This window comes from Somniosus microcephalus, chromosome 11 (genome assembly GCF_052327205.1).
Source record: "Somniosus microcephalus isolate GS21.2 chromosome 11, FLI_Smic_1.0, whole genome shotgun sequence".
In the NCBI taxonomy this organism is placed as follows: Eukaryota; Metazoa; Chordata; class Chondrichthyes; order Squaliformes; family Somniosidae; genus Somniosus; species Somniosus microcephalus.
Genome location: NC_140997.1, coordinates 218,797,373 through 219,374,088, shown reverse-complemented (window position 1 = coordinate 219,374,088; position 576,716 = coordinate 218,797,373). Strand labels below are relative to the sequence as shown.

Below are 576,716 nucleotides of genomic sequence, written 5' to 3'. Positions count from 1 at the left end.
TGTGTGAGTGAGCTCAGTGTGAGAGTGATCTCAGTGTGTGTGAGTGATCTCAGTGTGTGAGTGATCTCAGTGTGTGAGTGATCTCAGTGTGTGAGTGATCTCAGTTTGTGTGAGTGATCTCAGTGTGTGAGTGATCTCAGTGTGTGAGTGATCTCAGTGTGTGTGAGTGATCTCAGTGTGTGAGTGCTCTCAGTGTGTGAGTGATCTCAGTGGGTGTGAGTGATCTCAGTGTGTGAGTGATCTCAGTGTGTGAGTGATCTCAGTGTGTGTGAGTGATCTCAGTGTGTGAGTGATCTCTGTGTGTGTGATCTCAGAGTGTGAGTGATCTCAGTGTGCGAGTGATCTCAGTGTGTGAGTGCTCTCAGTGTATGTGAGCGATCTCAGTGTGTGTGTGATCTCAGTGTGTGAGTGATCTCAGTGTGTGTGAGTGATCTCAGTGTGTGAGTGATCTCAGTGTGTGAGTGATCTCAGTGTGTGTGATCTCAGTGTGTGAGTGTTCTCAGTGTCTGAGTGATCTCTGTGTGTGTGAGTGATCTCAGTGTGTGAGTGATCTCAGTGTGTGTGAGTGATCTCAGTGTGTGAGTGATCTCAGTGTGTGAGTGATCTCAGTGTGTGTGAGTGATCTCAGTGTGTGAGTGACCTCAGTGTGTGTGAGTCATCTCAGTGTGTGAGTGATCTCAGTGTTTGAGTGATCTCAGTGTGTGTGAGTGATCTCAGTGTGTGAGTGATCTCAGTGTGTGAGTGATCTCAGTGTGTGTGAGTGGTCTCAGTGTGTGAGTGATCTCAATGTGTGAGTGATCTCAGTGTGTGTGAGTGATCTCAGTGTGTGAGTGATCTCAGCGTGTCAGTGATATCAGTGTGTGAGTGATCTCAATGTGTGTGAGTGATCTCAGTGTGTGTGAGTGATCTCAGTGAGTGAGTGATCTCAATGTGTGTGAGTGATCTCAGTGTGTGTGAGTGATCCCAGTGTGTGAGTGATCTCAGTGTGTGAGTGATCTCAGTGTGTGTGATCTCAGTGTGTGTGAGTGATCTCAGTGTGTGAGTGATCTCAGTGTGTGTGATCTCAGTGTGTGTGTGATCTCAGTGTGTGAGTGATCTCAGTGTGTGTGAGTTATCTCAGTGTGTGTGTGATCTCAGTGTGTGTGAGTGATCTCAGTGTGTGTGAGTGATCTCAGTGTGTGTGATCTCAGTGTGTGAGTGTTCTCAGTGTGAGTGATCTCAGTAGGTGTGAGTGATCTCAGTGTGCGAGTGATCTCAGTGTGTGTGAGTGATCTCAGTGTGTGTGCGTGATCAGTGTGTGTGAGTGATTTCAGTGTGTGAGTGATCTCAGTCTGTGAGTGATCTCAGTCTGAGTGATCTCATTGTGTGTGAGTGATCTCAGTGTGTGAGTGATATCAGTGTGTGAGTGATCTCAGTGTGTGAGTGATTTCAGTGTGTGAGTGATCTCCGTGTGTGTGAGTGATCTCAGTGTGTGAGTGAGCTCAGTGTGTGTGAGTGATTTCAGTGTGTGAGTGATCTCAGTCTGTGAGTGATCTCATTGTGTGTGAGAGACCTCAGTGTGTGTGAGTGATCTCAGTGTGTGAGTGATCTCAGTGTGTGTGAGTGATCTCAGTGTGTGAGTGATCTCAGTGTGTGAGTGATCTCAGTGTGTGAGTGATCTCAGTGTGCGTGAGTGATCTCAGTGTGTGAGTGCTCTCGGTGTGTGTGAGTGATCTCAGTGTGTGAGTGAGCTCAGTGTGAGAGTGATCTCAGTGTGTGTGAGTGATCTCAGTGTGTGAGTGATCTCAGTGTGTGAGTGATCTCAGTGTGTGTGAGTGATCTCAGTGTGTGAATGATCTCAGTGTGTGAGTGATCTTAGTGTGTGTGAGTGATCACAGTGTGTGTGAATGATCTCAGTGTGTGAATGATCTCAGTGTGTGAGTGATCTCAGTGTGTGAGTGATCTCAGTGTGTGTGATCTCAGTGTGTGAGTGATCTCAGTGTGCGAGTGGTCTCACTGTGTGTGAGTGATCTCAGTGTATGTGAGTGATTTCAGTGTGTGTGTGATCTCAGTGTGTGAGTGATCTCAGTGTGTGCGAGTGATCTCAGTGTGTGAGTGATCTCAGTGTGTGTGAGTGATCTCAGTGTGTGTGAGTGATCTCAGTGTGTGTGAGTGATTTCAGTGTGTGTGAGTGATTTCAGTGTGTGAGTGATCTCAGTGTGTGAGTGATCTCACTCTGTGAGTGATCTCATTGTGTGTGAGTGATCTCAGTGTGTGAGTGATCTCAGTGTGTGTGAGTAATCTCAGTGAGTGAGTGATCTCAGTGTGTGAGTGATCTCAGTGTGTGTGAGTGATCTCAGTGTGTGTGATCTCAGTGTGTGAGTGTTCTCAGTGTGTGAGAGAACTCTGTCTGTGTGAGTGATCTCAGTGTGTGAGTGATCTCAGTGTGTGTGAGTGATCTCAGTTTGTGAGTGACCTCAGTGTGTGTGAGTGATCTCAGTGTGTGAGTGATCTCAGTGTGTGTGAGTCATCCCAGTGTGTGAGTGATCTCAGTGTGTGAGTGTTGTGTATGTAATATGTGTGCTACTTTGAACCTATGGACAGGACTGCACTACTTGTTGGGCGTAGTGATACGCAGTACCACTCCTGGCCATAGGGGTATAAATAGTACTGTGGGTACTGATCCCCCTCAGTTCCCGCCTGTGGGCATGAAGTAAAGACCTATGTATAGTCCCTACCCCGAACCAGTAAAGACCTGTTTGAGTTATACGTTTAAGTCTTTGTGTTAATTGTTCAATACAATACACATACTTAACACTGGCGATGAGTCGGTTCGAACCCTGCGGCAGTTATTCCACAGCGGCTTCGTCCAAAGACAGGACGTTGAAGAGAGGTTCCAATCCTCAACACCCCACTGAAAACTGAAGGGCAGCAGAAATCCTGACAGCTTCCAGCGACTGGAAGCGACAGGCATTAGGACCCTGAAGCCTCCATAACCTCGTGGGTAAGCCAGAGCCCGGGAGGGCGCGAGCGGGTAAGCCAGAGCCCGGGAGGGAGCGAGCAAGAGCCGCCGAGTGGGTGAGCCAGAGGCCGGGAGCCGCTTCAAGCGGGAGGCGCTTAGCGGGCCAGCGATCGCACCGGTGATAAGGGCTGAGAACCGTTTCGGGCGGGCGGCACACCAGCGATCGCACAGGAGATAAGAGCCGCAGTCGGGCTGAAAGTCAGCGATGAGAAGCGCGGGAAAACCGCCATTGAAGTGGGCGGGGAGAGCGAGAAGCGCGGGAAAGCCGCCATTTTTCACGGGTAAACCGCTGGGGAAGAAGGCAGAAGCGGGAAAACCGCCATTTTGTGGGCGGAGGACGACGGCAAGAGCGGGAAGCCGCCATCTTTGATAACAAGTAAACAAAATAAAATCTGAGAAATTGCAAATCTACAATGCCTAAACACGGGAATATTAGCACCTTTGATAGTGACCTCGAAGATTGGGCCATATATGTTGAAAGAGTAAAAAATTATTGTAAGTCCAATAAAATTCATGACCAAGATAAAGCTCTAACATTATTAAATTTAATGGGTGCGAAGACATACGGGCAATTGAAACACCTGTTATCACCAGATGAACCGGCGGATAAGACGTTCGATGAGATTGTTACTGTCCTGAAAGATCATCTAAACCCCACGCCGCTGATGCTAGCGGAACGATTTAAATTTTACGACAGAAGGCAGCTACAGCATGAAAGCAATGCTGATTATTTGCTGGAATTGCGTAAATTAGCGAAATATTGCCAGTTTGGAACGGGACTGACAGAGGCACTTCGAGACAAATTTGTGTGTGGTTTATTTAAACAGGATACACAAAAGCGACTGCTCGAGGAGAATGAGCTGACGCTTGAGAAGGCGGTCACTATGGCAGCAGCACACGAATCCGCAGCGAGAGGCACGGCAGTAATGCAGCTACGGTCACCGGAGCTCAGTGCACACAAATTGGGTGTGAGTTCTGGCAAATGTTATCGTTGTGGAAAGACAACGCATGATCAGAACCAGTGTTGGTTTAAAAACCAAGAATGTAGAACTTGTGGTAGGCTTGGACATATAGCTAGAGTATGCAGGTCAGGGAAGAAGACCAGCAACAAGAAGTCACCGCAAGGAAAATACGCAAAGGTACACAAGGTGACCGAACAGGAGTCCGATTCAGATGCTAGCAGTAATGAACTGGCTAGCTTAAGAGTACTCAACGCTGGTAAGGGTGCAGACCTCCAGACAATTTGGGTCACTCTTCAGATAGAAGGAGTCCAAGTAAAACTGGAATTGGACACTGGATCGGCATTGACGGTCATAAATAAGAAAGATTACGGAAAGTTATTCCAACATGTTCCCCTACAGGATACGGGGATTATATTGAAAACATACACGGGGCAAAGAGTGTACCCCATCGGGAAAATAGAGGTTGCAGTGGTCCACAAGGGCGAAGACAGTCAAATAATGGACTTATATGTGATATCTGAAGGAGGTTCTCCACTACTAGGACGGGAGTGGATTAGGAAAATGAATATGGACTGGCATTTCCTACAAACAATAACGAGTGAGAACTCAGTGAAGATAGTCGGCCCAGACTCTGGAACGGATGATGGTAAGCCCAACTCAGGTGCAAAAGACAAAGTTTCAGCACAGAATTCCACTGAGCAACAACAACATAGTTTAACTGTGGATTCTGAGTCTGGCAAGTCTACTGATGTGCCCATTTCTGAGGGACACCGGGCTCGAACTCAACTCCATTTCAAACTACAACAGCAATTAGAACAAATGCTTCGCCGTTGTGAGCAAGAGTTGAATGCAACGAAAGAGTTCTTTGATATAGAGTTGGAGAATCTGGAAAGACAACAGAAGCAGCTGATGGAGAAAATGGAGCAGGAGCACACAAAACGTCTGATGTCAGAGGAGTTAACGGTCAGCCAACTCCTGCATATGCTGAAGGACAGGACTCTGAAATGGGAAAAACTTGAACACCAACTTCAATATTCAAAGGAAAGGGGTTCGGAGCTATCAAAGGTTATTGGAAGAGCTGAGGTGGCAACACAGACTGAGATGACTGCAACAGAGCAGCCCTTGGATGCCAAAACTACGCTGACTCACGTCAACGTAGAACAACAGACCGCTGAAACAGCTGCTCCGGTAGAGGGATTGAATAGTCCGATCAATCAATCTCCAAAAGAAGTTGAAGTAGTAAAATCTCAAATGAGGTCATTAGTAAACGACTTGCTGAAAGCCCAGAAAAAGCTGGATGAAGAGGTACGCATGAAGAAGTCTCTTCAGGAAAGATGTCTGGACTTGGAACAAAAGCTGGCTAACGCCCAGCTGGGTATGGAGGAAATAGAAGACCCTCTCGCTGGCCTAGATCAGGACGACACCGAATATTACTATGTCCTGTCCTGCCCAACTTGTAACTTCGACTCCCACCATACAGAAATCATGGAGGAACACCGAAAGTCTATGGAACATCGGGAGAAGGTGGCTCTACTACGGAAAAAGGAGGAAGAGAAGGAGGAACTGCGCATGCAGCTGGCAGCTGACAGTGGAGCCCAGAGAGTCTCCAAGAAGCAGAAAAGGAAAAGTCGAAACAGAAGATGACCCATCTGAACCATTATTACCTCTACCAGATCACACACGTGGTCCCTCCGAACGGAGCCAATTCAGTTCGGAAGTTCAAACTGTTAAATCCATGGAAGGACTATTGAATGAGTCACTCCAGCAACGTGAACCGACTCCACCACAGAGATTGAATCTGTGAACTGTTTTCCGCAGAGACTGAATCTGTGATCTGTTTTGACATGAAGTTATCTATGTTATTCTGTTATGTAAACCTGAAGTTATATATGTATATATGTTATTACGTTATGTTAAATGGGGAGATGACTGTAAAGCTAGGAAGGGAGGAATGTTGTGTATGTAATATGTGTGCTACTTTGAACCTATGGACAGGACTGCACTACTTGTTGGGCGTAGTGATACGCAGTACCACTCCTGGCCATAGGGGTATAAATAGTACTGTGGGTACTGATCCCCCTCAGTTCCCGCCTGTGGGCATGAAGTAAAGACCTATGTATAGTCCCTACCCCGAACCAGTAAAGACCTGTTTGAGTTATACGTTTAAGTCTTTGTGTTAATTGTTCAATACAATACACATACTTAACAGTGAGTGACCTCAGTGTTTGAGTGATCTCAGTATGTGTGAGTGATCTCAGTGTGTGAGTGATCTCAATGTGTGTGAGTGATCTCAGTGTGTGTGAATGATCTCAGTGTGTGAGTGATCTCAGTGTGTGTGTGATCTCAGTGTGTGAGTGATCTCAATGTGTGTGAGTGATCTCAGTGTGTGTGAGTTATCTCAGTGTGTGAGTGATCTCAGTGTGTGAGTGTTCTCAGTGTGTGAGTGATATCAGTGTGTGTGGTCTCAGTGTGTGAGTGTTCTCAGTGTGTGAGTGATCTCAGTAGGTGTGAGTGATCTCAGTGTGTGTGAGTGATCTCAGTGTGTGTGAGTGATTTCAGTGTGTGAGTGATCTCAGTCTGTGAGTGATCTCAGTCTGAGTGATCTCATTGTGTGTGAGTGATCTCAGTGTGTGAGTGATCTCAGTGTGTGAGTGATCTCAGTGTGTGAGTGATCTCAATGTGTGAGTGATCTCCGTGTGTGTGAGTGATCTCAGTGTGTGAGTGAGCTCAGTGTGTGAGTGATCTCAGTGTGTGAGTGATCTCAGTGTGCGTGAGTGATCTCTGTGTGTGAGTGATCTCAGTGTATGAGTGATCTCACTGTGTGTGATTGATCTCAGTGTGTGAGTGATCCCAGTGCGTGAGTGATCTCAGTGTGTGAGTGATCTCAGTGTGTGTGAGTGATCTCTGTGTGTGAGTGATCTCAGTGTATGAGTGATCTCATTGTGTGTGAGTGATCTCAGTGTGTGTGTGAGTGATCTCAGTGTGTGTGTGAGTGATCTCAGTGTGTGAGTGATCTCAGTGTGTGTGAGTGATCTCAGTGTGTGAGTGATCTCAGTGTGTGTGAGTGACCTCAGTGTGTGTGAGTGACCTCAGTGTGTTAATGATCTCAGTGTGTGAGTGAACTCAATGTGTGAGTGATCACAGTGTGTGAGTGATCTCATTGTGTGTGAGTGATCTCAGTGTGTGTGAGTGATCTCAGTGTGTGAGTGATCTCATTGTGTGTGAGTGATCTCAGTGTGTGAGTGATCTCAGCGTGTGTGTCGTCCAAGTGTGTGTGAGTGATCTCCGTGTGTGTGAGTGATCTCAGTGTGTGTGAGTGAACTCCGTGTGTGAGTGATCTCAGTGTGTGAGTGATCTCAGTGTGTGTGTGATCTCAGTGTGTGTGTGATCTCAGTGTGTGTGAGTGATCTCAGTGTGTGAGTGATCTCATTGTGTGTGAGTGATCTCAGTGTGTCAGTGATCTCAGCGTGTGAGTGATCTCAGTGTGTGAGTGATCTCAGTGTGTGAGTGATCTCATTGTGTGTGAGTCATCTCAGTGTGTGAGTGTTCTCTGTGTGTGAGTGACCTCAGAGTGTGTGAGTGATCTCAGTGTGTGAGTGATCTCATTGTGTGTGAGTGATCTCAGTGTGTGAGTGATCTCATTGTGTGAGTGATCTCAGTGTGTGAGTGATCTCAGTGTGTGAGTGATCTCAGTGTGTGTGAGTGATCTCAGTGTGTGAGTGATCTCAGTGTGTGTGTGTGATCTCAGTGTGTGAGTGATCTCAGTTTGTGAGTGATCTCAGTGTGAGATTGATCTCAGTGTGTGTGATCTAAATGTGTGAGTGATCGCAGTGTGTGAGTGATCTCATTGTGTGTGAGTGATCTCAGTGTGTGAGTGATCTCACTGTGTGTGAGTGATCTCAGTGTGTGAGTGATCTCAGTGTGTGAGTGATCTCAGAGTGTGTGAGTGATCTCAGTGAGTGATCTCAGTGTGTGTGAGTGATCTCAGTGTGTGAGTGATCTCAGTGTGTGAGTGATCTCATTGTGTGTCAGTGATCTCATTGTGTGTGAGTGATCTCAGTGTGTGAGTGATCTCAGTGTGTGAGTGATCTCAGTGTGTGTGAGTGATCCCAGTGTGTGAGTGATCTCAGTGTGTGAGTGATCTCAGTGTGTGTGAGTCATCTCAGTGTGCGAGTGATCTCAGTGTTTGAGTGATCTCAGTGTGTGTGAGTGATCTCAGTGTGTGAATGAACTCAGTGTGTGAGTGATCTGAGTGTGTGTGATCTCAGTGTGTGAGTGATCTCAGTGTGTCTGTGATCTCAGTGTGTGAGTGATCTCAGTGTGTGCGAGTGAACTCAGTGTGTGAGTGATCACAGTGTGTGAGTGATCTCAGTGTGTGAGTGATCTCAGTGTGTGCGAGTGAACTCAGTGTGTGAGTGATCTCAGTGTGTGAGTGATCACAGTGTGTGAGTGTTCTCAGTGTGTGAGTGATCTCAGTGTGTGTGAGTGATCTCAGTGTGTGAGAGATCTCAGTGTGTGTGAGTGATCTCAGTGTGTGAGTGATCTCAGTGTGTGAGTGATCTCCGTGTGTGTGTGTGATCTCAATGTGTGAGTGATCTCAGAGTGTGAGTGATCTCAGTGTGTGTGAGTGATCCCAGTATGTGAGTGATCTCAGTGTGTGAGTGATCTCAGTGTTTGAGTGATCTCAGTGTGTGTGTGTGATCTCAATGTGTGAGTGATCTCAGAGTGTGTGAGTGATCTCAGTGTGTTAGTGATCTCAGTGTGTGAGTGATCTCAGTGTGTGAGTGATTTGAGTGTGTGTGAGTGACCTCAGTTTGTGAGTGATCACAGTGTGTGAGTGATCTCAGTTTGTGTGAATGATCTCAGTGTGTGAGTGATCTCAGTGTGTGAGTGATCTCAGTGTGTCAGTGATCTCAGTGTGTCAGTGATCTCAGTGTGTGAGTGATCTCAATGTGTGTGTGATCTCAGTGTGTGTGAGTGATCTCAGTGTGTGAGTGATCTCAGTGTGTGTGATCTCAGTGTGTGAGTGAGGTCAGTGTGCGAGCGATCTCAGTGTGTGTGAGTGATCTCAGTGTATGAGTGTTCTCAGTGTGTGAGTGATCTCAGTGTGTGTGAGTGATCTCAGTGTGTGAGTGATCTCAGTGCGTGTGAGTGATCTCAGTTTGTGTGAGTGATCTCAGTGTGTGTGAGTGATTTCAGTGTGTGAGTGATCACAGTGTGTGAGTGATCTCAGTCTGTGAGTGATCTCATTGTGTGTGAGTGATCTCAGTGTGTGGGTGATCTCAGTGTGTGAGTGATCTCAGTGTGTGTGTGATCTCAGAGTGTGTGAGTGATCTCAGTGTGAGTGATCTCAGTGTGTGTGAGTGATCTCAGTGTGTGAGTGATCTCAGTGTGTGAGTGATCTCATTGTGTGCGAGTGATCTCAGTGTGTGAGTGATTTCAGTGTTTGAGTGATCTCAGTGTGAGTGATCTCATTGTGTGTGACTGATCTCAGTGTGTGAGTGATCTCATTGTGTGTGCGTGATCTCTGTGTGTGAGTGATCTCAGTGTGTGAGTGATCTCAGTGTGTGTGAGTGATCTCAGTGTGTGTGAGTGATCTCAGTGTGTGAGTGATCTCAGTGTGTGAGTGATCTCAGAGTGTGTGAGTGATCTCAGTGTGTGTGAGTGATCTCAGTGTGGGAGTGATCTCAGTGTGTGAGTGATCTCAGTGTGTGAGTGAACTCAGTGTGTGTGAGTGGTCTCAGTGTGTGAGTGATCTCAATGTGTGAGTGATCTCAGTGTGTGTGAGTGATCTCAGTGTGTTAGTGATCTCAGTGTGTGAGTGATCTCAGTTTGTATGAATGATCTCAGTGTGTGAGTGATCTCAGTGTGTGAGTGATCTCAGTGTGTCAGTGATCTCAGTGTGTCAGTGATCTCAGTGTGTGAGTGATCTCAATGTGTGTGTGATCTCAGTGTGTGTGAGTGATCTCAGTGTGTGAGTGATCTCAGTGTGTGTGATCTCAGTGTGTGAGTGATGTCAGTGTGTGAGCGATCTCAGTGTGTGTGAGTGATCTCAGTTTGTGTGAGTGATCTCAGTGTGTGTGAGTGATTTCAGTGTGTGAGTGATCACAGTGTGTGAGTGATCTCAGTCTGTGAGTGATCTCATTGTGTGTGAGTGATCTCAATGTGTGGGTGATCTCAGTGTGTGTGAGTAATCTCAGTGTGTGAATGATCTCAGTGTGTGAGTGATCTCAGTGTGAGTGATCTCAGTGTGTGTGAGTGATCTCAGTGTGTGAGTGATCTCAGTGTGTGAGTGATCTCATTGTGTGCGAGTGATCTCAGTGTGTGAGTGATTTCAGTGTTTGAGTGATCTCAGTGTGAGTGAGCTCATTGTGTGTGACTGATCTCAGTGTGTGAGTGATCTCATTGTGTGTGCGTGATCTCTGTGTGTGAGTGATCTCAGTGTGTGAGTGATCTCAGTGTGTGTGAGTGATCTCAGTGTGTGAGTGATCTCAGTGTGTGAGTGATCTCAGAGTGTGTGAGTGATCTCAGAGAGTGTGAGTGATCTCAGTGTGTGTGAGTGATCTCAGTGTGTGAGTAATCTCAGTGTGTGAGTGATCTCAGTGTGTGTGAGTGATCTCAGTGTGTGAGTGATCTCAGTGTGTGAGTGATCTCAGTGTGTGAGTGAACTCAGTGTGTGTGAGTGGTCTCAGTGTGTGAGTGATCTCAATGTGTGAGTGATCTCAGTGTGTGTGAGTGATCTCAGTGTGTGTGAGTGATCTCAGTGTGTTAGTGATCTCAGTGTGTGAGTGATCTCAGTGTGTGAGTCATTTGAGTGTGTGTGAGTGATCTCAGTTTGTGAGTGATCACAGTGTGTGAGTGATCTCAGTTTGTGTGAGTGATCTCAGTGTGTGAGTGATCTCAGTGTGTGAGTGATCTCAGTGTGTCAGTGATCTCAGTGTGTGAGTGATCTCAATGTGTGTGTGATCTCAGTGTGTGAGTGATCTCATTGTGTGTGAGTGATCTCAGTGTGTGAGTGATCTCAGTGTGTGAGTGATCTCATTGTGTCTGAGTGATCTCAGTGTGTGAGTGATTTCAGTGTTTGAGTGATCTCAGTGTGAGTGATCTCATTGTGTGTGAGTGATCTCATTGTGTGAGTGATCTCAGTGTGTGAGTGATCTCAGTGTGTGTAAGTGATCTCAGTGTGTGAGTGATCTCAGTGTATGAGTGATCTCATTGTGTGTGAGTGATCTCATTGTGTGTGAGTGATCTCAGTGTGTCAGTGATCCCAGTGTGTATGAGTGATCTCCGTGTGTGTGTGATCTCAGTGTGTCAGTGATCTCATTGTGTGTGAGTGATCTCATTGTGTGTGAGTGATCTCATTGTGTGTGAGTGATCTCAGTTTGCGAGTGATCTCAGTGTGTGTGAGTGATCTCAGCATGTGAGTGATCTCAGTGTGTGAGTGATCTCAGTGTGTGAGTGATCTCAGTGTGTGTGAGTGATCTCAGCATGTGAGTGATCTCAGTGTGTGTGTGATCTCAATGTGTGAGTGATCTCAGTGTGTGAGTGATCTCATTGTGCGTGAGTGATCTCAGTGTTTGAGTGATTTCAGCGTGTGAGTGAGCTCAGTGTGTGAGTGATCTCATTGTGTGTGAGTCATCTCAGTGTGTGAGTGTTCTCTGTGTGTGAGTGATCTCAGAGTGTGTGAGTGATCTCAGTGTGTGAGTGATCTCATTGTGTGTGAGTGACCTCAGTGTGTGTGAGTGATCTCTGTCTGTGAGTGATCTCAGTGTGTGAGTGATCTCAGTGTGTGAGTGATCTCAGTGTGTTTGAGTCATCTCAGTGTGTGTGAGTGATCTCAGTGTGTGAGTGATCTCAGTGTGTGAGTGATCTCAGTGTGTGAGTGATCTCAGTGTGTGTGATCTCAGTGTGTGAGTGTTCTCAGTGTGTGTGATCTCAGTGTGTGTGAGTGATCTCTGTGTGTGAGTGATCTCAGTGTGTGAGTGATCTCATTGTATGAGTGATCTCATTGTGTGTGAGTGATCTCAGTGTGTGAGTGATCTCAGTGTGTGTGAGTGATCTCAGTGTGTGAGTGATCTCAGTGTGTGTGACTGATCTCTGTGTGTGAGTGATCTCAGTGTATGAGTGATCTCATTGTGTGTGAGTGATCTCAGTGTGTGTGTGAGTGATCTCAGTGTGTGTGTGAGTGATCTCAGTGTGTGAGTGATCACAGTGTGTGAGTGATCTCATTGTGTGTGAGTGATCTCAGTGTGTGTGAGTGATCTCAGTGTGTGAGTGATCTCAGTGTATGAGTGATCTGATTGTGTGTGAGTGATCTCAGTGTGTGAGTGATGTCAGTGTGTGTGTCGTCCAAGTGTGTGTGAGTGATCTCCGTGTGTGTGAGTGATCTCAGTGTGTGAGTGATCTCAGTGTGTGTGAGTGAACTCCGTGTGTGAGTGATCTCAGTGTGTGAGTGATCTCAGTGTGTGTGTGATCTCAGTGTGTGCGTGATCTCAGTGTGTGTGAGTGATCTCAGTGTGTGAGTTATCTCATTGTGTGTGAGCGATCTCAGTGTGTGAGCGATCTCAGTGTGTGAGTGATCTCAGTGTGTGAATGATCTCAGTGTGTGAGTGATCTCATTGTGTGTGAGTGATCTCAGTGTGTGAGTGATCTCATTGTGTGAGTGATCACAGTGTGTGAGTGATCTCAGTGTGTGTGAGTGATCTCAGTGTGTGAATGATCTCAGTGTGTGTGTGTGATCTCAGTGTGTGAGTGATCTCAGTTTGTGAGTGATCTCAGTGTGAGAATGAACTCAGTGTGTGAGTGATCTAAATGTGTGAGTGATCTCAGTGTGTGAGTGATCTCATTGTGTGTGAGTGATCTCAGTGTGTGAGTGATCTCACTGTGTGTGAGTGATCTCAGTGTGTGAGTGATCCCAGTGTGTGTGAGTGATCTCCGTGTGTGTGTGTGATCTCAGTGTGTGAGTGATCTCATTGTGTGTGAGTGATCTCATTGTGTGTGAGTGATCTCAGTGTGTGAGTGATCTCAGTTTGTGAGTGATCTCAGTGTGTGAGTGATCTCAGTGTGTGTGAGTGATCTCAGTGTGTGAGTAATCTCATTGTGTGTGAGTGATCTCAGTGTGTGAGTGATCTCAGTGTGTGACTGATCTCAGTGTGTGAGTGATCTCAGTGTGTGAGTGATCTCATTGTGTGAGTCCTCTCAGTGTGTAAGTGATCTCTGTGTGTGAGTGATCTCAGAGCGTGTGAGTGATCTCAGTGTGTGAGTGATCTCATTGTGTTTGAGTGATCTCAGTGTGTGAGTGATCAGTGTGTGAGTGATCTCAGTGTGTGAATGATCTCAGGATGTGAGTGATCTCATTGTGTGTGAGTGATCTCAGTGTGTGTGAGTGATCTCAGTGTGTGAATGATCTCAGTGTGTGTGAGTGATCTCAGTGTGTGCGTGATCTCAGAGTGTGTGAGTGATCTCAGTGTGTGTGAGTGATCTCAGTGTGTGAGTGATCTCAGTGTGTGTGAGTGATCTTAGTGTGTGAGTGATCTCAGTGTGTGAGTGATCTCAGTGTGTGTGAGTAATCTCAGTGTGTGTCAGTGATCTCAGTGTGTGAGTGATCTCAGTGTGTGAGTGATCTCAGTGTGTGAGTGATCTCAGTGTGTGAGTGATCCCAGTGTGTGTGAGTGATCTCCGTGTGTGTGAGTGATCTCAGTGTGTGAGTGATCTCATTATGTGTCAGTGATCTCAGTGTGTGTGAGTGATCCCAGTTTGTGAGTGATCTCAGTGTGTGAGTGATCTCAGTGTTTGAGTGATCTCAGTGTGTGTGAGTGATCTCAGTGTGTGAGTGATCCCAGTGTGTGAGTGATCTCAGTGTGTGAGTGATCTCAGTGTGTGTGAGTGATCTCTGTGTGTGAGTGATCTCAGTGTATGAGTGATCTCATTTTGTGTGAGTGATCTCAGTGTGTGTGTGTGAGTGATCTCAGTGTGTGTGTGAGTGCTCTCAGTGTGTGAGTGATCTCAGTGTGTGAGTGATCTCAGTGTGTGAGTGATCTCAGCGTGTGTGAGTGATCTCAGTGTGAGTGATCTCAGTGTGTGTGAGTGATCTCAGTGTGTGAGTGATCTCAGTGTGTGTGAGTGATCTCAGTGTGTGTGAGTGATCTCAGTGTGTGTGAGTGATCTCAGTGTGTGTGAGAGATCTCAGTGTGTGAATGATCTCACTGTGTGAGTGATCACAGTGTGTGAGTGATCTCATTGTGTGTGAGTGATCTCAGTGTGTGAGTGATCTCAGTGTGTGTGAGTGATCTCTGTGTGTGAGTGATCTCAGTGTGTGAATGATCTCACTGTGTGAGTGATCTCAGTGTGTATGTGATCTCAGTGTGTGAGTGATCTCAGCGTGTGTGAGTGATCTCAGTGTGTGAGTGATCTCAGTGTGTGTGAGTGATCTCAGTGTGTGAGTGATCTCAGTGTGTGAGTGATCTCAGTGTGTGTGGGTGATCTCAGTGTGTGAGTGATCTCAGTTTGTGAGAGTGATCTCAGTGTGTGAGTGATCTCAGTGTGTGAGTGATCTCAGTGTGTGAGTGATCTCAGTGTGTGAGTTATCTCAGTGTGTGTGAATGATCTCAGTGTGTGTGAGTGACCTCAGTGTGTGCGTGATCTCAGTGTGTGAGTGATCTCAGTGTGTGAGTGATCTCAGTGTGTGTGAGTGATCTCAGTGTGTGAGTGATCTCAGTGTGTGAGTGATCTCAGTGTGTGATTGATCTCATTGTGTGTGAGTGATCTCAGTGTGTGAGTGATCTCAGTGTGTGAGTGATCTCAGTGTGTGTGGGTGATCTCAGTGTGTGAGTGATCTCAATGTGTGTGAGTGATCTCAGTGTGTGAGTGACCTCAGTGTGTGTGAGTGATCTCAGTGTATGAGTGATCTGCGTGTGTGAGTGATCTCAGTGTGTGAGTGATCTCAGTGTGTGAGTGATCTCAGTGTGTGAGTGATCACAGTGTGTGTGAGTGATCTCAGTGTGTGTGAGTGATGTCAGTGTGTGTGAGTGATCTCAGTGTGAGAGTGATCTCATTGTGTGTGGGTGATCTCAGTGTGTGTGAGTGATCTCAGTGTGTGAGTGATCTCAGTGTGTGAGTGATCTCAGTGTGTGTGAGTGATCTCAGTGTGTGAGTGATCTCAGTGTGTCTGAGTGATCTCAGTGTGTGAGTGATCTCAGTTTGTGAGTGATATCAATGTGTGTGGGTGATCTAAGTGTGTGAGTGATCTCAGTGTGTGAGTGATCTCAGCGTGTGTGGGTGATCTCAGTGTGTGAGTGATCTCAATGTGTGTGAGTGATCTCAGTGTGTGAGTGATCTCAGTGTGTGAGTGATCTCAGTGTGTGTGAGTGATCTCAGTGTGTGAGTGATCTCAGTGTGTGAGTGATCTCAGTGTGTGTGGGTGATCTCAGTGTGTGAGTGATCTCAGTGTGTGAGAGTGATCTCAGTGTGTGAGTGATCTCAGTGTGTGAGTGATCTCAGTGTGTGAGTTATCTCAGTGTGTGTGAATGAACTCAGTGTGTGTGAGTGACCTCAGTGTGAGAGTGATCTCAGTGTGTGAGTGATCTCAGTGTGTGAGTTATCTCAGTGTGTGCGAGTGACCTCAGTGTGTGTGAGTGATCTCAGTGTGTGAGTGATCACAGTGTCTGTGAGTGATCTCAGTGTGTGTGAGTGATCTCAGTGTGTGTGAGTGATCTCAGTTTGTGAGTGATCTCAGTGTGTGTGAGTGATCTCAGTGTGTGAGTGATCTCAGTGTGTGTGAGTGATCTCAGTGTGTGAGTGATCTCAGTGTGTGAGTGATCTCAGTGTGTGTGAGTGATCTCAGTGTGTGAGTGATCTCAGTGTGTGAGTGATCTCAGTGTGTGTGGGTGATCTCAGTGTGTGAGTGATCTCAGTGTGTGAGAGTGATCTCAGTGTGTGAGTGATCTCAGTGTGTGTGTGATCTCCGTGTGTGAGTGATCTCCGTGTGTGAGTGACCTCAGTGTGTGAGTGATCTCAGTGTGTGTGTGATCTCAGTGTGTGTGAGTGATCTCAGTGTGTGAGCGATCTCAGTGTGTGAGTGATCTCAGAGTGTGTGAGTGATCTCGCTGTGTGAATGATCTCAGTGTGTGTGAGTGATCTCAGTGTGTGTGAGTGATCTCAGTTTGTGTGAGCGATCTCCGTGTGTGAGTGCTCTCAGTGTGTGTGAGTGATCTCAGTGTGTGTGAGTGATCTCAGTGTGTGTGAGTGATCTCAGTGTGTGAGTTATCTCAGTGTGTGCGAGTGACCTCAGTGTGTGTGAGTGATCTCAGTGTGTGAGTGATCACAGTGTGTGTGAGTGATCTCAGTGTGTGTGAGTCATCTCAGTGTGTGTGAGTGATCTCAGTGTGTGTGAGCGATCTCCGTGTGTGAGTGCTCTCAGTGTGTGTGAGTGATCTCAGTGTGTGTGAGTGATCTCAGTGTGTGCGAGTGATCTCAGTGTATGAGTGATCTCAGTGTGTGAGTGATCTCAGTGTGTGTGATCTCAGTGTGTGAGTGATCTCAGTCTGTGAGTGATCTCAGTGTGTGTGAGCGATCTCCGTGTGTGAGTGCTCTCAGTGTGTGTGAGTGATTTCAGTGTGTGTGAGTGATCTCATTGTGTGTGAGTGATCTCAGAGTGTGAGTGATCTCAGTGTGTGAGAGATCTCAGTGTGTGTGATCTCAGTGTGTGAGTGATCTCAGACTGTGAGTGATCTCAGTGTGTGTGAGCGATCTCCGTGTGTGAGTGCTCTCAGTGTGTGTGAGTGATCTCAGTGTGTGCGAGTGATCTCAGTGTGTGCGAGTGATCTCAGTGTGTGAGTGATCTCAGTGTGTGAGTGATCTCAGTGTGTGTGAGTGATCTCAGTTTGTGAGTGATCTCAGTGTGTGTGAGTGATCTCAGTGTGTGAGTGATCTCAGTGTGTGAGTGATCTCAGTGTGTGTGAGTGATCTCAGTGTGTGAGTGATCTCAGTGTGTGAGTGATCTCAGTGTGTGTTGGTGATCTCAGTGTGTGAGTGATCTCAGTGTGTGAGAGTGATCTCAGTGTGTGAGTGATCTCAGTGTGTGTGTGATCTCCGTGTGTGAGTGATCTCCGTGTGTGAGTGACCTCAGTGTGTGAGTGATCTCAGTGTGTGTGTGATCTCAGTGTGTGTGAGTGATCTCAGTGTGTGAGCGATCTCAGTGTGTGAGTGATCTCAGAGTGTGTGAGTGATCTCACTGTGTGAATGAACTCAGTGTGTGTGAGTGATCTCAGTGTGTGTGAGTGATCTCAGTTTGTGTGAGCGATCTCTGTGTGTGAGTGCTCTCAGTGTGTGTGAGTGATCTCAGTGTGTGTGAGTGATCTCAGTGTGTGTGAGTGATCTCAGTGTGTGAGTTATCTCAGTGTGTGCGAGTGACCTCAGTGTGTGTGAGTGATCTCAGTGTGTGAGTGATCACAGTGTGTGTGAGTGATCTCAGTGTGTGTGAGTGATCTCAGTGTGTGTGAGTGATCTCAGTGTGTGTGAGCGATCTCCGTGTGTGTGAGTGCTCTCAGTGTGTGTGAGTGATCTCAGTGTGTGTGAGTGATCTCAGTGTGTGCGAGTGATCTCAGTGTGTGAGTGATCTCAGTGTGTGAGTGATCTCAGTGTGTGTGATCTCAGTGTGTGAGTGATCTCAGTCTGTGAGTGATCTCAGTGTGTGTGAGCGATCTCCGTGTGTGAGTGCTCTCAGTGTGTGTGAGTGATTTCAGTGTGTGTGAGTGATCTCATTGTGTGTGAGCGATCTCAGAGTGTGAGTGATCTCAGTGTGTGAGTGATCTCAGTGTGTGTGATCTCAGTGTGTGAGTGATCTCAGACTGTGAGTGATCTCAGTGTGTGTGAGCGATCTCCGTGTGTGAGTGCTCTCAGTGTGTGTGAGTGATCTCAGTGTGTGTGAGTGATCTCAGTGTGTGCGAGTGATCTCAGTGTGTGAGTGATCTCAGTGTGTGAGTGATCTCAGTGTGTGTGATCTCAGTGTGTGAGTGATCTCAGTCTGTGAGTGATCTCAGTGTGTGTGAGCGATCTCAGTGTGTGAGTGCTCTCAGTGTGTGTGAGTGATTTCAGTGTGTGTGAGTGATCTCAGTGTGTGAGTGATCTCAGTGTGTGTGAGTGATCTCAGTGTGTGAGCGATCTCAGTGTGTGAAAGATCTCAGAGTGTGTGAGTGATCTCAGTGTGTGTGAGTGATCTCAGTGTGTGTGAGTGATCACAGTGTGTGAGTGATCTCAGTGTGTGTGAGTGATCACAGTGTGTGAGTGATCTCAGTGTGTGTGAGTGATCTCAGTGTGTGAGTGATCTCAGTGTGCGAGTGATCTCAGTGTGTGTGAGTGATCTCAGTGTGTGTGAGTGATCTCAGTGTGCGGGTGATCTCAGTGTGTTTGAGTGATCTCAGTGTGTGAGTGATCTCAGTGTGTGTGAGTGATCTCAGTGTGTGAGTGATCTCGGTGTGTGTGAGTGATCTCAGTGTGAGAGTGATCTCAGTGTGTGTGAGTGATCTCAGTGTGTGAGTGATCTCAGTGTGTGTGAGTGATCTCAGTGTGTGTGAGTGATCTCAGTGTGTGAGTGATCTCAGTGTGTGTGAGTGATCTCAGTGTGTGTGAGTGATCTCAGTGTGTGAGTGATCTCAGTGTGTGAGTGATCGCAGTGTGTGTGGGTGATCTCAGTGTGTGAGTGATCTCAGTGTGTGAGAGTGATGTCAGTGTGTGAGTGATCTCAGTGTGTGAGTGATCTCAGTGTGTGTGTGATCTCCGTGTGTGAGTGATCTCAGTGTGTGAGTGATCTCAGTGTGTGTGTGATCTCAGTGTGTGTGAGTGATCTCAATGTGTGTGAGTGATCTCAGTGTGTGAGTGATCGCAGTGTGTGAGTGATCTCAGTGTGTGAGTGATCTCAGTGTGTGAGTGATCTCAGTGTGTGAGTGATCTCAGTGTGTGAGTTATCTCAGTGTGTGTGAATGATCTCAGTGTGTGTGAGTGACCTCAGTGTGCGAGTGATCTCAGTGTGTGAGTGATCTCAGTGTGTGAGTGATCTCAGTGTGTGAGTGATCTCAGTGTGTGAGTGATCACAGTGTGTGTGAGTAATCTCAGTGTGTGTGAGTGATCTCAGTGTGTGTGAGTGATCTCAGTGTGTGAGTGATCTCAGTTTGTGAGTTATCTCAGTGTGTGTGAGTGATCTCAGTGTGTGAGTGATCTCAGTGTGTGTGAGTGATCTCAGTGTGTGGGTGATCTCAGTGTGTGAGTGATCTCAGTGTGTGAGAGTGATCTCAGTGTGTGAGTGACCTCAGTGTGTGAGTGATCTCAGTGTGTGAGTGATCTCAGTGTGTGAGTGATCTCAGTCTGTGAGTGATCTCAGTCTGTGAGTGATCTCAGTGTGTGTGAGCGATCTCCGTGTGTGAGTGCTCTCAGTGTGTGTGAGTGATCTCAGTGTGTGTGAGTGATCACAGTGTGTGCGAGTGATCTCAGTGTGTGAGTGATCTCAGTGTGTGAGTGATCTCAGTGTGTGTGATCTCAGTGTGTGAGTGATCTCAGTCTGTGAGTGATCTCAGTGTGTGTGAGCGATCTCCGTGTGTGAGTGCTCCCAGTGTGTGTGAGTGATCTCAGTGTGTGTGAGTGATCTCAGTGTGTGTGAGTGATTTCAGCGTGTGAGTGATCTCAGTGTGTGAGTGATCTCATTGTGTGTGAGTGATTTCAGTGTGTGTGAGTGATCTCAGTGTGTGAGTGATCTCAGTGTGTGTGAGTGATCTCAGTGTGTGAGTGATCTCAGTGTGTGAGTGATCTCAGAGTGTGTGAGTGACCTCATTGTGTGTGAGTGATCTCAGTGTGTGAGTGATCTCAGTGTGTGAGTGATCTCAGTGTGTGTGAGTGATCTCAGTGTGTGAGTGATCTCAGTGTGTGTGAGTGATCTCAGTGTGTGTGAGTGATCTCAGTGTGTGAGTGATCTCAGTGTGTGTGAGTGATCTCAGTGTTTGTGAGTGATCTCAGTGTGTGAGTGATCTCAGTGTGTGAGTGATCTCAGTGTGTGAGTGATCTCAGAGTGTATGAGTGATCTCAGTTTGTGTGAGTGATCTCAGAGTGTGAGTGATCTCAGTGTACGAGTGGTCTCAGTGTGTGTGAGTGATCTCAGTGTGTGTGAGTGATCTCAGTGTGTGAGTGATCTCAGTGTGTGTGAGTGATCTCAGTGTGTGAGTGATCTCAGTGTGTGTGAGTGATCTCAGTGTGTGAGTGATCTCAGTGTGTGTGAGTGATCTCAGTGTGTGAGTGATCTCTGTGTGAGAGTGATCTCAGTGTGTGAGTGATCTCAGAGTGTATGAGTGATCTCAGTTTGTGTGAGTGATCTCAGAGTGTGAGTGATCTCAGTGTACGAGTGATCTCAGTGTGTGTGAGTGATCTCAGTGTGTGTGAGTGATCTCAGTGTGTGAGTGATCTCAGTGTGTGTGAGTGATCTCAGTGTGTGAGTGATCTCAGTGTGTGTGAGTGATCTCAGTGTGTGAGTGACCTCGGTGTGTGTGAGTGATCTCAGTGTGTGAGTGATCTCAGTGTGTGAGTGATCTCAGTGTGTGTTGGTGATCTCAGTGTGTGAGTGATCTCAGTTTGTGAGAGTGATCTCAGTGTGTGAGTGATCTCAGTGTGTGTGTGATCTCCGTGTGTGAGTGATCTCCGTGTGTGAGTGACCTCAGTGTGTGAGTGATCTCAGTGTGTGTGTGATCTCAGTGTGTGTGAGTGATCTCAGTGTGTGAGCGATCTCAGTGTGTGAGTGATCTCAGAGTGTGTGAGTGATCTCACTGTGTGAATGATCTCAGTGTGTGTGAGTGATCTCAGTGTGTGTGAGTGATCTCAGTTTGTGTGAGCGATCTCCGTGTGTGAGTGCTCTCAGTGTGTGTGAGTGATCTCAGTGTGTGTGAGTGATCTCAGTGTGTGTGAGTGATCTCAGTGTGTGAGTTATCTCAGTGTGTGCGAGTGACCTCAGTGTGTGTGAGTGATCTCAGTGTGTGAGTGATCACAGTGTGTGTGAGTGATTTCAGGGTGTGTGAGTGATCTCAGTGTGTGTGAGTGATCTCAGTGTGTGTGAGCGATCTCCGTGTGTGTGAGTGCTCTCAGTGTGTGTGAGTGATCTCAGTGTGTGTGAGTGATCTCAGTGTGTGCGAGTGATCTCAGTGTGTGAGTGATCTCAGTGTGTGAGTGATCTCAGTGTGTGCGAGTGATCTCAGTGTGTGAGTGATCTCAGTGTGTGAGTGATCTCAGTGTGTGTGATCTCAGTGTGTGAGTGATCTCAGTCTGTGAGTGATCTCAGTGTGTGTGAGCGATCTCCGTGTGTGAGTGCTCTCAGTGTGTGCGAGTGATCTCAGTGTGTGAGTGATCTCAGTGTGTGAGTGATCTCAGTGTGTGTGATCTCAGTGTGTGAGTGATCTCAGTCTGTGAGTGATCTCAGTGTGTGTGAGCGATCTCCGTGTGTGAGTGCTCTCAGTGTGTGTGAGTGATTTCAGTGTGTGTGAGTGATCTCATTGTGTGTGAGCGATCTCAGAGTGTGAGTGATCTCAGTGTGTGAGTGATCTCAGTGTGTGTGATCTCAGTGTGTGAGTGATCTCAGACTGTGAGTGATCTCAGTGTGTGTGAGCGATCTCCGTGTGTGAGTGCTCTCAGTGTGTGTGAGTGATCTCAGTGTGTGTGAGTGATCTCAGTGTGTGCGAGTGATCTCAGTGTGTGAGTGATCTCAGTGTGTGAGTGATCTCAGTGTGTGTGATCTCAGTGTGTGAGTGATCTCAGTCTGTGAGTGATCTCAGTGTGTGTGAGCGATCTCAGTGTGTGAGTGCTCTCAGTGTGTGTGAGTGATTTCAGTGTGTGTGAGTGATCTCAGTGTGTGAGTGATCTCAGTGTGTGTGAGTGATCTCAGTGTGTGAGCGATCTCAGTGTGTGAAAGATCTCAGAGTGTGTGAGTGATCTCAGTGTGTGTGAGTGATCTCAGTGTGTGTGAGTGATCACAGTGTGTGAGTGATCTCAGTGTGTGTGAGTGATCACAGTGTGTGAGTGATCTCAGTGTGTGTGAGTGATCTCAGTGTGTGAGTGATCTCAGTGTGCGAGTGATCTCAGTGTGTGTGAGTGATCTCAGTGTGTTTGAGTGATCTCAGTGTGCGGGTGATCTCAGTGTGTTTGAGTGATCTCAGTGTGTGAGTGATCTCAGTGTGTGTGAGTGATCTCAGTGTGTGAGTGATCTCGGTGTGTGTGAGTGATCTCAGTGTGAGAGTGATCTCAGTGTGTGTGAGTGATCTCAGTGTGTGAGTGATCTCAGTGTGTGTGAGTGATCCCAGTGTGTGTGAGTGATCTCAGTGTGTGAGTGATCTCAGTGTGTGTGAGTGATCTCAGTGTGTGTGAGTGATCTCAGTGTGTGAGTGATCTCAGTGTGTGAGTGATCGCAGTGTGTGTGGGTGATCTCAGTGTGTGAGTGATCTCAGTGTGTGAGAGTGATGTCAGTGTGTGAGTGATCTCAGTGTGTGAGTGATCTCAGTGTGTGTGTGATCTCCGTGTGTGAGTGATCTCAGTGTGTGAGTGATCTCAGTGTGTGTGTGATCTCAGTGTGTGTGAGTGATCTCAATGTGTGTGAGTGATCTCAGTGTGTGAGTGATCGCAGTGTGTGAGTGATCTCAGTGTGTGAGTGATCTCAGTGTGTGAGTGATCTCAGTGTGTGAGTTATCTCAGTGTGTGTGAATGATCTCAGTGTGTGTGAGTGACCTCAGTGTGCGAGTGATCTCAGTGTGTGAGTGATCTCAGTGTGTGAGTGATCTCAGTGTGTGAGTGATCTCAGTGTGTGAGTGATCACAGTGTGTGTGAGTAATCTCAGTGTGTGTGAGTGATCTCAGTGTGTGTGAGTGATCTCAGTGTGTGAGTGATCTCAGTTTGTGAGTTATCTCAGTGTGTGTGAGTGATCTCAGTGTGTGAGTGATCTCAGTGTGTGTGAGTGATCTCAGTGTGTGGGTGATCTCAGTGTGTGAGTGATCTCAGTGTGTGAGAGTGATCTCAGTGTGTGAGTGACCTCAGTGTGTGAGTGATCTCAGTGTGTGTGAGTGATCTCAGTGTGTGAGTGATCTCAGTGTGTGAGTGATCTCAGTCTGTGAGTGATCTCAGTCTGTGAGTGATCTCAGTGTGTGTGAGCGATCTCCGTGTGTGAGTGCTCTCAGTGTGTGTGAGTGATCTCAGTGTGTGTGAGTGATCACAGTGTGTGCGAGTGATCTCAGTGTGTGAGTGATCTCAGTGTGTGAGTGATCTCAGTGTGTGTGATCTCAGTGTGTGAGTGATCTCAGTCTGTGAGTGATCTCAGTGTGTGTGAGCGATCTCCGTGTGTGAGTGCTCCCAGTGTGTGTGAGTGATCTCAGTGTGTGTGAGTGATCTCAGTGTGTGTGAGTGATTTCAGCGTGTGAGTGATCTCAGTGTGTGAGTGATCTCATTGTGTGTGAGTGATTTCAGTGTGTGTGAGTGATCTCAGTGTGTGAGTGATCTCAGTGTGTGTGAGTGATCTCAGTGTGTGAGTGATCTCAGTGTGTGAGTGATCTCAGAGTGTGTGAGTGACCTCATTGTGTGTGAGTGATCTCAGTGTGTGAGTGATCTCAGTGTGTGAGTGATCTCAGTGTGTGTGAGTGATCTCAGTGTGTGAGTGATCTCAGTGTGTGTGAGTGATCTCAGTGTGTGTGAGTGATCTCAGTGTGTGAGTGATCTCAGTGTGTGTGAGTGATCTCAGTGTTTGTGAGTGATCTCAGTGTGTGAGTGATCTCAGTGTGTGAGTGATCTCAGTGTGTGAGTGATCTCAGAGTGTATGAGTGATCTCAGTTTGTGTGAGTGATCTCAGAGTGTGAGTGATCTCAGTGTACGAGTGGTCTCAGTGTGTGTGAGTGATCTCAGTGTGTGTGAGTGATCTCAGTGTGTGAGTGATCTCAGTGTGTGTGAGTGATCTCAGTGTGTGAGTGATCTCAGTGTGTGTGAGCGATCTCCGTGTGTGTGAGTGCTCTCAGTGTGTGTGAGTGATCTCAGTGTGTGTGAGTGATCTCAGTGTGTGCGAGTGATCTCAGTGTGTGAGTGATCTCAGTGTGTGAGTGATCTCAGTGTGTGTGATCTCAGTGTGTGAGTGATCTCAGTCTGTGAGTGATCTCAGTGTGTGTGAGCGATCTCCGTGTGTGAGTGCTCTCAGTGTGTGTGAGTGATTTCAGTGTGTGTGAGTGATCTCATTGTGTGTGAGCGATCTCAGAGTGTGAGTGATCTCAGTGTGTGAGTGATCTCAGTGTGTGTGATCTCAGTGTGTGAGTGATCTCAGACTGTGAGTGATCTCAGTGTGTGTGAGCGATCTCCGTGTGTGAGTGCTCTCAGTGTGTGTGAGTGATCTCAGTGTGTGTGAGTGATCTCAGTGTGTGCGAGTGATCTCAGTGTGTGAGTGATCTCAGTGTGTGAGTGATCTCAGTGTGTGTGATCTCAGTGTGTGAGTGATCTCAGTCTGTGAGTGATCTCAGTGTGTGTGAGCGATCTCAGTGTGTGAGTGCTCTCAGTGTGTGTGAGTGATTTCAGTGTGTGTGAGTGATCTCAGTGTGTGAGTGATCTCAGTGTGTGTGAGTGATCTCAGTGTGTGAGCGATCTCAGTGTGTGAAAGATCTCAGAGTGTGTGAGTGATCTCAGTGTGTGTGAGTGATCTCAGTGTGTGTGAGTGATCACAGTGTGTGAGTGATCTCAGTGTGTGTGAGTGATCACAGTGTGTGAGTGATCTCAGTGTGTGTGAGTGATCTCAGTGTGTGAGTGATCTCAGTGTGCGAGTGATCTCAGTGTGTGTGAGTGATCTCAGTGTGTGTGAGTGATCTCAGTGTGCGGGTGATCTCAGTGTGTTTGAGTGATCTCAGTGTGTGAGTGATCTCAGTGTGTGTGAGTGATCTCAGTGTGTGAGTGATCTCGGTGTGTGTGAGTGATCTCAATGTGAGAGTGATCTCAGTGTGTGTGAGTGATCTCAGTGTGTGAGTGATCTCAGTGTGTGTGAGTGATCCCAGTGTGTGTGAGTGATCTCAGTGTGTGAGTGATCTCAGTGTGTGTGAGTGATCTCAGTGTGTGTGAGTGATCTCAGTGTGTGAGTGATCTCAGTGTGTGAGTGATCGCAGTGTGTGTGGGTGATCTCAGTGTGTGAGTGATCTCAGTGTGTGAGAGTGATGTCAGTGTGTGAGTGATCTCAGTGTGTGAGTGATCTCAGTGTGTGTGTGATCTCCGTGTGTGAGTGATCTCAGTGTGTGAGTGATCTCAGTGTGTGTGTGATCTCAGTGTGTGTGAGTGATCTCAATGTGTGTGAGTGATCTCAGTGTGTGAGTGATCGCAGTGTGTGAGTGATCTCAGTGTGTGAGTGATCTCAGTGTGTGAGTGATCTCAGTGTGTGAGTGATCTCAGTGTGTGAGTTATCTCAGTGTGTGTGAATGATCTCAGTGTGTGTGAGTGACCTCAGTGTGCGAGTGATCTCAGTGTGTGAGTGATCTCAGTGTGTGAGTGATCTCAGTGTGTGAGTGATCTCAGTGTGTGAGTGATCACAGTGTGTGTGAGTAATCTCAGTGTGTGTGAGTGATCTCAGTGTGTGTGAGTGATCTCAGTGTGTGAGTGATCTCAGTTTGTGAGTTATCTCAGTGTGTGTGAGTGATCTCAGTGTGTGAGTGATCTCAGTGTGTGAGTGATCTCAGTGTGTGTGATCTCAGTGTGTGAGTGATCTCAGTCTGTGAGTGATCTCAGTGTGTGTGAGCGATCTCCGTGTGTGAGTGCTCTCAGTGTGTGTGAGTGATTTCAGTGTGTGTGAGTGATCTCATTGTGTGTGAGCGATCTCAGAGTGTGAGTGATCTCAGTGTGTGAGTGATCTCAGTGTGTGTGATCTCAGTGTGTGAGTGATCTCAGACTGTGAGTGATCTCAGTGTGTGTGAGCGATCTCCGTGTGTGAGTGCTCTCAGTGTGTGTGAGTGATCTCAGTGTGTGTGAGTGATCTCAGTGTGTGCGAGTGATCTCAGTGTGTGAGTGATCTCAGTGTGTGAGTGATCTCAGTGTGTGTGATCTCAGTGTGTGAGTGATCTCAGTCTGTGAGTGATCTCAGTGTGTGTGAGCGATCTCAGTGTGTGAGTGCTCTCAGTGTGTGTGAGTGATTTCAGTGTGTGTGAGTGATCTCAGTGTGTGAGTGATCTCAGTGTGTGTGAGTGATCTCAGTGTGTGAGCGATCTCAGTGTGTGAAAGATCTCAGAGTGTGTGAGTGATCTCAGTGTGTGTGAGTGATCTCAGTGTGTGTGAGTGATCACAGTGTGTGAGTGATCTCAGTGTGTGTGAGTGATCACAGTGTGTGAGTGATCTCAGTGTGTGTGAGTGATCTCAGTGTGTGAGTGATCTCAGTGTGCGAGTGATCTCAGTGTGTGTGAGTGATCTCAGTGTGTGTGAGTGATCTCAGTGTGCGGGTGATCTCAGTGTGTTTGAGTGATCTCAGTGTGTGAGTGATCTCAGTGTGTGTGAGTGATCTCAGTGTGTGAGTGATCTCGGTGTGTGTGAGTGATCTCAGTGTGAGAGTGATCTCAGTGTGTGTGAGTGATCTCAGTGTGTGAGTGATCTCAGTGTGTGTGAGTGATCTCAGTGTGTGTGAGTGATCTCAGTGTGTGAGTGATCTCAGTGTGTGTGAGTGATCTCAGTGTGTGTGAGTGATCTCAGTGTGTGAGTGATCTCAGTGTGTGAGTGATCGCAGTGTGTGTGGGTGATCTCAGTGTGTGAGTGATCTCAGTGTGTGAGAGTGATGTCAGTGTGTGAGTGATCTCAGTGTGTGAGTGATCTCAGTGTGTGTGTGATCTCCGTGTGTGAGTGATCTCAGTGTGTGAGTGATCTCAGTGTGTGTGTGATCTCAGTGTGTGTGAGTGATCTCAATGTGTGTGAGTGATCTCAGTGTGTGAGTGATCGCAGTGTGTGAGTGATCTCAGTGTGTGAGTGATCTCAGTGTGTGAGTGATCTCAGTGTGTGAGTGATCTCAGTGTGTGAGTTATCTCAGTGTGTGTGAATGATCTCAGTGTGTGTGAGTGACCTCAGTGTGCGAGTGATCTCAGTGTGTGAGTGATCTCAGTGTGTGAGTGATCTCAGTGTGTGAGTGATCTCAGTGTGTGAGTGATCACAGTGTGTGTGAGTAATCTCAGTGTGTGTGAGTGATCTCAGTGTGTGTGAGTGATCTCAGTGTGTGAGTGATCTCAGTTTGTGAGTTATCTCAGTGTGTGTGAGTGATCTCAGTGTGTGAGTGATCTCAGTGTGTGTGAGTGATCTCAGTGTGTGGGTGATCTCAGTGTGTGAGTGATCTCAGTGTGTGAGAGTGATCTCAGTGTGTGAGTGACCTCAGTGTGTGAGTGATCTCAGTGTGTGAGTGATCTCAGTGTGTGAGTGATCTCAGTCTGTGAGTGATCTCAGTCTGTGAGTGATCTCAGTGTGTGTGAGCGATCTCCGTGTGTGAGTGCTCTCAGTGTGTGTGAGTGATCTCAGTGTGTGTGAGTGATCACAGTGTGTGCGAGTGATCTCAGTGTGTGAGTGATCTCAGTGTGTGAGTGATCTCAGTGTGTGTGATCTCAGTGTGTGAGTGATCTCAGTCTGTGAGTGATCTCAGTGTGTGTGAGCGATCTCCGTGTGTGAGTGCTCCCAGTGTGTGTGAGTGATCTCAGTGTGTGTGAGTGATCTCAGTGTGTGTGAGTGATTTCAGCGTGTGAGTGATCTCAGTGTGTGAGTGATCTCATTGTGTGTGAGTGATTTCAGTGTGTGTGAGTGATCTCAGTGTGTGAGTGATCTCAGTGTGTGTGAGTGATCTCAGTGTGTGAGTGATCTCAGTGTGTGAGTGATCTCAGAGTGTGTGAGTGACCTCATTGTGTGTGAGTGATCTCAGTGTGTGAGTGATCTCAGTGTGTGAGTGATCTCAGTGTGTGTGAGTGATCTCAGTGTGTGAGTGATCTCAGTGTGTGTGAGTGATCTCAGTGTGTGTGAGTGATCTCAGTGTGTGAGTGATCTCAGTGTGTGTGAGTGATCTCAGTGTTTGTGAGTGATCTCAGTGTGTGAGTGATCTCAGTGTGTGAGTGATCTCAGTGTGTGAGTGATCTCAGAGTGTATGAGTGATCTCAGTTTGTGTGAGTGATCTCAGAGTGTGAGTGATCTCAGTGTACGAGTGGTCTCAGTGTGTGTGAGTGATCTCAGTGTGTGTGAGTGATCTCAGTGTGTGAGTGATCTCAGTGTGTGTGAGTGATCTCAGTGTGTGAGTGATCTCAGTGTGTGTGAGTGATCTCAGTGTGTGAGTGATCTCAGTGTGTGTGAGTGATCTCAGTGTGTGAGTGATCTCTGTGTGAGAGTGATCTCAGTGTGTGAGTGATCTCAGAGTGTATGAGTGATCTCAGTTTGTGTGAGTGATCTCAGAGTGTGAGTGATCTCAGTGTACGAGTGATCTCAGTGTGTGTGAGTGATCTCAGTGTGTGTGAGTGATCTCAGTGTGTGAGTGATCTCAGTGTGTGTGAGTGATCTCAGTGTGTGAGTGATCTCAGTGTGTGTGAGTGATCTCAGTGTGTGAGTGACCTCGGTGTGTGTGAGTGATCTCAGTGTGTGAGTGATCTCAGTGTGTGAGTGATCTCAGTGTGTGTTGGTGATCTCAGTGTGTGAGTGATCTCAGTTTGTGAGAGTGATCTCAGTGTGTGAGTGATCTCAGTGTGTGTGTGATCTCCGTGTGTGAGTGATCTCCGTGTGTGAGTGACCTCAGTGTGTGAGTGATCTCAGTGTGTGTGTGATCTCAGTGTGTGTGAGTGATCTCAGAGTGTGTGAGTGATCTCACTGTGTGAATGATCTCAGTGTGTGTGAGTGATCTCAGTGTGTGTGAGTGATCTCAGTTTGTGTGAGCGATCTCCGTGTGTGAGTGCTCTCAGTGTGTGTGAGTGATCTCAGTGTGTGTGAGTGATCTCAGTGTGTGTGAGTGATCTCAGTGTGTGAGTGATTTCAGGGTGTGTGAGTGATCTCAGTGTGTGTGAGTGATCTCAGTGTGTGTGAGCGATCTCCGTGTGTGTGAGTGCTCTCAGTGTGTGTGAGTGATCTCAGTGTGTGTGAGTGATCTCAGTGTGTGCGAGTGATCTCAGTGTGTGAGTGATCTCAGTGTGTGAGTGATCTCAGTGTGTGCGAGTGATCTCAGTGTGTGAGTGATCTCAGTGTGTGAGTGATCTCAGTGTGTGTGATCTCAGTGTGTGAGTGATCTCAGTCTGTGAGTGATCTCAGTGTGTGTGAGCGATCTCCGTGTGTGAGTGCTCTCAGTGTGTGCGAGTGATCTCAGTGTGTGAGTGATCTCAGTGTGTGAGTGATCTCAGTGTGTGTGATCTCAGTGTGTGAGTGATCTCAGTCTGTGAGTGATCTCAGTGTGTGTGAGCGATCTCCGTGTGTGAGTGCTCTCAGTGTGTGTGAGTGATTTCAGTGTGTGTGAGTGATCTCATTGTGTGTGAGCGATCTCAGAGTGTGAGTGATCTCAGTGTGTGAGTGATCTCAGTGTGTGTGATCTCAGTGTGTGAGTGATCTCAGACTGTGAGTGATCTCAGTGTGTGTGAGCGATCTCCGTGTGTGAGTGCTCTCAGTGTGTGTGAGTGATCTCAGTGTGTGTGAGTGATCTCAGTGTGTGCGAGTGATCTCAGTGTGTGAGTGATCTCAGTGTGTGAGTGATCTCAGTGTGTGTGATCTCAGTGTGTGAGTGATCTCAGTCTGTGAGTGATCTCAGTGTGTGTGAGCGATCTCAGTGTGTGAGTGCTCTCAGTGTGTGTGAGTGATTTCAGTGTGTGTGAGTGATCTCAGTGTGTGAGTGATCTCAGTGTGTGTGAGTGATCTCAGTGTGTGAGCGATCTCAGTGTGTGAAAGATCTCAGAGTGTGTGAGTGATCTCAGTGTGTGTGAGTGATCTCAGTGTGTGTGAGTGATCACAGTGTGTGAGTGATCTCAGTGTGTGTGAGTGATCACAGTGTGTGAGTGATCTCAGTGTGTGTGAGTGATCTCAGTGTGTGAGTGATCTCAGTGTGCGAGTGATCTCAGTGTGTGTGAGTGATCTCAGTGTGTTTGAGTGATCTCAGTGAGCGGGTGATCTCAGTGTGTTTGAGTGATCTCAGTGTGTGAGTGATCTCAGTGTGTGTGAGTGATCTCAGTGTGTGAGTGATCTCGGTGTGTGTGAGTGATCTCAGTGTGAGAGTGATCTCAGTGTGTGTGAGTGATCTCAGTGTGTGAGTGATCTCAGTGTGTGTGAGTGATCCCAGTGTGTGTGAGTGATCTCAGTGTGTGAGTGATCTCAGTGTGTGTGAGTGATCTCAGTGTGTGTGAGTGATCTCAGTGTGTGAGTGATCTCAGTGTGTGAGTGATCGCAGTGTGTGTGGGTGATCTCAGTGTGTGAGTGATCTCAGTGTGTGAGAGTGATGTCAGTGTGTGAGTGATCTCAGTGTGTGAGTGATCTCAGTGTGTGTGTGATCTCCGTGTGTGAGTGATCTCAGTGTGTGAGTGATCTCAGTGTGTGTGTGATCTCAGTGTGTGTGAGTGATCTCAATGTGTGTGAGTGATCTCAGTGTGTGAGTGATCGCAGTGTGTGAGTGATCTCAGTGTGTGAGTGATCTCAGTGTGTGAGTGATCTCAGTGTGTGAGTGATCTCAGTGTGTGAGTTATCTCAGTGTGTGTGAATGATCTCAGTGTGTGTGAGTGACCTCAGTGTGCGAGTGATCTCAGTGTGTGAGTGATCTCAGTGTGTGAGTGATCTCAGTGTGTGAGTGATCTCAGTGTGTGAGTGATCACAGTGTGTGTGAGTAATCTCAGTGTGTGTGAGTGATCTCAGTGTGTGTGAGTGATCTCAGTGTGTGAGTGATCTCAGTTTGTGAGTTATCTCAGTGTGTGTGAGTGATCTCAGTGTGTGAGTGATCTCAGTGTGTGTGAGTGATCTCAGTGTGTGGGTGATCTCAGTGTGTGAGTGATCTCAGTGTGTGAGAGTGATCTCAGTGTGTGAGTGACCTCAGTGTGTGAGTGATCTCAGTGTGTGAGTGATCTCAGTGTGTGAGTGATCTCAGTCTGTGAGTGATCTCAGTCTGTGAGTGATCTCAGTGTGTGTGAGCGATCTCCGTGTGTGAGTGCTCTCAGTGTGTGTGAGTGATCTCAGTGTGTGTGAGTGATCACAGTGTGTGCGAGTGATCTCAGTGTGTGAGTGATCTCAGTGTGTGAGTGATCTCAGTGTGTGTGATCTCAGTGTGTGAGTGATCTCAGTCTGTGAGTGATCTCAGTGTGTGTGAGCGATCTCCGTGTGTGAGTGCTCCCAGTGTGTGTGAGTGATCTCAGTGTGTGTGAGTGATCTCAGTGTGTGTGAGTGATTTCAGCGTGTGAGTGATCTCAGTGTGTGAGTGATCTCATTGTGTGTGAGTGATTTCAGTGTGTGTGAGTGATCTCAGTGTGTGAGTGATCTCAGTGTGTGTGAGTGATCTCAGTGTGTGAGTGATCTCAGTGTGTGAGTGATCTCAGAGTGTGTGAGTGACCTCATTGTGTGTGAGTGATCTCAGTGTGTGAGTGATCTCAGTGTGTGAGTGATCTCAGTGTGTGTGAGTGATCTCAGTGTGTGAGTGATCTCAGTGTGTGTGAGTGATCTCAGTGTGTGTGAGTGATCTCAGTGTGTGAGTGATCTCAGTGTGTGTGAGTGATCTCAGTGTTTGTGAGTGATCTCAGTGTGTGAGTGATCTCAGTGTGTGAGTGATCTCAGTGTGTGAGTGATCTCAGAGTGTATGAGTGATCTCAGTTTGTGTGAGTGATCTCAGAGTGTGAGTGATCTCAGTGTACGAGTGGTCTCAGTGTGTGTGAGTGATCTCAGTGTGTGTGAGTGATCTCAGTGTGTGAGTGATCTCAGTGTGTGTGAGTGATCTCAGTGTGTGAGTGATCTCAGTGTGTGTGAGCGATCTCCGTGTGTGTGAGTGCTCTCAGTGTGTGTGAGTGATCTCAGTGTGTGTGAGTGATCTCAGTGTGTGCGAGTGATCTCAGTGTGTGAGTGATCTCAGTGTGTGAGTGATCTCAGTGTGTGTGATCTCAGTGTGTGAGTGATCTCAGTCTGTGAGTGATCTCAGTGTGTGTGAGCGATCTCCGTGTGTGAGTGCTCTCAGTGTGTGTGAGTGATTTCAGTGTGTGTGAGTGATCTCATTGTGTGTGAGCGATCTCAGAGTGTGAGTGATCTCAGTGTGTGAGTGATCTCAGTGTGTGTGATCTCAGTGTGTGAGTGATCTCAGACTGTGAGTGATCTCAGTGTGTGTGAGCGATCTCCGTGTGTGAGTGCTCTCAGTGTGTGTGAGTGATCTCAGTGTGTGTGAGTGATCTCAGTGTGTGCGAGTGATCTCAGTGTGTGAGTGATCTCAGTGTGTGAGTGATCTCAGTGTGTGTGATCTCAGTGTGTGAGTGATCTCAGTCTGTGAGTGATCTCAGTGTGTGTGAGCGATCTCAGTGTGTGAGTGCTCTCAGTGTGTGTGAGTGATTTCAGTGTGTGTGAGTGATCTCAGTGTGTGAGTGATCTCAGTGTGTGTGAGTGATCTCAGTGTGTGAGCGATCTCAGTGTGTGAAAGATCTCAGAGTGTGTGAGTGATCTCAGTGTGTGTGAGTGATCTCAGTGTGTGTGAGTGATCACAGTGTGTGAGTGATCTCAGTGTGTGTGAGTGATCACAGTGTGTGAGTGATCTCAGTGTGTGTGAGTGATCTCAGTGTGTGAGTGATCTCAGTGTGCGAGTGATCTCAGTGTGTGTGAGTGATCTCAGTGTGTGTGAGTGATCTCAGTGTGCGGGTGATCTCAGTGTGTTTGAGTGATCTCAGTGTGTGAGTGATCTCAGTGTGTGTGAGTGATCTCAGTGTGTGAGTGATCTCGGTGTGTGTGAGTGATCTCAATGTGAGAGTGATCTCAGTGTGTGTGAGTGATCTCAGTGTGTGAGTGATCTCAGTGTGTGTGAGTGATCCCAGTGTGTGTGAGTGATCTCAGTGTGTGAGTGATCTCAGTGTGTGTGAGTGATCTCAGTGTGTGTGAGTGATCTCAGTGTGTGAGTGATCTCAGTGTGTGAGTGATCGCAGTGTGTGTGGGTGATCTCAGTGTGTGAGTGATCTCAGTGTGTGAGAGTGATGTCAGTGTGTGAGTGATCTCAGTGTGTGAGTGATCTCAGTGTGTGTGTGATCTCCGTGTGTGAGTGATCTCAGTGTGTGAGTGATCTCAGTGTGTGTGTGATCTCAGTGTGTGTGAGTGATCTCAATGTGTGTGAGTGATCTCAGTGTGTGAGTGATCGCAGTGTGTGAGTGATCTCAGTGTGTGAGTGATCTCAGTGTGTGAGTGATCTCAGTGTGTGAGTGATCTCAGTGTGTGAGTTATCTCAGTGTGTGTGAATGATCTCAGTGTGTGTGAGTGACCTCAGTGTGCGAGTGATCTCAGTGTGTGAGTGATCTCAGTGTGTGAGTGATCTCAGTGTGTGAGTGATCTCAGTGTGTGAGTGATCACAGTGTGTGTGAGTAATCTCAGTGTGTGTGAGTGATCTCAGTGTGTGTGAGTGATCTCAGTGTGTGAGTGATCTCAGTTTGTGAGTTATCTCAGTGTGTGTGAGTGATCTCAGTGTGTGAGTGATCTCAGTGTGTGTGAGTGATCTCAGTGTGTGGGTGATCTCAGTGTGTGAGTGATCTCAGTGTGTGAGAGTGATCTCAGTGTGTGAGTGACCTCAGTGTGTGAGTGATCTCAGTGTGTGAGTGATCTCAGTGTGTGAGTGATCTCAGTCTGTGAGTGATCTCAGTCTGTGAGTGATCTCAGTGTGTGTGAGCGATCTCCGTGTGTGAGTGCTCTCAGTGTGTGTGAGTGATCTCAGTGTGTGTGAGTGATCACAGTGTGTGCGAGTGATCTCAGTGTGTGAGTGATCTCAGTGTGTGAGTGATCTCAGTGTGTGTGATCTCAGTGTGTGAGTGATCTCAGTCTGTGAGTGATCTCAGTGTGTGTGAGCGATCTCCGTGTGTGAGTGCTCCCAGTGTGTGTGAGTGATCTCAGTGTGTGTGAGTGATCTCAGTGTGTGTGAGTGATTTCAGCGTGTGAGTGATCTCAGTGTGTGAGTGATCTCATTGTGTGTGAGTGATTTCAGTGTGTGTGAGTGATCTCAGTGTGTGAGTGATCTCAGTGTGTGTGAGTGATCTCAGTGTGTGAGTGATCTCAGTGTGTGAGTGATCTCAGAGTGTGTGAGTGACCTCATTGTGTGTGAGTGATCTCAGTGTGTGAGTGATCTCAGTGTGTGAGTGATCTCAGTGTGTGTGAGTGATCTCAGTGTGTGAGTGATCTCAGTGTGTGTGAGTGATCTCAGTGTGTGTGAGTGATCTCAGTGTGTGAGTGATCTCAGTGTGTGTGAGTGATCTCAGTGTTTGTGAGTGATCTCAGTGTGTGAGTGATCTCAGTGTGTGAGTGATCTCAGTGTGTGAGTGATCTCAGAGTGTATGAGTGATCTCAGTTTGTGTGAGTGATCTCAGAGTGTGAGTGATCTCAGTGTACGAGTGGTCTCAGTGTGTGTGAGTGATCTCAGTGTGTGTGAGTGATCTCAGTGTGTGAGTGATCTCAGTGTGTGTGAGTGATCTCAGTGTGTGAGTGATCTCAGTGTGTGTGAGTGATCTCAGTGTGTGAGTGATCTCAGTGTGTGTGAGTGATCTCAGTGTGTGAGTGATCTCTGTGTGAGAGTGATCTCAGTGTGTGAGTGATCTCAGAGTGTATGAGTGATCTCAGTTTGTGTGAGTGATCTCAGAGTGTGAGTGATCTCAGTGTACGAGTGATCTCAGTGTGTGTGAGTGATCTCAGTGTGTGTGAGTGATCTCAGTGTGTGAGTGATCTCAGTGTGTGTGAGTGATCTCAGTGTGTGAGTGATCTCAGTGTGTGTGAGTGATCTCAGTGTGTGAGTGACCTCGGTGTGTGTGAGTGATCTCAGTGTGTGAGTGATCTCAGTGTGTGAGTGATCTCAGTGTGTGTTGGTGATCTCAGTGTGTGAGTGATCTCAGTGTGTGAGAGTGATCTCAGTGTGTGAGTGATCTCAGTGTGTGTGTGATCTCCGTGTGTGAGTGATCTCCGTGTGTGAGTGACCTCAGTGTGTGAGTGATCTCAGTGTGTGTGTGATCTCAGTGTGTGTGAGTGATCTCAGTGTGTGAGCGATCTCAGTGTGTGAGTGATCTCAGAGTGTGTGAGTGATCTCACTGTGTGAATGATCTCAGTGTGTGTGAGTGATCTCAGTGTGTGTGAGTGATCTCAGTTTGTGTGAGCGATCTCCGTGTGTGAGTGCTCTCAGTGTGTGTGAGTGATCTCAGTGTGTGTGAGTGATCTCAGTGTGTGTGAGTGATCTCAGTGTGTGAGTTATCTCAGTGTGTGCGAGTGACCTCAGTGTGTGTGAGTGATCTCAGTGTGTGAGTGATCACAGTGTGTGTGAGTGATCTCAGTGTGTGTGAGTGATCTCAGTGTGTGTGAGTGATCTCAGTGTGTGTGAGCGATCTCCGTGTGTGTGAGTGCTCTCAGTGTGTGTGAGTGATCTCAGTGTGTGTGAGTGATCTCAGTGTGTGCGAGTGATCTCAGTGTGTGAGTGATCTCAGTGTGTGAGTGATCTCAGTGTGTGCGAGTGATCTCAGTGTGTGAGTGATCTCAGTGTGTGAGTGATCTCAGTGTGTGTGATCTCAGTGTGTGAGTGATCTCAGTCTGTGAGTGATCTCAGTGTGTGTGAGCGATCTCCGTGTGTGAGTGCTCTCAGTGTGTGCGAGTGATCTCAGTGTGTGAGTGATCTCAGTGTGTGAGTGATCTCAGTGTGTGTGATCTCAGTGTGTGAGTGATCTCAGTCTGTGAGTGATCTCAGTGTGTGTGAGCGATCTCCGTGTGTGAGTGCTCTCAGTGTGTGTGAGTGATCTCAGTGTGTCAGTGATCTCAGTGTGTGAGTGATCTCAATGTGTGTGTGATCTCAGTGTGTGAGTGATCTCATTGTGTGTGAGTGATCTCAGTGTGTGAGTGATCTCATTGTGTCTGAGTGATCTCAGTGTGTGAGTGATTTCAGTGTTTGAGTGATCTCAGTGTGAGTGATCTCATTGTGTGTGAGTGATCTCATTGTGTGAGTGATCTCAGTGTGTGAGTGATCTCAGTGTGTGTAAGTGATCTCAGTGTGTGAGTGATCTCAGTGTATGAGTGATCTCATTGTGTGTGAGTGATCTCATTGTGTGTGAGTGATCTCAGTGTGTCAGTGATCCCAGTGTGTATGAGTGATCTCCGTGTGTGTGTGATCTCAGTGTGTCAGTGATCTCATTGTGTGTGAGTGATCTCATTGTGTGTGAGTGATCTCATTGTGTGTGAGTGATCTCAGTTTGTGAGTGATCTCAGTGTGTGTGAGTGATCTCAGCATGTGAGTGATCTCAGTGTGTGAGTGATCTCAGTGTGTGAGTGATCTCAGTGTGTGTGAGTGATCTCAGCATGTGAGTGATCTCAGTGTGTGTGTGATCTCAATGTGTGAGTGATCTCAGTGTGTGAGTGATCTCATTGTGCGTGAGTGATCTCAGTGTTTGAGTGATTTCAGCGTGTGAGTGAGCTCAGTGTGTGAGTGATCTCATTGTGTGTGAGTCATCTCAGTGTGTGAGTGTTCTCTGTGTGTGAGTGATCTCAGAGTGTGTGAGTGATCTCAGTGTGTGAGTGATCTCATTGTGTGTGAGTGACCTCAGTGTGTGTGAGTGATCTCTGTGTGTGAGTGATCTCAGTGTGTGAGTGATCTCAGTGTGTGAGTGATCTCAGTGTGTTTGAGTCATCTCAGTGTGTGTGAGTGATCTCAGTGTGTGAGTGATCTCAGTGTGTGAGTGATCTCAGTGTGTGAGTGATCTCAGTGTGTGTGATCTCAGTGTATGAGTGTTCTCAGTGTGTGTGATCTCAGTGTGTGTGAGTGATCTCTGTGTGTGAGTGATCTCAGTGTGTGAGTGATCTCATTGTATGAGTGATCTCATTGTGTGTGAGTGATCTCAGTGTGTGAGTGATCTCAGTGTGTGTGAGTGATCTCAGTGTGTGAGTGATCTCAGTGTGTGTGAGTGATCTCTGTGTGTGAGTGATCTCAGTGTATGAGTGATCTCATTGTGTGTGAGTGATCTCAGTGTGTGTGTGAGTGATCTCAGTGTGTGTGTGAGTGATCTCAGTGTGTGAGTGATCACAGTGTGTGAGTGATCTCATTGTGTGTGAGTGATCTCAGTGTGTGTGAGTGATCTCAGTGTGTGAGTGATCTCAGTGTATGAGTGATCTGATTGTGTGTGAGTGATCTCAGTGTGTGAGTGATGTCAGTGTGTGTGTCGTCCAAGTGTGTGTGAGTGATCTCCGTGTGTGTGAGTGATCTCAGTGTGTGAGTGATCTCAGTGTGTGTGAGTGAACTCCGTGTGTGAGTGATCTCAGTGTGTGAGTGATCTCAGTGTGTGTGTGATCTCAGTGTGTGCGTGATCTCAGTGTGTGTGAGTGATCTCAGTGTGTGAGTGATCTCATTGTGTGTGAGCGATCTCAGTGTGTGAGCGATCTCAGTGTGTGAGTGATCTCAGTGTGTGAATGATCTCAGTGTGTGAGTGATCTCATTGTGTGTGAGTGATCTCAGTGTGTGAGTGATCTCATTGTGTGAGTGATCTCAGTGTGTGAGTGATCTCAGTGTGTGTGAGTAATCTCAGTGTGTGAATGATCTCAGTGTGTGTGTGTGATCTCAGTGTGTGAGTGATCTCAGTTTGTGAGTGATCTCAGTGTGTGAGTGATCTAAATGTGTGAGTGATCTCAGTGTGTGAGTGATCTCATTGTGTGTGAGTGATCTCAGTGTGTGAGTGATCTCACTGTGTGTGAGTGATCTCAGTGTGTGAGTGATCCCAGTGTGTGTGAGTGATCTCCGTGTGTGTGTGTGATCTCAGTGTGTGAGTGATCTCATTGTGTGTGAGTGATCTCATTGTGTGTGAGTGATCTCAGTGTGTGAGTGATCTCAGTTTGTGAGTGATCTCAGTGTGTGAGTGATCTCAGTGTGTGTGAGTGATCTCAGTGTGTGAGTAATCTCATTGTGTGTGAGTGATCTCAGTGTGTGAGTGATCTCAGTGTGTGACTGATCTCAGTGTGTGAGTGATCTCAGTGTGTGAGTGATCTCATTGTGTGAGTCCTCTCAGTGTGTAAGTGATCTCTGTGTGTGAGTGATCTCAGAGCGTGTGAGTGATCTCAGTGTGTGAGTGATCTCATTGTGTTTGAGTGATCTCAGTGTGTGAGTGATCAGTGTGTGAGTGATCTCAGTGTGTGAATGATCTCAGGATGTGAGTGATCTCATTGTGTGTGAGTGATCTCAGTGCGTGTGAGTGATCTCAGTGTGTGAATGATCTCAGTGTGTGTGAGTGATCTCAGTGTGTGCATGATCTCAGAGTGTGTGAGTGATCTCAGTGTGTGTGAGTGATCTCAGTGTGTGAGTGATCTCAGTGTGTGTGAGTGATCTTAGTGTGTGAGTGATCTCAGTGTGTGAGTGATCTCAGTGTGTGTGAGTAATCTCAGTGTGTGTCAGTGATCTCAGTGTGTGAGTGATCTCAGTGTGTGAGTGATCTCAGTGTGTGAGTGATCTCAGTGTGTGAGTGATCCCAGTGTGTGTGAGTGATCTCCGTGTGTGTGAGTGATCTCAGTGTGTGAGTGATCTCATTATGTGTCAGTGATCTCAGTGTGTGTGAGTGATCCCAGTTTGTGAGTGATCTCAGTGTGTGAGTGATCTCAGTGTTTGAGTGATCTCAGTGTGTGTGAGTGATCTCAGTGTGTGAGTGATCCCAGTGTGTGAGTGATCTCAGTGTGTGAGTGATCTCAGTGTGTGTGAGTGATCTCTGTGTGTGAGTGATCTCAGTGTATGAGTGATCTCATTTTGTGTGAGTGATCTCAGTGTGTGTGTGTGAGTGATCTCAGTGTGTGTGTGAGTGCTCTCAGTGTGTGAGTGATCTCAGTGTGTGAGTGATCTCAGTGTGTGAGTGATCTCAGCGTGTGTGAGTGATCTCAGTGTGAGTGATCTCAGTGTGTGTGAGTGATCTCAGTGTGTGAGTGATCTCACTGTGTGTGAGTGATCTCAGTGTGTGTGAGTGATCTCAGTGTGTGTGAGTGATCTCAGTGTGTGTGAGTGATCTCAGTGTGTGAATGATCTCACTGTGTGAGTGATCACAGTGTGTGAGTGATCTCATTGTGTGTGAGTGATCTCAGTGTGTGAGTGATCTCAGTGTGTGTGAGTGATCTCCGTGTGTGAGTGATCTCAGTGTGTGAGTGATCTCAGTGTGTATGTGATCTCAGTGTGTGAGTGATCTCAGCGTGTGTGAGTGATCTCAGTGTGTGAGTGATCTCAGTGTGTGTGAGTGATCTCAGTGTGTGAGTGATCTCAGTGTGTGAGTGATCTCAGTGTGTGTGGGTGATCTCAGTGTGTGAGTGATCTCAGTTTGTGAGAGTGATCTCAGTGTGTGAGTGATCTCAGTGTGTGAGTGATCTCAGTGTGTGAGTGATCTCAGTGTGTGAGTTATCTCAGTGTGTGTGAATGATCTCAGTGTGTGTGAGTGACCTCAGTGTGTGCATGATCTCAGTGTGTGAGTGATCTCAGTGTGTGAGTGATCTCAGTGTGTGTGAGTGATCTCAGTGTGTGAGTGATCTCAGTGTGTGAGTGATCTCAGTGTGTGATTGATCTCATTGTGTGTGAGTGATCTCAGTGTGTGAGTGATCTCAGTGTGTGAGTGATCTCAGTGTGTGTGGGTGATCTCAGTGTGTGAGTGATCTCAATGTGTGTGAGTGATCTCAGTGTGTGAGTGACCTCAGTGTGTGTGAGTGATCTCAGTGTATGAGTGATCTGCGTGTGTGAGTGATCTCAGTGTGTGAGTGATCTCAGTGTGTGAGTGATCTCAGTGTGTGAGTGATCACAGTGTGTGTGAGTGATCTCAGTGTGTGTGAGTGATGTCAGTGTGTGTGAGTGATCTCAGTGTGAGAGTGATCTCATTGTGTGTGGGTGATCTCAGTGTGTGTGAGTGATCTCAGTGTGTGTGAGTGATCTCAGTGTGTGAGTGATCTCAGTGTGTGAGTGATCTCAGTGTGTGTGAGTGATCTCAGTGTGTGAGTGATCTCAGTGTGTCTGAGTGATCTCAGTGTGTGAGTGATCTCAGTTTGTGAGTGATATCAATGTGTGTGGGTGATCTAAGTGTGTGAGTGATCTCAGTGTGTGAGTGATCTCAGCGTGTGTGGGTGATCTCAGTGTGTGAGTGATCTCAATGTGTGTGAGTGATCTCAGTGTGTGAGTGATCTCAGTGTGTGAGTGATCTCAGTGTGTGTGAGTGAACCCAGTGTGTGAGTGATCTCAGTGTGTGAGTGATCTCAGTGTGTGTGGGTGATCTCAGTGTGTGAGTGATCTCAGTGTGTGAGAGTGATCTCAGTGTGTGAGTGATCTCAGTGTGTGAGTGATCTCAGTGTGTGAGTTATCTCAGTGTGTGTGAATGAACTCAGTGTGTGTGAGTGACCTCAGTGTGAGAGTGATCTCAGTGTGTGAGTGATCTCAGTGTGTGAGTTATCTCAGTGTGTGCGAGTGACCTCAGTGTGTGTGAGTGATCTCAGTGTGTGAGTGATCACAGTGTGTGTGAGTGATCTCAGTGTGTGTGAGTGATCTCAGTGTGTGTGAGTGATCTCAGTTTGTGAGTGATCTCAGTGTGTGTGAGTGATCTCAGTGTGTGAGTGATCTCAGTGTGTGTGAGTGATCTCAGTGTGTGAGTGATCTCAGTGTGTGTGAGTGATCTCAGTGTGTGAGTGATCTCAGTGTGTGAGTGATCTCAGTGTGTGTGGGTGATCTCAGTGTGTGAGTGATCTCAGTGTGTGAGAGTGATCTCAGTGTGTGAGTGATCTCAGTGTGTGTGTGATCTCCGTGTGTGAGTGATCTCCGTGTGTGAGTGACCTCAGTGTGTGAGTGATCTCAGTGTGTGTGTGATCTCAGTGTGTGTGAGTGATCTCAGTGTGTGAGCGATCTCAGTGTGTGAGTGATCTCAGAGTGTGTGAGTGATCTCACTGTGTGAATGATCTCAGTGTGTGTGAGTGATCTCAGTGTGTGTGAGTGATCTCAGTTTGTGTGAGCGATCTCCGTGTGTGAGTGCTCTCAGTGTGTGTGAGTGATCTCAGTGTGTGTGAGTGATCTCAGTGTGTGAGTTATCTCAGTGTGTGCGAGTGACCTCAGTGTGTGTGAGTGATCTCAGTGTGTGAGTGATCACAGTGTGTGTGAGTGATCTCAGTGTGTGTGAGTCATCTCAGTGTGTGTGAGTGATCTCAGTGTGTGTGAGCGATCTCCGTGTGTGAGTGCTATCAGTGTGTGTGAGTGATCTCAGTGTGTGTGAGTGATCTCAGTGTGTGCGAGTGATCTCAGTGTGTGAGTGATCTCAGTGTGTGAGTGATCTCAGTGTGTGTGATCTCAGTGTGTGAGTGATCTCAGTCTGTGAGTGATCTCAGTGTGTGTGAGCGATCTCCGTGTGTGAGTGCTCTCAGTGTGTGTGAGTGATTTCAGTGTGTGTGAGTGATCTCATTGTGTGTGAGTGATCTCAGAGTGTGAGTGATCTCAGTGTGTGAGTGATCTCAGTGTGTGTGATCTCAGTGTGTGAGTGATCTCAGACTGTGAGTGATCTCAGTGTGTGTGAGCGATCTCCGTGTGTGAGTGCTCTCAGTGTGTGTGAGTGATCTCAGTGTGTGCGAGTGATCTCAGTGTGTGCGAGTGATCTCAGTGTGTGAGTGATCTCAGTGTGTGAGTGATCTCAGTGTGTGTGAGTGATCTCAGTTTGTGAGTGATCTCAGTGTGTGTGAGTGATCTCAGTGTGTGAGTGATCTCAGTGTGTGAGTGATCTCAGTGTGTGTGAGTGATCTCAGTGTGTGAGTGATCTCAGTGTGTGTGTGATCTCAGTGTGTGTTGGTGATCTCAGTGTGTGAGTGATCTCAGTGTGTGAGAGTGATCTCAGTGTGTGAGTGATCTCAGTGTGTGTGTGATCTCCGTGTGTGAGTGATCTCCGTGTGTGAGTGACCTCAGTGTGTGAGTGATCTCAGTGTGTGTGTGATCTCAGTGTGTGTGAGTGATCTCAGTGTGTGAGCGATCTCAGTGTGTGAGTGATCTCAGAGTGTGTGAGTGATCTCACTGTGTGAATGAACTCAGTGTGTGTGAGTGATCTCAGTGTGTGTGAGTGATCTCAGTTTGTGTGAGCGATCTCCGTGGGTGAGTGCTCTCAGTGTGTGTGAGTGATCTCAGTGTGTGTGAGTGATCTCAGTGTGTGTGAGTGATCTCAGTGTGTGAGTTATCTCAGTGTGTGCGAGTGACCTCAGTGTGTGTGAGTGATCTCAGTGTGTGAGTGATCACAGTGTGTGTGAGTGATCTCAGTGTGTGTGAGTGATCTCAGTGTGTGTGAGTGATCTCAGTGTGTGTGAGCGATCTCCGTGTGTGTGAGTGCTCTCAGTGTGTGTGAGTGATCTCAGTGTGTGTGAGTGATCTCAGTGTGTGCGAGTGATCTCAGTGTGTGAGTGATCTCAGTGTGTGAGTGATCTCAGTGTGTGTGATCTCAGTGTGTGAGTGATCTCAGTCTGTGAGTGATCTCAGTGTGTGTGAGCGATCTCCGTGTGTGAGTGCTCTCAGTGTGTGTGAGTGATTTCAGTGTGTGTGAGTGATCTCATTGTATGTGAGCGATCTCAGAGTGTGAGTGATCTCAGTGTGTGAGTGATCTCAGTGTGTGTGAGTGATCTCAGTGTGTGCGAGTGATCTCAGTGTGTGAGTGATCTCAGTGTGTGAGTGATCTCAGTGTGTGTGATCTCAGTGTGTGAGTGATCTCAGTCTGTGAGTGATCTCAGTGTGTGTGAGCGATCTCCGTGTGTGAGTGCTCTCAGTGTGTGTGAGTGATTTCAGTTTGTGTGAGTGATCTCATTGTGTGTGAGCGATCTCAGAGTGTGAGTGATCTCAGTGTGTGAGTGATCTCAGTGTGTGTGATCTCAGTGTGTGAGTGATCTCAGACTGTGAGTGATCTCAGTGTGTGTGAGCGATCTCCGTGTGTGAGTGCTCTCAGTGTGTGTGAGTGATCTCAGTGTGTGTGAGTGATCTCAGTGTGTGCGAGTGATCTCAGTGTGTGAGTGATCTCAGTGTGTGAGTGATCTCAGTGTGTGTGATCTCAGTGTGTGAGTGATCTCAGTCTGTGAGTGATCTCAGTGTGTGTGAGCGATCTCAGTGTGTGAGTGCTCTCAGTGTGTGTGAGTGATTTCAGTGTGTGTGAGTGATCTCAGTGTGTGAGTGATCTCAGTGTGTGTGAGTGATCTCAGTGTGTGAGCGATCTCAGTGTGTGAAAGATCTCAGAGTGTGTGAGTGATCTCAGTGTGTGTGAGTGATCTCAGTGTGTGTGAGTGATCACAGTGTGTGAGTGATCTCAGTGTGTGTGAGTGATCACAGTGTGTGAGTGATCTCAGTGTGTGTGAGTGATCTCAGTGTCTGAGTGATCTCAGTGTGCGAGTGATCTCAGTGTGTGTGAGTGATCTCAGTGTGTGTGAGTGATCTCAGTGTGCGGGTGATCTCAGTGTGTTTGAGTGATCTCAGTGTGTGAGTGATCTCAGTGTGTGTGAGTGATCTCAGTGTGTGAGTGATCTCGGTGTGTGTGAGTGATCTCAGTGTGAGAGTGATCTCAGTGTGTGTGAGTGATCTCAGTGTGTGAGTGATCTCAGTGTGTGTGAGTGATCTCAGTGTGTGTGAGTGATCTCAGTGTGTGAGTGATCTCAGTGTGTGAGTGATCTCAGTGTGTCTGAGTGATCTCAGTGTGTGAGTGATCTCAGTGTGCGTGAGTGATCTCAGTGTGTGAGTGATCTCAGTGTGTGAGTGATATCAGTGTGTGTGGGTGATCTCTGTGTGTGAGTGATCTCAGTGTGTGTGAGTGATCTCAGTGTGTGTGAGTAATCTCAGTGTGTGAGTGATCTCAGTGTGTGAGTGATCTCAGTGTGTGTGGGTGATCTCAGTGTGTGAGTGATCTCAGTGTGTGAGAGTGATGTCAGTGTGTGAGTGATCTCAGTGTGTGAGTGATCTCAGTGTGTGTGTGATCTCCGTGTGTGAGTGATCTCAGTGTGTGAGTGATCTCAGTGTGTGTGTGATCTCAGTGTGTGTGAGTGATCTCAATGTGTGTGAGTGATCTCAGTGTGTGAGTGATCGCAGTGTGTGAGTGATCTCAGTGTGTGAGTGATCTCAGTGTGTGAGTGATCTCAGTGTGTGAGTGATCTCAGTGTGTGAGTTATCTCAGTGTGTGTGAATGATCTCAGTGTGTGTGAGTGACCTCAGTGTGCGAGTGATCTCAGTGTGTGAGTGATCTCAGTGTGTGAGTGATCTCAGTGTGTGAGTGATCTCAGTGTGTGAGTGATCACAGTGTGTGTGAGTAATCTCAGTGTGTGTGAGTGATCTCAGTGTGTGTGTGATCTCAGTGTGTGAGTGATCTCAGTTTGTGAGTTATCTCAGTGTGTGTGAGTGATCTCAGTGTGTGAGTGATCTCAGTGTGTGTGAGTGATCTCAGTGTGTGAGTGACCTCAGTGTGTGAGTGATGTCAGTGTGCGAGTGATCTCAGTGTGTGTGGGTGATCTCAGTGTGTGAGTGATCTCAGTGTGTGAGAGTGATCTCAGTGTGTGAGTGACCTCAGTGTGTGAGTGATCTCAGTGTGTGAGTGATCTCAGTGTGTGAGTGATCTCAGTCTGTGAGTGATCTCAGTCTGTGAGTGATCTCAGTGTGTGTGAGCGATCTCCGTGTGTGAGTGCTCTCAGTGTGTGTGAGTGATCTCAGTGTGTGTGAGTGATCACAGTGTGTGCGAGTGATCTCAGTGTGTGAGTGATCTCAGTGTGTGAGTGATCTCAGTGTGTGTGATCTCAGTGTGTGAGTGATCTCAGTCTGTGAGTGATCTCAGTGTGTGTGAGCGATCTCCGTGTGTGAGTGCTCCCAGTGTGTGTGAGTGATCTCAGTGTGTGTGAGTGATCTCAGTGTGTGTGAGTGATTTCAGCGTGTGAGTGATCTCAGTGTGTGAGTGATCTCATTGTGTGTGAGTGATTTCAGTGTGTGTGAGTGATCTCAGTGTGTGAGTGATCTCAGTGTGTGTGAGTGATCTCAGTGTGTGAGTGATCTCAGTGTGTGAGTGATCTCAGAGTGTGTGAGTGACCTCATTGTGTGTGAGTGATCTCAGTGTGTGAGTGATCTCAGTGTGTGAGTGATCTCAGTGTGTGTGAGTGATCTCAGTGTGTGAGTGATCTCAGTGTGTGTGAGTGATCTCAGTGTGTGTGAGTGATCTCAGTGTGTGAGTGATCTCAGTGTGTGTGAGTGATCTCAGTGTTTGTGAGTGATCTCAGTGTGTGAGTGATCTCAGTGTGTGAGTGATCTCAGTGTGTGAGTGATCTCAGAGTGTATGAGTGATCTCAGTTTGTGTGAGTGATCTCAGAGTGTGAGTGATCTCAGTGTACGAGTGGTCTCAGTGTGTGTGAGTGATCTCAGTGTGTGTGAGTGATCTCAGTGTGTGAGTGATCTCAGTGTGTGTGAGTGATCTCAGTGTGTGAGTGATCTCAGTGTGTGTGAGTGATCTCAGTGTGTGAGTGATCTCAGTGTGTGTGAGTGATCTCAGTGTGTGAGTGATCTCAGTGTGAGAGTGATCTCAGTGTGTGAGTGATCTCAGAGTGTATGAGTGATCTCAGTTTGTGTGAGTGATCTCAGAGTGTGAGTGATCTCAGTGTACGAGTGATCTCAGTGTGTGTGAGTGATCTCAGTGTGTGTGAGTGATCTCAGTGTGTGAGTGATCTCAGTGTGTGTGAGTGATCTCAGTGTGTGAGTGATCTCAGTGTGTGTGAGTGATCTCAGTGTGTGAGTGACCTCGGTGTGTGTGAGTGATCTCAGTGTGTGAGTGATCTCAGTGTGTGAGTGATCTCAGTGTGTGTTGGTGATCTCAGTGTGTGAGTGATCTCTGTGTGTGAGAGTGATCTCAGTGTGTGAGTGATCTCAGTGTGTGTGTGATCTCCGTGTGTGAGTGATCTCCGTGTGTGAGTGACCTCAGTGTGTGAGTGATCTCAGTGTGTGTGTGATCTCAGTGTGTGTGAGTGATCTCAGTGTGTGAGCGATCTCAGTGTGTGAGTGATCTCAGAGTGTGTGAGTGATCTCACTGTGTGAATGATCTCAGTGTGTGTGAGTGATCTCAATGTGTGTGAGTGATCTCAGTTTGTGTGAGCGATCTCCGTGTGTGAGTGCTCTCAGTGTGTGTGAGTGATCTCATTGTGTGTGAGTGATCTCAGTGTGTGTGAGTGATCTCAGTGTGTGAGTTATCTCAGTGTGTGCGAGTGACCTCAGTGTGTGTGAGTGATCTCAGTGTGTGAGTGATCACAGTGTGTGTGAGTGATCTCAGTGTGTGTGAGTGATCTCAGTGTGTGTGAGTGATCTCAGTGTGTGTGAGCGATCTCCGTGTGTGTGAGTGCTCTCAGTGTGTGTGAGTGATCTCAGTGTGTGTGAGTGATCTCAGTGTGTGCGTGTGATCTCAGTGTGTGAGTGATCTCAGTGTGTGAGTGATCTCAGTGTGTGTGATCTCAGTGTGTGAGTGATCTCAGTCTGTGAGTGATCTCAGTGTGTGTGAGCGATCTCCGTGTGTGAGTGCTCTCAGTGTGTGTGAGTGATTTCAGTGTGTGTGAGTGATCTCATTGTGTGTGAGCGATCTCAGAGTGTGAGTGATCTCAGTGTGTGAGTGATCTCAGTGTGTGTGATCTCAGTGTGTGAGTGCTCTCAGACTGTGAGTGATCTCAGTGTGTGTGAGCGATCTCCGTGTGTGAGTGCTCTCAGTGTGTGTGAGTGATCTCAGTGTGTGTGAGTGATCTCAGTGTGTGCGAGTGATCTCAGTGTGTGAGTGATCTCAGTGTGTGAGTGATCTCAGTGTGTGTGATCTCAGTGTGTGAGTGATCTCAGTCTGTGAGTGATCTCAGTGTGTGTGAGTGATCTCAGTGTGTGAGTGACCTCAGTGTGTGAGTGATGTCAGTGTGCGAGTGATCTCAGTGTGTGTGGGTGATCTCAGTGTGTGAGTGATCTCAGTGTGTGAGAGTGATCTCAGTGTGTGAGTGACCTCAGTGTGTGAGTGATCTCAGTGTGTGAGTGATCTCAGTGTGTGAGTGATCTCAGTCTGTGAGTGATCTCAGTCTGTGAGTGATCTCAGTGTGTGTGAGCGATCTCCGTGTGTGAGTGCTCTCAGTGTGTGTGAGTGATCTCAGTGTGTGTGAGTGATCACAGTGTGTGCGAGTGATCTCAGTGTGTGAGTGATCTCAGTGTGTGAGTGATCTCAGTGTGTGTGATCTCAGTGTGTGAGTGATCTCAGTCTGTGAGTGATCTCAGTGTGTGTGAGCGATCTCCGTGTGTGAGTGCTCCCAGTGTGTGTGAGTGATCTCAGTGTGTGTGAGTGATCTCAGTGTGTGTGAGTGATTTCAGCGTGTGAGTGATCTCAGTGTGTGAGTGATCTCATTGTGTGTGAGTGATTTCAGTGTGTGTGAGTGATCTCAGTGTGTGAGTGATCTCAGTGTGTGTGAGTGATCTCAGTGTGTGAGTGATCTCAGTGTGTGAGTGATCTCAGAGTGTGTGAGTGACCTCATTGTGTGTGAGTGATCTCAGTGTGTGAGTGATCTCAGTGTGTGAGTGATCTCAGTGTGTGTGAGTGATCTCAGTGTGTGAGTGATCTCAGTGTGTGTGAGTGATCTCAGTGTGTGTGAGTGATCTCAGTGTGTGAGTGATCTCAGTGTGTGTGAGTGATCTCAGTGTTTGTGAGTGATCTCAGTGTGTGAGTGATCTCAGTGTGTGAGTGATCTCAGTGTGTGAGTGATCTCAGAGTGTATGAGTGATCTCAGTTTGTGTGAGTGATCTCAGAGTGTGAGTGATCTCAGTGTACGAGTGGTCTCAGTGTGTGTGAGTGATCTCAGTGTGTGTGAGTGATCTCAGTGTGTGAGTGATCTCAGTGTGTGTGAGTGATCTCAGTGTGTGAGTGATCTCAGTGTGTGTGAGTGATCTCAGTGTGTGAGTGATCTCAGTGTGTGTGAGTGATCTCAGTGTGTGAGTGATCTCAGTGTGAGAGTGATCTCAGTGTGTGAGTGATCTCAGAGTGTATGAGTGATCTCAGTTTGTGTGAGTGATCTCAGAGTGTGAGTGATCTCAGTGTACGAGTGATCTCAGTGTGTGTGAGTGATCTCAGTGTGTGTGAGTGATCTCAGTGTGTGAGTGATCTCAGTGTGTGTGAGTGATCTCAGTGTGTGAGTGATCTCAGTGTGTGTGAGTGATCTCAGTGTGTGAGTGACCTCGGTGTGTGTGAGTGATCTCAGTGTGTGAGTGATCTCAGTGTGTGAGTGATCTCAGTGTGTGTTGGTGATCTCAGTGTGTGAGTGATCTCTGTGTGTGAGAGTGTTCTCAGTGTGTGAGTGATCTCAGTGTGTGTGTGATCTCCGTGTGTGAGTGATCTCCGTGTGTGAGTGACCTCAGTGTGTGAGTGATCTCAGTGTGTGTGTGATCTCAGTGTGTGTGAGTGATCTCAGTGTGTGAGCGATCTCAGTGTGTGAGTGATCTCAGAGTGTGTGAGTGATCTCACTGTGTGAATGATCTCAGTGTGTGTGAGTGATCTCAATGTGTGTGAGTGATCTCAGTTTGTGTGAGCGATCTCCGTGTGTGAGTGCTCTCAGTGTGTGTGAGTGATCTCATTGTGTGTGAGTGATCTCAGTGTGTGTGAGTGATCTCAGTGTGTGAGTTATCTCAGTGTGTGCGAGTGACCTCAGTGTGTGTGAGTGATCTCAGTGTGTGAGTGATCACAGTGTGTGTGAGTGATCTCAGTGTGTGTGAGTGATCTCAGTGTGTGTGAGTGATCTCAGTGTGTGTGAGCGATCTCCGTGTGTGTGAGTGCTCTCAGTGTGTGTGAGTGATCTCAGTGTGTGTGAGTGATCTCAGTGTGTGCGTGTGATCTCAGTGTGTGAGTGATCTCAGTGTGTGAGTGATCTCAGTGTGTGTGATCTCAGTGTGTGAGTGATCTCAGTCTGTGAGTGATCTCAGTGTGTGTGAGCGATCTCCGTGTGTGAGTGCTCTCAGTGTGTGTGAGTGATTTCAGTGTGTGTGAGTGATCTCATTGTGTGTGAGCGATCTCAGAGTGTGAGTGATCTCAGTGTGTGAGTGATCTCAGTGTGTGTGATCTCAGTGTGTGAGTGCTCTCAGACTGTGAGTGATCTCAGTGTGTGTGAGCGATCTCCGTGTGTGAGTGCTCTCAGTGTGTGTGAGTGATCTCAGTGTGTGTGAGTGATCTCAGTGTGTGCGAGTGATCTCAGTGTGTGAGTGATCTCAGTGTGTGAGTGATCTCAGTGTGTGTGATCTCAGTGTGTGAGTGATCTCAGTCTGTGAGTGATCTCAGTGTGTGTGAGCGATCTCCGTGTGTGAGTGCTCTCAGTGTGTGTGAGTGATTTCAGTGTGTGTGAGTGATCTCAGTGTGTGAGTGATCTCAGTGTGTGTGAGTGATCTCAGTGTGTGAGCGATCTCAGTGTGTGAAAGATCTCAGAGTGTGTGAGTGATCTCAGTGTGTGTGAGTGATCTCAGTGTGTGTGAGTGATCACAGTGTGTGAGTGATCTCAGTGTGTGTGAGTGATCACAGTGTGTGAGTGATCTCAGTGTGTGTGAGTGATCTCAGTGTGTGAGTGATCTCAGTGTGTGAGTGATCTCAGTGTGCGAGTGATCTCAGTGTGTGTGAGTGATCTCAGTGTGTGTGAGTGATCTCAGTGTGCGGGTGATCTCAGTGTGTTTGAGTGATCTCAGTGTGTGAGTGATCTCAGTGTGTGTGAGTGATCTCAGTGTGTGAGTGATCTCGGTGTGTGTGAGTGATCTCAGTGTGAGAGTGATCTCAGTGTGTGTGAGTGATCTCAGTGTGTGAGTGATCTCAGTGTGTGTGAGTGATCTCAGTGTGTGTGAGTGATCTCAGTGTGTGAGTGATCTCAGTGTGTGAGTGATCTCAGTGTGTCTGAGTGATCTCAGTGTGTGAGTGATCTCAGTGTGCGTGAGTGATCTCAGTGTGTGAGTGATCTCAGTGTGTGAGTGATATCAGTGTGTGTGGGTGATCTCTGTGTGTGAGTGATCTCAGTGTGTGTGAGTGATCTCAGTGTGTGTGAGTGATCTCAGTGTGTGAGTGATCTCAGTGTGTGAGTGATCTCAGTGTGTGTGGGTGATCTCAGTGTGTGAGTGATCTCAGTGTGTGAGAGTGATGTCAGTGTGTGAGTGATCTCAGTGTGTGAGTGATCTCAGTGTGTGTGTGATCTCCGTGTGTGAGTGATCTCAGTGTGTGAGTGATCTCAGTGTGTGTGTGATCTCAGTGTGTGTGAGTGATCTCAATGTGTGTGAGTGATCTCAGTGTGTGAGTGATCGCAGTGTGTGAGTGATCTCAGTGTGTGAGTGATCTCAGTGTGTGAGTGATCTCAGTGTGTGAGTGATCACAGTGTTTGTGAGTAATCTCAGTGTGTGTGAGTGATCTCAGTGTGTGTGAGTGATCTCAGTGTGTGAGTGATCTCAGTTTGTGAGTTATCTCAGTGTGTGTGAGTGATCTCAGTGTGTGAGTGATCTCAGTGTGTGTGAGTGATCTCAGTGTGTGAGTGACCTCAGTGTGTGAGTGATGTCAGTGTGCGAGTGATCTCAGTGTGTGTGGGTGATCTCAGTGTGTGAGTGATCTCAGTGTGTGAGAGTGATCTCAGTGTGTGAGTGACCTCAGTGTGTGAGTGATCTCAGTGTGTGAGTGATCTCAGTGTGTGAGTGATCTCAGTCTGTGAGTGATCTCAGTCTGTGAGTGATCTCAGTGTGTGTGAGCGATCTCCGTGTGTGAGTGCTCTCAGTGTGTGTGAGTGATCTCAGTGTGTGTGAGTGATCACAGTGTGTGCGAGTGATCTCAGTGTGTGAGTGATCTCAGTGTGTGAGTGATCTCAGTGTGTGTGATCTCAGTGTGTGAGTGATCTCAGTCTGTGAGTGATCTCAGTGTGTGTGAGCGATCTCCGTGTGTGAGTGCTCCCAGTGTGTGTGAGTGATCTCAGTGTGTGTGAGTGATCTCAGTGCGTGTGAGTGATTTCAGCGTGTGAGTGATCTCAGTGTGTGAGTGATCTCATTGTGTGTGAGTGATTTCAGTGTGTGTGAGTGATCTCAGTGTGTGAGTGATCTCAGTGTGTGTGAGTGATCTCAGTGTGTGAGTGATCTCAGTGTGTGAGTGATCTCAGAGTGTGTGAGTGACCTCATTGTGTGTGAGTGATCTCAGTGTGTGAGTGATCTCAGTGTGTGAGTGATCTCAGTGTGTGTGAGTGATCTCAGTGTGTGAGTGATCTCAGTGTGTGTGAGTGATCTCAGTGTGTGTGAGTGATCTCAGTGTGTGAGTGATCTCAGTGTGTGTGAGTGATCTCAGTGTTTGTGAGTGATCTCAGTGTGTGAGTGATCTCAGTGTGTGAGTGATCTCAGTGTGTGAGTGATCTCAGAGTGTATGAGTGATCTCAGTTTGTGTGAGTGATCTCAGAGTGTGAGTGATCTCAGTGTACGAGTGGTCTCAGTGTGTGTGAGTGATCTCAGTGTGTGTGAGTGATCTCAGTGTGTGAGTGATCTCAGTGTGTGTGAGTGATCTCAGTGTGTGAGTGATCTCAGTGTGTGTGAGTGATCTCAGTGTGTGAGTGATCTCAGTGTGTGTGAGTGATCTCAGTGTGTGAGTGACCTCAGTGTGAGAGTGATCTCAGTGTGTGAGTGATCTCAGAGTGTATGAGTGATCTCAGTTTGTGTGAGTGATCTCAGAGTGTGAGTGATCTCAGTGTACGAGTGATCTCAGTGTGTGTGAGTGATCTCAGTGTGTGTGAGTGATCTCAGTGTGTGAGTGATCTCAGTGTGTGTGAGTGATCTCAGTGTGTGAGTGATCTCAGTGTGTGTGAGTGATCTCAGTGTGTGAGTGACCTCGGTGTGTGTGAGTGATCTCAGTGTGAGAGTGATCTCAGTGTGTGTGAGTGATCTCAGTATGTGAGTGATCCAAGTGTGTGAGTGTTCTCTGTGTGTGAGTGATCTCAGAGTGTGTGAGTGATCTCAGTGTGTGAGTGATCTCATTGTGTGTGAGTGATCTCAGTGTGTGTGAGTGATCTCTGTGTGTGAGTGATCTCAGTGTGTGAGTGATCTCAGTGTGTGAGTGATCTCAGTGTGTGTGAGTGATCTCAGTGTGTGTGAGTGATCTCTGTGTGTGAGTGATCTCAGTGTGTGAGTGATCTCAGTGTGTGAGTGATCTCAGTGTGTGAGTGATCTCAGAGTTTGAGTGATCTCAGAGTGTGTGAGTGATCTCAGTGTGTGAGTGATCTCAGTGTGTGTGATCTCAGTGTGTGTGAGTGATCTCTGTGTGTGAGTGATCTCAGTGTGTGAGTGATCTCATTGTATGAGTGATCTCATTGTGTGTGAGTGATCTCAGTGTGTGAGTGATCTCAGTGTGTGTGAGTGATCTCAGTGTGTGAGTGATCTCAGTGTGTGTGAGTGATCTCTGTGTGTGAGTGATCACAGTGTGTGAGTGATCTCATTGTGTGTGAGTGATCTCAGTGTGTGTGAGTGATCTCAGTGTGTGAGTGATCTCAGTTTATGAGTGATCTGATTGTGTGTGAGTGATCTCAGTGTGTGAGTGATGTCAGTGTGTGTCGTCCAAGTGTGTGTGAGTGATCTCCGTGTGTGTGAGTGAACTCCGTGTGTGAGTGATCTCAGTGTGTGAGTGATCTCAGTGTGTGTGTTATCTCAGTGTGTGCGTGATCTCAGTGTGTGTGAGTGATCTCAGTGTGTGAGTGATCTCATTGTGTGTGAGTGATCTCAGTGTGTGAATGATCTCAGCGTGTGAGTGATCTCAGTGTGTGAGTGATCTCAGTGTGTGAGTGATCTCATTGTGTGTGAGTCATCTCAGTGTGTGAGTGTTCTCTGTGTGTGAGTGACCTCAGTGTGTGAGTGATCTCATTGTGTGAGTGATCTCAGTGTGTGAGTGATCTCAGTGTGTGAGTGATCTCAGTGTGTGTGAGTGATCTCAGTGTGTGAGTGATCTCAGTGTGTGTGTGTGATCTCAGTGTGTGAGTGATCTCAGTTTGTGAGTGATCTCAGTGTGAGAATGATCTCAGTGTGTGAGTGATCTAAATGTGTGAGTGATCTCAGTGTGTGAGTGATCTCATTGTGTGTGAGTGATCTCAGTGTGTGAGTGATCTCACTGTGTGTGAGTGATCTCAGTGTGTGAGTGATCTCATTGTGTGTGAGTGATCCCATTGTGTGTGAGTGATCTCCGTGTGTGTGTGTGATCTCAGTGTGTGAGTGATCTCATTGTGTGTGAGTGATCTCATTGTGTGTGAGTGATCTCAGTGTGTGAGTGATCTCAGTTTGTGAGTGATCTCAGTGTGTGAGTGATCTCAGTGTGTGTGAGTGATCTCAGTGTGTGAGTAATCTCATTGTGTGTGAGTGATTTCAGTGTGTGAGTGATCTCAGTGTGTGACTGATCTCAGTGTGTGAGTGATCTCAGTGTGTGAGTGATCACATTGTGTGAGTCCTCTCAGTGTGTAAGTGATCTCTGTGTGTGAGTGATCTCAGAGCGTGTGAGTGATCTCAGTGTGTGAGTGATCTCATTGTGTTTGAGTGATCTCAGTGTGTGAGTGATCATTGTGTGAGTGATCTCAGTGTGTGAATGATCTCAGTATGTGAGTGATCTCAGTGTGTGAGTGATCTCAGTGTGTGTGAGTGATCTCAGAGTGTGTGAGTGATCTCAGTGTGTGTGAGTGATCTCAGTGTGTGAGTGTTCTCAGTGTGTGTGAGTGATCTTAGTGTGTGAGTGATCTCAGTGTGTGAGTGATCTCAGTGTGTGTGAGTAATCTCAGTGTGTGTCAGTGATCTCAGTGTGTGAGTGATCTCAGTGTGTGAGTGATCTCAGTGTGTGAGTGATCTCAGTGTGAGTGATCTCAGTGTGTGTGAGTGATCTCAGTGTGTGAGTGATCTCAGTGTGTGTGAGTGATCTCAGTGTGTGTGAGTGATCTCAGTGTGTGAATGATCTCACTGTGTGAGTGATCTCATTGTGTGTGAGTGATCTCAGTGTGTGAGTGATCTCAGTGTGTGTGAGTGATCTCCGTGTGTGAGTGATCTCAGTGTGTGAGTGATCTCAGTGTGTGTGTGATCTCAGTGTGTGTGTGATCTCAGTGTATGTGAGTGATCTCAGAGTGTGTGAGTGATCTCAGCGTGTGTGAGTGATCTCAGTGTGTGAGTGATCTCAATGTGTGTGAGTGATCTCAGTGTGTGAGTGATCTCAGTGTGTGTGAGTGATCTCAGTGTGTGAGTGATCTCAGTGTGTGAGTGATCTCAGTGTGTGTGGGTGATCTCAGTGTGTGAGTGATCTCAGTTTGTGAGAGTGATCTCAGTGTGTGAGTGATCTCAGTGTGTGAGTGATCGCAGTGTGTGAGTGATCTCAGTGTGTGAGTTATCTCAGTGTGTGTGAATGATCTCAGTGTGTGTGAGTGACCTCAGTGTGTGCGTGATCTCAGTGTGTGAGTGATCTCAGTGTGTGAGTGATCTCAGTGTGTGAGTGATCTCAGTGTGTGAGTGATCTCATTGTGTGTGAGTGATCTCAGTGTGTGAGTGATCTCAGTGTGTGTGAGTGATCTCAGTGTGTGATTGATCTCATTGTGTGTGAGTGATCTCAGTGTGTGAGTGATCTCAGTGTGTGAGTGATCTCAGTGTGTGTGGGTGATCTCAGTGTGTGAGTGATCTCAATGTGTGTGAGTGATCTCAGTGTGTGAGTGACCTCAGTGTGTGTGAGTGATCTCAGTGTGTGAGTGATCTCAGTGTGTGAGTGATCTCAGTGTGTGTGAGCGATTTCAGTGTGTGAGTGATCTCAGTGTGTGTGAGTGATCTCAGTGTGTGCGAGTGATCTCAGTGTGTGAGTGATCTCAGTGTGTGAGTGATCTCAGTGTGTGTGATCTCAGTGTGTGAGTGATCTCAGTCTGTGAGTGATCTCAGTGTGTGTGAGCGATCTCCGTGTGTGAGTGCTCTCAGTGTGTGTGAGTGATTTCAGTGTGTGTGAGTGATCTCAGTGTGTGAGTGATCTCAGTGTGTGTGAGTGATCTCAGTGTGTGAGCGATCTCAGTGTGTGAAAGATCTCAGAGTGTGTGAGTGATCTCAGTGTGTGTGAGTGATCTCAGTGTGTGTGAGTGATCACAGTGTGTGAGTGATCTCAGTGTGTGTGAGTGATCACAGTGTGTGAGTGATCTCAGTGTGTGTGAGTGATCTCAGTGTGTGAGTGATCTCAGTGTGTGAGTGATCTCAGTGTGCGAGTGATCTCAGTGTGTGTGAGTGATCTCAGTGTGTGTGAGTGATCTCAGTGTGCGGGTGATCTCAGTGTGTTTGAGTGATCTCAGTGTGTGAGTGATCTCAGTGTGTGTGAGTGATCTCAGTGTGTGAGTGATCTCGGTGTGTGTGAGTGATCTCAGTGTGAGAGTGATCTCAGTGTGTGTGAGTGATCTCAGTGTGTGAGTGATCTCAGTGTGTGTGAGTGATCTCAGTGTGTGTGAGTGATCTCAGTGTGTGAGTGATCTCAGTGTGTGAGTGATCTCAGTGTGTCTGAGTGATCTCAGTGTGTGAGTGATCTCAGTGTGCGTGAGTGATCTCAGTGTGTGAGTGATCTCAGTGTGTGAGTGATATCAGTGTGTGTGGGTGATCTCTGTGTGTGAGTGATCTCAGTGTGTGTGAGTGATCTCAGTGTGTGTGAGTGATCTCAGTGTGTGAGTGATCTCAGTGTGTGAGTGATCTCAGTGTGTGTGGGTGATCTCAGTGTGTGAGTGATCTCAGTGTGTGAGAGTGATGTCAGTGTGTGAGTGATCTCAGTGTGTGAGTGATCTCAGTGTGTGTGTGATCTCCGTGTGTGAGTGATCTCAGTGTGTGAGTGATCTCAGTGTGTGTGTGATCTCAGTGTGTGTGAGTGATCTCAATGTGTGTGAGTGATCTCAGTGTGTGAGTGATCGCAGTGTGTGAGTGATCTCAGTGTTTGAGTGATCTCAGTGTGTGAGTGATCTCAGTGTGTGAGTGATCACAGTGTTTGTGAGTAATCTCAGTGTGTGTGAGTGATCTCAGTGTGTGTGAGTGATCTCAGTGTGTGAGTGATCTCAGTTTGTGAGTTATCTCAGTGTGTGTGAGTGATCTCAGTGTGTGAGTGATCTCAGTGTGTGTGAGTGATCTCAGTGTGTGAGTGACCTCAGTGTGTGAGTGATGTCAGTGTGCGAGTGATCTCAGTGTGTGTGGGTGATCTCAGTGTGTGAGTGATCTCAGTGTGTGAGAGTGATCTCAGTGTGTGAGTGACCTCAGTGTGTGAGTGATCTCCGTGTGTGAGTGATCTCAGTGTGTGAGTGATCTCAGTCTGTGAGTGATCTCAGTCTGTGAGTGATCTCAGTGTGTGTGAGTGATCTCCGTGTGTGAGTGCTCTCAGTGTGTGTGAGTGATCTCAGTGTGTGTGAGTGATCACAGTGTGTGCGAGTGATCTCAGTGTGTGAGTGATCTCAGTGTGTGAGTGATCTCAGTGTGTGAGTGATCTCAGTGTGTGTGATCTCAGTGTGTGAGTGATCTCAGTCTGTGAGTGATCTCAGTGTGTGTGAGCGATCTCCGTGTGTGAGTGCTCCCAGTGTGTGTGAGTGATCTCAGTGTGTGTGAGTGATCTCAGTGCGTGTGAGTGATTTCAGCGTGTGAGTGATCTCAGTGTGTGAGTGATCTCAGTGTGTGAGTGATCTCAGTGTGTGAGTGATCTCAGAGTGTGTGAGTGACCTCATTGTGTGTGAGTGATCTCAGTGTTTGTGAGTGATCTCAGTGTGTGAGTGATCTCAGTGTGTGAGTGATCTCAGTGTGTGAGTGATCTCAGAGTGTATGAGTGATCTCAGTTTGTGTGAGTGATCTCAGAGTGTGAGTGATCTCAGTGTACGAGTGGTCTCAGTGTGTGTGAGTGATCTCAGTGTGTGTGAGTGATCTCAGTGTGTGAGTGATCTCAGTGTGTGTGAGTGATCTCAGTGTGTGAGTGATCTCAGTGTGTGTGAGTGATCTCAGTGTGTGAGTGATCTCAGTGTGTGTGAGTGATCTCAGTGTGTGAGTGATCTCAGTGTGAGAGTGATCTCAGTGTGTGAGTGATCTCAGAGTGTATGAGTGATCTCAGTTTGTGTGAGTGATCTCAGAGTGTGAGTGATCTCAGTGTACGAGTGATCTCAGTGTGTGTGAGTGATCTCAGTGTGTGTGAGTGATCTCAGTGTGTGAGTGATCTCAGTGTGTGTGAGTGATCTCAGTGTGTGAGTGATCTCAGTGTGTGTGAGTGATCTCAGTGTGTGAGTGACCTCGGTGTGTGTGAGTGATCTCAGTGTGAGAGTGATCTCAGTGTGTGTGAGTGATCTCAGTATGTGAGTGATCCAAGTGTGTGAGTGTTCTCTGTGTGTGAGTGATCTCAGAGTGTGTGAGTGATCTCAGTGTGTGAGTGATCTCATTGTGTGTGAGTGATCTCAGTGTGTGTGAGTGATCTCTGTGTGTGAGTGATCTCAGTGTGTGAGTGATCTCAGTGTGTGAGTGATCTCAGTGTGTGTGAGTGATCTCAGTGTGTGTGAGTGATCTCTGTGTGTGAGTGATCTCAGTGTGTGAGTGATCTCAGTGTGTGAGTGATCTCAGTGTGTGAGTGATCTCAGAGTTTGAGTGATCTCAGAGTGTGTGAGTGATCTCAGTGTGTGAGTGATCTCAGTGTGTGTGATCTCAGTGTGTGTGAGTGATCTCTGTGTGTGAGTGATCTCAGTGTGTGAGTGATCTCATTGTATGAGTGATCTCATTGTGTGTGAGTGATCTCAGTGTGTGAGTGATCTCAGTGTGTGTGAGTGATCTCAGTGTGTGAGTGATCTCAGTGTGTGAGAGTGATCTCTGTGTGTGAGTGATCACAGTGTGTGAGTGATCTCATTGTGTGTGAGTGATCTCAGTGTGTGTGAGTGATCTCAGTGTGTGAGTGATCTCAGTTTATGAGTGATCTGATTGTGTGTGAGTGATCTCAGTGTGTGAGTGATGTCAGTGTGTGTCGTCCAAGTGTGTGTGAGTGATCTCCGTGTGTGTGAGTGAACTCCGTGTGTGAGTGATCTCAGTGTGTGAGTGATCTCAGTGTGTGTGTTATCTCAGTGTGTGCGTGATCTCAGTGTGTGTGAGTGATCTCAGTGTGTGAGTGATCTCATTGTGTGTGAGTGATCTCAGTGTGTGAATGATCTCAGCGTGTGAGTGATCTCAGTGTGTGAGTGATCTCAGTGTGTGAGTGATCTCATTGTGTGTGAGTCATCTCAGTGTGTGAGTGTTCTCTGTGTGTGAGTGACCTCAGTGTGTGAGTGATCTCATTGTGTGAGTGATCTCAGTGTGTGAGTGATCTCAGTGTGTGAGTGATCTCAGTGTGTGTGAGTGATCTCAGTGTGTGAGTGATCTCAGTGTGTGTGTGTGATCTCAGTGTGTGAGTGATCTCAGTTTGTGAGTGATCTCAGTGTGAGAATGATCTCAGTGTGTGAGTGATCTAAATGTGTGAGTGATCTCAGTGTGTGAGTGATCTCATTGTGTGTGAGTGATCTCAGTGTGTGAGTGATCTCACTGTGTGTGAGTGATCTCAGTGTGTGAGTGATCTCATTGTGTGTGAGTGATCCCATTGTGTGTGAGTGATCTCCGTGTGTGTGTGTGATCTCAGTGTGTGAGTGATCTCATTGTGTGTGAGTGATCTCATTGTGTGTGAGTGATCTCAGTGTGTGAGTGATCTCAGTTTGTGAGTGATCTCAGCGTGTGAGTGATCTCAGTGTGTGTGAGTGATCTCAGTGTGTGAGTAATCTCATTGTGTGTGAGTGATTTCAGTGTGTGAGTGATCTCAGTGTGTGACTGATCTCAGTGTGTGAGTGATCTCAGTGTGTGAGTGATCTCATTGTGTGAGTCCTCTCAGTGTGTAAGTGATCTCTGTGTGTGAGTGATCTCAGAGCGTGTGAGTGATCTCAGTGTGTGAGTGATCTCATTGTGTTTGAGTGATCTCAGTGTGTGAGTGATCATTGTGTGAGTGATCTCAGTGTGTGAATGATCTCAGTATGTGAGTGATCTCAGTGTGTGAGTGATCTCAGTGTGTGTGAGTGATCTCAGAGTGTGTGAGTGATCTCAGTGTGTGTGAGTGATCTCAGTGTGTGAGTGATCTCAGTGTGTGTGAGTGATCTTAGTGTGTGAGTGATCTCAGTGTGTGAGTGATCTCAGTGTGTGTGAGTAATCTCAGTGTGTGTCAGTGATCTCAGTGTGTGAGTGATCTCAGTGTGTGAGTGATCTCAGTGTGTGAGTGATCTCAGTGTGAGTGATCTCAGTGTGTGTGAGTGATCTCAGTGTGTGAGTGATCTCAGTGTGTGTGAGTGATCTCAGTGTGTGTGAGTGATCTCAGTGTGTGAATGATCTCACTGTGTGAGTGATCTCATTGTGTGTGAGTGATCTCAGTGTGTGAGTGACCTCAGTGTGTGTGAGTGATCTCCGTGTGTGAGTGATCTCAGTGTGTGAGTGATCTCAGTGTGTGTGTGATCTCAGTGTGTGTGTGATCTCAGTGTATGTGAGTGATCTCAGAGTGTGTGAGTGATCTCAGCGTGTGTGAGTGATCTCAGTGTGTGAGTGATCTCAATGTGTGTGAGTGATCTCAGTGTGTGAGTGATCTCAGTGTGTGTGAGTGATCTCAGTGTGTGAGTGATCTCAGTGTGTGAGTGATCTCAGTGTGTGTGGGTGCTCTCAGTGTGTGAGTGATCTCAGTTTGTGAGAGTGATCTCAGTGTGTGAGTGATCTCAGTGTGTGAGTGATCGCAGTGTGTGAGTGATCTCAGTGTGTGAGTTATCTCAGTGTGTGTGAATGATCTCAGTGTGTGTGAGTGACCTCAGTGTGTGCGTGATCTCAGTGTGTGAGTGATCTCAGTGTGTGAGTGGTCTCAGTGTGTGAGTGATCTCAGTGTGTGAGTGATCTCATTGTGTGTGAGTGATCTCAGTGTGTGAGTGATCTCAGTGTGTGTGAGTGATCTCAGTGTGTGATTGATCTCATTGTGTGTGAGTGATCTCAGTGTGTGAGTGATCTCAGTGTGTGAGTGATCTCAGTGTGTGTGGGTGATCTCAGTGTGTGAGTGATCTCAATGTGTGTGAGTGATCTCAGTGTGTGAGTGACCTCAGTGTGTGTGAGTGATCTCAGTGTGTGAGTGATCTCAGTGTGTGAGTGATCTCAGTGTGTGTGAGCGATCTCAGTGTGTGAGTGATCTCAGTGTGTGAGTGATCTCAGTGTGTGAGTGATCTCAGTGTGTGAGTTATCTCAGTGTGTGTGAATGATCTCAGTGTGTGTGAGTGATCTCAGTGTGTGAGTTATCTCAGTGTGTGAGTGATGTCAGTGTGTGTGAGTGATCTCAGTGTGAGAGTGATCTCATTGTGTGTGGGTGATCTCAGTGTGTGTGAGTGATCTCAGTGTGTGTGAGTGATCTCAGTGTGTGAGTGATCTCAGTGTGTCTGAGTGATCTCAGTGTGTGAGTGATCTCAGTTTGTGAGTGATATCAATGTGTGTGGGTGATCGCAGTGTGTGAGTGATCTCAGTGTGTGTGAGTGATCTCAGTATGTGTGAGTGGTCTCAGTGTGTGAGTGATCTCAGTGTGTGTGGGTGATCTCAGTGTGTGAGTGATCTCAGTGTGTGAGAGAGATCTCAGTGTGTGAGTGATCTCAGTGTGTGAGTGATCTCAGTGTCTGAGTGATCTCAGTGTGTGAGTTATCTCAGTGTGTGTGAATGATCTCAGTGTGTGTGAGTGACCTCAGTGTGTGAGTGATCTCAGTGTGTGAGTGATCTCAGTGTGTGAGTTATCTCAGTGTGTGCGAGTGACCTCAGTGTGTGTGAGTGATCTCAGTGTGTGAGTGATCACAGTGTGTGTGAGTGATCTCAGTGTGTGTGAGTGATCTCAGTGTGTGTGAGTGATCTCAGTTTGTGAGTGATCTCAGTGTGTGTGAGTGATCTCAGTGTGTGAGTGATCTCAGTGTGTGAGTGATCTCAGTGTGTGTGAGTGATCTCAGTGCGTGAGTGATCTCAGTGTGTGAGTGATCTCAGTGTGTGTGGGTGATCTCAGTGTGTGAGTGATCTCAGTGTGTGAGAGTGATCTCAGTGTGTGAGTGATCTCAGTGTGTGAGTGATCTCAGTGTGTGTGTGATCTCAGTGTGTGTGAGTGATCTCAGTGTGTGAGCGATCTCAGTGTGTGAGTGATCTCAGAGTGTGTGAGTGATCTCACTGTGTGAGTGATCTCAGTGTGTGAGTGATCTAGGAGTGTGTGAGTGATCTCATTGTGTGTGAGTGATCTCAGAGTGTGAGTGATCTCAGTGTGTGAGTGATCTCAGTGTGTGTGATCTCAGTGTGTGAGTGATCTCAGACTGTGAGTGATCTCAGTGTGTGTGAGCGATCTCCGTGTGTGAGTGCTCTCAGTGTGTGTGAGTGATCTCAGTGTGTGTGAGTGATCTCAGTGTGTGAGTGATCTCAGTGTGTGTGAGTGATCTCAGTGTGTGAGCGATCTCAGTGTGTGAAAGATCTCAGAGTGTGTGAGTGATCTCAGTGTGTGAGTGATCTCAGTTTGTGAGTGATCTCAGAGTGTGTGAGTGATCTCATTGTGTGTGAGTGATCTCAGTGTGTGTGAGTGATCTCAGTGTGTGTGAGTGATCACAGTGTGTGAGTGATCTCAGTGTGTGTGAGTGATCTCAGTGTGTGAGTGATCTCAGTGTGTGAGTGATCTCAGTGTGTGAGTGATCTCAGTGTGCGAGTGATGTCAGTGTGTGTGAGTGATCTCAGTGTGTGTGAGTGATCTCAGTGTGCGGGTGATCTCAGTGTGTGTGAGTGATCTCAGTGTGTGAGTGATCTCAGTCTGTGTGAGTGATCTCAGTGTGTGAGTGATCTCGGTGTGTGTGAGTGATCTCAGTGTGAGAGTGATCTCAGTGTGTGTGAGTGATCTCAGTGTGTGAGTGATCTCAGTGTGTGTGAGTGATCTCAGTGTGTGTGAGTGATCTCAGTGTGTGAGTGATCTCAGTGTGTGAGTGATCTCAGTGTGTCTGAGTGATCTCAGTGTGTGAGTGATCTCAGTGTGTGTGGGTGATCTCAGTGTGTTAGTGATCTCAGTGTGTGAGAGTGATGTCAGTGTGTGAGTGATCTCAGTGTGTGAGTGATATCAGTGTGTGTGGGTGATCTCTGTGTGTGAGTGATCTCAGTGTGTGTGAGTGATCTCAGTGTGTGAGTGATCTCAGTGTGTGAGTGATCTCAGTGTGTGTGGGTGATCTCAGTGTGTGAGTGATCTCAGTGTGTGAGAGTGATGTCAGTGTGTGAGTGATCTCAGTGTGTGAGTGATCTCAGTGTGTGCGTGATCTCCGTGTGTGAGTGATCTCAGTGTGTGAGTGATCTCAGTGTGTGTGTGATCTCAGTGTGTGTGAGTGATCTCAATGTGTGTGAGTGATCTCAGTGTGTGAGTGATCGCAGTGTGTGAGTGATCTCAGTGTGTGAGTGATCTCAGTGTGTGAGTGATCTCAGTGTGTGAGTGATCTCAGTGTGTGAGTTATCTCAGTGTGTGTGAATGATCTCAGTGTGTGTGAGTGACCTCAGTGTGCGAGTGATCTCAGTGTGCGAGTGATCTCAGTGTGTGAGTGATCTCAGTGTGTGAGTGATCTCAATGTGTGAGTGATCTCAGTGTGTGAGTGATCTCAGTGTGTGAGTGATCACAGTGTGTGTGAGTAATCTCAGTGTGTGTGAGTGATCTCAGTGTGTGTGAGTGATCTCAGTGTGTGAGTGATCTCAGTTTGTGAGTTATCTCAGTGTGTGTGAGTGATCTCAGTGTGTGAGTGATCTCAGTGTGTGTGAGTGATCTCAGTGTGTGAGTGACCTCAGTGTGTGAGTGATGTCAGTGTGCGAGTGATCTCAGTGTGTGTGGGTGATCTCAGTGTGTGAGTGATCTCAGTGTGTGAGAGTGATCTCAGTGTGTGAGTGATCTCAGTGTGTGAGTGATCTCAGTGTGTGAGTGATCTCAGTCTGTGAGTGATCTCAGTCTGTGAGTGATCTCAGTCTGTGAGTGATCTCAGTGTGTGTGAGTGATCTCCGTGTGTGAGTGCTCTCAGTGTGTGTGAGTGATCTCAGTGTGTGTGAGTGATCACAGTGTGTGCGAGTGATCTCAGTGTGTGAGTGATCTCAGTGTGTGAGTGATCTCAGTGTGTGAGTGATCTCAGTGTGTGTGATCTCAGTGTGTGAGTGATCTCAGTCTGTGAGTGATCTCAGTGTGTGTGAGCGATCTCCGTGTGTGAGTGCTCCCAGTGTGTGTGAGTGATCTCAGTGTGTGTGAGTGATCTCAGTGCGTGTGAGTGATTTCAGCGTGTGAGTGATCTCAGTGTGTGAGTGATCTCATTGTGTGTGAGTGATTTCAGTGTGTGTGAGTGATCTCAGTGTGTGAGTGATCTCAGTGTGTGTCAGTGATCTCAGTGTGTGAGTGATCTCAGTGTGTGAGTGATCTCAGAGTGTGTGAGTGACCTCATTGTGTGTGAGTGATCTCAGTGTTTGTGAGTGATCTCAGTGTGTGAGTGATCTCAGTGTGTGAGTGATCTCAGTGTGTGAGTGATCTCAGAGTGTATGAGTGATCTCAGTTTGTGTGAGTGATCTCAGAGTGTGAGTGATCTCAGTGTACGAGTGGTCTCAGTGTGTGTGAGTGATCTCAGTGTGTGTGAGTGATCTCAGTGTGTGAGTGATCTCAGTGTGTGTGAGTGATCTCAGTGTGTGAGTGATCTCAGTGTGTGTGAGTGATCTCAGTGTGTGAGTGATCTCAGTGTGTGTGAGTGATCTCAGTGTGTGAGTGATCTCAGTGTGAGAGTGATCTCAGTGTGTGAGTGATCTCAGAGTGTATGAGTGATCTCAGTTTGTGTGAGTGATCTCAGAGTGTGAGTGATCTCAGTGTACGAGTGATCTCAGTGTGTGTGAGTGATCTCAGTGTGTGTGAGTGATCTCAGTGTGTGAGTGATCTCAGTGTGTGTGAGTGATCTCAGTGTGTGAGTGATCTCAGTGTGTGTGAGTGATCTCAGTGTGTGAGTGACCTCGGTGTGTGTGAGTGATCTCAGTGTGAGAGTGATCTCAGTGTGTGTGAGTGATCTCAGTATGTGAGTGATCCAAGTGTGTGAGTGTTCTCTGTGTGTGAGTGATCTCAGAGTGTGTGAGTGATCTCAGTGTGTGAGTGATCTCATTGTGTGTGAGTGATCTCAGTGTGTGTGAGTGATCTCTGTGTGTGAGTGATCTCAGTGTGTGAGTGATCTCAGTGTGTGAGTGATCTCAGTGTGTGTGAGTGATCTCAGTGTGTGTGAGTGATCTCTGTGTGTGAGTGATCTCAGTGTGTGAGTGATCTCAGTGTGTGAGTGATCTCAGTGTGTGAGTGATCTCAGAGTTTGAGTGATCTCAGAGTGTGTGAGTGATCTCAGTGTGTGAGTGATCTCAGTGTGTGTGATCTCAGTGTGTGTGAGTGATCTCTGTGTGTGAGTGATCTCAGTGTGTGAGTGATCTCATTGTATGAGTGATCTCATTGTGTGTGAGTGATCTCAGTGTGTGAGTGATCTCAGTGTGTGTGAGTGATCTCAGTGTGTGAGTGATCTCAGTGTGTGAGAGTGATCTCTGTGTGTGAGTGATCACAGTGTGTGAGTGATCTCATTGTGTGTGAGTGATCTCAGTGTGTGTGAGTGATCTCAGTGTGTGAGTGATCTCAGTTTATGAGTGATCTGATTGTGTGTGAGTGATCTCAGTGTGTGAGTGATGTCAGTGTGTGTCGTCCAAGTGTGTGTGAGTGATCTCCGTGTGTGTGAGTGAACTCCGTGTGTGAGTGATCTCAGTGTGTGAGTGATCTCAGTGTGTGTGTTATCTCAGTGTGTGCGTGATCTCAGTGTGTGTGAGTGATCTCAGTGTGTGAGTGATCTCATTGTGTGTGAGTGATCTCAGTGTGTGAATGATCTCAGCGTGTGAGTGATCTCAGTGTGTGAGTGATCTCAGTGTGTGAGTGATCTCATTGTGTGTGAGTCATCTCAGTGTGTGAGTGTTCTCTGTGTGTGAGTGACCTCAGTGTGTGAGTGATCTCATTGTGTGAGTGATCTCAGTGTGTGAGTGATCTCAGTGTGTGAGTGATCTCAGTGTGTGTGAGTGATCTCAGTGTGTGAGTGATCTCAGTGTGTGTGTGTGATCTCAGTGTGTGAGTGATCTCAGTTTGTGAGTGATCTCAGTGTGAGAATGATCTCAGTGTGTGAGTGATCTAAATGTGTGAGTGATCTCAGTGTGTGAGTGATCTCATTGTGTGTGAGTGATCTCAGTGTGTGAGTGATCTCACTGTGTGTGAGTGATCTCAGTGTGTGAGTGATCTCATTGTGTGTGAGTGATCCCATTGTGTGTGAGTGATCTCCGTGTGTGTGTGTGATCTCAGTGTGTGAGTGATCTCATTGTGTGTGAGTGATCTCATTGTGTGTGAGTGATCTCAGTGTGTGAGTGATCTCAGTTTGTGAGTGATCTCAGCGTGTGAGTGATCTCAGTGTGTGTGAGTGATCTCAGTGTGTGAGTAATCTCATTGTGTGTGAGTGATTTCAGTGTGTGAGTGATCTCAGTGTGTGACTGATCTCAGTGTGTGAGTGATCTCAGTGTGTGAGTGATCTCATTGTGTGAGTCCTCTCAGTGTGTAAGTGATCTCTGTGTGTGAGTGATCTCAGAGCGTGTGAGTGATCTCAGTGTGTGAGTGATCTCATTGTGTTTGAGTGATCTCAGTGTGTGAGTGATCATTGTGTGAGTGATCTCAGTGTGTGAATGATCTCAGTATGTGAGTGATCTCAGTGTGTGAGTGATCTCAGTGTGTGTGAGTGATCTCAGAGTGTGTGAGTGATCTCAGTGTGTGTGAGTGATCTCAGTGTGTGAGTGATCTCAGTGTGTGTGAGTGATCTTAGTGTGTGAGTGATCTCAGTGTGTGAGTGATCTCAGTGTGTGTGAGTAATCTCAGTGTGTGTCAGTGATCTCAGTGTGTGAGTGATCTCAGTGTGTGAGTGATCTCAGTGTGTGAGTGATCTCAGTGTGAGTGATCTCAGTGTGTGTGAGTGATCTCAGTGTGTGAGTGATCTCAGTGTGTGTGAGTGATCTCAGTGTGTGTGAGTGATCTCAGTGTGTGAATGATCTCACTGTGTGAGTGATCTCATTGTGTGTGAGTGATCTCAGTGTGTGAGTGACCTCAGTGTGTGTGAGTGATCTCCGTGTGTGAGTGATCTCAGTGTGTGAGTGATCTCAGTGTGTGTGTGATCTCAGTGTGTGTGTGATCTCAGTGTATGTGAGTGATCTCAGAGTGTGTGAGTGATCTCAGCGTGTGTGAGTGATCTCAGTGTGTGAGTGATCTCAATGTGTGTGAGTGATCTCAGTGTGTGAGTGATCTCAGTGTGTGTGAGTGATCTCAGTGTGTGAGTGATCTCAGTGTGTGAGTGATCTCAGTGTGTGTGGGTGCTCTCAGTGTGTGAGTGATCTCAGTTTGTGAGAGTGATCTCAGTGTGTGAGTGATCTCAGTGTGTGAGTGATCGCAGTGTGTGAGTGATCTCAGTGTGTGAGTTATCTCAGTGTGTGTGAATGATCTCAGTGTGTGTGAGTGACCTCAGTGTGTGCGTGATCTCAGTGTGTGAGTGATCTCAGTGTGTGAGTGGTCTCAGTGTGTGAGTGATCTCAGTGTGTGAGTGATCTCATTGTGTGTGAGTGATCTCAGTGTGTGAGTGATCTCAGTGTGTGTGAGTGATCTCAGTGTGTGATTGATCTCATTGTGTGTGAGTGATCTCAGTGTGTGAGTGATCTCAGTGTGTGAGTGATCTCAGTGTGTGTGGGTGATCTCAGTGTGTGAGTGATCTCAATGTGTGTGAGTGATCTCAGTGTGTGAGTGACCTCAGTGTGTGTGAGTGATCTCAGTGTGTGAGTGATCTCAGTGTGTGAGTGATCTCAGTGTGTGTGAGCGATCTCAGTGTGTGAGTGATCTCAGTGTGTGAGTGATCTCAGTGTGTGAGTGATCTCAGTGTGTGAGTTATCTCAGTGTGTGTGAATGATCTCAGTGTGTGTGAGTGATCTCAGTGTGTGAGTTATCTCAGTGTGTGAGTGATGTCAGTGTGTGTGAGTGATCTCAGTGTGAGAGTGATCTCATTGTGTGTGGGTGATCTCAGTGTGTGTGAGTGATCTCAGTGTGTGTGAGTGATCTCAGTGTGTGAGTGATCTCAGTGTGTCTGAGTGATCTCAGTGTGTGAGTGATCTCAGTTTGTGAGTGATATCAATGTGTGTGGGTGATCGCAGTGTGTGAGTGATCTCAGTGTGTGTGAGTGATCTCAGTATGTGTGAGTGGTCTCAGTGTGTGAGTGATCTCAGTGTGTGTGGGTGATCTCAGTGTGTGAGTGATCTCAGTGTGTGAGAGAGATCTCAGTGTGTGAGTGATCTCAGTGTGTGAGTGATCTCAGTGTCTGAGTGATCTCAGTGTGTGAGTTATCTCAGTGTGTGTGAATGATCTCAGTGTGTGTGAGTGACCTCAGTGTGTGAGTGATCTCAGTGTGTGAGTGATCTCAGTGTGTGAGTTATCTCAGTGTGTGCGAGTGACCTCAGTGTGTGTGAGTGATCTCAGTGTGTGAGTGATCACAGTGTGTGTGAGTGATCTCAGTGTGTGTGAGTGATCTCAGTGTGTGTGAGTGATCTCAGTTTGTGAGTGATCTCAGTGTGTGTGAGTGATCTCAGTGTGTGAGTGATCTCAGTGTGTGAGTGATCTCAGTGTGTGTGAGTGATCTCAGTGCGTGAGTGATCTCAGTGTGTGAGTGATCTCAGTGTGTGTGGGTGATCTCAGTGTGTGAGTGATCTCAGTGTGTGAGAGTGATCTCAGTGTGTGAGTGATCTCAGTGTGTGAGTGATCTCAGTGTGTGTGTGATCTCAGTGTGTGTGAGTGATCTCAGTGTGTGAGCGATCTCAGTGTGTGAGTGATCTCAGAGTGTGTGAGTGATCTCACTGTGTGAGTGATCTCAGTGTGTGAGTGATCTAGGAGTGTGTGAGTGATCTCATTGTGTGTGAGTGATCTCAGAGTGTGAGTGATCTCAGTGTGTGAGTGATCTCAGTGTGTGTGATCTCAGTGTGTGAGTGATCTCAGACTGTGAGTGATCTCAGTGTGTGTGAGCGATCTCCGTGTGTGAGTGCTCTCAGTGTGTGTGAGTGATCTCAGTGTGTGTGAGTGATCTCAGTGTGTGAGTGATCTCAGTGTGTGTGAGTGATCTCAGTGTGTGAGCGATCTCAGTGTGTGAAAGATCTCAGAGTGTGTGAGTGATCTCAGTGTGTGAGTGATCTCAGTTTGTGAGTGATCTCAGAGTGTGTGAGTGATCTCATTGTGTGTGAGTGATCTCAGTGTGTGTGAGTGATCTCAGTGTGTGTGAGTGATCACAGTGTGTGAGTGATCTCAGTGTGTGTGAGTGATCTCAGTGTGTGAGTGATCTCAGTGTGTGAGTGATCTCAGTGTGTGAGTGATCTCAGTGTGCGAGTGATGTCAGTGTGTGTGAGTGATCTCAGTGTGTGTGAGTGATCTCAGTGTGCGGGTGATCTCAGTGTGTGTGAGTGATCTCAGTGTGTGAGTGATCTCAGTCTGTGTGAGTGATCTCAGTGTGTGAGTGATCTCGGTGTGTGTGAGTGATCTCAGTGTGAGAGTGATCTCAGTGTGTGTGAGTGATCTCAGTGTGTGAGTGATCTCAGTGTGTGTGAGTGATCTCAGTGTGTGTGAGTGATCTCAGTGTGTGAGTGATCTCAGTGTGTGAGTGATCTCAGTGTGTCTGAGTGATCTCAGTGTGTGAGTGATCTCAGTGTGTGTGGGTGATCTCAGTGTGTTAGTGATCTCAGTGTGTGAGAGTGATGTCAGTGTGTGAGTGATCTCAGTGTGTGAGTGATATCAGTGTGTGTGGGTGATCTCTGTGTGTGAGTGATCTCAGTGTGTGTGAGTGATCTCAGTGTGTGAGTGATCTCAGTGTGTGAGTGATCTCAGTGTGTGTGGGTGATCTCAGTGTGTGAGTGATCTCAGTGTGTGAGAGTGATGTCAGTGTGTGAGTGATCTCAGTGTGTGAGTGATCTCAGTGTGTGCGTGATCTCCGTGTGTGAGTGATCTCAGTGTGTGAGTGATCTCAGTGTGTGTGTGATCTCAGTGTGTGTGAGTGATCTCAATGTGTGTGAGTGATCTCAGTGTGTGAGTGATCGCAGTGTGTGAGTGATCTCAGTGTGTGAGTGATCTCAGTGTGTGAGTGATCTCAGTGTGTGAGTGATCTCAGTGTGTGAGTTATCTCAGTGTGTGTGAATGATCTCAGTGTGTGTGAGTGACCTCAGTGTGCGAGTGATCTCAGTGTGCGAGTGATCTCAGTGTGTGAGTGATCTCAGTGTGTGAGTGATCTCAATGTGTGAGTGATCTCAGTGTGTGAGTGATCTCAGTGTGTGAGTGATCACAGTGTGTGTGAGTAATCTCAGTGTGTGTGAGTGATCTCAGTGTGTGTGAGTGATCTCAGTGTGTGAGTGATCTCAGTTTGTGAGTTATCTCAGTGTGTGTGAGTGATCTCAGTGTGTGAGTGATCTCAGTGTGTGTGAGTGATCTCAGTGTGTGAGTGACCTCAGTGTGTGAGTGATGTCAGTGTGCGAGTGATCTCAGTGTGTGTGGGTGATCTCAGTGTGTGAGTGATCTCAGTGTGTGAGAGTGATCTCAGTGTGTGAGTGATCTCAGTGTGTGAGTGATCTCAGTGTGTGAGTGATCTCAGTCTGTGAGTGATCTCAGTCTGTGAGTGATCTCAGTGTGTGTGAGCGATCTCCGTTTGTGAGTGCTCTCAGTGTGTGTGAGTGATCTCAGTGTGTGTGAGTGATCACAGTGTGTGCGAGTGATCTCAGTGTGTGAGTGATCTCAGTGTGTGAGTGATCTCAGTGTGTGTGATCTCAGTGTGTGAGTGATCTCAGTCTGTGAGTGATCTCAGTGTGTGTGAGCGATCTCCGTGTGTGAGTGCTCTGTGTGTGTGAGTGATCTCAGTGTGTGTGAGTGATCTCAGTGTGTGTGAGTGATTTCAGCGTGTGAGTGATCTCAGTGTGTGAGTGATCTCAGTGTGTGTGAGTGATCTCAGTGTGTGAGCAATCTCAGTGTGTGAGTGATCTCAGAGTGTGTGAGTGATCTCAGTGTGTGAGTGATCTCAGTGTGTGAGTGATCTCAGAGTGTGTGAGTGACCTCATTGTGTGTGAGTGATCTCAGTGTGTGAGTGATCTCAGTTTGTGAGTGATCTCAGTGTGTGTGAGTGATCTCAGTGTGTGAGTGATCTCAGTGTGTGTGAGTGATCTCAGTGTGTGAGTGATCTCAGTGTGTGTGAGTGATCTCAGTGTGTGTGAGTGATCTCAGTGTGTGAGTGATCTCAGTGTGTGAGTGATCTCAGTGTGTGAGTGATCTCAGTGTGCGAGTGATCTCAGTGTGTGTGAGTGATCTCAGTGTGTGTGAGTGATCTCAGTGTGTGTGAGTGATCTCCGTGTGTGAGTGATCTCAGTGTGTGTGAGTGATCTCAGTGTGTGAGTGACCTCAGTGTGTGAGTGATGTCAGTGTGCGAGTGATCTCAGTGTGTGTGGGTGATCTCAGTGTGTGAGTGATCTCAGTGTGTGAGAGTGATCTCAGTGTGTGAGTGACCTCAGTGTGTGAGTGATCTCAGTGTGTGAGTGATCTCAGTGTGTGGGTGATCTCAGTCTGTGAGTGATCTCAGTCTGTGAGTGATCTCAGTGTGTGTGAGCGATCTCCGTGTGTGAGTGCTCTCAGTGTGTGTGAGTGATCTCAGTGTGTGTGAGTGATCACAGTGTGTGCGAGTGATCTCAGTGTGTGAGTGATCTCAGTGTGTGAGTGATCTCAGTGTGTGTGATCTCAGTGTGTGAGTGATCTCAGTCTGTGAGTGACCTCAGTGTGTGTCAGCGATCTCCGTGTGTGAGTGCTCCCAGTGTGTGTGAGTGATCTCAGTGTGTGTGAGTGATCTCAGTGTGTGTGAGTGATTTCAGCGTGTGAGTGATCTCAGTGTGTGAGTGATCTCATTGTGTGTGAGTGATTTCAGTGTGTGTGAGTGATCTCAGTGTGTGAGTGATCTCAGTGTGTGTGAGTGATCTCAGTGTGTGAGTGATCTCAGTGTGTGAGTGATCTCAGAGTGTGTGAGTGACCTCATTGTGTGTGAGTGATCTCAGTGTGTGAGTGATCTCAGTGTGTGAGTGATCTCAGTGTGTGTGAGTGATCTCAGTGTGTGAGTGACCTCAGTGTGTGTGAGTGATCTCAGTGTGTGTGAGTGATCTCAGTGTGTGAGTGATCTCAGTGTGTGTGAGTGATCTCAGTGTTTGTGAGTGATCTCAGTGTGTGAGTGATCTCAGTGTGTGAGTGATCTCAGTGTGTGAGTGATCTCAGAGTGTATGAGTGATCTCAGTTTGTGTGAGTGATCTCAGAGTGTGAGTGATCTCAGTGTACGAGTGGTCTCAGTGTGTGTGAGTGATCTCAGTGTGTGTGAGTGATCTCAGTGTGTGAGTGATCTCAGTGTGTGTGAGTGATCTCAGTGTGTGAGTGATCTCAGTGTGTGTGAGTGATCTCAGTGTGTGAGTGATCTCAGTGTGTGTGAGTGATCTCAGTGTGTGAGTGATCTCAGTGTGAGAGTGATCTCAGTGTGTGAGTGATCTCAGAGTGTATGAGTGATCTCAGTTTGTGTGAGTGATCTCAGAGTGTGAGTGATCTCAGTGTACGAGTGATCTCAGTGTGTGTGAGTGATCTCAGTGTGTGTGAGTGATCTCAGTGTGTGAGTGATCTCAGTGTGTGTGAGCGATCTCAGTGTGTGAGTGATCTCAGTGTGTGTGAGTGATCTCAGTGTGTGAGTGACCTCGGTGTGTGTGAGTGATCTCAGTGTGAGAGTGATCTCAGGGTGTGTGAGTGATCTCAGTATGTGAGTGATCTCAGTGTGTGAGTGTTCTCTGTGTGTGAGTGATCTCAGAGTGTGTGAGTGATCTCAGTGTGTGAGTGATCTCATTGTGTGTGAGTGATCTCAGTGTGTGTGAGTGATCTCTGTGTGTGAGTGATCTCAGTGTGTGAGTGATCTCAGTGTGTGAGTGCTCTCAGTGTGTGTGAGTGATCTCAGTGTGTGAGTGATCTCAGTGTGTGTGAGTGATCTCAGTGTGTGTGAGTGATCACAGTGTGTGCGAGTGATCTCAGTGTGTGAGTGATCTCAGTGTGTGAGTGATCTCAGTGTGTGTGATCTCAGTGTGTGAGTGATCTCAGTCTGTGAGTGATCTCAGTGTGTGTGAGCGATCTCCGTGTGTGAGTGCTCTGTGTGTGTGAGTGATCTCAGTGTGTGTGAGTGATCTCAGTGTGTGTGAGTGATTTCAGCGTGTGAGTGATCTCAGTGTGTGAGTGATCTCAGTGTGTGTGAGTGATCTCAGTGTGTGAGCAATCTCAGTGTGTGAGTGATCTCAGAGTGTGTGAGTGATCTCAGTGTGTGAGTGATCTCAGTGTGTGAGTGATCTCAGAGTGTGTGAGTGACCTCATTGTGTGTGAGTGATCTCAGTGTGTGAGTGATCTCAGTTTGTGAGTGATCTCAGTGTGTGTGAGTGATCTCAGTGTGTGAGTGATCTCAGTGTGTGTGAGTGATCTCAGTGTGTGAGTGATCTCAGTGTGTGTGAGTGATCTCAGTGTGTGTGAGTGATCTCAGTGTGTGAGTGATCTCAGTGTGTGAGTGATCTCAGTGTGTGAGTGATCTCAGTGTGCGAGTGATCTCAGTGTGTGTGAGTGATCTCAGTGTGTGTGAGTGATCTCAGTGTGTGTGAGTGATCTCCGTGTGTGAGTGATCTCAGTGTGTGTGAGTGATCTCAGTGTGTGAGTGACCTCAGTGTGTGAGTGATGTCAGTGTGCGAGTGATCTCAGTGTGTGTGGGTGATCTCAGTGTGTGAGTGATCTCAGTGTGTGAGAGTGATCTCAGTGTGTGAGTGACCTCAGTGTGTGAGTGATCTCAGTGTGTGAGTGATCTCAGTGTGTGGGTGATCTCAGTCTGTGAGTGATCTCAGTCTGTGAGTGATCTCAGTGTGTGTGAGCGATCTCCGTGTGTGAGTGCTCTCAGTGTGTGTGAGTGATCTCAGTGTGTGTGAGTGATCACAGTGTGTGCGAGTGATCTCAGTGTGTGAGTGATCTCAGTGTGTGAGTGATCTCAGTGTGTGTGATCTCAGTGTGTGAGTGATCTCAGTCTGTGAGTGACCTCAGTGTGTGTCAGCGATCTCCGTGTGTGAGTGCTCCCAGTGTGTGTGAGTGATCTCAGTGTGTGTGAGTGATCTCAGTGTGTGTGAGTGATTTCAGCGTGTGAGTGATCTCAGTGTGTGAGTGATCTCATTGTGTGTGAGTGATTTCAGTGTGTGTGAGTGATCTCAGTGTGTGAGTGATCTCAGTGTGTGTGAGTGATCTCAGTGTGTGAGTGATCTCAGTGTGTGAGTGATCTCAGAGTGTGTGAGTGACCTCATTGTGTGTGAGTGATCTCAGTGTGTGAGTGATCTCAGTGTGTGAGTGATCTCAGTGTGTGTGAGTGATCTCAGTGTGTGAGTGACCTCAGTGTGTGTGAGTGATCTCAGTGTGTGTGAGTGATCTCAGTGTGTGAGTGATCTCAGTGTGTGTGAGTGATCTCAGTGTTTGTGAGTGATCTCAGTGTGTGAGTGATCTCAGTGTGTGAGTGATCTCAGTGTGTGAGTGATCTCAGAGTGTATGAGTGATCTCAGTTTGTGTGAGTGATCTCAGAGTGTGAGTGATCTCAGTGTACGAGTGGTCTCAGTGTGTGTGAGTGATCTCAGTGTGTGTGAGTGATCTCAGTGTGTGAGTGATCTCAGTGTGTGTGAGTGATCTCAGTGTGTGAGTGATCTCAGTGTGTGTGAGTGATCTCAGTGTGTGAGTGATCTCAGTGTGTGTGAGTGATCTCAGTGTGTGAGTGATCTCAGTGTGAGAGTGATCTCAGTGTGTGAGTGATCTCAGAGTGTATGAGTGATCTCAGTTTGTGTGAGTGATCTCAGAGTGTGAGTGATCTCAGTGTACGAGTGATCTCAGTGTGTGTGAGTGATCTCAGTGTGTGTGAGTGATCTCAGTGTGTGAGTGATCTCAGTGTGTGTGAGCGATCTCAGTGTGTGAGTGATCTCAGTGTGTGTGAGTGATCTCAGTGTGTGAGTGACCTCGGTGTGTGTGAGTGATCTCAGTGTGAGAGTGATCTCAGTGTGTGTGAGTGATCTCAGTATGTGAGTGATCTCAGTGTGTGAGTGTTCTCTGTGTGTGAGTGATCTCAGAGTGTGTGAGTGATCTCAGTGTGTGAGTGATCTCATTGTGTGTGAGTGATCTCAGTGTGTGTGAGTGATCTCTGTGTGTGAGTGATCTCAGTGTGTGAGTGATCTCAGTGTGTGAGTGCTCTCAGTGTGTGTGAGTGATCTCAGTGAGTGTGAGTGATCTCTGTGTGTGAGTGATCTCAGTGTGTGAGTGATCTCAGTGTGTGAGTGATCTCAGTGTGTGAGTGATCTCAGAGTTTGAGTGATCTCAGAGTGTGTGAGTGATCTCAGTGTGTGAGTGGTCTCAGTGTGTGTGATCTCAGTGTGTGAGTGTTCTCAGTGTGTGTGATCTCAGTGTGTGTGAGTGATCTCAGTGTGTGAGTGATCTCAGTGTGTGTGAGTGATCTCAGTGTGTGAGTGATCTCAGTGTGTGTGAGTGATCTCTGTGTGTGAGTGATCACAGTGTGTGAGTGATCTCATTGTGTGTGAGTGATCTCAGTGTGTGTGAGTGATCTCAGTGTGTGAGTGATCTCAGTTTATGAGTGATCTGATTGTGTGTGAGTGATCTCAGTGTGTGAGTGATGTCAGTGTGTGTGTCGTCCAAGTGTGTGTGAGTGATCTCCGTCTGTGTTAGTGATCTCAGTGTGTGAGTGATCTCAGTGTGTGTGAGTGAACTCCGTGTGTGAGTGATCTCAGTGTGTGAGTGATCTCAGTGTGTGTGTTATCTCAGTGTGTGCGTGATCTCAGTGTGTGTGAGTGATCTCAGTGTGTGAGTGATCTCATTGTGTGTGAGTGTTCTCAATGTGTGAGTGATCTCAGCGTGTGAGTGATCTCAGTGTGTGAGTGATCTCAGTGTGTGAGTGATCTCATTGTGTGTGAGTCATCTCAGTGTGTGAGTGTTCTCTGTGTGTGAGTGACCTCAGTGTGTGAGTGATCTCATTGTGTGAGTGATCTCAGTGTGTGAGTGATCTCAGTGTGTGAGTGATCTCAGTGTGTGTGAGTGATCTCAGTGTGTGAGTGATCTCAGTGTGTGTGTGTGATCTCAGTGTGTGAGTGATCTCAGTTTGTGAGTGATCTCAGTGTGAGAATGATCTCAGTGTGTGAGTGATCTAAATGTGTGAGTGATCTCAGTGTGTGAGTGATCTCATTGTGTGTGAGTGATCTCAGTGTGTGAGTGATCTCACTGTGTGTGAGTGATCTCAGTGTGTGAGTGATCTCATTGTGTGTGAGTGATCCCAGTGTGTGTGAGTGATCTCCGTGTGTGTGTGTGATCTCAGTGTGTGAGTGATCTCATTGTGTGTGAGTGATCTCATTGTGTGTGAGTGATCTCAGTGTGTGAGTGATCTCAGTTTGTGAGTGATCTCAGTGTGTGAGTGATCTCAGTGTGTGTGAGTGATCTCAGTGTGTGAGTAATCTCATTGTGTGTGAGTGATTTCAGTGTGTGAGTGATCTCAGTGTGTGACTGATCTCAGTGTGTGAGTGATCTCAGTGTGTGAGTGATCTAATTGTGTGAGTCCTCTCAGTGTGTAAGTGATCTCTGTGTGTGAGTGATCTCAGAGCGTGTGAGTGATCTCAGTGTGAGAGTGATCTCATTGTGTTTGAGTGATCTCAGTGTGTGAGTGATCATTGTGTGAGTGATCTCAGTGTGTGAATGATCTCAGTATGTGAGTGATCTCAGTGTGTGAGTGATCTCAGTGTGTGTGAGTGATCTCAGTGTGTGCGTGATCTCAGAGTGTGTGAGTGATCTCAGTGTGTGTGAGTGATCTCAGTGTGTGAGTGATCTCAGTGTGTGTGAGTGATCTTAGTGTGTGAGTGATCTCAGTGTGTGAGTGATCTCAGTGTGTGTGAGTAATCTCAGTGTGTGTCAGTGATCTCAGTGTGTGAGTGATCTCAGTGTGTGAGTGATCTCAGTGTGTGAGTGATCTCAGTGTGAGTGATCTCAGTGTGTGTGAGTGATCTCAGTGTGTGAGTGATCTCAGTGTGTGTGAGTGATCTCAGTGTGTGTGAGTGATCTCAGTGTGTGAATGATCTCACTGTGTGAGTGATCACAGTGTGTGAGTGATCTCATTGTGTGTGAGTGATCTCAGTGTGTGAGTGATCTCAGTGTGTGTGAGTGATCTCCGTGTGTGAGTGATCTCAGTGTGTGAGTGATCTCAGTGTGTGTGTGATCTCAGTGTGTGTGTGATCTCAGTGTATGTGAGTGATCTCAGAGTGTGTGAGTGATCTCAGCGTGTGTGAGTGATCTCAGTGTGTGAGTGATCTCAATGTGTGTGAGTGATCTCAGTGTGTGAGTGATCTCAGTGTGTGTGAGTGATCTCAGTGTGTGAGTGATCTCAGTGTGTGAGTGATCTCAGTGTGTCTGAGTGATCTCAGTGTGTGAGTGATCTCAGTTTGTGAGAGTGATCTCAGTGTGTGAGTGATCTCAGTGTGTGAGTGATCGCAGTGTGTGAGTGATCTCAGTGTGTGAGTTATCTCAGTGTGTGTGAATGATCTCAGTGTGTGTGAGTGACCTCAGTGTGTGCGTGATCTCAGTGTGTGAGTGATCTCAGTGTGTGAGTGATCTCAGTGTGTGCGTGATCTCAGTGTGTGAGTGATCTCATTGTGTGTGAGTGGTCTCAGTTTGTGAGTGATCTCAGTGTGTGTGAGTGATCTCAGTGTGTGATTGATCTCATTGTGTGTGAGTGATCTCAGTGTGTGAGTGATCTCAGTGTGTGAGTGATCTCAGTGTGTGTGGGTGATCTCAGTGTGTGAGTGATCTCAATGTGTGTGAGTGATCTCAGTGTGTGAGTGACCTCAGTGTGTGTGAGTGATCTGAGTGTGTGAGTGATCTCAGTGTGTGAGTGATCTCAGTGTGTGTGAGCGATCTCAGTGTGTGAGTGATCTCAGTGTGTGAGTGATCTCAGTGTGTGAGTGATCTCAGTGTGTGAGTTATCTCAGTGTGTGTGAATGATCTCAGTGTGTGTGAGTGATCTCAGTGTGTGAGTTATCTCAGTGTGTGATTGATGTCAGTGTGTGTGAGTGATCTCAGTGTGAGAGTGATCTCATTGTGTGTGGGTGATCTCAGTGTGTGTGAGTGATCTCAGTGTGTGTGAGTGATCTCAGTGTGTGAGTGATCTCAGTGTGTCTGAGTGATCTCAGTGTGTGAGTGATCTCAGTTTGTGAGTGATATCAATGTGTGTGGGTGATCTCAGTGTGTGAGTGATCTCAGTGTGTGTGAGTGATCTCAGTGTGTGTGAGTGGTCTCAGTGCGTGAGTGATCTCAGTGTGTGATTGATCTCAGCGTGTGTGGGTGATCTCAGTGTGTGAGTGATCTCAATGTGTGTGAGTGATCTCAGTGTGTGAGTGATCTCAGTGTGTGAGTGATCTCAGTGTGTGAGTGATCTCAGTGTGTGTGAGTGATCTCAGTGTGTGAGTGATCTCAGTGTGTGAGTGATCTGAGTGTGTGTGGGTGATCTCAGTGTGTGAGTGATCTCAGTGTGTGAGAGAGATCTCAGTGTGTGAGTGATCTCAGTGTGTGAGTGATCTCAGTGTGTGAGTGATCTCAGTGTGTGAGTTATCTCAGTGTGTGTGAATGATCTCAGTGTGTGTGAGTGACCTCAGTGTGTGAGTGATCTCAGTGTGTGAGTGATCTCAGTGTGTGAGTTATCTCACTGTGTGCGAGTGACCTCAGTGTGTGTGAGTGATCTCAGTGTGTGAGTGATCACAGTGTGTGTGAGTGATCTCAGTGTGTGTGAGTGATCTCAGTTTGTGAGTGATCTCAGTGTGTGTGAGTGATCTCAGTGTGTGAGTGATCTCAGTGTGTGAGTGATCTCAGTGTGTGTGAGTGATCTCAGTGTGTGAGTGATCTCAGTGTGTGAGTGATCTCAGTGTGTGTGGGTGATCTCAGTGTGTGAGTGATCTCAGTGTGTGAGAGTGATCTCAGTGTGTGAGTGATCTCAGTGTGTGAGTGATCTCAGTGTGTGTGTGATCTCAGTGTGTGTGAGTGATCTCAGTGTGTGAGCGATCTCAGTGTGTGAGTGATCTCAGAGTGTGTGAGTGATCTCACTGTGTGAGTGATCTCAGTGTGTGAGTGATCTAGGAGTGTGTGAGTGATCTCATTGTGTGTGAGTGATCTCAGAGTGTGAGTGATCTCAGTGTGTGAGTGATCTCAGTGTGTGTGATCTCAGTGTGTGAGAGATCTCAGACTGTGAGTGATCTCAGTGTGTGTGAGCGATCTCCGTGTGTGAGTGCTCTCAGTGTGTGTGAGTGATCTCAGTGTGTGTGAGTGATCTCAGTGTGTGAGTGATCTCAGTGTGTGTGAGTGATCTCAGTGTGTGAGCGATCTCAGTGTGTGAAAGATCTCAGAGTGTGTGAGTGATGTCAGTGTGTGAGTGATCTCAGTTTGTGAGTGATCTCAGAGTGTGTGAGTGATCTCATTGTGTGTGAGTGATCTCAGTGTGTGTGAGTGATCTCAGTGTGTGTGAGTGATCACAGTGTGTGAGTGATCTCAGTGTGTGTGAGTGATCTCAGTGTGTGAGTGATCTCAGTGTGTGAGTGATCTCAGTGTGCGAGTGATCTCAGTGTGTGTGAGTGATCTCAGTGTGTGTGAGTGATCTCAGTGTGCGGGTGATCTCAGTGTGTGTGAGTGATCTCAGTGTGTGAGTGATCTCAGTCTGTGTGAGTGATCTCAGTGTGTGAGTGATCTCGGTGTGTGTGAGTGATCTCAGTGTGAGAGTGATCTCTGTGTGTGTGAGTGATCTCAGTGTGTGAGTGATCTCAGTGTGTGTGAGTGATCTCAGTGTGTGTGAGTGATCTCAGTGTGTGAGTGATCTCAGTGTGTGAGTGATCTCAGTGTGTCTGAGTGATCTCAGTGTGTGAGTGATCTCAGTGTGTGTGGGTGATCTCAGTGTGTGAGTGATCTCAGTGTGTGAGAGTGATGTCAGTGTGTGAGTGATCTCAGTGTGTGAGTGATATCAGTGTCTGTGGGTGATCTCTGTGTTTGAGTGATCTCAGTGTGTGTGAGTGATCTCAGTGTGTGAGTGATCTCAGTGTGTGAGTGATCTCAGTGTGTGTGGGTGATCTCAGTGTGTGAGTGATCTCAGTGTGTGAGAGTGATGTCAGTGTGTGAGTGATCTCAGTGTGTGAGTGATCTCAGTGTGTGCGTGATCTCCGTGTGTGAGTGATCTCAGTGTGTGAGTGATCTCAGTGTGTGTGTGATCTCAGTGTCTGTGAGTGATCTCAATGTGTGTGAGTGATCTCAGTGTGTGAGTGATCGCAGTGTGTGAGTGATCTCAGTGTGTGAGTGATCTTAGTGTGTGAGTGATCTCAGTGTGTGAGTGAACTCAGTGTGTGAGTTATCTCAGTGTGTGTGAATGATCTCAGTGTGTGTGAGTGACCTCAGTGTGCGAGTGATCTCAGTGTGCGAGTGATCTCAGTGTGTGAGTGATCTCAGTGTGTGAGTGATCTCAATGTGTGAGTGATCTCAGTGTGTGAGTGATCTCAGTGTGTGAGTGATCACAGTGTGTGTGAGTAATCTCAGTGTGTGTGAGTGATCTCAGTGTGTGTGAGTGATCTCAGTGTGTGAGTGATCTCAGTTTGTGAGTTATCTCAGTGTGTGTGAGTGATCTCAGTGTGTGAGTGATCTCAGTGTGTGAGTGACCTCAGTGTGTGAGTGATGTCAGTGTGCGAGTGATCTCAGTGTGTGTGGGTGATCTCAGTGTGTGAGTGATCTCAGTGTGTGAGAGTGATCTCAGTGTGTGAGTGATCTCAGTGTGTGAGTGATCTCAGTGTGTGAGTGATCTCAGTCTGTGAGTGATCTCAGTCTGTGAGTGATCTCAGTGTGTGTGAGCGATCTCCGTTTGTGAGTGCTCTCAGTGTGTGTGAGTGATCTCAGTGTGTGTGAGTGATCTCAGTTTGTGTGAGTGATTTCAGCGTGTGAGTGATCTCAGTGTGTGAGTGATCTCAGTGTGTGTGAGTGATCTCAGTGTGTGAGCGATCTCAGTGTGTGAGTGATCTCAGAGTGTGTGAGTGATCTCAGTGTGTGAGTGATCTCAGTGTGTGAGTGATCTCAGAGTGTGTGAGTGATCTCATTGTGTGTGAGTGATCTCAGTGTGTGAGTGATCTCAGTGTGTGAGTGATCTCAGTGTGTGTGAGTGATCTCAGTGTGTGAGTGATCTCAGTGTGTGTGAGTGATCTCAGTGTGTGAGTGATCTCAGTGTGTGTGCGTGATCTCAGTGTGTGTGAGTGATCTCAGTGTGTGAGTGATCTCAGTGTGTGAGTGATCTCAGTGTGTGAGTGATCTCAGTGTGCGAGTGATCTGTGTGTGTGAGTGATCTTAGTGTGTGTGAGTGATCTCAGTGTGTGTGAGTGATCTCCGTGTGTGAGTGATCTCAGTGTGTGTGAGTGATCTCAGTGTGTGAGTGATCTCAGTGTGAGAGTGATCTCAGTGTGTGAGTGATCTCAGAGTGTATGAGTGATCTCAGTTTGTGTGAGTGATCTCAGAGTGTGAGTGATCTCAGTGTACGAGTGATCTCAGTGTGTGTGAGTGATCTCAGTGTATGTGAGTGATCTCAGTGTGTGAGTGATCTCAGTGTGTGTGAGTGATCTCAGTGTGTGAGTGATCTCAGTGTGTGTGAGTGACCTCGGTGTGTGTGAGTGATCTCAGTGTGAGAGTGATCTCAGTGTGTGTGAGTGATCTCAGTATGTGAGTGATCTCAGTGTGTGAGTGATCTCAGTTTGTGTGAGTGATCTCAGTGTGAGAGTGATCTCAGTGTGTGAGTGATCTCAGTGTGTGTGAGTGATCTCAGTGTGTGTGAGTGATCTCAGTGTGTGAGTGATCTCAGTGTGTGAGTGATCTCAGTGTGTCTGAGTGATCTCAGTGTGTGAGTGATCTCAGTGTGTGTGAGTGATCTCAGTGTGTGAGTGATCTCAGTGAGTGAGTGATCTCAGTATGTGAGTGATCTCAGTGTGTGTGAGTGATCTCAGTGTGTGAGTGATCTCAGTGTGTGTGGGTGATCTCAGTGTGTGAGTGATCTCAGTGTGTGAGTGATCTCAGTGAGTGAGTGATCTCAGTGTGTGAGTGATCTCAGTGCGTGAGTGATCTCAGTGTGTGTGTGATCTCCGTGTGTGAGTGGTCTCAGTGTGTGAGTGATCTCAGTGTGTGTGTGATCTCAGTGTGTGTGAGTGATCTCAGTGCGTGTGAGTGATCTCAGTGTGTGAGTGAGCTCAGTGTGTGAGTGATCTCAGTGTGTGAGTGATCTCAGTGTGTGAGTGATCACAGTGTGTGTGAGTGATCTCAGTGTGTGTGAGTGACCTCAGTGTGTGTGAGTGATCTCAGTGTGAGAGTGATCTCATTGTGTGTGGGTGATCTCAGTGTGTGAGTGATCTCAGTGTGTGTGAGTGAGCTCAGTGTGTGTGAGTGGTCTCAGTGTGTGAGTGATCTCAGTGTGTGAGTGATCTCGGTGTGTGTGGGTGATCTCAGTGTGTGAGTGATCTCAGTGTGTGTGAGTGATTTCAGTGTGTGAGTGATCTCAGTGTGTGAGTGATCTCAGTGTGTGAGTGATCTCAGTGTGTGTGAGTGATCTCAGTGTGTGAGTGATCTCAGTGTGTGAGTGATCTCAGTGTGTGTGGGTGATCTCAGTGTGTGAGTGATCTCAGTGTGTGTCTGATCTCCGTGTGTGAGTGATCTCCATGTGTGAGTGATCTCAGTGTGTGAGTGACCTCAGTGTGTGTGTGATCTCAGTGTGTGTGAGTGATCTCAGCGTGTGTGAGTGATCTCAGTGTGTGAGTGATCTCAGTGTGTGTGAGTGATCTCAGTGTGAGAGTGATATCATTCTGTGTGGTTGATCTCAGTGTGTGTGAGTGATCTCAGTGTGTGTGAGTGATCTCAGTGTGTGAGTGATCTCAGTGTGTGAGCGATCTCAGTGTGTGTGAGTGATCTCAGTGTGTGTGAGTGATCTCAGTGTGTGAGTGATCTCAGTGTGTGAGTGATCTCAGTGTGTGTGAGTGATCTCAGTGTGTGAGTGATCTCAGTGTGTGATTGATCTCAGTGTGTGAGTGATCACAGTGTGTGTGAGTGATCTCAGTGTGTGTGAGTGATCTCAGTTTGAGAGTGATCTCATTGTGTGTGAGTGATCTCAGTGTGTGTGAGTGATCTCAGAGTGTGTGTGTGATCTAAGTGTGTGAGTGATCTCAGTATGTGAATGATCTCAGTGTGTGAGTGATCACAGTGTGTGTGGGTGATCTCAGTGTGAGAGTGATCTCAGTGTGTGTGAGTGATCTCAGTGTGTGAGTGATCTCAGTGTGTGAGTGATCTCTGTGTGTGAGTGATCTCAGTGTGTGAGTGATCTCAGTGTGTGAGTGATCTCAGTTTGTGTGAGTGATCTCAGTGTGTGAGTGATCTCAGTGTGTGAGTGATCTCAGTGTGTGTGAGTGATCTCAGTGTGTGTGAGTGATCTCAGTGTATGAGTGATCTCAGTGTGTGAGTGATCTCAGTGTGTCTGAGTGATCTCAGTGTGTGAGTGATCTCAGTGTGTGTGAGTGATCTCAGTGTGTGAGTGATCTCAGTGTGTGAGTGATCTCAGTGTGTGTGGGTGATCTCAGTGTGTGAGTGATCTCAGTGTGTGTGAGTGATCACAGTGTGTGAGTGATCACAGTGTGTGAGTGATCTCAGTGTGTGAGTGATCTCACTGTGTGTGAGTGATCTCAGTGTGTCAGTGATCTCAGTGTGTGAGTGATCTCAGTGTGTGTGAGTGATCTCAGTGTGTGTGAGTGATCTGTGTGTGTGAGTGATCTCAGTGTGTGAGTGATCTCAGTGTGTGTGAGTGATCTGTGTGTGTGAGTGATCTCAGTGTGTGAGTGATCTCAGTGTGTGTGAGTGATCTCAGCGTGTGAGTGATCTCAGTGTGTGTGAGTGATCTCAGTGTGTGAGTGATCTCAGTGTGTGTGAGTGGTCTCAGTGTGTGAGTGATCTCAGTTTGTGAGTGATCTCAGTGTGTGTGGGTGATCTCAGTGTGTGAGTGATCTCAGTGTGTGAGTGATCTCAGTGTGTGTGAGTGATCTCAGTGTGTGAGTGATCTCAGTGTGAGAGTGATCTCAGTGTGTGAGTGATCTCAGAGTGTATGAGTGATCTCACTTTGTGTGAGTGATCTCAGAGTGTGAGTGATCTCAGTGTACGAGTGATCTCAGTGTGTGTGAGTGATCTCAGTGTGTGTGAGTGATCTCAGTGTGTGAGTGATCTCAGTGTGTGTGAGTGATCTCAGTGTGTGAGTGATCTCAGTGTGTGTGAGTGATCTCAGTGTGTGTGAGTGATCTCAGTGTGTGAGTGATCTCAGTGTGTGAGTGATCTCAGTGTGTGAGTGATTTCAGTGTGCGAGTGATCTCAGTGTGTGTGAGTGATCTCAGTGTGTGTGAGTGATCTCAGTGTGTGTGAGTGATCTCCGTGTGTGAGTGATCTCAGTGTGTGTGAGTGATCTCAGTGTGTGAGTGATCTCAGTGTGAGAGTGATCTCAGTGTGTGAGTGATCTCAGAGTGTATGAGTGATCTCAGTTTGTGTGAGTGATCTCAGAGTGTGAGTGATCTCAGTGTACGAGTGATCTCAGTGTGTGTGAGTGATCTCAGTGTGTGTGAGTGATCTCAGTGTGTGAGTGATCTCAGTGTGTGTGAGTGATCTCAGTGTGTGAGTGATCTCAGTGTGTGTGAGTGACCTCGGTGTGTGTGAGTGATCTCAGTGTGAGAGTGATCTCAGTGTGTGTGAGTGATCTCAGTATGTGAGGGATCTCAGTGTGTGAGTGATCTCAGTTTGTGTGAGTGATCTCAGTGTGAGAGTGATCTCAGTGTGTGAGTGATCTCAGTGTGTGTGAGTGATCTCAGTGTGTGTGAGTGATCTCAGTGTGTGAGTGATCTCAGTGTGTGAGTGATCTCAGTGTGTCTGAGTGATCTCAGTGTGTGAGTGATCTCAGTGTGTGTGAGTGATCTCAGTGTGTGAGTGATCTCAGTGAGTGAGTGATCTCAGTATGTGAGTGATCTCAGTGTGTGTGAGTGATCTCAGTGTGTGAGTGATCTCAGTGTGTGTGGGTGATCTCAGTGTGTGAGTGATCTCAGTGTGTGAGTGATCTCAGTGAGTGAGTGATCTCAGTGTGTGAGTGATCTCAGTGCGTGAGTGATCTCAGTGTGTGTGTGATCTCCGTGTGTGAGTGATCTCAGTGTGTGAGTGATCTCAGTGTGTGTGTGATCTCAGTGTGTGTGAGTGATCTCAGTGCGTGTGAGTGATCTCAGTGTGTGAGTGAGCTCAGTGTGTGAGTGATCTCAGTGTGTGAGTGATGTCAGTGTGTGAGTGATCACAGTGTGTGTGAGTGATCTCAGTGTGTGTGAGTGATCTCAGTGTGTGTGAGTGATCTCAGTGTGAGAGTGATCTCATTGTGTGTGGGTGATCTCAGTGTGTGAGTGATCTCAGTGTGTGTGAGTGAGCTCAGTGTGTGTGAGTGGTCTCAGTGTGTGAGTGATCTCAGTGTGTGAGTGATCTCAGTGTGTGTGGGTGATCTCAGTGTGTGAGTGATCTCAGTGTGTGTGAGTGATTTCAGTGTGTGAGTGATCTCAGTGTGTGAGTGATCTCAGTGTGTGAGTGATCTCAGTGTGTGTGAGTGATCTCAGTGTGTGAGTGATCTCAGTGTGTGAGTGATCTCAGTGTGTGTGGGTGATCTCAGTGTGTGAGTGATCTCAGTGTGTGTCTGATCTCCGTGTGTGAGTGATCTCCATGTGTGAGTGATCTCAGTGTGTGAGTGACCTCAGTGTGTGTGTGATCTCAGTGTGTGTGAGTGATCTCAGCGTGTGTGAGTGATCTCAGTGTGTGAGTGATCTCAGTGTGTGTGAGTGATCTCAGTGTGAGAGTGATATCATTCTGTGTGGTTGATCTCAGTGTGTGTGAGTGATCTCAGTGTGTGTGAGTGATCTCAGTGTGTGAGTGATCTCAGTGTGTGAGCGATCTCAGTGTGTGTGAGTGATCTCAGTGTGTGTGAGTGATCTCAGTGTGTGAGTGATCTCAGTGTGTGAGTGATCTCAGTGTGTGTGAGTGATCTCAGTGTGTGAGTGATCTCAGTGTGTGAGTGATCTCAGTGTGTGAGTGATCACAGTGTGTGTGAGTGATCTCAGTGTGTGTGAGTGATCTCAGTTTGAGAGTGATCTCATTGTGTGTGAGTGATCTCAGTGTGTGTGAGTGATCTCAGACTGTGTGTGTGATCTAAGTGTGTGAGTGATCTCAGTATGTGAATGATCTCAGTGTGTGAGTGATCACAGTGTGTGTGGGTGATCTCAGTGTGAGAGTGATCTCAGTGTGTGTGAGTGATCTCAGTGTGTGAGTGATCTCAGTGTGTGAGTGATCTCTGTGTGTGAGTGATCTCAGTGTGTGAGTGATCTCAGTGTGTGAGTGATCTCAGTTTGTGTGAGTGATCTCAGTGTGTGAGTGATCTCAGTGTGTGAGTGATCTCAGTGTGTGTGAGTGATCTCAGTGTGTGTGAGTGATCTCAGTGTATGAGTGATCTCAGTGTGTGAGTGATCTCAGTGTGTCTGAGTGATCTCAGTGTGTGAGTGATCTCAGTGTGTGTGAGTGATCTCAGTGTGTGAGTGATCTCAGTGTGTGAGTGATCTCAGTGTGTGTGGGTGATCTCAGTGTGTGAGTGATCTGAGTGTGTGTGAGTGATCACAGTGTGTGAGTGATCACAGTGTGTGAGTGATCTCAGTGTGTGAGTGATCTCACTGTGTGTGAGTGATCTCAGTGTGTCAGTGATCTCAGTGTGTGAGTGATCTCAGTGTGTGTGAGTGATCTCAGTGTGTGTGAGTGATCTGTGTGTGTGAGTGATCTCAGTGTGTGAGTGATCTCAGTGTGTGTGAGTGATCTGTGTGTGTGAGTGATCTCAGTGTGTGAGTGATCTCAGTGTGTGTGAGTGATCTCAGCGTGTGAGTGATCTCAGTGTGTGTGAGTGATCTCAGTGTGTGAGTGATCTCAGTGTGTGTGAGTGGTCTCAGTGTGTGAGTGATCTCAGTTTGTGAGTGATCTCAGTGTGTGTGGGTGATCTCAGTGTGTGAGTGATCTCAGTGTGTGTGAGTGATCTCAGTGTGTGAGTGATCTCAGTGTGTGAGTGATCTCAGTGTGTGTGAGTGATCTCAGTGTGTGAGTGATCTCAGTGTGTGAGTGATCTCAGTGTGTGTGGGTGATCTCAGTGTGTGAGTGATCTCAGTGTGTGAGTGATCTCAGTGTGTGTGTGATCTCCGTGTGTGAGTGAGCTCCGTGTGTGAGTGATCTCAGTGTGTGTGTGATCTCAGTGTGTGTGAGTGATCTCAGCATGTGTGAGTGATCTCAGTGTGTGAGTGATCTCAGTGTGTGAGTGATCTCAGTGTGTGAGTGATCTCATTGTGTGAGTGATCTCAGTGTGTGAGTGATCTCAGTGTGTGAGTGATCTCAGTGTGTGTGAGTGATCTCAGTGTGTGAGTGATCTCAGTGTGTGTGTGTGATCTCAGTGTGTGAGTGATCTCAGTTTGTGAGTGATCTCAGTGTGAGAATGATCTCAGTGTGTGAGTGATCTAAATGTGTGAGTGATCTCAGTGTGTGAGTGATCTCATTGTGTGTGAGTGATCTCAGTGTGTGAGTGATCTCACTGTGTGTGAGTGATCCCAGTGTGTGTGAGTGATCTCCGTGTGTGTGTGTGATCTCAGTGTGTGAGTGATCTCATTGTGTGTGAGTGATCTCATTGTGTGTGAGTGATCTCAGTGTGTGAGCGATCTCAGTTTGTGAGTGACCTCAGTGTGTGAGTGATCTCAGTGTGTGTGAGTGATCTCAGTGTGTGAGTAATCTCATTGTGTGTGAGTGATTTCAGTGTGTGAGTGATCTCAGTGTGTGACTGATCTCAGTGTGTGAGTGATCTCAGTGTGTGAGTGATCTCATTGTGTGAGTCCTCTCAGTGTGTAAGTGATCTCTGTGTGTGAGTGATCTCAGAGCGTGTGAGTGATCTCAGTGTGTGAGTGATCTCATTGTGTTTGAGTGATCTGAGTGTGTGAGTGATCAGTGTGTGAGTGATCTCAGTGTGTGAATGATCTCAGTATGTGAGTGATCTCAGTGTGTGAGTGATCTCAGTGTGTGTGAGTGATCTCAGTGTGTGCGTGATCTCAGAGCGTGTGAGTGATCTCAGTGTGTGTGAGTGATCTCAGTGTGTGAGTGATCTCAGTGTGCGTGAGTGATCTCAGTGTGTGCGTGATCTCAGAGTGTGTGAGTGATCTCAGTGTGTGTGAGTGATCTCAGTGTGTGAGTGATCTCAGTGTGTGTGAGTAATCTCAGTGTGTGTCAGTGATCTCAGTGTGTGAGTGATCTCAGTGTGTGAGTGATCTCAGTGTGTGAGTGATCTCAGTGTGAGTGATCTCAGTGTGTGTGAGTGATCTCAGTGTGTGAATGATCTCACTGTGTGAGTGATCACAGTGTGTGAGTGATCTCATTGTGTGTGAGTGATCTCAGTGTGTGAGTGATCTCAGTGTGTGTGAGTGATCTCCGTGTGTGAGTGATCTCAGTGTGTGAGTGATCTCAGTGTGTGTGTGATCTCAGTGTGTGTGTGATCTCAGTGTATGTGAGTGATCTCAGAGTGTGTGAGTGATCTCAGCGTGTGTGAGTGATCTCAGTGTGTGAGTGATCTCAATGTGTGTGAGTGATCTCAGTGTGTGAGTGATCTCAGTGTGTGTGAGTGATCTCAGTGTGTGAGTGATCTCAGTGTGTGAGTGATCTCAGTGTGTGTGGGTGATCTCAGTGTGTGAGTGATCTCAGTTTGTGAGAGTGATCTCAGTGTGTGAGTGATCTCAGTGTGTGAGTGATCGCAGTGTGTGAGTGATCTCAGTGTGTGAGTTATCTCAGTGTGTGTGAATGATCTCAGTGTGTGTGAGTGACCTCAGTGTGTGCGTGATCTCAGTGTGTGAGTGATCTCAGTGTGTGAGTGATCTCAGTGTGTGAGTGATCTCAGTGTGTGAGTGATCTCATTGTGTGTGAGTGATCTCAGTGTGTGAGTGATCTCAGTGTGTGTGAGTGATCTCAGTGTGTGATTGATCTCATTGTGTGTGAGTGATCTCAGTGTGTGAGTGATCTCAGTGTGTGAGTGATCTCAGTGTGTGTGGGTGATCTCAGTGTGTGAGTGATCTCAATGTGTGTGAGTGATCTCAGTGTGTGAGTGACCTCAGTGTGTGTGAGTGATCTCAGTGTGTGAGTGATCTCAGTGTGTGTGAGCGATCTCAGTGTGTGAGTGATCTCAGTGTGTGAGTGATCTCAGTGTGTATGAGTGATCTGTGTGTGTGAGTGATCTCAGTGTGCGAGTGATCCCAGTGTGTGAGTGATCTCAGTGTGTGAGTTATCTCAGTGTGTGTGAATGATCTCAGTGTGTGTGAGTGATCTCAGTGTGTGAGTTATCTCAGTGTGTGAGTGATGTCAGTGTGTGTGAGTGATCTCAGTGTGTGTGAGTGATCTCAGTGTGAGAGTGATCTCATTGTGTGTGGGTGATCTCAGTGTGTGTGAGTGATCTCAGTGTGTGTGAGTGATCTCATTGTGTGAGTGATCTCAGTGTGTGAGTGATCTCAGTGTGTGTGAGTGATCTCAGTGTGTGAGTGATCTCAGTGTGTCTGAGTGATCTCAGTGTGTGAGTGATCTCAGTTTGTGAGTGATATCAATGTGTGTGGGTGATCTCAGTGTGTGAGTGATCTCAGTGTGTGTGAGTGATCTCAGTGTGTGTGAGTGGTCTCAGTGTGTGAGTGATCTCAGTGTGTGATTGATCTCAGCGTGTGTGGGTGATCTCAGTGTGTGAGTGATCTCAATGTGTGTGAGTGATCTCAGTGTGTGAGTGATCTCAGAGTGTGAGTGCTCTCAGTGTGTGAGTGATCTCAGTGTGTGTGAGTGATCTCAGTGTGTGAGTGATCTCAGTGTGTGAGTGATCTCAGTGTGTGTGGGTGATCGCAGTGTGTGAGTGATCTCAGTGTGTGAGAGTGATCTCAGTGTGTGAGTGATCTCAGTGTGTGAGTGATCTCAGTGTGTGAGTGATCTCAGTGTGTGTGAATGATCTCAGTGTGTGTGAGTGACCTCAGTGTGTGAGTGATCTCAGTGTGTGAGTGATCTCAGTGTGTGAGTTATCTCAGTGTGTGCGAGTGACCTCAGTGTGTGTGAGTGATCTCAGTGTGTGAGTGATCACAGTGTGTGTGAGTGATCTCAGTGTGTGTGAGTGATCTCAGTGTGTGTGAGTGATCTCAGTTTGTGAGTGATCTCAGTGTGTGTGAGTGATCTCAGTGTGTGAGTAATCTCAGTGTGTGTGAGTGATCTCAGTGTGTGAGTGATCTCAGTGTGTGAGTGATCTCAGTGTGTGTGAGTGATCTCAGTGTGTGAGTGATCTCAGTGTGTGAGTGATCTCAGTGTGTGTGGGTGATCTCAGTGTGTGAGTGATCTCAGTGTGTGAGAGTGATCTCAGTGTGTGAGTGATCTCAGTGTGTGAGTGATCTCAGTGTGTGTGTGATCTCCGTGTGTGAGTGATCTCCGTGTGTGAGTGACCTCAGTGTGTGAGTGATCTCAGTGTGTGTGTGATCTCAGTGTGTGTGAGTGATCTCAGTGTGTGAGCGATCTCAGAGTGTGTGAGTGATCTCACTGTGTGAGTGATCTCAGTGTGTGAGTAATCTAGGAGTGTGTGAGTGATCTCATTGTGTGTGAGTGATCTCAGAGTGTGAGTGATCTCAGTGTGTGAGTGATCTCAGTGTGTGTGATCTCAGTGTGTGAGTGATCTCAGACTGTGAGTGATCTCAGTGTGTGTGAGCGATCTCCGTGTGTGAGTGCTCTCAGTGTGTGTGAGTGATCTCAGTGTGTGTGAGTGATCTCAGTGTGTGAGTGATCTCAGTGTGTGAGTGATCTCAGTGTGTGTGTGATCTCCGTGTGTGAGTGATCTCCGTGTGTGAGTGATCTCAGTGTGTGTGTGATCTCAGTGTGTGTGAGTGATCTCAGCATGTGTGATTGATCTCAGTGTGTGTGTGATCTCAGTGTGTGAGTGATCTCAGTGTGTGAGTGATCTCATTGTGTGAGTGATCTCAGTGTGTGAGTGATCTCAGTGTGTGAGTGATCTCAGTGTGTGTGAGTGATCTCAGTGTGTGAGTGATCTCAGTGTGTGTGTGTGATCTCAGTGTGTGAGTGATCTCAGTTTGTGAGTGATCTCAGTGTGAGAATGATCTCAGTGTGTGAGTGATCTAAATGTGTGAGTGATCTCAGTGTGTGAGTGATCTCATTGTGTGTGAGTGATCTCAGTGTGTGAGTGATCTCACTGTGTGTGAGTGATCCCAGTGTGTGTGAGTGATCTCCGTGTGTGTGTGTGATCTCAGTGTGTGAGTGATCTCATTGTGTGTGAGTGATCTCATTGTGTGTGAGTGATCTCAGTGTGTGAGTGATCTCAGTTTGTGAGTGACCTCAGTGTGTGAGTGATCTCAGTGTGTGTGAGTGATCTCAGTGTGTGAGTAATCTCATTGTGTGTGAGTGATTTCAGTGTGTGAGTGATCTCAGTGTGTGACTGATCTCAGTGTGTGAGTGATCTCAGTGTGTGAGTGATCTCAGTGTGTGAGTCCTCTCAGTGTGTAAGTGATCTCTGTGTGTGAGTGATCTCAGAGCGTGTGAGTGATCTCAGTGTGTGAGTGATCTCATTGTGTTTGAGTGATCTGAGTGTGTGAGTGATCAGTGTGTGAGTGATCTCAGTGTGTGAATGATCTCAGTATGTGAGTGATCTCAGTGTGTGAGTGATCTCAGTGTGTGTGAGTGATCTCAGTGTGTGCGTGATCTCAGAGTGTGTGAGTGATTTCAGTGTGTGTGAGTGATCTCAGTGTGTGAGTGATCTCAGTGTGTGTGAGTGATCTCAGTGTGTGCGTGATCTCAGGGTGTGTGAGTGATCTCAGTGTGTGTGAGTGATCTCAGTGTGTGAGTGATCTCAGTGTGTGTGAGTAATCTCAGTGTGTGTCAGTGATCTCAGTGTGTGAGTGATCTCAGTGTGTGAGTGATCTCAGTGTGTGAGTGATCTCAGTGTGAGTGATCTCAGTGTGTGTGAGTGATCTCAGTGTGTGAATGATCTCACTGTGTGAGTGATCACAGTGTGTGAGTGATCTCATTGTGTGTGAGTGATCTCAGTGTGTGAGTGATCTCAGTGTGTGTGAGTGATCTCCGTGTGTGAGTGATCTCAGTGTGTGAGTGATCTCAGTGTGTGTGTGATCTCAGTGTGTGTGTGATCTCAGTGTATGTGAGTGATCTCAGAGTGTGTGAGTGATCTCAGCGTGTGTGAGTGATCTCAGTGTGTGTGATCTCAATGTGTGTGAGTGATCTCAGTGTGTGAGTGATCTCAGTGTGTGTGAGTGATCTCAGTGTGTGAGTGATCTCAGTGTGTGAGTGATCTCAGTGTGTGTGGGTGATCTCAGTGTGTGAGTGATCTCAGTTTGTGAGAGTGATCTCAGTGTGTGAGTGATCTCAGTGTGTGAGTGATCGCAGTGTGTGAGTGATCTCAGTGTGTGAGTTATCTCAGTGTGTGTGAATGATCTCAGTGTGTGTGAGTGACCTCAGTGTGTGCGTGATCTCAGTGTGTGAGTGATCTCAGTGTGTGAGTGATCTCAGTGTGTGAGTGATCTCAGTGTGTGAGTGATCTCATTGTGTGTGAGTGTTCTCAGTGTGTGAGTGATCTCAGTGTGTGTGAGTGATCTCAGTGTGTGATTGATCTCATTGTGTGTGAGTGATCTCAGTGTGTGAGTGATCTCAGTGTGTGAGTGATCTCAGTGTGTGTGGGTGATCTCAGTGTGTGAGTGATCTCAATGTGTGTGAGTGATCTCAGTGTGTGAGTGACCTCAGTGTGTGTGAGTGATCTCAGTGTGTGAGTGATCTCAGTGTGTGTGAGCGATCTCAGTGTGTGAGTGATCTCAGTGTGTGAGTGATCTCAGTGTGTATGAGTGATCTGTGTGTGTGAGTGATCTCAGTGTGTGAGTGATCCCAGTGTGTGAGTGATCTCAGTGTGTGAGTTATCTCAGTGTGTGTGAATGATCTCAGTGTGTGTGAGTGATCTCAGTGTGTGAGTTATCTCAGTGTGTGAGTGATGTCAGTGTGTGTGAGTGATCTCAGTGTGTGTGAGTGATCTCAGTGTGAGAGTGATCTCATTGTGTGTGGGTGATCTCAGTGTGTGTGAGTGATCTCAGTGTGTGTGAGTGATCTCAGTGTGTGAGTGATCTCAGTGTGTGAGTGATCTCAGTGTGTGTGAGTGATCTCAGTGTGTGAGTGATCTCAGTGTGTCTGAGTGATCTCAGTGTGTGAGTGATCTCAGTTTGTGAGTGATATCAATGTGTGTGGGTGATCTCAGTGTGTGAGTGATCTCAGTGTGTGTGAGTGATCTCAGTGTGTGTGAGTGGTCTCAGTGTGTGAGTGATCTCAGTGTGTGATTGATCTCAGCGTGTGTGGGTGATCTCAGTGTGTGAGTGATCTCAATGTGTGTGAGTGATCTCAGTGTGTGAGTGATCTCAGTGTGTGAGTGATCTCAGTGTGTGATTGATCTCAGTGTGTGTGAGTGATCTCAGTGTGTGAGTGATCTCAGTGTGTGAGTGATCTCAGTGTGTGTGGGTGATCGCAGTGTGTGAGTGATCTCAGTGTGTGAGAGTGATCTCAGTGTGTGAGTGATCTCAGTGTGTGAGTGATCTCAGTGTGTGAGTGATCTCAGTGTGTGAGTTATCTCAGTGTGTGTGAATGATCTCAGTGTGTGTGAGTGACCTCAGTGTGTGAGTGATCTCAGTGTGTGAGTGATCTCAGTGTGTGAGTTATCTCAGTGTGTGCGAGTGACCTCAGTGTGTGTGAGTGATCTCAGTGTGTGAGTGATCACAGTGTGTGTGAGTGATCTCAGTGTGTGTGAGTGATCTCAGTGTGTGTGAGTGATCTCAGTTTGTGAGCGATCTCAGTGTGTGTGAGTGATCTCAGTGTGTGAGTAATCTCAGTGTGTGTGAGTGATCTCAGTGTGTGAGTGATCTCAGTGTGTGAGTGATCTCAGTGTGTGAGTGATCTCAGTGTGTGTGGGTGATCTCAGTGTGTGAGTGATCTCAGTGTGTGAGTGATCTCAGTGTGTGAGTGATCTCAGTGTGTGTGGGTGATCTCAGTGTGTGAGAGATCTCAGTGTGTGAGAGTGATCTCAGTGTGTGAGTGATCTCAGTGTGTGAGTGATCTCAGTGTGTGAGTTATCTCAGTGTGTGTGAATGATCTCAGTGTGTGTGAGTGACCTCAGTGTGTGAGTGATCTCAGTGTGTGAGTGATCTCAGTGTGTGAGTTATCTCAGTGTGTGCGAGTGACCTCAGTGTGTGTGAGTGATCTCAGTGTGTGAGTGATCACAGTGTGTGTGAGTGATCTCAGTGTGTGTGAGTGATCTCAGTGTGTGTGAGTGATCTCAGTTTGTGAGTGATCTCAGTGTGTGTGAGTGATCTCAGTGTGTGAGTAATCTCAGTGTGTGTGAGTGATCTCAGTGTGTGAGTGATCTCAGTGTGTGAGTGATCTCAGTGTGTGAGTGATCTCAGTGTGTGTGGGTGATCTCAGTGTGTGAGTGATCTCAGTGTGTGAGTGATCTCAGTGTGTGAGTGATCTCAGTGTGTGTGGGTGATCTCAGTGTGTGAGTGATCTCAGTGTGTGAGAGTGATCTCAGTGTGTGAGTGATCTCAGTGTGTGAGTGATCTCAGTGTGTGTGTGATCTCCGTGTGTGAGTGATCTCCGTGTGTGAGTGACCTCAGTGTGTGAGTGATCTCAGTGTGTGTGTGATCTCAGTGTGTGTGAGTGATCTCAGTGTGTGAGCGATCTCAGAGTGTGTGAGTGATCTCACTGTGTGAGTGATCTCAGTGTGTGAGTGATCTAGGAGTGTGTGAGTGATCTCATTGTGTGTGAGTGATCTCAGAGTGTGAGTGATCTCAGTGTGTGAGTGATCTCAGTGTGTGTGATCTCAGTGTGTGAGTGATCTCAGATTGTGAGTGATCTCAGTGTGTGTGAGCGATCTCCGTGTGTGAGTGCTCTCAGTGTGTGTGAGTGATCTCAGTGTGTGTGAGTGATCTCAGTGTGTGAGTGATCTCAGTGTGTGAGTGATCTCAGTGTGTGAGTGATCTCAGTGTGTATGAGTGATCTGTGTGTGTGAGTGATCTCAGTGTGTGAGTGATCCCAGTGTGTGAGTGATCTCAGTGTGTGAGTTATCTCAGTGTGTGTGAATGATCTCAGTGTGTGTGAGTGATCTCAGTGTGTGAGTTATCTCAGTGTGTGAGTGATGTCAGTGTGTGTGAGTGATCTCAGTGTGTGTGAGTGATCTCAGTGTGAGAGTGATCTCATTGTGTGTGGGTGATCTCAGTGTGTGTGAGTGATCTCAGTGTGTGTGAGTGATCTCAGTGTGTGAGTGATCTCAGTGTGTGAGTGATCTCAGTGTGTGTGAGTGATCTCAGTGTGTGAGTGATCTCAGTGTGTCTGAGTGATCTCAGTGTGTGAGTGATCTCAGTTTGTGAGTGATATCAATGTGTGTGGGTGATCTCAGTGTGTGAGTGATCTCAGTGTGTGTGAGTGATCTCAGTGTGTGTGAGTGGTCTCAGTGTGTGAGTGATCTCAGTGTGTGATTGATCTCAGCGTGTGTGGGTGATCTCAGTGTGTGAGTGATCTCAATGTGTGTGAGTGATCTCAGTGTGTGAGTGATCTCAGTGTGTGAGTGATCTCAGTGTGTGATTGATCTCAGTGTGTGTGAGTGATCTCAGTGTGTGAGTGATCTCAGTGTGTGAGTGATCTCAGTGTGTGTGGGTGATCGCAGTGTGTGAGTGATCTCAGTGTGTGAGAGTGATCTCAGTGTGTGAGTGATCTCAGTGTGTGAGTGATCTCAGTGTGTGAGTGATCTCAGTGTGTGAGTTATCTCAGTGTGTGTGAATGATCTCAGTGTGTGTGAGTGACCTCAGTGTGTGAGTGATCTCAGTGTGTGAGTGATCTCAGTGTGTGAGTTATCTCAGTGTGTGCGAGTGACCTCAGTGTGTGTGAGTGATCTCAGTGTGTGAGTGATCACAGTGTGTGTGAGTGATCTCAGTGTGTGTGAGTGATCTCAGTGTGTGTGAGTGATCTCAGTTTGTGAGCGATCTCAGTGTGTGTGAGTGATCTCAGTGTGTGAGTAATCTCAGTGTGTGTGAGTGATCTCAGTGTGTGAGTGATCTCAGTGTGTGAGTGATCTCAGTGTGTGAGTGATCTCAGTGTGTGTGGGTGATCTCAGTGTGTGAGTGATCTCAGTGTGTGAGTGATCTCAGTGTGTGAGTGATCTCAGTGTGTGTGGGTGATCTCAGTGTGTGAGAGATCTCAGTGTGTGAGAGTGATCTCAGTGTGTGAGTGATCTCAGTGTGTGAGTGATCTCAGTGTGTGAGTTATCTCAGTGTGTGTGAATGATCTCAGTGTGTGTGAGTGACCTCAGTGTGTGAGTGATCTCAGTGTGTGAGTGATCTCAGTGTGTGAGTTATCTCAGTGTGTGCGAGTGACCTCAGTGTGTGTGAGTGATCTCAGTGTGTGAGTGATCACAGTGTGTGTGAGTGATCTCAGTGTGTGTGAGTGATCTCAGTGTGTGTGAGTGATCTCAGTTTGTGAGTGATCTCAGTGTGTGTGAGTGATCTCAGTGTGTGAGTAATCTCAGTGTGTGTGAGTGATCTCAGTGTGTGAGTGATCTCAGTGTGTGAGTGATCTCAGTGTGTGAGTGATCTCAGTGTGTGTGGGTGATCTCAGTGTGTGAGTGATCTCAGTGTGTGAGTGATCTCAGTGTGTGAGTGATCTCAGTGTGTGTGGGTGATCTCAGTGTGTGAGTGATCTCAGTGTGTGAGAGTGATCTCAGTGTGTGAGTGATCTCAGTGTGTGAGTGATCTCAGTGTGTGTGTGATCTCCGTGTGTGAGTGATCTCCGTGTGTGAGTGACCTCAGTGTGTGAGTGATCTCAGTGTGTGTGTGATCTCAGTGTGTGTGAGTGATCTCAGTGTGTGAGCGATCTCAGAGTGTGTGAGTGATCTCACTGTGTGAGTGATCTCAGTGTGTGAGTGATCTAGGAGTGTGTGAGTGATCTCATTGTGTGTGAGTGATCTCAGAGTGTGAGTGATCTCAGTGTGTGAGTGATCTCAGTGTGTGTGATCTCAGTGTGTGAGTGATCTCAGATTGTGAGTGATCTCAGTGTGTGTGAGCGATCTCCGTGTGTGAGTGCTCTCAGTGTGTGTGAGTGATCTCAGTGTGTGTGAGTGATCTCAGTGTGTGAGTGATCTCAGTGTGTGAGTGATCTCAGTGTGTGTGAGTGATCTCAGTGTGTGAGCGATCTCAGTGTGTGAAAGATCTCAGAGTGTGTGAGTGATCTCAGTGTGTGAGTGATCTCAGTTTGTGAGTGATCTCAGAGTGTGTGAGTGATCTCATTGTGTGAGTGATCTCAGTGTGTGTGAGTGATCTCAGTGTGTGTGAGTGATCACAGTGTGTGAGTGATCTCAGTGTGTGTGAGTGATCTCAGTGTGTGTGTGATCTCAGTGTGTGAGTGATCTCAGTGTGCGAGTGATCTCAGTGTGTGTGAGTGATCTCAGTGTGTGTGAGTGATCTCAGTGTGCGGGTGATCTCAGTGTGTGTGAGTGATCTCAGTGTGTGAGTGATCTCAGTGTGTGTGAGTGATCTCAGTGTGTGAGTGATCTCGGTGTGTGTGAGTGATCTCAGTGTGAGAGTGATCTCAGTGTGTGTGAGTGATCTCAGTGTGTGAGTGATCTCAGTGTGTGTGAGTGATCTCAGTGTGTGTGAGTGATCTCAGTGTGTGAGTGATCTCAGTGTGTGAGTGATCTCAGTGTGTCTGAGTGATCTCAGTGTGTGAGTGATCTCAGTGTGTGTGGGTGATCTCAGTGTGTGAGTGATCTCAGTGTGTGAGAGTGATGTCAGTGTGTGAGTGATCTCAGTGTGTGAGTGATATCAGTGTGTGTGGGTGATCTCTGTGTGTGAGTGATCTCAGTGTGTGTGAGTGATCTCAGTGTGTGAGTGATCTCAGTGTGTGAGTGATCTCAGTGTGTGTGCGTGATCTCCGTGTGTGAGTGATCTCAGTGTGTGAGTGATCTCAGTGTGTGTGAGTGATCTCAATGTGTGTGAGTGATCTCAGTGTGTGAGTGATCGCAGTGTGTGAGTGATCTCAGTGTGTGAGTGATCTCAGTGTGTGAGTGATCTCAGTGTGTGAGTGATCTCACTGTGTGAGTGATCTCAGTATGTGAGTGATCTCAGTGTGTGAGTGATCACAGTGTGTGTGAGTAATCTCAGTGTGTGTGCGTGATCTCAGTGTGTGTGAGTGATCTCAGTGTGTGAGTGATCTCAGTTTGTGAGTTATCTCAGTGTGTGTGAGTGATCTCAGTGTGTGAGTGATCTCAGTGTGTGTGAGTGATCTCAGTGTGTGAGTGACCTCAGTGTGTGAGTGATGTCAGTGTGCGAGTGATCTCAGTGTGTGTGGGTGATCTCAGTGTGTGAGTGATCTCAGTGTGTGACAGTGATCTCAGTGTGTGAGTGATCTCAGTGTGTGAGTGATCTCAGTGTGTGAGTGATCTCAGTCTGTGAGTGATCTCAGTCTGTGAGTGATCTCAGTGTGTGTGAGCGATCTCCGTGTGTGAGTGCTCTCAGTGTGTGTGAGTGATCTCAGTGTGTGTGAGTGATCACAGTGAGTGCGAGTGATCTCAGTGTGTGAGTGATCTCAGTGTGTGAGTGATCTCAGTGTGTGTGATCTCAGTGTGTGAGTGATCTCAGTCTGTGAGTGATCTCAGTGTGTGTGAGCGATCTCCGTGTGTGAGTGCTCTCAGTGTGTGTGAGTGATCTCAGTGTGTGTGAGTGATCTCAGTGTGTGTGAGTGATTTCAGCGTGTGAGTGATCTCAGTGTGTGAGTGATCTCATTGTGTGTGAGTGATTTCAGTGTGTGTGAGTGATCTCAGTGTGTGAGTGATCTCAGTGTGTGTGAGTGATCTCAGTGTGTGAGCGATCTCAGTGTGTGAGTGATCTCAGAGTGTGTGAGTGATCTCAGTGTGTGAGTGATCTCAGTGTGTGAGTGATCTCAGAGTGTGTGAGTGACCTCATTGTGTGTGAGTGATCTCAGTGTGTGAGTGATCTCAGTGTGTGAGTGATCTCAGTGTGTGTGAGTGATCTCAGTGTGTGAGTGATCTCAGTGTGTGTGAGTGATCTCAGTGTGTGAGTGATCTCAGTGTGTGTGAGTGATCTCAGTGTGTGTGAGTGATCTCAGTGTGTGAGTGATCTCAGTGTGTGAGTGATCTCAGTGTGTGTGAGTGATCTCAGTGTGTCTGAGTGATCTCAGTGTGTGTGAGTGATCTCAGTGTGTGAGTGATCTCAGTGTGTGTGAGTGATCTCAGTGTGTGAGTGATCTCAGTGTGAGAGTGATCTCAGTGTGTGAGTGATCTCAGAGTGTATGAGTGATCTCAGTTTGTGTGAGTGATCTCAGAGTGTGAGTGATCTCAGTGTACGAGTGATCTCAGTGTGTGTGAGTGATCTCAGTGTGTGTGAGTGATCTCAGTGTGTGAGTGATCTCAAGTGTGTGTGAGTGATCTCAGTGTGTGAGTGATCTCAGTGTGTGTGAGTGATCTCAGTGTGTGAGTGACCTCGGTGTGTGTGAGTGATCTCAGTGTGAGAGTGATCTCAGTGTGTGAGTGATCTCAGTTTGTGTGAGTGATCTCAGTGTGAGAGTGATCTCAGTGTGTGAGTGATCTCAGTGTGTGTGAGTGATCTCAGTGTGTGTGAGTGATCTCAGTGTGTGATTGATCTCAGTGTGTGAGTGATCTCAGTGTGTCTGAGTGATCTCAGTGTGTGAGTGATCTCAGTGTGTGTGAGTGATCTCAGTGTGTGAGTGATCTCAGTGTGTGAGTGATCTCAGTGTGTGAGTGATCTCAGTATGTGAGTGATCTCAGTGTGTGTGAGTGATCTCAGTGTGTGTGGGTGATCTCAGTGTGTGAGTGATCTCAGTGTCTGAGTGATCTCAGTGAGTGAGTGATCTCAGTGTGTGAGTGATCTCAGTGTGTGAGTGATCTCAGTGTGTGTGTGATCTCCGTGTGTGAGTGATCTCAGTGTGTGAGTGATCTCAGTGTGTGTGTGATCTCAGTGTGTGTGAGTGATCTCAGTGCGTGTGAGTGATCTCAGTGTGTGAGTGAGCTCAGTGTGTGAGTGATCTCAGTGTGTGAGTGATCTCAGTGTGTGAGTGATCTCAGTGTGTGTGAGTGATCTCAGTGTGTGTGAGTGATCTCAGTGTGTGAGTGAGCTCAGTGTGTGTGAGTGGTCTCAGTGTGTGAGTGATCTCAGTGTGTGAGTGATCTCAGTGTGTGTGGGTGATCTCAGTGTGTGTGTGATCTCAGTGTGTGTGAGTGATTTCAGTGTGTGAGTGATCTCAGTGTGTGAGTGATCTCAGTGTGTGAGTGATCTCAGTGTGTGTGAGTGATCTCAGTGTGTGAGTGATCTCAGTGTGTGAGTGATCTCAGTGTGTGTGGGTGATCTCAGTGTGTGAGTGATCTCAGTGTGTGTCTGATCTCCGTGTGTGAGTGATCTCCGTGTGCGAGTGATCTCAGTGTGTGAGTGACCTCAGTGTGTGTGTGATCTCAGTGTGTGTGAGTGATCTCAGCGTGTGTGAGTGATCTCAGTGTGTGAGTGATCTCAGTGTGTGTGAGTGATCTCAGTGTGAGAGTGATCTCATTCTGTGTGGGTGATCTCAGTGTGTGTGAGTGATCTCAGTGTGTGTGAGTGATCTCAGTGTGTGAGTGATCTCAGTGTGTGAGCGATCTCAGTGTGTGTGAGTGATCTCAGTGTGTGTGAGTGATCTCAGTGTGTGAGTGATCTCAGTGTGTGAGTGATCTCAGTGTGTGAGTGATCTCAGTGTGTGTGAGTGATCTCAGTGTGTGAGTGATCTCAGTGTGTGAGTGATCTCAGTGTGTGAGTGATCACAGTGTGTGTGAGTGATCTCAGTGTGTGTGAGTGATCTCAGTTTGAGAGTGCTCTCATTGTGTGTGAGTGATCTCAGTGTGTGTGAGTGATCTCAGAGTGTGTGAGTGATCTAAGTGTGTGAGTGATCTCAGTATGTGAATGATCTCAGTGTGTGAGTGATCACAGTGTGTGTGAGTGATCTCAGTGTGTGAGTGATCTCAGTGTGTGAGTGATATCAGTGTGTGTGAGTGATCTCAGTGTGTGTGAGTGATCTCAGTGTGTGTGAGTGGTCTCAGTGTGTGAGTGATCTCAGTGTGTGAGTAATCTCAGTGTGTGTGGGTGATCTCAGTGTGAGAGTGATCTCAGTGTGTGTGAGTGATCTCAGTGTGTGAGTGATCTCAGTGTGTGAGTGATCTCAGTGTGTGTGAGTGATCTCTGTGTGTGAGTGATCTCAGTGTGTGAGTGATCTCAGTGTGTGAGTGATCTCAGTGTGTGAGTGATCTCAGTTTGTGTGAGTGATCTCAGTGTGTGAGTGATCTCAGTGTGTGAGTGATCTCAGTGTGTGTGAGTGATCTCAGTGTGTGTGAGTGATCTCAGTGTGTGAGTGATCTCAGTGTGTCTGAGTGATCTCAGTGTGTGAGTGATCTCAGTGTGTGTGAGTGATCTCAGTGTGTGAGTGATCTCAGTGTGTGTGGGTGATCTCAGTGTGTGAGTGATCTCAGTGTGTGTGAGTGATCACAGTGTGTGAGTGATCACAGTGTGTGAGTGATCTCAGTGTGTGAGTGATCTCACTGTGTGTGAGTGATCTCAGTGTGTGAGTGATCTCAGTGTGTGAGTGATCTCAGTGTGTGAGTGATCTCAGTGTGTGAGTGATCTCAGTGTGTGAGTGATCTCAGTGTGTGTGAGTGATCACAGTGTGTGAGTGATCACAGTGTGTGAGTGATCTCAGTGTGTGAGTGATCTCACTGTGTGTGGGTGATCTCAGTGTGTCATAGAGTCATAGAGTCATAGAGTAATACAGCACGGATAGAGGCCCTTCGGCCCATCGTGTCCGCGCCGGCCATCAAGCCCTGTCTAATCTAATCCCATATTCCAGCATTTGGCCCGTAGCCTTGTATGCTATGGCATTTCAAGTGCACATCCAAATGCTTCTTAAATGTTGTGAGGGTTTCTGCCTCCACAACCCTTTCAGGCAGTGAGTTCCAGACTCCAACCACCCTCTGGGTGAAAAAGTTCTTTCTCAAATCTCCTCTAAACCTCCCGCCCTTTACCTTGAATCTATGCCCCCTAGTTATCGACCCCTCTACTAAGGGAAAAAGCTCCTCAGCATCCATCCTATCTATGCCCCTCATAATTTTGTACACCTCAATCATGTCCCCCCTCAGCCTCCTCAGCTCCAAGGAAAACAAACCCAACCTGCCCAGTCTCTCTTCATAGCTGAAGCGCTCCAGCCCTGGTAACATCCTGGTGAACCTCCTCTGCACCCTCTCTAACGCGATCACATCCTTCCTGTAGTGTGGCGACCAGAACTGCACACAATATTCCAGCTGTGGCCTAACCAGTGTTTTATACAGCTCCATCATAACCTCCTTGCTCTTATATTCAATGCCTCGGCTAATGAAGGCAAGTATCCCATATGCCTTTTTTACCACCCTATCCACCTGTTCCGCCGCCTTCAGGGATCTGTGTACTTGCACACCCAGATCCCTCTGACCCTCCGTCTTGCCTAGGGTCTTTCCATTCATAGTGTATTCCTTTGCCTTGTTAGTCCCCCAAAAGTGCATCACCTCGCACTTTTCCGGGTTAAATTCCATTTGCCACTGTTCCGCCCATCTGACCAACCCATCTATATCGTCCTGCAGACTGAGGCTACCCTCCTCGCTATTTACCACCCTACCAATTTTTGTATCATCCGCAAACTTACTGATCATGCCCTTTACATTCATATCCAAGTCATTAATGTAGACCACAAACAGCAAGGGACCCAGCACCGATCCCTGTGGTACCCCTGTGAGTGATCTCAGTGTGTGAGTGATCTCAGTGTGTGTGAGTGGTCTCAGTGTGTGAGTGATCTCAGTGTGTGAGTGATCTCAGTGTGTGTGGGTGATCTCAGTGTGTGTGAGTGATCTCAGCGTGTGAGTGATCTCAGTGTGTGTGAGTGATCTCAGTGTGTGAGTGATCTCAGTGTGTGTGAGTGGTCTCAGTGTGTGAGTGATCTCAGTGTGTGAGTGATCTCAGTGTGTGTGAGTGATCCCAGTGTGTGAGTGATCTCAGTGTGTGTGAGTGATGTCTGTGTGTGAGTGATCTCAGTGTGTGAGTGATCTCCGTGTGTGAGTGATCTCAGTGTGTGAGTGATCTCAGTGTGTGTGAATGATCTCAGTGTGTGTGAGTGACCTCAGTGTGTGAGTGATCTCAGTGTGTGAGTGATCTCAGTGTGTGAGTTATCTCAGTGTGTGCGAGTGACCTCAGTGTGTGTGAGTGATCTCAGTGTGTGAGTGATCACAGTGTGTGTGAGTGATCTCAGTGTGTGTGAGTGATCTCAGTGTGTGTGAGTGATCTCAGTTTGTGAGCGATCTCAGTGTGTGTGAGTGATCTCAGTGTGTGAGTAATCTCAGTGTGTGTGAGTGATCTCAGTGTGTGAGTGATCTCAGTGTGTGTGGGTGATCTCAGTGTGTGAGTGATCTCAGTGTGTGAGTGATCTCAGTGTGTGAGTGATCTCAGTGTGTGTGGGTGATCTCAGTGTGTGAGAGATCTCAGTGTGTGAGAGTGATCTCAGTGTGTGAGTGATCTCAGTGTGTGAGTGATCTCAGTGTGTGAGTTATCTCAGTGTGTGTGAATGATCTCAGTGTGTGTGAGTGACCTCAGTGTGTGAGTGATCTCAGTGTGTGAGTGATCTCAGTGTGTGAGTTATCTCAGTGTGTGCGAGTGACCTCAGTGTGTGTGAGTGATCTCAGTGTGTGAGTGATCACAGTGTGTGTGAGTGATCTCAGTGTGTGTGAGTGATCTCAGTGTGTGTGAGTGATCTCAGTTTGTGAGTGATCTCAGTGTGTGTGAGTGATCTCAGTGTGTGAGTAATCTCAGTGTGTGTGAGTGATCTCAGTGTGTGAGTGATCTCAGTGTGTGAGTGATCTCAGTGTGTGAGTGATCTCAGTGTGTGTGGGTGATCTCAGTGTGTGAGTGATCTCAGTGTGTGAGTGATCTCAGTGTGTGAGTGATCTCAGTGTGTGTGGGTGATCTCAGTGTGTGAGTGATCTCAGTGTGTGAGAGTGATCTCAGTGTGTGAGTGATCTCAGTGTGTGAGTGATCTCAGTGTGTGTGTGATCTCCGTGTGTGAGTGATCTCCGTGTGTGAGTGACCTCAGTGTGTGAGTGATCTCAGTGTGTGTGTGATCTCAGTGTGTGTGAGTGATCTCAGTGTGTGAGCGATCTCAGAGTGTGTGAGTGATCTCACTGTGTGAGTGATCTCAGTGTGTGAGTGATCTAGGAGTGTGTGAGTGATCTCATTGTGTGTGAGTGATCTCAGAGTGTGAGTGATCTCAGTGTGTGAGTGATCTCAGTGTGTGTGATCTCAGTGTGTGAGTGATCTCAGATTGTGAGTGATCTCAGTGTGTGTGAGCGATCTCCGTGTGTGAGTGCTCTCAGTGTGTGTGAGTGATCTCAGTGTGTGTGAGTGATCTCAGTGTGTGAGTGATCTCAGTGTGTGAGTGATCTCAGTGTGTGAGTGATCTCAGTGTGTATGAGTGATCTGTGTGTGTGAGTGATCTCAGTGTGTGAGTGATCCCAGTGTGTGAGTGATCTCAGTGTGTGAGTTATCTCAGTGTGTGTGAATGATCTCAGTGTGTGTGAGTGATCTCAGTGTGTGAGTTATCTCAGTGTGTGAGTGATGTCAGTGTGTGTGAGTGATCTCAGTGTGTGTGAGTGATCTCAGTGTGAGAGTGATCTCATTGTGTGTGGGTGATCTCAGTGTGTGTGAGTGATCTCAGTGTGTGTGAGTGATCTCAGTGTGTGAGTGATCTCAGTGTGTGAGTGATCTCAGTGTGTGTGAGTGATCTCAGTGTGTGAGTGATCTCAGTGTGTCTGAGTGATCTCAGTGTGTGAGTGATCTCAGTTTGTGAGTGATATCAATGTGTGTGGGTGATCTCAGTGTGTGAGTGATCTCAGTGTGTGTGAGTGATCTCAGTGTGTGTGAGTGGTCTCAGTGTGTGAGTGATCTCAGTGTGTGATTGATCTCAGCGTGTGTGGGTGATCTCAGTGTGTGAGTGATCTCAATGTGTGTGAGTGATCTCAGTGTGTGAGTGATCTCAGTGTGTGAGTGATCTCAGTGTGTGATTGATCTCAGTGTGTGTGAGTGATCTCAGTGTGTGAGTGATCTCAGTGTGTGAGTGATCTCAGTGTGTGTGGGTGATCGCAGTGTGTGAGTGATCTCAGTGTGTGAGAGTGATCTCAGTGTGTGAGTGATCTCAGTGTGTGAGTGATCTCAGTGTGTGAGTGATCTCAGTGTGTGAGTTATCTCAGTGTGTGTGAATGATCTCAGTGTGTGTGAGTGACCTCAGTGTGTGAGTGATCTCAGTGTGTGAGTGATCTCAGTGTGTGAGTTATCTCAGTGTGTGCGAGTGACCTCAGTGTGTGTGAGTGATCTCAGTGTGTGAGTGATCACAGTGTGTGTGAGTGATCTCAGTGTGTGTGAGTGATCTCAGTGTGTGTGAGTGATCTCAGTTTGTGAGCGATCTCAGTGTGTGTGAGTGATCTCAGTGTGTGAGTAATCTCAGTGTGTGTGAGTGATCTCAGTGTGTGAGTGATCTCAGTGTGTGAGTGATCTCAGTGTGTGAGTGATCTCAGTGTGTGTGGGTGATCTCAGTGTGTGAGTGATCTCAGTGTGTGAGTGATCTCAGTGTGTGAGTGATCTCAGTGTGTGTGGGTGATCTCAGTGTGTGAGAGATCTCAGTGTGTGAGAGTGATCTCAGTGTGTGAGTGATCTCAGTGTGTGAGTGATCTCAGTGTGTGAGTTATCTCAGTGTGTGTGAATGATCTCAGTGTGTGTGAGTGACCTCAGTGTGTGAGTGATCTCAGTGTGTGAGTGATCTCAGTGTGTGAGTTATCTCAGTGTGTGCGAGTGACCTCAGTGTGTGTGAGTGATCTCAGTGTGTGAGTGATCACAGTGTGTGTGAGTGATCTCAGTGTGTGTGAGTGATCTCAGTGTGTGTGAGTGATCTCAGTTTGTGAGTGATCTCAGTGTGTGTGAGTGATCTCAGTGTGTGAGTAATCTCAGTGTGTGTGAGTGATCTCAGTGTGTGAGTGATCTCAGTGTGTGAGTGATCTCAGTGTGTGAGTGATCTCAGTGTGTGTGGGTGATCTCAGTGTGTGAGTGATCTCAGTGTGTGAGTGATCTCAGTGTGTGAGTGATCTCAGTGTGTGTGGGTGATCTCAGTGTGTGAGTGATCTCAGTGTGTGAGAGTGATCTCAGTGTGTGAGTGATCTCAGTGTGTGAGTGATCTCAGTGTGTGTGTGATCTCCGTGTGTGAGTGATCTCCGTGTGTGAGTGACCTCAGTGTGTGAGTGATCTCAGTGTGTGTGTGATCTCAGTGTGTGTGAGTGATCTCAGTGTGTGAGCGATCTCAGAGTGTGTGAGTGATCTCACTGTGTGAGTGATCTCAGTGTGTGAGTGATCTAGGAGTGTGTGAGTGATCTCATTGTGTGTGAGTGATCTCAGAGTGTGAGTGATCTCAGTGTGTGAGTGATCTCAGTGTGTGTGATCTCAGTGTGTGAGTGATCTCAGATTGTGAGTGATCTCAGTGTGTGTGAGCGATCTCCGTGTGTGAGTGCTCTCAGTGTGTGTGAGTGATCTCAGTGTGTGTGAGTGATCTCAGTGTGTGAGTGATCTCAGTGTGTGAGTGATCTCAGTGTGTGTGAGTGATCTCAGTGTGTGAGCGATCTCAGTGTGTGAAAGATCTCAGAGTGTGTGAGTGATCTCAGTGTGTGAGTGATCTCAGTTTGTGAGTGATCTCAGAGTGTGTGAGTGATCTCATTGTGTGAGTGATCTCAGTGTGTGTGAGTGATCTCAGTGTGTGTGAGTGATCACAGTGTGTGAGTGATCTCAGTGTGTGTGAGTGATCTCAGTGTGTGTGTGATCTCAGTGTGTGAGTGATCTCAGTGTGCGAGTGATCTCAGTGTGTGTGAGTGATCTCAGTGTGTGTGAGTGATCTCAGTGTGCGGGTGATCTCAGTGTGTGTGAGTGATCTCAGTGTGTGAGTGATCTCAGTGTGTGTGAGTGATCTCAGTGTGTGAGTGATCTCGGTGTGTGTGAGTGATCTCAGTGTGAGAGTGATCTCAGTGTGTGTGAGTGATCTCAGTGTGTGAGTGATCTCAGTGTGTGTGAGTGATCTCAGTGTGTGTGAGTGATCTCAGTGTGTGAGTGATCTCAGTGTGTGAGTGATCTCAGTGTGTCTGAGTGATCTCAGTGTGTGAGTGATCTCAGTGTGTGTGGGTGATCTCAGTGTGTGAGTGATCTCAGTGTGTGAGAGTGATGTCAGTGTGTGAGTGATCTCAGTGTGTGAGTGATATCAGTGTGTGTGGGTGATCTCTGTGTGTGAGTGATCTCAGTGTGTGTGAGTGATCTCAGTGTGTGAGTGATCTCAGTGTGTGAGTGATCTCAGTGTGTGTGCGTGATCTCCGTGTGTGAGTGATCTCAGTGTGTGAGTGATCTCAGTGTGTGTGAGTGATCTCAATGTGTGTGAGTGATCTCAGTGTGTGAGTGATCGCAGTGTGTGAGTGATCTCAGTGTGTGAGTGATCTCAGTGTGTGAGTGATCTCAGTGTGTGAGTGATCTCACTGTGTGAGTGATCTCAGTATGTGAGTGATCTCAGTGTGTGAGTGATCACAGTGTGTGTGAGTAATCTCAGTGTGTGTGCGTGATCTCAGTGTGTGTGAGTGATCTCAGTGTGTGAGTGATCTCAGTTTGTGAGTTATCTCAGTGTGTGTGAGTGATCTCAGTGTGTGAGTGATCTCAGTGTGTGTGAGTGATCTCAGTGTGTGAGTGACCTCAGTGTGTGAGTGATGTCAGTGTGCGAGTGATCTCAGTGTGTGTGGGTGATCTCAGTGTGTGAGTGATCTCAGTGTGTGACAGTGATCTCAGTGTGTGAGTGATCTCAGTGTGTGAGTGATCTCAGTGTGTGAGTGATCTCAGTGTGTGAGTGATCTCAGTCTGTGAGTGATCTCAGTGTGTGTGAGCGATCTCCGTGTGTGAGTGCTCTCAGTGTGTGTGAGTGATCTCAGTGTGTGTGAGTGATCACAGTGAGTGCGAGTGATCTCAGTGTGTGAGTGATCTCAGTGTGTGAGTGATCTCAGTGTGTGTGATCTCAGTGTGTGAGTGATCTCAGTCTGTGAGTGATCTCAGTGTGTGTGAGCGATCTCCGTGTGTGAGTGCTCTCAGTGTGTGTGAGTGATCTCAGTGTGTGTGAGTGATCTCAGTGTGTGTGAGTGATTTCAGCGTGTGAGTGATCTCAGTGTGTGAGTGATCTCATTGTGTGTGAGTGATTTCAGTGTGTGTGAGTGATCTCAGTGTGTGAGTGATCTCAGTGTGTGTGAGTGATCTCAGTGTGTGAGCGATCTCAGTGTGTGAGTGATCTCAGAGTGTGTGAGTGATCTCAGTGTGTGAGTGATCTCAGTGTGTGAGTGATCTCAGAGTGTGTGAGTGACCTCATTGTGTGTGAGTGATCTCAGTGTGTGAGTGATCTCAGTGTGTGAGTGATCTCAGTGTGTGTGAGTGATCTCAGTGTGTGAGTGATCTCAGTGTGTGTGAGTGATCTCAGTGTGTGAGTGATCTCAGTGTGTGTGAGTGATCTCAGTGTGTGTGAGTGATCTCAGTGTGTGAGTGATCTCAGTGTGTGAGTGATCTCAGTGTGTGTGAGTGATCTCAGTGTGTCTGAGTGATCTCAGTGTGTGTGAGTGATCTCAGTGTGTGAGTGATCTCAGTGTGTGTGAGTGATCTCAGTGTGTGAGTGATCTCAGTGTGAGAGTGATCTCAGTGTGTGAGTGATCTCAGAGTGTATGAGTGATCTCAGTTTGTGTGAGTGATCTCAGAGTGTGAGTGATCTCAGTGTACGAGTGATCTCAGTGTGTGTGAGTGATCTCAGTGTGTGTGAGTGATCTCAGTGTGTGAGTGATCTCAAGTGTGTGTGAGTGATCTCAGTGTGTGAGTGATCTCAGTGTGTGTGAGTGATCTCAGTGTGTGAGTGACCTCGGTGTGTGTGAGTGATCTCAGTGTGAGAGTGATCTCAGTGTGTGAGTGATCTCAGTTTGTGTGAGTGATCTCAGTGTGAGAGTGATCTCAGTGTGTGAGTGATCTCAGTGTGTGTGAGTGATCTCAGTGTGTGTGAGTGATCTCAGTGTGTGATTGATCTCAGTGTGTGAGTGATCTCAGTGTGTCTGAGTGATCTCAGTGTGTGAGTGATCTCAGTGTGTGTGAGTGATCTCAGTGTGTGAGTGATCTCAGTGTGTGAGTGATCTCAGTGTGTGAGTGATCTCAGTATGTGAGTGATCTCAGTGTGTGTGAGTGATCTCAGTGTGTGTGGGTGATCTCAGTGTGTGAGTGATCTCAGTGTCTGAGTGATCTCAGTGAGTGAGTGATCTCAGTGTGTGAGTGATCTCAGTGTGTGAGTGATCTCAGTGTGTGTGTGATCTCCGTGTGTGAGTGATCTCAGTGTGTGAGTGATCTCAGTGTGTGTGTGATCTCAGTGTGTGTGAGTGATCTCAGTGCGTGTGAGTGATCTCAGTGTGTGAGTGAGCTCAGTGTGTGAGTGATCTCAGTGTGTGAGTGATCTCAGTGTGTGAGTGATCTCAGTGTGTGTGAGTGATCTCAGTGTGTGTGAGTGATCTCAGTGTGTGAGTGAGCTCAGTGTGTGTGAGTGGTCTCAGTGTGTGAGTGATCTCAGTGTGTGAGTGATCTCAGTGTGTGTGGGTGATCTCAGTGTGTGTGTGATCTCAGTGTGTGTGAGTGATTTCAGTGTGTGAGTGATCTCAGTGTGTGAGTGATCTCAGTGTGTGAGTGATCTCAGTGTGTGTGAGTGATCTCAGTGTGTGAGTGATCTCAGTGTGTGAGTGATCTCAGTGTGTGTGGGTGATCTCAGTGTGTGAGTGATCTCAGTGTGTGTCTGATCTCCGTGTGTGAGTGATCTCCGTGTGCGAGTGATCTCAGTGTGTGAGTGACCTCAGTGTGTGTGTGATCTCAGTGTGTGTGAGTGATCTCAGCGTGTGTGAGTGATCTCAGTGTGTGAGTGATCTCAGTGTGTGTGAGTGATCTCAGTGTGAGAGTGATCTCATTCTGTGTGGGTGATCTCAGTGTGTGTGAGTGATCTCAGTGTGTGTGAGTGATCTCAGTGTGTGAGTGATCTCAGTGTGTGAGCGATCTCAGTGTGTGTGAGTGATCTCAGTGTGTGTGAGTGATCTCAGTGTGTGAGTGATCTCAGTGTGTGAGTGATCTCAGTGTGTGAGTGATCTCAGTGTGTGTGAGTGATCTCAGTGTGTGAGTGATCTCAGTGTGTGAGTGATCTCAGTGTGTGAGTGATCACAGTGTGTGTGAGTGATCTCAGTGTGTGTGAGTGATCTCAGTTTGAGAGTGCTCTCATTGTGTGTGAGTGATCTCAGTGTGTGTGAGTGATCTCAGAGTGTGTGAGTGATCTAAGTGTGTGAGTGATCTCAGTATGTGAATGATCTCAGTGTGTGAGTGATCACAGTGTGTGTGAGTGATCTCAGTGTGTGAGTGATCTCAGTGTGTGAGTGATATCAGTGTGTGTGAGTGATCTCAGTGTGTGTGAGTGATCTCAGTGTGTGTGAGTGGTCTCAGTGTGTGAGTGATCTCAGTGTGTGAGTAATCTCAGTGTGTGTGGGTGATCTCAGTGTGAGAGTGATCTCAGTGTGTGTGAGTGATCTCAGTGTGTGAGTGATCTCAGTGTGTGAGTGATCTCAGTGTGTGTGAGTGATCTCTGTGTGTGAGTGATCTCAGTGTGTGAGTGATCTCAGTGTGTGAGTGATCTCAGTGTGTGAGTGATCTCAGTTTGTGTGAGTGATCTCAGTGTGTGAGTGATCTCAGTGTGTGAGTGATCTCAGTGTGTGTGAGTGATCTCAGTGTGTGTGAGTGATCTCAGTGTGTGAGTGATCTCAGTGTGTCTGAGTGATCTCAGTGTGTGAGTGATCTCAGTGTGTGTGAGTGATCTCAGTGTGTGAGTGATCTCAGTGTGTGTGGGTGATCTCAGTGTGTGAGTGATCTCAGTGTGTGTGAGTGATCACAGTGTGTGAGTGATCACAGTGTGTGAGTGATCTCAGTGTGTGAGTGATCTCACTGTGTGTGAGTGATCTCAGTGTGTGAGTGATCTCAGTGTGTGAGTGATCTCAGTGTGTGAGTGATCTCAGTGTGTGAGTGATCTCAGTGTGTGAGTGATCTCAGTGTGTGTGAGTGATCACAGTGTGTGAGTGATCACAGTGTGTGAGTGATCTCAGTGTGTGAGTGATCTCACTGTGTGTGGGTGATCTCAGTGTGTCATAGAGTCATAGAGTCATAGAGTAATACAGCACGGATAGAGGCCCTTCGGCCCATCGTGTCCGCGCCGGCCATCAAGCCCTGTCTAATCTAATCCCATATTCCAGCATTTGGCCCGTAGCCTTGTATGCTATGGCATTTCAAGTGCACATCCAAATGCTTCTTAAATGTTGTGAGGGTTTCTGCCTCCACAACCCTTTCAGGCAGTGAGTTCCAGACTCCAACCACCCTCTGGGTGAAAAAGTTCTTTCTCAAATCTCCTCTAAACCTCCCGCCCTTTACCTTGAATCTATGCCCCCTAGTTATCGACCCCTCTACTAAGGGAAAAAGCTCCTCAGCATCCATCCTATCTATGCCCCTCATAATTTTGTACACCTCAATCATGTCCCCCCTCAGCCTCCTCAGCTCCAAGGAAAACAAACCCAACCTGCCCAGTCTCTCTTCATAGCTGAAGCGCTCCAGCCCTGGTAACATCCTGGTGAACCTCCTCTGCACCCTCTCTAACGCGATCACATCCTTCCTGTAGTGTGGCGACCAGAACTGCACACAATATTCCAGCTGTGGCCTAACCAGTGTTTTATACAGCTCCATCATAACCTCCTTGCTCTTATATTCAATGCCTCGGCTAATGAAGGCAAGTATCCCATATGCCTTTTTTACCACCCTATCCACCTGTTCCGCCGCCTTCAGGGATCTGTGTACTTGCACACCCAGATCCCTCTGACCCTCCGTCTTGCCTAGGGTCTTTCCATTCATAGTGTATTCCTTTGCCTTGTTAGTCCCCCAAAAGTGCATCACCTCGCACTTTTCCGGGTTAAATTCCATTTGCCACTGTTCCGCCCATCTGACCAACCCATCTATATCGTCCTGCAGACTGAGGCTACCCTCCTCGCTATTTACCACCCTACCAATTTTTGTATCATCCGCAAACTTACTGATCATGCCCTTTACATTCATATCCAAGTCATTAATGTAGACCACAAACAGCAAGGGACCCAGCACCGATCCCTGTGGTACCCCTGTGAGTGATCTCAGTGTGTGAGTGATCTCAGTGTGTGTGAGTGGTCTCAGTGTGTGAGTGATCTCAGTGTGTGAGTGATCTCAGTGTGTGTGGGTGATCTCAGTGTGTGTGAGTGATCTCAGCGTGTGAGTGATCTCAGTGTGTGTGAGTGATCTCAGTGTGTGAGTGATCTCAGTGTGTGTGAGTGGTCTCAGTGTGTGAGTGATCTCAGTGTGTGAGTGATCTCAGTGTGTGTGAGTGATCCCAGTGTGTGAGTGATCTCAGTGTGTGTGAGTGATGTCTGTGTGTGAGTGATCTCAGTGTGTGAGTGATCTCCGTGTGTGAGTGATCTCAGTGTGTGAGTGATCTCAGTGTGTGTGTGCTCTCAGTGTGTGTGAGTGATCTCAGTGTGTGTGAGTGATCTCAGTGTGTCAGTGATCTCAGTGTGTGAGTGATCTCAGTGTGTGTGAGTGATCTCAGTGTGTGTGAGTGATCTGTGTGTGTGAGTGATCTCAGTGTGTGAGTGATCTCAGTGTGTGTGAGTGATCTGTGTGTGTGAGTGATCTCAGTGTGTGAGTGATCTCAGTGTGTGTGAGTGATCTCAGCGTGTGAGTGATCTCAGTGTGTGTGAGTGATCTCAGTGTGTGAGTGATCTCAGTGTGTGTGAGTGGTCTCAGTGTGTGAGTGATCTCAGTGTGTGAGTGATCTCAGTGTGTGTGGGTGATCTCAGTGTGTGAGTGATCTCAGTGTGTGTGAGTGATCTCAGTGTGTGAGTGATCTCAGTGTGTGAGTGATCTCAGTGTGTGTGAGTGATCTCAGTGTGTGAGTGGTCTCAGTGTGTGTGGGTGATCTCAGTGTGTGAGTGATCTCAGTGTGTGAGTGATCTCAGTGTGTGTGTGATCTCCGTGTGTGAGTGATCTCCGTGTGTGAGTGATCTCAGTGTGTGTGTGATCTCAGTGTGTGTGAGTGATCTCAGCATGTGTGAGTGATCTCAGTGTGTGAGTGATCTCAGTGTGTGAGTGATCTCAGTGTGTGTGAGTGATCTCAGTATGTGAGTGATCTCAGTGTGTGAGTGTTCTCAGTGTGTGAGTGATCTCAGTGTGTGTGAATGGTCTCAGTGTGTGTGAGTGATCTCAGTGTGTGAGTGATCTCAGTGTGTGTGGGTGATCTCAGTGTGTGAGTGATCTCAGTGTGTGTGAGTGATCACATTGTGTGAGTGATCACAGTGTGTGAGTGATCTCAGTGTGTGAGTGATCTCACTGTGTGTGAGTGATCTCAGTGTGTGAGTGATCTCAGTGTGTGAGTGATCTCAGTGTGTGAGTGATCTCAGTGTGTGAGTGATCTCAGTGTGTGTGAGTGATCACAGTGTGTGAGTGATCACAGTGTGTGAGTGATCTCAGTGTGTGAGTGATCTCACTGTGTGTGGGTGATCTCAGTGTGTGAGTGATCTCAGTGTATGTGAGTGATCTCAGTGAGTGAGTGATCTCAGTGTGTGAGTGATCTCAGTGTGTGTGAGTGATCCCAGTGTGTGAGTGATCTCAGTGTGTGTGAGTGATGTCTGTGTGTGAGTGATCTCAGTGTGTGAGTGATCTCTGTGTGTGAGTGATCTCAGTGTGTGAGTGATCTCAGTGTGTGAGTGATCTCAGTGTGTGTGAGTGATCTCAGTGTGTGTGAGTGATCTGTGTGTGTGAGTGATCTCAGTGTGTGAGTGATCTCAGTGTGTGTGAGTGATCTGTGTGTGTGAGTGATCTCAGTGTGTGAGTGATCTCAGTGTGTGTGAGTGATCTCAGCGTGTGAGTGATCTCAGTGTGTGTGAGTGATCTCAGTGTGTGAGTGATCTCAGTGTGTGTGAGTGGTCTCAGTGTGTGAGTGATCTCAGTGTGTGAGTGATCTCAGTGTGTGTGGGTGATCTCAGTGTGTGAGTGATCTCAGTGTGTGTGAGTGATCTCAGTGTGTGAGTGATCTCAGTGTGTGAGTGATCTCAGTGTGTGTGAGTGATCTCAGTGTGTGAGTGATCTCAGTGTGTGAGTGATCTCAGTGTGTGTGGGTGATCTCAGTGTGTGAGTGATCTCAGTGTGTGAGTGATCTCAGTGTGTGTGTGATCTCCGTGTGTGAGTGATCTCCGTGTGTGAGTGATCTCAGTGTGTGTGTGATCTCAGTGTGTGTGAGTGATCTCAGCATGTATGAGTGATCTCAGTGTGTGAGTGATCTCAGTGTGTGAGTGATCTCAGTGTGTGTGAGTGATCTCAGTGTGTGAGTGATCTCAGTGTGTGAGTGTTCTCAGTGTGTGAGTGATCTCAGTGTGTGTGAGTGATCTCAGTGTGTGTGAGTGATCTCAGTGTGAGAGTGATCTCATTGTGTGTGAGTGATCTCAGTGTGTGTGAGTGATCTCAGTGTGTGTGAGTGATCTCAGTGTGTGTCTGTGATCTCAGTGTGTGAGTGAGCTCAGTGTGTGAGTGATCTCAGTGTGTAAGTGATCTCAGTGTGTGTGAGTGATCTCCGTGTGAGTGATCTCAGTGTGTGAGTGATCTCAGTGTGTGTGAGTGATCTCAGTGTGTGAGTGATCTCAGTGTGTGAGTGATCTCTGTGTGTGAGTGATCTGTGTGTGAGTGATCTCAGTGTGTGTGAGTGATCTGTGCTTGTGAGTGATCTCAGTGTGTGTGAGTGATCTCAGTGTGTGTGAGTGATCTCAGTGTGAGAGTGATCTCATTGTGTGTGAGTGATCTCAGTGTGTGTGAGTGATCTGTGTGTGTGAGTGATCTCAGTGTGTGTGAGTGATCTCAGTGTGTGTGAGTGATCTCAGTGTGTGAGTGATCTCAGTGTGTGTGAGTGATCTCAGTGTGTGAGTGATCTCAGTGTGTGTGTGATCTCAGTGTGTGAGTGATCTCAGTGTGTGAGTGATCTCAGTGTGTGAGTGATCTCAGTGTGTGAGTGATCACAGTGTGAGAGTGATCTCAGTGTGAGAGTGATCTCATTGTGTGTGAGTGATCTCAGTGTGTGAGTGATCTCAGTGTGTGTGAGTGATCTCAGTGTGTGAGTGATCTCAGTGGGTGTGAGTGATCTCAGTGTGTGTGATCTCAGTGTGTGAGTGATCTCAGTGTGTGAGTGATCTCCGTGTGTGAGTGATCTCAGTGTGTGTGAGTGATCTGTGTGTGAGTGATTTCAGTGTGTGAGTGATCTCAGTGATCTCAGTGTGTGAGTGATCTCAGTCTGTGTGAGTGATCTCAGTGTGTGAGTGATCTCAGTGTGTGTGAGTGATCTCAGTGTGTGAGTGATCTCAGTGTGTTTGAGTGATCTCAGTTTGTGTGAGTGATCTCAGTGTGTGAGTGATCTGTTTGTTTGAGTGATCTCAGTGTGTGTGAGTGATCTCAGTGTGAGTGATCTCAGTGTGTGAGTGATCTCAGTCTGTGTGAGTGATCTCAGTGTGTGAGTGATCTCAGTTTGTGTGTGATCTCAGTTTGTGTGAGTGATCTCAGTGTGTGTGAGTGATCTCAGTGTGTGAGTGATCTCAGTGTGTGAGTGATCTCAGTGTGTGAGTGATCACAGTGTGTGTGAGTGATCTCAGTGTGAGAGTGATCTCATTGTGTGTGAGTGATCTCAGTGTGTAAGTGATCTCAGTGTGTGAGTGATCTCAGTGTGAGAGTGAACTCATTGTGTGTGAGTGATCTGTGTGTGAGTGATCTCAGTGTGTGTGAGTGATCTCAGTGCATGTGACGTGATCTCAGTGTGTGTGTGTGATCTCAGTGTGTGAGTGATCTCAGTGTGTGTGAGTGATCTCAGTGTGTGAGTGATCTCAGTGTGAGTGATCTCAGTGTGTGTGAGTGATCTCAGTGTTTGACTGATCTCAGTGTGTGAGTGATCTCAGTGTGTGAGTGATCACAGTGTGTGTGAGTGATCTCAGTGTGTGTGAGTGATCTCAGTGTGAGAGTGATCTCATTGTGTGGGAGTGATCTCAGTGTGTGAGTGATCTCAGTGTGTGAGTGATCTCAGTGTGAGAGTGAACTCATTGTGTGTGAGTGATCTCAGTGTGTGAGTGATCTCAGTGTGTGTGAGTGATCTCAGTGTGTGAGTGATCTCAGTGTGTGTGAGTGATCTGTGTGTGAGTGATCTCAGTGTGTGTGAGTGATCTGTGTTTGTGAGTGATCTCAGTGTGTGTGAGTGATCTCAGTTTGTGTGAGTGATCTCAGTGTGAGAGTGATCTCATTGTGTGTGAGTTATCTCAGTGTGTGAATGATCTCAGTGTGTGAGTGATCTCAGTGTGTGTGAGTGATCTGTGTGTGTGAGTGATCTCAGTGTGTGTGAGTGATCTCAGTGTGTGTGTGATCTCAGTGTGTGAGTGATCTCAGTGTGTGTGAGTGATCTCAGTGTGTGTGTGATCTCAGTGTGTGAGTGATCTCAGTGTGTGAGTGCTCTCAGTGTGTGTGTGATCTCAGTTTGTGTGAGTGATCTCAGTGTGTGAGTGATCTCAGTGTGTGAGTGATCTCAGTGTGAGAGTGATCTCATTGTGTGTGAGTTATCTCAGTGTGTGAATGATCTCAGTGTGTGAGTGATCTCAGTGTGTGTGAGTGATCTGTGTGTGTGAGTGATCTCAGTGTGTGTGAGTGATCTCAGTGTGTGTGTGATCTCAGTGTGTGAGTGATCTCAGTGTGTGTGAGTGATCTCAGTGTGTGTGTGATCTCAGTGTGTGAGTGATCTCAGTGTGTGTGAGTGATCTCAGTGTGTGTGAGTGATCTCAGTGTGTGAGTGATCTCAGTGTGTGTGAGTGATCTCAGTGTTTGAGTGATCTCAGTGATTGAGTGATCTCAGTGTGTGAGTGATCTCAGTGTGTGAGTGATCTCAGTGTGTGAGTGATCTCAGTGTGTGTGAGTGATCTCAGTGTGTGAGTGATCTCAGTGTGAGTGATCTCAGTGTGTGAGTGATCTCAGTGTTTGAGTGATCTCTGTGATTGAGTGATCTCAGTGTGTGAGTGATCTCAGTGTGTGTGAGTGATCTCAGTGTGTGAGTGATCTCAGTGTGTGTGAGTGATCTTAGTGTGTGTGATCTCAGTGTGTGAGTGATCTCAGTGTGTGAGTGATCTCAGTGTGTGTGAGTGATCTGTGTGTGAGTGATTTCAGTGTGTGAGTGATCTCAGTGATCTCAGTGTGTGAGTGGTCTCAGTCTGTGTGAGTGATCTCAGTGTGTGAGTGATCTCAGTGTGTGTGAGTGATCTCAGTGTGTGAGTGATCTCAGTGTGTGTGAGTGATCTCAGTTTGTGTGAGTGATCTCAGTGTGTGAGTGATCTCAGTGTGTGAGTGATCTCAGTCTGTGTGAGTGATCTCAGTGTGTGAGTGATCTCAGTGTGTGTGAGTGATCTCAGTTTGTGTGAGTGATCTCAGTGTGTGAGTGATCTCAGTGTGTGAGTGGTCTCAGTTTGTTTGAGTGATCTCAGTGTGTGAGTGATCTCAGTGTGTGTGAGTGATCTCAGTTTGTGTGAGTGATCTCAGTGTGTGAGTGATCTCAGTGTGTGAGTGATCTCAGTTTGTTTGAGTCATCTCAGTGTGTGAGTGATCTCAGTTTGTTTGAGTGATCTCAGGGTGCTCAGAGGGATGTGCTGATGATTTTCTTTGTGCTCTTACAGCCTGTGCTTTCAACACTGGCATTTTCTTCTAGCAACGGCCAGTATCGACCCTTTGCTGACTTTTTAAAACATTCGTGCTGCAGTTCTGGTGTTTTTCCCTCGTTTTCCTTTTCAGATTTCTGCTCTGTTTTGAGATATTTCCGTGAGCAGTTGGTATAAATCTGCAAACGATGTACATAAATACCATGGGGAAGGATTGTGTGTGTGTGTCTTGTGCTGTCAGGTCATCAGAATCCTTTGAATGGGGAAGTCCATGTAGTGTATGTACTTTGCAGAAGGAACTATATTCTGCAGCCCCTGTATACTGCAGTTCCAGTAGTGATCACCCCTTTATATAAGCCTGTGTAGTAACTATTGCATAGTAGTTCCAGGTTGTCTCCACTCAGTAAAGACCTGTTATAACCAACTCCTGCAGTCCGTGTCTCAATTATACACGGACATAATACTGGCGACGAGAAATCCGAACTTACCTGCAGCCTGCACCACCTCATGGGGATCCATCCCTGAAGCGAAGTTATTAGAGGTCGAGGCCAGAAGGCAGAAAGAAAAAAAAAAAACGAACAGAAGAAACTGGCGTCGACCGTGGGCATCCGCCTCTGATTCATCGGAGTTGAAGATTTGCAGGAGAGGCTGTCGAGAGCGGGGCTTGGTTATCCTGTTGATGGTGTTTCAGCTAATCGGGCTGGTGGCAGGTAGTACACTGATCCTTCCTGGGCTGCGGCGGTCTAGAGCTAGATCGGGTGGCTTTTCAACGGGGCCGAGCAGCGTTGTCGGGAAGAGGAGAGAGAGAGGGTGGAGCACACAGGGCGCGGCCGGTGCTACGAAGCCGGGCAGAGTACAGACCCGAGAAGAGGGAGGCAAGTGTCCCGCAGGGTTGCTCCGACGACGGGTAAATAATAAAAATTAGAAGCGCAGAAAGCCGCGAGGAGCTGCAGTTTGCCACGGGAACCGCGGAGAGCGGCGTGAGCAGCAGCGCGGGGGGAAGTGCGCGAAGACCATAGGGTGTCGCCATCAAGGCATAAAACGCCAGCAACAGCGCTAGCAGCAGCAGAGAAGACAGAAAGCGCAGGAGGCGCCATTTTGTTAAATCGAGGAAGAAGGCAAAATGCGGGAGGCGCCATCTTAGATTTCCAAGATGCCGAAGACTGACAATATCACTGCCTTCGATAATGCAATAGAAAACTGGACCACATATGTGGAAAGAGTCGAGGTATATTGTGAGGCAAACGAAGTAGCCGATGAGAAAAAGTCATCGGTACTACTAAACTTAATGGGCGCAAGAACGTACGGCCTATTGCGGAACCTGATTACTCCAGCCAAACCGAGGGCGAAGAGTTTTAATGAAATTGTTGATATCCTACAGGAACACCTAAATCCTACACCGCTGCTGATAGCAGAAAGATTTAAATTCCACAGGAGAAATCAGCATAAAGATGAGAGCAATGCTGATTACCTTACGGAACTACGCAAGCTATCAAAGCACTACCAGTTCGGAGCAGGACTGGCAGATACCCTACGGGACAAATTTGTCTGTGGACTCCTGAGTGAAGGAACCCAGAAGAGGTTACTCTCAGAGAAAGAGCTGACGCTAGATAAGGCTTTCAGCGTGGCAGTATCATACGAAGCAGCAGCAAGGGGAGCTGCGGAAATACAGCAAAAGCCACAGGAATACGACACCCACGAAATGACATGGGGATTTGAAAAATGTTATCGCTGCGGCAGAACAACCCATGACCAGAAGGATTGCTGGTCCAAGGACAAAATATGCAGGCAATGCGGAAAGATGGGACACATTGCACAAGTTTGCAGGTCTGGGAAGAAGACTAATGACAACAAAAAGGCTACTAAGGAACAGTACAGGAAAGTACAAAAGATGACGGACAGTAGTTCCGAAGACCAGATGAGCGATAGTGAATCCGGGAACAAGAGACTAAGCTGTCTCAAACTTCACAACATAATCGCAAAAGAGGATCACCGAACCATTTGGGTCACCCTCATGATAGCAGGGTCCCAAGTCAAAATGGAATTGGATACAGGATCAGCTCTGACCGTCATGAATTGACGAGACTACGAGCGGCTATTCTCACACATACCCTTGAAAGAGACGTCCATTGTCTTGAAGATGTATACGGGGCAAAAAGTATACCCCAGAGGAAAAATAAGGGTGCCTGTCGAATACAACGGCAAGGATATACAGAAATTGTATCTGTACATACTGCAAGATGGTGGACCACCATTATTGGGACGTGAATGGATCAGAAAGATAAGTTTAGACTGGCACTCCATTCAGGCACTGATGGTGGCTGGTAAAAAGGATGACGACGTCACTCCTGGACGATTGTCAACAATCTTAGCTAACACCAAAGAGGTATTTCAACAAGAACTGGGAACTCTTAAAGGCGTAACCGCCTCAATAAAAATAGAAGAGAATGCAATTCCCAAGTTTTTCAAAGCAAGACCGGTACCATATGCAATTCGCCCAGCCGTCGAGGCAGAGCTGGAGAATCTGGAGAATGCAGGCGTGTTATCTAAGGTAGACTGGAGCGAGTGGGCGACACCCATCGTTCCTGTCATGAAGAAAACGTTAAACAGTAAGTCTGAGGAGCCAAGGAAGGTTCGCATCTGTGGGGACTTCAAGGTGACGGTGAACCCAGTCCTTCACACAGTACAATATCCTCTTCCGAGGTTAGAAGATATTTTCGCCTCACTATCTGGAGGGAAGCGTTTTACAAAAATTGACCTAGCACAAGCATATTTGCAGATGGAGGTTGAAGAATCCTCTAGGAAGTATCTCACGATAAACACTCACAAAGGTCTTTACCAGTATAATCGACTGGTATTTGGAGTAGCATCAGCTCCGGCGATGTGGCAAAGAGCGATGGAACAAGTCCTGCAAGGGATTCTGGGGACTCAGTGTTACTTGGATGACATCCTAGTGACAGGTGAAGATGACAGTGAACACCTTGCCAACCTAGAGCAGTTGCTCACTAGACTAAGAGAACATGGGCTACGAGCCAATCGCCCCAAATGCGAGTTTTTTAAGAAACAGATATCGTATTTGTTGTGTATGTAATATGTGTGCTACTTTGAACCTATGGACAGGACTGCACTACTTGTAGGGCGTAGTGATACGCAGTACCACTCCTGGCCATAGGGGTATAAATAGTACTGTGGGTACTGATCTCCCCTCAGTTCCCGCCTGTGGGCATGAAGTAAAGACCTACGTGCAGTCCCTACCTCCAACCAGTAAAGACCTGTTTGAGTTATACGTTTAAGTCTTTGTGTTAATTGTTCAATACAATACACATACTTAACAGTATTGTGGCCACGTGATTGATGAAGAGGGGTTACATAAGTCCCCTGACAAAATTGAAGCGGTAGTTAAGGTTCCAGCGTCTGAAAATGTGTCGCAACTGAGGTCATTCCTCGGATTGGTGAATTACTACCATAAGTTTTTGCCGAATTTGTCCACAATTCTGCACCCACTGAACGCCCTACTACAAACTGGAGTAGCATGGAAATGGAGCGATGAATGTAAGCGGGCATTTCAGAAGAGTAAGGACCTAATCACTTCAAGAGAAGTATTGGCTCACTACAACCCATCACTACCGATAAGACTGGCGTGTGATGCGTCTCCCTACGGCATTGGAGCGGTACTGTCACATAAATTCCTTGATGGTTCAGAGGGGCCGATAGCTTTTGCGTCACGCTCGTTAACTTCAGCCGAGCGTAACTATGCCCAGATTGACAGAGAGGCCCTCAGCCTGGTGTGGGGGGTGAAGAAGTTCAATCACTACCTGCACGGTCAGAAATTTACTCTACTAACTGATCATCAACCTCTTGTCTCCATTTTCAACCCTCAGAAGGGCGTACCGATAATGACAGCACAACGGCTACAGAGGTGGTCCCTTTTCCTAGGGACACACCAATATGACATCGAGTACAAAGGAATTAAACAGCATGGGAATGCTGATGGATTGTCGCACCTACCGTTGCCGACGGTGGAAGAAGCACCTGCAGTGGATCCAGTGGAGATATTCCACTCGACCATAGTCGATGTCTCCCTGTGACGAATGCAAACATAGAAAAGGAAACACGAAATGACCCGACACTCTCCTGGGTCTATGATTTAACGGTGAAGGGATGGCCAGCACATGGCGAACCACTGCTGCCAGCATTCTCGCCGAGAAGAGAACAGCTGTCAGTGTGCAGAGGAACCTTGATGTGTGGATCCAAAGTAGTAATTCCACCCAAATTGAAGGATAGAGTGCTCAATGAGCTTCATGAGGGTCATCTGGGAGGGGTAAAAATGAAGAACTTAGCCAGAGCGTTTGTGTGGTGGCCGGGAATCGATAGAGAAATCGAAGAGATGACCAAGAGCTTTGCAGGATGCCAGAAGGTCCAAAACGCCCCACCACAAGCTCCTCTGCATCCATGGGAGTGGCCCTCATCTCCATGGCAAAGGGTGCACATTGATTTTGCTGGTCCCTTTATGGACTCGATGTTTTTAATTGCGGTGGATGCACATTCAAAGTGGCCAGAGGTAATAAAAATGTCCTCAACCACCACAGAAAAAACTATCACAGTCTTACAAACCATATTCACCAGAAATGGGCTGCCTGAACAGATTTGCTCCGACAATGGACCACAGTTTGTGTCTGAAGAATTCCGGAGGTTCTTAAAGAACAATGGTGTTAAGCATTACACATCCGCCCCATATCATCCAGCCACTAATGGATTGGCTGAGAGGTTCATTCAAACATTCAAGAAGGCTATCAAGGCAATGTGTAATGAAGACATACCCCTACAACACAAGGTGGATAACTTCTTGTTTGCCTACCGGAATGCGACACATGCGGTTACCAACCAAACTCCAGCCATGATGTTCTTCAATCGAAGACTACGATGCCGCTTGGATTTGGTTAAGCCAAACATCAGAAGAGATGTGGAGAACAGGCAGTTTCAGAATATGAATGAAAGGCCGACCAGGAGTTTTAAGATAGGTCAACCAGTTTTGGCCCGGGACTACCGCACAGAGAAATGGCAGCCAGGAACGATCTGTACACGGCAAAGACCTCTAATGTATACCGTGGACGTTGGAGAGAGCATTGTAAGACGCCATGCTGACCAGATTCTAGAGTCACTGGAAAACGTCAATTCCACACCACGATCCGATACACCTGGTGATGAAACCGAAGTACCAATTGCATCTACCTCAGAATCGGTGATATTGGAAGCAGACGAACCAAACAATGACGTTGATCCCGAATCAACTTTGCCAGAAGAACCTGATACCCCAAAGAGGCGTTATCCAGACAGAATCAGGAAGCCTCCTCAAAGACTGAACTTATAATTGATTAACTTCAGCTAATGTATATAGCAACTGTAATTGTAAATATGTTATTTAATTATTAATCGAATGTTATGTACTGTTTAGCTAAAAGGGGAGGAATTGTAGTGTATGTACTTTGCAGAAGGAACTATATTCTGCAGCCCCTGTATACTGCAGTACCAGTAGTGACCACCCCGGTATATAAGCCTGTGTAGTAACTTTGCATAGTAGTTCCAGTTTGTCTCCATTCAGTAAACACCTGTTATAACCAACTCCTGCAGTCCGTGTCTCAATTACACACGGACATAATAGTCCAGCATTCATAATCACTCTAAAAGAAGACTTGCACCTTCCACCTCTTTTTGGAGAGGAAGTCTCGCCATCATAGCCCTTTATTGTTTTTAAATAAACATTTTAAAGCTCCCTCTAAAGAAGGAATGTTATCACTTGGTTCTCCTTTAAAGATGAAGCCATTTTTGAGTCTGTTCTTGGGATGTGGGTGACTCTGTTTGGGCCGGAGTTTCTTGCCTGTCCCTAGTTGCCCTGAGAAGATGGCGGTGGGCCTTCTTGAACCGCTGCCGTCCTCGCGGTGATGGTGCTCCCGCACGGGTGTTAGGTAGGGACCTCCGGGATATTGAGGAAGGAACAGTGATATATGTCTAAGGCAGGGTGATGTGTGACTCGGAGGGGATGGTGTTCCCCCCGACATTGTCCTCCTTCAATGGCAGAGGTTGGATGGGACCGAGGTGCTGCTGAAGGAGCTTATTTGAGTTGCTGTAGTGTGTTCTGTAGAACGTACACACTGCAGCCAGAGTCGCTGGTAGCAGAGCGAGTGGACGTTGAGTCCAATGGCAGGGGGAACCGATCAAGCAAACATCGACCCCTGTTATAAGGGAGACTCCTGCCATTAGACACTCCACCCACCCCCCACACCCTCCTTTTATCCACGCTCTTTGTCTGTCTTCTTTTTCTTCTCTCCCACATGGCAGCTGTCTTTCATTCTGCCAGCACAATTTACATTTCATCTAGAGCCATCCTTTGCTTCTTAATCTGTCCCATTACCATCTCCTCTTGCCTTGAATATCTCTTAATGTCTCTTAACCTCTTCCGCCTTCTATCCTATCACAGACCTTCCCTTTTGTTCTTTCATCCCCTCCCCCCTTTCCCAGCCCCTACACTTGCTTAAAAATCTGTTCCATTTCCTGCTTTTTTCCAGTTCTGATGTAAGGTCATCGATCTGAAACGTTAACTCTGTTTCTCTCTTCACAGATGCTGCCTGACCTGCTGAGTATCTCCAGCATTTTCTGTTTTTATTTCAGATTTCCAGCATCTGCAGTATTTTCTTGTTATATTATCAGGAACCACTTTTCAAAATCACTTGAACAAAGCAGAAAGTGTTGGAAAGTTCAATCAGCATCTGAAAGAGAAAAGACGGGTTTGTAGGTGTCTTCACACTACTACGAAAATACTGCGGTTGAAACTGACAATTAAACAAACGTGGTTTAATGTACTGAAACAGTTACAAACAAAAGAACACAGGAGAAACTCCACACAGGTCTGTTCACTAGCTGGATCCACGAGGACTGACTGAAACGCCCTACTCCCCTGACGTCATGACGTCATCACGTTTCCCGCCGTTGGGAACGTCATCGCGCCAGATCGCAATTTTATTGATCCCGCGCTTTTTGAACAGAGCAAACACTTAAAGGTAACAACTACGGTTAAAGACAATTATAAACATTACTGCAAGAGTCTCTTGATGGCTTTGCCACATACGCCCCCCCCAGAATTGTCTTTAACGAGGAACGTCAATCGCAGAGGAGGTTGGACAAGCCTGTTTGACCGACTCCTAAATTCCCGGAGAGGAAAACACTGAGCAGGTGGCGAGCTGGCAGGTAACACGGTGCGGGTAGGTGCGGCGGTAGCCGGCGGCCAGCCCCGGCGCGGGGGCTGAGCAGGTTCGACTGGCTGTTCGAGGTCCAGGTGCGCAGGCTTGAGGCGATCGACGGAGATGTGATCCGGCTTGCCCCCGAAGTCGATCACGAAACTCTTGTCCCCGGTCTGTAGAACCTGGAACGGACCCGCATATGGAGGTGCGAGCGGGGTGCGATGGGCATCTTGGCGTACAAAGACGAATTTAGCCTTTGACAGCTCCACGGGGACGTTGGAGGAATGCAAACCGTGCTGTGAGGTCAGAACTGGTCTGAAGCACTGAGCCGCATCCCGGTGGGCCTCTCGCTGACCGGCTGCAGACCACGGCCGCGTAGGTGACGGCAGGAATTCGCCCGGAACCCGAAGTGGCTGGCCATAAACCATTTCCGCGGCAGAAGATTGTAAATCCTCCTTCGGCGCTGTGCGCAGTCCCAGCATAACCCACGGCAGTTTATCGACCCATGCCGCATCCAGAAGGCTGTCCCTGAGCGACGCCTTCAATGAACGGTGTAACCGCTCGCACAACCTGTTCGCCTGCGGGTGGTAGGCCGTAGTGCGATGGAGGTTAGTGCCCAATGCGGAGGCCACCGCATTCCATAGTTCCGACGAGAATTGCGGCCCGCGGTCGGACGAAATATCCGCCGGAACACCGAAACGGGCTACCCATGATGAAATGAAGGCTCGAGCGACATCCGCAGAGGTGGTAGACGTCAGGGGAACCGCCTCTGGCCACCTCGTGGTGCGATCCACCATCGTCAGAAGGTGTGTAAAACCACGGGATGGTGGAAGTGGACCCACCAGGTCGACGTGAACGTGGTCGAACCGCCGCTCTGGTACCTCAAAGGTAGCCAGAGGGGCCCTGATGTGCCGTTGCACCTTGGCCCGCTGACAAACCACACAAGTGTTCGCCCAGTCACGGACGTCTTTGCATATCCCTCTCCATGCGAATTTGGAGACCAGCAGCTTCTGCGACGCACGCACCCCGGGATGCGACAGCCCGTGAATGGCGTCGAAAACGTCTCGGCGCCAGGTCGACGGAACAATCGGACGTGGATCACCCAAAGAGACGTTGCAGAGGAGAGTGGTACCCGCCGAATGGAACGGTACATCTCTCGGCTGAAGGCTGGCGGGGTCAGAACGAAAAGCTTGTGTCTCCGGGTCGGCAGCCTGGTCAGCAGCCATTCTCGCATAATCAATGCCTAATTGAATGGACTGGACGGCAGCGCAGGAGAGGCAATCCGCTACGACATTGTCCTTGCCGGCCACGTGCCGGACGTCGGTGGTAAACTCGGAAATGTATGTCAGCTGCCTCTGCTGCCGAGCCGACCACGGTTCGGCAGTCTTGGCCATCGCGAACGTCAGCGGTTTGTGGTTGACAAACACAGTGAAGCGGCGCCCTGCGAGGAGGAATCGGAAGTGGCGGATGGCCAAAAACAAAGCTAATAGCTCTTTGTCAAAGGTACTGTACCGGCGTTTGTGCCGCCGCAGCTGGCGGCTGAAAAATCCCAGTGGCTGCCACGCGCCGTCGACACATTGCTCCTGGACGGCCCCGACGGCATAGTCCGACGCGTCCGTCGTGAGAGCGATAGTAGCTCCTGGCCGGGGATGTGCCAACATCGTCGCGTTCGCGAGCGCGGTCTTCGTATCCCCGAAGGCGCGAACCATGTCTTGCAACCAACCCACGGGCTCCTTTCCCGTCTTGCCCGAGGGCCTCGTAGAGCGGCCGCATGAGCTGTGCGGCCCTGGGGACGAACTGATGGTAAAAATTAACCATCCCCAGGAACTCCTGCAAGGCCTTCACGGATTGCGGCTTCGGGAAAGCCGTGATCGCCTCCACCTTAGCTCGAAGCGGCATTGCTCCCTCGGAAGTTATGCGGTGGCCTAAAAAGTCGAGTTGCGACAGGCCAAAACGGCATTTGGCCGGATTTACAATGAAGCCGTGCTGCTGAAGACGACGAAAAAGAACACGGAGATGCTTGAGGTGTTCCTCCGTTGTGGTGCTGGCAATCAGAATGTCATCCAAGTAGACGAACAAAAAAATCGAGATTCCGCAGAACTGAATCCATAAGGTGCTGGAACGCCTGCACCGCGTTTTTAAGCCCAAAGGGCATGCGGAGGAACTCAAACAGTCCAAAAGGGGTGATGACGGCCGTCTTTTGAACATCCTGGGAATGCACTGGCACCTGATGGTACCCACGGACGAGGTCGACCTTAGAGAAGATTGACTTCCCCGCCAAATGTGCGGAGAAGTCCTGGATGTGCGGGACAGGGTAGCGGTCGGGCGTCGTTATATGATTGAGGCGACGATAGTCGCCACAGGGCCGCCATCCCCCGCCCGGCTTGGGGACGATGTGGAGCGGTGAAGACCAGGGACTACTGGACCGGCGAATAATCCCCATCCTCTCCATCGCGGCGAACTCCGCCGCGAGCTTGCTGGGATCTAAACGTCGCGCCCTGGCGTAGACGGGAGAGCTGGTCGTCGAAATATGGTGCTCCACCCAATGCTTGGCGGTCGAAGCTGAAAAGGTGGGCTTGGTCAGTTCGGGGAAATCCCCGAGAAGGCGGGAGAAGTCATCGGGAGGTGGCTGAGTGCAGGAGCCCGAGTGCAGCGCGGCCGTGCTGCGCGCACATGAAATACCGTCGAGCGTGGTGGCGTGAACGAGGCGACGATTCTTCACATCCACCAACAGGCCGTTGGTGCCGAAAAAGTCGGCACCCAAGAGAGCCTGCGAAATTTGAGCGGTGACGAAATCCCAGCTAAAACGTTGGCCACCGAAACAGACTTGTACCCGCCGGTTCCCGAAAGTGCAAATCGCACCCCCGTTGGCAGCTTGGAGGGGCGAACCCCGTCTGCCGGACTGAAGGTCGAGGACCGAGGCGGGAAGTATGCTGCACTGTGCCCCCGTGTCGCACAAAAAACGACGGCCCGAGATGGAGTCAGTTAAATACAGAAGATTCCCGGAATCGCCGATCGCCATCGTGGCCGCGGGGCATGCCCCGGTTCTGGTGTTCTTGTCTCGCGGTGGTCTGTTTGACGGTTTGGGTGCGAAACTGCAAGGCGGGCGGCAGCAGCGGGCTTTCAGGCCAAAACGAGCGTGGTAATAACAGTAACCGGTCGTCGGAGGCGTCGAGGCGGGGCCCTTCGGGGCTGGGCGTTGCGCAATGGCACAGTGTTGCTGTCGGACCGCGTATATTTTATCCGCCTCTTCGGCGAGCGCGATGCAATCCCCGGTGTCCGACCTGGTGAGGGCTGCTTGGACCTGTTCAGGAAGCTGACTAAGAAATAGCTCGCGAAACAGGAAACATTGGGGTTCGGATCCCAGGAGCATCAGCATGTGGCTCATTAGTTCCGAGGGTTTGGAGTCGCCTAACCCGGGTAGTGTAAGTAGACGGCGAGCATGCTCCGCCTTTGTAAGGCCAAATACCTGCAGCAGCCGTGTCTTGATGGCGACATACTTGGCCGGGGGTTTCTCCAGAAGGCTGATGATCCTCGACGCCGTTGAGCTGTCGAGGGCGGAGACCACGTACAAATATCGGAGCTGGTCCAGCACGATGTTGCGGAGCTCAAATTGTGCCTCAGCCTGCACAAACCAGGAGGCCGCCTGTTGTTCCCAGAATTGGGGGAGCTTCAAAGCCACTGCGTTGGCTTCCATCACTGGCCTGCGTTCCGTGTCCACCGCGAAAAACGTTCGTGAGGTTTCGGGGTCACCAATGTAGGTGTCTTCACACTACTACGAAAATACTGCGGTTGAAACTGACAATTAAACAAACGTGGTTTAATGTACTGAAACAGTTACAAACAAAAGAACGCATGAGAAACTCCACACAGGTCTGTACACCGGCTGGTTCCACAAGGACTGATTGAAACGCCCTACCCCCCTGACGTCATGACGTCATCACGTTTCCCGCCGTTGGGAACGTCACGTGACCCGCGTGATGATGTCATCGCGCCAGATCGCGATTTTATCGATCCCGCGCTGTTTGAACAGAGCAAACACTTAAAGGTAACAACTATGGTTAAAGACAATTATAAACGTTACTGCAAGAGTCTCTAGATGGCTTTGCCACAGGTTAACATTTTGTGCCTTCAGAACTGGCCGCCAAATCTAACCATTTGTTAGATTTCCAACATCCCCTAGTTTTCTGTTTTTTTTTAACCTCCTATAATTAATTTTAACGTTGTTTTCTTTTTTCTATTTATTTCAGAATGTTATGTCAGGACTGATTGCTGATGGCGTAATCACTGCATGTGTCTTGGAGGAGTTCCTGAGCCCAGCGCTGTGTGGGCGAAGCGCTGCACCAGTGCGTGGCAGGACATGGGTTGGCATCTGCTGCTCCTCGCACAGGCAATCCAGGGCTCGGTCGGGGCTGTTAGAAATCGATACAAATTGCCCATATTTAGTGCGAGTGTAATTAACACATGAATAATACCGGAACATTTTACACTAGGATCAAATGTTAAAGTTGAGTCGCCACCCAATGCCTGAGAAGTTAGTTTATCAGAATTAATTGCACGGATTTCTCGGAGTTGGCGCAAGGAAATGAGAAATAGAAAGACAGCTCTTTGAAACTGGAGTTAACTCAGGAAGTGTCGGTTCTGGTAACTGTATTTATACCTTAATGAATAGGATATACTGTATATCAATATCAAAACTCAATTTGTAAAATTAGATTCCCATTGATGTAGGGAATGGTGAGGATCGTTTTTCTTAAGAGCGCCCAGGTGTGTATTTCAAAGTTCTTGCAAATTCTGGCCGGATTTGCTTGGTGGCATTAGCCTGGCTTCTGCCCACTATTGACTTCCATTAACACACTCCATCAAAACCACCACAGCTGGAACCAGCAGCAGCGGCGACCCAGTTCATTCAAATTATTTTTAGCCCTCGATGGTGACATTAAAGTGAACTTCTCCCCAGCAAGCGTTGAACCTTGAGGGCCAGATGCTAATTGGTGTGACTCTTAATGGGAATGAGGGGGGTCTATGCCCACTCCTTCAGAACTCCAAGGTGGTCAAACATGTAGAACTCCAACGTGACACCGAGGATGCTGGACTACATGTGCCGTCCTGTGGAATGGCTGACATCGGCTATCAGTTGGAGCTGAGCGACTGCAATGCGTTTCCTTCTGCTCCCTATTGCCTCCGACAACCCTGAGTTTTCTCTGCAGCCATCCCTCATTCTCCAGCCAAAGGGTAAGGCAGGCTGCCTGCTCCCGGTTGTCAGCCAGCACTGCTCTGTCACCAGCCAGATACAGACGTTGGTGAGAGCAGTGACTGGCCAGCAGACTTCTTGTCCCCATTCCATCCCTGTAGAAAATGGCCAATGTGCAATCAACGCTCCCCCTCCCCAACAACAACCCTTGTCCCACCACAACGCGGCTGCAAACCAATGTACTTGGCACAGCATTCACTGCGCCACTTCAGGATATTGCACGTAGCTTCAGAAGGTGATCACCTTGCCTCACTACCCTACTTGACTGTTTTGAGGAAGTGACATCCCAGATGACTACCGGAAAACCCGATGTTGCCGTGTTGCTTAGATTTCCAAAAAGTCTTTGACAAAGTTCCTCACAAAAAAGTAAACGAAAACCTGACTGTCAATCAGAAATTGACCAAAGGAAAGGAAGCGGCGGGCACCTGTTAGGGAAGTGACATCGAGGGCGGGGTGAGGACGAAGTGTAGTGTCACAGGTATTGAGGCTCCGTTCCTAATCTACATTAATGACTTGCACTCAGAAACCCAGCACAAACTGGTCATAGTCAGAGCAGACAGACATCACCTCCTGATGGAATACTCTCCACTTGCCTGGATGAGTGCAGCACCAACAACACTCAAGAAGCTCAACACCATCCAGGACAAAGCAGCCCGCTTGATCGGCACCCCATCCACCACCTTAAAGTTTCACTCCCTCCACCACCAGCGCACCGTGGCTGCAGTGTGTACCATCTACAAGATGCACTGCAGCAACTCGCCAAGGCTTCTTCGGCAGCACCTCCCAAACCCGCGACCTCTTCCACCTAGAAGGACAAGGGCAGCAGGTGCATGGGAACACCACCACCTCCAAGTTCCCCTCCAAATCACACAGTATCCTGACTTGGAAATATATCGCCATTCCTTCATCGTTGCTGGGACAAAATCCTGGAACTTCCTCCCTAACAGCACTGTGGGAGTACCTTCACCACACGGACTGCAATGGTTCAAGAAGGCAGCTCACCACCACCTTCTCGAGGGCAATTAGGGATGGGCAATAAATGCTGGCCTTGCCAGCGACACCCACATCCCGTGCATGTCTAAATAAAATAAAAAATAGCACCTTGGCACATTCTCAGGACTTCTCAAATTGCCTCAGTTATTTTACACAGCAAAGTCCTACAGACAGCAGATGAGATGACCAATCAGTTAACCTCCTTATTTGAGTAGTGTTGGCTGATAGAGGAATGGTGTCCAGGAGGCCTGAAGAATTCTCTACTCTTCATCGGTGCTGTAAAATCTTTCACATCCACCTGAACAGGCAAACGGGCTCTCATTTTAATGTCTCATCTGCAAACCAGTACCTCCAACAATGCAGCACTCTTTCAGTGTTGCACAAAAGTGTTAGCCTAGATTATTGAGCTTGAACGCGTGATCTTAGAGAGGAGAGTGCTACTAACTGAGCCAAGCTGACACAGGCTAATCTTTTGTTAAAGAATTGAGTTGCAATGACTGGAGAAACTGGCATTCACTTGAAAAGAAATGATTGAAAGTGGACATTATATAAATATATACAAGGCCATCTAATGGTGCAGGTAAGGTAAATCCAGACCTCTTCTTCAAGGAAAAGCAAGACATTAGAACAAACGGGCATAAGCTAAAGCGGAAAACAGACAATTTCAGACAGATGGCAGGAAGAACATCTTCACACAAGATGTGATTGACACTTGGACTGGTCTTCCAGGTAAGATAGTGGAGGTAAAAATGCAAAATTCATTCTCAATAGATGATTCAGTGTGAGGCGTTAAACCGTCTGCCCTCTCAGGTGAACGTAAAAGATCCCATGGCACTAGTTCGTAAATGAGCAGGGGAGTTCTCCGCAGTGTCTTGCCCAATATTTATCCCTCAACCAACATCACTAAAAAAAAAACAGATGATCTGGTCATTATCTCATTGCTGTTTGTGGGACCTTGCTGTGCGCAAATTGGCCGCCGCATTTCCTACACTACAACAATGTTTATACTTCAAAAGTACTTAATTGGCTGTAAAGCGCTTTGGGGCGTCCTGAGGTCATGAAAGGCGCTATATAAATGCAAGTCTTTCTTTCTTTAATCTAAGTTTTTTTTTAATTGGATGAATGAGCTAAATTGAGCTGAATGGCTTCCCTTGTCTGTATTTTTCTTGTGATATTTGACAATTAATAATTTCCTAAAGTATTTTGCAGCCAGTGCAAGCATGTCTTAAACTGGGCAGTTTTTTTTTCCAACTGGTTATTAGGAATAATTTAGAAGTTTGTTAATATTGGGTTGCAGTTTGCTTGGCTTTATCTTCTGAAACTCCAGATGCAATCGAAGCTGACAGATGCAACCAATTAATAAAAGTGTCACACTCTAGCGGAGAGAACTGACAAAGCGAGCTGTATGTGATCCTGAGAGCTTGTGGATTTTAACTCCTACATTCTGTGCCAAAAAGTTACCTCACTATTTATTTTGTCTCCTTGAGAATTTTACCAATATTAAAAAGAAAACACAATGCCCGGGGGCAGGGCAGTGTTTTAACACCATGCATTGTAGAATTCTGCGCTATTGGCTTGTGTCTGCTATTCCCCACGTGGTAAGTCCCTAGTTGCAGCTAGTGTCTTCAGGGGAGAGCGCAATGCAGATGCAAAACAATATCCACTTTGGTGTCAATATAAATTCTAACAGGACTAGACAGACTAGATGCTGGAAGGATGTTCCCGATGGTGGGGGAGTCCAGAACCAGGGGTCACAGTCTAAGGATAAGGGGTAAGCCATTTAGGACTGAGATGAGGAGGAATTTCTTCACCCAGAGAGTGGTGAACCTGTGGAATTCTCTACCAAAGAAGGCAGTAGAGGCCAATTCATTAAATATATTCAAGAAGGAGTTGGATATATTTCTTAAGGCTAAAAGGATCAAGGGATATGGGGAGAAGGCAGGGACAGGGTACTGAATTTGGATGATCAGCCATGATCTCATTGAATGGCGGAGCAGGCTCGAGGGGCCAAATGGCCTACTCCTGCTCCTATCTTCTATGTTTCTATGTTCCTATCCCAGAGAGAGAGAGAGAAGGCAAATAGGAACAGGTACACAGCACAAAGTCAGCAACAGCAGCAACAACTTGCATTTATACAGCACCTTTAACATAGTAAAACATCCCATGGCGCTTCACAGGAGCGTTATCAAACAAAATTTGACACGGGCCACATAAGGAGATATTAGGACAGGGAGAGAGAGGTTTTAAGGAGCGTCTTAAAGGAAGAGAGAGAGGTGGAGAGGTTTAGGGAGGGAATTCCAGAGCTTAGGGCCCAGGCAGCTGAAGGCACAGCCACCATATGTGGAGCGATGAAGATTGAGGATGCGCATGAGGCCAGAATTAGAGAAGCGCAGAGGTCTCGGAGGGTTGTAGGGCTGGAGGAGGGTGCACAGATAGGGAGGGAGCGAGGCCATGGAGGGATTTGAATACAAGGATGAGAATTTGTAGGACCGGGAGCCAATGTAAAACAATGAGCACAGGGATGATGGGTGAGCGGAACTTGGTGCGCGTTGGGACGCGGGAAGCTGAGTTTTGGATGAGCTGAAGTTTACAGGGGGTGCGAGGCACAATATTTAAAAAAAGTGAAAACATGTTTTTTTTTTAAAGTTTAATAATAGTGCAGTGTTGGAGGTTTGTGGATGACGCATGAGGACGGGATTGTACTCGGCGGTGAGACATGCTCCCATGGTAGAAAAGTCCACTGATACTCAGTTTCGTTAGCCTACAAGATGAAGAGGCCTGGACTAATAATCCAGAGACATGAGTTCAAACCCCACCATGGCAGCTTGCGAATTTGATTTCAGTTAATTAAATAAATCTGGAATTAACAAGCTAGAATCAGTAATGGGGACCGTGAAATTATCGGATTGTTGTAAAAACCCATCTGGTTCACTAATGTCCTTGAGGGAAGGAAATCTGCTGTCCTTACCCGGTCTGGCCTATATGTGACTCCAGACCCACAGCAATTTGGTTGACTCTTAACTGCCCTCTGAAATGGCCGAGCAAGCCATTCAGTGTCAAACCGCTCACCACACGGACTGCAGCGGTTCAAGAATGTGACACACCGCCACCTTCTCGAGGACAACTGGGGATGGGCAATAAATGCTGGCCTTGCCAGCGACGCCCACATCCCGTGAATGAATTAAAAAAAAAAAAACAAGCCTTCAGGAGAATGAAGGTAGAGAAAAGCACGCCGCTCATTTGATAACCATTTTATTTTATTCTGAAAGAGCGCAGTGGTCAGTCACAAAGGTCAACTCCATCGCAAACCTTGTACTTCACTGGATAGTTCTCTTGGAAGCAGAAAACCAAATTAGAAGCTAAGGTCACCTGAGAGGCTGGTCTCCCGCAGGGTTTTGATGGATGGATACAGTATACGCACCAGCAATGCGAGGGAGGGGGAGCTGCAAGGGTGGTGTAGGGTGAACTCTCGTACAAGCTGAAACATTTTCAGAATTGCAAGGAGGCTATCTGATATTATTCTATAACAGGTGAATGTCATTTTTCACTGTTTAAAATAGGCAGTTGTTGTTGGGCTGATATAACCCTTCGTGCTTGGTTGATGTCTCATAGCACAGAAGGGGGGTGGGGAAAGACCATCTGATTAAATATAATGAGCGTAGTAGTCACTTGTAGAATGTTTTTGATAATCTGACTCATTTAGTTACTATTTTGGCATATCTTCAGAGTCTCCCAACTGATAAGTGTCTGTCCTGTCCTTGAACTTCTGACTCCCCTCCTTCCTTATCAGGGTCTCTCCCCAGGGTCTAATGCTTACCCATTATTGCTCAGACATAAACTTCATTTGAGTGATTAAGCTTTAGAGTGGGGCGGGGGTGGTGGTTGGAAGAAGTGGACTTCTCTTTGAATGTTCACTCTTATCAGTGCTGATCCTTACTTGGGGTTTGCTCCACGTGGCCACCCCCACCCACCCCATTGCTCAAGTGGACCATTCTTCATTCCTCAGCCTTTAACGACGAGTACAGGAAACTCTTTCTTATCCGGCACTGACGGGACCAGCGTGCTGCCGGTTGATCAAAAAGTCCGGATTACAGAGAGGTATACTTACTAAGATATGAGAGCCCCGTACACGGCCACAGATCCAGGCATCCCTGTTGCATGGCAACAGGTGCAGGAAACCCAGTTACGCGGCCACAGATCCAGGCGTCCCTGTTGCATGGCAACAGGTGCAGGAACCCCGGTTACACGGCCACAGATCCAGGCGTCCCTGTTGCATGGCAACAGGTGCAGGAACCCCAGTTAGAAGGCCACAGATCCAGGAACCCCGGTTACACGGCCACTAATATGAAGTAAAACTTACCTGAACCTACTCCTGAATTTTGCCGGTTAAGAGAGATTCCCGGTTCCGGTAAAAAGAGAGTTTCTTGTACTTGGCCATTCAGCTGTGGACGGCATCATAACAGAGCCAGATCCCGTCGTCAGCTGGCACTTTCCAGCAGGGTGCCCGCTGGATAAGGATTGGGAGCGGGAATCCTGGCTGATTTTTCCCTTCGCTTGTCTCGGAGTACGACTGAGGTCAATTGTCCCTAGCTGGGCCGGGGGAGGAGGGCAGGTGGGCTTTTCTCATTGGCATGGTTCAGTTTCACAATGGCTAATGCCATTGGACCGGGGTGGAAGGTGTGGAATTTGAATAATTTTCTCTGCGGCAATAATTAACTTCACAGACGTAAAAGGGACACATTTATGTTAAAATATCTATTTTTCCATAAATCAAGTAAGTAAATACAATGGAATATTGCATACCTTCGTCTAGTCAGGACCAGATTAGATAAATGAACAGGTGGCTTCTGTTAGAGAATAATATACGCATGGGTTCAACTACGGGCAATAAAGTTTCACCCGAGGCAGGCAATTGTTCCGGGTGATTACACAGTGATTGGATGTGCAATGATCCACTGAAATAGGCGAGAGTTAAGGCTGCTCTTGCGCATTCTTGTGTATTCCAGCCTGAATTTCTCTCCTGCGTGGTTCTCCCTGCATGCTTTAGTTGATGCAGCTCCAGAAAGCGAGTTGAGGGCGTCTCTGAGGCCTCTGCTCATGCCCGTAATGCAAGAAAGACCTAACGAGAGAGCGAGAGAGAATAATCGTTAAAATGTGAGAGAAAAAAATGCAGAAATAATACATTAGATGGGAGACATAGGGCCTCAGGCCCTGTGTCATCAGTCCACTATCAATCTCAAGTTCTACACCATTAGTGTGGTAATATTGTCACCCTGTGTCACATGGCTCTATTTTCACCTTCACGCGACATTGTAAAACCTACGTCGAAGGATCAAAGCAATGGTAAGAAATGCGATTTAAAATGAAAATCCATTACCCGATACATCTATACTTTGTAACGGACACTTCCAATTGGATTAGAGCCTTGCGTCTCACTGCCAGGTATCCATATTTGATCAGGAGGCCCAGGGTGTTTATAAACGAGTGACGTGCAATCCAGGAATAGGTAGCTCTGCTGACTAGTCGATAGGAGACTGGCATGTTGAAAGGAATCAGCCATAAAAGAGTGGACAAAGATGCCATCGAACTTCAGCGCATTAAAACTCAGTGGGGCATGGAGCGTGGAAAGACACAGACAGTTTCCAAGCCCAGTTTAAGAGTCTGAGTGGGGAGGTGCTGAGCAGAGTGCGCGGAGTATCCCAGGGAGGGGAAAAGGAAAAATCAGAGGGGAGATTCAGTCCTGGACAGTCTGCAGTGTCTCTAGGTGGTTGGCTATTGGGAACATCAAAGTGGCCCATGAGGAGGCTTACTAGGAGGAGGCCTGTGAGGAGGCCTACTCGGAGGAGGCCTGTGAGGAGGCTTACTAGGACGAAGCCTGTGAGGAGGCTTCCTTAACCCTCTTGTCTACAAGCATCAGGCATGGTAGATGAAGAAACGGGGAATCAAAACAGGGAATCTTACCCCACAATGATAAAGTTTTAAAAGAAAGAAATATGGAATAAAGATTTGATCATTTTAGAGTTGGGCTGATGCGGGGCCTACTGGCTCCTTGTTTTATTATGTGCTTGTGGGTTTTCCTTGGTTCACACCATCTTGCTCACATTCTTCTTTCTGCTTTGAAGGTTACTGTTGTTACCGACTTCTCACTGCAGTCTGAGTGTAGACAGCAGCTTCCCCAGTTAATAAAACCCAGCCCGATGTTAGCACGTCATCCCACAATCTTGGCACTGTGACACGGTTTAGAATATCCTCTCTGGGACGCTGGTAACCGGTGAAGTCAGGAGTTAACTTTCAACACATCAGCACTGGAAGGGAAGGCCTGGACTTTACTGTCCATGTTGTGGGAATATAAATCTTTAACGTGTTAAAATAAAAATGGGTTGGCAGCAGCAGACATGAAAGGGAACTAGCCCTGGCAGTGGATGAAAGTGAATTTGAAATGGCATGAACTGAAGAGATCTGGCCTCCCTCTCCTCAACATGTCACTCTGTCAGTATGTAACAAGGATTCCTTTTCAAATGCAGAGCCAAGGCCCACGGATAAATAACAGGAGAAAGATCCAAGTGACTGGGTGACTGCTGAGAGCAATTATGGCAGAATGGAAGGCCAGCCATCGTGGGTAGAGCAAGTGATTGCTCAGATCCACTTAGAAGCTGGCATTTTCACAGCGCGTGGAACTTTTTACTCAAAACGGTGCAGTATTAGGGCAGGTCTCTCTGGTAAAGCGTAGAAAATCCCAAGTAATTCATTGTATGCGAAGTGCTTTGGGATGTTCCTGAGAGACATAGGAACAGGAGTGGGCCATTCAGCTCCTCGAGCCTGTTCCTCCATTTAGTTAGATCCTGGTTGATCTGCAGCTCAATTCCAATTACCTGCCTTTGTTCCGTATCCCTTGATACCCTTACCGAATAAAAATGTGTCAATCTCACTTATGAGATTTCAATTGACCCAGCATCCACAGCCTTTTGGAGGAACAAGTTCCAGATTTCCACTACCCTTTGTTAGAAAAAAAAAGTGCTTCCTGATTTCATTCCTAAATGGCCTAGGTCTAATTTTAAAAAGATGGCCCCTTGTTTTGGATTCTTTCACCAGAGGAAATGGGGTAGATCCAGAGAAACGATTGAATCCCTTTCATTTTAAGCACCTCGATTAGATCATCCCTCAAGTTTCTAAACTCAAGGGAATACGAGCTGAGTTTAAGCAACCTGTCCTCATAATTTAACCCTTTAAGGCCTGGTATCATTCTGGTGAATCTGCACTGAACCCCCTCCAAGGCTAATGGATCTCTCTTGAGGTGCAGTGCCCAGAACTGAATGCAGTGCTCCAGATGGGGGCTTTGTACAACTGAAGCATCATTTCCTCACTTTTGAGTTTGAATCACTTGAGATAAAAGCCAACATTCGAGTAGCATTTTCGATTACTTTTTGTAGTAGGACGTAATAAGGAGCTACAGGAAACTCTCTATTTACCGGCACCTAAATAACCGGAAATCTCTGTTAACCGGCAAAATTCAGGAGTAGGTTCAGGCAAATTTTACTTCATATTAGTGGCCGTTCCTGGATCTGTGGCCGTGTAACCAGGGTTCCTGCACCTGTTGCTATGCAACAGGGACGCCTGGCTCTGTGGCCGTGTACGGGGCTCTCGTACCTTTTACTATACCTCTCTGTAATCCGGACTTTTTGATAAACCGGCACCACGCCGGTCCCGTCGGTGCCGGATAAAAAAGAGTTTCCTGTACTTAACAACAACAACTTGCAATTATATAGCACCTTTAATGTAGTGAAAAAGCCCCAAGGCGCTTCACAGGAGCGTTATCAGACAATATTTGACACCGAGCCACATAAAGAGATATTAGGACAGCTTGATCAAAGATGTAAGCTTTACGAGCAGCTTAAAGGAGGAGAGAAAGAGGCGGAGAGGTTTAGGCAGGGAATTCCAGAGCCTAGGGTCTAGGCAGCTGAAGGCACGGCCCGCCAGTGGTGGAGTGATGAAAATCAGGGATGTGCAAGAGGCCAGAATTGGAGGAGGACAGAGATCGTGGAGGATTGTAGGGCTGGAGGAGGTTACAGAGATAGGGAGGGGCAAGGCCATGGAGGGATTTTTAAAAATTTGTTTTATGGGATGTGGGCGTCGCTGGCAAGGCCAGCATTTATTGCCCATCCCTAATGGCCCTCGAGAAGGTGGTGGTGAGCCACCTTCTTGAACCGCTGCAGTCTGTGTGGTGAAGGTACTCCCACAGTGCTGTTAGGTAGGGAGTTCAAGGATTTTGACCCAGCGACGATGAAGGATGGTGTGTGGCTTGGAGGGGAACTTGGAGGCGGTGGTGTTCCCATGCGCCTGCTGCCCTTGTCCTTCTAGGTGGAAGTGGTCGCGGGTTTGGCAGGTGCTGCCGAAGAAGCCTTGGCGAGTTGCTGCAGTGCATCTTGTAGATGGTACACACTGCAGCCATGGTACGCCGGTGGTGGAGGGAGTGAATGTTGAAGGTGGTGGATGAGGTGCCAATTAAGCGGGCTGCTTTGTCCTGGATGGTGTCAAGCTTCATGAGTGTTTTTGGAGCTGCACTCATCCAGGCAAGTGTAGAGTATTCCATCACACTCCTTACTTGTGCCTTGCAGATGGTGGTAAGGCTTTGGGGAGTCAGGAGGTGATACACTCGCCACAGAATACCTAGCCTCTGACAGTATTTATGTGGCTGGTCCAGTTAAGTTTCTGGTTAATGGTGACCCCCAGGATGTTGATGGTGGGGGATTCGGTGACGGTAATGCCGTTGAATGTCATGGGGCGGTGGTTAGACTCTCGCTTGTTGGAGATAGTCATTGCCTGGCACTTCTGTGGCACAAATGTTACCTGCCACTTATCAGCCCACGCCTGAGCATCGTCCAGGTCTTGTTGCATGCGGGCACGGACTGCTTCATTATCTGTGGAGTTGTGAATGGCGCTGAACACTGTGCAGTCATCAGCGAACATCCCTATTTCTGACCTTATGTTGGAGGGAAGGTCATTGATGAAGCAGCTGAAGATGGTTGGGCGTAGGACACTGCACACAAGAATGAGAATTTTAAATTTGAGTTGCTGCTGGACTGGGAGCCAATGTAGGTAGCGAGCACGGGGGTGATGGGTGAACGGGACTTGGCGCGAGTGAGGATACGGGCAGCATTTCAATGCAAGTTCTTTCGCTCTTTCTAAGTAGAGTGTTTCAAAGAGAAAAAGAAGAAATCAATTCCACCTCTTAACCAGAATGATTTTTATGATTTTTATATTTGATTCAAGAAATGAAGAACCAGTTATAATCTTTGACAATGCCTAAGGAGCAGAAACCTGGAGGATTGCAGCAGAATATAAGCAGCATCATGACAAATAAAACAGCTGAGCAATGGGTTACATAGAATTACTTCGAGTCTACGTCACAGAAACAGAACATTCGGTCCGACTGGTCCGTGCCGGTGTTTATGTTCCACACGAGCCTCCTCCCACCCCTCTTCGTCTAACCATATCAGCATATCCTTTTATTCCTTTCTCCATCATGTGCTTATCTAGCTTCCCCTTAAATGCATCTATACTATTCGCCTCAACCACTCCCTGTGGCAGCGAGTTCCACATTCTCACCACTCTCTGGGTAAAGAAATTTCTCCTCAATTCCCTATTGGATTTATTAGCGACTATCTTATATTTATGACCCCTAGTTTTGGCCTCCCCCACAAACAGCTTCTCTATGTCTACCCAACAAACCCTTTCCTAATCTTAAAGACCTCTATCAGGTCATCCCTTGGCCTTCTCGTTTTGAGAGAGAGCGAAATAAAGCATTGGATTTGTAGTGTATGTACCTTTAAGGGGAGAACTACTTTTTACAGCTCCTGTATACTGTAGTACCGGCAGTGACCACACCTGTATATAAGAACATAAGAACATAAGAAATAGGAGCAGGAGTAGGCCAATTGGCCCCTCGAGCCTGCCCCGCCATTCAATAAGATCATGGCTGATCTGATCCTAACCGCCAATCTACTATCACAGAACCACCTCCTGAATCTAACAGAATTAGACACACAAAATAGGAGCAGGATCAGGCTACACGGCCCCTGGGCCCGCTCCGCTACCCACAGGGCCATGTCCGATCCGAACCTAGACTCATGTCCAAATTCCTGCCCGCCCCCCGTAACCCTTAATTCCCTTTACTTCTAGGAAACTGTCTATTTCTGTTTTAAATTTATGTAATGATGTAGCTTCTACAGCTTTTTGGGGCAGCATATTCTATGGACCTACCACCCTCTGAGTGAAGTAGTTCCTCCTCATCTCAGTTTTGAAAGAGCAGCCCCTTATTCTAAGACTATGCCCCCTAGTTCTAGTTTCACCCATCATCGGGAACATCCTCCCCGCATCCACCCGATCCAACCCCTTCACAATCTTATATGTTTCAATAAGATCGCCTCTCATTCTTCTGAACTCCAATGAGTAGAGTCCCAATCTACTCAACCTCTCCTCATATGTCCATCCCCTCATCCCCGGGATTAACCGAGTGAACCTTCTTTGTACTGACTCGAGAGCAAGTATGTCTTTTCTTAAGTATGGACACCAAAACTGTATGCAGTATTCCAGGTGCGGTCTCACCAATACCTTGTACAACTGAAGCAATACCTCCCTATTTTTATATTCTATCCCCCTAGCAATGAAAGCCAACATTCCATTGGCCTTCTTAATCACTTGCTGCACCTGCATACTAACCTTCTGAGTTTTGTGCACCAGGACCCCCAGATCCCATTGTACTTCAGTACTTTCCAGTTTCTTGCCATTAAGATAATAACTTGCTCTACAATTTTTCTTGCCAAAGTGCATAACCTCACACTTTCCAGTATTGTATTCCATCTGCCAAATCTCTGCCCACTTACTTAGCCTGTCTATGTCCCCTTGCAGGTTTTTTATGTCCTCCTCACTCACTACTTTCCCTCCCATCTTAGTATCATCTGCAAACTTTGATATGTTACACTCGGTCCCCTCCTCCAAATCGTTAATATAGATTGTAAAGAGTTGGGGACCCAGCACAGACCCCTGCGGAACACCACTAGTTACTGATTGCCAGTCTGAGAATGAACCATTTATCCCAACTCTCTGCCTTCTGTTAGATAGCCAATCCTCTATCCATGCCAGAATATTACCCCCAATCCCGTGATTTTTTATCTTAAGCAATAATCTTTTGTGTGGCACCTTGTCAAATGCCTTTTGGAAGTCTAAATACACTACGTCCACTGGTTCCCCTTTATCCACCCTATAGGTTACTTCCTCAAAGAACTCCAGCAAATTTGTCAAACATGACTTCCCCTTCATAAAACCATGCTGACTTTGTCCTATTAAATTATGATTATCCAAATGTCCTGTTACTGTCTCCTTAATAATGGACTCCAAAATTTTACCTACCACAGATGTTAGGCTAACTGGTCTATAGTTTCCAGCCTTCTGTCTACTGCCCTTTTTAAATAAGGGTGTTACATTAGCAGTTTTCCAGTCTGCCGGGACCTTTGCTGAGTCCAGGGAGTTTTGGAAAATTATTACCAATGCATCCACAATCCCTACCGCCACTTCCCTCAAGACCCTAGGATGTAAGCCATCAGGTCCAGGTGATTTATCCGCCTTGAGTCCCATTATTTTACCGAGTACCACTTCCTTAGTGATTTTGATCGTGTTTAGCTCCTCCCCCCCTATAGCCCCCTGTTTGTCCAGTGTTGGGATATTCTTAGTGTCCTCTACTGTAAAGACTGATACAAAATATTCATTCAGTGTTTTTGCCATCTCTATATTTCCCACCATTAATTTCCCGGTCTCATCCTCTAAGGGACCAACATTTACTTTAGCCACCCTTTTTCTTTTTATATAACTATAAAAACTCTTACTATCTGTTTTTATATTTTTTGCTAATTTACTTTCATAATCTACCTTCCCTTTCTTAATCAATCTTTTTGTTATTTTTTGCTGTCTTTTAAAGTTTTCCCAATCCTCTAGCCTCCCACTAGATTTGGCTACCCTGAGTAGGGATCTGTACTGTTAGTTTTAGAGTAACCCTCATCCAGTAAACACCGTTGATTGTTCCTCTGCAGTCCCTGTCTATTTATTGAAGGACACCATACATCAAGGTTCACGGATTTAACAGGATTTCTGTTGGAATTTGTGGTAAAACAAGTTGGAAATAAAATAATATCAATCAAATGAACGTAGTCAGCAATTTACGAACTGAAGTATAAGCTACAAAATTTGATCAGAAGGGACAAAGCAATAAGTAAAGATAAGTAGACATGGTGACAGCACAAGTGAGTTTCAGAAAGTCAAGACTCTCCTTGGAAAGTGTCAATCAAAGCAAGCTAGTTTGAACTCCGTGATGTAACCTACTTGTTGTAATGCCTCATGATTACAGCCCCTCCCTGGTGTATTACTCTGCCATGCAAACCAGAAGGTCTCACGTTGACCTCCCGACCTGTGGTGAGTTCATTGATCTCATCCAGGCAGCACTTGGACCTCTACAATTGGTCGTAATGCCCCTTGGTTCACGGAAGGAAAAAGTCAGGCAGAATCATCCGTGCCTTTGTTACCTCTAGACTTGACTATTCCAATGCTCTGCTGGCCGGCCTTTCATCTTCCACACTACATAAAGTTGAGTTCATCCAAAACACTGTTGCAAGTATCCTACTCGCACCAAATCCTGTTCGCTCATCACCCCTGCGCTCGTCGACCTACATTGTCTCCCGGTCCGGCAACGCCTCGGTTTTAAAGTTCTCATCCTTGTTTTCAAATCCCTCCATGGCCTCGCCCCTCCCTATCTCTGTAACCTCCTCCGCGATTTCTGCGCCCATCACTCCTGCGCTCGCTGATCTACATTGGCTCCCGGGTAACCAATGCCTCAATTTTAAAATTCTCATCCTTGTTTTCAAATCCCTCCATGGCCTCGTCCCTCCCTAGCTCTGTAATCTCCTCCAGCCCCACAACCCTCCGAGATATCTGCGCTCCTCTAATTCTGCCCTCTTGTGCATCCCCGATTTCAATCGCTCCACTACTGGTGGCCGTGCCTTCAGCTGCCAAGGCCCTAAGCTCTAGAATTCCCTCTTTAAACCTCTTTGCCTCTCTACCTCTGTCTCCTCCTCTAAGATGCTCCTTAAAACCTATCTCTTTGACCAAGCTTTTGGTCATCTTTCCTAATATCTCATTCTGTGGCTCTGTGTCAAATTTTGTTTGATAACACTCCTGTGAAGCGCTGTGGGATTGTTTACTATGTTAAAGACACTATATAAATGCAAGTTGTTCTTGATTCTTGCTCCTAATTGTTATTCCTCTGCAAACTGCACATATGGGCATCTAGTGATGGTAGGATTGAGCTTGGCTGTGACGCTGTCCACAGTTGAATAGACATGGTGATGCTCACTGTCTAGACGTGCACACAAAGAATGCTTACTTGGCCAAGGTATCAGAGGGGCTACTGCCATTTGTGGAACTGCACTTCAGTAAGACTCAGTGCCTTACAGAGAAAAGGGGTGAAAAACTTCTCAGAGAAAAAAAATGAAGACGAATGGAAGACGTACACTCAAGAATCTTCAAAAGACCCATAAAAGTTGGTAGAAAAGTCGATGTGCCAACCAGTCAACAGGACCCTGCTGGAGGCAATTGGAGATGGAGCAACGGAGGTTGCGGGGTGATTTGATAGAGGTGTACAAGATTATGGCGGGTTTGGATAGGCTAGACGGGGAAAGGCTGTTCCCACTATGATGGTACAAAGACTAGGGGACACAGATTTAAGGTTTTGGACAAGAGATACAGGGAGGAATGTGAGGAAAATCTTTTTTACGCAGCGAGTGGTGAGGACCTGGAACTCGCTGCCGATGGAAGTGGTAGAAGCGGAGACACTTCAATGTTTTCAAGGGGAGACTGGATAGGCACTTGAGGGAAATAAACTTGCAGGGCTACGGGGATAGAGCGGGGGAATGGGACTGACTGGATTGCTCTACAGAGAGCCGGCATGGACTCGATGGGCCAAATGACCTCCTTCTGTGCCGTTATGACTCTCTGACTCTATGGGCTGGATTTTGTCAGCCCCGAGGAGGCGGGTATGGAGGCTGGACTGCCGGTAAAGTAGCAGAATTTGGGGGCGGGTGGCAAACCCACCCCCAACCTGCCTCCGTGCCCTCTTGCCAGGAGGCGGGAAGCCGTCCTGCCCTGGGTCCCGTTTCCTCGAGGCGGGAAAGGGATTAAAGCCTATTAACTGCCTGTTAACAGGTAGTTAACAGGCAGAAAATAGGATTATCCTAATTTTGCAATTGGAGTGCAGGCTTCCCAACCTCGGGGAACCCCGCCAGGGTGTAAGAGATGAGTAGGAGGTCTGCGGGGGTTGGCGAGGTCTGAAAATGCGATGTAGAGGTGAGTGATGGGGGCAAGTGTGGAGTGGTAAGTATGTAAGGTGAGTGTAAAGTGTTAGAAAATGTTCACTTACCTTTATTTCTGCCTACAGCCTTCAGCCGCTGTGGAGCTGGAGTCCCGACATCTCCATTGTAGATTTCACAGACTGGCTGTTGGATCCTCCGAACCAACAGCCAGGTGATTTCTGCAAAGTTGAAAGGTTTGATGAGTCCTGAACACAAGGACTCATCAAACTACACAGAATGTCAGTGCTTGACAGCTTCACAGAGCTGTCAAACGCTGACATTTCTTCTTTCAAAAAATCTTGACAGATAGCACGTCATACGTTGACGTGCTCTGTCACTGACTTCCCCCTAATTGGCCTGCTGCGCCCGCTGGGCGGGCGTAACAAGGTCAATCAGGGGAAAATCCCGCTGGTTGGCCAGAAGCTGATGGAGGCAGGATTGAAAGCCGGCAAGCAGCAGTCCCACCTCCAAAAGCTTCCCATTGAGAAAATCCAGCCCTATGACTCTGTGGCATATTGTAGAAGGGTGTATAAGGGGTTTTCTCCGATACTGGTCCCCCATTACACACAGTTCTTGGACGTCAGGATTTATAAGAACAAAATACACACGGCACAGGGTTTTGGCTCAACCTTTGATTCGTTCATTTATTGAAGGCCAACACCAGTTTGCCTATCGTGCAAACAGATCAACGGAGGATGCAATCACAACTGCTCTGCACTCGGCACTGAATCACCTAGATGGTAAGGAGACCTACATCAGAATGCTGTTTATAGACTACAGCTCAGCATTCAACACTATCGTCCCCAACAAGCTGGCCACCAAACTCCAAACTCTTGGCCTGAACACTTCCCTCTGCAACTGGACCCTGGACTTCCTAACAAACAGACCCCAGTCTGTCAAATTAGGTAACCACACCTCCCCCCCCCTGACCCTGAACACGGGGGCCCCACAAGGATGTGTGCTGAGCCCCCTCCTCTACTCCCTCTTCACCCACGACTGTGTGGCTGTTAATGGTTCCAACACCATCATCAAGTTTGCGTATGACACCACGGTAGTAGGCCAGATCACCAACAACGATGAGTCAGCCTACAGGGAGGAGGTCCAGCATCTCGTGAAGTGGTGCGCCGATAACAACCTGGCCCTTAACACCAAGAAAACAAAAGAAATCATTGTGGACTTCAGGAAGTCCAAAGGCGGAAGTCACACCCCCATCCACATCAATGGGGCTGTGGTGGAAAGGGTGGACAGCTTTAAGTTCCTCGGAGTCCACATCACGGAAGACCTCTCCTGGTCCCTCAACACCTCCTCTCTGGTGAAGAAGGCCCAGCAGCGCCTATATTTCTTAAGGAGGCTGAAGGGATGTAATCTGTCACCCCTGATCCTCTCTAACTTTTACCGCTGCACTATAGAGAGCATCCTGACAAACTGTATCACAGTATGGTATGGCAGCTGTAGCTACTATGACCGGAAAGCCCTGCAGCGGGTAGTCAAAACTGCCCAACGCATTACCGGCACCCAGCTACCGACCATAGAGGACATATACCAGAAACGCTGTCTACGGAGGTCACGGTCAATCATCAAAGATCCTACCCACCCCAGCCACAGTCTGTTCGCCCTCCTACCATCTGGGAGACGCTACAGATGCATTCGCACCCGTACGGCCAGATTTAGGAACAGCTTCTTTCCCAGGGCTGTCATCCTACTGAACTCCACAAATAAACTCTAAAGCCTGCACATCTGCCAATGCACTTTATTATGGTCATAGTTATGTTAATATACTACAAGCCAAATGTATGTTGAATGTTTAAATGTCTTAATCCAAATGTACACTCTCGGGAGCCGCAAGCCTATATTTTGTTGTACTGCACTTGTGCACTAACAATGACAATAAAAGTTGATTTGATTTGATTTGATTGATATTGAACACACACACACAATTACTTCCCCAGTATAAATCCCTACGATTTATATCAGGCTAACAACCCCAAAATACAAACCCCTACGCAAGGGTCATTTGCATCGACACAATATGACACAGTTAAACCCATCCGCGATTTGACTGTTACAGATAAAGTTACCCAGACTCAATCACAAAACCCTTATTGTGATCTGACTGAAACTCACAAACGTACTCAGACTCAATCACAAAAGCCCCCTCTATGATTTGACTGAAACATACAATCACCACTCCCGAGCGGCTGTCTCTTGGAGTTGATTGTTGGCCCGAATCTTTTTGTTTGCTGTTCTGCCGTCGGCTTCCCACCCCACTGTCTTCGAAGTGATCTTACTTTAAACCAAAACCAACTTGCAGTATTTCCTGGCCCCCTCCTGAGTGTACGATTCGTTTCAAAATGTGTGACTCTGGAATAGTTCCCATGGATTGGGGGGTAGCTAATGTAACTCCACTATTTAAAAAAGGTGGTAGAGAGAAAACGGGGAATTATAGACCGGTAAGCCTGACATCGGTAGTGGGGAAAATGCTAGAGTCCATTATAAAAGATGTAATAGCGGAGCACTTGGAAAACAGTGACAGGATCGGACAAAGTCAACATGGATTTACAAAAGGTAAATCGTGCTTGACTAATCTACTGGAATTTTTTGAGGATGTAACTGGTAGAATAGATAAGGGAGAACCAGTGGATGTGGTGTATTTGGACTTTCAGAAGGCTTTCGATAAGGTCCCGCATAAGAGATTAGCGTGCAAAGTTAAAGCACATGGGATTGGGGGTAAGGTACTGACTTGGATAGAGAACTGGTTGGCAGACAGGAAGCAAAGATTTGGAATAAACGGGTCTTTTTCCGAGTGGCAGGCAGTGACTAGTGGGGTACCGCAGGGATCGGTGCTAGGACCCCAGCTATTCACAATATATATTAATGATCTAGACGAGGGAACTAGATGTAATATCTCCAAGTTTGCAGACAACACAAAGCTGGGTGGGCGTGTGTGCTGTGAGGAGGATGCAGAGAAACTCCAGTATGATTTGGACAGGTTGGGTGATTGGGCAGATGCATGGCAGATGCAGTATAATGTGGATAAATGCGAGGTTATCCACTTTGGTGGCAAAAACAGGAAGACAGATTATTATAGATTGGGAAAAGGGGGAGTGCAACGACACCTGGGTGTCCTTGTGCACCAGTCGCTGAAGTTAAGCATGCAGGTGCAGCAGGCGGTTAAGAAGGCAAATGGTATGTTGGCCTTCATAGCGAGAGGATTTGAGTACAGGAGCAAGGATGTCTTGCTGCAGTTGTACAGGGTCTTGGTGAGACAACACCTTGAGTATTGTGTGCAGTTTTGGTCGCCTTATCTGAGGAAGGATGTTCTTGCCATGGAGAGAGTGCAGCGAAGATTCACCAGACTGATACCTGGGATGGCAGGAATGACGTATGGAGAGAGATTGGGTCGATTAGGCTTATATTTGCTAGAGTTTAGAAGAATGAGAGGGGATCTCATTGAAACTTATAAAATTCTAACAGGACTAGACAGACTAGATGCAGGAAGGATGTTCCCAATGGCGGGGGGGTCCAGAACCAGGGGTCACAGTCTAAGGATAAGGGATAAGCCATTTAGGACTGAGATGAGGAGCAATTTCTTTACCCAGGTGAACCTGTGGAATTCTCTACCACAGAAGGCAGTTGAAGCCAACTTACTAAATATATTCAAGAAGGAGTTAGGTATATTTCTTAAGGCTAAAGGGATCAAGGGATATGGGGAGAAAGCAGGGACAGGGCACTGAATTTAGATGATCAGCCATGATCTCATTGAATGGCGGAGCAGGCTCGAGGGGCTGAATGGCCTACTCCTGCTCCTATCTATCTTCTATCTTTCTATGTGTGAATTGTCCGTTGATTTGAGATATCTTTCTGACAATGCAACCCTCCCAAAGTGACTACATATGCAAGGTTGCTGGTGTCTGTTAGCATTCGTATTCAAAAGGTTCGAGGCCAGGCCCATTGTCTAGGCCTGCACTGAAACTTGTTATTCGGGGGCCATGGTCTAAGGTGGGCAATGTAACCCCTTAAGGTAAATAAATATGCGAATGTTCTTGTTCAGAATCATTCGTATTTTAGATTGTCTCTGATCGAGTCGTAGTTTCGGCTGCAATGTTTGAATTAACCCTTTATTGCCGAGCCCTTTTTGCTGGCTCTGCAGTTCTGGGTTTTTATATTTCATAGTCCAATTTCTACCGTTGGGGGTGGGTGGAGGAACGGATCCTACAGTGAAGAAAAGTAAAGCTGCTATAGAGTAGTTGCAGGACTAATTGAAGCAACTGGTGCTCATGGCGGAAACATGCTTCATCCATTATGTACAAAAATCTGGAAGACCTGAGAATGGGCAATTGATTGGGTTGAATCAAGATTTGCCGCCTTGCCAAAGAGAGAGAATCTGAGAGAATTACAGCAATTACTGCACAATCAGGTTGATTAGTTATCCAAACAGAACACTGTTGAACGTGGCACTCGGAAGGACGATGATGGAGAAACCAGATCAAGAGCTTGCTGAGGAGCAAACAGAATTCAGCGAGGAAGAACAGCAGATTAGATGATTGTGCATCTGTCGGCAATTAGTGATTAACTATTAACCAGCGCTCATCAATTACTCAAAAGCATTTGATTCCACGAGTGGTGCAGAACTCTCCAAAGTGCTGCTGAAGATAGGCTTTCCTGCACATCTGGTAGGACTTTGGCACGTAGCCCAAGAACCTGCATTGAAATAGATATGTGTCGGAGAGCTTTGTGATTTATGAAGGAGTTGAAGAGGACTTTGCATCCTTTCACCTCACCGCTTCAGTTTCCCAGTCATTCGTGTGAGCAAAAGGTCTTCCTTTGACTCTTTCAGTGACCAGGAGAAAATATACCAATTTATTAGCAAAAGGTGAAGACGCTGGTGTTGGGGCAGGAGGAGAACAATATTACAACCTTCTGTATACTTGTTTGCTCGCTGGTCAAAGACTTCCAGCTAAAAGTGAGAAGGCAGGAAGGAAACCAAAAGTCAAGCAGGTGATAAACCGGCAGTGGGCAGACACGATGGTGGGAGAAGAATGAGAGGGGATCTCATAAGAATGAGAGGGAATCTCATTGAAACGTATGAAATTCTGACAGACTGGATGCAGGGAGGATGTTTCCCCTGGCTGGGGGTCTAGAACGAGGGGTCACAGTCTCAGGATACGGGGTAGGGCATTTAGGACTGCGATGAGGAGAAATTTCTTCACTCAGAGGGTGGTGAACCTGTGGAATTCTCTACCACAGAAGGCTGTGGAGGCCAAGTCACTGAATATATTTAAGATGAAGATAAGATAGCTTTCTAGACACAAAAGGCATCAAGGGGTATGGGGAGAGATCAGAAATATGGTATTGGGATAAAGGATCAGCCATGGTAATGTTGAATGGCGGAGCAGGCTCGAAGGGCTGAATGCTCCTATTTTTCTATGTTTCGAAGAAAAAAATGCCCAAATTATCAGACAAGGCCAAGGGTGTGGTGATAATTACCCTCCGCCCCAGTAGGGCGCGACGGAGAGTAAACAGACAAAGGAAATGAATAAAGAAGCCTCGTGTTGATGGCGGAAGGAATACATCCCATGTCCGTGTGTTGAGCACATTACATGGTGACAGAAGTGGCAAGTACCTGAAATACCCATGTTAAAGACTGTCCGCGTCAATGGAACTAACTTTCCCGGTGAAACCAGTCAGCTCCCGGTGAGTGAAAGTTTATGATACGGGTGTAGCATAGTAGCTAGTTAAGCCAGGACGGAGATAAACAAGAGAGATTGAGAAAAAAAAAGTGTACTTACCCCATGTTGCTTACTATCATGGCCACTCAAAGTCCTGCATTCTTTCAGATTTCTCCCCCTCAGAGTTTGATTTTACGCGGCCAGAAGAGTGGCCGTTGTGGCTCAGCAGATTTGAACACTTCAGACAGGCTTCAGGCCTTGATAAACAGTCACAGGGAAAACAGGTCAACACGCTATTATGTTCCATGGGAGCGGAGGCTGAAGCGATCGTCTGGTGCAGGAATATTACGGCTGATCAACTGAAAAGCTATGACACAGTTAAACCAGAGTTGTCTAATCATTTCATCCTGCAGAGGAATTTGATATTCGAACGCGCAAGATTCCATAGGCGCATGCAGGAGAGAGGGGAATCGGGTGATAGCTTCATCAAAGCGTTATATGAGCTCATAGAACACTGTGAATATGGAGCTATGCGGGATGAACTAATTCGTGACAGATTGGTTGTTGGACTAAGGGATCTTAAACTCTCTGAAAAATTACAGATGGATCCAGACCTCACGGTTGACAAAGCAAAAACACAGGTTTTCCAAAGTGAAGCAATAAAGAAACAGCAATCAATGCTTCGGAAAGATAGTAATGAGGAGGAGGAGTCCATTGAAACCATAAGTACCCCCCGACAATCAGCCCCCCAAAAACATTTTTCTACCAAATCAAGACAAACTGACTCACATGAGTATGTACAGAGGCCTCGCACTGGAACTCAAACTGGAACACATTTCCAACCACAAAAGCGGAGTTGCAGATGGTGTGGCCGGAATACACACAATAGACAAATCTGTCCAGCCAAAGATGTTAGCTGCAGGAATTGCCAGAAAAAGGGACATTTTGCTGCAGTTTGCCGATCCACACCTGCGGTTGCTGAAATATCAGAGGACGACGACAATGAGATAGCGTTCCTGGGGTCAATTGGAGATGGGCAGGACCAGCCGTGGACCATCACTCTAAGCATGTGTGGTCACATGACTGAATTCAAACTCGATACAGGGGCTGATGTCACTGTCATCCCGGAGTGCCTCTACAACGATCTAGGTCAAGAGGCTCTTCAGAGCACCACTAAGATTCTTCAGGGGCCTGGTCAAGCCCCGTTGAATGTCAGAGGAAAATTTTCAGCTACCCTGACCCGTGGTCCACGGTCTACAAAACAGGACGTGTATGTGGTATGCGGTCTACGAACAGCGCTCCTCGGTCGCCCCGCCATCATTTCCCTGCGTCTGGTGTCCAGGCTGGACCCACAAGTAGCAGAGACAGTATCTACGGACCTCGAACGGGAGGTCAGACAGCGGTTCCCCAGACTGTTTCAAGGCATTGGGTGACTGCAAGAGGAGTATCACATTCGCCTCAAGCCGGATGCTAAACCTTTTGGTCTCTCTACACCCCGACGTGTCTCGCTCCCCCTTATGTCCAAAGTTAAGGAGGAACTCACCCACATGGAGCAACTGGGGATAATTGCAAGAGTTGAGGAACCCACAGCCTGGTGCTCCGGAATGGTTGTAGTCCCAAAACCCAACGGAAAAATCAGAATCTGCGTAGACCTAACAAAACTCAATGAAAGTGTCTGTAGAGAGCTGCATCTCTTACCCTGCGTAGAGCACACTCTGGGGCAGCTGAAAGATGCAAAGGTTTTTACAAAGCTTGACGCTCAATCTGGTTTCTGGCAAATACCCTTGTCGGAGGAGTCAAAACGTCTCACCACGTTCATCATGCCATTCGGATGTTACTGTTTCCACAAACTGCCCTTTGGAATATCCTCCGCCCCTGAGCATTTCCAGCGCCGCATGTCCCGCCTCTTTGAGGGACTTGATGGTGTCTTATGCCAAATGAATGATGTGTTGGTGTGTGGCGCAACCCAAGAGCAGCACGATCAGCGACTTTTTGCAATTCTCAGTAAACTACAGCAAGCTGGACTTACTCTTAACTCCAAATGTGAATTCGCCAAAACGCAGGTGAAATTTCTCGGCCAGGTCATCGATGGGACCGGTGTCAGAGCAGATCCTGACAAAGTCAAGGCCCTCGCACACATGGCCGCGCCAAGGAATGTATCTGAAATACGCCGCTTCATGGGCCTGGTCAATCACTTGGGCAAATACATACCCCATCTAGCCGATAAAACCAAACCACTCCGGGATCTCCTCAACAGGCAGACCTCATGGTATTGGGGACCCCAGCAGTCCCAAGCTTTCACTGAGATAAAGACGGAGCTAGCCACCCCGCCAGGCCTTGCACTGTATGACCCCAATGCACTCATTAAAGTGTCAGCTGATGCCTCATCATTTGGCTTGGGTGCAGTCCTTTTACAAAAGAGACCTGACACTGACTGGTGCCCTGTAGCCTATGCTTCACGAGCCCTTTCAAAAACAGAGCAGCGCTATGCGCAGATTGAAAAAGAGGCCCTGGCTATTACATGGGCGTGTGAGCGCTATAGAGACTTCCTAATAGGCATGACATTCCAGGTTGAAACAGATCACAAGCCCCTCCTTACACTATTGGGATCTAAAAACCTGGACGAGTTGTCCCCCTGCATTCAGCGCTTTCGGATGCGACTCATGCACTTTCACTTCACTATATCACATGTGCCAGGGAAGAGCCTAGCAACTGCCGACGTCCTCTCCAGGGCTCCCTACCAGCCGCCGGTGGATGATTCCCCTGAGGTGCAGTGCATCGAGAATTATGTACACTCAATACTCACTGCACTGCCCATTACCGAGAAACGCCTGGCTGCACTTCGTCAAGAACAGGAAACGGATGAACTACTTCGTCAGGTCTTCACATACTGCCGTGAGGGCTGGCCAGATCATGCGAAACTTGACAACGCTCTTAGACCTTACGTGGCCGTTTCAGGTGACCTCACTATTGCACAAGGATTGCTGCTACAAGGGTGCCGGTTGGTCATTCCAGCATCAATGCAGAAAGACATTCTGGACAAACTGCATGATGGCCATCAAGGGATCACAAAATGCAGAGCACGAGCCAAGTGTTCTGTCTGGTGGCCTGGATTAAGCGGTCAACTACAACGTAAAGTACAACAGTGCCCAAGCTGCGCCCAAATGAGACAACAACCACCAGAGCCATTGATTCCAGATGACACCCCTGAGGGCCCATGGCAGAAGGTTGGGGCTGATCTATTTCATTTGGATAACTCAACTTACCTGGTAATGTTTGACTACTTCTCTAAGTTCATTGAAGTTATCAAGCTCCTCTCCACCACCTCACATGCAGTCGTTGAATGTATGAAATCCTGCTTTGCCCGCCTAGGGGTCCCCCTGCTGGTCCGAACAGATAATGGCCCCAATTTGCCTCGGACACCTTTCGCTCATTTGCCGACAGCTGGGACTTCACCCATGTCACATCCAGTCCTCTGTATCCTCAAAGCAATGGGGCTGCCAAGCGCGCTGTCCAGACAGCCAAACAGCTTTTTAAAAAGTCACCTGACCCATACCGGGCACTCCTTGCATACTGCTCCACACCTCTTTCTAGCAGATTCAGCCCTGCTGAGTTGCTACAAGGCAGAAAACTTTGTACAACTGTGCCAACTATGCCATCACTCCTGACCCCAGGCTGGCCCGACCTCCAGAATTTTACAGACAAGGACAAGCAATCTAAACTAAGACAACAGGCCAACTTTAACAGTCGCCACAGAGCTAAGCCCTTGTGTCCACTCCTTCCAGGTGACTATGTGTGGATACGTGACTCCCACAAACGAGGCATTGTGCGAGGACAGGCCAACACCCCAAGATCGTATCTGGTTGATATCCAGGGCCAGATTGTTCGCAGGAACCGCAGACACCTCGCACTTACCCAGCAGCCCCCAGACGCTGCTGATGAGCCTTCCATTCCCGATGACTACAATGGGGATGCGGGTCCTGGAACTCCTCCACCCACAGGGGATACCCCACCTCCGTCTCCTCCACCCACAGGAGATACCCCACCTCCATCGGGTTCCAGATGATACCCTGAAAGGGTCTGCAATCCTCCTTCATACCTCCAGGACTTTGCAACATGAATAGCTTAAGAACCAAGACACCTCATTGGGTCAGAATAATACCCGAGGTACTTGGTGGAGGGTTCAATCACCTTGTCCCTCCAAGCTTACTCTGCTTGCATTATTCGTGTTTCTCTAAAAAAAGGAAGAGATACATTGTGCATTAGAGATGTTATGTTTGTTAGAGTTTGTTATTTCTTAAGCACAGTAAAAAAGTAATGATTTGAAAGAAGGTCATTTGAAATGTTAATAGTAAAGGAATAGTATTCAAAGTCTGTTTAGAAAGGGAGATGTGGTGATAGTTACCCTCCGCCCCGGTAGGGGGTGACGGAGAGTAAACAGAGAAAGGAAATGAATAAAGAAGCCTCGTGTTGATGGCTGAAGGAATACATCCCGTGTCCGTGTGTTGAGCACATTACAAAGGGCAGTGAATGCAGTGCAGAGAGAAGAGAATTAGTTGGCAAAGCAAGAAGTAAAATGGCTGAGTGGACAACAGGCCTGGGACGAACGCTTCAACCTTAATTACTTAATTCCTTGTCCTCAACTGCTAGGCTACTCATCCGCTTCAGAGCTCCCTCTGTTTAACTGAATTCTAGACCCAGGCTGGCCTAGGCAGGCTATCAGGCTTAATCTCCTTACGCACAAGCTGTGAGCCAATTTTTCCTCAACTCTGGCTGTTTTTAATCCAATCCTCTTTCTCACAACATTCTGTTTTGGACTGTTTAGGCCACTTCATCACCCCGACCTCCCACCCCACCCCGCAACACATTCTGGAAAGCCCCCCCATGTTCAGCACTAAGTAGCTACTTTGAGTTTGCTGTGCCCTGGTTGATATAGAAGTGTCTTCATCCCTGGGGTGATCCTGTGCCATTTGTAAGGGTTTAGAACTGACTTATTTTCCACAGGCCGGATGCGGGCCACGGAACAGTTTCATCGGGCCCGCAGACCTCCCCCCTCAGAGGCGGACTGGCTATTTGGGAAATTTCCCGAAGGGCCCCCCCGCAACCTGAACAGTTGACCCAGCTGAATTGTGAGTATCTTTAACTTTCTAAAGCCAGTACTTCCTGCGGCTCGGAGGCATTTTCCTGGCTCCTCGCTTCCCGCCCGCCCACCCGTCTTGCCCCTCCCTCGCTCGCGTTCGCTGATCTTCCAATCGCAGCTTTATAATTTCTCGCTATCTTCAGCCGCTTAAGCTTTTTTGGGTTGGGTTTGAGGGCTCAGCTTGCACCGTTCCTCATTCCTTTTTTTAAATTATTTCTTGGGATGCGGGCATCACTGGTAAGGCCGGCATTTATTGCCCATCCCTAGTTGCCCTTGAGAAGGTGGTGGTGAGCCGCCTTCTTGAACCGCTGCAGTCCGTGTGGTGAAGGTACTCCCACCGTGCTGTTAGGTAAGGAGTTCCAAGATTTTGACCCAGCGACGATGAAGGATCAGCGATATACTTCCAAGTCAGGATGGTGTGTGACTTGGAGGGGAACTTGGAGGTGGTGGTGCTCCCATGCCCTTGTCATTCTAGACTGTAGCGTCTGATCGGAGCTTCCCTCCTGCGCAGCCATTATCGCACACTACAGTTCAGCCTTGCGCTCCTCTGTTCTGCAGTTAATACCATTTTAATTTAGATCTATCTGATGATATTTCATAGGATGGAAAAAATGGTTTCCACCACCTGAAATCAGATAGTACTCTACTCAACAGAATGAAGTTGAAGGATTCTCTCTACCCAGGGTTTGAGAAGTTTAATTTTTGTTAACCAAAGGTATTAAGAGATATGGGGCAAAGGCAACAGAGCAGTCATGATCTCATTGAATGGCAGAACATGCTCGAGCGGCTAAGTGGCCTACTCCTGTTAACATAAGAACATAAGTAATAGGAGCAGGAGTAGGCCATTCGGCCCCTTGAGCCTGCTCCGTCATTCAATAAGATCATGGCTGATCCTCTATCTCAACTCCACTTTCCTGCACTATCCCCATATCCTCTTGATATCCAAAAATCTATCGATCTCTGTCTTGAATATACTCAACGACTGAGCCTCCACAGCCCTCTGGGGTAAAGAATTCCAAAGATTCACCACCCTCTGAGTGAAGAAATTTCTCCTCATCTCAGTACTAAATGGCCGACTGCTTATTCTGAGACTGTGACCCCCTGGTTCTAGACTCCCCAGCCAGGGGAAACAACCTCCCTGCATCTACCCTGTCAAGCCCCGTAAGAATTTTGTATGTTTCAATGAGATCATCTCTCATTCTTCTAAACTCTAGAGAATATAGGCCGAGTCTACTCAATCTCTCCTCAAAGTACAATCCACCCATCCCAGGAATCAGTCTGGTGAACTTTCATTGCACTCTCTCCATGGCAAGTATATCGTTCCTTGGGTAAGGAGACCAAAATTGTACACAATACTCCAGGTGTGGTCTCACCAGGGCCCTATATAATTGCAGTAAGACATCTTTACTCTTATACTTAAATCCTCTTGTAATAAAGGCCAACATACCATTTGCTTTCTTAATTGCTTGCTGTACCTGCATGTTAACTTTCAGCGATTCGTGTACAAGGACACCCAGGTCCCTCTGAACACCAACATTTCCCAATCTCTCACCATTTAAAAAATACTCTGCTTTTCTATTTTTCCTACCAAAGTGGATAACTTCACATTTCTCCACATTATATTCCATTTGCCATGTTCTTGCCCACTCACTTACCCTGTCTATATCCCCTTGAAGCCTCCTTGCATCCTCCTTACAATTTACATTCCCACCCAGCTTTGTATCATCAGCAAACTTGGATATATTACATTTGGTCCCCTCACCCAAATCATTGATATAGATTGTGAATATCTGAGACCCAAGCACTGATCCTTGCGGTACCCCACTAGTTACAGTCTGCCAACTCGAAAATGACCCGTTTATTCCTACTCTCTGTTTTCTGTCCGTTAACCAATCCTCAATCCATGCTAGTACATTGCCCCCAATCCCCTGAGTCCTATTTTGTTTAATAACCTCTTGTGTGGCACCTTATCGAACGCCTTCTGAAAATCCAAACACAACACATCCACTGGATCCCCCTTTTCTATTCTGCTAGCTACAGCCTCAAAAAACTCTTAACAGATGTGTCAAACACGATATCCCTTTCATAAATCCGTGTTGACTCTGCCCAATCCCATTATTATTTTCTAAGTGCCCTGTTACCACATCCTTAATAATAGATTCTGTTCCTATGTTCCTAAGTCTGAGAATAAAGGGATAAGTAGCACACGGTGGAGGGTGGAAATGAAGCTGGGCAGTCTCGCCGGGGAGGAGTTCCGCTTCATCTCCGTATTAAAAAGAGCAAAAAATGAAGGCTGTAAAAAGAAAGTGCTGAGCAAAAGATCAAAAGCTCATCGAGTGAAACGGATTCAGATGAGGAGGTGGTGAAAGAAAGCTTCCTCTCTGAGCCTCTGAGATCAAGTCCAGAGACCACTTGTACTGAGAGCTATAAAATGGAAATCAGAGAGTGCCTCAGCGTGGGAAATAGTCGGGGCGGTGAAACCAGCTCTAGTGAAGGTGGAAGGCGGATAATGGCCGAGGATATCACAGTAGAATCAGATGGAGACTCGTGGGACCTGGGGGCATGTTATTGTCAGAAGGCCTTTGCAGGCAGGCCGATGATTGAATGTGACCAGTGGCACACCTGGATCCGCCTGCTCTTGTGCCAAAATCCATAAGTCTAATGTCCCTGACGATTTATTTTCTGTACAAAATGTAGAGATGTGAAAGAAGGGAGGAAATTGGGCTCAGGTCAGAAGAAAGTTCCGTGAATGAACAACTCACCAGGCTGTTCTGTGACGCATCTGCATGAGGTAAAACGAACATGAAATGAAGAACGGACCAAAGATCAGCCAAAGAAACCTTGATAAAAGCCAATAGGGAGTTATTTTATTTGAACAGCAAAGGTTACAGAGTAAACCAGGCAGGTTGCCATGGGAAGGAAGGGCTCCTCTTTTCCTTCCCACTGTGGAGGACCCAGAGATACTCCCTACAAGGGATGTGTTACCTGATTGTGATTTAAGCTAATAATTGCTAAGGCAGCCAGTTGTGGCTGTGTTACAGATTAGGAGTACAGGAAATCAAACAAGACAGGTGCATTCCTGGCCAGAATGGTAGGTGGTTCAGTGTCAGGCCCATTCTGACTTTGTACCCTTTATATTAGGACTCATCCTTCTCATACTTGAAGCAATTTACAGGTAGATCGAAGCAAACTGTTTCCAGTGGCCGAGGGATCAAGGACGAAGGGCAATAGATGCAAGATTCAATGTAAGAGATTTAGAACAGGGAGCAAGAGAAATTTTATTTTTTACACAGAGAGCTGTGAGGCTGTGGAATGTACTTCCAGGGCCAGTGGTTGAGGCACAGAGTTCTGTAGTTACAAGTGGTCCTCGTGACACCATCCCACTGGCTCCACCACCTTTTCTACATCATAGAATGGTTACAGCACGGAAGAAGGCCATTCGGCCTGTCGAGCCCGTGCCAGGTCTCTGCAAGAGCACTTCAGCTAGTCCCACTCCACCGCCCTTTCCCCATAGCCCTGCAAATTTTTTTCCTTCGGGTACTTATCCAACTACCTTTTGAAAGCCGTGAATTGAGTCTGCCTCCACCATCCTTTCAGGCAGTGTATTCCAGATCCCAACCACTTACTGCGTAAAAAAGTTTATTTTTACGTCGCCTTTGGACCTTCTGCCAATCACCTTAAATCTGTGTCCTCTGGTTCTCGACCCTTCCGCCAATGGGAACAGTTTCTCTCTATCTACTCTGTCCAGACTCCTCATGACTTTGAACAGCTCTATCAAATCTCCTCTCAACCTTACAATGGCAAAATACTGCGGATGCTGGAAATCCGAAATAACAACAGAAAATGCCGGAAATACTCAGCAGGCCAGGCAACATCCGTGGAGAGAGAAACAGAGTTAACGTTTCAGGTCTGGGACCCTTCACCAGAACTTCCCATTAGTTTATATTTCCTCTCCTCATTCTTTCTACCAAAATGTATCACTTCGCACTTTTCTGCGTTAAATTTCATCTGCCACCTGTCTGCCCATTTCACCAGCCTGTCTATGTCTTCTTGAAGTCTATCAATATCCTCCTCACTGTAAGCTTTTTATTTCAACTGGCATTAAATTGACAGCAAGACCAATTCTTTTGAAACAATTTCGAATAAGTTTATTAAACACACACACTCATGCACATCAAAACAATAGCCTACTGGTATTTATGGACTCTACTCGATTACAACAGGTAAGGTAATGGGTTAGATTTACACAGACTGGTACTTCCCTGAGTCAAGCAATGCCTTTTTCCTTGCTTCTTGGTCTGGTCTGTAGAGGGAGGGCTTCTTGTTTTTCCGCGTGGTCGTCCAGAGAGAGAGAGAGAGAGAGAGAGAGAGAGATTCGATGGTGAGTTTCGATGGTGTCTCTGTGGGGGGTTATCCTGTTATGCAGGTTTCCTTTGTTAAGTTTCACGCCGTTTGCCTTACCCAGGGGAGATCCATACACATCAAATTTATCTTTATTACATACATCTTATATTAATAGTCTCGAGTCCATCACACATACAAAACAACAGAAAATGCTGGAAAAACTCAGCAGGTCAGGCAACATCCGTGGAGAGAAATTTGAGTTTGATTTCCAACATCTGCAGTATTTTGCTATCACACATACAAAACATATATTTTTATTCTTACATCACTGTTCACTATACTTCCAAGTTTTGCGTCATCTGCAAATTTGTGCCTTATGTACACACATCCAAGTCATTAATATATATCAAGAAAAGCAGTGGTCCTAGAAGGTTATATTTCTGGTCCCTGAATTTCCTTGGCGCCTAGGGCACAACTTCAGGGTCAACTGGGTGGGAGATAACTGGGAGTGGAGGTAGGGTTGGCAACTATGACAAGTATTCCATCAGATCATCTATGGGGCAGATCTTCTGCATGGCCCAGTCTGCAGCAGGAATTCCCCCCTTCTCATCTTCAGGACGTAGATCTGCTGTTTCTGGGTTCCACCTACCTTTTTACTCCGCCCCCCGCCCGCCCCCTCCATCTAGGGTTTCCAACCCTCCAGGATTGCCCTGGTATCTCCAGGAATTGAAGATTACTCTCTAAGACATTGCTGGTGATAGGAGAGAAAAATCATCCAATCGGGTAATGAAGAGCCTCTTTGTTTCCCAGTTGGCGCGGAAAGGCGGCGCGTCATGTGGATTGACGTGTTTGGCGACCAACGACGGGAACGAGGGGGCGGGAGGGAGGAGGCCATGTGATGACACCTCCAGGAAGACAGCCAGTCATAGTTGCCAACCCTACCTGCACTCCCAGTTATCTCTGTAATGTATGTACCTTTAAGGGGGGAACTACTTTCTACAGCTCATGTATACTGTAGTACCGGCAGTGACCACACCTGTATATAACGCTGAGTAGTGATCTGTTCTTTCAGTTGCAGTTTGAACCACGTTGAGTAAACACCTGTTGTACCGTTCTCTGCAGTCCTTTTCTTATTATTACACGGACGTAAAAGTGGCGACGAGCAAGTTCGAACCTACCTGCAACTCTGCATCACCTCCCAGGGATTCGCTCCTGGAGAACAGTGGAAGAAGGTCGAGTCCAGAAGCACGGGCGTCGACCACGGGCAACCGCCCAGTCATCCAGCGGAGATTTGAGCATCGCAGGGGAGGCTGTCGAGAGCCAGGCTTGGCTTTCCAGTCACGGTGGTCCAGCGAAGCGGGCTGGCAACAGGTACTGCGCAGACCTTTCCCGGACAGCGACGGGCTACAGCCCGACCGAGCGGCACAGAAAAAGGCTGAGCAGCGTCGAAGGGGGAGAGAGAGAGGGCAGAGCGCACAGGGCACAGCCGGTGTTCAGGACCGAGCGGTGTCAACGGGGGAGAGAGGCGAGAGAGAGCAGAGCGCAGCCGGTGTTCAAGGGCCGAGCAGCGTCAATGGGGGGGAGAGGCGTGCAGGAAAACGCGAGGCGCTGCAATTGCCATGAGGACTGCAGAGAGCGGCATTGGCAGCAGCGCAGGAGCAGCGCACGAAACCCACAGGGCGTCGCCATTTGCCACGAGGACCGCCGAGAGCGGCGTTGGCAGCAGCGCGGGAGATGCCATTTTAAGCTGCAGCGGGGAAGAAAGGAAAGCGCGGGAGACGCCATTTTAAGCCAGTCTAACCACACCCAAAAATGCTGAAGAGTGGCAGTATCACAGCGTTCGACAATGAAGTCGAAGATTGGACGACATATGTCGAACGCATAGAAGTATACTGCAAGGCAAATGAAGTGTCAGATGACAAGAAAGCGCTGGTATTGTTGAATTCAATGGGTGCAAAAACGTATGGCTTACTACGAAACCCAGTAACCCCAGAGAAACCAGTAGAAAAGGATTTTGAAAACATAGTGTCCATCCTACAGGACCACTTAAACCCCACACCGCTGCTGATAGCAGAAAGAGTTAAGTTTCACAAAAGGAACCAGCATAAAGATGAAAGTAATGCTGAGTATTTAACGGAACTGCACAAGCTATCGAAACACTGCCAGTTTGGAACGGGACTGGCAGATACCTTAAGGGACAAGTTTGTGTGTGGGCTTCAAAGTGAAGGAACCCAGAAACGGCTTTTATCTGAAAAGGACCTTCCACTAGAAAAGGCTTTCAGCATTGCGGTATCATACGAAGCAGCAGCACGGGGCGCTGCAGAGATACAACAGAGGCCGCAAGAATATGGCACAAACGAAATGTCATATGGAACAGAGAAGTGCTATCGCTGCGGCAGAACAACACACGACCAGAATGATTGCTGGTTCAAAGACAAAGTGTGCAGACAGTGTGGAAAAGTAGGACACATAGCACGAGTCTGCAGGTCGGGAAAGAAAACCAGCAATAAGAAACCTACCAAAGGAAAGTACCAGAAGGTACATAAGGGCCCAGAACTTGGTGTCGGGGGCTTGCCGCGCGTGCAAGCCCCCGATGTGCACTCACCCTGCGTGCCGACATCTGAAACCTGGCCCGCAGTGGATTTCCTGTCAGTGGCCAGGTTCTGATGTCGGCGCACTGTGCTAACCTGACCCAACGGCGTAGTTAGTGCGATGTGCCGGCTGGGATCAGGTGAGCACTGTTCAGCCAATCAGGGGAGGGGAAACTTCACTCATAAGATTGAGAGTAAGAACTGTCAAACTCATGAGAAGTACTGCACCCCAAAACACTACTTAAACTTTAAATAAAATTTTAAAAACATCCCAATCATTAAATTAAGTATAAATAAGTTTAAAAAAATAATATAAACAATATTTTTTTTTTGAAAAAAATAAATTCTTAATAAAAAGGGTCTAAAACTAAACTTACCTTATTGTAGATTCTTTAAAATAATAAACCTGTGAAAAAAAAATTCTAAATTGCACTAAAACATCACTTATCTGTAAAAATAAATACTTACGTGTGCTTTTTACAAGCGTAAAGACCGGAGGCCTTTACACATGCGCAAATCCCCCAAACCAGAGGAAATCCAAGACGCACACGCTGCCCCCTACAGCGCACGCGCTAGCCTCTTCAACTCTTGGGTTGGAGGAGAGGAAATGCCGGTTTTCAGCGCATGCACTGTGCATGCTGAAAACCGGCATTTCCTCCGGCCAGACGCATGAGTACCCCTTCCGTACTCACGCGTTTGGGGATGATTTACTGCCCCAAGATGACGGAGAATAGTTCAGATGAACAAAAGAGTGATAACGGCTCCGAAAGCAGGGAACTGAGTTGTCTGAAACTACATAATGTGATCACAACGGAGGATCACCGAACCATTTGGGTCACTCTCAAGATAGCAGGAGTCCAGGTAAAGATGGAATTGGACACAGGATCAGCTCTAACAGTCATAAACCGACGGGACTACGAGCAGTTATTCTCACACATACCCTTGAGACACAAAAATTATTTTGAAGATGTACACGGGGCAAAAAGTCTACCCCAAAGGAAAAATAAGGGTGACCGTTATATATAACGGTAAGGAAACACCAAAACTAGACCTGTATGTATTGCAAGATGGAGGACCACCATTACTGGGACGTGAATGGATCCGGAAAATACAACTGGATTGGCATTCCATACAGGCACTGACTGTGGCTGACAAAAAGGATGACGACGTCACACCTGGGCGACTGTCAAAGATCCTAACTGACGTGAAAGGAGTGTTCCAGCAAGGACTCGGAACACTAAAAGGCATGACAGCGATGATTAAAATTGAAGAAAACGCAAGCCCAAAATTTTTTAAGGCCAGACCTTATGTGATCCGCCCAGCCGTCGAAGCAGAGCTGGAGAGTCTGGAACGTTCAGGTGTACTGTCCAAGGTAGACTGGGGCGAGTGGGCTACACCCATCGTCCCTGTGATGAAAAAGTCATTGAGCAGCACGCCTGGGGAACCAAGGAAGGTTCGCATCTGTGGGGACTTTAAGGTAACAGTGAACCCGGTCCTTCACACCATACAATATCCACTTCCACGGATTGAAGATATTTTCGCCTCGCTATCTAGAGGGAAACGCTTCATTAAGATTGATCTGGCCCAGGCGTATCTGCAAATGGAGGTAGAAGGAGCATCAAAAAAATACCTCACAATCAACACCCATAAAGGTCTCTACCAATACAACCGGCTGGTATTCGGGGTAGAATCAGCTCCGGCTATTTGGCAGAGGGCAATGGAACAAGTCCTGCAAGGGATCCCAGGTACCCAGTGTTATTTGGACGACATCCTGGTCACGGGCGAAAATGACAGTGATCACCTCGCCAACCTGGAGCAGGTGCTCACTAGATTGCAGGAATATGGGCTCCGAGCTAACCGCCCCAAATGCGAGTTTTTTTAGAAAACAGATCTCGTATTGTGGCCACGTTATCGATAAAGAGGGGTTACATAAGTCCCCAGAGAAGATTGAGGCAGTAGTCAAGGCTCCAGCACCGGAAAATGTGTCACAACTGAGGTCGTTCCTCAGGCTGGTAAACTACTACCATAAGTTCTTGCCAAATTTGTCTACAATACTACACCCACTGAACACCCTACTGCAAACTGGGGTGCCATGGAAGTGGAATGACGAATGTAGATGAGCTTTCCAGAAGAGCAAAACACTAATCACATCGAAAGAGGTATTGGCCCATTACAACCCAGCATTACCAATTCGGTTGGCATGTGATGCGTCACCCTACGGCATTGGAGCGGTGCTGTCGCACAAATTCTCGGACGGCTCAGAGAGGCCAATAGCCTTTGCATCATGATCACTAACCTCAGCCGAGCGTAACTATGCCCAGATTGACAGGGAGGCCCTCAGCCTAGTGTGGGGAGTCAAAAAGTTCAATCACTATCTGCATGGGCAGAAATTCACCTTGCTGACTGATCACCAGCCTCTTGTCTCCATTTTTAATCCGAAGAAGGGCGTTCCGGTGATGAATGCGCAACGACTACAAAGATGGTCACTTTTTCTAGGGGCGCACCACTATGAGATTGAATATAAGGGCACGAAACAGCATGGAAATGCTGATGGGCTATCACGCCTGCCACTGCCTACTGCGGAGGAAGCACCAGCAGTGGATCCTGTCGAAATATTCCATTCGACTATATTTGAATACCTACCGGTAACTAACGCTTGTATCGAAAAGGAAACCCGAAATGACCCGGCACTGTCTCGGGTATATGATTTGACGGTGAAGGGATGGCCAGCACATGGTGACTCACTGTTGCCAGCATTCTTGACAAGGAGAGAACAGCTGTCAGTGTGCCGGGGGACCTTGATATGTGGATCCCGAGTGGTAATTCCACCCAAGTTAAGGGATAGAGTGCTCAATGAGCTTCATGAGGGTCATCTGGGAGGGGTAAAAATGAAAAGCCATCCAGGGCTTATGTGTGGTGGCCGGGAATCGATAAACAAATCGAGGGCCTGACCAAGAGCTGCTCAGGATGCCAGAAAGTCCAAAATGCACCACCACAGGCCCCTCTACACCCATGGGAGTGGCCCTCATCTCCATGGCAACGGGTGCATATTGATTTTGCTGGTCCATTCATGGACTCAATGTTTTTAATAGCCGTGGATGCGCACTCGAAATGGCCTGAGGTCATCAAAATGTCCTCCACCACCACGGAGAAAACTATTGCAGTCCTACGGACCATTTTTGCCAGGAATGGCTTGCCAGAACAGATTTGCTCCGACAACGGACCACAGTGTGCATCCGAAGAGTTCCGGAGGTTCTTGAAAAAGAATGGGGTAAGGCATTACACATCCGACCCGTATCATCCAGCCACAAATGGATTGGCTGAGAGGTTCGTACAAACCTTTAAGAAGGCAATAAAGGCTATGTACAATGACAACATTCCACTGCAGCACAAGGTGGACAATTTCCTGTTCGCCTACCGGAATGCGACACATGCAGTCACCAACCAGGCCCCAGCCATGATGTTCTTTAACCGAAGGTTAAGATCTCGCCTGGATTTGCTCAGACCAAACGTACGAAGAGATGTTGAGAGTAAGCAATTCCAGCACATCCATGAGAAGCCAACAAGGAGCTTCAATGCAGGGCAACCAGTCTTGGCCCGCGACTACCGAACAGAAAAATGGCAGCCAGGAACGATATGCACACGGCAGGGCCCACTAATGTACGCAGTGGATGTTGGGGAGAGCATCATGAGATGCCATGCTGACCAGATCCTAGAGTCACAGGACCAAGTCAACCCCATGCCTCGCCCATACATACCTGGTGATGAACCCGACGTACAGGTCACATCTACCCCAGAAACAGTAGCATCGGAAGCTGATGAACCAACCGACGACAGGGGGCCAGAATCGCCTCCGCACCAAGAGCAAGACACTCGGGAAAGGCGCTATCCAGAAAGGATCAGGAAGCCTCCCCAAAGACTGAATTTATAAATAGACTATTTTCAGCTAATGTTGCATGTTAAAAGTGTTAATTGTAATTAGTTTGATATTTAACTGTTAAATGAGTATTATGGTACTGTTAATCTAAAAGGGGAGGAATTGTAATGTATGCACCTTTAAGGGGGGAACTACTTTCTACAGCTCATGTATACTGTAGTACCGGCAGTGACCACACCTGTATATAACCCTGAGTAGTAATCTGTTGTTTCAGTTGCAGTTTGAACCACGTTGAGTAAACACCTGTTGTACCGTTCTCTGTAGTCCTTTTCTTATTATTACACGGACGTAACAATCTCCCACCCAGTTGACCTTGAAATTGCGCCCTAGGCGCCAAGAAAATTCAGGGCCCAGAAATCTAACCTTGAGGACAAGTGGTCAAGCAGTGCAACGTTTGGTGTTGGCAATTTTTGGTACTTCACCAACTGATGCAATGAGTTTTCCACCGAAACGTCACGGCATTTTTGTTTCGTAAATTCTTCATGACGGGGATGGGAAGTGGAATTTGGTGACATTTCACTGGTCAGTGCCTCTGTTAATGTGACTACAAATGATGGGAAATAGCAACTGTTAAATCTGTGAGTTGTTCAAGTAATTAATACTGAGACTTAATCAGTAACAATAAAACAGGTCTTTACTGGTTGGAGGTAGGGACTATACGTAGGTCTTTACTTCATGCCCACAGGCGGGAACTGAGGGGAGATCAGTACCCACAGTACTATTTATACCCCTATGGCCAGGAGTGGTACTGCGTATCACTACGCCCTACAAGTAGTGCAGTCCTGCCCATAGGTTCAAAGTAGCACACATATTACATACACAACATTCCTCCCTTCCTAGCTTTACAGTCATCTCCCCATTTAACATAACGTAATAACATATATACATATATAACTTCAGGTTTACATAACAGAATAACATAGATACATAGATAACTTCATGTCAAAACAGATCACAGATTCAGTCTCTGCGGAAAACAGTTCACAGATTCAATCTCTGTGGTGTAGTCGGTTCACGTTGCTGGAGTGACTCATTCAATAGTCCTTCCATGGATTTAACAGTTTGAACTTCCGAACTGAATTGGCTCCGTTCGGAGTGACCACGTGTGTGATCTGGTAGAGGTAATAATGGTTCAGATGGGTCATCTTCTGTTTCGACTTTTCCTTTTCTGCTTCTTGGAGACTCTCTGGGCTCCACTGTCAGCTGCCAGCTGCATGCGCAGTTCCTCCTTCTCTTCCTCCTTTTTCTGTAGTAGAGCCACCTTCTCCCGATGTTCCGTAGACTTTCGGTGCTCCTCCATGATTTCTGTATGGTGGGAGTCGAAGTTACAAGTTGGGCAGGACAGGACATAGTAATATTCGGTGTCGTCCTGATCTAGGCCAGCGAGAGGGTCTTCTATTTCCTCCATACCCAGCTGGGCGTTAGCCAGCTTTTGTTCCAAGTCCAGACATCTTTCCTGAAGAGACTTCTTCATGCGTACCTCTTCATCCAGCTTTTTCTGGGTTTTCAGCAAGTCGTTTACTAATGACCTCATTTGAGATTTTACTACTTCAACTTCTTTTGGAGATTGATTGATCGGACTATTCAATCCCTCTACCGGAGCAGCTGTTTCAGCGGTCTGTTGTTCTACGTTGACGTGAGTCAGCGTACTTTTGGCATCCAAGGGCTGCTCTGTTGCAGTCATCTCAGTCTGTGTTGCCACCTCAGCTCTTCCAATAACCTTTGAGAGCTCCGAACCCCTTTCGTTTGAATATTGAAGTTCGTGTTCAAGTTTTTCCCATTTCAGAGTCCTGTCCTTCAGCATATGCAGGAGTTGGCTGACCGTTAACTCCTCTGACATCAGACGTTTTGTGTGCTCCTGCTCCATTTTCTCCATCAGCTGCTTCTGTTGTCTTTCCAGATTCTCCAACTCTATATCAAAGAACTCTTTCGTTGCATTCAACTCTTGCTCAAAACGGCGAAGCATTTGTTCTAATTGCTGTTGTAGTTTGAAATGGAGTTGAGTTCGAGCCCGGTGTCCCTCAGAAATGGGCACATCAGTAGACTTGCCAGACTCAGAATCCACAGTTAAACTATGTTGTTGTTGCTCAGTGGAATTCTGTGCTGAAACTTTGTCTTTTGCACCTGAGTTGGGCTTACCATCATCCGTTCCAGAGTCTGGGCCGACTATCTTCACCGAGTTCTCACTCGTTATTGTTTGTAGGAAATGCCAGTCCATATTCATTTTCCTAATCCACTCCCATCCTAGTAGTGGAGAACCTCCTTCAGATATCACATATAAGTCCATTATTTGACTGTCTTCGCCCTTGTGGACCACTGCAACCTCTATTTTCCCGATGGGGTACACTCTTTGCCCCGTGTATGTTTTCAATATAATCCCCGTATCCTGTAGGGGAATATGTTGGAATAACTTTCCGTAATCTTTCTTATTTATGACCGTCAATGCCGATCCAGTGTCCAATTCCAGTTTTACTTGGACTCCTTCTATCTGAAGAGTGACCCAAATTGTCTGGAGGTCTGCACCCTTACCAGCGTTGAGTACTCTTAAGCTAGCCAGTTCATTACAGCTTAAGCTAGCCAGTTCATTACTGCTAGCGTCTGAATCGGACTCCTGTTCGGTCACCTTGTGTACCTTTGCGTATTTTCCTTGCGGTGACTTCTTGTTGCTGGTCTTCTTCCCTGACCTGCATACTCTAGCTATATGTCCAAGCCTACCACAAGTTCTACATTCTTGGTTTTTAAACCAACACTGGTTCTGATCATGCGTTGTCTTTCCACAATGATAACATTTGCCAGAACTCACACCCAATTTGTGTGCACTGAGCTCCGGTGACCGTAGCTGCATTACTGCCGTGCCTCTCGCTGCGGCTTCGTGTGCTGCTGCCATAGTGACCGCCTTCTCAAGCGTCAGCTCATTCTCCTCGAGCAGTCGCTTTTGTGTATCCTGTTTAAATAAACCACACACAAATTTGTCTCGAAGTGCCTCTGTCAGTCCCGTTCCAAACTGGCAATATTTCGCTAATTTACGCAATTCCAGCAAATAATCAGCATTGCTTTCATGCTGTAGCTGCCTTCTGTCGTAAAATTTAAATCGTTCCGCTAGCATCAGCGGCGTGGGGTTTAGATGATCTTTCAGGACAGTAACAATCTCATCGAACGTCTTATCCGCCGGTTCATCTGGTGATAACAGGTGTTTCAATTGCCCGTATGTCTTCGCACCCATTAAATTTAATAATGTTAGAGCTTTATCTTGGTCACGAATTTTATTGGCCTTACAATAATTTTTTACTCTTTCAACATATATGGCCCAATCTTCGAGGTCACTATCAAAGGTGCTAATATTCCCGTGTTTAGGCATTGTAGATTTGCAATTTCTCAGATTTTTTTTTTTTTTTACTGCTATCCAAGATGGCGGCTTCCTGCTCTTGCCGTCGTCCTCCGCCCACAAAATGGCGGTTTTCCCGCGCTTGGCGGTCTTCACCCGTCCCCCAACGCCGTCTCCCTTCAGCCCCCGAGTGCGGCCCTTATCTTCGCCGCGATCGCCCGAGTGCGGCCCTTATCAGCGGATGCGATCGCTGGATCACGAAGCGGCTCTCGGCTCTTATCAGGAGATGCGATCGCTCTGTTGAAACGCCTCCCGCTCGAAGCGGCTCTCGCGCCCGATTCCTCCAGCTCCCCCAGCCCCGTTCGTGCGGCCAACGCGGTCGACTGCCTGTCGCGTCGCTGCCCGGCTCAGACAACGGCTTACCCACCACCAAGCTGGAGAAGAAGCTGACGGTCGCCGATGGAGGCTCCGAGGTCAGGATGTCTTCCAGTGGGGTGGAGAGGGTGGAAACCTCTCTGCAACGTCCTGGCTGTGGATGAAGCTGCCGTGGAGTGACTGCCGCAGGGTCCGAATCAGACTCGTCGCCAGTGTTAAATCTGTGAGTTGTTCAAGTAATTAATACTGAGACTTAATCAGTAACAATAAAACAGGTCTTTACTGGTTGGAGGTAGGGACTATACGTAGGTCTTTACTTCATGCCCACAGGTGGGAACTGAGGGGAGATCAGTACCCACAGTACTATTTATACCCCTATGGCCAGGAGTGGTACTGCGTATCACTACGCCCTACAAGTAGTGCAGTCCTGTCCATAGGTTCAAAGTAGCACACATATTACATACACAACAGCAACCAAACCAATCAACTATCTTTGTCTGCAACATCAGTTGTTCGGGTATTGGAACAGTGTTGCGAATGTTTAGCAGTTTGGAATGTAATTTGCTTATCAACTATTTTAACAGGCTTCTGGCCATTTATTTGAAATGGATTAACACCTCTGTAGGAAGAGCAGACAAAGGAACAGTATGCAAGCATATTCAGCATTCAAATGCTAAAATTTCGTACATTGTAATTTCAAGGCTTTCAGATTCATGTATATACCACATGTTGGAGCTGCTCCAAAATTTGACTAATAAAAAAGATGAGGTTAAGAATCCTTTGAATGTACAGAATTATTCAACGACATGTAAAATGGGCCAGATTTTCAAATTTAGTTGACGTTAAACTCATCATCACCCAGTTTGTATAAAGGGGCTATTTCACTTCACTTCACCTCTGAAGGTGGCTAATGATAAGCTCAGTCACTGTTACTGTTGCTGCAATATTTCCATGTCAACAACTGCAGCTTTGTAATCATTCGTCCAAAAAAATGTATCACCCCCCCCCTTTTCACGCCCCTGTTTCATGGCAGTAAACACAAGAGGTTAAAAGGTTGCAGTTATAGCCCACCTGCTTGGCGGGGAAAATACTTCACTGCTGGGGTCAGGGATTGGATGGATGGTGTTAGCCGTGGCCCGGTGGGTAGCACTCTTGCCTCTGAGTCGCAAGGTTGTGGGTTCAAGGTCCCGACTCCAGGGACTTTGAGCATAAAATCTAGGCTAACACTTCAGTGCAGTGCCGAAGGAGCGTGTTTATCCCTTCACCAACATCTAAAACTGATTATCTCATTACGATCACGCTTGTGTTTGTGGGATCTTGCTGTGCACAACTTGGCTGCCACGTTTCCTACAGTACAACAATGATTACACTCCAAAAGTCTTTCATTGGCTGTAAAGCATTTTGGGATGGCCTGAGATCATGAAAGGCGCTATAGAAATACACTTCTTTTTCTTTTTTTCTTTCTCTCTTTCTCATTCTTCCTTTCCTCAATTTGTGAAAAGGAAAAAAGCAAAAAAATTACTGGACGTTGGTAGTTTGTTTTTTGCAACGCGCTGAGTTGATGGTCATCTCCCGTTCCCTATTACTGAAGTATTATTGCCGCCACCACGAGGTGCACAGACAGGAGAACAACAGGGATGTCCGATGGGCCTGTTTACCAGTCAAGAGCAACCTGACTGGTTCATGTAAGTGCCCAAAACACCTGGCAGTGATTGTTCTTGGATGCTGACGACATTGGCCCCCTGTCCCCATGACAACAGTACATGGTAAGGACACGGATATTCCTGCCAACTCCCTCAGTGTTGCTGGAAAAGTGTAAGATAACAGTAATACAAAAAGAAAATACTGCAGATGCTGGAAATCTGAAATAAAAACAGAAAGTGCTGGAGATACTCAGCAGGTCAAGGCAACATCTGTGAAGAGAGAAACAGAGTTAACGTTTCAGGTCGATGACCTTTCGTCAGAACTGGGGAAAAAGCAAGAGGTCAACTCTACTGCAAAATGTACTGGGCTATCTTCACAGTGGATGGCACTGGGGGACCATTATTTTTTCAATGGATGAGCTTCTTATCCAGAGAGCAAAACAAAACATTTATTTTGCAGCTTTAAATATAATTTAAATGATTTTCAAGAGGGAGGCTTTGGGCTCTCCTCTCCTCTTGTTTTCTTCCAGTTCTGATGAAAGGTCATCGACCTGAAACGTTAACTCTGTTTCTCTCTTCACAGATGCTGCCTGACCTGCTGAGTATCTCCAGCATTTTCTGTTTTTATGTAAGATAACAGTACTCGTCTCCCTCTTGAAAATCATTTAAAATATATTTAAAGCCGCAAAATAAATGTATTGTTTTGCTCTCTGGATAGGAAGCTCAGCCTTTGAGAAAATAACGGTCCCCCAGTGCCATCCACTGTGAAGATAGCCCAGTTCATTTTGCAGTTGAGTTGAATTCCAGGACCGTGAAGGCTTTGGGCTCTCCTCTGCCCTGGCTTATTGGCAATCAGAGAGCCACATTCTAGGGAGCAGAGGGCCAGCAGTGCATTCTGTACTGGCAAATTTGCCAATACAGTGCGAGTTGTGGGGAAGTACCTTATCTCCTGTGTGTCGTCGTGCTCCATGTGACTCAGCTAAGATTGAGAATCTTCCAGTTGTAGGAACCATGAGCATCTGTCCTTATCCTACCACTCAGTGTGGTGTCATAATCTCACTACAGGCTGGTAATACGATGTATAAAGGATATTTCTTGGTGTAATTCCCTACTCTTTATGTAATTTATTATTTTCTACCCTCAGCTATTTTCAGGGGAATGGGGAACTTTTGTGTGCATCCATGGGAAGCCATGAGCAATCTGCTCTTGGGCCTGGGTTTTCACTCCCTCGCAAACTGATGAGATGGAGGTCTGGCAGCTCGATGGGCCTCCTTTTCAAATGAGGTTGGGGACTCTCAGCCCAGTTCTTAGTGGACAGGAAAGAACATCAGAAAACTGATATTTCACCACAGATCTCTGCTAATTTGCCATGTGGGAATTGGCACTGATGCTTTACGGGACAGGAGACGTGCTTTTCCGAGGTTGGATTTAGCCGTATTAGGAAGATAGGAACGGGAGGAGGCCATTTAGCACCTCGAGCCTGTTCCACCATTCAATGAGATCATGGCTGACCTGTGACCTAACTCCATCTTTGCCCCATATCCCTTAATACCTTTGGTTAACAAAAATCTATCAATCTCAGATTTAAAATTAACAATTGACCTGGCATCAATTGCCATTTGTGGAAGAGAGTTCCAAACTTCTACCACCCTTTGTGTGTAGAAGTGTTTCCTAATTTCACTCCTGAAAGGTCTGGCTCTAATGCCCCCTAGTCCTAGACTCACCAACAAGAGGAAATACCCCATCTGTTCCTTTTAATATCTTGAAAACTTTGATCAAATCACCCCTTAATCTTCTAAATTCCAGGGAATACAACCCTAGTTTGTGTAATCTCTCCTCATAATTTAACCCTTGGAGTCCGGGTATCATTCTGGCATTATTTGGGGCAGACTAGCCAGTGCTTTAATCTGCATCTAACACATCCCATGCCTGTTGTGGGAGTGCTTGATGGGTAAGTATAAAGGGAGTGCAGGAGCAGTGTAGAACTTAGCACAGGTGACGTACCTTATCACTCCAAGGCACAGCACACAAGTGTGCCAATATGCTGTGTGTTCGTCCCACTTACAACAATGGGCCGTTTGAAAGAGGCTGTTGCAAATTGATATAATGCAAGGGATTGTTGGAGAGATTTATGGTTGCAACAGGCAATGAGATAATGCCGAGCGTAAGTTATCCAAACGCCCAAGGAGAAAAAGTAGGCTGTGAAAGGATGAGGTCAGTACAAAAGAATTCACAAACATTAGAACGAATCCTGGGATATAATGACATTCTGTACCTTGAGCTCTCACCTCGAGAAGGTGCGGCCAATGTCAAGGCTGAAAAACACTTCTAAGCCCTTTACTCATTCATTTCAAGGTTAATAAAACGTTACTACGCTCTTACATCAGAGAATTAGTGAAACTTTAACCCGCTCAATGAATGCAACATAATGGGAACCAATTTTGCTTGGCTGATCCCTTGAAGTAAATTTCTTTTGGCAAGCATTGTTGCAGGCCTGGTCTTATGTTACGTTAATGGGGTTGGAATTTTTTGACGTGTGTCCTTCACAATGTGATGGGGCTTGGATGTAAGGCGGCTTTCATTATCTCACAAATTGATTGGTTACCATGGTTACCGCCCTAAAAAGCTAGCCAACCATTGCATTTACTACGGAAGGCATAAAAGTATTATTTTGGACATTGCTCTAGTCTACTGTCAAACTTTCCCTTCAACCGTCCCCCATGTTTTCTTTTTCATTCAAAGTGAGTGAAGATGAGATCTGAGGCAATTCTGAGTAGCTTTCAATTATCAGGATTAAAGTCTGTCTTCACAAAGGCAACTACATAGGCAGCTTATGGAAATAAAAAGAGGCTGAGTGTTCTGTTTGGCAGACTAGATCTCCATTTCATCTCAATACTCTATCAGAGAAAGCGATCTTTTCTGACATTTCTATTTGGGTTACCATAAAAGTCTCCTAATTTCAGTGGCAGAAGCACAAAGCTATGAAAAGAAAGCACAGACTTGTATTTTTTAAATGCTTCATGGCACCTCTCAGAAACGTCTCAAAGCATTTCACACACACGGCATTACTTTGAAGCGCAGTGACTGTTATTTTGTAGGTAAATGTGGCAACTATTTTGCACACAAGATCCACAGAACCATAGAGGTTTACAGCACAGAAGAAGGCCATTGGGCCCATTGTATCTGCACTGGCTGTAAAGCGTTCGGGAAGACATGAAAGGCGCTATATAAATACAAATCTTTTTTCTTTCTGCTTCTATGTTGGAGCAATCCAAAACTAATCCCACTGCCCTGCTCTCTCCCCATAACCTTGTATCTTCGTTTGCATTTCATACTTATCTGGAAAACGGGCGTAACAAGGTCCAATTTCTACCCCTGTGTGTCTAAATTCCTAGAACTCTTTGTTCATCCATATCCTTCAGCATTTTTTCATTCCCTGATTTTCCTCCCAAAATACATTACCTCACACTTAAATTAAAATGCAGCTTTCAGCTGTCTGTGCATTTGGCTGCACTATCTATGGCCCCGATTTTCTGCCAGCCATCGAGCGGCTTTCCAGGCGGCCGGGGGCCGAAAATCGCCGAAAAAGCGGGTTGCGACCACCCCCCCTGCCTGATTCCCCGCCCCGTCTGACTTTCGGACCGCCGTTTCTCCGCGACCCGATTCAGTCCCGCCCGCTGCTGGCAGGACTGGCTGTCGGAACAGTAATGAGCAATTATCACCATGTTTAAGCCGATTTTAGGGTGCCCTTGCGATTTTCAGGGGTTCCCCACGCTAAACACGCCTGCGGGGAACCCCGCTGATGAAACCTGGCGTGAAGCTTGCCGGCTTGCTTGCTCTCAGCTGCAGCTCATTCGGGAAAGCTGCGATTTAAAGGGACAGCATTTGTATGTTGAAGGACCTTGTTGTTGCAGGTTTGGGGCTACTTCTTCAAGGCTTAGGCAGAGCTGTGGAAGGTTGGAGCCTCACACACTTCTCCAATGTGATCTCCTGGGAAGCCCCTCTCGCCACCCTCACTCAGCGCTTCCTCAGCGGAGGCATCTACCAGAAACATGGGATGCCTTTTCTTCCTTCCCTTCTTGCCATTAGAGGATCTCCAGCAGCAGAGGCGGCAGCCGCAGAACCAGGAACAGCAGGATGAGCACCAGGAGCACCAGGCTGCTGCGCACTCACCTGAAGCTGCACAGACCAGAAGGGGCCAGCGCTTGGAAGTGGCTTGAGAGCACCTTGCTGCGCTTTAGGGGGCCATGGGGACCCGTATCTGCACTGGCAGTCCTACTCAGAAGGACTTCCATGAAGGTCTGGTTTCTCTGTTCAATAGATGGCCAACGCTCCTCAAGAGATGTCATTCTCTTATGAGCACTCACCATGTTTTCCGTACCCTGGCGAGTTATCTCCTCCATGGAGGTTGCCAACCTTTCCATGGTGATGCGTTCCTGCGCCAATGACTCCACAGAGGCTCTGCTCATGGTCGCTATGGACTCCTCCATTTGCTCCGCACTCGCAGCGACCCTGGAGACAAAACCTGCCAGAGACTCTTGCATCTGTGCATGGAGATCCATCACCTCTTCTCTTGCGGATGGACCCAGAGGCAGAGGGTCGACATGCAGCGTAGCTGAGCTGAGCTGGCAGAGTCCTGCGCCTTCCGACGAGGGCTCTCCACTGCTGTCCCTGTCTCCACAATCTGCTGAGGCTCACTTGTGAGCTGTGATACACCAGGTGACAACACTACTCTATGTCCCGAAGGTCCCCCCGAAGTGTGAGTGTCTGCGCTGGTGCTGGGTGCGCTTACTTCTGCTGACGCTGCGCCCTCAGAGGTTGGAGCTTCCTCTGAGGAGTCTGGCTGCACAGCCTCTTCCTCCTCCACAGTGGGGATGGGGGCTCTGGATGGTCCTGTGGGGGAGTAGAGGAAGGAGTTAGAGATGTGATGCCAAGGTGACATGCACATTCGAGTTGACATCTGCTAACACCTGCATCCATGCAGCCTTGGTCTCAGTGGGAGGCCTCTTCTTGCCTGACCTAGGGAAGAGGACCACCCTGTGGGCCCTAACCCCATCCAATAATGCCTGCAGTGAAGCTTCATCAAATTTGGAGGCAGCTCGGGGTCTGGCACTGGCCACAGCTGCTGCAGGCTCCTCTGCCATCCTGTATAGTTCGTTTGGAAGCCAACAGAGGAAGCAATGCTTGCTGTGGACCTTGAAAGCACCACGAATGATGACATCATACTGTGGGGCTTCCTGACTGGAAATGGACAATTAGCAAGGCTGCCCACACACTGGAAATTAATTGGCCACTTGAGGGAAAATTGCGTGGAGCTGGCTGACACATTTTTTTGTGTGTCAGAACCCCACATTCGGGGGAATCCGACCATTTCCCACACAATCCACAAAATCGGGCCCATATGTCTTCCTGAAGCCTCTGATAGTCCTCCTCCCTGTTTGCCAAGTCTCCTACTTTTGTGCAGTCAGCACATTTTGTGATGTTGTTCCCTATACCCAAGTCCAAATCATCTGCATACCAAGAACAAAAGTGAACCCAGCACTGATCCCTGAGGTACACCAATTCCAACCCTTCTCTGGTGTGTGTAACACCCATTTATAGCAAGTCTATATGGGCTGGATTTTGCCAGGCCTGAGGAGGTGGGAATGGAGGCGCGTGGGGTGTTAAAATTGCAAAAAGTGGCGGGCGGGCCCAACCCCGCCTCCATCCCACCTCCAAGCAATTTTCCCAAATGCGTGGTTTCTGATCCCTTCTTCGTCCCACCTCCAAGAGGCGGGATAGGCCCTTAAGGCCCTTAACAACCACTAAATTGCCTCTATAATCCCATTTTGAGAGGCCTTTCCGATTTTAACACATTTCCCACGTGATTCACGTCTCCTCTGAAACACGACGGTGAAACCTGGCGGGAACACAATTGGATTGCTGACTATCAGCTGCAGCTCCACCATTAAATAGGAGATTTGATCAGTCATCATTTGCAGGTGGCAGGACTTTGTTGTCTCAGGTCTGGGGGAACTTTTAGCAGGCATAACCATAGCTGTGGAAGTTTGGAGCCTGACACCCATCTCCAGTATGACTTCCTGGGAAAACCCTCTCGCCATCTTGACTGAGCACTTCCTCAACTGAGGCATCTACCAGAAGCATGGGAACCATTTATTTCCTTTCCTCCTGGACATCAGATTTGGACGAAGACCAGCCGCGGCAGCAGCAGAACCATGAACAACAACAGCACCAACAGCAGCAGCAACAACAGGAGTGCCAAGCTGCTGCTCACCCACCTGAAGCTGCACAAGCCAGAAGGCGCCAGCCCATGGAAGCCCGTCAGCGCAGGAGATATCCCCCAAACAGGGTCTACAGTCACAGGATCAGCTACCTCAACATGAGTGAGCAGCAGTGCCAAAGGCGGCTCCGACTTTCACGAGAGGTAGTGGGTGACATCTGCGCAATGGTGCAGCAAGACCTGGAGCCCAGAGGAACAGGTGGACACCCCTTACCAGTGGCTGTTAAAGTCACCACCGCACTCAACTTTTTTGCTTCAAGCTCATTCCAGGGATCAGCAGCAGACATCAGCGGCATCTCCCAGTTGGCCGCACACACTTGCATCACGCAGGTAACTGATGCCCTCTTTGCCCTCGCGCACAATCACATCCATTTCTCCAAGGATCAAGCAAGTGTCACGGTGCGAGCGGTTGGATTAGCTCATCTGGCAGGCTTTCCAAGGGTGCAGGGCATCGTTGACTGCACACATGTGGCCCTTAAGGCACCCCATCGCAATCCAGGTATTTTTGTCAACCGCAAGGGCTTCCACTCCCTCAACGTGCAGCTGGTGTGTGAACACAAGAAGGAAATTTTGCATGTTTGTGCCAAATACCCTGGCAGGTGCCATGACTCCTTCATACTGCGCCAGTCTAGTGTGTCTCCGCTCTTCAGTCCGCCAGACCAACTTAACCTCAACGGCGTCATTAGCCACGTCTTCAGGGGATAGCCCTTGTCTCCAAGTAGCAGAATTCAGCCAACCCGGCACCAGCGCAGATACTCACACCTCGGTGGGACCATCGCGAAATAGAGTACTTTTGTCACCTGGTGTATCACAGCTCACAAGTGAGCATCAGCAGATTGTGGAGACAGGGACAGCAGTGGAGAGTCCTAGTCGGAGGGCGCAGGACTCTCCCAGCTCGGCTCAGCTGCATGTCGACCCTCTGCCTCTGGGTCCATCCAGAAGAACAGTGGTGCTGGCACTCCAGGAACAGGTGCAGGAGTCTCTGGCAGGTTTTGTCTCCAGGGTCACTGCGAGTGTGGAGCGAATGGAGGAGTCCATCGCGAACATGAGCAGAGCCTTTGTGGAGTCATTGGCGCATGAACGCAGCACCACGGAAAGGATGTCAACCTCCGTGGAAAGGATGGCTACAGTAGACGAGAGGATGGCTACAGCCATGGAGGAGCTAAGTCGCCAGAGTGTTGAAAACATGGTGAGTGTTCAGAATAGACTGACATCTCTGGAGGAGCGATGGTCAGCTATTGAACAGAGAAACCAGACCTTCATAGAAGTCCTTCTGAATAGGACTGCCAGTGCAGATACAGGTCCCCATGGCCCCCCTGATGTGCAGCAAGGTGCTCTCAAGCCACTTGCAAGTGCTGAGGTGGACCTGCCCCATGAGAGGGATGTTGGTGGCAGAGAACAAGGAAGTGGGGGCTCCTCTCCAAGTGCTCACATTTCCATGCCACTGCCAAGTCCTTGGTCAGAGCCCCACCAGAGTCTCCACTCAACTGAGATCGGCATCTCAACCCCTGCACAGCCGTAGGAGCAGCAGACTGTTGCCGAGCCCTCACAGGTTTGCAACCCCAGAGGACGCCCACCAAAGGTGCCGAGACAGGAGCAGCAAGAAAGTGAGCAAGGGGCCTCCACATCTGCTGAAGCCACAGGAGAAGCACCACGTAGGAGCACGCGTAAGAGAAAGATACTGCACAAATAGTCACAAGGGTAGTCACTTGGGCGAAATGTTGTGTTTATTTTTAAAATGCTATCAGTTGGTTATTGTAAATAAAAATTCTGATGGCAACTGTTGCAGTTGTGGCGTGTGTCATTTCGCAAATGGGTCTTCCACATTGAGGGCTTAGGATTACTTGCAATTGTCAGTATGGTGGTCAGAGTGCTAGGAATCCGCTGGTTCTTGGCCATTGTCGATGCTCTGGTAAGAAGCTGCAAGGCAAAAGTGCTTGATTGGCTAGGCTAAGCAAATCTGGCCAAGATGAGTGCGTTCCTTGTATCCCAGGCAGCAATGTTCTTGCGTACTGCTGCCACTGGTTGATGGGCCTCTGCAAGATGTTCGTTTTCGCTCTCCTCCTCCTCCTCCTCATCTGAGGAGGATATGTGAGGAGCCACTTGGTCCTCAGGAATCTGCAAGCCACGACGCTGTGCCATGTCGTGAAGTGCACAGCAAACCTCGACGATTCTGGAGACCCTGGCTGCTGAGTACTGCAGGGCTCCACCTGATCTATCCAGGCATCTGAAGCGCATCTTCAGCGTGCCGATGGTTTGCTCGATTATGGATCTGGTGGAAATGTGGCTGCAGTTGTAGCTCTCCTCAGCTTCGTTGGATGCGCCCTCAGAGGTTGCAGCTTCCTCTGAGGAGTCTGGAGGCTCAGGCTGTTCCTCCTGGATAGTGGGGATGGGTGCTTGTGATGGTCCTGTGGGGGAGTAAAGGAAAGAGTCAGAGATGTGAGGCCAAGGTTACATGCACATTGCATATTGCAGATAATCATAAGTCCATCTGTTAGAGCTTCAGAATCATTATCAGTGACTCATGCAATGTCAATGAGAGAGATGAAAAACTATTCTGTCACCAGCTTTCTCTGATGCACCTGTCTGTCCGTCCCCCACTTGCGCATCGTCCTCGAGTCCCACGATCTCCAGGACCGCCTCCTCCCAAGGGGTGAGGTGGGCTACCGAGGATGGCACTCCTCCCTCTTATTGTGAGCTCTCTTTTCCTGCAATGAGGGAGACAAGTGGAGTTTGAGTGAGAATGAAGGAGTGAGTGCAGAGAATCCATAGCATAGATGCTTAGAAGGAGAAAAAGATGGAGTGAGTTGGCAAGACCAAGGGCCCTCCCTGTGTTTTGTAAGTTGTTTTCATAGCATCACAGTGATAGGGAGTGTGAGGGCTGCATAGTCGAATAGTTAGGTAAATGTGACCATAGAGAGAGAGGGAATGGGTAAGGGTGCAGGGATGTCAGTGTCAAGTGGGACGTGGAGGAAGAGATTGCTAAAGCTGAGTGCTGGTGAGGAGAGGAAATGGGGATCAGATTGAGGGTGATGGCAAAGTCATACTCACTTTTCCAGTGCGCAGAAGGTCATGAAACCTCTTCCTGCACTGAAGCCAGGTTCTGCAGATTAGTGACAACGAGTTGACCTCCTGGGCCACCTGGATTCACACAGCCTTCGTCTGCTGGGGAGGCTTCTTCCTCCCTGAAGAAGGAACGCGCACCTCCTTACTAGCTCTTGCTCCCTCCACCAAAGCTTGCAGGATGACATCATCAAATCTGGGAGCAGACTTAGGTCTCCCGTTGCTCATTCTGCCTCCAGGTCCCTCTCACTGCAAAGACCAAAGGGTTGGCAGTCTGCAGAAGAAGCAAGGCTTCTTGCAGACCTTAAATGCAACAGCAATGATGACGTCATCGGAGGCGAGTTTCAGACTGAAAAAACTAATTGGGCCATGGGTTCCCACACGCTGGAACTCAATTGCCCAATTATGTGAAAATCGCATCAATCTCCCACATCGATTTGGAATCAGGTGGATAACACGAAAAGCAGATGACACAGCCCCAGCCCGTCCCAATGACAAAATCCAGCCCTTTGTGTCCTATCTGGCAAATAACACTCTATACATGCTGCTACGTTCCCTCTTGTACTTTTCTAGGGGTCACCATTGACCAGAAAGTTAACTGGACCAGCCACATAAATACTGTGGCTACAGGAGCAGGTCAGAGGCTGGGTATTCTGCGGCGAGTGTCTCACCTCATGACTCCCCAAAGCCTTTCCACCATCTACAAGGCACAAGTAAGGAGTGTGATGGAATACTCTCCACTTGCCTGGATGAGTGCAGCTCCAGCAACACTCAAGAAGCTTGACACCATCCAGGACAAAGCAGCCCGCTTGATTGGCACCCCATCCACCACCTTAAACATTCACTCCCTGCACCACCGGCGTACCGTGGCTGCAGTGTGTACCATCTACAAGATGCCCTGCAGTAACTCGCCAAGGCTTCTTCGGCAGCACCTCCCAAATCCGCAACTTCTACCACCTAGAAGGACAAGGGCAGCAGATGCATGAGAACACCATCACCTGCAAGTTCTCCTCCAAGTCATATACCCTCCTGACTTGGAAATATATCGGTTGTTGCTTCATCGTCGCCGGGTCAAAATCCTGGCACTCCCTCCTTAACAGCACTGTGGGAGTACCATCACCACACGGACTGCAGCGGTTCAAGAAGGTGGCTCACCACCACCTTCTCAAGGGCAATTAGGGATGGGCAATAAATGCTGGCTTTGCCCGTGAACGAATTTTTAAAAAACTCTTATGAGGCACCTTATCAAGTGCCTTCTGAAAATCCATCTGCACTACAACTACCTCCCTTTATCTATCCAATTAGTCACTTCTTCTTGCCTTTAGCAAATCCACACCTCCTCTCCTTTGTTAATTTATGCACTTCTAAATGAAGGACCTATACCACGTTTTTCAAAGCAGTTTCACTCGGGGGAAAGTCACCTTGTGCTCAGTGCTCCACATTTAATCTCAAATTATGGATGCTGGGTTTGCCTACTTATGACCGCAATGAGCTGAATAACTAGTTAATCTGTAATCGCCCTGAGTGCGTGACTCAGAAGCGAGGCTAGCTTTTTTCAAGGGTGTTTCTTTTTTCGTTAAATTGTGAAAATGCCAAAGCCATGCAGCTGTAACAATACACAATGATGTACAAAGCTCCGGAATTTGTCTGATGTAGTTACAAACATGTCCTCAGTTTCTCTCCACTGGTAATGAGGACCACACTGGCTTTATTTTTAGTTAGATCCACCTTTAAACAAACACAGTCTATCGTTCTCCAAAGCTTTACGGGCAGAAGGTTAGGAGATGCAGGACATCTAGAGTGACAGCACTGCACACCGTGGAGCAATACGATGCAAGTTCATGTGTCAAGTTCATCAGGGCTAGTTTTAAACGGGTATGTTTAACCTAGCGTGCCCCACAGAAAACTGATGGGATGGGATCATCAGCCCATGTTATACCCCGCCCGATTCATTGTAAAAAAAAAAGGCTGGCCGATCCGATCCTGTCGGTTTCCTGCCGGGCGGTTTAGGGTCAAATTCAGCCCGTGATTCAGAGCTCCCGGCAGGACGCCTCACCTATGGGCAGCGCACAATGGAAATTTGGGTGCGTGCTGCCATGATGTTCCGACTGACAGCACTGAGCACAAGGTGACTTTCCCCCTAGTGAAACTGCTTTGAAAAACGTGGTATAGGTCCTTCATGCTATCCCAAACTCAGAGTCGCACTTCAGTTTTGCCACTTGCTGCTATAGTGTAATAAGAACATAAGAAATAGGAGTAGGGCATAATTTTTCATTAAGATGGAGAGTGACGTATTTGACTCAGAGACTAGGGTCCTGAATTTAAATAAAGGAAACTACGATGGTATGAGGTGCGAGTTGGGTAGGATGGATTAGGGAATGTTACTTAAAGGGTTGACGGTGGATGGGCAATGGCAAACATTGAAAGATCGCGTGGATGAACTACAGAATTTGTTCATCCCTGTTTGGCATAAAAATAAAACAAACAAGGAGACTCAACCGTAGCTAACAAGGGAAATTAGGGATAGCATAAGATCCAAGGAGAGGACATATAAATTGGCCAGAAAAAGCAGCAAACCTGAGGATTGGGAGCAGTTTAGGATTCAGCAAAGGAGGACAAAGGGATTAATTAAGAGGGGGAAAATAGAGTATGAGAGTAAGCTTTCAGGGAACATAAAAATTGACTGTAAAAGCTTCTATAGATATGTGAACAGAAAAAGATTGGTGAAGTCAAGCGTAGGTCCCTTGCAGTCAGAATCAGGGGAATTTATAATGGGGAACAAAGAAATGGCAGACCAATTAAATACATAGTTTGGTTCTGTTGTGTATGTCCCTTTAAGGGAATAACTGGTCTTAGACTGCAGTACCGGCAGTGACCACCCCTGTATAAAAGGCCCTAGCAGGCTTCTGTAGTTTCAGTTTCAAGCTGCCTCTTGTTCAGTAAAGTACCTGTTAAACTGTTCTCCCGAAGTCTGTGTATTATTGAGGCGCGGACTTTACAGGTTCTGTCTTCACAAAGGAGGGCACAAATAACCTCCCAGAGATGTCGGGGAATATAGGGCCTAATGAGAGGGAGGAACTGAATTAAATCAGTATTTGTAGGGAAATGGTGTTAGGGAAATTGATGGGATTGAAAACCGATAACTCCCCAGGGCCTGATAATCTACATCCTAGGGTGCTTAAGGAAGTGGCCCTAGAAATAGTAGATGCATTGCTGGTCATCTTCCTAAATGCTATAGACTCTGGAACAGTTCCCATGGATTGGAGGGTAGCTAATGTAACCCCACTATTTAAAAAAGGTGGTAGAAAGAAAACAGGGAATTATAGACCGGTAAGCCTGACATCGGCAGTGGGGAAAATGCTAGAGTCCATTATAAAAGATGTAATAGCAGAGCACTTGGAAAACAATGAGAGGATCGGAAAAAGTCAACATGGATTTACAAAAGGTAAATCATGCTTGACTAATCTACTGGAATTTTTTGAGGATGTAACTGGTAGAATAGATAAGGTAGAACCAGTGGATATGGTGTATTTGGACTTTCAGAAGGCTTTCGATAAGGTCCCGCATAAGAGATTAGCGTGCAAAGTTAAAGCACATGGGATTGGGGTAAGGTACTGACTTGGATAGAGAACTGGTTGGCAGACAGGAAGCAAAGAGTTGGAATAAACGGGTCCTTTTCCAAGTGGCAGGCAGTGACTAGTGGGGTACCGCAGGGATCGGTGCTAGGACCCCAGTTATTCACAATATATATTAATGATCTGGACAAGGGAACTAGATGTAATATCTCCAAGTTTGCAGATGACACAAAGCTGGGTGGGCGTGTGTGCTGTGAGGAGGATGCCGAGAAACTCCAGTATGATTTGGACAGGTTGGGTGATTGGGCAGATGCAGTATAATGTGGATAAATGCGAGGTTATCCACTTTGGAGGCAAAAACAGGAAGGCAGATTATTATCTGAACAGCAATAGATTGGGAAAAGGGGAAGTGCAACGAGACCTGGGTGTCCTTGTGCACCAGTCGCTGAAGTTAAGCATGCAGGTGCAGCAAGCAGTTAAGAAGGCAAATGGTATGTTGGCCTTCATAGCGAGAGGATTCGAGTACAGGAGCAAGGATGTCTTGCTGCAGTTGTACAGGGCCTTGGTGAGACCACACCTTGAGTATTGTGTGCAGTTTTGGTCGCCTTATCTGAGGAAGGATGTTCTTGCCATGGAGGGAGTGCAGCGAAGATTCACCAGACTGATACCTGGGATGGCAGGAATGACGTATGAAGAGAGATTGGGTTGATTAGGCTTATATTCGCTGGAGTTTAGAAGAATGAGAGGGGATCTCATTGAAACTTATAAAATTCTAACAGGACTAGACAGACTAGATGCAGGAAGGATGTTCCCGATGGCCGGGGAGTCCAGAACCAGGGGTCACAGTCTAAGGATAAGGGGTAACCCATTTAGGACTGAGATGAGGAGGAATTTCTTCACCCAGAAAGTGGTGAACCTGTGGAATTCTCTACCACAGAAGGCAGTTGAGGCCAATTCATTAAATATATTCAAGAAGGAGTTGGATATATTTCTTAAGGCTAAAGGGATCAAGGGATATGGGGAGAAAGCAGGGACAGGGTACTGAATTTGAATGATCAGCCATGATCTCATTAAATAGCGGAACAGGCTCGAGGGGCCGAATGGCCTACTCCTGCTCCTATCTTCTATGTTTCTATACAGACTCTTGAGCCTGCTCCGCCATTCCATAAGATCATGGCTGATCTTCGACCTCAACTCCACTTTCCCACTGATCCCCATACCCCTTGATTCCCCTAGAGTCCAAAAATCTATCGATCTCAGCCTTGAAGGTAACGACTGAGCATCCACTGCCCTCTGGGGTAGAGAATTCCAAAGATTCACAACCCTCTGAGTGAAGAAATTTTTCCTCAGCCCAGTTCTAAATGGCCGACCCCTTATCCTGAGACTATGCCCCCTAGTTCTAGACTCTCCGGCCAGGGGAAACAGCCTCTCCGCATCTACCCTGTCAATCCCCCTCAGAATCTTATATGTTTCAATGAGATCACCTCTCAGTCATCTAAACTCCAGCAAATATAGGCTGTTAATCGCTACCTTGCACTCCTGCACTGCGTTGTAATATTTATGCCTACTCGGACAATTTAGATTTACCTCTGTAAACAAGTCATTTTAATCTTTATGATCACAGGATTTGTATTATCTGAGAACGATCTGTATGAAAATGGATCAAATTCCACATCACTTTTCATTACAATCAGCAAATTACTGAGTGATTGTCTGAATGTTATTTTATTCACACTCATAATCAACATCCAGCATTAGGAACATTTTTCATTGAGATAGTTTAACAGACATTTCCACTGAGGCACAAGACATGTAACCAGTCCTGATAAGTAATTATAGTCTTGCAATGAAACAGAAATCCAATCACTTGCTGCAAATGTTACATTAAATGTAGAATCTGGGTTTATTGAGGTGGTCAGGTCAATATTCTTGAAATGGCTAGGATTATTATGTTTAATTTAATTAGCGTGTGTGTGTTTTGTGTTACAGATTCGCAAGCAAATCTGATTATCATAATTAGAACAACATCTTAATACAACATTAGACGAAAATGACTTGACAGCATTGTCTTGATTGCCTCGTGTTATTCACCCAAGGGGTTTTTGCAATCCTGCTCTGTTGGTTCATTCTCCAAGGCTTAAAAAAATTGTCACAGTAAATGTCACTTTAATAATGAGAACGCTGTTCAATCATTGCATGCATGTGCAGAGGTTGTTGACATCCCTTTTCCTCCACCCCCCCCCACCATCCCCGCCTCCCCTGCAATAAAGCGCCAGTATAACTCTGCTTGCAAGGCCCTCTTGTGTCGAATTGGAACTCGAACCAGGAGCCAGTGAAATGGATGCGAGGGGATGGCAAAAGACAAATCAGGGGGCACTTGAGCATCTCCAAGTGGTCAGTACGGAGTGGAATTGACAGAGGCACAGGAGGACATCACCAATCCTTCAGCTCGGTCATGGGCCTGGCATCTGATTGGGAGGGGGAGGAACTATCCGTATAAAGATGACAGTTGACAACCAAGACCCTGAGGAGGTGGAATGAGGGGAAAAAAAACAAAGAATTCTTCAAAGTAAATTAAAATTTTCCCTGCAGGCACCTGAGTCAAACGAGCGTTGATTAGATTTGAAATAACAAAAGCTGTGTTACCTCAGGCGCAGCCCTCGACACAGAGATGGAAGTCTCCTGTCTCTGCTAAACCACAGATTTGATTTCACCCGCTCTGAGTAAATGGAAGGAGTTTCTAACTCCAGTAGGAGACCATCAGAGGGCTGTGCCAATGGGTCAGAAGTCTTCTGCAGGAAATCCCGAGGACCCTCTCAAGGGGACGGAAGATCGTTGGGGCAGGACTTCCATCGCCACTGTACCCTGCAGGTGACACCGCCTCAACTTCCAGGCATGGGTCATCTGAATACTTGGAGCAGGTGGACGCACCTGTAGCAGTGGAACAGAGGGTTGCCCACCTCACAGAATAGGGGGCCTCCCCCCAAGGCCAAAAGAACAGTAGCCAGAATTGATTTAATCCACTCAGGGAATAGAGGAGTACCATGGTAAAGGTAATCGATCATCTGGGATCAATTGCCTTCATTTGTTGCAGCACTGGGGTCTTCCTAAGGTCCAAAAGCACCTACACCTGCTCACACATGCATATGTCCCACTGGGCTTATCAAAGGGCGAGCTGGATGGGGTTCCCGGGATAGCCTGGGAATGCCACCAGACACGGGCCTACAGTTGTCCATGGACGTAGTGGAGGCAGACAGATGAAGCTCTTGCCCCCTCTGCAGTGCATTCTCCTAGGAAATTCATATGGGGTGAAAACCCAGTGGATCCAAATTCAAACCCAAATTGTGAGCCACTGCCAGAATAGGGCTGGCGTTGTATCTTCTCCTTCGACTTTTGTCACGGACCCATGGTATTGTACCTCATGAGGGGACAATACCTTCAGAAGATGACTGGTACCCATGGTTCTGTACCTCAGTGAGGGGTCAATACCTTCAGAAGGTGAATGGTACCCATGAGATTGTACCTCAGTGAGGGGTCAATACCTTCAGAAGGTGAATGGTACCCATGAGATTGTACCTCAGTGAGGGGTCAATACCTTCAGAAGTTGAATGGTACCCATGAGATTGTACCTCAGTGAGGGGTCAATACCTTCAGAAGGTGAATGGTACCCATGAGATTGTACCTCAGTGAGGGGGCCGTGATATTGTACCTAAGTGAGGGAGCCAATACCTTTAGAAGGTGAATGGTATCCATGAGACTGTATTAGGTGAGGGGCCAATACCTTTAGAAGAGGAGGGGAGCAGAACTAACAAAACTGGAGGAGAAAGTTGTGGGGGGAAATTGGGGAATCAAATAAACCATCGGAATAAAAAGACTACCTATCCAGTAAATTAATGATTCATATATGAGCTTGTGTTAGGGGACCATCTGTTTATAAAGATAACCTGCAGGCAATCCCAAGATGATGGTTCGACTGGTTTTGCTGCATTTTTTAATGACATTTCTTCTTAATTGATATTCTGCTGGTCTTTGTGAGTCTTTTGACTTTGCAATAGTGTCGCTCATGCAGAATAATAAAACATTCAGAGTGAATGAAACAGTGCGGGGTCGATTTTCATTGACCCGTGGAGTCGGGATTAGAGGCGTGCAGGGGGTTAAAGTCCCGAATTCGGGGGTCCCGACACCATCCCGCCCCCAACCCGCCTCCATGTAAGTTTCAAACGAGGCGGGTACCCGCCCCGCACTGGGACCCGCCTACCTGAGGCGGGAAGGAATTAGTGCCAATTAACTGCCTGTTAACAGGTAGTTAACAGGCAGTTTTTAGCCTAATCCCTATTTTAAAGCTTGAAGTGTGGGATTCCCGACGGCTCCAAACCACGCCAAGTTAGAGGAGTCGGGCTGTCGGGTTGAAGGACTTGGAGGGGTCGAGATGTCGGTGTTCAGGTGAGTGATGTGTGCATGAGTGCAAAGGTAAGTGTGTTTGGTGTGTCTAAAGTGTGTAAAGAAGTTTAAATTACCTGTACTTACCTTTACAGCCTTCCTTCCTTTAGGTTTCGGGAGTCCATCATCTAACCGGCACAGAAAGCAGGATGGCTGCGATCTGTCAAAAGTGACAGCCTGCAGCTTTCTGTGCCAGTGAGATTTCTAACTGAGTCTGTGTAGAAGGACTCATGTTAGAAGTAAGACTGTCAGTGTTTGACAACTTCACACAGCTGTGAAACGCTGATATTTTATCTGTCAAAACGTCTTGACAGATGAAATTTCAGTCTGTGACATCACCTGTTGCCGGGTGGCCCTTAATTGGCCTGCTGAGCCCGCTGGGCGGGCTCAACAAGGTCAATCAAGTTAAAATCGCGTGGATTGGCCGCATCTCGATGGAGGTGGGACTACAACACCGAAAGTTGTAGTCCCGCCTCCTTCCCGCCTTCTGAATGAAAATTACCCCCTTCATCTTTAAACAGGTTTTGTGCAGGAATAAGGGGCAGTCCCCCCCTCCCCTGCCACCATTCCCTCCTTTCTCTCCTCTCCTGAAGGCAGTGACTACTACTGTGGTGCAGTTCCACAGGTACAAGGCACTTGCCATGTGGAAAATGACTGGACGAACAAGGGGGAACTCTTCCAGTGAGACGCAGTGTTTTGCCGTGACAAGGGTTTTTTTAAAATTCATTCACGAGATGTGGGCATCGCCAGGAAGGCAAATATTTATTGCCCATCTCTAATTGCCCTCGAGAAGGTGGTGGTGAGCTGCCTTCAGAGGGCAGTTTAGAGTCAACTACATTGCTGTGGGTCTGAAGTCACATATAGGCCAGACCGGGTAAGGACGGCAGATTTCCTTCCCTAAAAGACATTAGTGAAACAGATGGGTTTTTACGACAATCCGGTAGTTTCATGGTCACCATTACTGATACTAGTTTCTTATTTAATTAAATGAATTTAAATTCTAGTTTCTTATTTAATTAAATGAATTTAAATTCCTCAGCTGCCGCGATGGGATTTGAACTCATCTCCATAATCATCAGTCAAGGCCTCATAAATTATTAAACCAGTAACATAACCACTATGCTACCATACCCCTATGCCGTCCCAACGATCCATTTTGGGTGGTGAAATCTCCGTTAAGAATACGATTTATTGTTTCCTTCTGTGTGGCGCGAGGGGCGGACTGTATGAGTCAGTGTGCTGCGATTCTCCATCCAAGTTCAGATACAACCGAGCTGGGATCCAGACAGCTGAGTTTCTGTGATGCGTGTAGGGAAAAAATAGAAATGGCAAAATGGCAAAGCATCATCCCACATCCATCTTCTTTCAAACGAGGCCCTCGGGTATAAGCTGCTACAACATGACATGTTTGGTTTTTTCAGACCAATCCTTTTGAACTGTACTGGTGTTCCCATCGCCCCATATAGAACAGATACCAGCAGGCTCCAAGGAGTTCATGGTGAGCTCTAACTATGAGACGATTCACATGACTTCACTAGTCAGTGATGAATTCTGCCTTTGATGAGTACCTTGTGGAAATATTGATGTAGGCCAAACGAGCAAACTTAAAAACTCCCGGTGCAGAGCGATAACACACAGATATTCATGGGTGTTACCATGATAGATACGCTCACCACAGGGCTCTGTTAACATGCTGAGCGTAGGAAAAATACATTTAAAACAGATCTCAGGGAAAATTCTCTCTCTCTCTCTCTCTCTCTTTCCCTCCACTTGCCCCTTAGTGCACAGCCAAGATCAGGAAAATGTATTTATTTAAAAGGTGATAAATGTATGGAATCAAACATTTTAAATGGATTCGAGATGCAGTTTTATGCTTGGCTGGGTGGGTTACAATACTAGTGATACCAGTATTTTCTATATTTCTTGAGGCTAAAGGGATCAAGGGATATGGGGAGAAGGCAGGGACAGGGTACTGAATTTGGATGATCAGCCATGATATTATTGAATGGCGGAGCAGGCTCGAGGGGCCGAATGGCCTACTCCTGCTCCTATCTTCTATGTTTCTATGTTTCTAGCTCGATGGGTCGAATGACCTTTTTCTCGCCCATGACCTTATCAATTCTCTGACATTTGCCTGACCAGACATTCAGCACTGGTTAAAATCTGCCACTTATTTCCATTTCTGAGCAGTTTCAAAATGTGCTCTACAATAACAAAATACTTTCTGGACCCATCAGTGACAGGGAACATTATACAAAATCCAGTGATAATTTAGTAGCTGTTGTCCTGATTCACCTTTCAATGTAGCACCTAAAGTAAAGTCGGAAATGGGAACCCATTGATCTTTGAATGCAAGACTGGTGCTACTGGTGCTACAGAAGGTTGTGGGTTCAAGTCCCACGCCAGGGACTTGCGCACATAAATCTAGGCTGACACTGCAGTGCAGTGCTGAGGGAGTGCTGCACTGTCAGAGGTGCCGTCTTTCGGATGAGACGTTAAACCAAGGCCCCGTCTGCCCTCTCAGGTGGACGTAAAAGATCCCATGGCACTATTTCGAACAAGAGCAGGGGAGTTATCCCCGGTGTCCTGGCCAATATTTATCCCTCAACCAGCATAACAAAAACAGATAATCTGGTCATTATCACATTGCTGTTTGTGGGAGCTTGCTGTGTGCAAACTGGCTGCCACGTTTCCCACATTACAACAGTGACTCCACTTTAAAAAAATTCTTCATTGGCTGCAAAGCGCTTTGAGACGTCCATGGTCGTGAAAGGCGCTATATAAATGCAAGTCCTTCTTTTCTTTTTACTGATGGCAGTTGTCTACCAATGGCTTTAGATTTGCCTTGGGTGTGTTTAGTTCTGGAATGTAGACCTCAAGCTAATTGAAGCGCATTCTGTGATTTGTGTTTGTTAATTAAGTAAATGTTGAGTGAATTTGGAGGAATACATTTACCAAACCAAGTTTAAGGAATCAATGAGTTTAATTTCCTACGGGCCATTATTGTAAGGACCGATGTCCACGTCTGTTCAACTGCAGTGTTTAATCATTTAAAGGCATCCAGGAATTCGGGGGGAACTTCTTTACCCAGAGAGTGGTTAGAATGTGGAACTCGCTGCCACAGGGAGTAGTTGAGGCGAGTAGTATAGATGCATTTAAAGGGAAGTTAGATAAACACATGAGGGGGAAAGGAAAGGAAGGATATGTAGATAGGGCGAGATGCAGTAGGGTGGGAGGAGCCTCGTGTGAATCACAAAAAGCGGCATAGACCTGTTGGGCCGAATGGCCTGTTCCTGTGCCAGAAATTCTAAGTCATTCTATGTAATTTGTTTATCCTCCTTGCAGGTCAAGATGGCTCCAAGACATGCTTGTCAATACATAAGAAATAGGAACACTCATGTCTCCGGATCATTAGTCCAGGCCTCTGAATTACTAGTCCAGCCACATAACCACTGTGCTACTGCTCCCTGCAATAGGAGATTGAAACCAAGTGAACCCTTTATGGCAGACTCCATTATCTGAGCCAGGTAGAGCCACAGTACTCCAGGGAACTGTTAACAGCTGACCAGCCAGCCTGATTCATTAATGGGACCCGGAAGGGTAGGGGCCGGGATTCTTTCAGCTCGGCTTCAGAAAATACCTCCTGGGCTAGGATGGTCCACGCTGCACAAATAGCAAGATGCCAGTTTGGGATCTGGGTGAAGCTTGCTCTGTGGGGTGAGCTGCCTGAGTTTAGCTGATTAATCTCCAGTCGTGCCTTTCTGCACACGTGACTCTTTCCATCCTGTGCCTAAATTCGCTGGGCTGAGGCAAGTGGGGCGTATCCCTATGGGCAGAGTGTAGACTCCATATCAGGAAGATTGAAACTCTACTGATGTGATTTCTCAGTAGCTTGATCTGGGGTCTCTTAAATATGGTTTCCGTGCATATTAAACACCCGATTGACAAACAGAATTCGATTCTAGCATTGACACCCTCTGAAAACTACAATCATTTCATATTCTGCTGTCCACGTGTTTCAATAAGCTCTCTGCCCCCTATTCCTCCATAGACATCGACGCAAACTATGCTGTAATATTGCCTTGTGCTAATAGCAATTCCCCATGTCCATTACCTCACCCCATGTTTTAATCCATGCTCTCTGACCTCATTTCTGTCACATTATCAAATCCAAGAAGTTAACATCACTTATCACAATCAGAATAAGTACACACTCAATATCTGTCAGGAAGCACAAGAACTGGAAGATTCACAGATAGCAAATACACCAGACAAATAACAACAACAACAACTTGTATTTATATAGCACCTTTAACATAGTAAAATGTCCCACGGTGCTTCACAGGAGTGTTATAAAACAAAATTTGACACCCAGCCACATAAGGAGTAATAAGGGCAGATTGGTCAAAGAGGTAGGTTTTCAGGAGCGTCTTAAAGGAGGAAAGAGAGGTAGAGAGGCGGAGAGATTTAGGGAGGGAATTCCAGAGCTTAGGGCCTAGGCAGCAGAAGGCACGGCCACCAATGGTGGAGCGATTAAAATCAGGGATGCTCAAGAGGCCAGAATTAGAGGAGCCCAGATATCTTGGAGGGTTGTGGGACTGGAGGAGATTACAGAGCTAGGGAGGGGCGAGGCCATGGAGGGATTTGAAAACAAGGACGAGAATTTTAAAATCGAGGCATTGGTTACCCGGGAGCCAATGTAGGTCAGCAAGCACAGGGGTGATGGGTGAACTTGGTGCGAGTCAGGACACGGGCAGCTGAGTATTAGATGACATGTAATAAATATACACATAATATACATCTCAGTCCTTAGTTCTTCTTTCGTCTGTCACTATTTTCAGTCATCTGATACATCTGGTTTTGTGCTAAATTGGGATTAATTCCCTTTTCTTACTGTTAATGACAACAGAATGGTGGAAGTGATTTTGTTGCATGCAATTTTATTAGAGGGAACAATTTAATAAAAACCATCCAATGACGACCCACCTGTATTAATGCTCCACTAAGGTTTCTCAAGCAACTAACTGGTATGTCATTTAACTGGTATAAATTAGTGGTGACTTACAAGCAAGCGATGTCCATTTTATGGTTGCAGGAATAGTACTTTAAATTGACAGACCAACGTGAAGCTCAATTTTAAATTGGGCAAACATTTTACCCGTTCACAAACTGACCCAGTGTGGGCCTGACTCCGATCTCTTTGGCATCAACTTGATATTGAGGTTTCACCCCCAGCAGTGACCTGCAGGGATCCTGAAACACCACTCACCCTGAACATCGCGGATGCACGCGAACTGCAGCTCTTTTATCTCCAGGAGCCTACTTCTTTGCCAGGTTAACACCATTCAGAACATTTTGAAAGGGCATGTCCTTCAGCCCTTCCAGTTCCCTTGCCACCTGACTCATTGACGCAATGAACTGCTCCAGCTGTGAGCGTTTTGACAATCCAAGCGTTTATTTCCATTTATATCCTTTTAGTGAATCCTGTTAGAATGCACAACTGAAAAAAAAAGTGTGTGTGTGTTTGTGTATCCATGCCCAAGGGAATGTCTATGTCTTGCAGTAAGAGAGTGTCTGAGTAGCCCATTTATAGCCAGTTAACGGGCTATATTGCTTTTAAAACTAGGAAATTACAGAGCGTGAGAAACAGAAGAAGCAAGACCTGCCTATACTCCCTGGAATTGTAACAATCACATGACTGAATTCAAATGTCTGGGGCTCAGTAAGGAAGTGGCATGTGGGGTTAATGACGTACTCCAGTCTCAAACAAGTAGAAAATGTTTCGGTTTTTAATTTAATAAAATGTGTAATACTGTAGTTTAAATTAATATGCTTGTGAGCTCACAGGAAGTACAGGATCAAAATGGGTATGGAGAATATCATCTTTGCACACTGTGCATAGTGAAATCGTTCTTTATAAATGTGCTTACAATTTCAGTGGATGCCACACACAAGGAAAACCTTCCCTGGCAGTGTCCATGATCGGTCTAGTGATGATCTGAGAGCACCGATTGGGCTACAGCACTGCTTTCCATTTAAGATATCAGAGATATTCCAAGACAGATCGGGAAACATGAACATGAGCCAAGAATTTCCTTGGCACCGCTCCTGTTCCACCAGTATAACTTCGCCGGAAGTGCATCGAAAACCTCGTTCCCATGAATTGCGGTGACGGAGCGGGAGGAGATCTGATGAAAATCCCGGCTCACGGTGTTTTTTGGGGAGGTTTTCTGTCGTCAGGGTGAGGGATTGTTAATACTGGGAATGGAGCATTTTCCCACAGTTTCATAGAACCGTAGGGGGTCATTTTGACTCTGAGCGATAGTGTAAAACGGGATGATATCGGATCAGCTGCCCGTTATACATCTCTCCCGATTTTAATTTCCAATAACTTCAACGATGACTTCAACTGACCACTGCTTAGGACATCTGAGGCTGTCTTTCCAGTTTCATTGGAACATCTCCTACTCTAATGCATTCTTTCACAGCTTCTCAAGCCTGTGGAACTTTCCCCAGTCCTCGCATCCTCCTCCAATCCACAGGGCACTGAAATCCAGGTTCGGCAGCCACTACTTCTTGATTCACCTCATCTTGTGTTCTACTTTTCTCAACCATGGCGATGTCCTGCACTGATAGCCTTGGGCCTTCATCTAGTCTTCTCAATTAAATAAAATCTTGTGGATAGGGCTTCAACTGAATGGACATTCTTGTAGCCCAAGAAAATCAATTTGTGATTTGCTTCGTATTATCACTTCATTGTGACATTGTCTGAGGGCATTTTCCTAATATTTGCCCACACAAGGGTATATTTTTCCAACTTATATTGAAATTTGTGTTGTCTGTTGGTGTTTTCAATGTAAGTACCCAGGAAATAGAAATAGCTTTTGGCAGATGCTCAGGGCCACACTAAGCACTATGACAGTCCAGTACTTAACCTCTCACTTTGATTAATGGCATCATTAGCTGCTAACATTTAAGGGCGCTGAAATATTAGCAACCTGTAGCAGCGCCGAATTTTCTGAGCACATGGCACTCCGACCATATGGCGTAACTTCCTTTACTTGGCCGCACCTGCTCCAATCTCGCAACATTTTTTTAACCCTTTCGTTGAAACGCCAAAGGGCCCATTTCTCCTCCCCCATCTCTGGCACCATTTTTTGCTTGTCACAGGTGACAGCTATTCTGATTCTCACCCAGACGATGAGCAACTTATCGAGTTTCCCGTGAGGTTTATAGTCGCATTCTGAGTCTCCCTACCCCCAGCATAATTTTCTCTGACGTTGAAAGCTTGGAGAAAAAAACTCTTTCCACAATGGGGAAGGGGCAAATCCGAAACTTCAAACCATTCTGCTACAAGCAGCCAAAAATCAACTGAAATAATCATGCATCATGATGGGTTTTGGGGGCTTTTTTCGTTGCCCATTGAGAGTGTATTGCCACTTGCTGACTACTGTGAGTGGTTATAGTCCAACACAGTATATAATTACTTTTTTTAATTTACCAGTCCACAGGGGGAGACGAGAGATCATTTAAAAATGGCTGAATAGGGAGGTGTAAGGTTGTTAGTGAGCAACATTACAGCTCGCTACTGTGTCAGCTGTAGCTCAATGGGTAGCACTCTCGCCTCTGAGTCAGAAGGTCAAGGGTTTGAGTCCCACGCCATGAGACTTGAGCACATAATCTAGGCTGACATGTGCTACACTGTCAGATGAGACATTAAAGCGAAGCGCCGTCTGCCCTCTCAGGTGGATGTCAGAGAGCCCATGGCTCTATTTGGAAGAAGAGCAGGGGACTTATCCCCGGTGTCCTGGCCAATATTTATCACTAAAACAGATTATCTGGTCATTATCACATTGCTGTTTGTGGGAGCTTGCTGTGCGCAAATTGGCTACGTTTCCTACATAACAACAGTGACTACACTTCAAAAAGTACTTCATTGGCTGTGAAGTGCTTTGGGACATCGTGAAAGGAGCTATATAAATGGAAGTCTTTCCTTCTTTTTACTGTGGATTACTATACCTCTGCTATTCCTGACATGGGAGCGCTTGATTCTGACACTGGGAGATGGAAAAGTGTTCCAACTGAGATACTTCATCTTGCGGAGACTGAAAATGTGATAATACGATGCCTTCAGACATTCCAGGAGCCGAATTTCAAGATAATCTGGTCATTATCACATTGTTGTTTGTGGGAGCTTGCTGTGCGCAAATTGGCTACGTTTCCTACATAACAACAGTGACTACACTTCAAAAAGTACTTCATTGGCTGTGAAGTGCTTTGGGACATCGTGAAAGAAGCTATATAAATGGAAGTCTTTCCTTCTTTTTACCGTGGATTACTATACCTCTGCTATTTCTGACATGGGAGCGCTTGATTCTGACACTGGGAGATGGAAAAGTGTTCCAACTGAGATACTTCATCTTGCGGAGACTGAAAATGTGACAATACGATGCCTTCAGACATTCCAGGAGCCGAATTTCAAGATAAACTTTCTTTTTACCATGTTAAAAAAATGAATAATTTAGGCCCTTTTTGGAAAACATATTTTAAAAGTGAATTTTATTGCTTTGCCTTTAAAGGTTTAAGTCTTTTTTTTTCAGTTAAAATTCAAAATAAGAAATAATCTGGGTGTGTTTCAAAGAAAGAATAAGGCCCTAACTGGTAAGTGGTGAGTAATTTCAAATCGTTGCTCCAGAGCTGATTTCTGGAACGCTGAGCTATTGTAAAGGTAACCCAAGAGGGCTTGTTGCTACACGACATTAAGAAAAAAAATTGCTATTTTGGCAGATTGCTAACTTCAGGAGCTCCCAGTATCCAGTCAGTCTGGGCCGAGGGAATCGAGTTACCTGTGTCAAAGTCAGCAGGATTTTGAGGTCAGTTGAATCACATTGGATAGTTTATGCTCTGCTTAATGTGGTTTACAGAGCTGCCAGTTCTCAGGAATATCACACTGTCTTTCCTAATTATATTAAAAAAAGAAAACTTAAATCGATACCTTGTATAGCGAGCAGCTTTCATATAATGCCTCTCATTGTGCGGGCTGTGAGGACACAAGAGGCTATTTCAATACTCTCAGGAACCGCTCTGCCAACGTTATTGTTCATTGCCAGCCTGAACTTTGACCTTTTTAATCTTTCAGAGCTAAACTGCTGCGGTGATATGTCAGTTATCTTTTTCCTTTCTGGTTCCCCTCCCCACTTCAGGTTTGCATCTGGTGATTAAGTGTCACTTTATTACCAAGTTTCCTTTTCTCTCCAGTAGATTACCTTGAAAGTATATTATATTAGTCCACTAATGATCTAATTCCCCCTGCTCTCCCCTTACAAGCCAGTGCTTTCTGTGTATTTGTGTCAGACTCAAAACCTCTGTTCTGACCGCTGCGCACTGCATCCTGCACATTCCCCATTCTAGAAATGAAGCAATTCTCTGCAAATATTTGTTGTGAATGATTGAACTGAAGCAGAATGTGTGACAGAGGGCAAATATTTACCGGGAGGAAGGGGGGGTGGTGGCGGGGAAAGAATGGTATGAAGCTATAATCCAATGTATGCAATTGCATCTAAATTTATTTCAGCATTATCTTGGCAGTAAGGGGTAGGATTCAAAGCATTGCACAATTTTCCCCAGTGGATAGGAAGTACTGCGAGATCTGCAAGGTTGGTGTCTGCACTCAAATCCCAGAAATGCACAGGAGAGGGTGTGGCGGAGGTGGGTGGGAAAGGGGAGGAGGGGCTGTAGGATGTGTAGAAACCTCAAATTACTAGCTACAGCCCCTGGCCAACCCTTTTGAGCTGGGTTGCGTTAAAAAAGAAAGACTTGCATTTATATAGCGCCTTTCAGGACCAGCGGACGTCCTAAAGCGCTTCACAGTCAATGAAGTACTTTTGAAGTGTAGCCACTGCTGTAATGTTGGAAACGCGGCAGCCAAATTGCGCACAGCGAGGTCCCACAAACAGCAATGCGATAATGATCAGATACAGCAGTTGGTGCTGTTCCCTGCATTTCTCTTGTAATTGACACGCGGTGAAGATCATGTCCATTGTGCCCCTTAGGCCTTCTTTGACCTCACAAAGGCCTTCGACACTGTCAACCATGAGGGATTATGGAGTGCCCTCGTCAAATTCGGCTGCCCTCAAACGTTTGTCACCATTCTCCGCCTGCTTCATGACGACATGCAAGCCGTGATCCTGACCAATGGTTCCACCACAGACCCAATTCACATATGAACCGGGGACAAGCAAGGCTGTGTCACGGCCCCACCAACGCTCTTCTCGATCTTCCTTGCTGCAATGCTCCATCTCACCCTCAGTAAGCTCCCCGCTGGAGTGGAGCTAATCTACAGAACAAACGGGAAACTGTTCAACCTCCGTCGCCTCCAGTCCAGATCCAAGGTCGTCCCATCCTATGTCATCGAATTACAGTATGCAGATGACGCTTGCGTCTGCGCACACTCGGAGGTCGAACTCCAAACCATCGTCAACACCTTCACTGAAGCGTACAAGAGCATGGGCCTTACACTAAACATCCATAAGACAAAGGTCCTCTAACAACCTGCCCCCGCCACACAGTACTGCCTCCCCGATTATCAAAATCCACGACGCGGCCTTGGACAATGTGGACCACATTCCATACCTCGGGAGCCTACTGTCAACAAGAGCAAACATCGATGACGAAGTCCAACACCACCTTCAGTGTGCTAGTGCAGCCTTCGGTCGCCCGAGGAAGAGTGTGTTTGAAGACCAGGACCTCAAATCCGGCACCAAGCTCATGGCTTACATGGCAATAGTGATACCCACCCTCCTGTATGCTTCAGAAACATAGACCATGTACAGCAGGCACCTCAACGTACCACCAACACGGCCCCCGCAAGATCCTGCAAATCCATTGGCAGGATAGATGCACCAACGTCAGTGTTCTCGCTCAGGCCAACATCCCCAGCATCGAAGCTTTGACTACGCTCGATCAGCTCCAAAGGATGGGCCACATCGCCCGCATGCCCGATACGAGACTCCCAAAACAAGCGCTCTACCCGGAGCTCCGACACGGCAAGAGAGCCCCAGGTGGGCAGAGGAAACGCTTCAAGGACACCCTCAAAGCCTCCTTGAAAAAGTGCAACATCCCCACCGACACCTGGGAATCCCTGGCCCAAGACCGCACAAAGTGGAGGAGAAGAATCCGGGAAGGCGCCGAACACCTCGAGTCTCTTTGCCGGGAGCAAGCAGAAGCCAAGCACAGGCAGCACAAGGAGCGCACGTCAACCCAAGCACCCCACCCACCCCTTCAACCACCGTCTGCCCCACCTGTGACAGAGACTGTAGGTCCCGCATTGGACTCATCAGACACCTGCAAACTCATTTTTAGTGTGGAAGCAAGTCATCCTCGGTTCCGAGGGACTGCCTAAGAAGAATGATCAGATAATCAGTTTTTAGTGATGTTGGCTGAAGGATAAATATTGGCCAGGACACCGGAGAGAAAAACCCTGCTGTTCTTTGAAATAGTGCTACGGGATCTTTTACATCCACCTGAGAGGGCAGACAGTACCTCGGTTTAACATCTCATCCCAAAAAAGGCACCTCCGACAGTTGACTTCCATCCAGGAGCTCCTGAGCAGCGTTAGCTCCCCCCAGCACTCCGCTGTGGGGCGATGATGTTGACTGCGGTGGCAACTCTGTTCTGCAGTAGATGTTATTTTTGCTGCAGCTACTTTCGTCATATTTTGTTAATGTGTATATAAATGAAAACTAAGAATAAAAAAATGTGAACCTGGCAGCGATGGGTTATGCAGTGGCGCCAGTGTCTGACTATATACCAGGGGGCTGCCCCATTACCTAGGCACATGGAAGCTACACTTTCATGGTCCGGCCCCTTTAGTGATCAGTTATCGCTGGTGTACTGTCCGTGCATAAAAACTAACAACTCTATGTAAATAGTCCCTGCATGTGTTAGTATTATCATTGTTAAAGACTAAACTGTTTTTTAATCATTGAACTGAATGTAAATATTATTAGTAATAAAGCAGAAACATCAGATGATGATTATGGGTATGACTCGATGAGCGAGTGGCTCTATGAGAACTAACCAAACCATTACTGACGACTTTTCCCACATTACAACAGCGACTACACTTCAAAAGTACTTCATTGGCTGTAAAGCGCTTTGGGACGTCCGGTGGTCGTGAATGGTGCTGTAGAAATGCAAGTCTTTCTTTCTTTTTAAAAAGAATAATTCCAAAGTCGTGGCATCGCCGAGAGGATTGGCTCAGAGCGAGCATGTTCCTCGGATTAGAAAAACATAGAAACGTAGAAGATAGGAGCAGGAGTAGGCCATTCAGCCCATCAAGCCCGCTCCGCCATTTAATGAGATCATGGCTGATCATCCAAATTCAGTACCCTGTCCCTGCTTTCTCCCCATATCCCTTGATCCCTTTAGCCTCAAGAAATAATATCCAACTCCTTCTTGAATATATTTAATGAATTGGCCTCAACTGCCCAGAGAATTCCACAGGTTCACCACTCTCTGGGTGAAGAAATTCCTCCTCATCTCAGTCCTAAATGGCTTACCCCTTATCCTTAGACTGTGACCCCTGGTTCTGGACTCCCCCGCCATCGGGAACATCCTTCCTGCATCTAGTCTGTCTAGTCCTGTTAGAATTTTATAAGTTTCAATGAGATCCCCTCTCATTCTTCTAAACTCCAGCGAGTACAAGCCCACTCAACCCAATCTCTCCTCATACGTCATTCCTGCCATCCCAGGTATCAGCCTGGTGAATCTTCGTTGCACTCTCTCCATGGCAAGAACATCCTTCCTCAGATAAGGGCTGCAATTTGGTGGAATTCAGGAAGCTTTGAAAAGAATATCGTAAATAACAGAGTGAGTGGCCAGAGGGGTATCGGGTCGCAAAGAAAATGAAGTGGAGGCTGCCCGAGCTTGGTGTTCACTTGTAAAGCAGTTTGCGCAGTGACAGGGTCACCAGATTGCTGTTCAGTCCATGCCCACGGACCTGTCTCCCAGCCAACGCACCGAAGCCCGCTTAGAAACAAATATATCTGCGACTTATTTGTGCACCTGTCTTTTCTCTTGGCCTCCGGGTCAGGTGACACAGTAACTGTTTATGCTCTTGAAATGAATTGAATGTTTTTTTTTTAAATATACACTGGCCAAAGGTTTGATGAACAAGACGGAGGCTTTGAAGAAAGTTTTTTTTGACTTTTTTGTTCGTGGGTTTGGGGGAAGGGGGCGAGGTTGGAGTTTGATTTGGGCTGCTGGCTCTGCTGGCGTTCGGCGGAGGTTCAGCTGGGTCTGATGGTCAACACACTGTACCTTTTCTGATGAACTGGAGGGACAGGCTCGTCCAGACGATGGGGACAGCTCTGGCTTTGTACCAAGCAGGACAGCTGTCTGTGAAGGTTAGCACAATCCAGGAGCTCGCTGGTAATATTAGCGGGGGCGGAGGGGGGGTGCTTTGTGAGGACGTTGGATTGCAAAGCACACACACTGTGCATAGACAAAATATTTATTATTGTCACTCTTCACCTTGAAGGTCCTTGCAGCTTTTTTGTGCAGGGATCACCTGCAAATATTAACACTCTTTTCCGCCCCAACCCCCATCTATGAAGTGGTCAGCTAACAATGCTACCATTGAAGAACATGTTCTTTTTAATTACTCAGCAACAACAGAAATAATGGGCTGGTGAGCCAATAAATATGGAAATCTGATTACCTCAGGGGCCCTCCGATATTTCCTTTTGGTTCCTTTATAGTCCGAGGCCCCGGTTTGAAAAGCCATGCCTTAGTTCAGAAGAGCGAGCGTCACTTTCATGCCCATTTATTTGCTGAAATTGAACCTTTTTGGTTGTTTGTGTCAGCTGTGGCTCAGTGGGTAGCACACTTGCCTCAGTTAGATCTGATTGAATCTAGAAGGCTGTGGGTTCAAATCCCACTCCAGGTATTTGAAGCATATAAAGCTAGGTTGACAGTGCTGAGGGAGTGCTGCACTGTCGGAGGTGCCGTCTTTCAGATGAGATATTAAACCAAGGCTCCCATCTGCTCTCTCAGGTGGACGTAAAAGATCCCATGGCACTATTTTGAAGTAGAGCAGGGCAGTTATCCCTGGTGTCCTGGCCAATATTTATCTCTCAACCAAAATCACTAAAACAGATAATCTGGTCATTATCACATTGCTGTTTGTGGGAGCTTGCTGTGTGCAAATTGGCTGCCCCGTTGCCCACATTACAGCAGTGACTCCACTTCAAAACTACTTTATTGGCTGTAAAGCGCTTTGAGACGTCCGGTGGTCGTGAAAGGCGCTATATAAATGCAAGCCTTTCTTCTTTCGCTTCATTTTTTGACGCAGGGGAGTTGCCTTCTGACATGAATCTTGTCATTCATGTGGAAATGACTTATGAAATAATACTGGGCGGCCTGCTGGTGGCGCTGTCCAGGGAGAGTATCAATACACAGGCACGGGCCCAGCTTGCTCAGGACATTCTTTAACAGGAACTAGTGAAGGACACGACTAGACCTCCATGTTGTAAAACAATTGATTAAGGGTTTGTTTAACGCTTAGACCGAGTGCCTAGTAGTTTTCTTACATCACCTTCCATTTTGGTTCTGATTCGCGTTTTCATAAGCTGGAAATTCCGCTTATTTTCAGAATCATCATCACCCATTAGGAGGAGATAGATTCCTTTCCATTGCTTTTGACTAACAGATTCCAAGTGATGTTACTTCATTTTCTCCCGTTTCCTCCTGCAGTCTCCCCAGTGGGCACAAGGGTTGCGAACCCTCCAGGATTGACCTGGAGTCTCCAGGAATTTGCCGATTAATCGCCGGAATTTTGCTGCGAGCGACCCGGGAGAAAAATCATAGGGGAATTTTTTTTTAATTGGGGCGGGAAGGCAGGGCGTCGTGAGGGTGGACACGGGGGTGGGTGGAACAGGGTGGTAGGTGGCAGGAAGCCTCCAGGAATGTGCCCAACCAGCTTTGGTGACCCTAACGTGCACCCACCATCTCCAGCTGAGTCAGACACCAGGCTTATCTGCTCCCGGGCCTCTGGTGATCCCGCCGTGTAATAAGAGGTATGTGAGAGTGAGCCCTGGGTGAGATGGGGGGTGGGGGGGGTGCAGCTCTTGGCCTCCTCTCGGTGCCTCACCCATAACAGCACAGCTGAGATTGGGAGCCCATTCGGCAGGGAATGACCCAATGGACTTCACTTCCATTTGCTTGCATTCACGCATAGTCGCAACCGTGAAAACAATCCAACGCCCTAAAGTATTACCGCGGCTCATCTGCATCATGCGGCCCACACGGTCATTTCTTGGAAGTGTTAAAAAAACAAAATGGAGGGAAACACAAAAATTTTGTTCTCAAAATATTGGATTGATACAATTGATCAGCATGCCCCATTTTGAAAACAATGTTTGTCTTGAAATGGTGTTAAAGCGTTCATATATAATTCCTCTCTCCACTATTTTAAAGGTCTTAACCCATTCTAAATGAATAGGTTAAAATAACAAAGAATTGTCATAGAAACACTGTACGAACCACAATGCATTCATTGGCCAGGGTGGAAAGGTAGCATGAGGGTAATTAAAGATCACTGACTAAAGAACGACTGTGATTAATGGGCAATCACTGAAAGTACCCACTGAATATGAAGTCATCAACAGGGCCTTTTAATTGCTGGGATTTATTGCAAGCAAGTCAAGGATGTTTGATCGTAAATTGAAGCAGGTTGTTGTAATCCTGTATAACTCATCGATGAGGCCACATTTGGAAAATGGTGTGAAACTGTGGGTACTACGTGACACTTAATGAAGGGTTCACAGAAGAGTATGAAGGGTGATACCAGAACTTAAGAGCTCTAAGTTATGAAGGGAGGATCACACTTGCATGGTTAGAAGTAGAGTATCTACTCCAACAATATCTCTCAACCTGGGCACCCCTTACTGCCCCAGGATGACATTTCCATTTCCCACTATGGTTGCCAACAATCCAGGGTTGCCCTGGCAGTTCCAGGAATTGAAGATTACTTTCCTGGACACTGGTGAGAGCAACCCATGGGAAAAGATCGTAGGGGCATTAAAGAAAATGGAGATTTTTTTCAATTTCTTTGAAGGCTTTCATTTATTAGTTATAAAAATATTGATGATAGGGAAACAGACTGCTTTACTGGATGGGGCAGTCAAGGGGGGGAGGTCATGTGATTAAACTTCCAGGGATACGCCCAACCAGAGTTGGTAACCCTAGTTACTACGCCAGCCATCCTTATGGATTCTGTGTGAGATTTTAGGGCTAATCTTCTGAGTTCACACTCCTGGCTGCGAGCTTCATCCGCAAGATCGTAAATTGGGAAAATTGAGCGCTTGCAACAGATGATTTTATGATCGGAAAAATCATGCGCTTTCAGCAGATGAGGCTCCCCACAGGGAGCGCAAAGTTAGACAATGACCTCTTTTGTGCCGATTTGTGCTGAATTCGAGGGGGCTTGGTGCCAGGGACCTGCATTGAGGCTCATTTCATCTCGGACTCTTGCAGTTGGCTGAGAGAAGAAACTTTTATGCCATCTATTGGATTTGAATTGTGGTCAAGTTGTGAGCTTACACACCAGGTGTGCAATAGCTATTGGTCAACGATTCACAATTAACGAAATCCCTTCCTTGGTGACTTTAAGAAGGTAAAAGTTAGGACCAATTTTTGTGTTAACACATCCTGTTAAAAATAAATACGGCGTCACAGCACAGGCAGCTATTAAGAAAGAAAGACTTGCATTTATATAGCGCCTTTCACAACCACCAGACGTCTCAAAACACTTTACAGCCAATGAAGTACTTTTTGAAGTGGAGTCACTGTTGTAATGTAGGAAACACGGCAGCCAATTTGCACACAGCAAGCTCCCACAAACAGCAATGTGAAAATGACCAGATAATCTGTTTTTGTTATGTTGCTTGAGCAAGTAATATTGGCACCAGGGATACCTCCCCTGCTCTTCTTCAAAATAGTGCCATGAGATCTGTTACATCTACCTGAGAGAACAGACAGGGCCTCAGTTTAACATCTCATACCAAATGACAGCACCTCCGACAGTGCAGTACTCCACTGGGGTGTCAGCTTAGTTTTATGTGCACAAGTCCCTTGGAGCGGGACTTAAACCTACAACCTTCATAACACAGAGGCAAGCGTGCTACCCACTGAGCCATGGCTGACACAGTTGACTTAATGCTGATAAATTGTTTATTAAAATAGTTGGTGGCACAATGTCAAGATAAACATCAAACTGAGCCCATGGAGTTGATAATCTACAGACCCGTGTGGAAAAAATACTTTCTTTCTTGCCTTCTTTCTTTAATAACTTCACAGTATTCTCCAGAATTAAAGTGCCTGTCTTCAGCTTGAGTCAGTCGGAATTGAGATCGAAGCCTTTTCCTTTTACAATATAAAGGCGAGTAACCCCTTTTAAAGAAGGGGTGTAACCATCAGGACACCCTTTAAAAAGAAACTATGATCATCAGGAACTCCTTTAAAGAAGGAGTTTAAACATCAGGACTCCTATTAAAGAGAGAATATGACCATCAGAACACCTTTTAAAAAAGGAATTTAAGTATTGGGACCCCTTTTAAAGGAATTTAAGTATCAGGACCCCTTTTTAAGAAGGAGTGTAGCCGTCAGGACCCTTGTTAAAAGAAGGAATCCAACCTTTGGGATGTTTATTAAATATCAAACTATCACAAAGACTTCTCTACAATCTACTTCAGCTTTTAATTTTAATTTGCATTTCCGTTTAAAGATTGAGTGCCCTTATCATCTAGAGACTAACTGGGCAGAACTGCTGAGGCTGATAGGGTGATGGTGTTAGGTTAACATCAAATTAGATACAATCATTAATCCTGGGCGGGGATAGTGAGGTGGGGTGGGTTACTCAAAATTGTTGACCATGTTTTTCTGTTGGCTAATTTTAGGGGGAAAAAAGTGGTGTGGTGTTTTGGACTGATCTGAGGATTCCTCCCCCCCCCCCCTCCCCTCACCAATACAGATTGACAGATATTAAAAGTAGGAATAAAGTTATTTTTTTTGCTCTTTAAGGTCGCGGATGGTGAACTCGTGCAGCATTCCTCAACTGCAGAGTCAAAGCAAAAATTGCGTATTGCAACACAGGTCAGACTTGGCATTAGTGAATTGAATAAGTTGGAAGACTTTCATGGTATCGGCATGTCAGTTTACAGTGAATGGTGCTCTCTGTCATCAGGTAGGCCTGTACCAGTGGCAGTCGGTGCTGTCTCTGCAAACAATGGGTCCACAGTGACTCCGGCAAAGTAGTCACCTGGCACCGATGCAGAGCCATGACTTATCATAAAATCATAGAAATTACAGGACAGAAGTGGACCATTCAGCCCATTGGGCTTATGCTGGAAAGCCTTTGATCACAGTCTGTCTGCGAACAAAGGAAGTTAACACAGAGACCGAGACAGAGACAGCCATTCAGGTTTTTTTAAAGAGGAAGCTGCAAAGGCTTTCGCTGAGCCTAAAAGGTTATAAATGCTGGAGGAACTGTTAAAAGACATCTTCTTTAAGTCAAATAACCCATGGATGTGGGGAAGTTAGCATATTCTAAGTGTCAGCTGTGGCTCAGTGGGTAGCACACTCGCACCTGAGGTAGAAGGTTGTGGGTTTAGAATCCCACACCAAGGGACTTGAGCACATAAAGCTAGGCTGACACACCCATGCAGTGCTGAGGGAGTTCTGCACTGTCAGAGGTGCTGTCTTTTGGATGAAACGTTAAACCGAGGCCCCGTCTGCTCTGAATGTAAAAGATCCCTTGGCACTATTTCGAAGAAGAATAGGGGAGAATAGTGTCCTGGGGCCAATATTTATCCCTCAACCAACATAACAAAGAACAGATTATCTGGTCATTATCACATTGCTGTTTGTGGGAGCTTGCTGTGCGCAAATTGGCTGCCGCGTTTCCCACATTACAACAGTGACTCCACTTCAAAAAGTACTTCATTGGCTGTAAAGCACTTTGAGACGTCCGGTGGTCGTGAAAGGCTCTATATAAATGCAAGTCCTTCTTTCTTTATTTTGTACTAATATGTGAAGATAATTTGCATTGATTGAATTAAATGAGCCTGATCACAACTGTTGTTCAGTATGCTCATCCTGACATGAAATAAAGCAGCTTATTGATTCGTAGCCAGCTTTGTCTCACCGAGTGTTTGCTCAGCCTGCCTTTGGGAAGATTGAAGAAGTACACATGCAAAAGACACAACGCACATAAAAGTAAGACATTCATATTGCTTATAGAATGACTGACTCCACTGAACCCAAGTCTGTGGCAGACTTAATTTGTAACACAAACATTCCTCTATGTCAGTGCAGTATTTTATTCAAATACCTAACAACTAACTACTATTCTTCATGTCCATATATGTTGAGTCGTTCATATATGTCCCAAGGCGTTATTTCAGGTGTTTACGCCCTTCCCTATCTCTGTAAACTCCTGCAGTCGTGCAATCCTCCATGATCTCTGCATTCCTCTGACTTTGGCCTCTAGTGCATCCCCCACCCCTTTGCCCTACCATTGGTGGCCGTGCCTTCAGCCATCTAGGCGCTAACCTCTAGAATTCACTCCCTAATACTTTCTGCCTCTCCTCCTCCCCTCCTTAAAATCCATCTCTTTGATCAAGCATTTAGTCGCCCCACTTAATATCTCCATCTTTGACTGGATGCCATCCAAGATGGCTTGACATCTATTTTTGCCTACTACACTTCAGTGAAGCACCTTGGAACGTTTTTCGACATGAAAGGCATTGTATAAATCCAAGTTGTTTTTATTCATGCCTTACCTTCAAGTTGAGGAACATCTCTGGCACCTCCCCTCGGGTCCTGGCTCACTGACATCATGTCCACACTTTCAGGTACATTCCCTCATCTCTGAATTTTTGAAGCTGCAACTATTCTCCTCACTCTTCTACATAATGGAGCTTACCAGTACCAGTTTACTGAGCAGTCCACTTAACAATATAAGCATGCGGCTATTGAACGCACAATCGTTGAGGGAAGTGGCTCAATGCCAATTGTGAAAAGCTCACTTCACTAACCAGGCCCAGACTGTGCACTCTACAGCTGGATTTTTATATCGTTAAGTGGAACCTTAGCTGCTTCAGCAACAGTAAAGGATCAGCTGCACGATGAGTGGCTGCTATTTTTCTTTTGCGACTGTTAACAAAATCACATTTCAGAAGTGTGCCATCTATGATTTCAGTAGTGCCATGGAACATGGTCATTCCTGCCTTTTTGTGATTGGAGGGACATATATGGCCTACTTCATTGGCTGTAAAGCACTTTGGGACGTCCTGAACTAGTGATAGGCGCTATCTAAATGCAAGTCTTCCTTTTAACTCTTTCACTAGGCTGACACTCCGATGCAGTGCTGAGGGGGAGTGCTGCACTGTCGGAGGTGCCGGCTTTCGGATGAGACGTTAAACCGAGGCCCCGTCTGCTCTCTCAGGTGGACGTGAAAGATCCCACGGCACTATTTCGAAGAAGAGCAGGGGAGTTCTCCCCGGTGTCCTGGGACCAATATTTATCCCTCAATCAACATAACAAATACAGATCATCTGGTCATTATCACTTTGCTGTTTGTGGGAGTTTGCTGTGTGCAAATTAGCTGCCGTGTTTCCCACATTGCAACAGGGACTACACTTCAAAAAGTGCTGTCATTGGCTGTAAAGCACTTTGGGACATTCGGTGGTCGTGAAAGGCGCTATAGAAATGCAAGTCTTTCTTTCTTGCACAAAGTCAGAACAAACAATTGCTCCAAGCCAGTTACCTCTTATGATGTCATTAAAACTTGCTGTTTAGTCAAAAAAATGTAAAGAGAAAAAGAAAAAACCAAATTGCCCTTGGCTATAGATTTTAGACTTTGTAAAAAATATTTTGCCTTCTCTTTAATTGGTTAACATTCTCTGGCCGAAAGGCATTGACTCCTTGCTGGGATGTGGGTCCACCTATCCTCCGCTGACTTGTCTGAGTATCCATTATTCATGGGGGAGCCCAGACAGGGAGTGTTGACAGGCTGTTTGACTGTGAGGGCCATCACAGACAAGCCTGATTCTGTCCCGATCCGATCGCCATACAGGCTCATTTCCATGTGATCCAGGGTTTTAGTTAACGATGGGATGTGGGTGTTGACTGGCTGTTCCTTTTTTGGTTAATCTACGTCTGGAACAGCATCTTGCCACTGTACTGAAACGGCTCTCATCAAAGTCACAAATGACATCCTTTGTGACTGTGACAAAGGTAAACTATCCCTCCTCGTCCTTCTCGACCCGTCTGCAGCCTTTGACACAGTTGACCACTCCATTCTCCTCCAACGCCTCTCCACCATTGCCCAGCTGGGTGGGACTGCACTCGCCTGGTTCCATTCTTATCCATCTAATCGTAGCCAGAAAATCATCTGCAATGGCTTCTCTTCCCACTCACGCATCGTTATCTCTGGGGTCCCCCAAGGATCTATCTTTGGCCCCCTCCTATTTCTCATTTATATGCTGTCCCTTGGCGACATCATCCGGCAGCGTCAGTTTTCACATGTACGCTGACGACACCCAGCTCTGCCTCACCACCACTTCTCTCGACCCCTCCACAGTCTCTAAATTGTCAGACTGCTTGTCCGACATACAGTTCTGGATGAGCAGAAATTTTCTCCGATTAAATATTGGGAAGACCGAAGCCATTGTTTTCAGTCCCCGCCACAAACTCCGTTCCCTAGCCACCGGCTCCATCCCTCTCACTAACATCTGTCTGAGGCTGAACCACACTGTTTGCAACCTTGGTGTCATATTTGACCCTGAAATGAGCTTCCGACCACATACCCGCGGCATAACAAAGACCGCCTACTTCCACCTCCGTAACATCGCCCGTCTCCACACTTGCCTCAGCTCATCCACTGCTGAAACCCTCATCCATGCCTTTGTTACCTCTAGACCTTGACTATTCCAACGCACTCCTGGCTGGCCTCCCACATTCCACCCTACGTAAACTTGAGGTCATCCAAAACTTGGCTGCCCATGTCCTAACTCGCACCAAGTCCCATTCACCCATCCCCCCTGTGCTTGCTGACCTACGTTGGCTCTCCCCAAAGCAACACCTCGATTTCAAAATTCTCATCCTTGTTTGCAAATCCCTCCATGGCCTCGGCCGCTCCCTATCTCTGTAATCTCCTTCAGCCCCACAACCCCCCGAGATATCTGCGCTCCTCAAATTCTGCCCTCTTGAACGTCCCTGATTATAATCGCTCAACCATCGGTGGCCGTGCCTTCAGCTGCCTGGGCCCTAAGCTCTGGAACTCCCTGCCTGAACCTCTCCGCCTCTCCACCTCTCTTTCCTCCTTTAAGATGCTCCTTAAAACCTACCTCTTTGACCAAGCTTTTGGTCATCTGCCCTAATTTCTTCAAATGTTTTTATCTGCTAATACTCCTGTGAAGCACTTTGGGCCGTTTTACTACATTAAAGGCACTATATAAATACAAGTTGTTGTTGTTGCTGTTGTTGGAAGTGAATGGGCTGGCTCGCTGTTTAAGATGTCACTGCCATTAAAGAAGGTCTCTGCAATTGGCTGACGGAAAAGCCCTTCCAGAACACTCCGCCACTCGTTCACGTGCTCCAGTGATCCAGAAGTCTGAATGAAAACTCGCACGATGAAGACAAACGAGCTTGAACAAGATTTGAAATATAAAGGTAAAAGGAGAAAGAAAACTGCGAGTTTTTGAATTAAGACCAGAAAATGCTGGAGATACATAAGAAGATAAGAATTAGGAGCAGGAGTCGGCCACACGGCCCCTCGAGCCTGCTCCGCCATTCAATAAGATCATGGCTGATCTTCGACCTCAGCTCCACTCTCCCGCCCTATCCTCATAGCCCTTGATTCCCTTAGTGTTCAAAGCAGAAGGTCCCTCGACATTTGAAAAGGTAAAAGACAGCTTCAGGCCCCACTCCAGAGACTCGAGCACATAGTCCAGGCTGAAACTTCGACGCGGTCTTTCGGATGAGATGTTAAAGCGAGGCCCCGCCTGCCCCCTCAGGCTGGAGGTCAAAGATCCCATGGCCACTATTTGGAAGAAGAACAGGGGAGCTCTCCCCGCTGCCCTTGTCAACAGTTATCCCTCGACGAAATCACTAAAACAGATGATCTGGTCGTGTCTGTGGGACCTTGCCATGCGCAAATTGGCTGCTGTCTTTCACAACAGTGACTGCACTTCAAAGGTACAGCACTTCATTGGCCATAAAGCGCTTTGGGACCTCCTGAGGTCATGAAAGGAGCTATATAGGAACATAGAAGATAGGAGCAGGAGTAGGCCATTCGGCCCCTCGAGCCCGTTCCGCCATTTAATGAGATCATGGCTGATCATTCAAATTCAGTACCCTGTCCCTGCTTTCTCCCCATATCCCTTGATCCCTTTAGCCTCAAGAAATATATCCAACTCCTTCTTGAATATATTTAATGAATTGGCCTCAACTGCCCTGTGTGGCAGAGAATTCCACAGGTTCACCACTCTCTGGGTGAAGAAATTCCTCCTCATCTCATATAAATGCAAGTCCTTTCCTTTTACCTTTAAAATGTGGCTGAGGGAGGGGGGTGCTGGTGGAGCAAGAGTCAAATTAGAGGGCAGGGCACTGATCTACTAATAGAGTTACTGAGGCACTGCATTCTGCACTCTTAGCCATGGGCATCTCGTTCTGCTTCCATCCCTAGTCTTAAGTGTAAAGGCTTACAACGGGCCTGACCTCCACTTTTCTTCAGGGAGAGTAGAGGAATGACAGTTATCCAGAGAAGCAAGTTACTACATCCCCAGCTGCTGTTGTGATGCAGATCGCGATGGGAGATACAGATCGGCCTAAGTGCTTTTGTGTCAGAAAACTACTCCCCGTGGCATATCCTGTATCAGGCTTGATATTCCGCTCTTGCTGTGGATTCCGAGGGCTGTGTGCGACGTCTTGCTGGATGACAGGGGCAGGTGGAGGAGAGGGTTGTGGGTGGGGGAGTAATTCTTGATCCTGCTGCAACCTAAGGGTTAACATCAGAAAATGCTGGAAAAACTCAGCAGGTCAGGCAACATCCGTGGAGAGAAATTTGAGTTGACGTTTCGGGTTTGACCCTTCTTCAAAACTGGAGAGAAAAGGAACTAGATCGAAGGCAGGGCTGCGATCGGACAAAAGAACAAAAGAACCAAAAGAAGTATAAGAGATTAGAAGCTAGACGAGATGGTAATAGGCTGGGATTAGGTGTAAAGTGTACTGGCAGGGCAAAAGATAGCTGCCAGGTGTGAGAGAGAAACAAAAGGAAAGGGTGGGGGAGGAAAGGAGTGGAAAAATATAAGTAAAAATGAAATAGGGGCCGAGGTTATGATCTGAAATTGTTGAACTCGATATTGAGACCGGAAGGCTGCAGACTGCCTAATCGGAAGATGAGGTGCTGTTCCTCGAGTTTACGTTGAGCTTCCGTGGAACAGTACAAGAGGCCAAGGACGGTGAGGTCCGAGTGGGAATGGAGCGGTGAATTGAAATGACAGGCGACCGGAAGCTCGGGGTCACCCTTACGGACTGAACGGAGGTGTTCCGCAAAGCGGTCACCCAATCTGCGTTTGGTCTCCCCAATGTTAACAGGGTTAACAGGGTTAACATGTTTGCCGGCTCTCTGCCTTGAATTTGCTGCTGGGTGTTCAGCCTCCCAAAAAACTCAAGAGAAAGGAGGCTGCAGATGCTGTAAGTCACCCAGAGGTGGCGGCAGGGAGCATTCCAACACAACTTTGTTCTGTAGGTTGGATTATGCAAACGTCTGTGGATTTCTAGCCACCTGACATGTTCTTCAGTGCAGCTTAGGGAACTGAGAGTCAGAAGCAGTGAGTGAATGAGTTGAGAGAGACAGAGAGAGAAACTCCCCTTTTCTTTCAAAGTCAAGATTTTGGCCACTTATCATTTGCATACCTGCGAAGCATTTTTAACAAGCACAAGGAAAGGGGTTGTGCTTCTGCTCATATAGAAAGTCTACCTGTGAGAGGTAGAGAGCTGCTTTGTCTTCAAGTGCAACCCTGTCACTGGAGCGTGTTTTTGGGGGATAAACTGAAGCTGAGAAGACTGTGAAGTGGAGTTATACTGGTGACATTTTCTGTCTGTTGCTGTTGTCACTGAGAAAAAAAAATTTTTAAAAATTTTTTTTGTTGCTGCCTGCCAGTGAAGGAGGGGAACTTTCCTCTGCACCGAGGCTACTGCAAAGTTAGCCTCGCACCGCTCTCTCTGACAAGCAACCGCAGTCACTGAAAGGTAACTCATTCAAACCTTGTCCTTTCTGTGTGTGTGTGTGTGTTGGTGAAGTACAATGCTGCAGATGAAACAAAGTGAAGGCTTTTTTTTAGGCTTTTGAATGTGGTGGGAGAGAAACTGATCTGAGTGGGATGGTCATTTGTTCTTCAAAGTCGGAGCGTGGTTGTATATTCTGTGACTGATGCAATTCCAGAGGGCGGTTTTATTCTCTTTTATTTGTGGTCTCGCTCTTTTTTTTATATTGTTGCTTTGCTAATAAATGGACTGTTGGAAGAAGTCTAACTCTGCATTACTGGGGGCACCGAGCTAGGGTGAGGGAGGAGTGCTGGACATCAGAGGTGAGCACAAACAGAGAGCTTGATTCTTGCATCTCTTTAAGACTGTTATACCATTTAGTGCAGAGGTTTCGTGCGCGTACTGATGCCGAGTCCTTGACTTGTCACGTTTTCTACACGGCAGGACTATTTGGCAGTCGGCTGGGGGAGATCGTGTGCTTTGAACCTTTGCGCACTTTTTTTGGGGGTCTCCCTCCCTCGCTCGTTCTTGTCAGCCTGCCTTTCGCCAGCCGTGCGTGCGCCGTTCCTCTCGGGTTTCCCGCGGGATATCTGCCCCTGCCCTCTTGTTTCCTCCTGGAGGGCTCGGGGATCGGAGCTGGATTCCAATGCCTTCTGCATGTCACGACAGCACCTGCTTGTGCTGTTACTGGTTAGACAGCAGGACGGCTCCCAGGGCTCTTCCAGCACTCGGGGTTATTTCAACGAGTGCGATCTTTCACTCACTCCTGACTCCATTACAGATCGTTTGGTTAAGCCTTTTAAAAAATAAAAAAAAATAGCGTGTAAATCTACCAAACGAGAACTCGGTGTTTAAGCTGAAGGGATTCGGGGCGTTAAATCGTATTGAAGGTATACAGTGCTCTCATTTTTGCTTTTCGACAGTAGATGAGATTTTAACTCCTGTTTGTTTGAAGTTATTTTTTAATCAAATCCTACCAAAATTCAGCTTTACATCAAACTGGTATTCTGTGATTAATAATTGCCCATTAAAAATACTTCTCCTCAAAAGCATTTCTGCAGTAATAACAATAGATGTGAAATGCTACAGGAGATGCTAATGATGTGCCTGTATAAAACAAAGCTCAATCCGAGGGCTTGAGACTAGAATTTGGGACAGTACAGCAGGAGAATGAAGTGCTTCGGTTCCCTAAGACCAGACTCCGATCATATATGAGACAGCCCCACTGTAAGCCCAAGTGTGTGTGTGTGTGTGTGTGTGTGTATGTGTGTGTATGTGCCCTGGTCAGTGATTCCCAGAGAGCTTGTTGTTTTATTTGTGCCTTTTCCCTTAAATTATCAGCAATAATTTGGAATCTTGACATTGGAATTTGCATTGAGTCAAAAATTAAAACTCCAAATAAAATTTGATTCACTATAAATCAGTTTGGGATTTCTACCCTGTCAATTTTATTTTATTCTAAATTTGTGCCAATGCCTGAACAATGAATACCCTTTGTAAAATCTAGGTCGACTATTAATTTGGAAACGAATGCCGGCTTGGCTTCGGTCTTTGGTCGGTGCTTGGAGTTGAACAGCAAACACAGATTCTCATTACCATGCTGGCTGTGTGTTTCTGCATGTGTGTGTTTCTGTGCATGTGTCAGTGTGTGTGTGTCGGTGTGTTTCTGTGTGTGTGTGTCAGTGTGTTTGTGCGAGTGTGTTTCTGTGTGTGTGTCGGTGTGTTTCTGTGTGTGTGTCGGTGTGTTTCTGTGTGTGTGTCAGTGTGTTTGTGCGAGTGTGTCAGTGTGTTTCTGTGAGTGTGTGTGCGTCGGTGTGTTTCTGAGAGTGCTTGTATGTGTGAGTGTGTCAGTGTGTTTGTGTGTGTGTCAGTGTGTTTCTGAGAGTATGGCGGTGTGCTTCTGTGAGTGTGTCTGTGTGTCGGTGTGTTTGAGTGTGTCAGTGCGTTTCTATGCGTGTGTCGGTGTGTTTCTGTGAGTGTGTCTGTGTGTCAGTGTGTTTCTATGCGTGTGTTTGTGTGTCAGTGCATTTCTGTGCATGTGTCTGTGTGTCGGTGTGTTTCTGTGCGTGTGTCGGTGTGTTTCTGTGCGTGTGTCGGTGTGTTTCTGTGCGTGTGTCGGTGTGTTTCTGTGCGTGTGTCGGTGTGTTTCTGTGCGTGTGCGTGTTGGTGTGTTTCAGTGCGTATGTCAGTGTGTTTCTGTGCGTGTGTCGGTGTGTTTCTGTGCGTGTGTCGGTGTGTTTCTGTGAGTGTGCGTGTTGGTGTGTTTCAGTGCGTATGTCAGTGTGTTTCTGTGTGTGTGTCGGTGTGTTTCTGTGAGTGTGCGTGTGTCGTGTGTTTCTGTGCGTGTGTTGGTGTGTTTCTGTGAGTGTGTGTGTTTGCACCGTAATTGAAGATCTTTTATAATTTCCTTGAAGTGCAAAACAATTTACTGTGTTGCCTTTTTTTTAATTACCTCGGTCGAGATTATTGTTCTATTTTCTTGACGGTCACAGTGGTGAATTGAATTTTCAGTCTTCACTGCACCTTCATGAATTTCTACTGAGTTCTATCAAAGAAACACTCAGCGGTCACCCGGAGTTACTGACACTCCCTGAGCAGAAATTAGCCTAGGTTTTATTTTCATCAGATTCCTTCACGCTGTGCTCTATATAAGTCACTATTTTCTCTTTGCTGTTTCAAGAGCTACTTTAGTGGGAATATTCCTGTAAGCAGGGCTAATAACAGCCCAGTTTCCCCACCCAACCACCCCTAGAACTAACGTCGTGGATTCAAATCCCCACTTAAATGAATCATTGGAGTTGGCATATCGGCTGCTCTGATCAGTACAAGTGAGAAAGCCTCAAAGCCTTTGACTCGTGAAAAATACCGGATATGTGGTTAAAAAGATAACACTCGGCAGGGTGAATTGGCACCTAATCATCAAGGGTCCCAACCAGTGTATCTGTCCCCTTCACAGCCGTTCCCATTGCCTCTCAGTGTCGCACCTTCAAAGGAGGTCAACATCTGCTATAAATATTATTTTTTTTTAAGTAGGAATTTACAGACTCACAAAACAGCTTTGTTTAGTGGAGAGCCCAGTGCTGGAATTAACAAAAAAAGGGAAAGGGAATCATTCAAAACAGTAATAAGTGTTTATTTTCATAGGGGAGTTGAAATCTGCTTAAAGTACTCAAAGGGATTATTTGAATTTGCTGGAGCTAATGTTTCAAACAATGATTAATTATTGCGTTGATAACTGTTTTCACGCTGTGTCCTGACTCCCTTGCAATGCCATTTTAATCAGTTTTCTGGGATGGAAGCTGTTCTTTAGTGATCAGCACCAGCTTGGCTTCCCTCCCCCCACCATCCCCCCCACCTCCCCCACCACCACACCTTCCTTATTTCCCCCTGCGCTGATATTAAAGTTAATATGGTATTCAGACTTCTCGCTCTCTCTCTCGTATCTACAAACCCACAAAAAGCTGGAATTAATCACTATTGAGCTGTTTGCCTAACCACTCAACTGATGAAGGATTATGTTTTTTTTTCTGTCCTTTGTACCTCAATCCTGATGCAGGTCCGAAGGCTCCTGTTTCTTTGTAATCGGCTGGCTCTGGTTGCCATGGACCGCCTTCTGCCCACCTGGTTCCTGGTCCTTTCCCTGTGGTGCTGCGCTGCCAGGGGTCATCAGCAGAATGCCCCACGGGTTTATCTGGGCTTCAAAGGTAAGCGATTGGGAGTGTTACGGTGAGGCAACTTGCCAACGATTTAAAGTAAGGTCATTATTACTTGCCAAGTTCACCCGGTGTCAGGAACTGGCAGGCAGAGGGAAATGATCAAGCTGAAGTGGAGCTCTTTTCAAAGGCAGCAAATGGAGGTAATAAGTAGCATCCTGTCAAAGTATAGGATGCTCTACTCTTGAAGCTGTAGTTGTGGTCCATCAATGATTTCAGCTGGAGAAAGATCGTTGACAAAATTAATAACATTTCATACTGTATCTGCGCCATGGAGGCATAGTCTTCCTTCCAGGACTTATTTCTATGGGCAAATTTTCAGGGATATGTCTCTGGAAGTTTACTTCCAGAGGTTGTGCCACCATGGTCATGTTCCCAATGGTCATTCCCAGGGGTATATTTATTAGGGTTTATTTCCAAGTAAAATCTGCCACAGGTTATTTACTGCAATGTATTGCCGGGGCCTATTCCGAGATTCATATTCTGGGGCATATTCTACGACGTGTATTCCAGGAGTTTGTTCCTGCAGTTTATTTATTCGGGATATATTTCCAAAGGTGCTTTCCCTGCGGTGTATTCCCAAGGATCTGTCGCCCCGTTGCCCGGGGCACTATGTGGGCCAAGATCAGAACCTTGTGTCAGAAAAGTGTGGGTTTGGACCTCCAAGAAACAGCGCCAGGCTGGCATGCCAACCTGCTTTGCCACTATGCCCACGCCCTTTCTAACACGTGAGCTGGGCTTGTGTTCGTGACGTGGAGAGAAAGAAGCCGGCACAAAGGACTGAATTAAACAGTTCTCGCTGCTAAATGTTTAATTGGTGAACGTTATTGTATTTGTGCTTTGGTGCCAGCCACTGATTTTCAAGCGACGTGTATCGCAGGTTGGTGACTTTAGCACGACAAGTTCAGGCCAACAGGTTCCTGGCGGCAATCACGTGCTGTCATCCGGTTGGCATTAAAGCAAGCAAAATCACTTCATAACTGGTCTGGTCTCTGAGATCGGGCTTCAACACTTAATGAACTTCAGGTATTTGTTACATTGAAGCACAGAGCAACGGTGTGTGGGTTGGGGGGCGGGGTTGGAGTGTTGTGCCTTCACTATAGGGAACCAAAGTGTCTCCAGTATGGAGATGTTGGAGTGTCAAGCCATCGCTATGGGGTTGGAGCTGGAATGTTGTATCATCGTTGTGGAGGGGGTTGGTGTGTTAGGATTTCACTATGTGGGTTGGGGGGGTGGGCGGAAGGGGGGAGGAGGGGTTTAGAATGTCGTATTTCACCGCGGGAGTCATCTCTTATCTCGGTTATGGTTTCCACAACGGTCATTCTGGCCGTCACAACTAGACTTTATTTGTAATTATTTCACTGCTTCTATTCTGTTTATTTTAGGGTTAGTTTTTGGTGGGGGTGGGTGGGAGATGAAATGTAACATGATGTGAGGTATTTATAGCTGGTTCTGTGGTGGTTTTCTTCTGTTTATGCTGACCTGGGGAGGGGGGTAATTGAGAGAATGGGGACCAACCTGATGCTTTGAGAGGAAACCACCATTTTGAAGACAGTGGCGCAATACCTTGTTTCTTCATTAAAGGTTACATATATACACCTAGTTTCTGCTAAGAACAGCGTAGCAACAGTTTGTAACACGATGGATCTTGTTAGTCTCAGAATCCAATCACAAGCCAATACCACTGGAAAAAGAAATGCTTTATGTGGCTGCTTCCTCTTAATTAAGTTGCCTTTTCTTGTCTATCCAATTTCTCAATTAGTATAAGCCCTTGAGGCGCAAACACTTGCTGTAGGACTGCATAATCCGTGGGTTTAATTACCTGCTACATTTGAACAGTTCTGTGTGTTTCCTGGTAGTTGGGTAATTGCAGTGTCACATTCCAGACTAGGGGAGTCACATTTGCAATCTCAGTCTCAACTAACACTTCCACTCGGGTTTCCCAGGGGTGGTAAGGAAAGCTTGCCCCGCAGTTTTCACCGCGTTACCTGAGGGACGAAGGGAAACATTGGGAAGAATCGAGCAGTTGGAAGATCCCTTCAATATATGCCTTAGGAACGGGGTTGGTGGTTCCTATAAATTCCATGGGGATGTCCATCTGTATTATTGCCCTGCTCATCCCCCCCCCCCCCCCCATTCTCCCATTACAGCTGAGGAAATCGGCAGGAATGCGATTTGGGAATAATGGTTGAGAGAAGTTGGCAGTAAAGGAAGCGCTATGGAAATAATGAGAGTGCGCAACCCTAGTGGGACAGCCAAGTGGGAGCAGAGTGAAGCTGGAAGTGATAGATCGGGCTGAGGTTTGGCTTATGCCTTTATTGCACTGACTCATTAGATTACTGAGCATCATGTGTGCATCCGATCAGCTTCACTGTGGTCGGAAACCTGTGGTTTGGAGTGAAGCAATACGCTTACTTTAAAGTGGTGCACAAAAACTATCCCGCTGTGGGTTGAAGCACCTGCTGGTTGCCTGATAGAGAGTCTGCTCACAGTGGTACGATTAAACCGTGGTGCACAATCCTGACTTTGCAATACCCGTGGAGAGTCTCTCCCTGGCTTATTGGAGGAATCAATACCATTAAGACTGTCCATGGAGACTGGAGCGCTCAAAAGAAATAGCATCCACTAGCGTATTCAGGTGAAGAGCATACATTTGTAAAATTATCCATTAGGTGTCCCCAGCATTTGGTAGTATGGAAACAAGGCAGCAGATCTTATGGGCTCTTTGATGTTTTTACACCATCCTTTAGTTATAAATCGCTTTCGGTTTCAGATTTAAGACCCATAGCTTGGAACAAACTGATTTTAATCGCTCCACCATTGGCGGCCGTGCCTTCAGCCACCTGGACCCTAAGCTCTGGAATTCCTTCCCTAAACCTCTCTACCTCTCTCTTTCCTCTTTTACGACACTCCTTAAAACCTACCCCTTTGACCAAGCTTTTGGTCACCTGTCCTAATATCTCCTTCTGTAGCTCGGCGTCAAGTTTTGTTAATGCTCCAGTGAAGCGCCTTGGGACATTTTACTACGTTCAAGGTTTTATATAAATCCAAGTTGTTGTGGTCGGTTGTTAGTGGTGTTGCAATCAGGGCTAAGGAAGGAACAAAAATCAGCCTGGCCTTCTCGCTCCTTATTGCTGTCGGGTGGTCTCAGTTGGAAAGTGCGTGGGTGTGGATGTCAGTGGAGGACAGTGTCGGGCTCGGCTGAGAGGCGAATTCTCCCCGTGGTTGTAATCTCTGCCTGGGCTCGCACACGGGAGAGCGGACACTCGGATAAGGCACTGGTGGGCAGCCAGCACCTGCACCACTGTACTTCAAAGACGATCAGCACCTGCTGGAGACGAAAGTATGAGAAATCTGAGGGGGGAATAAAGTAAGACTTTATTTAGAGTGTCAGCCGTGGCGCAGTGGGTAGCACTCTCTCAACTCTGAGTCAGAAGGTTGTGGGACTTGAGCACAATACCTAGGCCGGCAATCCAGTGCAGTGCCGAGGGAGTGCTGCACTGTCGGGAGGTGCCGTCTTTCAGATGAGACGTTAAACCGAGGCCCCGTCTACTCTCTCAGGTGGATGTAAAAGATCCCATGGCACTATTTCAAAGAAGAGCAAGGAAGTTCTTCCCGGTGTCCTGGCCCGTATTTATCCCTCAATCAACATCACTAAAATAGATTATCTGGTAATTATCACGTTGCTGTTTGTGGGAGCTTGCTGTGCGCAAATTGGTTGCCGCGTTTCCTACATTACAGCAGTGGCTACACTTCAAAAAAGTACTTTATTGGCTGTAAAGCGCTTTGGGAAGTCCGGTGGTTATGAAAGGTGCTATATAAATGCAAGTATTTCTTTCTTTATGACAAAACGTACATCTTGATGCATTTAACTGGAATGTTGGCCTGTCCGCCACACTGTGGAGATTTCAAATGAATAAACTGCAGACTCGAATCCAAACTGTGCCCTTGGCACGTCTATTGCCTTCATTCCCATGAACTGGATTGCATTAGCTATACTGTGCATTCCTGTAGAATGATGCATGCACACTCACTTCATATCTGTGATTCATGTGACGGCATTCTCCGAATAATTGTCGACAGCGAACCCACTTTTATTTCGCTTGCCCTGAAAAACAATTTATTAAAAGGCGCTTTGTCACGTCGGCCTGAAGGGGTTAACTGTCAGCCCATGATCGTTAGTGTTTGAAACTGAGCCTGTAAACAGAGTCGAGTGCTTGAGTGGTGGGCGCTCTAAGAATAGTCGTGTGCAACATGGCTGGCTGTTTGGTGACATGAGTCCCGGATTTGCTGCTGCGACGATCCACACAGATCTATATTTAACCAGAGGATTTTGCAGCTCTCCTCAATAGGTAGACTGCCTATGTCATTGAGCCTGTCTGGACAAATATAATATGACCCCCTCTTCCTACCCCCCTCTGTGCCTGACAAGAAAAAAACATCATTACTATGCTGTCCATTAAAGTACTATTTATGCCACCCAGTTGGCAAAGAAAATAAGGTCCCAGAATATCCCAACCTACCCCTTGGACAATTGGTAGCATATCTCTTGGACATCACTGCCCTGCACGCTGGAATCCTCTCCCTAAACCCTTCCCTCCACCTTGCTTCATTGCTCCTCACCTTCAGAAGCCTCCTCGAAACCTGCGTCTTCAGTCTTCCCTTCTCTCACCTCCTCCAACTCTTCCTCCAGTTCCTGCTTGGTTCCCTTGCCCTACACAATCCTTTAGGCACCATGACGGGACATTTTACTACATTAAAGGCATAGTGGTGTGATATTATCATATATATCCGGGCAGGGTCTTCATAACTAATAATAAGAAATTTAATTAATTATATAGAATGGAGCAGGTGATGTGTTACTGTTGCGAGATGTGGGAGCCGGTGAACCCCATTGAGGCTAACGGTGATTACATCTGCGACAAGTGTTTGCTGCTAGAGGAACTCAAGTTCCATGTTATGGAGCTTGAGACCGAGCTTCGGACACTGCGACACATCAGGGAGGGGGAGAAGTTCCTGGACTCTATGTTTCAGGAGATGGTCACACCTATGAAGTTAATTACTGCAGATGTAGTCCGTGGTCAGGGACAGGACGGTGTGACTACGAGTGAGGAAGGTACAGGGATCCAGGATGTAGTGTTGAAGGAGACGCAGCCCTTGTTCTTGTCCAGCAGGATCGAGGTTCTTACTCCCTGTGAGGGCGGGAGCGGGGACTGCAGGGAGGATGAGCAACCTGGCCACAGCACCGTGGTACAGGGGGCCATTCAAGTGGAGGGAGTAAAAAGAAATGTTGTAGTGGTAGGGGATAGTATCATTAGGGGGATAGATAGGGTTCTCTGCAGTCAAGAACGGGAGTCCCGAAGGCTGTGTTGCCTGCCTGGTGCCAGGGTTAAGGACATCTCTTCTGGGCTGGAAAGAAACTTGCAGTGGGAGGGGGAGGATCCAGTTGTCGTGGTCCATGTTGGTACAAACGACGTAGATAGGACAAGGAAGACGGTTCTGTTAAAGGAGTATGAGCAGCTAGGGGTCAAATTAAAAAACAGAACCTCAAGGGTAATAATCTCTGGGTTATTACCTGAGCCACGAGCGAATTTGGCTAGGATAAATAAAATTAAAGAGTTAAATGCGTGGCTCAAAGACTGGTGTGGGAGAAATGGGTTTTGCTTCTTGGGACACTGGCACCAGTACTGGGACAGGAGGGAGCTGTTCTGTTGGGACGGACTCCACTTGGCCAGTGCTGGGACTAGTGTTGTGTATGTAACCGTTTACCTTTAAGGGAACTATAGAATGTAACCGTTCGCCTTTAAGAGCACTACTTTAGGGTGGCACTATCTATTGGCTCATGTATACTGTAATACCGATAGTGACCACACCAGTATATAAGGGTTGTGATACGTTAACTAGGGCAGAATCGCCCGAGCCTCTGAATAGTAAAGACGTGTTTTATTTTGTTAACAGTGGAGTCTGTGATTATTTATAATACAACCCACAGACTTAACAACTAGAGTCCTGGCGAATCATATAACTAGGGCTGTAGAGAGGGCTTTAAACTAATTAGTGGGGGGGAGGTTTCTAGAGAGCAAATAATAGAAATGACAACAGAGAAGGTCATAGACTTAGGTAGCAGTGGGGGAATTAAAAAACAGAATGTGTCAGGAAGGGACAGAAGGTATGGAGTAAAAAGTAAAGTAATAAAAAGGGAAAAAACAGGAACTAAGTGTTACAAAACATATTTGAAAGTTCTTTATCTGAATGCACGTAGCATTCGTAACAAAATGAATGAGTTAACGGCACAAATAATGACATATGGGTATGATCTTGTGGCCATTACAGAAACATGGCTGCAGGGTGACCATGACTGGGAATTAAACATACCAGGTTATTTAACAATCAGGAAGGACAGGCAGGAAGGGAGAGGAGGTGGGGTGGCTATGTTAATAAAGGAAGGAATCACTATAATACAGAGAAATGATATTGGGTCAAAGGAGCAGGATAGTGAAACAGTTTGGGTGGAGGTAAGGAATAATAAGGGGAAAAAAACACTAGTGGGTGTAGTCTATAGGCCTCCGAACAGTTGCAACTCTGTTGGATGGAGTATTAATCAGGAAATAGTTGAGGCTTGTAATAAGGGAACAGCTATAATTATGGGGGATTTTAATTATCATATTAACTGGACAAATCAAATTGGGCAGAGCAGCCTTGAGGAAGAGTTCATTGAGTGTATTAGGGATGGGTTTCTTGAGCAGTATGTAACTGAACCAACCAGGGGGCAAGCAACCTTAGATCTGGTCCTGTGTAATGAGACGGGATTAATTAAAAATGTCCTAGTAAAGGATCCCCTTGGAATGAGTGACCATAACATGGTTGAATTCCATATTCAATTAGAGGGTGAGAAGGTTGGATCTCAAACAAGCGTGCTGAGCTTGAATAAAGGAGACTATGAAGGTATGAGAGCGGAATTAATTAGAGTGGACTGGGAAAATAGATTAAAGGGTAAGACGGTACATGACCAGTGGTGTACATTTAAGGAGTTATTTTACAACTTCCAAAAAAAATATATTCCACTGAGGAAAAAAGGGTGTAAAAGAAAAGATAGCCATCCGTGGCTAAGTAAAGTAATTAAGGATAGTATCCGACTAAAAACAAGGGCATATAAGGTAGCCAAATCTAGTGGGAGGATGGAAGATTGGGAAGTCTTTAAAAGACAGCAAAAAATAACAAAAAGATTGATTAAGAAAGGGAAGATAGATTATGAAAGTAAATTAGCAAAAAATATAAAAACAGACAGTAAAAGTTTCTATAGTTATATAAAAAGAAAAAGGGTGGCTAAAGTAAATGTTGGTCCCTTAGAGGATGAGACCGGGAAATTAATGGTGGGAAACATGGAGATGGCAAAAACACTGAACAATTATTTTGTATCAGTCTTTACAGTAGAGGACACTAAGAATATCCCAACACTGGACAAACAGGGGGCTCTAGGGGGGGAGGAACTAAATACAATTAAAATCACTAAGGAAGTGGTACTTGGTAAAATAATGGGACTCAAGGCGGATAAATCCCCTGGACCTGATGGCTTGCATCCTAGGGTCTTGAGGGAAGTAGCGGTAGGGATTGTGGATGCATTGGTAATAATTTTCCAAAACTCACTGGACTCAGCAAAGGTCCCGGCAGATTGGAAAACTGCTAATGTAACACCCTTATTTAAAAAGGGTAGTAGGCAGAAAGCTGGAAACTATAGACCTGTTAGCCTAACATCTGTGGTTGGTAAAATGTTAGAGTCCATTATTAAGGAGACAGTAACGGGACATTTGGATAAACATAATTTAATAGGGCAAACTCAGCATGGTTTCATGAAGGGGAAGTCATGTTTAACAAATTTGCTTGAGTTTTTTGAGGAAGTAACATACAGGGTGGATAAAGGGGAACCAGTGGACGTAGTGTATTTAGACTTCCAAAAGGCATTTGACAAGGTGCCACACAAAAGATTATTGCTCAAGATAAAAAATCACGGGATTGGGGGTAATATTCTGGCGTGGGTGGAGGATTGGCTCTCTAACAGAAAGCAGAGAGTTGGGATAAATGGTTCGTTCTCAGATTGGCAACCAGTAACTAGTGGTGTTCCGCAGGGGTCAGTGCTGGGTCCCCAACTCTTTACAATCTATATTAATGATTTGGAGGAGGGGACCGAGTGTAACATATCAAAGTTTGCAGATGATACAAAGATGGGACGGAAAGTAGTGAGTGAGGAGGACATAAAAAACCTGCAAAGGGACATAGACAGGCTAAGTAAGTGGGCAGAGATTTGGCAGATGGAATACAATACTGGAAAGTGTGAGGTTATGCACTTTGGCAGGAAAAATCATAGAGCAAGTTATTATCTTAATGGCAAGAAACTGGAAAGTACTGTAGTACAAAGGGATCTGGGGGTCCTGGTGCACGAAACTCAAAAAATTAGTATGCAGGTGCAGCAAGTGATTAAGAAGGCCAATGGAATGTTGGCTTTTATTGCTAGGGGGTTGGAATATAAAAACAGGGAGGTATTGCTGCAGTTGTACAAGGTATTGGTGAGGCCGCACCTGGAATACTGCATACAGTTTTGGTGTCCATACTTAAGAAAAGACATACTTGCTCTCGAGTCAGTACAAAGAAGGTTCACTCGGTTAATCCCGGGGATGAGGGGGTGGTCATATGAGGAGAGGTTGAGTAGATTGGGACTCTACTCATTGGAGTTCAGAAGAATGAGAGGCGATCTTATTGAAACATATAAGATTGTGAAGGGGCTTGATCGGGTGGATGCGGTGAGGATGTTCCCAATGATGGGTGAAACTAGAACTAGGGGGCATAATCTTAAAATAAGGGGCTGCTCATTCAAAACTGAGATGAGGAGAAACTTCTTCACTCAGAGGGTGGTAGGTTTGTGGAATTTGCTGCCCCAGAAAGCTGTGGAAGCTACATCATTAAATAAATTTAAAACAGAAATAGATAGTTTCCTAGAAGTAAAGGGAATTAAGGGTTACGGGGAGCGGGCAGGAAATTGGACATGAGTCTAGGTTCGGAATGGTCATGGCCCTGTGGGTAGTGGAGTGGGCCCAGGGGCCGTGTAGCCTTGTTCTGCTCCTACTGTGTTCTAATTCTGTTAGATTTCAGGAGATGGTTTTATTCCTGTTCCTGGCTGGGGTGGAGATCGCCTTTACAGAAGGTAAGTACTGTAGAAAATATAGGGACAGAGTGATCTCCTGGAAGAATTTCGATCGCCTAGATGGGTCGGAGAGGAATTTCCCAGATTTTTTTCTCCCAAATTGGCCATTGGGTCTTTATCTGGTTTTTCGCCTCTCCCGGGAGATCACATGGGTTCGGGTGGATGCAGAGTGATAGAAGATTTGAGGTTAGGATCAGATCAGCCATGATCTTATTGAATGGTGGAGCAGGCTCGAGGGGCCGATTGGCCTACTCCTGCTCCTATTTCTTATGTTCTTATGTTCTTATGACCATAGATAGCATAGGTTATTGTTGCAGCAAGTTGGTGAGCAAAATTGTTGTGCTAATTTCAGGATGTGTGGCCGCTCCCCTCTTCTATCTATCGTGCAAATGCCCCTACCAGAGTTGACATCTGCCCAGTTCTGAATTGGACAATCCCTCTGCTCCATTTTGAAAGGTGCAGTCTAATTTATAAATGAGGTGTCAAGTTCTCGAATGTAGTTTTTTAAAAATTCGTTCATGGGATGTGGGTGTCGCTGGCAATGCCAGCATTTATTGCCCATCCCTAGTTGCCCTTGAGAAGGTGGTGGTGAGCCGCCTTCTTGAACCGCTGCAGTCCGCGTGGTGAAGGTACTCCCACAGTGCTGTTAGGTAAGGAGTTCCAGGATTTTGACCCAGCGACGATGAAGAAACGGCCGATATACTTCTAAGTCAGGATGGTGTGTGACTTGGAGGGAAACTTGGAGGTGGTGGTGTTCCCATGCGCCTGCTGCCCTTGTCCTTCTAGGTGGAAGAGGTCACGGGTTTGGGAGGTGCTGCCGAAGAAGTCTTGGCGAGTTGCTGCAGCGCATCTTATTCTTAAAGTTTTCAGCGGATCTTGTCCTCGGGACTCCAGCCCCACTCCTGCTTCATTTTTTTGGGGACTGAGTAGATGATGCCAAGCCGAGTCCCAACAGGACGAGTTACACCCACACCTCTCAACTGGTGAGTGTTAATGACAACAACAACACCTTGCATTTATATACTGCCAATAAGGCAGTAAATCGTCCCGAGGCACTTCACAGGAGTGATTATCAGACAAAATTTGACACTGAGCCAGATAAAGAGATATTGGGACAAGTGACCAAAAGCTTGGTCAAAGGGTTAGGTTTTACGGAGGGACTTAAAGGAGGAGGGAGAGGCGGAGAGGTTTAGGGAGGGAATTCCAGGGGTTAGGGCCTAGACAGCTGAAGGCTCAGCTGCCAATGGTGGGATGAAGGTTAGAGGTCAGAATTGAACACCAATCAAGAACATCCCAATATTAAGCAGAGAACAACAGAACACAGGTCTTTGAAATTGGAAAAATCAGCTGATTTGCAGGTTCTATATATATTTTTTTTAAACCGCCACTGTCAGGCCTGAGAACTGACCCAAATGCCCTTTCAACTCACTTGGGGTTGGAGGTATGGTTTCAATGATATCCACATCATGCTGCAGAACAGGCTGAACGGAGGTGAAGGGATATTGGGAGGGTGTGCCAGCTCGTGCCGTGACCCGACTGACCCGGCTACCGAAAGCAGCTGTCACTTCTGAAGGTCATCCGTCCAGCTTAATTACCGGGGAAATGTTGGATGGTGAGAGAGGGGATTGGGCGGAGCAGGAGAATAATAATGCAGCACGGTGGAGTTTGAAGGGCGTTTTGGAAGCGGGCTATTTCTGTCTGTTCCAACAATTCACATTTATCAGTGAGCCTCCTCCGTATCATGGCCTCACCACACACCCCCTTTAACTGGCAGCAGCAACGAGCCGGCAACCAGTAAAAACTGTGAGCAAGAGGATGTTTGTTGTGAAGTGATTTTCCGTTACGATGAGTAACCTGCATTTCCTGACGATATCATTCATTCCCTGAAAGGATGTGAAAAGGCGGCAGATCCTTCCTGCCACAGCACAGGCACTACGTATAGGGCCAGGCCCTGAGATTTTCGATTAGGAAGGAGGAAGCCGTGGCAAATTGACTCGAGGAGATTAAAAATATACTTTGTGTGGTATGTGAGGGGAGAGGGTTAGTATTCCGTGTGACATGGGGGGGGATTTCCTTGTAACTAGCCCCGCTGCATAAACAAGCTTTTAATTGGATACACTTACAAAGCATGTTCGAGATGACATTGGACCCATTTGTGAGTGCCCACTGAGGCCTTCTCTGTAGCTGGCAAACCAACCCCGTCAGTAATGTTGTTGAAATATAATCCCAGCTGAATACCTCCCAAGCTGAGCACAGACATGTTGAGCAGCGTCTGATTCCGAAACATTTTTACAAGCTGCGCCTTAATGATATTTTTATTCAAAGTAATTTACACTCTTGCATTATCTGTGAACGCCGAGTGGGGCGGACGGAATAAAACTCTGGGTATCTGGAAGCACCTCGCCTTTAGCTCAGGAACTGGATTGTTTGACAGATATCTTGTTTAAGTGCTGGGGTTCATTCGGCATTTTCCATTTGGGTGCAGGCGATGCTGGGTTTTTCTGCTGGGGCTCAGTCACTGCTGGGTTTATCTTGCTGGAATTCAGTCACTGCTGGGTTTATCTTGCTGGAGTTCAGGAGCTGCTGGGTTTATCTTGCTGGAATTCAGTCACTGCTGGGCTTATCTTGCTGGAGTTCAGAAGCTGCTGGGTTTATCTTGCTGGAATTCAGTCACTGCTGGGCTCATCTTGCTGGAGTTCAGGAGCAGCTGGGTTTTTCTGCTTGGGGCACAGTAACTACTGGGTTTATCTGCTAGGGTCCAGTCACTTTTTTTCTGCTGGGGCTCAGTCACTGCTGGGTTTATCTGCTGGTGTTCAGGAGCTGCTGGGTTTATCTGCTGGGGAACAGTCACTGCTGTTTTTTTTCTGCTGGGGTTTAGTCACTGCTGGATTTATCTTGCTGGCGTTCAGGAGCTGCTGGGTTTATCTGCTGGAGTTCAGTTGCTGCTGGGTTTTTCTGCTGGGGTTCAGTCACTGCGTTTATCTTGCTGGAATTCAGTCACTGCTGGGCTTATCTTGCTGGCATTCAGGAGCTGCTGGGTTTATCTGCTGGAGGCCAATCATTGCTGGGTTTATTTACTGGGGTTCAGGAGTGGCTGGGTTCAGGAACTGCTGAGTACTTCTGGGCCTCAGGAGGTGCTGGGTTTAACTGCTGGAGATCGTGGCTGTTGAGATTATCCGCTTGGGTTCAGGAGCTGCTGGATTGATCTGATGGGGCTCGGGAGGTGCTGGTTTATCTGCTGGAATTCAGTGGCTGGTGAGTTTGTTTTCTGAGGGTTTGGGAGCTGCTGGAGTTCAGGAGCTGCTGGGTTTATCTGCTGGGCCTCGGGAACTGCTGAGGTTTGGGAGCTGCTGGGTTTAGTGGCTCAGTTCAGGAGTCAGTCACTTTCATGAGCCGCTTGGTTTAGGAGCTGCTTGGTATACTGACAATACCTTGTTTACACCTCAGCTGCTAATTTGGTTTTGTCTCACACTTTCAGCTTGTTAGGAATTAAGATGTACGGTATAAATCCTGCAAACTCGTTAACTGTGCTCTCAGTCCCCAGGAAAGAAGAATTGCTTACCTCATTCCGCGGCTCTTAGAGGGGCATTTTTTGTCAAAATTAAAATCCCATGAAAAAAGCCTTGCTGAATTAATGCGTGGTGCGTTAGTTGGATCCCAGTGTTCAAAGCGTGGCTGCATAGTCACTAAGAACAGCCCAAATTTTCCAATCAGAAGTAAATAATATTCCTGGGATCTGAGCTTCCAGTAACAAACAACTATAAAGCCTTCAACTTGGTGAGACATCCCATCCAGCTTCACAAAAGGTGGAGAGGGGGACAGAGGAAAGGACAGTAAGCAAGATCTGGGAGGAGGGGATCGAAAGGCAGAATTTGAGGGGGGGTGCTTTTAAAAGAGGGGAGTGATTGTAGCAGGGCAGAAGGAGTTCAGGAAGAGAATTCCAGAGTGTAAGGGCAGGATGGCTGAAAGCAAAACACAGCAGGAATAAAACTAGGAAAAATCCTCTGGGGTATCTCTCTCTGACTCGCCCCCCACCCCCAAGACAATTAAGCAAGTTCCAGAAGTTATAGCAATAACAACAGCCAACCCCCACCTACCCTCTATAACGTGTGATAACCTTGACTTTCGGGAACTTGCCCAGCTCCCTTCTGAAGGTCTGCAGTGGCTCTGTATTTACTGTAGGTTTTTGCTAATCTATTCCAGAGGTTAATGACTCCCTGTGAACATAAATACTTCCTGGCATCTAACCTAATTCTATGTTTGCATATTTTATACTGATGCCCCTTAGTTCTCTCATCCCTGTCAAATAACTCACCCATTCCAACAAACTCTATTCCCTTCATCATTTTAAAAACTTCAATATCACCTCAAAGTCTATGCCTCTCCAATTTAAAAAAAAAAGCCCCAGTTTCCTGAGCCTGTCGTGGTACCACAAGCCCTAAGAGTAGGTATCATTCAGGTGGCCCTCCTCAGGAATGTTTCCAGGGCCTTGATGTCCCCTGCCACATGGGGGAACCAAAACTGGACACAGTAATCTAGATACAGCTGTATAAGGTATCGTATTTCCAGTTTTATATTGAACTATGCTATAGCTCTACACTCTAACATTCCTATTTGTTTTCTCTATGGCCTTGTGACACGAGTTGTGGATCTTCAGTGTTTCATAGACTCCGACCCCCTGGTCCCTATCGTGACCTTAAGCCTGCCTCAACCCAGCTGCTGAAAACCTCATCCATGCCTTTGTTACCTTCAGACTTGACTATTCCAATGCTCTCCTGGCAGACCTTTCATCTACCATCCTACATAAACTTGAGCTCATCCAACCCGTATCCTAACACACACCAAATTCCACTCGCCCATCACCCCTGTGATTGCTGACCTACATTGGCTCCCGATCCTACAAAGCCTCAAATCCCTCCATGGCCTCGCCTCTCCTTAAATCTGCGTCCTCCAGTTATCGACCCTTCTGTCAGTGGAAGCCGTTTCTCCTTATTTACTCTCTAATTTTGAACACCTCTATTAAATCGCCCCTTAACCTTCTCTGCTCTAAGGAGAACAATCCTCCTGTAACCTCCTCCAGCCTTACAACCCTCTGAGATCTCTGCACTCCTCCAATTCTGGCTTCTTGCGCATCTCCGATTACCATCGCTCTACCATTGCTGGCCGTGCCTTCAGCTGCCAAGGCTCTAAGCTCTGGAATTCCCTTCCTAATCCTTCCACCTTCCCCCCCCTCTTTCAAATCGTTCCTTAAAACCTGCCTGTTGGACCAAGCTTTTGATCACCTGTCCTAATATTTCCTTTGCTCACCTGTCCTAATATCTCCTTTGCTCACCTGTCCTAATATCTCCTTTGCTCACCTGTCCTAATATCTCCTTTGCTCACCTGTCCTAATATCTCCTTTGCTCACCTGTCCTAATATCTCCTTTGCTCACCTGTCCTAATATCTCCTTTGCTCACCTGTCCTAATATCTCCTTTGCTCACCTGTCCTAATATCTCCTTTGCTCACCTGTCCTAATATCTCCTTTGGTCACCTGCCCTAATATCTCCTTTGCTCACCTGTCCTAATATCTCCTTTGGTCACCTGTCCTAATATCTCCTTTGGTCACCTGTCCTAATATCTCCTTTGCTCACCTGTCCTAATATCTCCTTTGCTCACCTGTCCTAATATCTCCTTTGGTCACCTGTCCTAACATCTCCTTTGGTCACCTGTCCTAATATCTCCTATGGGGCTTGGTGTCAAATTTTGTTTGATAATCGCTCCTGTGAAGCACCCTGGGACGTTTGACTATCTAAAAGGTGCTATATAAATGCAAGTTGTTGTTGATTGATGATTTGAAATTAGAAATCATTAATTTCTGTTTCATCCGAATGAAGAAAATGCAGAATAATGTTACGGAGCAATAGCTTCTCAAAATCTCCTCCCCCACCCCCCCCCCCCCACCCAAGTGAGTCATTCCTGTGTGAAGTAATTGTTGCATTTGCCAAAAAAAAGGGTCCACTGTCCAAGAATCAACTCAGGAGATGAAAATGTTAATTGAGCCGGAACTGAGTACTGTAATAGCGGGAGAATGTTGCACTTGGGGTTGGGTGGCAACGTGTTGGTACAGTGCCCTGTTAACTAACTCTGCACAGTACCACGAAGGGTGCGCCCAGGGCCGGAGAATCATACAGCACAGAAGGAGGCCATTTGGCCCATCGTGCCTGTGCCGGCTCTTTGAAATAGCTCTCCAATTATGACCCACTCGACTGCTCGTCACCTGCAAATCTTCACCTTTTCAAGTATCTATCCAATTCCCTTTTGAAAGTTACGATTGAACCTGCTTCCCCCGTCCTTTCAGGCAGTGAATTCCAGATCATAACTCGCTGCGTTTAAAACAAAATCTCATCCTCTCTCCTCTGGTTCTGTTGCCAATTATCTTAAATCTGTGCCCTCTGGTTATCGACCCTCCTGCCAGTGGAAACAGTTTCTCTTTATTTACTCTCTAATTTTGAACACCTCTATTAAATCTCCCCTTAACCTTCTCTGCTCTAAGGAGAACAATCCCAGCTTCTCTAGTCTCTCCACATCCTTGGTATCATTCTGGTAAATCTCCTCGGCACCCTCTCCAAGGAGCTTTGAACCCATCCCAGATTTTGGCCTTTAAGCCTGTTTAGGCATTGATGGGCTTTGATTTGCCTCCAATTACCTTTTGAAGAGAGTTTTTTTTTCAACGAAAGAAAAATTCCTCCAAATATTTCAACCCGCTCTACCCACAGTGATCTTGTCTTTGCCTGCACCAATGCTGGTCAATGTTATTTTTGATGTATGGTCGTGAATGGTCATGTGGTATGGCCATGCACTGCTATACAGATATATGCGGAAATAAAACAGGAAAATCAAGAAGCGAGCAGTTTAGCTATTGGGAGCCTGACTGGGAAAGACTACTGACAGACTGGGGTTCACATTCAAACACTGCTCATTATTCTCTTAACTCACTAAAGTTTTAATCATGTCTAAGACATACAAACCTCAGCAAGTTATTGCCGCATCTTCCACTCCCTGACACACACACACACACACACACACACACACACACACACACACACACTCATACACTCGTACACTCACACACATATACTCACACACACTCATACACTCACACACACACACACTCACACACACACTCACACACACACACTCACACATACATTCACATACACTCACATACACACATACACTCACACACACTCACACTCATACACACACACACTCATACACACACACACTCACGCTCACACTCATACACTCATACACACACACACTCATACACTCATACACTCACACACACTCACACTCGTACACTCGTACACTCGTACACACATACACTCACACTCGTACACTCACATACACTCGTACACTCACACACTCATAAACACACTCATACACTCACACACTCATACCTACACACACTCACACTCATACACTCATACATTCACATACACACACACTCACACACACTCTCTCACACACACACACTTTCATATATGTAAACACACGCAAACACTCACACACGTACACTCACTCACTCATGCACACACATTGTGACACACGCAGGTACACCAATGGTCCCGTTTGGCCGCGCGGCCACACAGCGATTTGCAGGTCCCCCGCAGCTGGGGCCGCGCACCCAAAAAAAATGACGGGGAGCATTGAGTTATACTCTCGCATGCTTGTACGTATACACATACTCACAAACAAACATTACACACACACACATTCTCACACACAGATACACTCACACACATGCATTCTCACACATACAGATACACTTACACACAAACAAATTCTCACACAAACAAATTCTCACACTCGCACACTCACACATTCACACTCACACACGCGCGCACACTCACACATACACTCGTGCGCACACACACACACACTCACACATACACTCACACACACAGACTCGCGCACACACATACACTCGCACACACACACACATACACTCGCACACACTCACTCTCACACACACAGACTCACACACACTCACGCGCGCACACACACACACACTCTCTCACACACGGGCGTGCAAGCCCCTCTCCCTGCAGTTCCTCTATGCGTTTCACCCAGGCGATTATTTAAGTGCAAGTACCTCTGCCAGGTGGTGCTTTTTTTGGCACGGTGATTCCCCGCTCGACTTGAATTGTCGGCCTCACATGCGCCAGTAGGGTGGGGTGGAGGGCAGGGCTTTTCTTCAGCGGGGGGTGGGGAACAGAAGCTCCCTCTCCACAGCCTGTCTTGTTCAGCTAGCAGGTGGTTACAGAACCACAGTGGCAGGAAGCAGCCTGGGAGCACGTTTGCTGTCCTGTCCTCTTAAGCCTGGGAAGAAAAGGACCTTTTTGTTGAAAGCTAGGATTATGTTGGCATCACCACCTGTGCCATGCAATGCTGAGACTTGGGCATCAAGCTACCCTCATGCTGTAAAAAGGCCATTGCATCACTTGTGGCATCATGTCTGACATATTAACAGTCTTGCGTGAAGCATGCACTTCCTGTAAGTATCATACTTACTTCCTGTCCTGCTTTCCCTGTCACTTTTTGTTGATAACACCCCTAATTGTTATAAAGTCACTCCGAGCAACACCATGGGAGATCCCCTTATTATCACAAAAATAACATGCAGCTCGTCTCGGCTCTTTCTCACTGCAACGATTTCCTCTTTTAAAAATCTCAGCGCATTTAACCACGTGCAATAATCCTGACAGAAGGCGCTCCAGTATGTGTCACTGTGACAGTCTCCACTGATGGTCGACTGAGACAGGCAGAGCGCGCTGTAGAACAGACTGACACTGTAACTCCGAGACTGTGGCTGCCACAAACTGGATTACAAAAAGAAAGACTTGCATTTATATAGTGCCTTTCACGACCACCAGATGTCCCAAAGCGCTTTTATAGCCAATGAAGTACTTTTGAAGTGTTGTCACTGTTGTAATGTAGGAAACACGGTAACCAATTTGCGCACAGCAAGCTCCCACAAACAGCAATGCGATCATGACCAGATAATCGTTTTTTAGTGATGTTGATTGAGGGATAAATATTGGCCAGGACACGGGGGAGAACTCCCCTACTCTTCTTCGAAATAGTGCCACAGGATCATTTACATCCATCTGAGAGGGCAGACGGGCCTCGGTTTAACCTCTCATCCTAAAGATGGCACCTCCGACAGTGCAGCACTCCCTCAGTATTGCGCTGGGAGTATCAGCCTAGATTTTTGTGCTCAAGTCTCTGGAGCGGGACTTGAACCCACAACCTTCTGATTCAGAGGCGAGGGTGCTACCAACTGAGCCACGGCTGATAGAAAGCCAAAGTGGCTGAATGGATCAGGCCTCTTTCCTGCTCTGTGCTGAGTCAGCTGTTCTCTGCTGGGGCAGCAATTTGACGTTTATAACTACGATAAAAGCGCTATCTAAATGCAAGTTGTTGTTGCTTCCAGTGTTCCTGGGTTAGGGAGGGGGATAACCATGTCAGGGTTCCCTCCCCGAGAGTTAGCTCTTGACTTTGTGTGATAATGTGCAAATGGGTGATAGCGAGTCGGCAGCCCGTTTTACATCTCTGCCCATTTTTATTTCCGCCACTTGTTTTACACTATCGCACAAATTCCTACACCCTATCTAAAGCCCCCCACACCCCCACTGCTGGAAACCGCATGAGCATTGATGCCAGGTGAGAACAGGGTTGGACTTGCTTGTGATGCCTTCCATGGTTGAAGATCTTGCCCAAGGCTCACACATGCAAGAATGGCCACTTTAGCAATTGGTATCGGACTACCCGTGGAGCTGTACCAACAAGAGTCATCCTTCTGGAGCTGACAATGGGAGAAAAGGGGAAAACAGTTTAAAACAAAATTGCATTTGACCCAAACATGTCTTCAACTCAATGAAGAAGTGAATATTTCAACCAGAACATGAACACAGAAAATTCAGGAAACACTCATCAGATCCGACGGCATCTGTGGGGAGAACAGACAAGCATTTTTACCACTTGTTCACTTTTATAGTATTATTTTCCAGTGTTCCAGAAATTAAAACTGTCCAACACTTCGACTCCCCCTAATGTCAGCCGTGGCTCTGTGAGCAGCACCCTCGCCTCTGAGTCAGAAGGTTGTGGGTTCAAGTCCCACTCCAGGGACTTGAGCACATAAATCTAGGCTGACACTCCAGTGCAGTGCTGAGGGAGTGCTGCACTGTCGGAGGTGCCGTCTTTCGGATGAGACGTTAAACCGAGGCCCCGTCTGCTCTCTCAGGTGGACGTAAAAGATCCCACTGGCACTATTTCGAAGAAGAGCAGGGGAGTTATCCCTGGTGTCCTGGCCAATATTTATCCCTCAATCAACATAACAAAAACAGATTATCTGGTCATTAATCACACTGCTGTTTGTGGGAACTTGCTGTGTGCAAATTGGCTGCCGCGTTTCCCTACATTACAACAGTGACTATACTCCAAAAGTACTTCATTGACTGTAAAGCGTTTTGAGACGTCCGGTGGTCGTGAAAGGCGCTATAGAAATGCAAGTCTTTCTTTTAAACAAAGTATAGGTTCCACCCCTTTCACTGAGTGGTATTCACTATAAATTCCATTTGGGTGAATCTTTTCTCTTTCCCCCCCCACCCCCCGCCCCCCCCCCACCCAGTCATCACTGTGTAAAATAGGTCACAACTTGTATTATTTCAATAACCTATCAAGTTACAGTTATGAATACTAACCACATGATACATTTTACAGTTCACACAATCTCCCATTCAGAATTGAAAGGGTGCGAAAAATTAGGTGAGAAATAAATCTCGCTCATATTTAAACTGTGAGTACTGCAGACAAATAGATTCAGTGTCGAGCATTGAGCATGAACTGACTGTATTACAGCACCTCAAATACCTGGAACAGCTGTCGAATTAATTATTGAAATAATTGGCAGAAGCCAGCAGGTTAGTTCAGGGAGCGCGAGTTGGGCCAATGCTGCCTTGTTAGGACAGGCACTGAAGTAAAAAGGAAATCGAAGATGCTGTAAATTTGAAGCACAACACAGAAAGTGCTGGAAACACTCCACACGTCAGGCAAGGCAGCTGTGGAGAGAAATGGCAAGTTAACGTTTCAGGCATAAGCCTTTATCAGAACTGAAGAAGAGAACATTTGGTTAAAAATTTATTTGAATTCATTGTGTTAAATCACAGAATCTTACAGCACAGAAGGAGGCCATTCGGCCCATTGTGCCTTTTCCGGCTATTTGAAAGAGCAGGTCAGTGGCAACAAGAACAGGTCAGAGGCTGGGTATTCTGCGGCGATTGTCTCACCTTCTGACTCCCCAAAGCCTTTCCACCATCTACAAGGCACAAGTAAGGAGTGTGATGGAATACTCTCCACTTGCCTGGATGAGTGCAGCTCCAACAACACTCAAGAAGCTCGACACCATCCAGGACAAAGCAGCCCGCTTGATTGGCACCCCATCCACCACCTTAAACATTCACTCCCTCCACCACTGGCGTACCGTGGCTGCAGTGTGTACCATCTACAAGATGCACTGCAGCAATTCACCAAGGCTCTTCGGCAGCACCTCCCAAACCCGCGACCTCTTCCACCTAGAAGGGCAAAGGCAGCAGGCGCATGGGAACACCACCACCTCCAAGTTCCCCTCCAAGTCACACACCATATTGACTTGGAAATATATCGCCGATCCTTCATCGTCGCTGGGTCAAAATCCTGGAACTCCCTCCCTAACAGCACTGTGGGAGTGCCTTCACCACACGGACTGCAGCAGTTCAAGAAGGCGGCTCACCACCACCTTCTCGAGGACAACTAAGGATGGGCAATAAATGTTGGCCTTGCCAGTGACGCCCACATCCCATAAACGAATTTTCTTTTAATCACTTCCACTCCCCTGCTTTTTCCCCCAAAGCCCTGCAAATGTTTCCTTTTCAACTAGTTATCCAATTCCCTTTTGAAGGTTACCCTTGAATCAGCTTTCACCGCCCTTTCAGGCAGCGCATTCCAGATCATAACAACTCCCTGCGTAAAAAAAAAAAAAAAAATTCTCCTAATCTCCCCTTTGATTCTTTTGCCAATTACCTTAAATCTGTGCCCTCTGGTTACCAACCTACCTGCCAGTGGAAACAGTATTTCCTGTCACCAGCAAAATCTAAAACCAAAATGATTTTTTTAATCTATCCATTTTACGAAAATAAACCCTTGATAATCATCAGCTATGGAATTTTACTGCTCTCCATTGCCAGACCTGCCATCTTGAAATGGAGCCAACAGAGTTGCGACTGTGACTTTCCACCTCCCGCCCATTTCATTAGCAATAGGCTGTACACAGAAATGAGCGTCCTATATCCATATCTCTGTCCTTGCATTAGTGTAGAGGGAACTATATTTGAGCGTGCAGTTAAAGGTTCCTTTAAAAAATACAGAAGAGATTGACTAGTAACTCTACACTGCCAAAATAACAAATGAATACTTGGGTTTATATTGCGCCATTATCGCTTTGCCAAAGTGTTTCAAAGTGCGTCAGATAATGAATTATTTTTAGAATGCGATGAATGTAATGTAAGCAAATAAGAGCTGATTTAGGTCAATAATACGCAGAACAGTAACTGAGCACTCTGCTCCAATTTCTAAGTATAAGTGGAGAATAGTTACCCCTCCATGTGAAATGTGAGTTTTATCTCCAGCACAAATGAAAATAAGACTTGCACTTCATGGGGGTAGGATTCAGTAGCACCGCCAACATCCTTACGTAGTAACAGTTTTAGGCAGGTGAAGACTTTCGGCCCATCTAGCCCACCTATCCCCAGTATTCCCTTGGTGCATTTCTAATAACCCTGAATCCTATTTGTTGACCAGAACTTGTCTAGTGCCCTCTTGAAACCCTTTAAGGTTCTTGGTTCCATCACCTGTGCCAGAAATCTGTTAGTATGAAACATACTAACCTCCCTTTTTCCTCCTGTATTTCTTATTTTCTTTTGTTATCCTTAATTTGTAAATATGACCCATGCGGGTAAATTCTGTACACGACAACAACAACTTGTATTTATATAGCGCCTGTAACATAATAAAACGTCCCAAGGCACTTCACAGGAGTGTTATAAGACAAAAAATTTGACACCAAGCCACATAAGGATAAATTAGGGCAGGTGACCAAAAGCTTGGTCAAAGAGGCAGGTTTTAAGGAGCGCCTTAAAGAAGGAAAGAGAGGTAGCGAGGTGGAGAGGTTTAGGCAGGGAATTCCAGAGCTTAGGGCCCAGGCAACAGAAGGCACGGCCACCAATGGTTGAACGATTATAATCAGGGATGCTCAAGAGTGCAGAATTAGAGGAGCGCAGATATCTCGGTGTGTGGGGGGGTGGAGGGGGGCGGTTGTGGGGCTGAAGGAGATTGCAGAGATAGGGAGGGGCGAGGCCACGGAGGGATTTGAAAACAAGGATGAGAATTTTGAAATTGAGGCGCTGCTTAACCGGGAGCCAATGTAGGTCAGCGAGCACAGGGGGGATGGGTGAACGGGACTTGGTGCGAGTTAGGACACGGGCAGCCGAGTTTTGGAAGACCTCAAGTTTACGTAGGGTGGAATGTGGGAGGCCAGCCAGGAGTGCATTGGAATAGTCAAATCTAGAGGTAACAAAGGCATGGATGAGGGTTTCAGCAGCAGATGAGCTGAGGCAGGGGCGGAGACAGGCGATGTTGCGGAGGTGGAAGTAGACGGCAGAAAAGCTCACTTGGATCTAGCTTGCAGTGAGTTTTCGCTAGAATGGTCTTTATTTAAGTTTAGTCAGTTATACTATCATAGACCATTGTGTGAGGTGACTAAACTCGTATGCTTGATGTTAGGGACATTCCCATTTTCTGCCTGAGGGAATACACTCTCAGTAATGCTGAGATACAATGACACCATGTGATATTTCATTATTAAACTGAAGTATGGTCTCGACACACGTACAGTGCAGGCTCTCCCTTTGGTGCCAATGTTACCTGGTACATTAATGGCTGCACGCTGCAATCCTGCTGGCACAGTTAGTTCACTGTATATTCACCTCTGGAACTTGGGATCTTATCCAGCCCATTACTGGTAGCATCCTCTCTTGGCTGGCATTAAGAATCCGAAGTGAAATGCGTTTGGAGCAGTCTCGAACCAGTTTCCAGTGAGCACAAACCCGTAATTCAGCATCAATTAGCACTAAATTAAGGTGCTCATTCAGAAATCCCTCCTCAATGACTTGTGTGTGAAGTGGAAATGCCAGGCTGCTGCAGTAGGGGGTGCTGTTCTGAGGCTTAATGCTGGAACATTAATAAATAATAGACTCTGTAGAATGATTCCAAGGCTATAATCTAATCTTGGGGTTCCAATAAAGCAAGGAGCTTTGTTCTCATGCCAAATGCTGTTCTGTGAATCACCAGATTAAGCTGCAGTTTTATACCTCACTCACAGGCACTATTATTTCATATGTGTGTGTGTGTGTGTGTGTGTATATATATAATGAACAGTGTGAACCCCTTGACTAGACAGCAGTCTGTACCTTGCTCACCGCAATCCATTATATACTGACCATTTGAACCTGTCCATTGCATTACTGCTTGCAACTCACTCCCACGTGTCCATCCTTCTGTTCAGAGCCCATCTCAATCAGATTACTGCCAGTAACTCAGTCCTGCGAGTGGATGTTTAACTGTTCCTAGTCAAAGGAGGGGGATATATATATATTTTTTAATTTGTTTATGGGATGTGGGCGTCGCTGGCAAGACTGGCATTTATTGCCCATCCCTAGTTGCCCTTGAGGAGGTGGTGGTGAGCCGCCGCCTTGAACCGCTGCAGTCCGTGTGGTGAAGGTACTCCCACAGTGCTGTCCCAGAGAGCTTCATCCAGGTAATGGATGTCTAGGCAGATTTACAAATTCATGCACAAGGGCACTGAGCTTTGTGCAATGGAAGCGCAGATCGGGATAGAGACCAGCGCATTCTGCACCATTCTCTGTCCATTAAATTCAGTTAATTAATTACGTGACAGTAGCCATTTGCTAAGCTATCCCGTAATATATTCGATTGTCAGCCAGGGTTTTCTTTTGCTATTGTATTTTAATCAGTTTCTTCACCAGACATGTGAAGGGATCAAGGGATATGGGGAGAAGGCAGGGACAGTGTACTGAATTTGGATGATCAGCCATGATCTCATTGAATGGCGGAGCAGGCTCGAGGGGCCGAATGGCCTACTCCTGCTCCTATCTTCTATGTTTCTATGAAAGCCCGTTTTGTCAAGTACTCTGATCCTGTAAGCGATCCGTTCCTTCTCACCTTGACTCGTTCTGCACGGTGCACACGAGTTGCCGCAATTGGAAGTCACAGTTTTCAAAATCCACCCCCCCACCCCGCCCCACCGTTCTGCTGCAAGCACTGATTCGGGCCAGGGCACAGCCGCACCGAGCACAAACCCACAGTTTGGTATTTCGTACAAGTGGCCATCCTGCATCTGTGAGCCTGGACGGTTAGCAGCGACTATTCAACCACAGGGAGCATCACAGCTCAACCCATTCCTAGCTTTGCCTGAAATCCACACACATGCCGTTTCCTTCAGTGATTACTGGACACTGATCAGGAATTTTAGTTTTCAAATCCCCCTCCCTAGCTCATGGGCACTGTCGTCAACTGTAAAGAAAGACTTGCATTTATATAGTGCCTTTCAAGACCCATGGACATCCCAAAAGGTTTTACATCCAATGAAGTGTAGTCACTGTTGTAATGTAGGAAACACGGCAGCTAATTTGCGCACAGCAAGCTCCCAGAAACAGCACTGTGATAATGACTGGATCATCCGATTTTTAGTGTTGCTTGTTGAGGGATAAATATTGGCCCCAGGACAACTACCTGCTCCTCTTCGCAATAGAGCCACGGTTTTAGCTCCACGAGAGAGAGCAGACGTAAAACGGTACAACGTCTCATCTGAAAGACGGCACGCTCCGACAGTGCAGCACTCCCTCAGCACTGCTCTGGGAGCGTCAGCCCTGGATTTTGTGCTGAAGTCTCTGGAGTGGGGTTTGAACCCACGACCTTCCTGACTGAAAGGTAAGAGTGCACCTCGCTGAGCCATTGGTGACGCTGGTTACCCTGTCGCACCTCCAACCGCTGCCCTGTCAGACGTCAGCTGATTTAAGCAAAGCGCCACATGACCTTCCTGGTTTATATAGCTCCGTTCCACACTGGGTGGTGAACTTCTCCGCATTGGGCGGGGGGGGGGGGGGGCCTCCATGAAGTTTTAATTCTGCCATTTGATACCATGATGTGTTGGACTAGTTTGGAGAGCGTGGAGAGAAGTAGATATCAATAACACTCCAAGGTTCTTGTGAACAATTCCACGACTGTTTAAAACTATAACTTGCATCATAAAGATGCTATAAAATAAGCAAGAATTTTCCTTGTTAAAAGTCACCCCGGGGGGAAATTTACTGTTGCCACGCAACAGAATGCACTGGCACCGTATGCTGAGAGTGAAATGGGCCTGGGCCTCATGGCTTGAGCTTCTGTGTCTTGCATCAATTTAATTTGCAACTTGTGGTCAGGCAGACGGAACGATTTAAAACATATCAGGTGTTGTTAGCCCAGTTCCTGAGTTGGAGACTCATGCAGCCTCCCCATTCGCTCCCTCCCCTCATGCCCCATCCTTCCTCCCTCCCTCCCCGTCCCCATCCTCCTCCCCCTCGTCCCCCTCCCCGTCCTCCCTCCCTCCCCCTCGATTCCATCCCCGTCCCCATCCTCCCTCCCTCCCCCTCGTCCCCTCCCTCCTCGACCCCATCCTCCCTCCCCTCCCTCCCTCTCCTCGTCCCCTCCCTCCTCGACTCCCTCCCCTCCCCTCGTCCCCTCCCTTCTCGACCCCATCCTCCATCCCCTCCCTCCCTCCCTCCCCCTCATCCCCATCCTCCCTCCCCCCTCCCCCTCCCACCTCGTCTCCATCCTCCTTCCCTCCCCCTCCACCCCATCCTCCCTCCCCTCCCCCATCCTCCATCCCCTCCCTCCCTCCCCCTCGACCCCTGCCTCCACGTCTCCATCCTCCCTCCCTCCCCCTCCACACCATCCTCCCTCCCCTCCCCCCTCCACCCCATCCTTCCTCCTCTCCCTCCCCTCCCCCGTCCACCCTATCCTCCCTCCTCTCCCCCCTTGTCTCCATCCTCCCTCCCTCCCCCTCCACACCATCCTCCCTCCCCTCCCCCCTCCACCCCATCCTTCCTCCTCTCCCTCCCCTCCCCCGTCCACCCTATCCTCCCTCCTCTCCCCCCTCGTCTCCATCCTCCCTCCCCTCCCCCTCCACCCCATCCTCCCTTCCCTCCCCCCTCGTCTCCATCCTCCCCCCCCCATTCCCATCCCCATACTCCCTCTCTCACCCCCCCCATTCCCATCTTCCCTCTCCCTCGTTCCCCCATCCCCCCTCATTCCCTGGGCTCCCCCATCCTCACTCCCTGATATTGAAACACTCACAAGCCAGACCAACACTTTCAGATGTGATCCAGCCTGTTCTAATCCAGAGGATATTAGTGCTAATGCACAGGGCCCAAGGGCATTTGCTGCTGTAATACAATTAAACCGGACGCTGCCGGGCTGTACGTCAGAGAGGAGAACTACCGGCTAAATGAAAGTCTATAAATGATGCAGCATAGGTCGCAGTAATTTCACATCCCCCCCCCCCCCTCCTGCCTCACATCCACACACACGCTGTAATGAACTCTCACGCACATTCGCGACACACTCTCTTCTGCGCCTGCCCCTAGGGAATGAATGTTGGCCTTGGAAGGCTGTAACAATATAGACATGGGGCCAGCCTTAGCATAACAATCCCCTCCCAGGCTCTGTAGTGGTATTGCAGCAGTGCAGTTAAACAAACACATTGGGAGCTACTACAGCGATAAATCATTATGGGATGTTTATATGTGGGAGCGTGAAAGACTGACCAGAATTAAATGTGCCTAATTTCGAGTTTACTATTTTTCCCTCCTGCTTGTTGCCATCTGAGAGGTTTTTTTGATAGGGAGCTGGTGGTATTTAAGTGCGTTAATGGTACCTGGGTGGAAGTTTCCCTAACACATCGTTGTATCATTTTTTTTTTGTTTAGGTGTCTACTTGGATCGCGCCCAAGAGCACCACAATACTCGCATTCTTTCACCGAAAGGCACATTAACCCTTGGCCCTCCCTTTAACGTGCTCGCTTAAGTTTTTTCTTGTCCCGCATTACAACAACAACTTGCATTTCGTAGAATCAAAGAATTGTAGAAGAGCACAGCACCGAAGGAGGCCATTCGGCCCATCGAGTCTGCGCTGGCTCTTTCGAAGAGCGATCCAGTTAGTCCCACTCCCCTGCTCTCTCCCCATATCCCTGACATTTTCTCTCCTTCAAGTATTTATCCAATTCCCTTTTGAAGGTTACTATTGAATCTGTATCCACCCCCCCTATCAGGCAGCGCATTCCAAATCCTCGTTGCGTAAAAAAGTATTTATATAATGCCTTCAATGTAGTAAAACATCCCAAGGTGCTTACTGCCTATCTTCTTTGCAGGACGTTCATATTGGACATAACTCCAACCGAGACAGCAGTTATATATGATTAACTGCTTGTCATGGTTTTTTTAACTGGATTTCATAAACTCCACGTCTATAAAGGGGGGATCCCAGATGCTCGGCCCATCTGGACCTCGCACGCTGTGCCTCACCATCACAGTGTTGAGAATTCTGTATTCTATATTTTTTCTCTTTGTGCTGACTTGCCACAACACTATTTTTCATGCTGTGCACTAAAAGGAAACGGGGTTTAGAGGGTTAAATTATGAGGACAGGTGGCAAAGACTAGGCTCCTGTTCCCTTCCGTAGAGAAGGCTGAGGGGTGATCTGATCGAGGTGTTTAAAATGTTCAGCGGATTTGATGGGGTAGAGAGAAACTACTTCCTCTGGTGGGGGCAATCAAGAACGAGGGGACATAATCGTAAAATTAGAGCTGGGCTTTTCAGGGGTGGAATCAGGGAAGGGTAGTAGGAATGCGGAACTCGCTTTTACCAAAAGGCTGTGGATGCTGGGACAATTGGAGCTTTCAAGACTGAGATAGATAGAATTTTGTTGGAAAAAGCTGGAGATGTAACAGATATTAAGCAGGTGCAGAGACGGTGGGGGGGGGGGGGGAGGTTAGGAGGGGAGGAAGGAATTGAAAGAACACCCTGTACTTTTGTAAGAGGCAGGAAACGTTAACTCTCTTTCTCTCTCCACGGATGCTGCCTGGCCTGCTGAGTATTTCCAGCATTTTCTGTTGTTATTTCAGATTTCCAGCATCCGCAGTATTTTGCTATTCTAGATAGAATTTTTGTTAGGTAAGGGTATCAAGGGGTGTGGAGCTGAGGTGGGTGACTGGGAGTTGAGGTACAGATCAGCCGTGATCTAATTGAATGGCAGAGCAGGCTCGAGGAGCTGAATGTCCTCCTCCTGTTCCTAATGCTCCTATTTCCTGCAGCGACAGCGCTGTTTTTCCTTTGGCCAGCTGACCCTGGCTTTTTGAAAGTTAGAATAGGATCCATCGGAAGTGTGTCTGTGTTTTCAGGAGGTCCCCGGGAGCGTGTTAGTATTTGCAGCGGGTCCCCGGGGGGGTATGCCAATGTTTGCAGGGGGTGGCTTGGGACTGTGCCACTATTTGCAGGAGGTTCTTGGGACTGTGCCAGTATTGGCAGGGGGTTGCCCTCGGGAGTGTGTCAATATTTACAAAGGGATGTTCTGCACAGGAAAGTTTAGAAACCGCTGCACTAAACAACAACAACTTACATTTCTATCCCACATCACGTGTGAGGAGAGAACATCTGAGCGCACTTAACAGGACCAAGGAAAACAATGTGGATGCTGAACAGGAGAGAAAAGGTGGTGGGGTGGGGGCGCAAGGCAAAAACCTAAAGAGAAATGGTAACAGCAGCAGTCACATTTGAAATGAATACGACTTGTAGAATAGACTCTCCTGGGTGTTGTTAGAAAGAACATTATCCTATCTGAGAAAAAATCCTCAATTAGTCACTTCTGAGTTAGTGCTATTTTTCTTGGCTGCTAAACCGGCAAACTCATTTTCTCTCATTTTAGTTTATATACAGCGAGCAGAGAGGAGAAAGGTTACTTGGTGAATCTTCCAGCTGTTCCTTCCCAAACTGGTCCCTTGCACAAGAGGCCCAGATGTCGCACTGGATTGATTCAGTCCACTGATGCACTTAGCGTAACTCCTGCAATTAATGCCGTTACAGGATGATGATAAATGCAACCACAAAAAAAAGGGACTGGGTATACAGGCTGCGTGATCTCTGTCACCGTTTAACATCTTGTCCTCTCGCCTGTCTAGACCTGTTTGTGCAAAGTTGAACGATGTGCCTTTAAGACAGCGTTTGCCTCAAAGTGAGGGTTGAGAAAAATCAGCCGAGTGTTCCTGCTCCACATCAGCGAACACCACCACCCCCCTCCCGCCCACCCTGCTGAAAAGTCTGTGTTTGTGGCTGTTACAGCGGCGAGGTCCTTCAAGGCTGAATAGCTCATTGCTTAGGCTCACGTCTGATGAATGACCGCTTGGGTGAGATGTTGGAGGGGCGGTGGTCCGGAGTCTGTGGAACCCAGCGCTGGAGAAAAAGAACATAGCTTGAGTTTGGACATGACATGCTTGGTGATGCCTCACCCTTTCACTTGCTCATGAACCTGCTCCTGGAGAACTTGAGTGGTGTGCCTTTTAAAGAAAATATTGAACCAAAGACACACGAGAGTTAATATTCCAGTAAATCACTCAAAATTCACCTGTCAGACTGCAGTCACAAAATCAATGTTCCCTGAATATTGAACTTCCGCAGCATATAATTGGCAGATCCCATTTATCCAGGCGCTCTGACCTGCGATTAACTTGTATGAAGAATATACGAACTTGCAAAAATGACCAATTTTTTTTGTGACTGTAATGGAAACCAGTAAAAGTTTTGATTTGTAATGTAAGTATATGCTATTGAGTGACTGACAGCAAGGTAATGCAAATACTCTGTTCCCCCTAATGGGCAGAGATTGCAGCATTTATATAAAGGGTGATTCTGCAATCCGATATTCATTCCCAGTGAGGAGCAGGGCTCGAAGGGAGCTCATGTCAGGAAGCTCCGGATGAACAACCTGTGGGTTTCTCGAGATGCACTCCCTGCCAGTGTCGCTCCCCTGGGAGCGTCGCATCACGGAATCACCCCAATAGAGTAATGGATATCCGGGAGTGGTTACATAGCTTTAACCTCAACAAGGAGTTCACACAACGTCTTACTCCAGTGGCTTTCAAACTTTCCTGTGTGCTGTGTGGAGGAGACCTCTTGCAGATACTGACACACTCCCATATATCCCCATGATGATGAATATTGACAGGCCTCTGGAGAACCTCCATTCCAACTTCGGAAAACAGTGTCAGCCAGACAGAAGAAAATGTGCTATCATTACAGTATGCAGCAACAGGAATAATGCTTTGGCCAGTCAACAAATACAGAATAAACCGCATGGAATACAGAATCTGTGAGATACTGGAGCTAAATTTCAACTTCTTCGGGGGTGTAAAACCTTTGCTATCGAGTCAGCCGCCTATTAGGCACCCTGCCCGATTTTTTTCCTTTCCAACGGGCAGGAACATTGGGCGGGGATTGTAACGGGTCTGATCCGATACTGCCGTTAAAGTTGAAAGGTCCCACCTCCCACACTCACAGCACGTTATATGCCTGGTCCCAAACGGACAGTAACCTGATAACCTCATGGGGGCCCCCCGGGGGCCCCCCCCCCTGGGATCCCTTCGCAAACCCACCAGGCTCAGCAAGTCCCAGTTTGAAAACCTACCACATAAACCAGGAGAGTGAAGTTTCAGCAGTTTCGAACCAACGCGAAATGCGATTGCTGCCTTGAAATCGCTTACACGTGTCTCTTATTTATGCATTATATATATCGAGTTAATTCTGTAGTTGCTATGTTTTTGTTTTACCGCTGGTGGCATCCATAGCAACCTCCAACAGCTAAGGAGCGCCATGTAGTTGACAGGCGAACACATCCTCGCTGAAGGATTAATGATTGTGTAAGGTCCATCGCAAATTTATCAATTACAAATCTACAGTTGATTACTAAGACATAACAGGCAGGTTCTCTACTGTTTAGGAGTTCACAATGTTAAAAATTTACGGCACCGAAGGAGGTCATTTGGCCCATCGCGGTCGAAAAAGAGCTCTCCAGCCTAATCCCACTTTCCAGCTCTTGGTCCGTAGCCTTGTAGGTTGCAGCCCTTCAAGAGTATATCCGAGTACTTTTTAAATGTGATGAGGGTCTCTGCCTCTTCCACCCTTTCAGGCAGCGAGTTCCAGACCCCCACCACCCTCTGGGTGAAAAGATTTCTCCTCCACTCCTCTCTAATCCTTCTGCCAATTACTTAATACATCTATGCTCCCTGGTTATTGACCTCTCTGCTAAGGGAAATAGGTCCTTCCTATCCACTCTATCTATCCCCCTCATAATTTTGTACACCTCAATTAAGTCTCTCCTCAGCCTCCTCTGTTCCAAAGAATACAACCCCAGCCTCTCCAGTCTTTCCTCACAGCTAAAATTCTCCAGTCCCGGCAACATCCTGGTAAATCTCCTCTGTACCCTCTCTAGTGCAATCACATCTTTCCTGTAATGTGGTGACCAGAACTGCACGCAGTACTCTAGCTGAGGCCTAACTAGTGTTTTATACAGTTCAAGCATAACCTCCCTGCTTTTATATTCTGTGCCTCAGCTAATAAAGGAAAGTATCGTAAGCCTTCTTAACCACCTTATCTACCCTTCCTACTACCTTCAGGGATCTGTGGACATGCACGCCAAGGTCCCTCTGTTCCTCTACATTTCTCAGTGTCTAACCATTTATTGTGTATTCCCTTGCCTTGTTAACCCTCCCCAAATGCATTACTTCTCTGGATTGAATTCCATGGCCACTGTTCTGCCCACCTGACCAGTCCATTGATATCTTCCTGCAGTCTGCAGCTTTCTTCTTCACTATCAACCACACGGCCAATTTTTGTATCATCTGCAAACTTCTTAATCATGCCTCCTACATTGAAGTCTAAATTATTGATGTATACCACAAAAAGCAAGGGACCTATTACTGAGTCCTGCAGAATCCCACTGGAAACAGCTTTCCAATCACAAAAACACCCGTCGACCATTACCCTTTGCTTCCTGCCACTGAGCCAATTTTGGATCCAACTTGCCACTTTCCCTTGGATTCCATGGGCTTTTACTTTTTTGACCAACCTACCATGTGGGACCTTGTCAAAGGCCTTGCTAAAATCCATGTAGACTACACCAAATGCACTACCCTCATCGACCCTCCTTGTTACCTCCTCAAAAAATTCAATCAAGTTAGTCAGATACGACCTTCCCTTAACAAATCCATGCCGACTGTCGTTGTGCCTCTCTAAATGACGATTAATACTGGCCCCTCAGAATTTTTTCCCAATAATTTTCCCACCATCGAGATTAGGCTGACTGGCCTGTAATTACTCGGTCTATCCCTTTCTCCCTTTTTAAACCACAGTACAACGTTAGCAGTCCTTCAGTCCTCTGCCACCATGCCTGTAGCCAGAGAGGATTGGAAAATGATGGCCAGAGCATCCGCTTTTTCCTCCCTTGCCTCTCTTAACAGCCTGGGATACATTTCATCCGGGCCTGGCGATTTATCTACTTTCAAAGATGCTCAACCTCTAAATATTTCCCCTCTCTCTCACCTCCAAAGACCTTCAACATATGCGTACACAGAGATGCTATTGGCAAACTTCCGGGTGAAACTTAATTGTGATGGATGGTGAAATGATCTGTGCATGTCTTTGTCGTGGGGAGGATTGGAGCTCTTGGATAAGCATGGGCAAAAGGTAAAACAAACCATTCGGATTTGAATTGTCCCTTCTCAACAGTTCACTGGCCAACTGTGAGGACAGAGAAGCTCTTTGAGTTCTGGTTGTAGAGCAGATTCTCTACAAATGTTAACCTTTGAGAACAACCTCTTGGACAGCTGTGCCCCATTCCTTCCCAATATGACTTGATGGTGTGAAGCTGGGAAAAATACAGTAACCTCCATTTAACATCAAATTCGGTTTTTCAAGGGACCTAAGGTGGTCTTAACTTGAGGTCATCTAAAACTCTGCTTCCCGTGCCCTAACTTGCACATCCCCCCTCCCTGTGCTGACTGACCTACATTGGTTCCCGCATAAGCAATGCCACAATTAAAAAATTTTCATCCTTGTTTTCAAATTGTTGCATGGTCTCACCCCTCCCTATCTCTGTAATCTCCTCCAGCCACACAACCCGCTGAGATATCTGTGCTCCTCAAATTCTGGCCTCTCTTGAGCATCCCTGATTTTAATTGCTCAACCATTGATGGCCGTGCCCTCGGCTGCCAAGGCCCTAAGCTCCGGAATTCCCTCGCTACCTCTCCTCCTTTAAGACGCACCTTCAAACCTACCTCTTTGATCAAGCTGCCCTAATTTCTCCTTGTGTAGCTCGGTGTCAAATGTTGTTTTATAACGCTTGTGTGAAGCGCCTTGGGATGTTTTACTACATTAAAGGCACGATATGAGAGAGATAGATTTCTAGACACAAAAGGCATCAAGGGGTATGGGGAGAGAGTGGGAATATGGTATTGAGATAGAGGATCAGCCATGATCATATTGAATGGCGGAGCAGGCTCGAAGGGCCGAATGGCCTACTCCTGCTCCTATGTTTCTATGTTTCTATATAAATACAAGTTGTTGTTGTTATTGCCTTATTCGCAATATTCAGACTGGACAACTTATCAATGCGGTGCAAGTAAAGGTTAGCACTTTGTTGATATTCTGCCACTAGCTGTCACTAGTATCAATGTGAGATTTCAAATAATATACTTCTGGAATGTCTTAACAAATTTACTTGCTTCACTGTAGCTATTTGATTTGAATTATCTACTTCACCAACTCTTCCTCCACTCTGAATTCTTAAGTCCAATATTACATTCCCAAAGGCTGGACGAGGTTAAGGTGATAATGATGTACTGTTGCGTTTTCACCGGCTCCCGGATCTAAACTGCGGTACCTGGGCAGCAAATCCTGCTACTTGTGATGAGCAGTAACTTGAGAGATTTGTCACAGGCTAACGTGCTGTTTCCGTGCCGTGGTGAGTCATTTGGCCTAGACGGGAAAGTCTGAATGGAGTGCTAATTTCAGATTTAACTGTGCTTCCACTCTCCCAGATGTCATGCGTTGCGATTATCATAAGAGGTGCAAGGGTGGGATGTGCGCCTAAGTGAGCAAGATCAGAATGGTGATGTGGAGTGAGCGACTTAACAGAGGTGGCAGCAGGAGCTTGCATTCACCCAAGAGCTGGCTAACTATGAGTTATAGAATGCATCCAGCAGGCACTTAGGATTCACTTCACTGATTCCCCCAACCTCTCTGAAAGAAACAGGGGGCAGATTCAACAGTATGGGCTCAATCAGTCGGCCAGGCAGAAGAGAATGTGCAGGGAGGGATTGGCCTCTTGGAAAAAGCAATTAAAAAGGAATAAACTGGGAGTTGCTCACTGAAAAAAATCAATGCATTCAGTCTGTAAATTGACTGGAGACTGACTGGTTCGCTGATGAGACAGGAGGGGCAGGGAGCCAAATTGACACCAGTACTTTCAAAAGGTTTAGAGTGTGTGGTCATCCAAAACAATAAATTTAATAAGTGCTTTTTCTAGGCATCTGTTTAAAAGTAACGCTGTAAAGGAGCGGCTTGCTGAAATCCAGGTTGAAATCCTGAAACTCCGTAAGCTTGAGCTCATCCAAAACTCTGTTGCCCGTATCCCAACTCCCACCAAGTCCCGTTCATCCATCACCCCTGTGCTCACCCACCAACATTCTTATCCTTCTTTTCCCATCCCTCCATCACCTCACCCTCCCTATCTTTGTAACCTCCTCCAGCCCTGCAGCCCTTCAAGAACTCTGCGTTCCTCCAATTCTGGCTTCTCGTGCATCCCCCGATTTCCTTCGCCCCCATCATTGTCGGCTGTGCCTTTAGCTGTCTAGGCCCTAAACACTGGAATTCCCTCCCTAAACCTCACCTCCTTTAAAATACTCCTTAAAATCTACCTCTCTGACCAAGCTTTTGATCACCTGTCCTAATATGGCTCGGTGTCAGATTTTCACAGAATCACAGAAACCCCACAGTGCAGATAGAGGCCATTTCGGCCCATCGAGCCTGCACTGACACATATCCCACCCGATCCCCGTAACCCCTACACCAACACATATCCCACCCTATCACCGTAACCCCACGTATTTAATCCCCCTAACACTAAGGGTCAATTTATCATAGCCAATCAACCTAACCCGCACATCTTTGGACTGTGGGAGGAAATCGGAGCACCCGGAGGAAACCCACGCAAACACGGGGAGAATGTGCAAACTCCACACAGACAGTCACCCGAGGCCGGATTCGAACCCGGGTCCCTGGCGCTGTGAGGCAACAGTGCTAACGTCTGATAACACTCCTGTGACGCACCATGGGACATTTTACTATGTTAAAGGCGCTATACAAATGTTGCTGAATCAGCACTCTATCAAGTGGCACTTACTCACCAATAACCTGCTCACCGATGCTCAGTTTGGGTTCCACCAGGACCACTCGGCTCCAGGTTTCATTACAGCCTTGGTCTAAACATGGACAAAAGAGCCGAATCCAGAGGTGAGGTTAGAGTGACTGCCCTTGACATCAAGGCAGCATTTGACCAAGCATGGCATCAGGGAGCTCTAGTAAAACTGAAGTCAATAGGAATCAGGGGAAAACGCTCCACTGGCTGGAGTCATACCGAGCACAAAGGAAGATGGTGTGGTGGTTGGAGGCCAATCATCTCAGCCCCAGGACATCGCTGCAGGAGTTCCTCAGGACAATGTCCTTGGCCCAACCATCTTCAGCTGCTTCATCAAAGATCTTCCCATCATCTTAAGGTCAAAAATGGGGATGTTCGCTGATGACTGCACAGTGTTCAGTTCCATTTGCAACTTCTCAGATAATGAAGCAGTCCATGCCCACATGCAGCAAGACCTGGACGACATTCAGGCTTGGGCTGATAAGTGGCAAGTAACATTTGCGCAACGCAAGTGCCATGCAATGACTATCTCCAACAAGAGAGTGTCTAACCACAGCCCTTGACATTCAACGGCATTACCATCACCGAATCCCCCACCATCAACATCCTGTAGGGTCACCATTGACCAGAAACTTAACTGGACCAGCCACAAAAACACTGTGGCTACAAGAGCAGGTCAGAGGCTGGGTATTCTGCGGCAAATGTCTCACCTCCTGACTCCCCAGAACCTTTCCACCATCTACAAGGCACAAGTCAGGAGTGTGATGGAATACTCTCCACTTGCCTAGAATACTCTCCACTTGCCTGGATGAGTGCAGCTTCAACAACACTCAAGAAGCTCGACGCCATCCAGGACAAAGCAGCGCACTTGTTCAGCACCCCATCCACCACCTTAATATTCACTCCCTCCACCTGCAGTGTGTACCATCTACAAGATGCACTGCAGCAACTCGCCAAGGCTTCTTCGACAGCACCTCCAAAACCCGTGACCTCTACCACCTAGAAGGACAAGGGCAGGAGGTGCATGGGAAGACCACCACCTCCAAGTTCGCCTCCAAGTCACACACCATCCAGACTTGGAAATATATCGTCGCTGGGTCAAAATCCTGGAACTCCCTACCTAGCAGCACTGTGGGAGTACCTTCACCACAAGGAATGCAGTGGTTCAAGAAGGCGGCTCACCACCTTCTCAAGGGCAATTAGGGATTGGCAATAAATGCCGGCCTTGCCAGCGACGCCCACATCCCAGGAATGAATTTTAAAAGAAACTCGAAGCTTGATCTTTTCCCGTACCCTTTAATATGTTTTTATTGGAAAAGAGCAGAGAACTGGGATTCGAGTAGATCGCTTCAATGTGGAGCTGGCACAGACACACACACTTTGGGCTGGATGGCTTTCTTCTGTATTGAAGTTTATGTGATTCTATGAACCAGTTCCTTGCTCCCTTGGCATCATTTATTGGGACTGCTAATCACTCAGTTTCAGTATTCAGTTGTAGTAATGGACTGTGTATTCTAATGACTCCACGTGATAGAAAATTCTTTTAACTCGCTGCTTGACGCTAACGTTAATCCTAAATTTGTGTTCCCTTGGCAATATGTCCGTAGGCTTGATCTCCCACATTGCTGAGATCCTGATCTCAGCTGCACTGTGCAGGCAGTAAAAAGGGGGCAGCACTGAACTGGGGCTGGGCGCATTTCAGACTGGTGTCATGTGCGTTTCAAGGCGGAGCAGGCCAGGGGGCTGTGGCCTCGGTCACTTTAACTGCACTGGAGGAACCAAGGAAACAGAGAGTGGAAAATGTCGAAGTTTTGGTAATCATGTACTGGGATAGTCTTGTTGTTTGTATTTCAGATTCCAAAATGGCGGCCAGGCAACATCAGAGAGAAAAGAAATTATTTAAAAGAAGTGTTGCATATGAAAAACTTTAATAGAGATGGCAAATTGTGATTTTAATTATGACACGTAGGCTGTGCTCTAAATGTAGCGCAAAGACATCGTGGTAAAATTTCAACTCACTGTCCGGATGTAAGACTGACATTGTCGATGGGCCGCCCACTATAGAATCCATTGGTTCCAGTGGAAATGAAAAATCGGATGGTTTCTATAAACAGCGGCTGATCCACAAGGCCAGTTTAACGACCTGTGGCAAGCTGAAAATCTACCCCCTCGCCCACTCCTTCCTTCCACCTGTTTATAAAAAGGGTGCAAAGACCAGTCTCCTTGACAGTGCCTCGTGATGTTTAGCATTACAGATTGCAGATATACCTTTTGGACTGAATCTGACAAGTCAGGTGCCAGACATCAGCCACTTTGATCACTCGCGTGTTTCATAACATTTAAGAAAAATGCACTTTGATTTTCTTCGGTATCTGTGAACCGTATAAAAAATAATTTGCTTCCTTGAAAGATATTTGTTGAGAAAACTCTGGCAAGCCCCCTACATAGCGGAGAATTTGAAGAATTCCAATATTAAAACTTCATCTGTTTTGCTTGATTTTGATGCAATCTCTTGCAATCGTATTACATTGCAAATTCCAATAATGTTCCACTTCGGTAGCTTAATTAACTTGAGTTTTTTTAACATGCAATATGGAGTGGGTCTCAAAATGTAAAGGTTCAGTCGAAACGGGGGAGGGGATCCTCTTGTTTTCAACATGACGCACCCTCCAAAAGCAGCAGAATATTTTCAAAATGGACTGGTATCAGAGCAGGTTAGTGTGTTGAAGATTTGCCCCCAAAGTGGCTGGGCAGTTGGACCGGCACATGATTCCCACACACAAGTTTTCGATATGTCACTAGAACACGTTCTGATACGTTGCACACCCCTCACTGTAACATTCCCTGACACACCCCTCACTGTAACATTCCCTGACACGCCCCTCACTGTAACACTCCCTGACACGCCCCTCACTGTAACATTCCCTGATACGCCCCTCACTGCAACACTCCCTGATACGCCCCTCACTGTACCATTCCCTGACACGCCCCTCACTGTAACATTCCCTGATACGCCCCTCACTGCAACACTCCCTGATACGCCCCTCACTGTACCATTCCCTGATACGCCCCTCACTGTAACATTCCCTGATACGCCCCTCACTGTAACATTCCCTGATACGCCCCTCACTGTAACATTCCCTGATACGCCCCTCACTGTAACATTCCCTGATACGCCCCTCACTGTAACACTCCCTGATACGCCCCTCACTGCAACACTCCCTGATACGCCCCTCACTGTACCATTCCCTGATACGCCCCTCACTGTAACATTCCCTGATACGCCCCTCACTGTAACATTCCCTGATACGCCCCTCACTGTAACATTCCCTGATACGCCCCTCACTGTAACATTCCCTGATATGCCCCTCACTGTAACACTCCCTGATACGCCCCTCACTGCAACACTCCCTGATACGCCCCTCACTGTACCATTCCCTGATACGCCCCTCACTGTAACATTCCCTGGTACCCCCTCACTGTAACACTCCCTGATACAACCCCTCACTGTAACACTCCCTGATACAACCCCTCACTGCAACACTCCCTGATACGCCCCTCACTGTAACATTCCCTGATACGCCCCTCACTGTAACATTCCCTGACACGCCCCTCACTGTAACATTCCCTGATACGCCCCTCACTGTAACATTCCCTGATACCCCCTCACTGTAACACTCCCTGATACGCCCCTCACTGTACCATTCCCTGATACGCCCCTCACTGTAACACTCCCTGATACGCCCCTCACTGTAACATTCCCTGATACCCCCCTCACTGTAACACTCCCTGATACGCCCCTCACTGTAACATTCCCTGATACCCCCTCACTGTACCATTCCCTGATACGCCCCTCACTGTAACACTCCCTGATACGCCCCTCACTGTAACATTCCCTGATACCCCCCTCACTGTAACACTCCCTGATACAACCCCTCACTGTAACATTCCCTGATACACCCCTCACTGTAACATTCCCTGATACGCCCCTCACTGTAACATTCCCTGATACCCCCCTCACTGTAACACTCCCTGATACCCCCCTCACTGTAACATTCCCTGATACCCCCTCACTGTAACATTCCCTGATACGCCCCTCATTGTAACATTCCCTGATACGCCCCTCATTGTAACATTCCCTGATACACCCCTCACTGTAACACTCCCTGATACACCCCTCACTGTAACACTCCCTGATACGCCCCTCACTGTAACACTCCCTGATACGCCCCTCACTGTAACACTCCCTGATACGCCCCCTCACTGTAACATTCCCTGATACCCCCCTCACTGTAACACTCCCTGATACGCCCCTCACTGTAACACTCCCTGATACGCCCCCTCACTGTAACATTCCCTGATACGCCCCTCACTGTAACACACCCTGATACGCCCCTCACTGTAACACACCCTGATACGCCCCTCACTGTAACACTCCCTGATACGCCCCTCACTGTAACACTCCCTGATACGCCCCTCACTGTAACATTCCCTGATACGCCCCTCACTGTAACATTCCCTGATACCCCCTCACTGTAACATTCCCTGATATGCCCCTCACTGTAACACACCCTGATATGCCCCTCACTGTAACACTCCCTGATACGCCCCTCACTGTAACACACCCTGATACGCCCCTCACTGTAACACACCCTGATACGCCCCTCACTGTAACACTCCCTGATACGCCCCTCACTGTAACACTCCCTGATACGCCCCTCGCTGTAACACACCCTGATACGCCCCTCACTGCAACACTCCCTGATACGCCCCTCACTGTAACACTCCGATACGCGCCTCACTGCAACACTCCGATACGCCCCTCACTGCAACACTCCCTGATACGCCCCTCGCTGTAACACACCCTGATACGCCCCTCACTGCAACACTCCCTGATACGCCCCTCACTGTAACACTCCGATACGCGCCTCACTGCAACACTCCCTGATACGCCCCTCACTGTAACACACCCTGATACGCCCCTCACTGCAACACTCCCTGATACGCCCCTCACTGTAACACTCCGATACGCGCCTCACTGCAACATTCCCTGATACGCCCCTCACTGTAACACACCCTGATACGCCCCTCACTGCAACACTCCCTGATACGCCCCTCACTGTAACACTCCCTGATACAACCCCTCACTGTAACACTCCCTGATACGCCCCTCACTGTAACACTCCGATACGCCGCTCACTGCAACACTCCCTGATACGCCCCTCACTGTAACACACCCTGATACGCCCCTCACTGTAACACACCCTGATACGCCCCTCACTGTAACACTCCCTGATACGCCCCTCACTGTAACACTCCGATACGCCCCTCACTGCAACACTCCCTGATACGCCCCTCACTGTAACACACCCTGATACGCCCCTCACTGCAACACTCCCTGATACGCCCCTCACTGTAACACTCCCTGATACAACCCCTCACTGTAACATTCCCTGATACGCCCCTCACTGTAACACACCCTGATACGCCCCTCACTGTAACACTCCCTGATACAACCCCTCACTGTAACATTCCCTGATACGCCCCTCACTGTAACACACCCTGATACGCCCCTCACTGTAACACTCCCTGATACAACCCCTCACTGTAACATTCCCTGATACCCCCCTCACTGTAACATTCCCTGATACGCCCCTCACTGTAACACTCCCTGATACAACCCCTCACTGCAACACTCCCTGATACAACCCCTCGCTGCAACACTCCCTGATACAACCCCTCACTGTAACATTCCCTGATACCCCCCTCACTGTAACACTCCCTGATACGCCCCTCACTGTAACACTCCCTGATACAACCCCTCACTGCAACACTCCCTGATACAACCCCTCGCTGCAACACTCCCTGATACACCCCTCACTGCAACACTCCCTGATACGCCCCTCACTGTAACACTCCCTGATACGCCCCTCACTGTAACACACCCTGATACGCCCCTCACTGTAACACTCCCTGATACGCCCCTCACTGTAACACTCCCTGATACGCCCCTCACTGTAACACTCCCTGATACAACCCCTCACTGTAACATTCCCTGATACCCCCCTCACTGTAACATTCCCTGATACCCCCCTCACTGTAACACTCCCTGATACACCCCTCACTGTAACACTCCCTGATACAACCCCTCACTGTAACATTCCCTGATACACCCCTCACTGTAACACTCCCTGATACGCCCCTCACTGTAACACTCCCTGATACAACCCCTCACTGCAACACTCCCTGATACAACCCCTTGCTGCAACACTCCCTGATACACCCCTCACTGCAACACTCCCTGATACGCCCCTCACTGTAACACTCCCTGATACGCCCCTCACTGTAACACACCCTGATACGCCCCTCACTGTAACACTCCCTGATACGCCCCTCACTGTAACACTCCCTGATACGCCCCCTCACTGCAACACTCCGATACGCCCCTCACTGTAACGCTCCCTGATACGCCCCCTCACTGCAACACTCCGATACGCCCCTCACAGTAACACTCCCTGATACGCCCCCTCACTGCAACACTCCCTGATACGCCCCTCACTAACACTCCCTGATACAACCCCTCACTGCAACACTCCCTGATACAACCCCTCACTGCAACACTCCCTGATACGCCCCTCACTGCAACACTCCCTGATACGCCCCTCACTGCAACACCCTGATACGCCCCTCACTGCAACACTCCCTGATACGCCCCTCACTGTAACACTCCCTGATACAACCCCTCACTGCAACACTCCCTGATACGCCCCTCACTGCAACACTCCCTGATACGCCCCTCACTGTAACACTCCCTGATACACACCTCACTGCAACATTTTCTAATACATCCTCTCCCTGTAATTCTCTCTCATACACCTTTACTGTAACACTCATACCCCTTTACTGTAACACTCTCTCATACACCTTTACTGTAACACACTCTCATACACCTTTACTGCAACACTCTCTCATACACCTTTACTGTAACACTCTCTCATACACCTTTACTGTAACACTCTCTCATACACCTTTACTGTAACACTCATACACCTTTACTGTAACACTCTCGCATACCCCTTTACTGTAACACTCTCATACACCTTTACTGTAACACTCTCATACAGCTTTACTGTAACACTCTCTCACACCCCTTTACTGTAACACTCTCTCATACCCCTTTACTGTAACACTCATACCCCTTTACTGAAACACTCTCTCATACACCTTTACTGTAACACTCTCTCATACCCCTTTACTGTAACACTCATACCCCTTTACTGTAACACTCTCTCATACCCCTTTACTGTAACACACTCTCATACACCTTTACTGTAACACTCTCTCATACACCTTTACTGTAACACTCTCTCATACCCCTTTACTGTAACACTCTCTCATACCCCTTTACTGTAACACTCTCTCATACACCTTTACTGCAACACTCTCTCATACACCTTTACTGTAACACTCTCTCATACACCTTTACTGTAAATTAAATCAAATCAAATCAATCAAATCAACTTTTATTATCATTGTTAGTGCACAAGTGCAGTACAACGAAATGTAGGCTTGCGGCTCCCGAGAGTGTACATTTAGATTAAGACATTTAAACATTCAACATACATTTGGCTTGTAATTCATTAACATAAACATAACCAGAATAAAGTGCATTGGCAGATGTGCAGGCTTTAGAGTTTATTTGTGGAGTTCAGTAGGATGACAGCCCTGGGAAAGAAGCTGTTCCTAAATCTGGTCTTACGGGTGCGAATGCACCTGTAGTGTTCTTATGTTCTTTAATAACTAGACATTCTTATTATGAACACAGCTAGCTTCTAGCTAGTCATTTATTCAGTACACGTTCTCTAGGTACAGTATCTGTAGAGATGCAGCATGTGTGCTCCTGTGTGCAGGCTGCCATCTTGACTGTTGCCTTGTGGGTAGCCGAGCCTCATGGGTAATGTAGTCTTAATATATATATAGCTGGGTAGTGTAGTCTTATACATACAGCTGTATACAGCTCTACGGCTCCACCTAGTGTCCACTATAGAATGACATGTTATTGATCATTACATCCCCCTTTCTTTGAGGTTTAACAAAATCAATATCAATCAACTTTCAAGAAAACAATAAAGATAATATCAGTAACACTTTTGTTAGTGCTCTATAAACATAAACATTTTCAAAACTGTCAACACATTTTCAAAGCTTTACATTGTACTCAAAGATTAAGTCTATCAGGTTTTTTTACTTCACGTGTGGATCTTCTCAACACGGGTAAGTCTCATGTGTCTTCATGAGATTGTTCTGGCGGTGAATGACAAGATGCAGTTGCGGCATTGTCATCAATCTGCTCTTGTATAGATCGAGGTCTCCTTGCGATCTTTGCTTGGAGAGGGTTTCAGTGTTTCCTTCACTCTTCATGCCATAACTCTCAATGTAGTCAATGCACTCTCGAAAAACTGCTGGCAGCTGGTTCACTTTATGTTCAGCATAGTCCTCTCAGCAGCCTCAGCTAATGGAACACCAAAGATTGGCCTGAGGGAAGAAGGAGTATCCATCGGAACTGCTTCCTGCTCTGGTGCAGGCTTCTTCTTTTTCTTTTTCTCTTTCCACTGCTTAACAACATCTGCTGCGGTTATATCTTTGGACTTTTTCTCCTTGTGTTTTTTCTCTTTGTGCTTAAAATCTTTTTCTTTCTTCTTGGAGAAACTAAGCTTTTTGAAGACATGGATACCCTTTGGCCTTTTCATCCTTGATGGGCTCTCTGTTTCATCACCTGAGTCATCTGGTCTGCTTATGGCACAGTTTATACGGTAGACTCTCTTGACCAGTTCTAAGTCTTCACAAGCTTTGTCACCTAGTATCGAATCAAGTCTTTCAGCCACAACAGAAAACATGAGATGATGCACTTTGTCTTTGACTGTCACTTTAAGTCTGCATACACCTAAGCTATCTATTTTCTGTCCATTATAGCTCTTCAGTAGTACTGACTTTTTCTGTATTTTGGGCTTTTCTTTCATATTGTTAATGTCACTCATACTGATTAAGTTTGCTTTTGCCCCAGTGTCTAGTTTCAAGGTAACTAATGCTCCATTTACCTGCAGTGGGATCATCCATTTGTCCTCTTTTACTGCATTAACTTTATGTTCAGCATTGTCCATTTCTGAGGGCTGCACATTTTCTGTATCCTTTTTGATATTGTCACATGACACCATTCCTACAAAAAATGTCTCACTTAAATCAGTGTCCTCAATTACATTAACTCGTTGCCCTTTCTTAGTTTTTACTTTTGAAAAGCATTGTTTGGCAAAGTGATTCTTTCCATTACACTTTGTGCACATTTTTCCAAATGCTGGGCATTGTCTTAACTGGTGTTTGTAACCACAGCGTTTACAATTAAAAATGTCATCCTCCGATTGCTTTTCATTTCTGTTCTGCCCACGTTTCTTCCCCTTGTAGGACACAGCACCGACAGCAGCATTATCACTCATTACAATCGCATCATTATTGATTTCATTCAAAGTCTTCGCGTGCTTTCGAGCTAGCTCGCTGGCTTGGCATATTTTCACCGCATTTTCCAAATTTAGTTTGGTTTCTCTCGACAGACGTTCCCTGACTTTTTTATCATGAATACCAAACACAATCTGGTCACGAAGCATGGATGCTTTGAGCTCAGAGAAATTACATGTCTGTGCTTTCAGTTTCAGATCAGTTATAAAGCTATCAAAAGTCTCATTTTGATGCTGTGTCCTTCAACAGAACATGGATCTTTCATACGTCTCATTCTTTTTGGGTGAGCAATGTGCATCAAATTTTTTTAGCACATCTTCTAATTTTTCTCTGTTCTCCGCTGGATTAAATACAAATGTATTAAATACCTCTATCGCCTGCGGGCCTGCAACCGTAAGCAGCAATGCTATCTTCCTTGCGTCTGGCTTCGTACCGAATCCAATGGCTGCAATGTAGAGTTCGAATTGCTGTTTAAAAGTCTGCCAATTGTAGTCGATTTTTTCTGTGAGTTTCAAACACTCTGGTGGCTTCAAATTCTCCATGTCGCTTTTCACAATTTTCAGCAGATCTTCACCATCCTGGTACCATCTTATGTTCATTAATAAATAGACATTCTTATTATGAACACAGCTAGCTTTTGCTAGTTACTTTATTGAGCACACGTTCTCTAGGTACAGTATCTGTAGAGATGCAGCATGTGTGCTCCTGTGTGCAGGCTGCCATCTTGACTGTTGCCTTGTGGGTAGCCGAGCCTCATGGGTAATGTAGTCTTAATATATATATATAGCTGGGTAGTGTAGTCTTATACATACAGCTATATACAGCTCTATGGCGCCACCTAGTGTCCACTATAGAATGACATGTTATTGATCATTACAGTACGGGTGCGAATGCATCTGTAGCATCTCCCAGATGGCAGGAGGGCGAACAGACTGTGGCTGGGGCGGGTAGGGCCTTTGATGATGGACCGTGACCTCCGTAAACAGCGTTTCTGGTATATGTGCTCTATGGTCGGTAGCCGGGTGCCGGTAATGCGTTGGGCAGTTTTGACTACCCGCTGCAGGGCTTTCCGGTCATAGTAGCTACAGCTGCCATACCATACTGTGATACAGTTCGTCAGGATGCTCTCTATTGTGCAGCGGTAAAAGTTAGAGAGGATCAGGGGTGACAGGTTACATCCCTTCAGCCTCCTTAGGAAATATAGGCGCTGCTGGGCCTTCTTCACCAGAGAGGAGGTATTGAGTGACCAGGAGAGGTCTTCCGTGATGTGGAATCCGAGGAACTTAAAGCTGTCCACCCTTTCCACCACAGCCCCATTGATGTGGATTGGGGTGTGACTTCCACCTTTAGACTTCCTGAAGTCCACAATGATTTCTTTGGTTTTCTTGATGTTAAGGGCCAGGTTGTTATCGGCGCACCACTACACGAGATGCTGGACCTCCTCCCTGTAGGCTGACTCATCATTGTTGGTGATCTGGCCTACTACCGTGGTATCATCCACAAACTTGATGATGGTGTTGGAACCATGAACAGCCACACAGTCGTGGGTGAAGAGGGAGTAGAGGAGGGGGCTCAGCACACATCCTTGTGGGGCCCCCGTGTTCAGGGTCAGGGGGGTGGGGAGGTGTGGTTACCTAATTTGACAGGCTGGGGTCTGTTTGTTAGGAAGTCCGGGGTCCAGTTGCAGAGGGAAGTGTTTAGGCCAAGAGTTTGGAGTTTGGTGGCCAGATTGTTGGGGACGATAGTGTTGAATGCTGAGCTGTAGTCTATGAACAGCATTCTGATGTAGGTCTCTTTACCATCTAAGTGATTCAGTGCCGAGTGTAGAGCAGTTGTGATTGCATCCTCCGTTGATCTGTTTGCACGATAGGCAAACTGGTGTTGGTCAAGAGAGGCGGGAACACTGGCTTTGATGTGAGCTAAGACCAGTCTCTCGAAACACTTCATTATGATGGGTGTGAGTGCGACAGGTCGATAGTCGCTCAGGCACGTCACAGCCGTTTGTTTTGGCACAGGAATAATGGTAGCGGTCTTGAAGCATGTAGGGACTACTGCCTGGGCCAGTGACAGATTGAAGATGTAACACTGTCTCATACACCTTTACTGTAACACTCTCTCACACACCTTTACTGTAACACTCTCTCATACCCCTTTACTGTAACATTCTCTCATACCCCTTTACTGTAACACCCTCTCATACACCTTTACTGTAACACTCTCTCATACCCCTTTACTGTAACACTCTCTCATACCCCTTTACTGTAACACTCTCTCATACCCCTTTACTTTAACGCTCTCTCATACACCTTTACTGTAACACTCTCTCATACACCTTTACTGTAACACTCTCTCATACACCTTTACTGTAACACTCTCTCATACCCCTTTACTGTAACACTCTCTCATACCCCTTTACTGTAACACTCTCTGATACACCTTTACTGTAACACTCATACACCTTTACTGTAAAACTGTCTCATACACCTTTACTGTAACACACTCTCATACCCCTTTACTGTAACACTCTCTCACACACCTTTACTGTAACACTCTCTCATACACCTTTACTGTAACACACTCTCATACCTCTTTACGGTAACACTCTCTCATACACCTTTACTGTAACACTCTCTCATACGCCTTTACTGTAACACTCTCTCATACACCTTTACTGTAACACTCTCTCATACACCTTTACTGTAACACTCTCTCATACACCTTTACTGTAACACTCTCTCATAAACCTTTACTGTAACACTCTCTCATACACCTTTACTGTAACACTCTCTCATACACCTTTACTGTACCACTCTCTCATACACCTTTACTGTAACACTCATACACCTTTACTGTAACACTCTCTCATACACCTTTACTGTAACACTCTCTCATACCCCTTTACTGTAACACTCTCTCATACACCTTTACTGTAACACTCTCTCATACCCCTTTACTGTAACACTCTCTCATACACCTTTACTGTAACACTCTCTCATACACCTTTACTGTAACACTCTCTCATACACCTTTACTGTAACACTCTCTCATACCCCTTTACTGTAACACTCTCTCATACACCTTTACTGTAACACTCTCTCATACACCTTTACTGTAACACTCTCTCATACCCCTTTACTGTAACACTCTCTCATACACCTTTACTGTAACACTCTCTCATACACCTTTACTGTAACACTCTCTCATACACCTTTACTGTAACACTCTCTCATACACCTTTACTGTAACACTCTCTCATACCCCTTTACTGTAACACTCTCTCATACACCTTTACTGTAACACTCTCTCATACACCTTTACTGTAACACTCTCTCATACACCTTTACTGTAACACTCTCTCATACACCTTTACTGTAACACTCTCTCATACACCTTTACTGTAACACTCTCTCATACCCCTTTACTGTAACACTCTCTCATACACCTTTACTGTAACACTCTCTCATACACCTTTACTGTAACACTCTCTCATACACCTTTACTGTAACACTCTCTCATACACCTTTACTGTAACACTCTCTCATACCCCTTTACTGTAACACTCTCTCATACACCTTTACTGTAACACTCTCTCATACCCCTTTACTGTAACACTCTCTCATACACCTTTACTGTAACACTCTCTCATACACCTTTACTGTAACACCCTCTCATACCCCTTTACTGTAACACCCTCTCATACCCCTTTACTGTAACACTCTCTCATACACCTTTACTGTAACACTCTCTCATACCCCTTTACTGTAACACTCTCTCATACCCCTTTACTGTAACACGCTCTCATACACCTTTACTGTAACACCCTCTCATACCCCTTTACTGTAACACGCTCTCATACACCTTTACTGTAACACCCTCTCATACCCCTTTACTGTAGCACGCTCTCATACACCTTTACTGTAACACTCTCTCATACCCCTTTACTGTAACACCCTCTCATACCCCTTTACTGTAACACTCTCTCACACACCTTTACTGTAACACTCTCTCACACACCTTTACTGTAACACCCTCTCATACACCTTTACTGTAACACTCTCTCATACCCCTTTACTGTAACACTCTCTCATACCCCTTTACTGTAACACTCTCTCATACACCTTTACTGTAACACTCTCTCATACACCTTTACTGTAACACTCTCTCATACACCTTTACTGTAACACTCTCTCATACACCATTACTGTAATACTCACACCTTTACTGTAACACTCTCTCATACACCTTTACTGTAACACTCTCTCATACACCTTTACTGTAACACTCTCTCATACACCTTTACTGTAACACTCTCTCATACACCTTTACTGTAACACTCTCTCATACACCTTTACTGTAACACCCTCTCATACCCCTTTACTGTAACACTCTCTCATACACCATTACTGTAACACTCTCTCATACACCTTTACTGTAACACTCTCTCATACACCTTTACTGTAACACTCTCTCATACACCTTTACTGTAACACTCTCTCATACTCCTTTACTGTAACACTCTCTCATACACCTTTACTGTAACACTCTCTCATACACCTTTACTGTAACACTCTCTCATACACCTTTACTGTAACACCCTCTCATACCCCTTTACTGTAACACTCTCTCATACACCTTTACTGTAACACTCTCTCATACACCTTTACTGTAACACTCTCTCATACACCTTTACTGTAACACTCTCTCATACACCTTTACTGTAACACTCTCTCATACACCTTTACTGTAACACTCTCTCACACACCTTTACTGTAACACCCTCTCATACACCTTTACTGTAACACTCTCTCATACCCCTTTACTGTAACACTCTCTCATACACCATTAATGTAACACTCTCTCATACACCTTTACTGTAACACTCTCTCATACACCTTTACTGTAACACTCTCTCACACACCTTTACTGTAACACTCTCATACACCTTTACTGTAACACCCTCTCACACACCTTTACTGTAACACTCTCTCACACACCTTTACTGTAACACTCTCTCATACACCTTTACTGTAACACTCTCTCATACACCTTTACTGTAACACTCTCTCACACACCTTTACTGTAACACCCTCTCATACCCCTTTACTGTAACACTCTCTCATACACCTTTACTGTAACACTCTCTCACACACCTTTACTGTAACACTCTCTCATACACCTTTACTGTAACACTCTCTCATACCCCTTTACTGTAACACCCTCTCACACACCTTTACTGTAACACTCTCTCACACACCTTTACTGTAACACTCTCTCATACACCTTTACTGTAACACTCTCTCATACACCTTTACTGTAACACTCTCTCACACACCTTTACTGTAACACCCTCTCATACCCCTTTACTGTAACACTCTCTCATACACCTTTACTGTAACACTCTCTCATACACCTTTACTGTAACACTCTCTCATACACCTTTACTGTAACACCCTCTCATACCCCTTTACTGTAACACTCTCTCATACACCTTTACTGTAACACTCTCTCATACACCTTTACTGTAACACTCTCTCATACACCTTTACTGTAACACCCTCTCATACACCTTTACTGTAACACTCTCTCATACACCTTTACTGTAACACTCTCTCATACCCCTTTACTGTAACACTCTCTCACACACCTTTACTGTAACACCCTCTCATACACCTTTACTGTAACACCCTCTCATACACCTTTACTGTAACACTCTCTCATACACCTTTACTGTAACACTCTCTCACACACCTTTACTGTAACACTCTCTCATACACCTTTACTGTAACACCCTCTCACACACCTTTACTGTAACACTCTCTCACACACCTTTACTGTAACACTCTCTCATACACCTTTACTGTAACACCCTCTCACACACCTTTACTGTAACACTCTCTCACACACCTTTACTGTAACACTCTCTCATACACCTTTACTGTAACACTCTCTCATACCCCTTTACTGTAACACCCTCTCACACACCTTTACTGTAACACTCTCTCACACACCTTTACTGTAACACTCTCTCATACACCTTTACTGTAACACTCTCTCATACACCTTTACTGTAACACTCTCTCATACCCCTTTACTGTAACACCCTCTCATACACCTTTACTGTAACACTCTCTCACACACCTTTACTGTAACACCCTCTCATACCCCTTTACTGTAACACTCTCTCATACACCTTTACTGTAACACTCTCTCACACACCTTTACTGTAACACCCTCTCATACACCTTTACTGTAACACCCTCTCACACACCTTTACTGTAACACTCTCTCACACACCTTTACTGTAACACTCTCTCATACACCTTTACTGTAACACTCTCTCACACACCTTTACTGTAACACCCTCTCATACCCCTTTACTGTAACACTCTCATACACCTTTACTGTAACACCCTCTCACACACCTTTACTGTAACACTCTCTCACACACCATTACTGTAACACTCTCTCATACACCTTTACTGTAACACTCTCTCATACACCATTACTGTAACACTCTCTCATACACCATTACTGTAACACTCTCTCATACACCTTTACTGTAACACTCTCTCATACACCTTTACTGTAACACTCTCTCACACACCTTTACTGTAACACCCTCTCATACCCCTTTACTGTAACACTCTCTCATACCCCTTTACTGTAACACTCTCTCATACCCCTTTACTGTAACACTCTCTCATACCCCTTTACTGTAACACTCTCTCATACCCCTTTACTGTAACACTCTCTCATACACCTTTACTGTAACACTCTCTCATACACCTTTACTGTAACACTCTCTCATACCCCTTTACTGTAACACTCTCTCATACCCCTTTACTGTAACACTCTCTCATACCCCTTTACTGTAACACCCTCTCATACCCCTTTACTGTAACACTCTCTCATACCCCTTTACTGTAACACTCTCTCATACCCCTTTACTGTAACACTCTCTCATACACCTTTACTGTAACACTCTCTCATACACCTTTACTGTAACACCCTCTCACACACCTTTACAGTAACACTCTCTCATACACCTTTACTGTAACACTCTCTCATACCCCTTTACTGTAACACTCTCTCATACACCTTTACTGTAACACTCTCTCATACACCTTTACTGTAACACTCTCTCATACCCCTTTACTGTAACACTCTCTCATACACCTTTACTGTAACACCCTCTCTCACACCTTTACTGTAACACTCTCTCACACACCTTTACTGTAACACTCTCTCACACACCTTTACTGTAACACCCTCTCATACACCTTTACTGTAACACTCTCTCATACACCTTTACTGTAACACTCTCTCATACACCTTTACTGTAACACCCTCTCACACACCTTTACTGTAACACTCTCTCATACACCTTTACTGTAACACTCTCTCATACACCTTTACTGTAACACTCTCTCATACCCCTTTACTGTAACACTCTCTCATACACCTTTACTGTAACACTCTCTCATACACCTTTACTGTAACACTCTCTCATACACCTTTACTGTAACACCCTCTCACACACCTTTACTGTAACACTCTCTCATACACCTTTACTGTAACACTCTCTCATACACCATTACTGTAACACTCTCTCATACACCATTACTGTAACACTCTCTCATACACCTTTACTGTAACACTCTCTCATACACCATTACTGTAACACTCTCTCATACACCTTTACTGTAACACCCTCTCACACACCTTTACTGTAACACTCTCTCATACACCTTTACTGTAACACTCTCTCATACACCATTACTGTAACACTCTCTCATACACCATTACTGTAACACTCTCTCATACACCTTTACTGTAACACTCTCTCATACACCTTTACTGTAACACCCTCTCACACACCTTTACTGTAACACTCTCTCATACACCTTTACTGTAACACTCTCTCATACACCATTACTGTAACACTCTCTCATACACCATTACTGTAACACTCTCTCATACACCTTTACTGTAACACTCTCTCATACACCTTTACTGTAACACTCTCTCATACACCATTACTGTAACACTCTCTCATACACCATTACTGTAACACTCTCTCATACACCATTACTGTAACACTCTCTCATACACCTTTACTGTAACACTCTCTCACACACCTTTACTGTAACACTCTCTCATACACCTTTACTGTAACACCCTCTCACACACCTTTACTGTAACACTCTCTCACACACCTTTACTGTAACACTCTCTCATACACCTTTACTGTAACACCCTCTCACACACCTTTACTGTAACACTCTCTCATACACCTTTACTGTAACACTCTCTCATACACCATTACTGTAACACTCTCTCATACACCTTTACTGTAACACCCTCTCACACACCTTTACTGTAACACTCTCTCATACACCTTTACTGTAACACTCTCTCATACACCTTTACTGTAACACTCTCTCATACACCATTACTGTAATACTCACACCTTTACTGTAACACACTCTCATACACCTTTACTGTAACACCCTCTCATACCCCTTTACTGTAACACTCTCTCATACCCCTTTACTGTAACACTCTCTCATACCCCTTTACTGTAACACTCTCTCATACCCCTTTACTGTAACACGCTCTCATACACCTTTACTGTAACACTCTCTCATACACCATTACTGTAATACTCACACCTTTACTGTAACACACTCTCATACACCTTTACTGTAACACCCTCTCATACCCCTTTACTGTAACACTCTCTCATACCCCTTTACTGTAACACTCTCTCATACCCCTTTACTGTAACACTCTCTCATACACCTTTACTGTAACACTCTCTCATACACCTTTACAGTAACACCCTCTCATACACCTTTACTGTAACACTCTCTCATACACCATTACTGTAATACTCACACCTTTACTGTAACACACTCTCATACACCTTTCAGTGCAACAATTTCTGATGCATGCCACTCCCTTCACTATATCACTCAAGTATATCCTCAAATAGACCTCTTTAATGCTCTCTGCCAGAATACCTATTGCCAATGATTTCCTCACTAATAGAGAAATCAAGTCACTCTCTACAACACTGTCCTCTTTATAGCATGCTTTTAATTGGTTCCCAAAGGGTGGGTCCTCTGTAGTATTCACACGGTTCCACACACTTTGGCCATAGCTCTATACTAGTTGAGCAGTAGTGGCCACATCAGTGCAAACTGAAACATTACAATAAACACATGTATGACAAGCATAAACTTGCCCAAAGGCATTTACTTTAGACGTTTAACATCCTCCAGTGAGAATTTTTCCATGTGTACTTGTAGAATTGAACCCTTTGAGTTGCAGTAATGTCTGTGTGCCACATCACATCAGAAACAAGCAAGCAGTAATGGACAAGCTTGTGTATGCAAATCATTGTCAAACTAAAGGCTGGAGGATTGAAGAAAGACACTGAAATCTGAGCCCATGGATCCTCCAGACTACCCTCAGGATAGCAATGCACATCTGTTGCTGGTCCTCAGCCACATCGCCAACAGATTTATGTTTCGTTCCATATTTGTTAGCGTTTGAAATATCTTTGGAGGCAGAATAATTATTTGTGCTTGTGAGGCCGACAGCACTGGAAAATGGAACACTTTCTTTGATTTGGGCATCTACGGTCAGCATCAAGCACTCGCAGTTCAGGTGGAGCATGACTAGATACAGAGTAAGGTCCCTCCAGAGTCTCTCATCTATGAGCTTTAACCCCAAACATAGAAATATGCTCCCCGCGACAAAAGTTGTGACTTTACATAGAAATTACAACACGCAAACAGGCTGTTCAGCCCAACCAGTCCATGTTGGAGATTATCCTCCACACGAGCAGTAATCCCACTCTCTGCCCGAATTGTTCCCATATCCCGTTATTCCCCCTTTGTACTCAACATTTAAGAATAGGTTAGATATAATCGGTCGGGGTGTAAAACGGTCAGCTGACCCGATCAAGTCAGCTTCCTGCCAGGTGGGGTAGGTTGAAATTAGCACCATGGCCTCTAGGTCCGCATTATAGCCTCTCCTATATAATAGAACTTTGAGGAATCCGCCATGCTACATAATCCAGCAAATACATCATCACTGTAGAGAGGGCTCTCTCCAAATGGCCATTGAGGCATTTTCATTAATAATCTACTCTCCCTTTAGATTAAATTGGACCTTCCTCTCTTCATCTGTCGCACCACCTGCCCCCCGCCCCAAACTCTCATCCTGCATCCCTTCATTCATTCACTCAGCAACTGTAACCCCGTTTCAGCTTGCTAACCAATGCATGGCCATATGCTCCCATAGCATCCATGTGGCTCGCTCTCCAGTCTCCCAGTCTGGCTCTATCTCTCGCTAACTCTTCCCAGGACTTACTCATTCTTCCCTCCCAGCCCACTCCTACTCTGATCCTCTTTCTCATCACCCTATCTCATTCCTCTCTCTTCAGTCTGTCTGTCTTCTCAGAGCCTTCTGAATTGCTTGGTAACGGTGCTCATTGCCGATATATCAAAAGGACACTCCATCAATATTATCATCATCTTCTGTAGCTCCCTGTGCCATGAAGCTTCCCCAGCCAAAAGGGTGGGTTCATTGGTAGAGTTGTAGCAGTAGGTGAATACTGTTTTGTGCGGTCGATCAGTCACCAGGCATCATAGGCCCTAAGCTCTGGGATTCCCTCCCTAAACCTCTCCACCTCCCTACCGCTCTCTCCTCCTTTAAGAGGCTCCTTAAATCCTACCTCTTTGACCAAGCTTTTGGTCACCCGTGCTAATATCTCCTTATGTGGCTCGGTGTCAAATTTTGTTTGCTAACGCTCCTGTGAGGCACCTTGGGACGTTTTACTATGTTGAAAATGCTATATAAATGCGAGTTATTGTTGTGCTTGCCCTTGTAATTCCCCGTTCCTTGCTCCCTGTGTGCAGTGTCTGATCTTCACTCTACACCTCCCCACAACACCATGCTTAAGGTCAGTAGCGCATCAAGTGAACCATGAACACAAATCCTACACATTCACTGTGTCACCCCAGCCGAGTGGATTCTCGGCATGTCTGAACAGTAAGAATGTCAAATTGCAACTTTAAGTCTGATAGACTGTCAAGGATGTAAAGATTTATAAACACAGACTGGAACAAGAAGGAATGACAGCTCTATTTGGTATGGAATGGTGCCAATCTGCACATGTCAAAAAGCTGCCCGCCAGCCCTCGAAACAGAAGAAACACCATAAAATAACTTTTCAGCTAAGATTTTTTCATAGGCGTCACCCATGGTTCAGTGGTAGCACCCTCGCCTCTGACTCACAAGTTTGTGGGTTCAAGTCCCACTCCAGAGACTTGAGCACATAATCCAGGCTGACACTCCAGTGCAGTGCTGAGGGAGCGCTGCATTGACGGAGGTGCTGTCGTTCAGATGAGACGTTAAAGCATGGCCCCGCCTGCTCTCTCAGGTGGGCGTAAAGGATCCCATGGCACTGTTTCGAAGAAAAGCAGGGGAATTTTCCCCGGCGTCCTGGACAATATTTATCCCTCAACCAACATCATTAAAAGAATTGACGATCCAGTCATTATCTCATAGGAGCTTGCTGTGCATAAATTGGCTGCCGTATTTCCTACATTACAACAGTAACCACACTTCTAAAAGTATTTTATTGGCTGTAAAGTGCTTTGGGACATCCTGATGTCATGAAAGACGCTATATAAATGCAAGTCTTTCTTTTACTTGTGCTCTTTGCTAGGCAAAGCCGTGCAGGCAGGTTGGCTGTGATGTGTCTTTATTGCTACTTCAATCAGTTTTCACCTTGATTATTTCAACTGACCACTGGGATAGGTAAGAACTGAGTGAAGGAAAGTAAAAATGGTTGTGCAGCCTGGAAATCCCAAAACGAATCAATTCTGTTGAAGGTAGACCCTACTCCCAATTTCTTGTTTTGTTGCTTAGGTTTAGGATTCAGGCCTTGCTTATTAAAGGGATATCTTGCAAGAAAATAAAAGGCCTCATATGTACTCATGGGTGTACCGTATGTGTTCAGGACTTTGCATGGCTCAGGGGGAGTGTGTCTGAGACAATAATGTGAGAGCTAGTACCTCTAGATCAGTCTGGGAGTCTTTTAGTGGAACCTGTAATTGTGAAAATAGTGAGAGAGTCACAACATCTAGAGCAGGACTGTGAGGGTCTAACAATGATCTCTCTCTCTCTCTTTCTCCTTTAACGGCCCAATATATAGTGTATTCAGTACCTACATAGTTAAGATCTGGTATTAAGACGAATCACGTTGCCCATATTCTTTTGTCCCGATTCTACTTTGCACAAATCCTGAAGGTATGGAAAGTGGAATCATATTCTTCTCTTCTTAGGCAGTCCCTCGGAACCGACTAAAAATGAGTTCTCAGGTGACTGATGAGTCCAATGCGGGACCTACAGTCTCTGTCACAGGTGGGGCAGATGGTGGTTGAAGGGGCGGGTGGGTGGGGTGCTTGGGTTGACGTGCGCTCCTTCTGCTGTTTGTGCTTGGCTTCCGCTTGCTCCCGGCGAAGAGACTCGAGGTGTTCGGCGCCTTCCCGGATGCTCCTCCTCCACTTTGTGCGGTCTTGGGCCGGGGATTCCCAGGTGTCGGTGGGGATGTTGCACTTTTTCAAGGAGGCTTTGAGGGTGTCCTTGAAGCGTTTCCTCTGCCCACCTGGGGCTCTCTTGCCGCGTCGGAGCTCCGAGTAGTGCGCTTGTTTTGGGAGTCTCGTATCGGGCATGCGGACAGTGTGGCCTGTCCCCATATATTATCAATGTCCCCAATCAGTTCTGACTGATTCCAGGGGTTTGACATTGTCAGCACTGAACACTCCATCCATTTAAGGCTCGCAATTCTGTTACAATTTCGATCCACGAATACATTACGTCAGGGGATTTGGTTGAAATGCCTGATGCTTGTTTAAGAAGTGGATGTGGGGGGTGGGGGGCATCAACATAAACCATAACATACTAATGGTAAAGATAGCATTGACAGGCCTGTCAGCTAATCACTCCATGTGAAGATTGTGTTTGTTGGCGAAAGTATCATGTGATTCCCAATGGGACCCTTCACACTGAATGGCATGACAGCTCAAACAGCCAGCACAAGACTGAGTAAGTGTACTAATGGAATTCACACCGACACAAAAGTGCCCCTGACTTTAATATTAAAGGCAATAGGTATATCAGGGCTTTCCCTCTTTAGGTCATGTTGTAATTGATGTACACTCAGTCCCTGTTCCATCTCCGAACCTTTTATTTTTACTGAGGGAATCCAGGGATATGGGACTAGGGCAGGAAAGTGGAGTTACGGTAAAAGATCGGCCATGATCTTACTGAATGGCGGGGCAGGCTTGAGGAACTGTATGGTCTACTCCTGCCCCTATTTCTTATGTTCTAAATTCTATTCATTACACAGAAATTTTATGTGGCTTTATTTTTTTTTCTGGCACTTTTAATTTGTACAGAAGACATTGAGGAGCTTTGATGGATGTTGTGCAGTTGTTACTTTTAACTCACTGTATTCTGTAGATTGCCAAATGACTCAAGACGTGCAATTTGCCAAACGTGCACTGATCACATCCAAACTGGGCTGGAATCAATAAAATGTATAACCTGGGCAAGAGGAAAATCCATCCACTTAAAAGAGCTTCCAGCCCTGATGGTCAGTTGACAGCAATAAAGGCTAGGATTGGGATTTGGTTTTGGCTTGAAATTTTGATTTCTATTCTTGCGACAAAAGTTCTTTTTGAACTTTGGCCTGACTGTGATCATGGCGATTTTGAAACCATTTCAAAGAATCCCTCCAGTGCTGTTCTTCAGACCTGCTCAAAGGCACTGCTAGTCCATGGTCTTAATATCTCCTACCATGTTGGTCACCCGCCCACCCTCCCCACCCCCCCCCCCGCCTTAATTATAGTCGCATTAACAATCATTTTTTTTGTTTTGTATGGAGGAAAACTTGACTCTTGCTATTCATTGATTGCAATCTCCCTTGGTGCATCATTTTCTGCCTCTCATGATTGACGGGTAGCTTGGAAAGGAAGCTTTGCTCACTTCAGTGCATCCCTCTACCAGAGTGATGTTGGATCAGATTCTGTTTTGGCACATCCGCTGCATCGATGTACATTTAAACTGAAAGGGAAAAGCTGATTGATATTAAACTTGATCTTGGAAATACCAAGGCTCAGCTTATCTCCGCATCGGTCTGAAGCTGAGACATCCAAGCAATGCCGTTGTAGGATGAGATACCAGGCGTACCTCCACTGACTATAAACCAAATCTCTTTGTGCTCCTGGGATGCACCCCGTCTCCTCCCCCCACCCATCTCCCGCCCCCAGCCTTAGAACTATGGCCTTGTTTGGGGAGGGCAGAGACTTCATCTCCACAAGACCATCCAGATACTTAAGCACTAGGTCAGGACCTAGTGCATCCAGGTCCTGGCCTAGTTTCCAGCAGTTCTAACTAACTCCTACTGAATTTATGGTGGGAGCATGTTGGAACAGCCGTGGATTGGCAGGGCCCTTATGTTTTAACATTGCAGCTAAGCAAAATACATGTATCTGTGGTGAAAGTAAGGCACTGAAAGGCAAAACCAGTAGTCTGGATATCTCCCTTCTCTTAGGCAGTCCCTCGGAACCAAGGATGACTTGCTTCCACATTAAAAATGAGTTCTCGGGTGACTGATGAGTCCAATGTGGGACCTACAGTCTCTGTCACAGGTGGGGCAGACGGTGGTTGAAGGGGCGGGTGGGTGGGGTGCTTCGGTTGACGTGCGCTCCTTGCGCTGCCTGCGCTTGGCTTCTGCTTGCTCCTGGTGAAGAGACTTGAAGTGTTCGGCGCCTTCCCGGATGCTTATCCTCCACTTTGTGCGGTCTTGGGCCAGGGATTCCCAGGTATCGGTGGGGATGTTACACTTTTTCAAGGAGGATTTGAGGGTGTCTTTGAAGCATTTCCTCTGCCCACCTGGGGCTCTCTTGTCATGCCGGAGCTCCGAGTAGAGCGCTTGTTTTGGGAGTCTCATATCGGGCATGCGGACAATGTGACCCGTCCATTGGAGCTGATCGAGCGTGGTCAAAGCTTCGATGCTGGGGATGTTGGCCTGAGCGAGAACACTGACGTTGGTGCGCCTATCCTGCCAATGGATTTGCAGGATCTTGCGGAGGCAGCGTTGGTGGTACCTTTCCAGTGCTTTGAGGTGCCTGCTGTACATGGTCCATGTCTCTGAGGCATACAGCAGGGCGGGTATCACTGCTGCTCTGTAGACCATGAGCTTAGTGCCGGGTTTGAGGTCCTGGTCTTCAAACCCTCTCTTCCTTAGACAACCGAAGGCTGCACTGGCACACTGAAGGCGGTGTTGGACTTCGTCGTCGACGTCTGCCCTTGTTGACAGTAGGCTCCCGAGGTATGGAAAGTGGTCCACGTTGTCCAAGGCCTTGTCATGGATTTTGATAATCGGGGGGGGGCCAGTACTGTGTGGTGGGGGCAAGTTGGTAGAGGACCTTTGTCTTACGGATGTTTAGTGTAAGGCCCATGCTCTCGTACGCTTCGGTGAAGGTGTTGACAATGGTTTGGAGTTCGACCTCCGAGTGAGTGCAGACGCAAGCATCATCTGCATACTGTAATTCGACAACAGAGGATGGAATGACCTTGGATCTGAACTGGAGGCGACGGAGGTTGAACAGTTTCCTGTTTGTTCTGTAAATTAGCTCCACTCCAGTGGGGAGCTTACTGAGGGTGAGATGGAGCATTGCAGCAAGGAAGATCTAGAAGAACGTTGGTGCGATGACACAGCCTTGCTTGACCCCGATTTGTACGTGAATTGGGTCTGTGGTGGAACCGTTGGTCAGGATCACAGCTTGCATGTCGTCGTGAAGCACGTGGAGGATGGTGACAAACTTTTGAGGGCAGCCGAATTTGAGGAGGACACTCCATAATCCCTCACGGTTGACAGTGTCGAAGGCCTTTGTGAGATCAAAGAAGGCCACGTACAGCGGTTGGTGCTGTTCCCTGCATTTCTCTTGTAATTGGCACGCGGTGAAGATCATGTCCATTGTGCCCCTTAGTGGGCGGAATCCACATTGCGACTCTGGGAGGAGCTCTTCAGCCACTGGGAGAAGGCGATTGAGGAGGATTCTTTCGATGACTTTTGCTGTGGCAGACAGCAGGGAAACTCCTCTAATTACCGCAATAGGACTTGTCACCTTTCTTGAAGATGGTCACAATTACGGCGTCTCTGAGATCTCCTGGCATGCTCTCCTCCTTCCAGATAAAAGAAATGAGTTCATGAATTTGCGCCAGTCGTGCTTCTCCACCATGCTTTAGTGCCTCGGCGGGGATTCCATCTGCTCCTGAGGCCTTGTTGTTCTTCAGTTGTCGGATGGTCTTTTCAACGCTGGGGTTGTGCTGAGACGGTGGCGGGTAGTCTGGATATGCCCACTTAACAGCGGGACAAGCCCCATTTGACTTGTGGTTTATTTATAGAAAAGGCAAGCATGCTGCATTCTGGAGACATCAAATGAGGAACAATGTCTTGTTTTTAAGCTATTTATAATAGCTACTGTGGCCTGGGAGAACTAGTGGAGGGCCACTGCTCTGTGCAATAAATACCCACCTAAATAAGCTTGGTCAGAAATCTCTCTAAGCCTGAGAGAAAATGTGCAAAATGATTTTGGACGCAAAGACGTGTACTAGAGCTCTGGCACAACAGCCGTGCAGAGGACTCGTAAAAATCAACATTTCATTGTGCAATACACACGTCTGTTGCATATATGACAAATAAAATTGAATTGAATTGAATTGGCACCTATTTGGGGATGGATTTCATGTAGTAAGTCTTTACAATTTGTTTGTAACTAGAAATGGTTATTTTATTTAGGCAGTAGGGAGATGAGGCGATTATGTGGTGATGGGGTAGGTAAATGATTTAAGTGGCCGCACCGTACCTGGATGGGGCAGGCTTGACGATCGTTTCTCTTCCTGCTTTTCAGATGTTTGTGTGTCATTCCTTGAAAGAAGCAGAGAGTTCCAAAGGATTATTCAATTGAACATTTTAAAAAAAAGAAAGCCTTGCATTTATATAGCACCTCAGGCGTCCCAAAGTGCTTTACAGCCAATGAAGTACTTTTTGAAGTGCAGTCACTGTTGTAATGTAGGAAACGCGGCAGCTAATTTGCGCACAGCAAGCTCCCACAAATAGCAAGGTCCCACAAACAGCAATGTGCTGATGACCAAATAATCTGTTTTTGTGGTGTTGGGTTGAGGGATAAATATTGGCCAGGACACCCGAGATAACTCCCCTGCTCCTCTTTGCAATAGTGCCATGGGATCTTTTACGTCCGCCTGAGAGGGCGGACAGGACCTCAGTTAATGTCTCATCTGAAAGACGGCACCCCTGACAGTGCAGCGCTCCCTCAGTACTGCACTGAAATGTGAACCTAGATTTTTGTGCTGAAGTCTCTGGAGTGGGAGTTAAACTCACGACCTTCTGACTCAGAAATGAGATTGCTACCCTCTGAACCACAGCTAACACCATAAAAGTGCCAAAGTAGTGCAGTTATGAGTTATAAGAATGCAATTTAGTGTCTTATTCCAAACTTGGGGGTTTTAATCTCCTTTGTTGGGTCACTTCTAAACATCTTTGTGTCAAATTCCTTGGTGTACTCTATTAGCACGTTTGTTAACCCATTTAAAATAAACGAGTTAACAACTAACTTAAAATAACACCCATGAGAATTTTACCCAAGCATGTTAGGCCATGCATGACCAGAGTAAATTAGCAGTCATTTTGTGCCATTGACCATTCTCAGCCACAGCTGTTGCAGCTGGGGTGAAAGATGAATGGGGAGATATAGAGGGCGCCTTACCCTTGAATAAAAACATACTTTGGGTGGCATTGGGTGTATTATAGCCAGGATATTAATTCAAAACAATCTTAGCCAAAGACAGCGAAACACGGATATCGGATCAGTTTATATACGGTTCACTTTTACTTCCACACATTTGCACCCTGTACTTGCTGATGTACATTGGCTCCCAGTCCGACAACACCTCGATTTTAAAACTCTCATCGTTATGTTCAAGTCCCTGCATGGCCTAGACCCTCCCTATCTCTGTAACCTCCTCCAGCCATAACCCTCCGAGATCTCGGCTCTCCTTAATTTCTGGGCTCTTGTGCGTCCCCAATTTCCTTCGCTCCACCATTGGTGGCCGTGCCGTCAACTGTCTAGGCCCTAAGCTCTGGAATTCCCTCCCTAAACCTTCACCTCTCTCTCCTCCTCTAAGTCGCACCTTAAAACCTACCTCTTTGACCAAGCTTTTGGTCACTTATCGTAATGTCTCTTTTTTAGTGGTTCGGTGTCACATTTTTCTGATGATGCCACTGTGAAGTGCCTTGGGACGTTTTACTATGTTAAAGGCGATATATAGAGGCAAGTAGTTGTTGTTGTTGTGTAGCTGTCTGGTTTCCTGAAAGATCAGCTGATGTTGGGGATTGAACAGGAGCTCACTCCCAATACAGTTCTTACCACATCACCCGGCAATAAGCTTGGCTGTGATTTGAAGTCCAAACTTTTTCTGTTGCAGTGATATGTTGGTGAAACCACAGGACAGTAAAATGGTCGAGACAGCCACAGAACAGGACACTGCACGGTGCTGGTGACGTACTCAAAACGTCAGCAGGCGACTTCACCCTGCCGGCTGTGAGGGTCCTACATGAGCATTTTCAAGACGGTGGCTGTGAGTCTTCAGTGCCAAACTGCTCATGGTTTGGGGCAAACTGCGACTAAATTGCCAATCTCGCTTGGAAAGGCCACAGTAGCGGCTGCTGTAAGATACAGAGTCATTAAAAAAAGGAGATATGTCAAAAAAAAGCAATGTCAAAAGTGACAGAGTTCATCACATGCTGTGACAGAACGACGAGTGCTAATGACAGTGTCAGCCGTGACTCAGTCGCCTCTGAGTCAGAAGGTTGTGGGTTCAAGTCTCACTCCAGAGACTTGAGCACAAAAATCTAGGCTGACGCTCCAGTGCAGTGCTGAGGGAGTGCTGCACTGTCGGAGGTGCCGTCTTTCGGATGAGACGTTAAACCGAGGCCCTGTCTGCTCTCTCAGGTGGATGTAAAAGATCCCATGGCATCATTTCGAAGAAGAGCAGGGGAGTTACCCCTCAGTGTCCGGGCCAATATTTATCCCTCAATCAACATCACTAAAACAGATTAACTGGTCATGATCATATTGCTGTTGGTGGGAGCTTGCTGTGTGCAAATTGGCTGCTGCATTTCCTACATTACAACAGCGACTACACTTCAAAAAGTACTTCATTGGCTGTAAAGTGCTTTGGAATGTCCGGTGGTCATGAAAGACGCTATAGAAATGCAAGTCTTCTCTCTTTCTTTCTTTCTGTGAGGACTGTATACCATCAAAACCAAGGCCTACAAAAAGGGGGCGGAATCATATCTCTTCGTTCTGCTTTCCTACACACGCAGGATAATAGTGCATTCAGTGTCTGATGAAATCCACCTGACAGTGTCGGTGGGGGGCGGGGGGGAAAGAAACCCGAAATTAAACGACTCAACAAAAAAAAAGCAACATTTGTGAAGAAGCTTGACAGCAGGTTCCCACTGCCAGAGGGCCCTGAGCATTCTTGACACAGGTCAAATGTCACCTGGTAGGATGGCCCACATGTCTGTCATCTTAAAGGGGTTAAGTACAATTAACTATAATAGATGGAGAGATAATGCGCAGCGGATGAAAGAGGAGGGGAGGAGTAAGTGTCACTCAAGAGAACTGGCTCTTTTGCCAGGATGCAATAGTCATCAGTTTTTTTTTTAATGCCGATTTTCTAATTAGGAAGGCCCATCCGTCCATCTGATCACTGAAGCGAGCAACTCGGACTAGATGGTTGGTTTAACAGGGTGAATTCAAACTGCCCACTCCCGACTGAATGGGAGAACAATCCTGCAGTGCTGCAAACCCGCCATTCAAGCAGCTTGTTTCCAAAATATACTTGTTACAATGCACTGTGCTGTGCAGCAACTAGTCTGTGCTTTTTAGCAGCTGTAATTTGGGTCACTGAGGGAGTAACTGAGCTGTACACTCACTCGCCTGCTAGCATACACACACACACCCACCTGCTCCCTCGCACACACACACCCACCTGCTCCCTCGCACACACACACCCACCTGCTCCCTCGCACACACACACCCGCCTGCTCCCTCGCACACACACCCACCTGCTCACTCGCACACACACACACCCACCTGCTCCCTCGCGCACACACACCCACCTGCTCCCTCGCACACACACACCCACCTGCTCCCTCACACACACACCCGCCTGCTCCCTCACACACACACCCGCCTGCTCCCTCGCACACACACCCGCCTGCTCCCTCGCGCACACACACCCACCTGCTCCCTCACACACACACCCGCCTGCTCCCTCACACACACACCCACCTGCTCCCTCGCACACACACACCCGCCTGCTCCCTCGCACACACACCCACCTGCTCACTCGCACACACACACGCCCACCTGCTCCCTCGCGCACACACACCCACCTGCTCCCTCGCACACACACACCCACCTGCTCCCTCGCGCACACACACCCGCCTGCTCCCTCGCACACACACCCACCTGCTCCCTCGCGCACACGCACCCACCTGCTCCCTCGCACACACACACCTGCCTGCTCCCACACACACACACCCGCCTGCTCCCTCGCACACACACCCGCCTGCTCCCTCGCACACACACACCCACCTGCTCCTTCGCACACACACGCACCCATCAGCTTGCTCGAACACACGCACACAATTACTTGCTCACTTGCGCGCACACACACCAAGACTAATTTGTCTTAAACTTGGCCGAACTGCTTCTGTGTCCTGTTCTCTGCACACACATGAATGCGAGTGTGGTCGAATTGTCTCCATTCACCTTTGCTAGCGATAAAACAGTTTTCCCAGCCCCATTGACACAAACTAAACAAGGCAATTTCCTTGGCGGGATTAAACCAATCAATAAATATGAAAATGACCAGTGTCCCAAGAGCCTGACACATGCTTGACACTTTTGTTGACCAGTTCTTGTTGACCTGAGAGGCCGACTTTTGGAATTCTCAACATCTGGTGGATACACGAAGCCTGGGAACCAGATGACGAACATCTGACCCAAGCAAAACCCTCAACCTGTTATAAAATAAACAGGTTAAAGCCTCCATTAAAATAGTGGACAGAGGGATTTCATATTAAGGATTTATTGGCACAGCGTCATTTCAAAGGCCTTGTTCTTTTTCACTCCTGTCAAAAGGATTTTGATCTCACTTTGAGACATCAATGGTCGACACATTTTATTCAGAAAAAGCCTCCAAATAAGATTAGTATTGTAAATTTTGTGTAACATAATCATTAGCGATAAGACTTTAACAGCAAAATAATGGAATCAGAAATCCCCAGAGCTGACTTGATGGGCCAAATGGCCTGTTTCTGTGCTGTAATGTCTGTGACTCATTCCATGCAAAGGTGGGGCATTAACACGGCCAAAGTGTCGAGAGAGTTGCTCGAGACTCGGATGCTTTCTCCGCGTCTGATTTTTGCCAAGCTCGAAGCAGGTGTTTCCAGAAGACCGCAGAACGAACCTGTAAAATAAATAACTCCATCAGCCACAAATCGGGGGGGAAAAAATCCCCAAAGCTTTTGAAATTCCCACAAAAACCTGCTGACCCACAGTAAGTCTGAGCACAGAACTTGGCGTGTTGCGTGGGTGCATGTGTACCTATCTGCCCGTCCAACCCTGACTAACGTGTGGGGGTGGTGAGGTGCTACTGTGATCACTGAATGACTGACCTCGTAGGCACTACCTCCCAGACCTCTAAACCCCGGTCGAAAAGACTCACATAGGGCAATGAGGTGGGGAGGGGAGGACAGACACTGCTAAGGGGAGGATGGGATTTAGCAAGTGTGAACTCCTAACGTATGGAGTAATATAATACAGAGAGGCAATTGTGATACAGCTCCTTGAAAAATAAGATTTGAACCAAAATGCGAGAATATTGGGTTCATTCTTATTCCTGCCTTGTCATTACCAGCTCATCCCCATTTTATCATTTGCTTTCTTTCATCTTCTTAGATGCATTTAAGGGGAAGCTAGCTAAGTACACGAGGGAAGAAGGAATAGAAACATATGCTGATAGGGTGGGAGGAGGTTTGTGTGGAACATAAATGCCAGCATAGACCAGTTGGGCCGAATGGCCTGTTTCTGTGCTGTAAACTCTATGTAAGTCTATGCCCGCCATACAAGATCCTGACAAAAGGGACCGACTGATGATGTGTTTCCAAGTCAAAAGTGGCATGAATCGATCCTCCCTTTAATTTTTATTTGCCTTCTCTCTCTCTCTCTCTCTCTCGCCCTCACTCCCAGACCTCTTGAGAAACATCTCATCTACCTTTCACCATTGTCCACTCTCCGTGAGGCAGAGGATCCATCGTTGTGGTAAATTACCGGCAAAGCGGAGGGGCACGCATGCAACCCACCAGGGCGCAAACGCACTCCGCTGCCAAACCCAAGTCAGCGCGCTGGGCGCATTTCTTTTTTTAAAATTAAATGCTAGTTGGGTTTATCGAATGCTGGATGTGGGCACGCAACACTGATCACTTGGGAGCTGTGTCCATCCCAGGCTCCAAGGCGCTTCACCAGGCTGCGCTGGTATTCAGTGTGTTAAACATTTTGACCCCTTCTGACCTACTTGAACCGTTTCATTGGGAACAATGGCCATTGAGCAGCAATGCACTTGACAGGCATGTTTGTCTTTTTATGAAAGCACTAATCAATGATTGAATAAACAGACTGGCCAATTTCTGATGTTGAAATAAAAGGAGCCTGTTAACTATCTTTCTCTCTCTCTGTCACTGGCCTGTTAGACGGATAAAGGAGAGACACAGATAGACTGGTGGAGGGAATCGGATGGATTTCACACTCAACTGCAAAAGGGAAGATTTGGTCCTTATGACGAAGTCAATAGAGAAATAGAAAGTAAAGTAGCTTCTTTTAGTGTTGTGTGGGTCCTCTCTTTTTATCCTTATGAAGGTGAGGGATGTTTAGTGCTGGGCAATAGACAAAGAAAAAAGAAAGACATGCATTTCTATAGCTCCTTTCACGCCCTCAGAACATTCCAAAGTGCTTTACAGCCAATTAAGTACTTTTGGAGTGCAGTCACTGTTGTAATGTGGGAAACGCAGCAGCCATTTGCGCACAGCAAGCTCCCACAAACAGCAATGTGATAATGACCAGATAATCTGTTTTAGTGATGTTGATTGAGGGATAAATATTGACCAGGGCACCGGGGAGAACTCCCCTGCTCTTCTTCGAAATAGTGCCATGGAATCTATTACATCCAACTGAGAGAGTGGACAGGGCCTCGGTTTAATGGTTCATCTGTAAGACGGCACCTCTTGCCAGTGCAGCACTCCCTCAGTACAGCATTGGGGTGTCAGCCGGGATTCGTGCTCAAGTCTACATTTTCCATTTCAGGCGCCCAGTGTCAGCATCAAGCACGAGGTCAGATCTGGTAATATGCTGTTTGTGGGAGCTTGCTGTGCACGAGTTGGCTGCCGCATTTCCTACATTACAACAGTGACTACGCTTCAAAAGTACTTCATTGGCTGTAACGTGCTTTGGGACGTCCTTGGGTTGTGAAAGGCGCTATAGAAATGCAAATGCTTTGTTTTTTCTCCCTAATCTGCCTCAACAATGGGCCGGATATTCCCATCCCTACGGGTGGGTACGCGCTGTGTACACACCGTAGGGACATCGGAAATGCCGGTTTTAGACATGCACTGCGCATGCGCTGGAAACTGGCATTTCCGATCTGTCAAGAATGCTCTTGACAGATCCTCCGGCTGCCCCGGAGAAGGGCCTCTGCGGGCGGAGAGTTCCGCTTTTTGGAGACCCTCCACCCGCAGAAAACCCTTACAATTCTTGCGCCTGGTAAAAGCAGACTTAAGGTCTGCTTTTACCAGGATAAGAGTTGAAAAAAGTTTTTTAAAAATTTCACAAAGCTAAGTTTATTTTTAGCCCCGTAAAAAAATGAATGTTTTTTTTCAAAAATTAAAATTTTTGTTTAAAATAGTTCATTTATTGTAATTTCAAGTCATTTTAAAAATGTGATTTTTTAAAATTTATTTGAAGTTTTACTATGTTTTTTCATTGATCTCCATTCATATATTTGACAGGTCTTCCTGTCAAATGTATGAAGGGAGATTCCCTTCTGTGATTGGCTCCCCATGGCCCACGTGATCCCAGGGACGCTGCGAACTACAGGTACCTGCACCTCTGGGATACCTGGGCCCTGCGCACTGGCAGTTTGGAGAGGCCCAGCATCGGAATTGTGCGCCTCCCGGGAGCCCTCCGGTAAGGGCGCAGATTTTTCCAGATCGCAGTCCTCCGCCCGCGGGAGGCCTGCGATCGGAATATCTGGGCCAATGTGTCTTCACCCTAAACTCAGAAGAACACCCCTACAACTCCAACGTGATAGTTTTATTTCCATTTCCCATACCCACCATCCTTGAGCCTGTTAGTGAAATTATCAATTTGAAGTAGTTTGTGCTGCAGGCCTATGCTCATCAGAAACTGGATCAATGCTGCACCAGCTCAGATTAAATACAATAGTTACAGCCAGCAGACAGAGGCTCATCCCATCAATCTTGGCTGGCCTTGAGCCCAGGTCACAGAGGTAAAAAACCTGCCTCTAACCCACTGCACCCATCCATTTCTCTCCCCGGATACTTTAACATGGGATGACACATTTTGATGATGTATTGACGTAATGCAGATAAGGTCTACATAAGAACATAAGAAATAGGAGCAGGAGTCGGCCAATCGGCCCCTCGCGCCTGCTCCGCCATTCAATAAGTTCATGGCTAATCCAATCTTGGCCTCAACATCACTTTCCCGCTCTCTCCCCAAACCCCTCGACTCCCTTGTAATTCAAATGTCTGTCAGTCTCCGCCTTGAATATATTCAATGACTCCGCCTCCACAGCTCTCGGGGTAGAGAATTCCAAAGATTAGTCTGCTGCTACTAATTAGTATTTCGGTTGGTATTTTTTTTAAAGTAAAAATGTTTTCATAAAATTGTAAGTGATCCCACTGGAGCCGGAATGATGTCACCATTTGCAGGAGCCAATGGGACAGTCCAAACAGCCAAAGGGGACAGTTCCTGGCCACTCTGTAACCTTAACTGGCCTCTTAAGATTCTCAGAAAATGAAATGAAGTTTACATCAGGCTGTTTCTGGGATGTCATCACATTCAGGACTATTTGATTTCAGTCTAGTGCCTGACATCAGTGGGAAGGAGAGAGAGGTGAACATCCCAGACAGGACCTGCCCAGCAGTGAGCAGGCTCCAAACATACGGCCCCCCTCTGGGAAAACACTGATAAAATGGCTGCTGAGAGACACACAGAACAAAGATTCCCATACAATGGAGAGTGATAATAGACACCACTGGAATATATTAATTATTTATTTATGTGATGTAAGTACCTGTAATTTATTCAAATTGCGCACTGTGAAGAGCCAAACATTTTCACAGGAGCTTAAGTAAGATCATTGTTAATTATTGGGTTTGGAAGGGAGAAGAGTTGCGAGGAACTGATTGATCTGTTTGTGCGAGATGATCTGATTTAGGACAACATCTGAATCTCTGATAGGACCGGTGAGGGAATGGCATCTAACAATGGCTTAGGGAAGGAATATCACCAATGAACTCATTAAAATTAAAGAGAGAGAGAGAGAGAGAGAGAGAGAGGTCCAGGGACTAATCTCGATCATTTATGGTAAACCTGACACAAAAGCTTTTAAATTGCATAAGACCGTGTTGACTATTTTCCTTTGGGTTAGAGAAATTAGGTATGAAAATACATTGGGTAAAAGATAAAACTTTTAGAGCAAGGAGTTCTCCTGATGTATTGATCAATATTTCTCCCCAAAAACAGACTAACAGGTCACGCATCCCATTTTCTGTTTGTGGGATCTTCCTATGCAAAAAATAGCTGATATGCTTGCCTGCGTAATAACTGTGACTGCACTTTAAAAGTAATTCATTGGATGGAACATCCTGATAAGTCAAAGTAAAGACAAGTTTGTTCTTTTGTTCTTTCTTTCAGCTGTGGCTCAGTGGGCAGCACACTCGCCTCTGAGTCAGAAGGTTGTGGGTTCAAGTCCCACTCCAGGGAGGTGAGCACAAAAATCTAGGCTGACACTCCAGTGCAGTGCTGAGGGAGTGCTGCACTGTCGGAGGTGTCGTCTTTCAGAGGAGACGTTAAACCGAGGCCCCGTCTGCTCTCTCAGGTGGACGTAAAAGATCCCAGGGCACTATTTCGAAGAAGAGCAGGGGAGTTCTCCCCGGGTGTCCTGGCCAATATTTATCCCTCAATCAACATAACAAAAACAGATTATCTGGTCATTATCACTTTGCTGTTTGTGGGAGCTTGCTATGCACAAATTGGCTGCCGCGTTTTCCACATTACGGCAGTAACTACACTCCAAAAGTACTTCATTGGCTGTAAAGTGCTTTGAGACATCCGGTGGTCGTGAAAGGCGCTATATCAATGCAAGTCTTTCATTCTTTCTTTCGTTCTTTCCTTCCTTCCTTCCTGTAACTTGCCTCTCCGCATCAGTGGCTGAGCGTGTACAGGACACACTGCTACTGAATGGATTCTGTGTCCAGCTCAGCGACCACCGCTCTGCATGTGAGTTGGATAAACTCGACACCCAGCATATCAGTGGAGCCAATATTTGAGAACAGCGCACAGGTTAGTGAAGCGGGAGCTGGTGTTCATTTGCCCAGCATCTCAGAGAGCTGCAGAAGCTGTGCAAATGCAAAAGCCTCACGGACAAACAATGTACAACTCCTTTACAAAGTGAGGCACAGCCAGCAACACAAATGTCATGCACGTGTACATACCGACAATCTAATGGGTAACACTATTTTAATATGGTTTCTGACAGGTAGCAGAAATAATCAGCCATATCACTAGGCTTATTTAGCAGATCGGTACTAATAATCTACAGGAAAAATCACACCGGACCCAATAACTTTAATACAAAAAGCAAAATACGGCAGATACTGTAAATCTGAAATAAAAACAGAAAATGTTGGAAGTTCAATCGATGACCTTTCGTCAGGGGTCATGGACCTGAAGCGTTGACCCTACCTTCCTCTCTCCACAGATGCTGCTTGACCTGCTGAGTGTTCCTAGCATTCTTTTAATTTTTCTTCCAATAACTTGAATATTGTGATCATACCCTTCTTGGGTGATGCTGTCTTCTCCCCTCCCCTCCTCTCTGAAAGCATTGACTCCTTGCTGAGGTACAGGCTCGATGGGCATCAGTTGGCCTCTTCTACCTAGTACCTTGCCCAAGTGGCCATTATTCATGTGCGAGCCTTGACGGTGAGTGTTAGCAGGTTATTCAGTCATGGGGAGCATCGCAGTCAAGTCGCATCTGTCTTCACCCAACACTCACATGTGCTCACTTCCAGTAGGGGTCACTGGGAAGTGAACGGGAACTGGCGGGAGGGGCGATTTTCCCCTCCGTTACCAAGCAGCATTGAGGCCAGTAGTACCCTTACTGCAGTCTGGGCTGAGTTCTACAGACCAGAGATTAAACCTTCAACCTTCCTGGCCTATGGTTCATCTACTCGCTGGGCAAACTCCGTGAGCTATCAGGCATGAGTTTGTTCCCCTGATTACAGAGTCTGTGGTTGTGTCAAACAGGGGACGGTTTTAACCCTACTCGCTCAGCAGAAACCTGGCGGGTGGGCAGTTAAAATCGCCCTGGCTCTTAGCTGTCCGAAAGCCACCATGATAGCAACATCTCTCCTGAGCAGGCAACAAGGACACGCTCCCGGAGCCAACAGGGTCCTTCTTTACATGTGCATGTTGCGGCCCGATGACATCATTGAGACCCGACTGTAATTTTAACTCTGGCCTGAGCAGGGAATCCACCTGGAGTTAAAATCGGGGCTATCCGAGTCCAGGCTATCTGTACTCCGTAGACTTTTGAAAACCCTGATACGGTCTCCCCGCTCTTTTTCTTTGTGTAAGCTTTCCCAGCTTTCCTTAGTCTCGGGTGCCTAATTCTTGGTATTGGTTTAGTTCCTCCTCTCCAAAGCTGGGATGCCTCGAGTGTAGTAGTGACCAGAATTGTACATCGTACTGTAGGTCGACCTGAACCAGTGTTCTACTCAAGCTCACTATTGGACCTTAAGTTCTATCCCTCTCACTGCCCGACGATGTTGTTTGTGCTGTTGCACACTAGCTGATGTTTAGTAAGCTATTCACAGTACCCTACGATGCACAGTGCTCTCCGACCCCTACTCTGTGTTATACTTTATCACATTGCTGGGTGTTCTTCATAGTTTTATTGGACTTGCATACTAGAGTTTCACATACCCACCATTATGCTTTACTGAAATCCTAGTGACAACATAGACTAGCAGAACGGATGAACTGCTTTCCCCCTACAGTATAATGTATTTATTTTATTGACATCTACTTCTGGTTGGGTAGTCTCAATTCCCTTCTCTCTCAGACACATCACACACCTGATCTTTTTTGGCTTCCCCTCCCTCAGGCAGTAACAATAAATTTCCACTTCTTCAAACACATTTATTTTTTAAATTATTTTTTTAATGTGTGCCAATCCCACAGAGGCATTGACCGGCTATTTCCATCCCCAAGGTATTGAGCCACATTGCATGGACGCTCCTTTGAATTCAATTCTTTCTTCTCAGTGATATAATGCACTCATTGCACGGCCTGATGGAGGGACAAAAGCAAAGTAGAGGGGAGGAGAAGGAATGTTATTCAACTAGGCTTCCTCTGAACTTCCCTCTGTGGACATGGAAAGAAAGATCGGATTAAACATCTTGTGTGTCCTACGTTGCCAAAAAAAAAGACCAGCTCAGTTAAATTTAGTGTCAGGTTAAATGCGTTGTGCCTTTTTTGGGGGTTTCAACCAAAATGAAAGCTTGTGGCTTTAAGAGATGAGGCTTCCCTTAAAGCTCTTAAACAATATTCAATTGCATTGGGGCAGGAAAGAGACTCGAGTCTTTGTCTCCTGCCCAGCTGTCCCAGCGGAGGAAATAAAAGGCTTGCGAGTGGAAGTTCCCTTTTACAGAGAGAGAAAGGTCTGAGCTCCATATTCAGCTGAGCTACGCGTGATGATGGACTGTCGGGATGGTGTTAATAGGTCAATCTGCCTTAACACTCGGGTTAATCTCGATAAACCCTCCATACGTGGGTGTCAAACATTGATCGCATAGATGGGATTTCTACCGTTTCTCCATGGGCTCCCCAGGGATGCCCATTATGAGTGTTCACTCATTCTGTGATCAGAACCATCAGTTTGGAAATAAATTAGCCCTCTGTGTTTTTTGCCGCGCTCTCTTTAAGTGTCCCTTTTCCTCCTGCTGCTCCCGCCTGCCCCTCTTACTGCTGTTCGCCAGGACTAGTAGCGGAAAAGCCCTGAAGGATGGAGGGCGAGTGCTCCCCCCCCCACCCCCCCTCAAATTTCACCCCAAACACCTACCTTAGTAGGCCTCGATTGTGCCTGAGACCTAAAGAAGCTGCTTCTTCACGGCACATCTACCCCTTTAAGCAACCTCCTGCCTCTTCAGCTGTGGTAGCAACGGTGCTTCAGCATCATCAGGATTTGCCTGACTTGGAGTGATGGGTTTCCTCTGTGTAGTGGAGTCCTCTGCAAGTCCACCGTCAAATCAGCCACAAGGCATTTTGAGCCAGCTACAGAAATGCTTTGCCTCTAATTCTGCCTTCCCACCCCGGCCCCTACCAACCCCCAACCCCCAGCCCCTACCAACCCCCCCCCCCCCCCCCAAGCCCCTGTTGGTCAAGGGAGGTTTGTTGGCTAGGAAGTGGGAAAACTCCCTGTTCATCTTCAAATAATGCCACGGGATCTTTTATATCCATCTAAAGCACTAGACCAGGCAGGAGGGGCCTTCAACATCTCATCCAAAGGATGGCACCTTTGACAATGCAGCACTCGCTCAGTATTGCACTGAAGTGTCAGCCTGGTGTGGGCCTTGAATAATAGCCTACAAAATGGAAAACAAATCGCAAAAGTTGGCATTGGAGCAGATCTAGTGAATGCTGCAACATAAATTTGATTTTTTTTACCTCCCCTCCATTGCTGAAGACAATGACTCACGCTGGCAGAGCAGTTCAGTGGGCACACCTCACCTATGTTGGTATTCCACTGAGCCAAGTGGCCGAACTTAATGTAAATACTGATAGTAACTGTTGGGAGGCGACTCGATTGGGGACGGGAGTGGGAACCCTATCCTGTTTTGTCTGCACTTTCCAGCAAGGCTATTAGGAAGGTGCTCAGCAGCTGGGATCCTGGCTGATTTCCCTGCTCAATAACTGGGAGCTGCTGAGGCCAACTGTGGTGTCCTCACCACTGCCAGAGCTTGAGATCAGCAAACTGAACACAGGCCAGGATCAAACCTGGGAGATTCATGGTCTGTTTGGTTCAATGCCACACCAGGCAGTGCATTATACCCAGTGAGTGAACAACACTGGTAGCCAACCTAGGACACCTAGGGGTTGATTTTCAATGTGCCGTGAGGCGGGCTTTTAGGCGTGCGGGGGGCTAAAATCCCGAATTCGGGGGTCCCGACACCATCCCGCCCAAAACCCGCCTCCATGTAAGTTTCAAAGGAGGCGGGTACCCGCCCCACACTGGGACCCGCCGACCCGAGGCAGGAAGGGATTAGTGCCAATTAACTGCCTGTTAACAGGTAGTTAACAGGCAGTTTTTAGCCTAATCCTTATTTTGAAGGTTGTCGTGTGGGATTCCCGACGGCTCCAAACCACGCCAAGTTAGAGTTGTCGGGCCGTCGGGTTGAAGGACTTGGAGGGGTCGAGATGTCGGTATTCAGGTGAGTGATGGGTGCATGAGTGCAAAGGTAAGTGTGTTTGGTGTGTGTAAAGAAGTTTAAATTACCTGTACTTACCTTTACAGCCTTCCTTCCTCTATGTTTCGGGAGTCCATCATTCAGCCGACACAGAAAGCAGAATGGCCGCGAGCTGTCAAAAGTGACAGCCTGCAGCTTTCAGTGCCGGTGAGATTTCTGTGTAGAAGGACTCATGTTAGAAGTAAGACTGTCAGTGTTTGACAGCTTCAAACAGCTGTGAAACACTGATATTTCATCTGTCAACACGTCTTGACAGATGAAATTTCAGTCTGTGACGTCACCTGTTGCCGGGTGGCCCTTAATTGGCCTGTTGAACCCGCTGGGCGGGCTCAACAAGGTCAATCAAGTGAAAATCGCGTGGATTGGCCACAACTCGATGGAGGCGGGACTACAACCCGAAAGTTGTAGTCCCGCCTCCTTCCCGACTTATGAATGAAAATCCAGCCCCTAGTGTGGCTTTTCCAGGAGTTGGCCCTGTCATAAGAACATAAGAAATTTTAGCAGGAGTAGGCCATTTAGCCCTTCGAGCCTATTCCGCCATTCAATAAGATCATGGCTGATCTTCTACCTCATCTCCATCTTCCCACCCTATTCCCATATCCCTTGATTCCCTTAATAGCCAAAAATCAACTGATTTCTGTCTTGAATATACTCAACGACTGAGCCTCCACAGCCCTCTGGCGTAGAGAATTCCAAAGATTCACCACCCTTTGAGTGAAGAAATTTCCCCTCATCTCAGTCCTAAATGCCCGACCCCTTATTCTGAGAGTGTGACCCCTCGTTCTAGACTCCCCAGACAGGGGAAACATCCTCCCAGCACCTACCATGTCAAGCCTTGTAAGAATTTTATATGTTTCAATTAGATCACCTCTCATTCTTCTAAACTCTAGGGAATATAGGCCGAGTCTACTCAATCTTTCCTCATAGGACAATCCCCCCCTGTCTGAAAGCACTGCAATATCAGGATAACCAAATATGTACTCAACTTATTGTAATAAATGCGATTTGTTTTACAGATGTCTTTTAGATGTGGTGTGGTGGTGGGGGGGGGCGGTGGGGAGGAGGAATTATAATGACGTTGCTGCTAATCACAGATACGGGAACAAGTTGTGCACTATAGTGCTCGACCCTGTTTGTAAATGCATTTCTCGATTTAATCTCTGCTACGAGAAATGCTCTAAAAGCAAAACTATTAAAATCAGGTGAAGGGCAGGTAAGGTCAAGCACGTTGGTACTCTAATGGACTGTGAGCTAGCATGCAAGACCATGCTTGCAGTTTGCTGAGCTCCTGATTGTGAGCCAGCCCAATACTTGGAGGAAATGGAAGATTGGGGGTGGGGGAGGTAAGCCTGCCTCTGTTGCCAATCTTGCGCAGTGTCTAGCAGCTGATGTCACTGACAGAGGTGTGGCCACAGGTCCCAACATGATGAGGCTCTCTACAAATGCAATGATTTATTTTTCTTACCGCTCTGCTGATAAGTTAGGATGTGGAACTCGCTACTACAAGAAAGAAAAAAGAAAGACTTGCATTTCTATAGCGCCTTTCACAACCACCGGATGTCTCAAAGTGCTTTACAGCCAATTAAGTACTTTTGAAGTGGAGTCACTGTTGCAATGTGGGAAGCCAATTTGCGCACAGCAAGCTCCCACAAACAGCAATGTGATAATGACCAGATAATCTGTTTTTGTGATGTTGGTTGAGGGATAAATATTGGCCCAGGACACCGGGGAGAACTCCCCTGCCCTTCTTCGAAATAGTGCCAGGGGAGCTTTTACGTCCACCTGAGAGAGCAGACGGGGCCTCGGTTTAACGTCTCATCCGAAACACGGCGCCTCCGACAGTGCAGCGCTCCCTCGGCACTGCACTGGAGTGTCAGCCTAGATTTTTGTGCTCAAGTCCCTGGAGTGTGCTACCCACTGAGTCACAGCTGACAATCAAAGAGTAGTTGAGGTGAATAGCATCGGTGCATTTAAGGGAAACTAGATAAACACATGAGGGAGCAGGGAATAGAAGTTTATGCTGATAGGGTGAGATGGAGAGGAGTGGGAGGAGGCTCGTGTGGAGCATGGACCAGTTGGGTCGAATGGCCTGTTTCTGTGCTGTACATTCTATGTAATAATGGGGTGGAGTGAAAGGAAGGGACGGGAACCCCCTCCCCCTCCCCCTCCCACAAAAATCTTAAACCTATTTGCAGTACACTATTTGGTCAAAACTGATCTCGTATTACTTAATGTTCAAAAGCTTCATTTTGGGGCTCTGTGCCTTTAAGCGTAATTGTCAAACTCCTCGCTGACACTCTCTGGTTGTGTGACAAGTCTGCTGATCGTTTTAGTGATAATGTAAAATGGGTGATATCGAATTGTGTAAGGTTATAGCTAACAATGTACTTTAAAAGCTGATTAACGGTTGCCTCACGAGGTGAGGGGGGTGGGGGAGAGCGGGGAGATGTTGAGTTTTTACTGTCATCTGTTTTCGTCTTTGTCCCTGCGTTTAAACAAATTAAAACCCTCCCGGGAGATTATTCAGAAGCTGCTGTGCATAAAGCAGGAACTGGAGGAGATTTTTGAGGAGGTGAGAGCCATGTAATGGACTGAAAGTAAATGATTTGGCAAATATAACAAGCACCACACACACACACACAAAGCCTGTTAATGTGCACGGTATTATTCAAGATGCTTTACTGATCAAGTGGTGGGTACCTGACTGGAAAACTCAAACTGAGACCGCCCAGTCTTAACTCCCATTTGTACTTGGGCAACCTTGAGTTGTCATGTTAAAAAAAGAGACCATTGTAAACAGCCATTCGTCTCATTGTGGAATAGGGTTGCCAACTCTGGTTAGACGTATTCCAGGAGGTTTTATCACATGACCTCCCACCTCCAACCACCCCACCCCCATTGGTTACCCAACATGTCCATCATCACGGCGCACAGTCTTCCGAGACCAATCGGCAAGCGATTTTTTTTAAAATTAGTTTTTATGGGATGTGGGCATCGCTGGCAAAGCCAGCATTTATTGCCCATCCCTAGTTGCCCTTGAGAAGGTGGTGCTGAGCTGCCTTCTTGAACTGCTGCAGTCCGTGTGGTGAAGGTACTCCCACAGTGCTGTTAGGGAGGGAGTTCCAGGATTTTGACCCAGCGACGATGAAGGATCGGCGATATATTTCCAAGTCAGGATGGTGTGTCACTTGGAGGGGAACTTGGAGGTGGTGGTGTTCCCATGCGCCTGCTGCCCTTGTCCTTCAAGGTGGAAGAGGTCGCGGGTTTGGGAGGTGCTGCCGAAGAAGCCTTGGCGAGTTGCTGCAGTGCATCTTGTAGAGGGTACACACTGCAGCCACGGTACGCCGGTGGTGGAGGGAGTGAATGTTTAAGGTGCTGGATGGGGTGCCAACCAAGCAGGCTGCTTTTTCCTGGATGGTGTTGAGCTTCTTGAGTGTTGTTGGAGCTGCATTCATCCAGGCAAGTGGAGAGTATTCCATCACACTCCTGACTTGTGCCTTGTAGATGGTGGAAAGGCTTTGGGGAGTCAGGAGGTGAGACACTCGCCACAGAATACCCAGCCTCTGACCTGCTCTTGTTACCCAATTCGACGATTCTTGATTGTCAGTCAAACAGCCTTTATTCTCATCTCCAATATTTTGGTAACTAATAAACAAATGTGTTTAAAGAAATTTTTTTTTAAAACATTTATTTTACTGCCCCAATGAATTTCATCCTGAGCAGTGTACTGAGGATTAATCTTTAAATCCTGGAGACGCCAGGACATTCCTGGATGGTTGACAACCCTATTGTGGGAGGTTACTGGTGCAAAATGGCTGTCACAATTGTCTGCATAGCAATGGTCATTGTATTTTAGATGAATTCGCTGTGTTGAATGTCTGGGACATTTTGACCCGAGAAGGTGGCATATAAATGGAAGTACAGGAAACTCTCTTAACCGGCACCTAAATATCCGGAAATCTCTCTTAACCGGCAAAATTCAAGAGTACGTTCAGGTAAGTTTTACTATTTATTAGTGGCCATGTAACCGGGGTTCCTGGATCTGTGGCCATGTAACTGGGGTTTCTGCACCTGTGGCCGTGCAACAGGGACTCCTGGATCTGTGGCCATGCAACAGGGACTCCTGGATCTGTGGCCGTGCAACAGGGACTCCTGGATCTGTGGCCGTGCAACAGGGACTCCTGGATCTGTGGCCGTGCAACAGGGACTCCTGGATCTGTGGCCGTGCAACAGGGACTCCTGGATCTGTGGCCGTGCAACAGGGACTCCTGGATCTGTGGCCGTGCAACAGGGACTCCTGGATCTGTTGCCGTGCAACCGGGACTCCTGCACAAGTGGCGTGTAACCGGGGCACCTGTGGCCGTGTACGGGGCTCTCATACCTCTCTGTAATCCGGACTTTTTGATCAACCGGCACCACGCCGGTCCCGTCGGTGCCGGGTAAAAAAGAGTTTCCTGTACTGCATTATTATAATTCTCCGCATCCCCACTTCCACTTAAGTAATAGAGTTATTGTCACATACAATTTCTCTCAGTGCCATTAGGATCAGGGAGAGGAAAAGTTGGCCAGGGTTCCCACTGTCCAGTGACATCTTCTGAAAATTGCACATGTGGGCACCAGATAAGGGCAGGATTAGTCTCAAATGCGAGCTATTCCCCCATAGCGGAGTAACACCCATGAAAAATGGCCACTTGGGTGAGGTACTGCCGGTGTCTCTGGAAGCACACCTCAGTAAGAGTCAGCGCTTGCAGGTGAAGAGTGGGCAGAATTCGGGGCCATGTTGTCGTTGCACTAGGGAAGAAGTGGAAAACACTATAGTTTATGCATGATTCTGAGTAGAAAAAGATGGCATGGAAATAAAAGGCGTGGGAGAACAAAGTGCTTGAATAACTAGCTAAGAAATATACATTGTAATTAAATGGAGAGAAGGGTGAGTGATGTAATGAAAGGAATGACTTCACCGCTGGGGTTTAGTTGCTGTACTATATTTGTTTAAGCATTACGCAATTAACAAGTTTTTCACTGCCTGAATGTAGGAAATGCCAAAACTATTGCTGCGTATTACTGACAGGTCATGAACATTCAGTAGTGGTTGTGTAGAGGTCCTTGGAGGGTGCAGGAGAGACATTACGACATCCTTTGTGTGAAAGAAAACCGGGATCCAAATATAAATCCCTCTGCAGGTCACACGGGTTACCTGGGCTTTGGAAAGGTGCCCTTTGAATTAACAGGTCTTTGAATAGAACTCATTTCCCCTCTTTCCTCACACAAAGAGCTGCAGCAGTTATGACCAAAATGCCACTAAGGAATCTTTGTGCTCTGCTGACTTGTAAAAGCTATATTTGAAAATATTACAGCAAAGTGTACAGGATATATTAGTATTAGATTGGGGGCATATCAAGGAATGTTATACTGAGGGATGTTGGGTATATCGAAGTGTGTTATACTGAGGGATGTTGGGTATATCGGAGTGTGTTATACTGAGGGATGTTGGGCATATCGGAGTGTGTTATACTGAGGGATGTTGGGCATATCGGAGTGTGTTATACTGAGGGATGTTGGGCATATCGGAGTGTGTTATACTGAGGGATGTTGGGTATATCGGAGTGTGTTATACTGAGGGATGTTGGGTATATCGGAGTGTGTTATACTAAGGGATTTTGGGCATATCGGAATGTGTTATACTGAGGGATGTTGGGCATATCGGAGTGTGTTATACTGAGGGATGTTGGGCATATCGGAGTGTGTTATACTGAGGGATGTTGGTTATATCTGAATGTGTTATACTGAGGGATGTTGGGCATATCGGAGTGTGTTATACTGAGGGATGTTGGGTATATCGGAGTGTGTTATACTGAGGGATGTTGGGTATATCGGAGTGTGTTATACTGAGGGATGTTGGTTATATCTGAATGTGTTATACTGAGGGATGTTGGGCATATCGGAGTGTGTTATACTGAGGGATGTTGGGTATATCGGAGTGTGTTATACTGAGGGATGTTGGGTATATCGGAGTGTGTTATACTGAGGGATGTTGGTTATATCTGAATGTGTTATACTGAGGGATGTTGGGCATATCGGAGTGTGTTATACTGAGGGATGTTGGGTATATCGGAGTGTGTTATACTGAGGGATGTTGGGCATATCGGAGTGTGTTATACTGAGGGATGTTGGGTATATCGGAGTGTGTTATACTGAGGGATGTTGGGTATATCGGAGTGTGTTATAATAAGGGATTTTGGGCATATCGGAATGTGTTATACTGAGGGATGTTGGGCATATTGGAGTGTGTTACAAAGTGTGTTATACCGAGGGGTGTTTGGTATATCAGAGTGAGTTACACTGATGGATGGTTTGTATATCGAGTGTATTGTACTGACTGGTGTTGGGTATATTTTAAGATGTCCTTACATTACAACAGTGACTACACTTCAAAAGTACTTCATTGGCTGTAAAGCGCTTTGGGGCGTGCTGAGGTGGTGAAAGGCGCTATATAAATACAAGTTCTTTCTTTCTATATCAGAGTCTCTCCAATGACCAACCTGACATTACATCAGCACATTTCTCCAAATCTCCAGGATTAGACCGTCACAACTGGGTTTTTAGTGGTTAGAATGATTGTTACTACTTTAACTGTGTAATTACAAAGTTACTAACATATAACTAATGACAGTCATGTGATAGTCTGTAATAACAATGGAATTATTGTACTTCAATTTAAATTTCAATCAGCTGGTTGGACCCAGTAATAAACTGTTGGAAGACATAATAACAACAGACATAAACTTGAGGAGTGAGAAGGAATAAAAGACTTGCATTTATATAGCGCCTTCCATGACCACCGGACATCCCAAAGCGCTTTACAGCCAATTAAATACTTTTGAAGTGTACTCACTGTTGTTATCACAGAATCACAGAAACCCCACAGTGCAGATAGAGGCCATTTCGGCCCATCGAGCCTGCACCGACACATATCCCACCCGATCCCCGTAACCCCTACACCAACACATATCCCACCCGATCCCCGTAACCCCACGTATTTAATCGCCCTAACACTAAGGGTCAATTTATCATAGCCAATCAACCTAACCCGCACATCTTTGGACTGTGGGAGGAAACCGGAGCACCCGGAGAAAACCCACGCAAACACGGGGAGAATGTGCAAACTCCACACAGACAGTCACCCGAGGCCGGATTCGAACCCGGGTCTCTGGCGCTGTGAGGCAACAGTGCTAACCACTATGCCACCGTGCTGTAGGAAACGTGGCAGCTAATTTGCACACAGCAAGCTCCCACAAACAGCAATGTGATAATGACCAGATAATCTGTTTCAGTGATGTTGATTGAGGGATAAATATTGGCCAGGACACTGGGGAGAACTCCCCTGCTCTTCTTCAAATACAGGAAACTTTCTGGTATCCGGCACTGACGGGACCGAGTTGGTGCCGTCCCATCAAAACTGCCGTATAAACCAGCGCTAATGTTAAAACATACGGAGCTTCTCGGCTCCTATGAAACAACAAACCCTCAACAGCTTCAAAACAGTCGGCCGCAGCTTAAAAGCGTCTCTGTAGCTAAGCAACAGCTTCAGCTAGACTCTTGGGAGCCACGACTGGGGAAAAAAAAAAGCAACGAGAAGTAAAAAAACTTATAGGAAACGGCTCCTGAATTTTGCCGGTAGATAGAGCTTTCCGGACATTTAACCTCCGGTTAAATGAAAGTTTCCTGTAGTGCCATGGAATCTTTTACGTCCACCCGAGAGAGCAGACAGGGCCTCGGTTTAACATCTCATCCAAGAGGCGGCACCTCCAACAGTGCAGCACTCCCTTGGCACTGCACTGGAGTGTCAGCCTAGATTTTGTGCTCAAGTCTCTAGAGTGGGGCTTGAACCCACAACCTCCTGACTGAGAGGCGAGTGTGCTACCCACTGAGCCACGGTGACACTTGTTTGCAGCGTCATTGGTTAGAACACTGGCCTTTTGCTTGTGGGATCTGAGTTGAAATTCAGCCCAGGGTGATGTGGGATGAATGCCTGCTGTCTACCATGGCTATTAGGGCACAGAGTAAAATGAATCCCAGCTGCAAAAGGCCATTGCACAAGTAATGTGGTATCTGTTGGCAATGTTTTGAAACCTCGCTCTTGATCATTTTGATCCTAGGCCTTGTGTGCCACATTTAGGCTCAACAGTTTGAAAATCGTAATGCACCGCAGGTAAATGAAAAATAGCAATTGATGGTCAAGGGCGGGGTGGGATGGACTAGTCTTGTGTCAGCTTCAGCCTAACAGCAGAAGCCAACATGAAACCTGAGCCCAGTGCACATCATAAGCTAACGCCAAGTACGAGAGTGTCAGGTCACCAAGCCGGGACAATTCAGTGCCAGTTGGGTGCACAGGTACACAGTACCAACCTGTTGTGTATATCCAGCTTTTCCTGTTCTTAACACAGCAGTACTTGGCTAGGGCAGAATTTCCCCAACCAGGGCCAGACGGGTTATCGATCCATGAGATCTCTCTTGGAGCCAATCTCTGAAATCCCTGAATCTTTAATGACACAGACAGAAGGGGAATTTCCTAAGGACATGAGAACGTGTGAAGTGAAAAAAGGCCCTTTTGAGCCACTCGGCTCATCAAGCCCACTTCACCTGCAGTCCATTTATGATTATTGCCACCACCACAACTTATTGGTCATTTATTGTAAGGAACATTAGGAGGTAAAAATTGGGTAGCACCCCGAAAAAGTTAGCGCCCCCGCGGCCGATTTTCCCAGGTAGCGCCCCGAGAGGGAGGAGGGGCGCTACTGGAAGCGCCCCGTGTCCCTCTTGGGGCGCTGCAAGCCAATATCGCGGCATTACGTACCGCAGCACCACACGTCTTAAAACATATCTCTTTGACCAAGCTTTTGGTCACCTGTCCTAATATCCCCTTATGTGGCTCGGTGTCAAATTTTGTTTGATAACGCTCCTGTGAAGCGCCTTGGGATGTTTTACTACCTTAAAGGCGCTGTATAAATGCAAGTTGTTGTTTCAAGTCGGACTCTGTTTGCGATTCCCTGTGTTAGGCGGAGTGAAAAACCATTGACTCTGCCACAGCAGGTGAGCTTACTGAGGCTCCCAAGTGGAGGATCAGAGCTTCCGCACTCAATGATCGAGCGGAGGAGCGTTTACTTATGAAGAATGCGACCGAGGCCAAGACTCCACAGAGAATACCGCAGTGTGGGGAGGATGGCTTTGGAGAGGAATTGTGAAGGATGAGCTGCCAGAACAGACCTAATTAAATCACACGGACCCCAGCGACTTGCTGGAGCATCTGCTGAAAAGTTTTAACACAATTTTTATTCAACCGTTTCTGCAACTCTCCCGATCTGATTACAATCCAAGTCAAGTAACAGAAAGCTTTAAAACAGACCCTCTCCAGAGAAAAGCAATAGTTTGTAACGGAGTCACCAAAAGTGCTTTTAAGTATCAAATCACTGCAAGAAAATTCCTTTGCTGTTATTGTTGTATTTCCCTCCCTTCCTAAGGTGACCGTCTGCTCTTTCTCCTGTAGTAGCTGATCTTTTTTGATGAATAGGTTTAGGGAATCGCATGAAATTTTGGTCGGTATCACACCTTATTAGCTGTGGCCTTGTTAACCATTCAACACAATGGGACTTGTCAGTGATATAAGGCCCTCACCTTAATCCTGGTAAATGTTAAGAAAAGTTCCGCACGGTCCAGGATTTCTACATAAAGAGTATAAAATCTTCAGTTTTGTAAATCATTCAGTGACTCAACGCAAACAGCAGAAAACACTGAATAAAAACATAAATTTAACACCAAAGTGACACAAATTTAACATTTCTAAACTGCGCTGCTTTTTGCCTCTGGGTGTAATAGCATTTGTGTTGTACGTTGAGCTGAGCTTTAAAAATGGAATCGTTGGGAGCCTTTTACACTTGGAATTGCTTTCTTTTACAATTTATTGTTAAATGCTTGTGCTTGAAGCAGGAGCTCTGTTTAACAGTAATGAATGGTTCACGGTTTGGTGCCCTGGAATTCTACACTTGGACCAGGCCTGCCTTTGTCTGGAGGTGAAAGGCAAAAAAACAGTTCCACAGTGGAAACCAAAAGCTCACAATGCTCTGGATGTTTTGGAACAATCCTTTCTGCAATGAACGCACTCTCGTTGAAATGTTGTCATTATAAAGTGATAGGATCCCATTCTGTGGCATTCACTTCCTTCATAATTGTGCCTGAAGTGCTTGGCCAATCACTTTCCCTCACACCTCCTAATATCAAGCTCAGGGGTTGAGGCCTTGGAGCGAGAAGGAGCTGGATGGCGGGGGTTAAAATAGGGGCAGCGTACCTACCTCGCTGTCAGCGCTGCACTCTCACTGGCCCCTAGTTTAGCTCTCGGGTTTCCAAAAGGCGAGCGAGGCCCTCACCACAGACAGGCGGTAGCCTCAATAATATTCAAAAGTCGGGTCCGATGACGCCCTTCTGACCCAAACGTAATTTTAACCCCCAGGCTGTGTGACTCTCGCTGGGTGCCGAACGCGCCAGTGAAAACCGGTGGCAGGAGCGCTCCTGTGAGCCCCACAAGGAAGCCTTGGGCCTCCCCTGTCGGAGCCTTCCTCCCCCCCCACCGCCCCCAAACTCAATGAATTACCTTAATGGTGTCCCAGGCAGTTGTCTCCACTCGCCTGACAGATTCCTTGTCATTCCTGCCGGGTTCAGGCGGGAGTCAGTCCTGGAATATGGTGATGAGACCCAGGGGGTTAAAATGGGCCTGGGCCGGGAGCTGACCCCGGCACCGCTGTGTGCGCGATTGTCACCCTCCCCCCCCCCCCCCCCTCCCTCCCCATCACCCCCGCGCCATCTTCCAAACTTTCGGCAGCAATGTTTCTGGTGTTGCTGTGAGAGTTTCGGCTGTGATTATTTTTTTTGTGTGTCTACTTCAGTAGGTGGTTGTTAACGAGTTAAATCTGTAAAATAACATTTAAAAAAATTCGGGCAGTCACTACTGAAGCTGGATTGACTTAAATTCAGAAGTGCAAACTGTTTGAAGGAAATTGTGAGGTTTTTCATTGAATTTGTACAACACATTATTTTTCTGTCTTGTGGTGCGTATTCAGTGATGATGTTGCTCTGGCAGAGACTCCGGCTGCACTTATGTACTGTTAAAGGCGCCTGGTCATAAAAGCTGAAAGAATTTTTATTGGGATCCATTTGCACAAAGTCTCGGAGGATCGATTGATATAATGTCAGCGGGTTCATCGGAACATTTTTTTTGGATTCACCTGGTAGAATGAAAAAGAGATGTGACAAAAGAGGGTGTTTATCCCCCATTTAATCCTCGACGGTGATTTTGTGAACAGATTTCCAGATCTGCTCAATAAATGAATAATTAGATTGCAAAACGTAAATGCACTTTACGTGGATTTGATAAGTTCTGGAAGCTCGTTGCCGAGCCAACCAACAAACTTTGATAGATATTTGCTGATAGGTTTTTGGGTTTTGCAGCCACACGCTTGATAAACAGCCCAAACAACCAACTTATCTGATTGTGTTGGACAGATTCAAAGTAGACAATATTGTAATTAGTAAGGATGCTTTTGTGTGTAAGCTGCCTCCTAGTGTCCTTATTACGGAGCTGTTCTGATAACAGGTCAGACGTTCATTATTATCTCCTCCAATGGAAAAAGAAAGGACTTGGGATAGAAATTCGGGGAATTTGGGGAGAGGAACGAATCAGGGGCGTGCGATTCTGGGGGGGTGCGAGGGGGGGAGCTGCAATTTGGGGCAATTAGCCCCTCTTAATAACAACAGAAAATGCTGGAAAAACTCAGCAGGTCAGGCAACATCCGTGGAGAGAAATTTGAGTTGACGTTTCGGGTCGAACCCTTCTTTAAAACTGGAAAGAAAAGAAATTAGATCGAAGGCAGGGCTGCGATCGGACAAAAGAAGTGAAAGAAACAAAAGAGCTAGACGAGATGGTATCACAGCCCCTCTTAATGCCTTAGACAAATTGTTTAACGGTGGTGGGTGTGGCAGGGGGATGGGCACCTCTTAGAAACGCACCCATCATTTTGCACGGGCACTACGAGGACATTACATTACATCGGATATACGGCACAGAAACAGGCCATTCGGCCCAACCAGTCCATGCCGGCGTTTATGCTCCACTGGAGCCTCCTCCTGTCTTTCCTCATCTAACTCTATCAGCATAACCCTCTATTCCCTTCTCCCTCACATGCTTGTCTAGCCTGCCCTTAAATGCATCTATACATAGAAACATAGAGATAGGAACAGGAGTAGGCCATTCGGCCCTTCGAGCCTGCTCCGCCATTCAATGAGATCATGGCTGATCTTCGTCTGAGATCATAGCTGATCTTACCAGTTCAGTACCCCGTCCCCGCCTTTTCTCCATAACCCTTAATCCCCTTAGCCTTCAGAAATATATCCAATTCTCTCTTGAAAATATTTATTGAATTAGCCTTCACAGCCCTCTGTGGCAGGGAATTCCACAGGCTCACCACTCTTTGAGTGAAGAAATTCTTCCTCATCTCTGTTTTAAATGATTTGCCCGCTATTTTTAGACTGTGGCCCCTGGTTCTGTGCTCCCCGGCCATTGGAAATATTCTCTCTGAATTCAGCCTGTCCAGGCCTGCCATAATTTTATATGTTTCGATGAGATCCCCTCTCAATCTTCTAAACTCCAGTGAGTACAAGCCCAAACTATTTAATCTCTCTTCGTAGGTCATTCCCGCCATTCCAGGTATCAGCCTGGTGAATCGCCGTTGCACTCTTTCCATGGCAAGAACATCCTTCCGCAGATGGGGCGACCAAAACTGTACACAATACTCCAGATTCGGTCTCACCAGCACCTTGTACAGCTGTAGTAAGGTATCCCTATTCCTATACTCGAACCCCCTTGATATGAAGGCCAACATACCATTTGCCTTCTTAATCGCCTGTTGCACCTGCATGCTCTCCTTCAGTGACTGGTGCACAAGAACACCCAGGTCCCTCTGCACTTCCCCATCTCCCAATCTATTGCCATTTAGATAATAATCTACCCTCCTGTTTTTACCCCCAAAGTGGATAACCTCGCATTTATCCACATTATAGTGCATCTGCCACGTATCCGCCCATTCCCCCAACCTGTCCAAATCGCACTGTAGCCTCCTGACATCCTCATCAGAGCCCACCCCTCCTCCTAGTTTAGTGTCGTCAGCGAATTTGGAAATATTGCATCCAATTCCCTGATCCAGATCATTTATATATATTGTGAACAGCTGGGGTCCCAGGACAGATCCTTGCGGCACCCCGCTGGTCACTGCCTGCCACTCCGAAAACGAGCCGTTTATTCCAACTCTCTGTTTTCTATCCGCCAGCCAGTTCTCTATCCACGTTAATACTTTGCCCCCAATTCCATGAGCCTTAATTTTGCATGATAATCTTTTGTGTGGAACCTTATCGAAGGCTTTCTGGAAGTCAAGGTACACCACATCCACTGGCTCTCCCCCATCTATTTTACCAGTTACTTCCTCAAAAAATTCCAGCAGATTAGTCAAACACGATTTACCCTTTGTAAATCCATGTTGACTCTGTCCGATCCTTTCCCCATTTGTCAAGTGCTCCGCTATTTTATCCTTAATAATGGACTCTAGCATTTTGCCCACAACCGATGTAAGGCTTGCTGGTCTATAATTCCCTGCTTTCTCTCTACCCCCCTTTTTAAATATTGGGGTAACATTAGCTACCCTCCAATCCACGGGTACTGTTCCCGAGTCAATGGAGTTCCGGAAGATGATCCTTAGAGCATCTGCTATCTCCAGGGCCACCTCCTTAAGTACCCTAGGATGTAGTTTATCAGGCCCCGGGGATTTGTCGGCCTTCAGTCCCCTCAAATTACCCAACACCATATCCCTAGAGATACTAATTTCTGTCAGCTCCTCCCTCTCATTAGTCCCTATGTTTGCCGATATTCCTGGGAGGTTATTTGTGTCCTCCTTTGTGAATACAGAACCAAAGTATGAGTTTAATTGGTCTGCCATTTCCTTATTCTCCATTATATATTCTCCCGAATCGGACTGCAAGGGACCGACTTGGGATTTTACCAGTCTTTTCCTCCTGATATACCGATAAAAGCTTTTGCAGTCTGTCTTTATGTTTGCTGCAAGTTTACTTTCGTATTCTATTTTCCCCTTCCTGATTAATCCCTTTGTCCTCTTTTGCTGTATCCTGTACTGCCCCCAATCTTCCGGTCTGGTGCTTTTTTTTGCCAGTTGATATGCCCTTTTTTTTTATTTTATGCTGTCCCTAATTTCCCTCGTTATCCACGGTTGAGTCACCTTTTTAGGTTTATTTTTATGCCAAACCGGTATAAACATGTTCTGGAATTCTTCCATTCTATCTTTGAATGCTTGCCATTGTCTATCCACTGTCAATCCCCCCAGAAACACCACCCAATCAATCTTACCCAATTCCCGTCTCATACCCTCGTAATTCCCTTTATTTAAGTTCTGGACCTTAGTCTCTGATTCAATTTCCTCACTCTCCATCTCGACTGAGAGCTCGATCATATTATGATCGCTCTGACCCAAGGGGCCTCGTACAAGAAGATTGCTGATAAGTCCCTTCTCATTGCACAATACCCAGTCTAAAATGGCCTGATCTCGAGTCGGCTCCTCGACATATTGGTCCAGATAACCGTCCCGAAAACATTCCAGGAATTCCTCCTCCTCAGAATTTTTACTAATTTGGGTAGTCCAATCAATATGTAAATTAAAGTCACCCATGATGACAGCTGTGCTCTTATCGCACGCTTCTCTAATTTCCCTTTTTATGCCTTCCCTCACCTCCATATTACTATTTGGAGGCCTATATATCACACCCACTAACGTTTTCCTCCCCTTGCTATTTCTCATTTCTACCCATACAGATTCCGTTTCATCCGAGTTAATATCCTTCCTTTCCATTGCATTAATCCCCTCCTTTACCAGCAATGCTACCCCACCTCCCCTACCTTTTTGCCGATCCTTCCTAAATATTGTATATCCCTGGATGTTAAGTTCCCAGCCTTGCCCACCCTGCAGCCACGTTTCTGTAATCCCAATCAAATCATACTTGTTTACCTCTATTTCCACAACTAATTCATCCACCTTGTTCCTAATGCTTCTAGCATTAAGATACAAAGCCTTCAGGCTTGCTTTTTTCACACTCTCATTATGAATTAGTTTGGCCCTTTGTGTTTCTCTCCTTTGCTTATTGCTTCTCACCTTTCTACCATCTATTTCTGACTTCATATGACTTCCCTCTTTTCCACTACCTAGGTTCCCATCCCCCTGCCAAATTAGTTTAAATCCTCCCGAACCGCCCTAGAAAATATTACCCCGAGGACATCGGCTCCCTCACAGTTCAGGTGTAGACCGTCCCCTTGGTACAGGTCACTCCTCCCCAAGAACTGGTTCCAATGCCTCAAGAATTTAAATCCCTCTCCCTTGCACCACTGCTCAAGCCACGTATTTAGCTTATCTATCTTACTCTCTCTAAACTTATTAGCTCGTGGCACTGGTAGCAATCCAGAGATTACTACCTTTGAGGTCCTACTTTTCAATTTAGCTCCTAACTCCCTAAATTCAGCTTGTAGGACCTCCTCCCTCTTTTTACCTACATCGTTGGTACCTACATGTACCACGACAACTGGCTGATCCCCCTCCCCCTTCAGAATGCTCTGCACCCGCTCCGAGACATCCTTGACCCTTGCACCAGGGAGGCAACATACCATCTTGGAGTCTCGGTCTCGGCCACAGAAACTCCTATCTATCCCCCTTACAATTGAATCCCCTATCACTATAGCCCTATCCCTCTTTTTCCCGCCCTTCTGTGCAGCAGAGCCAGTCATGGTGCCCTGAACCTGGCTGCTGGTGCCTTCCCCTGATAAGTCATCTCCCCCAACAGTACCCAAAACGGTAAACCTGTTTTGGAGGGAGATGACCGCAGGTGACTCCTGCACTACCTTCCTGCCTTTACCCTGCCTTTTGGTCACCCATTTACTGTCTGAGCTAGCCTTTACCTGCAGTGTGACCAACTCACTGAATGTGCTATCCACAACATCCTCAGCATCGCGTATGCTCCAACTATTCGCTTCAACCACTCCCTGTGGCAGCGAGTTCCACATTCTCACCACTCTCTGGGTAAAGAAGTTTCTTCTGAATTCCCTATTGGATTTCTTGGTGACTATCTTATATTGATGGCCTCTAGTTATGCTCTTCCCCACAAGTGGAAACATTTTCTCTGTATCCACTCTATCAAAACCTTTCATAATTTTGAAGACCTCTATTAGGTCACCCCTCAGCCTTTTTTCAAGAGAAAAGAGACCCAGCCTGTTCATCCTTTCCTGATAGGTATACCCTCGCATTTCTGGTATCATCCTTGTAAATCTTCTCTGCATCCTGTCCAGTGCCTCTATATCCTTTTTATAATATGGCGACCAGAACTGTGCGCAGTACTCCAGGTGTGGTCTAACCAAGGTTCGATACAGGTTTAGCATAACTTCCCTACTCTTCAATTCTATACCTCTAGAAATAAACCCTAGTGCTTGGTTTGCTTTTTTTTATGGCCTTGCTAACCTGTGTCGCAACTTTTAGTGATTTGTGTATTTGTACTCCGAGATCCCTTTGTTCCTCTACCCCACCTAGACTCGCACCTTCCAAGTGATAAGTGACATCCCTATTTTTCCTACCAAAATGTAATACCTCACATTTATCTGTGTTGAACTTCATTTGCCAATTATATGCCCATTCTGCAAGTTTATTAATGTCCTCCTGTGGTGGAGCCACTAAGGGACTCCGATCAATTGTATATAATTCCCTTGAATAATATGTTAGCTACAGCTTGAGTCTGTATCTTTGTTTTCACTGTTTACATGTACAGAGCGCGATCACTTTAATAGCGTGGGTAAACGCGATGACGTCACGCCGTTCATCACGTGATCCCCCACTGGCGGGAAAACGTCATGACGTCAGCCACGGGACCGTCCCAGCAGTCCTCGTGGAGCCTCCGAACTGACTAGACCTATATTCGATGTTCTCCTGTAATTATTCATTAAACTCTGTTAGCTTTCATTAAACCTCGTTTATTTGATCGCCTGAGTGGACCTGTCTTTTGATAGGAACTAGACATTCCTACACTCCTGTAATTTGTTGCAGTCCTCCGCAGTATTGACTATCCCCCCCCAATTTGGTGTCTTCCACAAATTTAGAAATTGTGTTTTTGATTCCAAAGTCTAAATCGTTAATATAAATTGTGAACAACAGTGGTCCCAGCACTGATCCTTGTGGAACACCACTACCCACCTTCTGCCACTGTGAATAGCTAGCTTTTACCCCTACTCTCTGCTTTCTGTCTTGAAGCCAGCCAGCAATCCATTCTGCTACTTGTCCCCTGACTCCGCATTCTCTGACCTTGTTCATCAGTCTATTATGGGGTACTTTATCGAATGCCTTTTTTTAAATATATACTCTCTGGAGTTTAGAAGAATGAGAGGTGATCTCATTGAAACATATAAGATTCTGAAGGGGGTTGACAGGGTAGATGCTGAGAGGTTGTTTCCCCTGGCTGGAGAGTCTAGAACTAGGAGGCATAGTCTTAGAATGAGGGGTCGGCCAATTAGAAACATAGAAAAATAGGAGCAGGAGTAGGCCATTCGGCCCTTCGAGCCTGCTCTGCCATTCAATATGATCATGGCTGATCCTCTATCTCAATACCATATTCCCCCTCTCTCCCCATACCCCCTGATGCCTTTTGTGTCTAGAAATCTATCTATCTCCTTAAATATATTCAGTGACTTGGCCTCCACAGCCTTCTGTGGTAGAATTCCAGAGGTTCACCACCCTCTGAGTGAAGAAATTTCTCCTCATCTCTGTCCTAAATGTCCTACCCTGTATCCTGAGACTGTGACCCCTTGTTCTAGACCCCCCAGCCAGGGGAAACATCATCCCTGCATCCAGTCTGTCTAGCCCTGTCAGAATTTTATACGTTTCAATGAGATCCCCTCTCATTCTTCTAAACGCTAGTGAATACAGGCCTAGTCAACCCAATCTCTCCTCATACGACAGTCCTGCCATCCCAGGAATCAGTCTGGTGAACCTTCGCTGCACTCCCTCTATGGCAAGTATATCCTTTCTTCGGTATAGAGGACTGAGATGAGAAATGTCTTCACTCGGAGGGTTGTGAATCATTGGAATTATCTACCCCAAAGGGCTGTGGATGCTGAGTTGTTGAGTATATTCAAGGCTGAGATTGGTAGATTTTTGGACTCTAGGGGAATCGAGGGATATGGGGATCGGGCGGGAAAGTGGAGTTGAGGTCAAAGATCAGCCATGATCTTATTGAATGGCGGAGCAGGCTCGAGGGGCCAAATGGCCTACTGCTGCTCCTAATTCTTATCGTATGTTTCTTATAGTCACTGTTATGGTAACCTGCTCAAATGATACTCTCCACTTGACAATGCAAAGAGCTTCTGCATTTAGAATACTATGTTTTAAAGACACGCATGATGATCTCCCAGAGAGCAAGAGAACGATGGGTGGATTAACACCACCCAGTTGGTTAGGGCATCTATATTTGGAGCTAGACCATGTGAAGGTAGCCTGCCCGACCTGAATCAGCCTGGCTAAACTCACATCAGCTTTCTCCATTCTACCTCCCTCAGGAGTTGGAGACCAGGATGGAATTACAGGACTGACTTCCATCCGCAGAGCAAAAAAGCAAGCCACGTCGCCTAGCCTCAGTATACTTTCATCGCTAACACAGCAAACTGGAAAGTGGCTGCTCAATAAAGGCTGAGGTTGGAGACAGAGGAATGGAGAGATCTGGGAGGGCAGGCGGAGGAACGGAGGGGTCTAAACGCAAGGATGAGAACTTTATCACATTTGTATAGAAACATAGAAACATAGAAACATAGAAACATAGAAGATAGGAGCAGGAGTAGGCCATTCGGCCCCTCGAGCCTGCTCTGCCATTCAATGCGATCATGGCTGATCATCCAAACTCAGTACCCTGTCCCTGCCTTCTCCCCATATCCCTTGATCCCTTTAGCCTTAAGAAATATATCTAACTCCTTCTTGAATATATTTAATGAATTGGCCTCAACTGCCCTGTGTGGTAGAGAATTCCACAGGTTCACCACGCTCTGGGTGAAGAAATTCCTCCTCATCTCTGTCCTAAATGGCTTACCCCTTATCCTTAGAATGTGACTCCTGGTTCTGGACTCCCCCGCCATCAGGAACATCCTTCCTGCATCTAGTCTGTCTAGTCCTGTTAGAATTTTATAAGTTTCAATGAGATCCCCCCTCTGCTTTTTTTTTGAAGTGACATTAAGACACTTATTTTAAAGAGGACATTACGGCGTATGATAAAGTGGGGGCTAAAATGATTTCAGCAGTATGGCTTGCAGGCAAGCAGGTTCCAAATGAACAGAAGTTGATTATTTCACACTGATTATAGGACTGAAAATTCTTTCCTTATTACGTCGGTAGTTGCAACAATATAGGCTATTTTCCATAATTTAAGTACATAGACCCTCGAGACCCAATTGTTGAGGTGGACACTCTAAGGCCAGCTGTGGCCACATAGAATTTGCTCTGTGCTGCAGTCCTCCAAGGGTTAAATCCATATTCACCATGAAGTCATTCTCACACAGGTTCACAGATGATGTCCATGACCTCCCCGCACCCCCCTCCCTCCCTCCTTTCCTTATTGTACTGTGCACCTCTCCTGCAGTCTGAGTGTTGGGGAGTGAAGGCAGGTCTCCACGACCTGCGGGGCACTTCTCACATCAGATTCATTACCACTTAAGAGAGAGCTTTATCTCCCGTGCTGCTTCTTGATGGTGTGCAGACCAAAGCGGCAGAGAGATGAAGAGAACGAAGATTTTTAAAAAAAAGAAGCGAGGCCGAGACGACTTTGACTCCCAGACAGCTCCCTGTCATTCTGACATTGACATTCCTGTAAGGTGAATGGAGGGAAGGTCACCATGGGGACGAACTGGGCCATGATGTCTCGCTTAATCTCTCTTTGACAAATCTTCATACAGACAGCCCTCTGGGGGGGTGGTGGCGGGGAAGCTTGCTGCAGATAAAACTGACAGCAATACTGGCCATTATGGGTGTGGGGGTCGGAGAGAGAGTGAGAAGGAGAATGATTGTAAATCTGAGTGGTAGAAAAGCAGGTGGAATGCAAAGAGCAGATAACGCAGAATCCTGATTGAAACTACTTTTTTGATTATTGGGACATATTCCCCCAATGATTCAACGATGAGATTCTCCCTTTTTTACCAGGGCCTCAGCACTTCTCAGTCTTTCTCTGGAGCTTGAGTAATGAAATAGCGTCAGGGAGCGCAACCTTAAAAAGTGAGTCTCGCCATCAGGTCCCCCTTTTTAAACCCTGAGCAGTTCCAGTCAATTGTGATCTACTGGCTCCATTTTAAAATTTTTCCTGTGTGGGTTTTTTTCACTGATTTTCAACCCTCCCATGAAAGTGATGGTGCTGGGTGGTGGTGGCGGCGGGCGGGGGGATTTGAGAGTGGTGGGGGGAGGTGCATTGCTACAGCCCCCCTGCCCAAGTCACCATTCTTTAACTGTGAGCCAAGGAAGTGTGAGCTGGTTGCATACTCGAGCATTCCAGCCCAATCCTGTCCCCACCCCAAAGTCCGCACACGTGCAGGCAGAGCCTGGACAGCAGTCGGGAGCAGAAGTCCTGGCGGCTTTTAGACGAAGGGCGCGGAGGCCAATTTTAATGCCCCTATTACTGCACCAGCTCAGATGGGCTAATTCATCACAGGCCTGGGGCTCTGCTGGCCTGTATGGCTACAGTACAAACTACAGTAGGTGAAACATTTAGCCAGCAATCTTGCCAGTGATTTTTTTTTTGTGCGAAAAGTATTTTTGTTTAAATAGTGAGTGCCAATGACATCACCAGGGGTATTGGCCTGAAAGCTTTACTGAGTTGGTGCTGTGAGGGAGACACACTCGCCCATAGATCTGAAATGGCTGGGGCTCTAAAGCGTTAATAATTTCCTATTGTTTTTGATATTCATTCATCTTCTTTGCACTGTCTTAATATTCTTCCAATCCAGTTCCCCTGATGATATCATCACCACTGACCTGTCACACGGAGGCAGGACAGCTGGGCTTTAATGACATCGTGCGCAAGTGATGAGGTGAATTTAATGCCTCGGGATCAGCCTAGCAAGAGAGAAATACTTGCATTTATATAGCGCCTTTCACGGCCACTGACTGCCCCAAAGCACTTTACAGCCAATGAAATACTTTTTGAAGTGTAGTCACTGTTGTAATGTAGGAAACGCGGCAGCCCATCTGCGCACAGCAAGCTCCGGAAACAGCAATGTGATAATGAGCAGATAATCCGTTTTAGTGATGTTGATTGAGGGATAAATATTGGCCGCAGGACACCGGGGATAACTCCCCTGCTTTTCTTCAAAATAGAGCCATGGGATCTTTTACATCCATCTGAGAGGGCAGACGGCGCCTCAGTTTAACGTCTCACCTGAAAGACGGCACCTCTGACAGTGCAGCACTCCCTCAGCACTGCACTGGAGTGTCGGCCTAGATTTTTGTGCTCAAGCCTCTGGAGTGGGACTTGAACCCACAACCTTCTGACTGAGAAGTGAGGGTGCTACCCACTGAGCCACCGCTGACACTCCCAGAAAAACACTACTGTTAAACAAAAAGATATTTTCAAAAATGGGAGGACATTAAAATGAATAAAAAAACAGCTGGTAAGTGATATTTTTTTTTAAAATGTATATGAAGTGCTATTGACCCTGAAACACGCTCTTTAACTATAACTGCTTCTTAGCTGCTGGCAGTATGTTTCATGGCTTACAACACGGAGCAGTAACCCTGGAACCAAAGCAATTGATTAATGCATTACAGCGCAAGGACTCTGCTGAGATGGGCTATATTCTGTTGTATAAGCTGAAGCCAGGCTTGATTTATGACAGGCAGATATGATGGAAAAGGATGTTGGTTAACTTAGAAACACATTACCTCTGAATTCTAAAGCCGTCAGCAGGGAAAAGAACAGGTAGTCTTCTTCAAGGGGACTAGGTCCAGGGGAAGCGACTCACAATTTATCAACACCGTGTACTATCTGGGGAGATTTGAAATAAGCCACGTAACTAATTATATTGTGATGAGCTGGATTTGTCAGGTTGTTGAGATAATGGAGGATAATGCTGATGCCACTGGCATTGGGGTTGGCATGGGGACCAGAGTACGATTCCTATTGTGCAGTGTGGCTTCTCCATGAGTGGATGTGGGCACAACATCATTTTACAGAAGGGTCACGTAAGGTTTGCCTGGTAAAGTGTCTTGGGAGAACTGAGATTGAAAGCACCCTGGAATGACTGCTGATACCATGTTAACAGTTCTATTGAAGGGAGGATGTTGTGTCTGTCAAGGGCAGAGGTCAGGGCTGAACAATGAAGCTGTGGAAGTCATAAATATTCCAGAGATTTTGATAGGTTTCCTTAGGGGATGGGGATTTTTTTTTTCCTCGGGAGATTAATTAAGTGAAGTAGAGTCCGTGATATGGTAGACTTCACTTGGTCCATGAAAGGAGCATATTTGATGGGATGAATAGCCTTGTCTCATCTTTTGTTTCTTGTATATAAAGCGGGCCATGAGGGCATTGGGAGCGCCATTTGGTTAGACACCAGCCTTTCATCTGTGGGACCTTGGGCAAATCCAACTCGAACTGACGGGGTGAAACTCTCCTCTGTCTACTGCCTGTAAAGATCTTCCTTGAAATGAGTTTAGGGAGTCTCAGTCTGGTTCTAGTACGATAGCAAAATACTGCAGATGTTGGAAATCTGAAATAACAACAGAAAAAGCTGGAAAAACTCAGCAGGTCAGGCAACATCCGTGGAGAGAAATTTGAGTTGACGTTTCGGGTTGGACCCTTCTTCAAAACTGGAAAGAAAAGAAACTAGATCGAAGGCAGGGCTGCGATCGGACAAAAGAATAAAAGAAACAAAAGAAGTAAAAGAGATTAGAAGCTAGACGAGATGGTAATAGGCTGGGATTAGGTGTAAAGTGTACTGGCAGGGCAAAAGATAGCTGCCAGGTGTGAGAGAGAAACAAAAGGAAAGGGGGGGGGGAAAAGGAGTGGAACAAATACAAGAGAAAATGAAATGGGGGCCCAGCTTATGATCTGAAATTGTTGAACTCGATATTGAGTCCGGAAGGCTGCAGACTGCCTAATCGGAAGATGAGGTGCTGTTCCTCGAGTTTACGTTGAGCTTCCGTGGAACAATACAAGAGGCCAAGGACGGTGAGGTCCGAGTGGGAATGGAGCGGTGAATTAAAATGACAGGCGACCGGAAGCTCGGGGTCAGCCTTACGGACTGAACGGAGGTGTTCCGCAAAGCGGTCACCTAATCTGGGTTTGGTCTCCCCAATGTAGAGGAGACCACATCGTGAGCAGCGAATACAGTATAATAGATTGCGAGAAGTACAAGTAAATCGCTGTTTCACCTGGAAGGGGTGCTTGGGGCCCTGGACAGTGGGAAGGGGGGAGGTATAGGGGCGGGTGTTACATCTCCTCCGCTTGCACGGGAAGGTGCCAGGTGAAGAGGAAGGGCTGTTTGGGGTGATAGAGGAGTGGACTAGGGTGTCTCGGAGGGAGCGGTCCCTGCGGAATGCTGAAAGGGGAGGGGAGGGGAAGATACGTTTGGTGGTGGGATCACTTTGGAGGTAGCGGAAATGCCGGAGGATGATCCGTTGAATGTGGAGGCTGGTGGGGTGAAAGGTGAGGACAAGGGGAACCCTATCGTGGTTCCGGAAGGGAGGGGCAGGGGTGAGGGCAGCTTCTAATCTCTTTTACTTCTTTTGTTTCTTTTATTCTTTTGTCCGATCGCAGCCCTGCCTTCGATCTAGTTTCTTTTCTTTCCAGTTTTGAAGAAGGGTCCAACCCGAAACGTCAACTCAAATTTCTCTCCACGGATGTTGCCTGACCTGCTGAGTTTTTCCAGCTTTTTCTGTTGTTATTTCAGTCTGGTTCTAGTTGGTTATGGGCCTGCGCAGAGGCAGACCGGCCCACATTGAACAGGCGCGGCGTTCTTTGGGATTCTCACGGAAAATGGGTAACTGATAATACAGTGCTGTGGAACCATTCGCGGGGCCACTGGGGAAACCTCTTGATTTCCCATATGGCCAGTCCGCCCCAGGGCACGCAGCACAAAATGGTCCATAATTCAGAAATCTCACAAAACAAGAGAATGTCAAAACGTGACACTAGGGATACTCTTCTGAGGTGATGGACTGAGACACACTTAGCTCGAACAGAGTAGAGGGAGTTTTCTCTGCATCTAGTTGTGATATACCTGATCTACCTGACCAGCGCTGAAAGGGTTAAATTATGAGGACAGGTTGCACAGACTAGACTAGTACAGGAAACTTTCTGCTATCCGACACCGACGGGACCGAGCTGGTGCCGGTCGATCAAAACTGCCGTAGAAACCAGTGCTAATGTTAAAACATATGGAGCTCAGAGCTCCGTGTGAAGCAACAAACCCTGTTGCTTAGCAACAGCTTCAAAACAGTCGGCGCAGCTTGCAAGCGTCTAGCTGAAGCTGTTGCTTAGCTACAGAGACGCTTGCAGAGCCAGGACTGGAGAAAAGAAGCAACAAAAAGAAAAAAAATTATCTGAACCGACTCCTGAATTTTGCCGGTAGATAGAGCTTTCCGGACATTTAACCTCCGGATAAACTAAAGTTTCCTGTATTCCCTTGAGTATAGAAGATTAAGGAGTGAGCTATTTGAGGTGTTTAAATGATTAAAGGAGTTGATAGGGTAGATAGAGAAAAACTATTTCCTCTGTTGGGGGAAGTCCAGAACAAGAGGACTTGGGGGAAAAATTCAGTTGTTTGCGCCTCCCGTTAGCGCCTTAAGAGGGCGCCAATTGGGGTACAAAGCAACTAGTGCCCGGGCGCGGCGATGTTTGCACCGCTCACGAAATTAACTAGACATTTTGCGGCGGTGCTAAACACTTCCGCCACAATCTCCTGCGCCGGCAGATCGTGACGTCAGTCAAGTGTGCAACGCCCCGTTAGCGCCCTGGACCGGAAATTGAGTGGCGCCCCCTGCCTTACCACCTGCCGCTAGAAATGACAGGTTGAGGGGAGCGTTATGCTGTCAGAAAGGGACTAGGGGAGCGCTATTTAAAGGCGACCACTTCCTGCCTTTTTTTGTCGGTGACACTTTTGCACCACGAGAGAGAGAGACTTCTGGAGAGATTCAACGCTGTGTGAAGGAGTTTTGGGTACTGAGCAGCACTTTGCAGGTTGGTTTTGATTTGCCCTTCCTTGTATCGATTTAGAAAAGACTGTGGGGTCTGCACTCTGAGCTCTTCCTCTGGTTCTCTCCATTGTTCTTTCCAGCAGATTTGATGTACAGGTCTCTCCAGGCCGAGATTCAAGGCTGCAATGAGCAGGATGTGGATGGAGAGCAAGATCAACCCTCCCCTTTAAGATAAAAACAGAAAATGCAGGAGAAACTCAGCAGGTCAAGCAGCATCTGTGAAGAGAGAAACAGATTTAATGTTTCTTCAGGTCGATGACCATTCGTCAGAACTCCCCTTTAAGAATTGGCCGGCGCCAGTGTGTCTGTGTTCCATTGTTGACTGAAATCACATGAGCTTCGCCAGCGCTCTGAGGTAGCGCCTCGCTCCTCGGCCTTAGCGCCTTAAGAGAGGTGTGTAGCGCCTGATTTAGCGCTCCAATCACCTTCAGGGGGCGATAGAAGCCAAATTTGCTGTCAGAGGCGATAATTAGCACCAGGCGCTAAACTTTCCGCTCCCCCAGTAATAGTGCCCCAAACGGGGCGATACCGAATTGTTCCCCCATAACTTTTAAAATTAGAGCCAGGCCATTCAGGGCTGATGTCAGGGAACAGGGTGGTAGAAATTTGGAACTCTCCCTCAAGAAGCTGTTGAGGCTGGGGGTCAATTGAAAATGTTAAAAATTGATAGATTTTTGTTATGGAACCAAGGCAGGTAGATGGAGTTAAGATCCATGATCACATTGAACAACGGAACAGGCTCGAGGGGCTGAATGTCCTACTCCTGTTCCTGTCTTGGAGCGTTTGCTGCTCACACCGGATGCTCGAAATGGAGAGATTCCAATTCCCAAGTACGAACATCTGGCACCTTTAACGAAGAGGTTAAAAGTTTTAATCACAGGGTAAGCAATCCGTACAGTTCCCGTTCACTTGAAAGAAAGAAAGAAGAAAGACTTGCATTTATATAGCACCTTTCACGACCACCGGATGTCTCAAAGCACTTTACAGTCAATGAAGTACTTTTGAAGTGTAGTCACTGTTGTAATGTAGGAAACGCGGCAGCCAATTTGCGCACAGCAAGCTCCCACTAACAGCAATGTGATAATGACCAGATAATCTGTTTTTGTTATGTTGATTGAGGGATAAATATTGGCCCAGGACACCGGGGAGAACTCCCCTGCTCTTCTTCGAAATAGTGTCATGGGATCTTTTACGTCCACCTGAGAGGGCAGACAGGGCCTCGGTTTAACGTCTCATCTGAAAGACGGCACCTCCGACAGTGCAGCACTCCCTCAGCACTGCACTGGAGTATCAACCTAGCTTCATGTGCTCAAGTCCTTGGAGTGGGACTATGAACCCACAACCTTCTGACTCAGAGGCTGAACATCACCATGTTGAGGAGAAGCTTGGAAATATTTAGTAATGGGAAAGAGGGAGATTCAGTGATACAGTTCCTCAGCATCTGCAGTCCTTTTGTGAGTACCGGCTGGTGATGGATGCTTGGTGTAGTGTTCAACGACGCCTGGCACTTCCTCTCCCTCCCCTTGCTGCTTTCCTGTTCCTCTCATCCGTGTTTTTGATGGGGGGAAATCAGTGTTCTGACATCAAAGGTTTTACTGGCTTTGATTTCAGTTGACTCGCTGGAACTACATCACTCTGCGGGCCGACCTAGCATGCCGATTCTTGTCGCTTTCGGAGTTTGAGGAGTTATTATTGGACCCGCTATTGTACTGCGCCGGAGAGGTACAGGAAAATGGGATGTAATCCTTTCCAGACAGGATTTTTCTTTTAACCCAGGACAAATCCAGCATCAATCAACTTGCCTGGTCGCTCATGGGAAAATTAATGTCATAAAATTGAGATCAAAGAAACCCTGGAATCTTAAATTAAAACCCCCAAAATTTAGGAAATGCCCTGTGGATCCATCTTTTTCTGAGAAGATTGACTGCAGGTCCTTTGCTCTTTACAGATTCTGTTGAACCTGCTGTCTATTTTCGGCACTTGTTGTTTTAATATTAAGTTAATCGTTGAAAGCTGTGGCCTCAGGCCCTGGTTCTGTTCTGTTCTGGATTGAGCCTGGTGCATGCACCATTTTAACCACACAGTGCATCGTCATGGCTGAAAGTGCCCTCAGCCGGCACCACCTTTGGAAGCCAATCTCTATTTCTCAATTAATTCAAATTTTATGTTGTTGGGGTACTTCAGAGTAAAGGAGGGGGAACAGATAGGGTGAGGGACTGAAACACTGGAGAGTAAAGGAGTGGGAACAGATAGGGCGAGGGACTGAAACACTGGGTACTGGAGAGTAAAGGAGTGGGAACAGATAGGGCGAGGGACTGAAACACTGGGTACTGGAGAGTAAAGGAGTGGGAACAGATAGGGTGAGGGACTGAAGCACTGGAGAGTAAAGGAGGGGGAACAGATAGGGTGAGGGACTGAAACACTGGGTACTGGAGAGTAAAGGAGGGGGAACAGATAGGGCGAGGGACTGAAACATTGGGTACTGGAGAGTAAAGGAGGGGGAACAGATAGGGTGAGGGACTGAAACACTGGGCACTGGAGAGTAAAGGAGGGGGAACAGAGAGGGTGAGGGACTGAAACACTGGGCACTGGAGAGTAAAGGAGGGGGAGGTTGAAGCTAAATTATTCCAGCCAGCACCCAGAGACAATAAAACACAGTAACGCAGTTGGGTCCGTGCGGTAATGAAACAGTTGCCACTCTACCAAGTGCCACTTAATGAGAAATGGGGTACGAGCCTGTGGCCACAATTATCCATCGCACAAGTCCTGAGTTTGGGGTTACATATTGCAGCAAAAAAACAGCATGCTACACCCCATTAAACTGTTCAGTCAGTAGCACGGTCAAAGGACGAATCAAAAATAAACCTGAACAGAACACATTAAACTCGAGGAGCTTTCATTTCCTCTGGTACTGCACTGCTTAATGCGTTTGGGTAAAGTTCTGATGTGTGCTATTTCAACACAGTTGTTAACCTGTCTAAAGTAAAGAGGATAAGCCTGCGTTAAAGCGCTACTCTGAGGAGCTTTGTTCAGTGCGCTACCAGAGAAAAGACAACCCCAAAAGGGATTCGACTCCTGAAATGTGCTGCTGTGAACAGGGTGGACTGATTATCTAAGCATCTAAAAACAGGATAATCCGGGAATCATTTATGTTGGAATTGAGAATTCTATACAATGGAAGTAAATGGGAAGTAGTTTAGCCCACTGGGACACTCTGTACAGTGCTTAAGGAGGAAGTGGTTCAAGCTATTTGAGAAAACAAAATAAAATCAACAAAAGGTTAAAAATACACCATCAGAACAAGAGAGAAGAAGGCATTTGCGCTGCGACAATGACCAGTTAATCTATTTTTAGGTATTGGTTGAGGGATAAGCATTGTCCAGGACACTGCAGAGAAACTCCCCTGCTGTTCTTTGAAGTAGAGATTTTCTATGTCCATCTGAGAGGGCAGACAGGCCCTCGGTTTAACGTCTCACCCGAATGACGGCACCTCTGACACTGCAGCACTCCCCCAGTATTGTACTGGAGTGTCACCTTAGGTTTGTGCTCAATTCTCGGGAGTGGGCCTTGAATGCAACAGCACAGTAACCACAAGAGAAGTGATCATGTGACTGATAGGCAACAGAACCTTGCTGCTAACTGCTGAGATATTTTCCGCAGACAGTCTCTATTTTCACCTACTGAGTCCTCATTTCACAATGTTGTACCCCAATTTCTGGGAAACAAAATGTAAGGAATTATTTATATATTTAAAAAAAGATGCATCATCGTGCAAGAAATGCTACCTCAACTCAGTTATCACTGTGACATTGATTGCTCTTCTCCAGTCTCTTCAACATACCTCCCTCCCACCCTGTTGTGATCCTGGGCAATTTTCTTTCTCCCTGTACTGACCCTGTCCCGTCTTCTGTCTCTGCCCCTGCCAACCGGGTCACTTTCCTTTTCACTTCCCCCCCGCCCCCGCCCCCCCCCCCGGGACCCTCAACCTTTACTTTCTGTAGCAGTTATTTGGATGACACGGCTTTCTTTATGTGTCAATCCAGCATTTTGTTTGGGCTGACTTGGTGCTAGGAACACGTAGGGGGGGAGGCGGGATGGGGGGGTCAGGGAGCAGAGGACCCAGGTAATTCTCTGAAACCAGGGATCTTCAGAAAGCCCCCGTCCTTCACGATTGTGACTGGGCTGCTGATTGTGGGTGAAGCTGCCGCAATCATGTTGAGCACGGAAAGCTTCCGACAATAAAACAACTGACAATGCCGAGAGGGAGGGGGGCTGCATTTCATTGTATTTGATCCCTATGCAGCTGAATGCTGCCATCTGCCCGTGTGCACAGGACCATCTGACAGCACTTGTCAAGCCTCTCTTTGCAACGTTGGATTGTATTCTTCACGGTAGAATTCAGTTCTGATAAATGTCGAAAGAGCCTGCCAAAAAGCACTGTGACTGGGACGCAAGGTTTGGGTCTGCAGCGGAACGGAGACGACAAAAACACGATGAAAGCTTATGGTTGATCAGAAATAAATGGGTCAGGTAGTCCGACGTGGCATGTTCTGCACAATGCCACAACTCCCGCAAGCCTCCCTAGTCCTGCTGTGGTGGGGTGGGTGGGTGGGTGGGTGGGGGAGATTGCAGAGCAGAGGCTATGGACTTCATAGTTGAATGGGGCTGAGGGAAATTAGGAGGGCATGAGCAACGTTCCCTGTAAGATGCACGGCCGCGCAATCGCGCAACTCTCAAATCAATCAAATCAAATCAACTTTTATTGTCATTGTTAGTGCACAAGTGCAGTACAACGAAATGTAGGCTTACGGCTCCCGAGAGTGTACATTTGGATTAAGACATTTAAACATTCAACATACATTTGGCTTGTAGTATATTAACATAAATATGACCATAATAAAGTGCATTGGCAGATGTGCAGGCTTTAGAGTTTATTTGTGGAGTTCAGTAGGATGACAGCCCTGGGAAAGAAGCTGTTCCTAAATCTGGTCGTACGGGTGCGAATGCATCTGTAGCGTCTCCCAGATGGTAGGAGGGCGAACAGACTGTGGCTGGGGTGGGTAGGGTCTTTGATGATGGACCGTGACCTCCGTAGACAGCCTTTACAGCCCGGGACCGGCTTTTACAATGTTAAAGGGAAACTGTGAATGGGCCGCGCAGCCCCTTAAAGGGGCCGCGCACCCAAAAATAATGACGGGGAACATTGGTCATGAGTTATACTAGAACGGTACTTAGAAAATGGCAGCAAAAGTCATGAAAACAAAATTTGGGGAGGGGGGGAGAATCACTCAAAGATTATCTAACCTGAGCTGTATCACATTTGGTTTAAAGTTATTGAAAGTCTCTGAAGACAGGCACTGATAAATCCTGACTTGCCCCAGCATATTTGTACCTGCCTGGGACATCTGGGCAGGCATTCCCTGCCATCTCGCTGTCTCAGCCCTCTCTGTCTTCTCTCCTCTCCCTCCCCCAGCAATCTATGATTGAATAAAAATAGTTGATTTTTTTTTTTAATGACGTTGTTAAATTAACCCTTTCTAGGGTCACTCCTGCTCATGCAGGGGCGTTTGTAACACAGCAAGGTTGAGTTGAATTTCTGTCTGTTAATTATGTTCGTCCCCACCCGCTCCCCACTTTGCTGAAATTCTTCTGGAATTACATTCCTCTGATTCGCACAGTGTCACCCAAACGTGAAATGTTTTTGCTTCATCAAAACAAAATGAATCTCACCGTGCAAAAAGAGATATTAATCAATGGTATCTCATTAAATCTATATGCACTGGTGTAAGGGTTATGCTCTGGGGAGGGGAGGATGCATCAGGTGCTGGTGAAGAGGGAGCAGGATGGGAAACGTTAAGGATTCCATCACTGTCATACCAAAGCATTTACTAACAGCGATTTGTCAGGTATTATGGCAGAGATGGATTGGCCCTCAGTAACCAGAGCGAGTACAGACACAGCTCAGTAGTGTGTAGCGAAGAGGCTTTTATACACAGGTGATTCCTCTTAAAGGAGCAATGCCGAATCGTAGAATCATATAACACAGAAGGTGGCCATTCGGCCCATCGTGCCTGCGCTGGCTTGCTGAAAGAGCTATCCAATTAGTCCCACTCCCCTGCTCTTTCCCCATATCCCTGCAAAAATGTTCCTCTTTAAGCATTTATCCAATTCCATTTTAAAAGTTACTGTTGAATCTGCTTCCACCACCCTTTCAGGCAGTGCATTCCAGGTCATAACAACAAGAATTTCTCCTCATTTCCCCTCTGGCTTTTTTGCCAATTACATTAAGTCTGTGTCCTCTGGTTACCAACCCTCCCGGCAGTGGAAGCACTTTCTCCCTGTCTACTCTATCGAAACCCCTCATAATTTAAAAAAAGATATACTTTTTTAATTAAAAGTTAGCAAATCCGGCCAGGAAAGTCTCCATTTGATCCCCAGTCTGTGATGAGCTAGCTGATCATAGCCAGGCAGCTGCAAATGGCCACAACAGCCCTGGGTTAGGGAGGATAAACATGAAGATGGTTCCTACTCCTAATCTGAACACTTGCTGGGGGGGGTGGGGGGTGTGTGTGTGTGTCACGTGAGGCCAGGATTAGCCTTTCACCACCTCTGGAATTAAAGGAAAGAAATGAGACAAATGTGTGCAATCTTAATGGAGTTCCTGCTGGGCTTGAGTTCACCGATTGGAATTAAATAGCTAATCTCAATTGGAAAGACCATACGGATGATTGATGCGGGGAATTGAAGTGCCATACTGGCCCAGTAGAAGGTGCTGCCCTGAGGTAGGGCACAGCAGAGGGAGTCGCTTTGCACCTGGCCATGCGCATCTCCACTTACCTGCAAGTACTTGACGCTGATACAAGGTGCAAGAAAGTAACTCCCTTCATATTAATGAGCACCAAACTCATTCACCTCACCTATTCTGGGCTTCGGTGAACACCTCTCCGTGCATTTCAGTGTGGTTTTTGGTACAGCGGGGGGGGGCGGGGGACATCACCGTTTCCTGGCAACCTCATTGTAAGCTCATCAGCTTTGAAGCAGACTGACTTGCTTTTACTTGAGGTGCCTGTAAGCAAAATACCATCTTCAGCAAACTTTAAATCCCTTTATTTTTTTCTTTTAAAAAATACTACGGGTCGTTGCCACTTACAATTCAATAATTTTTTTATTATGCTGTGCACTTACATGTTAGAGCAGAATCGTACAACAGATGTTGGGCTGCATGTACATGAGTGTTTCTTGACTGAATATGCACTGCCTTTGTGTGTTATAAAAAGAAAAGAAAGACTTGCATTTATATAGTGTCTTTCACAACCTCAGGACGTCCCAAAGCTCTTCACAGCCAATGAAGTTCTTTTGAAGTGTGGTCACTGTTGTAATGTGCAGCAGCCAATTTGCGCACAGCAAGCTCCCACACACAGCAATGTGATGATGACCAGACGATCAGTTTTCGTGATGTTGATTGAGGGATAAATATTGGCCCCAGGACACCGGGGAGAACTCCCCTGCTCTTCTTCGAAGCAGTGCCGCGGGATCTTTTACGTCCACCCGAGAGATCAGGCGGAGCCTCGGTTCAACGTCTCATCTGAAAGACGGCACCTCCGACAGTGCAGCACTGGAGTGTCAGCCTAGATGTTTGTGCTCAAGTCTCTGGAGTGGGACTTGAACCCACAGCCTGCTAGCGGGGAGCCTTGCCCTCCAGCAGCAGCACATATCGGAAATGCAGGCACGCACTGGGTGGATTTTTTTCGACTGTTAATTTTAAACAGTTCAGAAAAAATTAGGCACCGGGCATTCTCAAATGACCCAACTAGAAGATGAGAAAACGGAAATTCCGTCTCCGCTCTCCTGAAACATGGACTTGTTGTTTGAAAGGCTTCCTGCTCTCTCATCTCTAATTCCAAAAGTGCTGTGCACTGTGCCAGTAAAGTGATATTGAGATATTTTGCCAGAGATTTGAGCCCAGAAAGCTAGCACTGTACTTGACCTTAAGTATCATTTTCCACATTTGTGCCAAATGACTTAAAACCAATACTTTTTCAATCCCTCTTGCATTTCAGTGACTTGCCAACATTTGTGAATGGTAACCACCCCGCCAAATCATATTTTTGTTCGACCCTAATAAAATAACGTTCATTTTGGCATGTTTATCACATAATCCCGATTCCAAAAATAGCATTAAACACCTGCTTTGATTTTTTTTAAAGGAGGTGGAAATCCTGACAAGATTCAGTTCTTTGAACGGACAGGGCCAGCCAGATCGAAAAAGTCCACTTCAAAGTTGCCATTGGGATTGAGATATTCATGTCAATCTTTATGTTTTCGGTGAAGAATCAGTGTCTTTGTTCTTTATTAGTTTATTTTTCTTCCCCTCTCCATTGCCTGTGACATCCCAGTCCAAAGGGCAGCTGGATGGTCGGCTCCCAGATCCCAGCCATTGTTGCTCTGCCTTTAGGAGATTGAATTTAATTCATTCTCGGGATGTGGGCGTCGCTGGCAAGGCCGGCATTTATTGCCCATCCCCAATAGCCCTTGAGAAGGTGGTGGTGAGCCGCCTTCTTGAACCTCTGCAGTCCGAGTGGTGAAGGTACTCCCACAGTGCTGTTAGGGAGGGAGCCCCAGGATTTTGACCCAGCGACGATGAAGGATCGGCGATATACTTCCAAGTCAGGATAGTGGGGAAATATACGTTCAAGTCGGGATGGTGTGTGTGATTTGGAGGGGAACTTGAAGGTGATGGTGTTCCCATGCACCTGCGGCCCTTGTCCTAGGTGGCGGAGGTCGCGGGTTTGGGAGATGCATGGGGCAGTTCTTCCTCTCGTTCCCCTGCCTCAGGGAGCTGTCTAGATCCTACTGATCAGCTGCCAACTAAGGCCACACTGTGATTGGTAACTCAGCAACTATCTGACCCGTGTTCTACCATTGCACAGTGCCACACCCTGTACTCCAGCTTGCCCCTTACATAGCAACAGTCACTGTTCTTGAAAGTGATTCCTTGTATGTGCAGCACTTTGAGGTGAACATTTTCAGCTTGCAGAGTCGGGTGTGAGCTGACTTCATTGCATTGCTTCTGCATCGAAAACCCCATAAAGTGACACGCAAGTCACTTTAGCGGGGCAATGATGGCCCTTTAGACCCATCCTTGAGTCCCAACATGGCAGAGTTAAAGGGAGACTCCAGACCCTGCCATCATATTTCAGTTTCCACGACTTACCAGTAACACAATCTGGCAAACCACTCCGAAGTGGCTGGGGAATGATTGGGAGGTGTTGTCCTCATCTATTGGACATTTTTGAAGGTTATAATTTGGGTTGAGACAAATATCAAGACCATGCACGCTGTAAACCAAGAGTGCTCCACCTTAGATTTTTTTTTTGTAATGTAACTGGGAATTAAACATACGGCTGGACTTGGCAGGGATTTTAAGTCACTACTAAGTTCTGTTTACTCAAGTTCTTGATGGTGCTGTATGGACTATTCCTTTAATCATTCATTTCGGCAGCACCTCGAGTCCCAACAAAATACAATGTTAGAAGCCAAGTTTCAAAGAAAGCTGGAGTTAAGCCACACATGGAGTGTCGGAGGGGGTGAGTGGTGGAGCATTCCCAGGCGCCAGCAGTGATTCAGGAACATGAATTAACTTGGTACCTTTCTCCGCCACCAAATCGAGGCCTGTAACAATGTGATTGGGCGTTGTAACGGAATTGTGGCGTGCAGGATAATGAATTGCCCGGGGTGATTTACAGGCACCCCTTCAACCAACCCGAGCTGGTCTCCACAAACCCGTGTCGCCAAGAGGTAACTAGAACCAAGAAGGAGGCTCCTGATCAGGCACGACTTGAGATTGGCTCCACTATTTTGACCAGCTGAAAGCTGCATGGAATATACGGCACAGAAACAGGCTATTCGGCCCAACCAGTTCACGCCGGCATTTATGCTCCACTCGAGCCTGAGCTGAAAGCTGCATGTTGCTACTCGGTTAAGGAGAGTCCGGTCCTGATTTAAGGGCACCCTCAAGAGACCCTCTAACCAGTGGCAGACTGTCAGGCCGTCCCCCAGAGACTTTCCCCGCTATTGTTCCGAGGCAGAAAAGCAAGCAGAGACTCGAGTATGAGCAGCAATTATGATTGAGAGTACGATTGAAAAATAATAAGGGAAATTCTGCCTGCACCGTTTCGTGGAATTGAAACTGGCGGCCGGATTTAATGATTCAGCTTGTGGTATCGTCCTTGAGAACGGCATACCGACATTCCATCTCCTGCCACATTAGCAGCCAGCGTCTGCAATTACTTAACGAGGTACCTTGTTTTCTGTGTTTCTGTCATGAAAATGTCTGCAGTCGCGTTAGTCGGAGTTAACTTGACGTTCCTTAAATGGCATGTCACCTTAAATTGCAGTAGGGAATGGGCCGGGGTTCCTAATAAAATCTGAGCTTTCAGCACTGAGTGAGATTTATAATCAAAAAAAGGGATAAGCAAACATCCAATTTGTGAATGGAACAGACGTGATTTACTAAGAAATTCAGCAAACAGATTCTCTGACTAAAGAGGCGATCGTCACTTCTTTGTGAAAGGACAGATGTTGGAAGAACTCTTGTCACTTTCACCATTCTTATCCTTCAGTTCAAATCCCTCCATGCTCTTGCTCCTCCCTATCCCCGTAACCTCCTCCTTCTCCACAACCTTCCGAGAACTCTGTGCTCCTCCAGCTCTGGCCTCTTGTGCATCCCCGATTTCCTTTATTCTACCATTGGCGGCCGTGCCTTCAGCTGTCTAAGCCCTAAGCTCTGGAATTCCCTCCCTGAACCTCTCCACCTCTCTACCTGCCTCTCTTTCTTTAAGATGGTTCTTAAAACCGACCTCTTTGACCAAGCTTTTGGGCACCTGCCCTAATATCTCCTTATGTGGCTCGGTGTCAAATGTTGTCTCCTGTGAAGCACCTTGGGACCTTTTTACTACATTAAAGGCGCTATATAAATGCAAGATGCTATTGTTGGTGGCCACTTGCAACGACACTGTCGTGATGCGGCACCGCAGCAACTGTTCCTCGTGTACAGGAAGACATTTCGGAACACTTTGCAATAATGGGCGGAAAATGCAGTGGCCACCAGCGAGGAGGGCAAAAAGGGAAGGCAGAGTGGGCTAAGGTGTGGGGGAGGGGGAAGGGAGGCACGGTTGAAGCAAAAGGTCTTCAGGAGCTTTTTGAAAGCAGGAAGAGAGGTGACAAAGGCAGAGGAAACTAGGAAGCGAGTACCAGAGGGCGGGAGAGTAGCGGATGAATGAGGAGTCACCAATGGTGGAGTAGACGGGGACAAGGAGAGGCAGAAGATGCGTGCAGGGACCTGAGCTTGGAGAAGATCACTCGGGTGGGGCGGGGCAGGGCAGGGCGACAAAGGGACTTGAAGGCGAGTAGCAGCATTTTGATGTAAAGTCAGACGGGGAATGAGGTGATGGGGAGATTGAAGAGGACTGGGGATGATGGGATTGCAGAACAAATGATATCATTGCATCTAATGTTGCTGCAAGGTTGGTAAGCTGGACCAGTAACATTCCAACAGTGGCATGCTCCCTTTTTCTCCTCAAGGGACTGACTCTTGCTGTGGCGCACTGGCAGGACCTTGCCTGAGGGGGCAGTTTTCACTTGTGAGCCGAGACAGTGGGCTGGATTTTCATTGAGGAGGCAGGTAGGAGGCGGGACTACAACTTTTGGGGTTGTAGTCCCGCCTCCATCGAGTTCTAGCCAACCCACGCAATTTAGACTTGATTGACCTTGTTGAGCCTGCCCAGGCCAATTAAGGGCCACCCAGCAACAGGTGATGTCACAGGTTGAAATGTAATCTGTCAAGACCTTTTGACAGATGAAATATCAGCACTCGACAGCTGTTTGAAGCTGTCAAACACTGACAGTCTGTACTCCAGGTTAATTCCTTCCTCTCAGGATGATTTATAGATTTCCCCGGAACAGAAAGCAGAGGCTACAGAGTTTGACAGATCGCGGCCATTCTGCTTTCTGTGCCGGTGAGATGAGGGACTCCCGAGACCTGAAGGAAGGAAGGCTGTAAAGGTAAGTAAAGGTTAGTAGAACTTCTTTAAACACTTTACGCAGACCAAACACACTTGCTTCTGCACTCATGTACCCATCACTCACCTGAACACTGGACATCTCAAACCCTCCAAGCCCTTCATCCCGACGGCCCGCCTCGCTAACTTGGTGTGGTTTGGAGCCATCGGGAATCCCACATTTCAACAATGAAAATAGGGATTAGGCTAAAAACTGCCTTAACAGGCAGTTAATTGGCATTAATCCCCTTCCCGCCTCAGGGAGGCGGGTCCCAGTGCGGGGCGGGTACCGGCCTCATTTGAAACTGGCATGGAGGCGGGTTGGGTGCGGGATGGGGTCGGGACCCCAGATTTCGGGATTTTAAACCCCCACACGCCTCCAATCCCGACTCCACGGCCCAATGAAAATCCAGCCCAGTGCGTCTATTTGACTACAGCGGGCATCACAACTGAGCCCAGTCCTGTCCTCACCCGATATCCACATACGCACGCCAAACCTTCCAGTAGGGGTCAAGGGTGGGAACCTTGACCGATTCTCTTTCTCTTGTCAACCCCAAGGGCACAACATTCAGCTAGAACTTTAAGGTAATTACAGCTCCGAGCTATGGTGAGCAGCTATGTGACAAAGTGGTAAAAGAGTTAAATCAAGATTTTGTCTGTGCTCCCATTGTGTAGGAGCCACTGCAGATGTGAGACCCTCAATTATTCAAATCTCGATGTGCTGCCCCAATTTGTAATTGTGATTTGGTAATAAATATCTTACAGTAAATATTATCCAGCAAAATAATCAAATTGTCCTCTCAGCACAGTAACAAGGATTTGCATGTTTACTTTATTTTACCAACTGCAGACACTGAGTCTGTAGTAATTCGATGAGCTGCAGTTCCGATTTAACCCCTTGAAGGACTCATTTGTTCTTCTTCTTCCAGTGGAGTTTTCACACAAAATGGAACCCACATCTCGCCTCTCGTGGGCACACAGCACTGAGAAACAACCTGCTGAGGCATTGTGCTACCCACTTGATGCGAGGTACCCAGAGTTTCATTCTCTATGGCTCTGATGTAACTTTGCCCGTGGAAAGCCAAGTCAAGACCAATTGGTGAGGTATCGGTATGGGGATTTGGAGCTTGCCGAGCACCATCTAGTGGCACAAGGGTGTAGCTGCAGGCGTGCGCGTGTGTCACCAAATGGTGACCCCCAAGTAAGGGTTGCGTGATGTACATAGCAACTTTAGTACGTTATACAATTCAAAATACTGCGGATGCTGGAAATCCAAAATAACAACGGAAAACGCTGGAAAAACTCAGCAGGCCAGGCAACATCCGTGGAGAGAGAAACAGAGTTAACGTTTCAGGTCGAAGCCCTTCATTTCCTGCTTTTTTCTCAGTTCTAAAGAAGGGTTTCGACCTGAAACGTTAACTCTGTTTCTCTCTCCACGGATGTTGCCTGGCCTGCTGAGTTTTTCCAGTGTTTTCTGTTGTTATTTCGTGTATTATAGATAGATTTTATGAAACGCTCGGGCATCATTTACTTATACTTTTTCCTCAGCTATTTCCAGCCAGACCTTTCTATTGGTGCTACTATAAAAAGAAAGACTGATTTGCATTTATATAGCACCTTTCACGACCACCATTACAGCCAATGACGCACTATTTGAAGTGTAGTCACTATTGTAATGTGGGCAAGCTCCCACAAACAGCAATGTGATAATGACCAGATAATCTGTTTTTGTTATGTTGGTTGAGGGATAAATATTGGTCAGGACACCGGGGATAACTCCCCTGCTCTTCTTCAAAATAATGCCGTGGGATCTTTTACGTCCTCCTGAGAGGGCAGACGGGGCCTCGGTTTAACGTCTCATCCGAAAGACGGCACCTCCAACAGTGCAGCGCTCCCTCAATACTGCACTGGAATGTCAGCCTAGCTTTATGAGCTCAAGTCTCTGGAGTGGGGCTCTGAACCCACAACCTTCTGACTCAGAGGTGAGAGCGCTACCCGCTGAGCCACAGCTGACACTGTGGTGTATGTAACCTGTTCCACCTTAAGAGATGTACTACTTTCTCTGGCTGCTGTATACGTAATACCACCGGCACTGTGTAGTAAGATGTATTTCAGATAGTCCTGACCTCCAACCAGTAAAAACCTGTTGAACTTTAATCTTGTAGCCTGTGTGTTATTAATTACAACTAGAACACACAGACTTTACAGTGGCGACGAGTCAGATTCTTACCCTGCAGCAGTTATATCCACGGCGGCTTCGTCCACTGAACGGACGTCGAAGAGAGGTTTCCACCCTCATCACCCTGCTGGAAGACACGTCGCGCGGCAGACATCAAGAAACCAGAGTGCAGAAGACACCCTGAACTCGAAGCCTCCATCAGCGGCTGTCAGCTATCTTCTTTCTACCTCGGTAGTGGGTAAGCCGGGCAGCGACGCGACCAGAAAATCGGCCACGTTGGCTGTACAGACGGGGAGGGAAGACGGAGGAATAAGGGCGGTGAGATCAATCGCGACCGGAGATAAGGGCCGGGCCGCATTCGGGCTGAAAGGCGCAGCGTCTGGGGGCAACTGAAGGCGCGAGAGCCGCGGTGAAGCGGAGACAGCGTCGGGGGGAAGGGTGAAGACCGCCAAGCGCGGGAAAACCGCCATTTTGTAGGCGGAGGACGAAGAAAAGAGCGCGGAAGCCGCCATCTTGGATAAAAAGAAAAAGAAATTAAATTGCAACGATGCCTTTGATAGCGACATCGAAGATTGGGCTATGTATGTAGAACGCATACAAAATTATTGTAAAGCAAATAAAATCCCAGATGCAGAGAAAGCACTAACATTATTAAACTTAATGGGTGCGAAGACATACGGGCAATTGAAACACCTTGTATCACCAGATGAACCGGCGGATAAGACGTTCGAGGAGATTGTTACTGTCCTGAAAAATCACCTAAACCCCACGCCGCTGATGCTAGCGGAACGATTTAAATTTTACAGCAGAAGGCAGCTGAAGGATGAAAGCAATGCTGAATATTTAATGGAATTGCGTAAGCTAGCAAAGTACTGTCAATTCGGAACGAGATTGACAGAGGCGCTACGAGATAAATTTGTGTGTGGTTTATTAAAAGAAGATACACAAAAGCGATTGCTCGAGGAGAATGAGCTGACGCTTGAGAAAGCGGTCACTATGGCAGCAGCACACGAAGCCACAGCGAGAGGCACGGCAGTAATGCAGCTACGGTCACCGGAACTCAGTACAAATAAATTGGGTTTGAGTACTGTAAAATGTTATCGTTGCGGAAAGACAACGCACGATCAGAACCAGTGTTGGTTTAAAAACCAAGAATGCAGAACGTGTGGCAGGCTTGGCCACATAGCTAAAGTATGCCGGTCAGGAAAGAAGACCAGCACCAAAAAGTCACCGCAAGGAAAATACATAAAGGTACACAAGGTGACAAAGAACAGTTCGACTGAACAGAAGTCAGATTCAGATGCTAGCAGTAATGAACTGGGTAGCTTAAGAGTACACAACGTTGGTAAGGATGCAGATCTCCAGACAATTTGGGTCACCCTTCAGATAGCAGGAGTCCAAGTAAAGATGGAATTGGACACTGGATCGGCATTGACGGTCATGAATAAGAAAGATTACAAAAGGTTATTCCAACATATTCCCCTACGGGATACGGAGATTATATTGAAAACCTACACGGGGCAAAGAGTGTACCCCGTCGGAAAGATAGAGGTAAAAGTGGTCCACAAGGGCGAAGAAAGCCAAGTAATGGACTTATATGTGCTACCTGAAGGAGGTCCACCACTACTGGGACGGGAGTGGATTAGGAAAATGAATATGGACTGGCACTCCTTGAAGGCACTAACGGTAGATTCTGGGGAAACAGATGTCAAACCTAAACGATTGTCCAGAATATTGGATGATGCTAAAGAGGTGTTCCAGCAGGGACTGGGAACACTGAGAGGAATTACGGCAAACATCAAGATTGATGAACATGCACAACCAAAATTTTTTAAAGCCAGACCTGTACCCTATGCAATACGACCTACTGTAGAAGCGGAACTGGAAGCGCTAGAACGTTCAGGTGTACTGTCTAAGGTAGATTGGAGTGAGTGGGCTACGCCCATTGTTCCCGTTATGAAACGTCCTTCGAGCAACAAGCCAGGAGAACCAGGGAAGGTTTGCATCTGTGGAGATTTCAAAATCACCGTTAATCCGGTGCTTCACACGGTGCAGTATCCGCTTCCGCGGATTGAGGATATTTTTGCTTCGTTGTCTGGAGGGAAACACTTCACCAAGATAGACCTGGCGCAGGCGTACTTGCAGATGAATGTTGAAGAAGAGTCACGCCAATACCTCACGATCAACACGCATCGAGGTTTGTACTGGTACAATAGACTGGTTTTTGGAGTGGCATCGGCTCCAGCAATTTGGCAGAGGGCCATGGAGCAGGTATTACAGGGAATTCCAGGCACACAATGTTACCTGGACGATATTCTGATTACAGGTGATGGTGATGAAGAACACCTCGCAAACTTGGAACTGGTGCTCAACAGACTGAAAGAGTATGGACTTAGAGTTAATCGGCAGAAATGCGAGTTCTTCCAGAAGCGGATCTCGTACTGTGGTCATGTCATTGACCGGGAGGGGCTTCATAAGTCTCCTGACAAGATAGAGGCAGTTGTAAAGGCTCCCGCTCCGGATAATGTCTCTCAGTTGAGGTCGTTGCTAGGATTGATTAACTATTACCATAAATTTCTACCAAATCTATCCACGGTACTGCACCCGCTAAATGCTCTTTTACAGAAGGGGGTACCATGGGAATGGAGCGAAAACTGTAAGAAGGCATTTCGCAAAAGCAAAGAATTGATCACCTCAGAGGAAGTGTTGGCTCACTTCAACCCGACACTGCCTATTCGGTTGGCTTGTGATGCTTCTCCATATGGTATCGGGGCAGTACTCTCACACAAGTTGCCAAATGGCACGGAAAGGCCAGTCGCGTTTGCATCCAGATCATTGACCTCCGCTGAGCGCAACTATGCGCAGATCGATAGGGAGGCTCTCAGCCTTGTATGGGGAGTGAAGAAGTTTAATCATTACCTGCAGGGCCAAAAATTCACACTTCTGACAGACCATCAGCCGTTGGTATCCATTTTTAACCCTAAGAAGGGTGTTTCAGTGATGACAGCACAGCGTCTCCAGAGATGGTCCCTTTTCCTAGGGGCACATCAATATCAAATAGAATTCAAAGGTACGAAGCAGCATGGCAATGCTGATGGGCTGTCGCGCCTGCCACTACCTGAAGAAGAAGAAACGACGAAAGTTGACCCTGTTGAGTTATTTCATTCGACCATCATCGAGTGTTTACCAGTCACCAATGCAAGTATTGAAAGAGAAACCAGGAACGACCCGACACTGTCCAGAGTCTACGAGGTGACAGTGAAAGGATGGCCAACACGTGGTGATCCTCTGTTACCGGCATTCTCGGCAAGGCGAGACCAGCTGTCCGTCTGCCATGGTACTTTGATGTACGGGACAAGAGTGATTATTCCTCCCAAGTTAAGGGAAAGAGTTCTAAAAGAACTGCATGAAGGTCATCTGGGGGGAGTTAAGATGAAAAGTCTTGCTAGGGCTTATGTATGGTGGCCGGGTATTGACCAACAGATAGAGGAGTTGACGAAAAGCTGCGCTGGGTGCCAAAAAAGTGCAAAATGCACCTCCGATCGCACCACTACACCCATGGGAATGGCCTTCAGCCCCATGGCAACGCGTACATATTGACTTTGCTGGTCCATTCATGGACTCCATGTTCCTAATTGCGGTGGACGCACATTCCAAATGGCCAGAAGTGATCAAGATGAATACCACTACTTCAGAAAAGACAATTGCGGTGTTAAGAACAATATTCGCAAGGAACAGATTGCCAGAACAGATCTGTTCGGACAACGGACCACAGTTCGTGTCGGAAGAATTCCAAAAATTCTTAAAGAAGAATGGGGTGAAACATTATACCTCTGCCCCATATCATCCGGCGACAAACGGGTTGGCCGAGAGATTTGTCCAAACATTCAAAAAGGCAATAAAGGCCATGAACGATGATCAGATTCCGCTACAGCACAAGGTGGACAATTTCCTAATGGCGTATCGAAACGCCGCTCATGCAGTGACTAACCAAAGTCCTGCCATGATGTTTTATAACAGGAGGTTGCGGTCCAGGTTGGACTTGTTAAAACCAAATGTGTGGAGGGAAGTGGAAAACAAACAGTTCCGGCATATTAATAACAAGTCCACTTGAAGTTTCGAAGTAGGTCAACCAGTGTTGGCAAGGGGCTATGGAAACGAAAAATGGCAGCCCGGAACAATTCGGGCCAGACAAGGACCTCTGATGTACACAGTAGATATTGGTAACAATGTGATAAGGCGTCATGCAGATCAACTGGTAGAATCAAGAGCAAGAGTCGAACCCATGGTTGCGACAGAGACAACTGTGGAAGACGTTAATGAACCTGAAGCATCTACCTCGGCAGGGACTGTACCTGATGATGACGTCCAATACATAGGGAACCAACAAGCAGAGTCACCTCAGCAACAAGAATCAGAGACCACTGAAAGGCGTTATCCAGGCCGAATCAGAAGGCCTCCTGAGAGACTGAACCTTTGAACTGTTTATACCTGAAGTTATATATGTATATATGTTATGATGTTATGTTAAATGGGGATATGACTATTAAGCTAAAAAGGGAGGATTGTGGTGTATGTAACCTGTTCCACCTTAAGAGATGTACTACTTTCTCTGGCTGCTGTATACGTAATACCGGTGGTGACCACCGGTATATAAGCACTGTGTAGTAAGATGTATTTCAGATAGTCCTGACCTCCAACCAGTAAAGACCTGTTGAACTTTAACCTTGTAGCCTGTGTGTTATTAATTACAACTAGAACACACAGACGTTACAGACACCACAATATAACATCACAGTAGAACAATCGATGGGGAGGGGAGAGAGGGAGTTGATTGTAATTCTACTTCTCTGCTTGGGAAAAGCAATTGGTGTCTGTTCCAACACTGCACTGCCAGTAACATGACTGATATCAGACACTCGGCACACAATGGGCTAAAAATTGAGTAGTGCCCCAAGAGAGAAGCGGGGCACTACTGGAAGCACCCCGCTTCCCTCTTAGGGCACTGCAAGTCAGGCGCTGCGGCACGTCGCGCTGCGGTATTGCAGGCCTTCTTAAAGGGGAGGGCCTTGCGTAGCACGACCCAGGGCCCAGCTCTTGGAGCACAGCCAGCACTCCGCGGGGGTGGGGTGGGGGGGGGGGGGCGTTCAGGAGGCAGGGGACAGCAGCGGAGGCAGGTGCTGGCAGGCGACCAGCAACAAAAATGTACGCTCTGCACCTCGCCTTTAAATTGTGCCTCCCCGGCCGCAGGGTAGGCCCCCCTGACCCCATCCGACATAGCGTCCGGCGGTAAGTCGGGGTGCTCCCGAAGATCGCGGCCAGGGCGCTACGCACGGTGATGATGTCAGCGCCGCGGGGCACTACCGGTTAGCGCCACCGCTAACCTCCCGCTGAATTTCGCGGGAGGCGTGGGTGGCGTCGCGACCGGGCACTAGTTGCTTTACGGGAGGCGCAAAGCAACCCAATTTTCCCCTTTAACTATTGTGGACATGAGCCCTTCTGATACAACAACAACTTGCATTTAGAAAGCACCTTTAACATAGTAAAACGTTCCCAAGGTGCGTTATCAGACAAAAATTGACACCGAGCCAAAAGAGGAGACATGAGGACAGGTGACCAAAACATTTGGTCAAAGAGGTAGTGACATGAATCTGTCATTCATGTGGAAATGATTTATGTAATAATACTGGGCGGCCTGCTGGTGGCGATGTCCAGGGAGAGTATAAATACTCGGGCATGGGCCCAGCTTGCTCAGGACATTCTTTAACAGGAACTAGTGAAGGACACAACTAGATCTCCATGTTGTAAAACAGTTGATTAAAGCTTTGTTTAACGCTTAGACCAAGTGGCTAGTAGTTTTCTTACATCAGGTAGGTCTTAAAGGAAGAGAGAGAAGTGGAGAGGTTTAGGGAGGGAATTCCAGAGCTTGGAGCCGAGACAGCTGAAGGCACGGCCACCAATGGTGGGGCGGAGGAAATGGGGGATGAGTAAGAGGCCTGAATTGGAGCAACTCTCTGAGTAAAAACTCATGTCAGGCTGTCCCATTCCCATTTTTCTCATCATAAAATGTTCACAGTTTTCAATCTGGGAATCAGTACCTGTTCTGAGGATGATGCTGGCTGTACCCGCCCAGAACTGGGAGATAATTAAATAAAGGTAAAAGAGAAGCAGAGATTCTCTCTAACATTTTTACTGTCGAAAGACATCCTGTTCAATTTAAATAAAAGACCCTCCAAATATCATCGGCTTTCAGATTATCGGCAACTTATTATCAAGGACTTCTAAATACATTTGCAGATTTGAGATAGCTCTCGGCCAGTTAATGCTAAGAACTGTCATGAAATATGAATGAACTGCCAAGAAAGCAGAAACAGAGACTTACCTTGGACACATTATTAAGGAGTTTGCCAAGGTCTCTGCTGTGTGGGATTATGTCAGTTCACGTGTCAGCATGCCAAGACTACAGGGCTGCCTGGTCTCTCTCTCTCTCACACACACACACACACACACACAGACACACACACAGACACAGACACAGACACACACACACACACTACACAGAAGTGCCAGAAAATGAGTTGTGCCTCAGGTTAAAGTCTCTAGAAAATACAAGTAACCACATTAGCCCTTGGCCAGTCACCACCGGTGCTGGAAAGTCCCGAAAGGAACAGTTGGCGTCAGAAAGTAATCCCGTTGAAGGCCAGATTAACTCGATCGGACTGCTATGTCAGTTTTTCACACGTTTCTGGCTGCACAAGTAGAATATTTTTTTTAAAGTGTGTTTAATCCCCGTTTGCTCCCCTTAATGACCCCATTCTGAACTTCTGAATGACAGGATTGGCAGGTTTCACAGGACATCTCTCAGCAGCGTCTGCCAATGTTGTTCCATGGCCAGCTCGGAGGGAGGTAGGGGGAAACCGGGCACAGAAGTGTGACTCCAGGAGGAATTCCTGCTAACTTTTCTTTTTAAACTGCTCCCTTTTGTTGCCAAATAATCCTGCTCTGCATTAGGACCTCATCATCTGGGGAAAGGCCGAGTACAAAGATAACAAAAGAAATTACAAAGTATTGGAAATAAAAGAGTAGCATTTGACATAAGAAAACTCACTAAGCACTTGGTTGAGTATAAAACAAGGCTTTAATCAACTGCTTCACAACCATGAGATTCTAGTTACATCACTAGTTCCTGGTTACCAAAACGTCCTGGGCAAGCTGGGCCCACGCCCGAGTATTTATACTCCTTGGACAGCGCCACCAGCTGGCCGCCCAGTGTTATTTCATGAGTCATTTCTTCATGAATGATAAGATTCATGACAGCATTTATATATTTTTTATTAATTTATGGGATGTGGGCGTCGCTGGCAAGGCCAGCATTTATTGCCCATCCCTAATAGCCCTTGAGAAGGTGGTGGTGAGCCGCCGCCTTGAACCGCTGCAGTCCATGTGGTGAGGGTACTCCCACAGTGCCGATAGGCAGGGAGTTCCAGGATTTTGACCAGATCATCTGTTTTAGTGATGTTGCTTGAGAAAGAAATATTGTGCCAGGACACCGGGGATAACTCCCCTGCTCTTCTTCAAAAGGGCAGTCGGGGCCTTGGCTTAACATCTCATCGGAAAGATGGCACCTCCGACAGTGCAGCGTTCCCTGCGCTGGAGTGTTAGCCTAGATTGTGCTCAAGTGTCTGGGCCAGGACTTAAACCCGCAACCTTATGACTCAAGAGATGAGAGTGCTACCCACTGAGCCACAGCTGACACGATATGCTACATAATACTGCATTGTACGTGAGACTCCAATATGCACAATAAAGTTCCGTCCACAGCAATTAGTCAGGGTGAGGATTGCCATGTGACTCTCCACTATGGTAATGGCTGAGATGTCATTATGAAATGATTTCACTTGTTAACAATGTCAATCCATTACAGGAGACAAGTCACGCTCCAGTCACTCGGGCAGAGATTGTCTCTGCTGAATTACAGAAACAAATTGTTTAAAGTGTCTGGGTCTCTCAAAACATTTCAATGGCGCTACAACTTTCTTCTATAATTTGTCCGTCATCTGTTATTTGGTTTCCTTTGCCAATATTCCTCAAACAACAAATAACTAAAAGGGTATGTGCTGTCTGAGTATTTAGTTAGCACTGCACAAATTCGGTCACAGTGTCTGGGTCTGGGTGAGAGTGAGAGTGTGGGGGTGAGAGTGATAGTGTGGGGGTGAGAGTGATAGTGTGGGGGTGAGAGTGATAGTGTGGGGGTGAGAGTGATAGTGTGGGGGTGAGAGTGATAGTGTGGGGGTGAGAGTGAGAGTGTGGGGGTGAGAGTGAGAGTGTGGGGGTGAGAGTGAGAGTGTGGGGGCGAGGGAGTGATTGTGGGGGCGAGGGAGTGATTGTGGGGGCGAGGGAGTGATTGTGGGGGCGAGGGAGTGATTGTGGGGGCGAGGGAGTGAGTGTGGGGGCGAGGGAGTGAGTGTGGGGGCGAGGGAGTGAGTGTGGGGGCGAGGGAGTGAGTGTGGGGGCGAGGGAGTGAGTGTGGGGGCGAGGGAGTGAGTGTGGGGGCGAGGGAGTGAGTGTGGGGGCGAGGGAGTGAGTGTGGGGGCGAGGGAGTGAGTGTGGGGGCGAGGGAGTGAGTGTGGGGGCGAGGGAGTGAGTGTGGGGGCGAGGGAGTGAGTGTGGGGGCGAGGGAGTGAGTGTGGGGGCGAGGGAGTGAGTGTGGGGGCGAGGGAGTGAGTGTGGGGGCGAGGGAGTGAGTGTGGGGGCGAGGGAGTGAGTGTGGGGGCGAGGGAGTGAGTGTGGGGGCGAGGGAGTGAGTGTGGGGGCGAGGGAGTGAGTGTGGGGGCGAGGGAGTGAGTGTGGGGGCGAGGGAGTGAGTGTGGGGGCGAGGGAGTGAGTGTGGGGGCGAGGGAGTGAGTGTGGGGGCGAGGGAGTGAGTGTGGGGGCGAGGGAGTGAGTGTGGGGGCGAGGGAGTGAGTGTGGGGGCGAGGGAGTGAGTGTGGGGGCGAGGGAGTGAGTGTGGGGGCGAGGGAGTGAGTGTGGGGGCGAGGGAGTGAGTGTGGGGGCGAGGGAGTGAGTGTGGGGGCGAGGGAGTGAGTGTGGGGTCGAGGGAGTGAGTGTGGGGTCGAGGGAGTGAGTGTGGGGGCGAGGGAGTGAGTGTGGGGGCGAGGGAGTGAGTGTGGGGGCGAGGGAGTGAGTGTGGGGGCGAGGGAGTGAGTGTGGGGGCGAGGGAGTGAGTGTGGGGGCGAGGGAGTGAGTGTGGGGGCGAGGGAGTGAGTGTGGGGGCGAGGGAGTGAGTGTGGGGGCGAGGGAGTGAGTGTGGGGGCGAGGGAGTGAGTGTGGGGGCGAGGGAGTGAGTGTGGGGGCGAGGGAGTGAGTGTGGGGGCGAGGGAGTGAGTGTGGGGGCGAGGGAGTGAGTGTGGGGGCGAGGGAGTGAGTGTGGGGGCGAGGGAGTGAGTGTGGGGGCGAGGGAGTGAGTGTGGGGGCGAGGGAGTGAGTGTGGGGGCGAGGGAGTGAGTGTGGGGGCGAGGGAGTGAGTGTGGGGGCGAGGGAGTGAGTGTGGGGGCGAGGGAGTGAGTGTGGGGGCGAGGGAGTGAGTGTGGGGGCGAGGGAGTGAGTGTGGGGGCGAGGGAGTGAGTGTGGGGGCGAGGGAGTGAGTGTGGGGGCGAGGGAGTGAGTGTGGGGGCGAGGGAGTGAGTGTGGGGGCGAGGGAGTGAGTGTGGGGGCGAGGGAGTGAGTGTGGGGGCGAGGGAGTGAGTGTGGGGGCGAGGGAGTGAGTGTGGGGGCGAGGGAGTGAGTGTGGGGCGAGGGAGTGAGTGTGGGGGCGAGGGAGTGAGTGTGGGGGCGAGGGAGTGAGCGTGTGGGCGAGGGAGTGGGCGTGGGGGCGAGGGAGTGGGCGTGGGGGCGAGGGAGTGGGCGTGGGGGCGAGGAATGGGCGCGGGGGCGAGGGAGTGGGCGCGGGGGCGAGGGAGTGGGCGCGGGGGCGAGGGAGTGGGCGCGGGGGCGAGGGAGTGGGCGCGGGGGCGAGGGAGCGGGGGCGAGGGCGAGGGAGCGGGGGCGTGGGGGCGAGGGAGAGGGCGTGGGGGCGAGGGAGAGGGCGTGGGGGCGAGGGAGAGGGCGTGGGGGCGAGGGTGGGGGCGAGGGAGCGAGCGTGGGGGCGAGGGAGCGAGCGTGGGGGCGAGGGAGCGAGCGTGGGGGCGAGGGTGAGTGCGTGGGGGCGAGGGTGAGTGCGTGGGGGCGAGGGTGAGTGCGTGGGGGCGAGGGAGTGGGGGCGAGGGAGTGGGGGCGAGGGAGTGAGCGTGGGGGCGAGGGTGAGAGCGTGGGGGCGAGGGTGAGGGCGAGGGTGAGAGCGTGGGGGCGAGGGAGTGAGCGTGGGGGCGAGGGAGTGAGCGTGGGGGCGAGGGAGTGAGCGTGGGGGCGAGGGTGAGAGCGTGGGGGCGAGGGTGAGAGCGTGGGGGCGAGGGAGAGAGTGGGGGCGAGGGAGTGAGTGTGTGGGGGCGAGGGTGAGAGCGAGGGGGCGAGGGTGAGTGCGTGGGGGCGAGGGAGTGAGCGTGGGGGCGAGGGTGAGAGCGTGGGGGCGAGGGTGAGAGCGTGGGGGCGAGGGTGAGTGCGTGGGGGCGAGGGTGAGTGCGTGGGGGCGAGGGAGTGAGCGTGGGGGCGAGGGAGTGAGCGTGGGGGCGAGGGAGTGAGCGTGGGGGCGAGGGAGTGAGCGTGGGGGCGAGGGAGTGAGCGTGGGGGCGAGGGAGTGAGCGTGGGGGCGAGGGAGAGAGCGTGGGGGCGAGGGAGAGAGCGTGGGGGCGAGGGAGAGAGCGTGGGGGCGAGGGAGTGAGCGTGGGGGCGAGGGAGTGAGCGTGGGGGCGAGGGTGAGAGCGTGGGGGCGAGGGTGAGAGCGTGGGGGCGAGGGTGAGTGCGTGTGGGGGCGAGGGAGTGAGTGTGGGGGCGAGGGAGTGAGTGTGGGGGCGAGGGAGTGAGTGTGGGGGCGAGGGAGTGAGTGTGGGGGCGAGGGAGTGAGTGTGGGGGCGAGGGAGTGAGTGTGGGGGCGAGGGAGTGAGTGTGGGGGCGAGGGAGTGAGTGTGGGGGCGAGGGAGTGAGTGTGGGGGCGAGGGAGTGAGTGTGGGGGCGAGGGAGTGAGTGTGGGGGCGAGGGAGTGAGTGTGGGGGCGAGGGTGAGAGTGTGGGGGCGAGGGTGAGAGTGTGGGGGCGAGGGTGAGAGTGTGGGGGCAAGGGTGAGAGTGGGGGCGAGGGAGTGAGCGTGTGGGGGCGAGGGAGTGAGCGTGGGGGCGAGGGAGTGAGCGTGGGGGCGAGGGTGAGAGCGTGGGGGCGAGGGTGAGAGCGTGGGGGCGAGGGTGAGAGCGTGGGGGCGAGGGTGAGTGCGGGGGCGAGGGTGAGTGCGTCGGGGCGAGGGAGTGAGCGCGGGGGCGAGGGAGTGAGCGCGGGGGCGAGGGTGAGTGCGCGGGGGCGAGGGTGAGAGCGCGGGGGCGAGGGTGAGAGCGCGGGGGCGAGGGAGTGAGCGCGGGGGCGAGGGTGAGTGCGCGGGGGCGAGGGAGTGAGCGCGGGGGCGAGGGTGAGAGCGTGGGGGCGAGGGTGAGAGCGTGGGGGCGAGGGTGAGTGCGTGGGGGCGAGGGTGAGTGCGGGGGCGAGGGTGAGTGCGTCGGGGCGAGGGAGTGAGCGCGGGGGCGAGGGAGTGAGCGCGGGGGCGAGGGTGAGTGCGCGGGGGCGAGGGTGAGAGCGCGGGGGCGAGGGAGTGAGCGCGGGGGCGAGGGAGTGAGCGCGGGGGCGAGGGAGGGAGCGAGGGGGCGAGGGTGAGAGCGAGGGGGCGAGGGTGTAAAATTAAAGTGGAGCAATGATCTAGTTACAGACTTGATACTTTCTTTTCGCAATTCCTGCTTCTTGCTGGAAGCATCTGTTTTATGGCATCATGTTTCCTTCTATTTGATGCTTTCCATCTGATAGAGGGAGTGCCTAGCCCTTGCCCTAACCGGAACGCCGGTGAAAAGATGAATAAGGAAAATAGTGTGACTTAGGCCCACAGTCTCACCTCCTTCATCATCATGCGCTATTTATTATCAGAAGGATAAACGATTGGCCGATTTTCCAACTTCTTTGCCAGGGAGCCTCAGCCACCGGCTCATATCAGGAAATCACGGACACAAAGCTCCGGATTCTCCATCCATTATGGGTTCCGTCCAGCATTGTGAAACCGTGAGTTTGTGCAGCGCACTCAATCATTCCCTGTGTGTGGAGTTTGCAAGCGAGGCAGTATGAACTTTAAAAATGACCCCTTGGTCTACGCTGGAGAGTGTACATTGCTAGTGAATCTCCCATGGCCGCAGCTCACTAAGTCAGAGGGTGCGCTGTTTTATGAGGAGGGAACATTATACTATTCAAGATATAAATCGCTCTGCGTTCTCAAACATGAATTGCTTGGATCAATTACAAGCCAGGCTGTAGATTGGATCCGTCAGTTGTTTGTGAGAAGGCCAATTAAGAAGAAGCTGCATATATTCTGGCTCTGGTATTAAATGTGGTGCTATAATTTGCAACGGTCAGAATCTAACATCTGGATTGTGATATATTAGCTTTAATGTATTCTAGATATAATATACTACACATTAAATATACATTACACTATATAATGTGATACACATAGTATACTATATACAATATTTTCTGCACTATATAATAGGCAACATTTTATACCACATACAATATGCATTATATGCATTATGCATATTATTTGAAAGTAGTAAAGGTATCCTTCACAAGTGCAATAAACAATCTCACATGCAAGCATTCTGTTTATTAGATGAATGTGCGGCCAGAGTTAATAACTAAACTCAACACTCATCTGTTGGGACCTGTTGGCTGTGGTATTGTAGTTTTTTGCACAGTGTTCAGCATTATATGGTAATACAACAGGATTATGTGTCTGCGCACTTGCTCGCACTGCTGCCTAATAAGGAGGAAAGAGTGTTGGCTTGGAATTAGTTAGAAGGATGTAGGAATTTCTGTAAGTTTGCAGCACAGAGAATTAAAGGGAGAGTGTCAGTGTTGAATTACATTGCAAAATAACAGAGTGAACAGATCAATTAGACTGTTGGAATTTTGATGTATTGTATTGAAAAGATGTAAAAAAAATATATATATCCAGATGAACTTGTACAACGTGCAAAACTAAATATGGACTATCAGGGCTACACCGTTTAGTAAACACAATTATTTTATTGCGAAAAGCACCTTTTTGCAGTCGCAGTGACACCCAGAATGCCTATGGGCAGTTATCAGGAGAGTTGCCATGGTTATAGCTCGCACTCACTGATGGTGAGAGTGAGTGCGCAGCTGTTGGATTTAATCTCTTTTAAAACTGTGGGTGCCTTGTAGGAAAGTAGCTCCAAGCGACTGTTGTTTTACATATGTGGGATAAATTCTATATACTGCACGTGTGAATTAAAAACAAAAACAGCCACTTATCGAATGATACCACGAGCCATGTGTATCAGAGAGCAGGTTTCCCAAGTCCTGGCCTGTGGTAACGCACCTCACCCGCTGCCAGTGCGTATTGGAAAATTGTGAGTGTGTTGCTTGGGACTTTTTGATGCAGGTTGCTGGGTGTGAGTTACCTTGTTACAGACAAAGACTGGGCGTATCTCCTCTTGTATATAGGTCAGTACAGTACTGTGAGATCCAGAATGGTGGAACCAAGACTTCATCCAGATTCTATTTTGGGTTCAAGGAATCAGAGTGGACAAAGTGTTGATGCAACGATGAAGTTTTGGATGCTTTGTGTACACGGTTACTAAATGTGCTAGTGACATCTACCAGCAGAATATATGCAGCTTCTTCTCCATCCTTATTGCTTTTTTGTTATGACAGTCTCTCTGGTTTGGATGCATTAGATTCCCTCATCAGCGTCCAACTGAATGGTTGAACCTTCATTAAACAAATAACCCGATCTAGCCAAAACTTGTAAGAGCAGTATCAGTGTCAGAGTTGTCATTGACTATCACTGCATTGTAGAATACCTGGTACATTTACTCATAATGTTGATCTTTGGGTTGTAATTGTGTCCTGTGCAAAATGTTGTTGGTGCAACTAGCTGACATTGTAATTGGAAACACCATTTGACATCTGTTCTGCATTATGTTATTAAATTACGTGAAACAAACACCAGTCTCTGTTCAACACAGGACCACATGGCAGTAATGAGCTCCTAGGTGTGGGTAATCAGAATTTTGCCACACCTATGTCTGTTTCAACCCTCGCTTGACTTAATGCTAAAATAATGACTGGCCCCACTTTGTGTTCTATTGTGGAGAAATCTAGGTGAATGGCCAGGACCCAAAGTGCAGGGCACCACCAGATCTAGGTGAAAGGCCATAGTGCAAGACATCACCAGATCTAGGTGAAGGGCCATAGTGCAAGACACCACCAGGTCTAGGTGAAGGGCCATAGTGCAAGACACCACCAGATCTAGGTGAAAGGCCATAGTGCAGGGCACCACCAGATCTAGGTAAAAGGCCAAAGTGCAAGACACCACCAGATCCAGGTGAAAGGCCATAGTGCAAGACACCACCAGATCGAGGTGAAAGGCCAAAGTGCACGACACCACCAGATCTAGGTGAAAGGCCATCGTGCACGACACCACCAGATCTAGGTGAAAGGCCATAGTGCACGACACCACCAGACCTAGGTGAAGGGCCATAGTGCACGACACCACCAGATCTAGGTGAAAGGCCAAAGTGCAAGACACGACCAGATCTAGGTGAAAGGCCATAGTGCAAGACACCACCAGATCTAGGTGAAAGGCCATAGTGCAAGACACCACCAGATCTAGGTGAAAGGACATAGTGCAAGACACCACCAGATCTAGGTGAAAGGCCATAGTGCACGACACCACCAGATCTAGGTGAAATGCCATAGTGCACGACACCACCAGATCTAGGTGAAAGGCCATAGTGCACGACACCACCAGATCTAGGTGAAAGGCCATAGTGCAAGACACCACCAGATCTAGGTGAAAGGCCAAAGTGCAAGACACCACCAGATCTAGGTGAAAGGTCATAGTGCAAGACACCACCAGATCGAGGTGAAAGGCCATAGTGCACGACACCACCAGATCTAGGTGAAAGGCCATAGTGCAAGACACCACCAGATCTAGGTGAAAGGCCGTAGTGCAAGACACCACCAGGTCTAGGTGAAAGGCCGTAGTGCAAGACACCACCAGATCTAGGTGAAAGGCCATAGTGCAAGACACCACTAGATCTAGGTGAAAGGCCATAGTGCAAGACACCACCAGATCTAGGTGAAAGGCCATAGTGCACGACACCACCAGATCTAGGTGAAAGGCCAAAGTGCAAGACACCACCAGATCTAGGTGAAAGGCCATAGTGCAAGACACCACCAGGTCTAGGTGAAAGGCCAAAGTGCAAGACACCACCAGGTCCAGGTGAAAGGCCAAAGTGCAAGACACCACCAGATCTAGGTGAAAGGCCATAGTGCACGACACCACCAGATCTAGGTGAAAGGCCATAGTGCAAGACACCACCAGGTCTAGGTGAAAGGCCAAAGTGCAAGACACCACCAGATCTAGGTGAAAGGCCATAGTGCAAGGCACCACCAGATCTGGGTGAAAGGCCAAAGTGCAAGACACCACCAGATCTAGGCGAAAGGCCATAGTGCAAGACACCACCAGGTCTAGGTGAAAGGCCAAAGTGCAAGAAACCACCAGGTCTAGGTGAAAGGCCAAAGTGCAAGACACCACCAGATCTAGGTGAAAGGCCAAAGTGCATGACACCACCAGATCTAGGTGAACGGACATGGTGCACAACACCACCAGATCTAGGTGAAAGGCCATAGTGCAAGACACCACCAGATCTAGGTGAAAAGCCATAGTGCAAGACACCACCAGATCTAGGTGAAAGGCCATAGTGCACGACACCACCAGATCTAGGTGAAAGGCCATAGTTCAAGACACCACCAGATCTAAGTGAAGGGCCGTAGTGCAAGACACCACCAGATCTAGGTGAAAGGCCATAGTGCAAGACACCACCAGGTCTAGGTGAAAGGCCATAGTGCAAGACACCACCAGATCTAGGTGAAAGGCCATAGTGCAAGACACCACCAGATCTAGGTGAAAGGCCATAGTGCACGACACCACCAGATCTAGGTGAAAGGCCAAAGTGCAAGACACCAGCAGATCTAGGTGAACGGCCATAGTGCACGACACCACCAGACCTAGGTGAAAGGCCATCGTGCACGACACCACCAGATCTAGGTGAAAGGCCATAGTGCACGACACCACCAGATCTAGGTGAAAGGCCAAAGTGCAAGACACCACCAGATCTAGGTGAACGGCCATAGTGCACGACACCACCAGATCTAGGTGAAAGGCCAAAGTGCATGACACCACCAGATCTAGGTGAAAGGCCATCATGCACGACACCACCAGATCTAGGTGAAAGGCCATCGTGCACGACACCACCAGATCTAGGTGAAAGGCCAAAGTGCAAGACACCACCAGATCCAGGTGAACGGCCATAGTGCACGACACCACCAGGTCTAGGTGAAAGGCCACAGTGCAAGACACCACCAGATCTAGGTGAAAGGCCATAGTGCAAGACACCACCAGATCTAGGTGAAAGGCCATAGTGCAGGACACCACCAGATCTAGGTGAAAGGCCAAAGTACAAGACACCACCAGGTCTAGGTGAAAGGCCAAAGTGCACGACACCACCAGATCTAGGTGAAAGGCCAAAGTGCAAGACACGACCAGATCTAGGTGAAAGGCCATAGTGCAAGACACCACCAGATCTAGGTGAAAGGCCATAGTGCAAGACACCACCAGATCTAGGTGAAAGGCCATAGTGCAAGACACCACCAGATCTACGTGAAAGGCCAAACTGCAAGACACCACCAGATCTAGGTGAAAGGTCATAGTGCAAGACACCACCAGATCTAGGTGAAAGGCCATAGTGCACGACACCACCAGATCTAGGTGAAAGGCCATAGTGCAAGACACCACCAGATCTAGGTGAACGGCCATAGTGCAAGACACCACCAGATCTAGGTGAAAGGCCATAGTGCAAGACACCACCAGGTCTAGGTGAAAGGCCATAGTGCAAGACACCACCAGATCTAGGTGAAAGGCCATAGTGCAAGACACCACCAGATCTAGGTGAAAGGCCATAGTGCAAGACACCACCAGATCTAGGTGAAAGGCCATAGTGCACGACACCACCAGATCTAGGTGAAAGGCCAAAGTGCAAGACACCAGCAGATCTAGGTGAACGGCCATAGTGCACGACACCACCAGATCTAGGTGAAAGGCCATCGTGCACGACACCACCAGATCTAGGTGAAAGGCCATAGTGCAAGACACCACCAGGTCTAGGTGAAAGGCCAAAGTGCAAGACACCACCAGATCTAGGTGAAAGGCCATAGTGCAAGGCACCACCAGATCTAGGTGAAAGGCCAAAGTGCATGACACCACCAGATCTAGGTGAAAGGCCATAGTGCAAGACACCACCAGATCTAGGTGAAAGGCCATAGTGCAAGACACCACCAGATCTAGGTGAAAGGCCACAGTGCACGACACCACCAGATCTAGGTGAAATGCCATAGTGCACGACACCACCAGATCTAGGTGAAAGGCCATAGTGCAAGACACCACCAGGTCTAGGTGAAAGGCCACAGTGCAAGACACCACCAGATCTAGGTGAAAAGCCATAGTGCAAGACACCACCAGATCTAGGTGAAAGGCCATAGTGCAAGACACCACCAGATCTAGGTGAAAGGCCAAAGTGCAAGACACCACCAGGTCTAGGTGAAAGGCCAAAGTGCACGACACCACCAGATCTAGGTGAAAGGCCAAAGTGCAAGGTCAAGGGTGGGACCAACAAGCAAAGGGAACCTTGGATGACAAGGGATATACAAAAATGCATTAGAAATAAAAGGGGGGCTTTTGGCAGTTACAAAAGACTAAAGACAGAAGAAGCCCTAGAGGAGTATAAAAAGTGCAGGGGCATACTTAAAAAAGAAATTAGGAGGGCGAGGAGGGGCCATGAAATAACACTGGCGAGCAAAATAAAGGAAAATCCTAAGATGTTTTATAAGTATATTAAGGGCAAGAGGATAACCAGCGAAAGGGTAGGGCCCATTAGTGACCAAAGTGGCAATCTGTGTGTAGAGCCAGAGGATGTAGGCGGGGTTTTAAATGAATTTTTTGCATCTGTGTTCACTATGGAGAAAGACGATGCAGACATAGAAATCGGGCAAGGGGACTGTGACATACTTGAACATATTAGCATCGAGAGGGAGGAGGTGCTAGCGGTTTTAGCGGGCCAAAAAGTGGATAAATCCCCAGGCCCGGACGAGATGTATCCCAGGCTGCTGTGGGAGGCAAGGGAGGAAATTGCAGGGGCTCTGACACTAATTTTCAGAACCTCTCTGGCCACAGGGGATGTACCAGAGGACTGGAGAACAGCTAACGTAGTACCATTATTCAAGAAGGGTAGCAGGGATAAACCAGGGAATTACAGGCCAGTGAGTCTAACATCTGTGGTGGGGAAATTATTGGAAAAAATTCTGAGGGACAAAATTAATCTCCACTTGGAGAGGCAAGGATTAATCGGGGATAGTCAGCATGGCTTTGTCAAGGGTAAATCATGTCTAACAAATCTGATCGAATTTTTCGAGGGGGTGACTAGTGGGGTGGATGAGGGAAATGCTGTGGATGTGGTTTACATGGACTTCAGTAAAGCTTTTGACAAAGTGCCGCATAGGGGACTGGTCAAGAAGGTAAGAGCCCATGGGATCCAGGGTGCCTTGGCGCGTTGGATCCTAAACTGGCTGAGTGGCAGGAGGCAGAGGGTGATGGTCGAAGGTTGCTTTTGTGACTGGAAGCCTGTGTCCAGTGGGGTACCTCAGGGATCGGTGCTGGGTCCCTTATTGTTTGTGATCTACATAAATGATTTGGATGAAAATGTAAAAGGTATGATCAGTAAGTTCGCAGATGACACGAAAATTGGTGGGGTGGTAAATTGCGAGGAGGAAAGCCTCCGGCTACAGGACGATATAAACGGGTTGGTCAGATGGGCGGAAAAGTGGCAAATGGAATTTAACCCTGAAAAGTGCGAGGTGATGCATTTTGGACGGACAAATAAGGCAAGGGAATACACAATGAGTGGTAGGACCCTAGGAAGTACAGAGGGTCAGAGGGACCTTGGTGTACATGTACATAGATCCCTGAAGGCAGCGGAGCAGGTAGATAAGGTGGTTAAAAAGGCATATGGGATACTTGCCTTCATTAGCCGAGGCATAGAATATAAGAGCAGGGAGGTTATGATGGAGCTGTACAAAACGCTGGTGAGGCCACAGCTGGAGTACTGTGTGCAGTTCTGGTCGCCTCACTATAGGAAGGATGTGATTGCTTTGGAGAGGGTGCAGAGAAGATTCACCAGGATGTTACCTGGGATGGAGCGCCTCAGCTATGAAGAGAGGCTGGACAGGCTGGAGTTGTTTTCCTTGGAGCAGAGAAGGCTGAGGGGGGACCTGATTCAGGTGTACAAAATAATGAGGGGCATAGATAGGGTAGATAAAGAGGAACTTTTCCCCTTAGTGGGGGGGTCAATAACAAGGGGGCATAGATTCAGGGTAAGGGGCAGGAGATTTAGAGGGGATTTGAGGAGGAACTTTTTCACCCAGAGGGTGGTTGGAATGTGGAACTCAATGCCTGAAAGGGTGGTGGAGGCAGGAACCCTCACAACATTCAAGAAGCATTTGGATGAGCACTTGAAATGCCATTGCATACAAGGCTATGGACCAAATGCTGGAAAATGGGATTAGACTGGACAGGGATGGATGGGCGGCGCAGACACGATGGGCCGAAGGGCCTCTTTCTGTGCTGTAAAACTCTATGACTCTATGACGACCAGATCTAGGGGAAAGGCCATAGTGCAAGACACCACCAGATCTAGGTGAAAGGCCATAGTGCAAGACACCACCAGATCTAGGTGAAAGGCCATAGTGCAAGACACCACCAGATCTAGGTGAAAGGCCATAGTGCAAGACACCACCAGATCTACGTGAAAGGCCAAACTGCAAGACACCACCAGATCTAGGTGAAAGGTCATAGTGCAAGACACCATCAGATCTAGGTGAAAGGCCATAGTGCACGACACCACCAGATCTAGGTGAAAGGCCATAGTGCAAGACACCACCAGATCTAGGTGAACGGCCATAGTGCAAGACACCACCAGATCTAAGTGAAGGGCCGTAGTGCAAGACACCACCAGATCTAGGTGAAAGGCCATAGTGCAAGACACCACCAGGTCTAGGTGAAAGGCCATAGTGCAAGACACCACCAGATCTAGGTGAAAGGCCATAGTGCAAGACACCACCAGATCTAGGTGAAAGGCCATAGTGCAAGACACCACCAGATCTAGGTGAAAGGCCATAGTGCACGACACCACCAGATCTAGGTGAAAGGCCAAAGTGCAAGACACCACCAGATCTAGGTGAAAGGCCATAGTGCAAGGCACCACCAGATCTAGGTGAAAGGCCAAAGTGCATGACACCACCAGATCTAGGTGAAAGGCCATAGTGCAAGACACCACCAGATCTAGGTGAAAGGCCATAGTGCAAGACACCACCAGATCTAGGTGAAAGGCCACAGTGCACGACACCACCAGATCTAGGTGAAATGCCATAGTGCACGACACCACCAGATCTAGGTGAAAGGCCATAGTGCACGACACCACCAGATCTAGGTGAAAGGCCATAGTGCAAGACACCACCAGATCTAGGTGAAAGGCCGAAGTGCAAGACACCACCAGATCTAGGTGAAAGGCCAAAGTGCAAGACACCACCAGATCTAGGTGAAAGGCCATCGTGCACGACACCACCAGATCTCGGTGAAATGCCATAGTGCACTACACCACCAGGTCTAGGTGAAAGGCCACAGTGCAAGACACCACAAGATCTAGGTGAAAGGCCATAGTGCAAGACACCACCAGATCTAGGTGAAAGGCCATAGTGCACGACACCACCAGATCTAGGTGAAAGGCCAAAGTGCATGACACCACCAGATCTAGGTGAAAGGCCATCGTGCACGACACCACCAGATCTAGGTGAAAGGCCATCGTGCACGACACCACCAGATCTAGGTGAAAGGCCAAAGTGCAAGACACCACCAGATCTAGGTGAACGGCCATAGTGCACGACACCACCAGGTCTAGGTGAAAGGCCACAGTGCAAGACACCACCAGATCTAGGTGAAAGGCCAAAGTGCATGACACCACCAGATCTAGGTGAAAGGCCATCGTGCACGACACCACCAGATCTAGGTGAAAGGCCATAATGCAAGACACCACCAGATCTAGGTGAAAGGTCATAGTGCAAGACACCACCAGGTCTAGGTGAAAGGCCAAATTGCAAGACACCACCAGATCTAGGTGAAAGGCCATAGTGCACGACACCACCAGATCTAGGTGAAAGGCCATAGTGCAAGACACCACCAGGTCTAGGTGAAAGGCCAAAGTGCAAGACACCACCAGATCTAGGTGAAAGGCCACAGTGCAAGGCACCACCAGATCTAGGTGAAAGGCCAAAGTGCAAGACACCACCAGATCTAGGTGAAAGGCCATAGTGCAAGACACCACCAGGTCTAGGTTAAAGGCCAAAGTGCAAGACACCACCATATCTAGGTGAAAGGCCAAAGTGCAAGACACCACCAGATCTACGTGAAAGGCCATAGTGCAAGACACCACCAGGTCTAGGTGAAAGGCCAAAGTGCAAGACACCACCAGATCTAGGTGAAAGGCCATAGTGCAAGACACCACCAGATCTAGGTGAAAGGCCAAAGTGCAAGACACCACCAGATCTAGGTGAAAGGCCATCGTGCACGACACCACCAGATCTAGGTGAAAGGCCAAAGTGCAAGACACCACCAGATCTAGGTGAAAGGCCATAGTGCAAGACACCACCAGATCTAAGTGAAGGGCTGTATTGCAAGACACCACCAGATCTAGGTGAAAGGCCATAGTGCAAGACACCACCAGGTCTAGGTGAAAGGCCACAGTGCAAGACACCACCAGGTCTAGGTGAAAGGCCACAGTGCAAGACACCACCAGATCTAGGTGAAAGGCCATAGTGCAAGACACCACCAGATATAGGTGAAAGGCCATAGTGCACGACACCACCAGATCTAGGTGAAAGGCCAAAGTGCAAGACACCACCAGATCTAGGTGAACGGCCATAGTGCACGACACCACCAGGTCTAGGTGAAAGGCCATCGTGCACGACACCACCAGATCTAGGTGAAAGGCCATAGTGCAAGACACCACCAGATCTAGGTGAAAGGCCAAAGTGCAAGACACCACCAGATCTTGGTGAAAGGCCATCGTGCAAGACACCACCAGGTCTAGGTGAAAGGCCAAATTGCAAGACACCACCAGATCTAGGTGAAAGGCCAAAGTGCAAGACACCACCAGGTCTAGGTGAAAGGCCAAATTGCAAGACACCACCAGATCTAGGTGAAAGGCCAAAGTGCAAGACACCACCAGATCTAGGTGAAAGGCCATCGTGCACGACACCACCAGATCTAGGTGAAAGGCCAAAGTGCAAGACACCACCAGGTCTAGGTGAAAGGCCATAGTGCAAGACACCACCAGATCTAGGTGAAGGGCCGTAGTGCAAGACACCACCAGATCTAGGTGAAAGGCCATAATGCACGACACCACCAGATCTAGGTGAAAGGCCATAGTGCACGACACCACCAGATGTAGGTGAAAGGCCATAGTGCAAGACACCACCAGATCTAGGTGAAAGGCCAAAGTGCAAGACACCACCAGGTCTAGGTGAAAGGCCAAAGTGCACGACACCACCAGATCTAGGTGAAAGGCCAAAGTGCAAGACACCACCAGATCTAGGTGAAAGGCCATCGTGCACGACACCACCAGATCTAGGTGAAAGGCCATCGTGCACGACACCACCAGATCTAGGTGAAAGGCCAAAGTGCAAGACACCACCAGATCTAGGTGAAAGGCCATAGTGCAAGACACCACCAGGTCTAGGTGAAAGGCCAAATTGCAAGACACCACCAGATCTAGGTGAAAGGCCAAAGTGCAAGACACCACCAGATCTAGGTGAAAGGCCAAAGTGCAAGACACCACCAGATCTAGGTGAAAGGCCATCGTGCACGACACCACCAGATCTAGGTGAAAGGCCAAAGTGCAAGACACCACCAGATCTAGGTGAAAGGCCATAGTGCAAGACACCACCAGATCTAGGTGAAAGGCCATAGTGCAAGACACCACCAGATCTAGGTGAAAGGCCAAAGTGCAAGACACCACCAGATCTAGGTGAAAGGCCAAAGTGCAAGACACCACCAGATCTGGGTGCAAGGCCATAGTGCAAGACACCACCAGATCTAGGTGAAAGGTCATAGTGCAAGACACCACCAGGTCTAGGTGAAAGGCCATCGTGCAAGACACCACCAGATCTCGGTGAAGGGGAATGATGGAGGATACCTCCCGATGTAGGTGAAGGGCCATAGGTTGAAAAGAACAGAAGACCAAATAAATAAAGAGTAAGCGACATCAAATTGGCATTAAAAGCCTGTAGATTGTAAGAGGAAGGTTGAGGAAATGTATCAAGTACCATAGTTTTGAGATATTGGAAAAGAATGTTATAATATGGGATGAGTTTTGATTTGAGTGGATGCGGGGAGGAGAAAGATTCTATCAGGTGGCATATTTAATAGGAATAACAGGGGAAGTTCTTCAGAGCAATGAGCATTTTAGTATCAATAACGTAAGGATGAGAGAGAGGTTGAAGTTTAGTGCTAGTCTTATGTTATAATTTCTTATATATTAATTCATTATTGTCGCATTAGACAGGTCAGGTGTGTCCCATGGGACTTTTCCAAAGGACATAACATCAATTTTCCTGCAGTTATGTGGGAACCTATATCTGTGTTCCAGTTGATGCAATGATAGGTTACTAACCCCTCCTCCTTCAGCACTTCTTCTGCTTTAAACTTGCTACGCCACCATCAAAATCCCTCAGCAGTGAACAGTTACAAAGAATTTTTTACGTTTGTATTTTCCTTTCAATTTCCATCGACTTAATAAATAATTTTGTTTGAGCAGTGAGCGTTGGCTGACGGAATCATCAGGAGAAGTGATCCAGAGCAGCTGGTGGTGAACTTGGTTTATGAAAAGGATAATTGGGCGGGATGTAAAGCAGGCTGACGATTCGCTATTTCCCATTTCGCGTTACCACCCAGGACCAATTTCACGCGGTCTGAAGGTGTTCAAATTCCTTAACGACAGATTTTCAAAATGAATACTGATGGTGAGACTCCTCCTGTAAATTCAGTTGAATTTTCACAAGATCCTATTTGTAGCTACAGGAGATATCTGTTTATTTACTCATCCCTTTCAGTCATTACTCTGGTTTCCCTGTTTAATGATTTAGAACTGTAGGGCAGCCATTTTAACTGAAAGCAGCCATTTTGTGTAATGTCCTCTCCTCCATGGCTATAGGAAGCACTCTTCACTTACGGTTATTCTGCGGTTCTACAGTGCATCGGTCGAACCTTATTTGGAGTGTTATATTCGGTTCTGGTCACTGGAGAGAGTGCTGAGAGGAATAAGGCTGTAAAAGGGATGAGCTATGAAGGAAGAAATAACTTGCATTAATAGATTGGACAAGTATAAGCCCCACAGGCAAGCAAGAAGGAAATTAAGGGAGGGAACTTCATTGATGGATACAACGTATTAAAGAGTACAGATACAGTAAACCATGAATATTACTTCAAAGTAAGCCAGGAAAGCAGGTTCGGAGGTCATAAACTTATATTGGTGAAAAATACTTTTAGATCAGATATTAGGAAGGAATTCTTGACTTAATGAGTGATAAATGGTATTTGGGGCGAAGCTGGGAATTTTGAAAAGGAGTTAGACGCTACAATGGGAGAGTTAGTGTACCAGAGGGATGAGCATTGCCCGGTAGAATGGACTGTTCTTAACCTTGACGTTTCTTTCGCTCTTTGTTTGTCGCTAGTGGCGAAAGCTATGGTGCCACCACAGGGAGGAGAAACATCACAAAATAGCAGCTCACACATACTGCGTCTCATTGGCTAACTTAAAGCTTAAAAAAACAGAGACGGGCAATCCTATCAGGTATCCTTCGTTTCCAGTGACCAATATTGTTTTCCAAGGAGAGGGGGAGAATGACCTCTTTCTGGGTGTCCCACATTATTCCAGTTTGATTCTTTGCCATGTGTTTTCAATGAATGTCTCTGTTCTTCTTGGAAAACGTCATTATTCCCGTGCTCGGACTTTAGGAAGACTAAACGGAAGGCATAACTAAAGTGCACCCATGAGCAGATTCATTCCTCTGCCTGTTTAGTAGGACTGTCCGGCAGCTCGGACAAGTGCAGTTCCCCTCTAAAAGACCGGCATTGTCGATCCCTAAATACAGATCCTGAAGGGGACTGTTTCTGGGAGAAAAAGCTTCACTTTTTCCCCCCCCCCCCCCCCAATTTATACAGCTTGTTTTATTGTTGTAGCGAGCCTGAAGTGTATATATTTTTTGAAAATAAGGAAATGTATAATTGGCTGTTTGCTTATAAACAGTGTCTGACTTTGTTTCTCTAGTGCTGGGTGATTGCCAGAATCGAACCTGGTTTAGATCACTGCCTCCTGTCACAGTCCCACTCAGATCACATCCACTCACACCACATGTGTCTCAGTGAGTTATTACTGTTATAAAGCTCTGAGAGTAGATTACAACCTACAGCTGCTTTGCTAGTACCTTGAACCTCTCCCACCCCCGTTCTCCCAGTCTTATTTCTTTCTAAAGCATTTTTAAGTAAGTTATTAGCACTTCCGTGCCTCTCTACCCCACACACAACTCCTCCAGACAAGAAGGAGCTGTAGTCAGTCTCTGTCAGAGTTAATCTGGAGCTGTGCAAGTGTGGGACCGTATCACCGACCTAATTCTTTTTCGCCCCAACCCACCCCCCGCCCTCCCCCACCACGGCACCCTGCCAACCTCTTGCTACAAGGCATGGGCAGGAAATACTATTCACAATAATGGGAATGTGCCTTAAACCCAATCAGAGAAGAGCCCACACCAACCCAACCCCGTGCTCTTGAGCATCCCCAATTTTAATCCCTTCACCATTGGCGGCCGTGCCTTCAGCCGCCAAGGCCCTAAACTCTGGAATAACCACAGAAAACGCTGGAAAAACTCAGCAGGCCAGGGCAGCATCCGTGGAGAGAGAAACAGTTAATGTTAACTCTGTTTCTCTCTCCACGGATGCTGCCTGGCCTGCTGAGTTTTTCCAGCGTTTTCTGTCGTTTCGGATTTCCAGCATCCGCAGTATCTTGCTATCCTAAACTCTGGAGTTCTCTCCCTAAACCTCTCTCCTCCTTTAAGATGCTCCTTAAGAACATAAGAACATAAGAAATAGGAGCAGGAGTAGGCCAATCGGCCCCTCGAGCCTGCTCCACCACTTAATAAGATCATGGCTGATTTGATCCTAACCTCAAATCTTCTATCACTCTCCATCCCACCCGAACCCATGTGATCTCCCGGGAGAGGCGAAAAACCAGATAAAAAACCCAATGGCCAATTTGGGAGAAAAAATCTGGGAAATTCCTCTCCGACCCATCTAGGCGATCGAAACTCTTCCAGGAGATCACTCTGTCCCTATATTTTCTACAGTACTTACCTTCTGTAAAGATGATCTCCATCCCAGCCAGGAACAGGAATAAAACCATCTCCTGAAATCTAACACAGAATTAGAACACAAGAAGTAGGAGCAGAACCAGGCTACATGGCCCCTGGGCCCGCTCCACTACCCACAGGGCCATGACCATTCCGAACCTAGACTCGTGTCCAATTTCCTGCCCGCTCCCCATAACCCTTAATTCCCTTTACTTCTAGGAAACTATCTATTTCTGTTTTAAATTTATTTAATGATGTAGCTTCCACAGCTTTCTGGGGCAGCAAATTCCACAAACCTACCACCCTCTGAGTGAAGAAGTTTCTCCTCATCTCAGTTTTGAAAGAACAGCCCCTTATTTTAAGATTATGCCCCCTAGTTCTAGTTTCACCCATCATTGGGAACATCCTCACCGCATCCACCCGATCAAGCCCCTTCACAATCTTATATGTTTCAATAAGATCGCCTCTCATTCTTCTGAACTCCAATGAGTAGAGTCCCAATCTACTCAACCTCTCCTCATATGACCACCCCCTCATCCCCGGGATTAACCGAGTGAACCTTCTTTGTACTGACTCGAGACCAAGTATGCCTTTTCTTAAGTATGGACACCAAAACTGTATGCAGTATTCCAGGTGCGGTCTCACCAATACCTTGTATAACTGCAGCAATACCTCCCTGTTTTTATATTCTTAAACCTATTTCGTTGACCAACCTGCCCTAATATCTCCTTACGTGGCTCGGTGTCAAATTTTGTTTGATAATGCCCCGGTGAATCACCTTGGGAAGTTTTAAGGCGCTATATAAATGCAAGTTGTTGTTTATCAGATTGCTAATGGTGCCATTTTCTAACAAATTAAAGGAAATTTGTGTTCTGGTCCCATGTGTTTGAAATTTGATTGGGAATGCCCGAAAGTCACTTAGGATGCAACTGAGGCAAGGGAGTAGACTCTGATCACATCAGTCTTCATTCAAATCGACGTGACAAAGCTGAAGCGAGAGCATGTTAACTCATTGCATATCCAATGCTTGTTATGTTTTGTTAGTCTTCTATGTGTGAACACACGTGTGTGCACGTGTGTGCCTGTGTGTGTTCACGTGTTAGTTATATTGGGACTGAGACTCAGTACTAGAGTTGCCAACCCGCCAGGATTGTCCAGGAGTCTCCAGGAACTAGAGAGTTAATCTCCTGGACTCTGCAGCGAGTAACCTGGGAGAAAAATCAGAAGGCGTTAAAAAGATTACATTTTTTTTTTCCATTTCTTTTGTTTATTGGTTATAAAAATATTGGAGGTGGAAAAACGTCTGTTTGATCGGTTGGGAGGTCATGGGCTGGAACCTCCAGGAATACGTCCATCAAGAGTTGGCAGCCCTACTCAGGACTGTTATTCCAATCTCTTAACATTTTCTATCGCTGGGTAGAGTTTGAGGTAAACTTCAAGCAATTATTGGCTTCATAGAAAAATAGACTATACAGAATTGCAAACAATTCTGACAATGGTAACAGCTTTAAAAGGTCTTGGATCTGTTTTTCTTGCCCTGGTTTCCTGGATTTCAGGGAAAAGGGGGCCTTTCTAACCAGTTCCGAGGGATCAAAATCAACTAATTTCATGGAGCTAAACAGCAAAATGGTCTGTCTGGCTCCCTCACTCCTATGCTGTTCCTTATAAGGGATAGTCAGTTAAAAAGAAAGACTTGCATTTATTTAACCCCTTTCACTACCTCAGGACGTCCCAAGGAAATTTACAGCCAATGAAGTACTTTTGCAGTGTAGTCACTGTTGTAATGTAGGAAACGAGCTGCCAATTTGTGCACAGCAAGCTCCCACGAACAGTAATGTGATAATGACCAGATGATCTGTTTTTTAGTGATGTTGATTGAAGGATAAATATTGGCCAGGACACCGGGGAGAACTCCCCTGCTCCTCTTCAAAATAGTGCCACGGGATCTATTGCGTCCACCTGAGAGAGCAGACGGTTTAACATCTCATCCGAAAGACATTGCTGAACTGGTGTGTTATGTAACAGAGATTTCCTTGTTCCGTCAGAGGAAGAGAAAGGAGATACAGACTCTCTCTAATCTGTGTAATTAAATTAGTGCCACTTATCAGAAGGACCTGCAATATGATTCCCTTCTCTCAGTACTCAGCATCTCTTACTCATTGATCCAAAAGAAGGTACAATGTGACGCCTTCAGTTGATATAACTAAATGCCTCTGGATAGATTACTCTTCCAATTTTGACTTTGATTCAACAATCAGAAGAGATAGAACATGACTCCATTCAGCCTGTGTAACTAAGTAACTCTTACCTATCAAATGGAGGAGGGGAGATGGGACTCCATGTAGTCCGTGTAGATAAATTGAATGATGTTGAGTGGCTATTAAGAGGGGAAAGTGTATATTGTAGCATAGTTCGTATTTAGGCTTGGGTCTTCAGTGATTAGTTCAAAGTTTATTTACTTACGCCGTGATTTGTATCCTACAAACCAGGATATTCAGTCAATTGGGATTACAGTGAAACCAGCCTTAATACCACACACACGCACAGAAAGGTTGATCATTCACTACAGGATGCTTTTGAGTCAACCCTTATTTATTCTCTGTTTAACATATTACTCACTCGGGATAGTAAAGTTTAAACAAACTAGAGGCCGAGCTGAATTGATGTTTTTGAGATGCATTTTTTCCCCCCAATTCTTCAATCAATGCTCTTTTAAGTTTAAATTCGGAAAATTCCAGCAAAGCTTAACATCACAAAAAACATTAGCATTCCTTGTCACAGCTTCTGTTGTGAATTATTCACGCCCAAGGAAAGCCGCTCATTTTTCCAACTTACTTGTTTGTTCTTTGTAAAGAAAGGATCTCTCTTACAAGGTTGACGTGCCTACAATAGTCTGTAAATTGCTCTCTCTCTCTGTTGCAAAGTACGATGAAAGAATGCGTGTTGTATAAGGCAGGGCAGATTAGCGTTGGCCTATGGTGCCCCACCTGGCTACGTTCAAAGAGAATTGAAGGTATTTTATGTCTGCGCCAATGATTCTATTTGAGGCCCTTTAGATTCTATTGCAGCGACGCGCTCCAAACCAGATTACCATAACCTGACCAGTGCACCAGTCCACGAAATGTCTGCAGACTCCTTCCAGCAGCTGTGTGCTTTTTGTTTATAAAGACCCAAAAATGTAAAAGCTTCCTATACACGAAAAACATATTACCCATTGTCTGCAATATTCTGTAATATGGCATACTATAATATGGTATACAGCTGCCTAGGCCCTAAGCTCTGGAATTCCCTCTCTAAACCTCTCGGCCTCGCTACCTCTCTTTCCTCCTTTTAAGACGCTCCTTAAAACCTACCTCTTTGACCAAGCTTTTGGTCACCTGTCCTAATATTGGCTTATGTGGCTCGGTGTCAAATTTTGATTGATAACGCTCTTGTGAAGCGCCTTGGGACGTTTTATTACGTTAAAGGCGCTATATAAATGCAAGTTGTTGTTATACACAACCTGGTACAGTACATACCATATAATGTGCTAGAGACTATGCACTATAAGGTCAATTCACTGGTCGCATGCTCCAAGCAAGGAGCCTGGTGTTGCAGCCCTATCTCCAATCCAAGCTCCCTTTGAGCATATCCCCTGTTGGGAATGTGGGAGTTATGAACTTGTATCTTATCCAAGGCATATACGAGGAAGATATATAAGAGGAAGTCTGCAGCATGGTATCAGATAGTAACAATACCAGATCCGCAAGGACTAATTTGAGATAGCTGCAATCATTTTGTATTGACTTAGTATTAGCGGTGAGGAGAGACTGCACCAAGTGTGTGTCCTTTACTTTTATACAAGAGATTCAGAGAAGCAGCACGAAGATGATTCTGGGTTTTAGATCTTCAAGCTATGATGAGAAGGAGAGGAAGGAGCCAAATCTGTTCTCAATGGTTTAAAGAATGACTATGGGGTACATAATTCATTGTACAATAGTTTCTGAACCCTTTTAAAACATGTTTTAATGGAATCAGGAAAATGTACATGTTTTCTTGGGTCACAATATGTGGCACTTGGGGACCTCACATAGATCTGAATCCTTAACACTACTTATTGGAGTCGATGGAACCGGGGTCATTCTATGGTGGGGAGGAGTGAACAAAGAGAGTATTCAATAAGATGGATTTGGGACCTCAAGATATGAGAATATAGCACATGATTAAAGCTAAGGAATCCATGAACTAAACATAATTTAAGGAATAATTTATTCACATTTTGAGCTATTAACTTATGCAATGGAGTGCTGCTTAGTACAGTGAGTGTGGGTTTGGTTAAAAGATTCAAAATGGAATCGGACAGATTTCTGATTCAGCAGGGAGATGGAATGGACTTGGATTTGTGGTAGGTGATATAAAATGACCAGTGTGTGCACCACTGACCTGGATGGTTGGATGAGCTAAATGACCCTCCTCTTTTCGAAATTCCCGTTTTCTTATGTAGTCGGAGCAGGGATCTCATTCTGGGAAGAAAGAGTCGAAATTGCCATTGAGGATGCTATTGTGGAGGAGACCAAAACTGGGGGCCATAAATATAAGATAAATCCAGTAGGGAATTCGGAAGAAATTTCTTTACCCAGAGAGTGGTGAGAATGTGGAACTCGAGTAGTTGTAGTGAATAGCATAGATGCGAAAATAAGAAAATTAAGATTTGAATCAAAATGAGAGAATATTGGGTTCATTCTAATTCCTGCCTTGTCATTACCAGCTCATCCCCATTTTATCATTTGCTTTCTTTCATTTTCTGAAGTGTATTTAAGGGGAAACTAGGTGAGTACATGAGGGATAAAGGAATAGAAGGATATGCAGATAGGGTTAGATGAAGAGGGGTGGGAGGAGACTCGTGTGGAGCATAAACACCAGCATGGACCAGTTGGGCCTGTTTCTATGCTGTAGATTCTATGTACAATCACTTAATGTGCCCGTATTAAATTTCTCTCCGTTACGTTAACTGGGGCATTATCCTGATTATTTCATACAAGATTTTGCCTTCATTAAAATTGCATAGAAAGGAATTTAATGCAAATGTATTAAAGGGTTCTCCAAAAACATCACCGACAGTCATTTCTACCCTAAACCACATATGGGCCAGTGAGGGTTAATGTCCAGTGTACCAAGTGGATACCACCAATAGACAAAGGTGACCTTATCTTAAGTACACAGCCACAACCTTTACAACTGGCAAGAAGGTGGTAAATCATGTCCGACTCCACCTTTGTGAATAACTAGCACTGGTGAAAGGTTGTATTCCTTTCAACGTCAGCAGCTGTTCCCAGGGTCTGTTACCTCACTTGACCGCAGCGCTCCCATCACTGGGAAGGCATATTGTTATTTTCATGAGAATAAATTCTTTTAAGCTGAGACGGGACCATTTTTTTCTCCCTCTCTGTGACTCGCCGATCTTCCAGCCACATGTTTTAGCCACACTCTTCTTTCTGTTCTTGCCTTTTTTTTTTAACCGCTCAACTATTTTTCGGGCAGGAGAAGCTAAAGAACAGGAGGGAGTGAGGGAAGACCTCTCAATAACCTCTTTGTGTAGAACCTATTTCTCATTAATCTCAAAGGGAGAGGCGCAGCAATGGTGTGGAAGAAAATGATCAATGGACTGTGTACTTAATTAAATATATACCGGGGAAACATTGTAAGGATCTACATAAGAACAGTCATCCACCACCCTCAAAAAAGGAATTCATTGCATTGAGAGGCTTTGATGTGATCGAGCACTATATAACTGCAAGGACCTTAACCTTTATTTAGTCATAATCCCATTTTGTTCAGGTAGAATGTCTTTCCTGACAGTTTTTGGAATGGATCCAGAATTCGGAAATTAATTGCACTTTGAAGAAGCCCAGAAGGTATCCCCAATGAATTTAATTATTTTAAGCCGCTTTGATGCCACCTTGGCTGTTTTCTTTTAAATTAGAGATTAATTTTGGCCCAATTCCGCTTCTCAGAATTCTCTGAACCACTTCTTACAGTGACTCAGTGAGAACTCGCCAAGTGCTTAATAAAAATGTCCTTTTTAAAAAAAATAAAAAAAAAATTATTACATCTAGTCTTCTCCCATCTCCTCCTGCAGGCTCTGCTGAGCTGGTGTGCAGTTCCATGGCTGCTTACGGCACTTCAGTAGCTCACCCATGGATGAGTCTGCATAATGAATATTGGGAAGTGAGCCAACCTCAGGAGAATCTTAGACTCATACAGCACAGAAGGAGGCCATTTGGCCCATCCTGCCTGTGCCGGCTCTCTGAAAGAGCTACCAATTAGTCCCACTCCCCTGCTCTTTCCCCATAGCCCTGCAATGTTTTCATTTTTAAGTATATATCCAATTCCCTTTTGAAAGTTACTGTTGAATCTGCTTCCACCGCCCTTTCAGGCAGCGCATTCCAGATCATAACAATTCGCTGCGTAAAAGAATTTCTCCTCAACTTCCCCCTGGCTTTTTTGCCAATTATCTTAAATCTGTGTCCTCTGGTTACTGACCCTCCTGCCAGTGGAAACCGTTTCTCCCTATCTACTGTGATGCCCTATCTACAGTGCAATACTAAGAGCGTGCTGTATTGTCAGAGATGCTGTCTTTTGGATGAGATTTTAAATGGACTGCCTGTTTTGATGGATGTAAAAGATGCACTGTTTGAAGTAGAGCGTGGGAGTTCTCCTGGTGTTCTGGCCAATATTCCTCCGCAAACAACAACAAAACTCATTAACTGGTCACTTGTCTCATTACTGATTGTAGGACCCTGTTGTGCACAAATTGGCTGCCTCATTTACCCACAGAAAATACATTGGCTAGACTTCAAAAGTCATTCAATGGCTGTGAAGCAATTTGGAACGTCATGAAAGACACTATATAAATGCAAACAACATGCAATTAAACGGCACCTTTAGTGTAGAAATACACCCCAAGGCCCTTCACAGAAACATGATGACAAAAATTGACACAAAGCCAAAGATGATGATTTTAGGAGATCTAATCCCATCAATTTCCCACTGGACAGGTTAACTTACAATTATCCCCCAAATTTTTACAGATTTTTTTCTTGATGGAATTTAAGAAGTAAAGAGTCTTTGTCCCAATTGGTATAATATTAGTCTCACGTGACTGGTAAAACCTATTGCCATTTGTGTCGGTGCCCCCTGGAAAATGGGATACCAGGCAGGCGAAAGGTTGCCTACCATTGGGGAAAAAGCACCTGGATCTGATCCCAGCCACAGGGCAATCCAAGTATTAGTGGCTTCCAGTTATTTCCTGCTGTCTATTTTCACACACGAGGGTGCACGGGAAAACCTTGTGGAAAACTGATAGCAAATATCTAATCATGGCCTGGAACCTTATAAGGAATAGAGCAAGAATCAGCTACACAGGTAAAGCATCACGGCTACTGTCCAGGACCTTAAGTAATGTAACTGATGGTCATCTGGTACCTTGCTGGCAGATTGGGTAGGATCAAGTATAATCTACTGAAATTTTGTTCTAAAAAAGAATTGTTGAATTATCTGATAATTTGGTTTAAGCAATGTAACTAACACAGCCAAGTGGGAATTCTGCACTCAAAACATCTGAATGTTCAGATCAACAACAACAACAACTTGTATTTATATAGCGCCTTTAATGTAGTAAAACGTCCCAAGGCGCTGCACAGGAGTATTTTAAGACAAAATATTTGACACCGAGCCACATAAGGATAAATTAGGGCAGGTGACCAAAAGCTTGGTCAAAGAGGTAGGTTTTAAGGAGCGTCTTAAAATGGAAAGAGAGGCGGAGAGGTTTAGGCAGGGAATTCCAGCGCTTAGGGCCCAGGCAACAGGAGGCACGGCCACCAATGGTTGAGTGATTATAATCAGGGATGCTCAAGAGGGCAGAATTAGAGGCGCGCAGATATCTCGATGGGGAGGTTGTGGGGCTGAAGGAGATTAGAGAGATAGGAAGGGGCGAGGCCATGCAGGAATTTGAAAACAAGGATGAGAATTTTGAAATCGAGATCATTTAAATGAAGCAATTTTGAATTAAGAAAAGCAGACTGTGTTGGGAAAGGTGGAGGGGGGGAGTTGGTGTATGAAAGAAGGACTGTTCCTCTCCAGAAACATTTTTTTTTCTCTTCGCTTTCATGAGAGGAATTCCAAAATCCCATTTTATTAACTTGTTCGTTCTGGGTTATTGTCAGGATCCTTGTAGAAGTTCCCCCAACAGTGACAGTAATGTAACGTTTCAGAAGTGATTGAATCCAGGTGGGTAGTGAGCATGTAAGTGCCTCATTAAGTGTGTTGATTATTGCGCTATAAATCACAGCGTTAGCTGTCTGGTACGTCCCTGCCCCTGTACCAACAGCACAGAGCATTTATTCAGCATCTGGCACTAAGCAGTCTAGCCAAGAAATCTATCACTGGTCTTAGCTAGAAAGAGTTTACAAGTAAGTTTTGATGAAATGGGTCTGTCAGTTTTTATAATTAACTTTTTTTTTACTGCATTTCATTAATAGTTGCACTGCAGCTAAGCATGCAATTACATGCAGGGCAATTCCTATCTCCATCACCCACCATGTCCCCACCTCCAGGCAAAATAGCATGCTGTTGAATTACCCAGCAAGGCTGCATTCAGTATTTAAAATTATTATTATTATTTCTCCCCACCTCCCCCCGCCCCCCCACCCCCATCTATTAGCTATTTTTCTTCCCTCTCGTATCTTCCGGTTATTTCTCCTCCTGCTGACTTTCGCAGCCATTCCTCAATCAGGACGCTGGGTAGACATCTTGTTCTTCTGTAAACTATCTAACAGCAGGTATATGGCAGCAGAAGTGCAAACACACACAGAGAGTTGGGCGGGGGGGGGGGGTGGAATATACGAGGCAATACCGAGGGGGCAATTTTGCCAGCCCTGGGGAGGTGGGTTTGGAGGCGGGACTGGCGGGAAAATGGCAGAATTTGTTGGCGGGTGCCCATCTCTCCCCCAACTCACCTCCATGCCATCTTCCCAGGAGGCAGGTACCCGACTCGCGCCAGGTCCCGTCTCCTCGAGGCGGGAAGGGGATTGGTGCCAATTAACAGGCAGTTTTTTTGATAATCCCTATTTTGAGCCCTGAAGTGTGGGCTTCCCGACGGTTCCGAACCTCACCAGGGTCAGCAAGGCGGGCCGTGGGTCTGTGGGGGTCGGAGGGGCCGAGATGAGTGCAGGTGAGTGATGAGTGCAAGCGTGGAGAGGTGAGTGTGTGAGGTGTGTGTGAAGTGTTTTAATAAGTTTTACTGACCTTTACTTCTTCCTGCAGGCTTCCTTCCTTCAGGTCTCGGGAGTCCCTCAGCTCACCGGCACAGAAAGCAGAATGGCCGCTGAACTGTCAAAAGCTGCAGCCTTTTGCTTTCTGCTCAGGAGAGATCTCTAACTGAGCCTGAGTGGAAGGAGTCAACTTAGAGGACAGATTGTCAGTGTTTGACAGCTTCACGGAGCCGTCAAACGCTGGCATTTCATCTGTCAAAAACTCTTGACAGATGAAACGTCACTCGCTGACATCACCTGTAACCGGCTTTCCCTTAATTGGCCTGCTTAGTCCGCTGGGCGGGCTCAACACGGTCAATCAAGGGAAAATAGCGTGGATTGGCCACAAGTCGATGGAGGCAGGGCTAAAACCCGACAAGTGGGAGTCCCGCCTCCAAAAGCTCCCCATTGAAAAAATCCAGCCCCGAGGTTTGGAGGCGAGTGGCGCGAGGGAAGGTGCACCCAAGCCTGAAGAAAATGCCCAATGGGTGCCCCTGTGCGTGACAGCAACCTCAGTTGCCATGGTTTCTCCAGCTTCCTCCGAGGAAGCAACTCTTGCACCTCTCCACTTGTTGAAAGTATCTTCCCAGAGGGTGGTAACATGTTCTCCCAATTGGTCAGGGATACCACTGTAGGCCTGAAAGCCAATGGCACTATTCAGTTTAACTCTTGTATGGTCACCAATTTTGTGGGGGTTTTTTTTCATTTATTCGTTCTTGGGATATGGGCGTCGCTGGCGAGGTCAACATTTATTGCCCATCCCTAGTTGCCCTTTGAGAAGGTGGTTGTGAGCTGCCGCCTTGAACCGCTGCAGTCCGTGTGATGAAGGTACTCCCACAGTGCTGTTAGGGAGGGAGTTCCAGGATTTTGACCCAGCAACGATTAAGGAATGGCGATTATATTTCAAAGTCAGGATGGTGTATGACTTGGAGGGCAACTTGTAGGTGATGGTGTTCCCATTCGCCTGCTGTCCTGTCCTTCTAGGTGGTAGAGGTCACGGGTTTGGGAGGTGCTGTCCAAGAAGCCTTGGCGAGTTGCTGCAGTGCATCTTGTAGATGGTACACACTGCAGCCACGGTACACCGGTGGTGGAGGGTGTGAATGTTTAAGGTGGTGGATGGGGTGCCAATCAAGGTGTTGATGCACTTCATATCATATTTGGAATTCCCGAGGTGTAATATCTGGCAACAGCTTCTGGCCTAGTCCTCTCTGCTCCTCAGGGTATAGGGGTGAAGTTATTTCATTGATGTTCAGGGTGGACATAGTGCCTGAGGTTCAAACCCATTCGCTGAGCCAGCATTTTTCCGCTGTAGTAGTCTTCAGCTTATACAAATCTTGAAGTATGACTAGAATTCAAAACTTACAGCACTAGTGTGTGCCCCTTACGAGGTGTGATGTACTTTCACAGAATAAGTGGGACAAAATACGAAGGTAGGCAAAACAATTGGGGATGAAATCTAATGCAAACAAGTGTAAAGTGCTACACATAGGAAGGAAAAATAGATGAGGTGTGCACTTCATGAATGGTGTTGCTGACTGGGAGGAGGGGAGCTGGGCATGGCGGCCAGAGGTCGGATCGTGAGCGGGAGAAGCAGGCCACCACACATGGAGCCGGCAACAGTGAGGAGGTTACCGTGGTGACGAGGAGGACGGAGCGGCTGAGGGACATCGTGCTCCCACTGCCACTGGATGCCATTGAACTGACTTTCTGAACACGGCGCTGTATGAATAGCTGACGTGTCCCGACGGGGAGTAAGCATTCCATTGTACGTGTACTAGTACTAGTTACATATGGCGAATAAAATTGAATTGAATTGAATTGAATTGAAATAGCGGAGAGAGACCTAGGAGTCTTAGACTCAACGTGAAACATATTCAGTAGAAAAAGAAGGTAGTCATCAAACTTTATCGTGCTCTGGTCAGACTACACGGTGTTCAGATTTGATCACCAAGAAAAAGAAGGGACTTTCAAATCTTTGAGGCAGTGCAGAGAAGTAGCCACAAGGCTGATCCCGCGTCTTCGGGGTCTGAGTTATGAGGAAGGACTGGAGAAACCTGGGTCATACCTGAATCGGGAGGCGATCCCAGTGCTGTGCACGCTGCACGCGCACGTTGAGGGCCTTGCACGGCCACGGGTAATTGGTCCGTCCGCCAGCCTCATTTATTTCTGGCCCTTGTTGCGGTCAGCCTCGAACGAATTTTGAAAAGGGGGCCCTCAAACAGGCGTTGGGCCCCTCCCTAATTGCATATGCAAAGGACCACGACGCCTGTTTCATCTGCGGGCCCAGGACGCCTATGCAGATGCCTTTACCAATTTGGTGGGCGGCGCACTTCCGGCACGGAATAAATGCACACACGACGCCTGCCATATTCGACACAAAGGAGCCCATTTTACACCTGTAAAATGGGCATGGAGCGATCCAATTTCTAGGCCCGATGAGCTTTTCTGCTTCGAAAGGAAGCAAACGAGAGGTGATCTTCGAGTGGTATACAAGTTTGTCATGAGTATAGAAAAAGGTTAAACTAGAATATTACATTAAATTAAACTGCAGGAATAGAACTAAAGGACACAGCTGCAAACTAGTAAAAGGTAATTTTCGGACTGCTATCAGGAAAAGAGTGATCAACGTGTGGAGTAAACCTCCAGATAGAACAGCACCGGCAAAAATCCTGGAACCATTTAAGAAACAATTGGATGCTACAGTGGGGCGGATGTTAGGAGATCTCTGGATGGATGAAATATGATGGACCGAATGGCCTTTCTTGTCCGTAATTATCTGGTGATCTTGTGAGCAATTTATGTTGGGTGATTTGGACCATGGTTGACGTTGCTTGTCCTGAGCAAGGGCCACTGAGGTATGCACCATTGTGCAATCGGGCCTTTAAGATACTTTGTGCTACTGTTCAGCCGAAGATTGTTTTTGCAGATAAGGCCTGTGAATGTTTGGGACGTGATGAAAACCTTCGTCTGATTTCTGATTTCAGTGAGACACCGCCGTTGACAAATGTTGCTTTGTGAATGAACGCTGAGTCTTGAAGAATATTTTTGCAAATTGTAAAGATGAAATAGTTCTGTCTAGAAAGTGAACAATGACCAGGTAATGAGAAAATGGACAGCAAAGGGCATTGCGATAAAGATCGGGGCGATAGAATTCCTTATGAATGTGTTACAACGTTAAAACTTTGCGATTTATGTTTTTAAACTTATTTTCTTGCCATGCTGATTAAATAGGAGTTCTATGTCTTGCACACAGGATTGTTCTGAATCTCAGCATTCGGAATAATTGGGTATCTCAATGGCCTTCGACTGAAACAAATTCTGACAACCAGGCAGAGTCTGTAGTGGCCGGTTCATAAGAACATAAGAAGTAGGAGCAGGAGTAGGCCATACGGCCCCTCGGGCCTGCTCCGCCATTCAATAGGATCATGGCTGATCCGAAACTAGACTCACGGCCACTTCCCCGCCCGCTCCCCGTAACCCCTAATTCCCTTATCAGCTAGGAAACTGTCTATCTCCGTTTTAAATTTATTTAATGTCGCAGCTTCCACAGCTCTCTGAGGTAGCAAATTCCATAGATTTACTACCCTGAGTGAAGAAGTTTCTCCTCATCTCAGTTTTGAAAGGGCAGCCCCTTATTCTAAGATTATGCCCCCTAGTTCTGGTCTCACCCATCAGTGGAAACATCCTCCCCACATCCACCCGATCAAGCCCCCTCACAATCTTATATGTTTCGATAAGATCGCCTCTCATTCTTCTGAATTCCAAGGAGTAGAGGCCCAACCTACTCAACCTTTCCTCATAAGTCAACCCCCTCATCTCCGGAATCAACCGAGTGAACCTTCTCTGAACTGCCTCGAGAGCAAGTATATCTTTTCTTAAATATGGAAACCAAAACTGTATGCAGTATTCCAGGTGTGGCCTCACCAGTACCCTGTATAACTGCAGCAAGACTTCCCTGCTTTTATACTCCATCCCCCTTGCAATAAAAGCCAAGATTCCATTGGCCTTCCTGATCACCTGCTGTACCTGCATACTAACCTTCTGTGTTTCATGCACCAGGACCCCCAGATCCCTTTGTACTGTAGCACTTTGCAGTTTCTCTCCATTTAGATAATAACTTGCTCTTTGATTTCAATTGAAGTAAAGTTGTTGAAGGAGTGACCTCCTATGAATCTGATATAAAGGTTGTAAGTGAACAGATCTGCAAAGCTGGAACGGGTAGATCCTCTTAATGCTGGCCACCAAATCATGTCTACTATTCCAATGCTTTTTTGGATAGCCTCCTATCTTTCACCTCTCATAAACTTGGGTTCATCCAGAACCCTGCTGCCCGTATCCTAATCCACACCAAATTCAGCTCACTCCTCACCCCTGTGCTCACTGGTCTACAGTGACTCCTGGTCCACCAACGCCTCGATTTAAAAAAAAATCTCATCCTCGTGTACAAATCCCCTCCCGATCTCTGTAACCTCTTCCAGCCCTATAACCATCCAAGAGCTCTGCGTTCATCCAACTCTGGCTTCTTTTGCATCCTGCACTCTAACTGGGGGCTGTGTCTTCAGCCATCTAGGCCCTAAGCTCCGGAATTCCCTCTCTACCTCTCTCTCCTTCTTTAAGAACCTTTTAGTCACCTGTCCTGACTTCCTAATACTTCCTTCTTTGACTCAGTGTCAATTTTTTGACTGTATACACTCATGTGAAGCTCCTTGGGACATTTTACTCTGTGTCAGCTGTGGCTCAGTGGGTAGCACACTCACCTCTGAGTCAGAAGGTTGTGGGTTCAAGTCCCACTCCAGGGACTTGCGCACATAAATCTAGGCTAAGGGAGTGCTGCACTGTCGGAGGTGCTGTCTTTCAGATGAGATGTTAAACCAAGGCCCTGTCTGCCCTCTCAGGTGGACGTGAATGATCCTACAGGCACTATTTCAAATAAGTGCAGGGGAGTTATCCCCGGTGTCCTGCCCAATATTTATCCCTCAACCAACGTAACAGATTATCTGGTCATTATCACATTGCTGTTTGTGGGAGCTTGCGGTTTGCAAATTGGCTGCTGCGTTTCCTACATTACAACAGTGACTACACTTCAAAATAGTACTTCATTGGTTGTAAAGTGCTTTGAGATGTCCAGTGGTTGTGAAAGGCGCTATACAAATGCAAGTTGTTTTTGTTGTATTGAGACCATGTCAACAGCTTGGAATTTCAAGTGCTGTGGTCCCCAATTTATATTAACATAGATGTCATTAGTATCTTACCAATGTATTCTGCTGTGTATTTTGGTGGCTTCTGGTATATTTTGGTAAGTTAAGCTGGTGTATTTTGATGAGGTCTACTGGTGTATTTCGGTGAGTTTTCTGCCGTATTTTGGTATCTTTGGGCCACTTTGGTGAGTTATGCTGGAGCGATAAGTTTAACAGTTCATTACTGTGTGTCTGCTCGTGTGTTCGATGAGTTACGTTGGCGAATTTGAATAGACTTGGTGTATTTTGGGATTAGTCGGGGTGAGTTATGCTGGCGTACTTTGGTGTGATTGCTGATGCCGACAATTTATAAACCTGTGACTAGCGGTACTTTTTCTTGTAATGATTCTAAACACTTTTTGGCAATTATTTCCTGTTAAACTCAACAGCTTGATGCAAAACTGCTCCTTAAACCTCGGATTACTGCCAAGAGCGGTTACATTTTTTCTTCACGACAGTATTTCCATCTGGCCTTTTTATCTTTTCCTCCTCCCCTCCCCCCCGCCACCCACCCCCCCCCAACCAAAAAAACCCATCTTGTACCATATTTGGAACAGGTGCTGAGATCTCAAAAGTAATGAAATGAGCACACTTGTAACGGCATTGAGAGCATTGCCATTGGCAGTCAGTGCAGTGTTGACTGGAGAAGCACAGCCTCGATCCTTTAGTCAACTAGACAGTCACGCCGCTGGAAACATAAACCCCAGTATTAAACATTGCACGCACATACACACGTACAGAAAGATGTGGGGGCGATTTCAACCCTACTCGCTGAGCAAAAACCTGGCGGATCGGGCAGTTCACATCGCCCCGGCTCTTGCCTGTCCAAAAAGCTGCCATGATCGCAACATCTGCAATTCTAACCCGCTCTCCCGAGCGGGCGGCAAGGACAGGCGCCCGGAGCCGACAGAGGGGTCCTTCTGCACGTATGCATGTTGCGGCCCGATGACATCATTGAGACCCGACTGTAATTTTAACTCCGGCCCGAGCGGGGGGTGGTAATCCACCTGGAGTTAAAATCGGGGCCACGTGACACAACACACACAAATGCAGACACAGGCAAGCACTGGCTTAGGCACAAAATGTGCACAGGTACACATACATCAACATAAACAGACACGGGGCCAAACGCACACACATGTTCATACATATAGCCACAGATACAGACACACATCCACACATTGATACATGTAAAGATACACAAGCATATACACAATACCATGCACAAACACACCGACACAATCATAGGCAGATATATACAGACACATGCAGACATGTATAGGAAGTTGTACACACACATACATAAACACGCATGCACACACTAATGCAAATACAGACAGGGAGGCATATAGGCTACACGCAAGCACACATGAAGGCATCCACAAGAACATACAGAGCTCACTAACATTAACACACAGACATTTCCAGACAATAGAACAAATGTACAGACAGACATGATCGACAAACACATGCACACACACCAGACACCCACATATACAGGACATCAACACAGAGACACCGAAGGTAACTTTAGCTTTTGGCGATAGTGTAAAACAAGCACCAACAGATCGACCGCCCGTTATACATCCCGCCTGATTTTCCTTTCTGTTGAAGTCAGTGTAAAGCAAAATCGGAAGAGGGGTATAATAGGCGGTCGATCTGAAATCGTCTGTTTTACACTGTCGACAATAGTTAAAATGACCTCCATTGACACACAAACACACACACAAGCCCTACCAGTACAAGTGTTTGAACGTTTATCCCCATTCCCCTCCACACCCTCAGGAGTCTTTACGAAGGACAGAGGGTATTCAGCAAGCCCTGAGATTCACATTCCTATTCTTCACAATTTACCTGCCTGATTTCAATGGCATTGATGACTGACTTATGTGGACGGACACACTGAAAGTTGCTGGGCTTTGTGAGGAATGGAGGAGTTGTTGCAGAGAGAGCACTCTCTTCACACATTGTCAGGAAAAAGACACCTGCTGCCTTCATCTGAAAACCTCTTGAAGGCCGTGAAAGGAAATGAACCATTTGGTGTAGTTTGATGATGTGAAAACAGCACTGACAACAACAACAAGTGAACGAACAGAAAAGGGAAGAGTTTAACGGGGGATAAAGAGGGTGGCACCATGTGTGTCTAAAAAGTGACACTTTTCGAGTGAATAATGAGGTTGTAATTGGAAAATAAAGCTGCCTCATGCTCTGATAATTGTAGCGAAGCCTAGTTAATCTCTGCCTTGCAACAGATGGAGAACCCACCAAGAGGAGTTTGCACAGCATCTTATCTCAGCACAGCCCTCCGGCCTATCCAACACTGCTCCAACAGGGCCAAACCTCTCGCCTTATCTCGACTACTTGGGGGCCACTCTGGGGGCTAAAGTGCACCTGTTTGTACCTGCAGATAGGAGCAATTATTAGGCCATTAACTAGAGCATGACAGATCTCTCATTGTTGACTTACAGGAGATTGGCTGCATCAGAATTACCGATGATAAGTGCCAAAACGTCATCGTGCTGTGAAATGGTAACGTGGAGGTTTCCATGTCCAGTCTTTCCCCTGTGGCGATGACCTTATCAGCAGAGTTCCTGATCTGTTTCCACATGCACTCTGGGGGAAGGGATCAAAGGAATAGGTTTGTTATAACAACAACAACTACTTGTATTTATATAGCGCCTTTAATGTAGTAAAACGTCCCAAGGCGCTTCACAGGAGTGTTAGCAAATAAAATTTGACACTGAGCCATATAAGGAGATATTAGAGCAGAAGAGGTAGATTTTAAGGAGCGTCTTCAAGGAGATAGAGAGACAGAGAGGTTTAGGGAGGGAATTCCAGAGCTTAGGGCCTTGGCAGCTGAAAGCACGGCCGCCAGTGGTGGAGCGATTAAAATCGGGGTGCTCAAGGGGCCAGAATTGGAGGAGCGCAGATATCTCGGAGAGTTGTAGGGCTGGAGGAGATTACAGAGATAGGGAGGGGTGAGGCCGTGGAGGGATTTGAAAACAAGGATGAGAATTTTAAAATCGAGGCGTTTCTTAACTGGGAGCCAATGTAGGACAGCGAGCACAGGGGTGATGGGTGAACAGGACTTGGTGCGAGTTAGGACACGGGCAGCAGAGTTTTGGATGACCTCAAGTTTACATAGGGTAGAAAGTGGGAGGCTGGCCAAGAGTACCTGGGAATAGTCAAGTCTAGAGGTAACAAAGGCATGGATGAGGGTTTCAGCAGCAGGTGAGCTGAGGCAGGGACGGAGTCGGGTGATGTTACGGAATTATGCGTGGATATGTGGTTGGAAGCTCATCTCCAGGCCAACGATGCCACCAATGTTGCGGACAGTCTGGTTCAGCCTCAGACAGTTGCCAGTGAGAGGGATGGAGTCAGTGGCTTGGGGACCGAAGACAATGACATCGGTCTTCCCAATATTTAGTTGGGAGAATATTAAGGAGGGAGAATAAATTGAGAGTGGAAATCACTCGGGACTGAGCCTTTATATGTTGTCCAGACCCAATGTTCGAGTAGGGCAGTGCAGAGGCCTGAGAGCGGACTGTCTGCCTGTCCTCCTGGACAGGGGGAATAAAGCGTGAAATGGAGAGGGAGCAAAGTAAATTTAAAACGGGACATGGAGGGATGGCAAAGTGAATTTTAAAATTTGGGTTGGAAAACTATGACAAAAGAGATAGTTGCGAGCTTGATGAAGTTGGATTTGAAACATCCTGGTTTTCTAGTTTGGAGCATCCTGGTTTCATTAACTTCAGAATCCCAAATAAATCTGTCTGTTTATTGCTACCAATTCTCATTTCATGTTGCAATCTTACTGACCTCATCGACCACCATCTGTGGAACATCCTTTTATCCGTCTGATTAAATTAGTCACCAACCTTTCGCATCGCTGGGCTTTAATGGCTTGCAGGGCCTTTCCGAAGCCGTCTCTGTTATTGACCAGTGCTGGAGAGAGAGGCTGAAAGCACCAATTGGCACCTCTGTCCAATTAGATTAACGCTAATGACAACAAGAGGCCTCAGAACCACACACAAGTGTCGCCACACCGTGTCTGGTGACGAGGGGACGTGCCTGGGGAATAGGAGTGGGCCTAGGTGACCCTGGTGTCTCATTGAATTGGTCGACTATCTGTATATGAATTATGTACAAGAGGCACACAAATAAACACACACTGACTGACAGATGCACACACACACACCCACCCACACACACAGACAGTGATGAACCACTGCCATCAGAAACTATTGATTTGCACTTTCCAGCCCCTCTGGCAGCTCTGCTACTGATACTTGTTCTGTTAATGTGTGTGTTGATTAAAGACGTTCATATCTAAATTACTTTCCAACTAATCATGCAGCTTACTATCAAATAGCAAAGTGGTGCTTAACTACTGATAAGAAGTAAACACATTTATCTATTATTTTTCTAATTTAGTTTTATTTTCTCCTCCCGCTCCCCCAACATGTCGACTTCCTGCTGGAGTCCTCTGGTATTTTGCCCAGGTGTCCATGATTTATGTGTGAACTTTGCTTTTTTTTAAAAAAGATTACATTTAACTCTTTAAGAACCCAGCAGTATTGTGACTACACTTCAAAAGGTACTTCATTGGTTGTAAAGCGCTTTGGGATGTCCTGAGGCCGTGAAAGGCGCTCTATAAATGCAAGTCTTTCTTTCTTTGTGTCTTATTATAAATCAATCTCCCCCACCCCCCTTTCCGTTTTGTATTTATTAATTCCCGAACCTCTTGGATTCCTCGTGCCACACCCCATTCTTGGTTGGGCTAGCATCCTGGTGCTAAACCTTTGCCGTGGGAAATCACCATGGGCTAATCGTGCACCTTCTAAAGGGCAGCTTGTTTCAGAGAATTAATGGCGGAGCCCTGAGGGGGGGGGTGGGGGGGAGGTCTTGGGTGGGAATGATGCCAACATGGGGAGACACAACGGAGAGGGGAAAAAGTAATCCAAAAAGCGAAAGTCGTGAACTTTACAAAACAAACCCGAGATTCTCATGGTCCCCACCTCTGAAGGTTGACATGTCTCCTCCTCTCCACGTTGATTACGTAGCTGTGTGACACCCATCACGGTCCTGCATGCTAAAACAAAAGAGATAATTGATTGTAGTTCTGTTCTTGATTACATCCTTAGAAAATAAATAAAAGAAAAAAAGACTTGCATTTAAATAGCGCCTTTCACAACCTCAGGACATCCAACGCAATTTACAGCCAATGAAGTACTTTTGACGTGTAGTCACTGTTGTAATGTAGGAAATGCGGCAACCAATTTGAGCACAGCAAGCTCCCACAAACAGCAATGTGATAATGACCAGATAATTTGTTTTAGTGATGTTGGTTGAGGGATAAATATTATTTATCCCCAATTATCAAAATCCATGACAAGGCCTTGGACAACGTGGACCACTTTCCATACCTCGGGGGCCTACTGTCAACAAGGGCAGACGTCAACGACGAAGTCCAACACCGCTTTCAGTGTGCCAGTGCAGCCTTCGGTTGCCTGAGGAAGAGAGTGTTTGAAGATCAGGACCTCAAATCCGGCACTAAGCTCATGGTCTACAGAGCAGCAGTGATACCTGCCCTGCTGTATGCCTCAGAGACATGGACCATGTACAGCAGGCACCTCAAAGCACTGGAGAGGTACCACCAATGCTGCCTCCGCAAGATCCTGCAAATCCATTGGCAGGATAGGCGCACCAACGTCAGTGTTCTTGCTCAGGCCAACATCCCCAGCATCGAAGCTTTGACCACGCTCAATCAGCTCCGATGGACGTGTCACATTGTCCGCATGCCCGATATGAGGCCCCCAAAACAAGCGCTCTACTCGGAGCTCCGGCACGGCAAAAGAGCCCCAGGTGGGCAGAGGAAACGCTTCAAGGACACCCTCAAAGCTTCCTTGAAAAAGTGTAACATCCCCATCGACACCTGGGATTCCTTGGCCCAAGACCACACAAAGTGGAGGAGAAGCATCCGGGAAGGCGCCGAACACCTCGAGTCTCTTCGCCGGGAGCAAGCGGAAGCCAAGCGCAGGCAGCGCAAGGAGCGCACGTCAACCCAAGCACCCCACCCACCCGCCCCTTCAACCACCGTCTGCCCCACCTGTGACAGAGACTGTAGGTCCCACATTGGACTCATCAGTCACCTGCGAACTCATTTTTAATGTGGAAGCAAGTCATCCTCGGTTCCGAGGGACTGCCTAAGGAGAAGACGAAATATTGGCCAGGACACCGGGGATAACTCCCCTGCTCTTCTTTGAAACAGTGCCATGAAATCTTTTACGTCCACCTGAGAGGGCAAACGGGGCCTCAGTTTAACATCTCATCCGAAAGACGACACCTCCGACAGTGCAGCACCCCCTCAGCACTACACTGGAGGGTCAGCCTGGGTTTTATGCTCAAGTCTCTGGCGTGCTTGTGGAATTGAGAATTCAAGTCACTGCTGCGCTCAGAAAGCTTGGTGAGACCAACATTTTGTCCCTACTCACTGAAAATGGCAGTTTTTTCAACTGTAACACAAATACCCATCCCATCCACAAACACACAGGCTCTGGCATAAACTTGTAATACTTTTGCCTCATAAAAGCTGGTAGCCCATCTAAACACTTTGGGGGAGAAATTCGGTTGATAGCGCCACCGATTAATGCCTAAAGAGGCCGAGAAGTGGGGCGCTAGCCAATTTCCGGGCGGGCGCAAGGCGCCTAGCGCCTCGCCCCATATTGAGCATGCATTTAACGCCGGCGCTAAATCTTAGCGCCCGCTCATGGGCGCAGGCTGATTATGACGTCATTTGAGTGTGCAACGCCTTTTGGGCGCCCCGGACCGGAAATTCAGTGGCGCCCCCCTCCGTAGCGCCTGGCGCTAATAGTGACAGCTTACCTGGGCCTTACCAAGTCACTCTCGGGCTGGAGGAGCGTTATTTAAAGGGGACTGGTGTGGTTTAAAAGCGGCAGCCATTTTTGGATCACAACTTCCTCGGGAGCTACAACGAGTTGCTGAGCTGCACACAGAGAGCCATTTGACCACTGAGCCAGCGCAGGCAGACGATCTTCAGCCTTCTGACCATCACCTTGCTGTTGGTGAGCCTTGACAATGGGGAACCTTCCTGTGGGCACTTATTATGGGGGCTGCATTGGAGGGGAACGTCCTGCTGCTGAATCATCTGGAAAGGGCACTGAGACGCAGGGAGAGGGGGGCGGGCATGGCCAGACGGAGGAGGGCCAACAGACGTCGCCACAGCAGACCTTACGCTGGCGGGGTCATCCGACAGCAGTTTTCCTACATGAACATGCCGGAGGAGCAGTGTGTCAGAAGGCTGTGATTTGGAAAGAGGTGGTGACTGAGCTGTGCCAGCTGCTTCAGCCAGATCTGCAGCCTCAGATAAGGTGCAGGACATCTCTGTCGACGGCTGAGAAGATGGCTGCTGGCCTGAACTTCTACGCGAGCGGCTCTTCTCAGGCTGCGCGTCAGAGGCTGATCAGAAGTAGCTTCTAGGCCCCTCTCACGGAATGCTTGCTGCCATTCCAAGAACAGGAATGGAACCGGTCTGATACCCCCAAGCCTGTGAAGGGCAAGATGCATGTAAATAGCAGGCATAGCCATTGTAAATGAAGAAAGTGTTTCATTACACAAAATGTGGTTCCTTCAAACATGAGAAAGCTATGGCAACAGAAAGCAAAACTAATACACTGACACATAACTGGCTGTCACACCCGGGAGACTGTCCAAAACATAAATCACATTCCGACCATCTTCCTTGGCCTTGATTCCACTGCGCCAACCAAAGCATCCAATGCCCCATCAGTGAGGCGTTCCACCCTCTGCCTCACCCTTTCCATGTCTTGCTAGGCTGGTGCACCACAGGTAGGCTCCCACCGCTTTGAAGGCCTACAAGGCAGTGAGTGTGTCTGGTGATGCCAATTGACCTGCCCCTTTAAGAGCTGGCCGGCGCCACTGTGTCTCAGGGAAAGTGATTATTGACAGCACCCTCGCTGCGCCCCGCCGCCGCGAAATTGGGTTGCGCCGCCGGGCTAGCGCCTTAAGAGTAGCGTGCAGCGCCTGATTTAGCGCCGCAATCACCTTTAGGGGCACTGCAACCCAATATCGCGCTAGGTGGCGCTAAATTGTGCCTGGCGCTAAACTTTGCGCATCGCCAGGACTAGCGCCCCAAACGCAGCTATACCGAATTTCTAGGCCTTTGTATCCCGAGTCCCAAGACCACAAGCAAGCCCAATCGGTCCTGTTTTGAGTTTCTGCTCTTCATAAAGATCGCCCCATTCATGAGGAAACATGTTGCATTGCAAGAACGGTGAAGAATGCCTGATTGGGATGGACGGGAAGGGTTGCAGCTCTGAAGCCTGGGTTTGAATCCAGCCCTAGCTGATGGGATGAAAGCCTCCTGTCTCGTGTCTGGAAGGCACTTGCATGATACCAGTTACAACACAATCCCTGGTGGGCATGACTCTTGCCTACAACAACAAACCTTCCCATAATTTGGTACTAATTGGCATTAAATTGCCAGTCTCCCTGTCACAGGTCATTGGACTGGCTGGCATGAATAGTGGAGCAAAGCACACTGGTTGCAATAGAGTTAAAGTAGAGATAGAGCAATGGTAACTTTATTCTGTATCTAATCTAAAAGTCTTGCTGCAAAGCAGTGGGTGCAAGAACATGAGTCAGTGTTCCTTTCCCCAGAACTGACAACCTGCATCTCGATGACATTTCATTTCCCCCAGTAGTAAATGTATTTAGAGAGGAAAATAAAGCTCAAGTCCTGATTGAGTGAAGCTTACGCTTTGTTAAACGGCGACTTCTCCAACTCCCTCTTCCCCGTCTTTACCTGGAAGTAATTGGAGGTCGAAATCTTACGGAGCTGTAAGTGTGTAATAAATCTGTGCCTGATAGCTTAAGAAACGTGATCGCCTTAACGTGCTCTTGTGGGCAGTGGGTCTCACTCTGGCCAGCCCTGCACCAATTACCTAATGCTGTTGGCTGTTGAAACTCAGTGTCATATATTTTGACTGTAAAATTCAGTGTGCTTTGGTGTAACTGCTGACCCATGAACAGTAAAAATTCCTTTTGTAAGCCATAAAGAGAATGCGATTCAGACTGACTTAATACAAAATGCAGGGAGCTACATAAAACACTTCTGTTTGACTGGAACATTTCTTAAAGGGACATTCCCACCTCATAGTGATGAAGTAAAGGCCTTTTTTTTCTCCCAACTGTTTTGCCCTCTTCACCAAAGGCACTGGGGCACGGATAGGGAATGAATCTTCCCTCTCGTAGGGCAATCCAGAACAAGAAGGCGTCATCTGAGAATTCGAGCCAAGCTAGTTAAAAGTGAGCCCAGGAAGACCACTGCACGCAAAAGCTTGTACGATAAGGAACACACTGCCACAGAAGACTATAGATGCAATGTCAATTGAGATGTTTAAAAGATTTAAGTGATACCAGGAAAGTAAGGACAGTAAGGGCTATAAAGAAAAGAAAGACTTGCATTTATATAGCGCCTTTCATGACCACCGGACGTCTCAAAGCGCTTTACAGCCAATGAAGTACTTTTTTGAAGTGTAGTCACTGTTGTAATGTAGGAAACGCGGCAGTCAATTTGCACACAGCAAGCTCCCACAAACAACAATGTGATAATGACCAGATAATCTGATTTTAATGGTGTTGATTGAGGGATACATATTGACCAGGGCGCCGGGGATAACTCCCCTGCTCTTCTTCGAAATAGTGCCGCGGGATCTTTTACATCCACCTGAGAGGGCAGACGGGGCCTCGGTTTAACGTCTCATCTGAAAGACCATGGTAGAAAAGGCAGGGAATTGAGATTAAAAAGATAGAGTTGCCACGGTTTACAAGATGGGGCTGAATGGCCTACTTTTGTTCTGTGAGTGTGGCAGCCCTCCAGGCCCAAGTGAGTCTAGCGAGCGAGTGTTGTTGGTAGTTTGTTCAACTGTAGTCTGTACAGCCAACCCAGATTGTATCCTCGGCTGTGTCCAAACATTTTCTCAAGAGGAGTTACTGGATAGTGATCAGGAGCACGGCAAATTTTTGCTGCACCCTAATCCAGGGGCATCTGCGAACTCACCACAGGCCTGAGATCAAACTTGGGGCCTTCTGGTTTGCGTGCCACACCAAACAGGGCAGTTACCTAATGAGCCATGGGGAGTGGGCTGAGCGGCGGGGGGGGGGCGGTGGAGGGGAATGGGGAGGGGAGAGCCACATGTAAAGAAGAACCTGCAACCATGCAGTGCCCTTCTTTACTTGTCCACCAGAAAGGGTGGGGGTTACTCACACTCTGACTGTATTCCCCCTTCAAATGGGTGCCACAGTGCCACCCCAATAAAGCATTAAACGGTGCAGCCATTATTGAGTACATGCTGATCTAACTGTGGCACTGGACTGTACGGATTTGGACATTTCTGAAGTAAAATCCACTCAAGAAACCTTCGCATTGGAGCAAATGATCCCACAAATGTTCTTCCCTCCCCTCCTGTGGAAACAGATTGTCTGAAGGAGTGAGTTAGGGGATAAGGGCCTAAGTGTAAATGGACTCTTGAGCGTTCTCACTGTAGATTCTGGCAAACGCCAGTCCATAAAACATAAAACAGGCCCTGGTACGGTTGACTCCATTTATATGTCTGTTAAATGCTTACTGACTTGTGCAAGAACTGACCTCTATATGACTGAGTGACCTTAAGTGTCTACATTAAGCAAATGGCTATTAACAGCAGAACCCGGGGCGAGAGAGGGATTTGCAGCACCCAGCTCAATCAGCAATTGTACTCGACTTCTTCCCTCTCATTTTGTTGGCGTATTTATCGTGGATTTTTTTTCCTTCTGTTTTAGATCCTCCCTTGCCCTTATGCTAGTCACCCACCTTCAACTGAGGGGACTGGCCCAGCAGCCCGCCCCTGAGCCTTGCTGGCGCTCCCTGTGCAGCCAGGCAATGGCGGATTGTGCGGGAGCACCTTGAAACTTGTCCTCTTCACCTTGGAAGAGCCTTCCTTTTGCTCTTCGCCTTTGCCACAGCCTGACAGCTGCACTAGCTGAAATGAGCCATTCTGTATGCATGTATGTATGTATATGTCTGCATGCATGCATGTATGTGTGTCTGTGTGTGCAGGCACATGTACACGTGTCTCTGTGTGTAAAACAGAAAGTACCATGTATCTAAACTCCCAACCGCCATTTTCTTTTCACCCATGCTCTGGGGAAAAGTCTCTGCTGAAAAAACTTGATTGAAGCATATAAGATCCTGAGGGGATAGCAAAATACTGCAGATGCTGGAAATCCGAAATAACAACAGAAAATGCTGGAAAAACTCAGCAGGCCAGGCAACATCCGTGGAGAGAGAATAGAGTCAACATTTCGGGTCAAACCCTTTGTCAAGATCCTGAGGGGTCTGGACAGGGTGGCTGTGGAGAGGATGTTTCCTCTTGTGGGAGAATCTAGAACTATGGGTCACTGTTTGAAAATAAGGGGTCGCCCATTTAAAAAGAGATGAGGAGAAATTTTTTCTCACAGAGGGTCGTGAGTCTTTGGAACTCTCTTCCTCAGAGGGCAGTGGAAGCAGAGTCTTTGAATATTTTTAAGGCAGAGGTAGATAGATTCTTGGTAAGCAATGGGGTGAAAGGTTATCGGGGGTAGGCGGGAATGTGGAGTAATCGGATCAGCCATGATCTCAATGAATGGTGGAGCAGGCGCAAAGGGCCGAGTGGCCTACTCCTGCTCCTAATTTTGTATGTTCGTAAAAAAACAACTCCCTTGCTAACCTCGCAGCTACCAAAGTAGAACTACCCAATGGAAATAGCCAGAACCATGACAGCATCTTTATTTGCTGCTTTGAGAAGATGTCACATGATATTATAATATCACTGTGGGGTAGGAATTGCTCTGGTTGCTTTATGTAAGTGACATTGGAAGTGCATTCGTGGACTTTTCCAGCCAAATCATAAACGCCCTTCGAACGCATGTGATTTCACTAAGGAAATCTGCACAAACACATTCATGACGTCGCTACATAAAATGACCAAAGCTACACATCAGAGGGGATTCTGCAATCCAGCTCCCCTGGGGCTTCCCAGGATACAGGCCCTGCAAGCACCAGATCACTGAATCATCTCCGTACTGACCAGAGGAACTTTCCCCCTTGTGTTCTGCACCTTTTAAATCCGCTGTACGTTCCCCTCACATTTATTCCCAGTTCCTGACCTACTCTATGCTGTTGATTGTATTCTTCTTTCTGTTTCCACCTGTAGTACACAGGAAGTTTGCACTGGGGACCCAGAAAGTCATGCGAGCGCTGTTTGGTTAGAACTGCTCATTAGATAAATAACCTGTCGAGGGGGTCCGTCAATGTGCACCCTCTACTTCTGCAACACGTTCGATTCACGCCGCGATTGTGATCTTTTTTTCCTGTACAGCTGTGAACAGCTGGAATAATGACACCAGCTGTGGGAGAAAAGACCCCACAAAAAGGTTGCCTCAGTTACTATCATCAAATAAAAATGTGTTCCTTTTTATCTGACATTATTTCTCCCCCTCCCCCCACCCCCTCAAAACTTGGCCGCATCAATATCTTTGGGAATCCACATTATCGCCAACAATGGCCGTTAGATGGAAATTAGAGTATTTATCAGCAGCAAGCGATAAGCAGTGTCAGTTTATTCCCCCACCTAAGGTCCTGTGTGAGGCATCTCATCCAGAGGACAATTTAAGAACCGCTTCGAAATGGACTCTCCTTAAAGGGCAGATCCAACATACCACCCATCATTTGTATGTTGAGAATCATTCATCCCTGCAAACCGGCTTTCTGTTTCCCCCCCACCACCCCGCAGCACCCCCCAACTTTAACTCCTTAAAGGGGCACGGTCTTTAAATGTTTGGCACATTTTATATTGTTCAGGGAAAAGAAAGAACCAGAATATCCCTGCGCCCTTTCCACCGTAGAGACACTGTGCGTAGTTTTGACTCTGGGCGATAGTGTAAAACGGTGGGAAATGGAAATGAAAATCGGGAGAGATTTTCTAGGCCCTAAGCTCTGGAATTCCCTGCCTAAACCTCTCCCCTTCTCCGCCTCTCTCTCCTCCTTTAAGACGCTCCTTAAAACCTCCCTCTTTGACCAAGCTGTAAATCACCCGTCCTAATATCTCTTTATGTGGCTGTGTGTCACTTTTTGTCTGATAATCGCTCCTGTGAAGCGCCTTGGGACATTTTCACTACATTAAAGGCACTATATAAATGCAAATTGTTGTTGCTGAGATGTTAAGTGGGCTACTGATTCGCTATCGCTCATTTCACAATATCGTCCAGAGACAAAATGACCCCCACTTTGCGCAGGTGGTGTGATGATGAGTGTTAACACAATTTACTCTCTTGTATCGTGTAGTGGTTTTTTTTTAAAAAGGTGTTGCCAAACACTTTGTCACGAAGACAGTGCCCCTTTAAATTGCAACAGTTTTTTTTCTCCCTAATCCATACATTATGCGTGGAAGTGTATTCCAATGCGTTACCGTGTTGGAAAGCTCAGCATGCCCTTGTCTGTGCTCGCATTTAGTTCTGTCCTGTTGAACCCGGACTTGGTCAAGTGTCGGATGTCACAAAGGAGTTAACCAGAAAAATTGCTGTTGCACTTTACTGGGTGGTGGAGAGCACTAGAATATTACCCTTTCACCCCTGGCACCTGGGTTCAAATTCAGGCCAGAGTGAGGGACAAAGGCCTCCTCTCTCTGATGGGGAAACTGGGTGGCACAGGGGGTTAGAACGGAGTATTGGGTTTCACCTCTGGAAAGTGAGATCAGTTTCCACCACGTAGAGGGGAATGAAAGTCTCTTTCTTCTCTCTATATCTGACACAGATTTCTGTGAAGTGATGTGCTCAAAGCACAGTCCTTGCACCTGAAAGACTTTGGATTCTGAAGGTAGCCCAGATGGGAGAAACGATCGTCTTGTCTCCGCCGTTCCCGTTCAGGGGTTTTGTTGGGTCGTAAGTTAAGTGAGATGGTAATCTCAGCCCAGTTCCCAGTGAACATGAGCTGCCCTGCACAAACAAACCTCTCATTTCTACACTAATTGTCACAGGGATCCTCTTACATCAGCGCACGTGTGGGATGTAAATGACAATTAAAGACTGTGACCCCCGGCAGCTTCCTGTGCCTATTTCCTCTTGTGCTCCTAACTGTTTCATACAGAATAGCTTTGTTCCCCTCCCCTCACCTCCCCCCCCACCCCCGAGATAGCGTGTGCCATCTGTGCTTGGTGGTGTGCACAACGTCAATCTCGCGATCAACACCGAGGCAGCCAAGGCCGCTATTGGGCGTGTGAGCATAACCCCCCGTACAGGTGGCGCTACCCTTTCAGGAAGGATTTGTCCTGCTGCCAGTGGGAATTGTGGTTTCATGGAGATTAAAGGGCTCAGTGAATGGATTTACAGATTCTGCCAAGCGTCCACACCTGTGCCCAGAGCTAGGATTTCACCAGCTGTGCCGCACCACCCAAGGTTCGGATTAGGGCTCCAGGAAATTGGAATAGCAGACCCTCTCTTAGGAGTCTCTAGACCCGAGAAACAAAGCCAGTTTGCGCTCGTGGCTTTCTGTTCTTTGTAAATTAGTTAAATTTACACGGCTCCCTCAACCCATTGCGCTCTTTGTGTTCCCGGCACATCGTGTCATGATAGAGAACTGGCCGTGGAGATTTCTGGGCACAAGCACTCGTCCTATAACTGTGACAATGTATAGGGCTGGCGGCATAGCTGAACAGCCAATGTCACCACAAGGAACCATTTTAATGGGGGATCTTTGTAGCATCAGAACCCCTTTTTGGAGAGGGATGCTCACCATCAATGCCAAATTTTAAAGAGGAACACTCACCATACGGACCCCTTTTTAAAGAGGAGCATTCATCATCAGGGCCTATTGTAAAGAGAAACTTTCACCATTAGAGCCCCTTTTAAAGAGGGATGTTCGCCATCAGGACCCCCTTTAATGAGGAACACTCACCAACAGGGCCTTTTTTTAAAAAGAGGAAGGCACCTTCACTACCCCTTTAAAAAAAACTAAACGGTTGTAAATAAAAGACCTTTATTTATTTCTGTTGATTTTTGAAGTGATTATTTTTTGAAGTGAATGTGATGATTTGAATAAAGGCCCTGGTTTGGAGGAGTTTTAGAGATGACGGTATCAGACAGCTGAGTTCGCACACACATGTTGAAGCTGGTCCATCTCTTTAAGAACGTAAGAATTAGGAGCAGGAGTAGGCCATACGGCCCCTCAAGCCTGCTCCGCCATTCAGTAAGATCATTTCGTAAGCGACTCCATCCTTTGCTGAGGTAAAATCAGTTTCCTCGTAGTATCAACTTAGCTGAAGATATTTTTTAAAAATGAATTCAAAGGTAAAAGTGTCTCTTCAGACCTCACGCTTCACCAGTGCAAAAGTGTAAAGAATTAAAAACTGCTCGTTTTCCTGACAGAAATGGTTCTTTGTGTAGCATGAATCCAAACCAATCAATACCACCACCGGGGTGTTCAGATAGTAAAAGTATTCCTTGATCTATGCCCAGGGAAAGTTATCCACCTATCGGACAGAGGTCAGCCAGTGGGGCCGGGTCACCGGGAGGACATTTGGGTCAGGTGCTATGATTGTCACATATATGTTTGTACATGGAATGTGTTCACTTTGCTGCATCTACGTCAGTGTTTGTTGCCTGTATGTGGATGTGTTCAGGATTCATTCCTAGCATGTGGAGTACATTCAGGGATCTTGTACCTGGAGTACTATTGGGGAGACCGTTTTAGAGTGTATTTTGAGAAACTATACATACCTGGAGTGCATTCAGGAGATTGTACGTGGAGTATATCTGGGGGAGCTTGTGCCTGGAGTACACGCAGGGATAGTATAGGTGGAGTATATTCAGAAATGGGGAGCCTGAATCTGGAGAGCAATGTTGGGCATGTGTAAGTGGAGTAAATTTAGATGTGGATTCAGGGAGTGTGTATGTGGAACATGTTAACTTGGCAAAGTTTCAGGGAATGGGGTCTTTGCTTCGGTTCCTCTGCCGACTGTGCAAAGCTCCAAAGCTGAGCAGCAGCGCAGCAGAAAGAGGGAGGTCGCCACCCCGATGTTTAACAGGTCAATGGTGCATCTCCTTGGTGGGTGCTTCTCAATCTGACACTATACTTTTAACAGACTTTATTCAAACAAATTAATATAAAAGTGCACTGACAATAAAGGGAGCTGGAGGCCCGCCTGGAATTTATGGTGTGCTTGCTATCTTTCTCATTCAGTGAGAGGCATTGTGTTTTGACAGTAATTGTAGCCGCAATGACCCCTGCTAAGAGGGAGCATATTTCTGCTTTTGTCGGAGAAATTAAAAAAAATTGTGATTGTATGTTATAAACAAGCACATGAAATGTAGGACAATCAACCAGATAAGTGTTCAGCAAATAATTACATGAGGCAACTTCAGGCTGGAGATGTCTATAATGTTTTATGCTGGTTTTCACCTGAATAGCCTTCAGTTTACATTCCCCTCTCTCTTACTCAATACACTTGATTAGAGCTGAAAAGGGTAATAAAGGAGGTCGGAGAGTGAGGAAAGACACCTCCCCTCCCCTCCCCACTGCTGTCGCTAAACTGTGAAAATAAATACAAAGCCACCAAAGAATACACTGGATGCCAAGGTTCGCCTTAAACAAATTTGTTTTGTATTAGGAGACCAGAGCCAATTCTCAGCTGTAAAAATAAAGGCACTGGGTGACACAATGTATTAAAACACTCACCTTTCACCTCTACGGCTTGGGTTTGAATCTAACCCAGACAGAATGGATGAAAGTCGACTCTATTTCTCTCTCTCTCTCTGTCCCTCTCCCTGGTGGGTGACTGACTGGTACAGTGTGCTAGAATGCTGCCCTTTCACCTCTGGGATTTGAGTCTGAGTATGGCCCAGTATTAAGGATGAAGTATCCCTTGCGTGCTCTCTCTCTCTCTCTCTCTCAATTCAATTCAATTCAAATCGCTTTATTGGCATGACAAGGTACATCTTATGTTGCCAAAGCATCGAAAAACATTTATGGTTGAACACATAAACGCAGATCTATCCATACAGTGTATAAACAGATATATCCCTGAGTGTATAAATATACATTCATATAATTTGTATATACTCTTTTCTTAGATTTAATGGTTGTCCCTCTGTTTATGGCAAGCTGTAACATAGTTGTGTTGCAGAACTGGGTGGTGTAAATGCATCAGAAAGTTGTCCTTTTACATCTGAGGTCTGAGCACGAGCCTGAGGAGAACATTGTTCAAAATGAAAGAGCGGAAGGAGGTTTCATGACTGTGTAACACAATTGGCCTCGCAGTTGTTACTAAATTTAATACAGAGTTTTATACAATGCGCAGAGCAGAAATGAGGTCAGATTGGGAAGAAGTGACATTCTCCACAAGCTGTCAGGAACTTGGATACAAACTCTAAGCCAGAATGACATTCATGCCTGCAGGAGACTTTCTAAATATAGCTTGACTTTGTAAAAAAGGCAGAATTTCTGCTCCGATAAGTTTTAATGTTTATCATATATTGAAAATGCCAAGTCTGCACGTTCTAGATTCCTATGTCCATATTTGTCGTGTAAACTTATCACACCGTGATTGCACACTCCTACCAGCGGAGGTGCTACAGCACCGGCAAAGGGCAGCGTTACAGCGTGACAACTTTACATAGGCAGTTTCCATTTCAAATGTGGACGTAGATATTTAATAATGGAGAGATAAAAATAAGGACAGAGTGTGCGACTTTAAAATGGGGACCTTGATCCCTCCGTCTTTGCAAACTACCGCCCCATCTCCAACCTCCCTTTCCTCTCCAAAGTCCTTGAATGTGTTGTTGCCTCCAAAACCGTGCCCATTATTCCCACAATTTCATGTTTGAATCCCCCCAATCAGGTTTCCACCCTTGCCACTGTACTGAAACAGCTCTCATCAAAGTCACAAATGACATCCTTTGTGACTGACAAAGGTAAACTATCCTTCCTCGTCCTTCTTGACTTGTCTGCAGCCTTTGACACGATTGGCCACTCCATCCTTCTCCAATGCCTCTCCACTGTCGTCCAGCTGGGTGGGACTGCACTCACCTGGTTCCATTCTTATCTATCTAATCGTAACCAGAGAATCGCCTGCAATGGCTTCTCTTCCTGCTCCCGCATCGTTACCTCTGGTGTCCCCCAAGGATCTATCCTTGGCCCCCCTCCTATTTCTCATCTACATGTTGCCCCTTGGTGACATCATTCGAAAACACAGCGTCAGTTTCCACATGTACGCTGACGACACCCAGTTTTACTCACCACCACTTCTCTCGACCCCTCCACGGTGTCTAAACTGTCAGACTGCTTGTCCGACATACGGTTCTGGATGAGCAAAAATGTTCTCCAATTAATTATTGGGAAGACCGAAGCCATTGTTTTCAGTCCCCGCCACAAACTCCGTTCCCTAGTCACTGACTCCATCCCTCTCCCTAACATCTGTCTGAGGCTGAACCACACTGTTCACAACCTTGGTGTCATATTTGACCCTGAAATGAGCTCCGACCACATATCCACAGCATAATAAAGACTGCCTACTTCCACCTCAGTAACATTGCCCGTCTCTGTCCTTGCCTCAGCTCATCCGCTGCTGAAATCCTCATCCATGCCTTTGTTACCTCTAGACTTGACTATTCCAACGCACTCCTGGCTGGCCTCCCACATTCCACCCTACGTAAACTTGAGGTCATCCAAAACTCGGTTGCCCGTGTCCTAACTCGGACCAAGTCCCGTTCGCCCATAACCCCTGTGCTCACTGACCTACATTGACTCCTGGTTAAGCAGCGCCTCGATTTCAAAATTCTCATCCTTGTTTTCAAATCCCTCCATGGCCTCACCCCTCCCTATCTCTGTAATCTCCTTCAGCTCCACAACTCCCCCAGATATCTGCGCTCCTCTAATTCTGCCCTCTTGAGCATCCCCGATTATAATCGCTCGACCTCTGGTGGCCGTACCTTCTGTTGCCTAGGCCCTAAGCTCTGGAATTCCCTCCCTAAACCTCTCCGCCTCGCTACCTCTCTTTCCTCTTTTAAGACACTCCTTAAAACCTACCTCTTTGACCAAGCTTTTGGTCACAGGCCCTAATTTAGCCTTATGTGGATCGGTGTCAAATTTTTTGACTTAAAATACTCCTGTGCAGCGCCTTGGGACGTTTTACTACATTAAAGGCGCTATATAAATACAAGTTGTTGTTGTTGTTGTTGAATTACATCTGTGCACCCTGGAGTAATTGTCCCCCGGCGTAAAACCCTGCTTCATTTGGTCTCTGCCATGTGTGACGTCGGGGAGATTGGCAAGTGCAAAACTAGATATTTTTTAATGATTACGGGTCCATGCAGTTTCAAAATGTTAAAATACTGTAAATGACAAGCGACCCCATTTTAATCAATTTAGCAAGTACGCAGCGCAAGATGTTGTAGTAGATTTTATTCTCTGCTCTGTATAAGGGAGGAATGACCACTCAGCCTAGCTATCTGTATATCTCGAACTGATGCGGAATAACCCCAGAACAGCTTCATGGAGCCTTACACTCTTTCACAGACAAACATATAAGCTTGCTCGAGGGGTTATTCTTGGTTGTAGACATTGGGAAGATTTTTTTAAAAAATTATTTTGTTTCCAAATGTCTTCTGTCTTCTCCTGAAGGTGCTCACACTCAGTGGGCTATGTTTCCACAGATGTCGACGACACTGTTCGACTTTGCCCAAATGACCATTCTTCACATGTAAGCCCAGATAGTCAGTGTCCTGGGCTTCATAAGTAGAGGTATAGAGTGCAAAAGCAAGGAAGTTATGATGAATTTTTATAAAACACTGGTTCGGCCTCAACTGGAGTATTGTGTCCAATTCCGGGCAATTTAGGAAGGATGTGAAGGCCTTAGAGAGGGTGCAGAAAAGATTTACAAAAATGATTCCAGGGATGAGGGATTTCAGTTACGTGGATAGACTGGAGAAGCTGGGGTTGTTCTCCTTAGAGCAGAGACGGTTAAGGGGAGATTGACCAGAATGGTACCAGGGATGAGGGACTTCAGTGATGTGGAGAGACTGGAGAAGCTGGGGTTGTTCTCCTTAGAGCAGAGAAGGTTGAGAGGGGATTTGATAGAGGTGTTCAAAATCATGAGGGGTCCAGACAGAGTAGATAGAGAGAAACTGTTCCCATTGGCGGAAGGGTCAAGAACCAGAGGACACAGATTTAAGGTGACTGGCAAAAAAAACAAAGGCAACGTGAGGAAAATCTTTTTTATGCAGCGAGTGGTTAGACTCTGGAATGCACTGCCTGAGAGGGCGGTGGAGGCAGATTCAATCGTGGCTTTCAAAAGGGAGTTGGCTAAGTATCTGAAGGAAAAAAATTTGCAGGGCTACAGGGAAAGGGCAGGGGAGTGGGATGAGCTGAAGTGCTCTTGCAGAGAGCTGGCACGGGCTCAACGGGCCGAATGGCCCCCTTGTGTGCTGTAACCATTCTATGATTCTATGACTGTGGAGGACAGCTGGAGTCACTGGTCGGGTTGCCAACTCTGGTTGGACATAGTCCGGGAGGTTTTATCACATGAACCCCTGCCTCTAGCCGCCCCGCCCCCCCACTCTCGCCATTGGTCGCCCGACATGTCTATCCTCGCGGCGCACCAGTTTTTTTTTTGCAATGACCCGAGGATTTTTTTTTTTCTGGGGTTTGCTTGGAGATTCATCTTTAATTCCTGGAAACTCCAGGACAATCCTGGAGGGTTGGCACCCTCTGGATAGCCATAGAAACATAGAAGATAGGAGCAAGAGTAGGCCATTCGGCCCCTCGAGCCTGCTCCGCCATTCAATGCGATCATGGCTGATCATCCAAATTCAGTACCCGGTCCCTGTTTTCTCCCCATACCCCTTGATCCCTTTTGCCTTAAGAAATATATCCAACTCCTTCTTGAATATATTTAATGAATTGGCCTCTACTGCCTTCTGTGGTAGAGAATTCCACAGGTTCACCACTCTCTGGGTGAAGAAATTCCTCCTCATCTCAGTCCTAAATGGCTTACCCCTTATCCTTAGACTGTGACCCCTGGTTCTGGACTCCCCGACCATCGGGAACATCCTTCCTGCATCTAGTCTGTCTAGTCCTGTTAGAATTTTATAAGTTTCAATGAGATCCCCTCTCATTCTTCTAAACTCCAGCGAGTACAAGCCCAGTCGAGCCAATCTCTCCTCATACGTCATTCCTGCCCATCAGGAGCCGGTGGGTTTTTTTTTTTCGTTTTGCCCGCTCCCTAGCCCACGGGTACCGCGACCCAATTGTAGCCGCGACAGCTGCCAACTCAACCAGGGATCGGGCCCAGTCTGTGTGGCTGAGTACCGCACCACGTGCCGCAGTTACCAGCTAAAACCATCAGAGGAGCCAGGCCTGTGGTTTTTGTGAGTGTCGGAGCTTCATTTTGTCTGAGTGAAATATGTTGTTTATGTTTCAAACATGACCTAAATGGCAGGGTTAAAAATCCCGGTTTGTTGAATTAAAAACCGACGCTACAAAGCTCCCATTCATGTCTGCAGCTGACGCAGGCCGCCTTACAACATTTAGTAGTCCTCTGGTTCCCCTGTAATGAGTTCTTTGCTGAAAGTATGATGGATGTAATGCAAGTAATAATAATTATTATGATCATCACTATTAACTGCCCTGCAAGGTATGTTTATGCAACTGAAACTTCCTGGCCCTGAACCTGCAGGGTATTTACAACTGAGCGTCCACTTTAAAGAGTGAGTCAGACAACTTATAGACACGAAACAGGTGAAAAGAATTCTAATTAACTTTTCGAGAGGAAGACCCACTGTCTGGGCCTCTTTGAAAGGGAGACTGACCATCAGAACCTGGTTTAAACAGGAAGACTCGCCGTCAGGAATCTCTTTCAGAGGGAGGGGCGACTGGGGGGGCAGACTCGCCATTTGGGTCTGACTGGCCCCCACAGTAACATACAGCCCCCATTACTGTGTGACTTGACTGACCTCAAGTAACGCAGAGCTCTTTAAATGTGACTGACAACTGACCCCACAGTAACACACAGACACATTGCAAAGTGATTGACTGACCCCACACAATACTAGGCGACTGACTGACCCCCGCGGAAACATTGGCCTATTGTTTTGTGATTGACAGACCCCACAGACACACACACAGTAGCCTGGATTTTAACCTAGCCCGACCAACAGGAACGGGATGGGTAAGTGATGAAAGAGTACTTACCACTGTGTTCCCAACGCGCATTTTTTGGAGGCGGCCAAGGTAGCTGCCTCAGGCAGGCGGAGGCCTCATGAAATAGATTAAAAACGGGGTCCTATGAGGCACTCAGGACCCCAACGCCATTTTAACTAAAAAAATCGCGGCAGTCCCGCTCAGTGCCGGTCCCGCCAGTAGAACCAGGCGGCAAATGGATGCGTGGCGAGAAGAGATCCAGAAAATTAATCCATTTTTAATCTGGTTTTTGTTTCCTCGTGGGCGAGGAGGAGAAGGATTGCTCCTTCTGGCCTGACAGGGACACCTTGGGGCTACCCTGCCTCGAGCTTCCCTGCCCCTCCCCTAACCATGATGCCCTCCCAACACCACCCCCCCTCTCCCCCCCCCCCCCAAGCACTCACCTGACTGCCGAGGGCTGTTCCTTTGGGACCCCAGCTAACGCTTCCCGTCGGGTTCAGGCGGGAGAGTAATGGCCTCCATGATAATTCTAAATTCCTATGTGCACATTTATAATGGAAGCAGCCTATGTAAACTTGTCACGCTGTAATTACACTGCCCTGCCAGTGGTGGCACTGTAGCACCTTAGCTCTGTGCCTCCCGGCTCCTCAGCCCGTACTGCAGAGAAACTCTTCTGCTCCCACCAACTCCACTTCTCTACTTCCCGAATTGCTGTAATTTTTACTATTCAACTATATCAAATTGAAGTATTATATCAAAATAAAGACGGAACGTATGACTTTATATGGGAATTGAATTACATCTGCTTGACATGGTCCAATTAATTCCCCCCGAACCCCCACTTTTCATTAGAAAAAAACTATACTCGGCCTTAAATTCTGTGTAGAACGCCACAGGACATCAACTCCTAACTGTATATTGCTCTCCGATGCTGATTGGACTGATGTGCCTGTCAGTGCTAAGAGTTAGAGACAATGGAAATCTATAAACCTACTTTCCTGTAAGATTGCTCCAGGCTCCAATAGTATCAGCTCGACTTTATTACACAGTTTCCCTGCCCTCCGAGATAGGTCAAGGATGTTTCATTTTAATGCCTGTTGTTGCAGCCATTGTAAAAATAGATTGCTGTCAGATGCTTGTAAGTACATAAAAAATAAAAAGGTTTGTTTGATGGAGAGGAAACCATTGCTTTTCCTTAATTAGCTGCAGGTCAAGTCTACCTCTCGGCAGAAGCTGCGACCGCGCTGCAGTTGCACGGTGGGATTGGTTTATCAGTTTGCCTCCTTTTTCTGACTATATCTGTACCTCGTCTCGCCCGACAGAGCTGCAGCATTCGAACACGGCACGCCACTACACCCTCCTGCAGAACACCACCGACTACCGCATCCTGCTGATGGACGAAGATCACGACCGCATGTACGTGGGCACCAAGGACTATATTGTCTCGCTGGACCTGCACAACATCAACCGGGAGCCCTTATTAGTAAGAGAATGCCGTAAATCTTTTTGCTGCAAACTGCGCTCCTTAAACTCCTACAAAAAGCATAGTTTCTGCAAAAAAGCTCAAGGTAGACCAGCACCTCGCAACACCATCTTTTATTGTAACAACACGCCCCATCCCCCGCACTGCCCATGCACAATAGGCTGTTCTCATCGTTGCTGTAATCACACTGGCTCCGCATCCTCTGGAGGATGCACAGGTCAGAGAGATGAGAGTGGTTGGGAGTGCAAGCTGCTGTCTCCTTGGGCTGGGCACAGAGGAGATGTGGCTTTGATCCCGCTGCTTGCTTTGCGGAGGTGAAGATAATGTGGGCTGAAGATGGTGTGCGCCGTCCCGCAAGGAAAGAGAGAGAAGCCAAGGTGGAGGAGGGGAGTTAGAGTTACTGGGGGTAATTTTCAATCACCGCCTGGGCAGTAGCCTGGCGAGCTGGTGGAGCAAATCGCCCACCCTTTATAGAAACCTCTCTCCCATGCAAAGATTTTTCTTGCACTGAAATCAATGGGATGAAAATCTACAATAGGCGGCCGATCCACTCCGCCAGATTACTGCCCAGGCAGTGAAGTCGAAAATGACCCCCTCTTTCTCCCAGTGAGCGTTAACGCGACTGTGTTCTGGGGGTGTAAGGACCACCAGGGGGGTAAAGTTTCTCTCCGGGTTCCCGGGATTTCCACCGCCATTTTGACGGATGATAAGCGGGAACAATTTTCCCGCAGTTTCTCTAGGGTTTGCGTCAATCTTCCACCGAAGCTAGGGCGGGTGAACCCGCGCGGGAATTTAACAGCGCTGTGACCCGGGGGGGAAGAGGACGAGGGAAATAAAGATAGGCCTCAGAGACAACCATGCTCCTTAGGGAGAGGATTAAATAAAAACACTTGCATTCATATAACGCCTCAGCACATCTCTGAGAAATTCTCAAAGCACTTCACACAAATTGCTTTTTGAAACGCAGTCACTGTTATGCAAGGGGAAGGATCAAGTCGAGGAATTGCAGGTTTAGATTAGTGTACGACACAAAGGAGAGGTGGGGAGGATGTGAATGAGAGCTTACTGTGTTTCCAGTGAATGATTGTTTAAAGTTATCAGATGCCCAGGACCCATACAGAAGATAAATTATTGCAGTAGTTTTACTGTAAAGAAAAAAGCCATTCTGAGCTCTCCAAACCTCTTCAATCCTGCACTCTTGACCCACTTAGCTAGGACAGGCTGGTTCTTTGTGTAATATGGCTCCAGTTCTCCTTCAACATGTGATTCACAGGAGCTATAATAAGGGAATCCCTTTGTTGTTCCAGGACAGAATTACAGGGTAGTTGAGCATCTAATATATTATTATTTAGGGGGAATATAAACATTGCCCTTATGCATGTTGCAAGGAAAGTGTCCAGTACATGGTTATATAAGAAGAGCTAATGTGTGCAGTTTGGAGCACCCCATTATAAGAAGGATATTCGAGCCACGGTAAGGGTTCAACGTATATTCACTTAAACAATACCAAGGATATGGGGAAATAGCGGCGAAGAAATGCTCAAAAATTGGTTTTTTTTGGTCACTTGAACAGCAAAAGTTAAGGGCGGAGGGAAATAGAGGTTTTAAAATGATAATTTTGAGAGGCTTTATAGTAAAAAGGGATGAATTTCCACAGGGATTCTCCCGCTCAACCCCCACAACTTCAGCGGGAGAGTTGTGGGAATTCGCCCTCATTATCTCCACTGGTTGGCAACTTGATAGCAAAGGGGCACATTGTGAGAATTATCACACGTTGTGAGCATTATCACACGTTGTGAGAATTATCACACGTTGTGAGCATTATCACACGTTGTGAGAATTATCACACGTTGTGAGAATTATCACACGTGAGCATTATCACACGTTGTGAGCATTATCACACGTTGTGAGCATTATCACACGTTGTGAGAATTATCACACGTTGTGAGCATTATCACACGTGAGAATTATCACACGTTGTGAGCATTATCACACGTGAGCATTATCACACGTGAGAATTATCACACGTTGTGAGCATTATCACACGTTGTGAGCATTATCACACGTGAGAATTATCACACGTTGTGAGAATTATCACACGTTGTGAGAATTATCACACGTTGTGAGAATTATCACACGTGAGAATTATCACACGTTGTGAGAATTATCACACGTTGTGAGAATTATCACACGTGAGCATTATCACACGTTGTGAGAATTATCACACGTTGTGAGAATTATCACACGTGAGCATTATCACACGTTGTGAGCATTATCACACGTGAGAATTATCACACGTTGTGAGAATTATCACACGTTGTGAGAATTATCACACGTTGTGAGAATTATCACACGTTGTGAGAATTATCACACGTGAGCATTATCACACGTTGTGAGCATTATCACACGTTGTGAGCATTATCACACGTGAGCATTATCACACGTGAGAATTATCACACGTTGTGAGCATTATCACACGTGAGCATTATCACACGTGAGAATTATCACACGTTGTGAGCATTATCACACGTTGTGAGCATTATCACACGTTGTGAGAATTATCACACGTGAGCATATCACACGTGAGAATTATCACACGACGTGAGAATTATCACACGTTGTGAGCATTATCACACGTTGTGAGCTTTATCACACGTGAGAATTATCACACGTTGTGAGCATTATCACACGTTGTGAGAATTATCACACGTGAGCATTATCACACGTGAGAATTATCACACGTTGTGAGCATTATCACACGTGAGAATTATCACACGTTGTGAGCATTATCACACGTGAGCATTATCACACGACGTGAGAATTATCACACGTTGTGAGAATTATCACACGTGAGCATTATCACACGTTGTGAGAATTATCACACGTTGTGAGCATTATCACACGTGAGCATTATCACACGTTGTGAGCATTATCACACGTGAGCATTATCACACGTTGTGAGCATTATCACACGTTGTGAGCATTATCACACGTGAGAATTATCACACGTGAGAATTATCACACGTGAGAATTATCACACGATGTGAGCATTATCACACGTTGTGAGCATTATCACACGTTGTGAGAATTATCACACGTGAGCATTATCACACGTTGTGAGAATTATCACACGTTGTGAGCATTATCACACGTTGTGAGAATTATCACACGTGAGCATTATCACACGTTGTGAGCATTATCACACGTTGTGAGCATTATCACACGTTGTGAGAATTATCACACGTGAGAATTATCACACGTTGTGAGAATTATCACACGTGAGAATTATCACACGTTGTGAGCATTATCACACGTGAGCATTATCACACGTTGTGAGCATTATCACACATTGTGAGCATTATCACACGTTGTGAGAATTATCACACGTTGTGAGCATTATCACACATTGTGAGCATTATCACACGTGAGAATTATCACACGTTGTGAGAATTATCACACGTTGTGAGCATTATCACACATTGTGAGCATTATCACACGTGAGAATTATCACACGTGAGCATTATCACACGTTGTGAGAATTATCACACGTTGTGAGAATTATCACACGTTGTGAGCATTATCACACATTGTGAGAATTATCACACGATGTGAGCATTATCACACGTGAGCATTATCACACGTTGTGAGAATTATCACACGTTGTGAGCATTATCACACGTGAGAATTATCACACGTGAGCATTATCACACGATGTGAGAATTATCACACGTTGTGAGCATTATCACACGTGAGCATTATCACACGTTGTGAGCATTATCACACGTTGTGAGAATTATCACACGTTGTGAGCTTTATCACACGTTGTGAGAATTATCACACATTGTGAGCATTATCACACGATGTGAGAATTATCACACGTTGTGAGCATTATCACACGTTGTGAGAATTACCACACGTTGTGAGCATTATCACACGTTGTGAGCATTATCACACGATGTGAGAATTATCACACGTTGTGAGCATTATCACACGTTGTGAGAATTATCACACGTTGTGAGCATTATCACACGTTGTGAGAATTATCACACGTTGTGAGCATTCTCACACGTGAGAATTATCACACGTTGTGAGCTTTATCACACGATGTGAGAATTATCACACGTTGTGAGCATTATCACACGTTGTGAGAATTACCACACGTTGTGAGCATTATCACACGTTGTGAGAATTATCACACGTTGTGAGCATTCTCACACGTGAGAATTATCACACGTTGTGAGCATTATCACACGATGTGAGAATTATCACACGTTGTGAGCATTATCACACGTTGTGAGAATTACCACACGTTGTGAGCATTATCACACATTGTGAGCATTATCACACGATGTGAGAATTATCACACGTTGTGAGCATTATCACACGTTGTGAGAATTATCACACGTTGTGAGCATTATCACACGTTGTGAGAATTATCACACGTTGTGAGCATTATCACACGTTGTGAGAATTATCACACGTTGTGAGCATTCTCACACGTGAGAATTATCACACGTTGTGAGCTTTATCACACGATGTGAGAATTATCACACGTGAGCTTTATCACACGTTGTGAGAATTATCACACGTTGTGAGCTTTATCACACGTTGTGAGAATTATCACACGTTGTGAGCATTATCACACGTTGTGAGAATTATCACACGTTGTGAGCATTATCACACGTTGTGAGCATTATCACACGTTGTGAGAATTATCACACGTGAGCATTATCACACGTTGTGAGAATTATCACACGTGAGCATTATCACACGTTGTGAGCTTTATCACATGTGAGAATTATCACACGTGAGCATTATCACACGATGTGAGAATTATCACACGTTGTGAGCATTATCACACGTGAGCATTATCACACGTGAGCATTATCACACGTGAGAATTATCACACGTTGTGAGCATTATCACACGTTGTGAGAATTATCACACGTGAGCATTATCACACGTTGTGAGCATTATCACACGATGTGAGAATTATCACACATTGTGAGCATTATCACACGATGTGAGAATTATCACACGTTGTGAGCATTATCACACGTGAGAATTATCACACGTGAGCTTTATCACACGATGTGAGAATTATCACACGTTGTGAGCTTTATCACACGTTGTGAGAATTATCACACGTTGTGAGCTTTATCACACGATGTGAGAATTATCACACATTGTGAGCATTATCACACGTTGTGAGAATTATCACACGTTGTGAGCATTATCACACGATGTGAGAATTATCACACGTTGTGAGCATTATCACACGTTGTGAGCATTATCACACGATGTGAGAATTATCACACGTTGTGAGCATTATCACACGATGTGAGCATTATCACACGATGTGAGAATTATCACACGTTGTGAGCATTATCACATGTTGAGAATTATCACACATTGTGAGCTTTATCACACGATGTGAGAATTATCACACGTTGTGAGAATTATCACACGTGAGAATTATCACACGTGAGCATTATCACACGTTGTGAGAATTATCACACATTGTGAGCATTATCACACGTGAGCATTATCACACGTTGTGAGCATTATCACACGTTGTGAGAATTATCACACGATGTGAGCATTATCACACGATGTGAGAATTATCACACGTTGTGAGAATTATCACACGATGTGAGCATTATCACACGATGTGAGCATTATCACACGTTGTGAGCTTTATCACACGATGTGAGAATTATCACACGTTGTCAGCATTATCACACGTTGTGAGAATTATCACACATTGTGAGAATTATCACACGTTGTGAGCATTATCACACGTTGTGAGAATTATCACACGTTGTGAGCATTATCACACGTTGTGAGCATTATCACACGTTGTGAGCATTATCACACGTTGTGAGCATTATCACAAGAAGAATGAAGGGAGAAGCTAGAAGATTGTGTTTTGTCACATCTAGGGTTATTAGAACATGGAAAGTTTTACCACAAGTGGCCATTGAAGCAGGGACTATAGCTTCATTGGAAAGGAAATTTGATGCAAGTATTTAAAAAGGAAGACTGTAAAATGGGGAAAAGGCAGGGAAATGGGACTAGCGTAGATAGCTCCAGGTGAGGAGTGAGCATCGACCGGCACAGGCACGCTGGGCTTTGTAGTCTGTAATTTCCACAATTCTTTCTATGAAGGCCAATGTTGCATTTTGTTTCTTTCAGATTCACTGGTCCGTCAGTCAGCAAAGGCGAGACGAGTGTGTTCTTTCCGGTAAAGATCAGAATGTAAGTGACTATCTGACTTGTCTCCCTTTCATTGACTAAAGTGCCACAACTATGGAAAGAATGTTTTCCATTCACACAGTTACAAAAGGATTAGCATTTATACAGGCTTTATCACATCCTCAGGAGGTCCCAACCAATAAATTACTTTTCAAGTACACTCTCTGTTGTTACACAAGGTAAAGACGGTGACCAATTTGTACACAGGTAAGGTGCCACGACAGCAAAGGTCGATCTGTTTTTGTTGGAGAACTGCTGGCCAGGTCATCCGATTTCCCTCCTCATCGGAAAAAGTGCCATGGGATTTTTTTTGTTGCCCCCTCCCTGTCAGCTGAACAAACAGACTCAGTTTAACATCTCATCTCAAAGACAGCACCTTCAACGCACGCACACACAGCACTGCACTGAGGTGCCAGCCTCGCTAATGGGTACATGTCCTAGAGTCGAGCTTTGAACCCACGACATTTTTGACTCGGAAGCGAGAGTGGTACCAACAGCACCAGACTGGCTTTAAGCATTGCACAGCGGATCTAGAGCACAGTCATGTTTTTTATTGCTCTTTTACCCATTGTGTTGCTCTGTGTCATGCGCATAAAAGGGTACAACGCTAGTTTTAACCAAGTGATATTGTTTCAATAAACTGCAACGAGCAACAGCAAAATTCCTGAGGTAATAATTAGAACTGGTGCCACAAGCTTCATTTCTAGGATCTCACAAGGATTACTTGCTGACTTACCCCCTATAAACACTGATGGTCATCTACTGACCCCTATTTTATAGGCTTTCTAACTGAGGTCCCCAGACATGTGAGCGACTCCTCAGGGTTATCAAATTTCTGTCCAACTGTCATTGGATTTATGAATGTCTCTGGATTTACTGGCATTGTTTCTGCTGCTTGCGTATGAATAAAAACTTCTCTACAATAACGAGCACCGTCTTTCACGAATTAGGACAGGGGATATTAAGGAATGTAGTAATACTTGTTGGTATGTCCACGCACAGACAAGTTTGAAAAGCCATGACCTATTAAACCCACCGCCAGCCATCTATATGTAACCCACTATCGGGCATCTCCCTTAAACCATACTGCCTGCCCCCAACCAGCCTCGCCTCACAACAACAACTTGCATTTACATAGCGCCTTTAACCTAGTAAAATGTCCCAAGGTGCTTCACAGGAGCATAATCAGACATAAATTGACACCAAGCCAAAGAAGGAAACCAAAAGCTTAGACAAAGAAGTAGGTTTTAAAGAGCGTCCTAAAGGAGGAGAGAGAGGTGGCGAGGCGGAGAGATATAGGAAGGGAATTCCAGAGTTCACTTTACTTTTTCTGTTGTTCCTGGTAAGGCAACATTTATTGCCCCTCCCTCATTCCCCTGACAGTTATTAAGAGTCAACCACACAGTCGGAGACAGGAGTCATAGGTGGGCCAGGCCAGGTAGGGCTGGCAAGCTCACTTCCCGAAAGGACATTAGTTGGATCTTTATGAGAATCCAGCAGCTTTAATGGCCATTATTTTCTGGCGTGAAAAACAAGAGGAAAATTGGAATTTTGTCATATTTTTGACACTGATGCTACTGCGATTCTTAAAGGGCATTTTATAAAAAGAGCCTTGAAAGATGACAGGCAGCATGTTTGTCCCACTCAAATTACTTGAAGATGCTACCATCACAGGAGAGGAAAATGGCAGTATCTGGTGGGTTTTAGGTTAGGTGCCTTCATCGTTGCTCATTTCTCCTGAATGGTTTGGGAGTTGCTGACTTTTCTCTGCTGGTGGAAGCCATGTACATAGCAGCCCTACAACAAATAAGAAAGAAAGAAATAACTTGCATTTCTATAGCGCCTTTCACGACTTTAGGACGTCCCAAAGCGCTTTACAGCCAATGAAGTACTTTTTGAAGTGTAGCCACTGTTGTAATGTAGGGAACGCGGCAGCCAATCTGCCCACAGCAAGGTCCCACAAACAGCAATGTGATAACGACCAGATAATCTGTTTTAGTAATATTAATTGAGGGATAAATATTGACCAGGACACCAGGGAGAACTCCCCTGCTCTTCTTCAAAATAGTGTCATGGGATCGACGTTCCCTCTAAGCTGCGCGCTGTGCAGCTGTCTGCCAGTCCTGCGCAGCCCGGGACCGGTTTTTCCCTCCATGTTAAATTTCGTGCATGCGCGAAACTGTGAAGGAGCTGCGAACCCCCCCAAAAGAATGAGGGGGAATATTGCATGAGATTCTTTACGTCCACCTGAGAGGATGGACAGGGCCTCGGTTTAATGTCTCATCTGAAAGACGACACCTCCGACCGTGCAGCACTCCTTCCGGAGTGTTAGCCTAGGTTTATGTGCTCAAGTCCCTGTAGAACGACTTGAACCCATGACCTGCTGACTGAGAAGTGCGAGTGCTACCCAGTGAGCTACAGCTGACATTTAAACGGCCATTAGAAACATAGAAGATAGTAGCAGGAGTAGGCCGTTCGGCCCCTCGAGCCTGCTCCGCCATTCAATGCGATCATGGCTGATCATCCAAATACAGTACCCTGTCCCTGCTTTCTCCCCATATCCCTTGATCCCTTTAGCCTTAAGAAATATATCCAACTCCTTCTTGAATATATTTAATGAATTGGCCTCTACTGCCTTCTGTGGTAGAGAATTCCACAGGTTCACCATTCTCTGGGTGAAGAAATTCCTCCTAATTTCTGTCCTAAATGGCTTACCCCTTATCCTTAGACTGTGACCCCTGGTTCTGGACTCCCCGACCACCGGGAACATCTAGTCTGTCCAGTCCTGTCAGAATTTTATAAGTTTCAAGTTTCATTAGAAACCACGTTCACTTGCAAGCACAAGAAGCAACCTCAATTCATGGGGAAAAGAAATATAGGAAACGTTGACCAGTGTTTGTTCTTCTGGGACCAAGGGGGGGGGGGAATGCAAGCAGTTTGCCGGTTCCTGAAGTTTTTGCGTCCATCGCTGGAACTGATCCGTCATTTTAGACAATAACGAGGATGGAATAATTGAAGGTCAGCGACGTGGAAAAAAGCCAGCTGTCTGTGGTTGTGAGAATCAGGCTCTCTGGGGCCCTGGCAGTCCACCTCGCTCTTCTCCTTCTCGCTCTTGTTCAAGGTGACACGCTGCTCCTTTTCAAATAACACACCTCTCTCTCTCTCTCTCTCTGCCTGATTCAGCAACAGGGAGAGCAGAGGTGCAAAAACAAAGACGCCTTTAAACCATCAAAGCCCGATCCCTTTTTCGCTCCTGCCTCCTCTTGGTTCACTCATCCCTCAAAAGTAACACAGCTGACAGCCAGCTCGCAGGAAAAATAACCGAGCCTGTAACCCGAGCCTCTGAGAAAGTCCCAAAATCAGACATTTACATCCTGACTGACTTTTTGTTATTAATATTTAGCGTTGTTACAAATGACAGAGATACAATGTATTACCTGCTTAATCACTTTAAATATGCTTTTTGAACATTTGATATGTTTTTTGTGGTGTAATTGTTCCTGTCAAAATGAAGGATGATATTTGCAGAGGAAATAAATGTTTCCCCTATTTTTTTTTTCACAATCCTGACTGTGTAAAGTACAGCACGGGTTCAAGTATGATATTGAGATAATATACCATGTGCATAAAACATGGCCTCAGCAGACTGGACCCTACGCCATCAGTGTCACTTTTCGGTTTTCCATGCTGCGGACTCTAGTGCTCTTGTCCCAAACACTGTGCTGCAGCATTAGGTCCTCATCCATGCCTTTGTTACCTCTAGACTTGACTATTCCAATACTCGCCTGGCTGGCCTCCAGCCTTGCTTCCTATGTATACAGGAGCTCATCCAAAACTCTGCTGCCCGTGTCCTAACTCGCACCAAGTCCCATTCACCCATCACCCTTGTGCTCGCTGACCTACTTTGGCTTCCAGTCCAGCAATGCCTCGATTTTAAAATTCTCCTCCCTTGTTTTCAAATCCCTCCATGGCCTCGCCCCTCCCTATCTCTGTAATCTCCTCCAGCCCCACAACCCTATGAGATCACTGCGCTCCTCCAATTCTGGCCTCTTGAGCATCCTTGATTATAATCACTCCACCATTGGCAGCCATGCCTTCAGCTGTCTAGGCTCCAAGCTCTGAAATTCCCTCCCTAAATCTCTCCGCCTCTCTCTCTTCCTTTAAGTCACTCCTTAAAACCTACCTCGGTGACCTCACCTGCCCTAATATCTCCTTAAGTGGCTCAGTGTCAAATTTTTGTTTGATTATGCTCCTACGATGCGCCTTGGGATGTTTTACTACATTAAAGGCGGTATATAAATGCAAGTTGTTGTTGTGGCCACTACAGGCTGGGCTAGGAAACCTGACTGAGCACGTTTGCATTGGTGCTTGTTTAGTTCGGATAATGAGAGCGCACCATCTGCGCGCTGACTCCCGCCGTTTACCTTGCTAAATCTGGCTCTCTCATCCCAGTGGCAGAATCGTGGAGCTACAGTTTTGCCGGCAGGGTGAGCGAGCTGGATGAGCGCAGGCAGCTGGCGGATGGACGGGTCCTCCTACAATCCGAACTACACGAGTGCCAACGTACACGTGCCAATGTGTGTCTCTTGAGATCCTCAATGGGTACAAGAGCAGGAAAATTCTACCCTTTAGGTTCCAGCAGTAACAAGCCAGTCTTGCGAGCAAACAGTCCCCCGTCCACATACGACAGAGGTTTACTTTATTCGTTCCTGGAATGTGGGCATCACTGGCAAGACCAGCATTTATTGCCCATCCCTAGTTGCCCTTTGAGAAGGTGGTGGTGAGCCACCTTCTTGAACCGCTGCAGTCCGTGTGGTGAAGGTACTTCCACAGTGCTGTTAGGTAGGGAGCTCCAGGATTTTGACGCAGCGATGATGAAGGATCGGCAATATACTTCTAATTCAGGATATTGTGTGACTTGGAGGGGAACTTGGAGGTAGTGGTGTTCCCTTGCGCCTGCTGCCCTTGTCCTTCTAGGTGGAAGAGGCCGCGGGTTTGGGAGTTGCTGCCGAAGAAGCCTTGGCGAGTTGCTGCAGTGCATCTTGTAGATGATACACACTGCAGCCACGGTACGCCGGTGGTGGAGGGAGTGAATGTTTAAGGTGGTGGATGGGGTGCCAATCAAGTGGGCTGCTTTGTCCTGGATGATGTTGAGCTTCTTGAATGTTGTTGAAGCTGCACTCATCCAGGCAAGTGGAGAGTATTCCATCACACTCCTTACTTGTGCCTTGAAGATGGTGGAAAGGCTTTGGCGAGTCAGGGGGTGAGACACCTTCATCCCATCAGAGCGATAAGAGTCTTCTGAAAGCTGTGCCCTTCATCCTCTCTCTCAATGCCAGCTTATTGAAACATATAAGATAATATAAAATTTTAAGGGGGATTAACAGGTTAGATACTGAGAGATTGTTTCCCGTGGCTGGAGAGTCTAGAACTAGGGGGCATAGTCTCAGGATAATGGGCCAGTCTTTTAAGACTGAGAAGAGGAGGAATTTCTTCACTCAGGGTTGTGAATCTTTGGAATTCTCTTCTCCAAAGTGCTGTGGATGCTCAGTCGTTGAGTATATTCAAGAAACATAGAACATAGAAAAATAGGAGCAGGAGTAGGCCATTCGGCCCTTCGAGCCTGCTCTGCCATTCAATATGATCATGGCTGATCCTCTATCTCAATACCATATTCCCGCTCTCTCCCCATACCTCTTGATGCCTTTTGTGTCTAGAAATCTATCTATCTCCTTCTTAAATATATTCAGTGACTTGGCCTCCACAGCCTTCTGTGGTAGAGAATTCCACAGTTTCACCACCCTCTGAGTGAAGAAATTTCTCCTCATCTCAGTCCTAAATGTCCTACCCCATATCCTGAGACTGTGACCCCTCGTTCTAGACCCCCCAGCCAGGGGAAACATCCTCCCTGCATCCAGTCTGTCTAGCCCTGTCAGAATTTTATACATTTCAATGAGATCCCCTCTTATTCTTCTAAACTCTAGTGAATACAGGCCTGGTCAATCCAATCTCTCCTCATACGACAGTCCTGCCAACCCAGGATTATATTACATATTACATTTGGTTCCCATATTCAAGGCTGAGATAGATAGATTTTTGGACTCCAGACGATTCAAGGGATATGGGGATAGGGCAGGAAAGTGGAGTTGAGGTCGAAGATCAGCCATGATCTTATTGAATGGCGGAGCAGGCTCGAGGGGCTGTATGGCCTACTCCTGCTCCTAATTCTTATGTATAACCCAGGTTCTAGAACTTTGAACTTGCAGACATTGCTACTTTAACGAAATACCCAGATGCTCCCCAAGAGTTTAGCCAGGAGCGTTCAGCTGCTACTCTAACAAGCGCCATCAACACCACAGAAATTAGTTCTAAACGATTGTTCATGAAATGATAATAGTTTCCTTTTGTTTTAATTCTGTCAGGGCGAGTGTGCAAATTTCATCTGCCTTATTGAGCCTTGGAACCGGACGCACCTGTACGTCTGTGGGACTGGAGCTTATCATCCTGTCTGCACATATGTGAACAGAGGACGCAAGGCAGAGGTAAGCGGCTACCGACAAAGCAACACATTGCTCCCTCACCACCTTAGATTGGCTGCTTGACATAGGAATTGCTAGACATAAAAGGTCCATCTAGTTCGCCTTCTACCAACCTGGTAGTCACACAATACACCGATAATGAAGCTATTGACTAATTCTAACTATCAGCTCGACTACAGCAGACCCAGACATGAGGTGAGAAAAAGCCTCAGTGGTGGAGAACTTTGGGAACCATAGGACCAAATTCACCTCTTCTTCCCAGGCACGCTACACTCACCACGTGTCACATCTCAAATTACTCACATACTGGCTCCTAAAATATTATTTTCTGAAAAGAACCTATCCAATTTACATTCGAATGAATCAACACTAACTGCTTCCACCGTCTCCCTAGGGAGTCTGTTCCACAGATTGACCACTTGCTCACTGAAATAATGTTCCTGCAGATTCGTTTTTGAATTTACCCCCCCTTCAAGCGCAGGCCCTGTCCTCTCGTTCTACTGATCTGGACAAAGTGAAACAGCTGGTCTACATTATCTGGTCCTTTAAGAATCCTAAAGATATTAATCATATCACCTTTCAACCTTCTCTTTTCCACTGAGAACATGCCCAATTTAAATAATCCAATCCCTCCATCGCCTCAATCATTCTGGTTGCTCTCTTCTGTACTATCAATGGCTGCAATATCCTTTCGGTACTGCGGGGACCAGAACTGTATCTACACAGTGTTCTAAGTGCGGTCGCACCAATGATTTATAAAGTGGCAGAATTACCTCACTATTTGGGCTCAATATTGACCTTTTACTACATCCCAACATCTGATTTGCTTTACTCATTGCCAGCGAGCATTGTTGCGATAGCTTGAATTTATTGAGCCCCCAGATCTCTCTCATTTTCCGTACACATTAGTTTCTTTCCATTTAAATAATCGTCCCTTCTTGGATTTTTTTGTCCTCATTTTGCATTTCTCTACATTGAATTTGTCTCCCCAATTCCCAAGTATATTCAAATCTCCGTACCACTATCCTCTGGGTTCTGTCAGCCAACTAATTGTCTATCCACTGTAAAATATTTGCACTGATTCCTGCTTTCTTTATTTTCAGTACCAGCCTTGATAGAGGAACTGTATCAAAGACCTTAATGAAATCCAAGTACACCACCTCCACTGCCTTACCTCTATTGAGCTCCTTTGTCAAACCCTTAAAGAAAGCCAGTAAATTCGATTGGCAATACCTCCCCTTTATGAACCCATATTGATTTGATTTCTATCCAGACGCTCCATGATCTTATCTTTAAAAAGGGGTTTCCGTAACTTTGCACAAAATGTACTGTGTCATTATATCAGATCTGTCATCTATCCAGATTTTCTTCTTTTTGAAATGTATTTTGTATTTTCTCCCTTTTCTTTTCTTTTAGATTTTCCTGCAGTATCCCCTGTTCACTGGACGGCAGGTAACCTGCTCACAAGCCTCCCCTGTCTGTTATTGGCTGCACAGAGATTTGTGAGACTATCCATTCTCTGCCCGAGTGACTCTTGTGCCACTTAACCCATCCTTCTATGGTGGAGCAGCACCTGGCCTTTGGATGAAGTCAGGCCTGCGCTCAATACTTGGGCACGCGCTTGGAGCCTGGACTCTGCTCTTCACCCAGGCCTCTGCTTTGTGGCTGCTCACTGTTTAGTGCCTGGCCTCCACTCAGGGCTCCCCTTGATAGCATGGCTGAGCTTGGCAGCTCACTCCTTGTTGGGGTCGATTCTCAAAAGTAAATTGTTGCTATTATGCCAGACGTACATATGAACTTATTCCTTGTAACATCTAGTGCGTAAGCAGCACCTTCATACTTGCAGAGGTAGAGGGGCCAATTTTCATGGCCTTCCATTTCCCCCCCACCCCTTCTGAGTGCTGGACAGGTGCCGCATGCCCACAGTACACTGCACCTGTCCAGGCCCAAATGCAGCCTAAACTGGCCAGTTGGACCATTAACGTGGTCCTGTCACACCCGCTAGCGCAGCTCACTCCTTTTCGGGGCCTGACGTTGGGAAATGGAATGGAAGCAGGAGCATAGCCCTCGACCTCTCGCACCTCTCGCTGCAGGCCCCGGGCCCTTCAGGCTGCTGTCGGAGAGCAGCAACCAGAAAGCCTCTGGGCTAAAAATAAATCGACATGGTGCTTGGGAAAAAAACTAAACAAGCCCACCTACCTTTCGGCCTATCTTCGCCATGCGTCCTGGTCTCCTCAGACCCTCCAATCTGAGGGATTCTGCAGAGAAAGCCCACTGCCAGCATCTTAGGAGGACACTGAAATGGGCTACAGGCACAGGATATTAAGGCGGAAGAGGGGCATGAACATCTCACCCACACCTCATTACCTTGGCGAAACAGGGTCTGCTCCGTCCCTCTGGAGATGCCATGGAAATTCAGGTGCAACATAAGCGGGTGTGGAGAACCGGTGTAACAGATTTCCTTCCCCTTTTTCCTGACCTTCGCGCCGGGGGATTGGACGCTCCTGGGGGCAAAGGTCAGGAAAATTGGCCCGTGAAAGTTTACAACATTGGCGGCTGTGAGATTGAACGGTTCACAAGGCCGCATGGACAGAACCGCTGTATAGAACAGATTCCTCTTGGGCAACAACAGCTGCCATTTCAACACAGTACAAGGTTGGAATGAACCGACAACCTTTACCCGCTGTGTGCTATACATGTGCAAGTGTTGACGGAGATGCAAATGAACATAAGAACATAAGAAATAGGAGCAGGAATAGGCCACTTGGCCCCTCGAGCCTGCTCCGCCATTCAACAAGATCATGGCTGATCTTGGGCTCAAAGCCACTTCCCTGCCCGCTCCCCATGAGCTGTAAAGTACCAGCCAGGAGGGAGTTGTCGGTTCTTTACCCAGTGTGTACTCTATATGTGCAAGAGTCGACTGAGAAAAGCATGAGCTGTACAGAGCACCAGACTTGAGTGAATTGCCAGCTTTAACCAGCGTGTGATGTAGATCTTTTGGGGGCGATTTTAACCCTTCTCGCTCAGCAGAAACCCGGCGGGCGGGCAGTTAAAATCACCCTGGCTCTTACCCGCCCAAAAGCCGCCAGGATCGCAACATCTGCAATTTTAACCTGCAATCCTGAGCCAGCTGCAAGGGACACGCGCCCGGAGCCAACAGGGTCCTTCGTTACATATGCATGTTGTGGCCCGATGACATCATTGAGGCCCGACTGTAATTATAACTCGGGGGGGCCTGAGCGGGGAATCCACCTGGAGTTAAAATCGGGGCCAAAATCAGTGCATCAGCTAAACTGTTTGGACTTTCTCGTTGGCCAACAACATACCAACTCATTTCCACCTCCAGCCAGGAGAGGAGTGAAATAATGTTTTTTTATGGGCTATATTTTTTTTTCAAACCGTATCCTTTCCTACAGTCTCATTTGACATCTCACAGGTGTTTTTAGAGCAGACCCGTTGTATTCCCACAGAAATCGACCTTTCATGTAGGTCCTGCAGAATTTAAAACCTTTTGCCCACTAATCGAAAGTGGGGCTGGTTGTTTCCACACACTTATCACTAATGTATCTGGAAATCCTACATCACTGACACTTTCAGCAAGCTTGTGTTTTTTTTGTTGCAATTGTTACCACTCAGACCGTGCCACCGGAACACTCCCATCTGCTGAGTGTTGCCAGCACCTCGCGTGCAATAGTCGGAATTAACAGGCTGGAAGGTCTGGTTAAGAAGTAAATCAAGATTGGCTTTTATTCCGGTGCACAGCACCCCTGCCTGCTGAAGCTTTGCACTCTTGCCAAGTACCTACTTGAGGAAGGATGGCGAGTACGCTGTGGTCCAGACGTTGCTCTTTGACTGCGGAGATTTACGCGAACCTTTGGAGGACATTGAGAGAGGTCGCTGGGAGGGGAGTGGAAACCCCGCTTCTCCCAGTAGTGCTACTGCGGCTAGTGGCAGAAGGGAAGCAGCGTCTTTTCCGGGGGCACCGCTGGGAATTGCTGTCAATTTTTTCTCTCTCGCCTGTTTGAGAATTTTTGAAACTGGATAGCTAGAAACAATATGTGGGATGTCAGAAGTGCTGCGAATATTACCCGAGGGGGTCTGGGCCGAGGTAGGCCTGCTTATATCTGACAAGCTGTCTGATTGCTGAGACAGGTGCACCATCGCCTGAGAGGAGCACTGCTTTGGGGGAAAAAAAAAGAATCATTATCAGATGATAAATGGCACACGAGCGTTGGAGGAAAACCTCAGGAACACAAGCAAACCAATACCTCCCCCCACCGCCCACCCTTTATGCTCCACGTTATGTTTATGTCAGTGTGGATCATGTCTGACCTTGAGAGTGAACTATTTAGTGTAACCTCATCCCATTCCCCCACACCACCAGAGTCCCATTAGAACAGATACATTAGCCAAAATATGTGAGTATTTGCAAGTCTAAAGCGAGACAGGTGAGTGAACACAGATACAGTCTTTACACTAACACCAAACCATCAGGGAACACACATACACTTCTTATGACATATACACCTCATCGAACTGAAGCGTTAACTCTGTTTCTCTCTCCACATATATACACTCCTTACACTTCTACTAAACCATCAGAGAAAAACCATCAGAGAAAAGCCATCAGGGAACACAGATACACTCCTTACACTTGAACTAAATTATTAGGGAGCCCAGATCCAATCCACACTCTCCTACTAAACCACTGGAGAGCTCTGATCCAATCCACACTCTCCTACTAAACCACTGGAGAGCCCAGATCCAATCCGCACTCTCCTACTAAACCACTGGAGAGCTCTGATCCAATCCACACTCTCCTACTAAACCACTGGAGAGCTCTGATCCAATCCACACTCTCCTACTAAACCACTGGAGAGCCCAGATCCAATCCACACTCTCCTACTAAACCACTGGAGAGCTCTGATCCAATCCACACTCTCCTACTAAACCACTGGAGAGCCCACATCCAATCCACACTCTCCTACTAAACCATTGGAGAGCTCTGATCCAATCCACACTCTCCTACTAAACCAATGGAGAGCCCACATCCAATCCACACTCTCCTACTAAACCAATGGAGAGCTCTGATCCAATCCACACTCTCCTACTAAACCACTGGAGAGCTCTGATCCAATCCACACTCTCCTACTAAACCAATGGAGAGCCCAGATCCAATCCACACTCTCCTACTAAACCATTGGAGAGCCCAGATCCAATCCACACTCTCCTACTAAACCACTGGAGAGCTCTGATCCAATCCACACTCTCCTACTAAACCATTGGAGAGCCCAGATCCAATCCACACTCTCCTACTAAACCAATGGAGAGCCCAGATCCAATCCACACTCTCCTACTAAACCACTGGAGAGCTCTGATCCAATCCACACTCTCCTACTAAACCACTGGAGAGCTCTGATCCAATCCACACTCTCCTACTAAACCAATGGAGAGCTCAGATCCAATCCGCACTCTCCTACTAAACCAATGGAGAGCCCAGATCCAATCCCTGCAGCCCTACTAAACTCAGGCAATACAGATGCAATACTCACTCTACTAAACCTCCTCTACTTGCCCTGCATCCCTATTGGCTTGAGCCGGTGATCCCTGGCAATCTTTTCAAAGCCCCCTGGAGCCACACGGTTATTGGGGATATGGAATACATTCCTATGGACAGCACCAGACCACGAGGACTCTACCACGTACATTCTGTATATAGGTTGAATTTAGTTTGAAGCTCATTTTGTGCAGGGCCCGGCAGAGGGGGAAAGACTGTTGTTCCTCAAGTGCAGGCTGGATTCCAGGGATGAAAGAGGCTATCTAGTCCCTCAAACAGAGCAGAGTTTATTTCAAACGCTGGAAATCTTTTACTGTTCTGGGCAGGGTATAGCCTGGGCTTTGTCATATCGGAGTAATGGTCTCTCTTCTCTGACGTCTCTCTCTGGAGGCAATTGTGCTCTGACGTCAAATAGTGGCCGAATTTGAAATGAAATTCTCTGTAGATAGCCATGTGTAGGTTAAAGATAGAGGGGGGAAAATTCAGTATCGCCCCGTTTGGGGTGCCATTATCGGCCGTGCGCAAAGTTTAGCGCCTGGTGCTAATTATCGCCTCCGATGGCAAGCTTGGCTTTTATCGCCCCTGGCGGTGATTGGAGCGCTAAATCAGGCGCTTCACACCTGTCTTAAGGTGCAAAGGCCGAGGAGCGAGGCGCTACCGCAGAGCGCTGGCGAAGCAAGGAAGGGCAAATCAAAATGAACCTGCAAAGTGCTGCTCAGTACCCAAAACTCCTTCACACAGCGTTGAATCTCTCCAGAAGTCTCTCTCTCTCTCTCTCAGAATGCGTGGTGCAAAAATGTCACCGACAAAAAAAGGCAGGAACTGGTCGCCTTTAAATAGCGCTCCCCCAGTCCTTTTCTGACAGCATAACGCTCCCCTCAACCTGTCGTTGCTAGCGGCAGGCGGTAAGGCAGGGGGCGCCACTCAATATCCGGTCCGGGGCGCTAACGGGGCGTTGCGCACTCGACTGACGTCACATCCTGCCGGCACAGGAGATCGTGGTGGTAGTGTTTAGCGCCGTCACAAAATGTCCAGTTAATTTCGCGAGCGGTGCAAACATCGCCACGCCCGGGCGCTAGTTGCTTTGCGTCCCAATTAACACCCTCTTAAGCTGCTAACAGGAGGTGCAAACAACTGAATTTTTCCCCCATAAAGTATATAGCTCCCCGACTGATAACATGGTCTTTGGGAGCTTTATTGAAAGCACATTAGAAATTGTTTGTGGGCAACGTATTCTAAATGGATGTTTTACATTTTCTGTATTAGTGATGAAGCTATGAATGACATGTGTTATACCGTTTAATGAGGGTTCAGCTATACAGAGTGTATTGGGATTCTCTATGAATACTAGAGGTTGTAGTCTGTCAGTTTGAGGTGCGTTATAGAAAGAGCGTGTTACTGCAATAAAGTAACGGCACCTGTTTTACAGCTTAGTGTTTCCCGGAGCAAGGGTGTGCACAATGGTCGCACATAGTGAGAATCCAGGCACAGAGGTCAGCACGCCCCGGGCGCTGCCTGCACCATTTGTCATCCAGTTAATGGATAGAAAGTTGTGCGGCAGCGAATCAGGAGCGTTGACCCGTGCGCTTGAATTTCCGGCGCGTGTTCCTGATGCGTGAAGCTGCATGTCCGGAATACTAAATCGTAACGTCTATTGAGAGGAGTAAGTGCGGTGCTATTAAAAGGGTATTGGTACGACTTGCCTTTTTGTGCAGCGTCCATAGACAGTGTGCTATATTGCGGCATATTTTATAGAGGGTTGTATGGTAGAGAAGGTAGCGTTATCAAGAAGGTGTATTATATCGTTTCTCTATTACAGGGGGAACAGTAACCAACCTGTGCTATCCCACATCTTCTCTATAAAAGGTGTATTTATTAGCTCTCAGTTCTGGCCTAGCCTGCATTATAGCTCAATATTACCCTTGCTGTGTAATCGATTCTGCAGTAACAGAGACCATAAATGGATAGAGAGTCTCCTGCAGGGCATAAAGGCATCCATTGTTTGTCTCGTGCCGGTATAAGGAAGTGTTTAACAAGTTGTTTTTTTTCTCCCCCCCCCCCCCCCCTCCTTTCCTCGCTCTCTTTCTATCTCTGTCTCTTTCACTTTCTCAGGATTACATCTTCCATCTGGAACCAGGAAAAGTCGAATCAGGCAAGGGCAAGTGTTCCTATGACCCCAAGCTTGACAGCGTGTCATCATTAATTAGTGAGTGTTTCACTACTCTTCCTCAACTCTGCTGGCTATATTGACAGGTCCGGAACAGAAAAGGAAGGGGAGAAGTTAAAGGGGGGTGGGTGGGCGTGTATGTTCTCCTGCTGTATATAGCTGGTCCCAATGGAATAGTTAAAGTAACTTTCAACACGAGTGACTGTCAATGTACAGACTGAAGGCACTCGTACTGGTATGTCAGTGGCCACAATGTTGTTGTGATTGTGTTTGCTCGAGCGATTCTGGGTGCACTAACTCAGCTAATATCATTGTCCATGATTAAGGCCCACTCGCCAATGAACACCTGGAATGCAGACTGGAATTTGCATTGAAAGAAGATTGCCTTTCCAGATGTGTGCCCTGGCTAGTGTTTTAAATTCTTTTAACTTGTCTTCCCACCCTCCCCCCTCCCTTGTCAAAGAACTTTTCATGTCTAACATTGACGGGGAAAAAAAATAGAATTTGCTCCTCGTCCTTCGCTGAAGGCTTTGAATCATGTTGGGGTTACGCTTTTAAGGGTCCTTGCTGCCTTCTAATAAGTACCTCACCAAAGTGGCCATTATTCTGCCATAGCCTGAGTGTTGTACGTTCGTTCAGCCCCGAGGCCTAGTCCGACCGTACCCACACTCTACGCCCATATGTACACACAGATTCCAGCAAGGGTCACTGGATAGCATTCAGGAGCAATGATCTTTGCTGATTCCTCCCCCCCTGTCCCCCCGCCCTTTCCTAGTTATGGGGACGGCGGGTAATTGTAACAGCCCCAACTGAGATCAGTCAAATCAGAACAGACGGGATCAAACCTGCAGCCTTTCTGGTGCCTGTAGCTTAGTTCAACACTGGGTGGTGCAATAACCTACCGAGCGCTCTGGGAAGCTTCCTCAAGGCTGACTCGCTGACCTCTGGAAAATTCCAATCTCAGGTATCCCTGATTAATGTCCCCTTCAGTGTAAGTTCCTTGTTTTGAATTGTGTAGTCATTTGATCATTTGCCTGTTGTCCTCGGGCGTTCTGTGAATATCCTTTTCTCATTCCACGCTTTGTTATGTTCTTAACTGAGTAAAAGTTACACCTCAGGTATGTCGGTATCTGAAAAGAGGAAAGACCAGGTTAACATTTTGGGTGTTTAGACCTTTTGTCAGGACTCTTGATGAAGATGTCCACACCCAAAGACATTAACCAATCTTTTCAAATGCTAACTGACCTGCTGCATATTTACAGTGTTATGCAGTTTCTATAAATTAGTTTTATATAAACTGTGTGTCTCTGCACGCTCTGTAACTCACTTTTGATTTGGTCATTCGTGAGTTAATCAGTTTGAGATGTCCGTGCTGGGGAACTGCCCCACTTTTTTTTAATTTGCATCCAGTCAAGCCTTTCCTACTGGAACTACCGTGGACTTTTCCACGTCCCAGACTCGCCAGGCTTCAGCGCTGTCTGAGCGAGATCATCTCTTCAGCATCATTTGGTGGAACATGACGGGTAGTTTTGTTCTGTTCCGCAAACGTTGCATCCAGAAGGAACTGGGTCGAGACTGCCCAAATTCATTTCACTCCGAGCCAGCGCATAGACGAGACTTCGATCCACACCAGCCCGGACTGGATTAAGACCAGGCTCCCGGAGGTGGGACAACCCACTTCGCCACCCCAGTCCCCGGTGTTTCTTTTAAGCATGGATGTCAAAGTCATTGTGATTTTTCTTGGAAGCCGTGCTAATGTGATATCATGTTCCCAGATTGCAGTTTAGTTCAATCTGTTGGGCGCAATCAGAGAGACAAAGAAACAGGCAGATACTGAAAACCAATAGTGAGGAAGCGAGAGGCTATTCATTTTTACACTTAACTGTGCATTTATTAAGGAGATTGCTTTAGGGTTGTATGTAATTGTATCCACAGCCACTTGTTCTTCAAGTACCTCCACTTGAACATTACTGTTACATTCAGGTTGTGGAGGTTAGCTTACTGTAATAGATCAATTTAATCCCTCCCCCCCCCCATCCCCCCACACACCCCACCCCATCATGCCTCTCCATCCTCAGTCGGATATTCTTTTACTTCTCGGCAGACGGTGAGCTCTACGCAGGCGTCTACATCGACTTCATGGGAACGGACGCGGCCATCTTTCGCACCATGGGCAAGCAAACCGCCATGAGGACCGACCAGTACAATTCCCGTTGGCTGAATGGTGAGTGGCCGAGGCAAGCGATTGCGCTTTCCGCGGCGCCAGAATTGTACCAAAGAACAAAAATGGGCATCAGCGACCCCGATTGCAGCCCGCCCTTTGCCGTGACTCTCTGATCTCAGCCTTGTGGCATTGAGTGGGCACTGCAGCTCCCTCACAGATCTATCATCACCGAGGACCGAGCCAGGGATCGAAAAACTGGAGGAGAGTGGCAATCGTGTGGAGATAAATACAAGAAATAGTGTAAACACTTTTGGGGGGAAAAAAACTTGAAGGCGGAGAGGGAGCTAACACTTTCCTAGTTATATTTTATAAACTAACAAAGACAAAATCTGTTTTTAAGTTCTGAAAGTGTTAAATTAATTCTTATAATACTTAATCCTTAAATTACCAGGCATAGCAATTGCTGCATAACTGTACACAGTTTGTTCAGAGGCTATTCAAGATATATATATTAGTTCCACTTTATTCAGCAGGGTAAGGATTACTTACTGTGTAACTATGTATAGTTCCACTTTATTCAGCAGGGCAAGGATTAGTCAATATATAACTATGTGTAGTTCCTTCTTATTCAGCAGGGAAAGGGTTACTCATTGTGCAACTGCCCAGAGGCCCTGTGATTTTTACCGGCAGGTTATTATTCATTAATTTGTAATTTCGGTCGGTAGCTTCACAAGTTTTGGGATCTCATCACTAACAATTGGCTTCATGAAAAGGAATATTTCCCTCAGTGACAGAGTTGCACTCTTGCTGTTCCATCAGGGTGCAATTGTGGATGGGTTGAGGAACTGCGACTCTGCATGAAGTCTCCTCCCTGCAGGCTGGGGCCATATCCCAGGCAGCGTGTGGTATAGTGACGAGATGTGACAGGTAGACTGTCTTGCATCTTTCACTGTATCAGCCACAATAAATGGTAAAGGGAGGCAGAACAGCTAGATTAAGTAATTGATTTCCTAACTCCCTTGTTGAGATAGCTGTTAATGCAGGATTAACATCCCAGGCATGTTGAAGGGACAGCTCAGCCCCACTCTCCCTATTTTCTTTGTAAAATAACAGTTGACTATTACTTCCGTACTGTAATGGGCTCAAAGATGTTATTAGTCTGTTGGAGGAAGGAAGCATTTTTCCAGGCTATGGGCTGTGGAGGGGTGTTAACACTGCCACTCACCCTGCACAGGGTATGATTACAGTGCCTCTCTCAGGGAACAGAAGTCTACCTTCCACAAGTTCTCATGCATGTGGAATGTGCAGGAGAGTGTCACGATTACAAGAGACAAAGGGAAATCTGCAGATGCTCGAAATTCAAAAAAATGCTGAAAATGCACGGCAAGTTGGCTAGCATCTGAACAAGTAAAAAAGGCTAAGATTTCACCTGGAACAACATTGCAAGCATTGAACAATGCACTTAAATACTGTACTCTAGCGCAACAGCATTGTACATATAAGAAAATAGAATATAATGTATGGTTATTATAATAGTGGGCAGTACATTATAATATACATGGTGCACAATGTTTAAAATACATAGTATGTTTTGCTAGATTCTACTAATCACCTGCTATTAGTCAGCTGTGGCTCAGTGGGTAGCACTCTCGCCTGTGAGTCAGAAGGTTGTGGGTTCAAGTCCCACTCCAGAGACTTGGGCACATAAATCTAGGCTGACACTCCCAGTGCAGTGCTGAGGGAGTGCTGCACTGTTGGAGGTGCCGTCTTTCGGATGAGACGTTAAACCGAGGCCCTGTCTGCCCTCACAGGTGGACGTAAAAGATCCCATGACACTACCTTCAAAGAAGAGCAGGGGAGTTATCCCTGGTATCCTGGCCAAGATTTATCCCATAACCAACTGGTCATTATCACATTGCTGTTTGTGGGACCTTGCCGTGTGAAAATTGGCTGCCGCGTTTCCCACATTACAACAGTGACTCCACTTCAAAAAGTACTTCATTGGCTGTAAAGCGCTTTGAGACGTCCGGTGGTCGTGAAAGTCACTATATAAATGCAAGTCTTTCTTTTTATTACTGCAGTACCTGCCTCGGGATGCTGCTTAAACATCCATGTTACCTTAATCACTTTTTTTTGCCTATCCTTTTGAAAGCAACCTCTGTGCCTATTAAGGTGAGGGAATTCAGAACTGGGTAATTTCCATCTCTGATGCAGAGAAGGGCTGTGAGGCTGATTCATAGAAACATAGAAGATAGGAGCAGGAGTAGGCCATTCGGCCCCTCGAGCCTGCTCCGCCATTTAATGAGATCATGGCTGATCATCCAAACTCAGTACCCTGTCCCTGCCTTCTCCCCATATCCCTTGATCCCTTTAGCCTTAAGAAATATATCCAACTCCTTCTTGAATATATTTAATGAATTGGCCATAACTGCCTTCTGTGGTAAAGAATTCCACAGGTTCACCACTCTTTGGGTGAAGAAATTCCTCCTCATCTCTGTCCTAAATGGCTTACCCCTTATCTTTAGACTGTGACCCCTGGTTCTGGACTCCCCCACTATCAGGAACATCCTTTCTGCATCTAGTCTGTCTAGTCCTGTTAGAATTTTATAAGTTTCAATGAGATCCCCTCTCATTCTTCTAAACTCCAGCGAGTATAAGCCCAATCGACCCAATCTCTCCTCATACGTCATTCCTGCCATCCCAGGTATCAGTCTGGTGAATCTTCGCTGCACTCCCTCCATGGCAAGAACATCCTTCCTCAGATAAGGCGACCAAAACTGCACACAATACTCAAGGTGCGGGCTCACCAAGGCCCTGTACAGCTGCAGCAAGACATCCTTGTTCCTGTACTCGAATCCTCTCGCTACGAAGGGCAACATACCAACATTCCTAGTGTCAGCGGACTGAATTATGAGACGAGGCTAAAATCAAATTCAGACTCTTCAAGAAGCAAAGAAGAAGAAAAAAACAGTCAATTAAACATCTTTGAAGTGTAGTCGCTGTTGTAATGTAGGAATAAGTGATTGTGAGGAACCTCTCAGGTAACATTTTGGAGTAATTTTCCCCTTCGCCACTTGAATGGTAAACCAGTGGGGCCGATCGCCAGTCCTTCTAGAACAATGGAAGTGAACAGTGGGCGGGTTCACTAACTGGCGGGCGATCCACCCGGCAGGTTTACTGCCCAAGCCGTGAGGTTGAAAATTACTCCCATTGAGTAGAATAGCAAAGGTTAATCTGGAGCAATATTAAGCCATGACATCGGCACAAACTGATAAAAGGCAAGCTCAAGACTAATATCAGGAAGCTCTTCCTCAAAGAAAGACTGATTAATACCGGGATTAACCTTCGGGGTCGGGTAGTGGAGGCAAAAGAAAACCTGGAATCATTCATTGCCTGCTGTGATAGTGGGACGTAGGTTGCTACACAAGGATGAGGTAGATGGGCCAAATGGCCTCAATCATCTGTACTTTGCTGTATGATTTTTGTGATCTCTGTGAGGCCCAGGGGGTAGTTTTAAGCTAGCCCCACCTAGCGGATAAACTGACGGGATTGAATCGGCCGCCTGTTTGACACCTCGCCCAATTTTAACCTAACCCTGGCTGGGTTAGGTTAAAATTACCCCCAGTGTTAGCTCCAGGAGCTTTTGCATCTGATATGTTACAAGTTAGTTGTAAAGTGAAGGTCCCTTTGCTCTGCGATAACGCTGTGATTCTACACAGAGACTTGAGCACAAAAGTACTGAGGGAGTGCAGCACTGTTGGAGGTGCCGTCTTTCGGATGAGACGTTAAACCGAGGCCCCGTCTGCCCCCTCAGGTGGATGTAAAAGATCCCATGGCACTATTTTGAAGAAGAGCAGGGGAGCTATCCCTGGGCCAATATTTATCCCTCAATCAACATAATAAAAACAGATGATCTGGTCATTATCACATTGCTGTTTGTGGGAGCTTGCTGTGCGCAAATTGGCTGCCGCGTTTCCTACATCACAACAGTGACCGCACTTCAACAAAAAAGTACTGTCATTGGCTGAAAAGCGCTTTGGGACGTCCGGTGGTCGTGAAAGGCGCTATATAAATGCAAGTATTTCTTTTACTTCAACCTCGGAAAGGGCACCCATTGCTGACATCGTCCCTTCATTGTGTCCTTCAAGTAATTTTCTGCAGTAAGTGGTCCCAACCCCCTCGCAACTGCCCGGATGCCTTGGCTCACTCTGCTCCGTTTAGTTGCAACGTCGGAGCGGGATCCAGCAGCTGGACTCAACTGCCATGATATACCAGCCTCGAGCAGCTGTGCAAATAGACACCGCTCTAGGGTTACTGGTGTCAGTTTAAAGCTATGCTCACGTCGACAGGACTGAGTTATACATTGTTAGCCGTTAAAAGTGAAAATATTTCAAGTATTTAAGCAGTCCCTGTAATGTATCAAAAATACATCTGGTCTTCTCTGGTTTAACTGGTCCCCCGCTTAATTCTGGAAGGACCATTATCATCCGGTAAAGTATCTCATTAAAAACAAGAATTAAGAAGTCAATCTCCGTTATCTCTGTGTTTATGTACTGTTATTGAAGAGAAAGGCTTGTAGTATATTAAGAGCATAAAAGAGGCAGGATCGAGAGAAGTCATCCAGTCTATCTATCTCACCACAGGGCAGAATTGCTCCTGTAACTATATGGAGTGACTTTTGGGAATATGTTCGCGAATACTTCCTCTGAAAATGCAGGGGATACAATGCCTGCCACAGCAGAATTGTTCCTGGTTCTCTTCCTCTTCCCTCGGCAGCTAACAATTCTTACCACAGATTGTTCCAGAAATCAAACCTAGTGGAAAAAGATGACACCATCCCTTTTCTTTATAAGTTTGGCTTTTTATTTGCTCTATTCTTTACCAGCTGTCACACAGCCTTGGAAAAGTAAAGCAGGTTCACATGCTGTGAATCACAAAGGAAATCCAGTCCCCAGGAGGAGCAAAAGCGAGAGGCAGATTCCAAACTATCTCCCATCAATCCGGGTGCTAAATTCTTCCCCAGGTGGGGACTCGAGCGTCTAGTGACAGAATGGCCTCTCCTCTCCTGCTGTAACGCATTGTACTTTTAACTGTGACTGTACACAGACTTACTCATGTGCACAAAAGAAGCATAATCGTAGCTTTGTCTGGAGTAGTATTTTTCTCCGTCTTCTTTGTTCACACACCGGAGGCTAATTATCTGTTCACTCTCGACCAGATTGCCTGCAATACCTCATGATGCAAGGCAGACAGATTAATGAGGTGCGAGAGCCACTGCTGTCAGGTGCATCAAGCAGAAAACATTTTCTCTTGCGAGCTCTACCCGCCCATCCACCTTTGTCTATCATTTTCTCTGCTCTTCCATTTCTACCTGTCTCCATCACTTCTGTCTTTGTTTCTCCATTTTTTTCACTTCTCTCTTATTTTTTCCCTCTTTCTGTCTGTCCATTCCTCCCTCTATTTCTCTATCTCTGTCTCCCTACCTTTCTATCTTTCTGCTTCTATGTCTTGTGTCTCTATCTGGGCCCCATTACTCTATTAATCTCTCTCTTTCTATCTTGTCCTCCCTCGGTTTATTCCTCGCTTTCTTCCTTCCTCATCGATTTCCTCCCTACGTCTGTTTCCTGTCTCCTCCTCCTGTTCCGTCTCTCTTTTTCTGACTAAAGTTAAATTTAAAGGAACAGATCAGACATCCAATAAAAGGCGAATGAAGGGCACCGCCAAATAACTTGAAGCCGTGAGGCCTGTAACAAACTGAACTTAATTCTTTCGGCTTTTTATTTCCTTTTCTTAGCAGCTTTCGCCCCTCAAAAATCTAGGCTGACACTGCAGTGCAGTGCTGCACTGCCGGAGGTGCCGTCTTTCAGATGAGACGTTAAACCGAGGCCCCGTTTGCTCTCTCAGGTGGACATAAAAGATCCCATGGCACTATTTCGAAGAAGAGCAGGGGAGTTAACCCCGGTGTCTTGGGCCAATATTGATCCCTCAATCAAAACAGATGATCTGGTCATTATCACAGTGTTATTTGTGGGAGCTTGCTATGCACAAATTGGCTGCCGCATTTCCCACATTACAACAGTGACTACACTTCAAAAAGTACTTCATTGGCTGTAAAGCACTTTGGGACGTCCTGAGGTCGTAAAAGGCGCTATATAAATGCAATTATTATTTTTTCATCCTGAAGCGGTTGACTCCTCGCTAGAGACAGTTCAGCAAGCGACTGGCACCCTAGGCACCTGACCACAGGTTATTCATACGTAAGTCTCGACAGTGAGTGCCGGCAGGCTATTCAACTGCAGAGGTTTCACAACCGAGTCTAATCCTGAGCCACGCATGCATTTCCAGTAGGGGTCGCCGGCGAGCAGTCAGAAACAGGAACTCTTGAGTGCTTGTTCCTTCCTTAACCCAGGGTGCTGAAACAAAACGCCGTGCTCCATCTCCCACCCCTCCTGCGACCACCATAACTCCCCATAGACCGGGATTCAACCTGGATCCTTTCTGATTTGTGAGACTCAGCTACTTACTGAATAAACTTGCTGAGTTATTAGGCAAGCGCTGATTTACTTTTGTTGACGCCAGATCGTTTTCCGTACACACGAGGGCAAGAGGAGAGTTGGGGGGACGGGGAAACGATCAGGAGGGATGGGGGGGGGGGGCAAGTGAGGGTGAGCACTGCAGTGGAGCTTGGAGGGAGTACACTTGCTCCTCCTGGCTCCATATTAAGCTAAGTATCTTTTTAGTGGCAGCCTCCCTTTAAGGACCGCTGGTTAGGCCGGATGTAGAACACATTTTCCTGAACGCAGCTGGCCCGGCACCGGTTACAGTCAGGGCAGCTCAAGTTTGCAGAGGGGGCCTCAAACAGACTCTAGGCCCATTATTTGCCGATGCAAAGGGCCTAACACCTGTTTCAGGCGCGGGCCCTGGACGCCTCTTTTTCTGCCTTTACCACTATGGCAGGCGGCCCCACTCCTGGCGCGTAATGATCGCGTGCACCCGCCCACCATATTGGATGCTTAGACGCCCGTTTTGTGCCTGAAAAACGGGCGTGGCACCATCGGATTTTTAGGCCAGCATCCCTTGCTAGAGCACTCACCGCAATATAACACGCAATCTGCCTCGCTCCCAAGTGATACGTTACAGTGAGGATCTGGTGTATTGGGGGAAAATACAAAGAAGAAAGGAATTTGTTTAATAGGTCTTCTTACTCTTGGGAGGTAGGCTACTAGTATTACTGAATGGCCTGACCCCTTTCAAAGCTGCACGGCTATATGAAGTTCAGAGCCCATGTGTCTAATAACTCTGCTCTGATTCTAGATAAACAAGCAGGAAGTGACTGTCTGCAGTAACTCCCATTCAGTCAGCACCATTAACATGTCCAAATAGGTGCACACATACTTGATTCGAGCACAATCCTGGTCCATCGCAATTCCAATGGACCTTTGCCTTTGAGTCTCATTATACAGGAATTCTGATACAGGCATAAAACATCTGGGAAATATCCTTAAAACAATACTCCTTTACTTAGATTTATTTTTAATTAATTATATTGCTAGTATTTCCCCCCCCCGTCTCTGCACTCACCTCACACTGGCTGGGGGAGAAGGGGGAGGGCTAGATGGCCTACTCGTCAGGCCTCTGCCAACCCTGCCTTGCAACCTGCTCCTGGGAGGTGGGCGAGAATGGTGCTCTGAAGCCCCTTTTATACAAGCTGTTGCCTTAATTGAATTCTGTGGCTGAGGTGGGGGTTGGGTGTCTGCGTCTGTCAACCGGCTCCCAGCATTGACGCAGCTAAATCTGGCTGCCTTATCTCAGTGGCAGACTCGTAAACCCGGTTTATCGTGGGAGAAGGGAGCCAGATTTAGCAGCGTGAGCGCTCGCTTTGGCTCTCGGAGTCTCCCGGAATGCTGACCAAAACAGCAACAAGTTCCAAATTGTGTTCAGGTAGGCTTCAGATCGCCGAACTGCTGGACAGGGCCTCTCACACAAGAACCTATGTCGTGCCAGTCAGTGGCACAGAGGCTGACCTACACAGACCCCTCTGTAATCACACTTATCTGATGCACACACAAAAAAAACCCAGTTCACAATCGCGGGTCACGCTTACAGATTCCGGGGCGGATTCTCCAGTGTGCGCAATAGACTCTTACAGCACAACAGCAGGCCATTCAGCCCGTCATGCCTGTGCCAGCTCTGATCCCACTGCCACGCTCTTCCCAATAGCACTGGTCATTATCAGGATTGCAGTGTACGACTCGGCTTAAACCTCATGCTTTGCATTAGCGGAGTTGGTTCTGTACATTTTCACCCATTTTCAGCTGTCGTTTCCATTTTGCGGCCTGTTTGGTGGTTTTAACTGGTATGGAATATGGCCAAGTTGCTGCATACGCCATCAGATTGTGCCAATGGTAGAGTTTGTACAGTGAAGCAAACCGAAAGGTGTGGGGTTCAAAGCAGAGAGCAAGTGTTATTTAGGTGGCAGGACGATACTGGAGCATTGTGGTCCTCTAGAACCTGGCCAGCATTTTTATCCCGTCATTCTCTTAATATCAGTTTAAATCCTTCCAGTGTCCCGTCTGTTTCTGAAATTTTGCAGATTTTGTTTGTGGGACACATTTCAGAGTCTGGTGGCTTTTAACATGAGTTAAATAGTTAGCAGCTCAAATCAACTCCATGATATGGAGAAAGAAAGACTTGCATTTCTATAGCACCTTTCATGACTTCGGGACATCCCAAAATGCTTTACAGCCAATGAAGTACTTTTGGAGTGTAGTCACTGTTGCAATGTAGGAAATGCGGCAGCCAATTTGCGCACAGCAAGCTCCCGCAAACAGCAATATGATAATGAGCACAATGTTATTTTTAGCGATGTTGGTTGAGGGATAAATATTGAGGGAGAACTCCCCCCTGCTCCTCTTCGAAATAGTGCCATGGGATCTTTTACGTCCAGCCGAGAGGTCGGACGGAGCCTCGGTTTATCGTCTCACCCGAAAGGCGACACCTCCGACAGTGCAGCGCTCTGCTGATTGGCAGCCTAGACTTTGTGCTCAAGTCTCTGGAGTGGGACAACCTTCTGACTCAGAGGCAAGCGTTCCGCCCACTGAGCCGCCGCCGACACCGGGGGATGGATTGTGTGTTGCTGTGAAGTGAAATGCGTTTGTGAATGCATATTCACTGTGTGTCTCCCTTCTGTGTGTTTCAGATCCAGCGTTTGTCCATGCTCAGTTAATCCCGGACAGCGGTGAAAGAAACGACGACAAGCTTTACTTTTTTTTCCGGGAGAAATCGAGCGACAGCGGCAGCTCAGCGATCCACTCGAGGATAGGAAGGATCTGCCTGGTACGTGCGCCGTCGCTCTGCTGGTGTGCGATCGGAGACTCTGCAACATTCTCAGTAGCAGTATCAAATATTCTGAAAAAATCTAAGGCCATATATACACGTAGATATATAACTGAATTTGAATTATGTTATAAAAATGAACACAAATGAAACGCAACTTTGCTTCATTAACCCCTTAAAAAAAAAACTATTTATAAATCCATTTTTTGTTTTCTTCTAAATCTATTGAGACAGCTGGCAAAAAATGTGCTGATTGTAACAGGAAATAAAATGAAGTACTTAAATTTATATAGCCCTCTTCAGGATGTCCCAAAGCCCTTCACAATCAATTCATCACTTTTTAAAGTGCAGGCATCATTGTATTGTAGGCAATATTGCAGGCAAATGCAGCCGTACATTTGCACACAAGGTCACACAAACAGCAATGAGATAAATAACCAGATAATCTGTTTTGGTGAGGTGGTTCAGGGATAAATGTTGGCCAGAACACCAGGAGAATTGCTCCTCTTCGACTGATGCCTTGAGACCTGAAAGGGCAGATGAGGTCTTGGTTTAATGTTTCATCTGACGGATAGTGGCCTCGATTTTAACTAGTACATAATAACATATAAAGTTGGTTGCAATGGTAATGAAATTATGACCGGGTCAGTTTCTGACCAGTGATTGATACTATACCAATGTGGCAAGGGATTGTGTTTAACTGATGGGGTTAAGTTAAAGCCCTGGGCTATCGGTGTGATTTCTTAATTGGGTCACATGTTGGCATTCAAAATCCTGCAACCTACACTTTACTTTTTTTTAATGACATCGCTTCGGCCTTTTAATCCTCTGGTGGGATGATGAGCAGCAGACCTGGTGAAATCACTCTGCTTTCGAATCTAGCACAGGCAGCAGAGTGGTTTGAAGTCTCACTAATGGAGGAACCAGCAACATAAACTTTCAGCTCAGCAGCCCGAGTTTAAATTTAACCCAGATAGAGTCTCTGTCTAACTGAAATGTTACAGTTGGTCAGAAACCTGGCCTTTCACTTCTGTGACCCGAGTTTCAATCCATTCCGGATGAGGGTCTGATCTCTCTGTTGGAGGGATGGGTGGCCTCGTTCAGCGGAACCGTGCTCAGTTTTGAGTAAGTAAATTGAAAGCATGTTCCATGCTGAAGGACTGCCTAACCCAGCTAGTGTGAGTAGTTTGAGACATGACATGTGGTCAGTGGGGCGTGCTTGGGAGCAACAGGAGACTTTGGACCTATGGGTCCCAAAGTGCTCCACCACTGCGATTTCCCTCGCCTCATGTCTGGGTCATGTTGTAGACTAATTGATCGAGATTGATTACCACGATCAGTCAATAACTGCTAGAAGGCGAACTCGATGGACTGTGGTCTTTTCTTCCTCTATCAATTCCTACGTTACTATTTAAACACATTTCTCTTGCAGAATGATGATGGTGGTCACTGTTGCCTTGTCAATAAATGGAGCACCTTCCTGAAAGCTCGCCTCATCTGCTCAGTCCCAGGTCCTGATGGAATCGAGACACACTTTGACGAACTCCGTAAGTAATTCCAATTATTAGTTAATGATTAGGGGACGCCTTGGGACGTTTTACTACGTTAAAGGCACTATACAAATGCAAGTTGTTGTTGATACTATCAACACTTATTTCAGCAGTGCCTAGTGGGAGTAGAGGTAGCATGATGGGATGATATACCGGGAATTAAATGCTCTGAGCCTCTTCATACTGGCGATTCTACATGTGGGGGAGGACATCCCCCTGTGTAGTAAAATCATAAGCCCATTCTTTACAAAACCGGTTTATGATTTTTCTACAGAAAGAACATAGAGGTAATCTCATATTAAGCTTTTAATCACAGACAGACCATCAGAGGGAAGTGCCAAGTAGAAGTTAAGCACTTATCCATACGGAGAGAGAGGAGATCAGAGTATCCAAGCCCACTGCCCTTCATGCTGCCCTAATGGGCTTTAACTAGCGCAAGTGGCTTGGGATAGCCCACGGTCCATGGGGAACTCCTGTCAATTTCTACACTTCCTGTGCACAGCCTGATCTGCTGCCCAAGGAAACCCACAACTTTGTCCAAAAATGCCCCGGGGCAGTGGAAATGCTAGTTTCTAAGCAGATCTGATAAATAAAAATGACATGCCTTACCCAGAACAGAGCAGCATTTGTAGAGGCTCAGTTGAGGGGGAACGTTAAGTGATGTGAGGAGATCTAAAGAGAGGAAAGGAAGATGTAAACTAACTTGCATGAAATCCCTGCTGGGATTGTTCACTCTGTCAATCTGGCCAAGATCTGGAAGTTTTTATGCAGCGAAACAGTGGCACAGAACCACCACCAGCAATTCCGTGGTGTGTTAGGTGCCATGGCACAGTATGCACCATGGTTCAGTACATACCATGGCACATAAACCGTGCCATGGTAAATATCAAGCCATGGTACATACTGTGGCAGGTATATGCAGGTACAGCAAGTAATTAGGAAGGCAAATGGAATGTTGGCCTTTATTGTTAGGGGGATGGAGTATAAAAGTAGGGAAGTTTTGCTATAACTATACAGGGCGTTGGTGAGACCACACCTGGAGTACTACGTGCAGTTTTGGTCACCTTATTTAAGGAGGGATATACTTGCATTGGAGGTTGTTCAGAGAAGATTCACTAGGCTGATTCCTGGGATGAAAGGGTTGTCCAATGAGAAAAGGTTGTGCAGGTTGGGCCTATACTCATTGGAGTTTGGAAGAATGAGAGGTGATCTTATTGAAACATATAAGATTCTGAGGGGGCTTGACAGGGTAGATGCTGAGAGGATGTTTCCCCTCGTGGGGGAATCTAGAACTAGGGGCATAGTTTCAGGATAAGGGGTCGCCCATTTAAGACGGAGATGAGGAGGAATTTCATCTCTGAGGGTCGTGAATCTTTGGAATATTCTACTCCAGAGAACTGTGGAGGCTGAGTCACTGAATATATTCAAGGCAGAGATAGACAGATATTTGAGCTACAGGGGAGTCAATGGTTATGGGGAACAGGCAGGAAAGTGGAGTTGAGGCCAAGATCAGATCAGCGATGATCTTATTGAATGGCAGAGCAGGCTCGAGGAGCTGAATGGCCGACTCCTGCTCCTATTTCTTATGTTCTTGTGTACCATGGCTCGCTTTGTATCACGGCTCGCTTTGTACCATGGCTCGCTATGTTCCATGGCTCGCTATGTTCCATGGCTCGCTATGTTCCATGGCTCGCTATGTTCCAGGGCTCGCTATGTACCATGGCTCGCTATGTTCCATGGCTCGCTATGTACCATGACTCACTATGTACCATGACTCACTATGTACCATGGCTAGCTATGTACCATGACTCGCTTTGTACCATGGCTCGCTATCTTCCATGACTCGGTATGCTCCATGGCTCGCTATGCTCCATGGCTCGCTATGTTCAATGACTCGCTATGTACCATGGCTCGCTATGTACCAAGTCTGTATATGTAGGTATACCAACAAGATCTGCTGAGGGGCTGTCTGGTTATTTTTGATTTCTTTGTGATATCGAACTACTTCGATCAGATTATATTGAAAGACACATGTGAAAGAGTCAACAGCACCTTACCCAATTGTGCTTCTATTTTATGAAACTTGGCACCAATAAAATCATTTGTACTCAAGTTACATAACAGAATATATCTTGAAGGATGGAAAAACTGGGCAACAATGAAAGCATTGAGAGTTGTCTGGAGACGTGTACTTTACAGTTTCGGAGTCTATTAATATTTATTAAACTAGGGATAAATTTATTCAGCATGTCCATGATAAGCACCCGTAGCATGTTTTACGTGGTTACGTCTGTGTGGTTGTGTTTCAAATCTGGATTTGATCGTCTGCGCAAAGAGCCAGTAACACAGCCAGATTGTAACAGTGAATGCTGACTGCTTGACTAGGTTGTTTAATCAGCCAAACTGAGAGCTTTCACTTTACAATAAATGGAACATGTCAGGAACTTGGGCTGGTGTGCCAGGCGATGTTGCTGTAAGACACTCTGCCAGTTTAAAGACGCAAAGCATTGTATGGGAGATGTTGGCAAAGGTGGCTGCTCTGTTCGGTTTATACTGGGAAGAGCGTTCCAACAAGATAGTGTGGTTAACACTGTATGGCTGTGCTCCTATACTGTGACCCCTGTGGAATAGCTAGCTGCGCTCACCAAGCGGATGGTCAGCTTTCCAGCTACGTAGCCGTAGCTCAGTGGGTAGCAGTCTCACCTCAGAAGGTCATGGGTTCAAGTCCCACTCCAGAGACCTGAGCGCAAAATCTAGGCCGCACTGACGGAGCGCCGCACTGAGGCAGGTGCCATCTTTCGGATGAGCCGTTAAGCCGAGGTCCTGTCTGCCCTCTCAGATGGAGATAAAAGATCCCACGGCACTATTCGAGGATGAGCAGGGGAGTTCTCCCAGGTGTGGGCAGCACGGTGGCATAGTGGTTAGCACGGTTGCCTCACAGCGCCAGAGACCCGGGTTCGAATCCGGCCTCGGGTGACTGTCTGTGTGGAGTTTGCACATTCTCCCCGTGTTTGCGTGGGTTTCCTCCGGGTGCTCCGGTTTCCTCCCACAGTCCAAAGATGTGCGGGTTAGGTTGATTGGCTATGATAAATTGACCCTTAGTGTTAGGGGGATTAAATACGTGGGGTTACGGGGATAGGGTGGGATATGTGTCGGTGCAGGCTCGATGGGCTGAAATGGCCTCTATCTGCACTGTGGGGTTTCTGTGATTCTGTGATTCTGTGTCCTGGCCAAATATTTATCCCTCAATCAACATCACTCTTCTTAGGCAGTCCCTCGGAACCGAGGATGACTTGCTTCCACATTAAAAATGAGTTTGCAGGTGACTGATTAATCCAATGTGGGACCAACAGTCTCTGTCACAGGTGGGGCAGACGGTGGTTGAAGGGGCGAGTGGGTGGGGTGCTTGGGTTGACGAGCGCTCCTTCTGCTGTTTGCGCTTGGCTTCCGCTTGCTCCCGGCGAAGAGACTCGAGGTGGTCGGCGCCTTCCCGGATGCTTCTCCTCCACTTTGTGCGGCCTTGGGCCAGGGATTCCCAGGTGTCGGTGGGGATGTTACACTTTTTCAAGGAGGCTTTGAGGGTGTCCTTGAAGCGTTTCCTCTGCCCACCTGGGGCTCTCTTGCCGTGCCGGAGCTCCGAGTAGAGCGCTTGTTTTGGGAGTCTCGTATCGGGCATGCGGGTGATGTGGCCCGTCCATCGGAGCTGATTGAGCGTGGTAATAACAGATTATCTGGTCATTATCACATTGTGCAAATTGGCTGCCGCGTTTCCTACATTACAACAATGACAACACTTCAAAAGTACTTAACTGGGTGTAACAGTGCTTTGGAACGTCCGGAGGTCGTTGAAGGCGCTATAGAAATAGTTCTTTCTGTCTTTCATGTGTTTGTAAACAACTAAAAAAAGAGACTGGCAAATAGTTTTCTTGGAAGGTTACGCCCCTTTTAAAATTGGGTGATAACTTCCCCTTGGGGTAAGCAGAGCTGAAGTCAATCCTGTTCCCTGGCGGTCGGGGAAGGTTGAGGGATGGCGTCACAGAGCGGTACCGATTGTGTCGTTCGAAGCCATCTGCAACTCAACAGAATTAATGACATCAAAATGTCAGTGGGAGGGAAAGAAAGAATGTGCTGCCGTAATGAGGAGAAAGTCACCTCGACCTCCTGGCAACTATCAAAAGACCCCTTTCTACCACCCCCCCCCCCCCACCCCCTAAGGAACACTAAAACCTTTTTAATAAATCCGATTGCAAACCATTTCAAAACAGTTGATGATTTATCAGCAACTAAAACAAAATTGTATGAAATCAGCATGCTTCCTTTCTTTACCCCAAAACAGTATGTGGCCTTACCCTGAGGAGCATTTAGTGACCGGATACTACTCTTGGTATGCTGCTTGCTTGTTTTAAAAAAAAATCATTACTTTGTCTGGGCTTGGTGCCAAACTCTGAGGGGTCGAGGAGTGATGCGTATGCTGGGCTTGCGATGTCATGGCTTCAAGGGGCCTCCTGATCGCTCTCAATGATTCCACGTTAGTTTGCATTTCCCAACCGGAGCCCCTCTAATGAAGAATCTCATTAGCCATCCTGCTGACAGGAAGCATTTGATTTTATTGATGTAGTGCGGGCAGGTCAGCTGGGCCCGTGTTTTGTCTGCGGGTCTCAGTCTCACGGTTTCGACAGGTTCTTCTCTCCGCCACCCCCTACCCGCTCTCCCCTACCCCCTCCCCAACCCTTTGTCCAGCCGGGTCACCCAGCCTAGCAGACTGCTTGCAGCATTTGGGGAGGAATGACTGGTAATTAAAAAGCCCTGTGGCACTTGGTACTAAACAGGAGCATACTCTGTTAATGGGCATGTGGTCGAATAAAGATTGTATTGTATTGACAAAACAAAATGTTATTTCTACCTGGCTGTAATGAATTTCCCTATGGCATACTTAATGTATTAAAAATTGGGGGGAAATAATAGCAAGAATTGTGTTCATCCAATGCATGTAATGGCATGAGTAAAATATTGGCAATTCATTCGGCATTCCAGGTGGCAATTCTGTTTTTTTTGTTGCTGTCATCGCCCATAAAACTAATGATAATATTTAGTTTCGGAGAATAATGCACAGCACGGTGCCACTGGAGATGTAGGGTGCAGGAACATGCCTCTGATTTTTCACACACTGACCTCTCGATCTCCACTGTGCTATTCCCTGTGGAGATTTCTTTGTAACGAGTAAGCCAGAAAAAATGTATTCAGTTAGTCCAACTGCAGTAGCCCTCAGTGTTTAGAATGAATTCCAGCGGGGCCTGCATCTGGAGTAACCTTCGATTTGCCTCGCTAGCACAGAGTGAGTCTCCTTGGATTGTGGTATTCAGGCTGAGTTGCTTACATACTCCATGTGACTTCCTGCAGCTTCTGGTGTCAGAGTGAAGTCCTGTCGGACTCCAGTAGAGAGAGCGAAGTCCTGTCGGACTCCAGTAGAGAGAGTGAAGCCCTGTCGGACTCCAGTAGAGAGAGTGAAGTCCTGTCGGACTCCAGTAGAGAGAGCGAAGTCCTGTCGGACTCCAGTAGAGAGAGCGAAGTCCTGTCGGACTCCAGTAGAGAAAGCGAAGTCCTGTCGGACTCCAGTAGAGAGAGCGAAGTCCTGTCGGACTCCAGTAGGGAGAGCGAAGTCCTGTCGGACTCCAGTAGGGAGAGCGAAGTCCTGTCGGACTCCAGTAGGGAGAGCGAAGTCCTGTCGGACTCCAGTAGAGAGAGCGAAGTCCTGTCGGACTCCAGTAGAGAGAGCGAAGTCCTGTCGGACTCCAGTAGAGAGAGCGAAGTCCTGTCGGACCCCAGTAGGGAGAGCGAAGCCCTGTCGAACTCCAGTAGGGAGAGCGAAGTCCTGTCGGACTCCAGTAGAGAGAGCGAAGTCCTGTCGGACTCCAGTAGGGAGAGCGAAGTCCTGTCGGACTCCAGTAGAGAGAGCGAAGTCCTGTCGGACTCCAGTAGAGAGAGCGAAGTCCTGTCGGACTCCAGTAGAGAGAGCGAAGTCCTGTCGGACTCCAGTAGAGAGAGCGAAGTCCTGTCGGACTCCAGTAGGGAGAGCGAAGTCCTGTCGGACTCCAGTAGAGAGAGCGAAGTCCTGTCGGACTCCAGTAGAGAGAGCGAAGTCCTGTCGGACTCCAGTAGGGAGAGCGAAGTCCTGTCGGACTCCAGTAGAGAGAGCGAAGTCCTGTCGGACTCCAGTAGGGAGAGCGCAGCCCTGTCGGACTCCAGTAGGGAGAGCGAAGTCCTGTCGGACTCCAGTAGAGAGAGCGAAGTCCTGTCGGACTCCAGTAGAGAGAGCGAAGTCCTGTCGGACTCCAGTAGGGAGAGCGAAGTCCTGTCGGACTCCAGTAGGGAGAGCGAAGTCCTGTCGGACTCCAGTAGAGAGAGCGAAGTCCTGTCGGACTCCAGTAGGGAGAGCGCAGCCCTGTCGGACTCCAGTAGAGAGAGCGAAGTCCTGTCGGACTCCAGTAGGGAGAGCGAAGTCCTGTCGGACTCCAGTAGGGAGAGCGAAGTCCTGTCGGACTCCAGTAGGGAGAGCGAAGCCCTGTCGGACTCCAGTAGGGAGAGCGAAGTCCTGTCGGACTCCAGTAGAGAGAGCGAAGTCCTGTCGGACTCCAGTAGAGAGAGCGAAGTCCTGTCGGACTCCAGTAGGGAGAGCGAAGTCCTGTCGGACTCCAGTAGGGAGAGCGAAGTCCTGTCGGACTCCAGTAGGGAGAGCGAAGTCCTGTCGGACTCCAGTAGGGAGAGCGAAGTCCTGTTGGACTCCAGTAGGGAGAGCGAAGCCCTGTCGAACTCCAGTAGAGAGAGTGAAGCCCTGTCGGACTCCAGTAGAGAGAGCGAAGTCCTGTCCAGCAGCTTATTGAATCGGTCACACATGTGTCTGCAGCTGACCAGAGTAGGTCGGTGTGGAATCCAGTGACCAGAGTAGGTCGGTGTGGAATCCAGTGACCAGAGTAGGTCGGTGTGGAATCCAGTGACCAGAGTAGGTCGGTGTGGAATCCAGTGACCAGAGTAGGTCGGTGTGGAATCCAGTGACCAGAGTAGGTCGGTGTGGAATCCAGTGACCAGAGTAGGTCGGTGTGGAATCCAGTGACCAGAGTAGGTCGATGTGGAATCCAGGGACCAGAGTAGGTCAGTGTGGAATCCAGTGACCAGAGTAGGTCGATGTGGAATCCAGGGACCAGAGTAGGTCGGTGTGGAATCCAGTGACCAGAGTAGGTCGGTGTGGAATCCAGTGACCAGAGTAGGTCGGTGTGGAATCCAGTGACCAGAGTAGGTCGGTGTGGAATCCAGTGACCAGAGTAGGTCGGTGTGGAATCCAGTGACCAGAGTAGGTCGGTGTGGAATCCAGTGACCAGAGTAGGTCGGTGTGGAATCCAGTGACCAGAGTAGGTCGGTGTGGAATCCAGTGACTAGAGTAGGTCGGTGTGGAATCCAGTGACCAGAGTAGGTCGGTGTGGAATCCAGTGACCAGAGTAGGTCGGTGTGGAATCCAGTGACCAGAGTAGGTCGGTGTGGAATCCAGTGACCAGAGTAGGTCGATGTGGAATCCAGTGACCAGAGTAGGTCGGTGTGGAATCCAGTGACCAGAGTAGGTCGATGTGGAATCCAGTGACCAGAGTAGGTCGATGTGGAATCCAGTGACCAGAGTAGGTCGATGTGGAATCCAGTGACCAGAGTAGGTCGATGTGGAATCCAGGGACCAGAGTAGGTCGATGTGGAATCCAGGGACCAGAGTAGGTCGATGTGGAATCCAGTGACCAGAGTAGGTCGCTGTACATTCCAGTGACCAGAGTAAGTCCCAGAAGCCTCACACCATGCACTAGTCTAGCCAAACGCAAGTGTGAATATGTTGGTACTAAGAGAAAAGCCATTTAATGTACCACTACAGTGCTCCCAGATCACAGTCAGCGTTATTCCCATTTTATCTCCTATTTCATTCATGATTTTCCTGTTTTTTCCCTCTGTGCCCACAAGAGTGAAAATATTGTAATTTCTTGAAATATTGGAACTGCGACCTTGAGTTACCATCCAGGATTGAAAGTTTTGATTGCAGAGGTTAATTTGAGCAATGTGTGTTTTGTATTGTGGCACTGCGCGCTGCTGTTGACCCTGTGGGTTCAGCTCATTGACAGAATTGTGATGCTAGCATTTAACAGGTCAAAAGACTAAGACCAACTCTCCTTTTTGTTTTTTTTTGTTCGGTAAACATATTGTCAAATCTGCTTGACATTCTGTGCTACAATGTGCAATTGAAAGACCTTAGGGACTCGTCGACAAAGTCAATACCAAACAGAGGAAATCTTCATGAATGCATTCATAAAGTTGCCACGCATGCAAACAAATGAATTCTTCTGTATTACCAACAATCTTCCCTGTAAGCTGCACTTTGTTCTGCACGGCCTGTTTCTTTTAGTGCACGGTATTTACAATGGAGAAGCCATGAGCTGCCTGCACGGGGACCTTTCCCATTGCAGCGTGGCTGTCGAGGGAACATTGATTGCCAATTGTACTCGGTAATGGCATAGAAATTGGTGATGCCACATACATACCATGATGGCAGTGGACACACTTCAGACTGTGGTTAAGACCTACACCCAACCTGCCGGACCACAGAGTACTCAACATTGGCTTTGGGTCCAACAAATGGGAAGCTGTTCCAGACATTTCCTCACTCTGATGGATTGCATGTGAAGGATTTTCCATTTAGTGGCAGCTGTCCCACTCTTTAGTTCTCAAAAACCAGGATGTAGAAGGTGTATATATCAAGGATAAGATACAGGAAACTCTCGATTTACCAGCACCTAAATAACCGGAAATCTCTGTTAACTGGCAAAATTCAGGAGTAGGTTCAGGTAAGTTTTACTTCATATTAGTGGCCGTTCCTGGATCTGTGGCTGTGTAACCGGGGTTCCTGCACTTGTTGCTAAGCAACAGGGATGCTTGGTCTGTGGCCGGGGTTCCTGTACCTGTTGCTAAGCAACAGGGAAGCCTGGATTTGTGGCTGTGTACGGAGCTCTCGTACCTTTTACTATACCTCTGTAATCCGGACTATTTGATAAACCGGCACCACGCCGGTCCCGTCGGTGCCGGATAAAAAAGAGTTTCCTGTAATCTTCTGTAATATCTTCTGTACATTGAGAAAGCTGGAAAAAGATGAACCAAAGCTGCACCTCATAAGACTTTAACGATTGGGCACAAATTCATCAGAAACGCTTAAACTGTTGCTGTGATATAAGTGTCTGAAAACAAGTTGTTCTCGCCCACTACTGATTGAAAATACTTTGGGCTGTATTGGTTTGAAGTCATGCTGTGCAATATTAGTATTGAATGCACGGCTGTGAAATCCCACTGCCCGTTATTTTAACAACCGCATTAATCCTATTGAAATAAACACTTTCGTGACTATCACACAGTGCGATTACAAGCCTTGTGTCAGGAGCGTGTTGCAGTCTGGCTCGAGCGGAATCAGCTGCTCGTCCCCAGTTTTAAGTGACAACGATGTTAGTTCCGATGCTCGGCAGTCGTGAGAGGGCCCAGCCAATGTTGAAAACCCCACTCCAAAATCCAGAAGCACTTGTTCTTTTCAGGCTGCTGGAATGAGCAGGTGCTGCATGTTCAAACAATGAAGCAACTCCCCATCCCAGTACTCCGATTGGCATTCCTCCCTGGCAGGCACACAGGGAGGCACTGACTTAAAAGCTAAAATAATCTGCAGCCCGTGAATGTTTTTGCATCTACTCTGTGCAGCTATTGATAGTCACCATCTTTCCCTACATCACAACAGCGACTACACTTCAAAAGGTATTTCATTGGCTGTAAAGCGCTTTGAGACATCTGGTGATCGTGAAAGGCGCTATAGAAATGCAAGTCTTTCTTTCTGAGAAATCTCTTGTTACAACAAATCCAAACTTTGAAAGGGGTTGGGGGGAGGGTGTCCTGGCCAATATGAATCCTTCAACCAACACCGTTAAATCATATTATCTGGTCATTCTCAAATTGCTGTTTGTGGGATCTTAAAGTGCGCAAATTGGCTGCCTCAGTTCCTACGTTACAACAAGGACTGCACTTTGAAAGTACTTCATTGGCTGTAAAGTGCTTTGGGGATGTCCTGAGGTCCGTCCTGAAAGGCGCTATATAAATGCAGGTCTTTCTTGTTTCTTTAATTGGGCTTTAACTTTCTATATGAGCTGGTGAGTAGATGAAGTGCGGAGCATTCCCTCTGGGGTCAGGGACGTTGAGGCTGATCAGTTTCATCCTTCCTTGCTGTGATCTGGGATGGCTGCCAGATTATTCTTATTACTGAGGCAACTTGCCGGGACTGGCACTCCCCGAAAGCCTAATTGCACACTTTTCAACAGGCCCTCATTGTGACATGAAAAAATAAGCTTGTGGAAAAAAACATTCTTTCAAGCTGTAAGCTCTGACATATTCTGTTCTTTCTATTATAATAGTTAGACACTTTGAATAAGTACTGTTTAAACTCAGTGACGGGAGATATTCAGATAAAGAACTAATCACTGTGTCGCTTTTCTTTAAACATCATTGAATAAAATGATTCTCTACTGTGTGTAGTTGGGGATTTTGACTTCTCAATTTACACGTTGCGTCTCTACATGTTATTCAGTCATGCCAAAGGTGAGTTCCTGATTTATTACTGCAAAATAAGCACGCACTTATTATATTGTTGGGTCCTGGTAAGCGCATGGCTGCTTTGCCAAGAAATGTTCTGCTTGGATCAGGATTTGTACATACTGCAGATAAAAATGAACCAATTTGCAGATCTTTGTTCCACAGCTCATTTAATCGCTCATTCAGTTGCAGAGACTAAACAAAAAATAGTAGAAACACTCAACAAAGCCTGCACCAATGATTAGACTCCTAATCTATGTCAAAACTAACGGTTGACAGTGGATTGACTGCAATTACTATGCTCCACCTTCAAAGTGCCATAATTGGGGAATATTTTATGTTTGACACAGAATTTTATATTTAAATGCCAGGCTTGAGGTTTGGAATACCATGCAGTGGCAGTGAATGAGAGGAAGTTAGGGTGCAGAAAGGGAAGGGGTGACCAACAGACAGAGTAGTAGGCGCAGGCAGGTAGTGCAGGTGTCCCCTGTGGACATCCCCCTCTCAAACAGATACACCACTTTGAGTACTGTTGGGGGGGATGGCTTATCAGAGGAAGGCATCAGCAGCCAACTTCCTGGCACCAGGGGTGGCTCTGCTGCACAGGACGGGAGGAAAAAGAGGGGTAGAGCTATAGTAATAGGGGATTCTATTGTAAGGGGAATAGATGGGCGTTTCTGCGGCCACAAATGAGACTCCAGGATGGTGTGTTGCCTCCCTGGTGCAAGGGTCAAGGATGTCTCAGAGCAGCTGCAGAACATTTTGGAAGGGGAGGGTGAACAGCCAGTTGTCGTGGTGCATATAGGTACCAACGATATAGGTAAAAACCAGGATGAGGTCCTAAAAGCTGAATATAGGGAGTTAGGAGGTAAATTAAAAAATAGGACCTCAAAGGTAGTAATCTCAGGATTGCTACCAGTGCCACGTGCTAGTCAGAGTAGAAACAGAAGGATATTTCAGATGAATACGTGGCTAGAGGAATGGTGCGAGGGGGAGGGATTCAAATTCCTGAGACATTGGAACCGGTTCTGGGGTAGGTGGGACCAGTTCAAACCGGACGGTTTGCACCTGGGCAGGGCCAGGACCGATGTCCTAGGGGGAGTGTTTGCTAGTGTTCTGGGGGAGGGTTTAAACTAAAATGGCAGGGGGTTGGGAACCTGAGCAGGGGGACAGAGGAAAGGGAAACAAGGATAAAAGCAAAAGATAGGAAGGAGAAAAACAAAAGTGTCAGTCAGAGAAATCAACGGTTTAAATCAAACATGGCCACAGTAAATAATAATTCTAATAGGTCTAAGAGCGTTAAAAAAAAAGCCTGAAGATTTTGTGTCTTAATGCGAGGAGCATTCATAATAAGGTGGATGAATTAGCTGCGCAAATAGAGGTAAACGAATATGATTTGATTGGGATTACAGAAACATGGCTCCAGGGTGGCCAAGGCTGGGAACTCAACATCCAGGGGTATTCAATATTCAGGAAAGATAGGCAAAAAGGAAAGGGAGGTGGGGTAGCATTGCTGGTTAAAGAAGGGATTAACACAATTGTAAGGAAGGATATTAGCTCTGATGATGTGGAATCTGTATGGGTAGAACTGAGAAATACCATGGGGCAGAAAACGTTAGTGGGAGTGGTATATAGACCTCCAAACAGTAGTGCGGAGGTTGGGGAGGCATTAAAATGGAAATGAGAGAAGCGTGCAATAAGGGCACAGCAGTCATCATGGGTGACTTTAATCTACATATAGATTGGGCTAACCAAATTAGTAACAATACTGTGGAGGAGGAATTCCTTGAGTGTTTACGGGATGGTTTCCTGGACCAATATGTCGAGGAACCAACTAGAGATCAGGCCATCTTAGACTGGGTATTATGTAACGAGAAAGGATTAATTAGCAATCTTGTTGTACGAGGCCCCTTGGGTCGGAGCGATCATAATATGATCGAATTCTTCATTAAGATGGGGAATGAAGTACTTGACTCAGAGACTAGGGTCCTGAATTTAAATAAAGGAAACTACGATGGTCTGAGGCATGAGTTGGGTAGGATTGATTGGGGAATGTCACTCAAAGGGTTGACGGTGGATAGGCAATGGCAAACATTCAAAGACTGCATGGATGAACTACAGAATTTGTTCATCCCAGTTTGGTATAAAAATAAAACAAAAAAGGTGACTCAACCGTGGCTAACAAGGGAAATTAGGGATAGCATAAGATCCAAGGAGAGGACATATAAATTGGCCAGAAAAAGCAGTAAACCTGAGGATTGGGAGCAGTTTAGGATTCAACAAAGGAGGACAAAGGGATTAATTAAGAAGGGGAAAATAGAATATGAGAGTAAGCTTGCAGGGAACATAAAAACTGACTGTAAAAGCTTTTATAGATATGTGAAGAGAAAAAGATTGGTGAAGTCAAGCGTAGGCCCCTTGCAGTCAGAATCAGGGGAATTTATAATGGGGAACAAAGAAATGGCAGACCAATTAAATACATATTTTGGTTCTGTCTTCACAAAGGAGGACACAAATAACCTCCCAGGGATGTCGGAGAACATAGGGTCTGATGAAAGGGAGGAACTGAAAGAAATCAGTATTGTTAGGAAAATTGATGGGATTGAAGGCCGATAAATCCCCAGGGCCTGATAATCTACATCCTAGGGTACTTAAGGAAGTGGCCCTAGAAATAGTAGATGCATTGCTGATCATCTTCCAACATTCGATGGAATCTGGAACAGTACCCATGGATTGGAGGGTAGCTAATGTTACCCCACTATTCAAAAAAGGTGGTAGAGAGAAAACGGGGAATTACAGACATCGGTAGTGGGGAAAATGCTAGAGTCCATTATAAAAGATGTAATAGCAGAGCACTTGGAAAACAGTGACAGGATCAGACAAAGTCAACATGGATTTACAAAAGGTAAATCGTGCTTGACTAATCTACTGGAATTTTTTGAGGATGTAACTGGTAAAATAGATAAGGGAGAACCAGTGGATGTGGTGTATTTGGACTTTCAGAAGGCTTTCAATAAGGTCCCGCATAAGAGATTAGCATGTAAAGTTAAGGCACATGGGATTGGGGGCAAGGTATTGACTTGGATAGAGAACTGGTTGGCAGACAGAAAGCAAAGAGTTGGAATAAACGGGTCTTTTTCCGAGTGGCAGGCAGTGACTAGTGGGGTACCGCAGGGATCAGTCCTTGGACCCCAGCTATTCACAATATATATTAATGATCTAGACAAGGGAACTAGATGTAATATCTCCAAATTTGCAGATGACACAAAGCTGGGTGGGCGTGTGTGCTGTGAGGAGGATGCCGAGAAACTCCATGATGATTTGGACAGGTTGGGTGATTGGGCAGAAGCATGGCAGATGCAATATAACGTGGATAAATGTGAGGTTATCCACTTTGGTGGCAAAAACAGGAAGGCAGATTATTATCTGAATGGCAATAGATTGGGAGAAGGGGAAGTGCAACGAGACCTGGGTGTCCTTGTGCACCAGTCGCTGAAGGTAAGCGTGCAGGTGCAGCAGGTGGTTAAGAAGGCAAATGGTATGTTGGCCTTCGTAGCGAGAGGGTTTGAGTACAGGAACAAGGATGTCTTGCTGCAGTTGTACAGGGCCTTGGTGAGACCACATCTTGAGTACTGTGTGCAGTTTTGGTCACCTTATCTGAGGAAGGATGTTCTTGTCATGGAAGGAGTGCAGCGAAGATTCACCAGGCTGATACCTGAGATGGCAGGAATGACGTATGAGGAGAGATTGGGTTGATTGGGCTTTTACTCGCTGGAGTTTAGAAGAATGAGAGGGGATCTCATTGAAACTTATAAAATTCTGACAGGACTGGACAGACTAGATGCAGGAAGGATGTTCCCGATGGTCGGGGAGTCCAGAACCAGGGGTCACAGTCTAAGGATAAGGGGTAAGTCATTTAGGACAGAAATGAGGAGGAATTTCTTCACCCAGAGAGTGGTGAACCTGTGGAATTCTCTACCACAGAAGGCAGTAGAGGCCAATTCATTAAATATATTCAAGAAGGAGTTGGATACATTTCTTAAGGCTAAAGGGATCAAGGGATATGGGGAGAAGGCAGGGACAGAGTACTGAATTTGGATGATCAGCCATGATCGCATTGAATGGCGGAGCAGGCTCGAGGGGCCGAATGGCCTACTCCTGCTCCTATCTCCTATGTTTCTATGAGCAATCTATACAATGGCATTGAATGAGAAAAGATTCGGGTCCATTGGAACTATAGAAAGAAGAAAGAAAGACTTGCATTTATATAGCGCCTTTCACAACCTCAGGACGTCCCAACGTGCTTTACGGCCAATGAAGCTCTTTTGAAGTGTAGTCACTGTTGTAATGTGGGAAACGCAGCAGCCAATTTGCGCACAGCAAAATCCCATAATCTGTTTTAGTGATGTTGGTGGAGGGCTAATTATTGGCCAGGACACCGGGGATAACTCCCCTGCTCTTCTTCAAAATAGTTACATGGAATCTTTTACATCCACCGGAGAGAGCAGACGGGGCCTCGTTTAACCTTTCATCCGAAAGACGGCACCTCTGACAGTGCGGCGCTCCCTCAGCACTGCACTGGAGTGTCGGCCTAGATTTTTGTGCTCAAGTCTCTGGAGTGGAACTGTGAACTCTCGACCTTCTGACTCCGAGGCGAGGGTGCTACCCACTGAGCCACAGCTGACACCTAACCTAACTGTTGGAATTCTGTGTGTGGATTTGTTTACCTGGAGTACTGCTCTTCTACTGTGAAAGCCACTTGTTTAGGAGGAGCATTGTCAAAGCCCTGGCAGCATCAGCCTGGACACACTCTTGACACCGGGGAATGGTGCATGGTATGGGAGACCTAAGCAAAGGCAAGAGAATATTAAAATCAAGTTTTATTAGAAAATGGGAGGGAAAAGATTTATATTGTTTATGAGGCTGGCCCTTCAAGGGGAAATGTGATTTTCATCCTAATGTTTATTCATTGCGGCATCCAAAAAACTGTAATTTTTATAGTCATGTTCCAGTCATAACGTTGATGATTATCTGGGCAGGGGGAGGGGGAGGGTAAAGATCATGGGAAATGGGCCGACGTACATTCATAACAGCACCTGTAAAAATATCACTCAAGCACAGAGTTAAAAACAAACCTTGCTTTTGAGTATAAATCAACCCCGTAGTGATTGTGCCGGGCCACAGTGCCATGACAAAATCATGACTAGAAAATAATTTTGTTTATGTCAGTTGTAATGGTTCCAAACCCAGACGAGGAAAAAACCCCAAAAAGGATGGTTTATTTAGAAAATGATGTCAATTTAGAAATTGTTTTGTCATTTGAGACAGCCCAGTGCATTATGCTGTGGTCAGATTGCTGGCTGGAGTGTTCTACTCTGCATTGGCTTCCCAATCTCAACTGGGTTGCTGAAGGGGGAAGAGACCAGGCACGTCCTTCAAGGAAAACTCAAGCTATTGCACTTCCATAGTGTTGGCCCTGAGAGTAGCACTGAAGTGGCCACCAGTCAAGAAGCCTATGAGGTACTGGAGAGAAAACAGTAACCTATACTAGACTGATTCCTGGGATGGAGGGATTGTCCTTTGAGGAGAGATTGAGTAGACTAGGCCTATATTCTCTAGAGTTTAGTAGAATGAGAGGTGATCTTATTGAAACAGATAAAATTCTTAAGGGGCTTGACAGGGTAGATGCAGGATGTTTCCCCTGGCTGGGGAGTCTAGAGCCAGGGGTCACAGTCCCAGGATAAGGGGTTGGCCATTTAGGGCTGAGATGAGGAGAAATTTCTTCACTCAAAGGGTTGTGGAGGCTCAGTCATTGAGTACATTCAAGGCAGAGATCGATAGATTTTTAGATATTAAGGGATATGGGGATAGTGCGGGAAGGTGGAGTTGAGGTCGAAGATCAGCCATGATCTTGCGGAATGGCGGAGCAGGCTGGAAGGGCCGAATGGACTACGCCTGCTCCTATGTCTAATGTTCTTATGTACACAACAAAAGGATAAAAAGAAAAGCCATGAATGTTGTAAGTACATAGCAGGCTTTAAAAAAAGAAATAACTTGCATTTATATAGCGCCTTTTACAACCTCAGGATGTCGCAAAGTGTTTTACACCCAATGAAGTACGTTTGGAGTGTAGTCACTGTTGTAGGAAAAGCAGCAGCCAATTTGCACACAGCAAGCTCCCACAAACAGCAATGTGATAATGACCAGATAATCTGTTTTAGTGATGGTGGTTGAGGGATAAATATTGGCCCCAGGAGACCGGGGAATAACTCCCCTGCTCTTCTTCGATATAGTGTCGTGGGCTCTTTTGCGTCCATCTGAGAGGGCAGACGGGGCTCAAGTCTCATGAAGCGGGACTTGAACCCACGGCTTTTTGACTCCCGAGGCGAAAGTGCTGCCAACTGAGCCACTCACTCAGTATCTTCATGGAAAAGCGTAATGTTTTGGGTGAAAAAACCCTGCACCAGTTTTTAAAACATTAAACTTCTCTTACAAATGCTGACTAAGCTGCTGTATGTTTCCAGCATGTTCTGTTTTAACAAAATAAAAGGGACAGTTTGGGGTGAGGGGACTGGAGTGTTGTGGGCTGTAATACTTCCTGTCCCTTTTGAAACCCCAGTGTTAACATCCAGCACTGCCCATACCACACAGATTAGATTGATACCAGTGCTGCTGCTGCTCTGTCCAATGCGCCTCGAGCTCAGGAAGGCATTCAATGTGAAGTTTTCCACTTCCCACACCAGCCGTCCTCTGAGGGAGCCTGCCAACCTAGTGCCAATTGATGCAGAATTACCGCCAATATTGTGCAGTGGACGTGTGCCCATTAGGAATTGGGTGGAAGCTGCCCAAGTCAATTTCTGTTAGGGTTGTTACGGCCAGAAGAGAGAGGAGAATTTCAGAACATTCGTACGGGCTAGCTTTGAGCCTAGGTCCCAGAGGATAATGTTTCAACATATAAGAGCCCCAAAGTGGTGCCGTTTTGAACGTTTATATAATTATACTTTATAACATCACATTTAAAAAGTACTTGGATATGCACTTGAAGTGCCATAACCTACAAGGCTATGGACCAAGTGCTGGAAAGTGGGATTAGGGTGGATAGCTCCTTTTCGGCCGGCACGGACAAGATGGGCCGAATGGCCTCCTTCTGTGCTGTACATTTCTATGATTCTATGATCACTTCAAGATCGCAGACTTCATAGCATTCATCAAATCCTTTTTTCATTTTCTAAGTGTATATATATATATGTATACACACGTGTATTAATGTACTTCTAAAATGTAAACAGCCTTTTGTTATCCCAGTATTGACATACTCAGTTATATATTTATGATAAGACAAAGTGCTGTATCCCAGTATTATAATATACACAAGGGATGTATATCAGTTTTATATTAGGTGCCAGATACTGTATCCCTAGTTCTATGCATAAAAATAGCTCAGGGTGAGTCACCCGATTTTGCCTCCATTCTGATGCCTGGTTGAGATCAGGAATCCAACCCTGGCAGAAATCACAGACACGATCCAGGGTCCCACGCAGCACCATGACTAAAGCAGCTTTTTAATAAATACTGTGAAGGTCATTCATCAGAGTTAACGGCGTCTGCAAAACTTGTCCAAAATCTGCTTTCAAAATAACGGCATTTGTCACATGCATTGCCTTAATTGGAAAAGTGAAAACATTTGAACTGTGCAACGCAGTCAACCATTGAGATTTGCAAACTTCATTTTTCCTTTGTGGATGCTTGAAAAGCATTTCCAGTTTCTCAGTGGGTAGCGGTATCCCACAAGTTCCTGGTCTGGGACCGCTTCTGTTCACTGTGTACCTCAATGATTTGGATATAGGGCTAGAGGGAGGGGTGTTCAAATTTGCAGACAATACTAAAATAGGAGGCAGAGTAACTTATACTGAGGACCAAAGGAAGTTGCAAGGGGACACTGCTAAGATGGTAGAAAGGACAAAAAAAGTAATAGCAGATGGAATTCAATGTAAGTAAGTGTGAGGTGGTACATTTTAGTAAAAGAAATTCATATTTATACTTTGAATATATTTAAAGTGGAGATAGACAGATTTTTGAACGATAACGGAGTCAAGGATTATGGGGAGCGGGCAGGGAAGTGGAGTTGAGGCCAAGATCAGATCAGCCATGATCTTATTGGGCCAGAAATTCGCGGCCAGAAGCGTGAGTACGGTCGGCTTACTCACGCTTCTGGCCGTTGGAAATGCCGGCGTTCAGCATGAACAGCGCATGCGGGGAACGCCGGCATTTCCAGACCTCGAGCGCGTGTGACTGCACAGGCAGCGCTTGCGCAGTGAACTTCGTGGATTTCATTCATGAAATCCGTGAGGTTAAGTCCTTAGAAGTAACACTGAAAAAAAGCAAGTGTAAAGTGGTTCATTGGCTGCGGAGGAAGATATATTTTATCGTGGAGCTTTTGAAATGCAATATTTTTGTTTGGGAAAGGGAGGGAAGTTATTTTAAGAAATTTTAAGTAAGTTTTAAAGTTAAAATTTTTTTTTTTTTTTTAAAGGGTTTTCAGAACGGTAGGTAGAAGGAGCAATTGTGGCTGTGTGAATGGAATGTGAGAATGAGTTATGTATGTATGTCCACATATATTCCTTTACGTATATGTATGTATGTTTTATATTCCTTTACTATGAATGTATGTTTTTAATTATGATTTTCAAATAAGTTACTTTCTCTGAAAGTCATAATTAAATAATACATTCATACACATAAGTAAAGGAATATATACATAACACGCAAAGGAATATATACAGACATACATACTTTCAGAAGCTCCACGATAAGAAATATCTTCCTCCGCAGCCTCTGTAGCAACTGTACCCATGCTTTTTTCATGTGTAAGTTGTAATGACTGGACCTCACTGAAAGCATTAATGAAAGCGGCGAATTATACTGCGCACGCGCTGCATGTGCAGTCGCACGCGTTCTGCCTCTGAACCCCTTCGTTCAGAGGACAGGAAATGCCGGTTTTCCCCACATGCACTGTGCATGCTGAAAACTGGCATTTCATCCGGCCAGATGCGTAAGTACCCCGACCGTACTAGCGCATTTGGAAGGGAATTATTGGGCCAACATTTTACATGTCAATAAAATAAAAAATTTAACACTTGCACGACTTGCCCCCTCGCATCTGCGACTGAGGGTCCGAGGAGGTGCATTGCGCAAGAGGTCATCATCGGACGTATCCTCACACTGTTCCCTTTGGGGAACTGTATGAAGTGGTGGAAGGATTTATGGCCGTGATTAACGCTCATTCCGTGACCGTAACCATCTTTGAACCAGCCATTAAGGTGGTTAGTCCTATGGCGGGAGGGTTTTACGGGCTCCCACAACCCATCTGAGGGGGGGGGGGCCACCAACACCCGCGGACGCAAGTATCCCGCTGGATGTCCACCCAGAATTTAAAGTTGGAGCTCCGACTCCACTTGCCGGGACTGTCTGGAGTGGGGTTCAAAACCCTACTCCTTCTGGCCCAGCAGCGGGGATGCTTACTGCTACGCAAAAGGCCCACTCCGCACAAAAGGTGACACCCATACGTTTCCTGCGCCTTTTCCCTCCCCGTGACTGGAGCCCTATGCTGCCATTTCACGTTGCTAATCGGATTGGGCGTTTGTCATAGCGGTAGGATCCCCGCCGCTGGGCCAGATCAGGGTAGGGTTTCGAACCCCGCTCCAGACAGTCCCGGCAAGTGGAGTCGGAGCTCCGGCTCTAAATTCTGGGTTGACATCCAGTGGGATATTTGCGTCCGTGGGTGTGGGTGGCCCCCCCTCCTTGTATAGCTTGTGGGAGCCCGTAAAACCCTCCCGCCATAGGACTAACCGCCCTAATGGCTGGTTCAAAGATGGTTACGGTCACGGAATGAACGTTAATCACGGCCATAAATCCTTCCACCACTTCATACAGTTCCCCAAAGGGAACAGTGTGAAGACACGTATGACGACGACATTGCTAAATAAATAAATGGAATTAAAAAAATTCTTTTAGGGCTTTTAAAAGTCTTTAAATTGCTTTAATTCTCTTTAAAACTACTTCAGATTACTCAAAATAATGTAAACATTTCAAAAAGTTTATAAAAGTTACCAAAATCTTCAAAAAACTTCCAAAAACCTATTTAAACTGCTGCTTTGCATGTAAAAAAGCAAAGCAGCTTGACAGAAACATTGGGGGCGTGTCCAGTGAAACTGAGACCTCAAGGGGCGTGTCTCACTTACACTGCACGCTCCTGGGTCCGCGCTGGCTGCACTCCTGGGCGGCGTGACGTCATACGCTGCCCGGGAATGTGCTTTCTATTTCTCCAAGTTCAGGCGTCCCAGAAGCTGATCGGCAGGAACGCGGGGTAAGTGCAAATACGGGGCTTGCACGCGCTGCAAGCCCCGTTCTGGAATTTCTGGCCCATTGAATGGCGGAGCAGGCTCGAGGGGCCGAATGGCCGACTCCTGCTCCTATGTCTTATGTTCTTATGTTGAATGGGGTGATGTGGAAAAGCAGAGGGATTTGGTGGTTCAGGCTCACATTAAATACAGCACCTCAAGTAGCTGTGGCCATAAGAAGGTAATGGAATACTTTGTATTACGGCACGATGTATAGAATATATACAAGTTGAGGTGTAACCGTGAATCTGTATAAAACTGTAGTAAGACCACAGTTGAAGTCTTGCGTGCAGTTTTGGGCTCCACGCTATAGGAAGGATGTTGAGGCAATAGACTTCAGCACAGATTCATTAGGATGCTGCCTGTAATAAGGAAATACAAATATGTAGACAGACTTGAAAAATTGGAGCTGTTTTTAGAACTGAGGAGATTATGGGGCCATTTGATCGAATTATTTAAAATTATGAAGGGATGGGACAGAGTAGATAGAAACAAATTGCTTCTAGTGGTTGGGGAGGGTTGGTCTAGAACAAGGGGACATAGATATAGGAATAAATGTAAGGGATATAGGACAGAGAATAAGAGATACTTTTTCACAGAGGGTTGTGAGGTTATGGAATGCACTAGTGATTGAAGCAGAGACCGTGTTAGCATTTCAGAATAGGCTGACCTGCATCGGCTCCTGGTTAAGCAACACCTCGATTTTTAAAATTCTCATCCTTGTTTTCAAATTCCTCCATGGCCTCACCCCTCCCTATCTCTGTAACCTCCTCCAGCCCCACAACCTCCCCGAGATATCTGGGCTCCTCTAATTCTGGGCTCTTGAGCATCCCTGATTTTAATCGCTCCACCATTGGCGGCCGTGCCTTCAGCTGAGTCCCTGTGCTCTGGAATTCCCTCCCTAAACCTCTCCGCCCCCCTCTACCTCTCTTTTCTCCTTTAAGATGCTCCTTAAAACCTGCCTCTTTGACCAAGCTTTTGGTCACCTGTCCTAATATCCCCTTATGTAGCTCGGTGTCAAATTTTGTTTTGCCCTGTGAAGCACCTTGAGACGATTTACTACGTTAAATGCACTATATGCATACAAGTTGTTGTTGTTAGATAGATGGTCGAAGGGGATGTAGGGATAGGGGAACAGGGGATTAGGACTACTGCTCGAGTGGCGGATAAACACCAACCAAGATTGGTTGGGCCAAAGGGGTTGTTTCCGTGTTGTAATTTCGATGTAGTTTTACACTCTGTGGGCTTCTGGCTGGCTCTGTAATATCTACATTCCTGATTAGCTCTGTACTCTCTTCAGGTTCATGGCAAGCTCCTTCAGGATTCCTGGCTCGTTCTGTACTCCTGACTCATTAACTCTGTGTTTCAGAATTATAGGTAGTTCAAACAGAGAATTGTTGTGTAAAATCTATAAACCTATCAGCAACTTTTTCCTGACTTTTTTGATTAGTTTATAGGACTCCGGAGACCTGATAACCATTTAGGAGACATTTATTTCAACATAATGGCCTGTCTTTGACCAGTAAAAACGTTGAGAGAGCATTCTCTCTTCCCTTCATTATGCTCCAGTCTGCCTCACTGCTGATGCGCAGCCATGGAGCATTGCAAACTCATTAGGCCCAAAGATAAGCAGTCTAGATGATGAGATACAGACTTGGGGCAATAAAGTGGAAGAAGAGTAAGCTTCTAATTTAAGATGCTTGGGCCGCAGTAATCAGGTTTGAGTGTCGACATCTTCTTTGAACTCCCCTTGTCGGAGCTTCTGTCATTGCACACACTTTACTACCAGTCTCTAACCGTGCTGACACTACCACCACCGCTACCCGAACCAATATAATTGAATGCTACCGGCCCGACCCACACCTACTGCCAACCCCTCCGGTCCCATCTAGTTCTGTCTGAATGGCTGACATTAAAGAGGATGCAGGCTGTTTCACTCTGAGGGTCTGAGATTCGGGACAGATTATGGGATGCCCTGAGCTCCTCTCCATGTTCCTAATTCAGAAGGTGTGGCACTGATACTTTTAGTACCTGTACTGTCTATCCTTTACATAGAAAGTAGGTTTTTCTTTGACTCGTTCTACGATGGCACGGTGGCATAGTGGTTAGCACTGTTGCCTCACAGCGCCAGGGACCCGGGTTCGAATCCGGCCTCGGGTGACTGTCTGTGTGGAGTTTGCACATTCTCCCCGTGTTTGCGTGGGTTTTCTCCGGGTGCTCCGGTTTCCTCCCACAGTCCAAAGATGTGCGGGGTTAGGTTGATTGGCTATGATAAAAATTGACCCTTAGTGTTAGGGGGATTAAATACGTGGGGATAGGGTGGGATATGTGTAGGGGTTACGGGGATCGGGTGGGATATGTGTCGGTGCAGGCTTGATGGGCCGAAATGGCCTCTATCTGTACTGTGAGGTTTCTGTGATTTCTGTGATATCAACTCAATCTGTATAAATTGGAAGGAGTTATTTTTTGTTTTGTTTCAGAGTCTTTATTGAAAGTAGCAAAGGCGGGACATATAATTACTCCTGCATTTTTTCAATGGATTCTTCCTTATATTTTGACTGTGAGGGGAGTCGGTTAATGTACACACATTGTTTTCCAATGGGGGAGCCACTGAGCAACGTCGCTTTTTGCAATTCACTCTTGTCTCCGAGATCGCGGTGGTTAATGCACCAAGTTGATGGTCAAAGTCCTGCTCATTTTGGCCAAAGATTTGTGGAGAATATCCATGGAAAAAGCAGCGGAGCACTTTGCAATACTGCAGCAGCGGCTTTCTGCCACTAGGGGAGCCAATAGTATTAAACATAAATAAAAACAGAAAACGCTGGAGACACTCAGCAGGTCAGGCAGCATCTGTGAAGAGAGAAACAAGAGTTAACGTTTCAGGTCGATGACCTTTCGTCAGAACTGGAAAAAAGCAGGAAATGGAACAGATTTTTAAGCACGTGTAGGGGCTGGGAAAGTGGGGAGGGGATGAAAGAACAAAAAGGGAAGGTCTGTGATAGGATGGAAGGCAGGAGAGATTAAGAGACATTAAGAGATATTCAAGGCAAAAGGAGATGGTAATGGGACAGGTTAAGAAACAAAGGATGGCTTGAGATGAAGTGTAAATTGCGCTGGCAGAATGAAAGACAGCTGCCATGTGGGGGAGAAGAAAAGAAAACACAAACAAAAAGTGTGGATAAAAAATATATATATGATAGGGGCTGAGGTTATAGTCTGAAATTGTTGAACTCTATGTTGAGTCCAGAAGGCTGTAAAGTGCCTAATCGGAAGAGTTAAATATAACTCGCGGAAGGCCGCGCCTGGCGGGACCCGAACATCAACAACAACAACAACTTGCATTTGTATAGCGCCTTTAACGTGGTAGAATGTCCCAAGGCGCTTCACAGTACTGGCAGGACACTGACTGGCTACGCCCCGGAATAAAAGACAATGGGGAGGCGAGAGGTAACAGACTTTTGTGACTCCTTACCTGGCAGGGAATTAGACATGAGGAAGGGGGGGGAAAAAAACAGACGGTGAGTCTCCTTGGGCCTCTCCTGCACAATCACCCGCGTTAACAATGATCTTGAGGATAAGTTAATTCCTTACCGTCTCCCCTGGGGAATTGTGCACAGAGTACTAAACGTGATGAGAAAATTACCTTTATAGATTGCGGAGAGAGATATTTTTTTCTCATTCTCATTGAATTTTGATGAAGTACAGCTGCTATTATAGCAAAATATCCTTCACTTCAGAAAATAAGGTTCGAAACTGTTGAGTTTAAGCTTGCACCAGGGGGCAGGGTTAATATTTAATGTTGACCAACAGATTGTTTTCATTATCTAGTTGAATATCTCATAAATTTTTATAAAATATACCGAGTCCAGCTTATGCCCATTGCTGAGAGCCAACTAACAGCTTTTTTTCCTGTCTCTCCAGAGGACATATTTGTTCAGCAGACACAAGATGCAAAGAATCCGATCATCTACGCCGTGTTCTCCGCCTCAGGGTAGGTACAGTGGTCCGGGATTGGGGGGGGGAGAAAACAATGCCCATATGGCAAGGAGGGAAATGAACAGATTTGTTCTTCAAACATGACCTTCCTCTGTAATCGCGTACATCCTGAAGAAATTATTCACCAACACTCTGCATTCCCCTGTGTTCAATGAAAGTGTCAGACTGAAGAAAGACTGCCTGGGTTTAGCAATCTTAATGGATGTACTTCAGGAACGAGTTGGTTGGAACAATGCTCCCTCAGGAGTCCCTCTGGGACTCGAGTCTGAATCCGTCCCATTTCTGCTGGGATGAAAAGCGTCCCTCTCTGCCAATGTTCAAAGTGGTGAGCTTGGACTCATTCTTAACCAAGTTGATACCAGGCTACAATTCAGCAACTATTGGCAGTGAACTGACAGTCCTATGCTGCTGTTGGCAGACAGTCCTGCCCTGTCAGCCAGCAGCTCCATTTACAGCGGCAGCACTATAAGGTAAATGAGACAGGGCCATTGCCTCTGGTGGCACACACAGAGAGAGCCACCTGGAGGGATTATATTTTTAACCCTCCCACTGCCCGAATCCAGAGCACAGTCGTTCAATCTGAGGGATTCCGGGTTCAACCACACCGACTAGAGCAGAGCCACTTGACGTGATCACCCTCAGGAGTCCCTGATGTGATCTCGCTGACCAGAGCAGAGCCAATGGGGGTCACTTCAGCCTCACCTGCCCAGCGGGTATGTAGCAGGTTCAGGTCGGACGCCCGTTTTATATACCGCCCGATTTTAACCTTCATTGACTTCAGACCCAAACCGACCCATTCCCGCCGGCCGGGTTAGGTTAAAATCCCACCCCCCCTCCCGATATGTGCAATCGCCCTCAGCAATTCCTGCCTCAGTCACACTGACCTTTTGGCATCACTGGCAGTTTTGACAACACTGACCGGTGAAGCCATTTTGTAGCGGGTGGGGAAAGTAAGTAAACTCGAGCTATATTCCCATAAGAACATAAGATTTAGGAGCAGGAGTGGGCCATATGGCCCCTCGAGCCTGCTCCGCCATTCAATAAGATCATGGCTGACCTTCTACCTCAACTCCACTTTCCCGCCCGATCTCCATATCCCTTGACTCCTATAGAGTCCAAAAATCTATCGATCTCTGTCTTGAATATACTCGACGACTGAGCATCCACAGCCCTCTGGGGTAGAGAATTCCACAGATTCACAACCCTCTGAGTAAAGAAATTGAATAAACATCAAATGAATAAACAACATAGTTGATGAAGTCTCAGAGACTTTAGTAAGTAGGGACTCTGGATGCTAGGAGAATGGAGGGAGAGGTTAGGCGGAATTTGTTTAGGCAGAGGGTTGTTGGAGCGTGAAATGCTTTGCCCCGGGGTGTGACTCAGACACAAGTGCATCTTTTACAGGAAAATTAGATCAATATTTGAAGCAGAGGGCTGTGGGGAGAGAGCAGGGCATAGGATTACTATTGGATGACTCGAGCAAGAAGCCAGCCAAATGGCCTCCTTCTGTACTGCAAGCGCCTATAGTTCTCCATTGTACTGTCATTGCAGGGACAGAAAGTGAAAGAAATTTTACTGGTACAGTTAGCTCCTCGGGGAGGACTTGTCGGGCAGGGAGAGCGCCTGTTAAAGGCTGCTCCTGAATCCTACCGCTGTGCCACCTCATGCCAGTGGCAGTCACATCAGTAGGCATGACATCTGGTACAACGGGATCTCCCACAGCGCACGATCTCAAACTCTGATCTAATCGAAATTAAAAAGCAAAACGAGAAATGGAAAACACTTTGTTCAAAAGAATTGAGCACAGTGAACAGAAGAAGACTGTAGAGAAAAATAACAGGGCTCTGAGTTATATTTAACGTGACTAGCAGATCAAAAATCACGGAGAGCTGTATCTCCCTTGGGTGATACCCATGTGAATTGAAGTCCTATTTATTCTGAAGGCTTTGCCTTTGAAATTGCACTGCACAGCATTAGCGTACCGATGCATTCATATGAAATTCCTTTCTTCACTGTTATAGCAGAGGCGTTAACCCTACAGGTTTCCCAGTGTCATTTCATGGTCATTACTTCTGTTTTAGAAGCTTGGAATCATTCTGCTTTCTGACGGGAGATATTGTGGATTTTTTTGTGTTGACAGATCGGTCTTTAAAGGATCCGCTGTGTGTGTCTATTCGATGACCGACATCCGTACTGTCTTCAACGGGCCCTTCGCGCACAAAGAGGGGCCAAATTACCAGTGGATGCCTTACACAGGAAAGATACCGTACCCCAGGCCTGGCACTGTGAGTAACTTTCTACACGAGCAAGACAAATCTTTCTCTTTTTGCTGGTTCAGCCGTGGCTCAGTGGGTAGCACTCGCGCCTCTGAGGCAGGAGGTTGTGGGTTCAAGTCCCACTCCAGAGACTTGAGCACAAAAATCTAGGCTGACACTCCAGTGCAGTGCTGAGGGAGTGCTACACTGTCAGAGGTGCCGTCTTTCAGATGAGACGTTAAACCGAAGCCCCGTCTGCTCTCTCAGATGGTCGTAAAAGATCCCACGGCACTATTTCGAAGAAGAGCAGGGGAGTTCTCCCCGGTGTCCTGGCCAATATTTATCCCTCAATCAACATCACTGAAACTGATTATCTGGTCATTATCACATTGCTGTTTGTGGGAGCTTGCTGTGCACAAATTAGCTGCCGTGTTTCCCACATTACAACAGTGACTACACTCCAAAAAGTACTTTGTTGGCTGTAAAGCACTTTGGGATGTCCGGTGGTCGAGAAAGGCGCTGTATAAATGCAAGTCTTTCTTTTTCTTCAGCACCAGGGTGCAAGAGGTTGGTGGGCTGGATCTCCAAATCTGGCACAAAATACTCATGGTTTTTCATCCATTAAAGTTTGTGATACGGGCTCCACCTCCCAGCACTCAGGACGATGACTCTAAACGCCCCAGGGCCACAGCATCACTTCCGCAACATATTCATTCAGAAGGCCGCTCGTTCGCAAGTTAAAAACTTCCCCCACTTTCATTTCCATGAAATATATAGATTTGATTTTATTTCATTCTCCCCTTTGGGCTGCCATGTGCCATTCGTGGGCAGAGTGAGCAGGCATTGGCAGTATCACTTGAAGCAGCCAGGGCTAACTAGCAGTCATTACCTTCCCCTCCTTGGGAAGGGTTTGGCCTGCACTTCCCTCTGACCCACTCCTGTCCTGAACTCTTGCACAGTTATTATAGGCAGCAATCAGGTCATCTGAGCTTCAAAGGCAACTCCATTGCTGGGCGCAGTACCTTGAAGAACACTTTTCAAAGATGATTGGGTTGGATAGCCATTCACGTCACACACTCGGTGGCCGTGTTTTCCCAGGATAGGGCGGCTCCAGATCGGTGCCTCGGCCAAACTATTGCAGTTAATGAGACCATTCCGGAACATCCAGGGCTCCTCCCTATCAATGATATCATGGGAACAGCCAGGCTGTCTCTGTTGAGGTAAAAAAAAATGACATATTAAAAAAAGTGACTGAATATTTGTAGAAATCTATATATTTGTGAACAGACAACGGGAGAGTAATGTTCTGCCAATGTTAAGGATCCTAAGAGAAATGAGTTTAAACAGTCACAACCCAGGCCCCCGTGGATGTGAGTCTGCAGTTCAAAATGAGTTGTAATGTCAAACCGCTAGAGTACTCGTTTTGAGGCTGGGGTTCAGGCTATATGTCTGGGGAGCTTCATTCTTCATTTATCTACTGCCATACTTGACCTGGAAGTGCTTGATGTTGTTAACGAGGGCAAAGTAATAGTGCAAAGGTGCGTCTCCAGCAGTGTCACTAACCCCCCTCCCACCCCCATCGTATTAGCAGCGTAACAGATGTTAAAGAAAGACTTGCATTTATATAGCGCCCTACACGACCACCGGCCGTCTCAAAGCGCTTTACAGCCAATGAAGTACTTTTTGAAGTGGAGTCACTGTTGTAATGTGGGAAACGTGGCAGCCAATTTGTGCACAGCAAGCTCCCACAAACAACAATGTGAAAATGACCAGAAGATCTGTTTTAGTGATGTTGGTTGAGGGATAAATATTGGCCAGGACGCCGGGGGGGGGAGAACTATTCATCCGAAAGACGGCACCTCCGACAGTGCAGCACTCCCTCAGTACTGCACTGGGAATGTCAGCCTAGATTTTGTGCTGGAGTCTCTGGCGCGGGACTTGAGCCCACAAGCTCTGAGGCGAAAGTGCTACCCACTAAGCCACCGCTGACCGTTAAATAATATAAGAGTACACCTTTCAAAACTGAAACATTGCTGTGGATGGAACTGAGGAGATTTCCCTTTCAAATATCTCTTGCAGTGTCCCGGCGGCACCTTTACCCCTTCGATGAAATCCACGAAAGATTACCCGGACGAAGTGATCAACTTCATGAGGAACCATCCCACCATGTACAATGCCATCTACCCAGTGCACAAGCGCCCTCTGGTGGTCAGGACCAACGTAGATTATGAATTCACCACCATCACAGTGGACCAGGTGGATGCAGCGGATGGACGGTATGAGGTGCTATTCCTAGGAACAGGTAAAGGATATTAGAAAATTAACTCTTTCTCGCCCAGACAGAGTGGGGAGGGTGGGAGGGAAGGCACTGCAGCAAAACAGCCACGATGAAAATTGAAATAAATACAGAAACTTTGATAGGGTAGATCGAGGGGGGGAGTCCAGAACAAGGCGGCATGATCTTAAAATTAGAGCCAGGTTGTTAAGGGGTGATGTCTTCACATAAAGGGTAGTTGAAATCTGGAACTATCTCCCCCCCAAAAAAAGCTGTTGAGGCTGGGGGGTCGATTGACAAGAACAGCAGGGCAGGGTGAGGTGAAGGGTGAAAGGTGACCGCGGTTTTTCATTTCCCGTTGAATTTCTTTCATTTGTTCTTGGGCTTGTGAGCAACGTTGGCAAGGACACATTTATTGCCCATCCCTAGTTTCCCTGGTCAAGGTGGCGCTAGGCCTCTCTCCTTGAACTTTGTGCTGATGGTGCTCTTGTGGTGGTGTTAGGTAAGGAATTCCAGAATATCGACTCAGTGACAATGAAGCAACAGTGATGTATGTCCAAGTGAGGATGGTGTTGGTCTTGGAGGTGATGGTGTTCCCATGAGCATTAAAATACATTCCTTGTTAAATCACAGAAAATGTATGTTTTCTTAAATTCATTCTTGGTGACATGAATCAGTCATTCATGAAAGAAAGACTTATGAAATAATACTGGGTGGCGCTGTCCAGGGAGAGTATAAATACTCGGACATGGGCCCAGCTTGCGCAGGACATTCTTAACAGGAACTAGTGAAGGACACAACTAGACCTCCATGTTGTAAAACAGTTGATTAAAGCTTTGTTTAACGCTTAGACCAAGTGCTTAGTAGTTTTCTTACGTCAATTGGGATCTGGGCGTCGCTGGCAAGGCTACGTTCACTGCCCATCCCTAGCTGCCCTCGAGATGGTGGTGGTGAGCCATCTTCTTGAACCACTGCAATCCGTGAAGGTGCTACCGCATTGCTGTTAGGGAGGGAGTTCCAGGATTTAAGCTGCTTGTATAATGACAGCAGCAGCCGGATGACCTGCGATCCACCCGACTTATCTCATCAAAACCACATTTTACATTAAACCTAAAGTCTGTGTTTTACGTTCTGCTGCAAATTCCATCTGACTGAATCTCCACAACAGGCCCCGAGGTCTGCAGTCTGGCTACAGTGTAAATAATGTCCCAAGAGTTTTTACAGGAAAAGGTGAAATCCCACATTTCAGCTCATCAGTCTCCTTCCTGCCTTTTCATTCAGATCGGGGAACGGTGCAGAAAGTGATCGTGTTACCCAAGGATGACATGGAGACTGAGGAACTTATTCTTGAAGAAGTCGAGGTTTTCAAGGTCATTGTTAACTTACTTAACCTGGTTAACTAACTGTAAAGTTGCTGTAATTTAGAAGTGACAAAAAGATATTTGCAGATATTGATCTTTTAAGTTTGTTACTCTGTTGAGACTTTGAAATCAATGTAAAATAGCAGAACCCTAGAAATTTGCAGTACAGAAGAGACCATTCAGCCCATCCTTCTCTTCTTAGGCAGTACCTCGGAACCGAGGATGACTTGCTTCCACATTAAAAATGAGTTCACAGGTGACTGATGAGTCCAATGCGGGACCTACAGTCTCTGTCACAGGTGGGGCAGACGGTGGTTGAAGGGGCGGGTGGGTGGGGTGCTTGGGTTGACGTGCACTCCTTGCGCTTGGCTTCCGCTTGCTCCCGGCGAAGAGACTCGAGGTGTTCGGCGCCTTCCCGGATGCTTCTCCTCCACTTTGTGCAGTCTTGGGCCAGGGATTCCCAGGTGTCGGTGGGGATGTTACACTTTTTCAAGGAGGCTTTGAGGGTGTCCTTGAAGCGTTTCCTCTGCCCACCTGGGGCTCTCTTGCCGTGCCGGAGCTCCGAGTAGACCGCTTGTTTTGGGAGTCTCGTATCGGGCATGCGGACAATGTGACCCGTCCATCGGAGCTGATCGAGCGTGGTCAAAGCTTCGATGCTGGGGATGTTGGCCTGAGCGAGAACACTGACATTGGTGCGCCTATCCTGCCAGTGGATTTGCAGAAGAGACCATTCAGCCCATCGCGTCTCTGCTGGCTCTTCCCTAAAGCAATCCAAAACTAAACCCATGCTGTCTCCACATTGGCTTGCACCTTCCTCTGCTTCAAATATTTATCTACTTTTCCCTTAAAAGATGCAATGATCTCTGCTGCAACTCTTCTCTGTGGCAAAGCATTCCATAATCTACGTTCAGACATTTCCCCATAACCTGGTATTTAATGCTTTATGATATTAAACCAGACACAGATCAACGCTAGACCTCTCCAAAACATTAGTCCTTTTTAAATACCAAATGCTAACTCTTTAGTGACAGGAATCATTTTTAAAAGAGAAGATTTGACAACCTTTCTCGACCCTGGAAGAACATAGATTCTCTTAGCTACTTTCCCTCACTTTGTTTTAAGCCACTTGTCATATTACAGTACTGGTTTTCAGAGAGTTGGGCTATGTCAGCCTCCAAAGGCACCTTTCCTCCCTCTTCCACTTCCACCCGGTGCCATTCCCCCGTCAGGGGCCTGGCAGAAGCAGAATGGACCAGCCGCAGCAGCTCAGAAGACCCATGGAAAAGTGGGTCACCACTGCTGCAGGAACCAGATAAGTTAGGCTGCTTGCCTTTCTAACTACAACAGGCAAGGAGAGACTCACACCAGTTTTTAATTGTAAAAAGACCTTTAATGTACTAATACGCTTGTACAATCCTTTGTGAGTCTACTGTGTGTTGATAAATTGAAACAATTAATTTTTCAGATGCCGACCCAAGTAAAGACAATGAAGATCTCCTCCAAAAGGGTAAGAATCGCTCAGCCCCTTGACTGATTCCTAAATCTTCCAATTGTAGTAGGGTTTAGGTTTAAAAAGAAAAAAAATCCAATTAGTTCCATTGTTCAAACTGTGGAATGAAAACTCAAAGCATTCTCTAATAAAACTCGCATTTTGAAGATTTGAATTTATGTTGCTTCCCCCACCTCCCCAGGACTGTTCCACTTCTGATTTCAAGGGTTGAATTTCTTCCTGTCTAATAGTTTAGTTCCCTACCATCCCCTTCCACCAGCATGTTGAACATATCTACCAGGCTGAGTGAGTGAGAAAACAACCTGCTCACAGGCCTGTCCCAGCGTCACTGTGTATTTGTGAATACAATCCACTCTCTAGTCAATCCTAGTGTAGATAATTCCTGAGCAGTAGTCCCCAGTTTACACACTCAAGTACATGATATAAAGTCAAGTGTGTGCCAAATGTTGGCTACAAGCAGCAGCATATTTTACAAGTTTGACTACATTTACATGTGTTAAATTTATGTTTGCGTTCGGTGCCTTCTGCTGTGGTTTAGGATGAATGATTTAATGGGCTGTGAAAAGAAGATTTACAAACTGACTCTCTTACTTGCTCCAATCCTAAACCCTATTCAGAGATGGCGACTGACCTAAATCCCCAGTCATAACATTTGTCTTTTTATTTCCTTATAGCAACAGCTGTACGTTGGCTCTACCTTGGGCATCACCCAAGTTGCCCTTCACCGTTGTGACGTTTATGGGGAGGCCTGTGCCGATTGCTGTCTCGCCAGAGATCCATACTGTGCTTGGGATGGCAAGGCTTGCTCCAGATATTTAGCAACATCCAAAAGGTAAATGATCGGCCGACGCAATGCACACACGTGGCTAAAGGTGAACCATTCGCTCACCTGCTGCGTCGCTCACGGGCGTCTCAGTGTCCGCTTCTGCGCATGAAATACAAACCGGCTCAAAGGGAACAATTCGCCTGCACCTGGTTCTGCACGGGTTGTGTACATCCCTGTGCCAATTCCCGTATGTGTAACAGATCTGCTTAGATATCTCGGGTGAGCACAGCCATCACCTCTCACAGATGCTGCCAAGGATGTCTCGGTGGTCCTGAAATGGTCACCCACACATTATATCATATTTCCTCATACTTCAGAATTCACAGAAATCACAGAAACCCCACAGTGCAGATAGAGGCCATTTCGGCCCATCGAGCCTGCACCGACACATATCCCACCCGATCCCCGTCACCAACACATATCCCACCCTATCCCCGTGTATTTAATCCCCCTAACACTAATGGTCAATTTATCATAGCCAATCAACCTAACCCGCACATCTTTGGACTGTGGGAGGAAACCGGAGCACCCGGAGGAAACCCACGCAAACACGGGGAGAATGTGCAAACTTCACACAGACAGTCGCCCGAGGCCAGATTCGAACCCGGGTCCCTGGCGCTGTGAGGCAACAGTGCTAACCACTATGCCACCGTGCTGCCCGAATTATAGTCACTCCCTTGAACTTTACAATTTAAAAGCTTTTGAAACTCAAACTTGACGCCTAATACTCTTAAGAAAGAAGGACTTGCATTTATATAGCACCTTTCACAACCACTGGACGTCCAACCCGCCCCCAACCTGCCTCTGTGCCATCTTAACAGGCAGAAAATAGGCTTATCACCATTTTGCCCACACAAGTGCGGGCTTCCCAAAGGCTCCGAACCCCGCCGGGTCAGCGAGGCGAGTAGCGGATCTACGGGGGTCGGAGGGGTCCAAAAGTGTGCTGTGGAGGTGAGTGATGGGTGCAAGTGTGGAGAGGAGGGAGAGCAAGGGCAAGGGAGGCGGTTTGTGCATTTACACTAACAATGCCTGGTGCACTAACATGGACATAATCGATAGATCCTGTTCGGTTGATTTGGAATTCCTCATGGTAAGGTGCAGACCCTTCTACCTGCCTCGGGAATTCACGGCTGTTATCATCACTGCGGTCTACATCCCACCACACGCTAATGCCAAACTAGCACTGAAGGACCTCTACAGGGCCATCAGCGAACAACAAACTGCGCACCCAGACGGAGCTTTTATCGTCGCGGGGGACTTCAATCACATAAGCCTAAAATCTGTACTCCCGAAATTCCACCAGAATGTTTCCTGCCCCACAAGAGGGGAGAACACACTGGATCAAGTCTACACGAGCATTGTAGATGCTTATAAGGCCATTCCCTGCCCCCACCTTGGGAAGTCTGACCACCTCTCCCTGTTTCTAGCCCCGGCATACAAACCGCTCATCAAAAGAGTGAGAACATCAGTGAGATCAGTGAAAGTATGGCCAGAGGGGGCAGCCTCGGAGCTTCAGGATTGCTTCGAACGCATTGATTGGAGCATGTTTGCCCATAATGACATCGAGGAATACGCATCCACAGTGCTATTCTACATCAACAGTTGTGTCGAGGTCGTCACGACCCATAAAAATATCAGGACATGCCCCAACCAGAAACCCTGGATGAACGGGGAGGTTTGCTTGCTGTTGAAAGCACGCGACGCAGCATTTAAATCTGGCGACGCGGCGGCTTACAGTGCAGCTAGGACCAACCTAAAAAAGGGTATCAGGACTGCCAAAAGGAAACAGACACTACGGATTGAGGATCATTTCCACAACAACTCGGACCCCCGGCACATGTGGCAAGGCATCCAGTCCATCACTGACTACAAGAGTAAAAACACCAGCCCCCCGGTTAGCGATGCCTCCCTTCCGGAGGAGCTTAACAACTTCTACGCTCGCTTTGACAGGGACAACAGGGAGCCGGCTACCAAAGCCTTGCCACCCCCGGAAGACCAGGCGCTCACTCTGTCGACCTCTGACGTACGGGGTGTTCTACGCGGAGTGAACACACGTAAGGCTGCTGGACTGGATAGCATCCCTGGACGGGTACTCAAGGAATGTGCTGATCAGCTGGCTGATGTCTTCACCGCCATCTTCAATCTGTCATTGGCCCAGGCAGTAGTCCCTACATGCTTCAAGACCGCCACCATTATTCCTGTGCCAAAACAAACGGCTGTGACGTGTCTGAACGACTATCGACCTGTCGCACTCATACCCACCATAATGAAGTGTTTCGAGAGACTGGTCCTGGCTCACATCAAAGCCAGTGTTCCCGCCTCTCTTGACCAACACCAGTTTGCCTATCGCGCAAACAGATCAACGGAGGATGCAATCACAACTGCTCTACATTCTGCATTGAATCACTTAGACGGTAAAGAGACCTACATCAGAATGCTGTTCATAGACTACAGCTCAGCATTCAACACTATCGTCCCCAACAAGCTGGCCACCAAACTCCACACTCTTGGCCTGAACACTTCCCTCTGCAACTGGACCCTGGACTTCCTAACAAACAGACCCCAGTCTGTCAAATTAGGTAACCACACCTCCCCCCCCCCCCCCCCCACTGACCCTGAACACGGGGGCCCCACAAGGTTGTGTGCTGAGCCCCCTCCTCTACTCCCTCTTCACCCACGACTGTGTGGCTGTTCATGGTTCCAACACCATCATCAAGTTTGCGGATGATACCACGGTAGTAGGCCAGATCACCAACAATGATGAGTCAGCCTACAGGGAGGAGGTCCAGCATCTCGTGAAGTGGTGCGCCGATAACAACCTGGCCCTTAACATCAAGAAAACCAAGGAAATCATTGTGGACTTCAGGAAGTCTAAAGGCGGAAGTCACACCCCCATCCACATCCATGGGGCTGTGGTGGAAAGGGTGGACAGCTTTAAGTTCCTCGGAGTCCACATCACGGAAGACCTCTCCTGGTCCCTCAATACCTCCTCTTTGGTGAAGAAGGCCCAGCAGCGCCTATATTTCCTAAGGAGGCTGAAGGGGTGTAACCTGTCACCCCTGATCCTCTCTAACTTTTACCGCTGCACAATAGAGAGCTTCCTGACGAACTGTATCACAGTGTAGTATGGCAGCTGTAGCTCCTATGACCGGAAAGCCCTGCAGCGGGTAGTCAAAACTGCCCAACACATTACCGGCACCCGGCTACCGACCATAGAGAACATCTACCAGAAACGCTGTTTACGGAGGTCACTGACCATCATCAAAGACCCTACCCACCCCAGCCACAGTTTGTTCGCCCCCCTGCCATCTGGGAGACGCTACAGATGCATTCGCACCCGAACGACCAGATTTAGGAACAGCTTCTTTCCCAGGGCTGTCATCCTACTGAACTCTACAAATAAACTCTAAAGCCTGCACATCTGCCAATGCACTTTATTATGTTTATGTTTATGTATTACAAGCCAAATGAATGTTGAATGTTAAATGTCTTAATCAAAATGTACACTCGCGGGAGCCGCAAGCCTACATTTCGTTGTACTGCACTTGTGCACTAACAATGACAATAAAGTTGATTATTATTATTATTATATTATTAGGTGAGTATCTCAGGTAAGTGCAAAGTGTTAGAAAAAGTGTACTTACCTTTGTTTCTTCCTGCAGGCTTCAGCCGGTGTGTATGCGGAGAGTCTCACACCTCCGCGGTAGAGATGACAGATGGCCGCTGCATTCTCCAATGCAACAACCATCTCACTTCTGCAAAAGAAAGAGGTTTGATGGGGTCTTGAATTCAAGACCTCATCAAACTACAGAGAATGTCAGTGTTTGACAACTTCACAGAGCTGTCAGACGATGACAATTCATCTGTCAAAAAGAAACGTCATACGTTGATGTTCTCTGCAACCGGCTTTCCCTTAATTGGCCTGCTAAGCCCGCTGGGCAGGCTCAACAAGATCAATCAAGGGTAAATAGCGTGGATTGGCCAGAAGTTGATGGAGGCGGGACTGAAACCCGACAAGTGGGAGTCCCGCCGACAATTGGCAAAATTACCCCCGTAGTTACTGTTGTAATGTAGGAAATGTGGCAGCCAAGTTGCGCACAGCAAGCTCCTACAAACAGCAATGTGATAATGACCAGATAATCTGTTTTTTCAGTGATGTTGATTGAAGGATAAATATTGGACACGACATTGGGGATAACTCCCCTGCTCTTCTATCGAAATAGTGCCGTGGGATCTTTTACGTCCACCTGAGAGGGCAGACGGGGCCTCGGTTTAACGTCCCATCTGAAAGGTGGCACCTCCCAACAGTGCAGCACTCCCCTGCAGTGTCAGCCTAGATTTTTGTGCTCGAGTCTCTGGAGTGGGACTTGAACCCACAACCTTCTGACTCGGAGGCGAGGGTGCTGCCCACTGAGCCACGGCTGACACATAACCGCTATGAGGCTGAAATTTGTGGGAGTTCTGCTGGTCTGGCGCTGGAGTTAGCAGTGTAATCCCCCCTCAGCACTGCAATGGAATGCCGGCCTGGTTTATGTGCTCAAGTCTCTGGAGTGGGACTTGAACCCACAACCTTCTGACTCAGGAGGCGAGGGTGCTACCCACTGAGCTACAACCAAAACCAGCCGGTGCATATCGGATCATCATGAGTGCACTGCCAGTGATTTTCCATCCATTGATTTTAATTGGTGGAAAATCACAGGCAGCGCACCTGCGAGTTTCGGATATGTGCGAGATTCCTGAGAGGCCCCCCCACCAGCAGTGCAAGTTAATGCATAATTTACATTCAGAAGGAATTTCTTTAGCACAGAGAATTAGATATAGATAAAAGACTCCCAGCAAATGCAGTTAGTTCTGCGTCGATTGCTTAATAAAAGCATTGGACAGATACCTAAAAATGGGATTGAAGTTTATAGGGACAATCCTGGTTCCTGCGCCACTGGGACCATGCAAATGTAACCCATGGAAAGCAACTTGCTCGAGTTTACTTACAATGAAATATCGTAGCACTTGTCTTTAAATAACGTCTTTCACATTGAGATGGGGAATTTCTTCACTCAGACGGTTGTGAATCTTTGGAATTCTCTGCCCCAGAGGGCTGTGGATGCTCAGTCGTTGAGTATATTCAAGGCTGAGATCGAGAGATTTTTGGACTCGAGGGGAATCGAGGGATTTGGGGATCGGGCGAGAAAGTGGAGTTGAGGTCGAATATCAGCCATGATATTGAATGGCGGAGCAGGCTCGAAAGGCCATATGGCCTACTCCTGCTCCTAATTCTAATGTTCTTATGCGATGTCTTGCACGTGAATTTCCTTTTGAAATGCCACGGCTGTTATTAGGTAGACATTCTGCATCAGCAACGCCCCACAAACATTGATGAGATGCACAGTCGGTCTGTTTTAGTTTTAATGACAGAGGTTGCAAGCTTAGGCAGATATTCTGGAGCTCTGCTTTGGGGGATTACGGAGAAATTCTGCAGAGTTTTGCCTCAGGAGATTAGTAAATTGGGAGGGGTACGTGACTGGAGCAGAGCACATCTGGGCTCTGGAAGGAAGCAGTCGATGTTTTGTTTCTCTCTTGTCCCATGCTTTCTTATTATCTGGTAATAGACCATTAACGAGACACCAATAACACCAGCTATAAATAAATCTATTTATATTTATAATTCTCTGTGGAAATAAAAATCGGATTCTATTAGTTTGCCACCGCAGGGGCACACGTCATCACCAGGCAGCTTCAACTGATTTTCTTGGCCTTGCAAACAACTATGAAAGTATTCATTAAGATTCATCCATAAGTACTATCAATAGGATGTGTCATAGCCAGCAGTCAGATATAATGCAAATCTCACTCGTCAGTCTGCCTATATAACAGATTCATGAGGGGTTTTGATAGAATTAATAGGGAGAAATTGGTTCCATTGTCGGTAAGCAGAGGATGCAAATGTTAGGAAGGCAAATGGTATGTTGGCCTTCATTGCAAGAGGATTTGCGTACAGGAGCAAGGATGTCTTACTACAGTTGTACAGGGCCTTGGTGAGACCACACCTGGAGTACTGTGTGCAGTTTTGGTCTCCTTACCTAAGAGAGGATATACTTGCCATAGAGGGAGTGCAGCGAAGGTTCACCAGACTGATTCCTGGAATGGCAGGACTGTCGTATGAGGAGAGATTGGGTCAACTAGGCCTGTATTCACTAGAGTTTAGAAGAATGAGAAGGGATCTCATTGAAACGTATAAAATTCTGACAGGGCTAGACAGACTGGATGCAGGGAGGATGTTTCCCCTGGCTGGGGGGTCTAGAACGAGGGGTCACAGTCTCAGGATACGGGGTAGGGCATTTAGGACTGAGATGAGGAGAAATTTCTTCACTCAGAGGTTGGCGAACCTGTGGAATTCTCTACCACAGAAGGCTGTGGCGGCCAAGTCACTGAATATGTTTAAGAAGGAGATAGATAGATTTCTAGACACAAAAGGCATCAAGGGGTTTGGGGAGAGAGCGGGAATATGGTACTGAGATAGAGGATCAGCCATGATCATACTGAATGGCGGAGCAGGCTTGAAGGGCCGAATGGCCTACTCCTGCTCCTATTTTTCTATGTTTCTATGACGCAGATTTAAGGTAATTGGCAAAAGAACCAAAGGGGAGATGAGGAGAATTTGTGCAGCGAGTGATGATCTGGAAAGCACTGCCTGAAAGGGCGGGAGAAGCAGATTCAATAATAGCTTTCAAAGAAAGAAAGACTTGCATTTATGTAGCGCCTTTCGCGACCACCGGACGTCTCAAAGCCCTTTACAGTCAATGAAGTACTTTTGGAATGTGGGAAACGCGGCAGCCAATTTGCGCACAGCAAGCTCCCACAAACAGCAATGTGATAATGGCCAGATAATCTGTTTTTGCTATGTGGGTTGAGGGATCAATATTGGCCCAGGACACCGGGGATAACTCCCCTGCTCTTCTTCGAAATAGTGCCGTGGGATCTTTTGCGTCCACCAAAAGGGAATTGGATGTATACTTGAAGGGGAAAATTTTGCAGAGCTGTGGGGGAAAAAGCAGGGAGAGTGGGACTAATTGGATCGCTCTTTCAAAGAGCCGGCACAGACACGATGGGCCGAATGGCCTCCTTCTGTGCTGTAGGTTTCTATGATTCTGTGACTTTAGTCCTGTCACTGGCTGCTATCTCATGGTTAACTGCAATGTGTTTTGCATTTATGTTGAAAAGCTCCTTGAAATTTGCACAAGGTGGATTCGGTGCTCATTATATTTTTCACTGCATTTGTGTCACTTCATTTATCATGGCTGCTGTCACATGTAGCGGAAAATCATTTTTCTTAATAATGAATTCATGCAGGGAAGCATCTCTTGGCTATAGTGAGCCTGTCACTCATTTTATTCTCAAGACTTTTAACTTCGGTTAGCCCAAATACAATTATATATGAATTCAGTATTTTAATTGAGCACCGAATCTGATAGAAATTACTGTAAAAAAGAAAATAATTATTATTGTTCTGAGCGAATGTGACAGAGCGTCAGATAAATGCAAGTCTTTTGTTTCATTGTTGTAGTTTCTCTCTCTCTCTCTTTCTTTCACCCGAGTCACAAAGTTGTGGATTCAAATCCCACTCCAGGAGTTTGGGCACATAATCGAGGCTGGCACTGCTAGTGCCGCACCAAGAGAGTGCTGCATTGTCAGAGGTACCTTTTGGCGATGGAAATGTGAATGTCGCCCTGTTCATGTGGAAATAAAAGATCCCACGGCCTTCTTTGAAGAATAGAAGGGAAATGTCATTGAACCTTACAGCACAGGAGGAGGCCATTCGGCCCATCACGCCTGTGTTGAACTTGGCTTGGCCAACTTTCCACTCATTTGCTGTTTGTAGGACTTACTGTACATAAATGCAAGTTCTTTTAATCTTCTTCTTTACTAGATAATAAACCAAAGTTAAAATCTAGGGGCAAAAATAGTTCTGCTTGCTATAGATGGTGATGATGCGAACACGTTCATGAAGATTTCCGTTAGGTGCAGTGCCACCAAACTGATATCTGTAAGAGGTCATTTTCTTTTGTTTTGTAGCTTTGGATTTTTAGATACAGGACTAAGGTTCAGAAAGCTTTCTGATAGGTAGAAAAAAAGCAATGAAAAGACCACTTTGTTGGAAACCGACCAATGAGAGAACACTCTTTCCATTGCCTTTTTCTACCAATCAGAAAGTGTTTTTCAATCTTCCAGCCCGGTATTTTTTTAAATTCGTTCCTGGGATGTGGGCGTCGCTGGCAAGGCCAGCATTTATTGCCCATCCCTAACTACCCTCGAGAAGGTGGTGGTGAGCCGCCGCCTTAAACCGCTGCAGTCCGAATGGTGAAGGTACTCCCACAGTGCTGTTAGGAAGGGAGTTCCAGGATTTTGACCCAGTGACGATGAAGGAACGGCGATATCTTTCCAAGTCAGGATGGTGTGTAACTTGGAGGGGAACTTGAAGGTGATGGTATTCCCATGCGCCTGCTGCCCTTGTCCTTCTAGGTGGTTAAAGTCGCGGGTTTGGGAGCTGCTGCCGAAGAAGCCTTGGCGAGTTGCTGCAGTGCATCTTGTCGATGGTACACACTGCAGCCACGGTGCGCCGGTGGTGGAGGGAGTGAATGTTTAAGGTGGTGGATGGGGTGCCAATCAAGCGGGCTACTTTGTCCTGGATGCTGTCGAGCTTCTCGAGTGTTGTTGGAGCTACACTCATCCAGGCAAGTGGAGATTATTCCATCACACTCCTGACTTGTGCCTTGTAGATGGTGGAAAGGCTTTGAGGAGTCAGGAGGTGAGACACTCGCAGCAGAATACCCAGCCTCTGACCTGCTCTTGTAGCCACAGTATTTATGTGGCTGGTCCAGTTCAGCTTCTGGTCAATGGTGACCCCCAGAATGTTGATGGTGGGGGATTTGGCGATGGTAATGCTGTTGAATGTCATGAGGTGATGGTTAGACTCTCGCTTGTTGGAGATAGTCATTGCCTGGCACGAATGTTACCTGCCGCTTATCAGCCCCAAGCCTGAATGTCATCCAGGTCTTGCTGCATTTAAAAATCAAAAGCTGTAGTTGCCAAAATAGTGGGACTGAGGAACTGGGGCCTTGTGAGCAGTTAATCCAAACTCGTGGGCTGGATGACAGGCTGTAGTTCGTGGGCACCATTGATGTATACAAAAGCTAGGAGGAAAACCAAATCGGAGAAAAAGGCCTAGAAATTCGGGCACACCCATTTTTGGTACTTTACCTAACCTGAGTGCTTGATGTTGACTTTGGGTACATAGTGGGAAGTATTTCCTATTTTCCACATGAAGATAAAGTTCACTTGGAATAAAAATCAGTTAAGAATTCCAAACTGTGTTTGATGGTTCACCAGAACTTGTTTCCTTGTGTTTTTCCCACAGGCGAAGCCGAAGGCAAGACGTACGGCATGGCAACCCAATCAGACAGTGCCGAGGCTACAACTCCAATGGTGAGTATGGAGACATTTCCATGTTGTGTGGGAGGCAGCCATCATTTTAATCCCAACGATAGGCAGTTAGTGAGTAACTTGCAGAGAGGCCAGGGTGAGTTAGAGGTATGTACATGGTCTGGAAAAGTTATAGGGGTGCACATGGACAGGTTGATTTAGAGCTATGTACACAGCCAGGAGAGTTAGAGAGGTGTACACGGTCTGGAGAGTTAGAGAGGTGTACACAGTCAGGATAGCTAGAGAGGTGTACACGGTCTGGAGAGTTAGAGAGGTGTACACAGTCAGGATAGCTAGAGAGGTGTACACGGTCTGGAGAGTTAGAGAGGTGTACACAGTCAGGATAGCTAGAGAGGTGTACACGGTCTGGAGAGTTAGAGAGGTGTACACAGTCAGGATAGCTAGAGAGGTGTACACGGTCTGGAGAGTTAGAGAGGTGTACACAGCCAGGATAGCTAGAGAGGTGTACACAGCCAGGATAGTTAGAGAGGTGTACACAGCCAGGATAGCTAGAGAGGTGTACACGGTCTGGAGAGTTATAGGGGTGCACATGCACAGGTTGATTTAGAGCAATGTACACAGTCAGGGGAGTTAGAAAGGTGTATATAGCCACAGGAGTTAGAAAGATGTACCTGGTCAAGAGGTTCATGTGTCCCCTGAGTTGGGTTTGGACAGCCATATACACCAATACTGAAGCCTCAAGTGCAAACAGAGGCTTACAACTCTTCACACATCTATAAGCTGATCATATTTATATAAAATCTAGCACAGAAAGTTACACTTGGGACCTATTTCTATGTCCTCCAACTAAAGGATGTAAAGAATACATAAGTATCACTTAACATGCTACCTTTTTATTAAAGTGGCACGTGTAAAATATGGGAGTGACTGTACATAATGGCATAACTTATAGAGGAGATTTTAAGGTGTGTAACTGAGCAATAGAGAGCAGGAAGCTCCGAGGTTTGATCTCCGCTAGAACTATGGCAGGGGATCTGCAAATTGGACCCAGTGACCCTGGATTAGAGGGGGTTAAAATTAACCCGGGTCCCTGCTCCTGGTCCCCATGTAGTGACTACTGGAAAGTAAATGTATATAGATAAACAGAAAAAAAACTGCAATTGCTGAAAATCTGAAATGAAAACCGAAAATGTACAGCAGGTCATCTATCAGGAGGAAAGGCAGGTGACGATGTTTTGGGTGTGTATCCTATCACTATAACCTCTCTTTTCCCTTTACAATTGACTGACCTGCTGTATTTTCTGCATGGAGAGAGATGTTCAGCGGGGATTGGATCAGGCTCAACTATGATGCCCCTCCTATGAGTTGAATAGCTTGCTGACACGTGTGAGCTCTTACGTGAATATTGGCCACTTGTGGGGGGCGGGGGGGGGGTGGCAGCACCTGTGGAATCTTCGCCAACAAGAGTCAGTGCATTCAGAACAAGAGGGCAGACAATTGTAATATTTTGAGAAGCTAACCAGAAGTTAATTATATATTTTTTTAACCAGTTTGCAATGCATTGCATATTCATCATTTGGCCAGCTTGTCAAAATTAGGGAGAAGATAACTGGGCTTCGTGCAAAGTAAATTGACACGAAGGCATGGAGTTCCTCTAAGAGTGTTGTACATTGCCTGTGTTTACCTCACTGAAGAGCCTCCTTGTGTTTTCTAACGGAATGGATGGTATCACATTGAGTCCTAACCCTCTGTTGATACATTGACAGCTAATAGGAAAACAGCAGAGACGGAGCAGTATGGAGTGGAAGGCAGCAGCACGTTCCTCGAGTGCCAGCCCAAGTCCCCTCAGGCCAGCATCAAATGGGTGCTCCAGCGACATGGCAGTGACCGGAAGAAAGAGGTAAATCTATATCTGGCATTTATAATCTCCAACTCACCACTGATTAAAGTGATTAAACTGATTTGATCGGATAGATGGAGATAAACTATCTCCTCTGGTTGGGGGGGGGGGGGGCGGTGGGGTCCAGACAAAGAGGGTCCAGACAAAGAGGCATAACCTTAAAGTTAGAGCCAGGCTGTTCAGGGGTGATGTCAGGAAACACTTCTTCACACAAAGGGTAGTGGAAATCTAAATCTCCCTCACGCAAAAAGCTGTTGAGGCCAAGTCAATTGAAAATGTCAAAACTGAGGTTGATAGATGTTTGTTAGGCAAGGGTATTAAGGGTTACGGAACCAAGGCGGGTAGATGGAGCTAAGATACAGATCAGCCATGATCTAATTGAATGGCGGAACAGGCTCGAGGGGCTGAATGGCCTCCTCCTGTTCCTGTGCTTCTAATTCACGTCACAAGTCTAGAATGGAAATAAATTGCCAATCCATCAAAAATGGCTCTTTAAACTAATGACATTTCCCGGTTCCAAGGCATGCTAATGAGTTGACTCCGGAAATTCATGCGGTTTCAGCACACTGCCCGACTTACACTGCGGTGGGCCGGTGGACATCAGCCTTGTTGTCTTTCGGAGAGAAGAATGAGGAAAAATTGGAAAAATAGATTCTTCATTGTGACTTTAAAGATTATAATAACTGCAGCAGTTCAGTTGTTAATGTAAAACCTTGGTGTCAGCCTTGACTCAGGGGTAGACACGAGGCCCTCTCAGGTGGACGTACACAATCCCACGGCACTATTACAAAGAAGAGCAGGGCGTTCTCCCCGGTGTCCTGGCCAAAATCTATCCCTCAACCAACATCACTAAAGCAGATTATCTCATTGCTGTTTGTGGGACCTTGCTATGTGCAAATGGGCTACCGCATCTCCTACATTGCAGCAGTGGCTACACTTCAAAATACATAATTGGCTGTAAAGCGCTTTGGGGGCGTTCTGAGGTTGTGAAAGGCGCTATATAGATGCAAGTTCTTTCTGTATTACCGCAAGCCATAATGATGACTGATGTCAAATATCAAATGACCACACCGCTGCAGTTTTGGGCTGTTCTTTCGTGGTTGGGCCGAGGCACCTTTTGAGGCAGTGTCGGAAACACTTGCCTGCATCTAACCCATGCGATACCTGACCTAGACTTGCCTTATGTTGCCACCAGGTTAAGAAATTTCGATGAATGTCCATCCCTCACTTTAATTGCTACCACATTGCCCCGCCCCCTCCAAAGACACAGCAGAACAGAAACTCCACCTATCAGCCATCACCCATGCCAGGAAGCAGGACCTCCCCAGCTGACGCAGGCCTCCTGTGCTGACATATAAACTTCTCAAGCCAAGCAGTCCGCTTTTGGCCCAACAAGCAATCGCCCCTCCGCTGCTGGGAAGTGAGTCACCTCAACGGTGGGGCTGGGAACACTTCCTTTCTCATGAAAAGGGTGGTGCTTATCCTTCATTGTCAACGAAAGCCAACGTCAAGGACAGGGTCGTATTACACAACAGTGCAGGAAGGATCTTGGTTAAATGAGAAGGCTTTAACATTTTTTTTGTTTGTTTTTGGTTCCTAGATTTTGTAGTGTTCACTGCACAAAGCTTAACTTGTTCACAGCAAGACACCATTGTGTGTAACTTCTCCCAACATACTGCTAACATCATCGGGGCATCTTCGCTGTTGTCTGTTGTGGAAGTGGCATGCTATAGTGGTTCATTATAAATGCACAAGTTAAAGGTGCATTATCCTTTTGTAGATAGCAGAAGCTCGCACCCTGCCCCAGAGAACAATTGCAAGCACATGTCTGCACGGCACACCCCCTCCCCCCACCATCCTAAGCAACAAATGAGTGATTGCGCTGCTAACTGAGGGGGTACTAAAGCTGGAAATGACACCATCTGAAGCAGCACTATAACTGGGAGTGGTGCTACCTGAAGGGGCATTATAACTGGGAATGCTACTATCTGAAGGGGCACTAGAGTACAAAGTGGTGCTGTCTGAAGGAGTACTATAATTGGGAGTGTTGCTATCTGAAGCGGCACTATAATTGAGAGTGGTGCTATCTGAAGGGGTACTATTATTAGACTGATGCTATCTCAAGAGGCACTAGAGCTCAAAGTGGTGCTAGCTGTAGGGGAACTACAATTGGGAGTGGCCAACTTGCAGGCCAACAGCTCTTGACCCTCCTGGGTCCCTAATGAACAGTATTTCACAGGTTTGCAGAGCTGTACATTATGACTTGATCAATGGCTCAGTGGATATGTCGCACATCCTGCCTGCCACCCAAACCTGGACTCATAACCAAGGAACACAATTCTGTAGCGCTTCAGATGTCTTGTCCATTTTAGCACAATCTTAGCCCCAGGGGATCAACATGCAGGTTTTCACCAGAGATTTTGGATCAGGCTGTTTTTTTAGCTGCTGTTAGAAGTGAGTCAGACCCAGAAACACTCCCTGATGCAGAGGCAATGGGGATTGTTAACATCACCATAGCGCAATTGGCCTGCTCTCTTGCCTGGGAGATTGAGTCATGCTGGTCTGTGTGCTGTTGTCTTGACATATGCAGTGTTATGTTTAGCACTGACAAGACGATGGTATGTGCCGGTGGGTCAATCTCTGTCTACGAAGCTGACCGGACGATGGCATGGGCCAGTGAACGCAACCTCTAGCCATTGCTGATATAAAAACAACCCAATACCTCTGCGTCAAAGAATAGGCTTACTATGGCATCTGTTACCTTACCTGACCCAGAGACTGGGTGCAGAGAGATAGACCTCATAGGGAATGTGCCACCGCAACCATTTAATAACCAGTGTTCCCAACTAGGATGGGGCCACATTAAGCTTCAATTCTATGTGTTTTTCAATAAAGCATTCGTGGTGTGGTGAGAACAGAGTTAGATACGGAGGCGAAATAAACCATCATTAATGCTGTGGTTTCTTCCTCCCACCCCGGCCTGTTTGCTAGATTAAAGCAGACGAGCGGATCCTCAAGACAGACCAAGGTCTTCTCCTTCGATCCCTCCAGATGACGGACGCCGGGACGTATCAGTGCACCTCCACGGAGAACAACTTCAAGCACGCGCTGGCACGGGTGCACCTCCGGGTCCTGAACAACGAGACAGTCAACGTGGTGCTCGCGCAAGGGGGCCTCTCGCCGGGCGTGGCCAACTTGCAGGTCGGCAGCCCGGGCACCTCCAAGGCCCCAAACCCAGAGTACAAGGACCTGCTCCAGCTGCTGAGCCAACCGGAAATGGGGCTCATCAACCAGTACTGTGAGGACTACTGGCAGCGCCCGGCCAACGTTCAGAAGGAAAACCTGAACAAGCAGCTCAAAGTGAAGCCCGTCAGAGAACAGAAAAAGCCACGAAACCGCAGAAATCACCACACATCCCCTCTCCAGCAGACATGAAGCTCTGAGATCATAGAATTTCTTTAATATAAAGTATAACTTCCCTTACAACAGACAGTATTTATTGTAGGCTGTACATAGTATGATAATTCAACTTCCTTGTACTTACAACAAAGTCCCCATGACATTATGTATGATATATAGGTACTTAAAGGGGAGCAGTATTCCCCTGAATTGCTGCATAACCTTAAGGGGTTGTAAAGTACGGTGGTTGTACGCTTAGCACTGTGTCTCTCAGTTAATGTTTCTTCCTGTGGTTCAAGACAATTGGATAGAGGCAATCCGGGAACGGATATTTTGGAGCTAAATGTCCATGGCTCAAGTAAGTACTGGGATGGGCCTGTCTGTGACCTCAGAGGGGTCAGTGGAAGTCACATAATGTAAATGTGATGGGTGGGTGTCCCTAAGGTCACATCTTGGGTACCTACTTGTCTCAGACTGTACCAGTACCATGGTATGAACCCACCCTCCCCCTCCCCCTCCCCCCATCAGCTTCCTTTGTAAAGAGGGGAGGGGGGTAAAAAAAAAGAATCTGTACCTTGTAAAAAAAAACTTCAGTTGTCCAGGCCATGGACCCCCAAGGTAGGCCCCACATCTGTCTTTCAGGCAGACCCGTTACACCTGGTCCCACTCAGTGTACCAGCCTGCAGCTCTTCCATCAGGCCGGGATCATGGGATCTCCAGGTCTGGGAGACCTCACTGGCCATGCCCACATGTCCATTCCTAGGTCACTGCCTTGTTGGGGGCAGACAGAGGCTCCACCCTTGCAAGATCCCGCAAAAACTCCCTGAGAATTTGCAGCCCTTCTTGCTCCGCTCCCATCAGAGTGCCATGGGTGTATGGAGCTAAACCCACTGTCTCCAGTGACTGAGTGAATGGGAGAGGCAGGGGCCATAGGCAGAACTTCCACAAGACTATTGCAAAATATTTGCTGCCAGCTGCCTCCCATAGTGAATAAAAGGCACAATTCTTTTTAGAACACTTCAGATATACTGTGCATGATGCACTATGTTTCTCAGCCATGTTTCTGAATGACACCCTTCTCTGATCACCTTCCTGGCTCCATCATCTAGTTGACAACATCCTTCACAAATCACAGAATGTAATGATAATGGAAGAGGGGCTTCTAACCAACCATTTAAAAGCATTGTCACAGGGGATGACTGAGGGACAGCACCAGCAAGTGTACCGGTTTTATAGCATTAAGTATTATGCCTCAATTCAGGTGAATAGGGGATTTCCTTTAACAATTATTCAGTCTCATCTGTAGATTTTTTTTTTAAACTTGCATTGTATTTTATATTAGAATGCATTAATAGTTAATGATGGTCTACACCTCAGACTGCTCTTTGTTTTTACTTTTTATTGTTCTAAATTAAATAGCTTTGGAAGAAAAGGTTGTATAATTTGTTAAAGTCGTGGTTTTTTTTTAAAAAGACTTTTCGTTGTTGTTGCTGTTACATTTATTGAAAGAATATTAAAAAAAACTAAATTGTGTGCTGGGAAAATGCCCAAAAAATTCCTTCCCATGGTGCATTTCTCCAGTAATGGTATATAATATATTCTGTGATGTCACTTAACTTGGCTTCTAATTTTTGTTGTTTTTTTTAAAGGAAGCAAGTTTATTTTTAATAACTTTATTAAACTTGGCTCAAATGTCAGTGAACATATATTCTGTTATATGTAAATAATTGTAAATCTAAGAAAGAAAAGTTCTTGAGTGTATTTGTCATTCATGTTTCGTGCACCTGACACAACACAAATACAGTTACTGGAGTGAAAGAACACAGTGTTTCTGTGGATGAAATCAAACCAAAATAAACACTGGCTCATCTCTTTAATGTACATTGTGTTTGAGGACTCCAATTATTTTTTTTGAACAGGTGAGTGAGCCGGATCTCAACTCTATGGATCGCCAGTGTTTTCTTCCCAAAATGTCCAGTAGAGTTAGTGACTTCTCTCCCCTCCAAACCTTATCAGCAATTCCTACTGAAATACAGGTTCACAGGTGCTAGGCCCCCCCATCTGTTAACCATCACCCAAGTAGCCATTTGTCACATGCGCGAGGCTAGACAGTGAGTGGTAGCAAGCTTTATAACCTTGGGCGGAATCACAGCCCGGGGAAATGTCCTTACCGCCTGATGTTAGCTCACGCCTGTACCAGGAGGAAAGCCGATTGAGTTTTCTTTCACTCTCGCTAGTCCAAGGACTCTGAGGCCATTGCAACCTCCAACTACCACTTTGGCTGCAACTTCTAACATTGCACTCTTTCTCATGTATACGCTTACACAATCACCTTTCGGAGGGAATAGAGACAATGCACAAGTTATAACAGTGTTGAGGCCAATTGAAGCCCCCCTCCCCAGAACTCCCTAAGATCAGATGATTCGGCACATTTATCAGGATCGAACCCGAGAACATCCTGGTCTGTTGTGTACCACACCCCACCATATAGTTACGAGCTGGGCCAATGGGGAGCTCCATAAGAATACTTTAAACTCATATGCTATACAGATCGCAACAAATGGAACATCACAGCACACAAAATAAAATCATCAAACCTTAAATAAAGCAATAATCAGGTTGGCAATATAATCTCAGATTAAATAGATTTTACTTCAGAAGACCTGAAATGCCTATTGTTTAAAGAAACACAAGCCCTCCAACAAGTAGCACAATTGACCCAGGAACCGCAAGTTCCAGAGAGGACATTCCCTAAAACGTACCACCCAGCACACAAGGCAAAGCCTACAGGACACTCAAAACCAGCAAATCAATTCTACACAGCATTACCGACACAAAGTCAAACAGATACGAGGCTGTACATGGCCCCATTCACTGGATCTAAACATCTGGAGCAGTGAGAGGCAAGTTCATGCTCATGACTCCCCAAAGTGCGGAGGCCAAGTTCTTTCTCACAAGGGGTGAGGGAGAGACATCCCCCAGTTGCTCCCACACACCTAGCAGTCAATTTCTGAGCTGGCCTGGTAAAGGACTGAGAGTGGATCACCTTTCCATCTTTTTGCCCATTGCTTGGTGAGACAGACTGGATGCAGGGAGGATGTTTCCCCTGGCTGGGGGGTCACAGTCTCAGGATACGGGGTAGGATATTTAGGACTGAGATGAGGAGAAATTTCTTCACTCAGAGGGTGGTAAATCTGTGGAATTCTCCACCACAGAAGGCTGTGGAGGACAAGTCACTGAATATATTTAAGGAGATAGACAGATTTCTAGACACAAAAGGCATCAAGGGGTATGGGGAGAGAGCGGGAATATGGTATTGAGATAGAGGATCAGCCATGATCATACCGAATGGCGGAGCAGGCTCGAAGGGCCGAATGGCCTACTCCTGCTCCTATTTTTCTACCCAAATCAGAAAATGGGAGAAAATGAATTGGGATCGCACAAGACAACTTGATGAGGGCTTCAGGTTCATAATGAAACCGTCCCCCAAAAATACCAGCATGGTATCCATCCATATTCCAATATGTAACAGATGACTGCATAAGTAGGGCTGTTTCAAAATAATGTAAAACAAAAGTGTGCAGCGTCAACGGAACAATTTCTAATTGAACAGCGAGATAATTCAATACCTGTGGAACGCATTCCACTTCAATTACTCATTCTATATTATACCTCGTACGCTGCATTTGAAGCCAGATGGTCTTGAATATGAGCCTTCATTATGTTCTGAAATGGCACAGGGCATTGAAAGATATTTGAGACTACAGTCTCGCATGTGGAATATCAATGGATGTGGAATTTGCAACCAAAAAAAAATGCAATGACATGTTTTGACAGCAGAAAAAAAGTAAACTATTTCAGAAAGGCACTAAACCGCACGCTGCCAAAAAACTGACAGACAGTATCAGAGAACAAGCATACCAAACGACAACTCAGCCCCTGCTCCCAGTGTTAATACGTTCATTGTGGTTCATTGCTGTGCTACAATTCAGTACGCGTGACATAGGACAACATCATCTGAAGTGAGGAGACAAACAATAAATAAACTAGCCAACTAATGTCAGGCTAGAAAATGAGAATAAGACAAAGGGCAATAGAGATAATCTATATCATGTCAAAATTTCACTGGAGACCCTCCGCTAGTTTTTTTCGAACTCAGAAAACTAGTTGAAGAGCCAAGTGCAGAACACTACCGAGAATGAAAGGTGTAGGAGAGAAAATGAGGTAAATCAAGAAGTCGTGATTAAGAGAGTGTTCATCATCCCCATCCTCGCTCCTGGTCCCCCAATAATTCTTATTCTTATCTTTAACTCCTTCTATAGCATAGCCACCTCTTACTATCTCCATAACCTCCTCCAACACTACAACCCCTCCCAAACTGTCCAGTCCTCTGACTCTGGCCTTTTTTGCATTCCCCATCTTTCTTTGTACATCATTACTGTTTCCTACATTACAACAGTGACCACACTTCAAAAGTACTTCATTAGCTGTAAAGCACTTTGGGACGACCCGAGGGCATGAAAGGCGCTATATAAATGCAAGTCTTTCTTTTTTCTTTTATCATTGGCAGCCATGCCTTCATCTACCTACAGCTATTTTCTGGATTTCCCTTCCTAAACCTCTCAACGTCTGCACCTCCTTTAGGACCCTTCTGAAAATCCACCTCCTCAACTAGGCTTTGTTCAACCCCGCCCTAAACTCTCCTTCTTTGGCTTGGCGTGCATTTTTCCTCAGGCCTCTGTGAAGTGCCTTGGGACGTTTTTCTATGTTTTTTTTTACATAAATGGAAGTTGTTGTTTTGATCCTAAGCTTATGTTTCAGACTGTAGAGGGTAGGGAAGTGTGAAGGTTGGTAGGAATATTAGGAACTGGAGTTGGCCATTCAGCCACTCGGGTCTGCTCCGCCATTCATTCAATCAGATCATGGCTAATCTGCACCTCAACTTCACTTTCCCGTCTTTACTCCATATCCCTCGATACCCTCACCTAACAAAAATCTATCGATCTGCTTCTTGCAAGCTCCAATTGTCCAAACATCTACAGCCTTTTAGGGCAAAGAGAGTTCCAAATTTCCACTACCCTTTGTGTGAAAAAGAGCTTCCTGATTTCCCTCCTGAACGGCCTAGCTCTAATTTTAAGATTATGCCCCTTGTTCTTGAAAATATATCTTAAATAAATGCATTTAAAAATTGGTCAACAAGTAGCATAAACACGATACATCAAAGTAGATTTAGGGTGCATTTACACTTTAACAGCAGCGAGACTACCCCCTGGAGTTGTGGAAGTACAACACAAACAACAGATCACCAATAATAACGGACTGAGCCACACTAATCTACCTCAGAAAAAAAGACCAAGAGCCTGTGCCAAGCTCAACATAGGGAAAGGAACTAAATTGAAAACATATTTAAAAAAATTCCCAACACTCCACAGATAACACATGCCAAATGACTAACTGTTGAAACAGAAAACATATGATTCAAAATTAAATGACAAGTCACACGATGCAATTATCAGTACACAAAAATATCCTCAATATCAACACCTATAGCAGCTTCCAGCTACATCAAAGGCAGAACATAGCAAACACACTCAGCAGCATGTCCAACCCAATCCTTCCACAGCCAAGATTAAACCCCACCAAAATGGCAAGAAGAAACCTAAAACACATGCGATGCGCCACACAACTCTATGTGACAATCCACGCATTACAAGGGAGCATAAGTATATGAATAGCTTATTCACTAGGGTATAGAAGATGAAGGGGGGATCTAATTGAGGTGTTTAAGATGATTAAATGATTTGATAGTGTGGATAGAGAGAAACTATTTCCTCTGGTGGGGGGAGTCCAGAACAAGGGGGAATAACCTTAAAGTTAGAGCTAGGTCATTCAGGGGTGATGTCAGGAAGCATTTCTTCACACAAAGGATAGTGGAAATCTGAAACTCTCGCCCTTAGAAAGCTGTTGAGACTAGGTCAATTACAAATTTCAAACCTGAGATTGATAAATTTTTGTTCGGCAAGGGTATTAAGGGTTACGGAACCAAGGTACCATCGCCAAATCCCCCACCATCAACATCCTGGGGGTCACCATTGACCAGAAACTTAACTGGACCAGCCACATAAATACTGTGGCAACAAGAGCAGGTCAGAGGCTAGGTATTCTGCAGCGAGTGTCTCACCTCCTGTCTCCCCAAAGCCTTTACACCATCTACAAGGCACAAGTCAGGAGTGTGATGGAATACTCTCTACTTGTCTGGATGAGTGCAGCTCCAACAACACTCAAGAAGCTCAATACCATCCAAGACAAAGCCGCCCGCTTGATTGACACCCCATCCACCACCTTAAACATTCACTCCCTCCACCACCAGCGTACCGTGGCTGCAGTGTGTACCATCTACAAGATGCACTGCAGCAACTCGCCAAGGCTTCTTTGGCAGCACCTCCCAAACCCACAACCTCTACCACCTAGAAGGACAAGGGCAGCAGGCGCATGGGAACACCACCACTTCCAAGTTCCCCTCCAAGTTACACACCATCCTGGCTTGGAAGTATATCGCCGTTCCTTCATCGTCGCGGGGCCAAAATCCTGGAACTCCCTGCCTATCGGCACTGTGGGAGTACCCTCACAACACGGACTGCAGCGGTTCAAGAAGGCAGCTCACCACCACCTTTTCAAGGACAATTAGGGATGGGCAATAAATGCTGGCCTTGCCAGCGACGCCCACATCCCATGAACAAATTTTTAAAAAGGTGGTTAGGTGGAGTTAAGCTAGAGAGCAGCCATGATCTAATTGAATGGTGGAACAGGCTCGAGGGGCTGATTGGCCTACTCCTGTTCCTATGTATCACTCCTCACCCACACGTCACACAAACTTCGCTATAACAGTTAAACCTGTTCAACTGTTTACTATTTTCTACATGTTGCAATATTTCATCTTTGCTGCAATGTCCATTTCTTACTGTTATTACAATTAAAAAAGGACGGCAGAGTTTTGGTACCACTCTATAATATGTCTACCAGCCCACCTCCACACAGAGCTCACCTGCTGCCACCTAACCCATGCTGTGGTGAAACAATGTGCAGCAGCCTTTCACAAGGGCAAGTCATGACCGAAGAAAGCAAGCATGCTGTCTCTGTTTTAAAATATATCATAAATAAACCCATTAACAATTAGTCAACACAGCTTAAACATAATACACAAAAAAGTAGGGTATGTTTACACTATGGCCCGGATTTGACGGTCAGTGGCGAAGGAACAGCGCTCACTGTTCACTAGACTTACAGCTGCCACAGACTTTTCGTGGGCTTTTGAGCAGCAACTTGCGGTATTTAGAGATTCTTTTCAGCATGGCGCCCTCTACAGTGGATCTGTGGCGTGAATGAGCAGGACAAGCAATAGTGTGTCTCTGCAACCAATCAGATTGAAGAATCCTCACTGGGACACACACAGAGTCTCAACCAGGAAGTATAAATTAGAATATTTAATTCAATGTAAAATCATGGACAGAAAGCAAAATAAAGTGAAGGAAAGAAAGATGGGATTGAGAGATAATAGAGACAGAAAGAAAAAGTAAAGAAAAAATTATTTTCATGTTTTTTTACATCTCCAACAATAATAAAAATCTGAAGCAAATGAGACTCCACACTTATAAAAGTACATTTTCAGGACCACAGAGGCTGTTTGCCAGTAAGACTTACCACGCCGTTAAAAATTCACTTACACTTAAATGGACAAGCCCTCACTTTTTCTGGCATGTTTAGTGGGCAACTAGTGGGTAAGTACTGCAACTTCACACCCTTCATGTAATTTAATGCTGAGTCTCTCAGCTAGGTACCGGTGTAGCAAAGCTTGTGGAGGACCATGGCAAATCGGACAGCAACTTCTGGATTTCCACTGATGGCCTCACCGTTATTCTTAATGCAAATCCAAAGCATATAACTTTAGCAGCAGTGAGACTAGCCCCTGGAGTTGTTTTTTTTAAAATTCGCTTATGGGATGTGGGCGTCGCTGGCAAGGCCAGCATTTTTTGCCCATTCCTAGTTGCCCTTGAGAAGGTGGTGGTGAGCCACCTTCTTGAACCACTGCAGTCCGAGTGGTGAAGGTATTCCCACAGTGCTGTTAGTAGGGAGTTCCAGGATTTTGACCCAGCGACGATGTAGGATCAGCGATATACTTTTAAGTCAGGATGGTGTGTGACTTGGAGGGGAACTTGGAGGTGGTGGTGTTCCCATGCGCCTGCTGCACTTGTCCTTCTAGGTGGAAGAGGTCGCGGGTTTGGGAGGTGCTGTCAAAGAAGCCTTGGCGAGCTGCTGCAGTGCATCTTGTAGATGGTACACACTGCAGCCACGGTACGCCGGTGGTGGAGGGAGTGAATGTTTAAGGTGGTGGATGGGGTGCCAATCAAACGGGCTGCTTTGTCTTGGATGGTGTTGAGCTTCTTGAGTGTTGTTGCAGCTGCACTCATCCAGGCAAGTGGAGAGTATTCCATCACACTCCTTACTTGTGCCTTGTAGATGGTGGAAGGGCTTTGGGGAGTCAGGAGGTGAGACACTCGCCACAGAATACCTAGCCTCTGACCTGTTCTTGTTGCCACAGTATTTATATGGCTGGTCCAGTTAAGTTTCTGGTCAATGGTGACCCCCTAGGATGTTGATGGTGGGGGATTCGGCAATGGTAATGCCGTTGAATGTCAAGGGGAGGTGGTTAGACTCTCGCTTGTTGGAGATAGTCATTGCCTGGCACTTCTGTGGTGCGAATGTTACCTGCCACTTATCAGCCCAAGCCTGAAGGTTGTCCAGGTCTTGTTCCATGCAGGCATGGACTGCTTCATTATCTGAGGAGTTGTGAATGGCGCTGAACATTGTTCAGACATCAGCGAACATCCCCATTTCTGACCTTATGTTGGAGGGAAGGTCATTGATGAAGCAAGTGAAGATGGTTGGGCCTAGGACACTGCCCTGAGGAGCTCCTGCAGCGATGTCCTGGGGCTGTGATGATTGACCTTAAATCACCACAACCATCTTCCTTTGTGCTAGGTATGATTCCAGCCAGTGGAGCGTTTTCCCCCTGATTCCCATTGACTTCAGTTTTACTGGGGCTCCTTGATGCCACACTTGGTCAAATGCTGCCTTGATGTCAAGGGCAGTCACTCTCACCTCACCTCTGGAATTCAGCTCCTTCGTCCATGTTTGGACCAAGGCTGTAGTCTTGCATCGCTTCTGTTTGACACTGCATGAAGTGACAGTTAGATATGAGGACATCTCAGCCGCAGCCAATCCTGTCCTCATTTGACATTCGTGCACATCCACTTTCTGGCACAGTTCACTGGATACCAAGGAGGAGCTGGAGACCTGGGTGACTTTTCCTTCTCAAGCCCAAATGTGTCACATTTAATTTTTGTCCCACTCCTGCCACCCCAGTTACAATCAGCTGAATCAGAACAGCGCCAGAGATTGCAACACCTACAGCGACTTTTCTTGAAAAGCAAAACTGCAATAACATTATTGCTTATTTCTAAACTATTTATTTGGCTCGATTTTTAGGTTTTTGCCAATTACTCCCCTCCGCAGTGATCATTAACCAGTCAAGGCCTCAACTCAGCTTTCTTTCCTTTGATGGGATTGAGGTCAATCAGGCTTGACAAGTTGTCTTGCAAAACCCGTAATCATATCAGAAGGTTTTAAACACTACTAAGCTGTGAACATAACCATGAAATCTCTTCGGATAAGAGAGTGAGTTTGATACTGACCTGCTCTATCAGAAAGAAAGAAGGAAAACAAAGGCTACTGGCTATTAGCTCATTTCGAAATAGTGAGCAATTGGACAATAAAAGGATGAGATTACACCGAGCTTGTCAGAATCTAGAAGGAAGTAAAATTGGAATGTTAATTAGGAAAAAACCTGTTCTAGACTGAAAACAGCATTGTATCTTATATGTCCAAAATGGTGCTTTCCAACCTCCACAATCATCATCATATAATAATATAGTAGTGGAATCTGATTTCAACGTGAACGTAGTTTTTCATACTAATTCCAGTTTACAATTAAAGAGAAATATCCCTCCTGTATTAAATGACCACCCCCCCCCCCCCCCACGCACAGACATACACACAGACACACACACACACATAGCTACACTTGGATATAATTCAGCCCCGGTCCAGATCTATTTCTGTCTGTAGCAACAGCATGAAGATTTAAGGATTTATCTTCGAATTGGACCACAGCTTCAGCTGACCCCAGCAAGTCATTAATTCTGTTTTACCCACCTTTTTCCGTTCTCTCCTTGTCCTTGCTCCTGATTGGAATACAGGTCTCACATGGCATGCCCCAACTCCCAATTCCTTCTAAGACCTGCTTGAATGCCAGATTTGGAGGTTAGTGAGAGCACGCAGTTGATGTCCATGCAGCTCCGGTGACAGGATCCCTTCTTACCCTTGCCGGGAGCGCTGTTCCTGGCAACAGAGACAAGACCCGGGAAAGACTCGCACAAGGTGAGAAGAACGAGTCTGAGCGTAGAGTCTTCTGAACAGGAGCAGTGGTTCCAAAACTCCGTCACCATGGGAGCAGGAGCCAGCGCGGAAGAGAAACACTCAAGGGACCTGGAAAAGAAGCTGAAGGAAGATGCTGAGAAAGATGCAAGAACAGTCAAACTCTTACTGCTGGGTAAATAACTCTTAAATCATTGAGAAAATGGAGGCATTGCAGTGATTAAACTTTCTGACAACTAAAGGGTGCGTTTGGCTTCGTAGCCAGACTTTAAGCTTGCCTCACCATTATGGATAGATGTAGATGCACCTGTTAAATCTTTGAGCTTATATACCTGTCTAACCAGCTGCTAATAAGTTACTGCCTTTCCACACATGTGGGGACTTTGCTATGGAAGTTGAGTAGAAAATGGTGGTAACTGCACCGAGGCAGGAATCTTTTACGTTACATTGAAGGATTCCTTTTAGCCATTGTAAAGGTTTAAACAAAAGAACAGCAACTTAAAAGGAAAGCATAGTTAGAACTATTCTTTATAAAGTGTGTTCCTTTCAGTCACTAAGTGTTACTTAATTGCACCTTTCATGAGGTTTGACTATTGAATTTGCCACTTTTCATACACCACCCCATAATAAGCTTTCAATAGCTAGAACGCTTTCTCTCCATTTCATAATGGGAGAATGAGAAGTGCCCTTTACAAAGAATTTCTTCAGGAATCAAAATTCTCCTAAAATATTCAAGAAACTGCTAACTCAAAACTCAACTGAAGTTACTGCGATCTGAACCTAGTTGAAGAATGACTGTTCATTAAAAACAATATATGTAATATTAATATACGAGAGTTAGGCTGTGCGCTCATCATTTTTCCATGTCCACTGAATATTGTTGAGGCGAGGTCACTGTAGGACAATTTGAACAGTTGTCCCAGGGCTTTCGTGAGGTCCATCTTTGTCCAGAAAAGTGTTCAGAAATAAGGTTGTTTAACAAAATGCCTTGACATAAGAATACTAAAATAAAACAGTGTAAGAAAAGGCCATTCGACCCAATGAAGCCCAACCCTGTACCACCCCAACTCTCCCATCGTAGCATCCAGCTGTACTTTGAATGCCCTGAAGGTTTTTGCCCCCGTTAGCCTGCGTGGCAGATTTTCCAAACATTTACCAATGCTGAGAATGAGCCTGTGAAGAAGAAGCTCCATCAATTTGCGCACAATACAGGTTAGTGCTTAAGGTGATTGACAACAATAAGCTTATTCACAGACAAGGCAATCAGATTATACCCTGTAGTATTAGGATATACATATCTAGAATTACCTTTTGACTATTGTTCACGCTAATCCTAATACCTGTTCCAAATTTATTTTGTAACCACTTTATTCAGAGTACTGGTTTCAATTCACCACACCACACAAAAAAAACACATCAGTGTCCTATTTTCCCACCCTCCAGATATACCTTAAAGTAATATTCTGGGTTTATCTTGTCTATTCTCCCCAATGTCTTGGCCAATATTTATCCCTCAACCAACATCACTAAAACAGATTACAGGAAACTCTTTTTTATCCGGCACCGACGGGACCGGCGTGCTGCCGGTTGATCAAAAAGTCCGGATTAGAGAGAGGTATACTTACCAAGATATGAGAGCCCCGTACACGGCCACAGGTGCAGGAGCCCCGGTTACATGGCACTTGTGCAGGAGTCCCGGTTACACGGCCACAAATCCAGGAACCCCGGTTACACGGCCACAGATCCAGGAACCCCGGTTACACGGCCACTAATATATAGTAAAACTTACCTGAACCTACTCCTGAATTTTGCTGGCTAAGAGAGATTTCCGGATATTTAGGTGCCGGTTAAAAGAGAGTTTCCTGCATTTGGTCATTGCTGTTTGTGGGAGCTTGCTGTGCGCAAATTGGCTGCCTCGTTTCCTTCCTTACAACAGTGACCACACTTCAAAAGTACTTTATTGATTGTAAAGCACTTTGGGAAGTCCCGAGGTTGTGAAATGTGCTATATAAATGCAAGTCTTTCTTTTTTTATTCTGTGTATTATTTTATTTACCTCGCTGAGGTCTTCCCTGAACCACCCTCTCTAGAGCTTGAGTTTCTCTAACATTTCCTCTAAGCTTACCTTTAAACTGAAGTACATGTTCAATGAGATGTGGTGAATTGAATACAAGACTCCAATTAAGGCCTAACGATAGCGGAACTTTGAACTCATACACTGCTGAAAATGAAACTGTTTTAACTTGGGGAAATGTTCACTGCACTTTGCGATTCCTGAGGGATGGAGGTGGGAGAAAGAGGGAAATGAGAAAAGATTAAGGGGGAGAAATTCAGTATCGCCCCATTTGGGGCGCAATTATCGGCCGGGTGCAAAGTTTAGCGCCCGACGCTAATTATCGCCTCTGACAGCAAACTTGGCTTTCATCGCCCCTGGAGGTGATTGGAGTGCTAAATCAGGCGCTACACACCTGTCTTAAGGTGCAAAGGCCGAGGAGCGAGGCGCTACCTCAGAGCGCTGGCGAAGCTCATGTGATGTCAGTCAGCAATGGAACACAGACACACTGGCGCTGGCCAGTTCTTAAAGGGGAGGGTTGATCTTGCTCTCCATCCACATCCTGCTCATTGCAGCCTTGAATCTCGGCCTGGAGAGACATCAAATCTGTTGGAAAGAACAATGGAGAGGCCCAGGGAAAGAGCTCAGAGTGCAGCCCCATATTCTCTTCTAAATCGATGCAAGGAAGATCAAATCAGAAAGAACCTGTAAAGTGCTGCTCAGTACCCAAAACTCCTCAACACAGCTTTGAGTATCTCCTGCAGTCTCTCTCTCTCACTCAGAATACGTGGTGCAAAAAGTTCGCCGACATAAAAAGGCAGGAAGCGGTTGCCTTTAAATAGCGCTCCCCCAGTCCCTTCCCGACTGCAAAATGCTCCCCTCAACCTGTCGTTGCTTGCGGCAGGCGGTAAGACAGGAGGCACCACTCAATATCCGGTCCGGGGCGCTACTGGGGCGTTGCACACTCGACTGACGTCACAATCTGCGGGCGCAGGAGATCATGGTGGTAGTGTTTAGCACTGCCGCAAAATGTCTAGTTAATTTTGTGAGCGGCACGGGTGCTAGTTGCTTTGCGCCCCATTAGCGCCCTCTTAAGGCGCTAACGGGAGGCGCAAACCAACCGAATTTTTCCCCCTAAGTGTTTTCTCAAAAAGTTGCCTCTCTCTGTTAAAGTGTTCATTCCAATACAAAGTAAAGCCGATAATTTACTTGTATCTGGCTAGTGTCAGCTGTGGCTCAGTGGGCAGCACACTTGCCTTCTGACGTCACAAAGGTTGTGGGTTCAAGCCCCACTCCAGGGACTTGAGCACAAAAATCTAGGCTGACACTCCAGTGCAGTACTGAGCGAGTGCTGCACTGTCAGAGGTGCTGTCTTTCGGATGAGGTGTTGAACCGAGGCCCCGTCTGCTTGCTCAGGCGGACGTAAAAGATCCCATGACACTATTTTGAAGAAGAGCAGGGGAGTTAGCCCCGGTATTCTGGCCAATAGTCATCACTAAAACAGATTATCTGGTCATTATCACATTGCATGTTTGTGGGAGCTTGCTGTGCGCAAATTGGCTGCCGTGTTTCCTGCATTACAACAGTGACTACACTCCAAAAGTACTTCATTGGCAGTAAAGCGCTTTGAGACGTCTGGTGGTTGTGAAAGGTGCTATATAAATGCAAGTCTTTCTTAGTGCACTCTATGGAAACTATTGTAGGCAATCCTATCATACTAACACTTAACATGCTTCCATCAAACTCAACAACAACTTGCTCTGTCTGCTATTTTAAAACCTGTTAAAAGAGAGGAGGAGTTTGATACAAGTGCATTAAGCGTTCATGCAGTAACATTGCTAACATCAATGTCTTCCTTTATGTCTTAGTATCGACGCCTATCCATGCGCACTAAAAAGAAAAAAGAAAAGTAAGACTTCAATTTATATAGTGCCTTTCACAACCTCAGGACATCCCAAGGTGCATTGCAGCACCTTGAAGGTGGAAGTACTTTTGAAATGCCGTCCCTGTTATAATGTAGGAAATGCGGCAGCCATCCTATAGCACAGCAAGATCCCACAAACAGCAGTGTGATAAGGACCAGGTAATCTGTTTTAGTGATGTTGGTTGAGGAATAAATATTGGCCAGGACACCGGGGAGAACTCCTCTGTTCTTCCACTCACATCCGAGACTATATTTATGGAGTAAACTGGATAATCTACCAAAACAGTGGCTTTGATATCTGAAAACAGGACACACTTGGTTGGTCACAGAGGAGGTAGTTATTCATTGTTTACACACAGTACAGCAGCAAATAAAATAAAATAACATCTGTGTCTTAATAAAGGTTATACTGTGTACTAGTGCCAGCCTTTACATAGTACATACGGCAAGATAGACACACACTTGGATAACTGTTGCAGCATGAGCAATAGTCAAAAGGTAATTCTAGATATCTACATCTTAATGCCACAGGATATAAACTGATAGCTCTGTTCAGGATTAAGCTCATTGTTGTCAATCACTTTGGCACTTCCACTAACCTGTATTGTGCACAAATTCATAGATCCTCTTCTTCACAGGATTATTCTCAATTTGACAGAATATATATATAGATAAACATACCGAAAATCAGTGCATTGTAGTCAGAGCGTGGACGGTGGGCGCTTGGGAGGACAGGTCTCCCAATAAAACTCATTGGGGTAGATCGAGACTCTGCAATAGTGTAAAATGGGTGATAGCGAGTTGGCAGCTCGTTTTACATCCATTCCATTGACTTCAATCAGGAGAGACGTAAAACGGGCTGCCGACTCGCTACCACCCAGTCTACACTATCGCACAAAGTCAAGATCTGCCCCATTTTCTTTCCTTGTCAATTTTTTCTTCTTCCCTCAAGATCATTGACTTCTTGCTGGGATACAATTCCACAGCACCACCTCAGCCTCAGTACTTCACCCAAGCGGCCATTATAATTCATGTGTGACTCCTGACACTGATGTGTCGGTGGGCTGTTGAACATCAGTGGATATCACGGGCATCACTTGCTCCTGTCCCATCAGCAGGAGTTGCTGGACAGCAATCAGGAGTAGAGACCCTGGGCAATTCTCTTCTCCCTAATCTACAGGCACCGAGGTCAATTGTATCATCCCTTATCACTTCCTTGGCTTAGAATAGTTGACACAAACTTGGGAGTTTCTTGAATATAGCTTAGCTGTTTTTTTAATTCATTTTTATGGGATGTGGGCATTGCTGGCAAGGCCGGCATTTATTGCCCATCTCTGGTTGCCCTTGAGAAGGCGGTGGTGAGCCACCTTCTTGATCCGCTGCAGTCCGTGTGGTGAAGGTACTCCCAACAGTGCTGTTAGGGAGGGAGTTCCAGGATTCTGAACCAGCGATGATAAAGGAACGGCGATATATTTCCAAGTCAGGAGGGTATGTGACTTGGAGGGGAACTTGGAGGTGGTGGTGGTGTTCCCATGTGCCTGCTGCCCTTGTCCTTCTAGGCAGTAGAGGTCGCGGGTTTGGGAGGTGCTGCCGAAGTTCACTAAATAAACTCTCTGGCCTCGATCTTACCTGAGGAGGCATGTTGAGGGTGGGACTGCTGGTTTTTGGGTTTCAGTCCCGCCCCCAGCGACGTCTGACCAACCCACACTATTTTTCCTTGATTGGCCTTGTTAAGCCCCGGCCAATTAAGGGAAAGCTGGTGACAGATGACGTCAGCGTATGACGCTTCATCTGTCGAAAAATTTTTGACACATGAATTGTCAGCGTTTAGCAGCTTTGAGAAGTTGTCAAACATGGACAATCTCTGTTCTAAAGGTGAGCCCTTGCCCAGAAGGCTCACCAAGACCTCTCGCCTCAGCAGAAAGCAGATGGCTGCTACGTCTGAGAATGCAGCAGCCATTCTGTCATCTCTGCCGTCGAGATGAGGCACCTTCGGATCCTCAAAGGTAGAAGCCTGCAGAAAGAAGCAAAGGTAAGGAAACTTTTTCCAACACTTTACACTCACCTCTCATACTTACCTCTCCACACTTGCACCCATCACTCACCTCTACAGCTGACATTTCAACTCCTCTCACCCCCGCAGACCCACTGCTCGCCTCGTTGACCCTGGCGGGGTTCGCAGCCGTCGGGAAGCCCGAACTTGAGTGGGTAAAATGGGGAAAATCCTCTTATCTGCCTGTTAACTACCTGTTAACAGGCAGGTAAGTGGCACTAATCCCCTTCCCGCTTCCAAGGAGACGGGACCCGGCGCGGGTCGGCTACCCGCCTCCTGGCAAGATGGCACGGAGGCGAGTTGGGGGCGGGTTGGGCACCCGCCCCCAGATTCTGCCATTTTCCCAGCAGTCCCGCCTCCATACCCGCCTCCCCAGGGCTGGCAAGATCGCGCCCTATACTTCTGTACACCTTGGAGATGGGAGGGAACTACAGAAAATTGGGGAATAAGCGAGATGGGTTTTAAAATGAGAAGATTGTTATTGATTAAATTATTTTTTTAAATGGGGACTTTGTTGTGGGGTTGTAGGTTTGCAGCAGTAATCCTCCATGTTGAAAAAGAAGAAAAGAAAGACTTGCATTTATATAGCGCCTTTCACAACCTCCATTACAGCCAACGAAGTACATATTTTTGAAGTGTAGTCACTGTTGTAATGTAGGAAATACAGCAGCCAATTTGCACACAGCAAGCTCCCACAAACAGTAGTGTGATAATGAACAGATAATCTATTTTAGTGATGTTGATTGAGGGATAAATATTGGCCAGGACACCAGGGATAACTCTCCTGCTCATCTGTGAAATAGTGCCCATAGGATCTTTTACATCCACCTGAGAGAGCAGACGGGGCCTCGGTTTAACGTCTCATCCTAAAGACGGCTCCTTCCGACAGTGCAGCACTCCCTCAGCACTGCACTGGAGTGTCAGCCTAGATTTTGTGCTCAAGCCTCTGGAGTGGGACTTGAACCCACAACCTTCTGATTCAGAGGTGAGGGTGCTGCCCACTGAGCCACGGCAGACACCAGAGCTTCAGGGCTCAGTCATGCAGCTGTGGGGAGGCACCAAGCAGAGTCCAGATACTTCCATGGAAGGAGGAAGGACCTTTCCTGGGCACCTCTCACACTCCTCCTTTTGGTTGATTTTAGAGTTGCAACGGTGAAAGTCTGCGAGCATGAAGACCAAGAAAGGGATGGGGAGAAAAACTACCTGCAAAACAGGGAGCTTCCAGCTGAAGTAAAATAATTACATAGGAAAATCACAGTAAGAAACCTAAAAACTATGAAATTAATGAGATCACAACTATAATGCTACAGCTCTGCATACTTGTACTTATGGCTCCAATTTTTTAAAATCTGTATGTTGACCATCAAATGATGCAGGCTTATTATAGAATAATGCCTCTGTACTGAAATTTCACAAAAAGGAATCTCTGTATTTGGGTATGTGTTCCGACTGGCGTTATTCTGTCGGTAGTAGGAAAGATAATGGAATCCTCACTCAAAGACGTAATAGAAAAGCATCTAGAAACTGAAAATATAATAAAGAGTAGTCAACACGGATTTCAAAAGGGAAGGTCATGCTTGACCAACCTTATTGAATTCTTTGAGGAAGTAACAGAAAGGGCAGACAAGGGTAAAGCAGGAGACATCGGGCACGAAATTCGGTTACGCCCCGCTTGGGGGCGGCAACCGAGTTAAGGCTGGACATTTAGTGCCCGGCGCAGAAATACCGCCCCGGCCGCTAAATTCGGCTTACCGCCCCGCACAAGAGGTGGAGCGCAATGGCAGACGCTCCACTTCCTGGTGGGGCGGTAACCGAGGCGATGTCGGGGCACAATCGGCATTTAAGGGGAAGCTAGATAAACGCATGAGAGAGAAAGGAATAGAAAGATATGTTGATGGGGTTAGATGAAGAAGGGTTGGGGGGGGGGGCGGGGGGAGGCTCGACTGGAGCATAAACACCGGCATGGATCTGTTGGACTGAATGGCCTATGCTGTAAATACTATGTAATACTGTGTAACTAGGTATGCATTCCCATATGGGCGGGTAACGCGACTGTACTAAACCCCTTTCTAACACAGGCACTGAGCATTCGTACAGGGACAGCATGCTGGAAAATACACACTTCTTGCAAAACCACAAATACCTGATCAAATATTCCCTTTAAATGGGCACATCTGTTAACCAGTCTCTGTTGTATTGCATAAGGATCCAGCAAGAAAGAAAGAACTTGCATTTATATAGCACCTTTCACAACATCCCAGTGTGCTTTTTAGCCAATTAAGTACTTTTTTGAAGTGCAGTCACCGTTGTAATGTAAAAAAACACAACAGTAAATTTGCGCACAGCAAGCTCCCACAGCCATGAGATAAATGGCCAGATAATCTGATTTAATGAGGCTGGTTGAGGGATAAATCTTGACCAGGACACCAAGACAACTCCCCTGCTCTTCTTAGAATAGTGCCATGGGATCTTTTACACCGACCTGAGAGAGCCTCACTTTAACATCTCATCTGAAAGATAGAACCTCTAGCAGTGTAGCACTCCCTCAGTATTGCACTAAAGTGTCAACCTAGATGATATGCTCAAGTCTCTGGACTGGGTTTGAACGCACAACCTTCTGACTCAAAGGTGAATGTGAACCAAAGTAGCTATATCCCTTTAGAAGAGCAGCAATCAATGGTCATTTTATCGGACATCCATACCAGTATAGTTACCATGTGACTGACTGATCAGAAATACCTAGATTTAGACAGACATAGGAACCAAGACACTACAAAATGGTTTCTCCAACCAACTGAAAATAAAATCCATGTGGGAATTATAATTGTGATTTGTGTATAGCCCACGGAAACTATTTTTAACAAATGGCTATTCAGTCTGCCATGTTTTAGTCCAAGACGCAATTGTAATATAGTTTTGGTCGCCTTATTTGAGGAAGGATGTTCTTGCCATGGAGGGAGTTCAGCGAAGATTCACCAGGCTGATACCTGGAATGGCAGGAATGACGTATGAGGAGAGATTGGGTCGATTGGGCTTGTACTTGCTGGAGTTTAGAAGAATGAGAGGGGATCTCATTGAAACTTATAAAATTCTGACAGGACTGGACAGACTAGATGCAGGAAGGATGTTCCCGATGGTCGGGGAGCCCAGAACCAGGAGTCACAGTCTAAGGATAAGGGATAAGCCATTTAGGACAGAAATGAGGAGGAATTTCTTCACCCAGAGAGTGGTGAACCTGTGGAATTCTCTACCACAGAAGGCAGTAGAGGCCAATTCATTAAATATATTCAAGAAGGAGTTGGATATATTTCTTAAGGCTAAAGGGATTAAGGGATATGGGGAGAAGGCAGGGACAGGGTACTGAATTTGGATGATCAGCCATGATCACATTGAATGGCGGAGCAGACTCGAAGGGCCGAATGGCCTACTCCTGCTCCTATCTTCTATGAAGTCTTGATACTTTGAGCTTCAGTACATCTCAGTAAAAGAAAGACTTGCATTTATATAGCAGCTTTCCCGACGTTAGGACATCCCAAAGTGCTTTACAGCCAATGAAGTGCTTTTTTTTTTAAAGTGTACTCACTGTTGTAATGTAGGAAAGGTGGCAGCCAATTTGCACACAGCAAGGTCCCACAAACAGCAATGTGCTACTGACCAGATAATTGTTATTTTTAAGCGATGTTGGTTAAGGGATAAACATTGGCCAGGACACCAGGGGGCACCCCCCTGCCCTTCTTCAAAATAATGCAATGGAATCTTTCACGTCCACCTAAGAGAGCAGATGGGGTCTCGGTTTAACATCTCATCCAAAAGATGGCAGCTTCAACAGTGCAGAATTCTCAGGGTACTGCACTGGGACTGTCAGCCTAGAGTCTGTGCTCAAGTCTCTGGAGTGAGACTTGAACCCACAACCTTCTGACTCAAAGTATATCAAAGTTCTGGCCTACTCCAGTCCCCTGTATAAAATGGTGTTCAATTTCATTTTGATACATGAAAAATCTCTTGTGGGCTCTGCTCAGATGTTGACCAGGATACCAAGGCAACTCCCCTGTTCTTCTTCGAATAGTGCCATGGGATCTTTTACATCCACCCGAGAGGGCAGGCATAGGCCTACACATCACAGTGCTTAGAATTAGCTAAACCAACTTCATTGTTTCCAGTTCATATCCTTTGATTTCAACCTCATCACGTGCGCTCTGCTCCCTGCTACTCTGTTATTCTGTGCGTATACTAGACGGACCACAGATTTTTCATATCGTCTGAGGTAGGGACTTCCTGCCATTTTTCTCATTCTGCACAAGCCTGTGAGCATCAAACAAGTGATAATCCTTCAGAAGTCATTAATTGCTCACCTGCTGTCACAAGGAAAATCCATCAGAGAGAAAGTCTTTGGTCCTCATAAACAGGTTAACGAATGGGTTAAAATAACAGAGGTAGGATATTAACATGAATCCATTAACCAGCACACTAAATATATTGCAGAAGAAATTAAACCCATAAGTAATGAAACTTACAGAGATTTATACATCGTCTAACTGAAGTTAAAAGCACCAAGTGTGTCTGGGCACAGAATGAGGCCATTCAACCCATCGTTCCTGTGCCGTCTCTCTGAAAGAGCTATCCAATTAGTCCCACTCCCCCGCTCTTTCCCCATAGCCCTGCATATTTTTCCTTTTTCCTTGCTTGCTTGAAGGAAAAATAGAATATGAGAAAGGCTAGAAAACATCAGTCTCTGCCTTCACAATGAGACATTATGAAGCAAAGATCGTTAACAAGGTGGACAATAGTTGTTTGGTGTTGACTGGCCAGGAACTGAGAACAACAGTGAGAATTGGAAGCTTTGTGGTATTGTTACATACTTAGTTACTGTAGACAACATTTTCAACCCTACATGGTGGATATTACTCTTGATGTGTATTAGCAGGCTAATCTTCAACCATTAGACGTTTTCCATAAATGCTTTTCTTGTATATGTGATCTGGTTTAAATCCAACTCTGCTCTCCCTGATGATTGTAAGGGTCCTGGGATAAATTAATTTGGAGAAGCCTCATCCCAGTTCCCAGTACGATGGAGTCAGCAGCATAAAAACTACCTGCAATGTAACATTATCTCGCAGTTCCACTCAAACCTGACATGGAGAATTGAAATCTCACTGTATTTGAGTCGTTTTTGGTGCTCCCTCAGTACTGCACTGGAGTGTCAGCCTAGATGTTTCTGGAGTGGGACTTGAACCCACAACCTTCTGACTCAAGAGCAGAGAGTGAATCACTGAGCCAGGGCTGCCACTTTTACAAAGTGGGCACATGAGCCTACAGACACACTGTACCTACAGACAAAATTAATGGATAGATATAGTTGTAGGGAATGGTATTGTTGTACACAATTCATTGTTTCGTGACAGATAATGCAGCTGATTCTCTAATGCACACACATATATCTGCCAGGAAGTGAACTGCAAGGAACATAAACTTCTTCTTCTTCTTCTTAGGCAGTCCCTCGGAACCGAGGATCACTTGCTTCCACATTAAAACTGAGTTCTCAGGTGACTGATGAGTCCAATGCGGGACCTACAGTCTCCGTCACAGGTGGGGCAGACGGTGGTTGAAGGGGCGGGTGGGTGGGGTGTACGGTGTTCCGGTCTGTCACTGTTGGGTTTTCCATGCGGGTCCTGACGTTCCAGGTCCTGAACTTCATTTTAAAGGGTGGAAGATGCCTGTGCGTGAATTCTTTTAACGTGGGGTGGCTGTTGCACACCAGCTACCACACGGGCTTGACAGAGCAAGGTCTTGGTCCAATGGCAAGGGGATCCAAGATGATTGGAGACCAAGCTCTGCTACATCGGCCTAGCACACACACACAAACATACTCCTACTGTCCTCCTCCCTCCTTCCTGCAGGTCCTCTTTGCCTGGGTTCCGTAGGATGCATTGTGGTAGTCTTGACGGCAGAGAGGTCTAGAAATTTGGGAGCTAAGTTTAAGTGAAGAGCCAGTGCTCACTGATGGAGAAAAAGGGAGCGTCAGCCTAGACTTCCGTGCTCAAATCCGTGGAGTGGGACTATGAACCCACAACCCTTCGACCCAGAGGTGAGAGCGCCACCCACCGAGCCACGGGCCAACAGTACAGCCAATGAAGTACGGTTGAAGTGCAGCTTAATGGAATAAAGGGGGCCATATGATGTTTTTAATGACTTTCTGCTAAGTTTGAGTGCCAGTCTTGATCCGACTGCCAGCCATTTAATATTGATGAACAGTTTAGTGATCTTTTCTGCCTCAGCAAGTCTTTGCACAATAATTTATAGGATAGACCGGCTAGGATTGAATCACAGAGGCAGCACAACATAGCTGAAAGGGTAATAAAGTCCACAGTGATGTAGGTCTCCCTGGTACATGTCAACACAACAACAACTTGCATTTATAGAGCACCTTTAACATAGTAAAACATCTCAAGGCGCTGCACAGGAGCATTATCAAACAAGATTTTGACACCGAGCCACATAAGGAGATATTAGGACAGGTGACCAAAAGCTTAGTCAAAGAGGTAGGTTTTAAGGAATGACTTAGAGGAGAGAGAGGCGGAGTGATGGAGAAGGTTTAGGGAGGGACTGGAAGAGCTTAGGGCCTGGGCAGCAGAAGACACGGCCGGCAAAGCTGGAGCAATGAAAATCGGGGCTGTGCAAGAGGCCAGAATTGGAAGAGCTGGACTATTACCGAGCTCCAGCAGTGAATCACTGATAAATCAATGATTTTACATACATTATATTCCAATGCAGTCTGGCACTATCTCAGTATAGGCTGGCCCAAAGTGCAGCAAGGCAATCTCTGACTTGTTCTGTTGCAGGCTAATCAGTACAGCAAATGTCGAGTTGAAAGCAGACTATACAAACATATTAAAAACCACAAAAAGAATCATTCCAGGGACTGGATGGCACAGTGTGTTTGCACATTGTCCTTTCACCTCTGGAACCCAGGGTCAAATATTAGTCCAGGCTTTAAATGAAAGTCTCCATCTTCTGCCTGCTGTAAGAATCCTTAGAGAAATGAATATCCAACAGTTTTAATTTAGTGCGTGAGAATGAATTACGGCAAAAATAAACTGCCCACAATTCGACACCAATTAGCACTGTCACTCAGAGAGGCTGATGTGGGAGATGGAAATGTCACGCTGGTAATGTGGACACTGACCTTCTGAAATTGGAGCAAAGATACATCATTGGGTTAAGAGCAGAAAGGGCACTACTCTGCACTCGGCCTATGCTATATCAGAGCTAGGAGTGCTTAATGCTGACACTGGGTGAAAAATGTAGGGATAAAAAGCAATGGCCCATATTTTCCGAGGCCTACGGCTGTGTACACACCCGTAGGGACATCGAAAATGCTGGTTTCAGGCATGCGAAACGCATGCACTGAAAATCGGCATTTCCGATCTCTTGACAGATCGGACGCCTGCCCAGGAGAAGGGCCTCTGCGGGGGGAGAGTTCCGCTTTCTGCAGAACCTCCGCCCGCTGAAAACCCTTAGAAATCTTACGCCTGGTAAAGCGCCTGCTTTTACCAGCATAAGAGTTAAAAAAAAAATTTCACTCATTTATAATTTAAAAATACTTTTAAAAAAGGTAAGTTTATTTTCAGCCCCGTAAAAAACTTTAATTATTTTTTTCAAAAAATTAAATTTGTTTAAAATATTTCATTTAATGTAATTTTAACTCATTTTAAAAACATGATTTTTTTTTTAATGTATTTAATGTTTTAGTGTCTTTTTGGGGTGATCTCCATTCATATTTTTGATGGGTCTATCTGTCAAAAGTATGAAGGGAGGTTCCCTTCTCCTATGCGTCCCTGGGATACGTGGGCCCTGCGCATTTCGACTGTGGAGAGGCCCAGCATCGGAAGTGTCCGGACCTCGGGAGCCCTCAGGTAAGAGCGTAGATTTTTATCCGATTGGAGGCCTCCGCACGCAGGAAGCCTCCTATCGGAAATTACGGGCCAATGTTTTTCAGTAGGTGAGGGGTGGGCGGCATGTCAATAAAACAATATGCAGGGGAGCTTGCTTCAAATAAGTTCATGAATTCACACTGAAATTGGGGAATGCTAGACTTGCCAGATACATTTAATCGGATAGATGCCGAAGGAGAATGGGAAATATATACATTGTGTGAACTGCTTTAAGAGAACCTCTTTAAAATTGGAGTTGGTTGTCTGAAGTGTCAACACCTGCCAATGATAGGAAACTGGATCCTCCTCGCAACTCCCAACATGGGAATACGCACTGACCTAGGGGGAGCCAGGGAGCAGCTGCTCGCCCAGTGATTCTTTTGGAGGGAAGAATGTAACCTCAACCTGCGACAAGAGCAGATAAAATGCTGGAAACGCACGGCAGGTTAGCTCGCCTCTGCAAAGATAAAAAAGACAGGTTATGATATTTTGGGCATGTACGTTCCTGCAGGCTGAGAGATCCGAAGGTCTATTGCCAGGGTGCAAATGGTTGTCTTGGGCTCATTGCCAGTCTCCAGAGTTAGGGCAAGCAAATGTGATCATTGTGTGTTGAATCATAAAACTCGAAAAACCCCGAGTGCCTCAGCCCTTTCAATGACCTTCTGTGCTTGAATAATTGATGCAATCAGTGATCTGCGGGTTTACCACAGTGCGCAATAGAATGATTGAACCGTCGTGCCTGAGTGACAGTAAAATTTTAATGTACAACAATAGGGGTCCAGGAATCATCAACAGATCACTAAATCTCGAAACAGAGTTACACTGCCCGCTTCAGGAAGAGTTAACACGCACGTGCACGGGACAAGAAGGGGACTCGGTCATGGGCAAGGTGGGGTCCATGAAGAAACTGGTGTAATGTAACCCTTGCCTTAAGGTGAGACTAGATATGAGGAAAGAGTAGAGGGGAGTCTCTTCTTAGGCAGAGACTCCCCTCTACTCTTAGTAGGTGCACCAACGTCAGTGTTATTGCTCAGGCCAACATCCCCAGCATCGAAGCTTTGACCACGCTCAATCAACTCCGATGGATGGATCACATTGTCCGCATGCCCGATACGAGACTCCCAAAACAAGCACTCTACTCAGAACTCCGACATGGCAAGAGAGCCCCAGGTGGGCAGAGGAAACGCTTCAAGGACACCCTCAAAGCCTCCTTGAAAAAGTGTAACATCCCCATCGACACCTGGGAATCCCTGGCCCAAGACCGCACAAAGTGGAGGAGAAGCATCCGGGAAGGCGCCGAACACCTCGAGTCTCTTCGCCGGGAGCAAGCGGAAGCCAAGCACAGGCAGCGCACGTCAACCCAAACACCCCACCCACCCGCCCCTTCAACCACCGTCTGCCCCACCTGTGACAGAGACTGTAGGTCCCGCATTGGACTCATCAGTCACCTGAGATCTCATTTTTAATGTGGAAGCAAGTCGTCCTCGGTTCCGAGAGACTGCCTAAGAAGAGTAGAGGGGAGGGGGACTAATTGGACAACTCTTTGCATAGGCACGATGGGCCGAATGGCCTCCTTCTGTGCTGTAAGAGTCTATGATATTATTGTTATTTAGTCTGCTCTGCAGTGGAAATCCTGTACTACTGACTAAAAAAACCTTGAGAAGTGATCTTACAGAAGCATACAAGATAGTTAAGAGTATGGAAAAAGTAAATCCAGAATATTTCTTTAAATTAAATTTCAAAAGTAGCACAAGTAGATGCAGGATCAAACTAATACAAGGCAAATTTACAACAGATATCAGGAAATTCTTCTTCATGTAAAGTGTGAGCAACATGTGGAACAGACTTCCAGATAGAGTAGTGGAGGCAAAAACTCAGAATGATGAGATGCTTGAATGACAGGAATGTAGAATAGATGAACTAAGATGTGTTGAGTGACCTTGAATGGAATATTGCAACAGGAGTAGGCCATTCTGCCCCTCAAACATGTTCCGCCATTCTATTAGATCATAGAAATCTATAGCACAGAGGAGGCCATTCGGCCCATCGTGTCTGTGCCGGCCGAAAAAGAGCTGATTTGTATTTTAACTCCATTTACCCGCCTTTGATCATTATTCCTTGATACTCTCTTACTTAATAAAACTCAGTCAATCTCATTCTTCAAAATATCAATTCACCCAGCATCCATTGCCTTTCGGGAGAAGAGAGTTTCATATTCTCACTACGTTTTTGTGCGAAAGTGCTCTTCCTGATTTCACTCCTAAATGGCCAACGCTAACTTAAAGGTTATGCCCCCATGTTCTAGATTTTCCCATCAGAGGAAATATCTTCTCCGTATCTACCCTATTGAATCCTTTAATCATTTTTACCAACACATGAATTAATTCAAACTGAGCTTTCTAAACTCAAGAGAATACAACACAAGTTTATGCAACCTGTCCTCATAATTTAACCTTATAAGCCCTGATAATAGATTCCATTAACTGACTTAAAACTTATTAAATAATGGTGACATTTGCAATTTTAGAATCCAAAGGTACAATTCCTAAATCTAGGGTGCTTTGTAAAATTATGACTAACACATTTGCAATTTCCTCACTTTTGTTTTTAATACCCTGGTGTGGAAATCATCAGGTTCTGGTGGCTTGTCTATCTTAAGTCCCATTATTTTCTCCATTACCATTTTTTCAAACTTATATTAAATCCAATAAGTTCCTCCCCTTGACATTTTTAAGTTCCCTCATATCTCTGGTATTTTGTCCTCATCTCTCCCCAACCCTTCCATGCTTCTCCCCTCCCCCCCCATCCCCACCCTGCCATATTGCACACTAGTCATCACCTTCGCAAGAAAGGAGGAGGCCAGCATCTCCTCTCAAAAAGCAAGGTTCAATGAGTCTGTGCTCTCTAGTGGACTGACTCACGGTCAGCTAAAATCAGCAGAGATGGGGGTTTAACAGCAAAGAGTGTTAGCTCTTGCAGTGTCTAATACATTTCCAATTGGCCTTTCTTTTGTGCTGTTGCTCTGTGCATTTATTCATCACGACTGCATGCCAAAGGTGTGTACAGTGCTGGCATCGAGAATATCAATGAGTTTGAATGGCCCATGGCATAACATGGCCCTTACAAGCCTTGCCAGCACTAAAATAATAAGAAAGGTAAACAATATTCCATCAAGGGTTGATCTGATAAGAGTTTCCAAAATGGTTTGTAATAAGAGACTATTTGAAAGCATTTTTATCAGTCGGTCCTTATCTGGCCTAATTTCAAAAGTGCTAAGGACGACTTGTGCTTGACCCTGTCATTTTGTACACAGGTGTCAGCGAGTTAATGCCGAGGTTACCTAGCAACCATTATTCTCTTTGAAGTGAACTAATCCTGAGGATTATTTGGAGTAAGGGAATGACTGTACTTTAAAAGATTGTTTCTATCTGTGTTTAGCTTGATGTATAGGTCACTGAGCATAGGTCCTGACCCTTTTAAAATAGATAGCTATCTTATCCTTTTAAAATGGATACATCTATCTTAAATTTAAGACCACATGAAACAGCGTCGGCCTCAGTTATGGTTAAACACTGATAGAATTACCAGTCTCATTTTCAGTCTCTCTCTATTCTGACTGTCTGCTCATTAATTCAACTTGTTTCACTATTAACCCAGAATGCATTTTATGTAAAATACTAAATCCTTCTACAGTCAGAGGGAGTCCTCTCAAATTCAAGACATTGACTATGGTCACATAACTTTCTCACATCTATAGAACTGCAGAATTCCCAACTGCCTATGATTTACTGGGATTCTCCCTGTATTGCTCTAATAGTCCTGGCATCTCAGACAGGTCACGCTTAATTGCCAATTGAAGCTGACCGTGATACAAAATAAAAGAAAGAACTTGCATTTATATAGCACCTTTCACGACCTCAGGACACCCCAAAGCGTTTTACAGCCAAGGAAGTACTTTCTTTTTGAAGTGCAGTCACTGTTGTAATGTAGGAAACGTGTCAGCCAAATTGCGCACAGCAAGCTCCCACAATGAGCAATGTGATAATGACCAGATAATCTGTTTTAGTGATGTTGAATAAGGGATAAATATTGTCCAGGACACCAAAGAGAACTCCCCTGATTTGCCTTGAAATAGCGCCATGGGATCTTTTACGTCCTCCTGAGAGAGCAGATGGGGGTTTCGGTTTAATGCCTCAAACGAAAGACGGCACCTCTGACAGTGCAGCACTCCCTCAGCACTGCAGCAGAGTGTGAACCTAGATTTTGTGCTCAAGTCCCTGGAGTGGGACTCAAACCCACAACCTCCTGACTCAGAGGCAAGAGTGCTACCCACTGAGCCAGGGCTGCCACTTCAAAATGTAACCGCCTAGGCACAAAAACATTCTGTACCTGGTTCAACCTTGATGTTAAAAAAAATACTCAGTGAATGCAGGCAATCACATCTTGAACAAATACTTGTCTGTAAGGATTTGTACAGTAGCAGTAGCATGAAGACTTGGCTTCTGATGATATGTCTTTGAAAGAAGGAGGTTGAATATCGGGAATGTCATTGAATCGTGAAGGATGTCTGAGCACTTCTGCAAAAAGGCATGTGTTGGAGGAGAAGTTATACTTGAAGTTTCCTTTTAGATTGTTTTTTTTAAAAACCAGCCACTGCAAGAGTGAGCCTTCAGGCTATAGTAAGTTTCATCTGCAGACGGCGTAAAGTTCATCAAAGCTGAAACTGTTTTCAATTTGCATAACAGCTGTCACCTTTACCGACAGAGAATGCACCACGAACTTCAACAGCAGTGTATTGTGTGAAGCGCTTTGAAATGTTTCAGTGTAATAAGGCGTGATATGACTGCAACTATTTCATATTATCCCATATGAATCTCCCTATAGTGACAGGTAAAACGCATTTTCTCCTTCCTCCCACTTGACCACAAAGGCGCTTAGATGGACACTCACATCAGGGATTAGAATCAGTTTCTTCCCCCCTCCCCACCCAGTAACATTTCCATCACTTCCTAGGGAGATGGAATACATGCCTGTCCGTTTGTTATACAGGAAACTCTCGATTTACCGGCACCCAAACAACCGGAAATCTCGGTTAGCCGGCAAAATTCAGGAGTAGGTTCAGTTAAGTTTTTCTTCATATTAGTGGCCGTTTCTTGATTCTTGGCTGTGTAATCGGGGGTTTCTGCACTTGTTGCTAAGCAACAGGGATGCTTGGTCTGTGGCTGGGGTTCCTGCAGCACAGGGAAGCCTGGATTTGTTGCTGTGTACGGAGCTCTCGTACCTTTTAACTATAACTCTCTGTAATACGGACTTTTTGATAAACCGGCACCACGCCGGTCCCGTCGGTGCCGGATAAAAAAGAGTTTCCTGTATACTGTACCCTTACAATCCTGCACCTCTGTGTATACACTGTTCCCTTACATCGGTGTACCTCTCCACATACACTTTGCCCTTGTATCCCAGGACATATGGGCCTAGAAATTCAACCGTGCAGCACCCGCTTTTTGGGTGTTAAACGGCCTCCAATATGAGGTGGGGGTAGGGGGTGGGTGGAGGATGAAGCACACACTCATTAGGTGTCAGTAGTGCACCACCTGCCATATTGGTCTAGCCAAAAGAAAATGCCATCCAGGATCCATACCTGAAACAGGCGTTAAAACCTTTGCCTATTCAAATAAGGGGCCTAACGCCTATTTGAAGGCCCAGTGCTGCTCCTCCCAGCTCCACATCTAGGTAAGTATATATTAAGCACTTATCTTGTTGGTTGCAGCCTGCAGCAGTCCCTTTAAGGACAACCTGTTAGGCTGCATGTAGACCTGGTTTTCTTGAATGCAGCCGGCCTGATTTATCTCAACTTCTCCCCTGTTCGTTCAGCCTTCATGGTGGCCTGCACTACAGGCTTAGACCTTTTGTCTAGATTTCTCAAATTAAAAAGTACATTGGCCCAGAATTTGCTGGTGTGGGGCATCTTTTGGCGTGACCCGTTAGTTACATTTTTTCCTCATTCTTCAGCTCGAAATTTTTTTGCTGGGCAAGTTGCTGGAAGTGCGAGCTAGAAGCGGCGCAGCGAGGGCAACGGGGCATCGGAGACCTCAATGAACGACAGGACCAACAGTGTATCTCCATAACCAGTGAGAGTTAAGGACTGAGAAAGAAACAGACGAATGACAGAGAAGGAGGGTGAAAGACAGTCAAATCAGGTACAGAATGAGAAATAAAGCGAGGGAAGAAAGATTGGATTAAGAGAGAGAGAAAAGAGACTGAAAGAAAAAGTAAGACTTTTTTTAAAATTTAAATTAAAATTTTAAAAATCTCTAACAACAATTTACTACTTGTTGGGATGAGACTCCATGGTTTAAACTGTTCCCTTTCTGGGCTGAAGAGGATGTTTGGCATTGCAGGAACATAAATCTCATTAAAAACGTACCTACACTGTTAATTACCAGCCCTAAATTTCTGCTGCGAGTTTATTGGGCAATTAATGCACAAATGCACAGGGCCATTGAGGCCGAGCTGCCGTTTCCACGAAGCTAACGGCGGAGCAGAGCAAATCGTTCAGCAACTTGTGGCGATTCGCAAATCATGAGGTAGCCCTTGCTCGCCACAAGTTGCGGGACGATTTACACATCAATAACGGCGAGCGCCATTAAACTCGCCATTAATTTGGCAGCAAAATCTGGGCCATTGTTTTTTCTCCCCCCCAAGAACTGGGAATGAATTCTGGAAGGAATAAGTCTTCATTCTTCCCAGTGTTGGAATACACTTTTCAATTCATAATTTCTCTGAGTCTTATCAGAGATAACAGAGACCAGTTATCACATTATCTAAACAAACTTTACATTTCTCTATTGCCCACCTTGCTGCTTAAATAAATTAATCATTTCTTTCAAGCAGAGTGCATCTGTAATGTAATTTCCCTTCTCTACAGGTAGGAATCTTTATTAAAGACCAATCATGCCATTAAAATAATAATTACCGGGCAATTATGGAGGTTGGCAGCCTTCAAGAGAGTCTCAATGCGCACTCAATGCAAATATTTGAAGGGGGCTCATTTTCTTCTGTTAGTTTACCTCATCAATATGCTCCGCATTTATTCCTCACACAGTCTACCTCCCACGGCTTTCTAAGAAAAGAACCAATTATATCAAATGCTACAAGTAATCTCTTCCACATGAAGTGAAGCAGTTCAATATTCAGCCAGCCTCTGCCTGTAACTCTTTCAGGTGTTTCTGAAGGTGAAAATAACTCTATTAGCCGCTATTTTCCACACTTGATATACTTCAACAAAACGCATGATATTATTTGGATTTTTCAATGGTTAGGGCAAGTGATTGCACGGAGCAACAGGCCAGGAATTACCACACTCCCACGTGCACTGCGATTTGCTGCCACAGGTTTGTGTGGAATAGGCAGTGGAGATGTCGGGTTTCTGAGCAGACCTGATTGATGATAAATCACTCGTCATAAATCAATGGGCATAAAAACCAACCTTGGCAACCCTTCTTTACCAACTTTTCAAAACGTTTTCACAAGGGGCAGTGAATCCTTTGGTCAAATGAAGGCCTGGTTAATGGCCGGTGTGCAGCAAAATTCACGACTTTTACTTACCTGATGTTACAGTGGCCAAGTTGTCACGAAGAGAGTCAAAAGCACTTCCATCATCTAGACATTCTGCTTTTCCCCGTGGAGATCAGCTTTAGTGTGCTCCTCTCAGCGCCCTCTCTTGTCCACATCTCCCATCGAGCTGTTGCAAGTCCTTGTGACTTGCTTATAATATGCTGCAGGAGATGTGCTGCTTTTACCCTTGACATCGCTAGCTCACCCCCAGAATATTAATACTGTGCAGGACACATGCAGTAGCACTAGAACCGAGATGGGGCATAACATCCTTAAATGCAGCTGTACTTAATAACTTGATGTTCAAACTACAGGAAAGCTGATGTAAGGCAGTTATTTTAAAACTGACTGAATAAGTTAGGGAACAATGACATTGTATTATTCTCTTTTAATGAAATACCTTTCTAATAAAATCTTTCTAATACCTGAATCTGCTACAACATCATTGTCAGCTCCTGATACAGGTGAATCTCCTATTACAATGAACTCTCTTATATAGTGAAATGTCTCCAATGTTCTTATGATGAAATTACTTGCCAACAAACAGGACATTGTTGATTGATAATTCCCCGGGGACAACACAGGAACAGAAGGCCATTCAGCCCCTCGAGCCTGTTTCACCATTCAATTAGATCATGACTGATCTGTACCTTATGCTCCATCTACCAACTTTGGTTCCGTAACCTTTAATACCCTTGCCTAACAATCATCTATCAATCTCAGTTTTGACATTTTCAATTGACCCCCAGCCTCAACAGCTTTTTGGGGGGGGGCGAGAGTTCCAGATTCCCACTACCCTTTGTGTGAAGAAGTGCTTCCTGACGTCACCCCTGAACGGCCTGGCTCTAATTTGGATGAAAACCGAAAATGCTGGAAATACTCAGCAGGTCAGGCAGCGCCTGTGGAGAGAGAAACAAAGTTAACGTTTCAGGTCGATGGCCCTTCGTCAGAACTGGAAAAAGCTGGAGATGGAACAGGTTTTTAAGCAAGTGTAGGGGCAGGGAGAGGGGGGAGGAGAGGAAAGAACAAAAGGGGAGGTCTGTGATAGGGTGGAAGGCAGGAGAGATTAAGAGACAAAAGGGATGATGGTGCGCGGCAAAAGGCAAGGCTAATTTGAATGTTACGACCCCTTGTTCTGGCCTCCCCCACCAGTGGAAATAGTTTCTCTCTCTCTACCCTATCAACTCCTTTAATCATGGACTAGGGACAGGGTCACTGGCAAGGCTTGGAAGCTAAGCCAGAGCCAGGCCTGGTTAGTACCTAGAGGGGTGACCATCAGGGAAGACCAGGTGCAGAAGGTCACGGAAGGAGCCCCGAGGAGGGGCGGTTGGTGAGAAGGTCACGGAAGGAGCCCCGCGAGGGGCGGCTGGTGAGCAGGCCCAGGCGTTGGGCTGAAGATTGTCGGACAGGAGGAATGGTGGAAATGGAATGGCGGCGCGCACAGACACAGCGGCTTTGCTTCTCCCAGGACGGTGCTATTTACGTTTAATGTTAATGTTATTTGTACTGGACTCATGGGAGCTTGCAAGATCACATTTCGTTGTACAATGACAATAAAGTTGAATTATTATTATTAAACACATCAATTGGATCACCCCTTAATTTTCTATACTCAAGGGAATATAAACCTGTCCTTATAATTTAACCCTTTTAGCCCTGGTATCTTTCTGGTGAATCTGCGCTGCACCCCCTCTAAGGTCAATATACATGAAAAACTGGGTTCCATTTTGTTTGTACCGAATATTACTGTCCTTCGCTAAATTGAGCTGAGAAGACGTTTGAGTGTTATTCTGACAGATCTTTTCAGATGTCGGCCCAATCGGTTGGTATGGTGGCAGAGAGAAGGAGGGGGGAAATTACGGCAGACTATAGTGAAGTTATTGTACATGAAACAAAGCTTCAGTGTGTTAGGTGGAACTCATTGCCAAGTCATGACAGCAATAACCAAGCATCTTGTTGCTGTACACCCTTTGTATCTGGTTATCAAGTTGTAGAATGGGACGAATATCCACAATATTTGATTACAGATTTAATCATTAGTTGTTCTCAAACAGTGCTTACACATTGTTCACAATTTATTAAGGTAGTGACTTCATCAAAAAGTGCTTGGAAACAGGAAAAAGTGGAGTTAGTCACATTTAAGCACATTGTCATACATTAGCGCATTGTAAAAAGGAACTTGCATTTATATAGTGCTTTTCACAACCTCAGGATGCCCCAACACACTTTACAGCCTATGAAGCACTTTTGATTAAGTCACTGTTGTGATGTGGGAAATGCGGCAGCCAATTTGTGCACAGCAAGGTCCCACAAATAGCAATGAAGTGGACAACCAGATCATCTGTTTTAGGTTGATAGCAAAATACTGCAGATGCTGGAAATCCGAAATAACAACAGAAGCTCAACGTAAACTCGAGGAACAGCACCCCATCTTCCGATTAGGCACTTTGCAGCCTTCCGGACTCAATATCGAGTTCAACAATTTCAGATCATAACCTCGGCCCCTATTACATTTTTACTTATATATATATTTTTTTCTCCCCCCCCCTTCCTCTTTTTTTTTACATGGTTGTCTCTCATTCTGCCAGTACATTTCACACCTAATCTGAGCTGTCTTTTGTCTCCACTTGTCCTATCACCATCTCGTCTCGTTTTGAATACCTCTTAATGTCTATTCACTTCTTTTGTTCCCTCCCCAGCCCTCCTTTCGATCTATTTCATTTCCTTTCCAGTTTTGAAAAAGGGTTTCGCCCCGAAACGTCGACTCTAATTTCGCTCCACGGATGTTGCCTGGCCTGCTGAGTTTTTCCAGCATTTTCTGTTGTTACATCTGTTTTAGGTATTGGTTGAAGGATAAATATAGGCCAGGACACTGGGGATAACTCCCCTGTTCTTCTTCAAAATAGTGCCATGGGATCTTCTACATCCACCTGAGAGAGCAGACGGGGCCTCAGTTTAACGTCTCATCTGAAAGACGGCTCCTTCCGACAGTGCAGCGCTCCCTCAGTACTGCACTGAAGTGCCAGTTTGGATTATGTGCTCAAGTCCCTGGACCTTCCGACTCAGAGGCGACAATGCTAACAACTGAACTGCGGCTGACACTTAATGGTGATAATGGCATCATGATTAAATAAAAATCTTCACCCCCTAAACTGTTCTTGTGCATTTTATTCTGTGCACACTGTTCTATCACGATAGCTATGCAGTCCAGGTGCTATTTTGTGGAGTGTTCCACAATACCTCCTATTTTATCCCATTATTATCAATGAATATCCCACTGTATCTCCTCAGTCAATTTAAGAATGGGGCCATTTCCAGTTTATCATAGAATCTTACATCACAGGAGGCCATTCGGCCCATCGTGCCTGTGCCGGCTCTTTGAAAGAGCGATCCAATTAGTCCCATTCCCCTGCTCTTTCCCCATAGCCCTGCAAATTTTTCCTTTTCAAGTATACATCCAATTTCCCTTCTGAAAGTTACTACTGAATCTGCTTCTACCACCCTTTTCAAACAAGAAAAAGAAAGACTTGCATTTCTATAGCGCCTTTCACGACCACCGGACCTCTCAAAGCACTTTACAGCCAATGAAGTACTTTTGGAGTGTAGTCACTGTTCTCTCACTTAGGCAGTCCCTCGGAACTGAGGATGACTTGCTTCCACATTAAAAATGAGTTTGCAGGTGACTGATGAGTCCAATGCGGGACCTACAGTCTCTGTCACAGGTGGGGCAGACGGTGGTTGAAGGGGCGGGTGGGTGATGTGCTTGGGTTGATGTGCGCTCCTTGCACTGTCTGCGTTTGGCTTCCGCTTGATCCTGGCGAAGGGACTCGAGGAGTTCGGCGCCTTCCCAGATGCTTCTCCTCCACTTTGTGCGGTCTTGGGCCAGGGATTCCCAGGTGTCGGTGGGGATGTTACACTTTTTCAAGGAGGCTTTGAGGGTGTCCTTGAAGCGTTTCCTCTGCCCACCTGGGGCTCTCTTGCCGTGTCGGAGTTCCGAGTAGAGCGCTTGTTTTGGGGGTCTCGTATCGGGCATGCGGACACAATGTGACCCGTCCGACTGTTGTAATGCATTGTAATGTCAGGTAGTGCATTTATAGCTAATGGAATAAGGATTTAACTCCAAAACCTTCATTTACAACAATAATTTTTAGGGGAAAGGGGGCACATAAAATGTGTGCCACATTTATTGCTCAGGCACTACACGTGAGACCTTTAAGGGTCTGAAGTATGCAAAGTGTCCCTTTAATAAAGCAAATGTCTTTCTCCAATTGCTTGTAATTGTTTCTAGTTCTTTTGTGCACATCTGGAAGTGTTCCGAGAGAGGAGAATGATATTCACAAGGACTGTTATTTAACAGCAAGCCCCAACAAAGGAGCTGACTATCTGCTCACAGAAGAGCTAACTGCGTGAAATTCAAACCGTCTGGCTGTGTTGTCGCAGGCATTCCGCTGTGTGTATTCCAATTCCAGTGCATGCCCTCTCCTTTAACAGGATCATTGTCAATTTCAGGTCAATTCTGTAACTTCCAAATCAATTCAATTAATCTGTGTCCCCAACCCCCTGACTCTCAAAGCAAGTAATTCGATTTAATTTTAATAAAATCAATGGTGTTTTTGTTGGTTCTGATGAAAAGGGGACACTACATATGGAAATGTTCAGCCTAAAGTTAATTCTTTTCAGAATAAAGGGTTGGCTCAAGTAATAGGCTGCAAACGAGCTCGTTTTTGAATACTGGCTGGCTTTTTCTCTATTTCCCCCCTCCACCTCTATTGAAGCCATTGACTGCTGCTGGGGTACGTTGGCAAGGGAACTAGCACAGACCAATACCGTGCCATTTTTCAGGTGTGAACCTGCACATTAGAGAGAAAAAAATAACTTGCATTTATATAGCACCTTTCATGACCTCAGGAGACCCAAGTGCTTTACAGCCTTTGGAGTGTAGTCACTGTCGTAATGTAAGAAACGCAGCAGCCAATTTGCACACAGCAAGCACCCACAAACAGCAATGTGGTAATGACTAGATAATCTGCTTTAGTGATGTTGGTTGAGAAATATATATTGGCCAGGACACCGGGGATAACTCCCCTGCTCTTCTTCAAAATAGTGCCAGGGGATCTTTTACGTCCACCTGAGAGGGCAGACGGGGCCTCGGTTTAACATCTCATCTGAAAGACGGCACCTCCGACAGTGCAGCATTCCCTCAGCACCGCACTGGGAGCGTCAGCCTAGATTTATGTGCTCAAGTCCCTGGAGTGGGACTTGAACCCACAACCCACAGCTACTGCTGAGCCACGGCGAACACCATTTGTAGCGGTGTACGTCGTTCTTCTGGGGCTTCTACGCATCTCTTGCTGGAGAACCCCCTCTGAAATTCCAGGCATTGGGTTGGAGAAGAAGGAAATCTGATGTTGTCCATCTAACCCTGCTGATGGTTAGAGCCCAGAGTACCTGATACCTCCTAGCTGGACGAGGGCTTATGCAAAGGTGGCCTGTAAGAGCACATCAAGTAAGAGCACATCAACCCTGTAAAAATAGTATTTGAGCCATCAGGGAAAGGAGAATTTTCCTGGGATTTCTGTTGTAATCCATCCGAGATCTAGAGGAAATGAAGTTCCTCTCACTGTGTATAAGCATTTGGAACATTGCCCTTTTACCTTTGAGCTCTAGTTCAAATCCACCTCAACTTAAGGGAATGAAGGTCTTCTTTGTCTAATGGGTGGCATTGGAACATTGTGCTTTACCTCATATCACCCATCTCCAGAGAGAGAGGAGACCATCATCTCCACAACTCCAACTGTCCCAGATGTGTTTCCTACCTTTCCTGTGGTGAGCACATCACAACCACCGGCAAGGTAACTTCCCCTCTCACGGTAGAGCAACAATGTGCCTCATCCCCAACCTCAATAAAGCATGCACTGTGCACCGCAGTGTGACATTTCCTTTTCCCATACCAGTCATTCCTGTGGTCTCTCGGAGATTGCCAGTTTAGTGATACCAGTGCCAAATTACAGGTAGTTTTTGCGCTTTGGGTCCATGCCCACTCGGAACCGAGTTGAGGTTGGCCACATTCATTTCACATAGCACCCAAAAGAACGAGACAGAGAAAGAGACAAAGAGAGACACAAAGAGAGAAAGAATACACCTGCATGCCATCAGTCTGGAGCTTGATTTAAATGCAGGTCCTGGCAGTGAACAGACAACCTGTCAACTCAATGTGCCACACATTTCACCCACTCCTCTGATAAAATACCAGGGGCGGGGGGGGGGAATAAATCGGAATTCTCCTAATTAAAAACTGTGACTGTCTGGCAACTTTAGCTTCCCCTTGTATGCAGCTAGCATTGTGACATTATCATATGGGGACAATGAGCTGAAAGGTTCCCATGAGCTCTCACTATAATGATTACATTGACAAGCCTCGGTGAAAATTGTGACGACAGTGAGTGGCCCATTCTCGCTTTTTCATTCACTAATCAGGTATTCACTTAAGTGGAATCGGCTGCAGTAAATGAATCGGAAACCATACACCTTCAACTGTAATTTAGTCTGCTTTCCTTTCCTGAAATAGCTACAGCAGTCTGATCAGGGTAATGATGGAAAATCAGATTAACTGATTGTACCCTGCTTAGGATTGTTCCTGTCCTAATTTGGGTGCCGATTAAGGCCAATCACAGGTGGGAACCGCAGGAGGTTGAAGCAAGGTCCTGTTGACGTTGGAGTTGAATTGATTAGCTTGCACAAACATGTAGGATTGGTCTGGTATTAGTAAATGGGATTACAGTGCTCCGCTCAGGGATCACTCTGTCTTTAGCAATGTCAACATTCTGCAGTGCTGTCCCCCTAAACAGAGAAAACAAGGGGTTTGCTTCAGGCAAAAGTCACGTTGCAAAAGGTCAGGGTTTAACATATTATATTGGGAGACTTCTTCCAAAGTTAAAATGCTGACATTCCCCAACAAGAGCTTGCTGTCTGCTTATTGTGTATGGGTTGGGGGGAATGTGGGGGGGGGGTTGCTTGGTGGGGAGGGGTTTGGTGGGGAGGGGGTGGAGGGTGTTTGGTGAGGAGGGGTTGGGCGGTGTTTGGTGGGGGGGTTGTTTGGGGGGTTTGGTGGGGAGGGGGTGGGGAGTTGTTTGGTGGGGAGGGGATGGGTGTGTTTGGTGGGGAGGATTTGGTGGGGAGGGTTTGATGGGGAGGGGGTGGGTGTGTTTGGTGGGGAGGGGGTGGGGGGGGTTTGGTGGGGAGGGGGTGGGGGGGGTTTGATTGGGGGTTGTTTAGTGGGGCGGTGTTTGGTGGGGGGGATGGGGAGTTTGGTGGGTGGTGTTTGGTGGGGTGGGGTGGGTGGTGTTTGGTGGGGTGGGGTGGGGGTGTTTGGTGGGGTGGGGTGGGAGCAGCAGGTGATATAAATAGAAGTGCAACAGCCAAATACCTGTTTTGTGTAACTCTGGATTTGCAGCCTGGCGTGGTGTGACGCTGCTTCAGGGAAAGGTTCCCACACCGCCCTAACAATTCTTTTTTTTTTTTTTTTTTTACAATTCAAATCGCTTTATTGGCATGATAAGTTACATCTTATGTTGCCAAAGCATCAAAATACATTTATGGTTGAGCACATAAACGCAGTTCTATTCATACAGTGTATAAACAGGTATATCCCCGAGTGTATAAATATACATTCGCATTGTTTATATATATTCTTTTCTTAGTTTACTGGTTGTCCCTCTGTTCATGGCAAGCTGTAACATAGTGTGCCGCCAGTGTTACACAGCTTCTCTCCTCTCCCAGTAGGAATGGGAGTTTTTGGTTGTCATTCAGATTTCTGAATTCAGGGCATATTTGTGAGAATTTTTGGTAGAAATTCTCCCTGATGTCCTGATATTTTCCACAGGCTGTGAGGAAGTGCATCTCTGTCTCCACTACTCCCTGACTGCAGTGAGAGCATATCCTGTCTTCTCTTGGCAGCCTGGTCTGCCTGTGTCTGCCTTTTTCGATCGCTAGGCTATGTTCGCTAAGTCTGTACCTTGTCAAGGTTCTTCTCAGCCCTAACACAAGAGACAGCAGAGAGCAGTCAAGAGAAGGCAGGGGAGGGGGGCAAAGGGAAAGTTCCTGAAATGGAGTGGTCACAGTATAGAGCAGCTGCACCCTTAATAATAACAGAACTCTGATCCTGTGAGGCTCGGGTGACAGGAGCTCCCACAATCAATGTTTACCAAAGGTGTTTCTCTTCAGGAAGTAACCAGGGGCAATTAGGAAGAGCCATAGAAAACACTGTAAAAATTAAATTATCTCTTCATTGTGTTGGAATGAGAACAATGCCAATTCCTAACACGAGTTCCAACAAAAATGTAGCAGTTAACTGTTTCAGGAGTATGTGGGCAGAAATGAAAATATAATTTGCCTGGTACAGGCAGAATTCAAGGACAATGATTTGTTGTAACCAATTGTGGCAGTCTCGAGATTAGCAGAGAGTCCCTGGAGACCCCCCAGGTTATTAATAATGTCTTTTTTTTATACTGCAAGCAACTTAATATATCAGACATCCCGGTCAGAATGAGATGTTTAGCAAAGGTGTTTCTCTTCAGAATGAGAGGGGTTCTTTAATAAAGTACAGGGGAAATAAATTGCAAAGAAATGAAGTGTAATAGAACAAGGCAATTACTAACCCAAGATCACATCATCTCCACCTCTCCCCTTAGTCATGGATACTTATTTACACAAATGTTTCATTATTCTGCACCCATGCCTCTGTCAGTGCCACCCGAACCAGGCCACGGGGAAGTTCTCAGACAGCAGCACTAGGTACATCACCTTCTCAATTCCACTATTCCCCTGTGGGGGGAAGCACCCTGTAACTCCAATTCACCCTCACGAAGGGCGCAGCCTAGATTAGTAACTCAATCTGTGGGAAACTGTGCAGCACCATCCATTTGATTACTTACAATTACAAGGTGCGTTTCAGCATGAAAATAAGCAGCACTAATGTGCCGTTTACCACTGAAGCCCTTAACCGATGGCACCAGGACTGAAGTTGACCCCCCTCTATAAACGGCAAAATGGTTGAATCCCAGCAGACATATTTAATCACTGAATGGGTCCGGCAGCAGTAGATCAAAACAAATTCACAACAGTGCCACTTGGGCTTTGCTTGTTCAGAAATGTCCTATCTTTTTGTCCATAATGGGAAGGCTGCCCGCGGCTCGGACATCAGGTTTACTTCAGGACAGTTCCCCTCAGCGCTGGAGCGAAAGGAATCTTCGGCTGTGTCCCAGTGTCATCAAACATCATCCCTGATACGCTACAGCTGAAAAATTAAACACATCGACGTAAGTTTTTACACTGGGAGGTACTGAGGGACGTTTCACAAAGATGGTTTTTAATGAACTCCCCTGGAGTATTCCTTGCAATCCCAGCCTAACCGCCTCAGAGGCTGCAAATGGAGGATAGAATTTCATTCCACCAGTCTGAGCTGGATTCAAACCCAGGTGAGAGACAACCTTCTGACCCAGTGCCTCTAACTGCACATCTAACCTTCTGATTACTGTCTAGTCAGCAGATTCCAGCTTAAGTGGATTCTGTCAGCAGAAAAGGGGTCAAACCCGATCTCATTTTTCCAACACCGGACACACGCAACGGTCATGCAGTCAGAGCCTATGTGGCAGAGCCACTGAATGACTCTGGCTAACTGTATATAATTCTCTTTAACGAGGTTCTAACACCAGCCTAAACCTGTATCATTGTGTTAGGCATTACTGTGTTTTGTATATAGAGTTTGCATGTACGGGGCGTGGCCCCTTTAAGAGCGCGGGAAAACACGCGGACGTCACGTCGCAAACCACGGGACTGCCCAGGCGGTCCTCGTGGCATCTCCGTTGAGTAAAGACCTGTTTGATTGTTCTCTGGTGTCGATCTCAGTTATTCGTAGGAATTCGGTAATTCCTACACCTATACCGATACCGAAAGCAGCCAACCACAGCAAACCAGATACAACCTGGAAATTTTCTCTTTCAAGCATTTTTATTGCCTGCCAGCAATTTGGTCCCAGACGCCTTGGTTTTAAGAAAGTGACAGCAGGGGAAGAGGCTCCCAATGTAGAAAGCTGGACATGGAGTAAATCCTCTTCCAGTGATGTCCTGTCATTTCTATGACAACTTGCCACTATATTAGGAGATGCAGTGTCTCTTGACCTGACTGGAAAGTGTCACTGGCTGGCAGATGGATGAGATGAATAAAACAGCAAGGTCAATTCCAACCCACATAATCCTCTGAAGGAACAATGCTTCATGGCTAGCTTTACTCCAGGACACCGTGTCTCCTCCCAGGCTTCTTTCTGCCAAAGACGTTCTTGAGGTGGGCAATGCGCCACCTGTTAAGTATGTGTATTGTATTGAACAATTAACACAAAGACTTAAACGTATAACTCAAACAGGTCTTTACTGGTTGGAGGTAGGGACTGCACGTAGGTCTTTACTTCATGCCCACAGGCGGGAACTGAGGGGAGATCAGTACCCACAGTACTATTTATACCCCTATGGCCAGGAGTGGTACTGCGTATCACTACGCCCTACAAGTAGTGCAGTCCTGTCCATAGGTTCAAAGTAGCACACATATTACATACACAACATTCCTCCCTTCTTAGCTTTACAGTCATCTCCCCATTTAACATAACGTAATAACATATATACATATATAACTTCAGGTTTACATAACAGAATAACATAGATACATAGATAACTTCATGTCAAAACAGATCACAGATTCAGTCTCTGCGGAAAACAGTTCACAGATTCAATCTCTGTGGTGTAGTCGGTTCACGTTGCTGGAGTGACTCATTCAATAGTCCTTCCATGGATTTAACAGTTTGAACTTCCGAACTGAATTGGCTCCGTTCGGAGGGACCACGTGTGTGATCTGGTAGAGGTAATAATGGTTCAGATGGGTCATCTTCTGTTTCGACTTTTCCTTTTCTGCTTCTTGGAGACTCTCTGGGCTCCACTGTCAGCTGCCAGCTGCATGCGCAGTTCCTCCTTCTCTTCCTCCTTTTTCCGTAGTAGAGCCACCTTCTCCCGATGTTCCGTAGACTTTCGGTGCTCCTCCATGATTTCTGTATGGTGGGAGTCGAAGTTACAAGTTGGGCAGGACAGGACATAGTAATATTCGGTGTCGTCCTGATCTAGGCCAGCGAGAGGGTCTTCTATTTCCTCCATACCCAGCTGGGCGTTAGCCAGCTTTTGTTCCAAGTCCAGACATCTTTCCTGAAGAGACTTCTTCATGCGTACCTCTTCATCCAGCTTTTTCTGGGCTTTCAGCAAGTCGTTTACTAATGACCTCATTTGAGATTTTACTACTTCAACTTCTTTTGGAGATTGATTGATCGGACTATGCAATCCCTCTACCGGAGCAGCTGTTTCAGCGGTCTGTTGTTCTACGTTGACGTGAGTCAGCGTACTTTTGGCATCCAAGGGCTGCTCTGTTGCAGTCATCTCAGTCTGTGTTGCCAGCTCAGCTCTTCCAATAACCTTTGAGAGCTCCGAACCCCTTTCGTTTGAATATTGAAGTTCGTGTTCAAGTTGTTCCCATTTCAGAGTCCTGTCCTTCAGCATATGCAGGAGTTGGCTGACCGTTAACTCCTCTGACATCAGACGTTTTGTGTGCTCCTGCTCCATTTTCTGCATCAGCTGCTTCTGTTGTCTTTCCAGATTCTCCAACTCTATATCAAAGAACTCTTTCGTTGCATTCAACTCTTGCTCAAAACGGCAAAGCATTTGTTCTAATTGCTGTTGTAGTTTGAAATGGAGTTGAGTTCGAGCCCGGTGTCCCTCAGAAATGGGCACATCAGTAGACTTGCCAGACTCAGAATCCACAGTTAAACTATGTTGTTGTTGCTCAGTGGAATTCTGTGCTGAAACTTTGTCTTTTGCACCTGAGTTGGGCTTACCATCATCCGTTCCAGAGTCTGGGCCGACTATCTTCACCGAGTTCTCACTCGTTATTGTTTGTAGGAAATGCCAGTCCATATTCATTTTCCTAATCCACTCCCGTCCTAGTAGTGGAGGACCTCCTTCAGATATCACATATAAGTCCATTATTTGACTGTCTTCGCCCTTGTGGACCACTGCAACCTCTATTTTCCCGATGGGGTACACTCTTTGCCCCGTGTATGTTTTCAATATAATCCCCGTATCCTGTAGGGGAATATGTTGGAATAACTTTCCGTAATCTTTCTTATTTATGACCGTCAATGCCGATCCAGTGTCCAATTCCAGTTTTACTTGGACTCCTTCTATCTGAAGAGTGACCCAAATTGTCTGGAGGTCTGCACCCTTACCAGCGTTGAGTACTCTTAAGCTAGCCAGTTCATTACAGCTTAAGCTAGCCAGTTCATTACTGCTAGCATCTGAATCGGACTCCTGTTCGGTCACCTTGTGTACCTTTGCGTATTTTCCTTGCGGTGACTTCTTGTTGCTGGTCTTCTTCCCTGACCTGCATACTCTAGCTATATGTCCAAGCCTACCACAAGTTCTACATTCTTGGTTTTTAAACCAACACTGGTTCTGATCATGCGTTGTCTTTCCACAACGATAACATTTAACAGAACTCACACCCAATTTGTGTGCACTGAGCTCCGGTGACCGTAGCTGCATTACTGCCGTGCCTCTCGCTGCGGCTTCGTGTGCTGCTGCCATAGTGACCGCCTTCTCAAGCGTCAGCTCATTCTCCTCGAGCAGTCGCTTTTGTGTATCCTGTTTAAATAAACCACACACAAATTTGTCTCGTAGTGCATCTGTCAGTCCCGTTCCAAACTGGCAATATTTCGCTAAGTTACGCAATTCCAGCAAATATTCAGCATTGCTTTCATGCTGTAGCTGCCTTCTGTCGTAAAATTTAAATCGTTCCGCTAGCATCAGCGGCGTGGGGTTTAGATGATCTTTCAGGACAGTAACAATCTCGTCGAACGTCTTATCCGCCGGTTCATCTCGTGATAACAGGTGTTTCAATTGCCCGTATGTCTTCGCACCCATTAAATTTAATAATGTTAGAGCTTTATCTTGGTCACTAATTTTATTGGCCTTACAATAATTTTTTACTCTTTCAACATATATGGCCCAATCTTCGAGGTCACTATCAAAGGTGCTAATATTCCCGTGTTTAGGCATTGTAGATTTGCAATTTCTCAGATTTTATTTTGTTTACTTGTTATCAAAGATGGCGGCTTCCCGCTCTTGCCGTCGTCCTCCGCCCACAAAATGGCGGTTTTCCCGCGCTTGGCGGTCTTCACCCGTCCCCCGACGCCGTCTCCCTTCAGCCCCGAGTGCGGCCCTTATCTCCGCCGCGATCGATGGCCCGCGCTTTTCACCGCGGCTCTCGCGCCTTCAGTGTCTGCCGACGCTGCGCCTTTCAGCCCGAGTGCGGCCCTTATCGGTGGTTGCGCTCGATGGCCCGGCTGCGCCCCTCACTTCAAAGCGGCCCGGCCCTTATCTGCCGATCGCTATCGCCCTGTACCTGTCTTCCCCCAGCCCTGTCTTCTTCTCCGGTTCACAAGCTGATGGAGGCTTCAGGGTCCTAATGCCTGTCGCTTCCAGTGGGGTGGTGCGGTTTGAAACCTCTCTTCAACCGCCGTGGAATAACTGCCGCAGGGTAAGAACCTGACTCGTCGCCAGTGTTAAGTATGTGTATTGTATTGAACAATTAACACAAAGACTTAAACGTATAACTCAAACAGGTCTTTACTGGTTGGAGGTAGGGACTGCACGTAGGTCTTTACTTCATGCCCACAGGCGGGAACTGAGGGGAGATCAGTACCCACAGTACTATTTATACCCCTATGGCCAGGAGTGGTACTGCGTATCACTACGCCCTACAAGTAGTGCAGTCCTGTCCATAGGTTCAAAGTAGCACACATATTACATACACAACACCACCAATGTGATTTTCCGTTCCTGGTCTCCTCAGGGTACCTGTTGCAGGTGGCCGAACTGAGAACAGGAGCTCACTGTGTGGTGCGTCGTGAGCTAGAGTGTGGCAGAGCAGACTGGCACTCTGAACGAAAGATTTGCATTTATATAGCGCCTTTCACCACCACCAGATGTCCCAAAGCTCTTTACAGCCAATGAAGTACAGTCACTGTTGTAATGTTGGAAATGCGGCAGCCAATATACGCACAGCAAGCTCCCACAAACAGCAATGTGATAATGACCAGACCATCTGTCTTAGTGATGTTGATTAAGGGATAAATATTGACCAGGACACCGGGGATAACTCCCCTGCTCTTCTTCGAAATAATGCCATAGGGTCTTTTACGTCCATCTGAAAGATGCAGATGGGGCCTCGGTTTAACGTCTCATCCGAAAGACGGCACCTCCAACAGTGCAGTACTCCCTCAGCACTGCACTGGAGTGTTACCCTAGATTTTTGTGCTCAAGTCTCTGGAGTGGGACTCGAACCCACAACCTTCTGACTCAGAGGCGAGGGTGCTACCCACTGAGCCGCAGCTGACACTGCCACCCTGCACTGCCTTTAAGCACACCAGCAATTTTCAGTGACCCTCCAATTAAAGGGTCAGGATCTTGCATGTTGCCGAGACAATGGCCAACGTGCCACAGATTCACGGCAGCAATTCCCTGGCAGCAAGTTCCAGATCCTGGGCATGATGTCAAGGGCTGGGGAAGGGGCAGTAAGATGCAAAACAATTAAAAGATGGAAATTCATTGGCATCCATCCCATGCACCTTCTAGGAAGAGGGAACGGAGCAACTCACTATTCCACTTGAATAGACTATGATGCTTAACACGTGGAACTTGAAGCTTAGAAAAAATACATTCAAATGTATCGCAGCAGACACCATTGGTGATGGCCCACCACTTTGCCTTGCAGCATTGGTTACCAGGGCAACAAGAATTCTTCAAAATGTGTCAGAATAAAATTAATGGAGCCAGATGTGTGTCAATTTTTAATGTACGGCTTCCTCTCAACACAAAAACGACATCTTTTTGATCATTTATTTTTCTCTTCCCTTGGAGCTCCTCACACTAGGGAGGTCAATCTACTGCCTACCCTTGGCCAATGTCATAGAGTCATAGAGTAATACAGCACGGATAGAGGCCCTTCGGCCCATCGTGTCCGCGCCGGCCATCAAGCCCTGTCTAATCTAATCCCATATTCCAGCATTTGGCCCGTAGCCTTGTATGCTATGGCATTTCAAGTGCACATCCAAATGCTTCTTAAATGTTGTGAGGGTTTCTGCCTCCACAACCCTTTCAGGCAGTGAGTTCTAGACTCCAACCACCCTCTGGGTGAAAAAGTTCTTTCTCAAATCCCCTCTAAACCTCCCGCCCTTTACCTTGAATCTATGCCCCCTAGTTATCGACCCCTCTACTAAGGGAAAAAGCTCCTCAGCATCCATCCTATCTATGCCCCTCATAATTTTGTACACCTCAATCATGTCCCCCCTCAGCCTCCTCAGCTCCAAGGAAAACAAACCCAACCTGCCCAGTCTCTCTTCATAGCTGAAGCGCTCCAGCCCTGGTAACATCCTGGTGAACCTCCTCTGCACCCTCTCTAACGCGATCACATCCTTCCTGTAGTGTGGCGACCAGAACTGCACACAATATTCCAGCTGTGGCCTAACCAGTGTTTTATACAGCTCCATCATAACCTCCTTGCTCTTATATTCAATGCCTCGGCTAATGAAGGCAAGTATCCCATATGCCTTTTTTACCACCTTATCCACCTGTTCCGCCGCCTTCAGGGATCTGTGTACTTGCACACCCAGATCCCTCTGACCCTCCGTCTTGCCTAGGGTCTTTCCATTCATTGTGTATTCCTTTGCCTTGTTAGTCCCCCCAAAGTGCATCACCTCGCACTTTTCTGGGTTAAATTCCATTTGCCACTGTTCCGCCCATCTGACCAACCCATCTATATCGTCCTGCAGACTGAGGCTACCCTCCTCGCTATTTACCACCCTACCAATTTTTGTATCATCCGCGAACTTACTGATCATACCCTTTACATTCATATCCAAGTCATTAATGTAGACCACAAACAGCAAGGGACCCAGCACCGATCCCTGTGGTACCCCACTGGCCACAGGCTTCCAGTCACAAAAACAACCTTCGACCATCACCCTCTGCCTTCTGCCACTAAGCCAGTTTTGTATCCAATGTGCCAAGGCACCCTGGATTCCATGGGCTCTTACCTTCTTGACCAGTCTCCTGTGCGGGACTTTATCGAAGGCCTTACTGAAATCCATGTATACCACATCCACTGCGTTACCCTCATCCACACACCTAGTCACCCCCTCAAAAAATTCAATCAAATTAGTCAGACATGATCTTCCCTTGACAAAGCCATGTTGACTATCCCTGATTAATCCTTGCCTCTCCAAGTGGAGACAAATTTTGTCCCTCAGGATTTTTTCCAATAATCTTCCTACCACTGATGTTAGGCTCACTGGCCTGTAGTTCCCCGGTTTTTCCCTACTACCCTTCTTGAATAATGGTACTACATTAGCGGTTCTCCAGTCCTCTGGCACATCCCCTGTGGCCAGAGAGGTCCTGAATATATGTGTTAGAGCCCCCGCAATCTCCTCCTTTGCCTCACACAGCAGCCTGGGATACATTTCATCCGGGCCTGGGGATTTATCCATTTTTAGGCCAACTAAAACCGCCAATACCTCCCCCCGCTCGATGTTAATATGTTCGAGCATATCACAGTCCCCCCGCCCTATTTCTATGTCTACATCGTCCTTCTCCATAGTGAAAACAGACGCAAAAAATTCATTCAGAACCCCTCCTACATCTTCCGGCTCCACACACAGATTGCCACTTTTGTCCCTAATGGGCCCTATTTTTTCCCTAGTTATCCTCTTACCCTTAATATACTTATAAAACATCTTCGGATTTTCCTTTATTTTGCTTGCCAGTGTTATTTCATGGCCCCTCCTTGATCTCCTAATTTCTTTTTTAAGTATCCCCCTGCACTTTTTGTACTCCTCTAGGGCTTCCTCCGTCTTTAGCCTTTTGTATCCACCAAAAGCCCTCCTTTTTTTCCTAATCCATTCCCGTATATCCCCTGACATCCAAGGTTCCCTGTGGTTTTTGGAACCACCCTTGACCTTTACGGGAACATGTTGCCATTGTATGATCTCAATCTCCCTTCTGAAAGCCTCCCATTGCTCCGATGCGGATTTTCCTACAAGTAGCTGATCCCAGTCCATTTTGGCCAGATCCTGCCTTATCCTATTAAAATCGGCCTTCCCCCAATTTAGAACCTTTATTTCCGGTCAACGGGCCTTCAGTGCATGCCCGGCCCAGGCACCACTTTAGTCTTAGAAATAATTTACTTTTAGCTTCATCTCCCCATCTCAAATTTTAGCCTGATTTTAATTATAATCTTCATTTTAATTTTAAATAGAAACAGCAAATGCTGGAAATATGCAGCCGGTCAATCAGCATCTGTAAAGAGAAAGGACAGGCTGTGACATTTTGTGTGTGTACCCTTCATCAGATGTAGTTTCAGCTTCCCAGCGTATGCGCTTCTTTAATCTCTTTTACTTCTAATTTGAAACTTCTTGACAAAAAAACACACAATTTGGTCAACGAGTCAGCTAAATCACTGACTACAAGGGCAAAAACACCAGCCCCCCGGTTAGCGATGCCTCCCTTCCGGAGGAGCTTAACAACTTCTACGCTCGCTTCGACAGGGACAACAGGGAGCCGGCTACCAAAGCCTTGCCACCCCCGGAAGACCAGGTGCTCACTCTGTCGACCTCCGACGTAAGGGGTGTTCTACGCGGAGTGAACACACGAAAGGCTGCTGGACCGGATAGCATCCCTGGACGGGTACTCAAGGAATGTGATCAGCTGGCTGATGTCTTCACCGCCATCTTCAATCTATCATTGGCCCAGGCAGTAGTCCCTACATGCTTCAAGACCGCTACCATTATTCCTGTGCCAAAACAAACGGCTGTGACGTGCCTGAACGACTATCGACCTGTCGCACTCACACCCATCATAATGAAGTGTTTCGAGAGACTGGTCTTAGCTCACATCAAAGCCAGTGTTCCCGCCTCTCTTGACCAACACCAGTTTGCCTATCGTGCAAACAGATCAACGGAGGATGCAATCACAACTGCTCTACACTCAGCACTGAATCACTTAGATGGTAAGGAGACCTACATCAGAATGCTGTTCATAGACTACAGCTCAGCATTCAACACTATCGTCCCCAACAAGCTGGCCACCAAACTCCAAACTCTTGGCCTGAACACTTCCCTCTGCAACTGGACCCTGGACTTCCTAACAAACAGACCCCAGTCTGTCAAATTAGGTAACCACACCTCCCCCCCCGACCCTGCACACGGGGGCCCCACAAGGATGTGTGCTGAGCCCCCTCCTCTACTCCCTCTTCACCCACGACTGTGTGGCTGTTCATGGTTCCAACACCATCATCAAGTTTGCGGATGATACCACGGTAGTAGGCCAGATCACCAACAACGATTAGTCAGCCTACAGGGAGGAGGTCCAGCATCTCGTGAAGTGGTGCGCCGATAACAACCTGGCCCTTAACATCAAGAAAACCAAAGAAATCATTGTGGACTTCAGGAAGTCTAAAGGTGGAAGTCACACCCCCATCCACATCAATGGGGCTGTGGTGGAAAGGGTGGACAGCTTTAAGTTCCTCGGAGTCTACATCACGGAAGACCTCTCCTGGTCCCTCAATACCTCCTCTCTGGTGAAGAAGGCCCAGCAGCGCCTATATTTCCTAAGGAGGCTGAAGGGATGTAACCTGTCACCCCTGATCCTCTCTAACTTTTACCGCTGCACAATAGAGAGCATCCTGACAAACTGTATCACAGTCTGGTATGGCAGCTGTAGCTACTATGACCGGAAAGCCCTGCAGCGGGTAGTCAAAACTGCCCAACGCATTACCGGCACCCGGCTACCGACCATAGAGCACATATACCAGAAACGCTGTCTACGGAGGTCACGGTCCATCATCAAAGACCCTACCCACCCCAGCCACAGTCTGTTCGCCCTCCTGCCATCTGGGAGACGCTACAGATGCATTCGCACCCGTACGACCAGATTTAGGAACAGCTTCTTTCCCAGGGCTGTCATCCTACTGAACTCCACAAATAAACTCTAAAGCCTGCACATCTGCCAATGCACTTTATTATGGTTATGTTTATGTTAATGTATTACAAGCCAAATGTATGTTGAATGTTTAAATGTCTTAATCTAAATGTACACTCTCGGGAGCCGCAAGCCTACATTTCGTTGTACTGCACTTGTGCACTAACAATGACAATAAAAGTTGATTTGATTTGATTTGATTGAAACTCTCTGTTTTTGAGTTTTTTGAGGTTGTAATTAGCAGAATAGATAAGGGGGAACCAGTGGATGTGGTGTACTTGGATTTTCAGAAGGCATTCGATAAGGTGCCACACAAGAGGTTATTAAACAAAATTAAGGCTCATGGGATTGGGGGTGATATACTAGCATGGATTGAGGATTGGTTAACGGACAGAAAACAGAGAGTAGGAATAAACAGGTCATTTTCGGGTTGGCAGGCTGTAACTAGTGGGGTACCGCAAGGATCAGTGCTTGGGCCTCAGCTATTCACAATCTATATCAATGATTTGGATGAGGGCCAAATGTAGTATATCCAAGTTTGCTGATGGTACAAAGCTGGGTGGGAATGTAAGTTGTGAGGAGGATGCAAAGAGGCTTCAAGGGGATATAGACGGACTAAGTGAGTGGGCAAGAACATGGCAAATGGAATATAATGTGGAGAAATGTGAAGTTATCCACTTTGGTAGGAAAAATAGAAAAGCAGAGTATTTTTTAAATGGTGAGAGATTGGGAAATGTTGGTGTTCAGAGGGACCTGGGTGTCCTTGTACACTAATCACTGAAAGTTAACATGCAGGTACAGCAAGCAATTAGGAAAGCAAATGTTATGTTGGCCTTTATTACAAGAGGATTTGAGTATAAAAGTAAAGACGTCTTACTGCAATTATATAGGGCCCTGGTGAGACCACACCTGGAGTATTGTGTACAGTTTTGGTCTCCTTACCTAAGGAAGGATATACTTGCCATAGAGGGAATGCAACGAAGGTTCGCCAGACTGATTCCTGGGATGGGGGGATTGTCCAAAGAGGAACGATTGAGTAGACTAGGCCTGTATTCTCTAGAGTTTAGAAGAATGAGAGGTGATCTCATTGAAACATTCCTACAGGGCTTGACAGGGTAGATGCAGGGAGGATGTTTCCCCTGGCTGGGGAGTCTAGAACCAGGGGGCACAGTCTCAGAATTATGGGCCGACCATTTAGGACTGAGATGAGGAGAAATTTCTTCACGCGGAAGGTGGTGAATCTTTGGAATTCTCTACGCCAGAGGTCGATGGAGGCTCAGTCGTTGAGTATATTCAAGACAGAGATCAATAGATTTTTGGATATTAAGGGAATCAAGGGATATGGGGATAGTGCAGGAAAGTGGAGATGAGGTAGAAGATCAGCCATGATCTTACTGAATGGTGGAGCAGGCTCCTGCTCCTATTTCTTATGTAATTCAGCACAGATGGGGATTGAACCCAGGATTGATCCCCAGTCAATTTTTTGGGGGCGCGCAGTCCCTTTAATGGGCTGCTCGGCCCATTCAAAATTGCGCGCCTGCGCAAAATCTCACATTGAAAAGCAGGTGACTGGCCTGCGCGGGACCTCCAGGCAGCTGCGCGGCCACGCAGCTGCGGGAACATTGTCCTCAGTCTGCATCGAATTCGTTGATTTCAGTCAGGCTGGTGGTAGGAACACTTCAATTGCCCTCAATGGCCCTGGGCTAAGGAAGGGAAAATGAACAAGGGTTTCATCTCCTGATGGCTAGCCAGTGGATGTGGGGTGAGAACAGCATCCGGCTCGGCTATGATATCCTCCAGAGGCAAGTACCTTGTGACGTAAGAAAACTACTAAGCACTTGATTTGAGTATAAAACAAGGCTTTAATCAACTGTTATACAACCATGAGATTCTAGTTACATCACTAATTCCTTGTTACAAAAACGTCCTGGGCAAGCTGGGCCCACGTCCAAGTATTTATACTCCTTGGACGGTGCCACCAGCTGGCCGCCCAGTGTTATTTCATGTGTCATTTCTTCACGAATGATAAGATTCATGACACCTTGCCCACACTCACTGTCAAGACTCATATGAATAATGGTCATTTGGACAAAGTATCAGAGGATGTCTGGCAGCCGCTGATTTATATCTCCTTGAGGGAGCCATCACCTTCAGGAGAGGACAGGACCCATCACCCTCAGAAAAGGAAGGGAGCCATCTCTCTCAGGAAAGGAGCGAGTCATCACCCTCAGGAGAGGACAGGACCCATCACCCTCAGGCGAGGAGGGAGCCATCATTCTTACAAAAGGATGGGAACCAACACCTTCAAGAGAGGAGAGGAAAAAGCTGGGGAGGAAATTGGAAAAAAAAATCCTGTAGCCAGGAGTATTTCTCCCTCAATTATCTGTCCGAGAAGAGGAGGGAAGATTTTCACCTGTGTACAGGTGTAGTGAAGTAGAGAACCCAATCTTTATAAATAGGTTTATGATTACACTACAACCACTGCATAGAGGAGATGCCAGGTTAGGAAATTAATGGCATTCATGTGACACCTTTCTACAGTAGCACGGTTGAGACTGGTAAATCAGGATGTAGGGCATCTCGGGCCCTAATATCGTACAAATCCGCGTCGGGGTGATAAGATGTGCTCAAGCATTGCCTCAAAAAGAAGTAATCACTGAATTGTGCCAGTTCACCTCGGTTGGTAGCACACTTACCTGTGTTTTGTGTCCCAAACCAGAAATTTGAGCTCATAATATAAGGACTGCTGCATGATTGGAGGTACCATCCCATGAATAAGACCCTTAGCTCAGGCCTTGTTTGTCTGTTCTGGTAATTCAGGTGATTGACCTATTTGTGGAACAGTCGAGAGCTCTCCTGGTGCCCTGGACAACATCCTCTCAACCAATACCAGCAAAAACAGATGAACTAGTCTTGCATCTCATTACCACTTGTGGGATCTTGCTCAGCATAAAATGGCTGCTGCATAGCAATAGATACTGCATTTCAAAGTAATTCATTGTATATGAAGCGCTTTGAGATGTTTCTGAAATGCAATAAGATGCTATATAAATGAAAGTCTTCCCAGCCCAATACTTAATCCAACCTAATGCTGCTGTGCCACTTAGTGGAAGAACTCTGCTACAATATTGACCCCCGAGCTTGCAACTTTTATCATTTACATAAACGTGACACTTACACACGCAAACATACTTTGTGAATGTGCTCTTGGAACTATCGGGCCTGGTTTTCCTGTCTCCGGACACTCCATGTGCTAGAAGCATTCAACAAAAAGGTGAGACCAGATCAGTCTCTCGCCACAGGTGGCTTCATCTGCCCCAAAAGTCTCAACGTTAACTTAGAAAACTACCCAAAGCACTCAAGCAGACTGGGCCACTTGGCATGTCGCAGCCAGTGCGCCACAGGGCAATGCAACAGGCATTTTGTGCCATCAATGAGATGGCGTAGTGTCCTATTGGGTGGAGATAGCCTACATAAAAATAATCTTTGCACTCCAAAATGTAATTCATTGTGTAAGGCGCTTAAGACTTCTCAACATAATAAGGCACCACATAAATTTAAAATGATTTATTATTATAGCATGTGACACAGGGAGAGAGAGAGAGGCTGGTCCAGAGAAAATCAAATATTAAAAAAAAAAAAATCCAAATTCTTTGTAATAGTTGATGGTAATGGGACAAGCGAAGAAAGGGGAGACCAAACGTAGATTGGGTGACCACTTTGTGGATCACCCCCGTTCAGTCCGTAAGCGTGACCCCGAACATCCGGTCGCCTGTCACTTTAATTCTCCGCTTCACTCCCACTCAGACCTCTCTGTCCTCGGCCTCTTACACTGTTCCAACGAAGCTCAACGTGAGCTCGAGGAACAGCACCTCATCTTTTGATTAGGCACTTTACAGTCTTCTGGACTCGACATCGAGTTCAACAATTTTTGACTGTAACCTCTGCTCCTATTTTTTCTAGACACATCTTTTGTTTCTTTACTTGTCCCATTACCAGCTCCTTTTGCCTTGCACCATCATCTCTTTTGTCATTTAATCGCTCCTGCCTTCCACCTTATCACAGACCGTCCCTTTGGTTCTTTCCTCCCCTCCCCCTTTCCCTGCGCCTGCTTAAAACTGGCCACATCTCTAACTTTTTCCAGTTCTGACGCAGGGTCACAGACCTGAAACGCTGACTCTGTTTCTCTCTCCACAGATGCTGCCTGACCTGCTGAGTGCTTCCAGCATTTTCAGTTTCTATTTCAGGTTTCCAGCATCTGCAGTATTTTGCTTTTGTCTTTGTAATAGTTTGTGTTTTGATATATAAATTGTTATATTACATGAACATGGGGGAGTTTGGAACAAATGCCTGACAGAAAATAAATCTTTGAGAGATAATTTGCCACAATATTGGTGGGTGTGTCTGATGTTGTTTCCAAAGGGAGGTGAAAGGCAGAATGTCTCAATACAGCAGCCAACAAGTCTGAAAATAGTATTTACAAGCAAGGTTTCTTCTGTAAGTTCTATCATTTTCTCCACTATTGCCGCAGTTTTTCCCTTTGTTGCGCGTGTTTTCTAGTGTAGCGGGTGGGCAGGCAGCCAGGCAACAGGACCCCAGCTCTTTGCCAACAATGACTGGCTGCCAGAAGATGTGCAAGAGTGGCCAGGGGTTGGCGGTGGGATGACTTTGCCTCTCTGTGCGGAATTTGAAGTCCTGAATTGAGCTACATTGTTCAGCTGCCCAGTCAATAATCACACTGTAACAAGAGTGGCAACAAAGCCTGGTGACAACATAAAACCGTCTCACTGTTGAGGCTGTGTCACTAGAGGTCATTGTCACATTCAGTACATGTGCCATTTTGGTTCTACAAAGCTATGATGAAATAACTCTGTGTTCTGGCATTTGTATTGTCTGTTGTTGTACTTGCTAATGTCTGGAATGTTCTACAGATGTAACCACTAATGCTCCTCCCTAGCCCCGCCCCTCTGGATCCTTCGGATTGGTGTGAGTCTTACTCATAAGGGCTGGGTCGGTGATGAATGATGGCTGCCTTGTCTTAACGCGATGCCATGTTCTTACTTAATAAAAGCCTTTAGTTTTAAGCTTTAACCTCTTGGATTCAGGCAGTTATTTGGCACATCAAAAGCACACTGAAGCCACATAGGGACAGGATGTAGTTACTGCACCATTTATTGCGCCCCCAACCTCCACCCCCCCCCCACCCCCCCCCACAACCCCAGTCATCGTTCAGTTGAAATCAACTGAGCAATATCAATAATAGACATGATGCGCTGGTGCTGATACCTTTTTCAACATGGCGGAGAGAAATTTGCTACAAACTAATTAGTGCATTCAATATTAATACCGCTCAGCTCATTTTCAACCCATTTGACCCTGAGTCCAGCAATGGGCTCCTGATATAAACACAGAAAATGCTGGAAATACTCAGCAGGTCAGGCAGCACCTGTGGAGAGAGGAACAGAGTTAATGTTTCGGATCAGTGACCTTGCATCTGAGCTGAGTATTTCCAGCATTTTCTGTTTTTATTTCAGATTTCCAGCATCCGCAGTATTTTGCTTTTGTATTAATGGACTCCTGATGTTCGGACACAGGAGACTGAATATTTCTGCTTTCTGAATCTGGATCCAACACTGCTATGAGTTATACCGAGAAACTCCAGGATGATTTGGACAGGTTGGGTGATTGGGCAGAAGCGTGGCAGATGCAATATAACGTGGATAAATGCGAGGTTATCCACTTTGGTGTCAAAAACAGAAAGGCAGACTATTATCTGAATGGCAATAGATTGGGAGAAGGGGAAGTGCAACGAGACCTGGGTGTCCTTGTGCACCAGTCGCTGAAGGTAAGCATGCAGGTGCAGCAGGCGGTGAAGAAGGCAAATGGTATGTTGGCCTTCGTAGCGAGAGGGTTTGAGTACAGGAACAAGGATGTCCTGCTGCAGTTGTACAGGGCCTTGGTGAGACCACACCTTGAGTACTGTGTGCAGTTTTGGTCGCCTTATCTGAGGAAGGATGTTCTTGCCATGGAAGGAGTTCAGCGAAGATTCACAAGGCTGATCCCTGGGATGGCAGGAATGATGTATGAGGAGAGATTGGGTCGATTGGGCTTGTACTCGCTGGAGTTTAGAAGAATGAGAGGGGATCTCATCGAAACTTATAAAATTCTGACAGGTCTGGACAAACTAGATGCAGATAGAATGTTCCCGATGGTCGGAGAGTCCAGAACCAGGGGTCATAGTCTAAGGATAAGGGGTAAGCCATTTAGGACAGAGATGAGGAAGAATTTCTTCACCCAGAGAGTGGTGAACCTGTGGAATTCTCTACCACAGAAGGCGGTTGAGGCCAAGTCTTTAAATATATTCAAGAAGGAGTTAGATATATTTCTTAGAACTAAAGGTATCAAGGGATATGGGGAGAAGGCAGGTACGGGGTACTGAGTTTGGATGATCAGCCATGATCACATCGAATGGCGGAGCAGGCTCGAGGGGCCGAATGGCCTACTCCTGCTCCTATCTTCTATGTATACATAGAAATGCATAAAGGTTACAATGGGGCAACAGGCCATTCAGCCCAACAGGTCTGTGCCAGCTTTTGACCTCTGGACAAGCAAATATTCTTAATCACATTTACCCACCCTGTTTCCATATTCCTTCATCCCCTTTTCCTTTATCCATCTACTCAAACTAATCTTGAATGTTGACATAATTTCCGCCTCAACCATTAACTCTGGAAGTGAAGACCACAGTGTCTCAATTCTCGATACTCTCTGCACTCTGTTCTAATGTTCTTACAATTAATCTTGTGTTTATGGTCCCTGATTCTAGACCCCTCAACTGCTGGAAAACAGTCTACTTCCATCTACACTATCCCATCCTTTCAGAGTTTACAAACACTTCTATCACCCCCTAATCCCCAGTGTCGTTATTATGAAAAAAGCTTCAAGACTGAATTCAAAGACCTTCCTAATTACATGTCCTCTCTTCCAGGTGCTGGAGAATCTGGCAAGAGCACCATTGTCAAGCAGATGAAGTAGGTTGTTGTTTATTTTCCTTGGAAGAATTTCATGTTTAGACTGGTGACGGATAAAGGTCACTCTTGGCATAATGGTGCCCAGTGTCCAGTTGCCAGTTAGAATGTAAATGCTGGGAGGCAGAGGGGAAGAGAATGGGCACTTTAACTTTTCGATTCCGATCAGGCCAGTTCTAATGAGTGTTTTTGTAACAAATCGCAATGTTCTTTACCTTTATTACCCTCCTTCCACGACGACCACTTTCTCTATCTGAGAGGTACAGAGTATAATGTACAATTGAATTTGCCACTGAAGTCAGTTCATTGCGTTAATCTCACAACAAGAGCCAATGATAACAGGCCCTTTCTCAGTAAATCAACGGTGACATGGATAAAAGAATCTGCTTTCAAATTCTTTCCATGTTTCACAGGTACAGAGTATAACATTGTGAACAAAATTAATAAAAATTACAATACATTTCAGAAAGAGAATGATGGAACTCAAACTAACATACATAAATTGAACAAAAATGATCCAATCAGGTTAGAGGTATGTTTTTATATTAAAATTAATAAATATCGCAAAACTCAAAAAATATAAAACTGGCAGCTTTCCAATATTGCTGTATCAGGGTTTATTGGTATTAAAGGGCTCCTGTTTATGAACCATGTCTAAATGCAGGACATAAAAAAAATTATATAGGCTTCCCCGCCTTATTTGAACGATTATAGATTTCTTCCAGGATTTTCCCTCCCTTAAGTTAACCCTTTGTCTCCTGCTCTTTTTTGTGTTCTGTCAGATGCACATCGACACACATGAATCACCTGCCCCCAATTACATAGAATGATACAGCACAGGAGGTGGCAATTCGGCCCAATGTGCCTGTGCTATATTACAAAATAAATAAGCAGCACATCATTTCATTGATCAGACTACTGTCACTTAAAATGGGGTCAATAGCATGAAAGACTATTGCAATACTCCAGCACGAGAGCACAGATTCTATCCTAACAAACATTTCCCACCAGCAAAATGACCAAGGAACCAGGTTCCCTCCAGTAAACTCAGTGTCACTAATACATAGCCCCCTACCCTAGAGATTCCCAGGGAGATAGGTCATGCATCTCTGCACAAACGCAGGATTTGGTTCATAAAAGGGGGTCCTTTAATGCCAATAAACCCTGATACAGATAGCTGCCACTGTTTGTGCCCATCTCGTTCCAGATAATTCGAAAGAGTGCTGCCTGCACCTGAACCAGTTGAGCCCTAACTGTGCCACAGTAACACATAGTGAACATGGAGCAACGCCTCATGGCACTAGGGGCTGCGTGCAAAAGAGGAGAGAGTTTTAAAATCCTCATGTCCTCCGTTGCTTGACAGAATTATTCACCAAGATGGCTACTCACGGGAGGAATGTCTCGAGTTCATCACCATCATCTACAGCAACACTGTGCAGTCCATGATGGCTATTGTCAAGGCAATGGGCACACTGAACATCGGGTATGGAGACAGTGGCAGACAGGTCAGTGCAGCCAGTTCGGGGATTACACCAGGAGCGCACGTGGTACAATTAACGCCACAATCACACACAGTACAATTAACACGACAATCAAACGAGGTACAATTAACACCACAATACCACGTGTGGAATGGTAAACACGGCAATCGCATGTGGAACCAATAACGTCACAATCCTACGTGCAGTACAATTTACTCTATGAACCCACAGCCAACAGTTCGCACCTCAATACACACTGACCAATTGTCAGTGATCACACAAGGGGGACCAGTGTTATGGTATTTCTGCTCATTTACATAGATCTTACATAGAAGATAGGAGCAGGAGTAGGCCATTCGGCCCCTCGAACCTGTTCCGCCATTTAATGAGATCATGGCTGATCATCCAAATTCAGTACCCTGTCCCTGCTTTCTCCCCATATCCCTTGACCCCTTTAGCCTTAAGAAATATATCTAACTCCTTCTTGAATATATTTAATGAATTGGCCTCTACTGCCTTCTGTGGTAGAGAATTCCACAGGTTCACCACTCTCTGGGTGAAGAAATTCCTCCTCATTTCTGTCGTAAATGGCTTACCCCTTATCCTTAGAATGTGAGCCCTGGTTCTGGACTCCCCCGCCATCGGGAACATCCTTCCTGCATCTAGTCTGTCTAGTCCTGTTAGAATTTTATAAGTTTCAATGAGATCCCCTCTCATTCTTCTAAACTTTAGCGAATACAAGCCCAATCGACATAATCTCTCTTCATATGTCATTCCTGCCATCCCAGGTATCAGTCTGGTGAATCGTCGCTGCACTCCCTCCATGGCAAGAACATCCTTCCTCAGATAAGGCGACCAAAACTGCACACAATACTCAAGGTGTGGTCTCACCAAGGCCCTGTACAACATCTGCAGTATTTTGCTATCGTAGTAGCAAGACATCTTTGCTCCTCTACTCGAATCCTCTCGCTATGAAGGCCAACATACCATTTGCCTTCTTAACCACCTGCTGCACCTGCATGCTTACCTTCAGCGACTGGTGAACAAGGACACCCAGGTCTCGTTGCACTTCCCCTTCTCCCAATCTATTGCCGTTCAGATAATAATCTGCCTTCCTGTTTTTGCCACCGAAGTGGATAACCTCACCTTTATCCACATTATACTGCATCTGCCATGCATCTGCCCAATCACCCAACCTGTCCAAATCATACTGGAATTTCTATGCATCCTCCTCACAGCACGCACGTCCACCCAGCTTTGTGTCGTCTGCAAACTTGGAGATATTTCACCTAGTTCCCTCATCTAGATCATTAATATATATTGGGCCAGAAATTCCAGAACGGAGCTTGCAGCGCGTGCAAGCCCCGTATTTGCACTTACCCCGCGCTCCTGCCGATCAGCTCCAGGGACGCCTGCACTTGCAGAAACTGAAAGAAGAATCCCGGGCAGCGTATGACGTCACGCCGCCCAGGAGTGCAGCCAGCGCGGACCCAGGAGCGTGCAGTGTAAGTGAGACACGCCCCTTGAGGTCTCAGTTTCACTGGACACGCCCCCAATGTTTCTGTCAAGCTGCTTTGCTTTTTTACATGCAAAGCAGCAGTTTAAATAGGTTTTTGGAAGTTTTTTGAAGATTTTGGTAACTTTTATAAACTTTTTTAAATGTTTACATTATTTTGAGTAATCTGAAGTAGTTTTAAAGAGAATTAAAGCAATTTAAAGACTTTTAAAAGCCCTAAAAGAATTTTTTTAATTCCATTTATTTATTTAGCAATGTCGTCGTCATACGTGTCTTCACACTGTTCCCTTTGGGGAACTGTATGAAGTGGTGGAAGGATTTATGGCCGTGATTAACGCTCATTCCGTGACCGTAACCATCTTTGAACCAGCCATTAGGGCGGTTAGTCTTATGGCGGGAGGGTTTTACGGGCTCCCACAAGCTATACAAGGAGGGGGGGCCACCCACACCCACGGACGCAAATATCCCACTGGATGTCAACCCAGAATTTAGAGCCGGAGCTCCGACTCCACTTGCCGGGACTGTCTGGAGCGGGGTTCGAAACCCTACCCTGATCTGGCCCAGCGGCGGGGATCCTACCGCTATGACAAACGCCCAATCCGATTAGCAACGTGAAATGGCAGCATAGGGCTCCAGTCACGGGGAGGGAAAAGGCACAGGAAACGTATGGGTGTCACCTTTTGTGCGGAGTGGGCCTTTTGCGTAGCAGTAAGCATCCCCGCCGCTGGGCCAGAAGGAGTAGGGTTTTGAACCCCACTCCAGACAGTCCCGGCAAGTGGAGTCGGAGCTCCAACTTTAAAGTCTGGGTGGACGTCCAGCGGGATACTTGCGTCCGTGGGTGTTGGTGGCCCCCCCCCCTCAGATGGGTTGTGGGAGCCCGTAAAACCCTCCCGCCATAGGACTAACCACCCTAATGGTTGGTTCAAAGATGGTTACGGTCACGGAATGAGCGTTAATCACGGCCATAAATCCTTCCACCACTTCATACAGTTCCCCAAAGGGAACAGTGTGAGGATACGTCCGATGATGACCTCTTGCGCAATGCACCTCCTTGTACCCTCAGTTGCAGATGCGAGGGGGCAAGTCGTGCAATTGTTAAATTTTTTATTTTATTGACATGTAAAATGTTGGCCCAATAATTCCCTTCCAAATGCGCTAGTACGGTCGGGGTACTTACACATCTGGCCGGATGAAATGCCGGTTTTCAGCATGCACAGTGCATGTGGGGAAAACCGGCATTTTCTGTCCTCTGAACGAAGGGGTTCAGAGGCAGAACGCGTGCGACTGCACAGGCAGCGCGTGCGCAGTATAATTCGCCGCTTTCATTAATGCTTTCAGTGAGGTCCAGTCATTACAACTTACACATGAAAAAAGCATGGGTACAGTTGCTACAGAGGCTGCGGAGGAAGATATTTCTTATCGTGGAGCTTCTGAAAGTATGTATGTCTGTATATATTCCTTTGCATGTTATGTATATATTCCTTTACTTATGTGTATGAATGTATTATTTAATTATGACTTTCAGAGAAAGTAACTTATTGGAAAATCATAATTAAAAACATACATTCATACACATTAGTAAAGGAATATAAAACATACATACATATACGTAAAGGAATATATGTGGACATACATACATAACTCATTCTCACATTCCATTCACACAGCCACAATTGCTCCTTCTACCTACCGTTCTGAAAACCCTTTTTAAAAAAAAAAAATTTAAACTTTTAAACTTACTTAAAATTTCTTAAAATAACTTCCCTCCCTTTCCCAAACAAAAATATTGCATTTCAAAAGCTCCACGATAAAATATATCTTCCTCCGCAGCCAATGAACAACTTTACACTTGCTTTTTTCAAGTGTAACTTCTAAGGACTTAACCTCACGGATTTCATGAATGAAATCCACGAAGTTCACTGCGCAAACGCTGCCTGTGCAGTCGCACGCGCTCGAGGTCTGGAAATGCCGGCGTTCCCCGCATGCGCTGTTCATGCTGAACGCCGGCATTTCCAACGGCCAGAAGCGTGAGTAAGCCGACCGTACTCACGCTTCTGGCCTGGAATTTCTGGCCCATTGTGAATAACTGGGGTCCTAGCACCGATCCCTGTGGTACCCCACTAGTCACTGCCTGCCACTCAGGAAAAAGACCCGTTTATTCCAACTCTTTGCTTCCTGTCTGCCAACCAGTTCTCAATCCCATGTGCTTTAACTTTGTACGGTAATCACTTATGCGGGACCTTAATGAAAGCCTTCTGAAAGTCCAAATACACCACATCCACTGGTCCTCCCTTATCTATTCTACCAATAACATCCTCAAAAAATTCCAGTAGATTAGTCAAGCACGATTTACCTTTTGTAAATCCATGTTGACTTTGTCCGATCCTGTCACTATTTTCCAAGTGCTCTGCTATCACATCTTTTATAATGGACTCTAGCATTTTCCCCACTACCGATGTCAGGCTTATAATTCCCCGTTTTCCCTCAATCACCTTTTTTGAATAGTGGGGTTACATTAGCTACCCTCCAATCCATGGGAACTGTTCGAGTCTTTAGAATTTTGGAAGATGACCAGCAATGCATCTACTATTTCTAGGGCCACTTCCTTAAGTACACTAGGATGTAGATTATCAGGCCCTGGGGATTTATCGGCCTTCAATCCCATCAATTTCCCCAACACCATTTCCCTACAAATACTGATTTCACCAGTTCCTCCCTCTCATTAGACCCTATGTTCCCTGACATCTCTGTGAGGTTATTTGTGTCCTCCTTTGTGAAGACAGAACCAAAGTATGTAGTTAACTGGTCAGCCATTTCTTTGTTCCCCATTATAAATTCCCATGATTCTGACTGCAAGGGACCTACGCTTGACTTCACCAATCTTTTTCTCTTCACAAATCTATAGAAGCTTTTACAGTCAGTTTTAAGTTCCCTGCAAGCTTACTCTCATATTCTATTTTCCCCCTCTTAATTAATCCCTTTGTCCTCCTTTGCTGAATCCTAAACTGCTCCCAATCCTCAGGTTTGCTGCTTTTTCTGACCAATTTATATGTCCTCTCCTTGGATCTTAAGCTATCCCTAATTTCCCTTGTTAGCCACGGTTGAGTCACCTTTTTTTTTGCCAAACAGCTTTGAACAAATTCTGTAGTTCATCCATGCAATCTTTAAATGTTTGCCATTGCCTATCCACCGTCAACCCTTTAAGTAATGTTACCCAATCTATCTTAGTCAACTCGCGCCTCATAACATCGTAGTTTCCTTTATTTAAATTCAGGACCCTAGTCTTTGAGTTAACTACTTCACTCTCCATCTTAATGAAGAATTCTATCATATTATGATCGCTCCACCCCAAGGGGCCTCGCACAACAAGATTGCTAATTAATCCTTTCTCATTACATAATACCCAGTCTAAGATGGCCTGATCTCTAGTTGGTTCCTCAACATATTGGTCCAGGAAACCATCGTGTATACACTCTAGGAATTCCTCCTCCACATTATTGTTACTAATTTGGTTAGCCCAATCTATATGTAGATTAAAGTCACCCATGAAAACTGCTGTGCTCTTATTGCACGTGTCTCTAATTTCCCGTTTAATGCCATCCCCAACCTCAGCATTACTGTTTGGGGGTCTGTATACAACTCCCACTAATGTGTTCTGCCTTATGGTATTTTTCAGCTCTACCCACACAGATTCCATCATCAGAGCTAATATCCTTCCATACTATTGTGTTAATCTCCTCTTTAACCAGCAATGCTACCCCACCTCCTTTTCCTTTTTGCCTGTCTTTCCTGAATATTGATTACCCCTGGATGTTGAATTCCCAGCCTTGGTCACCCTGGAGCCATGTCTCCGTAATCCCAATTATATCATATTCGTTTACCTCTATTTGCGCAGCTAATTCATCCACCTTATTATGAATGTTCCTCGCATAAAAAAACAAGCCTGAAGGCTTTGTGTCTTAAACACTCTTAGAATTATTATTTACTATGGCCATGTTTGATTTACACCCTTGATTTCTCTGACTGCCACTTTTGTTTTTGTCCTTCCTGTCTTTTGCTTCTATCCTTGTTTCCCTTGCCTCTGTCTCCCTGCACAGGCTCCCAACCCCCTGCCATTTTAGTTTAAACCCTCCCCAACAGCACTAGCAAACACTCCGCCTAGGACATCGGTCCCGGTCCTGCCCAGGTGCAAACCGTCCAGTTTGTACTGGTCCCACCTCCCCCAGAACTGGTTCCAATGCCCCAGGAATTTGAATCCCTCCCCCTTGCACCATTCCTCTAGCCATGTATTCATCTGAAATATCCTTCTATTTCTACGCTGACTAGCACGTGGCACCGGTAGCAATCCTGAGATTACTACCTTTGAGGTCCTATTTTTTAATTTACCTCCTAACTCCCTATATTCAGCTTTTAGGACTTCATCCCGGTTTTTTCCTATATCGTTGGTACCAATATGCACCACGACAACTGGCTGTTCACCCAACCCCTCCAGAATGCCCTGCAGCTGCTCTGAGACATCCTTGACCCTTGCACCAGGGAGGCAACATACCATCCTGGAGTCTCATTTGCGGCCGCAGAAACGCCTATCTATTCCCCTTACAATAGAATCCCCTATCAGTATAGCTCTGCCGCTCTTTTTCCTCCCATCCTGTGCAGCAGAATAACCCATGGTGCCAGGAAGTTGGCTGCTGCTGCCTTCCCCCGATAAGCCATCTCCCCCAACAATATCCAAAGCGGTATATTTGTTTGTGAGGGGGATGGCCACAGGGGACCCCTGCACTACCTACCTGTGCCTACTACTCTGCCTGGCGGTCACCCATTCCCTTCCTGCCTGTGCAACCTTTACCTGCGGTGTGACGAACTGATTAAACATGATATCCACGATGTCCTCAGCATTGCGAATGCTCCAGTATGTATCCATTCGCAGCTCCAGCGCCGCAATGCGGTCTGCCAGTAGCTGCAGCTGGATACACTTCCCGCATACATGGTCATCAGGGACACAGGAAGTGTCCCTGATTTCCCACATAGTGCAGGAGGAGCATGCCACGGGGCCGTGCTGTGCTGCCATGACTTACCCTTTAATTAATTTTAATTAAATTAAATCAAATCAATGCCACTAATTACACTACAATTAAATGATATACTCAAGGGCCCTTGTTTACTAGCACTCCCCGCTACACAACAGAGCCCTTAGAAACTATAACCACAAAAATGAAGACCTTCTAAACTTTATGAACTATTAACCTTAACTGTCAAACTATAGAGTAGTATAAATACTCACCTGGCTGTACTCACCCAATCAGCTGCTTCCTCTTGCCCGCGTCACTTTTTGAATTGTGGCGTGGCTCTGGAACACCACCGCCGGTCTGCGAGATTGACCGGCCTTTGAAAAAAAGCCCACGAAAGTAAGTTTAAATACTCACTGTACTCTCCTGCTGCTCCTGACACCGGCCTCCAACTCTCAGCACTCTGTTGAAACTGCACTCAGTGCAAAATCGCACTTCAAAGCCTGTTTTATAGGCCCTGAAACAAAGGAGACTTGCTGAGCCCAGCTACAGGAGAACCAGCTTAATCTAGTTTCCCTAATTAACTGCCTTCAGCTGCTCTGAATTGTAGGCCTTGTATATCCCTTTATTTGGATGTCGGTTTGGATGAACTCAGTGACAGACCCCACACTGCTCATGGGATTGTCGTGGGTCCTCGACACTGTGTAACTGCAGAAAATCCAAACAGCTGCTGCCAACAAGCACGTAGCAAGAGCACAAAGTAGTCAAAGGGCCAGAGACGGTCAGAACTCAGCCATTGGACACTGCGCTCGACAACATTTATCTCTTCAACGATGAATTAAAGTACAGTGTAACCAGATCTCCAATTCTCATCAAACAGGCTCCAAAGGAGAGACGCCCTGGGCTTGAAACACAAATAGAGAAGAGAAAAACTATTGTGCAGGGCACTGACACCATGTACTTTGCTCAGCAGAGACGGTGGTCTAGATACCTGCTCGCGTTTGTTTCTTTAAATGTTCAATCCCGGTTCCTACTCTTGGCACTCTTCAAACAGATTTGGAACTTTTTGTTTAAATTGACCATATGATTTCGCTTCTTTAGATCAGCTCTTTACTGCGACCACTTTCAACAGAAGTGTGACCACTTTCAACAGAAGTGAAATTCTAAGTATTGTGTGTGTATATATACAATTTGGGCGGGGGAGGAGGGCCTTCCATGACTGTCATGCCCCCATGGATGGTATCGTATCAAACTGTCCCATTAATTTCTTTTCACCATTTGCATGACCTATTCATTTCTATGTGGAGGTTGAGCTCCTGTACATTCAAGAATGCTCTTTAAGAGCCAGTACAGGCACGATGGGCTGAATGGCCTCTTTCTGTGCTGTATCATTCCATGATTCACAGCTCCCAGGCTGGAGTATTTTGGATGGGGTGGTGGAGGTGAAGTCCTCCTCCCTGTCAGGAAGTACTTGGTCTCAATTTAGCTCTCGCCCACGACAGCACGGCCGAGATAGGGAACTCGCTGCACAGGGAGTGCGAGCCCTGAGCCGCTTCCGATGATGCAGCAGATTCGAGCGCAGTTGCTTGGTGCTTGATGGCGGTTTCTCATGCTCCTCCCTACCACCTTGTTCTCCTGTGGTCATAAACAGAGCCTGCGGGATAAACGCGTAGCAAATTCTCCTAACTCTCACTTCCTGCAGGATGATTCTCGCAAACTGATACATCTAGCTGACACGATGGAGGAGGGCTGCATGCCGAAGGAACTGTACGAAATTATCAGCCGTCTCTGGAAGGACTCGGGTATCCAGGTCTGCTTCGAACGAGCCTCCGAGTACCAACTCAACGACTCTGCCGGCTAGTAGGTGGCTCCTTCTTAAGTTTATAGGTCTGCAGCAAAGCTGGGCGGTGAGCTTGGGCATGGAAAGAACCAGCAAGCTTTGTCATTTAGTGTCAGCCAGTGGCTCAGTGGGCAGCACCCTCGCCTCTGAGTCAGAAGGTTGTGGGTTCAAGTCCCACTCCCGAGACTTGAGCACAAAAATCTAGGCTGACACTCCCAGCGCAGTGCTGAGGGAGTGCTGCACTGTCGGAGGTGCCGTCTTTCAGATGAGATGTTAAACCGAGGCCCCGTCTGCTCTTAGGTAGGCATAAAAGATCCCAAGGCACTATTTCGAAGAGGAGCAGGGGAGTTCTCCCCGCTGTCCTGGGCCAATATTTATCCCTCAATCAACATCAGATTATCTGGTCATTATCACACTGCTGTTTGTGGGAGCTTGCTGTGCCCAATTTGGCTGCCGCATTTCCCACATTACAACAGTGACTACACTCCAAAAAGTAATTCATTGGCTGTAAAACCCTTTGGGACGGCCAGTGGTCATGAAAGGTGCTATAGAAATGCAAGTCTTTCTATTTCAGGAGCAAGAACAGGCCATCGACTCAAAACCACCAAAACACAGATGAACTCGTCATTAATTGCCGCGGGCAAAATGGCCGCTGTGTTTGCCGACAGAACAACACCAGCTGCACTCCCGGAGTTTGTTTAGTTGTGTGAATGCATTGAGATATTTAAAGGTGCTGCATATTTTTTTGGCCTTTTAGATATTTTTCTGCCAATAGGTGGCACAGTTGTACTTTGTAAAACCGTTGTACCTTGTTCTCAACTGCATCAGCCACTAGCAATAAACTGATAATACAGGAGCAACAAACGCACATTTTGTTAGATTAATTGCCATATGTAAAGCAATTAAATTGGAACGTTTCAAGGCACTTCACTGTGTGGGGGGGGGGGGGGGCGGTGAGGAAGGGAGAGGGAGAGACAGAATTGGGCATTGAGCAGGAGCTGGAAGAGTTTGGGTTGATAAATAAAGGCATGGTTGAGGAGGTGGGTTTGCAGATGGGATCAGAGGTAGAGAAAGCAGTCATGTTTATACAGCACCTTTCATGTCCTCAAGATGTTCCAAAGTGCTTCACAACCAATGGACTACTTTTAAATTGCAGTCACTGTTGTTCTGTCGCAAGCACAGCAAATCTAATTACACTCAGCAAGGTGCCAAAAACAGCAAATGGGATAAATGGCCAACTAATCTGTTTTGACGGTGTTAGTTGAGAGGAATGTTAGCCAGAACACTGAGGAGACTCCCTACTCGTCTTCAAATAGTGCCAAAGGACATTTAATCTTCAGCTGAACAAATAGACAGCCATTGGTGGAGCATCTCATCCAAAGGGCAGCACGTCTTGGTTACTGAGGTGAAGTGTTAGCCTAGGTTACGTGCTTGGTCTTGCACTCACAACTTTCTGACGCAAGGGGGCATGAGTGCTACCACTGAGCCAAGCTGACACTTGAGTAGCGAGACTGAGGGATTTAGAAATAGAACCAAAAAACGATGGGCTCCAGACCAACTCCATGAAAGAGGAAGAGTCAATAGGATCCCGCGTCCTGTCTCCCCTTGGATCCCTCATCCCATCTTCCCATGGATCCCATCTTCCCATGGATCCCTCATCCCATCTTCCCATGGATCCCTCATCCCATCTTCCCATGGATCCCTCATCCCATCTTTCCTTGGAGCCCTCACCCTGTCTTCGCTGAATAATCTTTGATAATGAATCTTATCACTGGTTGCTGACTCTTGCTCCATTGCTTTTTAATTGATGGCTTCAGCTATCTCAATGACTTGGATCGAATCGTACAGCCAGGCTACCTCCCCACTGAGCAAGATGTCCTGCGTTCAAGAGTGAAAACCACCGGTATCGTCGAGACTCAGTTCGGATTGAAAGATCTCAACTTCAGGTACGGGGAATGGGGATCAAGGGGCTCATCATTTCACAGTCTGCCTATCAATCCCACGCAGCAACTTAACCTGCCAGGAGCCACTGTCTCAATAACCGATCAGCTGATTGAACAAAGCAACCAAGCCAGGGCCACGATGTGTGATCCCTGTCGAAAAGGCAAATGCTTGGTTAATGGTCAGAACTGCTCAAGAACCTGACATCTTCACTGTCCGAGACTTTTTAATGCAGAATCATGGTACCCGGGCAGCTGAGGCAGTGCACTCGGTAAATGTAGAAATTGGAAGGCTCCCACGTGGCTTCGAATCACTGATTGGGTACGTTGAATGTAAAGAGCGATGCTACCGGGTTAAAGTGATACGGAGTATACAGTAGTCATGGGGAGTCAGCTCACAGAAGAATGCTTTGTCTAAAAGACCACCAAATTGGGAAGTATAGTTAATACTGAGGAAGACTGTGACAAAATACAAAAAGATGTTACCAAACTTGCAGAATGGGCGTGCAAACGGCAAATGAATCTGAATATAGATAAGTGTGAGGTGTTGCATTTTGGTAGGAGAAATAAGGAGGCCACCTATTCCTTGCAAAACAAGAGTCTAAACTTCTGTACTAAGAGAGTGGTGAGAATGTGGAACCTGCAACCACAGGGAGTAGTTGGTAGTTGAGGTGAATAGCATAGATGCATTTAAGGGGAAACTAGATAAGTACATGAGGGAGAAAGCAATAGAAGGATATGTTGATAGGGTGAGGTGAAATAAGGTGCGAGGAGGCTTGTGTGGAGCGCAGACGAGTTGGGCTGAATGGCCTGTTTCTGTGCTGTAAATTCTATATAATACTATGTGACGTAAGAAAACTACTAGGCACTTGGTCTAAACGTTAAACAAAGCTTTAATCAACTGTTTTACAACATGGAGGTCTAGTTGTGTCCTTCACTAGTTCCTGTTAAGAATGTCCTGCACAAGCTGGGCTCATGCCCGGGTATTTATACTCTCCCTGAACAGCGCCACCCGCAGGCAGCTCAGTTGATTCATGTCACTACATTTAACTTGAAGTTTCAGCGATATTTGTTGCCTGTATGTTTGCCCCATTAAAAGTTTACAATTATCCTCTTTGTACCCTAATAACTAGAGAAACGGTTACATAGAATTACAATACAAATTACAGTTTTGCCCAGAAAGGTCTCGCTCCAAGCCGAACTTCATTGTTTTGTGCCCTTACGTTACGTTTGATGGAATGGAGCTTTTCCCACTTCAGGCATTTACATTCAAGCCAGTCTTAATTTTTCCTCCTCTCCCCTCCGCAGAATGTTTGACGTGGGCGGTCAGCGCTCCGAACGCAAGAAATGGATCCACTGCTTCGAAGGCGTCACGTGCATCATCTTCATTGCTGCACTCAGTGCGTACGATATGGTGCTGGTGGAGGACGATGAAGTGGTAAGTGAACATGTACCCTGAACGTGGCCCGTGTGTCTCAGGAGCAGCTGAGGGGGTGGAGGGAGAGCCACCGTCTCAACATCCGGCCCCCAGGTACCACTGCAATCGCCGTGGAAGCGAGCCTCAAAGCTAAAACTCCATAATGACTTACAATGATCTTTCTATACATTTTCACCATATAAGCAGGGATTCCCCTGGATAGCAGGCAACGATTTACCAAATGTATACCATGAACTCACCAGTTGCAACACGTTTGGCGCTGTATTAAGATGTGATTTTATTCGGGTGTGTGCTTAATCTCTGGTAACGTTAGCAGCAGTAGAACCCACCGCCATATGTAGTGCAAGCAAAACCTGTCCCCTTGTTAAGAACATATGAACATAAGAATTAGGAGCAGGAGTAGGTCATACGGCCCCTCGAGCCTGCTCCACCATTCAATAAGATCATGGCTGATCTTCTACCTCAACTCCACTTTCCCGCCCGATCTTCATATTCCTTGATTCCCCTAGAGTCCAAAAATCTATCGATATCGGCCTTAAATATACTCAACGACTGAGCATCCACGGCTCTTTGGGGCAGAGAATTCCAAAGATTCACAATCCTCTGAGTGAAGAAATTCCTCCTCATCTCAGTCTTAAATGGCCGACCCCTTATCCTGAGACTATGACCCACTCGTTCTAGACTCTCCAGCCAGGGGGAACAACCTCTCGGTATTTATCCTGTCAATCCCCCTCAGAATCCTATATGTTTCAACGAGATCACCTCTCATCCTTCTAAACTCCAGAGAGTATAGACCCAATCTACTCAATCTCTCCTCATAGGACAACCCTCTCATCCCAGGGATCAGTCTAGTGAATCTCTAAGGCCAGTATACCCTTCCTTAGCTAAGGAGACCAAAACTGTGCACAGTACTCCACGTGTGGTCTCACCAAAGCCCTGTTGTCTTCGTAAGGTAATTATGGATGAGGAAGGCCATTTGGCCCATCTTGGTTCATCCATCCAGGAAAAAACACTAAACTCCACCCCCACCCCCACCCACCCCCCAATTGCAGCATCCAATTGATTCTTAAATTCAAACCAGAAATAATGCTAACACAAAATGAGATGATTTCCACAGCTGAGATTAACTGAATTTAGAATAGAAAATGGAGGCTACAATTCTTTCAAATGCTACCGATGGCATCAGATGCATGGGCAATCGATGTGATCCTCAGTTGAAAGTGCCCAAAGTACTGTAGCATAAAATTAAAAATGCATTGCCGTATCGGTAGCTGCTTGCAACTAGAGCACAACCTCCAGGGACTTTCACAAATCCTTCTACAAGGCCTTGACTTTCATGGCGGCCGTGCCTTCAGCTGCCTAGGCCTCACGCTCTGGAGTTCCCTCCCAAAACCTCTCAGCCTCTCTCTCCTCCTCTAAGATGCTCTTTAAATCCTACCGCTTTGACCAAGCTTTTGGCCACCTGCCCTAGTATCTCTTTATGTGATTCGATGTCAAATTTTGATTGGTAACGCTTCACAGGTGCCTTGGGAAGCTTTTATGAAGTCAAAGGCGCTATATAAATGCAAGTCGCTGAACAGAGACCTGCAAGAAAAATGAATAATTGGAAGCCACAAATTAATTGACCAAGGGTCACGTAACTCATGTGAGCAAAATCTGTGACTTCAACCTCATGAGGGAATTATCCTCAATAACCCACTCCTCCTCCCTCAATTGTTACATCTATTACTTGTGCCGCTGTGGGAATGGTGTCATTAGTCAAGTGTATATTTAATCCAGTGTGAAACTGAGCAGTACGGAACAGGAAAGCCAGGTTCAATCCCTGGTCTGAGTTAGCTAGGATGCTGGTTGTGTGGCGGGGGGTGGGGGCTACAACTGAGCTAGGGAAGAGAAAATAGTCCTTAGTCCCCATTCCTAATCCCTCTCCAATAACTACTGTTAGAAAATGTGCATGTATGGACTATAGGCGAGGAGGGATTCAGGCTCCTTATGGCTGACTGTCCTCCTGACACAGAGAATCACAGAACGGCATAGGAGGAGGCCATTTGGCCCATCATGTCTGTGCCGGCTGAGAAAGAGCTATCCAACCTAATCCCACTTTCCAGCTCTTGGTCCGTAGCCTTGTAGGTTACGGCACTTCAAGTGCATATCCAAGTACTTTTTTAATGTGATGAGGGTCCCTGCCTCCATCACCCTTTCAGGCAGTGAGTTCCAGACCCCCACCACCCTCTGGGTGAAAAAGTGCTCCTCAAATCCCCGCTAATCCTTCTACCAATTACTTTAAATCTATGCCCCCTGGTTATGGACCTCTCTGCTAAGGGAAATAGGTCGTTCCTATCCACTCTATCTAGGCCCCTCATAATTTTATACACCTCAATTAAGTCTCCCCTCAGCCTCCTCTGTTCCAAAGAAAACAACCCCAGCCTATCCAATCTTTGCTCATAGCTAAAATTCTCCAGGCACTGACCGTCTAGGTTCACACATAAGAAATAGCTATCAGACCCAGTAAGCATCAGGCAGCCAAGAAGAGAAAGGATGAAAACCAAAGGTGAAAATGTTAATATATTTAAAATAAACCATAAGAAATTATCCTTGTAGGTACAGAGGAACTTATCAGTCCTAATATTAAGTGCAGTCTAACAGAAGGAATATGTATAAATAGGAAAAAGTGTAGGCCATTCAGCCCCTCGTGCCTGTTCCGCCAATCAATTAGATCATGGACCATCTGTACCTCAATCCCATATCCTTTTATATCCTTACCTAACAAAAATCTATCGACCTCAGTCTTAAAAATCTCAGTTGACCCCGCATCCACAGCCTTTTGGGGGAGCGAGTTTCAGATTTCCACTCCCCTTTGTGTGAAAACATGCTCCCTGATTTCAGTCCTAAATGGTCTAGCTCAGATTTTAAGCCCCCTTGTTCTGGATTCTCCCACCAAAGGAAATAGCTTCTAGAAATAGGTACGTTTGTGAGAATCTCATCAGCTCCTCTGGTTGCTGAGGGGCGATGTCTGTGGGTGAAACGCTTTGGTGGCAGTGGGGAGGACCAAAATCTAAAATAAGTGTTGATTATTATAACCACTAACTCCCAACGGTTGGGTGGGGATGCATTCATTCAAAATTCATGCGATTTCTTTTCTAATTTATCGATTGCTCTCGCTCAATTACAGAACCGCATGCACGAGAGTCTGCATCTCTTCAACAGTATCTGTAACCATCGCTACTTCATTGCAACCTCCATCGTCCTCTTCCTCAACAAGAAGGATGTGTTCCAGGAAAAGATCAAGAAGACCCATCTGAGCATCTGTTTCCCAGACTATGACGGTCGGTCCAAAGTTCATTGTTCTCCCTGTGTTGCATTGTATTTTTCACAGGGTTCCCATTAAGTGAATAATAAAGGAAATACAACCAGGTTCATTAACAGCTATACACACACAGACAGAATCACAGAAACCCCACAGTGCAGATAGAGACCATTTCGGCCCATCGAGCCTGCACCGACACATATCCCACCTGATCCCCGTAACCCCAAGTATTTAATCCCCCTAACACTAAGGGTCAATTTATCATAGCCAATCAACCTAACCCGCACATCTTTAGACTGTGGGAGGAAACTGGAGCACCCGGAGGAAACCCACGCAAACACGGGGAGAATGTGCAAACTCCACACAGACAGTCGCCCGAGGCCGGATTCGAACCCGGGTCCCTGGCGCTGTGAGGCAACAGTGCTAACCACTATGCCACTGTGCTGCCCTCACATAGCAGATCAATGCACGGTAGCATAGTGGTTATGTTACTGGACTAATGATCCAGAGACATGAGTTCAAATCCAATTCAATGGGGAATTTAAATTCAGTTAACGAAACAAATCGGGAATAAAAAGCTAGTATCAGTAATGGTGACCATGAAACTATCCGATTGTCGTAAAAACCCATCTGGTTCACTAATGTCCTTTAGGGAAGGAAATCTGCCGCCCTTACCTGGTCTGGCCTATATGTGACTCCAGACCCACAGCAATGTGGTTGACGCTTAACTGCCCTCTGAAATGGCCTAGCAAGCCATTCAATTGTACACAACCGTGATGAAAAACAATACATGGACTGCAGCGGTTCAAGAAGGCGGCTCACCACCACCTTCTCGAGGGCAATTAGGGATAGGCAATAAATGCTGGCCTTGACAGCGACGCCCACATCCCGTGAATGAATAAAAAAAGCTTATAAACTCCAACTTGCAAATTTACGAACTCCAGTCTGCATTTAACTGGTTGCTCAATTGTAACATTGACACAGCACTTAATGTTAAGGGACTGTCTCGAAGTTTTCATACTCAAACTCGTATCATTACATCAGCCTGCCCACAAAACAGACAAACATTTGTGCATAGCTATAATATATAAAATATCTTCGTCTGCGCACATTTCCTGTCTACAGAAACGTCTTTCCTTAAGTGTTAAGTGTCAGTTGTGGCTCAGTTGGCAGCACCCTCGCCTCTGAGTCAGAAGGTTGTGGGTTCAAGTCCCGCTCCAGAGACTTGAGCACAAAATCTAGGCTGGCACTCCAGTGCAGTATTGAGGGAGTGCTGCACTGTCAGAGGTGCCATCTTTTGGATGAGATGTTAAACCGAGGCCCCGTCTGCCCTCTCAGGTGGACGTAAAAGATCCCGTGGCACTGTTTCGAAGAGGAGCAGGGGAGTTTGTGCAGTTGTCCTGGCCAATATTTATCCCTCAACCAACATCACTAAAACAGTTTATCTGATCATTATCGCACACATTGCTGTTTGTGGGAACTTGCTGTGCGCAAATTGGCTGCTGCATTTCCTACATTACAAAAACACCAGAAATGACCTATGTAAACATGCTGTGACTACTCCTTCCTGCTAGTGATGTTGTAGCATCTCAGTATTGTGTCTCCCAGCTCTCCAGCCTGTACTGCAGAGGTGCATCAATGCTCTGACCAAGTTTCTGTAAGCTTTGCTATTTAACTATGCATGATATCAAATCCAATATTATATAAAGATAAAAACAGCGTGTCTTGCTTTAAAATGGGGAGTGAATTACACCTGCGCACCCCTGACCTATTTACAGTGTACAGGAAACTTTTTTTTAAATCCAGCACGGACGGGACCGACGTGGTGCCGGTTCATCAAAAATTCCGGATAACCGAACGCTATAGTAAAAGATACGGAGCTGAGAGCTCCGTATAAAGCAACAAGTTCAGAACAATGGCCACAAGTTCCAAGCGTCTCTCTAGCTTAGCAACAGCTGCAGCCACACCCTTGCACAGCAACAGATGGAGGAAGGCAAGCAATAAAACTTACCTGAACCTACTCCTGAATTTTGCCGGTTAACCGAGATTTCCGGTTATTTAGGTGTCGGTAAATCGAAAGTTTCCTGTAATACAAAATCTCGAGTTCCTGCAGCTAATAATTAGCTGCATATAATCATCTGAAAGCCTATTGACATGTCTCTACAAGCTTTTCTGGGCAGTTAGCAGAGGTCAGTCGCCACTTCTCCTCCCCCTCACACATATACACGTTTCCATTCCAAACCTTCACTTGAACATAAACAGCACTCTGACCAACTGGACCCTGGCCATTCAAATTACAAAATATTTACAGCACAGAAACAGGCCATTCGGCCCAACAGGTCTATGCCGATGTTTATGATCAACACAAGCCTCCTCCCACCTTCCTTCATCTAACCCCATCAACATATCCTTCTATTCCCTTCTCCCTCATGTGTTTATCCAGCTTCCCCTTAAACATATCTATGCTACTCGCCTCAACTACTCCCTGTGGTAGCGAGTTCCACATTCTAACCACTTTCTAGGTAAAGATGTTTCTCCTGAATTCCCTATTAGATTTATTAGTGACTATCTTATATTTATGGCCCCTAGTTCTGGTCTCCCCCACAAGTGGAAACATCTTCTCTACGTCTACCCTATCAAACCCTTCATAATCTTGAAGACCTCTATCAGGTCAAGGTCACCCCTCGGTCTTCTCTTTTGCTGGACAAAAGAGCCCCACAGCCTGTTCAATCTTTCCTGATAGGTATAAACCTCTCAGTTCTGATATCATGCCAGTGAATCTTCTCTGCACCTTCTCCAGTGCCTCTATATCCTTTTTACGATATGGAGACCAGGACTGTGCACAGTACTCCACGTGTGGCCTAACCCAAATTTAGTTGAGGAATCACTGCGATGCTCTCAACATGTGACCGGCTGCCAGTCAACTGCCAGTTTCATTGCCAGCCTGAACGAAGCACTTACCTCCCCCCCCCCCCCCCCCGTCACTCCGCGTCTTGCCAACCTCTGAACTAACAAGACCGCAGCAGGTCAGTGAAGCCAGGATTTATCTCAGTCTGTGAATACACAGTAGGACAGCGGGTTCTCCATCATTATTTAACTGGAACTCTTAACTTTTTCAGAAACAAAAGAGTTACAAAGAAACCTGATTATATTTAACAGCTGTTCTTCTGATTTTCTTTCCGTCTTGTTAAGTACTTCTTTGCGTTAAAAGTCAACTTCTGTCGGCAGCGCCTCCCAAACCCGCGACCTCTTCCACCTAGAAGGACAAGGGCAGCAGGCGCATGGGAACACCACCACCTCCAAGTCCCCCTCCAAGTCACACACCATCCTGACTTAGAAGTATATCGGCCGTTCCTTTATCGTCACTGGTTCAGAATCCTGGAACTCCTTCCCTGACAGCACCGTGGGAGCACCTTCAGCACACGGACTGCAGCGGTTCAAGGAGGCGGCTCACCACCACCTTCTCGAGGGCTATTAGGGATGGGCAATAAATGCTGGCCTTGCCAGCGACGCCCACATCCCATAAACAAATTTTAAAAAATCAGATGAATTGGCCTGAGTCAGTTGCTGAGTCCAGTTGTGCGATTGAGCTGGATTCACACAACTTGTACTCATACAGGTAATGATCATTAGGAGGCCCATGGTTAATGATAGGACTGCTGATAGCATTAACTCACATCCTGCTTCCTGTCATGCTTGGTGACTTCCCTGAACATATTTTGTAAAAAGGGCCATGTGATGAAACTTAAACCTGCACTGGAGAGGAACATATAGGAACAGGAGGAGGCCATTCAGCCCCTCCAGCCTGTTCCTCCATTCAAGTAGATCTTTGCTGACCAGTATCTTAACTCCATCTACCCGCCTTGGTTCCGTAACCCTGAATATTCTTGCCTAACAAAAATCTATCAATCTCAGTTTTGAAATTTTCAAGTGACCTAGCCTCAACAGCTTCTTTGGGGGGTAAGGGACGGGGGAGAGAGTTCCAGTTTTCCGCCACCCGTTGTGTGAAGAAGTGCTTCCTGACATCACCTCTGAACGGCCTAGCTCTAATTTTAAGGTTATGCCCCCTTGTGCTGGACTTCCCCCACCAAAGGAAATAGTTTCTCTCTATCAAGTCCAAAGATGTGCGGGTTAGGTTGATTGGCCATGATAAAAATTGACCCTTAGTGTTAGGGGGGATTAAATACGTGGGGTTACGGGGATAGGGCTTGGGTGGGATGGCTGTCGGTGTAGGGACTGGGTGCTAGGGTTTGGATGATCAGCCATGATCTCGTTGAATGGCGGAGCAGGCTCGAAGGGCCGAATGGCCTACTCCTGCTCCTATCTTCTATGTTTCTATGTTTTATCCTAGCAAATCTTTTAATCATCTTAAGCACCTCGATTAGATCACCCCTTAATCTGTTATACTCGAGGGAATGCAAGCCTAGTCTGTGCAACATGTCCTCATAATCTAACCCTTTTAGCCTCGGTATCATTCTGGTGAATCTGCGCTGCTCCCCCTCAGAGGTCAATATATCCTTCCGGAGGTGTGGTGCCCAGAACTGACCGCAATACTCCCGATGGGGTCTAACCAAAGCTTCATATACCTGTAACATAACTTCCCCCCCCCCTCTGTATTCCAGCCCCCTGGAGATAAAGGCCAGCATTCCAATAGCATTTTTAATTGTTTTTTGTACCTTGAGAAATTAACACTCTCTGGTCAATAGAATTATTGATTATATAATCATATTTTTGATATTTCTGCACAGACAAATATACTAATTCAATGTTAGTCGTTAAGTTTTAATGTAAGAACACAAAACCAAACTGAATATAGGAATCCAACAATCCTGCACTGATTTTCTTTTTGTATCTGTTGCTCTCTCTGCCTGAATGTATGTCTTTCTGCCTCTCTCTAGTTCTCTCGCTCCATCTCTGTAGTCATCTCTCTCTCTCTCTGCTTGCTTGGCCATTCCTCAACTTGCCTCTTGCCGTATTTCTCGCTCACTCTACATTATTACTTTAAATCACCAGTTTTGTACACTTCTAGAAATGAGGGCAAGGGGAAGTGGAACATGCTGTACTCTGTAGCTGATGATTAGAACTTGCCCTCAAGCACATTCACAAAACAGGGACACGTTACACCCCTCCCCCAACACAAGAGCTGATCCGGCAGCTGCTGTCCCAATATTTGTTTCAATAATATGAGGTTCAATAAAACTTACACTGCGGCTGACAGTAATCCGTGATAATGTGCTGTGTGTAAACACTGGCTATCCAAGACACCCTGAACCGTGAACCAAGGCATTTTGTGAGCAAGAATCCTTTATCAGTTTTTAAAAATTCCCATTTACTTTGCTTTTCCCCCCCGCCCCCTTCCTCTCCCCTGAAAGTGTCGACCTGCTGGGGCACAGTGTTTGCATTTCTATAGCGCCTTTCACGACCTCAGGACGTCCCAAAGCTCATTACAGCCAATGACAGTACTTTTTGAAGTGTAGTCACTGTTGTAATGTAGGAACTGCGGCAGCCAATTTACACACAGCAAGCTCCCACAAACAGCAATGTGCTAATGACCAGATGATTTTTTGTTTAATCTGATGTTGGTTGAGGGATACATATTGGCCCAGGACACCGGGGTAAACTCCCCTGCTCTTAGAGTCATAGAGTTATACAGCACAGAAAGAGGCCCTTCGGCCCATCGTGTCTGCGCCGTCCATCAAGCCCTGTCCAGTGCCAGGGGATCTTTTATATCCACCTGAGGGGGCAGACGGGGCCTCGGTTTAACATCTCATGTCTTTCGCTCGAAGTTTATGCGTAAGCCTTGGCATTGAGTGCCCCCCAGGGTATTTGATCATGGGCAGCATCACAACCAAGTTCTCACCCTACATCCACTTTCTAGCATGGGTTGTGGGATAACAGTCAGGAGCTGAAGCCCTGGCTAATTCCCCCTCCCTAACTCAGGAGTGCTGAGTCCAGTTGCAGTACCCCCTTTCACCACCCAAGTAGAGACCAGTTAACGCCGCACAGATTAATGACTGAAATCAGAACCTTCTTGGTGTGGACAGTTCAGATAAAATAGGATCAGGATAGGCATTGGGCAGGATCAAGATAGGTATGAAAGACAGACTTGCATTTAAGTAGCGCCTTTCATGACCACCGGATGTCCCAAAGCACTTTACAGCCAATGAAGTACTTTTTGAAGTGTGTCACTGTTGTAATGAAGGAAACACCGCAACCAATTTGCGCACAGCAAGCTCCCACAAGCAGCAATGTGAAAATGACTGAATAATTTGTTTTAATGGTGTCGATTGAGGAATAAATATTGGCCAGGACACCAGGGATAACTCCCCTGCTCTTCTTCGAAATAGTGCCATGGGATCTTTTCCGTCCACCCGAGAGGGCAGACGGGGCCTCGGTTTAACGTCTCATCCGAAAGACGGCACCTCCGACAGTGCAGCACTCCCTCAGCACTGCACTGAGACAAGATCGGAATCAGGCAGCATTGGGCCGGAGTGAGACAAGATAGGAGTGAGCGAGACGGGATCGGGGTGGGGCAGGACCATACGTTGAGCGTGATGTTTGCTCTGTTGCCAATAGAAATCAATAGAAACCCATAGCGACAAACACACCCCTATCATAAAACACAGGTAAGTGGAAGAGAGCACGTGTGTTTTAAATATCAGACTCTGGCATGTGGGGCAAAGTTCCCCGTTAAGCTGCACTGCCTCCTGCGCGGCCTGCCTCCCCCAACGTGTGGCCCATTCAAATGTTTGCGCATGCGCGGTATCTACACTGTAAAAGCTGGTGAGCGGACTGCGCGGGACCTTGCAGATGACTGCGTAGCCGTGCAGCTCATCGGGAACATTGGTGTGGGGTACATTTTAGAAATTTCTGGGCATTCAACCCACAAGTCAGACTAATTGATCTCAGACATGGACAGTGATGATCCCACCTCAAAAACACACCAGAGCAATTTTCAAAGCTCAATGACATTATGTCCTTATCCACCCTTTACAGGAAACAACTCACTGGAAGATGCTGGAGCATACATTAAATCCCAGTTCCTGGAATTAAACATGAAGAAAGATGTGAAGGAGATCTACTCACACATGACCTGTGCCACAGACACAGAGAACGTCAAGTTCGTGTTCGATGCAGTGACAGACATCATCATCAAGGAGAACCTGAAAGACTGCGGTCTTTTCTAAACCCATTCCTAACACTCCAAGGTATGGTCCATATCTGAATATATAAAACCCTGGTCAGAGCAATAAGGGCAATGGGAACAGTGCAGCTCAGAAACTCACAGAACAAAAACACTGCTTGAAATTATTTCATCGCATTGGCAATCTATCATCTCCACCGCTGCCATATTTCACTCTTAATACTTTATTCAATTGGTTTTCAAGCTTTTTGGGCTGGGCCCCACCAAAACATTCTCATAGCCTCCTGCCCAACTGGCTGCAAAAAAAAAACCACCTACCTGCAAAGCCCACATCACCGGCTCACTCTGTTCCCTTACTTCTGCTTTTCTCGCCCTCTCTCTCCTGTTTGCTTGTATAACACTTGCATCCCGTCTTCCTCTGTTAGTTGTGTTGTTGCATGGGGAGGCTGTGGGGGTGGAGAAGGAGCCAACAGATTGGGAGACTAAGGCAGGAGTCGGCAGATCAGGATTTGGGTACAAGACAGGGGCAAAGTGGGAAGCAGTGACAGATCGGGAATAGCGCCACTTCCATGCCCCACTAGGACAGGCCAACTGCCTCATCAGTGGATGCACCCCACAGATTACTGGGTGGCATATCCTTCTCCAGGTCACTATTTCTCCACAGGCCCTGTCGCAGCCAGTCCCCCTCCCTCTCTCTCTCTGGTGCCCTGCACACTTCATAGTTCCTCACCACCCTTTTATGGTGTCCTGCACTGTCTCTCCACAGTCCCTCACTGGTGTCCTGCACTGTCTCTCCACAGTCCCTCACTGGTGTCCTGCACTGTCTCTCCACAGTCCCTCACTGGTGTCCTGCACCGTCTCCCCACAGTCCCTCACTGGTGTCCTGCACTGTCTCCACAGTCCCTCACTGGTGTCCTGCACTGTCTCCACAGTCCCTCACTGGTGTCCTGCACTGTCTCTCCACAGTCCCTCACTGGTGTCCTGCACTGTCTCTCCACAGTCCCTCACTGGTGTCCTGCACCGTCTCCACAGTCCCTCACTGGTGTCCTGCACCGTCTCCCCACAGTCCCTCACTGGTGTCCTGCACTGTCTCCACAGTCCCTCACTGGTGTCCTGCACTGTCTCTCCACAGTCCCTCACTGGTGTCCTGCACTGTCTCCACAGTCCCTCACTGGTGTCCTGCACCGTCTCCCCACAGTCCCTCACTGGGGTCCTGCACCGTCTCTCCACAGTCCCTCACTGGTGTCCTGCACTGTCTCTCCACAGTCCCTCACTGGTGTCCTGCACCGTCTCCCCACAGTCCCTCACTGGTGTCCTGCACCGTCTCTCCACAGTCCCTCACTGGGGTCCTGCACCGTCTCCCCACAGTCCCTCACTGGGGTCCTGCACCGTCTCCCCACAGTCCCTCACTGGTGTCCTGCACTGTCTCTCCACAGTCCCTCACTGGGGTCCTGCACCGTCTCCCCACAGTCCCTCACTGGTGTCCTGCACTGTCTCTCCACAGTCCCTCACTGGTGTCCTGCACCGTCTCCCCACAGTCCCTCACTGGTGTCCTGCACCGTCTCCCCACAGTCCCTCACTAGTGTCCTGCACCGTCTCTCCACAGTCCCTCACTGGTGTCCTGCACCGTCTCTCCACAGTCCCTCACTGGGGTCCTGCACCGTCTCCCCACAGTCCCTCACTGGTGTCCTGCACCGTCTCCCCACAGTCCCTCACTGGTGTCCTGCACCGTCTCCCCACAGTCCCTCACTGGTGTCCTGCACTGTCTCTCCACAGTCCCTCACTGGTGTCCTGCACCGTCTCCCCACAGTCCCTCACTGGTGTCCTGCACCGTCTCCACAGTCCCTCACTGGTGTCCTGCACCGTCTCTCCACAGTCCCTCACTGGTGTCCTGCACCGTCTCCCCACAGTCCCTCACTGGTGTCCTGCACCGTCTCTCCACAGTCCCTCACTGGTGTCCTGCACTGTCTCTCCACAGTCCCTCACTGGTGTCCTGCACCGTCTCCCCACAGTCCCTCACTGGTGTCCTGCACCGTCTCCCCACAGTCCCTCACTGGTGTCCTGCACTGTCTCCACAGTCCCTCACTGGTGTCCTGCACCGTCTCTCCACAGTCCCTCACTGGTGTCCTGCACCGTCTCCCCACAGTCCCTCACTGGTGTCCTGCACCGTCTCTCCACAGTCCCTCACTGGTGTCCTGCACTGTCTCTCCACAGTCCCTCACTGGTGTCCTGCACTCTCTCTCCACAGTCCCTCACTGGTGTCCTGCACCGTCTCGCCACAGTCCCTCACTGGTGTCCTGCACCGTCTCTCCACAGTCCCTCACTGGGGTCCTGCACCGTCTCTCCACAGTCCCTCACTGGTGTCCTGCACCGTCTCCCCACAGTCCCTCACTGGTGTCCTGCACCGTCTCCCCACAGTCCCTCACTGGTGTCCTGCACCGTCTCCCCACAGTCCCTCACTGGTGTCCTGCACCGTCTCCCCACAGTCCCTCACTGGTGTCCTGCACCGTCTCTCCACAGTCCCTCACTGGTGTCCTGCACTGTCTCCACAGTCCCTCACTGGTGTCCTGCACCGTCTCTCCACAGTCCCTCACTGGTGTCCTGCACCGTCTCCACAGTCCCTCACTGGTGTCCTGCACCGTCTCGCCACAGTCCCTCACTGGTGTCCTGCACTGTCTCCACAGTCCCTCACTGGTGTCCTGCACCGTCTCTCCACAGTCCCTCACTGGTGTCCTGCACCGTCTCCCCACAGTCCCTCACTGGCGTCCTGCACCGTCTCCCCACAGTCCCTCACTGGTGTCCTGCACCGTCTCCCCACAGTCCCTCACTGGCGTCCTGCACCGTCTCCCCACAGTCCCTCACTGGCGTCCTGCACCGTCTCCCCACAGTCCCTCACTGGCGTCCTGCACCGTCTCTCCACAGTCCCTCACTGGTGTCCTGCACCGTCTCCACAGTCCCTCACTGGTGTCCTGCACTGTCTCTCCACAGTCCCTCACTGGTGTCCTGCACCGTCTCCCCACAGTCCCTCACTGGTGTCCTGCACCGTCTCCCCACAGTCCCTCACTGGTGTCCTGCACCGTCTCCCCACAGTCCCTCACTGGTGTCCTGCACTGTCTCTCCACAGTCCCTCACTGGTGTCCTGCACCGTCTCCCCACAGTCCCTCACTGGTGTCCTGCACCGTCTCCCCACAGTCCCTCACTGGTGTCCTGCACCGTCTCTCCACAGTCCCTCACTGGTGTCCTGCACCGTCTCTCCACAGTCCCTCACTGGTGTCCTGCACCGTCTCCCCACTGTCCCTCACTGGTGTCCTGCACCGTCTCCCCACAGTCCCTCACTGGTGTCCTGCACCGTCTCCCCACAGTCCCTCACTGGTGTCCTGCACCGTCTCTCCACAGTCCCTCACTGGTGTCCTGCACTGTCTCCCCACAGTCCCTCACTGGTGTCCTGCACCGTCTCCCCACAGTCCCTCACTGGTGTCCTGCACCGTCTCTCCACAGTCCCTCACTGGTGTCCTGCACCGTCTCCCCACAGTCCCTCACTGGTGTCCTGCACCGTCTCCCCACAGTCCCTCACTGGTGTCCTGCACCGTCTCCCCACAGTCCCTCACTGGTGTCCTGCACCGTCTCCCCACAGTCCCTCACTGGTGTCCTGCACCGTCTCCACAGTCCCTCACTGGTGTCCTGCACCGTCTCGCCACAGTCCCTCACTGGTGTCCTGCACCGTCTCTCCACAGTCCCTCACTGGTGTCCTGCACCGTCTCCCCACAGTCCCTCACTGGCGTCCTGCACCGTCTCCACAGTCCCTCACTGGTGTCCTGCACCGTCTCTCCACAGTCCCTCACTGGTGTCCTGCACCGTCTCCCCACAGTCCCTCACTGGTGTCCTGCACCGTCTCCCCACAGTCCCTCACTGGTGTCCTGCACCGTCTCCCCACAGTCCCTCACTGGTGTCCTGCACCGTCTCTCCACAGTCCCTCACTGGTGTCCTGCACCGTCTCCCCACAGTCCCTCACTGGTGTCCTGCACCGTCTCCCCACAGTCCCTCACTGGTGTCCTGCACCGTCTCTCCACAGTCCCTCACTGGTGTCCTGCACCGTCTCTCCACAGTCCCTCACTGGTGTCCTGCACCGTCTCCCCACTGTCCCTCACTGGTGTCCTGCACCGTCTCCCCACAGTCCCTCACTGGTGTCCTGCACCGTCTCCCCACAGTCCCTCACTGGTGTCCTGCACCGTCTCTCCACAGTCCCTCACTGGTGTCCTGCACTGTCTCCCCACAGTCCCTCACTGGTGTCCTGCACCGTCTCCCCACAGTCCCTCACTGGTGTCCTGCACCGTCTCTCCACAGTCCCTCACTGGTGTCCTGCACCGTCTCCCCACAGTCCCTCACTGGTGTCCTGCACCGTCTCCCCACAGTCCCTCACTGGTGTCCTGCACCGTCTCCCCACAGTCCCTCACTGGTGTCCTGCACCGTCTCCCCACAGTCCCTCACTGGTGTCCTGCACCGTCTCGCCACAGTCCCTCACTGGTGTCCTGCACCGTCTCGCCACAGTCCCTCACTGGTGTCCTGCACTGTCTCTCCACAGTCCCTCACTGGTGTCCTGCACCGTCTCGCCACAGTCCCTCACTGGTGTCCTGCACCGTCTCCACAGTCCCTCACTGGTGTCCTGCACCGTCTCTCCACAGTCCCTCACTGGTGTCCTGCACTGTCTCTCCACAGTCCCTCACTGGTGTCCTGCACCGTCTCGCCACAGTCCCTCACTGGTGTCCTGCACTGTCTCCACAGTCCCTCACTGGTGTCCTGCACTGTCTCTCCACAGTCCCTCACTGGTGTCCTGCACTGTCTCCACAGTCCCTCACTGGTGTCCTGCACCGTCTCCCCACAGTCCCTCACTGGTGTCCTGCACCGTCTCCCCACAGTCCCTCACTGGTGTCCTGCACCGTCTCCACAGTCCCTCACTGGTGTCCTGCACCGTCTCGCCACAGTCCCTCACTGGTGTCCTGCACTGTCTCTCCACAGTCCCTCACTGGTGTCCTGCACCGTCTCCCCACAGTCCCTCACTGGTGTCCTGCACCGTCTCCCCACAGTCCCTCACTGGTGTCCTGCACCGTCTCCCCACAGTCCCTCACTGGTGTCCTGCACCGTCTCCACAGTCCCTCACTGGTGTCCTGCACCGTCTCGCCACAGTCCCTCACTGGTGTCCTGCACCGTCTCGCCACAGTCCCTCACTGGTGTCCTGCACTGTCTCCACAGTCCCTCACTGGTGTCCTGCACCGTCTCCACAGTCCCTCACTGGTGTCCTGCACCGTCTCCCCACAGTCCCTCACTGGTGTCCTGCACCGTCTCCCCACTGTCCCTCACTGGTGTCCTGCACCGTCTCCCCACAGTCCCTCACTGGTGTCCTGCACCGTCTCCACAGTCCCTCACTGGTGTCCTGCACCGTCTCCACAGTCCCTCACTGGTGTCCTGCACCGTCTCCCCACTGTCCCTCACTGGTGTCCTGCACCGTCTCCCCACAGTCCCTCACTGGTGTCCTGCACCGTCTCTCCACAGTCCCTCACTGGTGTCCTGCACTGTCTCCACAGTCCCTCACTGGTGTCCTGCACCGTCTCGCCACAGTCCCTCACTGGTGTCCTGCACCGTCTCTCCACAGTCCCTCACTGGTGTCCTGCACCGTCTCTCCACAGTCCCTCACTGGTGTCCTGCACCGTCTCGCCACAGTCCCTCACTGGTGTCCTGCATTATCTTCCTCTAACATCTCAGGATGTTTTCCTTGTTCAGCCGTAAGACTAATTTAGATAGTCAATTATTGGATGCTCTCCACATTTCCTGAACCAAAACAAGCAAAACTCAAGTGATTTATAGTCATCCCCACAAGAGTATTAGAGCCATATAATACACTCACGGCCATTGTGTTCTAAAATCTACATTCAGACATCTCTTGAAGTAGGGTGACCATATTTTCTAAACTGAATCCGGGGACGCACAGGGTGGGAGCACAGCAAAGTAGCCAGGATGGAAAATGTACGATGCGCAGCGTAGCGAGGAAAAATCTTTTGTTATTTTGATGCAAACTGAATCTGCAATAATGTGGCCGCTGTTCACAACATCATCTGGCAGCAATCACCGGCTCCTCCCCCTCCTCACAGCCCGATGCTCACCCACACCATCGCAGGCCGCTGAGCGCGCTCTGATCTGGCTCCCGGGACATCCACACGGCCCGGTTCCAGCCGCCGCTCGATAGTGCAGTTACCAGCGGCCCCCATTACTCGGACATTCTGGCTCCGGGACCAACTTCTCTTCAACCGAATTTCGCAGGATTTTCCGGGGATTTGACGGGCGGGGGGAGATGGGGGTGGAGGGATGGAGCATGCATACTGTGTATAGAGCGCGATCTCTGCCTAAATTAAAGTCACTCATTAAGTCCATCCCTTCTACTGGTTGGATACAGGAGATTGACATCCCTCCCACCAATCGGAACCCGCCTCGTCGCACAGCCCCACCCACTTTATTAACCGACCGCAGGGCAGCTCGAGGTCACGTAGCTCCTGATTTGACACGTGCGTATTTGGGGACGAGTTTCCTGAACCGGGAACACAGTCCCTGGACAACGGGGATGTATGGTCACCCCATCTTGAAGACATTTTCCTCCAGCCTTAGGGGCCTACCACTGTACACAGGTTTCCAGCCTTACAGGCACAGTACTTTCCTCCAGACTTGAGCCTTACACAGAAGGGTGCTGTCCTCCAGCTTTAGGGCCTACAGAGCAGGCTGCTCACCTTCATTCCCAGGGCCTACAGAGCAGGCTGCTCACGTTCCATCCCTAGGCCTACAGAGCAGGCTGCTCACCTTCATTCCCAGGGCCTACAGAGCAGGCTTCTGTCCTTCAATCCCTAGGCCTACAGAGCAGGCTGCTCTCCTTCAATCCCAGGGCCTACAGAGCAGGCTTCTCTCCTTCAATCCCTAGGCCTACAGAGCAGGCTTCTCTCCTTCAATCACTAGGCCTACAGAGCAGGCTGCTCACCTTCCATCCCAGGGCCTACAGAGCAGGCTTCTGTCCTTCAATCCCAGGGCCTACAGAGCAGGCTGCTCACCTTCATTCCCAGGGCCTACAGAGCAGGCTTCTCTCCTTCAATCACTAGGCCTACAGAGCAGGCTGCTCACCTTCCATCCCAGGGCCTACAGAGCAGGCTGCTCACCTTCCATCCCAGTGCCTACAGAGCAGGCTTCTCTCCTTCAATCACTAGGCCTACAGAGCAGGCTGCTCACCTTCCATCCCAGGGCCTACAGAGCAGGCTTCTGTCCTTCAATCCCAGGGCCTACAGAGCAGGCTTCTCTCCTTCAATCACTAGGCCTACAGAGCAGGCTGCTCTCCTTCAATCCCAGGGCCTACAGAACAGGCTTCTCTCCTTCAATCCCAGGGCCTACAGAGCAGGCTTCTCTCCTTCAATCACTAGGCCTACAGAGCAGGCTGCTCACCTTCCATCCCAGGGCCTATAGAGCAAGGCACTCACCTCCACCACCAGGCCCTACACACAGCAAGTTGCTCTTCTCCACAGCGATGCTCTCTCCGTCTGAAATACTCTCTAATTCCACTACCAGAGTGTGCGCATGATTCTAGAGTTTACGGTTTAATGTACTCAGCCTTATGGAACTTTTCCTTTCTGGCATTAGCCAAGGTTGTATCTTAGTTTTATATTGTCATTCTGTTTGCTGTGTTTGCCTTTATGGCCGTCAATTACCAGTAAAAAGGACATTTAGCAACATCATGACAACAGACAGGATATACTGAGTAAAAGCATGATTCAGGAAACGTGAATCAGTTATTCCAGCCCACATTCTCAGACCAGTTTATTACTGCTACATGCAGCAGACCAAGCCATCGTCAACACTGCAGTTTTCAATCGGGCCATTGTATCACCAATATCCAAAGGCAGCAGTTCCCATTCACTGCACTGCCAGGCAGTCCCGAAGAGGCTGACCTAACATGGTATAATCTGTCTTATTATGGATGCTTACTGGCCAGCTTCAGAACCTTCTGCTCCGTTTAGTTCAGCTAGCGATAAATGTGTCAGTGATCTCACCTGAATGGGACTATTTCCAAACCAGAAAACCCCATACGCTGGCTCCTCGCCAGCTCCCTACACTAAGTCTTCTTTCCCTGTCAGTTTTTCCTGCCCACCATGAGGGAGCTGCTGGGCCGGGTGTTGTCTGCCACACCAAAATGTCTGAGATCACAAACTCTGTGGAATAGGAGATTGAAATGGTGTCCCACCATTCTGCCTTGCTGCTCATTAATCTGCAACGATCTTTCTTGATGTGCCTCCTCCACTCTGGAAGGTTGTTACCTCCAGACTGGGCTATTCCAATTCTCTCCTGGCCAGCCTTCCATAAACTTGAGCTTATCCAAAACTCTGCTGCCCGTGTCCTAACTCGCACCAAGTCCTGTTCACCCATCACCCCTGTGCTCACTGACCTACATTGGCTCCCGGTCCGACAGCGCCTCAATTTAAAAATTCTCATCGTCTTCAAATCCCTCCATGGCCTCGCCCCATCCTATCTCTGTAACCTCCTCCAGCCCGACAACCCTCCCAGATCTCTGTGCTCTGACAATTCTGGCCTCTTACGCATCCACGATTGTCGTCGTTCCATCATTGGTGGCCGTGCCTTCAGCTGCTGGGCCCTAATTCTGGAATTCCCTCCCTAGACCTACCTCTTTGACCAAACTTTAGGTCATCTGTCCTAATATCTCCTTATGTGGCTCGGTGTGAAATTTTATTTGATAATCGCTCCCGTGAACGTCCTTGGGACGTTTTACTACGTTAAAAGCGCTCTATAAATGCAAGTTGTTACTGTAATCTTTAATGGTTTAGTGCTACACTAAATGATCCATTTACCCACCTAGTCAGAGAGTTCCCCTCATCATATTGTTAATAACTGTGAATATAACATTGGTTTATTGACTTTAAAAAAAAATATTTTCCCCCAGGAGCTCTACGTTACTGTAAGAAAACTACCCATGAATTTCATCCCACCGCGATTGAATCCAGGGAGGCCCTGAACCTGGTCTGCAGAAGACATTCCAATCTGTTCGTTGACATTAGCTGTGATTTAGATGAGGATAGGAAAAACGGTTCCATCAAAAAGACAGTTTGACTTTCCTGTAATGATCTGATCAACCCAGCTGATTATCCTGCTGAAGGCAAAGATGTACTTTTAACCTAAAATTGCTTTCCTACGATAACATTGATACAACGGAACCCATCAACTGAACAATCCATGTTAATTGGATTGGAGAATTGTCTCGGTCTATCAACTTCACAATTGTTTGCGTTGGGTATAAATTGTAGCACTGTTTTCCCTGTGTATTAACACTAGCAAACTAGAGATCTGTAGTGGGAGCTCTTTTATGAAATACACAACTCAGCTTAGTTCATGCTATGGTGAGTTATGTTATTAAATCCATACGAATGTAATGCAGTAAGTATAATGCAATCCATACAGTAGTGAGCTGTGAGACTTATAGGGGGCTCTATTATAGAAAAGACACCCTTCAATGAATACGGTAGTGAAGTGTGAGAGCCATAGAGGGGGTATGTCTAGATGATGTACAGCTTAATCAATATTGTAGTGAATCAAGCCACCTATAGAGGGAGCACTTACAGGAAAGGGCCAGCTCCAGTCATCAGTGGAGTGAATTTTAATGGCCTGTAGAGTTTCCTCTACAGAACACGAACAGCTCAGTTGGTGGTGCGGTGAGCTCAAGAGACGAGTGCGCATCTCTGAATCCTTTCAGGAAATGCACAGCTCAGTCCATGCTGTAGTGAGCTATAAGACCTGTAGAGGGTGCTCTTGCAAGAAATTAACAGCCTGTTGAGTAGTTTGGAGTAAAATGGCTGCCAGATGAGTGCTGAAAAAATATTCTCCCACTTTTGTGTAAACTGAATAAAAGACCAGCAAAAACCTTAACACCTGTGGAATAATCATTCAAACTGAGAATTGACACCTGTGTCTGGGCAGCTTCCAAGGCAGTATGAATACTGGTTATTTGTTTTATAGTCTGTGAATAGAAATTTACACAAACACTGACCTTAACCTGGCAGTGAAGAACATCTCTCATAAGATTCAACATGTTCAATCACACAATGGATTTTAGATTCTATTTAATTATTGTACAAAATCTAAGTAATTCGATTGAGACACCAGATTTTCCATATAACAGACCAATAGCCAGACAATGCTGAGGGTTATTTGCTATGGTTAGCACGTGTGGGATGCAGAATTCCTAACAGAATTCTCTTTTTGCGTTGACTTGCTCTTCAGCGGAATTCATCTGGAGTTGAATACACTGCTCTGATTGCTGCTTCAAGAGGAAGTGAGCGTCTCCCTAGCATGACTAACACAGGATGCTCAAGCCAGGGGCGGAAGAACTGCGTCTAAATATACACATGCTGTATTTGTTAAGGGGGATGAGCGAATAGTATTACCATCACCGTTTCAAACATACTCTAACTGGTTATGCCAGCATGATTTGTGCATTTTTGTCAGCTCATGATGTGGGCAGTACACACCAAGTAAAAAACTATTCACCCATATGTGGCCCTATAAATCTTGGCCCAGAACAGTGGTCGCTGTTATTACTCCTTTGAAATGGACCACAACTTTAGGATTTAGCGCAGGCATATCCTAACGCGGAATTCCTGAAGTTGCATTCAGTCATTCACTGCTCCGACACAGGCTGCGCTGCAGCGTGGCCACTCTTTCAAAGAGCCGGCACAGGCACGATGGGCCAAATGGCCTCCTTCTGCGCTGTATCATTCTATGATTTTTTGTCTTGTGATAAGCATCACCAGCCAGATCTTAAGTCAGCATCAGCTCATCCACTTTCCAAAGTTAAACCTGCTTAAACAAAACCATCCCAAAGTGATGCAGTACTCAACACGAAAACAGAACAAGAAATTTGGAAATGAAAAATCTACAGCAAATAAGAACAAACTGGAGGGCATGAATGTCAACAAAAACGCAAGATGTCCCAAAGCGTTTCTTAGCCAACAAACTACCGTTGAAGTGTAGTCACTTGTTTTGTACGCAATAACATGTCAGTGATGCAATCCTAGTCAAGTACATTGAATTGGATACATTACACACCACTTGTGCACAATATGGAGCTTTGTGCCATTTATATAGGAGACAGTGACCAGCTGGGATTACGGTCACAGGGCACTGATGTAACAGGAGTTTACAGTTTTACAAAAGAAAGGCTTACATTTATATAGCGCCTTTCACAACTTACAGCCATGAAGTACTTTTTGAGGTGCAGTCACTGTTGTGTAATGTGGGAAGCGCGGCAGCCAATTTGCGCTCAGCAAGCTCCCGCAAACAACAATGTGATAATGACCAGATAATGTTTTTTTTTAGTGATGTTGTTTGAGGGATAAATATTGGCCAGGACACTGGGGGGGTAACTCCCCTGCTCTTCTTCGAAATAGTGCCGTGGGATCTTTTACGTCCACCTGAGAGAGCAGACGGGGCCTCGGTTTAACGTCTCATCTGAAAGACGGCACCTCTGACAGTGCAGCACTCCCTCGGCAACGCACTGGAGGGTCAGTCTAGATTTTTGCGACTAAGTCTCTGGAGCGGGACTTGAACCCACAACCTTCTGACTCAGAGGCGAGGGTGCTCCAAACTGAGCTACGGTTGCCACTCTTATTAGCAAAATGGGGCGACTCCTGGTGTGTACATCAATTATTAACTCCAGGAAACAGTGCAGTATTATTGAAGTTGCTTTACAAGCCTCCGATACCCTGGGTGTAAAACAAGAGCCCAACAATGTTTGAAATATAAAAGTTCACTCTTGTCCCATGCCCCACAAACTAATCCACACTGGAAGGAGCTATTTCATGTGTAATTGGCCTGTCATTTTGATAGCGATGAGCTACGTCATGACTGGGTCAGGCTGAAGTTTGACTCCCACCTTCACAAAACATTCTTTCATGAACCTATTCTTTTCTTTCTTCTTTCCACACCCACAGCACTAAAAATAGCTGCTCTGCTCATTCATGTCATCCTAACCAACAAGAAATAAAATGCAAGATGCTTTCAGAACCACAATACTGAAAGCCGTAACATTGCGTGTGTGACATTCAGATAATTTTTATACAATTACTGGTACTTTTCTAGGGCTCCGCGGCATCTATAGGAAACATTATGTGGGCATTACTGGAATATCATGCGCACTGCTGTCAGACTAAACTTTTCACTAAAGACAGACATACATTTCTGTAGCACCTTTCACCACCTCAGGACATCCCAAAGAGCTTTACAGCCAATTAAGTACTTTTGAAGTGTAGGCACTGTTGTAATGTAGGAAAAGTGGCAGCCAATTTGCACACAGCAAGCTCCCACAAACAGCAATGAAATAAAGGGCCAGATCACCTGTTTTAGCTGTTGGTTGAGGGAATAAATGTTGGCCAGGACACCAGCAGAATTCCCCTGCTCTCCTTCGAATAGTGCCGTGGGATCTTTTACGTCCAGCTGAGGGGGCAGATGGGGCCTCAGTTTAACGTCTCATCCGATAAACAGTACCCCCAACAGTGTAGCACTCCCTCAGTACTGCACTATACGTTGCAATGGCCGACTGGTGGATGGCGCTTTATTGGCCTTTCACTTTATAACTCTGAACATAATAGTGGGACAAGAATCCTAAATAAATGAGTTTCGGGCGAAGCTAACTCAGTTCTAAGAAGACACAATTGCATAGCAAAAAAAATGATCACATTTCCATACTGTCATCAATCTCTTTCATCCCCTCTCCCTTTTCCCAGCCCCTAAACCTGCTTTCCATTTCCTGCTTTTTTCCAGTTCTGACTAAAGGTCATCGACCTGAAATGTTAACTCTTTCTCTCTCCACGGATGCTGCCTGGCCTGCTGAGTTTTTCCAGCGTTTTCTGTTATTTCAGATTTCCAGCATCTGCAGTATTTTGCTATCGTTTTGTCATCAATCTCTGATGGCTTGTGTGGAAAATGTAATGGTAAGGGAAGGTGGCGTGCTTTTTGTTATAAGGCACATTGTTAGGTGGAGTATTGCCTGTATCTGACTCTTGCTAGCCTTGGAAGTGCCAACAACTAAACTTGCCTCCAATTTATAATAACTGATTGGGTTTGTCCAATCTACTGGTTACAATAAACATCCAGTAGTCTGGCTGATGTGCTTTTTAATCTAAAAGAACAAATTTACATTTATATAGCTCCTTTCATGATCTCAATGTCCCGAAGTGCTTCACGGCCAATTAAGTGGTTTTCAATGTCATCACCTTGTGACAAGTGAACCTGGTACCAAAGACCCTCCATCCCTTTAAAAAGTGTCAGCTTTCGTCAGTGGTAACACTCTCACCTCTGAGCCAAAAGGTCATGGGTTCCAGCTCCACTCCAGAGACTTGAGCACATAATCTAGGCTGACATTTCAATACAATTCAGCCATGATCTTATTGAATGGTGGGGCAG

General features: G+C 46.8%; 2 protein-coding genes and 1 pseudogene across 6 annotated transcripts; all 3 read left to right on the top strand.

The window, feature by feature from the left end:
• Positions 1-125,740: 125,740 nt before the first annotated feature.
• On the top strand, positions 125,741-158,910 carry LOC147111257 (PHD finger protein 23A-like; annotated as a pseudogene).
• Positions 158,911-214,547: 55,637 nt separating this feature from the next.
• Positions 214,548-483,205, top strand: sema3fb (sema domain, immunoglobulin domain (Ig), short basic domain, secreted, (semaphorin) 3Fb). 5 transcript variants are annotated; one of them, XM_086001985.1, is made up of 19 exons: positions 214,548-215,051; positions 218,623-218,770; positions 399,586-399,746; positions 405,942-406,004; positions 412,424-412,543; positions 413,957-413,992; positions 420,210-420,303; positions 422,369-422,488; positions 431,628-431,764; positions 433,197-433,311; positions 458,286-458,355; positions 460,501-460,645; positions 462,695-462,917; positions 464,172-464,260; positions 465,717-465,758; positions 466,436-466,593; positions 476,000-476,067; positions 477,799-477,925; positions 480,917-481,070. In XM_086001985.1, the coding sequence occupies exons 2-19, from the start codon at positions 218,668-218,670 to the stop codon at positions 480,978-480,980; spliced, it is 1,935 nt and encodes a 644-aa protein (XP_085858111.1). In that variant the 5' UTR covers positions 214,548-215,051; positions 218,623-218,667; the 3' UTR covers positions 480,981-481,070. The 5 variants fall into 5 exon arrangements, with proteins under 5 accessions (XP_085858111.1, XP_085858107.1, XP_085858110.1 ...); XM_086001981.1 differs by having other exon boundaries at positions 214,550-215,051; positions 477,792-477,925; positions 480,917-483,205; XM_086001983.1 differs by lacking the exon at positions 214,548-215,051 and adding an exon at positions 215,110-215,389 and having other exon boundaries at positions 477,792-477,925; positions 480,917-483,205.
• An 8,456-nt stretch (positions 483,206-491,661) lies between these two features.
• Positions 491,662-573,182, top strand: gnat1 (guanine nucleotide binding protein (G protein), alpha transducing activity polypeptide 1). Its single transcript, XM_086001980.1, has 9 exons — positions 491,662-491,993; positions 539,508-539,550; positions 540,911-541,052; positions 549,253-549,410; positions 551,208-551,336; positions 552,639-552,768; positions 555,938-556,091; positions 563,069-563,280; positions 572,203-573,182. The coding sequence occupies exons 1-8, from the start codon at positions 491,888-491,890 to the stop codon at positions 563,257-563,259; spliced, it is 1,053 nt and encodes a 350-aa protein (XP_085858106.1). The 5' UTR covers positions 491,662-491,887; the 3' UTR covers positions 563,260-563,280; positions 572,203-573,182.
• Positions 573,183-576,716: the final 3,534 nt, after the last annotated feature.

Bases quoted from the DNA above. Each gene is read 5' to 3' on its own strand.
- gnat1 (XM_086001980.1), top strand. From the start codon at position 491,888: ATGGGAGCAGGAGCCAGCGCGGAAGAGAAACACTCAAGGGACCTGGAA. The intron at 491,994-539,507 runs GTAAATAACTCT...CCTCTCTTCCAG, and splicing joins AGTCAAACTCTTACTGCTGG to GTGCTGGAGAATCTGGCAAG. The intron at 541,053-549,252 runs GTCAGTGCAGCC...CACTTCCTGCAG, and splicing joins ATGGAGACAGTGGCAGACAG to GATGATTCTCGCAAACTGAT.
- sema3fb (XM_086001981.1), top strand. From the start codon at position 218,668: ATGGACCGCCTTCTGCCCACCTGGTTCCTGGTCCTTTCCCTGTGGTGC. The intron at 460,646-462,694 runs GTGAGTAACTTT...TATCTCTTGCAG, and splicing joins CGTACCCCAGGCCTGGCACT to TGTCCCGGCGGCACCTTTAC. The intron at 466,594-475,999 runs GTAAATGATCGG...TTTTTCCCACAG, and splicing joins TATTTAGCAACATCCAAAAG to GCGAAGCCGAAGGCAAGACG.